Genomic DNA, 522189 nt, shown 5'->3' with positions numbered 1-522189 from the left:
ATATACTGTCTAGGTTGGTCATAACTTTTCTTCCAAGGAATAAGCGTCTTTTAATTTCATGGCTGCAATCATCATCTGCAGCAATCTTGGAGCCCAGAAAAATAAAGTCAGCCACTGTTTCCACTGTTTCCCCATCTATTTGCCATGAAGTGATGGGACCGGATGCCATGATCTTAGTTTTCTGAATTTTGAGCTTTAAGCCAACTTTTTCGCTCTCCTCTATCATCAAGAGGCTCTTTAGTTCTTCTTCACTTTCTGCCATAAGGGTGGTGTCATCTGCATATCTGAGGCTGCTGTGCAAAAGATGAGCTCACTGCACTCTGTTACAGGAGGAACCAGCCAATTACTACAAAACTCTTGAGAATGACGCTGATGTGGTTTGAAAAAATAGATGTGGATTGGAAATAACTTGATTAATAGGGGAAATATAGCTGGGAAAGTAAAGTATCCAGCATTTAGAGTTCTAAAACTTTGGTTAGGGCTTCAGTTTAAAGAGGCAGATTGAAGAGGCATTGCATAATTCAACTAGGTGAGTCACCTGTAACACCTGGGAAGAAAGACTAAAGATGAGGGTGGGGTAGAGACTCAAAGGTGTCGTTATTTAAGGATGGACGAAGAAATCATATTGCAAGGAACTAAAGAGGCACTGCTGCTGCTGCTGCTAAGTAGCTTCAGTCGTGTCCGACTCTGTGCAACCCCACAGACAGCAGCCCACCATGCTCCCCCATCCCTGGGATTCTCCAGGCAAGAACACTGAAGTGGGTTGCCATTTCCTTCTCCAAAGCATAAAAGTGAAAAGTAAAAGTGAAGTCGCTCAGTTGTGTCCGACTCTTCACGACCCCATGGACTGCAGCCTACCAGGCTCCTCTGTCCATGAGATTTTCCAGGCAAGAGTACTGGAGCGGGTTGCCATTGCCTTCTCCAAAAGAGAGGCACTAGTTGTGGATAAAAGGAAGTGGCAAATATAGACCACTCATTCTAGAAGTATGTCAATGAAAGGATAGCAGCAGGAGAATGGAGAGTTAGAGAAAGCAGCATTGTCAAGCCTTTAAAAATATATATATATATATATATATAAAACCTATATATAAGTAATAAAATGCATAAATAAAATGGACATCCATGTGTCTAGCATCCAGTTTAAGAAACATCATGTCTTTTATAATGAGCATTTCTCAAGGTCCTAACTAAAGTGCCAAGGGCATAGTTGGCAATACATTTTTTTTTTCCTTTGTTGGCTGAGAGTCCAAATCTTAGTGCAGGATCTTAGTTCCTTGACCAGGGATTGAATCCTTGCTCCCTGCAGTGGAAACATGGGAGTCTTAACCACTGGACTACAAGGGAAGTCCCTAGCAATACACTTATTATCAAGATTTTTCAGAAGAAGAAATGACCTCGAAGATACAGGTGGAAAGGTTATTACAGGAAGACAGAAAATATTTGTAATTCATATATCTGATAAAGGCCAGTATCCAGAATATATGAAGAACTGAACTACAAGAAGACAACTCAATTTACAAATGAGTTAAGGAGTTGAACAGGTATTTCTCTGAAAGAAGATATGCTAATAGCTGTTAATAAGCATATAAAATGATGCTCAACATAATCTCTGCTGCTGCTGCTAAATCACTTCAGTCATGTCCAACTGTGCGACCCCAGAGATGGCAGCCCACCAGGCTCCTCCATCCCTGGGATTCTCCAGGCAAGAATTCTGGAGTGGGTTGCCATTTCCTTCTCCAGTGCATGAAAGTGAAAAGTGAAAGTGGAGTCGCTCAGTCGTGTCCGACTCCTAGCGACCCCATGGACTGCAGCCTACCAGGCCCCTCCGTCCATGGGATTTTCCAGACAAGAGTACTGGAGTGGGGTGCCATTGCCTTCTCCGAACATATCTCTAGAGATATGCAAATCAAAACCTCAAAGATAGCATTCACACCCACTGTGCTGTGCTGTGCTGTGCTGAGTCACTCAGTCATGTCCAACTCTGTGACTCCATGGATTTTAGCCTGCCAGGCTCCTCTGTACATTGGGATTCTCCAGGCAAGAATACTGGAGTGGGTTGCCATGCTTCTTCCAGGGGATCTTCCTGACCCAAGGATCAAACCCAAGTCTCTTATGTCTCCTGCATTGGCAGACAGGTTCTATACCACTAAGCAATTCTTTACCACTAAGCAATTCTACTCCTAGGTATATACCCCAAAGAATTGAAAACAGATGTTCAAACAAAAACTTGTAGGTGAATGTTTAGAGCTGCACTATTCATGAAAACCAAAAGATTGAAGCAACCCAAATGTCCATGAGTAGAGGAGTTGGTAAACAGAATGTGACATATACACACAGCCATAAAAAGGAATTAAGTATTGATAATACTACAAGTAGATGAATATCAAAAAAATATTAAGCTAAGTGAAAGAAGCCTGACACAAAAGATTACATGTTGTGTAATTCCATTTATATGAACTGTCCAGAACAGGTAAATTCATAAAGAAACCAGATTGGTGATTGTCAATGGCTGGGGCAGGGGAAAAATAGGGCAGGAATGTCACAGATAAAGGGTTTTCTTTTGGGGGTGATGAACATGTTGTGGAACCAGATAAGGTGGTGGTTGCACGACATTGTGAATGTACTAAATGCTACTGAATTGCACATTTGAAAATGGCTTTATTTTATGTGAATTTCACCTCAATAAAAAAGTTAATGTAGGAGATATCTATACATAAGTATAGTTGTACAGTAAAATGGTAAAGATGAGGATAGGTAAAAGAATTTCATTTCAATCTTTTCTTTTTTCATCTTTTTTCCTCTCCTCCTAGAGAATTTATCTCTGCAATTTTCTTCCTGCTGTCAAACCTCCATAACTTATTTTTTTCTCGCAACCACTCTACTTCTCCCTCTATGAATATCATACTATTTTTAAAATCAAGTTTCTCCAAGTTGTTAATTTAGCTCATTTCCTTCCTTCCCCATGGTCAATAGAAGAATGTTTTTATGAACCATAATAGCCCATACAACCCTTCTGTTTTCTCAGTGCAGACTTCAAAATTGACACACGTTTATATTTTGTAACTTTGTCTACAATAACAGTACTGCATAATTAATAATGTTAGTGATTCTTGTTAGTGATTAGTGGTTATACTTCCCACTTTCAACAATAAAATTTTCTGTCTTATCAGATAAGTAATACCATAGCCTATGTTACAAAGAAAAACAAAGTCTACTTTCAAGGTGCAGCATATCCTTTTTGTGGTCATTAAGTGTTTGACATAGAACTTTTGACACCACTTACTACATTACTACCACTCTAGGCATAAATAATATATCCTGGAACATTCCTATAAATCTGGTGAAATCATTATGATGAGAAAGGATATTATCAATCTCTGCCATAAAATATTACCCTAGTTAAAATATGAAGCTCCAATACTTTGGTCACCTGATGCGAACAGCCAACTCATTGGAAAAGACCCTGATTATGGGAAAGATGGAAGGCAGAAGGAGAAGAGGGCGACAGAGGAAGAGATGGCTGGATGGTATCACTGATGCAGTTGATGTGAACTTGGGCAAACTCCAAGAGATGATGAGGGCCAGGGAGGCCTGGCGTGCTGTAGTCCATGGGGTTGCAAAGAACTGGACATGACTGGGTGACTAAACATCATGAAAACAAAATATGAAAAACTACTGATATACTTGGATTCTTATATTTCTAGGAAAATGTGACTTTCACAGAAATTTTCAAAGTATAGAATTAGTTATATTCTATGTGTGACCCAGTCTTCATTATTGAAGGGTGAAGTATGGTACCATTTTTATTATTATTTTGCTACAATTGTACTCAAGGAGAGTACAAAGGCCCTCAAAAAAGACCTCAAAACTCCTTGTATCTTTCTTTATCATCAATTTTTTCTTGTTATACTGAATTTCTAAACAGCATTCAAACAGGTTTATCTTCTATCATGTTAAATCACCACCATCACCACACCTATCAATTAAGTGATGTTTCTTACTTAGCTGCACATTGCTGCTGCTGCTGCTAAGTCACTTCAGTCATGTCCAACTCTGTGCGACCCCATAGATGGCAGCCCACCAGGCTCCCCCATCCCTGGGATTCTCCAGGTAAGAACATTGGAGTGGGTTGCCATTTCCTTCTCCAATGCATGAAAGCAAAAAGTGAACGTGAAGTCGCTCAGTCGTGTCCTACTCTTAGCGACCCCATGGACTGCAGCCCACCAGGCTTTAGCAGCAACATTTAGGGAATTTTTTTTTTCTTAAACCCTGATAACTGGACCACACCCAAGAAGAATTAAGTCAATATCTCTGAAGGTGGAGCCCTTACACTGGTTTCAAAAGCCACTTGAGTGAATCTACCTCCAAGGCTGAGGAATATTGCCTTAGTAGCTACAACCTTATCACTCTGCTTCCCTAAGCTAGAGCTCCTTTAAAAGGCTATTCACACATTGTGCACCTCTAGAGGTGATACCCTGAGAAGGATACAATGTGTCCGAGGATGTACAACCTCAGTCTAATCACACAATACCATCAGATGAACTCAAAATGAGGAAAATTCTCTTTTAAAAAGTGTAATGGTGATGGGGGTGGGGGCGGGGGAGGGGGTACTCTAGTCTTCAAAAATTAAAAAAAAAAAAGACAAAATCATAAAAGGCAAAGAAAAGCTATGAACATGTTTGAGATTAAAGAATATTAAAACAATATGACAGTTACATGTAATACCTGCCCCCAAATTGGACTTTGTATTAGGTAGAGGAAAAGAAAATATTATATGAAGGACTGTATTAAATCAGTCAACACAACTGTCTTAAGCGTAGTGGATTAAATAAAGGTGTCAATATAAAAATTTTGACATTTATAATTAACAATTGTTATATTCTATAAGAAAAAAGTTTCTATTCTTAGGAAACATACTCTGGAGTATTTAGGATAAAAGGCCATGATATATGTAATTTACCCTCAAATGACTTAAAAAAATACACATGCACACAGAACAAGGGATAAAGCAAATAGGATAAAATGTTAAAGAAGCAAAGCAAAGAGGGATACACAAGGTCCTATTGCATAGCACAGGTACCTATGTTCAAGGCCCTGCAATAAACTAAACCAGAAAAGAATATGTGTCTGTGTGTGTATGAATCACTTTGCTATATAGTAGAAATTAACAAGATATTGTAAACCATACTTCAAAAAAAATTTTTTTTAATGTTACACTAGGCAAATCTGGGAATATGAGTATTTCTTGTATTATTTTTTATGTTTGTAACTTTTTGTAAGTTTATTTCCAAAGAATAACATTTTAAAGATGTCTCTAGTCTCTATTTTCTCACTCCTCTCTGCCCCCCAATTTACTCCATTCTAGCTTGTGTCCACTCTCATTGATGACTTCCCTGTCCCTAATTTAAGAGAGAAATTCCAGTCTCCATCTTGCTTCATCTCTCAACAGCATTCATTCTGTTGATCACCCCTCCATTTTGAAACACTCATTCATCTGACTTTCAAACTTGAAACACTTTTGCTCCTCTGTTTTTGTTACTCCATTGTTGCCATACTCTCTCCGTTTCCCCCCTACCTCTATGGCTACTACTTCTTAATTTCCTCAAGGCAAGAAAAACTTCTTCCCTCTTAACTGAAATTTCCTGAAGGAATAGTTCTGAACCCTCTTTTCTTCTTATTCAACCCTCTTTAACCCAGGTAGTCTCAGTATTTAGATGATCATCTATCAACTGAAGACTCTAGAATTCGTATCAGCAGCTCCAACATTATCATCTGAATGCCTTCTTGATATTTATATATAGATATTTTTAGTCATGTATGGATATGTGAGTTGGACCATAACGGTGGCTGAACACTGAAGAATTGATGCTTTTGAATTGTTTTGATAGAGAAGACTCTTGAGAGTCCCATGGACTGCAAGGAGATCAAACCATCCATCCTAAAGGAAATCAACCCTGAATATTCACTGGAAGGACTGATGCTGAAGCTCCAATACTTTGGCCACCTGATGTAAAGAGATGACACATTGGAAAAGACTGTGATACTGGGAAAGATTGAGGGCAGGAGAAGACAGCAGAGGAAGAGATGGTTAGATAGCATCACCAACTCAATGGACATGAATTTGAGCAAACTTTGAGAGATAGTGAAGGACAGAGAAGACTGGCATGCTGCAGTCCACAGGGTCGCAAAGAGTCCGACACGACTTAGTGACTGAACAACAATAACAGACGTAATAAATATGATTAAATGAGCCTCTCCTAGTTTTCTTCCAGCATTCTCCATCTTAATACATACCACCACCATCCACTCAGTTTCTCCAGATCCTATATGCCAACTGTATACCCAGTATCTTTGCTTGGTGGTCTTAAAGTCACCTCCATCCCAGTACCTCCAAGTCTAAACTCATAAATGCCTTCTCCAAATCTGCTCCTATTATAATATTCCATATCTCACCAAATGACAATATTTTAGTTGCTCACACCTAAAACCCAAGAGTCATTTTCTTTCTATATCACCCTCTTTCTTATCCAATTAGCCAAGTGTAGTGGGTTGAATTTATCTCTGGAAAAGATATGTCCAAGTCCTAACTCCAAGGACTTATGAATGTGACTTTATTAGAAAAGAGTCTTTGCAGATATAATTAAGATAAGCTTCCCCAAAATGAGATAATCCTGGATTAGACACACTCCTTTCCTCACAGAGCTAATAAGTAGCTGTGATGGGTGTCCTTATGAAAGAAAAAAGAGAAGGGCTTGCTTTTGCAGCACATATACTAAAAATGGAATGATACAGAGATTAGCATGGTCCCTGTGCAAGGATGACCCACAAATTCACGAAGTATTCCTATCTGGAGGGGGATAAATTAACAGTTCAGGATTAACATATACACACTACTATATATAATACAGATAATCACAGGACCTACTGTATAGCACAGGAAACTCGACTCAATAGGTGTAATAACCTATATGGGAAAATAATCTGAAAAAGAAAGAATATATTTATGTATAAACACACCCATATATATGTATGTATGTATATCTAAATCACTTAACTATATACCTGAGAATACAATATTGTTAATCACCTATATGCCAATATAAAAAAAAGTTAAATTAAAAAATCCAAATAGTAACGAGTGGCAAAAAAAAGAGGAGAAGGCACATGGAGACTCTGGGAAGAAGATCATGTGAAGATGCAGGCAGAGATTTGAATGATGCAGCTATAGGCCAAAAGGAACACAAAGGATTGCCGGCAACACCATCAATTAGGAGAGAGGCATGAAGTGCATTCTCTCCCAGAGCCTTCAGAAGAAACCAACTCTGCCAACATAATTTTTTTAATTTTATTTCTTTATTATTATTTTACTGTTCTGGGTCTTTGCTGCTGCCTGTGGGCTTTCTCTAGTTGCGGCTAGCAGGGGCTAGTCTCTATTTGCAGTGCATAGGCGTCTCATTGCAGTGGCTCCTCCTGTTGCAGAACACAGGCTTTAGGGCATGCAGGCTATAGTAGCTGTAGAGCGTGGGCTCAGCAGTTGTAGTTCCCGGTTCTAAAGCATCAGCTCAATAGTTGTGGCACGTGGGCTTAGCTGCTCCGCAGCATCTGGGATCTTCCCTGGACCTGGGATCGAAACCCATGTTTCCTGCATTGGCAGGCAGGTGGATTCTTCACCCCAGCCACCAGAGTAGTCCCCTTGCCAGCATCTTGATTTCAGACTTCTGGTCTCCAGAATTGTGAGAGAATAAATTCCTGTTGTTCTGAAGCACTAAATCTGTGGTAATTAGTTATCACAGCCTTAGGAGGCTAATATACCTAGTCTGGGCTCCCCAGGTAGCTAGGTGGTAAAAGAATCCGCCTGCCAATGCAGGAGCCAAGGGTTCGGTCCCTGGGTTGGGAAGGTCCCCTGAAGGAGGGAGTGGCAAACCACTCCAGTGTTCTTGCCTGGAAAATACCATGGACACAGGACCCTGGCAGGCTACAGTCCATGGGGTCACAAAACAGTTTGACAACACTGAGCAACTACAACAACAATACCAAGTAGTCACTAAGGTCTGTTTGTTTTACCCTCCTGAATATGTTTTTTTTTAATTATATAATACAATGTTATTAACTGTAGTTCACCATGTTTTACATTAGATCCTCTGAAACTAGATAGCTGAGATCCATACAGACTTTCAGCTATAAGATGGATAAGGTCTAAGGATCCAATGTAAATATCCTCTAAATGTACTCACTTCACAATATCTACCCACCCAGACTAAGTCACCACCATCTCTTCCCTGGGTGACAGAAGTAACCTCCAACCAGTTTCTCCACATTCACTTGGGGCCATATTCAAACATTTCCCCGTGCTGCAACCAAAGCACTTTCTAATAAACCTGTATCTGATCACTGCCTTGCTCTTTTAGTCACCTTCATATTAACCTTTCAGCTGTTTAAAAGAAACACTTTTTCCTTAGGTTTCATTTTTCTATTGTCTCCATTTTCTTCCTCCTACATTCTGGCTGTTTCTTCAAAGTACTCTTCTAAGTTCCTCTTCCTTGAATCACCCTCAGTTTCCAAAAATGATTTAAATTCCGTGCATGCCTGGTAAAGCCTTAGCTAGGAAGAGAAGGTGACTAGGATTAAGGTTACAGATTATAGTTAGAATACAAGCATTGAGAAGATGTGTATTGCAGATTAACCACAAGAGTGAGACACTCTTGTGGGAAATGAATGATAGTAAGATCACAAAGCAACTGCTGTTTGGTAAACCACAGCAGGACAGCCACAAACCGAGAGAGATAAGATGCTCTAGAAATGCATACTGATCCTTTGGGGAAGCAAACTGATGCCACATATCAAGAGGCACCGCAATCCTACACCTGGGAATGTGTCATAAGGAAATAATTCAAAATAATAAAATAAAAGCTACACAAAAAGGCCTGTAACAAAATGTTTAATAGTTAAAAGTGAGAAATCACTTAAATTTAAACTGTATTAATATAGAAAGTGTACAAAAAACTAGGTTTATCTATGAAATATTACACAGTTGATTAAAATGATAAAATATAGAAATATGGGGACATTTTGCAAAACAATATTAGATAAAAGGTAGAGAAACATAACTGTATATCATAATTATGATGATGTATAAAATCAGCATCTCCAGTTTGATAAAGACCAAAAAGGATAGATATGAAAAGAGAATGATGGAGAGTTTTTTTTGGATTTGTATACTTTTCCTTTTCATGACATTTTATTTTTAAAATATTTCTATTTATTTGTGCACTTATTTATTGCCTGTGCTGCGTCTTCAGTGTCGTGGGGCTTTTCTCTGGTTGTGGTGAGCAGGGGCTGCTCTCTAGTAGCAGTGTCCTGGCTTCTCATTGTGGTGCCTTCTCTTGTTGTGGCACAGAGACTCTAGGGCACACGGACTTCACTAGTTGCAGCGTATGGGCTCAGTAGTTGTGGTGCACGGGATTAGTTGCTCCTCGGCATGTGGGACCTTCCTAGACCAGGGATCATGTCTCCTGCACTGGCAGGCAGACTCTTTACCACTGAACCACCAGGGAAGCCCCTTTATGATATTTTAAAATGGATTAAATAGCAATTCTTTAAAAGAATAGTCTGAAATGCATTTCCAAACGCATATCATAACTATGAACTGTGAAGAAGCAAATAAGAGAGTCCCTTAGACTGCAAGGAGATCCAACCAGTCCATCCTAAAGGAAATCAGTCCTGAATATTCATTGGAAGGACTGATGCTGAAGCTGAAACTCCAATATTTTGGCCACATGATGCAAAGAACTGACTCATTGGAAAAGACCTTGATGCTGGGAAAGATTGAAGGCTGGAGGAGAACGGGACAACAGAGGATGAGATGGTTGGATGGCATCTCTGACGCGATGGACATGAGTTTGAGTAGGCTCCGGGGGTTGGTGATGGACAGGGAGGCCTGGTGTGCTGCAGTCCATGGGGCTGCCAAGAGTCAGACACAACTGAGCGACTCAACTGAACTAAGAAACAGACCTTATTTAAATCGTTCAGCTTGTCCTGCTAATGTGACCGATCTGGTGCAGGACAGTTTCTGTCTTTCTTTGTCTTTCATGACCTCTGGGTTATCTGTCCAGTTGCACAGGGTCCTGCCCTGCACATCTGATTTAATGCTCTGTCATCGTTGTCTTGAAATTCTTCATCATTTTTAAGGAAATTTTGAAATTTTCACATTTTAATTTGATCAGGGCTCTGTAAATTAAGTAGTTGATTCTGAATGACCTTGACAGTTTTGAAAAAGATTGGCTGGCTGTTTTATAAGATTCCTCAGTTTCGGTTTGGCTTAATTGTTTCTTCATAATTCAATCCAGGTTATGAATTTTTGGTAAGAATACCACTGAAGTGATGTTGTGTCCTCATGCCTAGTAGCAGGAGGTGCAGAATGCTAGTTTATTCCCAAAGTTTTCTGCACTGTCAACCCACTGTTTTGTCCTTTGATACACATTTTCAAATTGCTTTGTGAAAAGGTTGTATAATTTTACATTTCCTACCAGCAGTGTGTGAAAGTGCCCATCATCCTAAACCCACACCAAGCTAGATCCTATCTCTTAAAAAAAGAAAACTTTCCAACTTTACAAGAGGACTTCCTTTAATTATTTCAAACCATTATACTTTTCTTTGAAAAGTACTGCTAATGAAGGTGGACCTGCCTCCTTCTCCATCCCAGCCCACCCCACAACCATATTACTTAAGTTATTTACATTTCTTCTTTTGAGATTAAGTGAAAAATTTATTTGGTCCAACCTGCTTCTAGTCCACCTCAGTGATGAGATAATCCTAAGAAATATTTGTGAGTTGAAAGGGCACCATGAAAAAGTATACAAATTATAGGCCATCTCATGTGGTTTTAAATGTTTAACAAAATGGACAACAGAAACCTCCTTTAAGAGATGGCAATTATCTTTAGTATACAACTGTGCATTGTAAATTCCTGCAGGGGCTGTGATAAACTGGCTCTGGATTTAGGCCACTGGGGAGACAAGAGAACCCCTGTGGCTTGCTCACAATGAATGCGTGAAGGATAAACAGAATACAGGAGGAAAAAAAATTGAATAGAAGATTCTAGGGTGCTCTGTTGGAGGGCAGTGGGGATGAGGTAACCACATAACAGAAAAACTGTGATAGATAAGTTATTCTGGTGATGCAGCTGGCATGACTTAGTCAAATCCAGTACATGCATAACCTGTGACCCAGCAATTCCTCTCCTGATTATATCCTTCAAAGGAAATTTCTCACAGGTCCTTAAGAGGAATACTAGAGGATGCTCATTAAAGTGTGCATTAAGGCGTGTTGTTGTTGTTCTTGTGTGAGGTGGAAAAGAATTTGAGACAATCCTGAATTGACATAAATATGTAATAAACAAGATGAAGAACTACGGAACAATTAGCAGCAACAGATCAGATATACACAGTGAGGTTAGGATACACAGATATATACAGAATAACCATATTAAAACCACTGCCAAGTGAAAAAAGAAATGAGAATAATAAAACAAAATCATTTACATAGATGAATAATACATACATACAAAACAAATATGCCTTTTCTCAAGAACATCAATAAATTTTAAAAATCTATATAAACAACAGCTGAATACAGAAGAGAGAGAAAGGAATTGCTAAAAGGGGTAAAACTGAGTATACTGATAAATAAGAATGTAACAGAGTCTCTGCATGGATGAATAATGCTAATGTGTCAAGAACTGAGGAAGCTGTTAACTCTGCATTCAAGGAAGAAGAAAGAAACAAGGGGAGGAAGTAAGGAAAGGGTGGAAGTTAAGAAAGAAAAAGCAAGAGAGCAGCAAAGTGATGGGCAATCAGCTTCTGTTCCCTTTGATCACAGGGCTTTGCACGTTGTTCCACTTGCTAAAAATTCTGAGACAATGATGACCATCACCACCGCCCCTGCCACCAAACACACATACACAGTTAACTCCTCTTTCCTTTAGATCTCAGCTCAGTCATCAGTTCTTTAAAGCCTCGTATGACCTCTCTGATGAGGCCATTGTCCCCTATCATAATAGGTCTTAACACCATATTCTCTCTTTTTCGCCACTAATTACACCAAACGTTTTAGAATTAGAAAACTTTACATCTATCTGGGTGGTGTGTTTGAATAGTATCTGCTTCCAATCAGTAGACCAAAGCCCTACAAGCGCAGGGATGGTATCATTCTCGTTCTCATGCCCGGACACTGGCTGATAGTTAAGTGGCTAGTTAATATTTGTTACATGGGTGAATTAATACAAGGATAAATTAATGAACTGACAATAAAGATTGGAAAAGAGAACCAAAGTGGAAGAGCTATGAAAAGAGCCTCACAGAAGGTCTTGAAATTATTTGCCAGAAAGGAGGAGGGACTCTTTCTTAAGTTTACCACACCTTTTGCAGCCAGGTGCTGTATACCATCTCACTCACTAGTAGGCACTGTCATCCGCAAGCTTTTTTCCATATACCATTCGGGATGTGACAATTGAGAGAAACTGGAAGAGGGGAATATTCACCAAGAATGCTGAATAGAAGGGAAAGGAAAAAAGAACTGGAGAGAAAACAAGGGTTTAGCAGAATGCAAGTGGATACTGACTAAGCTAAAAAGGAGATAGCTACCAACCCACTCCAGTATTCTTGCCTGGGAAATCCCATGGATAGGGGAGTCTGGTGGGCTACAGTTCAGGGGGTCACAAAGAGTTGGACACAACTTAGCAACAACCACCAAAATAGTACTTTTTTTTTTTTAACAGTACTTTTGACCTAAAGTGATTGATCTATTGAAAACAGTTCACATTTGGGATGGTGAGTAAGAATAGGCTGAACTAATATTATGCCATGCAATCCTGAGATTTAAAAACAAGAGGCATGTCTCATACTCAAGCGTCTTTAGGGACCAATAAGGCTGATGGATAACAGACAACAGGAAGTACTGGGGCTGGTGGGGGAACTAGAGACTAAATACTGAGTGAGTGTATGGTACACTCAGAGGTATTTAAAAAATCAATGACAAGTATTACACACACACAATTTTCACCAAACAAAACTATTCCTCTGGCAGAATCTGGCCATGAGCCTCAAGTCTGTGCCCCTATGACTGTTCTAAATCCCAAAGAGCTGACCATGTCAAATAAATAAGTAACAAAACACCCAGAATAATCAAAGTCTACAACAAGCAAGGGGGGGGGTACATAAACTTATACCTAGGATTCACCTCAATTCATCAGTTAAATATAATCTAAAAAACAGTAAATATTTATTGTTTATAAATACAGAGTAATGACCCAGGTGTCTCAGGTTAAAAGGTGGAATTAGTTGAGACTCCTGTACTTGGGTATTAGTTCTCAGTTCAGGACCTACAAAGTTTAATGAATGGGCAGTCACACAGGTTACAAAATAATCTTTCTTATCTTCTCAGTAGAAAATCAGTCTCTCATGCTGTCCATGATTTAAATCTCACCTACACATCCATTCAACTTTAAACCTATCATAGTCATGTAACGTCCTGTATTCTAAAATCATTTCGTCTATCTATATAAAATTCTGATTTCTTTAGCCTTGGATAATAGGAAAATAATCTGTGTTTGAAATCCAGTGCCTACTCATGTCCCAGTAAAGATGCTCAATAAATGTTCACTGAATCCAAAATTGATGTTTTTAAAATATGTCCACAGATTTTCTGATATTTTCTCTTCAAAAAAGTATACTCTAATTCCCCTATCATTGGGAGTGGTCTGAAATAAAGTGACTCATTTTTAACAAACTGAATAGTGGGAGTGATGACTTCCATGACTAAGATCTTTAAGAGGCATTAGAGTTTTCCCCTTGCTCTCTCTTGGATAACTTCCTCTGGGGAAAGCCAGCTGCTGTATCATGAAGACACTCAAGCAGCCCTATGGAGAAGTTCATGTAGTGAGAAACTGAAGCTTCCTGCCAAAAGCCAGTGAGTAAGGAATGATACGTCCTGCCAAGAGCCATATGAGTGAGCCATCTTAAAAGTTAATCCTTCCGGGGGAGATTTAAGAGGGAGAGGACACATGTAAACTTATGGCTGATTCGCACTGTTGTATGGCAGAAGCCAGCATAATATTGTAAAGCCATTATCCTCTGATTAAAAAGAAATTTTAAAAAAGAAAAAAAAAAGTTAATCCTTGAGCCTCAGTAAAGTCTTCGGATGACTGTAGCCTTGACCAACAGTAAGACTGCAACTTTTAGAAGCAGAACCATCTTGCTAAACCACTCCTAATCTCCAGATGCACAGAGACTATGTGAAATAATAAATGTTTATTGTTGCTTTAAGTTGACAGCTTTTAAGAGCAATCTGTTAAGCAGAAATGGATAACTCATATGCTTACTGAAATTATCATGATGTTATGGTATATGTGCATCTGATGTTTAAAACCTAGCTGTTCTGGCATCTCTTTGACTTACCTTCTATTCTTCCTCCACTTCCCATCTTTGCCACCTCCAGAAGCCACTCATTCCCATAATTTCTGGATATTAAAAAGTCCCTTTGCTCCTAATGAGCCGAAGAGAGGGATTCCTTAGGGACAGACTTCATCTTCTTTCAGGTGTGACAGATGTTGGAGGAGACATTTTGGATCATCAAGATCTCTCATCAATTTATTCACAAATATCTTATTTCACTTATGCATCCATTTATTCACCTGAGAGGATTTTAATTATTAGCAACACAGACTTCCCTGGTGGTTCAGCAGCCAAGACTCCATGCTTTCAATGTAGGGGGCCTGAGTTTGATCCCCGGTCAGGGAACTAGATCCCAATATGTCACAACTAAGAGTTTGATTGTCACAACCAATCAACCAAAGATTCCACCTGCTGCAATGAAGATAGAAGCTGCCACCTGCTGCAACTAAGACTGGGTATGTAGAATGTGTGTGTGCGCTCAGCCGTGTCCGACTCTTCACGACACCATGGACTGTAGCCCACCAGGATCTTCTGTCCACGGAATTTTCTAGGCAAGAATACTAGAGTGGGTTGCCATTTCCTTCTCGAGGGGATCTTCCTGACCCAGGAATAGAATGCAGGTATCTTGAGTCTCAGGCACTGGCAGGCAGATTCTTTACTAGTAGTACCACCTGGGAAGCCCACAAGACTGGGTACAGCCAAATAAATAAATAAACAATTAAAAAAATAATAATCAGCAGTATCAGCTTATAAAATGAAGGGAAGCAATCAGAAGCATAAATGCCACCTAAGCAGCTTTTAGGACTAGATGAGGATAAGCTCATAAATGGAAGTATTTCCAAACTTGTAACCAGAGGAAGGACTTGGCCTTTGGTGAAAGATGAAGTAGAGAATATTAGAATAAGCCGGAGCACATTGTGATATACAAGGTACCTAAGATGTTTCATTTTATGGTCTCTTCCCTGTGCAGGGTACTTACCAGCAGCTTTAGAATAGAGGCAGAGACAATGTGTCCTTGTTTTATAGAACACTCTTTCACAGACAGCTCCTAGCAGAGTCTGGTACAGAGAGAGAGTGAGCAACTATCGCTGCCAAAGGGATTATCAGAAACTGGACTTGACTTTGTGTGTGGAATCTACTCCCCCTTCCCCGAAGATTCTGGAAAGCAATGAATAAACAAGAGTGGCTCTGAACAGACAACGCAAGTAAAGAAAGGGGAAATGTCAGGTCTTAGAAATTAAATTTATCAACAAAACCTCAAATAGAAAAGATTATCACAACCCTAGGAAAATCCCTCTTTGTTTCCTGATCTGTAATACTGCAGATGAGGGGAAAAAAAAAAAGAAAAAGCTTAAGGTATTTGATCTCTTTTGCTGAAAACCATTCCCACTGGTAGAACTGGCATCTTATTACATTTCCCGTGTGGTAAAACAAAGACCTGACTACACTATAATATCTAATCCTCAGATTTATTAACTTCGAAATGGACACAATATCATAAGATTACTGAGGAAAAATAATTATATTTAGGGAAATAAAAATGCTTATGCTTAGGAAATAAAAATGCTTATTAAGTGGTAATTGTCTTAGGTTAGGGGTCCCCAGATTTGACACTGAGTCAAGGTGTTGTGAGTTGAAGTATGCGCCTTACAAAAGATGTTATAATTCTTATCCCCAGTATGTAGAAATGTCTTTATTTGGGCATAGGGTCTTTACAGATGTTACCAAGTTGTGATAATGTCATGAAACTGGGTCCTTGACCCAATATAACTAGTGTTCTTATATGAGGGGAAGATGGCCACGTGAAGACACAGGGACGGGGGAGAATGCTATGTAAAGATGGAGGCAGAGAAAGGAGAGACGCATTTACAATCCAGAGAATGCCATGAGTTGCCAGCCACCACCAGAAACTAGGAGAGAAGCATGAAACAGACTTCTCCTCAGAGCCCTGAAGAGGAACCAACTGAACCAACACCTTTATTTTATTTCTAACTTATGGCCTCCAGAATTGTGAGAGAATAAATTTTTTTGTTTTAAGCCACACAGTTTATGGTACTTTGTTATAGCAACTCCAGGAAACTAATATAGGATTTGAGAGTATGTGATTTATATTGAAGGAGAGACCTGGAACCTCTGATGGAAGAATAAGCAAGCAAGACTGAGAAGAGAAAGTCAGTAACAGAACAGGCTGATGGGTGGGTAACCCTGCAGGTAGGGCTCAACGCTTCTGCAGACTCCTGGAGACAACAGAAGATGCCTCAGAGTTGTTCTGCTTCTGAGAAGTGGGGACCTCGGTGTACGTATGGGTATAAATATCAGTCTATTAGTCTTCTGCGGTCACTGTGACAATCACCATATATTTGGGAGCTGAAAACAATGAAAACCTATTCTCTCACAGGTTTAGAGGCCAGAAGTCCGAAATCAGTATCCTTGGAATCATGCAGTCAGCAGGGCCATCCTGTCTCCGGAGGCTCCACGGGAGCGTCTGCTCCTTGCCTCTTCCTGCTTCTGGTGGCTGCTGGCTCTCCTTGACTTGTGGTTACAACGCTGCACTCTCCACTTCTGTGCCCACAAAGTCTCCTCCTCTTCCATCTGCATGAAACCTCCCTCTGCCTAGCTCCCCTAAGAACACATGTGATTGCATTTAGGGCCTAGCTGGACAGTCCAGAATCATCTCCCTATCTCAAGATCCTTAATCATACCTTTGGCTCCAAAACATAAAATTCACCAGTTTCAGAACCTGATATCTTCAGAGGATATTCTTCAGCCTACCACACGTGGCATATGTATTTATCCTTCAGCTTTCAACTGTCATTGAAGACTGCTCTCAGGGTCCTTGGTGCTTCTTGACTGCCCTGTAGGGGTTGAGAAAAACTCCTCAGCTTAAAAGTTGCATGTATTGAATGGAAAGTGCTGAGAGCATGTCAATGGGATGACAGTATCTGCTACACTATTATTTTTTGTTATTTAGATTTTTGAGTTAACAATTTTAAATTAAATAATTAATCATTAGTTATAATTATTATTATTAGCTATTTTAGCCTAATTTCCTGATGACCCACAATATAAATTATTTGCTCTGTGTGACCTTGCTTAGGAAAAAAAATTTTTAAGAAGAGTAAACAATGTTTTTAACGATAAAAATAATCTTCAGTACAGTTAAGTTTTATATACCACATATGTACACAGGCACATTCAGCCCATATAGAATCTATTAAGTGGAGTCATAAAGAAACATCTCTCGAGAGGCAGACATTTTACTTTACCTGCTGTACACAGGGAGTCCAATTCATTATCTTTTCATATAGGTGTCACCGACATAAGGTTTAGGAATCTCTTTGCATTAGGTAGATGGATGAGATCACACCAGAAAAGCAAGCAGAACAAAAAGAGAAGTAGAAAGGTGGGTCAGGAGTGGGACCCTGAGAGTAACCTACATTGAAGAGGCAGGAGGACGAAGGAATGAAGGCAGGAGGAGAAGCTGGTAAAGAGGCTGTTAAGGGAGCCAAGAGAGTCAAAATTCTAACGTGAGAAAGGAAAATTGCAGCAGAGAGATCTAGTGAGGTTAAAAAAAAGAAATACTGTAATTCAGTGCACACTTAAAAAAATTCACATTACTTGAAGGTTCTTGGTGATCTTATTGAGAGCAGTTACAGTAGAATATTATAAGCAGGATCTCAAAAGGGTTCACAGGAACCTCTGGATACCATCCCTGTGAAGTTAGTATGGGGTAGCCCAGTGACCCCTCTTAGTCCAGGTATTCAGGAAAGCTATGGAAAATCCAAGAGGATCTAGCCCAAACTGATCCCAATCTTAGTGTGGATTGAGTGAATGGGAAATGACACGAAGCTGGCGACGATGTAACTGAGAAACCAGATTATATTAGTAGGAATCATGAAAACTTCCATTTGTTAAGTTTGTGTTTAAATGAAAGATTGCTCAAAATCAAGATGGGAAAGATTAGCTTGGCAACAAGTGCTTAAAAATGATCCAAAGAGTTTTAGTTGATTATAAGCTTAAAATGGGCCAAGAGTATGACCTAATTCTTAAAAAAGCTAGCACAGGCTTGGGCTGTGATAATAGAGAAAATGAAGTGGAGATACCAAGAGAAATAAAGTTTTTTCCTTTTTCTTTCGAAGTAAAGACAACCAGAGAATGAGGAAAATAAAACCGCAATTAAAAGGAGAACTCATGAGGGAAAAAAATGAAGGATGGACAATATTTGCATATATTAATCAGCCAAGGGGAAAAATGTGCTAGGGAGGGAACTAGAGAGCAGGGATAGTTAGTGATACATGGAATGTGATGAACCTGGGAGAAGTTCGTTTCAAACGGCAGTGAAGATGCCTCATCCTTGGAGAGACTGGACAAGAAAGAGGCTGAAAGAATGGGAGTGACCACAGATAAATTATTATGTTTGAGGAATTCAGACTCTTGGGAAGAGGACAGGCTAATGTTTTCAATTTGTTTGATGAAGTAATACTCCAGTGGGACAGGTTCTGCCGTCTCTGAGAATGTGTGTAAAGGAGAGCAGTGGGGAAATTGAGGAAGTTGGAAGAGAGGGAAAGAAGAGTTCTGGATAGAATGGGATTCTTGGTCTCTAAAGTGGGATCCAGAAACTGAAAGGTTTCTTCTCAGTCTCTAAAAGACCAGCACCTACAAGGGAGCTCAGATTCTTTGGAGGTTCTATTGGCCTTTCCTCTCTAGCTCAGGACTGCTAGGCCAGACTGTCAGGATGTTCTCAGAATTGTAGACTTTAAAAACAAAAACAAGGAAAAAAAACTAAAGCAGAATTCTTCAATTTATTCATGAAAAAAAAAATCTTTAAAGACAATCATTTTGAAAAACGTAGTTATTCTTGCAATGCATAAATCTTCCTGTTAAAACTAATGACTTTGGAGGAATTACTAAGGAGACAGTAGAATTTACAGAAAAGCTATAGTTATAAAAAACTGAAATGCAGATGAATCTCACTGATATAACTGTTTATCAAGCAGTGGTTAAATTAAGGCAAAAAGGGTTTCAAAATAAAACATTAAGAATCATAGACTTTTGAGTGTTGGAACTCATGAGAAATCATTAGCCATTCCACAAACTCGCCCAGAGAAGCTGTCAAGGGGCAGGTATTTCACAAATGAAATAAGCTCTTCTCTGTCCCACAAAAATCAGTATTTATAAAAAAAAAAAAAAAGAGTACACGAGCTATATCTTATAACAAGCTAAACATGAGGAGGGGCACAAAATACAGGATGGTTGAAAAAGTCAGATCCTCTCGTTCTGAGAAGAAAAGCCCGATTTCCTGAAGAACTGCAAGGAAATTGGGCAGGAGTCAAAGATTCAGAGACCCTGGAGAGAGACCGCTGATTACCCACCTTTGGTGATTCATAGTGCCGTGCGCTGCCATGCGCATACAAGCCGGGGCGCCGTCGGCCTAGGGCCGCGAGAGGGCGCACGACAGCCCCCGTCTACGGAAATCCCGCCCCTATTTCCGGCGGCGGAAGATGGGGAGGGACTCGCGGCAGTTTCCGGCTGGTTCAGTGTTGCTGATTTCGCACGTGTGTTTGCGGGTTCGGGATTCCTGGATTACCGCTGTCACTGGTGAATTTGTCTAGCCGGGGTACCCTGCACACTTAAGGATGAAGGCCGTAAGTGTCCTCAGAAGCCTGGTCCCCGCGGCTTAGAACCCTTTTGGGTCACAGAGTCGCTGCCGTTGTATGGGGTGCGGCGGCAGTGGCCTAGATCAGGGGCTCCCTGGGCTCTCTCCTTGGAGAAGGCGATGGCGCCCCACTCCAGTCCTCGTGCCTGGAGAATCCCAAGGACGGGGGAGCCTGGTGGGCTGCAGTCCATGGGGTCGCTGAGAGTCGGGCACGACTGAGCGACCTCACTTTCCGTTTTCACTTTCATGCATTGGAGAAGGAAATGGCAACCCACTCCAGTGTTCTTGCCTGGAGAATCCCAGGGACGGGGGAGCCTGGTGGGCTGCAGTCCAAGGGGTCGCACAGAGTCGGACACGACTGAAGCGACTCAGCAGCAGCAGCAGCAGCAGCAGCAGCAGCAGCAGCAGCAGCAGCAGGGCTCCCTCCTGGCTCTCCGCGCTGTCAGCTTCCTCTCCCTTAGACCTGGCTCCTTTTTTTTCACCCACTGAGCACGCTTGGCTTCAGCGGGCCGCAATGGCATTAGCACGAAGTCTTGAGTTCATAAGGTGTCAGACTTGAAGAGTTCTTCAAGACCATCTTTTGAACCCGTTATTTTACAGACGAGAAACGGTCCTGCTTTCAATAAGTTTATGAGTCTTGGGACCTAAGTCTTTTTGTTTGTTTGTTTGTTTTCTTCCTAAAGGTAAGGATATAGAAAAGCAAATTGTAATCCACATGCGAGTTCAGTTTTGTTTTCCTTACTTTTAAGGGTCTTTGTCTTGATCTCTTTAAGCTGTAGCTTCATCAGTAATATAACAGCAGTCACTACATCTAGGCTGTTGGCGGTGATATGTTAGAGCACTTTGTAAACAGTTAAGCAATATGTAAATGTCACTTGTTATTGCTAAAGACAGCCAACATTTTAATCTTAGTATGCCAAACTACAAGTGTTAAGCTAGCCTTGAATAACCATTTACCAGTAATTCAGTGGTTTTTCACATGTTTTTGAGTCTTAGACCCTTTTGAACCGCTGTGATTTCTGCTCACTGTGAGAACCTCCCGTTGAACAACTGATCTGGCGCTGTTCTGTAGGATTAATGCCATAGTATGGTTTTAACTCTTATCCGCAAGACCCGTGACTGTGAGACATTAAAATTGTGGAATTGGCCTAATGAAATAATCAATTCTTTCTAACCTGATTTTAAAAATAAAGTCATTTATTTTTCTGGGTATTCAGTGCCCCTTCTGTTGTTTTCTAGAGAAGAAATAAAAAACAGGTTCCAAGCTTTCGGAAGTTGTTGAAAACTAGTAAAGTCAAACTTGAAAACAAGCTAAAAAACAAACAGTTTAAACAACAAAGCACTCTCAAGAAGTACCGTAAAGAGCAGAGGAAACTAAGGCAAGCTGTAAAAGATGCTGTGTCTAAGAAACCCGTTCTGTTGGAGGACCCAAAGGAGAAACGACCAGGTAACTGAAAACATTCCTGTGTTCCAGTTTCTATTGATTTGTTCTAAAATATTGTTCATGCAATAACTTTGCCTTTTAGTCGTCACTCCTAGGGAAGGATCGTAGTCCTGTATGTTTCAGTCACTATGAGAAAACATTTTAATGCAGTATTCATGGTGAAAGAGACCCAGCTTCTGCTTTTAGTTTGTTTAGAAAGCAGATCTGAAGATTTTCAGTGCATATTTGGGAAACAGACTAAGAAAAAAACCGTAAATAACTTTTGGGCATTCCAATGCTACCACTTTCCCGTGTCACTGGCAGTTAGCTAAGGAAAGAGTATTGCTTTTCTCTAATGCATTCTTCACAGTGTTGCCAAGTATCACTTAGTTTTCTAAACTTCTGGCTTTCTTTTCACTTGGAATGAAATTGAGCTGTAATTGTCGAGGTTATTCTTTTGTCACCCTGTTCAAAAACTCCCAAGTACTCAAAACAGTTAAGGAATATGATCATTCTGAGTCAGACCCATTTGGCTACAGCAGAACTTGTACTTTCAGGGTATTAATATTTGACTATATCTGACTTTTCTTTCTTCCTGTGCACATCTCATTCTCTTACCCTGACCTGTTTAATTTGATCCGTTGGCAGCCATGCTATTGTGATGTATAAAAGGGCATGGGACTAGAAGTCAGGATACCTGAGCTTTTCTCATGATTTTGTTTCTTACTAGTGGTGTGGCCTTCGTCTGTCACTTAATCTCCAGGTACTTCACTTGTTTAAAAAAAAAAACAAAAAAACAGGCCTTGCTTGAGTTAGATACGTTTAAAGATCTATCTAAATTTCAGAAGAATTTAAAAAGCATGATATGTTAGGTATTATATTTTAAAAATAAAAGCAAAAAATGTCTTTCTTCTTACACATTGAACATCTAAATTAAGTCTCTTAGGGAGTTGGGTATAGGTATAATGTTCAAGTGAAAGACCTGGGTTAGAGAGAACAGTTTTGCAAATTATTACTATATAGATGCTAATCAAAGCCTTTGACATGAGTAAAATCACCATGGAGACTGTGTAACATGAAAATAAGAGAACCCAGAAAATAATTTTAAGGAACGCCAGCATTTAAGATGTGAGTAGAAAAACCTGTAATGTGGTTTGAGGTGGAGCCAGAGAATTAGGAAGAAGACTTAAATTGTGTATATCTTAGAAACTGAAAGAAACATGTTTCAAGAAAGAAGGAAACTTTTTATGTTCTAACATGAAATAGTCTATAAAATGAATTTTAATTTGAAAAAGCAAGATGAAAAGTCATGTATATTGGAGCTTCCACCCTCTTGAAATGATAGGTTATCACCACTTGTAAGATGGGCTTACACCAGCTGAGTAAAAAGGAGAAAAATATGTATGTACACATAAACTCATATGTGAGCTATCACAGTAAGAATTAAAAGAAATAGACTTTCCTTTGACCCAGAGATCTCACTGCTAGGAATGTATCCTATGATTATTTGAAAATGTTTTCTAAGAGTATATATGCCCAAGCATGTTCATTGCAACACTGTTAATGTATGGCAATTATTATGGCATATACGACATATTTGGCAGTATGGCAATTATGGTTAATTATGGCAAAAATATGGAAACTATAAGGGGCTTCCTTTATAGCTCAGTTGGTAAAGAATCCGCCTGCAATACAGGAGACCCTGGTTCAATTCCTGGGTTGGAAAGATGTGCTGGAGAAGGGATAGGCTACCCACTCCAGTGTTCTTGGGCTTCCCTTGTGGCTCAGCTCATAAAGAATCCACCTGCAGTGTGGGAGACCTGGATTCGATCCCTGGGTTGGGAAGATTCCCTGGAGAAGGGAAAGGCTACCCACTCCAGTGATCTGGCCTAAATAATTCCATGGACTGTAGAGTCCATGGGGTCCCAAAGAGTTGGACACGACTGAGCAACTTTCACTAATTATGGCCAAAAAAAAATTATTTTGAAAATAATCAAAATGTTCATCAGCAGGGAATTGTTAAATGGTATAAAGGTATACAATATCATACAGTTGTTGAGACTGAGGTAGAGCCATATTCTAGCTATATGATCTACAAGAACTATGCAGCAGGTGACACAATTATCATTGCTTCCTCCTTCAAAATTTTTTTAAGCTGCTGTGTATTTTTCACTTACATGTAAATTTAACCAATTTAGGATGTATTTTAAATTCTTAGGCTTGGCGTAAGTGACCTGGTGTTTAGAATGCTCTTGGCATTTAGATTTAAGGGGTCAGAGATGCTAGCATTTTGCCTCATCCATGACAACCAAGTACAGCAAAGAATTGTCCTGCCCAACATGTCAGTAGTGCTCACTGGGCTAAGGTGGTTGAAAAACATAAGCTTTTCCTATCGTAGACACAAAAACACAGGATTCTATGTCTCTAATACTAATTCCTGATTTTTTGTTGTTGTTGTTTTTTGGAATAGGTAAAAGGGTTGAGAGGGAAGAAGAAGAAGAGGAGGAAGCCCTTCCTTTAGATATGATGGATGAAGATGACTTACAGTTAATGAAAGATTTAGGACAAAGAGCATCTTTTCTAACGAGAGACATTTCTTCCAGGTAATACTTCATTTAGATTACAGTCATTCGCATCCTTTCCAGGTTAAAAACTTGGTTCTGAATTTTACTCAGGTGGTTAGTGCAAGATGCTGCTCACCTGTGAACACTGGAGTCTGTAAACTGTAAACCCTATTCTGTAAACCTTATTCTGTTTATTTCATAAATAAAATTAGCTCATAAAAAAAAGCTAGTCTTACTTAGTATATATCTTTGTTTCTTTTGAGTCTGAATAGTGAAGTATGCTATTCTCTGAGGCAAAACAGCCCCGCGATCCTCATGGCCATGTTAGCCATCTCAGTCACTGTTCCCTGTCATGCTTAGTTGCTCAGTTGTGTCCAACTCTCTGTGACCCTATAGACCACAGCCTGCCAAGCTCCTCTGTCCATAGAATTTTCCAGGCAAGATTACTGCAATAGGTTGCCATTTCCTATTCCATGTTATCATATCAGGTAGGTATTATTCTGTTTCACAGAAAGGAAACTTTTCCCATAGTCACAAATAATGGATCTGAAATTTAAACTTAGGTGAAGTCCAAAGTCTATGCTATGTTCTGAAGGTTTTGGGGAAAGTAAAACATTTGGCACGATGTCCACATTGGCTCTGTGGAATATTCTTCACCAAAAAAAGTCTGTACCTTCACCTTTATTTTGCCGCTAAAGGGAAAACTAAATGTAAGCCATAGTTTTATGGCTTTATATGATTCATTTTATTATACAAATACCTCTTATGTTCCTGATCTAATTGCTAATATCTTTATGCCTATTAAAGATTTGGTTAGTGATTTATTTTTATGTACTTTTAAAATGATAAGTCTCTTAAGTTCTTTTTTAAAAATATTGAATTTTTTTCCTGCAGTGAGCCTGTTCACGTCAAGAAACGGAAGCATGAGAGTGTTATAGATAAATATGAAAAAATACCAAGAACTCTGCAAATTGCGCCTGAGAAGGAACTGATTCACTTACTTCCTATCAAAGATAAAAGTGGTATAATCCCACAGACCAGAGAGAAACCAGGTGAATCTGATCAGCCTGGGTATTAGGTTAAAATTTTGGTCCCTTACTAATATCACGTTCAAAATTTTCTCATTCAAAATTTATTTTATTTTGACTTTTACTCATATCTACGAAACAGGATAGCTACAGTTAGTCATAGAGCAAAGTTGACAATTCTGGCCGGAAATACAAATGATTATCTCATAGTACAATTATGCCCATTGTACTGTGAGTACAGCTGAAGCTGCAAGGTTAAGATGATTGTTTTTGGAGTATTTAATTTTTTTGTTTCTAAAATTAGAAACATACTAGTCATCCTTTTTTAGCCTTTTTTTTTTCCATGTATTTTTGTGAAATAAAACACAAAAGTCGGGGAATCAAAGATGTGAAGTTATGTGGTTTATCAAAAAAATCTGCCTGTAAAGCTACCATCTGGGCAAGAAATACTGCCAGCACTCAGAAACATCCCTTCTGCTCTCCTTAATCACTAATTGTTCCCTCCTAACAAAAGTAACTATTTTCCTGAGTTTTATGGTAATCACTTTCCTGGTTTTCCTTGTGGTTTTACAACTTATGTATGTTACCACATTTTTAATATGCATATTTTCCATATAGTTATTGACAGTAACCAAGATGAAGAGGATCAAGAAGAGATGGAACCTGAGGAAGGTAATGATATGCATCTTTCTAGTTACTAAATTGTTAATTGAGAATTACATTCTTTTTTTTTTTTTTTTTACTTAATAGTGAATTAGTTTTAGATACAAGCTGGAATGTGCATTTTGGAATACTGGTTGTTTCAAGGTCATTTTGAACATTTTCCCACACTTTGAAAATCTCACCTTGTGTAATTTGATTGTTTGTTGCCCTTCCTATGGAAAATTTTATTTATTGTTTGAAACTATATTGGTTTGGAATTTGTGATAAAACAAGCTTCTTAAATTTTACTTTGTCTTAGCAAACCTTATTAGTGTAAATGAGATTACAGGGCAACTATTTTAACTGTTTTGGATCATCCTTCATAGGCTTATAACAGATTATGCTTGTGTGTTTGTTAAATCTAGTTCCATGTAAATTTCTTAAGGTAGATGTATTTTGCATAGAGTTGAAAACAGGAGCATGTTTTGTACTTTTTAAAAACTAAATCAGATTGTTCTTTCTCTTAATTTGTATGAATTATTGTGGGATTATTAGCACAGTGGGCTTCCCTTATAGCTCAGTGGCAAGGAATCCCTACCAATGCAGGAAACGTAAGTTTGATCCCTGGGTCAGAAAAATCCTCTGGAGAAAGGAATGGCTACCTGTTCCATATTCTTGCCTGAGAAAGCCCACAGACAGAGGAACCTGGTGGACTACAGGCCATGGGGTTACAAAGAGTTGGATGGACATGACTTAGTGACTAAACAACAGCAACAGTTAGCATAGTACTTAAGAATAAGAATTCTTAATCAGACTACCTGGATTTAAATCCCATTTCTGCCAGATATTTGAAGTTAGGCAAGTTACTTTCTCTTTGCCTCAGTTTATCTACAAAATGAGGCTAATGATAGTGTTTGCCTCATGTGATTGATGAGAGATTTATATGTATTAATAGTAATCTTGGCCCATGGCAAGTACTTGGTAAAAGTTAGCTATCATTATGGTTGTTTTTTACTACAAGAAAAGTATTTTAATCATTAAGACTCTTGGATACTTGTAAATAAAGAAATGTTTAAGAGGTGAAACCTAATCTATTTCAGAGACAATTGAGAAGCCCATTAAGGAGCTGACATTAGAAGAACATTTAATTGAGAGGAAGAAGAAGCTACAGGAGAGGAAAATGCATATTGCAGCTTTGGCATCTGCCATATTATCAGACCCAGAAAGTAATGTGAGTATAACTAATTTCCTTAGGCTGTTCGCATTATGTGGTGTAATAGTCTGATCTTTTAAGATTCTCTTCTTAGCTGTAAGCACACACAGAAAGGAAGGACATTAACTAAATGGTAGTAACTGAATTAAAATAAGAGAGTACATAGAACCTTAGCCTAATCCAAATCTGAACTTTGTTTCTTCTGTGATCTTAGAAAAGTTGCTTGAACATTCTGAGTCTTATTTTTTCATCTCTAAATGAAGGTATTGGACTATACTTGACTGATGTATGTGACAGTATATTTCAGAAAGTATTTTTAGGGAAGTAGGACACGCATGTCTTAAGAAAACTCAGTGCCATTTGTGGCAACATGGATGGATCTAGAGATTAGCAGACTGAGTAAATGAAGTCAGAGAAAGACGAATATCATACGATACCACTTATGAGTGGAATCTCGATAAATGATACAGTTATAGAAAACAGATTTACAGTTACCAAAGGGGAAAGGGGTGGGGGAGGGATAAATTAAGAATTTGGGATTCAGATATAGATGATTATAATCTCTATATAATATAGATCAGTAACAAAGACCTACTGTACAGCAAAGGGAACTATATTCATTATTTTGTAATAACCTATAATGGAAAAGAATCTGAAAAAGAATACATATATATTTGTATGTGTATAACTGAATCACTTTCTGTACACCTGAAACATTGTAAATCAACTATATTTCAATTTTAAAAAAGGTAGCATCATTAAAAAAAGAAAATCAATGAAGAATTTCTAAAAATAGATTAATAAATGTAAACTTCTTAAAGTCTATTTTTTCTAACTGCTTTTTTAACAAAAATTTGATGAACTTACAACTTTAGTGATTTATGTGTTGTTAATGTGAGCAGTGTCTGGAGTTGTGCGTGGCTGGACTAGACTGTGAGCCATTGTGGAATTCCACTTATTGTGCCAGATGTGTGGTGGGTTTCTTTTGTTCATAATTATCTTGCCATTTCTCTAGCCTTATATGTTGTTTCTTTAACAGATTAAAAAATTGAAAGAATTACGTTCTATGCTGATGGAGCAGGATCCTGATGTGGCTGTTACTGTTCGAAAGCTGGTGATAGTTTCTTTGATGGAGTTATTTAAAGACATTACTCCTTCATATAAAATACGACCCCTAACAGAGGCAGAAAAATCCACCAAGGTAATGCTGAATATAACTACTACACAAGATAAGCTAAAAACTTTGCTTCGCTAGAGACAGGAAAAGGGCTTCCTTGATAGCTCAGTAGTAAAGAATCTGCCCACAATGCGGGAGATGTGGGTTCAATCCCTGGGTCGAGAAGATCCCCTGGAGGAGAAAATGGCAACTCCCTCCAGTATTCTTGCTGGAAAACCCCATGGACAGAGAAGCCTGGCAGGCTACAGTCTATAGGATCACAAAGAGTCAGACACGACTTTAACAACTGAGCATGCAGAGGTGGTAGAAATAGTGGGGGGTACTCATATTTTGTGCTAATTTAAAAATGGATTTTAATATTTTGATATAAGAAAATGATCTTTTTGGTCTCTTTAGATCCGCAAAGAAACCCAGAAATTAAGAGAATTTGAAGAAGGCCTGGTTAGCCAATACAAATTTTATTTGGAAAATCTGGAGCAAATGATTAAAGGTATATTAAAAGTATCCTAAGAGTGTGTAGCACACTGAGCTCTCATCAGGAAGGTGAATTCTGTATTCTGTCCTGTGTGTTGAGTCAGTATAGTGAATGATGAGGAACAGAGTCTATAGTCCGACTTCCTGAGTTCAAGTTCTGGTTCACCTCTTAATACCTGTGATAGGCAAAGGACTGAACCTCTCTGTGCTGTAGTTTTTCTGTCTATAAAATGGGAATAGGAATAGTTAAAGTACTATTCTTTAATAGTATGTTGATGCTTTTCTTTAATAGGAACAATCCAATCTCATCGAATTGTTGTGAGAAGTGAATTAATTTATAGGTATAAAGTAGGATTATAGTGCCTGTACTAGACACTGTGCATTATCAGCTATCAGTACTAGTATTGTCATTGCTGCAGTCCTGTACCTAGTAAATAGTTGTATGTTTCTTGAATTTATGAATGGTTGGAATTTATTCTACTGTTTTTTTATGTGGAAGGAATAGTCAGGGGAGAAAGATAATGTGATTGGATGTAATGAGTGCCTTGAAGATGGACTTAATATTTGCTTTCTCTTCGTTCAGAGGAGAAAGGGCATAGGAATCATTCTGACATGAATGGGGAAGAGATTTCTTGCCAAGGCAAGGAGCTTTCATCTGACTCAGCTGGGCTCCTTTACTCAGTGCTGAGTATAAGCATCACCCAGCTGCCATCTCAGCTGCAACAGAGCTGAATCTGTTGGCCCAGTAAGGACATGGAATGGGGGGGTAGCGTGGATATTGCTTCTGTGCTCTGTCGTCCCAGCTGGAACCTACATACTAGCATTTATTTATCTGTCATAATGTCTTCAAGATTATTCCCCGTTGCAGCGTGTGTCAATATTTTCCTCCCTGTTAAGGCTGAATAATATCACACACTACATTTTGTTTATCCATTCATCCATCCATTATGAAGTCTTGTCAGTTTTAAGTAAATAGAAAATATTGTTCTTAATTATGGTGAATGCAGTCTGTTTGAGGAAAAATCACATTTATGAGAAGCAAGTTCAAAACAAAGGCACTTGGGGAATTCCCTGGTGATCCAGTGGTTAAGAATCTATGCTTCCTCTGCTGCGGGCACGGGTTCGATTCCTGGTAGGGGAACTAAGTTGCTGTATGCTTTGCGGCACAACCGAAAAACTAATTAATTAAAATTTAAAAATTCACTGTCAAAAAAAAAAAGTCACTGTCTTTCTCATCTGGCTGTGTATGATGAAGAGGGAGGTGTGGAACCTACTTTAGAAAAAAAAATTGACATATTTTCGTATATTCAATTATCTTATATTCAAGATACTCTGTTACAGTACATTACAGAGTATGTTGGAGAAGGCAATGGCACCCCACTCCAGTCCTTTTGCCTGGAAAATCCCATGGATGGAGGAGCCTGGTGGGCTTCAGTCCACAGGGTCGCTAAAGTCGGACTCGACTGAGCGACTTCACTTTCACTTTTCCCTTTCATGCATTGGAGAAGGAAGTGGCAGCCCACTCCAGTGTTCTTGCCTGGAGAATCCCAGGGACAGGGGAGCCTGTTGGGCTGCCATCTTATGGGGTCACACAGAGTCAGACACGACTGAAGCGACTTAGCAGCAGCAGCACAGAGTATGTGTGTAGATATTTCTAGAAAAATGGTGCTGTGAATCATCAGTTATTCTGAAGAAGTTAAACCTCTTCTGGACCTCTTGGGTAAAGTTACCACAATGAACATTAGCACTAAGCCCAGGGAAATGATGTAAGATCCAAGATTCTTATAATTGTGGGGAGAGTCAGAAGATGAATGATGGTAGGTAAATATTAGTGATAACATTTGTACTTGTGTCTTAAGTGTAGACAACTCTTATTTAAGAATTCAGATGGTATGTTGATTTTTCATATGATTGCCTGTTAGTGTAAAAGAAACTAATTAATTGAAATTTTAACCAGTGAGTAAAGTAACTCCAGTTATCTTTTGTTAGACTGGAAGCAAAGGAAGCTGAAGAAAAGTAATGTGGTTTCCTTAAAGGCCTACAAAGGACTGGCAGAGGTGGCTGTGAAGAGCCTGTGTGAGCTGTTGGTGGCCCTGCCTCATTTCAACTTTCACAACAACATCATTGTATTGATTGTCCCTCTCATGAACGACATGTCAAAATTGGTGGGTTGCTTTTGCTTTTCCTTAACAGAAAATCCAAGACCATGTGATTATTTTTTTCCTCTCTCTCAAAATTCTTTTGGAGCTCTTATTTATTGCTAAAATGGAGTCCACTAAATACTGTCTCTTCAAGAAAATTGTTTGAAAATAAGTTTGTTGCAGCGATTCTGAGTAGCAGCTGGTTTTACCCTCCGGGGAACATCAGGCTTGTGTCTGTACGCATTTGGTTGTCACGACTGTGGTGGTGGGAGGAGGGCGTTGTTGCCGCTGGATCTGGTGGATAAAGGCCAGAGAGGCTTCTAAACAACATATAGGACGGGCCCCCACAACACAGAATCACCTGGCCCAAAATGTCAGTACTGCTGCAGTTGAGAAACACTGGTTTAGTGTAACATTTTATTTTTCAGATATCTGAAATGTGTTGTGAAGCAGTAAAGAAACTATTTAAGCAAGATAAATTAGGCCAAGCTTCCCTGGGTGTAATTAAAGTGATATCTGGTTATGTGAAGGGCAGAAATTATGAAGTTAGGCCAGAGGTAAGCCTTTCTTTTCTCACCTCGAATTGTGTTTGTTTTTAAAGTAGAAAGTTAATTTTCAGTTGTTATGAAGCGTTTATTTTTTGTAGAAGTGTATAAACTATGAAGTGACAGTACTCCCCCAAAGTAACCACTCGTAACAATTTGGCGTGTATCCTTCTATCATAGACATTTATGTATACAGATAGAGACATGCTGTTTATATTTTAAAATAGAAAATGGGTTTATACAATGGAAACTATTCTGGAGTTTTTATGGATTGTGGATTTATGTAAAGGGCTATCCCATTCTTTTGAACATCTGCCTTAGTATTCGATTACGTGAATATGTAATTCCCCACTTGAGGGACGGCTGAGTTGTTTCTAGATTTTTGCTATTACAGTCAGCATAGAAAAAAAACATCTTGGCCATGTTATTTTTTCACACTTGTGTGAATATTCTGTGAGTTAAATTTCTTAAGTGTCGATACTGTGTCCAACAGTATATACATTTAAATATTTGAGAGAGAAAATCAAATTGTCCTCCAAAAACATTGGAACGCTTGTGTTCCCACCAGTAATGAGTGTCATTTCCCTACAACCTACCCAATGTTGAGTATTTTTACTCTTTAATCTTTGTTAGTCTGGTGGGTAAAAAATTGTACATTAATAGCTTGTTTATTTTGTTTACACATTTTTCTTAGTAAGGTTTTGCTTCCTTTCATACATTTATTAGTCATTTGAATGTTTTACCTGCTTGTATTGTTTGCCAGATTTTTTCCTCAGGTATTTTTCTTAATGATATGTTACTAATTTTTAAAATACTCATTTATTTCAATCAAAGCTATGCACTAGGCACTATTCTAGGTCCTAGGGATAAAGCAGTGAACAAAAGAAACGAAAGGTCTGTGTTTGTTGAGCTTACATTACATAGTAAGCATATTAAATCTTTGTTGTATAAATTGCAAATATGTGTTGCTGTCTTTTAATCTTGTATTGTGGTCTTTTTGCCTCATAGAAGTTTTGCATTTTAATTATTTTATGGAATTGATTTTTTTTTTGTATTCAAGAATATGAGGTATCTTCCTTTATGTTCTTAAGTGAAGTTTTATGGTTTTCTTCCTTTGGGCCTTAGATATCTTTGTTAATTTAATTTTTTACTGTTTTTTAACTTTGAAGTCTTCCTTTGTCATCAAACCCTTTTCATCCCCCAAAGCTGATACTTTTTGCTGAACTGCTAAAATTACAAATATTGGGCTTAAATATTACTCAGAATATTAGAGTAAGTAGATAATAGGGCTTGAACATAAAACTGGATGTGAGGAAACACTTTTATTTTATCGATGCTAGAATATAAACTGCTTTCTTTACTTTCTTGGTATTTGTTTGTTTTGTATATTAATAGTTTTTACAGTGATTGTTTTTTAAGGTGTATGACATGATGATTTAATGTATGTATACATTGTGAAATGATTACCACAGTCAGGTTAACACATCCATTACCTCTCATAATTACCTGTTTTTCTGTGGTGAGACTATTTAAGGTCTATCCTCTTAGCAAATTTCAAGTGTATGATGGAATATTATTAATGGTAGTCACCATGCTGTACATTTGATACCCAGAACTTATTCACCTCATAACTGGCCAGTTTCCTTATTTCCTCCACCCCCTGGCAACCACCATTCTATTCTCTGGTTCTGTGTGTACCACTCCTTGAGATCATACAGTTGGTCTTTCTGTGTCTGGCTGATTTCTCTTGACATAATGTCCGCCAGGCTCATCCACTTTATCACAGTTTGCTTTAGTCATTCATCTGTCCAGCAGACATGCAGATTGTCTCCGTATCTTGCCTTTTGTGAACAGTGCTGCAGTGAACATGGGTGTGCAGGTATCTCTTTGAGATACTGACTTCATTTCTTTCGGATATATACCCGGAAGAGGGATTGCTGGATCATGTGATAACGGTAGTTTTCAGTCTCTTGAGGAGACTCCATACTGTCCCATCATGGCTGTATCAGTTTACGTTCCCACCGACAGTGCACAAGGGTTTCCTCTGCTTCCTAACTGCACTGAGTGCATGCTTGAGTGCTTAGTTGCTCAGTCGTGTCTGACTTCTTTGCAACCCTATGGACTGTATCTTACCAGGGTCCCCTGTCCATGGGATTCTCCAGGCAAGAATACTGGAGTGGGTTGCCACTCCTTTCTCCAGGGGAATCTTCCCGACCCGGGAATCAAACCTGGATCTCCTGCATTGCAGGTGGACTCTGTACCGGCTGAGCCACCATAGCCTTTCTGACAGATGTGAGGTGGTATCTCACTGCCGTGTTTATTTTCATTTCTATGATGATTATGCTGTTGAGCATCTTTTCATTTGTCTGTTGGTCATTTGACATTCACCTTCTTTGTATGAAGACATACATAAATCATATGTGTTTAGGTTCTTTGTTCTTTTTTAAGTCAGGTTATTTTTTTTTTTCCTATGAGTTGTTTGAGTTCCTTAGTATTTTGAATACTTACCGTATACATGGTTTGCAAATATTTTCCCCCATTCTGCAGGTTGCCATTGCATCTTGTCAGTGGTCTCCTTTGCATGTGAAAGGTTTTCAGTTTCAAATAGTCTCAGTTGTTTGCTTTGCTTTGTTGCCTATGCGTTTGGTGTTATATCTAAAAAATTAATGCTCAGACCAGTGTCAAGGAGCCTTGCCCCTGCGTTTTCTTTTATAGGGGTTTTATGGTCTGGGGTCTTACATTTCAGTCTTTAATCCATTTTGAATTAATGTTTATAACTGGTAGGATAAGGGACCAGTCTCAGTTCTGTGTATGGATATCCAGTTTTCCCAACACCAATTTTTGTAGACTGTCCTTTTCCTGTTGTGCATTCTTGGTTCCTTTACCAAAGATTAGTAAGGGACCATGTGCTGCTTTCTTTGATTTGGAGTTATTTATTTGGGGAGGGGGCTTCCCTGGTGGCTCAGCAGGTAAAGAATCCACTTGCAGTGCAGGAGACACTGGTTCGATCCCTGGGTTGGGAAGATACCCTGGAGATATTTTATGAGCACACAGAATATCTACAAAATACTAAAATCTTCTGATACCTAGAATGACTTCAGGTGCAGTACTTATGCTTTTCATTCTTCCTGGCTTCCATTCCACACTTTAAATGAAATTCTCAGCTTTCTTCAAAACATACGTATAAGAACTTCAAAATAATACAGACCTGTAGTTCTCCAACCACCACCCCCCGCCCCCGCCCCGCCCCCAGCACACACACGCAGACTGCTGCTGTAACTGCAGGTCAGTAGAGTGGTTTCTTCCCCAGAAAGTGTAGGATTTTAAGCCCCTTTGTCTTTGTATTTGGATGGCCGCTGTAGCACACAATACATCAATTTCTGGATTAGTTTCTGATTTATTTTTTTTAATGGCTTAAGGCAGTAGTACTCATGGTCCCTGGACCAGCATCAGCTGGGCCCCTATGACAGACCTGCTGAATCAGAGACTTCGGAGATGGGGTCTAACTGTTTGTGTTTTAACAAGCCCTCTGCGTGAGTGTGATATTTGGAAAACCACTGGCTTAAAAAAATTGTTTTGAAATGAATAACACTAGTCTTCATATTATTTTTTTATTGGGGGAAAAAGATTATAACTGTTAACTGCAGAATTGAATCTGATTTGGGAAATGAGAGCTGGTTTAGAGATATCTAAAACATCCTCTGCCCCCATGCTGGTCCAGCCTTTCCTGGCCTGTCTGCTCTTGCAGTCCTATGTACCAGGACCACATTGTGCGTATTTAGACAATGCTAGTGTCCAGTCATAGACAAAAATTACTGAATATGTTTAACAAAAAGATAATAGAACTTTGTGTAAAATGTGATAAAAGATGTTGCAAAGTTCTTTTGTTTTTTGGATCTTTTTTTTTTAGCTTGAAGGAAGGAAATAACATTGTTTAATGCTTATTCTGCTTAAAGTATTGAGAGCAATATAAATATTAAGCTGTGTATTTGTGTTTTTTCAATAACAGATGTTAAAAACATTCTTGTGCCTAAGAATCAAAGAAATAGAAGTGAAAAAAGATACAGAGGATATCAATAAACCAAAAAAGTTCATGACTTTCAAGGAAAAGAGAAAAACTCTATCAAGAATGCAGAGAAAGGTTTGATTGATTTCCTTTTTGGTTTTAATTGATTTTAGAGTAAAATCAGTTAGGCACAGGTAAAAATCATAGTTAAATCATAAATATAAATATATTTAGAGGATTTTATTTTCCCCAGTTATTGCAAAGAAATGTTTTATGAAATCAACTGTAATTGACAATTTATTAGCAAAGAGAGCAACAGGTGAAAAGGTTTTCTTGCCATGTTGTCTGTTATCCTTTGGCTTTTTCTTGCCATGCTGGCTTTTAAGATCGTCTTAGATTTGTTGTGATAACACAGATCCCTTCCTTAAAAGAAAGGGTGTATTCATGTGAAGTTGGCAACAAAATAGGTTTTAATTGAATCTTGTTTCTCTGTTGCTTTTTATTTGAAACCCAGATTGAAATTCCAGACTTTTATTTATTTGCTATGGGACTTTGTAAACTTTCTTTTTTTTTTTTTTTTTAGTGTTTTGAGAAATAGAGCTAATAATAGCTCTGCCTTGCAGGGGTCACTGTTCAGTTTAAATAGAATAATATAGGAAAACCACTTAACGGCGTGTACAGCACTGGGTGTACTATATAAACGTTGGTTACCACCACCACCAGCATCATTATGATCTCTTCTCAAAACATTTCTAAACAGTTTATTAGGTTATCCACATGGGTTATTAAGAACAAAATAAAAAGTCATTTCCAGGAATATCCGTCTTTGAATGGGTCTAATAACTTTTGGAGAGTGAAAAAGTTGGCTTAAAGCTCAACATTCAGAAAACAAAGATCTGGCATCTGGTCCCATCACTTCATGGGAAATAGATGGGGAAACAGTGGAAACAGTGTCAGACTTTATTTTTTGGGCTCCAAAATCACTGCAGATGGTGACTGCAGCCATGACATTAAAAGACGCTTACTCCTGGGAAGAAAAGTTATGACCAACCTAGGCAGCATATTCAAAAGCAGAGACATTACTTTGCCAACTAAGGTCTGTCTAGTCAAGGCTATAGTTTTTCCTGTGGTCATGCATGGATGTGAGAGTTGGACTGTGAAGAAAGCTGAGCACCGAAGAATTGATGCTTTTGAACTGTGGTGTTGGAGAGTCCCTTGAGAGTCCCTTGGACTGCAAGGAGATCTAACCAGTCCATTCTGAAGGAGATCAGTCCTGGGTGTTCTTTGGAAGGAATGATGCTGAAGCTGAAGCTCCAGTACTTTGGCCACCTCATGCGAAGAATTGACTCATTGGAAAAGACTCTGACGCTGGGAGGGATTGGGGGCAGGAGGAGAAGGGGACGACAAAGGATGAGATGGCTGGATGGCATCATGGACTTGATGGACGTGAGTCTGAGTGAACTCTGGGAGATGGTGATGGACAGGGAGGCCTGGCGTGCTGCGATTCATGGGGTCACAAAGAGTCGGACACGACTGAGCGACTGAACTGAACTGAATAACTTTTGAAAACAAGACAGAAATATCAGAGGGAAGGGACACATGTATACCTGTGGCTGATTCTTGTTGACGTTTGACAGAAAACAACAAATTTCTTTAAAGCAATTATACCTTAGTTAAAAAATAAATTTTGCAAAAAGATAGAAATATCAAAATAGACAGTGATTGTTAACAAATGAAGGTTAATATTTAAATTATTTATACTACACTCTCCTAATGTAGGTGGGACATGCCTGTTAGGAATAGCATGTATGTGGCTACCTTGGGGAATCAGAGATTCTTAGCAGATCTTTAACAGCTTCACTTGAGGGGAGGAAACTCTATTCCTCAGTCAGTCCCCTTTGTCTCAGGCAATGTAGCAACCACTGTTTGCTGCTCTTACAGCAGGAGGGAGTGGGAAAAGATTGTTTTTTTGTTGAATTTCTATATATTTAGTATCTAGTTTTATGCATTGTATGTAAATAAGTTTGGGAAGTATTATTGATGACTGGTTTCCACGTTTACGTGATTTCACAATAAGAATTCTTTCTGGGCTGAGCATGTCTTTTTTTCTTTTTGAAGAGAGTAACAATAGAATTTAAGTTACAGAGAGTAGTATAACATATCCCATGTATTTACAATTCTGAAGAGCAAGTATTAATACACTTCAGGGTTTTTTTTTTCCTTGAAAAGAAAGAAAACACTGGTGATGGAGTTGGAGTCTCTTTGTTCCTCTCTCCAATCCCATTCCTCTGCCTTCCTCCTCAGAGGCAGCCACTGTCATAAATTTGGTTTGTATATGTTTCTTATCCATGTTTTTCTATTTTTGCTTGTATTTGTATCTGTAGACAATCTATGGTATTGTATGTGTTTCATAATACTGATATATAATGCATCTCTGAAGCTAGCTTCTTCACTCAGTGGTACATCTTTTTTAAAAAAATCTACTTTCAGTGGAAGAAAGCAGAAGAAAAACTAGAGAGAGAACTTCGGGAGGCAGAAGCTTCAGAGAGTACTGAGAAAAAACTTAAACTGGTAGGTGATTTCACACATTCTCTTATGCTTTTAAAAAGGTTTTGTTAAATGATCTTAACTAGAGACGTTGTTTCAACTTACAGTTATATGACTTTGGTTTACTTCATGGGGCTTACGTGTATGATATGCAGGAAATGTTAATCTGATTGATGATGGTAGTTTTAGGAAATAACAGGATGTGTATCTTCATTCTGTTTGGTTGAAACTCTTAAGGTTGAATAGCGAGGAGGGATGGGAAAAGACTGGGCATTCAAAAGTGATAGTTTCGGTAACTTGGGAGAAAGTGTACTAGGTTACGCTGAAGTCGATTTGTCTGTTCTCAGCACACGGAGACTCTGAACATCGTGTTTGTGACCTACTTCAGAATACTGAAGAAGGCCCAGAGGTCACCTCTCTTGCCAGCAGTTTTGGAAGGTCTTGCCAAGTAAGGGCTGTGTAGGTTGAAATCTTTTAAATTCTTTCTAAATAAATAAGACCAAAATACTCATGAATTTTAAACAGGGCTCACTAATGATAACCTCGTGTTCTTCTCGGTTCTCGTCCCATTTTTCTTTGTTACTAGCCTTTCCTTGAAACTGTTCGTAACACTACACATTTTTTGGTTTTCTTATCTCAAACCTTTAATTTTTTTAATCTCCTTCACTAACTCTTTCCTCCTGCTTACTCAGTTCTCACTGTCGCTAAGATTTATCCCTTAATTCTGGTTTCCTTCTGCTCTGTAGTCAGTTTTTAGTCTTGTATCATCTGTTCCTCTTAAGATAGGTCTTTTTGTATTTTTCTGTGAACCCTGATGAACCTGTTGGGGGATGTGAGCCAGAGTTATGGTTGTCATAATGCTGCTTCTGCTGCTAAGTCGCTTCAGTCGTGTCTGACTCTGTGCAATTCCATAGACGGCAGCCCACCAGTCTCCCCCGTCCCTGGGATTCTCCAAGCAAGAGTACTGGGGTGGGGTGCCATTGCCTTCTCCACATCGTAATAGTTTTCTACAATTATTTGAGATATTGTCCCATAGAACAGTGCTATCTAATAGAAATATAGTGTGAACTACATATGTAATTTAATTTTAACCACATTGAAAAGGAAAAAGAAACAGTGAAATCATTTAAGTATATTTTACTGAATTTATTTTATCTAAATATTATTTTGACATGTAGTCAGTGTTAAACATTAATGAGATATTTGGCATTCCTTTTTTCATAATGTATCTTCAAAAAGTGGTATATATTTTACATTATAGCATATCATCTCAGTTTGGACTAGCCACATTTCAAATGCCTGATGGCCAGTGGCTACCATTGTTTGGCAGCCCAGCTTTAGAGATAGGACTAATGTCTGAAAGATAGAGAAAAGGCAGATTCTGTTCAATATAGAAGAAATTATTTCCTGATGACTAGAGCTGTTTGGTGATGAAATGCTTTGCCTCATAAGATAGTGTGGTTCTTGTCATTGAAAGAGAGGTTAGTGAGAGATTCAAAGAGAAGGTATTATTACATTAGGGAGGACCTATTTGTTTTTTCAGTGACCAATTTCTTTTTTTAAACAAATTCTTAATAATACTCTATTAATACAAATTCAAATAATACAGTTAAAAATTAAAAGATCATAAGTTCCCTTCTTTCCTTTACCAGTATGTAAATCTGCCTACCTACCTTCTTTCGTATAGATTGAATCTTTTACACAAATGTATACTGTCTGTAACTTTTCTTTTTTTGATAAACAGTTATTCTGGGTATCCTTCCTTGTTAGTATATTCAGACCCACTTTTAGGTTCATGATACTCCATTTTATGGATATATAATACTTTATTTGATCAGTCCCCAGTGCTACACTGGAAATAGCTTCAATGTACTTGTGTACATTGAAGGTCAAAGAATATGCTCATTTTAAATTTTGATAATTCTTGCTGTATTACTTCTCCAAAAGGTTGTACCAATGCACAGGGAATCTGTGCCCTCTAAGGTCTTTCCTTCTAAGATTTACTTAGTGTCAAAGGCTCTTGCACTAATACTGAAGAGATATCCTGACTTGAACTACTTCAGTGCCTAACACTTTATAGTGTTCAGAGTGCGCTGACAGTAGCTCACATGATTCTTTAACTCTGTTGAGTGATCTCAGTTATTTCTAGAAATAAAAGGCCAGAATTTAGGATTATGTAGGTAATTAATTGAAGAGCCTGAGCTGGACACTAGGTCCAACATTTATTTTAAGCTTTCCTAGGGTTCGTTTTCTTATTAATAGCAAAATGTTTCCTTTCTTCCTTCTTCCTGCCCCATTTTCCTAGAAGCTGTAACTGATGACTCCTTTGTTACTTAGAACATCGCTTGGGCACCTAGTCAGCTTGTCTCAGAGAAGTCGTTTGCTGTTAGCAACTTCTTTCTCTGAGCAGGAGTATTTCTGAAATATATTTAATTTGTTAAGTGCCTCATATACTCCTGCTGAGTATAGTGTCTAGTTGTGGATGAATTGTCCAAGAGGCCAGTATGAATTGATGAAAAATATAATCACTGTCATCTCTAGCATAGGTAACATTTTGAAACAAGTAATATTAAAAACACGGTTTTCAAGTCAAGTTTAATTTTTAAGCTCTTTATATCTATGTTTACATTACCTTTTAACCAAATTTTGTTTGATTCTAGGTTTGCTCACCTTATCAATGTGGAATTTTTTGATGATTTATTAGTAGTTCTACATTCTCTCATTGAGTCTGGTGTAAGTAACTCTACTAATGAATTACTTTTTAAGATATAAATTGTAGTTATTCTTACTATCCTTTTTTTGTCATTGTCTTTTGAAGGACTTAAGCTATCAAGAAAGTCTTCACTGTGTCCAGACTGCTTTTCATATTCTTTCTGGGCAAGGTAAGATAGTTTCTTGACCAAGTTTTGTTTGTCTTGGCCTGTGGAAGCTGTAACATACCTAATTGATGTTTGTTGTTATTTCAAAGGTGATGTTCTGAATATTGATCCAATGAAATTCTATACTCATCTTTACAAAACACTGTTCAAGTTACATGCAGGTATGTATGTTTAAGATAATGTGTCTTTAATAAATCTTTATCTTTTAAGAATATGTTATGATTGCAGTTCTAGTCAATGAGAATTGAGAAATAGGAGCTGGTACATAAAATGCTGGCCTGCCAGTGCCACACATCTGTATTTCAGAAAACTTTTGGAATTGACTAGAGATGAATTCCAACTCAGAGCAATCCATGGGCAGGGTAGCACTGCTTCATCAAGTAGGGAAATGATGTGGGACAGGTTCATCTGAGATTTTTCAAGTTCAGTGAAGTTGCAGAATGAAAAAGGGTTGAGACCAGCCCTGAAGGGTCTTATCTGCTGTTTCAGGTGCTACAAATGAAGGTGTTGAGACCGTCCTCCAGTGTCTTGATGTCATGCTGACTAAACGCAGAAAGCAAGTTTCTCAACAGCGGGCCCTTGCCTTCATCAAGCGCCTTTGTACCCTTGCTCTTCACGTGCTTCCAAATTCGAGCATTGGCATTTTAGCAACCAACAGAATATTAATGCATGTAAGTAGGGTGCAAACAAATAAGAGTATAGTTCTTGCTATGTAACAACGGTATTTTGTTTGATGTATGTCTTTTCCCCCATTTACATTATTAATTATAAAAGTAATTCATATTTGTGAAAAGATTAGGTAATAAAAGAAGTACGTAAAATTATGAAAGGAATATATTCCACCCCTACTGACACTCTCCAGAAATAACCATTTTTACTAGGTGGTGCGTATCCATCCAGAAGACTTTAAAAAATTCATATATAAATGTGTACGCTAAATGCACACAAGTGGTAATCACTCAGTCATGTCCAACTCTTTGCGACCCCACAGACTGTAGCCCACCAGGCTCCTCTCCATGGGATTCTCCAGGCAAGAATACTGGAGTGGATTGCCATTCCCTTCTCCAGAGGATCTTCCCAACACAGGGACTGAACCCTGCCTGCATTGCAGGCAGATTCTTTACCATTTGAGCTACAGGGAAGTCCTAAACACACACAAACAGAATTTTTTTTCTTTTAATGGGGAGGGGATTATAATATACATTTCTGTTCTACAGCTTTTCTTTTTAACACTTACTGGTGGCAGACACATTTTTGTGTCAGTAAAAATACAGCTACTTTGTCTTGTTAATGACTGCTGGTTTAACATGGTTCTTACTGTGTGAAAGCACTGATACAATGCTTTGCAAAAATTAATTCACTTAATCTTCATAGCAACTCTGAAGTAGCTACTATTTCTCTCATTTATAGATAGGAAAAACTGAGGTCCAGAGAAATTAAGAAACTTGCCTAAAGTGACACTACTAGTAAGTTGCAGAGTTGAAATTTGAAATTTAAGTAATCTGGCTTTTATACTTTGCGTTTTTCTTTTGATGGATGTAAGTTGTTTGCTTCTTTGCTATTATAAATGATGCTATAGTGAATATTCTTATATGTGTATCTAATGTAATTATTTGTATAAAACGGATTCCTAAAAGTGGGGTTGCTGAGTGAAAGAATATCTGTTTTCTTTTGCAAGATGAAATGAATTATTTTCAAAGCAAGCTAAGAAAATATTCTTTTGTAATTTTTGTTCTGTCATGGAGCAAACTTAAATTGCAGAAATTAAAACTAGGTATAAAGTACATGTACTTTTATCTCTTATGTAACTATAGAACCAAATTATGTTTAAATGGAAATAAAAGTACAGAATCTAATAGCATCCTTAAAATTAATAATATTGTTTTAATTAGTCCTTCTTTTTATGACATTTTTGCAGACTTTCCCTAAAACAGACCTGTTGCTTGACAATGAATCTCAGGGAAGTGGGGTTTTCCTTCCCGAGCTGGATGAACCCGAGTACTGCAATGCTCAGAACACCGCTCTTTGGGAATTGCATGCACTGCGGGTAAGAGGGCCCCCCCACCCCAGCCCTTTCCTATTTTTCAGTTTTTTCCCAAGTAGCTATAATTGCCAGAGAACTTAATGTATTTTGTTTTGGGACTACCTTTCGTACAATTCCTGTCTTGATATTCCACATCTCACTTTGCTCTTGCTATTAAGGTGCTGAGATGCATTTTCTAAGGAAGCAGAAAGTGGTGACAGTATTGTAGCGTGAGATTTCCTGAAATGTTTCCCTGACAGTATTCAAAATAGAAGATTCATTATCAGGCGTATTTGTATTGGGTCCTATCCAGGGAGACTTTGGAAGCCTGCCAGTTTCAAGAGGGTTTCACCTATGTTGTGACCCTATCGTGTGAACAGTAGCATTCAAGTGGAAATACATTTCAGGAAACCTGTTGTAAACTAACTGTTTTTACTCTGAAAGAGAAATTGCCTTTTGATTTTCCTTTTCATACTGTAAAAGCAAGACTAAGCTACATCACTTGGTAGCTTGGTCATCAGACTTGTATTGGAATCTTGTGAGCAAAGATACTGTTCTTTCTGTGGGTAGGTGGTTCTAATGAATTAGATATGCATTTGTGGTTTTTAGAAAAACTGGTGTTTATTCAACTGTGGCTTGTGTCTTATACTGACCCGTGCAAAATGTGGTTGTCCTCTTTCCCTTTCAGCGACATTACCATCCCATAGTGCAGAAATTTGCCGTTCACCTCATCGCCGGAGCCCCTTCAGAAGGCTCGGAAGCACTCAAACCAGAATTGAGCCGAAGGTAGTATTTAGCGTCGCCTTAGGAACTACAGATTTCAGCTGATAGCTGTTTTGACTATGAGAAATCTGTTTTTTACAAAGTAATAGATTTCAAAATGGAAAGTGGTCAGTTGGTCATCTGGATTTGGTCCACTTCATATTCTTGAGTTATTCCAAGGAGAAAACATTGCTAACTGAGATTTGGTTTGTTTTGAATAATTACTTTTTTTTTCAGTTATAAAAAGTTTCACACATGCAGGTAAGTAGAAAGAATAGTGAATCCCAGGTGCTTATTATTTAGGTTCAACGTGTACTAAGATGATGCCATGTTTGCTTTATGCGAAGATCCCTGAGTCTAACCAGACTCCCTTCCCCTGCCCCTCTGAATGATTCTGCTAGGACCAGAAAGGGAGAAGCGAGGAAGCAGAGAGAAGTGCTTTGAACCCGGCCACCTAGAAGGCAGCAGTTTCTCTTGTTAGCCCTGACAGCTATCCTTTTGTGTCCCCTGACCAGTCAGAATCTGGACTGGCACTTACAGTGTTCATCTTTCTCTTCCAGATGGGGAAAGGGGGTCCTCCTGAAAGAAGTTTCTTTACCCACAGCTTTTTATTCTGAAAAATTTCAAAAACTACAAAGAAGTTGAAACAGTAGTAATTATTTTTTCTCCCCCCTACCCCCACACAAGATCAATTAGGAAATACTTCATTCTATAGAAAAGAAGTCACCTTTGTGATAGTCCCACCCTCAGAATTAGTACGGTGCTGTAGATTTTCCCCTTCCTTTACAGCCCCACTAGTTTCTTTAATCAGAGACCGCAGACAGGTGGCCTGAAAACAAGATTTTCTGGCCTCTTCAGTGTTTGGTCAAAAGTCTGATTAGTTGCTATATTATAAAATTTGGGGGGATTCACCTAAAAATCACATTTCCAGCCTGTCTTGAAATACTGGGAGAGATGATAAAACAGATCTATATCTTTACATCATAATAGTCAGCTACCCACCTCTCTTAATGAGGTATAAACTGTAATTTCCTATAAACCCTTTTCCTTCTGGGTAGGATAGAGTTAACCTTTGCCCTTCTTCAGTCTTAGATCATTAAGGATTCATTTACATCCAAGGGTATAGACATTTATTCTGTCCTGATTGGCCTCTCCTGGCTTCCAATCCAAGCAAACTGAAGAATTACGCTGTTGGAAATCCATGGAAGATAACTCCATGCCTTGTGTTCTCATGACTAACTTAACACTTAGTTGCATATCTTTCACATAACTGATTGAGTTGGGATTTGATCACATTAAACTTGAGATCTTTTGCTCAGCCTTCTTTTTGTTCAGGCTTACATTTATCAGTGTATACCAGAACTATCTGAGGTGGATTTAGTTGGATAATGAAGTTATAATATGGGGATTTAGGACTTATTTTATATGTGTGTTTTGCTGGTTTTCAAAGAAGACAAAAACACTAATTAGAAAAGATATATGCATCCTTAAGTTCATCACAGCATTATTTACAATAGCCAAGAAATGGAAGCAACCTAAATGCCCATCAATAAATGAATAAAGCTGAAACTCCAATACTTTGGCCACCTCATGTGAAGAGTTGACTCATTGGAAAAGACTCTGATGCTGGGAGGGATTGGGGGCAGGAGGAGAAGGGGACAACAGAGGATGAGATGGCTGGATGTCATCACTGACTCGATGGACATGAGTTTGGGTGAACTCCGGGAGTTGGTTATGGACAGGGAGGCCTGGCGTGCTACAGTTCATGGGTTCCCAAAGAGTCGGACATGACTGAGTGACTGAACTGAACTGAAATGAATAAAGAAAGTGAGGTATATATGACTAGAATATTACTCAGCCATGAAAAAAGGTATTAAAGCTTGCCCTTTGCAACAACATGGATGGGCATAGAAGGTATTATGCTAGGCGAAATAAGTCAGAGAAGGACAAATACTGTATGATTTCACTCTCAAATGAACCAACAAAACAGAAACAGTCATGGATACAGAGAACAATGAGGTGGTGCCAGAAAGGAGGGGGTTAGGAGGAGAGAAGTAGGTGAGGGAGATTAAGAAGGATACATTGAGTACAAACTCTTTTCTCTGGGTAAGATCTAATTCTTTGGGTACAATCTAACTTTTCAAGTTATACAGATAGATTGGTGCCTTTACATTTCTTATGTTTGTTATTATAGATCTGCTGCAGAACTTTTTGAGGCTTATAGCATGGCAGCAATGACTTTTAATCCTCCTGTTGAATCTTCAAACTCCAAAAGGAAGGTATGTGATAGTTTTCATAATTTTTTCAAAAGATGAAATAAAAACTAAATGTCTCTTAGTAACTGATTTCAACTTGCTAAATTGTTTTCTAGGTGGATTTTTTTTTTCATGTTTAGGAGTTGATGGTAGGGTTAATTTCTGGGATTAGATCACTGTGGAGATAGGAGACTGTTCATTCGGTATAGACTAGCTGACATGTCCAAGACATGACGCAGCCCCTGTCATTGTTACGTTTCATGTGCTGCTTTGATGTCAGCTGTTGCCATTTTTAGCTTAGCTCATGGCTTGTCTTTTGCTTACAGCATAAGCAGACTTTTAACTCATACTTCTAATATTTTTTCAGGATAAAGTTTTACAAGGGGATTCATTTTTGAATGAAGAGTTAAATCAACTGATCAAAAGACACTGCAGTCAAGTTGCTACTCAGTTGCCTCTGGATTTCACCAAATGTTTGGAAAAATCACTACGGTAGTAGAAGAATGAAGAGTCAGTGAATTTCACGCATATTTGTGTGTTTGTGCAGGTGTACATAAAGATATATTGTTAATCTTGAGGAGAAGGAATTGTCTTCTGCCTGGCATGGGGTTCTGCCCCAATCCTGAAAATACACACAGGAAAATCAAGACTATGAGATTGCTTTTTACCAGTCAGTTACTCTTTATAACCAAATAAATCTATTTTTATTGCACCACCATGACGGAAGTGAGAAACATTCTAAATTTGAGTGTATATATATTTATGAAAATTTTTGAGAAAAGGAAAAACAGCTTGCAATTGGATACCAGGTTCTTTGGCTCTTACTGGACAATAAACCTAAGAAGTCACCTAATTTGATATATGGGAAGAAGAATGGGTGCTCATCATGGTTGCTTTCATGGAGAGTCTGAGTGTGATTCCAGTCTCTCTCAAGTCCTTCATATTTTCTGACATGTTCTGGAGGCTGAAAGGGGAAAAATCCCTTCCAGGTGGAAAAAAACAAGGCTGAGACGTTACCATTCTGTCTTAAGGATAAAAGGTATCCAGCGAGGGTCTTCTGGGCTTCCCAGGTGGCACGAGTGGTACAGAACCCACCTGCCCGTGCAAGAGACGTAAGAGATGCGGTTTTGATCCCTGGGTTGGAAGATCCCCTGGAGGAGGCCTTGGCAACCCGCTCCAGTATTCTTGCCTGAAGAATCCCGTGGACCGAGGAGGTAGGAGGGCTACATGGGATTGCAATCCCATGGGATTGCGAAGAGCTGGACACTCCTTAAGTGGCTTAGCGTGCATGCAGCACGAGGGGCTTTTATTTTATTCTCCCCGCCCCTTTTTTTTAAATGGATGAAGTGCCTATTCCTAGGAATATAAATAAAAAGTATTTTATGTGACTGTGGCCATATTCTAGGAATGGCCTATGAAATAAGTGTTTTAATTACCAGTTTATAAATATTCTTTACTATGAATAGTTGAATAAAAAAGCTTCCTTTTTCTCTTCTTTTGAGAATTTTCAAAAAAATGCATAGCAGTCCAACTAGTTTCTAAAATCAGTTTTAGGCTTATTTAATGGTGAAAAACGTATGATTCAACATATAAACATTTGCCCCTAACCTACTTTTTAGATACTAAAAGCCAGAAATGTTATGAATATTTGTTTAGATGACCAAGGGGTCTTTCCCCATTGGAACACAAGTGATCAGTACATGTCACAAATCATTTATTTTTCCAAACATACATAAATATATTTATATTTCACTTTGGCAGCAGAAACTATACTTTACATGAAAAATCAATTTTAAAATAGAGGTTCATTAACTCTTCCACAGTTGCACTGTGCTTTTAACCTTGTTACATATACAGAGAATCACAGAGGGACCATAAAATTATACATCCTATATTTGAATATCCTGTATGAATTGCTGCTGCTGCTAAGTCGCTTCAGTCGTGTCCGACTCTGTGTGACCCCATAGACAGCAGCCCACCAGGCTCCCCCGTCCCTGGGATTCTCCAGGCAAGAACACTGGAGTGGGTTGCCATTTCCTTCTCCAATGCGTGAAAGTAAAAAGTGAAAGTGAAGTCACTCAGTCCTGTCCAACTCTTAGCGACCCCATGGACTGCAGCCTACCAGGCTCCTCCATCCATGGGATTTTCCAGGCAAGAGTACTGGAGTGGGGTGCCATTGAATTGAGGATGAAACATACTTGTGCACTTAACTTCTATAGTCTTGTACTGATGGGTTTCATTTTCAGAGCTAAATATTATAGTCATTAATGATAACACACACACATACAGCCTGAGGCTATTATAAACTAGTCTTAATATCTGTTTAGATAAATATTGAACACCTACTATGTGCTTAGCACTGTGCTAGGCACTTCAAAGTGAACTGGGGTAACAACAGATATATATAGCCTTAGTCTTCCATGCCCTTGTATGCCCAGTCAAATCATTTTTGTTTGAATGAGGCATGACCCAGTTGAGTTGTCAGAGTGAGCTGTTTAGAAGTTCAGAGACCTGTATCATCTGAAATAGGGAAGGTTGCAGAGGCCTGCTTGATGGCACACTTCAGCATAGCACGTTTTGGATCTAAGAGATGTATATAAACAGCTTGGTAATCTTGGAGATTCAGTATCTCAAAAACATTCAAGAATTCCTGTCAAAAATCCTTAACCATCAGGCAAGGACTGTACTTAGGAAGTTGATAGGTAGCAATGGCAGAGAACATTTAAGTTGTTAACAATGTACTGTTTCATGGAAATGTTGACTGAGGGGTGGGCTTGATGTAAGAGGCAGTCTCCTTTTCCAGTAACTTTTTGGAGGGCCCAGGGATTCCCCTGTTGCTGCTGATGTGAGAGAAATAGCTGGAGGGGTTCAAGGCTGCCATCTAGAGATTTCTTTCGCCATCTAGGCTGCCTTTCATTGTGCCAAGTTTAAGATCAGACACCACCAGGAAAATCCTCCTTAGTGGCATGGGAGCAGAGTTGTGGAGTTTTCTGTTTTAGTTAATTCCGTTTTACCAGACCAGTACACAAGGTCTGATTACTTTTCAGAATTAAGCAAGGCCTCTGGGTGTCTGGCAGAGGAGAGGTCTACAGAGAGATTGGAAAGGGAGAGAACAGAGGAAAGGAAAGATGTAGTTTTTAAGAAAAGTACATACGGAGCCACTGGGGAGGCCAACTGTCATTAATGAGCCTCCATTGTCTCCAGAGCCATCAAGATGGGAGACCTTTGTTGGAGTAAATCTGACTTTTGACTCGCTTCTGTTGAGTCTGGACTCCATATTTCCCCCCAGCTGGAGAATTTTACTTGCTAAGGACGACATGAAAGGAGGTGTTCCTTCAAGAGGGCACTTTCTGCCCAAATAATGTTACTTCTACAAGTTTATCCTCAGACTTATTCTCAACTCCTTTGCACCCTTAGGTGATCTTACATTAGTTGTCAAAACAGTAGATTCGAGATGAGGTGATAGAGAGGAAGTTACTGTTTCTTCTGGCATCCCACATCACGTTGGATTCCCAGTCTAAATTGTTTCCTGCCAGCTCCCATGATCTTACAAGTTGGAATCACCCAACAGAGGGACAGAATTCATGCTTCTTTCTTTCTGTTTTCAGTGAAGCATCTTAAAATATTTTTCCTCAAAATCTTATAATAAACCCAGCTTACATATTTAGATTCTTTCCCATATCAATTTACTGAGGAAAGTTTGCTACCCAGGTTTTTAGTGGTCTGAGAAGTATGAAGTGGTAATGGGTATAAGCCTGGGTGGCTATTTTAGATGCATTCTAAACAGTAGGACAGTTTCTTTCATTTGGTTTACTAATACAGCTGTATAATTCAGAGAAACTGTAAATCAAAATTTCTTACTTTTGGCAAACACCAGGTTGTGCTGGTTAGTTGTAATAACAGAGTAAACCCTCTACATTTTTGAGCAGTGTGTCCCTCCTAAAATCCCTAGGACTCAAATACCATAGAGTATGTCCTTTTACCTCACAACAGGATGAACAATCAAGATGGGTTGCAACATAGGCAGAAGGCTGGGTTCACTCATTTCCTAAAACCAGTTTCAAGGTAAGTTCCAGATTTTATGCTAAGGACCATGGGGTGGGGTGGAGGCTTAGAGTCAAGGCCAGTTGATAAAACCTAATGAGACCAGCCTTGCTTTCCATCTCACTCCTCTGCACGGTTTCATCTTGACTCTAGCCAGTTAGACTAGTAACTCGATTTTAATGACACAGAAAACCCAACCAGAGGCTTCTCTGGTGGCTCTCTTCTCTTGACTGACGGAGCCAGTCAAGAATCCGCCTGCAATGCGGGAGACCTGGGTTTGATTCCTGGGTTGGGAAGCTCTCCTGGAGCAGGATATAGCAACCCACTCCAGTATTCTTGCCTGGAGAATCCCCATGGACAGAGGAGACTGGTGGGCTGCAGTCCATGGAGTTGTAAAGAGTCGGACATGACTGAGCAACTAAGCACAGCAAAGCCCAAACAGATGGCAAAAATGCCCATTAGTTGAGACAAGTTTGATTATGGTTTCTAGAAGTTTTTTTAAAGTGAAGGGAGCATTGTGCATTTGTTGTAGACTGATTATTTGATTTCAAAAGAAACCTGTAGTACTGTACAAACAGCATCAACTTGAAATAGCCTGAATGCTGCTGACAACCAAACAGTGATTCTTTTAGCAATAAGGCTTTTACTTAAAACTTCCAATAACATGAAAGCTGTGTTGTGTGTTTTTGATACTTCTTAAAGTACACAAAGAAGGGGGAATTATTTTATTCATTTTTTTTATGGTGAAAATGTCTCAAAGCAAAGATTAGAGGTTTTAATATGTTTTATAATTTGAAGAAAAACATCAAATTTGAAGGTCATTAGAAAGATAAAATTTGGATTTTACTTTAGAGGAACACATTTCATGTGAAAAGTCACAATTTGCTTCGTGCCAAGAACAAGACGAATCCTTTACACTTACATGATAGTCTTAAACAGCAAGGTTTTAAAAATAATTTACATTAAATGGCAAGTTACATGAAATTCTGGCCTATTTCAGGTATTCAGGGTATACATTTTCTTTTAAGGAGATTTGTTTTCAAATAGTGAAATAGAACCACTAATGCTTCTAATCTGCAAGCAATATCAAGAAAGCTATGTATAATAAATACATAGGTACAGTGTCAGTACAAACCTCGTAAAATAAATAAACACCAACTCAGTCTACTTTTGCGTTAGAAACATGGTTAAGTTTCTTACTAAGATGCCACAACTCAGTAGATACGTTATTCTAAATTCATTTTGTAGAAACCAAAAGTCTGTGAATATAAGCAATAAACATAAAAAACCCAACATCATTCTATATGTAAAAAGAAACACTATAGAGGAGTTCACAATGGTACACAATATAGAGAGTAAGTTGCATTACTTTTTAATGAGTCCTAGAGGACATATTTACACCTGCAATGCCCCAAAGCTTCCAATTCTTATCCATAATAGGTATGACTAAACTAGCCTGCTTGATTTCTTACCTCTGTGCATCTTGTTCCCAGTTTTCTAAGTCAGGTCAGCGAACTGTGGCCCTTGAGCCAAATCCCAGCCTGCCACCTGCTTTTGTGTGGCTGTTGAACTAAGAATAGTTTACATTTTAAAATGATTTTTCAAAAAATCCGAAGAGGAATATTTATGCCATGGGAAAATGACATACCATTCCAATTCCACTGTCTTTAAATAGTTTTCTTGGATCACAGCCACGTTCAGTCATGTATGTATCGTCTATGGCTGCTTCTGCATTAAGCTGAGCCATTGCTACAGAGACCGTTTGGCCCATAAGAACGAAGATATTTACTGACTAGCCCTTTACAAAAGTTTGCTGACTCCTGTTCTAAGTCAATTATTGCAAGCTTAGCGGTGGTTTTTCCAACTGTTGACGTGTAAAATGGCAGTCTGCTGGGCTTCTTTGCTTCATTCAGCAGGAAGCCAGTTGATAGCAAGCCCTGTACCATTTTGCTTGATCTCAGCGTAGACCTTGTATCAAGAGTTCAGAAATCATAAGTTTCCAGTTTCGTTTATGAAAATAAGGGAATTATATTTGTCTCCATTATGTTCCTTCTTGATTTTAACTTCTTGCCAAAAGATCTTCACCTGTAAAGTTGTATACATAGGCTTATTAGTATTAATATCTTCAAAGTGAAGCAGCAGGAACAATTCACAGTGTAGCAAGGTTTAGGGGTGTTAACCAACAGAAACCCACAGCTCTGGTGGCTGGGTTTGAGGCAGAGAATATTTCCTATAAACTCTTAGTGTTAGAACGTGATGTTCCTGGGAGGTGGAACATTAGGCTATTTCTGCCCTGGAACACCACATTCTTTAGAAAGTTTTTTAACCACAATTAAGCTGTTCAGCTTTTCTTTCTTTTTTTTTTTTCTTTTTTTAAAAGGTGGACTTCTTTCAACTGGTTAAATATATTACTTAAGGTAAATAATTACTTGTTTAGAAATTCTTAGATTATTATTAGGGGGTAACTCTTGAAAGTTTAGAGGTGAATATTTCAGAACAAATAACATGAAATATGTTGCTCATAAAGCAATAACAATACTAAACTTGTTTTCTTATGAGCATATACAGAAAGGCCCTTCTTTTTTCACAAGTGCTCTTTCTTGGAGACACTATTTGTAAAGTTAATAATATGGGACGTATATTACCATATATACGTCTATGCACCAATGGCTATTATTCTTTCAATAACTGTTAAAGAGAACCTTCCCCAAATTTAGGGAAAGAGGTCAACTGACTGATTATGAATTTCTGCTTATGATAGGAAAATTGAATCCAAAGGCAATCATCTAAATCACCGCCACCTTCCCTATTCTCATAAAATATAAGCAACTAGTAATGCTCATTAGAGCAAGCACATTATTTTGAAGTCAGATTTCTAATGGAGTTGTATTACGTACTGATTAATCTTCTGGCACAGGCAGGGCTCTTTCTCTGCCAAGTGTAATTTCACTCTATCATTAACGGAGGTTATAACAAAGAGGTGGGAGGTGTGCATAACATTTTCACATGTATAATTTATTTGATGCTAAGTTCTTGATATGGAGAACAATATTTGAAATTCTGATCATTCTCTTTACTGTGTGCTCATAGACCCACTACCATGATGAGTAATTTTCCAAAAGCTGGAGAGGCTCAACATGGTGCTTAGTCCTAAAGCTCACTTAGTTCTTAGAGAAGAAGGCACTGTCTCAGTGACACTGTCACTGAGAAGGAAAGTAAGTTGAGTCTGGAACTTTAAGATACCAGGAAATTCTCTGGTGGCCCAGTGGTTAGGACTTTGCACTTTCACTGCCGAGGACCCGGGTTCAATTCCTGGTCAGGGAACTAAGAGGAAGGAAGGTGGTAATAAAGATAACTACAAAAAAAAGGGTAGGGTGTGGAATGCCAGAAGTACCAAAAACAGAAAATGGGTGCTGAGCCTTCTCAGAGTCTGGAACAGCCCAGGGTTTCACTCTTCTGTGCAGATTCAGTATTATCTGATGCTGTATGATGTGGACTGCTGCCACGGTGCTGAGGTTTCTTTCTGGTGAGTCTTTGCATACAGAACCTAAATAGCCCTGATGGGATAGTGGGGTGTGCAGAAGCTCTGGAGGAGGTGGTTCCCTGGGTTTCGCTATGTTTGTTTTGAAAGAGCTTTCTTTGTAAGTGTATCTGGGGCACCAGTTGTTTTAGGAGGTTGCTTCTTAAACATCGGCTCAATATGGGCTCTTGTAAGTCAGATTTGGCCCCATCAAGAGGTATCAGTAAATTCTTTTAATTGTGAGCTATAATTTTATATAAGAAATACCTGATTGTGATGCAGACAGATGATGCCGCTGTGTAATATAAGCAACAATGCCTTCACCATGCTGTTGGTCTCTCAAGGATTTTAAATCTTAGAACTCTATGATGGAACAGGTGAAAAGAGGGCTTTAATAATCCCTTGAGTTCTTTATTCAGGATTTGAAATATATCAACTGGAATTCTATCACCTCCACTAGCTTTGTTCGTAGTGATGCTTCCTAAGGCCCACTTGACTTCACATTCCAGGATGTCTGGCTCTAGGTGACTGATCACACCATCGTGATTATCTGGGTCATGAAGATCTTTTTTGTACAATTCTTCTGTGTATTCTTGCCACCTGTTAATATCTTCTGCTTCTGTTAGGTCCCTACCATTTCTGTCTTTTATTGAGCCCATCTTTGCATGAAATGTTCCCTTGGTATAATTTTCTTGAAGAGATCTCGTCTTTCCCATTCTATTGTTTTCCTCTATTTCTTTGCATTGATCGCTGAGGACGGCTTTCTTATCTCTTCTTGCTATTCTTTGGAACTCTGCATTCAAATAGGTATATCTTTCCTTTTCTCCTTTGCTTTTCACTTCCCTTCTTTTCACAGCTATTTGTAAGGCCTCCTCAGACAGCCATTTTGCTTTTATGCATTTCTTTTTCTTGGGGATGGTCTTGATTCCTGTCTCCTGTACAATGTCACATACCTCCATCCATAGTTCATCAGGCACTCTATCAGATCTAGTCCGTTAAATCTATTTCTCACTTCCTCCGTATACTCATAAGGGATTTGATTTAGGTCATACCTGAATGGTCTAGTGGTTTTCTCCACTTTCTTTAATTTCAGCCTGAATTTGGCAGTAAGGAGTTCATGATCCAAACCACAGTCAGCTCCTGGTCTTGGTTTTGCTGACTGTATAGAACTTCTTCATCTTTGGCTACAAAGAATATAATCAATCTGATTGTGATGTCAACCGTCCGGTGATGTCCATGTGTAAGTCTTCTCTTGTGTTGTTGGAAGAGGGTGTTTGCTGTGACCAGCGCGTTCTCTTGGCAGAGCTCTGTTAGTCTTTGCCCTGCTTCATTCTGTACTCCAAGGCCAAATGTGCCTGTTACTCCAAGTGTTTCTTGATTTCCTACTTTTGCATTCCAGTCCCCTATAATGAAACGGACATCTTTTTTGGGTGTTAGTTCTAGAAGGTCTTGAAGGTCTTCATAGAACTGTTCAACTTCAGCTTCTTCAGCGTTACTGGTCAGAGCATAGACTTGGATTACCATGATATTGAATATGCCAGCAAATTTGGAAAACTCAGCAGTTTCATTCCAGTCCCAAAGAAAGGCAATGCCAAAGAATCCTCAAACTACCACACAGTTGCATTCATCTCACACAGTAATAAAGTAATGCTTAAAATTCTCCAAGCCAGGCTTCAGCAACATGTAAACCGTGAACTTCCAGATGTTCAAGCTGGTTTTAGAAAAGGCAGAGGAACCAGAGATCAAATTGCCAACATCCGCTGGATCATGGAAAAAGCAAGAGAATTCCAGCAAAACATCTATTTCTGCTTTATTGACTATGCCAAAGCCTTTGACTGTGTGGATCACAATAAACTGGAAAATTCTGAAAGAGCCAGCTGACCACCTGACCTGCCTCTTGAGAAACCTGTATGCAGGTCAGGAAGCAACAGTTAGAACTGGACATGGAACAACAGACTGGTTCCAAATAGGAAAAGGTGTACATCAAGGCTGTATATTGTCACCCTGCTTATTTAACTTCTGTGCAGAGTACGTCATGAGAAATGCTGGGCTGGAATAAGCACAAGCTGGAATCAAGATTGCCGGGAGATATATCAATAACCTCAGATATGCAGATGACACCACCCTTATGGCAGAAAGTGAAGAGGAACTCAAAAGCCTCTTGATGAAAGTGAAAGAGGAGAGTGAAAAAGTTGGCTTAAAGCTCAACATTCAGAAAATGAAGATCATGGCATCCGGTCCCATCACTTCATGGGAAATAGATGGGGAAACAGTGGAAACAGTGGCTGACTTTATTTTTGGGGGGCTCCAAAATTGCTGTAGATGGTGACTGCAGCCATGAAATTAAAAGATGCTTACTCCTTGGAAGGAAAGTTATGACCAGCCTAGACAGCATATTCAAAAGCAGAGACATTACTTTGCCAACAAAGGTCCATCTAGTCAAGGCTATGGTTTATCCAGTGGTCGTGTATGGATGTGAGAGTTGAGAGAGAAAGCTGAGTACTGAAGAATTGATGCTTTTGAACTGTGTTGTTGGAGAAGACTCTTGAGTGTCCCTTGGACTGCAAGGAGATCCAACCAGTCCATCCTAAAGGAGATCAGTCCTGGGTGTTCATTGGAAGGACTGATGTTGAAGCTGAAACTCCAGTACTTTGGCCACCTCATGCGAAGAGCTGACTCATTTGAAAAGACTGTGATGCTGGGGAAGTTTGAGGGCAGGAGAAGGGGACGACAGAGGATGAGATGTCTGGATGGCATCACTGACTCAGTGGACATGAGTTTGGGTGAACTCCGGGAATTGGTGATGGACAGGGAGGCCTGGTATGCTGTGGTTCATGGGGTCGCAAAGAGTCAGACATGACTGAGTGTCTGAACTGAACTGAACTAAGTTCATTAAGAAGCTAAGTGAAAGAAGAGATCTATGTTTGGTTTCCTCACATGGCTTTTTAAAAAAATTCAGGTTCCATTTAAATAGTTTAAAACAATGAAATTTACTCTGTATGTGAATACCAAGCAGTGAGCTGGCAACCAAAGGCATGATTACTTCAGGCTGTTATGTCATTTTGCTTTCTTTTTAATCATCACAACTTGCATGCCAGATTTTAATGTTTTCATTGAGTCAGAAGAAATGGAGGTTGTTCAGGCTAAATCAGAGCTAAATTAGAAGAACAACAAACTAAAAATCCAAAGAATGAAAACAGAACGACCCACAGCAGTCCTTTGAGAATGTTCATGTGAATTACCAGTAATTAAGACAGTTCTATGTCTGATGAAATAAAGCTACTGCAGTTTGGGCAAGTTTGTTGTCCTCTTGTCGCCTTTGGTTATCTACAAAATAAGGAGATCTGAAATCATCAGTGCTGAAGTCGTGTGTATCTTCAAAGCCCCCTTTCTCTAGGGTACCATCCCTACCTGCCTCAGGAACATCCTCCTCCAGGAAAAGACAAAAGAAAGTGTACAAACTTATGTCTTAGTATAGGTGACGCTGCAGTGACTCAGGATACCTGGGTAAACCGTGCCGTCTTGCTCACTGTCGGTAGTCTATGGTGTCACTGGAAGGCAAGCCACCCACAGGTTTCTCTTCCTTGTTTTGGACGTTTTCTGAGGCTAAAACCTGAGAAGGTGATGTGGGCCCTCGGGGCTGTTTAGTCTTGGTGAGTTTCTTGAGTTCGCTTGCAAAAGAGATGCCTTTTTTTTTATCTTCTCGAGATGCCTGTGGAAAATGAGAACCTTCCCTTAGTACTAGGTTAAAGAGACTGTATCAGAGAGAGCCCTTCGTTGTTCTCTATCTAGTAGGTAGAGCTTTTTCAAAAGGGGAACCCCCCACCCCCCAGCCACCTCAGGACTGCTTACACCCAGAGGGAAGACATTTCTTTCCACAAAGTAAAAACAGCCAAACAACATTCTTTCCACTAGTGTCCTTGACTCGGGAACTTCCTTCTGGCTTTCACTAGCTCCTGAATTTGATTATACTGTAGTTATGAAAATCAAATAGAGCAAAATAACCTTGAACTTTACCTGCACCTGTTCCTTTAGCTTAAGGATGAATTTTCCTGCACCTTTCCACTTGCTTTGAGCTTGAAACACACACTCCTGATCCAAAAGAACGCGCTGGGAGGCCTTTGGGGTGGAAGATTTCCTGTTGGCGGTGTCTTTCACCACCTCTTCCAAAAGCACATAGTCACTCGGGTTGGGGTTGCTCAGGATGCTATAGGAATATTTGGCTTTGCATAAGGTCTGAAAGGTAAGTTATGATCAACAGAATAAAAACACAGGATCTCCAACACTTGCTTCCCTGTAAATGAGACTTTAAGGTGGAAAAATGTCACAGACTTTTAGACAGGGCTGGGGGGTTCTTTTCAGATCATGTCATCCCACTCCTCATTTTACATTTTCACAGTTGTAGCTTATACAAACTTGTCGACATTACCTCATTTAGCTTCACAACACCCATCCATGATTTAGATGTTACAACCCCCATTTTTCAGACAAGGAAGCGTAAGCTTAAGAGGTCAGGCATATTACAGAGGATGGACAGCTTAGTAACAGAAAAAGGACTTGAGCCAGATTTTCTGCATCCACCAAAGTTCATAGACCTGAAAGTGACCCAGACAGTGAGGGACAGAATCTTGACCCTCCAGAGCCTCTCTGGCGCACGACACTGCCTCGTCATATCCGAGTGTTGGATGTTGAAAGCATTTTAAGACTTACCTGGTCTCACTTCTCTTTTTTCTTGAGACTTATCTTTCATTTATGCATTTATTCACTCATCAAACATTTACTATGTCCCAGGTACTGTATATAGTTTGGGGAGTTCAAAGTCTATTAAAGAGACTAATATTAACAAAATTATTGTGCAATCAGTATAGCAAATAGCACTTAAGTAGTGCTTACCATGTTAGGTGTTATACTAGGCAAATGTCCATTATATGTACTTACTTAATGTTCACAACAGCTATTAAGAAAGTGCTGTTACGCTAGCTTCATGCTTCCCTGTGTGGTAGCTTGGCACACAGCATTGCGCTGGAGCCCACTGGAATCTGATGTGTGAGGAATGTGCAAGATAGAAACTGGCAAATGCTACAAATTGGGGTCTTTTTTTTTTTTTTAAGAGAGCCAATTTACCAGCACACCCATGTAACTTACGCACAGATGGTTAAATGTCTTGCCCAAGCTCTCCGAGCTAGTAAGATGTAGGGCCAGGATTTACATCTGGAGCAACCTGATCTAGATCATAAGTGAGCCATTATGCTAACTTCTCAAGCAAGTGTTTAATAAACCACTCCAGGGCTTGGAATGAAGGCAGCAGAGTTCTCTGGAGCCATATACACAGAAGGGGGGAGAGAAGACCAGAGAACGGGAGAGGGTCAGAGAGTCCTACATGTTGTCGAAGGATCCCAGAGAGACGGTCACTAGGTGATGGACGATGACGCTCCCGCTCTGCAGAACCACCTCCTGGCTCTGCCGTCAGGGCTTCCCAGAGAGCCTGACTCACAGCATATACTGGGCAAGTATCGTTGAAGGACCGGATATTTGCCAGCCTTACCAGGCACATGCTGCCTGGTCATGTCCCCTTTGTTCCAGAACCTTATTCCCAGACGGAGCTGGCTGGGGGAGGGCAGGGAGGCCTTCACCTGCTGAATGACGTCCTGCGCAGTGCTGACACGCGGTGCTTTGATGACCGTGCGTGGTTGCTCTGGGGAAACGTCGTGCACCTGGACAAAGAAGCTGTCCTCCTCTGAGCTCAGGAGCATCTCCTTGTCATCTTGTGCAATGCTCTTCTCTTCCAGGTTCTATGTTAAGAAAAGACAAGTCAAGTAAATGATAACGTAGAAAAAGGAAAAATCTAGTAAAAATTTGAGCTGGATCTTGGTAACGTGGAAACAACTTCTTAGCTTGATATCCCATACACTAATTACTATTTCACAAACTATCCTAGAAGGATATACATGTCATCTTAGAAGAGAAAAGTACTGTAAGTTTCTGCTAGTGTTGACACACTGATAAGGTCTGGTCCCAAACAAGCCAGTAGATCTGCTCATGTTTGCTGTGGATTTTGAGTTCACAAATCAGCTAGAGATAAATTTGTAAAAAAAGACAATATGCCATTTTTCCAATTACTAAAATTCAAATGGGCTTCCTTGGTGGTGCTCATGGTAAAGAAGCCGCCTGCCAATGCAGGAGACACAAGAGATACTGGTTCATCCCTGGGTCGAGAAGATCCCCTGAAGGAGGGCATGGCAACCCACTCCAGTATTCTTGCCTGGAGGATCCCTTGGACAGAGGATCGTGTAAAGTTATCTTCCACAAGGGAGCAGCATGGAGACGATGGGGAGGTGAGGCAAGTAAACAGTAGGTAATCCCATCTCAGGCTGGGAGGATTTGGCAGGAAAGTCCTCCAGTCCCCAGCATGCTTCTAGCTTAATCTCATATCATCGCACAGAAACGATGCTAACTAACCAGAAGAATACAAGAATCAGTGTCATTGTCCTGGAAATTCCAACCAGCCCCAGGAACCAGAATTGTCCCTATTGATAGTAAGGTCAAAATGGGTAACTACCACCAGGTGGCGCCAAACTGTAGCCAGGACCAAAATGGACTGGCTCCGGGGGCTTCTCACCAATCAGCTGCACAGCCTCGCCCCCATCATTTCATTGTTCTTACAGTTGTGATCCCTAAGATTTACATACAGCTGACGTGTTTGGATTCCACTCATCAAACTATGTGTGAGGGGGAGAGAACTATTTTCTATTTTTATTACATAAAATGAGACCGTAGTACATACACTGTTTCATAACTCATTTTTTCTCTACTTAAAAGGCTGTGATCAGGGACTTCTTCCCTGGTGGTCCAATGGTTGAGACTTCACCTTCCAACACAGCAAGTACCGGTTTGATCCCTGGTCAGGGAGCTAAGATCCTACATACCTCAGGGCCAAAAGCCCAAAACATAAAACAGAAGCACTATTGTAACAAATTCAATAAAGGCTTTTAAAATGGTCCACATCAGAAATATCTTTTAAAAAAAGATTGTGATTATCATTTCATGTCAGCTTCTAAAGATTTTCCATAGTATGTCATTGCACTGATTACAATATATTTAACCAATTGGAGAGTGGGGTTGGGTGGTAACTCACATGACATAATTTATAATCCTGAAAGCCAGGATGTAGGTAAGCAAGACAGAAAAGTTCTAAGTTGCCATATAAAATATCACAATGACCATGCACTACAAATGTTTCTAAGCACTCCTTAGAGCCTTGCTAAGTCGCTTCAGTCGTGTCCGACTCTGTGTGACCCCACAGACAGCAGCCCACCAGGCTCCCCTGTCCCTGGGATTCTCCAGGCAAGAACACTGGAGTGGGTTGCCATTTCCTTCTCCAATGCATGAAAGGGAAAAGTGAAAGTGAAGTCGCTCAGTCATGTCCGACTCTTAGCGACCCCATGGACTGCAGCCCACCAGGCTCCTCTGTCCATGGGATTTTCCAGACAAGTGTACTGGAGAGGGGTGCCATTGCCTTCTCCACCTTAGAGCCTTACTCAGAGCTTATTGATTTTTAAGCTGTTTTCAATCACATTAGAAGCCACAGATTATGACCATAACAATAACCCTCATTTGCATATTCCTTTATAGTTTACTAAGCATTTTTCTACATTTTGTCTACATGTTTGACTTGAGTCTCATAATTTTTTGAGCCAAGCAGGGTAGTTTCTATCGTGTGTGCATGCTAAGTTGCTTCAGTCATGTCCGACTCTTTGTGACCGTATGTACTGTAGCCCACCAGGCTCCTCTGTTCATGGGATTCCCCAGGCAAAAATACTGGAGTGAGTTGCCATGCCCTCCTCCAGGGGATCTTCTCGACTTAGGGACCTAATCTGGGTCTCCACCGACTTCTGCACTATAGACTTCTGCATTGATCCTTTACTGCTGAGCCACTGGGGAAGCCCAGTTTCTATCATAGATTTTGCAAATATGGACATAGAGGTTTACAGAATTCAGATGATACTTTGAAGGTCATTTATCTAATTTGTCAGAGCCAGGTTTGTCTCATTTCAAATCCAGAGGCGTCAGAGGAGAGCATATTGACCATAGGAAGATACCTAACAGCTTGAGAGCCCAGGAAACAACAAAATTATACAAAGCAGACAGGCAGGATCAGAGGTCAAAGACAGCAGCTTGGGGACTTTTAACATACAGACAAACTGCTTACATAGCTTCCTAGTTTCACAGAGTAGACTAAGTGGAAATACTTATAGCCCAAATCTATCAATTATACCAGCCTCTGCTTCCATTCAGTAAGTGCTGAATTCATTTAGTCAATCAGTAAATTCGTATTGTGTGTCACTGTGCAGCTGGTAAGCCTAGATACATGAAATATGATTTGTTATCTTTTGAGACATATTTCAGTCATTTCAAAACTTTCCTCTCAACAAGGCATATAAAAGGAGACCTCCTTGCTACATTATACTCATCAGAAAATGCTTGTTAGCCTTCCGCTCTACTATAGCCTTCTCTTTCCAAAATGCTTCTGTTCCACCAGCCTTTATTAAGCATTTATTCCTGACATCTCTACTGCCTATTGTCGTATACGTTTTAATTGCATACGGGGCAGCCCTGGCCTCCCAGTCCTTCCAACCCTGTGATGAAGACCCATCGTGACACTCGGCAGTCCGCCCATTGCTGCTCACTGCCTCCCATGGTGCTGGGCATGGAGGACCCATGAGCACTGACTCACCTCCAGCCTGGGCAGCATGGGGTGGTGGAAAGAATACTGGCTGGGAAGCCATAAGACTTCAGTTCTTTCCACTTCTCACCCTGTCATAATCTAACCTCTCTGAACCTGCTTCCTTTGTGTAGAATGGTTTGCATTATATCATAAGATGATTCAAAATATTGGGTGCTTGAGAGCGTTAAACACTGTAATCATGATGCAATAAATATTAACTTTAATATGTTTAAAAATTCACTGAAATTGTCACTTCTAGGATACTTTTTGGGTTTTTTTGGCTAGGCCATGCGGCAGGCAGGATCTTATTAATAGTTCCTGGACCAGGGATCAAATCAGTGCCCTCTGCATTTGGAGCATGGGGTTTTAACCACTGGACTTCCAGGGAAGTCCCTACAATACTCTTTTACATGTGACAATTAGAAATAGGAAAAAAAAATTAGAGAGAAATAAAAGATGGCTTCAAAAGCCAAGGTAAGCCCTCTGATATTTTCTTCTACAGCTTTTATGATTAGAATTGCTTCTCCGCCATCTTAGTACTTTGTACCTGTCTGATGAGAAGACGCTAGGGAGATAATTACATTTCTTGGCTTACAAGAAGTGTCCTTTTATGATCTAAGACAAGGTTAGGAGGGAACACAGAGGCTCTGGTTCCTAGAGAAGCTGGAGGGCAGTGAGGCTGCAGGCCATGTTCATAGTTACGTAGAGAGTGAAAAAATAGCACACGATGCTGAAATGGGCTCTTTATCATCTCTGTGTTCTAGTAAGCATGGACCAGCAATGGGCATTTTATGAGTCCATCTCCTTTTCATGCCCCCAAGAGGCAGATCATGTGCCTAGAACAGGGCCTGGCACAATTAGGTGCTCAATAAATACTTGTTTAATCAGATTGCTGAACTGCTTCAACTGCTTTATTGTTGATTTATCATAAGGCATTATTATCTATGTAATGACCTTATATGTCATTTTTAAAAATGGCAGTCAATTAGTGGGCTGATATAAGTCTATTAACTGAGCGACTTCACTTTCACTTTTCACTTTCACGCATTGGAGAAGGAAACGGCAACCCACTCCAGTGTTCTTGCCTGGAGAATCCCAGGGACGGGGGAGCCTGGTGGGCTGCCGTCTATGGGGTCGCACAGAATCGGACATGACTGAAGCAACTTAGCAGCAGCAGCATAAGTCTATTAAAAGAAAAGTGCTCCATCAGCAAACCCCATTAGGAGTCCCCCAGTCTGGAGTCAACAGACAGTACTGTTTCCATTATCAGAATGATCATGGGAATATTAGGGACCATAATATAATCTGCAACAAATTCAGACCAAAGCTGAGAGGTTATTCTTACCTTGTGTAATCTTATGGAATATTTTCAAAGAAATGCTGTTGTTTCATGAATTAACAAAAAAACTTTTTATTAGCTAAAACTTGAACAGGCACTAATGGGAGGGCAACCAACCCCCAAATGCAAAATGCCTACAGACCTTCCATTACACAGTAGTGACCCTTACAGCAAGGTCTTCACACACCCAGGTAAAACACTGGACGCTACACTGATGACATGCTGAAGGAATCCTTTGAGTTCTTTCTCCCTTTGTTTCCTAAGGGATGATTTTTAAACCAAATTTCTATAACTTAACCTTCTGAATATGTGCAGAAGAATAAAATCGATTCTCCACATTTACTTAAGACTATAAAGCAAGTTGCAGTGACAAGAAGTTCTGAATTTGAGGGAGGCGGCCAGTGGTGAGGTAGTGAGTTACATACGAGCTGTTACTGTGTAGGCTGCCCCAGGACACACTTACTTCCTGCTGGGTTTTTAAGACAATCCTGCCAACATATCCCTCTTCTGGAAACCAGCTGCTTAAAATCTGCATGATCTCTTCTTCTGGACCAATGGCTCTCTGGAATGGTTGTTTCCTACATTCATTCTTCTCTTTAGATATGAAATATTTTTCCTCCATTAAAAAATAGTCTGTGGCAATAGGTTTGGTATCTTGATCCATAACGAGAATCTAAAGAAAGAGCAAAGGCCAGTTTAGGCACACTTCTGAAGAGCAGCAAAAACTTTAAACCCAAACAAGTCTACTCTCTTGGGGTTCAGATAAGTTTGATTTGCAATTTATAAATGAAACCTACCCTGCAGTGTTGCATAACTCTTTCTGGAAGATCTTAGAATTCTCTTACGTCCAAAAAGAATTGTTTATGTTCATTCTGGGCAATGAAACAATTTATTCATAATTGCCAGCCAGCAAAACTGTTTTTCCCACTGATGGAATAAGAGCTCTTAATGAATTAAAAACTTTAGGTTTTTCAATCTATGAACTTAGCTCTTTGTAATCTTGCAACACAAGACCAAAGGCAAAGAACCCAGTCCAGCTTTTACCAAGATAATCTCCCATTCTCACGTTAGAAATAATCATCTTCTAATCTCATCTGATCTAAGTTCCTGGGAATTCCCCTTTCAATAAAGTCTTGACAGTGTGCCTAGAGGCCTGTTTTCTCTATTGGCTACTGACTCTGACAGTTGAAATGGTTGAGACCAGGCTGGGGAGCCAAACAGACTTGGGTCTGAGGCCTGTGTTCAGTACTTACTGGCTATGAGATGCTGGCCAAGATATCTGACCCCATGGACACTCAGTGTCCTCATCTATACAGCGGAAACAGTAAGAGTAGCAATTTTGTTTCTTAATTTTGTTTCCTTTTATGACTGAGGCACTGACTGTAAAATGTAACCCAGGTGCATCGGATAACTTAGAGCCTGCCAGGCTCCTCTCTCTGTGCGTTCCCCAGGCAAGAATACTGGAGTGGGTTTATTCTCCAGGGGATCTTCCTGACCCAGGGATCAAATCCAGGTCTCCTGCATTACAGGCGGATTCTTTACTGCCTGAGCCACCAGGGAAGCCCTGGTAAATACTAGACATTATGATAGCTACTCTTACTGACGTATTCTTTCACATGGTTTTCTATTATCCAGGTTACTGGCAAAAGCGGAACTTGGAGTGGCCAGAGAAGGCTGCCAACTTCCGGCATGGAGCAAGCAAACATCCTTCTCAGGCATCCACTCGACCGTGCGAGCATGCAGTGACCAGAATCAGCACTTGGTGATTGATTGGTCTCACTCAGAGAAGCGGAAGGACCTAGGGATGGGTTGGCAGTGGGATAGAAGATTCTCAGGAAGACTCTGCTCCCTTCACCCCAGACCTTGGTCTCAGGTTGATGCTGGACTGTGGATTTTGTGGGGCAAGGCAGCTACCACTTCAGCAACAATTAAGGGCATGAAGCTTCCAGGAGTAGGTCAGTTGACACTGTCACCTCCATGAGATGGCCAGCATCACTCCCTCTCCAGTCCTGCTCCACAGCCCTGGGATTACTCATGTGGACAGTAATGTGCTGCTTTTTATGGGTGGTCCATGGAAATGTTTCCTTACTTTTCATCATCATATTTTACACTGTCTCCAAAACCCCAAGAGTGCTTTGTGAGAGTAGACACCAAAGTTCAAAAACAAAACAGCCCAAACCTCTTGGTAGTATCTGTTTTATAATCTATGAAATTTGAGACTTTGAGCTGCTTTCTCTGATACTGAGTCAGCTGTAAAATGTTGGACAAGATGTTAACCTAGAGATGCCTCTCAAAGAACCATTTCTTAACTATAGACTCTGAACTTACTTGTTGGAGAAGCTGCTTTGCCTTAGTGCCTCCGTTTATAGAGAAGACAGTAAAAGGCTCTGGGCCTGGGACGCCATGCACTGTGACTCTGTGACTCTGCAAGCATTTTCTTTCTTCTGTATTAAACATCTGTCAAGGAAGATCATAAAGTTTCTCATTCATTTTCATTCTCATGTTTCTAGGCTACATTAATACAGAAGTGCTAGTTCTTAGAAGTACACGCAGGGACACATGCAAAATAAGGCCAACCTTTTACAACCAGATGCACCTTTTTGTGGTTTTAGGCAATGGTGCATGTTCCTTAACAGTCTAGTAGGAATATTTCACAGCATACCACCAAAAGAGCAATTTATTTTAAATAACAGTGTTTCTTTCCATCATATTTAGGGGACTGATATTGTCTGAAATGTATGTCAGTCCTTACTTGTGAAGTGACATTCAACAGTGTCCTCGGGGCACTGGGCTAGAATTTCGATGGTAAAATGATAAATAAAATATTCTGGCCTCTGGGAGCTTGCTGTCCAGGCACACAAATAATTGTAATATAAAAAGTATTTTTGTTAGGAAGAGTTGGGGAGCTGTGTAACTCTCAGGTCTTTGAGCAGTTTGTATACTGAGATAGATTCATTCATAAAATACAAAATAATTTATGGAAGGCTGACAATGAAACAGACATTATGCCTGGCTCTGGGGTTTTGTAGAGAAATAAGACATCCCTGGCTTCAAGGTGGGGGGCTTCTAGAATAGAATAGCTAGAAGAATAAGTGGACAACCCAGAATGGGACACTACCGTCTAATTCTTGCTCTCAGGTACCAGGCAGACCATCCCTGCTTCCCAGGCAGGGAGGGTAACAGGCAGGCACCAGGCAGAGGCAACACCCCTCTCTCCTGGCCAACATGCTATACTCAACCTCCATCACTTTTTGAAGGGAGAATGAGGAACACCTAAGAAAACAAGGTGAGGGACAGAGAGAGAGAAGAAACCGTTGCGGTGAGGGAGAGAGAAGCAGAGGAGAGAGCAGGGCTGCTCAGAGGTGATGGCGGCAGCAGTGACGTCGGCGCCACCGTAAGCACAGAAGGCAGCTTTTCAAAGGTTGTTAGGACTATACTGAAGTATAAGATGGGTGCAACCAGACTTCTCTGCTGGTCTAGAAGTTAAGAATCCACCTGCCAATGCAGGGGACACAGTATCGGTCCCTGGTCCGGGAACTAAGACCACGCATACGGCAGAGCAACTAAGCCCAAGCACCCAACTACTGAAGCCCGTACGCTAGAGCCTTTGCTCCCCAACAGGAGAAGCCGCTGCAGTGAGAGGCCCAGGCACTGCAACGAAGAGTAGCCCAGCTTGCTGCAACTTGAGAAAGCCCGTGTGCAGCAACAGAGACCCACTGCAGCCGCACCCCCACCAAAATAAACTTCCAAAGATCGGCGTGGCTGTGAGCAGACTACTAAACATGCAAAGGGACAATGGACGGACACCCTTCAATTTTTCAAGAGCGAGCACAGTGGAATCAACCAGTTAATCAAAGCAGAATTCCTTGTCGCGGTAAACAACCCTGCATTACTAGGGTAAGCATTGGTCCGACGGTTCTCAAACTTTTAACCGATGGACCTTACCATCAGTTCTCAAATTTTACCAATGGACCTTAACCAATGGGGAACTTGTTAAAACCTAGCTTCTGCAATGGTGGGCCTTTTTGCAGTGCTCCTCTCCCATTCCCAAGGGTGCAGGTGCTGAGTCTCCTCAGGTGCCAGGGTACTGCTGCGCATGCAGAATTACCTGTCGCCAGCAGTGCCTGGCTGTTCACCCAGTCCTGCTCGCCTGTGACATCTGCTTCTGCACTACTGACGAAGCAAAGGATTTTCCTGGTCTAACCTGAACCTTCTAGAAGTATCAAGATGCTTCCTAGCAGGCTTTGTGTAATTAGCCTTTTCCCTGTGTTGTTATTTTTGGCTCACTTCCCTGGCAAGCAGTATGGCGCTAGATGACGAACTTGGGTTTATAGCTGTGTGACCTCAGGTGTACTCAGCACTCCCCTTCCTTTGTAACATGGAGATGATACTAATAGCTATGTCAGGAAGTTAGTGAGGATCAAGTGAGTCAGTATATGTGTAAAGTGCTTAGAATGTGTCAGGTATCAGCCATTGTTTTAATTATATCCATAGCCACCTAATCTATGATCCGAATGGACCACATTCCTGGACCACAAGAAAGCCTGCCTCTGGTGTAGCAATTCCCACAAATATGCTGAGTGAAATATAACTTAATTACCAGAGAGGCTGGCACAGTATTACCAGAGGAATTTTCTTCCATCCTCCTGCTGTTTATGAATAAACTAGAGATTTCCAAGACTTCATTGTGGAGATTTCGCAGCTGAAGATGTCGATATCCTGGAACAATGCAGAATTGGGAAAAGCTTGTTAGCCATGCATTGCAGAGCTCTGCAGAGAAGATCTCCCAGGGAGGTCAGTAAATGACAGGGAGAAATAAGACCTTTAGATGGGCAGGGGTGACAACACGCAGGTGACCAACAGATGCCTTTTCTCCCAGAGCGCTGCCCCTGGGGACCGTTTGGGGCCACTTAGTGGTTGTAGTTACCTTGCCAAGTGCTGTTTTTAAACTTAGATTCAAAATGAAAATTTTAAACTTAAACACCATATAGTAGGAAAATCTGATCATTCTTGTATCAAGTCCTCTAGAGTCACTGTTCTGCAAATATTTCCTCTTAGAACAGCTTTAGTGGTAATAAAGTGTTCCAACAATAGAGAGTTGGTTAAAGAAGTTACAGTGTGAGTGTTTGTACAAGTATAAAATACAATAATATGCAACTCTATAAAGTAACAAAGATGTATATCTATTTACCTGATAAGTTGTTCACTACATATATTAGTGAAAATCAGTAAGTTGCAAAACATTAAGGTTAGTAGGAAGACTCTTGTTAATATTTATACACATGGGCAGAGAAATAAAGCCTGTAAAATATCTACACCAAAAGTAACTATCTTGAAGAAATAGAAAGATGGATAATTTTTTTAAAAATTGTTCTTCTGTACTTCATCATATTTCTATAATAACTGTTAGGAACTGAATGGTGTCCTCCTAAAATGTGTGTGTTGAAGCTCTAAGTCCCAGTACCTCAGAAGGTGACTGTGTCTGGAGATAGGGTTTAAAGAGGTGATGTTGGGTCATGATGGTGGGGCCTAATCCAACATGACCAACGGTCCTTATAAGAAGAGGGAATCGGAAGGCAGACACGGAGAGACACCAGATGCTGTGCACGGCGACCAAGGGACAGCCCTGTGATGATACAGTGAGACAGTGACCCTCTGCAAGCCAAGGAGAGAGGCCTCAGTAGAAAGCAAACTTGTGGAAACCTTGATCGTGGGCTTCTAGCCTCCAAAGCTGACAAAATAAACCTCTGTTATCGGAGAAGGCAATGGCAACCCACTCCAGTACTCTTGTCTGGAAAATCCCATGGATGGAGGAGCCTGGTAGGCTGCAGTCCATGGGGTCACTAGGAGTCAGACACGACTGAGCGACTTCACTTTTCACTTTCTTCACTTTTCACTTTCATGCATTGGGGAAGGAAATGGCAACCCACTCCAGTGTTCTTGCCTGGAGAATCCCAGGGACAGGGGAACCTGGTGGGCTGCCGTCTATGGGGTCGCACAGAGTCGGACACGACTGAAGTGACTTAGCAGTAGCAGTATGTAAGACACCCAGTCTGCGGTATTTTGTTACACAGCCCGAACTGACTAACACAGTCAGTGTTATGACATAACACAGTGAGTATGACCATGTGCTACTCACACAATGGAGAAAAGAAATAGGAAAAAAACAACTAAAGAGCAGGGGACTGTGACATGCTGGAGGAGCTCAGAGGCTGGCAAAATGTGCAGGAGGAAGCATGTACTGGGAACTTGATACTCAGATGAGATCAGCAGGGGCATCCACAGAGCTTGTTAGAGAGGCATAATCTCAAGCCCCAGACCCACTGTATCAGGATCTGCATTTTATCACCAATAGCCCAGGTGACTTGATTGCACATCAGTTTTGAGAAGCAGTGCACGGACATTCTGGACAGGTGTGACAAGCTGACGTTTCCCCAAGGGCCGTGGCAAAGCCAACAGACAGCAAGACAACAGCTCTAATTTTTGCTCAGGATTCTCCACCTTCCCTGCTCTGCACCCAAACCCACCCTTGGCTTCCCACAATGGCCTCCCACCAGGCCTCGACTCCAACCTCAGCCTACTGAAGCCACCAGCACAATCCAACCCTCCCTGCTCTTGGTTTCCTCTCCTTACAACAGTTCCAGCTTTAAACATACCAGGGGTGCAGCGGGAGCTATTGGGGAGGGATATATGGGAATAAGAACACAAGGACCACTGCTCCTGAAACAAACAGGCAGAGGTGGCAGAGGCCACATTTTATAAGAGATGTTGTTAATAACCTTGGACTTTAGAATAACGTAAAAGAAAAATGTCTTTTGAGGTATGCTCAGTGTTCAAATTTGCATTATCTTCTTCTGCCTCTTATTTTACCTTTTTAATATGAAAATTTCAAACATACACAAAAGTAGAGAGAGGCGTGTCATGGACTCCAGGCACCCATCACTCAGCTACAATGATCACGAACTTTTGACAGTGATTCTACCTCGCTTTAGAGCCTTGAGGGAGATGATTCTCTGAGCAGTGACCACCGAGCTGTTGTTCTCCACGACAGCAAAACGAAGAAATACGAGATCTTCGAAGTGAACCCGGAAAAGGAACTGTTCGTTCCACATGGGGTTCAGAGTATTGCGGTGGATGGGTTTCGTGCGGAAGTGGCAGCTGTCCAGGGCCATGCCCAGCACGTCGACCTCGATACACGGGCTCCCCGTGCTGTTACTCGGGCACACGTTCTGCCCCGAGACAACCTGAGGGGAAGAAAGCATCAAAGTCACTGGGGTTGCAAAAGAAACAGATGTCACCACTGAGCCTCACTGCTTCCCTCTGCAGAGAAAGACAAAGAACCTTCTGGAATGGACCAAGTAAATGATTAACAAGGCTGTTAAAAAAAAGAGCGAGAGACTGGAATCATGGGAAATTGCATGACTGGAATCATGGGAAAGTCTATTTTGTCAACAGCATTCACCTAACTATAACTTTTCAACTGTCAATATACTGAAACATCTTCAAAAAGCCACACAATTAAGATGAAATTGTTTGTCAAGAAGTTGAGAAAAAAAAGACCTTAAATGTGAAGCCACAAATGTGTTACTAAAATTCTCTTCAAAGTGTTTTAGGTGTATCTTTTATAACTCTGAAATGTTTTTGTTAAATAGTTAAGTTCTGGGTCAAGTCACAAGGAAGGCTGTTAGAAATTCGTAGCCTTCTATCAGCATGAAGCTATACTCAAGTCTAGCAGAAATGGTCACACAGAAAAGCAGCTACTGCTCTCCTGCCTTAGGGAAAGAGGAAATGCAGGTTGGTGGTAGGATAATCTGTGAGGTGGGATTTCCCGGGGGGTGTGAGGTGTGGTGAGCAGACACTGCTTGGCATTCCTCCTTGGGAGGGAAACAGACGAGATCTAAAGATGGACCAAAGGATAACTTCATCACTCCCTGTCTTTTCTAGCACCCATTCAGTTTTTTGGTTGTGTCCTCAGCTAAGAGGGAGTGGGAGAAACTGGAAATAAAATTGAGTAATGAGCTACCAGGACTCTGATGTTACGGGCAGTCTGTGTAGTTCTGACAATTAGTTAATTAGACAATAAAAGGAATAAGGAAAGGCCAGGAATGACTGTAAGGAGGGAAGATGTTTAATTGATTTGTATGTTGATGCCTGTTTTACTTTTTATAAGAGCCTATTAGAGTTTAAGATGACTTGCGTTAACAAGGACCTCAGCTTTTATGGGGTGCACTGAGAGTTATGATTCTGAGGACCCTGGAAGACAGAATTACCATCCCAGCGTGGAGGTGGAAGTGGGGGAGAGGGGTCATCACTCTGCCTTCTGGGCTCTGGCAAGTATAATACCTGCTGACTGTGCATCTAAACCCCAGCTGCTGCCTTCTGAGAAGTCAAGAAATTCTTCTGGGAACTAAATCTGCACCAACAAAATTGTGATATGAGAGTTTTGCCATGCTTTGAAATCAAAAGCAGTTCATATTCAGTAGGGCTTAAACACCTTCTTATATTCTCCTGGGAGCACAGGGGCCAGACTTACAGTTAAGGAATAGATGGCAGGCTCCATGTTGTCCAGGTCTCTTTCCAAGGGGGAGAACTTCTGATACATGGAACAGTTCTTGTCCCACAGAACTGGGGGTTTCAGAACATAACCGCAGCCACCATTGGCCTCAAACATGGAGGCATTTAAATGTAAAGAGAGATCTGTAAAATAGCATCACTCGTTATTTGGTCGCTTAAGTGTCATCCTACAAACAGACTTTACCGATTTTCTCTAAACTTAAACAGGAAGAAGAGAGAACTATCCACGCACTCCATAGATTGAGTGCCTACTATGTGTCAGCTCATGTTGGGCACCAGAGATACAATGGGGACCAAGACACAAGATACCCACAGTCTTCGTGGAGCTCACTGTCTATGAGATATGCTTCATTTCCTGCTTCAACCCAGGAGCCGTTCAAAAAAACTCCTGCCACTTAAAACTCCTTTTGCAAGTTAAAATTTGCAACATCCTTTCAAAAACTAATCTTTGAAATACTTCATTTTATACTGAATTTTAGAAAGGCATCATGGCATTTTCTTATCTCCAAACACCAAAGCATGCAGACAATCGTACGACTAATTCTTGCCTTTTCAAACGTTAAGATAAAATCTTAAGAATCCAAGAAAGACCAGAAAAGAGCCAAAGAAACATATCTTTTCCTTGAAATCTCAATTTCAACTCATAAATTACAGTATTTCTACCTCTATTTTTAAATTGTAGTTAAGTATGAAAAAACAATTATTATCACATGTGATTCACATTATGTCTACAATCCCCTCAATAATACACTCTGGGAACCCTCACAACAGCTTCCAGTCTTCTGTTGCCAGATTTCCTTTGGCAGAGTTGTCTGATGAATGGCTGGATCCCTGCAAGGTTTGGGGCTTGTACACACCCAAACGCTCATCTGATGGCACAAGTTTGCAGAAAAGCTGCATTCCAAGTGAGCAAGAAGTTTATGAGATACACCTGACAAGTGTCCCGTCTGGCAGATTCCTTCCATGTGCAGAATGAACTCTGCTACCTGGACCAACATCAAGGAAAAGTGTGGCAAGTAAGCCCTGCAGAGTGATGAGAAGTTGGCCTCTCTCTCCTTGTTGTGTGAGTAAAAAAATTTCCCCATAAGTGGGGTTGGCCAGGATTATTTGCAGGCATTTCTGGGGTCAGATGTCTTACACACACATCAAAGCTCCTTGAGCCTCTGTTTCCCTTATCAATAAAATTAGTGCAGTGGATGCTACCAGCCCCAATGTGCCTGATTCACTGGGGACCACGGTCTTGCCTGCAATGGGAGGAAACTCTCTTCCCAGGCTATCCTGTGACAGAGGAGCACAGATGTGGGTGGGGATAGGTCAAATGATCAAGCCCCGTTCTAAGAACTTGTGTGTACTAGTGCCTCCCGATAACCCAAGAGGTAGATTCTTTTCATTTTTCTCATTCTTATAGATGAAGAAGCTGAGGTATGATAAGTGAAAAAGTCCAAGGCATCTAGCTAGCAAGAAGTGAATGATAAGGTTTGAACCCAGGCAGCCTGACTCACAGTTCCCTAATCTTAAGAACTGGGCCATATAATGTGCATCTCGCAAGGGTGTCATAAAGATAAGCGGGATCATGTGCAAAAATCCCTACCCCAGCCTCTGGCACATAGAAGGTGCTCAATAAACAGTAGGTACTGAATCGTGATTACGCTGTCCACACTCATTTAGATTTGAAGTCTGATTTCATCGGCACTGTGTCTATCTTTGTAGCTCTGCAAAACTTCAAAGCACTTTTTCCTAACTGAAATCTCACTTGGTGATTTGGTATGTAAAACAGATCCACATGGAGCTGCTCAGTTAGAATAAAAATGGGGCTTAAATCTAGCCCTCCTACTGCCCCCTAGGGTGATCCCCAAACTTCAACTAGGGCTATCGTTTTAAAACCTCTGTTTTAACCAAGAATGAACGTGCACAGATGTATGTAACTCCATCAACCCTCTTAGTCAATGCATGGGATAGCACATTAAGCATTTCCTTTACCTTTGTGTCCTTCTAGTCATTAAAAACCCTGTGTGAAGTTGACACATTCTCATAATCATTACGCTATATTTGGGGTCTGAAAAAGTCATCAGAAAGTGTGTGACGATCATTCAGGAAAGCACAATAAATATTAATAGAAGTTTTTCTTTTGACTTGGGGCTGCATTTCTACATACTTGTAGGTCCTGGGACATGAGGGAAGAATCATTCTGACCCAAATGGAAAGAACTTTGAGGGGCTGTTGCCTATAATAACCAGGGTCTGCATATCAGGATCAGGTCAGTTTCCAAACTTAACAGCTGGTTTTGTTGAGTGTAGACCTGGGATACTCCTGGTTTCAGATCACTGCAGACCTTCTTGGAGTTGATGGAGCCATTAGAAACCTTGGGAAGAAGTGACCCTAAGTCCATGGACATGCCTTTGGGGCACCAGGGTCCCCTGAAATTCAGGAAGCTTAAGGCAAATGACCCGTGGAACATATTTGGATTATTACAAGGGGTATGGGGAAGGGGTTATTTGTTATTTGGTTGGGATATTTCATGGAAAATCAAGCATTCCCTAACCCAGGAATTTTTTTTTTTTTTTCCCAAAAATTGAAAAATAGTGATTCCAATGTTGACTCTTATCTGTCTGTTTGGACTTGAAATTCACCTGGCAATACCTAGAAGGGATCTGGACCAAAAATCAAGAATGATAGGTTCTGCTGAGGCTCATAAAGACAGTGTTAGCTCAGCACAACATGCATTTATTGAGCACCTATTGTGTGCAAGGGATTGAACTAGGCTCTACCCCCAGTGCGCGAGACGACCATTTTTACAGATGAACTGAAACTGCATGTAGTGTGAGGTTCGTCCAGCGTGGAAGAGGCTCCATCATTACTGGCTGCACTGGATCAAGAGAGGATCTGTGGCAGCACTCCCTCCTGGGTTGGAGGATGACACAGAGAAACTTGGGGATCAATTACATGACATAGCCACCTGCATCCCCTGAGTGAGACAGCTGGAACACGCACCCCAGCTTGATTTGGGAAAAAGGCTGAGCCTCCAGGGATGAGTGGAGGCCAAGCTGCAGCCTCCGTGCGTGCTTCCAGACCACGAGGAGGCCTGAGGAGGGCCCCATTCCCGTGTCCCCTTCAGCTGTGGCTCCCTCTGCCATCAGTGGAGACAGTGTGTCTGCACCAGCCTCAGCACTTCAGGAGGAAGGACACGTCCCAAACCAAGTGCATTTCCATTTCCTTGAGAAAACCGTTTAGCTAGTTATTTCAGTTCACTTAAAATATTTCTGTATCATCTCAACCAAGGGCGCCAGTGGACACAAGGCTACAGACAGGGCCAGAGATATAAACCCACAAGCCACTTGGGACAGACTGAAAAGAAATTTTTACAGCTTTGAAAATATTTCACTATTATTTCCACTTGCGAGTCCAAATCATACTGTTTTCATAACTTATCAAAAATACTTAATGAGAGCTAATGTTTGTGGAATGCTGTCTGCACTCCAGGCACTATGCTAAATATGGTATTTCACCTGCATTATCTTATTCAATTTCAACTGAAAGGAGCAAATGTAAAAAGGGCAAGAAAATATGACTGATGTCTCTAACCAGGGTTGGCCACAATTGGGCTCTGGTGGCGCCAGTGCCAGGTGGCTGGCTGATCCCAGAGCTATAGCTGTGGTCTGACCTTGGCTGCAGACAGGGTTACACCGTGGTGGATGGGTCAGCACGGTTGGTTAGGATCTGATTCAGTGCACGTGAGAGGAAGCTGCAGGCTGCTTGACTGTTCAAAGGGAAGAATCTGATTTTTGCAAGAGCTATGAGGAAATGTTCCTCATCTGCTCTTTCTTCATCTGCTGTTGCTCCCCTCCTCCCCTCACATCTAAGTGGAACCACAGCGCTTTATCCTCTAAGCTCTGAGAGTCCTTGAATTTCTAAGTCATTCTGTGACCCTGAGTAACTTAATTGCTGTTTGTCTTGGTTTGCTTATCTGAGAAATAGGGATTATAAAGGTTCCTACTTCTTAGGGTTGTTTCAGAGATTAAATGAGATAACAAGGGTCAAGAAGGAGCATAGGCTGCGGCTGTTTAGTCTCCCCCTTTGCGACCTCATGGACTATAGTCCACCAGGTTCCTTGGTCTAGGCAAGAACACTGGAGTGGGTTGCCATTCCCTTCTCCAGGGTATCTTCCCGACCCAGGGATCAAACCTGGGTCTCCCACATTGAATGCAGATTCTTTACCACCTGAGCTACCAAGGAAGCCCAGAGCACAGGGAGCAGCACGCAGTTAAAGGTGGCTTGTACTCTGGAGTTTCCAGCCTCATCCGTTATCCCCAGCGAGCATCTCATGGACAGAGAAGTACAAACACTGCTATCTCTGTTCATATAATTCACAGACTTGTGTCCTTTGCATTAGCTGCTCGCTGAGCGCTGACCATTCATCTCCATTTCAATCTCAAAGAGATGAGAAGAAGCTAAAATCGTATTAACTTGCAAAGTGTTTGGAAAGACCCTACTACAAGAAGAAATGAGAAGAACTGCAAGAAGAAGAAATGAGCAAGACAGTTACTGCTGCTGCTGCTAAGTCGCTTCAGTCGTGTCCGACTGTGCGACCCCAGAGACGGCAGCCCACCAGGCTCCCCCATCCCTGGGATTCTCCAAGCATGAACACTGGAGTGGGTTGCCATTTCCTTCTCCAATGCATGAAAGGGAAAAGTGAAAGTGAAGTCGCTCAGTCGTGTCTGACTCTTTGCGACCCCATGGACTGCCGCCTACCAGGCTCCTCTGTCCATGGGATTTTCCAGGCAAGAGTACTGGAGTGGGGTGCCATTGCCTTCTCCAAGACAGTTACTAAAGAGTGTTAAGAAATCTCTACCCCAACAGGTCTTTAAAAACAAATTGGACACAGCTCTATTGATAGCAGTCCTATTTTTAAAAAGTGCTCTAACAACCTGGATGTCCATCTGCGGATGGGTGGATAAGGAAGTTGTAATACATATACACAATGGAATACTATTTAATGTTAATTAAAAAGAAATGTATTTGAGTCAGTTCTAATGAGGTAGATGATTCTGGAGCCTATTATACAGAGTGAAGTAAGTCAGAAAGAGAAAGACAAATACTGCATATTAATGCATATGTATGGAATTTAGAAAGATGGTACCAACTATCCTACCTGCAGGGCATCAAAGGAGACACAGACGTAAAGAACAGACTTTTGGACTCAGTGGGAGAAGGAGAGGGTGGGATGCTTTGAGAGAATAGCATTGGAACATGTCCTTTACCAGATATAAAATAGATGACCAGTGCAAGCTTGATGCATGAAGCAGGGCACCCTGGAGGGATGGGGTGGGGAGGGAGGTGGGTGGGGGGTTCAGGATGGGGGGGGAAACATGTATACCTGTGGCCGATTTATGTTGATTCATGGCAAAAACCATCACAGTATTGTAATTATTCTCCAATTAAGGCAGAGGCTTTTGCATGAAGCTTTCCTAGCGACTCAGACTCTAAAAGCGTCTGCTTACAATTGAGAGACCCAGGTTTGATCCCTGGCTCGGGAAGATCCCCTGGAGAAGGAAATGGCAACCCACTCCTGTGTTCTTGCCTGGAAAATCCCATGGACGGAGGAGCTGGTAGGCTATAGTCCACGAGGTCACAAAGAGTCGGACATGACTGAGCGACTTCACGTTCTTTCTTTCCATTTAAAATAAATAAATTAACAAATAATAATAATAATAAATTAAAAGTGCTTTAAAAATGGAGCAGGAACAAGAGACTATTCAGGGCTCCTTGAGGGTTTTTTCCCCTATCGCCTTAACTCTGAAAAGTCAAGAGTACAATTCTGTGTCTGATTCTCTTCTCTTTCCTGTCTTCTGTACCTTCACCCTCACATAGGCCCTAGCTGGCACTCTTGCCCCCTTGAAAACATGTGTTTTGTTGAGATGTAAGATGCAAAGGAGCAAGGGGAGAGGCGCTCTGGGAGAAGCAGGCCCATTACCATCTGTCTGGTAGTTGAGTGCCACGAGCTGTATCCCATGGAGCCAGAACAGGAGGGGGTTGGGGTTGGAGGAGTCGATGCGGGTGGCAGCCGGGTACGTCCTCAGCAGCTGGCAGGCGGTGTGCTGGATCAGTTTCTGAGAATACCTGCGACACAGACGTTTGGCGGCATTTTCATTCAGTGAGGAGATATGGTAGCATTTGGGAGTTCTAATGATAGCGCTGAGGGACGTGGTTGGGTTGACGGAGAAAGCAGAGTCCTCCCAGGCCTGTCGCATTCCTTCACAGGAACCTAAACCCCCCCAAAGATTAGCCTCAGATTAGTGCAGAACACTTGAGATATTTTAGAAAGAGAAACCTGAACAACATCGCAGGCTACAATCACAGCACATGACCCACCGGCGTGCACCTTGAGTGTTACCTGTGAGTTAGTCCACCACCTTGAGACTAAACGACAGCTGTTAAGGGTGTGCCTTCCCACCTGCGAGGTGGAATGCTACCCATTCACGAGTCAATAGATAATAAAGCCAGCTAGATCTTCCCCCCAAAAGGGATAGCTATAGAGTTTGAAAATAAGTGTAACACCAATTTAAATTAAAATCCCTAAAGTTCTTTGCCTCAGTACCTCATCTGTCCTGTGGATATATTTGCACAGATATAAAACAATATATATACAAGGTATTCACTCTAGCAGTATTTTCTTTACAGTACACACACACACACACACACAAAGCAACAAAAATCCAGGAAGCAACCCAGAAGTTCTACCAGTGAGAAATGGTTAAATAAATGACAATATATCCACACAACAGAATACCATAGGGACATTAAGGAGGATAAGGTAGATTATATGTACAGAAAGCTATGCAGAAAGCTATAGTGCATATAAAAGTTATACATGTCCAGTTATATCCCATTTGGATTATCTTAAAAAGAATCTTATTTTTCTTGAACTAAACATAATAAACTTAATAGCAGTTACCTCTGGGGAGTAGAACTGGGATGTTGTGAGTGGAAAGAAACTTTAATAGTACTCTGTAGTTTGAGTTTTTTAACTATGAGAATTTATGATTTTGACAATAAAAAGTAATTAAACATAAACTGGATATATCTTCTGGAATTATAATGGGGAAGATTGCAGTTCCAAGAACCATGAGAAGGTTCCAAGGTGGCTCCAATTTTTACTTTTGAGGCAAACACTCTTAGAACATCTTCAGTGAAAGACTATTTTTTAGGAAGTTAAGAGAATAATTTTATAATTAAAAAAATATTTACACCACAATTATATAATAAGAATAATCATGAATATAAAAAAAAAGGTTAAAAATTTCCAGGGAAGTGCTTAGTGAAATCTCAGAATCCTCCAGCATGCAAAATCAGGCAAAGATATTGTCAGAAGGTGACTTTACTTTTTCCAGATGTTTTGTTAAATGGTGCTGTCTCCCCGGGGCTCATTCTGCCCGGATTGTTGCCAAAAATGGACTTCCTGCTTTTCCTTTCTTTTCCTCTGCTAGAGCCAGATGCATTTAGAGTTGACAGGCCTGTTCCCATAAAATGAAAATAAATAAGCCAAAAACTACAAGCAAGGGAACTCAACATTTTCCATCCCTGCTAATGTTTATTTTGAAGTCCTACTACTCCCTGCTAACTCAGTACAGAAGATCTACTAGCATTTTTAGCACGATTAATAATAGCATTGCAAGTAATGACAGTGAAGTTTTTCTCTCTGTAGGCAAATGGGACAAGACCTACAGGATTATTACAAGACGACCACAAAATCACACCCATACTTATTTGGTTATGCAACAGAAAGATTTTGAAAAACTGCAAGAAAAAATTCTTTTAGAGCCTAAAAGATCAGACTCCAGAACCTAATTAGCACAGTTTGGAGAGATGAAAGAATGGCCAAAGGCCTGTCATATAATTGTGTGCTAAGTCACTTCAGTCCTGTTCAACTCTCTGCAACCCCATGGACTCTGGCCCGCCAGGAACCTCTGTCCATGGGATTCTTCAGGCAAAAATACTGGAGTGGGTTGTCATATCCTCTTCCAGGGGATCTTCCTGACCCAGGGATCAAACCCACAGTCCCTAAAGTCTCTTGCCCATTCACAGGCAGGTTCTTTACCACTAGTACCACCTGGGAAGCTCATATCATAGCTGTCCAGGATCAATTCCTGCCCATAAGAACCTTGATTTAACATCTACCTTCTTGGTTCCTCAGCTGCCTTATCTGCAAAATGGGTACAATGATAGGAACTCTTTCATGGGGTTAATCTGAGGATTAAATGGGAAACATTATGCTGATAACTATGTTTCAGGGCTCCTCTTCCTCACTGCTGGTCTAGCCACTCTTTGGATCCTTCCTGTCTGGTCAGTGTGAGGGCACATTGGGAACTTCACAGGTATTTGCTGAATGAGGAAACAAATTCACACCAAGCAAACCTGGCTCCTGGGCAGGATGTAAAGGCAACAGTGAAACCAGAGTCGCCTTCAGCCTGGTCCTGCTCTCTACAATTGTACCATTAGCAAGTAATTCCTTTACCTGAAGCAGCATTCAGGAAGGCCGCTTTAAGATGAAAATAAACCTTCGAAGAATATCATGTGAGAAGACAGGATTAAGCAGTGCTTAATAAGAGTGTGGGCATCCCAGGTGGCTCAGTGGTAAAGATTCTGTCTGCCAATGCAGGAGACCCAGAAGCGGGTTCGATACCTGGATTGGGAAGATCCCCTGGAGGAAGAAATGGCAAACCACTCCAATATTCCTGCCTGGAAAATTCCATGGACAGAGAAGTTTGGTGGGCTACAGTCCATAGGGCTGCAAAAAGTCGGACACAACTGAGCTCAATGAGAGTGTAGACTCTGAAATTTAAGCCCTGTTCCCTGTGGAGCGACCTCACACAAATTACTTAACCTCTCTCACCACTTATTCGTCATCTCTAAGAGAGTCCTGGTTAGGATTACATGAGATAATGTATATCTGCATACTTAGCAGAGTGTCCTGTTCAGAGAAAATGTCCAGTGCATAGTAGCTGTGGGGCTTCTACATGTTTTTTTGTTCCTCTGAAGTATCTGAAACTGCAAAGATGCACAGTCTTGAACTAGTGAATTCTTATGCTTTATCTTAAAACTTTTTTGTCAATTTTGCCCTCTACACAATGATGTAACAATGGATTTTCTCCCAAGTAAAACTGATAAAGGGTTGGAGTGAGGGGCTGCATTCATTCTGGGGTTTTTGCACACACCCTGGCACATGTTGACATCCCCCAGGGGTACATGGCCCCCCTCTGAGGAGCCTGGGTGTTCTCTGGGGTGGGGTGAGCAAGCAAGGAAGCAAAAGCTGAATGATCAAGAAAAGGGAAGGAATCTGGAGAGGCCCAGAGAAGTTATCGAAAGAGCAATGGGACCCTTAGCGAACCCAGTAAGTCTGTTCACCAATGACAAGACAACAACCATTTGCAGAGAACCAATTATTTTCTGGAGAGTGTGCTATTCACACTGTGTGCCTTATTGCTAATTTATACAACAACCTTGCAAGTTAGAACTGTTTATATAACAACCTTGCAAGTTATGCCTCTTTCACCAGTAGGGAACCCAAAGTGCAGAGAAGTTATAGCACTGCCCCGGCCAAGGTCACTGAGGAGTGGAGCCCTGTCAGTGAAACAGGTCCGTGATCTGGGGAAGGACGCACCCACGGTCTTCATGGTACCTCCCTACTCTGAAGAATTTTTTGCATGGTGGCTCCTTGGGAAGGGACTTGGGATGGTGAAAGATGAGATGTATTGAAATTGATGATGTAGCAAATTAAATCAACAGTAGAGCAAAATTAACACTTTAAAAAATTATTATATTCATATAATTTTTTAAGTTGTGTCTCAAAGAAATGGACACTGTAGGGTATTTTCCTCCTGAATTATCCAAACAAATCATAATGACAATAAATATTCAGAAGCTATTATGACAACGATTCTGGCAATGCAATTTAGTCATTATGAGAAAGGAAATAAATTTGGGGAAAAAAATGTGAGAAACTTCAACTACTAAAAAAATGGTTAAAAAAGGGGGGGTTAGAATATAGTATACTTATAAAGGATGTGTACTATTTAAACACTTTAAAAAACAGCACATTTGGAATTTTTGTTTGTTTCAAAAAACATACTTCATATTTCCTCTTTTATTACATAAATAGCAGTTTAACCTTTTACTGCACTTGAAATTTTAAAAACAAGTCAAACAACCCCATGCTTTGCCTGTGCCTCAAGTCAGAAACTGTACCAAATGACCTTTGACCCTTTCATGATCCTCTATCAGCAGAGAAATGTAATCTCTCATGGTGACTTCAAATATCTCTGGGAACTTGTGCTCTTTGTTTACTCAGTGCTTGAGAGGAAAAGACAAAGCCAGAGGAACGTTCTGGGTGCAGTGGCAGCTGAATTTACAAAGAACAAGAGATGCAGTGAGTATGATTCTTGGATGGAGTGGTCTTCACATTTGTTCCTATGATGAGGGACATGCAGGCCATGAGGCTCACTGACAGTGAAAGAATTTTATCCCATGATAAGAACAATTTCACTAACTGCAGATATGGTCATAGGGTACTCAGGAGATAGAAAGTCAGGACCTGTGAAACTGAACCTACGTGGCCGGGTTCTTTCGTTTCTTTGAAATCTGTTGTTGTTTAGTCTCTAAGTCGTGTCCGACTCTTTTGCAACCCCATGAATATGTAGCCCGCCAGGCTCCTCTGTCCATGGGATTTCCCAGGCAAGATTACTGGAGTGGGTTGCCATTGTTGGCTACTTATTCACTCTTATCCTCCTCAACAGAATTTGCTAGCAGATAAGCAGTAGCGGCTGCCAAAAGTTTAAAAACAGTTTACAAGAGAAAATCTAAAATTGAGAAAATTCTATGATTTTTTTCCTCCTCTGATATGTGAAGAGACCACTGGTTATCTAATTTTTTAATAGCCTAAGACCTCTGTCCCATTCGCAGGGCACAGTATGAGAACTGGGGTTTAAGATAAAGCCTCTGGAAGCAGGATCTGCATCCAGACCACCTTTTAAAAAAATGAGGGTTGGGGTTTTAACTTCCCTCTCTAGGTCAAGTTCATCCAAGCTGCTTACTAACATTTAGATGGGTGCCCCAATGCCAGCTGCTTTCCTGTCCTCAGAAGTCTTGTACAAGGGAATCTTTCTTCTTAATATGAGGAGATGAATTTTTCTGACTTCCAGATGTTTATGAATTTCCTGTTTGCCCTCTGCCTTCTGCTGCTCCATTTGGATAAGCTCACTGACAGCACGCCCTAACAAGACACGAGGGCAGCTCTGGGGTTAAGAGCAGGACTTTGGAGGCAGGCGAGCTTCAGAATCAGAATTCTATCCTTTATTAACTGAAATGCACATTTTTGGGGCAATGGTTTATCAGCTTAAGTTCACTTGTACTTCTAAAAATGGCCAATGGGGGAAACCTCACCTGAAACTTTGTCCTTGATCTTTGCAGTTTGGGTGGAGACCCACCACCTAGCTTAGGGATGGGCCCATGACATAAGCCCTAGACCAGGGATCCCCAATCCCTGGGACATGGACTAGCAGTGGTTAGTAACTTGTTAGGAACAGGGCCCCATAGCAGGAGGTGAGTGGCAGGTGAGTGAGTGAGCAAAGCTTCATCCGTATTTACAGCCCTTTCCCATTCCAACTCCTATCAGGTCAGCAGCAGTATAATAAATGTAATGTTCTTGAATCATCATGAAGCCTTCCTCTCTGCCCTCCTCTCCCATCCCTTCCCTCCATGCTGTCTATGGAAAAACTGCCTTCCAGGAAACCAGCTCCTATTGCCAAAAAAGATTGGGAACCACTGCCCTAGACTGTCAGAGCATTGCATGTCCTTGATCACAGTGACTGGCTCAGGGATGGGCGAAGATTCAATGAAAAATAAAACTGCTGCTGAAAGTTCTGAAAGAGACTCATACTGAATCTAGAAGCATGTGGCTGGCCTGCTGTAGCTGCCTTGCCACCGTGAAGGAGAAAGGGCCAACACAGTGGTGACCCAGTGAGAGTCAACGGGGTGATCCTATGGGGAAAGAGGAAAGCCCTGGATCAAGGTGTATCTGAAACTTGTTTATCTCTTCATTTTTCAACACACAAGTCAATACATTTCTTCTTTGCTTATGCCAATTTCTGCCACTTTCAAAGAAAAGAGTCTTAACTGATACACTCTGAAACCTTGGGCCAATTATTTCATCTCTCTCAGATTGTTATATGTAAAAATAGGGATAAATCTGCCTACTCATAGAATTATTATGAAGTCATTTAAGATGATGTATGTAAAATATTTAATACAAATCCTGGTACTTAAAATTAAGTGCTTAATAAATTTTAGCTATTAGTTGTTATGAATATTATGATTATTAATAACTTATGAAGAGAAATGATATGGTCTGAAAAATGATAATATTATGGAATTATCCATATCAGCATCAAAGCAAATAATAATAATAATAAATATTTAGAAGGTACTGTAACAGTGATTTCTGTAACACAGTTTAGTTATTTTGAGACCATTTGCAATACCTGATTAAACAGCATATTTGTTGTATCTTTTGATATCTTTAAATGCTATAAATGATACTGTCTACTCTTACCTGGGAATTTTACTGCTTGGCAATAGATGACAAGGTCAGAAAGCTCTGGTGCAATCTGTCTGCTTTCCTTTTTATTCTGAGGAAGATAAAATTCTTCTCCCAGTTCCATGTCATAAACCTATCAAGGGAACAATGATACTGGTTTATAGGGAAGGTACTGATCAGATCACTTACCTCTGAATCCCCAAAGCTCTTTGTTCCTCTCCTTTGTCATCAGTGTGTTTCACTTACTCTGTCTTATCCGTATACACATGTGTTTCACTTACTCTGTCTTATCCATATACACATTCTAACACCTTCCCTAGAGAAAAGCTTTCTGAGAGCAATGGCTGAGTCTAACATTCTTCATCTTCCCGAAGGGCACATAGTTCAGGGTCTTAAATGTAGAACATTTAATGCATATTTGTTGAACAAATAGATGATGGAGTATGTATCTTCTGTGGCTCAAATTTTTGGCATATTTTGTCATTTTGTTCTCCAACAATGTCAGTGCAACTATCGATTTGCTCGGAGTCTAACACTGCGAGGCACTTGAGGACTGGGTCCAGGTATCTCATTTATTTTTCCATTCTTCGTGTCCTCCTTCTGCTAACACTTCCCAGTCAGCCCTGTTCATCTTCTTGGTCATCCCAAACAACTTTAAAACTTCTGGCAATTCACTAAAGATACCAGGTTGTCCTCCTGCTCTGAATGCCCTGTTTTCATCTGCTTCTCAACTTCATCTTCCAGATGATCTGATAACAATGTGTAATCACTGCTCTTTGTAATTATTTCCAAGCACTGTTGACATGTTTACTTCCATTGCTAAATCACCTCCTGTGCTACCTTAGTGCCTACCACACGCCACACCTCCAGTAGGTACTGGCTGGATGAATAAATGACTTTCTATAAATGACAGAAGGGGGAATTTCTGTCATATCATATCATCACTGTATGGGCTTTGGCATTCAAGGGAAAGTGAGGGGCAAGGTGAAGGGAAGGGATAGGGAGGGAGTGAAAACCTGTCTGAAACTGGCAAGAATACCATGTCCAAGTGCAATCGAACAGAAACCACGCACTTACCTTTCCTTTGTTGCAAGCAGAGTTATCTGCTTTCTTGATCCTCTTGGGAATTTCTTCATTATACTCAAACTGAAGTTTGTCATTACATGCCTTATTTTCAGGTCTGTCTTCTAGAATGTTGTCTGAAAATGAGTTGGCAGGCTTTAGTGAATAAGCACTGAAGCTTCACTTAAGGTTGTGTCTATACATCACTCCAAGAATATCCAGGTACTTGTGCTTATCTGTAAGACTGAGGTGCTGACTACATGTTACCAAAATAATGGCTTAAATTTTAAAATTTTGTTAAATGATATATTCATCTTTGATTGAATGGACTAACTTACCAGGAGTTTTGGTACCATATAGACATAATCTAAATGAGAAAATTCATTTTCATACAGACAATTAGAACTGTGCACAGATTATGGAAGATACCCTGTCAAGAAGCTCTCAGCACACAAGTTTGGGAAAGGCTGAGTGGTTGAATCACTTCTTGATGGTATAGACATGATTTAATCACTCTTACTTAAAAATAAAGCTATTATTTTCTTTTACCTCTAGAAATGTCAAAACCAGAGGGGGAAAAAGGCATTGTTGTTTGCCATGCAGTTTTCACAAATATACTTAATTGGGAAGTAAAGTTTTCATAATTGTCTATCAATTGATGAAGGGAAAATCTTAAGGTGAGGAATCAAGATAGATTTAAACATTTCCAAAGTATGATGGATAATCTTATACTTTGCTCTTGCTTTGGTATTTCTATTCAAAATGACTTCAAAGGTTTTAGGAAAATGAACATGATTATGTTCTTTTAAAATGACAAGCAAGAAAGCTCATTTCTCACCCACAATTTACTATCTCATCAGACCACAAACGCTTAGACCAAAATATCCTTCTACCAAATCAGGGCCATGCAGGCTGCCAAGAAATAAATGAGATCAATCAGTTAATGACATTTTTACTCTTATAAGTGTCACATGCGAATCGGACCTAAACAATAAGAAACAGAATGCCGACATTCATGCAGTTAAAATGCCAGGTTCAAATGGCTTTACCTTCCTGACTGTTAGGAGCGGGAGAAGCAGTAAGGACGTCTGCTACAGAAAAACAGAATCAGAAAGGGGATAACAGTAAGGAAATTAAGGCCAAAAGCCAGATAAAATTAAATTAAGGTATGAAGTAAAGCATAAATAACAACAGCTTAAATTACAAGATAAATGAAATAAGAACTCTTCCACTGATTTAATAGTTTGACTATTAAGGGATGCAAAGACTAGCAAGAGAAGAAGTGCAAACATTGTTGACATTAATCATGCTGCCACATTCACACTACATATTTTCAGTTACTGATGGTCCTAACAGTCTGCAAAACACTTCATGTTGAATGGTTAGAAATCGATTAATGTTAGAATCACACAATCATTAGATTTCATATATATGAAGTCACAGAATGTCTATATAAAGTTGTAAATTCAAATCTATAGTGCATGTTCAACGCTAGTTAAGATGTACAGCAAGGTTGGGGAAAAATTAATTGATGTCGCTTTAATAAAATTTAATTGAATAAATATTCATTAAGAACTTACTGGCCAAAAGCCAGAGTAGTACTTCCTGAAATAAATGAGCCTCATTTGCAACTTCCTTTAGATTTTCTGGGAGTAATTTTCAGATAGTTCCCAGGAACTGTCACAGTTTTATAGCCAAAAAAAGGTTTTAGAGAAATTTGCTCATTTTATATATGGGAAAACTGAGGACTAGAGCTGTCACCAGAGATAAACTGGGCTACCTAGGTGAATTTTCAGCCTGACTTCCTTTCAATGGATTCAGAAAAGTGAAAGTGAAGGTGTTAGCCACCCAGTTGAGTCTGACTCTTTGTGACGCTATAGACTATAGCCCGGCAGGCTCCTAAGTCCATGGAATTCTCCAGGCAAGAATACTGGAGTGGGTTACCATTCTCTTCTTCAGAGGATCTTCCCACAGCTTTTGAGGAATAGGATATAAGAAATGATCTTGACTCCTTCCTGTTATCACCCTTTTTCAGTCTCCCAATTAGAGAATATGCCCCTTGTGTTAACTGACAGGATTTCAGGTCAGTTTTTAGTTGATGGTATGAAGCAGTCAGGGCTTCCCAGGTAGCTCCACTGGTAAAGAATCTGCCTGCAATGCAGGAGACCCCGGTTCAACTCCTGGGTCAGGAAGTTCCCCTGGAGAAGGGAAAGGCTACCCACTCCAATATTCTCGGGCTTCACTGGTGGTTCAGATGGTAAAGAATCCACCCAAAGACCTGGGTTCGATCTCTGGGCTAGGAAGATCCCCTGGAGGAGGGCATGGTAACCCACTCTAGTATTCTTGCCTGGAGAATCACCATGGACAGAGGAGCCTGGCTGGCTACAGTTCTTGGGATCACAAAGAGCCAAACACGACTGAGTGGCTGAGCACATGAAGCAATCAACTACTACTAAGAACAATTATTCAATGGACAGAGACTAGGATTATATTTGGGGGTGGAAACAGATTAGACTGCAGCTGCTGACCATGATGGAGGCTCACGGAAACATGACTAGACAATCATGCTGCATGAGAAGCGGATATCTGGAGGAGGCTTGGCTGTCGTTTTTTCAGATTTTTTTTGATGTAGGCCATTTTCAAAGTCTTTAGTAAATTTGATACAGCACTGCCTCCGTTCCATGTCTTGGCTTTTTGGCCATGAGGCATGTGGGATCCCAGCTGACCAGGGATGGAACCTGCATGCCCTGCAATGAAGACCAAGTTCCAGCTCCTGGACTTCCATGAACATCCCTTGGCTGCAGTCTTAACGCAAGTGGTAAATGGTTGCTGGTCTGGGTATATCTACACTTTAACAAAACAATGAGAAGTAGTATAGTCTACATTTAAATGTTTAAGTAAACAGGAACTTCGGCATTTTTTTTCCATGACTACATATTTGTCTTTCAGATGTTGCCAAAATTAAAACAATCTATCAGCAGCAGTGGTACCTGAGGAAGCATTTTGTAATCTCTAGCAGAGATACGAATTTAGTCCAGATGAAATACACCTGAAACCTAATTCTCTTGTAAGAAGAGCCCTTCACCTGTAAAACAGGGATAGGTAATATCATTCCTGTGACTTTTTTGTAGTGTACCATTAGTCTTCACTCGTGTTGTTTTATCTTTTTGGTGGGGCCAGAAGGAAATGTCTGGTTGGCTTAATAATGTGAGAACCAGGGTAGAAGGGCAGGTGCAGAAGGGGAATGATGCTTCATTTTTTTTCCATACTCTTGCAAAATTAAGAGTGAAAGCAGTGAAGAGAAGCATGGGAACTCGATGCTGCCCCCTGCAGGTGATTCAGGAGTTGGAAAAGATTTAACCACCATCTTCAAAAATCCCATGGACAGAGGAGCCTGATAGACTACAGTCCCTGGGGTTGCAAAGAGTCGGACACGACTGGCCGACTTCACTTTCTTTCTAAGAATGTGGTCTCTCTGCTGTAATTCTACCTCCTTCTCTGGAAACCAATTTAGGAACAACTCCTGTGCTGCTTTCCACATCCTCTTCTTTCCTTTAGTAATGGCTCTGGTGGCTGACAGCTTCCCTGCTGGCTCAGAGGTTAAAGTGTCTGCCTCTAATGCGGAAGACCTGGGTTCGATCCCTGGGTTGGGAAGATCCCTTGGAGAAGGAAATGGCAACCCCACTCCAGGATTCTTGCCTGGAGAATCCCATGGACAGAGGAGCCTGGTGAGCTACAGCCCATGGGGTTGCAAAGAGTCGGACACGACTGAGCAACTTCACTTCACTTCATTTCACTGGTGGCTGACAGAATCCTTTTCCTTGCTTGATCCTCCTTGCTAGGTGACAGGATTCCAGAAACTCTTAGATAATATTACAACAATCTGTATTGCTTGTCTATGGAGTGCCAGATTTATTTTGGAAAAAAAAAAAAGACATCAAAAAACCTGGTAGAAAAACCATCTAAGTGTGCTTCCCTGCGTACAGCATCGTGTTGGCTCTCTTACCATCAGAGAGGGATTCATAATCATAATCGTATTCATCCTCTTCATCTTCCTCTTCCTCATTATTAGCAGGTGGGGAGTTGGCATTGCTACCATTATAAGCCTGAGCTTGCATGGATGCTAGCTGATGAGCCTGTAAGATATCAATAATTAAAGACTGCAGATACCCAGATACTAAAACTTTCATTAATGGGTTTCAAAAGGACTACCCAATGCTTACCATAGTCCTAAAAAGTGGCTTAACCTATTTTGATTATCTGGGGGGAAAAAAACCCCAAACTCTACATTCACTTAAAATACAACATCAATACTTAGGCAAATGTTAACATCTTTGCAGGAGGAATCCAGGAACTTTTAGAAAACTATCACAAGGAATTGGAATCCAAGTCCCCAAGGACTACTTCCCTCCTTCCCAGGAGAAACCTGGGTGCTTCAGAGAACCATCAATCCTGAATGATGGGGAAGTAAGTCAGCCCACCCATTTTGAAAAAGAAAATCTCTGCTAAAAAACTGCTCCCCGTTTCTTAAAATACTATCTAAAGCATTTTGACATTGAGAGAAATGTTAGAATTCCTATGGATGGGAAAAAAGAATAGTTGATTTAAATAAAATTCCTTGAACAATATAAAGTTTTTTCAACAAATAAAGTTTTATCAACTTTTAAAAAAAGTTTTTAATCTGAACCATCAGTCAGATTCACAAAATAGGCTTAGAAGTTTCTGGAAAGTTGATGTGTGCTATCAGGAAGGTCATGTGCCTCTACATTTGAGTAGAATTACTGTGAGGAAATAACACAGGACACAAGAATAAATAAAAATCTGGGGGCCAAGCATAAGGAAATAGTCCAAAATACAGGCAAAGTTATTTGCATGAATTAAAAACAGGAAACAATCTAAAAGTCCAACAATAGAGGAACTAAGTCATGCAAGTATAGACATATATATACTTGTAAGTATAAGCATATACATCTATGTGAGTATATACATATATATGCAAATATATGTAATTCTATATCCTTTGTTTAATAACTATGCATTAATACCTTTATGTCTGTATATAATAATTATAATTATATAAAATGTCATGCATAAAAGGCTAAATTTTAACTGTTAATACATCAGGCACAGATCCCTTGGGCAGTCTGGTAGATAAGATCCCTTCTCAGAATATTTTAAATGCATAGAATAAAATATATAAGATTACAAAGGAAAAAAGGAATGTTGACTATAGTTATCAAATGTTAAAAAGACAAATCAGTGCTATAGGAAAATATGCTTCTTTATTAACACAGTGAAAAATATATAATGGTAGGTCATGTAATGCTTGTGAAACAGTGATGAGCATAAATAATTCTTGGAGATAATGGCAGCAACTCATATAATATGAAAAACCTGTGATTTCTATTGCTGACAAAGACGTACTTTGTCAACTTTATTCTGGTGTGTTTCTTATATTTATAATCAGAGGAAAGGCTAAATTTTAGCTACAAGTTAGTGAAAATTAAGATGTAATTTTTGTTTTGTTCAGGAATTCTCTGGAGGCCTAAGTGATTAGGTCTCTGTGCTTCCACTGCAAGGAGCATGGGTTCGATCCCTGGTTGGGGAACTATTAATAAGATCCTGCAAGCTGCGTGGTGTGGCCAAAAAAAGAAAAAAATGAATTTTTCATCTAACTTCATGGGCCTCCTGAATTCTATCCATAGATACTGTTAAGGTTAAGAATCCCTGTGATATAGGTTGTGTTTGGCTTCAGAATTAAGTGTATTTTACAATAATTCTTCCTTAAGCTTCCTGAAATGTGATTATATTTATAATAAAATATATACATAAGGCAGACAGGATTTAGGCTATGTCAATATCCAGATAAATCTTTTACAATGCAGTCCACCCCAGATAACTGAACATGGCCTAAGCTCAAAATTTTTATGGAACACTAGCTCCATGGGTGTTAACAGCTGTTATATAAAAAAATGACAATTACAGTAACCACACAACACAATAGAAGTTTAAAAACAACATCTTACAGAAACTAAAACACATTCCTACTACAGAGTTTCTCAGAGCCTTCATTAAATATGCTAAAGGGCATCACGGTTCTTCAAAGATCTCCAGTGCAGCATTTCCCACGCTTATTTAACTGGGAAATTTTTTTTTTTTTCCAGAGTGTCTCATAGGATTAGTGTTCTTTCAAACTTTGGGAAATATGCTCCAGGCACAAGTGACCCACAGAAGCAAGTCTATCTGTCCTGGATAAGCAAATAGCCTCCAAACAGTAAACTCACAGGGTGGAGCCAAGTATCATGAATGGCAATGCCAAGAGCTGGGAAGCACCACTCCCCCCTCCGACCCCCCCCCCCCCCCCCCGCCCCAGGGCAGAAAGTTGGGAGAACCAGGAAGGGAGAGCTGCCATTCAAAGTTTCATCACCAGGTATCAGAAAGCGGAGTGTCAAAGTCCCATCAACTTGCAGGTACTTCCCCCAGTGCAGGAAGTATGGGATGGGTGGCCCAATGACAGTCAAGAGCTGACTTCCTTATTCTTTGCAATATCTTACTTATTTTAGGACAGAAGAACAGGATCTCAGCCCCTGATAAAAGCAATTCAGATATAGGTCAGAGGGTCAGAGGTAGGGATCAGGTGAAGAGACTGGCTCAGACTGGTTCAGATGGGCCCGGTCAGGAGCCATGTCTCCCTGGCTTTGTTCCTCCAGCCCCTGGCACAGCACCTGGCACCGAGAGTGAATTGTCTGAGTCTAGCAGGTTGGAGTTCAGAAGACCAAGGGTTCAGAAATCCGGCTGTGAGTCAGCCTGTCCTTGCTGAGGGTGAGTTCTTTGAACAGAAAGGACTCAGACGCTCTACGTTAGGGATGGTTCTGAGTACACTGGAGCTCTAGGCATGCATTACTCGGCCCCATATGAACCCAGATCACCAGGTCTGGACCCACAACCTGTCAGGCAACTGAAAGGCCTTGACAATATGACTGTCAACATGTTAGTCACTCAGTCATGTCCAACTTTTTGCAACCCCGTGGACTGTAGCTTGCCAAGCTCCTCTATCCATGGAATTCTCCAGGCAAGAATACTGGAATGGGTAGCCATTCCCTTCTCCAGGGCATCTTCCCAACCCAGGGATTGAATCTGGGTCTCCTGCATTGCAGGCAGGTTCTTTTCCATCTGAGCCACCAGGGAACTCCCTGGAAAATGACGGGGGCCTGGAACTGTGCTTAAAACACTGATAATGGGATTACATTGTCCCATTTTTTCCAAAAGGAGGAAGAAGTAAGTTGTGGAAGTCAAATGGTAGGAAATGTCAAGGTGATACCTGACAAAGTCTCAGAATGGATTAATTGGTTGTGAGAACACAGAAAATAAAGAGGCGACTAGAAAGAAGTAGAACGAGTTTACTAAGAACAACTCTCCCACACAGGAACCTGCTTAGACCTTCTGGGTAAGGTAACTCACTTTGTGGGAAATAACAGATTAGCAGCATTTTCCAACTTTCAGGTTGGTAAAAATTATTTTTAAGTAAACAGATCACCAGGACTTCCTTATGGCAATTCTGATTTAGTTAGGCAGATCTGGGACCCAAGATGCTGTGTCTTTGAAAGTGCCCTAGTGATTCTTTCTTTCTTTGACTGCACTAGGTCTTAGCTGCAGCACACAGCATCTTTAGCTGTGGCATATGGGATCTAGTTCCCTTACCAGAGATTGAACTACTCCGTCCTTCTGAATTGGGAGTGCAGAGTCTTAGCAACTAGACCACCAGGGCGGTCCCTGCCCCAGTGGTTCTTATCAATGTATCCTGACTTCTGGACTGCCTTTGACAAGGTCTTTCCTAGACTTGAATCAGAATCCTGCCTCTGCCACTGTGAGCTGGGAGGCTTGGAGAAAGTCTCATAGATGGCTAGACCTTAATTTCTATTCTATAAAGAAAGAGGTTGAACCAGATTCTGCAGAAATGTGGGTTTCAGAGAACAGAGAACCAGACAGGAGGGACAATCACCTAAACTCCAGGGATGTCCTGCAAGAAGGGCCACAGGGCTCTCCACTGGGCCGTCTGGCTCAAGGGCAATCTGGGCGAAGGCACAGTTTGGAAAACTGCTAATAAATACATTGGATGACTAATGTAAAAACCTACGGGGAACCTTATATGCTGTAATAACATACTCAAACCAAGAAGAGCAAATTCAATAGTGATAAATGTGAGGCTCCTGCTATGCGGAAGGTTAACATTAATTGTAAACCTGGAAATATGGGGAGACTAGACATAAGTTTAGTCCTGTGAAAACAACTGAACTGTTTGTTTTCCACAAAATCAACATGGGCCTGGTAGGTGTTAAAGAATTTAAATAGCGAGAACAGTCTGAGGTTGTATTAACTGAGGTTTAAAGTTCAGATTAAGAGAGGTGATGCTTACACTGTTCATGAGTTGACAGACCCTGAGCATGGACTTAGTTCCGGAAATCATTTTTAAGATGGACAAATTCAAGCATATCCACAAATGTAAGAATATCAAAATAGTCTTAATGGAAGAGTCATATCCTGTGAGGCACTGTTGACACAACAGAAACGTTTAGCTTGGAGAAGAGAAAAGCTGGTGAGACGACACACGCTGGCTTTCAAGATGTGCAATTAGTCTGCGCAGCTGCAGAGGAAAGTTGTGCCAAAGAGTAGGAGGAACAGGAAGGAAGATTCGGGCTCCACATACAGAAGACTTTTGCAACAACATAATCTATTCATTAGTGGAATGGACACTGTGTACGTCACTGCAAAGAACAGGAAAGGCAGCAGCTACAAGAACATCCAACTATGTCTTGAAGACCATAGAGCAGAGGGCAGTGGCATCTGCTTGGCACTGAGATGTGGGCCGTAGTTTCTGGATAAAGAAAGCAGAGTGGAGGAACAGTACTGCCAAAGAAAAAGTGCCTTTTATGTTGGGGAGTCCTTTTCTGCTGCAGAATTTGAGGAGGGCCAGGCATAAGCATACACATGCTAACATTTTAGTCAAATGGCTTCAAAATAAAGCCCATCTGCATAGGTCTCATGGCTTCTGGAACTCAAGTAAATGCAGCAGCTTTGGGGAGTGCAGATCTGGACAAAGGCAGACCTAGTGGAGGTCTCAAACTGGTGCCACTTAGCGCTGACTTCACCTCCAGACCAGACTTGTTTGGCTGATGCAGCGTTTTAAGGATTTTTAATTAGGGTTGCTCATTCATGAAGCCATGTGCACTCCCTTGCCCTCCTCGCCACTTCTCTACTGTTATATATCCAGCTGGCTCTTGTGTTTATGTTTCCTGGTCGGCCCCTGAAGGTGGCTGCTTTTGCAACTCTTGGCCCAGAGCTGTGCATGCTGGTCAAACTGGGCAATGTGCACCTCCAGGGTGCATGAAGACTTCTAGGAACACACAGGTTTGAATCTTTAAAAGAACCCAATCTCCAGACTCAAGACTTTTCAACATGTTTGGGCACTCTTTTAAAAACAGGCTTGCCTGAGAACAAGCTTGTGGTTGGCTAATTTTCCCTTCCCACCTTCTCTTCATGATTGTTCTTCTCACTTCACAAAAAATGAGCAGAACTCTCACTGATCAAGCAACAATCTCACAGTGAGACAGGAGATGAGGTGAAAAACCATTCCAGGCAGTAAAAAGAACATTTGAGGATGCAGAGCTCCTGAGAGAGTCTTAAGAAATGAAAGAAGGGGGCATCTTATTTCATCCAGGCAGGAAACACATTCAAGGTTGTATGTCTTGTCTATCATCTATCTGTATCTATCTCTCTATCTATCATCTCTCTGTCTACCCTTATTCCCTTCCTTTCCTCTGTCTGTCTATCCATCTACCTTGGAATTAAAATTCAGAAGTGAGATGTGCATCAGAGGGATGCTAATATAATGTTTATGTGAATAAAAAAATAAAGCCAGGCCTTCTTTGATCAAATGTAAGTCTGACTGGGCTGATTTATTTGACAAGTATGGTTTTTGTATGTTACATTTGTATATAATTTATGTTATCTATTATATATTTATACAAAATAAATACTATTCTCCTCCTGTTGGGGGCTGAGGTTTATGCAGCAACTCTTGGCTGTGGTAAGTTTCAAAAGTGGTGTTTCAGGGCCAACAGTGCCCTCCTAAATAGGGCAAATAGTTTTGGCAGCTGTCATTCTGTGCAATGAGTAAGTGCAACCTGGCATATGGACTCACTGATCCTGGACCTGAACTTTTTCACACATCCTTGGGCAGAGGGCCCTGCTATACAGGCAAGCTGGGCTCTGAGTATAGATGTCATGAATGAGGCAGATACAGAAGTGCCTTGGGGTCCGCATACCACAGTGATACACTGTGCCAGCTTCCACAGGGCTAGGACCACAGAGCTGCTGCTACTTGGGGTCTACTACTGACCTCAGGGGTTACAACCCCATGTTCAAGTGCCCCACAGAGGCAGGGACTCTTTCTAAAGGGGACTCCAGTGACCACTGAGGGGTTGAGAATTGTGAAGCCCAGGTCCAGAGATAAAGGTCACACATTATTCTGCCCAAAATAAATTAAATAATGAGGTGCATTCTATATCAATTTTTCAAAATAAAGTTTTAGGTGAGTGGGAAGAGTATTTATCAGTCTATTAAAACAAAAGCCAAAACTCAAATATATCATTCAAGAAAAAGGAATCTCCAAAAACTGGTTACCTGGCTGAAAGTTAGAATGACATCAATTTCTTTGTTCTGGGCACGCAGCATCCCTATAACCTCTTTAACAAGAGCATACCTTTTGCTTTAAGATATCCACCGGTGTCTGATGGGCTTTTAATTTCTTATTTTTGAGAAGCACTTTCCTTCTGAGTTGGTCAGGCGAGGGGAGCATTGGATCATCTGAGAAATCACTCTCAAATAAGAATTTAGCCACCAGTTTTTCTCCAAACACAGTCTGAAACAATAAAGGAAAACACATCATTAGTGACTTTTGTCTATACTTGAATCACTTGGCTAGATATTTCAGCCCAATGGCATTCTTCTAAAAATCCCAGGAAGAGGAGCTAGGAAAGAAGTTGTATCCGTGTGTCCCCACCCTCTGCATAGCTTCTTAGTGGAAAGAAGGGAGGTAGTTAGAAACCACGAAGAGGGTTTGAGGCCACTCTCCAGAGGGCAGCTCTCACTGTTTAGGAAAATACTCTGGGGTATGATGTACAAAAGAAGAAAAAGAGATTCAGTCAGAGGATGTGGTTTGTAGAATATGGACTGTTCCAGAAGTGGGCACAGGATACAAACCTTGAAGAAGGTGGGAAGTTGGGACAAAATGAAAACTAACAGGGAGAATTTGTCACCATTTGGTATAAAGAACCACAGACGCCATTCTCACAAAGGTTTCCTGAGTGCTGGTCTCCAAAGGGACATTTGTGTCCCCCAGGGAGGTGGGTGTAGGGGAAGGTGCAGGATGACCCCCTGGGGTGAGGGTAGAAAATATGGCAGTTTCTATTTCTAGTTGTCTTTTTTTTTTAAATGAAAACAAAACAAAAATGGAAGATTATTAGTGCTTAATGTACAGACTGAAAATGGGACCTTCAGTCTATGTCAGGGCTGTTCATAAAGGTGCCTGCAGGACTGGGAGGGTTCTCCACTGACGCAGAGGGACCAAAGGCGTGTCCCTCCCATCTTTGTTTGGTACCAGCTTATTGAGATGATCCCAGTTTGGGTGCCATGGTGACCACTGTGGTTAATTTCGCAAAAAGATTTTTCCTTAAAATATTTTGTAACTAGATGAAAAGTGATTATGAAAATCCTTTACAACATACAGAAGCTCACACTTTATATAAAGAAAATGCACTTAGTCAAAGAAAGTGAAGTCGCTCAGTCGTGTCTGACTCTTTGCAATCCCATAGCCGGCCAGGCTCCGTCCATGGAATTTTCCAGGTAAGAATACTAGAGTGGGTTGTCATTTCCTTCTCCAGGGGGTATTCCTGACCCGGGGATCGAACCTGGGTCTGCAGGCAGACTCTACTGTGTGAGCCACCAGTGAAGCCCACTTAGTCAAAGGAGTATGCTAAGTTATGCAATTTTCTTAAAAAAAAAAAAGTATCCTAAAATTTCTGACTTTTTCTGTGCTGTACTTTGCTACCAAATGATGACAATTATAAAATCACTATTAGTCTGTTCCTATACGATAAGTGTAACGTTTTAACACTGATGGAGAAAGCAGTTGCTTTTGAGATAAAATTTGTGTTCTGGAAAGAGTAAAGACAGCTGTCTAAAGATATTTCTTTGTGATGTGATTTTGTTGTAGGAAACAATGTATTTTAACATAAACCCTCATGTATGCACAGTCAAAACACTTGGAAACAGATTTTCTAATGGTTACAAAATCCTCTAAATGAAGGATTTTAGTGGAGTTTGAACTCATCTGTTAAAAATATAAAAGTGAAAGTGTAAGTTGCTCAGTTATGTCTGTCTGACTTTTCGCAACCTGATGGACTGTAGCCTGCCAGACTCCTCTGTCCATGGACTTCTCCAGGGAAGAATACTGGAGTGGGTCACAATTCCCTTCTCCAGGGGATCTTCCTGACCCAGGGATTGAACTCTCATCTCCTGCATTGCAGGTAGAGTCTTTACTATCTGAGCCACCAGGGAAGCCCCCAAATATAAAAATATATAAAGGCAAGACCTTTACATACAAATTCTCTAGCCAAATTCCAACAAGAACCTTTGCCTCATTAATGGAATTGAGAAATGAGTACCGTGATTTAACAAGTGCAGTTAATGACAACCCTTTTCCATCTGTGTACAGGTATCTTTGTAAGGCATCTTTATCAGCTAGTGTAACACAAGCTGGAATCAAGATTGCCAGGAGAAATATCAATAACCTCAGATATGCAGATGACACCACCCTTATGGCAGAAAGTGAAGAGGAACTAAAAAGCCTCTTGATGAAAGTGAAAGAGGAGAGTGAAAGGGTTGGCTTAAAGCTCAACATTCAGAAAACAAAGATCATGGCATCCGGTCCCATCACTTCATGGCAAATAGATGGGGAAACAGGGGAAACAGTGTCAGACTTTATTTTGGGGGGCTCCAAAATCACTGCAGATGGTGACTGCAGCCATGAAATTAAAAGATGCCTACTCCTTAGAAGAAAAGTTATGACCAACCTAGATAGCATATTGAAAAGCAGAGACACTACTTTGTCAACAAAGGTCCATCTAGTCAAGGCTATGGTTTTTCCCGTGGTCATGTATGGATGTGAGAGTTGGACTATGAAGAAGGCTGAGCGCCAAAGAATTGATGCTTTTGAACTGTGTTGTTGGATAAGACTCTTGAGAGTCCCTTGGACTGCAAGCAGATCCAACCAGTCCATTCTAAAGGAGATCAGTCCTGGGGGTCCTTTGGAAGGAATGATGCTAAAGCTGAAACTCCAGTACTTTGGCCACCTCATGCGAAGAGTTGACTCATTGGAAAAGACTCTGACGCTGGGAGGGATTGGGGGCAGGAGCAGAAGGGGACGACAGAGGATGAGATGGCTGGATGGTATCACGGACTCGATGGATATGAGTCTGAGTGAACTCCAGGAGTTGGTGATGGACAGGGAGGCCTGGCGTGCTGTGATTCATGGGTTCGCAAAGAGTCGGACACAACTGAGTGACTGAACTGAACTAAACTGAATAGCTATTAAAGATAAATACTGAAATAATAAACTAAACTTAAAACCAGACATGCAAGTCAGCAATCATAAAAGTTTCAAAAATAATGAGGTGTATTCAATCACACTGTTCCCACTAAAAATTTAGATAATAAATAGTCCTAATTTTTTATGATAGCAAAAGGTTTTTGTATCATTAATAAATAATAGTATTAAAATTCTATTCTTTACTTTTATCCTTTCTGCTACCCTCTTTTATATTTTATTTTTTCATGTTTTAATTAATATATGAAATATGTTAATAAGTAGGATATGTATATAATTTATGAATAAGTCAATATACACAATAGGAATACATGGCATATTTTACTGATAGAGGTATGCAATCAAAAAAGTTTAGAGGGTGTCTCTGATGACTCAGTGGTAAAGAATCCACCTGCAATGTAGATGTGAGTTTGCTTCCTGGGTTGGGAAGACCCCCACATGCCTCAGAGAAACAAAGCCCATGTGCCACAATTATTGAGTCACACTCTAGAGCCTGGGAGCCAAAATTATTGAGCCCACAGGCCTAACCTACTGATGCCCTTGTGGCCTAGAACCTGTGCTCAGCAAAAAGCAAAGACACCACAGTGAGAAGCCCACACACTGCAACTGGAGAGTAGACCCCACTTGCTGACTGGAGGAAACCTGGCACACAAAATAAATAGCATTATTTTTTAAAAAGTTTCAGTTCATTCAGTTCAGTTCAGTTGCTCAGTCGTGTCTGACTCTTTGCGACCCCATGAATCATAGCACGCCAGGCCTCCCTGTCCATCACCAACTCCCGGAGTTCACTCAGACTCACATCCATTGAGTCCATGATGCCATCCAGCCATCTCATCCTCTGTCATCCCCTTCTGCTCCTGCCCCCAATCCCTCCCAGCATCAGAGTCTTTTCCAATGAGTCAACTCTTCGCATGAGGTGGCCAAAGTACTGGAGTTTCAGCTTTAGCTTCATTCCTTCCAAAGAACACCCAGGACTGATCTCCTTTAGAATGGACTGGTTGGATCTGCTTGTAGTCCAAGGGACTCTCAAGAGTCTTCTCCAACAACACAGTTCAAAAGCATCAATTCTTTGGCACTCAGCTTTCTTCACAGTCCAACTCTCACATCCATACATGATTACTGGAAAAACCATAGCCTTGACTAGATGGACCTTTGTTGGCAAAGTAATGTCTCTGCTTTTCAATATGCTATCTAGGTTGGTCATAACTTTCCTTCTAAGGAGTAAGTGTCTTTTCATTTCATGGCTGCAAATCACCATCTGCAGTGATTTTGGAGCCCAGAAAAATAAAGTCTGATGCTGTTTCCACTGTTTCCCCATCTATTTGCCATGAAGTGATGGGACCAGATGCCATGATCTTCATTTTCTGAATGTTGAGCTTTAAGCCAACCCTTTCACTCTCCTCTTTCACTTTCATCACGAGGCTTTTTAGTTCCTCTTCACTTTCTGCCATTAGAGACCATCATTCTAAATGATGGCAAAGAAAAGGCAATACGAAAGGCTAATTCGTTTTGTTGGCATTAGTTTTGTATTTGGGAACATTTTCTTCTCTCCATGCCCCTCCCTGCCACTGACAGCCATATTCCCATAAATGCCTCTACCAGTGGAGGAAGGGGGGGAGAGTTTACTTTAAATCTGTTTCCATTGTAGTTTTTTTGCATAAGGAAGAGCTGGGTGCTAACAGCAATTGTGGCCAGTCTAACCTCTTTGCCAACATGGATTTCTGTATCTGAAGTTAGGCCACAAGAAGATTTGACTTCTTTGCCCTTAAATATTTTCAGCTTTTTTATATATAACTGACAGGGGACATCCTGTGATTCCAAAAGTGTTGGAGAGTTGGTCTTCTTTTACCTCTGAAGGCTTTCTAGAAATTGCCAGAAGAGCACAGAAGAATGCTTCAGTCACTAGCTGAAAAGATGAACCACTCAAGAGAGAGCCCCAAGCTCACAGGGGCATCCCCATTTCTCAGGTCTGAGGGATCTAACTATACATGTTTTACAGCTGAGGTCCAGCTGTGGTGTGGTGGCTCAACAATAGTCAAACAAGACAAAGACCAAGCCACCATCCTGTCAGTTAGCTGATACCTTACCTTGAAAATTTCTGCCATTTTTCGTTGCTGAGGCAATGAGCAGTGGTTCTCAATCGATATGATGATGGGCAGGTCAGAGTTGATGAAGGCACTGCGATCGATGGCTTCAACCACTTCCTGTGAGGGCCAAAAAATCTCATCAGAGCTCAGATATCTGCCCAGGGTGTCAGGAAGCAAGGTACTAATAGCCACAGAAAGCATCTAACTTGGTGTATGCAGAAGACTCTGGCCAAAGTGGTTTCTATCTTTTTAAATATATTTTCAAGTTAAGCAATACAATAGGTTATTTTCTATAAAGACATTAAACTATTCATATTAACTATTGTTCACATACTATGAGGAACAGTTATCAGTATTGTCAATTTAACAAATCTATATATATATATATATTGAGTATATTATAGGTAAGATACATTGTTTTAGTTACAGTATCAAAAATAATGATCCATAAGATACTTTCCTGCTTTCAAGGAGTTTACAGTCAAATCTACTTGGGGCAATAAGACATATATCACCTATATTTATGTATGTACATAAACACAGTTATCAATCCCTCCTTTCCTCAGCATGAGGCACAAAAAGTTTAAAGATGGCTGAATAGGAAAATGAGTTGAAGAGAAAATATATTTTTAGCCATTATCTTCACATATAAGACAAAAATAGTAATATTCCTTCTCAGTCCAGTTACAGTTCAGGAAAAAAAAATGATGCCACAGCCAAAGACCCTCTGATTGAGGTTTATAATTGCACAATGAACAAATAAACTAGACATCATAATACAATGAGACCAGTCTTCCTGGGTGACCAGTCCCCCGAGGTGGAATCAGTTCTCATTCCTTTATAATGTTATTTCATCCTCTCCAGACACACGATGTTGGCCTTTGTCAGCAGAACACCAGGAAAAATGATCTTTAATTCTTACAGCAAGAGAACAACTCCTGCCTTTTCTGTATCATTTTATGATACAAAAATTGCAATAACATTATTGCATGATAACTAATTTACGGTAATGGCTACTAAACTTTGGTTGAATGGAAATCTAAGGAGAGTTTTAGATCAACTCCCAGAAAAACAAACATGTGCACATCTACCCACAATTTGGAGAAGTCTTAAGCCCCAGGATAAGAACCCCCAGCCTAAGGTATAACTTGGAAGAGTCACTTATTTAAATGATGAATGAAGATAATGACTCTCTGTGATCTGATCTAGAGAAAGTTATGAAGCATTACCTTGAAGGGGATCTTGGTTGTCAGGGTGTGTCCATGATAAATGATGGGCATTCCATCATCTCCGTCCCAGCAGTCCAACTCTACACTCCTACAGCCTTGCAGGAGGACCTGTGGGATCAATGAGTAAATCCACCCCAGATGAGCAAATGGAGATAAAGCCTCAAATTAAACCCAGCACAGGCTTCCACATATCAGTGTTCACGCTCCAGGCTGAAACAGAAGGGCCTAAGATTGAAAAGAAACATCATATGTTGGCCAAAGGCCACGATTTATCACAGGTGGGGAAGGGATAGAACAAATTAAGGTGGAAAGAGTGCTGGCCAGAGCTGAATACTAGTGGAAGGTAAAATTTGATAGCAATAGCATGATTGTTTTCCCATCAACTTTGGTCCTTCAAGGGACCTACATATGGTATATCCTGAAATGAAAAAGCCAGGCTAGAGCTCTGTCTGGGCAGATGTCAGAGGAGGTGACACGGGTGCTGATGAGGAAATGAGGACCCTGATTCTTTAATGAACTGAAATACTTATATGAATCTAATCAGGATAAAAGTTCCTCTGGGTGTGGTGCTAAGTTGCTTCAGTTGTGTCCGACCCTTTGGGACCCTATGGACCGTTGCCTTCCAGGTTCCTCTGTCTATAGGGATTCTCCAGGCAAGAATGCTGGAGTGGGTTGCCAAGCACTCCTCCAGGGGGTGATCTTCCTGACCCAGGGACTGTACCTGAGTCTCATGTCTCCTGTATTGGCAGACAGGTTCCTTATCACTAGTGCCACCTGGGAAGCCCAAAGCTCCTCTGTTTAGGCCCAAAACTAATACCTTTGCTGTGAACATGTAGCATGTGAGAAGGGTAGAAGCAAGGAGTTATCAGGTATTTGTTTGCTGTCTAATCCTAGAACAGCATCCACAGCAGAGGCAGTAAATAAATCCATAAACTCCCCTTTTCCATACCCATAGCAGTCATCAGTAATCAGTCATAACACACTTGCCCCCAAAGCTCAGATGCATCATCTCATGACCTCCTCAGCAAAGAACTCCAGGAAAGACTACCAATGAATTAGATGAGATGATACCTATTTGCTTTCCTGGACCTAAAGCTGGAAGCAGAGGCCCTGACCCATGTGTTTGGGTGGCATTTCTGTAATGTTAGCTTGGATCAACTTCATCTTCCATAGACTCTATGTGGGGACCATCTTAAAGATGATGATATTCAAAAGGGTCAACCAAGCTAAGAGGTGTATGTATCTGTGAACAAGCCAACTCTCTGATTTAAGAATCCACATACCTATTTCCATGTAACAGCAATCCAGTAACTGGGGGCTAGTGGCCACTACAGTTGCTATAATACAACTTAGACAGTTGAATCCCCCTTAATGCTTTTATAGGAGATACTTGCTAGATTCTTCCCACTGCACACCATAGAGAACCCAGTTTTTCTAGATGACCTCTCATCCCACAGGGAACTGATTCTGTGGTAAAGAATCCCAAGGTCCTCAGCATTTTTCAGCATTAGAGTATCTAGCGGTGTGTTGCTTTGGGCTGAAACTGTTATGTAACATGACAGCTGGGACATGAGGCTCTCTGTAGTGAGCCACACTGGGAAGAACGTTCACTGACTGGGAGCAGAGCAGATGGGTTTTCAGCATGAAAAGATTAAAGGTCTGTATTAAAGTCCACATAACATTAAAGTTTCCACATACCACTAGAATAGGAGAACCAGGGCTGAAAATTCCAGATGAGAGCAGGGCTTTCTCTCACTTCTCAAAGACCCCATAAGTAACGAATGTTAGGAGGTAATTGGAGGAGTTGAGGGACAGCAGACTGGTAAAAAATGAAATAAAAGGGAGCCTCACATGTAAGGTTTAATCATATCTGTGAATCTATTTTAGGAGTTTCTGTGCTTTATTCAAAGGCTTGGGGTATAATGTCAAGGAGTTTAAAAAGAAAATGCCCCTGAAAAAAAATTAAAAAAGAAAACTTCCCTGATGTCAAATAGGTAAGTGTAGTAGGTATTAAAGCTAGGACACCAATCCCTGCTTATTTTCCTGGAATAAACACACACACACACACACACACACACACACACACACACACTTCATTTCTTTCCTGTCGAACAATAGGTTTGAAACTTCTTTTAACCTTGGAATTCTCAGTGCAAACAGAGGGCCAGTATAGAAAGCACATAAACGAGCAAATCTTCAGCTGCAGTGGGCGCAGGGCATGGGACCCTCTAATGTCAGCTCTTCTGTGTCAGCAGCGGAGGTCCCTTGACAGACACTTATTTTGAAAATCGTGACTCTAAGAACATGCCTTCATTTCATAATAAAATCACCTTAAATTTTAGAGTTTAAAAGACATACTCCATACCCGATAAGCTTTGGGACAGAAGTTTAACTCATGCTTTGAGAAATATCTAGAGTAATCTGAAGAATAAAGGAAGCTCAAGTATGCTGGGTTTATGTATACAATACAGTTATAATTTTTACACTTGGACCCCTTCCCCCAACACACAGACATGGACACACACACACACACACACACACACACACACACACACACACACACACATAGGACCTAGCTAGATCCTCCCGCAATTAACTCATCTTGTGGGAGTTCAGAAAACAGGCAGCATAGACAAAAGTGTTGCAGAAAATACAACAGAAGCAACAGTCATACAGATAATTGAGAGCTGGATGTTTAGGTGAAAAGGATGTGCTTTTTCTAGTCCAGAGACCCTTCTGAGTTTTTGAAAACATTCCCATCAATTTAAGTGTGTAAGGATGGGGCCTACACTTTGTAGGTTTTTTTTTTTTTTTTTTTTGGTAATAAGTCGGTTGTCATAATGATGGATTAATTTTCTAACAAATTGCAAAACAAAACAAACAATATTCTGGGAATAACTTCATAGACAGTTGCATTTTCTACCATGCTTTCCCACTACAATATATTGATTTATTTAGCATCTAGGCAAGCAATTAGATAGTTTTCTCATGGGAAAATCTAATTTTAGTAGGGGGTAGGTCAGACTAACCAAGATCTAAAAGCTATGAGTCTCAAACTACTACTTATTTATTTATTTATTTTTGCCTAGAATAAAGGTTAAGTATAGATGGGCGGGGGGGGGGGGGAGAACGGAAAGAAAAAAAGGACAGAAAACAGCTGTATATATCGGCAGTTTCCCACACATCATGTGTCCTCACATTTCGCAATTAACAGCATATAAGCTCATCAAAGGAGGCTGGGGTCAACTTTCTGTGACAGGGGGTTACATAAATAAGATGAATGAAAACCACATTCCCAGTGAAATTCTCGGTACCTGGCTGTAGAGTTCTACTGAGGATTCTCCTTTGAGCTGATGGCCCGTGAGGTAGGTATTGTGTGAAGATTCAATGTAATAGTAGGAGAGGGGCAGCTGCATTTCTTTAACGTTCTCCTGTGACTCATCATTTTTCGAGGCAAAATTATCTTTATCCATCAGAAACCTAGGGGAAATAATTTTCTCAGACTTGCATAGGAAAACTATATACTCTCTTTTCTGAAGTATAGTTGACTTAAAATATATTAGTTTCAGGTGTGCATGCTAAATTGCTTCAGTCGTGTCCATCTCTGTGCGACCCCATGGGCGGTAGCCTGCCAGGCTTGTCTGTCCACGGGATTCTCCAGGCAAGAACACTAGAGTGGGTTGCTACGCCCTCCTCCAGGGGATATTCCCGATCCAGGGATTGAACCTGCATCTCTTACATCTCCTGCATTGGTAGGCGGATTCTCTACCACTAGCATCACCTGGGAAGCCCAGTTTCAGGCATACAACATAGTGATTCAGTATTTTTATAGCTTATACTCCATAAAGCTATTATAAAACATTGGCTATATTTCCTGTGCTGTACATTAATCCTTGTATTTATCATATATATCTTTTAGTCCCCTTTTCCTATCTTTAAAAAAAAATTATTTTATTTTTGACTGCACCACATGGCAAAACTAAGGTTCCCCCACCAGGGGTTGAACCTGTGCCCCCTGCATTGGAAATGTGGTCTCAATCCCTGGACCACTGGGGAAGTCCCCCTTCCCTGATCTTGTCCCTCTCCCAAGCCCCCTCTCCACTAGTAACAGCTAGTTTGTTCTCTGTATCTGAGTCTATTTGAAAAATGTACATGCTTAAATGATGGCAAAAATATTTTAAAAGTTACCTTGCAAATCCTTCAAATGACATTAGGCCTTGATGACACATACTAACGCTAGGCTCGAACTTCTGCAAGGGATACAAAAGGAGTGTTATTTAGGTAAGGGAAACGAAAGGGGAAAAAACCACCACATCATTTTTTAAAACTGTTCTGTTTTCATCAGGAAATATCTAAACCAAATATTTGGACTAATTTAGTTATGGAGTGGTAAAATGTAGTTTTTCAGTCCAAAAGAAAACATTTATTATGTGTGAGTTTATTATAGGAAGCATATTTATTTAAGAGGAAAAAAAGAGAGAGGGAGAAAAGAATAAAGCTGATTTATATGGAAACAAACAGTATCAGTTTATCCAGGTGAAGATGGGGATCAGAACAGCAGCTACTACAGAGCTGGTGGGAGGTGAAATGTGAAGATCCATTCAGGACAGTGTTCACTCTCCACCATATCTTAGTGCATACTCAGTCATGTGATCATAATCTTATATTTTTAGCATCGCCAGTGATCAAGTCCAGTTGCAGGCCAGCTAATCCACTGATTCCTAATCAATTGACAAGGGAGGCTAAAAGCCTAGATTAATTCTGTTGCATGTCGTGCAGCCACAGTGAACCATCTGGCCCCCTCTCTTCCCTCATCCCCTAGAGGAAGCCATGACCACTTCCTCTGGGTTACAGTGACAGCTTCCTTCCCAGTTTCTCTGGCCTTCACTCCTTCCCTAGCACAGTTTATACTCCAGTGGGGCCAGAGTGACCTCTTAGAAACTTAAATCATCTTCTTCCCCCTGCTCAAAAATTTCCAGTAGCATCCCATCTCACATGGACTCCTTACCATGGCCTAAGATGCCTGGGTGGTTTGGCCCCTGCCCACCTGTCTGAAATCAAGTCTGCTACAATCCCTCTGGCTTTTGTTATTCCTCACAGACTCCAAGCTGGCTTCTGCTTGCTACTCTCTGTCTGGAAAGCTCTCTCCTTAGACCCTCAAAAGGCTTAATCATTCAGGGCTCAGCCCAAGTGTTACCTCCCTCGAGTGGCCTTGGCTTACTCCTCTGAGCCCTCCATTCCCTTACTGTGCTCAGTGTGTTTTCAGAGCCCATGATTACCTGAAATTACATGATATCTTTATTCATTTACAGTTTGCCTCACCCACTAGAATGTAAACTGCCATAAGGGTCAGAACTTGATCCTCTCAACTACTATATTTCCAGGCCCAGAGTAGAAGCTGATAAACATTTGTTAGACAATCAACATAGCTGATGACCTAACTACCAATGCCATTGCATGTGCTGGAACAACAAACAACAATCACGTACTGATTCCTTACGGTAGCCACAGGGTAAAAGAAGACTTGTTGTTTAGTCACTAAGCTGTAGCTGACTATTGCAATGCCATGGAGTGTAGCCCACCAGGCTCTTCTATCTGTGGGATTTCCCAGGCAAGAAAACTGGAATGGGTTACCATTTCCTTCTCCAGAGCATCTTCCTGAATCAGGGATCAAATCTGAGTCTCCTGCACTGGCAGGCGGATTCTTTACCGCTGAGCCACCAGGGAAGCGCCAATGGACAGAGGCGCCTGGTGGGCTATATAGTCCATGGGATGGAAAAAGAGTCAGACATGACTTAGCAACTAAACAACGACAGCAAAAGAAAAAGGTTTAGGACCTATGTTAACTGTATGTTAAATAAGAACACTTACATATTTGGTTTTTTTTTTTAATAACCTTCTATTTCTCTCCCAGACTTTAAAGTCATTGGAAGGAAGTATAAAAAGAGTAAACGTTCAGCAGAAAATAATAAGAATAGTTGGAAGCTTTACACATGTGCTTGCACACAAGAGATACAAACCTGGATAATGCTGAGGATTTCATCATAAGTATAGTGTTCTCCTTGGCAATTCACTAGGAAGTCATTGAGCTGGAGGATGCCAACTCCAAATACACCCAGAGATGCGCTCTCCACCCCGGTACCATTTGTCACAATACTTGCAGCAGCAATGGCGTCAGATATCTGCCTCTGGTTGTCGGACAGCTGCTGCTTACTCTTGATGAATAATCCCAAATCTGAGACATTTCTGGTCAGCAAATCTGAAACAGAACCACCAACAGAACATGGACAGGCTAGCCAGAATCTTTCATAAAGCCCATTTTGGAGATAATGGTGTTGTGGAAATATTAAGCTGTAGTAACTCTTCACTAATCTGTCTAAACAAGCCATCAAGCTCAGTGCTTCTTCCTGGCTTCACATAGTTGAAAGAATAAAAAAAAAAGAATTAGTGAATAAATAAAAGAAATGAAGAGAGCTAGGTCAATGATCCTAAAAGCCCATAAACTTCAGTTTCAGATGCAAACTAATGTAAATTCGGTTGGGGACTTTAGGCTGAATTCAGACTTTGGTTTTTGAGAATATCCACTTCTATGACTAAGCATGCATGGAAGACGTACCCTTAAGATTACAGTTTTTCTGCACTTTAAAAGTGTAACTGTAAAAAAAAATGTAGCTGTAAACGTTTGTGTGCAGGTGCCTATGTGAACATATGTTTTCAATTCATTTGGGTAAATACCAAGGAGTACAGTTGCTGGATTATATGGTAAGAGTACATTCTATTTTGTAAGAAACAGCCAAATTCTCTTCTGAGTTGGCTGTACTGTTTTACACTCCCATTAGGCGATGGCACCCCACTCCAATACTCCTGCCTGGAAAATCCCATGGGCGGAGGAGCCTGGGAGGCTGCAGTCCATGGGGTCGCAAAGAGTCGGACACGACTGAAGCGACTTAGCAGCAGCAGCAACAATGCCCTAGTTGCTCCACATTTGCACCCACTTTGGTATGGGTGGTCATTTTCATTCTAACCACCATGGAGAACAGAGTGTCAGTTTCTTGCAAAGCTAAATATAGGCTCACCATAGGATCCAGCAACTCCAGTCCTACCTGTTTGGTGAGTTGAAAACATGTCCACAAAAAAACCTGCATACCAAATATTTATAGCAGCTTTCTACATAATTGCTAAAACTTAGAAGCAACCAAGATGTCTTTTAATAGGTGAATGGGCAAGCATACACATAACAAAATATTACTCAGCAATATAAAGAAATGAGCTGTCAAACCATGAGAAGACATCAAGAAACCTTAAACACATATTGCCCAGTGGAAGGAGCTAGTCTGAAAAGGCTACATACATACTGTATGATCCCAACTATATGACATCCTGGGAAAAGCAAAGCAAAGATCAGTATTTGCCAGGGGTTCAGAGGAGAGTTGGAGAATGACAAGACGGAGCACAGCGGGTCTTTAGGACAGTGGAACTATTCTGTATACTATTGTAATGGCAAAAACATGTCATTATACTTCTGTGAAAACCCATAGATAATACAGACAGTGAACATTAATGTAAATTATGGACTTCAAATATATCAGTATTGGCTCAACTGTAACAAATATACCACACTAATGCAAAAAATTACTAAGGGGGGAACTGTATATATGGGGGCAGAGCATACAGAAACTCTCTGTACTCTCTGCTCATTTTTCTGTTAACTGTCCTAAAAAATAGTCTGTTATTTTTTTGAAAACTACAACTATTTGACAAATCTAGTTATGTACATTTATAACTAAGGTTGAAAAAGGTTGGTATTCTTAGCTTAAGGACAATATGTGTTTAAATAATTAAAAAAGAAAATGCAGGAAAGAGGACTATGTTCATTTTGTTTTTTGCTTTTTAGAAAGGTTTATGGTTTCCAACAAAAACAGAAGAGAAAAACAATAGGCCTAAAATACATGGGTGGTGATGGTAATGGTGGTGGCAGTGAATGGGATCAAGGAATAGACATTCTGGTTTGCGCATTAGGAAAAATGTCCTCAATGTTTAGGCAGGAGTACTTTGCTGAGGTCAGGGAAGACTCTCCTGTCAAAGGGCAGACAGCTCCCAGTGCTGGGTGGAGCACCCACCCACCTGGATGCAGGGAAGAAACTGGCAGTTCCCAACTGGGACGTGCCACAAACTTCGTGGACATTTGGAAATAAGCGGGAAAGGATTTTTAGTTGTCAGAATGACTGGAAGGCTCTACTGGTTAAATATATTCTAGATTCTATGGACAGACCCATACAATGATGAATTTCCTAGTCCAAAATGCTAATAATACCATCCCCATGACACTCCCATTAGAGAAATGATTCTCTAAGCATTTCACCATGCTCCTGGGGGTAGTGTGCCACGTGGGACAGGCTGAAGGTTTGCATGACTGGGTCTCTAACTATTTTTAGGTAGAAAGGTCTCAAAAGGAAATATTAAATTGCCACACAAACCTAGGTCAGGCTGAAGACCGCTGATATTTTCGTCAATGGTCAGGTTGGTATAGAGCGGGGCTGCCTCAGAGCCAGCTCGGTCACAGGGTACGGCGTAGATGTCAAAGAGGTCCTTCAGGTCCTTGCGGCTCCTCACACTGGGCACAGGATGGAGAACACCTTGTCTTTAGCTTCGTTTTAACAAGGGAAGGGTAAGAGGAGGAAAGGCTGAGAAGAAAGCCGGCCGTACCTGAATGATTTGAACAGCTCAACAAATTCCACAAAACTCATGCTGCTGTCTGAAACCATGAAGCTCTGAAAGCCCTGCATCCCTCCTTTGATCTTCCCTGGCCAGCAGCTGCTGCTGTTCCAAGCACTGCAACAAAGACACGGCCTTGATGGGCAGAACTGGGACTGGTTCTGTCACTCTGCCCTAAGAGACGTTCTCAGATTAGCAACATGAACAGAAAGATGGACAGCAGTCACTGAAGTTTAGGCTCTTTTCTTTCTAAGCATTGCTTCGATTATTACACCTTTTCATTTCTCTCCAAATTCATCTATATTGCATCAGAGGAAATAAAACATTATATACTGAAACCACTTCATGTTTACAGCCTATTTAATAAGGGCACAAAGCTGAGTTAATATTCCTCTACAAATCAAAACAGGTCTTTGAAATCACAGGTCAATGAGAGGAAAAAAAAAACCATAAATTCAGTGGTTTTGAAGAAAAGTCATTTTAAAAAAGAGTCTCACGTTGTGCATTTATAACTTATGGAAAATTATTCATGTGCTTTCATATATTTTAAATCATAGAAACACATTTAAGAAGAAAATCTTGAATGTATCAATGTTTTCCCTTTCTCCTTTCTTAACCAGTTTTTAGATGAAAACAAGGGTTTTAAATGCTAATGGAAAATGTGAGTCACAAAAATATTAAGGGTGGAAAGAAGCCAACTCTTGCCTAGAATTATATTTGCACCTGCCAAGGCTGTATCTATTTAATATAAAAATATCAGTCATCTGGGTCAAAAATTCAGTCTAGCTCTTTCACAATATTTTTTTATTTCCTATGCTGGTTCCTTGAAAGGAGAGTATGAGAAATGTTTTGGCTGGTTTTTGGTCAAACCAATTAGTAGGATCTTTCTTTTTTTTTTCATTTTTGTTGTTGTCCTTAATTTTTCATTTTTAAAATATTTCAAATATATAAGAAAATAGAGAGAATATAGTAATGAATAGCTAGCTTGTCCTTGATCCTTTCAACAGTGTTTATTTATGGAAAATTATTTTGTGCTGACATCTGAAGGTCACCTCCATTAATGGAAGAGTATTACAAATGGATAGATTTATGGTATTATACTTTGTAGGCCTGGGTTGTTGATTCCCCAGTATGGTGTGGGAAACAGAAGGTAGAGCTTGAAGAAGAGGACAAAGGTCTGATAACAAATTGGTTTTTCATTTGAATTTAAACATGTATGTTTCATGTCTGCCTTCCTCTGGTCCCCCGACCAGCCACTGTCTGTAGGTACCCGACTCCCTCTAACTTTAGGAACCTCTATTCTGTTCGGTTCCTTCCTGGGGCTCAGTCTTGCTCTCTTCTTGAAGAGTATTCAGGCTGACTTCTCTTGTCTCGCCTTGTCTTCTCTTATTGGCCCCCTTGTCCTCCTATGGCGGAGTCCTCTGATTTTGCATCTGGCACGGTAGTCTCTCTAATTTTACCTCTTTGAAAACATTTTCCTCGTTTACTTTGTCTTCCCTTTTCCTGCTTATGAGTGATTGAAATAAAGGGAAAGGCCACTTAACCGTAGTTATGTGGCTGTTTTATTTTCCCAGGATACTGTTTAGGCTGAAATATAAGGCAAAGAATTCTGATCCTTTGTAGCTGGAATTTTGTTACAAACCTACAAACCTTGCAAAAGTGGTAAAAAGAATTTTCAGGTACCTGTGACCCAGTTAAGCCAAATGCAGAAATGACATTCATTATTCACACCGTGAAAGGATGCTTCCCTTTAAAAGAGGATTTACTGTAGGGTTTTTATCTATAGCAAGCTTCCAAGAGAGAGAGAAAGAGAGAGGTACAGAGAGACACCCAGAGAGACAGACGGAGACAGAGAGACAAGGAAAGAGAAAAAGAGACATGGGGAGGAGAGAAATGTGGGGAGGAAGAGAAGGAGAAGGAAGGGGGGTGATGCATGTGTGTTAAGTGTGTGTGTATAAAAGTGTTTCTAAACCAGTACCTGTCCAGACCCATTTCCTCCTCCTACTTCTCTGACGAAGTATAGAATGTTTGTTTGTTTGTTTTTTTAAATCATGGTTGTGTCTGGAATCTCAACGTTTCTTAAACTTTAGTGTGGGGTTGAGGGAGATGGTATGGCATTCTGATTCCTCTGAAAGACTTTCATTTTAATATGTTTTTTTAAGAGGGTGGCTGTTTCAAATCTTTAATTGGCATGGACCTTAAAAAATTATTTACAATAATATCAACTTTAGGATTATATCTAAACCTCTTCAACTGGCTGTAAGACATTCATTTCTCCAGACATGTACATCTTATACATGAGAAGAGTGTTAAATATATTTCACTCATTAGCAAAGGATCAAGTTGCTTACATTAAAACATTTATTCTTCATTTAGAGCAGTGCTATCCAATAGTACTTCCTGCAATGATAGAAATGTTCTTTATCTGCACTGTTTAGTACATACAGTAGCACCAGCCAGTGGTAGCTATGTAACACTTTTAATGTGCCTGGTGTGACTGAGGAACTGAATTTGAAATTTTATTTTAATTAAATTTGAATTACAATTAAATGTTCTTGTGGCTGCTGTGCTGTGCTAAGTCATGTCTGACTCTTTGTGATCCTATGGACTGCAGCCTGCCAGGCTCCTCTGTCCATGGGATTCTCCAGGCAAGAATACTGGAGTGGGTTGCTGTACCCTCCTCCAAGGGATCTTTTTGACCCAGGGATCCTGTGGCTCCCACAGTGTAGGCAGATTCTTTATTGCTGCGTCACTGGGGAAGTCCTTTCCTGTGGCTAGTGGCTGCTAGGTCAGACAGTACAGATTTAGAGACTGACAGCTCATGTTTTGTTACTATTACTGGCCTTTGAAGGACTGGTTTGTCAAAAAAATTAGAAGCCATTATAGTAATGTGAGGGGCTTCCCTGGTGGCTCAGATGGTAAAGAATCTGCCAGCAAAGCAGAAGACCTGGGTTCAATCCCTGGGTTGGGAGACCCCCTGAAGAAGGAAATGGCTACCCACTCCAGTATTCTTGCCTGGAGAATTCCATGGACAAAGGAGCCTGACGGGCTACAGTCTATGGGGTCACAAAGTAGTGTGTATAGTAGCAATGTGAGAAAGTAGGAAAATGCAGTCAAGAAAATGAATAGCTTTTAAAATTTGGAGGTTTTCAGTTTTAAAGTGATTGTTAGAGACCATCTTTCGACAGAGCGCGGGAAGAGGATGCCCTCCTACACAACCTGCATGGTGTAAAGGGTCCTTCTTTTTATCATGTTAAGGCCCCACCTGGTTGGGCTCTTGTTGGAAGCAGGCAGCACAGGGGACGACACTGGCCTGATGGGAGATGACGCCCCGGCAGCCAAGGTAGGGGGCCCAGTCGTGGTCAAGGAGTGGGCTCTTCTGGAAGGGAGAGGGTTGGGAGGGCTCATGATGGCATTTGCCTCTGTGAGAGTGGAAGACAGAAGAGAGACAATGACTCTGATTATACTTTCCCCCAGAAATCAGATAGAAAAGATGTTTCTGAATGTCTGAGGAAGTCAATCTATACAGGCAATTACTGTATAAGGAGCATTAAAATATTTTGGTGAGTCTCAATCCTGGCTACACATCAGAATCATCTGGGGAACTTAGTGCATGGATATCCTGGACTCACACAGAGTCTGAATCGTTTGGGCTGGGGTGTGGCTAGAGCATGCAGAGAGTCTTTAAAAAGCTCTAATATCCAGCCAGGAGGTAAGAATCACTGGTCTAATCCAGTGATTTGATTGTATCTTTCAAATCTAATATTCCTTGTCAATAAAGGCAAGTTAACTAGTTAGTATTTTCTTCTAAGTACAACTAACGTTTGCAAACTTGTGTTTGCAGAAATACCTCTTGGGTTCCATCATCCAGTTAAAAACAAAGGTAAGCATATTTAATAAGATAAGAGTTTAGTTAAGAAGGTCTGTGATACTTAAATCTCAATTTAAGACCAAATGCATGTTTTCCCTTTTAAAAAACCCTCAGATGTGAAGATACTGCTTTACCTGATTCTTCTTGTTCATTGACATCCTGAGGATCAGAACCACTCCGGCTCCGACTCTCTTTGTGTGTTTTGGCCTTTCGGGTGGCCATCTCGTCATCTGTCACCTCTCCACTCTCACCCTGGAAACAGAAAACTCACCATGCTTATCTTTCCCATCACTGCTTAGCTCAGGTAGGTCCCTATGTTTTCACTGATCCACCATCAGTACCACCTCCCCCTGGTGAAACCAGTAAAGACCTATGTGAAGGCTGACCAAGTGTTCCCTTGTTCTGTTTATCCCATGTGTTCTTCATGATAATGCAGTACTCCTTGGGGTTGAAAGGGTGACAAGAGAAGGCATAAGGTCCCTGGAGTCTGTGCAGAGACAGAATTATGAAGCAGATAAAGTTCAACCTAGGCATCAACAGCCTCCCAAGTGCAAAGAGTGGAACTTCTCCCAGTTAACCATGAAGAAAATGTATTACACTATAGTGATAATATAAACAATGTAATATATAATATAGAGCAATATATATATTATATATATATATCAAGCTAAAAAACAAAACACAAAATTTACCATCTTAACCATTTTTAATGCTTCCCTTGTGGCTCAGATGGTAAAGAAGCTGCCTGCAATGTGGGAGACCTGGGTTCCATCCCTCGGTCAGGAAGATCCCCTGGAGAAGGAACTGGCAACCCACTCCAGTATTCTTGCCTGGAGAATCCCATGGACAGAAGAGTCTGGCAGGCTACAGTCCATGGGGTTGCAAAGAGTCAGATACAACTGAGCAACTAACACACACATGACAATTTTTAAGTCTACCATAGAGAAAGTGGTGCTAACTATTTGTATCTTGTTGTGCAAGACATTTCTAGGACTTTTTCACTTTTGCAAAACTGATACTCTATACTCATTAAACAACTCCCTCTTTCCCCTTCACCTTAGTCCCTGGCAACCACCATTCTATTTTCTGTTTCTAAGAGTTGGACCACTCTAGTATCTCATACCTGTAACTGGATCATGCAGTATTTGTCCTTTTGTGACTGACTTATTTCACTTAGGATAATGTCCTCAAGGTCATCCATGTTGCAGCACATGACAGGATTTCCCTCTTTTTATCCCCATTGTATGTACATGTTACTTCCCTGGTGGCTCAGATGGTTAAGCGTCTGTCTACAATATGGGAGACCCGGGTTCGATCCCTGGGTCGGGAAGATCCCCTGGAGAAGGAAGTGGCAATCCACTCCAGTACTATTGCCTGGAAAATCCCATGGACAGAGGAGCCTGGTAGGCTACAGCCCATGGGGTTGCAAAGAGTTGGACATGACTGAGTGACTTTACCTTTACCTTTTCTTTATCCTTCATTGGTGGATGGACACTTGCTTCTCTTGTTAATATATTTTAAATTGAGTTCTAGCCTTCTGACCCTCCAAGACCTTCCTAATATGATCCTTGTTCCTTACTATCCTTTCTTTGCCCACCACAGAGCCCATGCTCCAACCTGAAGCCTGAAACCAGGGCCCCCTGTGCCAGAGAGACGTTCCCCTGCACTGTCTGCCTGGTGAATCCTATATGTCCTTTAAGACCCACCTCTCGCCTTCTCTGTGGAGCCATCCCTGCCTGACTCCCAGTCTTCTATTTCCCTTCTCTCTACTCCCACAGCACTTTGCAGACAGTGTGACAGTGACTCTTACTTAGATCTCACTGTGTTAGCATCTCTGTGTCCCTCTATGGACCCTGACTTTTTGCTGGTGGTGACTCAGTTCCTTGTACTGGGTTTGGCATCCAGTGGGCACTTGGTGAGCTCTTGTATTTTATTTGTTTTACATCTCACCCTGTCCCCAATGCAAATGACCTAAAATAGTTTATGGTTATGTAGATTATACAGTGGTCCCAGATGACTGGGTTGGATGCTTAATAAACAAGTAACACTCTACCCTCATAAGGATTTTCTTCTTTTTCTTAGTGCTGCTTATGCTCAAGGTGTTGGGCTTCTCAATGCTCTTTGCTGATGTCCCAGGGCTGGGGTTTCGAGTACTCCATCGTCTGCCACCAAACAGCTCTACAGCTTGAGCCAAAGTTGGGCCTTCATATCGTCCATCCTCCTGTAAAAGAGACACATTCTGAACCCATAAGGGAAGAATGAGTAAAGGGGAGTAAATGTATCAAAGGCTTTCAGGAAATTCCCAGAGGCAGAGGAGCACAGGCTGTCACCAAAGAATAATGATATGGCCACCCAAGTGGCTCTGTTTTCTAACTGTCCAGGCTCTCTGTTGGGGATTTCATCAAGTCCTCTGTGGTCCTGGTCACATCCAGCTGAGTTCCAGCGTTGTGCTTTATCATATTCTGCTGAGTTCCAGCGTTGTGCTTTAATACAGCCACGTTCAATTGGGATTAACAAAAAAATTTCCCTTTCCACTTTCAGAAGTTATATTTCAGCGTTATCACTGCAGGCAAATTCATTAAGATGTACTTTGTAAATCTGGGCTTTGAAGGACTTGGAGGGTGTATATATATGTGTGTATGACTCTATTGAAGTAAAATCAAGTTCTATTTGTTATTTCATCACTCTAGACATATTTTCACCTAGCTTGATGCTTGGGACAGTTTTAAAGTCAGAGTAGGTGGAGTACATGAAATTCATTTTGAAGGGCTTTGGGGGCTGCCATTTTCCTCAGTGACTGGTATCCAAGGACAGAGAGCCCAGGGGACTCAGAACACCATGTATATTATGATGCCTTGAGCAGGGAAAACATCCTCAGTGGGCACATAATGGTTTACAATAGCTGCTTCTTGTAAGGCAGCTCTATGTAACATGCACTGACTATCAGAAGGGATTGAGTAATTAAACAGTGCTCAACAATTCTCCTTATAATTCAGGAAAGGTAATAAAACTACGAAAAGTCACATATGAATTAAAGACAATATTGATATTTCACAAGTTGTAGAAAAAGCACCTTTTAAATCTATTTCTATTTACTATCTTTACTTTCTACAAGCTTTTAAGGTTATTCCTCCTTTGCATATGCAAAGAAGTGCTTATAAATAGATTTTGGCTTTATTGTAGACAATATGCAAATAATAAAGCAACTTTGTGTGCGAGCGTGTGTGCATGTGTGTATGTGTTTGCTCCTTCATGTCTGCGCTTGTCTCTAATGTTCAATGACTATCTGATTTGATGACTTGAGTTGTGACCTCCTACTTCCTGAATCCCGTTTACGGATCCCAGGATGCTTAGTGAATTGGATACTTGGTGATCTTTTGAATGATATATGATGAAACATTTTGGTGACCTTCTGTCCTGAATAGCTGTGATTTATGCCTGTCTGTGGATCATTTTTCTTTTCTTTAACCATACCAAATTTTACTTTATCTCTTGTCCCTGGATATAGTCTTGGGTCTATCAGTCAATGAGGAACATCCTCCCTTGACCAATGGTTGGTATAGGACCCAAATAAGCCAATCAAACTCACCAACCCTGACATGTACACACTACTATATTTAAAATGAATAATAATCAACAAGGTCCTATAATACAGCTCAATGTTATGAGGCAGCCTGAATGGGAAGGGAGTTTGGGAGAGGATGGATACATGCATATGTATGGCTGAGTCCCTTCGCTATCCATCTGAAACTGTCACAACACTGCTTGCTAATTGGCTCTATCCCAATACAAAATAAAAAGTTAAAAAATCCTCCACCCCTGGAAAATGAATCTTGAATGGAGTGATGCAAAGAATGAAAATGGCTGGAGATGACTCTACCTGGTGCAGGCCTGCTGGAGAGAGTTCCTGCTAACAAGTCACCAAACTGACCGCAAAGTGACACAATTTCACAAACTGATTCTTAACTACCTTATTGCATAATATACTCTGATTACGAAAAAAATCCTGTAAAATTTTATCTGTGGGTTTTAACTAATACATCTTTAAACATTAAACCTAATGCTTAAACAGAGTAGACCACTTCATTAAAATTTAAAAGCTCTTCTCTGCAAAAGACATGGTCAAGAAAGTTAGAAGACAAGCCACAGGCTGGGAGAAAATATTTGAGAAGAAACGTCTGACAAAGGTCTGTTATCCAAAATGTACAAAAGAATTTTAAAACTCAACAATAAGAAAACAAATGACTCAATCAAAAAATAAATCAAAGAATTTGACAGACACCTCACCAAAGTATATATACAGGTGGCAAATAAGCATATGAAAAGACGTTCCGCATCATATGTCATCAGAGAAACGTGAAGTAAGACAACGAGATACAACTGCACACCTATTAGAATGGCGGAAATTGAGAACACTGACAACACCAAATGCTGGTGAGGATGCAGAGCAATAGGAACTCTCATTTGTTGCTGGTGGGAATGAAAAATGGTACAGCCACTTTAGAAGGCAGTTTCTTACAAAACTAAACACACTTTTCCTGTATGATTCAGCAATCACACTCCTTGATATTTACCCAATTGAGTTGGAAACTTGTGTCTATACCAAAACCTGAACATGGATATTTATACTTGCTTCATTCATAATTGCCAAAACTTGGAAGCAACCCAGAAATCCTTTAGTAGGTGAATGAATGAATCAACTGTGGTTCACTAAGACAATGACATTTCATTCAGTAATAAAAAGAAATGAACTATTGAGCTGCAAGCAGACATGGGGAAAAACTTAAATGCATATTACTAAGTGAAAGAAACCAATCTGACAAAGGCTACGTATTCTATGATTTCAACTATATAACAGCTGGAAAAGGCAAAACTATGGAGACAATAAAAAGATCAGTGGTTGCAGGGGACTAAAAGAGGGTGGTATGGAGTGGGAGCAAGATGAACAGGCAGAGCACACAGGATATTTGGGGCAGTGAAAATGCTCCATATGGCATTGCAGTGATGGCTATATGTCAATATACTATATCTGTACAAGCCCATAGAGTGTACAGCACCAAGAGTGAACTCTAAAGCAAACTATGGACTTTGGGAAATTGCGACATGTTAACATAGGTTTATCCTTTGTGAAACGATGTCTGGTCAAGGCTATAGTTTTTCCAGTGGTCATGTATGGATGTGTGAGTTGGACTGTAAAGAAAGCTGAGTGCCAAAGAATTGATGCTTTTGAACTGTGGTGTTGGAGAAGACTCTTGAGAGTCCCTTGGACTGCAAGGAGATCCAATCAGTCCATCCTAAAGGAAATCAGTCCTGAATATTCATTGGAAGGACTGATGCTGAAGCTGAAACTCCAATACTTTGGCCACCTGATGTGAAGAACTGACTCCTTGGAAAAGACCCTGATGCTGGGAAAGATTGAAGGTGAGAGCAGAAAGGGACGACAGAAGATGAGATGGTTGGATGGCATCACTGACTCAATGGACGTGAGTTTGAGTAAACTCCGGGAGTTGGTGATGGTGCAGTCCATGGGGTCGCAAAGAGTCGGACATGACCGAGTGACTGAACTGAACTGAACTGATCCTTTGTAAAAAACGTACCATTCTTGTTAATCATGTTGATAATGGGGGAGCTATGTATGTGTGGGGACAAGAGGTTTATGGGAAATCTCTGTACTTTCCTTTCAATTTTATAATAAACCTAAAAATGCCCTTAAAAAATAAAATCTTTAATAAAATTTAATAGACCCATTACCATGTACATATAAAAGAATCAGCCTCTACTGCTTGGGTTTTTCTAAATTCAGAACAGCTTAACATGGGCCAAGCTTTATTATTAATGGAAATATTTTAGGCCTGTAAAAGGCAGGATGCCTTTGTTTAATCTTTAAAGGAGACCTTCTGGGAACTAAAATGTACTTTGAATCTTCCTTTTGTTTTATACAAAACAATAAACTTGCTTGGGATGGATGAAAGATGTACCTTCTATTTTAAATTTGGGCTATAGCAAGTGAAGGTACATTCTCAGTTTTAGAAAACGTTTCATGTGAACCGTTCATGAGAATTAGGAAATTGATTCCTTAAAAAATATGCATGTACTTTTGGGACTTCCTTGGTGGTCAAGTGGTTAAGACTCCACACTCCCTTTGTGGAGGGTGTGGGTTCAGGCCCTGGTCAGGGAACTAGATACCACGTGCTGTAACTAAGAGTTTGCATGCCGCAGTGAAAAGATCCTGCATCCCAAGACTAAGGATCCAGCACGCAGCAACAAAGATCTAAGATCCTGAGTGCCACAATTAAGACCCATGGAGCTAAATAAATACAGATATATATTTTTAAATTCATGTACTTTTAACTTGGCATATCTTTGCATATCATACCTTAAAGACTCTTAAAACAATCTAACTCTTCAAATAGACGCCCCACTTTTTCCTTGGAGATAGCTAGAATCTGTTTCTGTTGTATACAAAAAGTTTACTGATAATCCTGTGTATAACCTCCTTGGCTTCCCAGAGATCTTTCCAAATATATGAGTTCTCAAGCTCTGCCCATAACTTTGAGCCAAAGCTCATGATACCGACCTTTCTTCCACATCCTGTATCAATTAAAAATTGATTAAATTAAATTAAAAATTTCTTGTATTCCTAGGCTTTGTTACAAATATCACTATTGGGAATTCCCTGGTGGTCTAGGGGTTAAGAATCTGTCTTTCAAGGCAGAGGACTCAGGTTCAAGCCCTGGTCAGGGAACTAAGATCCCACATGCCTTGGGGGACCTAAGTCCATGCCACAACTACTGAGCTCACAGGCTCTAGATCTCGTGCTTGGAAACAAAAGAAGCCCATGTACTGCAACAAAGACTCAGAGCAGAGTCCCCCCAAAACCAAACAAACAAAAGCAAAAGTCACTATTTTTTCTTGTCTTTTGCTTTATCTCTTGCTACTATTTCCATTAACTTAGTTTATATTCACAGCACTAAAATACTTGTATTTGAAAGTAACAGTACAAACATTCATCACACAAGAGGACTTGGATGTTAGGAATATTATTTTCTATATAAGCTCTTCCTAAATTGGGGATAAAGAAATATTCTTACATGGCTATTAGTGGAAGTTTGGAAGAAGTCAAGACCTTCCATACGTTACATTAGTTTATAGATATGTTTAAAATTTTCTTTTGTACTTTGGGACTTCTCAGAGCTTTAAATGTGTTAAGCTGTATTATAAACCACCAAGGGGGCATTTAGAATGATGCCGATTTGACTTTTTGTTCTCCAAGTGCCAAATTAGCATCTTTTTAATATTCCCTGATACAGTTTGGGAACTGGTCTATATGATGGAAAAATGAGTAGTCCGTTGATTTTCTTATTTCACTTAAAATAAGAAAATAAGTAGTCTGTTGACTTTCTTATTTCACTTAAAATAAGAAAGAAATCTTGAGTGTCTAAGACTGTTGTCTGTCTTAGGCAGCTTGTGCAGTACATTGTTTTGAGGATGAATGCCATCTGTTTTCAGAATTGATTGAGGTATATGGAGCCTTTTTGCCCTTACAGTGTGACAGCTTGGTTCCTCACGCGGGTGGAAGGATGGGGGTGGAGAGAAAAGAAGGGATAGAGCTGTGGTTACAACTGCGTAGGACCAAGTCAACTCCAAGTCACTTCCTCTGTCTCGGCTCCAGCAGCACCTCTTCTCATCCACTGTGGTCTCATCTGGTGACTCCTTCAGCATAAACTGAAGGTTGCCAGGGTAAATGAGAAACTCTGTGCTGTGTGTTAGTTGCTCAGTTGTATCCGACTCTGCGACCCCATGGACTGTAGTCCCCCAGGCTCCTCTACTGGAGTGGGTAGCCGTGCCCTTCTCCAGTGGATCTTCCTGACCCAGGGATCAAACTCGGGTCTCCTGCGTTGCAGGCCGATTCTTTACCATCTGAGCCACAGTACAGTACTGTGAACTTAGTAATGAGAAACTAAGTTGACTATACATGTTAATTCAGTTATTTTGTAAGATTGGGAAGGAAACTAATGGAGCAAAGAAACCACACAGGTTTGTGACAGTGACTGTAATTGAGCCCAAAGACTGGTTCATGACCAGACTGAATGCATTTTCATGACTATAGAAGGAATGACTGTAATTGAAAACCAATATTCATAATAGCTCCAGAGACCTTCCTTCCAAACAGCCGGAACCACTGAGAGCTCCCTGTGGAGTGGACAGGAAGCAAGCATTTTGGTTTCCATTTTATTTCAAAAAATATTTATTTATTTGGCTGTGCCGGGTCTTAGTTGCATCATGTGGGATCTTTAGTTGTGGAATGTGGGATCTAGCTCCCTGACCAGGGATAGAACCTGGGCCCCCTGTATTGGGAGCAAGGCATCTTAGCCCCTGGACCACCAGAGAGGTCCCTTGGTTTCCATTTTAGATGAGTTAACTAAAATTGGCTTTGTGCAGTGCAGCATAGTCATGTTTATAGGCCTATGTGCTTATTAATTAATCGAGTTCTTCAGGGTATGATCTCTACTCATTAAGAACTGTATGGATGTGGGGAAAGGGGAAAGAAGGGCCTTTACATATGTGACTCTACTAACATTCCAGAGCAGAAAATGTTTTAATTTGTCAGAACCATGTTAGAACTATGAAAAGTACATGAAAATCAATCCTTTGAGTAATTTAAGTCACAGTGGTATTTGTTCTGTGACACTAGAAAAGATAATTTCTCCCCCATAAGATAGAAAAGGGCTTCCCTTGTGGCTCAGCTGGTAAAGAATCTGCCTGCAATGTGGGAGACCTAGGTTCGATCCCTGGGCTGGGAAGATCCCCTGGAGAAGGGAAAGGCTACCCACTCCAGTATTCTAGCCTAGAGAATTCCATGAACTGTATAGTCCATGGGTCTCAAAGAGTCAGACACAACTGAGCTACTTTCACTCACACATGACACAAAAACATAGCAAAGAAAAACTGAATACTCTGTACAACTCATTTGACAATCCCACCAACAGTGTCACCTGGTAGCGGGGTTTATGACTCAATTTCCAAGCAATCTCTGCCTTCCTTCCTCCATAAGCAGGTGGCTCTAGTTACACCTGTGTCTGTCCTCACCACCTCATCTAACCCAGTCCTGGTGGACCTTTGGCTGGAGTGTCAAAGTACCTGATGCGTGTGTGTGTTCAGTTGCTCAGTTATATCTGACTTTTTGTGACCCCATGGATTGTACAGCATGCCAGGTTTTTCTGTCCATGACAGGCAAATATTGGAGTGGGTTGCCATTTCCTTCTCTGGGGATCTTCCCAACCCAAGGATCCTGATAGTTTAGGGTTAACAAAAAACTTACTCAGTTTAAGCTGCCTCCTAAGGGCTGTTGCCACTACAAATGAGGTTTGGAAGAACTCTAGTTATGACTATCTCATTTGGGAACGTTTCTTTTAAACTTACAAGTTCAACAGTTCGGCAGCAATACACAGTAAATTAAATAACTCCCTGAGAGTCACACAGCACATTAGAAGATGAAATAGGATTTCAGTTTCCAAAGTGAAGATTTCTAACACATCAGCTAGTCCCTAATAAGTGTAAAAGCATTCAGATTACAATGCTTCCATTTTCACTTTAAGTGAAAATGCTTATATTAACTTGTTTCTTTCCAGATGTGAGAAGTCACCATTTTCATACAGAATAATAATAGGACCTACTTTGAGCCAGACACTATGCTTTATATGTATGAATTTACATTATGGCTTTATACATATTAACTCAGTTAAGCCTCACAGTCATCCTTTGTACAATATGAATAATATCATAATTTTTCTCACTTTATAGATAAGAAACTAAGGCACAGAGAGGTTAAGTAAAAGCTGTTCAACATCACTCAGGCAGAAAGTTGACAGAGCTGGGAAAATGAGCCTTGGTGGTCTAGTTGTCCAGTGTGCTTTCACAAGATAAATCTGGAGAATCATACTACGGAGGAGACAGGGAAGGCTGCAGCCCTTTCCCCTTACCTGGTAGAGGCTGACGTACTGTTTCCGTAGCCACTGCTGTCTTTGGTCAGGGAACTTCCTCATCTTCCTCACCGCTCTAGTGAGCTCCAACAATCCACTGAAGAGCATCTTAGCTGTGTGCTTTGGTGCCACAAAGTGCAATAATCTATTGTCCGTGGTCTGCAGCCCGTAGAGCAGTGTCACGCCAGTCTCTGAGAGAGACATGTTACTCAGTTTGTTCTGAACACACACAGTGTGTATATCAATGTTAGGGTGTCCCATGTACACAGCCTTTGCTGAAAACAGATCCAAGATCCCCTCCACCAGGCCACTTAATCCAGCATTGCCCAGTAACGGGAATTTGCCAGGCTCAGACGTGTTACTGAGCACACCAAGTTTTGCTTTAGCACTGGCTGGGGAAGCAGTGGTGGGTTTTATCCAGGTCAAGGTGCTATTGTCAGGCTGAAGCTGGAGGAAGCAGCGGGCAGAAAGGTGCGTGTCCTGATCATAGTGGATGACTGTGGCCCCCTGCAACAGGAACTGGTGCACATCAGCTTGGATGGACAGCACGTACCATGGGATGAGCTCTATCCCATGGTCAAAGGCTTTCTGTGGCTCTTCTGATCCATGAGAGTCCCATTCTTTGGGCTGCTCAAAGATGTCATTTTCGGAATCCAACAAATCTCCAATTATAAACCTGATAGAAAGAGTTACAAATTTGATCTGTCTTATAACCAGAAGTAAGGACAACAGAAATCTTTCACTGATGCTGGACATCATTTTTAATTTCATTATAAATTCAAATTAGCATAGAAAATATAACATGTTAAAAGTCATAGACTGATTTTATATAGTGGTATTCTAAAATCTTATATTTAACAACCTGTCTAACCATAGGCTTTGAGGCCCCATGGACTATAGCCCGCCAGGCTCCTCTGTCCATGGAATTTTCCAAGCAAGTGTACTGGAGCAGGCTGAATAAAGGAACTACTATTTTATTATATTTTTAATATAAATAACAACAGTCTTCATTATTAGTCTTTCCTCTTGTGTTAAATACATACATTTTTGCAATTAATATGACCTACTTGCAAAGTAAGTTTTATTATTCTTTAAAATTTTTTTTAATTGGAGGATAATTGTTTTATACTATTGTGTTGACTCTTGTGATATATCAACCTGAATCAGCCCTAAGTATACATATTTTTTTAATCTATGGAGGAACTGAGGTTCAGAAGGAGTGAGTAACTGGCTCTAGGTTACCCAGCTCAGAAGAGACCTACCCAAGGCAGGAATTTGGTCCGCCTGACTCTCTTTCTTCTATTTGGCTACTTTGGTAGGAATGTGCCTAAGGTAGACTCATTCTCTTCAAAGCATGAGGAACTGTTACTAAGAGCAAGGCTTTTCACCGCTTGATCCACAGACATCACTAGCAAAGGGGTGAGTAAAATTGAGGAATTGGTCCATACATCCCTGGGAAGGGATGTTCCCATCACCTTGGGACACTTGGGCAGCTGACAGCCTCTTAGCGAGGTCTGAGAAGCGGCCTTGGGCTTCTCGGACTCTCAGTCTAGATCCTGGTCCCCGAGCAAGATCCCACTCCTGCTTTCAAACAGCAAAATGTTCTTCTTCCTTGCCTCACATAAACAGGTATTCTTAAGAAAGAAAAAAAATCCACAAGAGATCTTACAAATCTGATGATCAGAAGATCCTTTTCAAATAATCCTCACTGGAAATCACCCAAATGTCCAGCAACAATCAAATATACAAACAAAATTTGATGTATTCATATAACACCTGCCTGCACAGCGACGAAAGTAAGCATGCAATGGTTAACCACCTGCAGCAACACGGACAAATCTTAAGCAAGACATACAGGCACACATACTGTGTGATTACCTTAATGTAAATTTCAAAAAAGGAAAAATTACACTACATTGTTTAGAGAGGCATAAAGTGGTAAACTTATAAAGAAAAACAGAATGTATTATCACAAAATTCACAGCAGTGAATTTTTCTCTAGGGGGAAAGGTGGTGACATAATTGAGACAGGAAAACAGGGGTTTATAGGTACTGATAATGGGTGGTAGCTACGCATGTACTCACTTGAAACTATTAAAAAAATTAGTTAAAATTTTTTTCAGAATAGTTTTATATTAGGAGAGAAATTGCAAAGATAGCATACCCCATATCCAGTTTTTCCTATTATATTAACATCTTATATTAGGGTGGTGTATTTGACACAATTCATGAACCAATACCACAAAACACGACTATTTATTAAAGCCCATACTTTGTTTAGTATTAGTCTTTGTTAGTATTAGTCTTACACTTTGTTTAGTATTTATATTAGCCTTTGTGGCACGATCGGTGGAGTTATCGCCTTTGTCTGTTAACCGGAAGATTGGTGGTTCAAGCCCATCCAAGGATGCCCTTCTCTGTGTACCTTTGGGCTTCCCTGGTGGCTCAGACAGTAAAGAATCCACCTGTAATGCAGGAGATCTGAGTCAGAACCCTGGGTTGGGAATATCCCTTGGAGGAGGGCATGGCAACCCACTCCAGTATTCTTGCCTGGAGAATCCCCAAGGACAGAGGAGCCTGGTGGGCTGCAGTCCATGGGGTTGTGAAGAGTCAGACATGACTGAGTGACTTAGCACAGCACAGGACACACTTTGTTTAGATTTCTTTAGTTTTTTACCCATTTCCCTTTTCTGTTGCAGGATTCCATCCAGGGGCCCATATTACATTTAACCTTCATATTTCTTTATGTCATCGTTTCTCAGACTTTTCTTGATTTTATGATCTTGACAGTTGAACAGTGGTCAGGCATTTTGTAGAATGACCAACAATTCAAATTTGCCTGATAATTTTCTTCTAATTATTCTGGTGCTCTGGGTTCTGGGGAGGAAGACCACAGAGGCAAAGAGCCATTCTTGTCGCATCATATCCAGGGAACATACTAGCAACAGGACTTATGCTGTTGATGCTGACCTGGCTGAGGTAGTGCTAGTCCGTGTCCACATAAAGTTACTTAAAAACAACAACAACCTCCTTATACATTGTCCCCTTTGGAAGGAAGTCATTGTGTGCAGCCCACACATAAGGAAAGGTGAGTCTGTTCTACCTCCTAGAGGTCAGAGCATCCACACAAGTTATCTGGAATTCTGCATGAGAAATTTGTCTCTTCTCCCCGATGTGTTTGCTTAGTTATCACTTACATACGTGGACTTGTGAATATTTATGTAATATTTTGGGTTATAATCAAAGCTTCCCTGGTAGTTCAGACAGTAAAGAATCTACCCTCAATGCAGGAGACATGGGTTTGAGCCCTGAGTTGGAAAGATTCCCTGGAGAAAGGAATGGCTACCCACGCCAGTATTCTTGCCTGGAGAATTCCATGGACAGAGGAGACTGGCAGGCGACACAGTCCATGGGGTTGCAGAGTCGGATACAACTGAGCGATTTTCACTTACTTACTTGGGTTATAATCTAATACTATTTTATTTTGCTACTCAAATTGCTCCAGCTTTGGCCAACAGAATATAACTTTCTGTTGGCTCTTGTGCATCTTTGATATAACTTCATTATTTAGTTGTGTTTGTTTTTTTTTTTTTTCCTCAGCACTTATTTACTTTTTCTGGCACAAGATACTCCAGGCTCATCTTGTATGCTTCCTGCCCCAGTCTTGGAAGCAGTCATCTCTTCAAGGAGCTTTGCTTTCTTTCACTGAAGACTCATTAGAAATCAAGATCTGAGTTCTAGGTGCAAAGCCATTCTTTTTAATGCACTTTTCTTAATGCGCAATTGCAACCCACTCCAGTACTCTTGCCTGGAAAATCCCATGGACAGAGGAGCCTGGTAGGCTGCAGTCCATGGGGTCGCTAAGAGTCGGGCACAACTGAGCGACTTCACTTCACTTTCACTTCTTAATGTTATATCTCACCATAAAAAGTGAAGAAAGAATGAGAAAGGAAGAAAATCTTTTGTGTTTAAATTACCACAATCCCTCTGAAATTTCTCTCAGTAACAATGGGAAGCCAATACTCAGGTTCTCCTACATAATATTTCTGTCCTTTCTATACATATATTTAGCAAGATGGTTAGGGGCACAGCCTCTCGTCACTTTGGGTTTAATGTTAGACTTTACTTCCTCTTCACTGTGTGATCTAGTCAAATCGCTCAACCTCTCTGAGCCTCACTTTACTCATCTGCTAATGGCAAAAAGACAATACCCACTTTCAGAGAGTAATGGTGAAGCTCAAATGAGAATACCGGTAAGTGACTCAGCACAGACTCTGGCTCAGTAAAGTGCATGACTATATTTAAACATAAAAAAGATCAAGGTCTTATCCTGCCGCTTCTCCTTCCCACTTCCTTTTCTCCAGGCTAAATCAATCCAGCTGTTCCTCTAGAGGGGGCTTTCCTCAGGGCTGCATCCAAGTTCTTTAATCTTTTTATTTCCTTTCTCTGGGACCATTTCCACATTCTCCCTGTCATACTGCTAGCTGATTTTTTTTTTTTTCCACTAAGAGCAAGAAGGATTCAATTGGAGAGTATCAATACCCATGAAATGTAACATATGTTAATTTGGACATAGAACTTCTGATTTTAATTTAGCAAGAGAAATCGTGTTTTCCATATTCCATTTAATTTGAGTTCTGAGCTAAAGCAAGTATTTTCCAGTGAAAAACTATGGGCATTATGAAAAGTCGTGTCTGGAAAAGAAAAATTATGAGGCTTTTCTGGAGCCTGTTTCAACTGCTCAGCTATGATGTAAGCTGGGAGAGAATGGACACTATCTTTCTTAGCACCAGTTCTATTTTAGACACAAAAGAACTAACGCTAGGTGTTAATAATTCCTCTAAAAGGCAGTCTTCTAGGAACTAATGCCCAAGATAAAATTGGCAGTTGTAATAAAATAAAATCCCTTTAAAAAGGAAACTAGTAGCTTTGTCTCTTACATCATATAGTGAATTTTATGCACTTCTGTGCCTGATTCTGTCAGGAGACAAGTTTCTGTGGGTTTACAAGAAGGAATTAGGTGGGACTTAAAGAGTTACTCAGGAACCAAGTGGCATCAAAGATGTGGTACTGGCAAAAAAAAATTACCTAGTCAAATTTAGGTCATATGCCTTAAGGAGAGGACCAAGAAGTGAAAAGAGAAGGAAAGTTTATATTCAACCCCTGCCAAGAGGTTCTGAAGCATCCTTCAGTGAGAAACTATAAATTGACAGGTAGACCCCTTTCTAATGGTCCATGATGAAAATCTGTTTAAAAATATAGCTCATTTAAAAAATATTTACTTTTAAAATATTTATTTACTTGGCTGCACTGGGTCTTAGTTGGGGACATGGGACCTTTGACCTTCATCGCGGCATGAGGGCTCTTTCAGGTGCGGCATTTGAACTTCTAGATGCAGCATGTGGACCAGGGATCGAACCTGGGCCCCCTGAACTGGGAGGGTGTAGTCTTAGCCACTGGACCACCAGGGAAATCCCTAAAGATCTTACATTAGGGGAAATGTGGGCTACTTATCAGGCTTCCCAGGTGGCACTAGTGGTAAAGAACTCATCTGCCAATGGAGGAGACATCAGAGACTCAGGAAGATCCCCTGGAGGAGGGCATGGCAACCCACTCCAGTATTCTTGTCTGGGGAAGCCCATGGACAGAGGAATCTGGTGGGCTATAATCCACAGGGTTGCAAAGAGTCTGACATGACTGAAGCAATTTGGCACTAATTTTCTTCATAACATTTTGTTACTCCTGCAAAGTTAAAAGGATTACATAAACATGACTCATCAAGTGATAAGCCTAAATTTAATTTTGTAAGACAGGAAAAGGTGCACCTTTTCCAAAGGACTTGCTATAGCTGTACCCTGTAATAAAATTGAGAATTTAAACTTTGCTTCTGGCAAATTCTTGCTTTTAATTAACTTAGCACTTTCCTCAGCCATAGACAGCTTCTAAATTAAAGCTGCATAATGCAAGGACTTTAAAGCCAGCCTGCCTGAGGTTAAATTCTGGCCCTGCTAAATGTGAGACCTTGAATGAAATAGAATTGCTGGGAGGATTAACTAATTTAAATGTAAAGTATTTAAAACAGTGTTCGTTTAAAAGTAGGCTCTTGATAAATAATAGCATGTCAAATATTAGTAATATTATCATGGCCCAGTTTGTGTGTGCAAAGTCAATATCCTAAAACACAGCCACCCAAACAAACACTGCTTCTTTGTAAAAATGGTGTCCAAGTTTCATGCTGGGACTCAAGTGATAAACAAGCTTAAACTGAATGTCGTGCATGCATGCTCAGTTGCTCCATTCTGTCTCTTTCTGAATCCACGGACTATAGCCCGCCAGGCTCCTCTGTCTATGAAATTAATCAGGCGAGAATACTAGAGTGAGTTGCCATTTCTTCCTCCAGGGGATCTTCCAACCCAGGGATCAAACCCAGGTCTCCTGTATTGGCAGGTGGATTCTTTACCACTGAGCCACCTGGAAAGCCCTTGAATGTTGTGCAGATAGTGGGAAAATGGCTTTCTTTGTTACGGTAATAGAAGCAGGACTGGGTCTTTTGTACTGGCCAAGCAGATAGGAAAAGAGAGAAAGAGAAAGGGTCCTGGGTATCCCTAGTCCCAGAAACCCCTAACCGAGCCAGCCTTGGGGTGGGAGGAGATCGAGTTAAGGTCTTGGTTGGGCGGAGGCAGTCAGCTGTCCCTAAAGGATGTCGTGAGGTTGGTGTTTATAACGCTGTACCATTCTTCACGGAGAATAAGTGACTGGTTTCCTATCATTTTATTATTTCATTTGTGCACATAAGTGTGCATGTGTATGTGTGGCAAGTCCTGGTATCTATGATCTTTTCTCAGATACTCTACTTCCTTATGCTTAGCTTTTTAAAAAACTTTTTATTTTGTATCGGAGTATAGCTAATTAACAATGTTGTGATAGTTTCAGGTGAACAGCAAAGGAACTCACGCTTAGCTTTCTTATTTCTATCCTTGTGGGATCATCTTTCAGGGAAGTGTCTGAGGTTGTTGGGATGGGAGAGCAGTGAATACTCTATATTCTCCCATAAAGAAGGGCAGGGTGACTGAAAGCTGCTTCTCAAATGGTTACTGTTGCCACAGGTGCCCATACCTTAGTTCAGTTCAGTTCAGTTCAGTTCACTTCAGTCACTCAGTCGTGTCCGACTCTTTGCAACCCCATGAATTGCAACACGCCAGGCCTGCCTGTCCATCACCAACTCCCAGAGTTCACGCAGTCTCAGGTCCATCGAGTCGGTGGTGCCATCCAGTCATCTCATCCTCTGTCATCCCTTTCTTCTCCTGCCTCCAATCCCTCCCAGCATCAGAGTCTTTTCCAATGAGTCAACTCTTCACACGAGGTGGCCAAAGTACTGGAGTTTCAGCTTTAGCATCATTCCTTCCAAAGAAATCCCAGGGCTGATCTCCTTCAGAATGGACTGGTTGGATCTCCTTGCAGTCCAAGGGACTCTCAAGAGTCTTCTCCAACAACACAGTTCAAAAGCATCAATTCTTCAGTGCTCAGTCTTCTTCACAGTCCAACTCTCACATCCATACATGAGCACTGGAAAAACCATAGCCTTGACTAGATGGACCTTAGTCAGCAAAGTAATGTCTCTGCTTTTGAATATGCTGTCTAGGTTGGTCATAACTTTTCTTCTAAGGAGTAGGCATCTTTTAATTTCATGGCTGCAGTCACCATCTGCAGTGATTTTGGAGCCCCCCAAAATAAAGTCTGACACTGTTTCCACTGTTTCTCCATCTATTTGCCATGAAGTGATGGGACCAGATGCCATGATCTTCGTTTTCTGAATGTGGAGCTAAGGTCTCTGCTATTTGTGATGGTAGGCATTAATTACAATATCCACCATTTATATGCCTTTATAATGCAAAATCCCTTATTTTACATGTATCCTCTCACATAATCTTTACAACAATCTTATAAATAAAGCATTATAATCATTCCCATTTTACAGATTACAAAATTGAGGCTTGGTAGGCTTCCCAGGTCACTCAGAAGGTAAAGAATCTGCCTGCAATGCAGAAGTCCTGGGTTTGATCATTGGGTTGGGAAGATCCCCTGGAGGAGGGCATGGCAACCCACTCCAGTATCCTTGCCTGGAGAATCCCATGGACAGAGGACCCTAGTGGGCTACAGTCCATGGGGTCGCAAAGAATCAGACACGACTGACAGACTAAGCACAGTCCAACAGCAAGATTAAGTCACCTACCCCGGTGACACAAATAGTACATGATGGGGGCAACATTCAGTCCCAGAGAGTGTGACTGCAAGCTTTGAGTTCCAAATCATCCCAAACAGCCTCCCTTCTAAGGTTCTGCCTGAACTCGTTATCTGCTTATATCCAACTTCTCCAAATGGAATAATCCTTTTTAAGCAGTATTTTAGAGAGGGTGGACAATATTGATAATAAGAACTTGTGGCTCCTATATCACCCAACACTCTTCTCTATACACCTAAATAGTCTTAATTTCCATTTTCCTACAATAGTGCCATATGCTACTCTTATGCCTTCATGACTTACACTCACACAAGCAAAACTTATTTATTCTTCATACTAGTGAATTTGAAAAGTCATTATTAATGAGCTTTATAGGTCATATGAAATGTAACTGGACCACTTTTAGAATTTCAGTTCAGTTCAGTCGCTCAGTTGTGTCTGACTCTTTGTGACCCCATGAATTGAACCACGCCAGGCCTCCCTGTCCATAACCAACTCCTGGAGTTCACCCGAAGTCACGTCCATCGAGTCTGTGATGCCATCCAGCCATCTCACCCTCTGTCGTCCCCTTCTCCTCCTGTCCCCAATCCCTCCCAGCATCAGAGTCTTTTCCAATGAGTCAACTCTTTGCATGAGGTGGCCAAAGTACTGGAGTTTCAGTTTCAGCATCATTCCTTCCAAAGAAATCCCAGGGGTGATCTCCTTTAGAATGGACTGGTTGGATCTCCTTGCAGTCCAAGGGACTCTCAAGAGTCTTCTCCAACAACACAGTTCAAAAACATCAATTTTCAGCACTCAGCTTTCTTCACAGTCCAACGCTCACATCCATACATGACCACAGGAAAAACCATAGCCTTGACTAGATGGACCTTTGTTAACAAAGTAATGTCTCTGCTTTTGAATATGCTCTCTAGGTTGGTCATAACTTTCCTTCCAAGGAGTAAGCGTCTTTTAATTTCATGGCTGCAATCACCATCTGCAGTGATTTTGGAGCCCCCCAAAATAAAGTCTGACACTGTTTCCACTGTTTCCCCATCTATTTCCCATGAAGTGATGGGACCAGATGCTATGTTTAGATGCTCCTAATCTATAGGAACTAGAAATAAAAAGAAGTCGAGGGTTCCACAGTGACAAGAAATGCCTTCAGCACTGCAGGAGGAAAGATCCTGCCCTGCAGTTGATCACGTGGTCAGGCTCACAACCCAGCTCTGCTAGGCACCACTTAGGGAAGCGACTTCACCTCTCCAGGCACCACTTTCTCAACTGTACACGGAGATGATAAGTTGATGCCCTTAAGATCTCACTGACATTTTGAGATTATTTCAACCCTGTTCCTTTCCTGCTGAGGTCTTGAATTTCTTATGAATTATTTCTGGGGTTTCTGTCTATGTTTTGAGTAGGTATTCTGGCAGGAGTAGCTGAGATGTTTGAGAAGAATTATTAGAGCACCCTACAGGTTGGGTGAACCAAATGACCATGAGATCATCCCTTCTTTCTCTGATGTAATTTTCACAGGGTTGGTGGCTGCCATAGGAAAGGGACTGGAGGTTACTGTTTACAGAATCTTTATTTCAGCCAAATCAACAACAAAGCACAGTTCCCTTGGGTTTTGAGATCTGGAAATCCCTTTTTCACACACAGCCCTGTACTGGATATTTTAATGCAGGACTCTGGACCAGAAATGGATTCCCAAGTCCTGGCAGATGGTCCCAGGAACAGTGCTTGCTGATCCGGTTTCAGTGAATTCTATTAAACACCCCCACCCTCATCTCTTAAACACCCCAACCTCATCAGTAGTTCTTTTCAAAATAGCCATCATGTAGGGTAAGGAAATTTACCAGTACCGAGGTACATAAATTTCAATGTCAGGATTTCAACCTGACTTCTTGGGTTTTGTAAAAGAAGTATTTGCAGTTTTGTGCTTCTTTTCCCCTTCCAAGAGTGCTTACAAGCGGCGTCTAGAAAATGGGAAGTAGAAAAGCAGTGATCTTAGAATGTAGATGATAAAATGATTAGGGAGGGGACAAAGGAACAAGCAGAGAATTGAAAATAATGATTTCAAAAGAGGTGATGGTATGAGGTATGAAATTTGAAGGAAATCCAGTCAAAAGGAAAAAGACGGTAAAGAAAAACTCAGATGCCTGGTCTCTGAGTCTCAACCAAAAGTGAAGTGAAGTGAAATGAAAGTCATGTCCACGACTCTTTGCGACCCCATGGACTATACAGTCCATGGAATTCTCCAGGTCAGAATACTGGAGTGGGTAGCTGTTTCCTTCTCCAAGGGATCTTTCCAACCCAGGGACTGAACCCAGGTTTCCTGCACTGCAGGTGGATTCTTTACCAGCTGAGTCACAAGCATTCCTGAAAGTATTTTTAGAACACCTATAAGTAACATATACATCTACACACACACACACAGCCCCAAGTGAAGGTTGTTATAAAAAAATAATCATATGAAATTTTATCTATTCAGAGATGATATATCCTTTATTGGAGGATTTAAGGAAGGAATTTCAGCCAGATCTCAGTATGAGGAACAGGTATGCTTGTCCCAAACATCTGTTTGATTTTTCTTACAAAGACTGTGACTCCTGATTCCCTCTTTTTCATGGTCACTATCTTAGAACAAAATTTAGTCACTGTAAAGACTGCATAGTATACGTTTCTGTATGCTTTATTTTTTCCTATCCTGCTTCCCTTTTCCCTTCATACCTTCGATTATTTACATTTATTCTTATAAGCATCTACAAAATATTTTGTGGGAGGATGTAGATATATACACAGATACCTGTGTATAGAGACAGGTAGACAGAGGTAGATGGAGATTAAGGAGTTAAGGGCTATGAGAGGCCTCTGTGCTTATTTGTAGATGGTCCTCTCTCTGTTTATATATGGTGGCACCAACATCACAAAAATTAGTGAGAAACTTTCAAATAATCTTTGACTTGAGACCAACTTAAAAAGAACAATCGGTAGAAACTACTTGTGAAATTTGAGCTTTAGGCATGTGACACCGTGGTAAGGGCAATATTGGTTCATTTTGAGCACCTGGATCCCCTATGGGGGAATGAGCTAGGAGATGAGGTTTGGAAAAAAGCTCAAAGACTTTGGAAAAACCGGGAATATAGGTTCATCTCTTTAATAACAATGCTTGGGATTCAGGCACAAGGTGTTCATTTCTGTGTTCACAACTGATTCTGAGGATCCAGCACTACAATTCCAAAGGAATTATTTTCCAGAAACACTGTCTCTTCCCCATGTAGGCTCATACACACACAGTCATCCAGGAAAGACTTTGCAAAACAAACAGCGATGTCTTACAAGGACTGGGAGACAACTGCCAGGTATGACTCGTGAGTATGCCACACAAATAGAACCTTTTGTGGCCAAGATGTCAAAGCCAGCAGATGTTCTGCTTTGGGCTCATGCTCAAGGATTCTTCCAGGTGGACCAGACTCTGCTTTGAGTTGGGCTTGACCATGAGTAAATGGCCTTGAAGAGATGCAATGCCTACCCTAAGACCATTGATTTCTGAACTTCTCATTTGGTCTGGGTTAAGCAAGCATGTCATGGGTAGACTGCAGTGCTTGGCAATAAACAGCAATCGAAACAGCCAAGCAATCACAACGCTGCAGATGCCCCCTGAAAGCGAGATCCTGGAAGCACTGCAGTGCTTCTCAGTCATTGATGAGCTGCCTTAGAATCATCAGAAGCTGGGGGAGCTCTGAGACAGTGCTGATTTCTGGGTATGACTGACTCCAGGCCTGCTGCTGCTGCTGCTGCTGCTAAGGCGGTTCAGTCGCGTCCGACTCTGTGCGACCCCATAGACGGCAGCCCCCCAGGCTCCCCTGCCCCTGGGATTCTCCAGGCAAGAACACTGGAGTGGGTTGCCATTTCCTTCTCCAATGCATGAAAGTGAATAGTGAACGTGAAGTCACTCAGTCGTGTCCGACTCTTCTTGACCCCATAGACTGCAGTCAACCAGGCTCCTCCGTCCATGGGATTTTCCAGGCAAGAGTACTGGAGTGGGTTGTCATTGCCTTCTCCACCACTAAATCAGTATATTTGATTTAAAAAATGTTAATATTCGCCCCATGCCTTACCCAGTAACTAATAAACCCTTTTTTAAAAATTAGTTTTTTAATTGAAGTATTGGGGCTTCCCAGGTGACACAGTGGTAAAATTAGCCTGCCAGGGCAAGAAATACAGGAGATGCTAGTTCAGTCCCTGGGTCGGGAAGATCCCCTGCAGGAGGAAATGCAGCCCACTACAGCATTCCTGGCTGGAAATTCCATAGACAGAGGAGCCTGGCGGGCTATAGTCCATTGGGTTGCAAAGAGTCAGACACAAGTGAGCAACTAACATACATACACAAACACATCAAAGTATAGTTGATTTATAATGTGTACTCTGGACACTATTGGAGAAGGGAATGGCAACCCACTCCAGTATTCTTGCCTGGGAAATTCCATGGACGGAGGAGTCTGGTGGGCCACAGTCTGAAAGTGAAAGTGAAGTCAGTTAGTCGTGTCCGATTCTCTGAGACCCCATGGACTGTAGCCTACCAGGCTCCTCTGTCCATGGCATTTTCCAGGCAAAAGTACTGGAGTGGGTTGCCATTTCCTTCTCCAGGGGATCTGCCTGACCCAGGGATTGAATCCAGGTCTGCCATGTTGCAGGCAGACGCTTTAGCATCTGAGCCACGAGGGAAGCCGGGCTATAGTCTATGGGGCTGCAAAGAGTTGCACATGACTGAGCAACTAACGCATACATGGATGCTATTTACAACCTGAAACCAAACTGGAGTAGGGAAAAGAAGAAATGAGAATCCCAATTTTTAAATCCCATGTAAAACATCCCATGTAAAACTTACTGCCATCGGGCTTTATCCTTCAGGGAATTTTTCCCTGAGCTGCTCCCTTCACTGGAGCTGTCCTCCTCCTCTGTCTCCAGACTTCGACTGCAGCTCCTGATGATCTGAAAGATGCTGTTGACAGTGGACTCCTTCTCTGAATTCTTTAAGCCATTCTGTCCCACTCGTTGTAAGAAATTATCTTGTCCACTATAATCGGCTACAAACTACAGAGAAATATATTGAGGATTCGTTATCGCAGCTTCACATACTACATCTAAATAACCTACTTGGCTAGAGAAATGAAATCATAACAGTCATAAATAATGGCATTTGTGCCTATTTTATTGGGGGGAAAACCAACCTCCAGGAAAAACATTTTTTCCTTTCACCACATGAAATACCAGACTTACTCTTGTTTCTATTAAGACAACTTCAGTCCCTCTAGGAATCAACACTCCACTTCGAGTTTATAACACAAAAAGCAATATTATTTCAAGGTTCCCTAGGGATAAGATTAGCCACTTTACAGAGGAAGGACAGAGTTATTTTATTCCTGTAGTGAGAATTGAGAAAAACCATGACAGAAATCTATTATTCTATGGAACCAGATAAAATTACTGGGGCCCAAGGAAATGATCAAGGAAGGGGGACATTTTACTTTATTTCCCATATATCTTAACAGTAACACAGAGGCTTCTTGATGATTTATAAGCTCTTATTGTCTGTATTTGTAACCAGGGAAGTATCTCCCATCAGAGGTCAGAGGGATGGCTAGGCCATGAGATATGGAGTTCCCTACTTCTGAGATGTGAGGCAGCCAGTGCGGGGACAGCTTGGGGGGCTTGCTTTAAGCTTTCTGCTTAATTTCTTGCACTTTTTTTTTTTGTTATTTAGTCACTAAGTCATGTTTGACTCTTTCTGACTCGTGGGCTGTAGCCTGCTAGGCTCCTCTGTTCACGGGATTTTTTCAGGCAATAACACTGGAGTGAGTAGCTACTTCCTCCTCTAGGGGATCTTCCCAACCCAGGGATTGAACTTGTGTCTCCTGCACTGCGGGCAGAATCTTTAATGCTGAACCACTGGGGAAGTCTCTTCTTGCACTTTATGCCCTCTCTTGCAAGCCAGGGAGACAGAAGCCAGTAATGCTGCCAGCACCTGTCAGGGGCTCTAAGTCTCCCTGATACCAGGTAATTCTTTTGCTCCCAGGGGACCTGGAAGAGACTGCAGTTTTAGGAGAGTCTTCCCACTGTCACTAAGAAGGGGTATGAATGAGGGTGAGAAAGAGACAGAGAGAAGGAGAGAGGGGGAGAGTGTGTGTATGTAAGGTCAACAGTGGGTGCTGGCATCATGGTGAGAATGACTTTAGATTCCGGGCATGGGACTCCTCAAATTTCTCCATAAAGTCTCCCACCTTTCAATTCCTTCTTTCATTTCTAAACACCGTATAGAAAGGTGTCTGTATATTCTGTTTCTCAGTGCCTCTTCTCTGCACTGCCCAACACTCTGAGTCTAAGCTCATGTGGTCCTTCCCATGCTGGGGGTTGGGAATGAGCAGCAATGGGCTGGGGACAGCATGATCAGGAGCCCAGAGCGCATCCTTAGAGGACACACCAGATTCCCAGAGTGGAGGAAAAAAAGGCAGCACTGACTTCCCCTCAGTCTCTCTTCCACTGACCCCAAAATGTTACTGCTCTCATCTAACTTCTTATATCCCCTTCACCCATTTTCACCTAACAAGAGAGGAAAATCCCATGAACTTTAAGAAAAAACACCCAGGAAAACAACACCATTTGTACATTGCCCCATTAAAGCTAACTTAATATAAAGCCCCAACAGTGCTAGTTGGCCTCTTTTCTTTGGAATGTTCAAGACCTAGTAAAAGTGAAACTGTCAGCTGCTCAGTCATGTCCGACTCTTTGTGACCTCATGGGCTGTAGCCTGCCAGGCTCCTCTGTCCATGGAGTTCTCCAGACAACAATACTGGAGTGGGTTGCCATTCCCTTCTCTAGGGGATCTTTCTGATCTAGGAATCGAACCCAGGTCTCCTGCATTGCAGGCAGATTCTTTACCGTCTGAGCCACCAGGGAAGCCCCCAAGGATCTGTTACTCAACACAACTGTGACAAGGGATAACCCTGGGCTCAGAGATGTCTCTCTTCTGGCTTCAGTGTGTGACAAGCCAGGAGGCAACAGTGACTCTTCAGATCATGAGAGTTTTGAAAGGTCTCACCTCCAGAGTTTCTTCCTGTGAATTGTACCTCGGGCAAAGCTTCATGAGGCCAGAGGCTCCGTCCAGCACCTCACAGAGCTCCTTCAGAAACACCCCGCAGAAGGGAACCACCTTGCAGCCGGGGATGTGCAGCGCTCGGGTCACCACCTTCCTGTACTCGCAGGAAGACTCGTGCTGGGCCATGGCGTCCTTCAGGCTCCTCATGGTCTCCAGGTCAGACTGGTCCATAAACTGCCACATTTTTAAAACTTTTCTTGACCTATGGCAAGTCAGAGACATTGTTTTTAGGCCAAAGTGGAAATAATACCATTTACAGTAAACAGCTTAAATTCTGTATGAAATTCATTTCTGTTTATGTTTCCTTTCTGTTTTAATATTTACTTAGGATTCACATTGCCACCTACTTCCGCAAGTGATGTGAATATTACTTTAATAAATTGAAACATGAAATTAAACAGAGATATATACAAAAACACACGTGGGGGGAGCTAAATTCGGAAGGTGGGCACTGAACTTAAGTTTGAGTTTTTCTGGTTTCCCAAAAGGGAAACCTGATGGGTAATATGGTTTTTACAAATATTTATGGAGGATCACTCACAGAAAATGTGTTCCATCCACTCCTCTTGATCTTTTAAACATAACTGGATGAGGCCAGTCCTGCAGTGATGCCCACAAAGCCTGTTTTGGCCTCTTCTATTGAACTGCTTCAACTGACATTAAGTCACTGGCCTGTCTTGAGGGACCTTATCTTAAAGTATTATTTGCAGAACGGGATGTTAAATGAGAGTCTTCCTATGTTTAAATTGCTGCTAAGAACAACAGCTGACATTGAACCCCACCTTCTGAAGTGAGACAGCGTGTTGTCACCAGGAGACTCAAAGTGTTCTCCCTGCAGAGGTTTCCCACCCTGCATCAGCAGAGAGCTGGGTCTGAGCAGCTAAGCGGAGACTTCTTTGCAGAGGGTTGTCAGGACATGGTAAGTGAGAAGGAGGACACCTCCCCAAGTTCAGGGGCTTCAGGGAACTTCATGGAGAGGCTTGCCCATGTTCTGGCAGCTTGTTGATCATGTGGACTGCCTGGTGTGTGACTTCCTGGGAAAGTTTAAACACGAGAGGCTGCCTGGGGCCGCGGGATGGCTATGTGAGGGGGAAGGATCTGGTGGGAGTGCTTTGCGTCTGCAGAGCCTGGGTGGGCAAAGTCCTGGGGCTTTCTGTGAGTCTGGAATGGACCCTGAGAGGCAGCAGGGCTTGAGTTATCTTGAAAGGCTTCCCTCCAAATAAGGGGGCCCTAGTGGAAAGAGTCTGTAAGGGTAGGACTTCCAGAACTAAATGCTGTGGGGGAGGACTGAGTAGTTGGCTGGGGGTGTACCACCCCTCTCCAGGTGATGGTACGGGGGGTTGCTTCCGGACAGAAACTGGGGGGAGTTAGGTCAGGTAAGTAGGAAGTGACCCTGAAAAGACCCCACATGGCTCTCTGTGGGGTTGCCAAGGCCGGATCACAGCGGCCCCAGACAAGTTAGACTGGCTCCCTTTACCCCTCCTCCCTTCTTCTCTCCTATCCTGCCCATATTTTCTGCAGGAACCCTGAGCTGGAGACAGAGGGAGAGAAAAGATAAATTATATCTTCCCACCCTACTGCAGCTTTTTTTTTCTTTTTTACTGCAGCTTTCTGAGACTGGTAGGGCTGTGAAATTGGGGAAAGGGTGAAGCTTTTCTTCCTTTTTTTTTTCTTCCCAGGTGGCGCTAGTGGTAAAGAACCAACCTGCCTGCCAGTGCAGGAGACATCAGAGACACAGGTTTGATCCCTGGGTTGGCAAGATCCCCTGGAGGAGGGCATGACAATCCACTCCAGTATTCTTGCCTGGAGAATCTCATGGACAGAGGAGCCTGGCGGGATACAGTCCATGGGGTCACAAAGAGTCAGACACGACTGAAGCGACTTAGCAGCAGCAGGAGTGTGGCATACAGGATCTCAGTTTCCTGACCAGGGATTGAACCCATATCCCATGCAGTGGAAGTGTGGAGTGTTAACCACTGGACCATCAGGGAAGTCCCTTTACTTCTTTTTTTGAATTTTTAAATGAAAACTTGAAGCTCTGATTTATATAAGACTGGATTAAAAAATCATTGCTGCTGCTGCTGCTGCTGCTAAGTCGCTTCAGTCGTGTCCGACTCTGTGTGACCCCATAGAAGGCAGCCCACCAGGCTTCCTCGTCCCTGGGATTCTCCAGGCAAGAACACTGGAGTGGGTTGCTATTTCCTTCTCCAATGCATGAAGGTGAAAAGTGAAAGTGAAGTCGCTTAGTCATGTCTGACTCTAGTGACCCCATGGACCGCAGCCCACCAGGCTCCTCCGTCCATGGGATTTTCCAGGCAAGAGTACTGGAGTGGGGTGCCAGTGCCTTCTCCGAAAAAATCATTAGGTAATATCTAAGACAGCCAAAAGACATCAAGAAGTACAACACAACAAACACTCATGCATCGACCTCTCAGTTTAAAAAAATAAAGCATTCATAATATGACTGAGGCCCCAGAGGACTCCTCCATGAACACACCCGCCTCCCTTCCTCACCACAAGGGACCATGACTGCAACTTTATTGCGCTCCTTCCCTGACAATTCCTCATACTTTCTCAACTTGGGCAGATATTGCTAAGCAGTTTGTACAATTGTTGTGCATTTTAAACTTTATACAAATGATGTCACACTGTAGGCAACCTGCCTACGATTCTGGGGTTCACTAGCGCTCAAGGGCATAGGTGAAGGAGATGACTTATTAACTACACAAGTGATGGGGAAAGACACAGGGGGCCCAAGGTACATTCCAGAGTTCAGGGGAAGAAGAGCCAATCAGCAGGTTTGAAAGATAGTGAGGTCAGAAAAATAAAACTGTCTCCTGATTTCACCCCACTGGGTTCAACTTGTCCTACAACCAGTTCCTTATAAGGTGGTGAGAATCCATTTGGGGTCAAGGAATGGAGGTTTAAATAAATGAAGTGAACACATGAATGAGACTTGGTTCTCATTATCTGATCATCATTTTTTTCCTGAGTCATGATATGTGGGTGGGGTAGGAGACAAACCTTAGTAAAGAGCAATGGGTTTTTGTTAGACTGAGAACTGACACTTTTAAAAAAGAAACTTTATTTCTTTTCATGAGTAAAAAGGTATGCCCATTGTAGGCAATCTCAACAATACCAAAAATATAGAAAATCCACTCACAGCTCTTCCAACCACAGACAACAGTAGGTATATTTCCTTCCAGTACTTATCCTATTTGTGTCTGTCTGGTCTAAATATTTTATACCTTTTGTTGCATAAATATTGCTGAGGTTATTAAGTATGGACAGCTTTGTTCCCAGGTAGTTTTATATATTCTATGTTACTTGATGTCCTATGATATTAAAATTATTATAAACATTGTTTTTGGTGATTAAATAATACTCCAGTGTGTAGATGCATCATGTTATTTCCTTCATTTTTCTATTATTGTTCATTGGGTTATTTTATTTTATTATTTTAAAACCAAGGTGTCATTGACATTTGGGTTATTTTATATTGCCATTAACATTGAGTAAATATTGCTGCATGGAAATCTTTGTACTTCTGCTCATTTCCTGTAAACAGCTGAGAATTTAGTTTGAGAAAGCAAAATGTACAGAGGTGACAGAAAAGCAGTCACTTCACAATAAGGTTGTGCCCCCTTCTCCTCTAATTGTTTTAAAAATAAAAAAATTCAGTTATCTTGATGCAGTTCAATTACTTGTAATCTAAATACTTTCAGACTTGAAAGTGCACATGTGAGCTCTTCTTCCACAATCATTCCATCATAAGGACATCTAGTAACTTACCTCCTGTATCTACTGTTCTGGCTGACGAACTATTAAACCTGGTAGTTTTACCCATCTATTTGTAAAGACTAATTCAGCCTTAAGCCAAATATAGGAGTGTAAAACTAGGTAGCAGTGGGTTTGGGGTAGCCAGGAATCAGTGGTAAGGTTTAGCTGCTTTGACATTATTTCTCATCTAAGAAAGAATTACCTGGCTCTATAGACTTCCCTCTCGGCCACGCTATGCACGTCAAAGTAAAAAGCTGGCTTAAAGCTCAACATTCAGAAAACGAAGATCATGGCATCTGGTTCCATCACTTCATGGCAAATAGATGGGGAAACAGTAGAAACAGTGTCAGACTTTATTTTGGGGGGCTCCAAAATCACTGCAGATGGTAACTGCAGCCATGAAATTAAAAGACACTTACTCCTTGGAAGAAAAGTTATGACCAACCTAGACAGCATATTCAAAAGCAGAGATATTACTTGGCCAACAAAGGTCTGTCTAGTCAAGGCTATGGTTTTTCCAGTGGTCATGTATGGATGTGAGACTTGGATGGTGAAGAAAGCTGAGTGCCGAAGAATTAATGTTTTTGAACTGTGTTGTTGGAGAAGACTCTTGAGAGTCCCTTGGACTGCAAGGAGATCCAACCAGTCCATTCTAAAGGAGATCAGGCCTGGGATTTCTTTGGAAGGAATGATGCTGAAGCTGAAACTCCAGTACTTTGGCCACCTCATGCAAAGAGTTGACTCATTGGAAAAGACTCTGATGCTGGGAGGGATTGGGGGCAGGAGAAGAAGGGGACGACAGAGGATGAGATGGCTGGATGGCATCACTGACTCGATGGATGTGAGTCTGAGTGAACTCCGGGAGTTGGTGATGGACAGGGAGGCCTGGTGTGCTGCGATGCATGGGGTCACAAAGAGTCGGACATGACTGAGAGACTGAACTGAACTGAACTGATAGACTTCCCTGGTGGCTCAGCTGGTAAAGAATCCACCTGCAATGCAGGATACCTGGGTTCAATCCCTGCATTGGGAAGATCTCCTGGAGAAGGGAAAGGCTACCCACTCCAGTATCTTGGCCTGGAGAATTCCATGGACTACAGCTCATGGGGTTGCAAAGAGTCAGACATGACTGAACAACTTTCACTTTCACATGGACTTCTTGGATTTTGAATTCAAACTAAGTTGGGTCTAAAAGTCACGTTTCCCCAAGGCCTCCATTGGGCATTATGAGGCTATTCTTTGTATCAAGAGACTCTCTAATACATGGTACATGGCAGACAACCTCCAAGATGGCCTCCAAAGATCCACACTTCCTGCTGCGGTGTGGTCCCCACCCACAGTGAGCCAGTGCTGGTCCTACATGATCAGTATAATATGGCAGAAGTGGACAGTGTGTGACTCCTGAGGCCAGGACGTAAAAAGCCGCTGCAGCTTCTGCCTTGCTCTTTCCATTCATTGATTGACTCTTGGCAGCACTGGTTGCTGTGTGCAGGCTTTCTCTAGCTGTGACGAGTGGGGGCTACTCCCTAGCTGTGTTGTGCAGGCTTCTCGTTGCAGTGGTTTGCCTTGTTGCAGAGCACAGGCTCTAGGCAATGGGTTTTAGTAACTGGGCTCCGGGGTTCAGTAGTTGCGGTGCATGGGCTCCAGAGTGCAAGGGTTCAACAGGTGTGGTGCACAGGCTCAGCTGCCCACTGGCATGTAGGATCTTAGTTCCCAGACCAAGGATCAAACCCCTGTCCCCTGCCTTGGCAGTCAGGCTCTTAACCCCTGGACCACCAGGGAAGTCCCTGCCTTGTTCTTTTGGACTGTTCACTGTGGAGGGAGCCAGCTGCCATGCTGTGAGGATGGTAACATCCGGAAGAGAGGAAGCGAGGTCCCCAGACAATAGTCAGCACCAGTTTGCCAGTCAACCACAACCATTGTATGTGTGTGCTTAGTTGCTCAGTCGTGTCTGACTCTTTGCAACCCTAGCCCACAAGGGGGTCTGTAGCCCACCAAGTTCTTCCATTAATGGGATTTTCCCAGCAAGAATAGTGGAGTGGGTTGTCACCTCCTCTTTTGAGGGATCTTCCATACCCAGGGATCTTTTGCATCTCCTGCACTGCAGGTGGGTTCTTTACCACTGAGCCACCAGGGAAGCCCAAGCATCATTAAAACAGAACTATTTTATCATAGTATGATCTCTATTTTTTTTTTTAAAGAAAAATAATGCAGGGACTTCCCTGGTGGTCCAGCAGTTAAGAATCTGCCTTCCAATGCAGAGGATGTGGGTTTGATCCCTGCTTGGGCAACTAAGATCCCACATGCTGTGGGGCAACTAAGCCTGCATGTTGCAACTAGAGAGAAGCCGGCACGCCACAATGAAAGATCCTGCATGCTACAGCTAAGATCTTGTGCAGCCAAATAAATAAATAAATATTAAAAAAGAAAAGTAGCACAGATTCTTTGTAGAAAATTTATCACAAACAGAACCGAATCATCTGCATATAGCCTTTTCTTCACCAAGTACTTTTCTATTTTTCCTTCTTTTGAGCCATGCTTAGTGCATTTGTATGACCATTTTAAATGCCAATGACATGATCATGTGAGTTTATTCTTAGTTGAGAAAGTTCAAAAGGACAAAAAAATTTCCAACTAAAAATTTTCCTCTCCACCCCCAATCCTGAACCCCTATGTCAGGCCTGGAGAATCAAAGAAAAACCTTGAAATGTTATGAAGCAAGATCTATTTATAGATCTTCATTGGGAAGATGAATTTTAGACAACAACAGCAGCAATGACAAGTTCTCTTTTTGAGCCTTACTATATGCCAGACACACATACTCAACACTTTACATTGTCTCATTAAATCCTACGCAAAGAGATAGGTGCTTTTTATTATTGCCCCCATTTGCAGATGAAGAAACTGAAGTTTAATGAGGTCGAGTAACTAGATCACACAGCTGTTCCACAGGGGAGCCAGGATTTAATTCCCTGTTATTCTAATTCCACCATTCATCCTCCTCTTCCTCATACCACCCTACCACCCACAAGAGTGAGGGGCAGCTATTTCATGCAAGATAACTGATGCTTAAAGGGAATACAGCTGGAGGCTTTAATGATAGACTGCTGATCTTATTATTAGCTAGATGGAGAAGGTGTAAGAGGAAGGTATCATAGAAGTTAAGGGCACAGGCTCTGAAATCAAGGTGGCCTGCATTCACATCCTGGCCACACCAGGTGACCTTGGGTGAGTGACTTAATTTTTTCTCATCTTAGTTAGATGTTTCTTCTTTCATCTGGTGTGGAAATAATAATAGTATCTACCTCAAAAAATTGTTCTGACAATCAAAAGTTTTAATGCACAGAACATGCTTAGTCCAGTGCTTGACATGTAGTCAATGTTCAATAAAAATGACAGCTAACATTATTCAGTGCTTATTATCAACATAAGCCACTGTTATTGGTGACGGCAGTCAGTGGTTGGCAGCTTACACTGCTGGGTAATTTGTAAGGTAGATCTGGGAAGAGATAGGTAACAGTGGGGCAAACGTGGCAGGAAGGGGAAAGGGGGGTCAGTGATGGTGTTGACGGAGTTAAGCAATCAGACACTCAGCCTGCCCAAGAGCCTGGGATCAGGGCAGACACAGCTGAGTAGGATCATGCCTGCTTAATTCTGCAGTGCCTCTGAGGAACAGGAATTGTGGCACTAACAGAAGTTAATATATTTCCCCCAAATAGTCAGTACCAATTACCTAGTTTGGGTAAATATGGTTACCCGGACAATTAATTCAGTGCCATTTAGCTGTTAAGAAGAAACCCCAGATAACCATATTCCACTGCCCATACCTGAGGCCGGCCAAGAACTCCATGACGGCATTGTAGTTGCCCATGTTCCAGCAGCATTTGGCCACATGAACCAAGTACGAGAAGACTTCCCGCTTCTCCTCCATGGAGCCCGCCGCGAGGATCAGCCACGTCACCCAGGAGCTCACCTGTAGAATGCAGAGAGGGGTGTCCACTGAAACCAGGCCAGGGAAGCTTGACACATACTTTCTCATGAGAAAAATGTTGTTGCTGTTGTTTTTAAGTCACTTTAATGTTAGGAAGTGGAGGACCCTGCCAAGAGACTGAACTGAAGCTCTAGCTCCATCAATGCTTTGCAATGGGGTTAACCTCTCTGTTAATCTTCACCTTTAAAATGAAGCTGAAAGGTAATTCATATAATCCCTTTTCATCTATAAAATTCCATGAGACCATAGGAAAACAAGGCCTAAAGGTAATGATGATTTAAATGTATTTGACTGATGGAGCAAGAATAAATGCAATCAGTGCACTTCACACGTGAACAAAAGTCCACTTGTCAAAGAGAACAATGCATAATATTAAATGAAAAAACACAAAACCTTTTTGAACTATCTTACACAAATGCATTATCTATTATGCTCCTCCAATGACTAAATACTAGAACCAACATAGCACTTACGTTACTATTCATACACTTCATATATGTTAACTCATGTATCTCTCACAACAATCCTCAGAGTCAGGAACCATAATTATGCTCATTTTATAGATGAGGAAACTGAAGGACAGAGGGCCTAAGAGACTTGCTCCAAGTTCCCAACCAATAGGTGGCAAAGCCTGAAACTGAACTGAGGTGTGTGCCCGTGGTGGCTCAGAGGTGAAGAATCCGTCTTAGCCAAGCAGGAGATGCAGGTTACAGGAAGATCCTCTGAGGAAATGGCAACCCACTCCAGTATTCTTGCCTGAAAAATCACACCGAGAGAGGAGCCTGGCAGGCTACAGTCTATGGGGTAGCAAAGGGTTGAACACAATTGAGCACACACACACGAACAATGAGATATGTGTCCCCAAGGTGTCACTATTAACTACTCACTAAACACCTAATGTACATACTGTTCTCCTCTAGGCTTAAATTTAGTCCAATGTGATTTGCTTTTCTACTACACAGACTGGAGTATTAGTTCAGTTCAGTTCAGTAGCTCTGTCCAAGTCTTTGCGACCCTGTGGACTGCAGCACGCCAGGCTTCCCTGTCCATCACCAACTCCCAGAGCTTAAACACACTCATGTCCATCCAATTGGTGATGCCATCCAACAATTTCATCCTTTGTCGTCCCTTTCTCCTCCCACCTTCAATCTTTCCCAGCATCAGAATCTTTTCCAATGAGTCAGTTCTTCATATCAGGTGGCCAAAGTATTGGAGTTTCAGCTTCAGCATAAGTCCTTCCAATGAATATTCAGGAATGATTTCATTTAGGATTAACTGGTTTGATCTCCTTGAAGTCCAAGAGACTCTCAAGAGTCTTCTTCAACAACACAGTTCAAAAGCATCAATTCTTCTGTGCTCAGTTTTCTTTATAGTCCAACTCTCATATCCATACATGACCACTGGAAAAACCATAGCTTTGACTAGACGGACCTTTGTTGGCAAAGTAGTCTCTGCCTTTTAATATGCTGTCTAGGTTGGTCATAGCTTTCCTTCCAAGGAGCAAGTGTCTTTTAATTTCATGGCTGTAGTCACCATCTGCAGTGATTTTGGAGCCCAAGAAAATAAAGTCTGTCACTGTTTCCATTGTTTCCCCATCTATTTGCCATGAAGTGATAGGACCAGATGCCATGATCTTAGTTTTCTAAATGTTGAGCTTTAAACCAACTTTTTCACGAGAGCCTCTTTCACTTTCATCAAGAGGCTCTTTAGTTCTTCTTCACTTTCTGCCATAAGGGTGGTGTCATCTGAATAGCTTATTAATATATCTCCCAGCAATCTTGATTCCAGCTTGTGCTTCATCCAGCCCAGCATTTCATATGATGTACTCTGCATAGAAGTTAAATAAGCAGGGTGACAATATACAGCCTTAATGTACTCCTTTCCTGATTTGGAACCAGTCTGTTGTTCCATGTCCAGTTCTAACTGTTGCTTCTTGACCTGCATGCAGATTTCTCAGGAGGCAGGTAAGGTGGTCTGGTATTCCCATCTCTTTAAGAATTTTCCAGTTTGTTGTGATCCAAACAGTCAAATACTTTGGTGTAATCAATAAAGCAGAAGTAGATGTTTTTCTGGAACTCTCCTGCTTTTTCAATGATCCAGCGGATATTGGCAATTTGATCTCTGGTTCCTCTGCCTTTTCTAAATCCAGCTTGAACATCTAGAATTTCATGGTTCACAGACTGTTGAAGCCTGGCTTGGAGAATTTGGGGTATTATTTTGCTAGTGTGTGAGATGAGTGCAATTGTGCAGTAGTTCAAACACTCTGTGGCATTGCCTTTCTTTGGGATTGGAATGAAAACTTACCTTTTCTAGTCCTGTGGCCACTGTTGAGTTTTCCAAATTTGCTGGCATATTGAGTGCAGCACTTTCCCAGCATCACCTTTTAGGATTTGAAATAGCTCAACTGGAATTCCATCACCTCCACTAGCTTTGTTTGTAGTGATGCTTCCTAAGGCCCACTTGACTTTGCACTCCAAGAGGTCTGGCTCTAGGTGAGCGATCACACTGTTGTGGTTATCTGGGTCATGAAGATCTTTTATGTATAGTTCTTCTGTGTATTTGTGCCACCTCTTCTTAATATCTTCTGCTTCTGTTAGGTCCATACCATTTCTGTCCTTTATCAAGCCCATCTTTGCATGAAATGTTCCCTTAGGTATCTCTAATTTTCTTGAAGAGATCTCTAGTCTTTCCCATTCTATTGTTTTCCTCTATTTCTTTGCATTGATCACAGAGGTAGGCTTTCTTATCTCTCCTTGCTGTTCTCAGGAACTCTGCATTCAAATGGGTATATCTTTCCTTTTCTCCTTTGCCTCTAGCTTCTCTTCTTTTCTCAGCTATTTGTAAGGCCTCCCCATACAACCACCTTGCCTTTTTGCATTTCTTTTTCTTGGGGATGATCTTGATCACTGCATCCTGTACAGTGTCACAAACTTCTGTCCATAGTTTTTCAGGCACTCTGTCTATCAGATATAATCTCTTGAATATATTTGTCACTTCTCCTGTATAATCATAAGGGATTTGATTTAGGTCATACCTGAATGGTCTTGTGGTTTTCCCTACTTTCTTCAATTTCAGTCTGAATTTGGCAATAAGGAGTTCACGATCTGAGCCACAGTCAACTCCTGGTCTTGTTTTTGCTGACTGTATAGAGCTTCTCCATCTTTGGCTTCAAAGAATATAATCAATCTGATTTCGGTGTTGACCATCTGGTGATGTCCATGTGCAGAGTCTTCTCTTGCGTTGTTGGAAGAAGGTATTTGCTATGACCAGTGCAACTGGAGTAGAATACTTAATAATAATCTACTGTTAAAGTCCCCCGTCTACGGTATGCAGCTTCAAAATCCTTTGCTTAATCTCTAAGATTATTTTGCTGCTACCTATACTTGGGTGCTCTGACACTAATGTTCACTTAAGTTATTTTCTCCATGCTGGTTAAGGCCTCAGCTGATAAGTTCTGTTGTTAGTAGATCAAAGCCTTGGTCTTAACCTTGATCCCCCACCCCCACCCCCTCCATGGCCCACTAGTTTTACTTGGTTCAGCAACAATGCCAAAACCTGGGGAGCAACTCGTTTCTCTGGCTTGAGTGAGAGTGAAGCCTGAACAGAGAAGGTTACAGGGGGAGAAGTTCAAGGTCTAAGGAACACTTCTCTGCCTCCTTTCCTCCAAATAAAATGAGAGGAATGACTGGCATTTAGTGCTGGCAGCAGCCACAGAGGGCAGCCCAACCTCCTTCTTCCAGGCGAAGAATCCAAGGCTCGTGGGAGAAATTGACTTGTTAACGTCACAATTCTTATGGATGTCAAAACTAGGACTCCAAGGCTGGTGCTCTTTCCTCTAATGAAGGGAAGCTAGTTTTAGTAAATTTGGCGCTGGTAGGTCCTTCTAAGCACTCAATAAGAGATGCACACTTGAAGACAGAGATGGAATCAAAGGAGAAGGTACCAAGAAGAGTATCAAAACATAATTTAAAAAATGAAAACAGCAAAACAGAAGAGATCAGTACTAACCACACCTTTCCTTTCCCTATACAGAAACAAATAGGAAACAGCAACAGAGATTTTCCATGCTAGCACAGGGTTACAATCTGGTACCAGTCAGGAGCACTGCAGTAATAATCTGTATCTTCTTTTCTAAAATTGGCTGAAGCAAAAAGTGATGGGCCACCTGCTAGCCCTGAGCCTAGCCCCAGCCCAATAGGCTCTCAGCAGGCACCACCACTCTCCACCTGTTCAGATTTAGCTGAGCTCTCGTGAGACATCAGGGAACAGATCTGGAATCAGACCCCTAGGATGAGCCAGAGTCCAGACCATCCTGCAAAGAATTAAGAGCCTCTTGGGAAAGAGATAACCTTTCGTTTGGTCTCCTGGGACTCCTCTGGGAGCACAGGAGACCTCTGGGATTTTCAGAGCCAACCCCTCCCCTGCAGCTGTGAGCAATCCCTGGCTCGCTGCTTCTCAGCCTTGTCCCTTTATCTACTTACCCAGTTACCAGTCACTTTTGTGGAACTCTGGCTCTCTAGACCAAGACATTATATCGCCAGTAGAGACTGTTATTAAAGTTTTCAATCAATTCTTCTGTTGGTATGATCAGCTTTTGATAAGCCCTGTCCACCTGATGTGAAGAGCTGACTCAAAGACCCTGGTGCTGGGAAAGACTGCAGCCAGGAGGAGAAGGGGGTGACAGAGGATGAGATGGTTGGATGACATCATCAACTCAAGGGATATGAATCTGCGTAAACTCCAGGAGATAGTGAAGGTCAGGGAACCCTGGCGTGATGCAGACCATGAGGTCAAAAAGAGCTAGACAGGACACAACTGAGTGACTGAACAGCAACGACAGCAATCCTGCCAAAAGAAGTCATCAGAAAACACTCAGAATCACAACGTCATTGACTCTCTGAGCTAGACATTCAAATCCATCTCCTTAAAATAAAGATGAAATGCTTAAAAATTTAAAGTTGTTCTTCAAAGACACCCAATGCATTACTTCTTGAGGCCTCTGGCCGTATTTTCCTATGGCTTTAGCTCCTTTCCTGTTGAACTGGATGGAAAATCAGTGTTTCTGCAAAGTCACTGTTCTTTCAGGCTATTTTGGTACCACACAGTGACTTCTCAGTGCTGTGACCTGAAAGGGTTAACACATCTTCCCCTGGAGAGACCTGCTTCACAGACACGCACCATCAGTGTGGTTTGTGCCTCAGTCCTGACCACACATCCAGATTTATTTCCTATCAGTCAAATTATTTTCCATATACTTTCCCACAATGCTAGGAAAAAAATAGTGATACCATATTTCACATGGAAACCTAATTTAAACCAACTGTTCCATCTCCAAGTGTGAGTCCCTAGGGCTTGGTTATTGAGATTACGTAAGCACTGCTATCATAAACACATGCACACACACATACACACACAAATACATAATATCTGCCTACAGGCTTCGGGAACAATTCTTACTGTGGCCTAATGTATTAATAATTTCACAAGCATTAAGTAACAAGAGTGCCGCCACTAATTCTAAAATACGCAAATTCGAAAATGATGCAAAAAGAAAACAAGGATTCAGTGATGGCTGTAAAATGTAGACCACAGCATAAACATGGCAATATTTACTAAGTGGATGAAGGAATGTGTTGCCAATCCATAAAGACTTTCAGGAAACCGCACAGAAAAACACACAAAAAATCGCATGTGTACAGGACTACGACTCAAACACAGGGAACAGTCCTAGAGCAGAAAGGTGTTACATGTGGCAGAGTATTTTGCCTCACTGCAATGGTCAGCACGGCACAGAGAGAGAATCTGGGCCCTAGCCCCGTTCCTTCAGTGTCCCTCCCAGAGGCTCTGTGCTTACCCTGACAATCCTGACCCCTTTCTACATGGCTACAGCTCCTCCATAACTGTTTTCTTTTCCTTCCTTCTCAGGCCTTTCTCAGTACTCTGAGGCCCTCAGACTGAACAACTTGCTCTCTCTCCCCACATCAAACACCTTACTGGCATCATATAAGCTCAGTTTGAGAGGAATGTTCTTGCTCCATTCAACGTGACCTTTCCCTGGTCCACCACACCTTGCCTATGTCCTTTGTAAAGCTGAGTCCTTACCCTGGCCCTGGAGGCCCCAGTCTGTTCTTCAGTCTCACCTTGGCTCTCCCCACACCCCTGCTCTTGGGGAGGCGAACCAGGCTTTTCCCATCTTAGGGAGCTTGTACTGGTTGTTCCTTCTATGGGAAGGTACCCCGTTCCCATCCCTCCACCTCTGCTTTAGCTAACATTGACTCATCCTTTAGGCAGAACCATGCTTAGGCCTGTAGCCAGGCACCCTGCCCTTGCTCCAGGCTATAGAGGCCCAGGTTGGCCCTCATTCAGCTGTGTCCCCCTTCCCTCCAAGAGAATAAGAAGCCTGTGGGCAAGAGGGAACATGTCAGCCCACCACCAGATCACTCACCCCTGTAGACCAGTATTCCCAATCCCCTGTTCAAGCACCCCACTTCTAGAATGGCAAGGGCCTGATATCTGGATCAGACCTCCTGAGGGTCAGTCATAACAACAGGCCTGAAGACTGGCCAAGGGCGGGTAGTATATGGACAGAGTTTACCCTTGGGCCTGAGGTGTCCACATGATACAGGCTTACAAGCCGGGATGGAAGGCGTAGGTGGGCAGGCCACAGGCTGGGGTCTGGCGCCTTTCTTTGTACTTCATCCTGACTCCCCTAAAGTCAGGGGAAGGGCTGTGTTCAGGAATCTGATGAAAGCCTCACTACCTTGGGGAGGCTTGCCCTGACTTCCCACGTGGGCAGGGTCCACACACTCTGTGCTAGGTGGTGCCCCAGACCCCTTGCGCTGTCAGCACTGTGTTCCCTGAAAGGCTGACTTGGGGGCTGCTGTGCTCACCAGCAGCACAGCCCACTCCAGAGGCTCGAGGGGAGTCACGTGTGAATACGTGTGACCGTCCTGGGAAGGCCGTTCTGACGGCTCACCTAGCACCTCACGCACAGCCTCCTCTGGCTTCTCTTTCACTGGATGTTGGACCTTGAGTCCAATGTCACGTCTGCACTTGGATTCTCACAGCGGCACACGTTTGCCTCTGGCTTATTTTTGTTATATTTGTGTGCCTGACTCTTTCACATGGATCTCTTCTGTCTCCCCTCGCACCCCCACCCAGACCTCCAGGGCAGAGACCATCTTTCCCACATCCCCAGTGTGGGGATGTTCGGTGCCCCTGACCAGCAGGCAGGCCACTCGGAGTCCCAGGAGGCCGTGGGCAGAGAGGATTCTCAGCCTTCACATGGTCAGAGATTATATTTGGGAAAAGGCCTGAACACTTCCTACTGCTGTTCCCAGGTCCAGAAAAGGGGGACCGATGACTTCCTGCCAAAAAGTTTTTTTGAATATCCTGAGCAGAAGTTTTTGTAGAAAGATGATCCTTTGTAATGGGTATCTGGTCACCTTCACTGCAAAGTCCAGGCTTAAATGGTAAAGTCTAAAGAAGGCCATGAAGTCTGTTTAGAAAAGCTCCTCTGAAGTGGATTGTGTGCAGTGCATATCTTTATCCACCCTCTACAGAGCTTTCTTGGAACAACCCTTGAACTAGGGCAGTTGGCATACACATGCAGGTAACACACACACACACATACACACACACACACATACACACACACACACACACACACACATCTCTACCTAGGCAGCACTCCTCACAACAGGGCACGTCTGCATCAGAATCTTTAGGGTGTTTATTCAAATACAGATTACAAGGCCCCCTCAGACCTAGAAACGGGACTCTCTAGATCTGCAGACCAGGAATCTGCGTTCTCAAATGCACTTATGTGGAGAGCTTTCCCTGGGATTCAGTGTCCCTTTCTGGGCCCCTGAGCCTCGAGTCAGGAAGCATCGCTGTGACTGCACTTGAGGCTGGAGCTCTGACCCATTTGGAATTCAGAACTTGGAGCCGGCAGGAGATGGCATGGCACAGTGGTGAGGAGCATGGGCCTCGGAGTGGACCTGTCTTCAACTCCCAGTCCCACGGTTACTCTGTGCAGGTCCTCGAGGCAAGCGATCTACCCTCTTGGAGATTCCATTTCTTTTCCAGGAAAAGGGGAATAATAATATTTATCCCATAAAATTGTCATCAGGATGAACCTGGAGACTATATCTAAGACCTCAACGTGGTGCTCAGTGTGTAGTTAAGGGCTCAACAGAAGTGGAATACTGCGGCCACCTGCCGCTTCTATAACCACTATTGGTACCGCTATCTGAGTTCCAGGAAGCAGAGCACAGAAATCCAGGGAGAGGAGTCTCTAGGTCTCAGTTCCTAACTCCATGGAAGGAAGGAACCCAAGGCTGGATCAGGAAGAACCTGTAGTAGCCTTAAGAAGGGTTTGTCCCCCAAGTGCAAGCCTGTCCTAAAAGGATAGTTCACCTATTTCCTATTCTCTGAAGGCTTCTCTGACTCGTTAGGAATAAAATATCATTTTTCCTATTTAAATTGCTCAATTCATATACACGTGTAGATTTATCTATGTGATTAATAGGTGTATTGATAGCATCCTCCCTGAGTATGTGAAGTGAGTGCAGAAGAAACTCCTGTCCTGCCTGGCCTGGTTTCTCCATAACTTTGCAGGGAGAGACTCGGAAAAATGGAGACGCTTGAAGGTGGCTTCTGGAGAAGCCCTAAACATGTTCTGGATTATACCTACCCGTCTTCCCCTCAAACTGCAGCACAACTGTCTGCAGAACAAACTCTCCACCTCTTTTTTTCAGCCCTCAGTCCTGGTACCATCTGATCTAAATGTACATCTCCAGCATTAACTCTGACTGTTTCCTGCTACTCATCCGTCTGACATCCCAATCCTACTCCATTTCATACCATTTCCTATTCTCGGCCTATTCCTCCTATCTCTACGGTGTGGCTCAGTCTGCTCCTTGCGCTGTGAACACGTGCTTGTTTCCCTTTGTCTGTCCAACATTTCTTAGCTGAACTGCCTTTTCTCCACCTCAATCTATGCAGATTACATGAAGCTGCACCCATACCCCCCACCTTTAGGCCTGGCCTCAGTGATTTGTTCAAAGATGGGTATAGAACCTAGGTCAGGCCAACCAGAAATCTCCTTGAGTCTTCTGCTGAAACTGCTAGGAAAAAAGACACGATCTTTTCATCAGAATCATAAACTTCAAAGATATGAGCCTGGAGCTATCAACAGCCACCTTTGCCACAATATCAGGAAAGCCTGCCTGAGAATGAAGCCAGCACAAATGAAAGATGAAAATAGATTCCTGAGACTATTGGTCAGATTCCTAGATCCAGCCATACTTGAAGCCCTGAGACTATTTCATTTAATAAATGAACAAATTCCCTTACTTTGTTTGAGCAGGTTGCTGTTGCTATTAACTTGTAACTGGAAAGAAAAATTCTTAACTTTCTTTATCAGATGACCCTCATTCTTCCAACAAACACTTACTGAGTATTTACCACACAGTGCACCACGTAGGATAAATACGGTATCTCCCGTGGAGAGCTTGGAGCCTCGTGGGGGGAAATAATATAAACAAGGAATTAAATAATAGTGTGGTTGATATCATGACTAGGTAAGTACAAGGCCAACTTTACCCATTTATATGCAACCATCTTTGCGAGTCCAAAAGGAAGTCCAGTCTTTTTACCACTTCTTGGTCCCAGTCAAACCCCCAAAGCACTTTGTTTATACCTCTATACAGTGCTTATTTTTCCCAAGCAGTTACTGCATGCCTGTGAACTTGCCAGGAACATGCTAGGCATGGGGGCAGGAGAGGTTGGATCAAGTATGAGAAAAGTAAGTTAGCATGTTCTGCACTGCAATGAAGTCAACTGTATATATGTCCACCTTCTCTAAATAGTCAGCTCCTTAAAAATAGGGACCATATCACTCAGCCGTCTTTCTATTGTTTGCAGAATGTCTTCCCTGTAGTTTGCAAAAGATAACTGTTTATTCTCAAATTCTTCAACTAAAAATTCCCTATATACTCAAAAATTAGATTCTAAATCACTAGAATTATTTACCGTTTTTAAACCACACTTTTCATTAATCTTCCATTTAACCAAAAGCTTGTATCATAAGCTTGTATTACATGTGACTATTCCCAGGATGTTAACTCTAGAAACTTTGACAAGTCCACAATTTCCCACGACATACTTAAACTGCCTTTTGGTATAAAGCATTCAGTTATTATAAGTTTTTTAAATGCTTTGCTGTTCCATTCCTTGTGTATTACATTACTTTTAAATATTGAAGTATAATGGGCATATATTAGTTTCAGGTGTACAACATAATGATTCAATATTTGTATCTATTATGAAACAATCACCAGAATAAGTCCAGTTAGCATCTATTACCATACCTACACAATTTTTTTCTTGTAATGATGACTTTAAGATCTCTTAGAAACTTTTAAAAATGCAATATGGTGTTATTAATGATAGCATGTTGACTACCATTATATACATATACATATACATATACATATACATATACATATACACATACACATATACATATACATATACATATATATATATATATGGATGGATGGATGTGAAGTCGCTCAGTCATGTCCGACTCTTTGCGACCCCATGGACTGTAGCCCGCCAGGCTCTCCCATCCATGGGATTCTCCAGGCAAGAGTACTCGAGCGGATTGCCATTTCCTTCTCCAGGGGATCTTCCCTACCCAGGGATCAAACCTGGGTCTTCTGCATCATAGGCAGATGCTTTACCCTCTGAGCCACCAGGGAAGCCTTGGTAAGGGTAAGCGTGGGCAGCTGTGACTGGCACATTTAGCACGGCCGAGAGGAGCTACCCCACGTCTGAGGTCAGGGGCAGGGGCCGAGAGTGCCAGGCTGTGAAGGCGCAGGAACGGCTGAGAGGAGCGACCCCAGTCAGAGGTCAGGGGTGGCGGCAGGGAGGAGCTACCCCATGCCCGAGGCCAGGGGAGGCAGCCAGGAGGAGCAACCCCACATCCAAGGAGTGGTGGCTGCGTGGGTGCAGGAGGGCCTAGAGGAGCTATTCCACGTTCAAGGTCAGGAGGGGCGGCAGTGAGGAGATACCCCTCATCCAAGGTAAGGAGCAGCGGCTGTGCTTTGCTAGAGCAGCCGTGAAGAGATAACCCAGGCCCAAGGTAAGAGAAACCCAAGTTAAGACGGTAGGTGTTGCAAAAGGGCATCAGAGGGCAGACACACTGAAACCATACTCACAGAAAACTAGTCAATCTAATCACACTAGGACCACAGCCTTGTCTAACTCAATGAAACTAAGCCATGCCCGTGAGGCCACCCAAGACGGGCGGGTCATGGAGGAGAGGTCTGACAGAATGTGGTCCACTGGAGAAGGGAATGGCAAACCACTTCAGTATTCTTGCCTTGAGAACTCCATGAACAGTATGAAAAGACAAAATGATAGGATACTAAAAGAGGAACTCCCCAGGTCAGTAGGTGCCCAATATGCTACTACAGATCCATGGAGAAATAACTCCAGAAAGAATGAGGGGATGGAGCCAAAGCAAAAACAATACCCAGCTGTGGATGTGACTGGTGATAGAAGCAAGGTCTGATGTTGTAAAGAGCAATATTGCATAGGAACCTAGAATGTCAGGTCCGTGAATCAAGGCAAATTGGAAGTGGTCAAACAAGAGATGGCAAGAGTGAACGTTGACATTCTAGGAATCAGCGAACTAAAATGGACTGGAATGGGTGAATCTAACTCAGATGACCATTATATCTACTACTGCAGGCAGGAATCCCTCAGAAGAAATGGAGTAGCCATCAAAAGGGTCCGAAATGCAGTACTTGGATGCAAGCTCAAAAACTACAGAATGATCTCTGTTCGTTTGCAAGGCAAACCATTCAATATCACAGTAATCCAAGTCTATGCCCCAACTAGTAATGCTGAAGAAGCTGAAGTTGAATGGTTCTATGGAGACCTACAAGACCTTTTAGAACTAACACCCAAAAAAGATGTCCTTTACATTATAGGGGACTGGAATGCAAAAGTAGGAAGTCAAGAAACACCTGGAGTAACAGGCAAATTTGGCCTTGGAATACAGAATGAAGCAGGGCAAAGACAGAGTTTTGCCAAAAAAATGCACTGGTCATAGCAAACACCCTCTTCCAACAACACAAGAGAAGACTCTACACATGGACATCACCAGATGGTCAACACCAAAATCAGATTGATTATATGCTTTGCAGCCAAAGATGGAGAAGCTCTATACAGTCAACAAAAACAAGACCAGGAGCTGACTGTGGCTCAGATCATGAAATCCTTATTGCCAAATTCAGACTGAAATTGAAGAAAGTAGGGAAAACCACTAGACCATTCAGCTATGACCTAAATCAAATCCCTTATGATTATACAGTGGAAGTGAGAAATAGATTTAAGGGCCTAGATCTGATAGATAGAGTGCCTGATGAACTATGGACGGAGGTTCATGACATTGTACAGGACACAGGGATCAAGACCACCCCCATGGAAAAGAAATGCAAACAAGCAAAATGGCTGTCTGGGGAGGCCTTACAAACAGCTGTGAAAAGAAGAGAAGCAAAAAGCAAAGGAGAAAAGGAAAGATATAAGCATCTGAATGCAGAGTTCCAAAGAATAGCAAGAAGAGATAAGAAAGCCTTCCTCAGTGATCAATGCAAAGAAATAGAGGAAAACAATAGAATGGGAAAGACTAGCTATCTCTTCAAGAAAATTAGAGATACCAAGGGAACATTTCATGCAAAGATGGGCTCGATGAAGGACAGAAATGGTATGGACCTAACAGAAGCAGAAGATCTTAAGAAGAGGTGGCAAGAATACACAGAAGAACTGTACAAAAAAGATCTTCACAACCCAGATAATCACAACGGTGTGATCACGCACCTAGAGCCAGACATCCTGCAATATGAAGTCAAGTGGGCCTTAGAAAGCATCACTACAAACAAAGCTAGTGGAGGTGATGGAATTCCAGTGGAGCTATTTCAAATCCTAAAAGGTGATGCTGTGATAGTGCTGCACTCAATATGCCAGGAAATTTTGAAAACTCAGCAATGGCCACAGGACTGGAAAAGGTCAGTTTTCATTCCAATCCCAAAGAAAGGCAATGCCAAAGAATGCTCAAACTACCACACAATTGCCCTCATCTCACATGCTAGTAAAGTAATGCTCAAAATTCTCCAAGCCAGGCTTCAGCAATACGTGAACCATGAACTTCCTGATGTTCAGGCTGGTTTTAGAAAAGGCAGAGGAACCAGAGATCAAATTGCCAACATCTGCTGGATCATACTAAAAGCAAGAGAGTTCCAGAAAAACATCTATTTCTGCTTTATTGACTATGCCAAAGCCTTTGATTGTGTGGATCACAATAAACTGTGGAAAATTCTGATAGAGATGGGAATACCAGAGCACCTGACCTGCCTCTTGAGAAACCTGTATGCAGGTCAGGAAGCAACAGTTAGAACTGGACATGGAACAACAGACTGGTTCCAAATAGGAAAAGGAGTACATCAAGGCTGTATATTGTCACCCTGCTTATTTAACTTCTATGCAGAGCACATCATGAGAAACGCTGGGCTGGAAGAAGCACAAGCTGGAATCAAGATTGCCAGGAGAAATATCAATAACCTCAGATATACAGATGACACCACCCTTATGGCAGAAAGTGAAGAGAAACTAAAAAGCCTCTTGATGAAAGTGAAAGAGGAGAGTGAAAAAGTTGGCTTAAAGCTCAACATTCAGAAAACGAAGATCATGGCATCCGGTCCCATCACTTCATGGCAAATAGATGGGGAAACAGTGGAAACAATGTCATCCCTCATTTCTTTGGGCTCCAAAATCACTGCAGATGGTGACTGCAGCCATGAAATTAAGACACTTACTTCTTGGAAGGAAAGTTATGACCAACCTAGATAGCATATTCAAAAGCAGAGACATTACTTTGCCAACAAAGGTCTGTCTAGTCAAGGCTATGGTTTTTCCTGTGGTCATGTATGGAGGTGAGAGTTGGACTGTGAAGAAAGCTTAGCGCCAAAGAATTGATGCTTTAGAACTCTGGTGTTGGAGAATACTCTTGAGAGTCCCTTGGACTGCAAGGAGATCCAACCAGTCCATTCTAAAGGAGATCAGCCCTGGGATTTCTTTGGAAGGAATGATGCTAAAGCTGAAACTCCAGTACTTTGGCCACCTCATGCGAAGAGCTGACTCATTGGAAAAGACTCTGATGCTGGGAGGGATTGAGGGCAGGAGGAGAAGGGGACGACAGAGGATGAGATGGCTGGATGGCATTACTGACTCGATGGACATGAGTCTGAGTGAACTCTGGGAGTTGGTGATGGACAGGGAGGCCTGGCGTGCTGCAATTCATGGGGTCACAAAGAGTTGGACACGACTGAGTGACTAAACTGAACTGAACTGAAATATATATATATACATATATATATATATATATATATATAATGTCTTTGTGACTTCATTATTTTATAACTGTAAATTTGTACATTTTGACCCTTCACTCATTCCCCTCCCACCCTTCACTGGCCTCTGGCAACCAGCAAACTGCTCTCTGCATCTATGAGCTTTGTGTTTTGTTTTTTTTTTTTTGTATGTGTGTGATTTAAATACCACATATAAGTGAAACCACAAGGTAGTCTCTTCCTCTGATTTATTTCACTTAGCAAACACCCTTGAGGTCCATTCACATTCTCCACAAATGACAAGATTTCATTCCTTTGTATGGATATTTGCTATTTTAAAATCAATCGTTGGACATACTTTGACTTAAAGATGAAAATGCCATTTCTATTTAAATGGTCTACAGAGAATTATAATGGCTGTGCAGGCTGTGTTACCCTCTTCTCTCTTACCACAGCTAAATGGATCATTCATTCTGAAATCAGTTTTTAAAAACTATTCAAGAATAAGCCTCATTTTATGCATATTCTCTCCTTTTGTAAAAGTATTATCCTTGTCCTGGAACAGGGTCTTTTTAATTTCATCCCATTTTAATAATGGGATTAACACTCACCACTAGGGACTTCCCTGGTGGTCCATTGGTTAAGAATCCACCTTCCATATCAAGCTACCAGGCACATTTTTCACAGAACTAGAACAAATAATTTCAAGATTTGTATGGAAATACAAAAAACCTCGAATAGCCAAAGCAATCTTGAGAAAGAAGAATGGAACTGGAGGAATCAACTTGCCTGACTTCAGGCTCTACTACAAAGCCACAGTCATCAAGACAGTATGGTACTGGCACAAAGACAGACATATAGATCAATGGAACAAAATAGAAAGCCCAGAGATAAATCCACACACATATGGACACCTTATCTTTGACAAAGGAGGCAAGAATATACAATGGAGTAAAGACAATCTCTTTAACAAGTGGTGCTGGGAAAACTGGTCAACCACTTGTAAAAGAATGAAACTAGATCACTTTCTAACACCGCACACGAAAATAAACTCAAAATGGATTAAAGATCTAAATGTAAGATCAGAAACGAGAAAACTCCTAGAGGAGAACATAGGCAAAACACTCTCAGACATAAATCACAGCAGGATCCTCTATGATCCACCTCCCAGAATTCTGGAAATAAAAGCAAAAATAAACAAATGGGATCTAATTAAAATTAAAAGCTTCTGCACAACAAAGGAAAATATAAGCAAGGTGAAAAGACAGCCTTCTGAATGGGAGAAAATAATAGCAAATGAAGCAACTGACAAACAACTAATCTCAAAAATATACAAGCAACTTATGCAGCTCAACTCCAGAAAAATAAACGACCCAATCAAAAAATGGGCCAAAGAACTAAATAGACATTTCTCCAAAGAAGACATACGGATGGCTAACAAACACATGAAAAGATGCTCAACATCACTCATTATTAGAGAAATGCAAATCAAAACCACAATGAGGTACCACTTCACACCAGTCAGAATGGCTGCGATCCAAAAATCTGCAAGCAATAAATGCTGGCGAGGGTGTGGAGAAAAGGGAACCCTCCTACACTGTTGGTGGGAATGCAAACTAGTACAGCCACTATGGAGAACAGTGTGGAGATTCCTTAAAAAATTGCAAATAGAACTACCTTATGACCCAGCAATCCCACTTCTGGGCATACACACCGAGGAAACCAGAATTGAAAGAGACACATGTACCCCAATGTTCATCGCAGCACTGTTTATAATAGCCAGGACATGGAAACAACCTAGATGTCCATCAGCAGATGAATGGATAAGAAAGCTTTGGTACATATACACAATGGAGTATTACTCAGCCGTTAAAAAGAATTCATTTGAATCAGTTCTGATGAGATGGATGAAACTGGAGCCGATTATACAGAGTGAAGTAAGCCAGAAAGAAAAACACCAATACAGTATACTAACACATATATATGGAAATTAGGAAGATGGCAATGACGACCCTGTATGCAAGACAGGGAAAGAGACACAGATGTGTATAACGGACTTTTGGACTCAGAGGGAGAGGGAGAGGGTGGGATGATTTGGGAGAATGACATTCTAACATGTATACTATCATGTGAATTGAATCGCCAGTCTATGTCTGACGCAGGATGCAGCATGCTTGGGGCTGGTGCATGGGGATGACCCAGAACGATGTTATGGGGAGGGAGGTGGGAGGGGGGTTCATGTTTGGGAATGCATGTAAGAATTAAAGATTTTAAAATTTAAAAAATAAAAAACTAAAAAAAAAAAAAAAAAAGAATCCACCTTCCAATGCAGAGGATGAGGGTTTGATACCTAGTCAGGGAACTAATATCCCACACATCGTGGAGCAGCTAAGCCTGTGTCTGCAACTACTGAAGCCCACTCGCTCTGCAGCCTACAGGCCACAACTAGAGAGTCTGTGTGCCACAATGAAAGATCCCACGTAACAGGGATACGTGCATCCCTGCATGAGCAACTAAGGCCCAGTGCAGCCAAATAAATCAATTAAAAAAAAACCATGGCTAGCAGTTTGCATAAAACATCTTGACATGAGTTGTCAGCTCCACGTTATTCTGATCCTATTGCAGGATCACTTATGAATCAATTTCTTTTCCTCTTTGCATGATTTTAATAATACTTACAGTAACAATAGCTTCAAAGTATTGGTTGTGTGCTATGAGAGGGACACTGCTTATTCCATTTAATCCCCTCAGCCCTACACAGCTGGTACTAACAGTGCTCCCATTTTACAGATAGGGAAACTGAGGTTCAAAGTGGCTGAGCTAGCCTGTCCAAGGTGACACAACCTGTAAACTAGGAAGAAGACAAATCAAAAGCCTGTGCTTTTAAACTATGTGCTTTATTCTTTCCCATTTTCTCTTGAGCATTAGACTAAAAAGGGCCAACTTTTACTCCTGACGAGGGCCCTGATCTACTGAGCAAAGAAATGCCTTTACACAGGCTATGTGAAGCTCCGCTCCAGATCTGAGCAGCTGAGTCTCACATCCTGTAGATATAGGATGTTGGCGTCCTGATAGGTCACAGAGAATGTGGTGCAGTGGCTTGCCAGCTGTCCCCCAGTGTTCCTGCTCTGTCACCTGTGTAAAGTTGAATTTGAGTCTGGAAGTGGAGGGAGAGTGTGAGAGAAGCCCTGCGAGAGGTTCCATCCCTGAGCTCAGTCCTGGGGGCAGCGGGGTGTCCCGGGCGGAGGTCTGAGAAAGTGTCAGGAGATGCCCTAATAAACTGCTCCCTGAGCTGCTGCCAACAGGAGTGGCCCCATTCTGCAGTGCTGAGTGGTGGACAGGAAACGGCCTCCCTGGTTACCTAGGTCCCCCAGTGGGAAACTCACTGGCCACAGGCCGCAGTGCTTGGAGAAGGGAGAGAGAAGGTTGCCTTCTAGGGCTACTGAGCAGGGCCAGAGGTTCTGAGACCTGCTGTGAATCACTCTGGACCCCAGGGCAGGTGGATTCCTGTCACAGGAAAGGAAGAATGAGCCCCACAAGTCACTGTTTCACCCCTAGGACCCAACAGCAAATGTTTGCTGACTGCAGGGTGGATGAGAAGCAGGTAACAGGAGATCAACAGTTAAACTGATACCAGTGATCAAGCAGGAAGGAGAAATTGTAAGGGAATAAAATCATTTGCATGTGTTTGCCTATGTCCCTCTAAAGACAAATCTGTGTGAAGAAACAAAGGATATTAGCACCCACCAAGATCCATTACATCCTCCCTGCTGGGCCCTGGCAGGTATAATAGATCATTAAGAGGAAGGTAATGGAATCTGCTGTCTGTGCTGTACATGTGTGTAGGGGTGAGCTTCTGTGAATGAAACTTGCTAAGGAATAAATCTGATGAAAACCAGAATTCTGTCATGTTAGCTTCCCTGTTTTAATGGGAGGTGGCAGAGAGAAGGGAGAACACAGGATTTGGAGCCGAAGAAATGTAGGTTCACATCTTGGCACTACTTTTCACTATTTCTGTGACCTTGAACAAGTTTCTGACCTTCCCTGAGATTCAATTTTTCACCCATAAAATGTCCTGCCATAAGAGGGGTGTGTGGTAACTAATAGATGATAAATATATGTAAAGGGCTGTAGTGGTTGGAGTCGAGTACATACTCAATAAGTGTCAAGCAATGCCGATAATGAAAAAAATAAAAGCAGCTCCTTCTTCAAAGATGTTTCTTTGAGGAAACCGCGTTGGCCTTTTAATCACAGAGCCAGCCTCTCTGTTCTGTTTAGCAGAGAGAGACTTCCCACGGATCAAACCCTCAGAAGGAATGATCCTTTGCTTCTTTTAAAGAGGCCAAAAAGGAGAGATACAGGGAAGGCAGAAAAGGAGTAAGAAAAAAATTGAGACCGAAAAAAAAAGAACAGATCAACAAAAGTCTAAGGACAGTCAGCAGGGATGGATGGGACACAGGAGATGAGGAGGAAGGATGTGGCGGGGGCTGTCTGAGGAAGTCCGGACATGTGGATATGCTTTGGTGGGAGGGGAAGTGCTTAGAAAACACCAGTGAGTCACAGCTAGGTTCTACAAGAGCAGCCGCCTTGAGGGCCCTGGCTCCTTTGTCCAGGAAACACTAGGTGCCCTGGTCAGTAGTGACACCTGATCCAGAGAGGGGCTAAACAGCAGCATGGGACGCTGGCCAGTTCGATACCTTTCTCACTTTGTAAGAAGGAGGTCATCTTTTCTAGGGAAAGAATACATCCCAATTCCAAATAAAACCCAACAGAGCTGTACACGTAAGGCAGAAATTCTAGGATGCCAGCACAAAATAAAAGTACTCGGTGTGTTTCTCCAACCACTTAATCTATGAAAACAATGACTGTCCTGTGAAGAGGTCATGTCAGTGGGTGAATGGTAACAACCCAGGTGGCACAAAGCTCAGAACTTGAGCCTGACAGCTGAGTGCATGGAAATTCACTTCAGGAAGCAAACCACTGCCCCGGGGCCTGGCTGCAGTGCTTCCACATTGTACCTGAACTTTGCCCTGTGTGCCAACTTCATGTCTGCCTACCCCTATGCAGCTTTAGAGTTTGAAATCTTGGCAGGCAGACTCTGTGCCAATGTTGAGCTGTTCTGCATACAGTAGGTGCTTAGTAAATATTTCAATAACTGTAGTTTTCATTCTGCTTGGAAGACCCAGGGAGAGATAGGTCAGCTGGGTTCTGTGGTAAGGGGTCCCAGCCCGTGTTCTGGGGACATGTTCTATCAGATATTAGCTATTTTGTGAAGAAAGTGTCTGGGGCCATTCAGGTTTGGGAGATGCTGGGAATAATTAAGATTTCTTCACTGACAGGATTTCTTAAATATGCTAACATGCATGGTAAATCTCTAAGGGGCTAATATTCAGAGTTTCCCAAATTCTTTATGGGTATTAAGTCACTTCAGTCATGTCTGACTCTTTGCAACTCCATGGACTGGAACTTACCAGGCTCCTCTGTCCATCGGATTCTCCAGGCAAGAATACTGGAGTGGATTGCTATGCCCTCCTCCAGAGGATCTTCCTGACTCAGGAATCGAGCCTGCGTCTCCTGTATTGGCAGGCAGGTTCTTTACCACTAACAGCACCTGGGAAGCCTGAACTTCTTTATACCATGTCATTTTTCCTTAAAGGAATCCTGGAATATTGGCATTGGATCTCTTTGAGCTCCTACAGCCTGGAGCCCTTGTAGCCTCATCTGCACTGGCCATTCTGAAGACTTTGGCCTGACATCTGCTAAACCTTAGAATATGCCCTTCCACCTCTAGAAGCTGCAAGGTGTGAGTGGACTTCAGGGGGTAGAAATAGGCAGAAATGGCAGCCTGTGGTTTTGTGACAGGTGTCAAAAATTCAGAATCAATATATTGCTGTAGGAATTCTAAAACCAATACACAAATAAGATTTTTTTCTTATAATCTATAATGAGGAGATTAAGGCATTCAGGCAATTACAATTTCATAGCCAAGGCGGTCAGAGGAAAGAGCTGAGCAGACCAGCTTTTAGCTGTGGTTCCACTGTACAATATGACAACTACATCAAAGGACCTTAGAGGTCATTTAGATCACTTTCTGTATTTCATAGATGAAGAAACCCAAGAGAACCAGAGAAGTCAGGTGACTTAGCCAAGGTTATCCAGCTGGTCAGTGATAGTGCTGGGGCTAGACCTCAGGTCTCTGACCTCAGGACATCCTACAGTCACAATCTGCTGGGTTTCCGCTATCTCTGAGAAGAGGATCTGATGCACTGCCCCCTCCCTCTCGCACTCCCTCCACCCATGGGTCTGCAGAGGCAGGCTTCCCCAGGTGAAGGAGCAGCACGTGCCAGCAAGGAGCTAACCTGGTCTGATGGAGAGAGGAGGAGGGCAACTGGAGGACTTGCTGAAGATACTAGCTCAGGGAACCTAAGAGACGGCGGCAGCTGGTCCTAGCTGGGCAAAACCCAAGGAACAAAAGCAAGAAGAGTCAGGACAATGAGAAGCTCTCAGTGGGCAGCCACCTGCCCACAGAGATTTGGGGCAGGATTCTAGAAGGGAGGCTGGAAGGAAGATAAGGAGAAATTACATTTTGTAGAGTTGCTACTTGTCTTCAGTGACGGCAGGAGAGATCGGAGGAAGAGTCAAGTCTCCTCTGAAAAAACAAACAAGCAAACAACAGAAAGACCTAGGAAAGGGACTTCCCTGGGGTGCAGTGGTTAAGACTCCATGGTTCCAATGCAGGGGCACAAGTTCAATCCCTGGACAGGGAAGTAGGATCCCACATGCCTGGTGGTGTGGCCAAAAAAAAAAAAAAGAAGCTTTTTCTGGTTCTGGGAGGAGGGAGGCAGGTGGGAAGAAGCCTTCCGGGAAGATCATGCCAGGATGCGTGTTTTGGGAAGGGAGACAATGGCTGCTTACCAGTGTTGGTGTGGAGGATTATGGGTTGGGGACCCCAACGAATAGTGCATGGGCATAAACCCAAGGATAGGAGCTGCAGAAATTCAAAACTTGGAGAGACTGGAGGGAGCTTCAGGCCAGCAGAAGAGGGGATTTACTTTGGAGACTGGGGCCGTGCCACATGGCTGCAGGACTTCAGAGTGATTTTGTGTGGACTAAAGTTCTGCTTGCTTTCTTCAGGAGAGTCAGTTAAAGAAGTTTGGGCAGATGTTGACAGTTTCTGAGGGCGTGCTGACAGTTTCTATAAAAGTAACTGACCTGTTTGGGGTCTGATAATCTAAGGGTTCCCTGAAGCCAGGGCAGGAGGCAGTGGGGGACTAAACACCAGCTTCGCTTCTTCTGTGGGGGAGGTGAGCTTTCACTTCAGAGGGGTTAAAGACATGCTTCATATCTGGCTCAAGAAATCTCTTTAGAGAAATATTGACTTCGAAAGTGCCTTGGGTACAGATGACAGAGACTGGAAAATAAAACACGCCGCTTAAGTATTAGAAAGTGGCACATCTTATGCCAAAACTAGACGAAACGAGACAAAAGCCCAAACCAAACCCAAACAAACCAAGACCATGCTTCTGGGGTGCTGACTGGACAAATATTCTTTCCTCAATGCAGTGGAGCCGGGGTAGGAAGTGCCCAAAGTCAGAAGGGCTAGGTTCACGTCTCAGCTCTAACATTTACTAACTGTGATGCTGGGCCAACTACTTACTCTCTTCTATTCCTTCAATTTAAAGCAGGCATGTCAGCAACACCTACCTTACAGAATGGTAGGGTTAAATGAAATAAGGTGAGAGTGCTTATAAGTACAGTAGAAAGGTTAGCCTGTTTTACTAATATTAATGGGCACATATCAATGATTTCCTGGTATGGCATTTGGTTTTGTGAGGCACCCTCATTTAATGTGGCATTTCACTTAACTTAGAAATTAAAATATTTAAGTAATGTCTTTAAAAAGTTTATTTACTTATATATTTGCTGGCTGAGCTGGGTCTTCGTTGCCGCGTGGGCTTTGCACTAGTTGAATGGCGGCTGCTCTCCAGCTGTGGTGTGGGGGCTTCTCCTATTGCAGAGCAGAGGCTCAGTGGCTGTGGTGCACTGGCTTAGTTGCTCTGCAGCTTGTGGGATCTTCCTGGATCAGGGGTTGAACACACATCTCCTCCATTGGCAGGTGGATTCTTTACCACTGAACCAGCAAGGAAGACCTAATTAATGTCTTATTATGTATCTCTCAGACCTGGGCTTGATCCCTGGGTTGGGAGGATTCTGTGGAGAAGGAAATGGCAACCCACTCCAGTACTCTTACCTGGAAAACCCCATGGGCAGAGGAGCCTGGTAGGCTGCAGTCAATGGGGTCGCTAAGAGTCGGACACGACTGAGCGACTTCACACTTTCACTTTATGTATCTCTCACCGCTCCCTCACTGGCCTCTGCCCCATGAGCTATTTATGTCCACAGGTAAACTGACAGATGTTAATAAGAGAGCAAAAGCAAATTTTGCTATGAGTGGATGAGGGTTCAGTGTATAATATAAAACTAAGAATATCTGAAATCATTTTCATATAAGATTGACTAAATGATTTCTATTTTCTCTTAGTTTTCTAAGACACAGTCAAAACCTCAGATGGTTTAGTCAAATATTTTTTCTGAAACAAAGTTGGTATGCATAATTTTTTTTCCTTTTAACTGTAAATGAATAGACTACAGCTTTCTATCAAATCTGTTCAACACCTGCAGCATATAAACCCAGGCCCAGATTTCCCAAAAATGTTGGACATGTTTTAGTATTTTAATGATAAAACCCAGATGTCTTGTTTTACATGCCCTGGAAGAAAAGAAACATACAACCTTACAAAGAACACTTACCATTTTAAATCTGATTAAACTCTATGCCAAACAAGGACTGGAAAGAGTATGATGTTTGTACAAACAATCTTTTAAAAAGTATTTTTCAAATCCACTTAAATGTCCTGGAAAACTCCTGAAATGTGAGCCAGCAGTATTTATTTACATTCCATCCCTGCGTTGGAATATTAGTTTGGGGTCTTGTCTTTGTGCTTAGAGTAGGAATCAAGGTGATGATTAGTTTGATTCTCCGATCTATTTCCAGGTTTGTGTGGAATGAACTCCACTTTGGTCACATATAGAAGACAATACCATTTAGAGCCCGGACGCTTAGTATCAGAACCACCTGTGAGAACTGGCCATTTAGTGTCTAATTCTATAGATCTGGGGACGGGGTCGGGAGGAATCTGTCCGATTAAATTAAATAACTGTTAATCACTTCAGTCATGTCGGACTCTTTGCGACCCCGTGGACTGTAGCCCACCAGGCTCCTCTGTCCATGGAATTCTCCAGGCAAGAACACTTGAGTGGGTTGCCATTCCCTCCTCCAGGGGATCTTCCCAGCCCAGGGGTCAAACCCAGGTCTCCTGCATTGTAGGTGGACTGTTTACCATCTGAGCCAGCAGAGGAGTCCTATTAAAAAGTCTTTCTAGATGATACTGATTAAGCCTAGGAACTGCTGAGCTAAGGCTCTGGCTGTCTCAAACTGCAGTATGCACGGGAGTTTTGGGGGATTTTGCTAAAATGTAGGTTCTGATTCAGTAGGTCCAGGTTGAGGTTGGGGTTGGGTGGGGAGATTCTGCATTTTGTTCTCAGGTCTCATCAGTCTTTTTCCATCAGGAATGATTTCTCCATATCTCTCTGTCTTTCATGTCCTGTACAGTTTCAAAGACTGCAGGCTTTCATTCTGTAGGACAGTCCTTTGCCTAGGTCTGTGGGATTCTTCCTCATGACTGGACTCCAGTTTCACTGGTTCAGCAGGAATGCCCCAGAATGAAACTGGGTTCGTCTCAGTGCATCACAACAGAGGGTACAGGACGACACCACTTGGTCATATAGATCTGGACCATGTGGCCAGATCCCTGCACCATAACGTCACCATTCGTCCTCGATAACTGATCAGTGTTTATGTGGAGGTCATTCAGTGAACACACTGAAATCTTGCTCCTCATCAACCCTCTGTCCACCTGCCTTCAACAGATGACTACCACCTGGATCAACCACCCACCCCTATGAGAGTTGCCAAATGAAGATTTATATTTCCACTATTCCTTCTATTTTTATTAGTTGCATTCCTTGGTAAGGATGAGCCTTCCTTTCTTTGTACATGAGTGTATTCAGTCACTCAGTTGTGTCCAGCTCTTTGAGACCCTGTGGACTGTAGCCTGCCAGGCTCCTTGGTCCATGGCATTTTCCAGGCAAGAATACTGGAGTGGATTGCCATTTCCTCCTTCAGGGATCTTCCTGACACAGGGATCGAACCTGCATCTCCTGCATTGGCAGGCAGATTCTTTACCACTGTGCCACCTGGGGAGCCCCCCATTTATTTATTTATTCATTAACTTAAATCAGCAAAGACTAATAGATTGCTAAACTTCCTACTACACTGGAATCCATGACTATCATAATGAAGCTCAAATTGTTGCAAAAGCTCAAATTCTGGGTCTTGTTGACATACACCATTATCATTTGCTCATTCCCTTCCATTCTAGCATAACAAGATGTTTCAGACTTCTCTTTAATTTTTCCTGCTCCACCCACAGAATCAGCCATTTCTCCAAGAAACCCTTGGTTTCCTTTAAGTGGAGGGTGATATTTAGAATCTGGTATTTGCGTGCTCCGTGAGCTCATGCTACTGGAATGTCATTTCTTCTAGGTCCCTTAGTTACACAGCGCTAGAAAATACACACACAGACACACCCTTTAACTACTCCCATATTTATCTCTATACCTATATATATTTACAAACATAAGTTCATAATGAAATCTACATTTCCATTTTAATACCTTAAGTTTCTTTCTTCTTTCCAAGTTTGCATCTTTTTCAACAGTGACGAACGTGGCTTTCATATATTTTTCCTTAATATATTTAGTACTTATCTATTCAATTGATTGGGTTATTTGCTTAAAGTAACCGGTATGCCAACCATCCAGGCCTTCTCTTCCAACCACCTCCTAAGTGCCCCATCACTACCCTACATTCTCTGACATGCAACTGATGTACCTGTGTGGCTCCCACACCCCTCACTTCAATGAGGCAGATGTGCTCCTGACTGTTCATGCTGGGAAAGAAAGAGAAGGCTATTCATTCTTTGTAAATGAATCAATAGTGTCTTGTGTTTGAGCTACAATGGTGAGTAAATTCATAACTGTGAAAGTAAATTTGACTTTTTTTGTTAAAACACTCTCTAATAAAAAGTAAATACTAAGATAATTTAAGGGAACTTCCCAGATAGTGCTAGTGGTTAAGAACCCACCTGTCAAGTGAAGGAGAAATAAGAGACATGGTTTCAATCCCTGGGTGGGGAAGATCCTCTGGCAAAGGAAATGGCAACCCACTCCAGCAGTCTCACCTGGAAAATCCCACTGACAGAGGAGCCTGGCAGGCTATCGTCTGTAGGGTTGCAAAGAGTTGGACACGACTTAAGTGACTTAGCACGCAAGATAATTTAAACACTGTGTGTGTGTGGGTGGGGGGCAACTGAACTTTAAAGCTGTAAAGAACTTCAAAAGTCACTTAGTCAAATGGTTTTAACTGGAGTCCCCAGGATTTTATGCTGATCCCTAGGACACAACATTGAAAGCAAAGCTGCTCTGATGAAGACAGGCCAGATGAGAGTAGTCTCTCTTCAAGGAATATTCCCTAGAGCTCCTCAGAACATCATTTCAACACCACCAGTCTCATCCAACCTCTCCAATTCCAAACAAGAAGAAGGAAAGCTTAATTGACCAATTTGCTATTTGCTAACAACCCAGCCACATAGATTGGACCATTGTCCAATGTTGATACATGTCCAGGAACTACCTATGGGGCCAAGCCATGTATCTCAACATTCCTTTCAGGATTTCAGGATTCTTACATTCTTCTTGATCTTACATTCCTTCTGGATACTTGCTGAAGGAATATCAGAAGATTGTACTGCATAGGATTTGTCCATTGATGGCACAAATTCCAGCTGATCATAAAAGAAAGAACGGCCTAGATCCCTAACTCTTAACTTATCCCCAAATTATTTCAATATGGCATTGAGGTGAATAGGATATACCTGCTTCCATTCCCCACAACTGTAAATATAAACAGGCATCCACATGATGACCAAAATAAGAGAGAAACACCTATCGTCCAGTGGCAGAAGGGCAAAGAGTACTCAATGGAACAACAGAGAGCAATGACAATGAATCAACCATAGCCACACATCTCAACGTGGATGAATTTCAAATACAAAATTGAGTCAAAGAACAAGTCAGACATTCTAACATGTATACTATCATGTAAGAATTGAATCGCCAGTCTATGTCTGACGCAGGATGCAGCATGCTTGGGGCTGGTGCATGGGGATGACCCAGAGAGATGTTATGGGGTGGGAGGTGGGAGGGGGGTTCATGTTTGGGAACGCATGTAAGAATTAAAGATTTTAAAATTTAAAAAATAAAAAACTAAAAAAAATAAAATAAAAACAGAATCAAAACAAACAAAAAAAAGAACAAGTCAGGAAAGAATACACACAATTTGGTCAAAACTTTCTATCAGTTTCCCATATCCTTCTGGATAACATTAAAATGTTTTACAAAACTCTATACCATCAAGCCATTTGACCTCACCTCTTACTGCCCTATCCCATCCTTCACAGCCACACTGGCCTCCTTACTGTGCTTTGAGTGTGTCAGGAATGTGAACCCACCCCACCCCCCATCTCTACAGGGTCTTTGCACTTACTGTTCCCTCTCCCCTGAACAGCTTCCTTCAGAAGTCCAGAGCAATCACTTTCTCCCCCACTTCCTGTCTTTACTCAAATATTAGCCTCTCAGTGAGGTCTTCCCTCACCTCCCTACTTGAGGTTGCTATAGTCACTCTTGGGACTTCCCTGGTGGTCCAGTGGCTAAGTTTCTGTGCTTGCAACACAGGGGCCCTGGGTTTGATCCCTGGTCAGGGAACTAGATCTCACATGCCACAATTAAAGACCTTGCATGCTGCAATGAAGATCAAAGATCCTGCACGCCCCAACTAAGACCCTGAGCAGCCAAATAAATAAAGTTAGATAAATATTTAAAAAGCCACTTCTCCCCAACACTCCTCAGCCCTCTCCCCTGCCTTATTTTCTCTCTAGCACTTATCACGCTATATGCTCTGCTTATCATCTGTCTCCACCTAACTAGAATGGAATTTCCATCAGTAGATATTTTTGTCATTTTTTCTTTTTCCACTGCAGGATCTCCAGAGCCTAGAACAGTGCCTGGCATGTCATAGGCACTCAACCAATATTTCTGCATGAATGAATGATGAACAAATGAATGCTCTTCCAAGCGTGGCCTCAAGAAGCAAACAAAAATGCTAGCTGTCTGACAACAGGAGGAAGAGCTCATTTCCAACTCTGCCGGATGCAAAGAGTTGCTTTTGGCAGCCTGCCTCTGACATATAATTCTGGTTGACAAATGAATCCATTTAGTGATCCATTTAGGCATCTGAGGGTGAGGAGAGTGCATTTTGGAGCTGTCCACCCCAGAAAGGGCGTTAGGATGCTGCCTCACTCACAACAAAGTGTTTTTAAAGAGCTGAAGTACACTTGTTTCCTGGTCAAGGTGGCCAGCGGAAGACGCTGCCCTCAGGCTCTTGCTGGCCGGTCTTCTCCTCTGTGTTCCATGTATTTAGTCATTCAATAAGTACTTGTCCTGTCTAAGTGACAGGACAGACAGCACTAGGGCTTCAGGTGCATAACCTTCTTCTTTTAGTTAAGCAGACTTTATCAAATTTATTTGCATGCAACTGCACTTTTTTTCATTCTCTCTTTCTCCATCCTCTCAACCTCCACCCCGCCCTCCCACCACTCACAAGGTCCTTAGTTTCAACTTCATTATTTTAGGCAATACATGTTTGTTGTAAAAGGAAAATCCAACAACATAGCTTTCCATGCAGTAGAAAATGAAATCCCCTCCCTCATTATGGGTCATTCTAATAATAACATTTATCAGCCCTTTCTTCAGGTAGACAGGTGAGATTCCTGGGGGAATAGAAAGGTGATGAAAGGGGAGAGAACTTCCACAAACTTGACTTTTATATACAAAGGAACTTGCCAGGAATCTCAGCTTTCAACTGTCTGTTCCATATCATGCTTGTCAAAAGCTTGGCTGAGGTGACTGGTATTTGCAAAAGACATCCTAAGGGTCATACCAGGCACTCATTCCTGAGATTTTCTGAGCTTTATCCCTGTGCCAAGTGACTCTCAGTGAGCAATACACCTGGACTAGATTATCTCAGCTCTCTACATGCAGATCTTTAGAGAGCTATGCTTTTAAATCATGTCCTTTTACTGAGGGTCAATATAAAATATGACCGGACAGAGATGGTTTCTGCAAATGTTTTTGTCCCCCAAACAGTTCTTAGAGACTATCCACCTTCCGTAGGACACAGAAAAAATTCCTCTCTTAACTTAGCTTGGATTTTCAGACAATCTGGTATGCTGCTGCTTCTTTGCCTTCCTCCTCTCATTCATCTTCTCTCTCCTCTCTCTAAACTTTCTTTTTCAGATAACAAGACTAATACTGTGTTATCATCTCTCTCTTTTTGCTTAGGCTACCAGGAAGCTTGGACTAACTTTTGAATCAATGGTATTAGTTTCCCTTGGCCTAAGTGTTCTTTCTTGCTCTGTTTTATCATTTCTTGGCATGAATCCAGTCTTTTTACTTCACCATTTCTAAAAACCTTCTTGAATTTTCTCTCTCTCTCTTTTCTTTTTTTGCAAGAAGAAGGAGATGTAAAAAATTTAATAGAGTCCAATGCTGACCTTTTATAATTTACAAGGAAGGAAAATAGGGCTCAGAGAGGTTGCTTTTGCTGAGTCACAAAAAGCTAGTTAGCAGAAGCTTTCAGATTAAAACCAGAGGGTCCCCACTCTCTCACTGCCCTATATATTATTTCAAATTAAAGACTGTATTTCTTCTGTCTTCAGATATTGTGAATATTCACTCTGACATAATAATGGGGATACGGAAAAAATATATTTAGGAAACAAGGTATTTCTGAGTATGACATTTTTGTTGTGGACGGTGGGGTCACGAAAAAGAGGGAAACTATGAGCTTAATGCAAGCTGAAGAACTCCATATTTTGAAGTTTGAAATATGGTAGTTTATGTGCCCAAAGCAAGTATGTGACAGTAAAAGTCACTCAGTTGTGTCTGACTCTTTGTGACCCCAAGTACTATACAGTCCATGGAATTCTCCAGGCCAGAATACTGGAGTGAGTAGCCTTTCCCTTCTCCAGGGGATCTTCCCAATCTAGGGATCAAACCCAGGTCTCCCACATTGCAGGCGGATTCTTTAACCAGCTGAGCCACAAGGGAAGCCCAAGAATAATGGAATGGGTAGCCTATTCCTTCTCCAGGAGATCTTCCCAACCCAGGAATTGAACTGGGGTCTCCTGCATTGCAGGCAGATTCTTTACCAACTGAGCTATGAGGGAAGCCCCAAATCGATTGTACTTAAAATAACTTCCCCCTAAAACATCAATATGAAGTAAACACTCTTATTTTTACTTTAAGGTTTCCTTGTGTGGGCTTCCCAGGTAGCTCACTAGTAAAGAATACATCTGCAATGCAGGAGATGCCAGTTCAATCCCTGGGTTGGGGAGATCCCCTGGAGGAGGGCATGGCAACCCACTTCAGTATTCTTGCCTAGAGAATTCCATGGACGGAGGAGCCTGGTGGGCTACAGTCCATGGGATCACAAAGAGCTGGACACAACGGAAGCAACTGAGCCTGCACATGTGGGAAAACAGGATAAGTATAAAGATGGACCTAGGAGTGCCGAGTTGTCAGGGCAGGCTGACAGGTGTCCCCAAGTGCCATAGAGGAGGGGGTTACAGCTAGGGGAAGCAGAGAGCATGGCAGAGCCCAGATCTGACTGCAGTGCCACAACGGGGAGGGGTTTTAGGGGCACACACACTGTTTTGGAATCCCAGTTCTCTCAGGTACCAGCTGCATGAACTCTGAAATGTGTTCTAAGTTTTTTGTACTTTGGTGTGCTCATCTGTAAAACAGGACTGTGCAGGGGACTTAATAAGTCCCCCTGGATGAACCCCACAGTGTAGACTTAAGTGCTCCACTAATCATAGCTATCACCACTTCTAAGTCAGGTTAGAGAAACCACAGTATCCAGTCAGTAACTAAGTTACTTAAACAACTAGGCAAAAATCATAAAGAAAAACCTTCAGTACACAGAAGGTGCTGAAGAGGTGCTGGGTATGCTTAACTGAGATCATACTTTCCTCTCATAACTGCAAAGAAGATTTTTCAGACTAAAACTGTGATGAGCCAGACTTACATTAGGATAAATTGAATCAATAAATAAACTTCGTATCTAGGTAACTGCCTAACTCTGTTGGACTTATATATCTTGCAGCCAAAGGGCCAAGGCTTCCTCACATTGTGGTCAAGTCATAAATGACCAGCTGAGCACAGAATGGGCCTAAGTGCCCCCTGAAGAGTGATGATAGGCCAAGACTACAGTCCTGAGGTCGGAGCCCACGGAGAAAAGGCCCTCAAAAACTGAGTGACTGGCAGCCCTGAGTCCCGGGAGGTAAGACTGGGAGTGTCAGTTCCTGTGGGGCCTGGTCATGAAGTTCTTGGCTCAGTTTCATCACAGACAGTGAATTGGATCTGAACGTGAGACATCTTGCCAGAAACTTTCTGTAACAGGAAGCTCACTAGAAAGCAATGGAAGGTTAAACTGCTACATGTCCTTTAAAGGCATCACCGTTATCTCAGGGAAGGGGGTCAGGGTACTGTGGCCAGGAATAAATTACTCTGATAAAAGGAATATGGAAATTTCCTCTTGCCATAAGAGATCTTGATTGATTGACCTAGACGGTCCAGGTGTTTGGATATGGACACATACCGGCCATGCCACGGTCACATTATAAACTCTGGGCTCTATACTATCTGTAAATCGATCTTGCTCTTGTTTGTTAACTTGAAAAGCAAAACAAAATAATATTTTACAGGGATTTCCTTGGTGGTCCAGTGGTTAAGACTTTGTGCTTCTACTGCAGAGAGTCTGGGTACAATTCCTGCATGCCATATGGTGTGGCAAAAAAAAAAACCACAAAAATTATATATAAAAAATTTTTTTAAGTTTTGGAGGACAAACAGAAACAAAGCTAGACAAGCTGAATTTTGTTTTTAACTTGGCAGAAAAAGTAGCCTATGATTTTGTATGTGATAGTATAAATAAGTATCTTCTGGGTTTTATTTACTTATTTATTTTTTTACCAAATATTTCTCCATATTTAAATTTTAGAACAAAACTGCCCTCCACCCCAAATATCTACAGTCATCCTTTTCTTTGGGTTTCTAAGTGAACAACAACAAAAAATTAAAAATTTTTCATTTGAAGCTTATATAATTCATGTCACATAACCTTAAAAATTATCTTGTTTAAGATTTCATCAAGATTAAAACTGAAATCCATCAGAGAATATTTTTCAGTGGGGCAAAATGTCCTATATAGACTTACATATACAAATGAAATGTTAGCTCTATTCTTATTTTGTGAGAAGTTTTTTAAAAGTAAATTTAATTTTATAATATTTTTAGACTTATAGAAAAACAGCAAGAGTAATACAGAGAATTCTCACAAACCCAATTTCCCCTTTTTTTTAACATCTTACATTAGTATGGTACATTTGTCACAATAAAACAATATTGATATATTATTATTAACTAAATTCTATAATTTATTCATTTTCCCTCAGTTTTTATTTAATGTCCTTATTCTAAAAAGTTACTCATTTTTTCCTCCCTTTCCATATGGTCCTCTTTGGAAGTAAGTCACTAGGTGAAGCTCACTCTGAAGCAGTAGGGAGTCACGCTCTACCTCTTAGAGGGCAGTTTCTAGAATGAGTTCTTTTGAATTCTTTTGCATAGGATATATGCCTATGTTTCTCATTTATTGACTCAATCATTTACTTATATCAGTACAGATCCATGAAGACTTACACTTTAGGCTAGGTGGAGAGCTCAGCTACTCTGAGATATTGTTGCCTTGATAGCCATTCTGTATGGCCAAGTGTTAAAATGACATTAGCCCCTTCCTCCTGGCTGCAGAGTCACAAGTAAATACAGGTTTCGGATAAGGACTCCCTCAAAGACTCTTTGGATGGACACTTTTCCCCAGTGCTCTGCTTGAGGCCTTGTGCATCTTAGATAAGACCTCCGTGGAGCTTATTAAAACCCTGCTCTTTTTGTTTTGAATTGACCGATTTGGCTTTATCCCAGAAATCCCAAAGCATTCCACTCGTGGATCCTAATAAAGGCACATATGCCAGGTGCTGCCTTTCTCACTACCTGCACACGCCTTGACTTCTCCATGTGGCCCCTCTAAGTGTGCTTGCCAGGTACAAGGACACCAGACAGTCTTTGTAGAACAGTGGCTCACCATCTGACACCAGAGATTCCACTTAACAAATGCTCATTAGAAAAAGCCGTGACAGGCTACATACTCTAAAATGGTGTTTCCCTGCTATCTGAAAGTAGAGTGTTCCTATGAAACATTTTGTAAACCAAATTGGTGCAGTAGAGAGAAGAAGTGATTACCTTAGGACACATCTTGCTACCACAAGATAAACTGATAGAAAGCACAGATGTTCACAGACACAACTCAGACCTATGGCACTGAGGCGTTTAGTGTAGCTCTCAGGGAAGGAGAGTGGGGTTACCACTCTTACATGCTGCCTCTGTAACTGCTCACTGTAAAACATGTGCTTAATGCTATTTTTTTTCTTGCCTTTTTTTTTTTTTCTTGTAAAAATGGAAATCCTTTTTGGATTTCTTTTGGTTAGCAAAAACAGGTACTAGTGCAGATCTTTTGTAAAACTGAAATGCAGTAAAGTGAACTTTTGAAAGAGCCAGAGGTACCTGTAATACTTTATTTTGTTGCTCTAATTGCTCCAGCTTTGGCCACTGGGAGCTCTTTCAGTTGGCTCCTGTGCCTCTTTAACATACCATCACTGTGGATTTTGGGCCTCTTACTTATATCCTAGCCCTACCAGATGCTCCAGATTCAGCTTGTATAATTCCTGCCCTAGAGAAGGCAATGGCATCCCACTCCAGTACTCTTGCCTGGAAAATCCCATGGATGGAGGAGCCTGGTAGGCTGCAGTCCGTGGGATCGCTGAGGGTTGGACACGACTGAGTGACTTCCCTTTCACTTTTCACTTTCATGCTTTGGAGAAGGAAATGGCAACCCACTCCAATGTTCTTGCCTGGAGAATCCCAGGGACGGGGGAGCCTGGTGGGCTGCCGTCTGTGGGGTCGCACAGAGTCGGACACGACTGAAGCGACTTAGCAGCAGCAGCAGCAGCAGTCCTAGAATCAGACATTTATCCAAGGAGCCCTGGTTCCTTTTACTGAAGAATGGAATTAGAAACCAAGAGCTGGAAAGAAGGTATGCCCATTGCTACTGGGGTGTCAGCTGCTTCTAGGCCCTCAGAAGTCAGAGCAAGGAAATACATGTGTGTATATTGACCTGTGAATTCATACATACCTACCAATATTTTTACATGTAGCCACTTGTACATCATGCTAATCATTAGTTCATACCAATGTCAATGAGAAAATATTTGCCAGTTCGTTTCTCACACACTTCTGTTTTTAACTCAAAAGTAAACCTCAAAGTTGAAAAGAGTAAGTTAATGCTATATTTAAAATGGATAACCAACAACGACCTACTGTGTAGCACACGGAACTCTGCTCAGTGTTATGTACGAATGTATGATACATGCAACCAATGTATGGCAATCTGGATGGGAGGGGGTTTGGGGGAGAATGGATACATGTAAATATGTTTGAAGGAGTCCCTTGCTGTTCACCTGAAACTATCATAACATTGTTTATCAGCTATACCCCAATACAAAATAAAAAGCTTTTTTTTTAAAAAAAAAAAAGAACAAAAACAACAACCAAAGGGTAAGCTAAAATTATTACTTTTATGTTCAGTTTTCTTCCCCACCCCTTCCACCCCACCCTGATGGGGCATATGAGGCAGCCAGTCCTCTTATCTGCCACAGTCGTATGAATGCCTTACCCTGGGGACACTGCCTGGTTAGGCCTGCCGTTATTTCTCCCACAGCACGTCATACTGCCTGTTCTGCGGATTCCACTCCTGCTGACTTCCATCATAGAGGGTCATGTTTCTTTACAAAACTGACTCACAGTTGATGATTTACATCTTGACCATTTATCTGCTTCTGTGAAAAGTTCAAAATCTGAAGCCAAAACAAACTTCAGAATGCATCTAAGGCAAAACCTCTTGTTGCTTTAGACTTGCTGTAACTCATTGTCTGCCAAGATGTAGGGGAAAAAAACAAAACATTTAGTTCATGTGGGAAACAAGTTTTGCATATAAGTGGGTATGGATATGTTCATTATCATCAGACATGGGAGCACGTCTTACTTGGGTGTGGCACTTAACAGGTTATAAAAAACTTCTGCTTAAGCTGTTTCATTTTTACTTCTATATAACAATCCTGAGAGGGGAAAACAGACTGGTATTCCATTTACAGATTTAAAAAACTGAGGTCTGTGACAGTAAGTGCTGGTGAGGACACGGAGCAACTGAATGGTCACACTGGGAATGGCAAATGATACAGACACAGACAATGGCAAATGATGCAGACACCTGGCACAATGCTTTGCAAAATAGGTTTACCCAAGGGAAATGAAAACCTATCTTCACCTATTTGAGAATGTTTAGCGGTTTAATTCATAATTGCAAAAAAAGTGAGAATGATCCAAATGTCCTTCAGTTGATGAATGAATTAAAAAAACCATAATAGACATATATACAGTGAATACTATTCACAACAAAGTACTGACACACACAATAACAATAATGAATTTCCAATGCACTATGCTTAATGAAAAAAAGCCAACCTCGAAAGACTGTAAGATTCTATTTACATGACATTCTGGATAAGGCAAAAGGATAAAGAGAGAAATCAGATAATTAATTCCCACAGGTCTGAAGATAGGGAGGAGACTGACCACAAAGGGAACTTTGGAAATGAGGGAAATATTTGTTTGTGGTGGTCATTACAGAACTCTACACATTTGTCAAAAATACAAATTGTACACCAAAAAAGGTGAACTCTACGGTGTGTAAATTATACTTCAATTCAAAAAAGAGAAGCGGAGCATTATGGGGAGGGAGGTGGGAGGGGGGTTCAGGATTGGGAACATGTGTACATCTGTGGCGAATTCATGTTGATGTATGGCAAAACCAATACAATATTGTAAAGGAATAAATAATTTAAAAAAAGAAAAGTGATAGTGGAGGGACTTCCCTGGTGGTCCAAGTGGCTAAGACTCCACACTCCCAATGCAGGGAGCCTGGGTTCAATCCCTGGTCAGGGAACTAGACCCCACAGGTGCAACTAAGAGTTCACAGGGCATAACAAACACTTCACATGCTGCAACTAAAGACCCCACATGACCCCAATGTTCATCGCAGCACTGTTTATAACAGCCAGGACATGGAAACAACCTAGATGTCCATCAGCAGATGAATGGATAAGAAAGCTGTGGTACATATACACAATGGAGTATTACTCAGCCATTAAAAAGAATTCATTTGAATCAGTTCTGATGAGATGGATGAAACTGGAGCCAATTATACAGAGTGAAGTAAGCCAGAAAGAAAAACACCAATACAGTATACTAACACATATATATGGAATTTAGAAAGATGGCAATGACGACCCTGTATGCAAGACAGCAAAAAAGACACAGATGTGTATAACGGACTTTTGGACTCAGAGGGAGAGGGAGAGGGTGGGATGATTTGGGAGAATGGCATTCTAACATGTATACTATCATGTAAGAATTGAATCGCCAGTCTATGTCTGACGCAGGATACAGCATGCTTGGGGCTGGTGCATGGGGATGACCCACAGAGATGTTATGGGGAGGGAGGTGGGAGGGGGGTTCATGTTTGGGAACGCATGTAAGAATTAAAGATTTTAAAATTTAAAAAATAAAAAACTAAAAAAAAAAAAAGACCCCACATGCCCAACTGAAGATTCTGAGTGTGGCAACTAAGACCCGGTGCAGTCAAATAACTAAATAATTTTTTTTAAGTAAGAGGGTTTTTTTTTTTTTTTTTGCTTCTTTTTATTTATTTATTTATTTATTTTTAGTTTTTTATTTTTTAAATTTTAAAATCTTAAGTAAGAGGTTTATTTCTTCCTTAAAAGGGGAGGGGGCTGATGGTGGAAAGGAAAGTTTAAATAAGCTAAGTTACACACTGAGCAACTTGTTTATAGTTACCAAGCAGAACCAGGAATTGAACCCAGAGTTTTTCTATTGAGAATGGACGCTTGTCTAGAAAACAACCGATTTTCTGTCTTTCCTGCTTATAGACATAATCCCCAGTTAGAGTGAGAGTCATAAGTGCTGATCCCTTTCTTCTTGTCCACACCTGGAAGCAGAGCTCACTTTCCCTGCCAAGGATACATATTCCTACTTAAGGATTTAGACTGACAATCTAAGATACTAAGAGACTGTATCTTAGTGAAGCATTTTATTAAGATTTACACATGAATGTGCATAGCAGCATTCTCAGACGCGTTGTAAGGATTTGAATGAAAATTTGAAAAATTCTCCAAAGAAGATATAAAAACATAAGCACATGAAAAGATATTCAACATCATTAGCCATTTAGGGAAATGAAATCAAAACCATAATGAGCTACCATATCACTTCTGCTAGGATGGCTATAGTAGAAAAGCCATATAATATATATATGATATATAATAGAATAGAATAGAAAAGATTTTGACAAGGATGTAGAGAAGTTAGAATCCTCTTATTTTGCTGGTGGGAACGTAGAATGGAACAGGCATTTGGGAACACAGTTTGACAGTTTCTCAAAATGTTAAAAATTGAGTTAATATATAACCCAGTGATTTCGCCTCTAGGTATATAAATACTCAAGAGAATTCAAAACATATATCCACATACAAATGCATACATGAATGTTCACAGCAGCCTTATTTGTAATAACCAAGAAGTGGAACAACCCAAACGTCCATCAACTGATGAACAGATAAACAACATGAGCTATATCTACACAATGGGATATTATTCAACAATAAAAAAGTGAAGCACTGATATGTGCTATAATTCAACGTGAATGAACCTTGAAAATGTTGTTTAGTCGCTAAATCGTGTCTGACTCTTTCTTGATCCCATGGACTGTAGCCCACCAAATTCCTCTGTCCATAGGATTTCCCAGGCAAGAATATTGGAGTGGGTTGCCATTTCCTTCTTCAGGGGATCTTCCTGACCCAGGGATTAAACCTGGGTCCTGCACTGCAGACAGATTCTTTCCCACTGAGCTACCAGGGAAGCCCCCATTGAAACCATTATGCTAAGTGAAGGAAGTCACACACAAAAGACCGCACACTGTATGATTCCATTTGTGTGAAATGCCCCGAATATGCAAATTCATAGAGACAAAGAGGAGATAGATGAGTGGTTTCCAGAAACTAGGGTTAGAGAGGAATAGGAAGTGATTGCCAGTGGGTAGGGGGTTTCTTCTGTGGGCAAGGAGCATGTTCTAAAATTGATCGTGGTGGAACTTCTGTGGTGGTCCTATGGCTAAAACTCAGCACTCCCCAATGCAGAGGGCCCAGGTTCAATCCCTAGTAGGAGAACTAGATCCCACATGCCGCAACTAAGAGTTTGTATGACACAATTAAAGATCCCAAATGCTGCAACTAAGACCTGGCACAGCCAAATAAATAAATAAAATATCAAAATAAAATAAAATAAGATCGATTGTGGTGTTATCTGTACAACTCTTCTGAATATACTAAAAAGTCACTGAAGTATATAATTTAAATCTTTGTTTTATGGCATATAAACTGTATCTCAATAAAGCTGTTACAAAATGACAAATACTAAATATAATAAAAAAGAAAAGAAGTGCTGCCAGCAGTAGAGAAAACATGCCAGAAGGAGGATCAGGCATCGAGCTGGGCAGGCCCCCCTTATTATGTTTGAGTGGGGCCCTTTCTCCCTCAGTTTCTCCCATGGAAGACAGTCTATTGATCCTCCTCTCTCATCCAAAGAAGATTCAGCTGAGGGTGTAGCTGTTTCTCCTGTGGGCTCTGCCCAGCTGTAATAACCAGGCTGAGGGTGGATCGGATAAGAAGTCATTACCTCAAAGAAATGAAGAGCATGCCATGCTAAGATGTACAGTATGCAGCAGGCACAGAGCCCTTGCTGTCACCACACCCCGTAGAAACCAAGCCACTGAGCCGAGGGCCATGGCTGTTGACTGGCAGACTCAGTTCCTGCCCCTTCTTTCCCTGAAAATAGGGGTGTAGCGAGTGTGTAGCACATACTGGGTATTGTGGATTCGGTATTACATTCAATCCATCTTATGTATTAAGCATCAGAGGACTATAACAATAGATGGCATTTATTGAGCCTAAAGGAAACCAGTCCTGAATAATCACTGGAAGGACCGATGCTGAAGCTGAAGCTCCAGTACTTTAGCCACCTGATGCAAAGAGCTGACATTGGAAAAGATCCTGATCCTGGGAAAGATGGAAGGCAGGAGAAGCGGGTGACAGAGGATGAGATGGTTGGATGGCATCATCGACTCAAAGGACATGAGTTTGAGCAAACTCCAGGAGATAGTGAAGGATAGGGAAGCCTGCCGTGTTGCAGTCCATGGAGTTGCAAAGCGTTGTACACAACTCAGTGATTGAACAAAAAAAAACTGATCATAACAGAATGATGGGGGCATCAAAAGGTCCCATCTAGAGGGTATTTGTTGGAGAAGGCAATGGCACCCCACTCCAATACTCTTGCCTGGAAAATCCCATGGATGGAGGAGCCTGGTGGGCTACAGTCTATGGGGTCGCTAAGAGTTGGACATGACTGAGCGACTTCACTTTCACTTTCACTTACAGAGGGTATTTGACAGAGGGGAAAAGAGAAGCTTAGTAATGGAGGTCACATAAACAGTGCAGCTAGGATTCAAACTTGGGGAGATCAGACTCCAGAGCTCAAATTCTAAGGGGTGCTAGAGAGCGCCTGTTCTCAACCTTTGTCTTACAGGGCAGAAACTAATGTCCAGGGGTTAAAGGAGTTGCTCAGCATCATGTGACTGGCTAGTGGCAAAAGGAAGAATCTAGACTCATCATCTTGTTAAAAGTGCCCTTGGCCTTTTTTTCAGATTCATGGTACAGAGATGGCAGAAATTCCCTGAAGTCAGGATCTCACAGTCATAGTCCAGAGTCATGTAACTTAAGTCCAAACAGATGAGTGTGTATTGTTTTCTTTAGGATTTCTAAGAAAGAAGTTTTTAAAAGCTTCAAGGAGTTACACAGCTGACAGAATGCCTTTCTGTGCATGTGATTTTTTCTCACTAGTCTCATCTTCCCAGGAGAAAGGGAATCACTGGTGTGGCGCTACTCTCCTCAAAGATGTACAGTTATGTCACCTCCTCTTCCAAAAAACAGAAAAGAAAGAAAGCTTCCGATTCTTAGGAATACTTCTTTGTCATCTCATTGTGTCCTTTTACACAGGGACTTCTTTCCTGTTAAGAGGAGGACTTGGATCTCTAGGGTTTCAACATTGAGTCCCCAAATCATAAACTCCCAGGGCTGGCATTATGGAGAACAATGTGGAGATTCCTTAAAAAACTGGAAATTGAACTGCCTTATGACCCAGAAATCCCACTGCTGGGGATACACACCGAGGAAACCAGAATTGAAAGAGACACGTGTACCCCAATGTTCACTGTAGCACTGTTTATAATAGCCAGGACATGGAACCAACCTAGATGCCCATCAGCAGATGGATGGATAAGAAAGCCGTGATACATATACACAATGGAGTATTACTCAGCCATTGAAAAGAATACATTTGAATCAGTTCTAATGAGGTGGATGAAACTGGAGCCTATTATACAGAGTGAAGTAAGCCAGAAAGAAAAGCACCAATACAGTATACTAACACATATATATGGAATTTAGAAAGATGGTAACGATAACCCTGTATGCGAGACAGCAGAAGAGTCACAGATGTATAGAATAGTCTTTTGGACTCTGTGGGAGAGGGGGAGGGTGGGATGATTAGGGAGAATGGCATTGAAACACGTATAATATCATATCAGAAATGAATCGCCAGTCCAGGTTCAATGCAGGATACAAGATGCCTGGGGCTGGTGCACTGGGATGACCCAAAGGGATGGTATGGGGAGGGAGGTGGGAGGGGGGTTCAGGATGGGGAACAAGCATACACCCATGGCAGATTCATGTTGATATATGGAAAAACCAATACAATATTGTGAAGTAATTAGCCTCCAATTAAAATAAATAAATATAAATTAAAAATAAATAAATAAACAAACTCCCAGGGCTGGAAGAGGTCATGTAGAATCTGGACCATCCTACCACCTGTCAAGGGTAAAGGCAGTCTTGTTGCCCAGTTGTGGCAGGGCAGGTAGGGGAGAGGAGAACACATGATATTTTTAAATGTATATTTTACACTTTATTAAATGCTTTTACTCATGCTATCAATTATATTTTAAAATTTCAAATCACATTAAATGTAGATATGAATGTTTTTTAATTCTGAATAAAGAGCATGAGTTAAAAATGTTATAACACTATGCCTTAAATGCAGTTTCTCTATTCTATGAATCCAGACAGCAGAACCACTCCTAATATCAGTATGTCTATCTGTCACTTTTGCAGTCATTCAAAGAGCCTGCATAGGTGTGTTGAATAGTTCAAAATGGGGACCTCCATTTTCCCAAACCTCCTGATAGCTTGTAAATAGAAATCTTATATATTATAGTATTGGAGACATTTTTCTTATCCATTCTAAAAGTAGTGGTTGAAAGTTACTAGTTTTCCTAGAATCATTATCTTCAACATTGTATGTGGGTGTGCTAAGTCACTTCAGCTGTGTCCAATTCTTTGCGATCCCATGGACTGTAGCCCACGAGGCTCTCCTCTGTCCAAGGGATTCTCCAGGCAAGAATACTGGAATGGGTTGCCATGCCCTCCTTCAGGAGATCTTCCTTGGTTAATATTTATTGAGTTCTTGAATTGAGGTAGATCACCGTGGCGAATACATTCCCCCCAGACAGTCTCATAATTCTTGCAACAAGCCTACATGTTACATGGGTGTTATTAGTACCAATTCATGGATGACGAGACTGGGGTATAGAGTGGTTAGGAAACTTGCCTGGGGTCCCACAGCCACTCATTGTTGGAACTGGGATTTAAATTCAAGCCCCAGGGCCAGCATTCTCCTCCAGAGCTGCTGTTTGGGGCACTAGGTGAATGCTGCCCTCTGGAACTTTGTAGGGTCCCTGCCTCTCCCAACAGAGCACAACAGTGAATCCTTGAGGCTGATTCTTATGAAAGGTGCATGAGGGATTACTCAGGGAAAAAACTGGACAGGTCCGTTGGACAGATGCTTGAATGCAGCTAAAAGGCCTGAATGCTATTTGGTCAGTGATAAGAAGCTATGAGAGAAGGACGAGCAGAGAGCTAGCTCCTGTTATTGCCACAGGGACAGGGAATAAACGCAACAACCAAATGAGTTAATGTTGAGTCTTGTTAAATACTCTGTCACTTAATTCTCCTGGGAAAGGATGGCAAAACTATTAGCCAAAGTAGGATGTTTGGTTCTGTGTGGATTTTTATCAGCAGAATATCTGATTCCTTCACTGGCAGAGATAATAGGTACTTTTCAGTACTGAAGGGCCTTCCAGGTGACACAGTGGTAAAGAATCCACCTGCCAATGCAGGAGACACAAGAGACGTGGGTTCGATCCCCAGATAAGGAAGATTTCACTGGAGTAGGTAATGTCAACTCACTCCAGTATTCTTGCCTGGGAAATCCCATGGACAGAGGAGCCTAGTGGGCTACAGTCCATGAGGTCGCAGAGTTGGACATGACTGAACACACACTCATACAGTATTGGATTACATAATAGGTATCCTGCCCTGATTGAAATAACAGCAGTAACTAAGCTTGGCTTGAAATTCTAGAATATCATAATACTTCAAAACAATGTGAAGTAAACTTTTTTTTTTGCGATAGTTATGAGATGTTAAAAAGGAAATCACACTGTAAAAATCAGTAAAAACTTTGCTTTTTAATAAAGACAGTTTTGTACCACACTTTCGGTGGACATAGCATGCTTATCTCACCCTCTGGTTGGGGATCAAGCTTTTGAGAGTCCAGCAGGGAAGCCTGTCTTGTGTTTATGTGGCTGTAGAGAAAATTAGTTTCAACTCACTTGCAGAAGTGGATTTCAGAGGAAGGGATTTGACAGAGTTGTTAAACCCAGTGGAGGCAGAAGAGGAAAGCTGGGCTGATTATGCATCTGAGCGCTGTCATCTTGAAATTCATTTTGGCCCCCAGAGTATAAATACACTTCAGTATTTTTGTTAGGATTGCCAGAAAATCAGCAAGTGTTCACTTTCTTTGGCCAACAAAAGCATGACTCTCTGTGCAAAAATTTTCTGCACATTTATAAACAAGAACATTTAGAAAATCCCCTCTTGCTGAGAGATATTACAACAGATATATTTAACTGTGCCGTAAAATAAAGCAGATATTAAGAACACTGTTAAGTTCATCAAGCACAGGAAAAGGTTTTATGTCTCTCTTCTGACACAAATTTATACATGTCTCCCTATCGCCAGAAAAATACCTTCCCTGTACTGTGTTGGTCTTATGAGCGTCATCCAGGCTCTCACCTTTGTGTTCTGACTTCCTTCTTAAACAAGTATTCCTGCCCCATCACCTACATTTTCTCACCATGGCACCCTGGTTTTCCATCCCTGCAGGTTGCTGTACCAGTGGTCTCCAAGTGACCCAGGACCTCCTACCCAAATCTAAGGCAAAAACTTTTCTCCCTCACAGAATCTCCCAGTTGGAACAAAAAAGGCAATTGGATGATTTCAAACTTTTTGGCAAACTTTTTCTCTGAAAGACCAGATTATAAATATTTTAGACTTTGTGAGCCATTCAATCTTTGTTGCAACTGGCTTTGCAGCAAGAAAGCAACCGTGGACAATATGCAAACCAATAAGCCTGGCTGTGTTCTGGTGCAATTTCTTGTATGGACACTGATATTTGAACTTCATATCATTTTCAGCGATCACAAAATATTACTCTTCTTTTTTAAAAAATCATTTAAGAATGCAAAAATTATTCATATTTCACAGGTGATACAAAAACAAGCGGTGGCATAGATTTGGCCCACAGGCCATAGCTTGATCTTGGACAACCTCCCAATCCAAACCATGAGTTTCTTCCCAGTTTTGCAGAGAGCCAGCCAGGCCCTTTGTGAAATTTCTCCAGTTGTAGAAAGCTCACTACCTCCAAAGGCAGTCTGTTCCAAGGCCAAGATAAAATGATGGGCTCTAGTTTTGCCTGACCCTAACCCTACAGTCACAAAGAATAACTCAGTTTCATTTTCATGGTTACCTTTCAAATACTGAAATGTACCTATCTTGCCCACATCAGAAGTCTCCCATTTTGTCGAAACAGTCCAAGTTTCTTCAGCTGTTGCTCACTGCCATTCATTTAACCTATCTTGGGACTGTTCAGCCTTAACTGACCTGCAGCCCTCATCCTGGTGGGAGGAGAGGAGGAAGCCTAGAACATACATCAACTATCATGCAATTTAAATATTTCACATGGGTACTTTTTGTTCCTTACTATTTTTTGTCCTTGGTTGTTTCAAGAGCAGTGTGTTCGGTGAAACTAGAGAAAGACCAAGTATATAAAGTTGGAGGTGAGATACGTTTGGGAAATGCTGATGAACTAACTATAAGTGCCTTTATTGATGGACTTCTCGGGTCTTCAATACACTAATGTGCATTGGGAATATCAATACACAAGGGAGAAGCTGCAAAGATGTTTCTGGAAGGTACTGAACCATAAATCTTTTATCTTATTTTCTCCTTCAGAGCAGGCTGAAAAACCAGGATTCTGCAGCACAATTTTTAGGAAAATCTACTCTCGGAATGTCTATCAAAATGCTAGGCTTGCAGTGGGATTGAAAGGCAGCAATGATGAGGGGAAGAGCTCTGAGCATGGACACAGAAGAACAGACTGGATACCCAGAACCAAAATCAGAGTGGTCCTGTAAGGGTGAAACGAGATAACTCATGTGATGAGCTCTGTGTCAGTATAAAACAGAGTATAAATGTGTCACTCTATGATTTGGGGTTTTAAGGATACCTCAGAATTTTCCCCCCAAGATTGGCTGTTGGTTTTTCCAGTTAAAGATTAACAACAACAAAAAATCATCTTATAAAACAATATGGAACTTTTAAGACAGTATTAGATAGAACTATAAATGTGTGTGTTGGTCAGTTGTGTCTGACTCTTTGTGACCCCATGGACTGTAGCCCACCAGGCTCCTCTGTCCATGGAATTCTCCAGGCAAGAACACTGGAGTGGGTTGCCATTCTCTTCTCCAGATCTTCCCAAACCAGGGACTGAATCCGGGTCTCCAGATTCTTTACCATCTATGCCACTAGGAAAGCCCAGAACTATAAAAAATTTAAGTTTTTTAAATCTTTTATAAGAAGACTAAAAAAATAAACAATTACAATTTTATTTATTTATTTGGTGGCACTGGGTCTGAGTTGCAGCATGTGGGATCCAGTTCCCTGACCAGGGATCAAATCTGGGCTACATACGTTGGAAGCATGGAGTCTTAACCACTGGACTACCAGAGAAGTTCCATAAACATACAGGTTTTTATTTCCTCCACTTCCAGGGAGTAGATTTTACATTTATATATTCAACTGATCCAAATAAACCACAAACATATGGTGATTTTACTTTTCATTGAAGAGAATAGCATTTTACAAATTACAGAATGACTCATAACAAAAAGATAAGGCAACTTTAATATGAATTAAACTAAACATTGAAAAAACTAAGATTATGGCATCCAGTCCCATCACATCATGGCAAATAGATAGGGAAACAATGGAAACAGTGAGAGACTTATTTTGGGGGGCTCCAAAATCATTACAGATGGTGACTGCAGCCATGAAATTAAAAGATGCTTGCTCTTGAAAGAAGAGCTATGACAAACCTAGTCAGCATATTAAAAAGCAGAGACATAAGTTTGCTGACAAAAAGTCTGTATAATCAAAGCTATGGTTTTTCCAGTGGTCATGTGTGGATGTGAGAGTCGGACCATAAAGAAAGCTGAATGCCAAAGAATGGATGCTTCTGAACTGTGGTGCTGGAGAAAACTCTTGAGAGTCCTTGGACTCCAAGATCAACCCAGTCAATCTTAAAGGAAATCAACCCTGAATATTCATTGGAAGAACTGATGCTGAAGCTAAAGCTCCAATACTTTGGACACCTGATGTGAAGAACTGACTAATTAGAAAAGACCCTGATGCTGGGAAAGATTGAAGATGGCAGGAGAAGGGGATGACAGAGGATGAGATGGTTGGATGGCATCACTGACTCGATGGACATGAGTTTGAGCAAGCTCTGGGAGTTGGTGATGGACAGGGAAGCCTGGCATGCTACAGCCCATGGGGTCTCAAAGAATTGAACACTGCTGAGTGACTTAGCTGAATTGAACTGAAGTTCATATTAAATCCTTGCATCATGGTAGCTCTAGGGGAGGGGCAGGAGGGAGAGAGAATAGAAGAGATGGATGTGGTGGTTGGAAAGGCCAGCAACCTTCTTGGCTGCATTTTTTGTCCAGAGCTTGTCCTTCATGTTTTCTACCCTAATGATTTCTATATTAGTGTCTATACAGCTTTTAAAGTAGGAGGTGTAACGATAAAGGAATGAAACTTGCATTTGTGTGAGGCTTATGAAATCTGAATCACAAGATTAGGGTCTCACCGTGTAAATTCATGTGGCTCAGACCCACGTGCCAGAGCAGGAGGGACCAAGACCTTACCTTCCACAGAATCTGCCCTGCTTTGACCTGGATTTGAAGCCTCACTTCCTTCCCTGCTCTGTCTCCAGCTCTCAAAGAATCTGTAGCCATGCAGCTTAGAGAGGCTAAGGCATTAAGCCAAAACCCATCTTCTCCTTTATATGACAGACCCACCTACTTTTCCTCTGTGGCAGTTTCTTAAAACATGTTTTGTGATAGGTACCAGGCCTACAGCTATGCCAAACTCAAGTAAGTTTAAGAAATATTGCCTTCCAAGAGGGTTCCAATGTACATGAGCACAATAAATGACCTGAGAAGTCCTGCAATGCGTGGTATATGCGTACGCCACATGAATGCATACTGACTTCCTACACAACTCACTTTAGGAGATGCTGCTCTAGCCTGACTTGGTTACCCCTCAAATCCCTCAAACAAACCAGCATTTTCTGGCCTCATTTCTTAAAAAAAAAAAAATTATTTGTGTACTTTTGGCTGTCTGGGTCTCTGTTGCTCTGTGGGCTTTTTTCTGTTGTGGTAAGCAGGGGCTACTCTTTGTTAGAGTGTGTGGGCTTCTCATTGTGGTGCCTTTTCTTGTTGGGGAGCACAGGCTCTAGGGTGTGCCAGCTTAGTAACTGTGGCAGCTCCGTTGTTGCGGCACACGAGCTCAGCAGCTGCAGCACATGGGCTCAGCAGTTGTAGCTCCCAGACTCCAGGGCACAGGCTCAATAGTTGCAGTATGTGGGCTTAGCTGCTCTGTAGCATGTGGGGTCTTCCCAGACCGGGGACTGAACCTGTGTCTCCTGCACTGGCAGGCAGATTCTTTACCACTGAGCCACCAGGGAAGCCCTGCCCTCATATCTTTATTCATGGTATTTCCTGGGGCAAGTATTTATTGTGTAATTAGATGCATAGCGCTACATGTCTAGCAATAAACAAAGAGTTTGGGCTCTGGGGTCATGAAAGCCTGAATTTCATCTTAGTTTAGTCACTTTCTAGCTGTGTGATACTGGAAAAATTATGTAGCCTTTCTGAATCTCAGTTTTCTTATTTGCAATAGAAAGCAGCGATTCCCATCTTTCAGAGTTGTGTGAACTAAAAGTGATTAGGTATGTAAAGTGTTTGGCGTGGTGCCCAGTGCAAGGCACAGAATTAACAGTGGTTACATTATTAATTTCTCTGTAATCATCATTATTTAAATAAATGGAATAACAATTAGATATCCTCCAACAGCTATTTGTCAAACTAACCAAATTTTTTCTTTCCTTTTTAGAGGATAATTTGACTTGCATATCAAGCATGTTTACTGGTTTTAAGAAATCATTTCACAGAGTATCTCAAGCTACACCCAGAGACAAAATGAGGAACATCTGTCAGATGACTGCATTATGGAAATTTACATCTAGCTTAAGAACACCACATAAAGAGGGGATATGTGGTTTAAGGCAACCTGATGAGTAGTCTAATGATGTGCCAAAAGGCTTCCTATTGATTCTTATTTGGTTTGACATGTTTACCAACAATTTGCATTTAAAAACACGAGACATGTGTATCAAGCCTGAATATAGAAAATATATATATATCATAGCTAATATATAACTTAATATTCAAAAAAATTTTGACAGGTTTTAATAACCCAAAAGAGAACACTTAGTAGATTTAAATATCAAATACTACCTCCACATAAGAAAACAACAAACAGGGACTTCCTGGAGATCCCATGGCTAAGACTCCATGCTCCCAATCCAGGGGGCCTGGTCATGGACCTAGATCCTGCAAGCCAGACCCCACATGCTACAGCTAAGACCCAGCACAGCTAAATAAATAAATATTTTCAAAAAAGGAAACAACGAACAAAACAACCTATGCGCAGAGAAAATTTGAGCATGGTCTCTTTGTATGCTACAAGTCTAGGGGTTTTAGCTGATCATCAGTGGGCTAATAATTAGATGGAAAAAGTAAAGAGCAGGAGAATGACCCAGCTGCAAGAAAGAAGAGTCTCACTATTCAAAACAGATTAGGGAGCCTCATCTCTTCAGAGGGATGTTGAAAAATAATACAAGTTTGGGCAGTGTGAGGAATGCCCAATCTCGAGAGAACCAAACCAAAGGAAGGGAATTTCTATTAGCCCCCTGGGAAGAACAGGTAGAATTTATGAGGATGCAGATTTCAGTTTAAGGAAAAGTTTTAAAACAAATTGAGTTCCATCAGCATAACAGGTTCATTAAAATGGAATGAACTCTGTCTTTGAAAGTTTTTAGCAAAAGCTGGGTAAGACTATGCAAGGGAGAGAGTCCTACAGTTGGTGGAGATAGGAGAACATACCATAATCTCTGAAACTTTATCAGTGATAAATTTTATACTTGTTTCTGGTAAAAGCCTCCCCAACCTCTGAGGCTCTGAAGCCCTTGGCCATGCTCGAGAGAGATGTGCCTGTCACTCTCTTCCACTCTCATAGTCCTGTGTCTCTCACATGGCAGGAATCCCCCTAGTTACTATTTATTGAGTACCTATCCCGTACTGGGAGATCTTATGCATATTAGCTTGCTTAAATGTCCCAATAATCATGTGAATTTGATAAAATTAACCCATTTCACAGGTGGGAAATATGAAGCTGATTATCAAGTAATGTGATCACTTACTTGTCTAGAGTCCCACAGTGAGTAAGGGCAGAACCTGGACTCAAAACCAGACTTTGAAACAGAATCATACTCTTTCCACTATCTATGGCACCTCTCCAACCACTCTCTCCTGTGACAGGTGATGGTTTGCACTGCCTTTTCCTAAATATGTGTATTTACTTACTATGTCATATCTTATGTGTCTAGAACTTGACTGTAAATTCCTTGAACAAAGGGACATGTCTTGCTTATTATGTCCAACAACATCTATGTCAAGAAACAAGTGCTAATACCAATTAGCATTATTCATTTATTAACTATACATGAAAGCTATAAAGAAAGCTGAGCACAGAAGAATTGATGCTTTTGAACTGTGGTGTTGGAGAAAACTCCTGAGACTCCCTTGGACTGCAAGGAGATCCAACCAGTCAATCCTAAAGGAAATCAGTCCTGAATATTCATTGGAAAGACTGATGCTGAAGCTGAAACTCCAGTACTTTGGCCACCTGATGCAAAGAACTGACTCACTGGAAAAGACCCTGATGCTGGGAAAGATTGAAGGCGGGAGGAGAAGGGGACAACAGAGGATGAGATGGTTGGATGGCATCACCAACTCAATGGACATGAGCTTGAGCAAGCTCTGGGAGTTGGTGATGGACAGAGAAGCCTGGTGTGCTACAGCCCATGGGGTCGCAAAGAGTCAGACATGACTGAGCGACTAAACTGAACTGATTTATTAAATATTTATTAAGCATCTAGTACTTAAACTCAACATTCAGAAAACTAAGATCATGGCATCTGGTCCTATCACTTCATGGCAAATAGATGGAAACAATGGAAACAGTGACAGACTCCATTTTCGGGGGCTCCAAAATCACTGCAGATGGTGACTGCAGCTATGAAATTAAGACGCTTGCTCCTTTCCTTGGAAGAAAAGCTATGATCAACCTGCTTCTGCTGCTGCTAAGTCACTTCAGTCATGTCCAACTCTGTGTGACCCCATAGATTGCACCCCACCAGGCTCCCCCATCCCTGGGATTCTCCAGGCAAGAACACCGGAGTGGGTTGCCATTTCCTTCTCCAATGCATGAAAATGAAAAGTGAAAGTGAAGTCACTCAATTGTGTCCGACTAGACAGCATATTAAAAAGCAGACACATTACTTTACCAACAAAGGTCTGTATAGTCAAAGCTATGGTTTTTCTGGTAGTCATGTGTGGATGTGAGAGTTGGACTATAAAGAAAGTTGAGCTCCGAAGAATTGATGCTTTTGAGCTGTGGTGTTAGGGAAGATTCTTGAGAGTCCCTTGAACTGCAAGGAGATGCAACCAGTCCATTCTAAACGAAATCAGTCCTGAATATTCATTGGAAGGACTGATGCTGAAGCTAAAACTCCAAAATTTTGGCCACCTGATGCAAAGAACTGACTCATTGGAAAAGACCCTGATGCTGGGAAAGATGGAAGGTAGGAGGAGAAGGGGACAATAGAGGATGAGATGGTTGGATGGCATCACTGACGTGATGGACATGAGTTTGAGTAGGCTCTGGGAGTTGGTGATGGACACGGGGTCGCAAAGAGTGGGACAGGACTGAGCAACTGAATTGAACTGAACTGAAATGGCACTTGGCCAAGAACCAGACCTAGAGCAATGAACAGGATAAGCAGGTTTCTGACGAAAAAGTAAACAAGTCAATGGCTTCCCTGACTTTCGAACTGAGACATGATCAAGAAAAAGCAGACACCAGCAGTGGGGGAGACAGTCTTCAGCAGAGGGAATAACAAGTACAAAGCCTGCGTGGGAAAAACAAGTTCAGTGTCTTCAGGAACAGAATGAAGTCCAGTGTGGTTGGAACAGAGCCAGGTACAAAGATGGCTGGAGAAGCTGACGGGGCAAAATCATGCAGGGTCTTGCCATTTTGGATTTCATTCCAAATGCAAAGGGAAGACCTAGTGGAATTTTTAGGAAGTGGCTCAATAGTAAAGAATCTGCCTGCAATGCAGGAGAGACAGTTTCAATCACTGGGTCGGGAAGATCCCCTGAAGAAGGAAATAGCAACCCACTCCAGCATTCTTGCCCAGGAAATCCCATGGACAGAGGAGCCTGGTGGGCTATAGTCCATGAAGCTGCAAAGATTTGGACATGACTTAGCAATTAAACAACAGCAGTGATCTAATGCATTTTATAAAAGATCACGCTGGCCACTGGGTGGTGAAAAGGATTATAGGTTGTGCAAGCGTCAGAGTAGTACTGGAGGTGAGTTCAATGGTGACTGGCTCCAAGGTGGTGGCAGGGGGATGCTAAAGTGAAGAGGGAAAGTGTTAGTCGCTCAGTTGTGTCCAACTTTTTGTGACTCCGTGGACTGTGACCCACCAGCCTCATCTGTCCATGGACTCTCCAGATAAGAATATTGGCGTGGGTAGCCATTCCCTTTTCCAGGTGATCTTCCCAACCAAGGGATCGAACCCACGTCTCCCACACTGCAGGAAGATTCTTGACTATTTGAGCCACCAGGGAAGCTCCTAGGGGAAATGCTAAGGAATGGTCCAATTCCAGGTGTATTTGTAAGTAGAGCAAATGTGACTTGCTGATGGTTTGGATGTTGGCAGTCTGGGTAGAGAGAGTAAATCAAGAGTGACTCCTAGCTTGTTAGATTGAGCACCCAGGTAGCTGCTGAAATGAGAGGAAGGAGATAAATGGGGAAAATACTATGTGGTATGTGAAGAGGGTAGAGAGAAGGCAGTCATTCTATTTTGGTCATATTTGAGATGCCTTTTGGACATTAGAATGTAAGCTCTGTGCATGGCGGGGCTCTGTCTTGGTTCTTGGCTATATCCTCAGCACACAAAACAGTGCCTAGAATATAAGATGTACCTTGCTAAAAATTTGTTGAATGATAAAAGCCAAGGCGGGGCATCAAGAAGGCAACTGGATTTATGAATGTTTAAATCTCTTTGGCGAATGTAGATTCCTGGCAAAGCATAAATTTTCCGCCTTGGCTCCTACATGTGCAGTAAAGAGAGAGTGGTTTTTCAGAGAGTTGAATTAAACATCCTAACAGGGTCAGTTAAGGCAGTCCTGGAGAGAGACTCAAAATCCCAGTCTCTTTCCCACAGTGCTCAGTGTCATTCAGTGACACGCCTGATGGCAAAGAATACGGGGTCTTGAGAAGCTGCTGGAGTGTTTCTCTGAGCCATGTTAACTGTTTCCAGTTAAAAATAAATACGTCTCATGTATGCCAAAATCATATTTGTCTGTTTGCTAATTTCCACTGGACGCATTCTTGTTTTTACCAGTCCAGGGACTGAAGTAGTAACTTGATGCTTACTTTCAACAGAATAAAACAGGCCTCCAATGAATCTATGGCTTTGGCAGTTCTCTTTCTAGAATGGCTAAATACTAAAGGCATGATGTGAGCCTTAAGCAGGGTAAATGAGAATAAAAATATCCTGTCATAGTAATAAAATAGTTTGAATATTGAAGATTTCAAAACCAAGTCCTCCAGGACCAAACAATTAAAAAAAATACAGAAAGAAAGAAGGAAAGAGCAAATAGGCAAACAAGCAAGCCATCACCCTTAATATTTATTGTTCATTTATCTATTTAGGCAATTTTCAACTATTACACTATCTCCAAAGACCGGAATCATTTCCCCCCTATCTGTTTTGGGATACAGCTTTATTCTTCTCTTTGAAAAACCTGTGCTCCTGAAGGTCTAGAGTTGTGATTCTCAACCATTGGTGGCATCAGTAATATATAGTGGAGCTTTTTAAAACTACAGATCCCCGGGCCCACCATGGATTCATACAGCCAGAATCTCCTGTGGACTAGCTCCAGTCATGTGTGTATTTAAAAAATATTCAGATGTCCATTGCTTTCATTCTGCTGATCAGCAAAAGCCACTGTTAAAGGAAATCATGTTTGATGTTTAAAGCATGAACTCAGGCGTGGAGGGGCTGATTCACAAGATCCTGAGCAGGTCCTCTCCAAAGCCTTCTCCTGCTACCCCAAATCAGAGCACAACTAGAGAACAGCCCCCTCACCCCCCAAAAATCCACAAAATAACTGTACTCCCAGCCTTTCAAGCAGTACAGGCGCAACCAAAGATTTTGAATTTCAAAAGCCATCCCTGTTGGGAGTATAAGTTTCATGCAAAATTGAAATACAGAAAAAGAGGAGGAAAAAGATTTGCAGGTATGGTGTGGTCAAGGAAGGAGGATAAAGAAACAAAGGGAAAAAAAAATTTTTTTTTGGCTGCACCGCGCAGCATGTGGAATCAAACCCGCACCCCCTGCATTGGGAGCCTGGAATCTTAACCACTGGATGAGGCAAGCCCCTAAAGCAAAATTTTCATTTTATTCTCTTTTTGGCAGCCTACATTCTCAAGTACCCAGTACCTAAGGAGATTTCAAAGCCAAAAAGGAAACTTTAAAAGCCAAAGACCTTAAATCCCATTTCTGCCTGGTACTGGGAAATGACAGTTTATTCTATTACTCTTCTAGGACAGTGTTCTCAGACATTTTGCGATACCACTGTCCTACCCATTTCCAGCTCCACAGTCTGCCAGTTCAAAGGAGATGCCACATTTTCAATATCATGGAGCCAACAAGGAGGTCAACAGTATTACACATGTTGAAATAATAAAGAATATTTGAATACTGTTGGCGAAGCAAATGGTTTAATTCAGAATAAAAGAGCAAGGTGAGGAAAAAGGGCTCTTATGGCTTCTGATTCAATGGCACCAGGTTAATGAATCAAGAATATTGGCTTCAGAAGTCAGACCACCTGAGTTTAAACACTAACTCTGACCATGGGTCATTTACTTAGCCTCTCTGTGCTTCCATTTTATCACCTGTTACATGAGGGGATAATAATAATAAGTGGGATCTATTATCGTTAGTTATTGTGAAAATACAGCTATTTTAGTTTTGTTTGTAACTGACATTGAACCCAGGACTGCGTCTTGGGTCCGCACTAAGTGCTTTACCCACATCATCTCTCTGACTTATATCAACCATGTCAAGTAGGTACTATTAATATCCCCATCGAAAGATGAGGGATTAGGTACTTGGCTTGAGGTTCCACAGTGGGAAACGATGGATTAGAACCCAGGCACTGTAGATAGGGAAACCTAGGATACTTTGGAAGACCACCATAAGCCAATGATTCCTCAAGAAAGCTATCAAAACTCCCCAAAGCAGGCTTGCTTCTATAAAGGCATAAATAAATGCACGAGATATACTCCAGGCCATTAGGTGAAAGTAAAATGTTACCACCCGTGTCTACTGGTTTGAGTAAGTGCTATGATAATCCTAGTTTGACCTCATAGGGTCAGACTCTCTCCTGCCTGATATAGGGAGGAGCCAGAAATCTAAGCCTGATATCTACTTAACGAAGGTGTCTTTCCCCCCTCCCTGACTTTCCTTTGGTTATAAAATGGCAGCCTATTTAATCCTTGGGGTAGAGCCCCCATGCCTTCCTGCTTGCATCTCTCACAAGTGTCCTATACTCATAAATCAGTTGGACATGATCGAAGCAACTTAACATGCACATATTTCTTTAGTCCAGAAACTTCTGAAATAAAATTTCTGTTCCCTGGGGAATGTGGCATGAAATTTCCAGGGAAATGAATACCATTTCTGCTCTCAGAGGTATGCCTCTAGGGAGAAGTGCTTTCCCAAGGAAAACTCTAGTTTTCCAAAGAGAGCTGAAATTTCCGTTACCCTGAGAGAGCTTTATTACTTACCTCATGAGTTTTCCAATATGAGGGAAAATAGTTTGTACAGCAGTCCTGAGCAGAGGATTTGTTTGGCTTTCTGAATGAAAGAGTATGAGTTGTGGGGGACAGGAAGCTTTGATAGGAAACTTTCCTAACAAGGCTGAATGTACAAATTCAAAACAAATATTTTTTTTCTAAAATAATTCAAGTGAAGGAACAATTTGGTCATTGTTTTCGGTTTAGTCACTAAGACATGTTCAACTCTTTGCAACCCCATGGACTGTACCTCTCCAGACCCTCTGTCCATGGAATTATTCAAGCAAGAATACGGGAGTTGTTGCCATTTCCTCCTCCAGTGGACCTTCCTGACCCGAGCCAGGGATCGAGTCCTGGTCTCATGCATTGCAGGTGGTCTCGTGCATTGCAGGCAAATTCTTTACCAGCTGAACCACAGGGAAGTTTCCGTTGGTCATGATGATATGTTATGCTTTTTTCTTACTATGCTAAAATGGTCTTTCCTGGGCTATGAACAGAGAGACTGGGATGTTGGAATTTGTCAAAGTGATCATGATCTCTTAAAGATTATATTCTTTGCAGCTGAAGATGGAAAAGCTCTATACAGTCAGCAAAAACAAGACCAGGAGCTGACTGTGGCTCAGATCATAAACTCCTTATTGTCAAACTCAGACTTAAATTCAAGAAAGTAGGGAAAACCACTAGGCCATTCAGGTACGACCTAAATCAAATCCCTTACAATTATACAGTAGAAGTGACAAATAGATTCAAGGGATTAGATCTGGTAGACAGAGTTCCTGAAGAACTATGGATGGACGTTCCTAACATTATACAAGATGGGGTGATCAAAACCATCCCCAAGAAAAAAAATGCAAAAAGGCAAAATGGTTGTCTGAGGAGGCCTTACAAATAGCTGAGAAATGGGGAGAAATGAAAGACAAAGGATGAAAGGAAAGCTATACCTGCCTCGAGCCAGCGTGAGGAATCCCACCTGTGACAAGGTCATGTGGCAGAGATCTGATGCGCAAGGCGAGTTAGATCTCAGGGTGTCCCCCTGGTATTTACTGAGCATGTACCCCCAAAACCAAAAATCTGCCAGCCTTTGTACTCTGCTTTTCCACTCTTCTGACACACTCTGGAAAAAGTCAACTCAGGGCTTTAGTCTTCTGCATTTGAAAGGGATGTTTCAGTTAAACCCCCTCTGATAACTCTCTAGCTTGCCTAACAGGTTCCCCCGGACCTCTTACAGCTTGTGAATTGCTTGCAGCCCCCCAACCTCGAGAGGCACAAAGCTTAAAGCATCTTAAAGATACAGAGCCTTTTCTAAAGAGCTAAAAATCAAATTGGTGATGGGTTTTCACTATTGACTCAATGATTGCTGCCAGGCCTCCATATTCTTTATCTTTTAGGCACCTGGGAGGATGTTAATCAATGGAAATGGGATATGGAAGAAGATATATAGTAGTTTTGATGTTAGCAACACTAGACTTTTGAGTTAATTACTTTTCTTTTGTTATAAATCACTGTACTCCTTTTACTTGTTATAAATTGCTGTATCTTTGCAATGTAAGAATGTAACTTTATTTAGTGCTTTCTGAGAGTGGCACCAGACTTTGAGAAGAACAACACATATAAGTCTTCTAGTTGACAAACCCTTATCAAAAAAAAGGCTGTAAAATGTTAATTGGCCCTTTTGGACGGAAGATGATGTAAATCACCTAAGACTTGTGTATACAACTAGGTATGCAGAGAGAAGAGCCTGGTTTTGATAAGAGCCTGGGCTGCTAATGCTGCATAATTTTGTATTACCCATTGATCTCTATGTACAATCAAAAAGGTATAAAAGGCCTTTCTAGACAATAGAGGCCGGGCCAGTCATTGGAAGGACTGGTTTCCCCTGTGTCTTCTCTTTACTCTAATTTCTGGCTGAATTCCCATCTGGGGCATGGAGGCTCACCATGTCTACTTACTTGTCCCGACTTCTAAGATCCGTAAGAGAGAGAGCCCAAGGCGGGGCACTCTCTGATATTCAAACGGACGCCAGTGGCCTAACGTAGATGGTGCAGGCTCCTTGTCTGGAACTTTATTGGCTTTCCACATAAACCAAGTTATTCAGCCTCTTTTCTCCACTTAATTTTCCTACTACACTATTTCTTCCTAATCTAATCTTATATTAATAAATAAATAAGTTTTTTCCCTCACCAACGCCGTCCCCGCTTCAAATTCCCTGGATCCACCAGGGCTGGACCCCGGCATATACCCATTTGAATGCAGAGTTCCAAAGGATAGCAAGGAGAGATAAGAAAGGCTTCCTCAGTGATCAATGCAAAGAAATAGAGGAAAACAATGGAATGGGAAAGACTAGAGATCCCTTTAAGAAAATTAGATACCAAGGGAATATTTCATGCAAAAATGGGCTCAATAAAGGACAGAAATGGTATGGACCTAACAGAAGCACAAGATATTGAGAAGAGGTGGCAAGAATACATAGAAGAACTATACAAAAAAGATCTTCATGACCCAGATAACCACAATGGTGTGATCACTCACCTAGAGCCAGACCTCCTGGAGTGCAAAGTCAAGTGGGCCTTAGGAAGCATCACTACAAACAAAGCAAGTGGAGGTAATGGAATTCCAGCTGAGCTATTTTAAATCCTTAAAGATGATGCTGTGAAAGTGCTGCACTCAATACGCCAACTAATTTGGCAAACTCAGCAGTGGTCGCAGAACTGGAAGAGTCAGTTTTCTTTCCAGTCCCAAAGAAAGGCAATGCCAAAGAATATTCAAACTACCGCACAACTGCACTCATCTCACATACTAGCAAAGTAATGCTCAAAATACTCCAAATGAGGCTCCAACAGTATATGAAGCAAGAATTCCAGATGTTCAAGCTGGATTAAATGCCAACATCTGTTGGATCATTGAAAAAGCAAGAGAATTTCAGAAAAACATCTACTTCTACTTCATTGGCTACACTAAATCCTTTGACTGTGTGAATCACAACAAACTGTAGAAAGTTCTTAGAGACAGGAATAACAGACCACCTTACCTGCCTCCTGAGAAACCTGTATGCAGGTCAAGAAGCAACAATTAGAACCAGACATGGAACAACAGACTGGTTCAAAATTGGGAAAGGAGTACATCAAGGCTGAATATTGTCACCCTGCTTATTTAACTTCTATGCAGAGTACATCATATGAAATGCTGGGCTGGATGAAGCACAAGCTGGAAGCAAGATTGCTGGGAGAAATTTCAATAACCTCAGATATGCAAATAATGCAACCCTTATGGCAGAAAGGAAAGAGGAACTAAAGAGCCTCTTGAAGGTGAAAGAGGAGAGTGTAAAAGCTGGCTTAAAACTCAACATTCAGAAAACGAAGATTATGGCATCTGGCCCCATCAGTTCATGGCAAATAGATGGGGGAACAGTGGAAACAGTGACAGACTTTATTTTCTTGGGCTCCAAAACCACTGCAGATGGTGACTGCAGCCATGAAATTAAAAGACACTTGTTCCTTGGAAGAAAAGCTATGACCGACACAGAGAACATATTAAAAAGCAGACTCATTACTTTCCTGACAAAAGTCCATATAGTCAAAGCTACAGTTTTTCTTGTAGTCATGTATGGATATGAGAGTTGGACCACAAAGAAGGATGAACATTGAAAAATTAATGCCTTTAAACTGTAGTGTTGGAAAAGACTCTTGAGAGTCCCTTGAACTACAAGGAGATCAAACCAGTCAATTCTAAAGGAAACCAACCCTGACTATTCATTGGAAGGTTTGATGCTAAAGCTGAAACTCCAATCTTTTGGCCACATGATGGAAAAAGCCAAGTCATTGGAAAAGATCCTGATGCTGGGAGAGATTGAAGGCAGGAGGTGAAGGAGATGACAGAGGACAAGATGGGTGTATGGCATTACTGACTCACTGGACATGAGTTTGAGCAAACTCCAGGAGGTGGTGAATGACAGGGAAGCATGGCATGCTGCAGTCCATGGGGTTGCAAAGAGTCAGACATGACCGAGCAACGGAACAGCAAGGAGATTTTGGCTGAAAGAACTCAGGCCCAAACAGTCTCTGGTCAGATGGCTTATTTATTCTTATGATCTTTCATAGCGAGTTAAGCTGCACCTTGGCACTCTTTATAGAGGGGGTGCCCTTTACACTGTTGAACTGACATCTGGTGAAACTAGATGGAAGGGTGACAGGCAGCACCTGAGTGTCACTCTGGGCTGCCTACATTTGTGTGTCTAGAGAAGCAAGTTGATGATGGCTTAGGCTGACCAAACATGGGAGGGTGAGGGAAGGTCACCTAGAGTAAAGAGCCAGGGAGAATCTCTCCTGAGCCTCCTGGGGTCTCAGTTTAACTGAGAGCTCAGTCTTGGGCTCGCCACCTGCTGCCTGCCCTTGGATCAGAGAGGAGCTCTGAGGATGGTCTTGCTAAGACCTACTTGAAAAGAAAAACTGCTGTCTTAGGGCATGGGATGATGAATTCTGACCCCAAAGGCCATCAGTGGGTGGACAACCAGACAAAAGCAGGCCATACTGAGGAGACATAAGGTTTGAGAACTAGTGACTCATATACTGCTTCCCCAAACCATGTTCCATCACAGCCCTTCGAAAGAAAAGGGCATGAACTCAAAGCAAGTAAGGATGCTCATCCATCTGTATTTGCCTTTCATCTCTTCTTAAAGGCACGTGATAAAGTATGTCATCCCTTTGGGAAAATTATCTACCAAAAAATGCCTCTCTGTCTCCTTCTCGAAGAGATAAACGGCTCTGGAGTTAATTCAAAGAGAAACTAAAAACAGTCAGATCAAAAAGAATGAGGACTAGAAGTAAGGCGGGAGAAAGGAAGAAAGAGTGGAGAAAAGAAAAATATGATTTGAGACTGTCAGAGCAAGGGACATTGAGGGTGGCCAGGAAGTGAGCCTGCTGAGCCTGAGATGAAGGAGAGGGAACACTGGCTTCTCGGAGCTTCAGAACAAGAATATGACTACAGAGAGGCGTCTGGGTCAAAAGGGTTCAGCAAGCCCTGCCTTCCAAACCAAGGGGAGCAGGACTGAGCCCACCCCTAGGACCCCCTGGTGGTTCAGATGATAAAGAATCGGCCTGCAATGCAGGGTTTGATCCCTGGGTCGAGAAGATCCTCTAGAGAAGGAAGTGGCAACCCACTCCAGTATTCTTGCCTGGAAAATCCCATGGACGGAGGAGGCTGGTGGGCTACAGTACATGGGGTCACAAAAAGTTGGACATGACTAAAATTAGAGATACCAAGGGAACATTTCATGCAAAGATGGGCTCGATAAAGGACAGAAATGATACGGACCTAACCGAAGCAGAAGATATTAAGAACAGGTGGCAAGAATACATGGAAGAACTGCACAAAAAAGATCTTCACGACCCAGATAATCACGATGGTGTGATCACTCACCTAGAGCCAGACCTCCTGGACTGTGAAGTCAAGTGGGCCTTAGAAAGCATCACTACAAACAAAGTTAGTGGAGGTGATGGAATTCCAGTTGAGCTATTTCAAATCCTAAAATATGATGCTGTGAAAGTGTTGCACTCAATATGCCAGCAAATTTGGAAAACTCAGCAAACTCCACAGGACTGGAAAAGGTCAGTTTTCATTCCAATCCCAAAGAAAGGCAATGCCAAAGAATGCTCAAACTACCGCACAATTGCACTCATCTCACACGCTAGTAAAGTAATGCTCAAAATTCTCCAAGCCAGGCTTCAGCAATATGTGAACCGTGAACTTGCAGATGTTCAAGCTGGTTTTAGAAAAGGCAGAGGAACCAGAGATCAAATTGCCAACATCCGCTGGATCATGGAAAAAGCAAGAGAGTTCCAGAAAAACATCTATTTCTGCTTTATTGACTATGCCAAAGCCTTTGACTGTGTGGATCACAATAAACTCAGATATGCAGATGACACCACCCTTATGGCAGAAAGTGAAGAGGAACTCAAAAGCCTCTTGATAAAAGTGAAAGTGGAGAGTGACAAAGTTGGCTAAAGCTCAACATTCAGAAAACGAAGATCATGGCATCTGGTCCCATCACTTCATGGGAAATAGATGGGGAAACAGTGGAAACAGTGTCAGACTTTATTTTGGGGGGCTCCAAAATCGCTGCAGATGGTGACTGCAGCCATGAAATTAAAAGACTTATTCTTGGGAAGAAAAGTTATGACCAACCTAGATGGCATATTGAAAAGCAGAGACATTACTTTGCCAACAAAGGTCTGTCTAGTCAAGGCTGTGGTTTTTCCAGTGGTCATGTATGGATGTGAGAGTTGGACTGTGAAGAAAGCTAAGCCCGAAGAATTGATGCTTTTGAACTGTGTTGTTGGAGAAGACTCTTGAGAGTCCCTTGGACTGCAAGGAGATCCAACCAGTCCATTCTAAAGGAGTTCAGTCCTGGGTGTTCTTTGGAAGGACTGATGCTGAAGCTGAAACTCCAATACTTTGGCCACCTCATGCGAAGAGTTGACTCAATGGAAAAGACTTTAATGCTGGGAGTCCCCTCCTGCTGGGGACAGGAGGAGAAGGAGACGACAGAGGATGAGATGGCTGAACGGCATCACTGATTCGATGGATGTGAGTCTGAGTGAACTCCGGGAGTTGGTGATGGACAGGGAGGCCTGGCATTCTGCGATTCATGGGGTCGCAAAGAGTCAGACACGACTGAGCGACTGAATTCAACTGAACTGAGGGACTAACACTTTTTACTTTTCACTAGGACCCCCTTGACTACCATTGGCTTGGGGGCTGGCCTCTTGTGCCTGCTTCTGCTTACTTACAAGGATAAAGAAAAGTCACTGGCAAGTACTAGTTTTGACATCGGGCTGGAGAAGGGGAAATGGGGAGAAATTTTGCTTCCAAGCCACAGTCTAAATTGATTTTAAATGATTTATCTCCTGGCCTTCCTTAACGTAAGCCAAACCCGTTTCAGTTATTTCATGACTGTACTTGGAGTTGCAGTTTCACCATATTTTCCTAAGAATTAGTTATGCAACACTGCCTGAAAGGCATCAGGGATAGTCTTCCCTTTTCCCAACATTACAGTTAAGTCCTTATGTAAAGAGTTGTTAGGATTTGGGAAACTTCTAGCTCATGATCACATTCTCCTGACAATTAGGAGCAAGCTGCCTCAGACCATGAGGCTTTCCTGCTCATGACAAGAACTGGTCGTATTGTATTCTTGCCCAGAATGGCCTCCTCCCCTTTCCTGAGATGGTCCCCCTCTATCCCAACCACCCCTCAAGGCCTGGCCGCAAACACCAGCGTGAAGCAGCGTCTGATCGCCCACCTGGATACTTCAGCTCCCACCATCTCTGTCACTCACACTGCACATAATTTCTGCCTTTTTTGGTATAGATTTGTGCCCCTGCCTGACTACAGTCTAAGACTGATAGCTTCTGGCAGCCACAGACTGTTACTCACTTTCCTCGGTGCTTTTCCACTATGGTCTCCTGCTTCTGAGAAGTGCAGAAAACACGTCAACTGAAAGACTGAATGCGGGAACAGATGCATTTGCCTTTCTCCTAAGTGACTAGCAATGAAGCGAGTATTCTCTCTCTTGTCTTTGAGATTCTCCCATGTTCAAGAAAAATATATCTTACTTCCATTGAGGAAATTGCACTTATTTTGTATATTCAATTCTGAAAGAACCAAAGCATGGGATAATAATGTTGTAAATTTTCATCATACATTGTTGTTCGGTCGCTAAGTTGCATCTGACTCTCTGAGATCCCACGGACTGCAGCCCACTAGGCTTCCTTGTCCTTTACTAACTCCTGGAGTTTGCTCAAATTTATGTCCATTGAGTCGCTGATGCTAATTTCTTATTTAAAAGAGATGTTTGACACACCAGTTTAAAAAAGAGAAGGTTACAGGATAGTAGGTGCTCAATAAATAAATCTTGAGTGAGTGAATGAATGAATGAATGGTAACAGGAAATTGGATAAAAATAGAAATGGTAGGAGAAGTAGAAAAATTGTAGACACACAAGAAGTTAAAGGAGACCTTGGGCTAATTAAACTCTAAGTCAGAAATGCTTATTTACTACAAACTTCAACTTGGTAATTCAACAAGTAGAGAAGCAAGGCAATTGGTTGAAAAGAAACATACTTTAAAGACAGACATCTGGATCCTGATATCACTCAGCCACTGTGTGACCTTGGACAAGTGACTCAACCTCTCTGAGCTTCACTATTTAAAAAAAAAAAACTTTTAATTTTGAAGTAATTTTAGATTTACAGGAAAGTTACAAAAATACAGAGAGTTCCTGTAGTTCACCCAACTTCTTCCAGTGTTAGCATCTTTCATAACCATAGTCCCATTATCACAACAAGGAAGTTAACATTGATACATTCATACAAATTAAACTACACACATTATTGGAATTTCACCAGTTTCCCATCAATATCCTTCTTCTAGTCCAGGATGTAATAGGACCCCAAACTATAGTTGAGCACAAAATTTCTGGTCTCCTCTAGTTTTTGACAGTTACCATTCATGACCCTGACACATTTAAAGAGTAGAATGTCCTTCAATTTGGGATTGTCTGACTTTTTTTCTCATGTTTTGGTTCAAAGCCCAGGCTCTGAGACCTGACTCTGTGGGTTTCAATGTCGCTGTTGCTACCTACCACCTATGTGAACTTTTGAAAAGAATTCCATCTCCTCGTGTCTGTTTCCCCTTTGGTAAAATGGGGTTAATGACAAGAATCTGTCTCCCAAGGTTGGTTGTGAGGAACAAGTAAGTGGCACATGTTAAATAATTAGCATGACAGTGCTAGGTGACTACTAGCAATTCCTATGAATCACGGATCTCCCTTTGAGGAATGATGCTCAGGGCATCTCTGGAACACAGAACTGTTTGGGCTCAGCCTCTAACACTCTGTTCATCCACTGGGCCTCACTGTCATGATACAACCATCACCAGGGTCATGATTGACAGGCTATGGAGGCTGCAAGGTGAGCTGCTATGGTTGGAAAGTCTTTAAGTAACAAAGGTTGATTGATCCTTTGCCAATCAGAGATACATGAGACCTAGGATATTCTCTTAGCATTTAGGTAGTTTACTAAATGACGAGGAAACTACTGTATTTGTGGAATTCAACCAACCAACAACTACCAAACACACAGACTGAAATTCTGTGTTTTAATATTCAAGACAAGGAAATGAAGTCTAAAAGAAATAAAATATAGAACAGAAAGCTCTGGGTATGGGGTTAGGCTATGGAGTGAAAGTATTCTTTAAGTCCAAGAGTGCAGAATCCCCTGACCCTAGCACTTCATAGAGACCTGCCTCTCTATCCTGTCCTTCATCCTTGGTCCAAGGTCACAGGGTGTCCAGCCATTGGCTCTTTTGCTCCCAGCAAGCTCCTAGACCTCTTATAATACCTCCCTTCTAGGTGTTCCCAGACTCTGGTCACACCTGTCCTTTTTAGAGGTTGCTTCTGGCAAGGCCTTGGAGGCCTTGGAGGGACTCTCTGGGTCTGAGAAATTGATGGTATACAGAGGCCAGGAATGAGACAATTCATTGTCCTTCAAGACCATGTTCCTGCCAGATCTCCTCTCCTGACCCAGGTGTATTAGTGTTTAATTTCTGCGGGGAGAGAACTGACAATAGAAGATGGAGTGGGCTAGAAGGACCCCATGGGCAAGGAATCATGTCATCAAACTCCAAATTAAGACATCTAGGCTTACAAGCACCAGGAGGAGACTATTTGAAAATGAGCCCAGGAAGAACGTTTTGGAAAAGGCATACAGAAAATGAGGGGTTCTGGTTGTCCAAAGGGTGAAAGCTTGTAGAACATGGTTACACTATGGGATCAATTAGGTTTAAGGGTGGAGTGGAGTGAAAGGGAGGATGACAGTGTGTCTATCTCATTATCTGGAAAGAAAACAGTCATCATGGAAGCGTCAAGACAGACAGGTAGATGAGATAGCAGTAACAAACAAACCTAAAAGGAGAAGTGCCTAATGGTCACTTACTAGCAGTTAGACAAAGACAACTATTATATGACATTGTTTATGTGTGGAATATAAAAAAATGGTACAAGTGAACTTATTCACAAAACAGAAGTAGTCACAGCTGCAGAAAACAAACTTACGGTTACCAGGGGGAGAGTGGGGGAGGGACAAACTGGGTGACTGGGATGGACATACACACACTACTATATATAAAATAGATAATTAATAAGGACCTATTGCATAGCACAGGGGACTGACTCTACTTAATATTCTGTAATGTCCTATAAGGGAAAAGAATCTAAAAAGACATATGTATGTGAATAGCTTATTCACTTTGCTGTACAGCAAAATCTGATACATTATAATCAATTATATTTCAATTAAAAATTAACTAAAAATGAAAACAATCACTTACTAGTGAGTCAGTCACAACACATCTGAGAGTGGCTTCTTACCTCATTAAATCTCATCACAAGATCTTCGAGGGCGTTGTGCTCTCCGTTCTGGGAGGTAAGAATGGATGCTGAGATGGATGCTTTGAGGCAGGGCAGGGACCTCTGGCGTTCTGTTGTGCTCAAGCCCCGGGTCAAGAAGAAAAGATAGTCAACTGGCAAGACCCTTCGGTAAATATTTTGCTCCTGCTCCATCAGGATGCTGGCGACTTCCTCTGGGAACTGGATGAGAGGCTTCAGATCAATCAGTTCCTTGCTGATCCCAGCTGAACTTGAAGGAAGGGCACTGGAATTGGCCATCGAGGTGCCTGGTTGGCGTTCTGAAATAAAGCAACAGAAGCCACAGTTACGCTGTGATTGGTAACCCCTACCACAGACATTTGGGCTTCCCAGGTGGCACTAGAGAATGCTAAAGAGCCAGGAGATGTAAGAGACTCGGGTTTGATCCCTGGTATGGGAAGGTGCGCTGGAGGAGGGCATGGCAACCCACTCTAGTATCCTTGCCTAGAGAATCCCATGGACAGAGGAGCCTGGCTGGCGACAGTCCTTAGGGTCGCAGAGAGTCAGACACGACTGAAATGACCTGGCATGCATGCATGCGCAGCCATTCAGAATCTTACAGCCTTCTCCCCAGATGTACATCGACAGATGAAGGAATAAAGAAGTTGTGGTACATATACACAAAGGAATAATACTCATCAAAGGAACAAATTTGAGTCAGTTGAACTGAGGTGGATGAATCTAGAGCTTGTTATACAGAGTGAAGTAGATCAGATAGAGAAAAACAAATAATGTATATTAACACATATATATGAAATCTAGGAAAACGGTACTGATGAATCTATTTGCAGGGCAAAAATAGAGACACAGATGTAGAGAACAGGCTTGTGGACACAGTGGCAGAGGGTGAGGAGAGGGTGAGACAAACATTACCATATGTAAGACAGATAGCTAATGGGAAGTTGCTATGTAACACGGAAGCTCAACCCAGTGCTCTGTGACAACCTAGCGGGGTGGGTTGGGGTGGGGGGTGGGGAGGGAGGTTCAAGAAGGAAGGGATGTTTGTATACTTATGGCTGATTCAAGTCATTGTATGGCAGAAATCAACAGAGCATTGTAAAGCAATTATCTTCTAATTAAAAATAAATTTTAAAAAATCTTATAGGTTTATCAACTCAAGTTTCTGCTTGGTGAATAGTTCTATACTATCTCTCCTGTTACGGAGACCTTCCTGATATCTGTCTTGCCCCCCTCCCACTCTTTGGTTTCCCATGTTCAGAAGCAGAAGTGATCTAGCACACCATTCCCTAACCAGTTCACTGTGACACTCTGCAGAGTATTAGTGAAGGAGAATGTACTATTTGCTTCCTCACCCTCCAGGGCTAACTGCCAGTCTGAAAGGGAATGAGGGTGGGCACAGGCAAAGCAACTGAAATGGAAGAGGAAAGAAGGCTGTAGGGGGAGGAGGCCTTATACATACAGGGATGTGCACCCTGTGTGCGAACACACCAGAGAACTAGGGACCCTCCGCACACCAGATTTCAGAACTTCACGGTCTACCCTGCCAATATCCCACCCTCAAAGATGCCAGTTCCACTGAGATTTATCTGGGGGTGTGCAGGAACAGAGAGCTTCCCTGATGCCTCAGACAGTAAAGAATCTTCCAGCCATGCAAGAAACCTGGGTTTGATCCCTGGGTTGTAAAGATTTCCTGGAGAAGGAAAGGGTAACCGACTCTAGTATTCTTGCCTGGAGAATCCCATAGACAGAGGAGCCTGGAGGGTTATAGTCCATAGGGTTGCAAAGAGTCGGATACAACTGAGCAACAAACACTTTACTTTCCTTACAGGGACAGAACCACCTATACAAGTAAGGAAGAAATAGGTAATAAGGAGATGTATCTAAATAAATAAAAATAAATTTTATTCTCCGCTTCACAACTGATAATAAGAAGGTGGTAGCAGGAAGAAAGGTAGCAAGTGCATTAGATAGAAGTCCCAAAGGCATTCATTCATAGACTCAAAATTATTCCCTAGCGCACGTTCACTTTGCCACAGTGGATATCTCCACCTTCCATCTCTTCCTTTCCACTGACTCTTCTTTGCCTAGAGAGATTTTAGTTACCTTTATCCTTAAACACAAACTAGTAAAATACCCCTTCTCCCTTAAACTCCAACTAGCCTTATCTACCTTCTCTAAAAGGTAGTCTACTTTCCCTGATTCCTTCCTCTATGAGTATGGCGACTATATCGTCTGGTCCAAAAATCAAGCCATGTATGATTCTGCTCAAATTAATAAATCAATAAGGATGTGGATGGAACAGAAAAGCAGAAACCAGGTCTGTCTTAGATGACAGTGTTGACGTGGAATACCAAATTATATCTGGTTCTCTCTAAGCTCATATCTGAAAACAATTCAAATAAGGCAGGTACTCAGTCAAGCCTACAAGACCTCATTCTCCAACTTGCTGAGAAAGTGTCCAGATTTCCCCCAGACTGAGCCAGAATATGCCCTGAATGATGACGGAGGCAGATTTCAGTATCTGATGCTGATAATTTATGTACAGTAGAACTAGCTATATATAGTAAATCTTCCCAGAAGTAACCAGGTTTAAGACATTTCAAAGTATAGCATTCTGTGAAGGAAATAAAAGTAATGCCCTAATCTTATGAAACAGCTGCTTATTTAACTTACATGCAGAGTACATCTTGTGAAAAAAAAAAATACAAGCTGGAATCAAGATTGCCAGGAGAATATCAATAATCTCAGATATCCAGATGATATGACCCTAAAGGGAGAAAGCAAAGAGGAACTAAGAGCCTCTTGATGAAGGTGAACGAGGAGAGTGAAAAAGCTGGCTTAAAACTCAGTATTCAAAAAATGAAGATCATGGCATCCAGTCCTGTCACTTCATGGCAAATAGAAGGGGAAAAAGTGGAAACAGCGACAGACTTTATATTCTTGGTCTCCAAAATCACTGCGGATGGTGACTGCAGCCGTGAAATTAAAAGATGCTTGCTTTTCCGAAGGAAAGCTATGACAAATCTAGACAGCATGTTAAACATCAGAGACATTACTTTGCCGACAAAGGTCCGTCTAGTCAAAGCTATGGTTTTTCCAGTAGTCATGTAAGGGTGTGAGAGGTGGACCATAAGGAAGGCTGAGCACTGAAGAATAGATGCTTTTGAATTGTGGTGCTGGAGAAGACTCTTGAGAGTCCCTTAGACAACAAGGAGATCTAACCAGTCAGTCCTAAAGGAAATCAACCCTGAATATTCACTGGAAAGACTGATGCTGATGCTGAAGCTGAAGCTCCAATAGTTTGGCCACCTGATGCAAAGAGCTGACCCACTGAAGAAGACCCTCATGCTGGGGAAAACTGAGGGCAAGAGGAGAAGTGACAGAGGATGAGATGGTTGGATTAATTCAGGAGGTAGGTAGTATTATTATGTGATACTCATATAAGGTAACATAAGTGGTCAGCTGGGAAGCTGGGATTTGAATTAGGGTCTTTTTGACCTCAGAGTTCATGTTCTTCATCACTCAGCATATGATCTTATGTAGCAACAGAATAGCACTTTGGAATTATGGATTTTAGATGCATCGCAAGTGATTTCTGTTAGTATAAGTCAACTTTCTGTGCTTGCTTACTTGCAGTGGTCTGATGAGATGAGCTCTTCAAACTCCAAAGGTAAGGATTTGACTCTAAAGAGCTGACAGTTCCGTTCTTTGGTCAGCCTGGAACCATCGTGTCAATCACAACATTACAATTACATTAGAATGTAGCAAACAGTAATGAAAAAATGCCCTTTCCTTTCCTTACAAATTTGTATGAAAGTCCCCATGCTCGAAACCAAAATTTTTGAAAGTGTATTACACTGAATTTATGCAAAACATGGTTTCTTTGTTAATAATTTAGAGACATACTGGGTTAAACAAAGTTAAACAAGCTTTCTTTTTTCTATTTTAACTGCAGGACTTCTCAGAGCCTTTAATCATTCCCATTAGGGGAAAAACTATCATAGCACACAGTAGCTATCCTCAATTTTGCTACCTATCTCTATATCATTTACATGGGAAATATAGTTTCCTCAAAACTTTTGTCACCTGGGGGAAATAGGGCCTTGGGTACTCGTGAGGTTAGTGGTTCCAAAGAAGCATGGTCTGCCATATTGCCAAAGACAATATATAAAGGTCTATGTAAAGATCCAAGGGTAAAGGAGAACATTGCTTATTTAGGAAACTGCAAGTCATTGCCCAAGACTGTAGCATATATTAACAGAGATGGAGCATCTGTACAGAAAAGGAAGGAAGCTTTATTTTCTGGAAGGCACTACAGAACAGGTGTGGCTCATGAAGGCACAATGGGGGTGGTAGGAGGATCCAAACATATACGTGAAGAAATGTACACCTTAAACTTTTGGGTCTCTGGGTGGACCTATGCAATCACCTGACCTTGAAGGAGGAGAATCTGGGCCAAGTCTTCCCTTGAGGGATGCTGTGGTAAGAGACATCCACTTAACCCTTGGTTCCTTCCTTCCTATGACCAGAAAGCCCTGATCTTGCCAATAAACTTGTACTCCCAGGGACTGTCTACTATTTCATTGAACTTTTTTCTAATGTAATTTTACAGTATTAAAAAGATATATCAAAATGGTATCTGAAAAATTCAGCCAGAGAACAAAATTCTAATCTTCTCATGGGCATGGTATTTGAGCAGTTTTTTCCAAATATTGCAGTATTGTTTTTGAAAAATTAGTTCAAATTGCAATTAGGGAAGAGTGAAGAAAAAACTTTTATTATATCTACTCTATCCATTTTTCTTTGATCTGAATTCATTCTGTAGGCAGTCCTTTATTTTTTTAACTGAAGCCCTGGATTCATCAACCTCACACTTAGTAGTCTTTGAGTGATGTGATTCCAATCATATAAAATAAGACAGGAGAGGAAGGATGTTGATTTCTTTCTTCTATTTAAGATTCAAAGTTGACTTGCAGACACTAAATCTCAGGCAGAGTTGAAAATTGTTTTTCAACAGGGAAGTAATAGACTTAGATCGAGAAAGCTCAGCTAGTTGGTGATACTTCCTCATTATCTGTTATTGGTTTTTGGAGTAACAATCAATCTTGCAACAACTGTGTCCAGTCCTCAATACTGCATGATTTTGTGAGTTCACAAATCAACGAAGCATATTATTTTTAAGCTGTACTTTTTTTTAAAAGGGGGAAAAAACCAATATGCATAGATTGAGAATTAAACCATAGTCAGATAAAATATAAGCGATGGAAGAGCCTCATTGAAGAAGAAAATATGACAGAATTCCTATTAGTAAAAAATAACTTCTGTGCTCACTCTGACTTCCAAAGAGATATAAGCCCACCATGAAAGTATAAAAAATTAGAGAAGTATAAAGAAGAAAATTAAAACAATCAATAATCCTATACTCACAGAAAATCTCTGCTAATACTTTTGTTGTAGCATTTCATATTTTTTCTAAAAATGTACAAAGCATTTACAAAATTAGGATTGGAACACATGCTTTTTTTTTTTTTTTGAAGCAAACAAACAAACAAAAAACCCAACTTATTCTACAGGGCACATTTCCCCAACTTTAAAACTAGTTTTCTAATATTTGACCTTAGTGGCTCTTTAGTAGTCAATGTTATGTTTACCATTTATGTCATTATAAATAACACTGTGATAGAGTTTTTAAATATATCATTATATGTGCTTATTATATTTTCCAATAACATTGAAACAGAGAAAAATTTCCCACCCACACTGGGAAATTTCCAGGGAGCAGTAATTTCTTTTCACAGCACACATTAGTCAAATGTTTAGCCATATTTCTCATTGACCACCTATTGTTTCTGATTTTCTGGGTAAACAAAATTAATTGAGCCAAAATTCATATGGTAAACTATAATAAGATGCCATGCTTACACAGGAAAGTGGCATTACTGGCTCAAAGTTAACAAGAGGGAAACTCTAGAGTGCCAATGACAATCTAATGCCCTTGTTCCCAGCAGGCCATTCCTGATGGCCAACTCAGTAGATGTGAATATTTCTAGAGCAGAGCCCAAGCAGGTCACCTGAACACCAGAGTCTGATCTGGCTGAGCAACTTAAACCTATACTATTTACCCTTAAGGGATTCTGTGCTTCTATTTTATAATGATAATCATCAACAATAATACTAAATAAATTATAATATCATTAAATAATGTATAATAATCACTACTTACAGTATGCTAAGAATTGCTGTAAGTGCCCTAAAGAGGTCTCACTCAGTCCTCACAAGCACTTTATGCCATAGCACCCTATGCTATTACTTTTTTAAAGCTTATTTCTTAAAATTATTTATTTATTTGGGAGTACCAGCTTTTATCTGAGGCATGTGGGATCTAGTTTCCTGACCAGAGATTAAACCCAGGTTCCCTGCATTGGGAGCACAGAGTCTTAGTCACTAGAAAACCAGGAAAGTTTTATTATTATTATACTCATTTTATATTATTATATACTCATTTTACTATTATACTCATTTTATTTATACCCTTTCCTATTATATACTCATTTTAGCATATGGGGACAGAAGTTACAGAACTTACTCAGTATCATCCTGAGATTAGTGATGGAAGCCATGCCACATCAGTCTGACACCCAAGTCCAGGCTCCCCAAATCACCACCCTCTCCGGCTTGAAGGATTTATTCCTCTTAGTGTCTCTAGACAACTGGTTTCCTAGTGGTAGGTAAATGAGGTGGGACTCAGACCAAATGATCGAGCTGGAAGGACCTCATTCAGGGACAGCTAGGACAAATTTTCCACACCTTACACATCAGGAAACAGTGCCTCTAAGAGACCAAGCTTCTTGTATAAGGTCATGGAGCTGAATATCGGCAAAGTTGGTACTCCACTGTCTCCCCTACTTAGTTTGGGTAGAATCTCAGGTGTTGTACACTCTTGGGGGGAATCTCCCCCAGAGGAAGAAAACAAGGTAATGGAGAGTATAATCCAGTGGTTATGAGTGGCATTCTAGCAGTCACACAGGAGTGGGGCTGCAGCCCAGCTCAGGCACTGACTTGCTGACTGACCTTGGGTAAGTTCTCTACAACCATGTCACAATGATGATGGGGAAATTAAAATGAGAAAATGCCTGCAAAAAAGTTTAGCACATATTCAGCTCTCAGCAGTTAGCTGTTTTTTTTTTTTTTAATTGTCGTGAATTTATCTTTTGAAAGAGGAAGGAATCTTGGGGCCTTTCATCTTGGAAGTCAGATGGAGAGACTTAGTCATATATCAAACCATTTCAGGGTATGGAAACTTTTGCTTTGTTTTTATAACCTGCAACTTGTACCCTCTGGTATGGCGCCCACCATAATCAAGCATTTTTTAAAAAAAGATCCTCATTTATTCATAGGAAAATATCCATCACATTTTGCCATACATTTTAATAATAGATTCCCCACTTTAAAAAAAGTTATCCCCCCCCCCACCCTAAATTTGCTGTTCTTAACTTGGCAGCTGTCCCCTCTATGAACAGTCATATCCCTTCTAGTTCGGCATCATCAGCAAACCTCATTGAAAAGTCAGAATAGTCTCAGAGTTAAATCCTTTTATGCTAAAATACTGCTGAGTTATTTATGTCCAGTCCTTTTTTTTTTTTAACTGAGATATAATTCACATACCATAAAACTCATTTTTGAAAGTATACAATTCAGCGGTTTTTCAGTATGTTCATGGAGTTGAACTGTTGTCATAGTTACTTTTGGAACATTTTTTATCACTGCTACTTCCTCTAAGGCTCAGCAAGTAAAAAATCCACCTGCAGTGCAGAAGACACAGGAGACGCGGGTTCGATCCCACATCAGGAAGATCCCCTGGAGGAGGAAATTGCAATCCACCCTAGTACTCTCACCTGGACAATCAATCCCATGGACAGAGGATCCTGGCAGGCTGTCTAGTCCATGGAGTCACAAAGAGTCAGACACGACTGAGCAATAATATTAGAATATATGCACTCACATTATCAGTCATTCCCCTTGGCCAACTCTTATCAGCCCCTGACAACCACTACCCTTTCTGTTTCTATGGATTTGTACATTTTCTAAAACTGAATCATACAGTATGTGGCCTTTTGTGTATGGCTTCTTTCAGTTATAATCTTTTCAAGGTAAATCAATGTTATAGCATGGATCGGTACTTCATTTCTTATTTTGGCTAAATAAGATTCCACTTATGTATACACCAAATTTTGTCTATCCATTCATCAGGTAATGAACATTTGTGTTGTTTCCACCTTCTGATGATCATGAATAATGCTCTTACAAATATTTGTGTAAAATCTTTTGTGTGAGTAAATACCTAGGAATGGGATTGATGGATCATATTGAAGGAGGAAACAGACAGAACAGGCTCCATCTTGAAAGCAGGACTCCATCTTGGGCTGGACTGTGGACTTTGAGCTATGTGCCCACTATTTATGGAAACAACATACCAACTGGAAAACCAGACCCACCCCATCCCCCACCCCCCAGATGGAAGAGCCCCAGAGCTCGTATCTAGACTCTCCATCACCTAAAAGAATACACTAATTATCTGTGTAACCAAATAGAATCATAAATTCTATTATGCTTATTGGGGTATGACCACAGGCCTATTGATAATTGTCTACTGTTAACTACCTAGGCTTAAGGCATACGAATCACGGGTTTAAGGCATGTGAATCACGGGTTAACTTTGGTTGTATCTTTCTCTTCCTTTGTTCAGACTACTTTCAGAGAATTTGGGGAGGTAGGTTTGAACATGTATATGTAGGGTATATAAGGTTTTCACAAAAACTAGTTGGGGTCCTTGGGTAAGAGGAGAGTCTGCCTTGGGCCCGCCGGTGTAATAAACTGCACTTCACTATCTGCATCATCCTTCTGAGTGAGTTTGTTTCCTGAAACGCATGACTGCAACAATATGATGACTGTCTTTAGTAGTTTTTGAGGAATGCTCACACTGTTTTCCTCAGGGACTGCACCGATGTACAGTCCCTCAGCAATGCACAGGGCTCCAATTTCTCCACATTCAGGTCAACATTTGTTTTCCTTAAATCTTTTTGTAAATTATAGGCATCCTAGTGAGTGTCAGTGGTATCTTATGGTTTTGATTTGCATAATCCTAGTCACTAATGATGTTGAGCATGTTTTCATGTGCTTACTGGCCATTTGTATACTTCTTTTGAGAAATATTGACTTAAGTCCTTTGCCCAACTTTGAATTGGGTTGTTTTGTTGTTGTTGTTGAGTTTTATATATATTCTGGATGTTAATCTCTTATCATATATGTTATTTGCAAATATTTCATCCCATTCTATGTGCTACCTTTTAGCTTTACTGACAGTGTTCTTTGACAAACAATTTTTTTTTTACAAAATGGAAATATAGTTGATTTACAACATTTTGTTAGTTTCAGATGTACAGCAAAGTGATTCAGTTACATATATATATATTTTTCAGATTATCTTCAATAATAAGTTATTATAAGACACTGGATATCACAAAATTTTTAATTTTGATAAAGTCTTATTTTCCATGTTTCTTCTGTTACTGTGATTTTGGTGTCATATCCAAAATTCATTGCCATATACAATGTCATGAAGCTTCCCGCTATGTTTCATAGCTTTCAGTTCAGTTCAGTAGCTCAGTCATGTCTGACTCTTTGCAACCCCATGAATCACAGCACGCCAGGCCTCCCTGTCCATCACCAACTCCCAGAGTTCACTCAGACTCATGTCCTTCAAGTCAGTGATGCCATCCAGCCATCTCATCCTCTGTCGTCCCCTTTTCCTCTTGCCCCCAATCCCTCCCAGCATCAGAGTCTTTTCCAGTGAGTCAACTCTTCGCATGAGGTGGCCAAAGTACTGGAGTTTCAGCTTCAGCATCATTCCCTCCAAAGAAATCCCAAGGCTGATCTCCTTCAGGATGCACTGGTTGGACCTCCTTGCAGTCCAAGGGACTCTCAAGAGTCTTCTCCAACACCACAGTTCAAAAGCATCAATTCTTCAGCACTCAGCCTTCTTCACAGTCCAACTCTCACATCCATACATGACCACAGGAAAAACTATAGCCTTGACTAGACAGACCTTAGTCAGCAAAGTAATGTCTCTGCTTTTGAATATGCTATCTAGGTTGGTCATAACTTTTCTTCCAAGGAGTAAGGTCTTATATTTAATTCTTTGATTTGTTTTAGGTTAATTGGACATGGAACAACAGACTGGTTCCAAATAGGAAAAGGAGTACCTCAAGGCTGTATACTGTCACCCTGCTTATTTAACTTATATGCAGAGCACATCATGAGAAACGCTGGGCTGGAAGAAGCACAAGCTGGAATCAAGATTGCCAGGAGAAATATCTATAACCTCAGATATGCTGATAACACCACCCTTATGGCAGAAAGTGAAGAGAAACTAAAAAGCCTCTTGATGAAAGTGAAAGAGGAGAGTGAAAAAGTTGGCTTAAAGCTCAACATTCAGAAAATGAAGATCATGGCATCTGGTCCCATCACTTCATGGAAAATAGATGGAGAAACAGTGGAAACAGTGTCAGACTTTATTTTTCTGGGCTCCAAAATCACTACAGATGGTGATTGCAGCCATGAAATTAAAAGACACTTACTCCTTGCAAGAAAAGTTATGACCAATCTAGACAGCATATTGAAAAGCAGAGACATTACTTTGTCAACAAAGGTCTGTCTAGTCAAGGCTATGGTTTTTCCTGTCATCATGTATGGATGTGAGAGTTGGACTGTGAAGAAAGCTGAGCACCAAAGAATTGATGCTTTTGAACTGTGTTGTTGGAGAAGACTCTTGAGAGTCTCTTGGACTGCATGGAGATCTAACCAGTCCATTCTAAAGGAAATCAGTCCTGGGTGTTCTTTGGAAGGAATGATGCTAAAGCTGAAACTCCAGTACTTTGGCCACCTCATGCGAAGAGTTGACTCATTGGAAAAGACTCTGATGCTGGGAGGGATTGGGGGCAGGAGGAAAGGGGGACGACAGAGGATGAGATGGCTGGATGGCATCACTGACTTGATGGACGTGAGTTTGAGTGAACTCCGGGAGATGGTGATGGACAGAGAGGCCTGGCGTGCTGCAATTCATGGGGTCGCAAAGAGTTGGACACAACTGAGCGACTGAACTGAACTGAATTTTTTTATATAGTGTAAGGCAAGGGTCCAAATTCATTTTTGTACATGTGTATCCAATTTTCCTAGCATCATTTGTGGAAAACCTTTCCCCACTGAATGATCTTTGTTAAAAATTATTTGATCATACATGCAAGGATCTACTTCTGGGATCTCCATTCCATACTTTTGGTCTATCTGTCTGTCTTTATGCCAGTATGATGATTACTGTAGCTTTGTAGTAAATTTAGAAATTGGACCTCTGAGTCTTCCAACTTTTCCACTTTTAATTTTTATTTTATAAAGTTAATTTGGCTATTTTGGGACCCTGAAAGTCCATGTGAATTTTAGAATCAGCTTGTTAATTCCCCCAAAACAGCAGGTGGAATTTGGACTGCACTCAATCAGTAGATTACTTTGGGGAGTATGACCAGCTTAACAATATTAGTTTTAAATTCATGACCACAGGAGGTCTTTCCACTTATTGAAGTCTTTTCAAATTCCTTCATAATGCTTTGTAGTTTTGAGTGCACAAGTCTTGGATTTCTTCTGTTAAGTTTATTCCTAAGTATTTTATTATTTTTGATGCTGCTATAAATGAAACAGTTTTTGTAACTTCACAATCAAATTGTTCATGGCCAGTGTAAGAAATATGACTGAGCTTCTGTCTTGCAAGCCTGCTGGATTCACTTATTAGTTTTAATAGGAGTTTAGTGGATTCCTTAGGATTTTCTATATATGAGGTCAGGTTATCTGATAACAGAGACCGTTTTACTTCTTTATTTCCAGTTGGAACACCTTTTGTTTCTTTTTCTTACCTAATTTCCCTAGCAAGACCCTCCAATAAATGCGGAACAGAAGCAGTGAGAAGAGATATCTTTGTCTGGTTCCTGATCTTGGGTGAAAAATTCTCAGTCTTCCACTATAACAGATTATATTAGCTGTGGGTTTTTCATAGATGCACTTTATCAGGTTAGAGAAGCTCCCTTCTATTCCTATTTTGTTAAATGTTTGTATTGTAAAAGGGTATTGGATTTTGTCAAATGATTTTTCTGCATCTTTTGAGATGATCATGTAGTTGTTATCCATTATTCTATTAATATGGCGCATTACTTTAATTTTCATATGTTTAACTGCATATTTATTTAATATTAATGTATTGCAAATCTAAGTACAGCCTGACCGAGAAAAGCCTTGTATGAGACCAGCAGACATTTATTATTTATTTGCAGTTCTGACCTTAAGTTGGACCTGTACATTGGACAAGAACAGACGGCAAACTGGGACGTGACTGTAACCATGACTTCAAACCACAAACACTCTGATATTTTTAAAAATTATGTTTGTTTTAAAGAAAGGAAATATATATTTGAAAAATGCATGTTGAAAATTGTTGTTTGTTATTACAATCACATATTCAACCCATGATGATATGAGTATCAATTAAAATAGCTCTATGACTTAAAAGAAAACTGGTGCGTGTTATTTCTGATTTAAAACATATTATTTCAGAACTGACCTGTACCAGACTTTGCGTAGCTCAAAGTCACTTAATAAGAAAAACATATGTCAACCTGGAATTTATTTATTTATTTTTGCCCATAAAAGGCAGTATTAATTGTACTGACAGCATTAGTTACTAACATTTTATTTAAGTATCTCCTTTAGTCCTACCAATGACTCTGGTCCAAGTATGATTAAGTGTTAGTCAATCAGTCGTGTCCAACTCTTTGCGACCCCCATGGACAGTAGCCCACCAGGCTCCTCTGTCCATGGAATTCTCCAGGCAAGAATACTGGAGTGAGTTGCCATTCCCTTCTCCAGGCGATCTTCCTGACCCAGGATCAAACCTGGTCGCCTGCATTGCAGGCAGATACTTTGCTGTCTGAGCCACCACGGAAGCCCCCAAATATGATTAAATATTTCATTTTACAGCTGGGAAAACGCCAAAGGTTAAGTAACTTGCCTAAATACTCACAGGTAGTAAGCAGTGATGCCAGGAATTTGACTCAGACTCATTTGACTTCAAAGTTCACTCTCTTCCCCATTCTCTTGTACTCTGGGTACCACAGTTAAAGTTATGCACAAACTCAAAACTGTTCATTTCCCCCTTTCAACTAAAATGGGACCAAAACCTGAAGGCATAAGGATTCACAGTGTGTCACTTGTTGACCAAATGCTATTTCAACTCAAATCCTCAGTAAGTACTTACCACATGAATTCAGCCTATGGGATATACCTTATCTAGTAGAGGACACAACTGTATAGAAACTATTTTGTATTTAATTATGCAATATTATTTGAGTAGAAGATCTTTACTGATAAAGCCAAAGCCACCTTTAAGAGGGGGAAAAATAGCCATGCCAAAGTGGCTAGTGATAGATTGGAGGCAATTATGATTTGGTGCATTAAAATTACCACGCAAATGTCATGGAGCGGGAGCCTGGTAATCTACACGTCTAAGCCTAACACTGTGGACCTTCCCTGAGTCCGGCCTCAGGACACTACATGATCTTGGCTTTCCTCTTTCCTCTCCAGAAATGACACTGGTTTCTGAGTCTTCTTGCAGCTCCTGAGCCTGAACTCTACAGTCTCAGTTCTCTTACCTCTGTCTTTCCTAGAAATGTTAATCTCAAGCTGCAACCATCACAGCTAAGCAGATGACTTTGTAAATGTGTAATTCCAGTTCTGACCTCCCACTGAGCTCCAATCCTGATGCTTCTATTTGGAGGGTCTACTTGAACAACCAGCATCTTAGAGTCAAGTTATACAAGTTGAACTTCTATTTAAGGTGTCACCTTCACTTCCTCAGGTACAAATTCTTGGGGACATATGTCACTCCTCCACCTCCTGGGCTGAGTTTGCATCTACTAGTTATTCCCAGAATTAGTCGCTTCCATCCCATTTTCATTGCTTTCTCTCAATCCACCTGCATGGATGTCTGCATCAACCTCTTGACTGTCTTCCACTATGAGACGTTGAGAAGAATCTTCATAAGACTTTTCTTAGGCCAAAGTCTACGGGGTTAGCAAGGCCATTTGATTCTGTGACATGATGTCCATGATGGCAGTGGGAGGTGGGAGAAGGGAGCCAGTTCAATAAAATGTGTAAAGAAAACACATACAGGTTTCAAGATGTCTAAGAGGGACCTCACGCTTTCTTCCTGAGGCCAGCTCCTCTTTGATCTGGTATAGAACAGTCATAAGACCTGGAATAACAGCTGTCATCCTCTCTCGGAGCAGCAGAGACAAAAGAAGTGCTGGTGCCCATTCCTGGACATGAATACATGCCCAGCCTCTGGTATCCGTGATCCTGAGCCAGACTGCTGCCAGCTATGACTGAGCAATCCAGGGCTTCATGCTTGGGTACTTTGGGTAGCTTCATTCTCACGTCTCCCACCAGAAGCCTGTGATAAGGAGGTGGTAAAGAAGGAGCCCTGGGCTGCACATGCAATTCGAGAGAGTGATCAGGTGCCTGGGCTCTGAAATGGGATGGAACCAAGTTCAAATCCTGTTCAGCCACCCTTTAGTTGCTTAACCCTGTAATTAATCTCTTTGAGTGGAACAGGCCATCTGCTCAGCTTCCAGTGAACTCCCAGCTGGAAGGCGTACAAACCACCACTAAAGAGACAAAAAGATGGGGAAAATCCATTTCCTTCAACTTCTTAGAAGTGAAATATCACCTGTGGTTGGGACAAACACTGGCACACCTCTGAAGTTGGATGAGGGTGGGATCATCATGAGGCTCTCGAGGGCCCTTTAAAACAGAGGCACCCACTTAGCCTAATGACAGAGGTTTGAGGTTGTGGACTGGGGCAGGCAAGTTGGGGGCCAGAAGGGAATAGCTCAGGACAATCGAGGGTGAAGCCACCAGCTATCCTTCCCTTTCTCAAGCTCTTCTTAAGTAGGAGCACCAATTTATGGTCCTTCAGTCTCAGTTTTCTTATCTTTGAAATGGGAATCATGAGCCTACCTTACAAGGTTGCTTTGGAAATCACATGAGATGTACATAAAACACTCAGCATAGTGGTTGGGCCATTCACAGAAGATCTGAATATTTCCACATACACTCTGGGGAGCTAGTCATATGCCCTAGGAATGTGTTATTATTTACTTGTTTATAAGCACATGAGAGTTGGCAAAGGGAGGGAACAGATCATTAATACACATAAGACATGTGACTTTTCATTCTGTTGAAAGACCAGTTACTCACTGGTCTGTTATTTCTCTCAGGGTGACTTCCTTTTTATCTATAGTTACAGATATAAATATAAATAATACAAGCAGATTCTATTTAGTAACAGCTGGGGGGATCATATCTAATTACTCTATAAGCTCTTCAACTGAAGGGACCCAACTGGCTGACTCTCGCTCTCTGTAAAGGAAGAATCCTCTCTGGCCGCTCTGAGTCTTACAGTTGTTGACCGCCAATCCTGGGCACCAAAAAGAATGCTCAAACAATCTTTGTCAATGAAAAAGACCTGGGATCTTTCCAAGGAGACCTTGAAATTGAATGATACGAAGGGAATGAAGATAGAGGGCAAAGGAGAAAAGATTTTTGTACAATTATTGAGTAGTATAGCTAGGACTGAACTCTGGATTTTTAGCTAGGAATTGTATTGATAAAATAATGCAGATTCTCATTCATTAGGTCCCAGGTGGGGTCTGAGATTTCTGCTGTTTCTGGGACCATACTTAGAGTTGCAAGAGGGCTAATGTTGCTGAAGCACTTAGAATAGTTTATGGTATGTAGTTTCTGATTCAATAAATGATAGTTATTATTGTTTCTATTACTCGCACTGGCTGAGTTGCATGTAGCTCTTAGACACCGGGCAAGTGCATTTGGGTTTAGAAGTCCATTTTCCATGGATTTGATTGGCTCAGACCAGTGCCTCAGGAATCAAAGATGAATTCAAATGGGCTGGTGAACTGACCATAACAAACTCTGAAGATGCCTTCAGAACCAAGGATTAGAGCTCAAGGAAAAGTGGAAGAAACATACAGGAGAATTTTTTTTTTTTTTAAAGCTGCCTCCTATGTGTGGCAGCAACCAAAGGGTGCTGTAGCAGGACAGGGTTCTTGTTCTGTGTGCAGCAGGCGGGCTTCCTGCTCTAAGACCAGGCACAGACTAGAGTGGAAACTCTTGGACATCAGGGGAGTGCGGCCTCCTTAGGCAAAAATGGGTGACACAGAAGCCATGAGATACAGACAGGTCCCTTGAAGAGGCTTCCAGAGGTAATCTTGCTACTCAACATGAGGGTCTTGGCCATCAGCAAGTACATCATTTAGGAATCCCTGAAAAATTCAAACTCTCAGTCCTTCCCCAGACTTAGTAAATCCAAATTTACTAGGTCTACAAATCCTAACAAATTCAAATTTGTTGAAATTTGCATTTCAACAAAGTCCCCAGGAGACTCATATGCATATTACTAATTGACAAGCACTGCTTTGATGGAGTTTCTTTACAAGCGCAGTGGCCACAGGAAAAGAAGCATCCAGATATAGCAGAGAATAAGCCCACTGGTTTCACAAACCCACAGGCAGGACCTCAACTATAGTCATTACTTATCATCACAATTATTTACAGCACTAATAGCAGCAGTTTACATGTATATAATGGCTTAGAGTAAAAAAATTGAATGCCTCTACATTCCTTTGATTTATAGACTAAGCCTATTATTTCCACTTTGTGGATACAGAAAACCAAGGCTCAGAGAGACTGAATAATCAAATACGCTGCTAAGTCGCTTCAGTCGTGTCTGACTCTGTGCGACTCCGTGGACTGCAGCCTACCAGGCTCCTCCGTCCATGGGATTTTCCAAGCAAGAGTACTGGAGTGGGTTGCCATTGCCTTCTCCTAATCAAATATGAGGTCCCCCTAAAATGACTCTTTGTAACTATACCTCAAAAATTGATCTTCAACACAGAAGCCTAAATTAAAGCTAAATTAAAGCTTTACTCTACTACAGGTCCCTTTATAAGTACGTGGTTTCTCATTAGCTTGTACTAAACTGATCAGTAGAAAAGATCAATATTTTGATCTTCAAATATTAAGATCTTAATACATTATTAAAAACAATATTTTTTAAAGCAATGCAGGCTTTTTGCTTTTAAGTCCAAAGTAATAAAGGTACAGAAATGATTTTTTTTTTTTTCTTAAGAAAAATCACAAGAATTCAGGTCCAAGTTAAGCACTAAGCAGTCACCTTTGGGCACTGTAAATTGATACAAAGGTGCTCTGGGTAGCCCTGGTCCTTTTTCAGCTCTGTTTTCAGGGTCTGTAGTACTGTTGTTTGGACCTCCTATAGCTTATGTTGCTATCTCCAACTCCTGGCCGAGTGCCTGCAGAGAGAAGAGGTTAGTGTCACTGAATGAACAGATGGAGAGACTGATAAACACAAGGGAATGTGACACGGTCCAGGGCCAAAGGAATCTAAGACCTGGATCAGAAGGTTCTGGAAGGGATGCGGCATCACGTCAGCAAGCAAACTCTTCCTCAAATAGCTAGTGTAATTTCTCTAAGTCCAGACATTCAGACAGCAGCAGGGAAGAGAAGAAGAACAGGAAGTCCTTCCAATGGAATCCATTGGCAAGACTGATTTGTGTGACCTGTTTTGGATAAATGGGGTAGTAAGTCTGTGCTTTGCTGAACACGTCTGTTATCATGCACCTGTATGTCCATCCATCTCTAGACATTTCCCTCCCTTTCCCTTCTTCTATCTCTTTTACCTCCCTCATTTCCTTCTACCCTTTTTCTGTTTTTCTTCTAAGAGAAAGAGTTTGCACAAAAAATTTCCAATTTTCTCATGTCTGAGGCAGAAAAAGAGAAAAAGAAATTTATATGTGCATATCCACCTGAATTATTAATAGCCAGGAAGAGGAGAGAGAATTTCCAGGCAGGTGAGTTGCTGTTGGTGGCTGATGTGGCCTGGATTTGTGAGAAGGGTGGGTGTGAACGGGAGAAATGAGCTCTGAGGTCAAGAGCTGTGAAAAGCTGTTTCCTGAGGTTTGCACTGACCCCCAGAGTCCACCTGCGGCTCCAGGCAGCCTCCAGACGAGGGCACACCCTCCATGCTCTCTCACTTCTGCCGAACCTGACCCTTTGCTAGACCCAAACCTGAACCCCTTCTAAGAGCCATTCTGATCTAAGCCTCTGTTCTTACTATTTCTGGAATGTCTTCTTTGCTCTGCATACATCTTTTTCAGTTGTTTGTTTTGGACAGTATGCTTTATAATCACTAAGTTCATTGATTTTACCCCACTATAATTCTGTGAGGCAAGTATCTACATTGTTCCCATTACTTTTAATCACTAATCTTTGTTTCTAATGTGTCATGGTATGGTGTAACCACATATTCAAAGTCAGTGTTTCTATCAACTAAATCACTGACTCCTGGAGATGAACAGCATGCTTTCTTTCACCGTTTTCCCTGTCTAGGACAAAGCCATGGCTAGCACTTAGCAAATGTTTTCTCAGTGTGATACATTTCGTTTCCTAGAGGTGGACTAGAGACAGGGTAAGAGCTCAGGTCTAGGGTGTGCTGTGCTGCACTGCACTTAGTTGCTCAGTCATGTCCGACTCTTTGCAGCCCCATGCACTGTAGCCCCTCAGGCTCCTCTGTCCAAGGGGATTCTCTAGGCAAGAATACTGGAGTGAGTCACCATGCCCTTCTCCAGGGGATCTTCCCAACCCAAGGACTGAACCCAGATCTCCCACGTTGCAGGCAGATTCTTTACCTTCTGTGCCACCAGGGAAGCCCCAAGTTTAGGCTGAGGTTAGTTCAAATCAGGCTTCTGCGACCTTTGGATTCATGACCGTCTAGGGCTTGGTCCTCAGCTGCTCTGAGTCTTGATTTCCTACCTCTATATCCATCTCCATCTTTTACTAGACTGTGAACATCAGGGAGACAGGAGCAGTGTTAATTCTTCAATCTACCCCCTTTCACTGTCTCCAAAAAGCATCTAACTGAGTGTCTAGCCATTAGGCATCGAGTTGACTATTCAGTGAATGAATGAATGTTCATAATTCTCTATGCATCTGCCTCCCCATTAAAAAAAAAAAAAAAGGAATTAAAAGGAAAACATGCCCCTTAGCTGTTATGGGGAGAGAGACACAATTACACTATGTTATGCATACAGAAAACTAAACAATGAGACTGGAAAGAGTGACAAAGGATATTGAAAATAGAAATCAAGGTTGGGAACTTACCAAGACCCTGTCTATGGAAAATGTGAATGCTCTCTGGAACTTTCCCAACCCAGTCCCTGAATATGTAACACACTTCCAGAAGATCTTACTCGGACTTTAACATCCCATTAGCAGAAAAAAACGGGAGTACTGTATAGGTTTTAGGTTCAGAACACAGTCTATTTCTGGGTTTGCAACTGAGGTGCTGAGACACTTCAAACAAGGGCAAAGACTGAAGAGCACGCAGTTAAATCAGACTGGAGTGAGGCAGTGAAATAGGACATTAACCCACTTGAAGACCCTTGAGGCCTCCAGCCTTTCCCCTTGGATAACTTTGAAAGGCATCCAGTGAGTTCCAATTTGGGCAGGGGTTTGTTTATTCTGCTTGGTTCAAGTCAGGGCTACAGATCCCTAATGGTTTTCATGTCCCTAAAGGTTTTCCACATTTGGGCAAGATCTATGCTTTATGGAAGCCCAACGAGGCCCTGCTCCCAGCTCCTCGGGCTGAGCAGTCTGCGTCAAGACCAGTCAAAAGCCCAAACTCCGAGAGAAGTTTAGCAGCATATATCCCTTGGCACACGTGTGGGGATTTTCACAATGCTGCTGTGTCATAGTAAAAATGCCTCCATTCTTAATCAACTGTAATTTTTATTACCTTTTCATTTTTCTCCCTGTGATGCTAAATTTTCAAGACCAATCTTTTTTCCTATAAGCACTGCCCTGGGCCAACATAAACTACATGTGTTCACACTGGCTTCTGGCCCTTTATTTTGAGCACACTATTCCTGATCCGGGAACATCCATGCAGGTTTGTGATTACGACTCTCCCTCCTTCCGAGGGTGTCCTACCTCCAGACTCTTGACCTTTGTTGGCATTTCCTTCCTAAAATTCAACCTGCTTTAAGAGCCTGCGATGGCTCTCTAATGCTTTAGGTCCAAATTTTTCCCTTGTTTTCTCCAAATTGTGACCACATTACCAACTTAGCCTTATGCCTCCTTGTATTCCCCTCCATGAGATCTCGACTGAGAATCACTTCCTCATTCTCACCCTTTACTTTATCTCACATATTTTTCTTGCCTGAGACCCCTTGCTTGAATGAGACCCCTCTCCCCCACTTCCAAGCAGAAACAGGTTCACAGAAGACATCCCTGCTTCCAGCCCAGCCCCCTAAACCCAAGAACTGAAATTCTCCCCGGCATACCACCCAGGGCACCCAAAAGAAGGTGTCTGCAGGGCCGGGCAGGTGAGAAAATGAGACCCGGGCTGGGAGGGAGACAACCCAGCAGTGGGGTTGGGGTGGATAGGGAGGGTGGGCTGAGCTGGTGCATCTTGCTTGGAGGCAGGTGCATGGATCAGGGCCAGGGGAGAATGGGGGCCCAGGGGAGAATGGGGGCTCAGGGGTGCCAAAAGAGATAGAACTCTACAGTCTAACTCAAAATTTCTCTAATTTAAAAAAATACTGAAGCTGTCAAGGAAAAAGCCACATGGCCTGGATTTGGCCCGCCAGGGAGTTTTTGCTTCCTTGGTTAAAGCAAGACACTGCTATGACTCAGTACTGAGTGAGTCTGGCCTGGAGTGGAGGAGTGTTAACAGTCCCCCTGGGCCTGCGGGGCGGGTAGTGGGGGTGGGGGGGTATCATCAATCTTCCTTTCTAGTCCACACCACAAACCTTTCTTCTAAACTTCTTGGAATACACTTCCCAGGAAGTAGAGAGAGCTGGGTTACTAGGTTATTTGTCCTTTGCCTGCCTCCTCAGAACAACCACAGAGTACTAAGGCTCATCTGAGCTGTAGCTTTCTTTCAGAGTACCTTTTATTCTCTGATTCAATATCCTCGGTGGTTTTAAATGCTAACATTTTTATCTGGGTATAAAGAGGGCTAGAGTCATCTCAAGCTGATTTTTGTCTGAATCATCCTTTTGAAAGAGAAATCCTCTTGTGTCCCTTCTTCTGTTTGAAACTTGGTTTTCCATGGCTCCCAAGGATACAGACAGGGGCCCTTAACTAGAGTCTGTCCTTTCTGGCAGCTTGCTTTACTTTTCCATGGCTTAGCTTCTTCTCATGTAAAAATATGAGTTTTAAATTAGATTTTAAAAAAAAACAACAAAAAACTTGTCAGAGTGTCCGGCTCACCGTGAGCACCCAATACCTGCTAGCCTTTGTCATTCTGAGTCCTCCAGACTTTCTTGAGAGAGAACCCTCCAGATCTCAACTGTCCACTCAAACTTCAAACCTGCCATACTCCTGGCTATCATGGGGCCTTGGCACACAATGGCTTCTGTCTGGAACATTCTTCTTGCTCCCCTTCCCTTAGATAACTAAGGAGAGCCTTTAGCCTTACATGGAAGCCTTCTCTGCTTGGGTCAGATCTCCTTTTTAGAGGGTCACATGCACACGGCCCTTCCCCTGGTAGCATGCACCATGGCCACAACTTGTCGTTTATTTTTGTAATTACTTGATTCCCTTCTGGTCTTTAAGTTCCATGTGGGTGGGTACAATGTCTGTTCTATTCCTGGTAGCTGGCAGTAAAGGTATTTAATAATATTTGCAAGATAAATGAATTTCCACCACCAGCGGCCTGTCCTTGGCATGTGTGGGGGTATGATGACCGCTGAGAAGACGGCATTCCCCCAAATACAGAGAGGGAATATAGACCCCTCTCTCAGTGTGAGGGCTGTGGAATGGAGGTGCCTTCATCTCTTTGCTCAGGAAAGAGACTCCAGACCCTTCAAAGCAGGGCTAATGCAGAGATTGGGGTCACTCCTTTTCCCCTTTTCCCTTTTCTCAACAACAGCATAGGTCCACTTTGCAGAGATAAGACCCTCAAGTGCCCTTGTCAATTGGCTCAGGGGTATGAGGACACATAGAGCAGAGACAGAAACAGACCAGAGAGAAGTCATTCCATGGCTGTCTGCCTCAACATGGGCCAGGGCAGGACTCTCTCACTCAGAGGCCAAGGAAGATCAAAGGCTTAAATATTCCTTGTATGGCTCTCAGACGGTCTGACTTCTGCCCTGTACCTCCAGTCACAGATTGAGCAGGATGGGGACCAGCCCAAGTGAGTTTTGTAAATGATGCTTGAAAAATAGTCATTGCTGGTAAGTTAACTCTGGATGGTGATGGTCACGGGTTCGAACCAGATGGCTTCAAATTTCTTTCCTGGTTTTAGTATGGGGAATTGTATGTTATCTTGAGTTGCATGTATGTATTCATTTACTTATTTTTTCACTCAACAAAATATTTTCTGAGACATCCTCTCCCATTTGGTTGATTCTGTGCTATGACTCTTCAGCCGTAGATAGGAAGATCCTTCCACCCACCCCTACAGGTTCCCAAAACCTGGGAGGAGTACAGGGCAAGGAGGCAGCAGGTACACAGAGAAGAGATCAATTTTGTAGTCTGGATGGACTTGCAATCAAATTGGGGGTTCTATGTTATATTTATGTATGTACACATTCACACGCGTGTATGTACACACGCACACAAGGTCAGTACAGGGTGAAATGTGAGTCGGAGTTAAAACTGTAGGATTTCCTGCTGGTTAAGAACTTGGGCTGGGGATCAGAGAGACTTGGAGACCAAATGCAGGCTTTGCCCCTTTAAGCCCAGCTAAAGGTTTTAGTTCTAGACTTGGTAGTCCATAAGCTCAGATCCTGTGCATTGCAAGAGTCTCTGAAACTGTTATACTCTCAGTTTCCCTCCATGTTTCCAGATCATCCACAAAAATTTCTGCTTGAAATGGATTTTAGACCAGTATGCTTACTAATGCACAAGTTGAGTGATTCTGGGTGTGAATCGGGGTAAAATACCCATGACTGTTAGCAACGGTGTTTCTGGTGAATGTAAAATTCACAAGGAGAGCCTCAGAGGGGCTGAAGCAACCATTTGTTCAGGCCATCATAGAATCATTTGTTATTACAATGAAATAGAGAGTAAAAAAGACTTAAAATGCCAAATATGTACATATTTCCAGCTGGCAAAACATTTTATACTTTCCAGAAGATGGCAAAATCTTCTGTTAGAGTTTAGTCCATTGAAAACCAAACATTCTTAAAATGTCCACTTACAACTTTAACTGTACTAGTAATTTCTTGGTTTTAAGACTCAATTCCGACAGAAGTTTAAATAATGACTCAGACTGTCCTGAGATCTTCTCTTTTTTCCTCTTAAATATTTGCTACTAACCCACATGTTATTATAAACAAATTTTAAGTATATTCCACTATGTTCTATAAATGTTCCCATGGACAAGAATTTTCCTAGCTCATTTAAGTGAGGTTTTTGTCCTTTAAAAAGGTAAACAATTTAAAAACACTCAAAAGGATTAGTTACATATATTGAAACATTTAATTTTATTGTAAAGAGTAATGCATCTTCATAAAAATGTACAAACTCTAACTTGAACACTAAATTTTATACCAATCTTAGTAGACATGGTGCCCAATCCCAGAAATAAATGCTTAGTGTCTTTTCTACTCTGGAGGGAACAGAGATGATACCAGCAAAAAAAAGGAACTAAAACAACAGAAGCATCATAATAGAGGTGAGAGCTTGTTGTCCTTAGTTACATAAGGTGTTCACATTTCTCCAGGCTCTTAAGTGATTTTAAAAACCTCAGACTTCACTCAAGTTGGTACAGGGACCCTCTGAGCCCATATATTCTGTTTTTATCTCAACTATAACATTTATTACCATCTGAAAATTGCAGGGATGTTTGTCCATCTCCTGCACTATCAGGTAACTTTCTTGAAAACTAAGACTGTCTTATTCACTGTTTTATCCTCAGGGCCTAGCACAGTGCTTGTCGCATAGAAGATGCTCAACAACTGTTTGTTAAATGAATTCATGAATGATCTGATGCATGAATCTTAAGGAAAACCTTACAAAGGGGCAGACTCCAGCCTCTAGATACCTCCTTTCAAGTGTCCTGTAAGGATGTGAGGGCAATCTGGTTGTGACATCTGTCACCCCACTGATCGCCAGGGTTGATTCGGCTGATCTGGCTGGCCAGGTGGGTGTCCCCTTCCTCCCTCACCGCTCCATGTGTGTCCCTCCCGAAGCTGCACACTCGGTCAAAGAGGATGACCATCCCCGATAGAGGAGGACCGGTCTTCGGTCAAGGGTATATGAGTAGCTGCGCTCCCCTGCTAGAACTTCCAAACAAGCTGTCAAGTGTCCTGCAAGATACTACTTTTCTGAGTCCAGAGCCAGGGAAACCTGGAGGTTTGTGTGCATCTAAGACTGAGCTAAGAGCAGAGCACCTGAATTAAGAACAGTGGAAGGCTGGCATTTCAAGCAGCTGGTAAGGGTGGCAGCAATCATCGTCTCTACCCTCGTCATCCTCAGCATCACATCATCAACCTAACATTTACTGAACAGAGATGCCAGATACCTTGCTCAGTTCTTTATACACATTATCTCATTTAGTCCTCAGAACACCTCTGTGAAGTTGTCACTTTTATTCCTGATTTACAGTGGCAAGCACTAAAGCCTAGAAAGTAAAGTCACCTATTCAAGATAGCATAGTGTTGAAATCGAGACTCAAACCCAAGATAGAATGACATTCCCAGTCAATTTCTTTTAACCATAAAGCAATTAATAGGACAAAGAGAACCCCAGTAATACTTTTCTTGTTCATTCTAAGCCCTTCTCCTCACTTACTTTAACAAAGCCTCTGTCCCCCTTCTCATCTGAATGTGAGCCCCAAATGGCTGCAGAAAACAGTATCATCGGAAACAAGGGGCTTGAATCCATCAGTTTGCACACAGGCTCCAAATGCCTCTTTTTAACCACTAGTTATGTAGTATGGACAAGAACATCAACATTCAAACAGTATAAATGCGTAGGGGGTGACAAATAAAAGGCCTCTCTTGGAGGCAACCATTTTTGCATGATTCTGTGCCTATTCTTTGACAGTTATCTTTTAACTGTAAAAAAGATTTTGGAGATTTCCCTGATGGTCCAGTGCTTAAGAATCTACCTGCCAATGCAGGGGATATGGGTTCCACACCTGGTCTGAGAACTAAGGTTCCACATGCCTCAGGGCAACTAAGACTCATGCAGTCTAACTACTGAAGCCCAAATGCCCCAAAGTCCGTGCTCCACAACAAAAGAAATCACTGCAATGAGAAGCCCGAGCATGTGCTGCAACTATAATAGCTCCAAGTAGAGAAACCCGCATGCAGCAACAAAGACCCAACCCAGCCAAAAATAAATAAATAATAAAGTACAATTTAAGGGTGGAAAGAAAAGATTTGCCTCTTATTAAAAAAAATATATATATATTCCCTTCCCTTTCAAGAATAGTGTATTTAATCACCTCAATGGAAGATGAGAAATTTGGCCCATTCTCCCCATCACTGCAAATTACATCTTTTTAGTTTTATTTTTCTGTTGATAACTGTATTGTTTCAGCTTTAAATACTATTCTTCTTGTGCTTTCTTTTTTTTAAAATTTATTTTAAATTGATTTAAATACTATTCTTAATCATCTCTCTTTATATTTCAATTTAAATGTATTTCTTAACTCCCCCCAACGTTATCCAGCTGCTCTTTCTCCTTCTCTAAACCTTCCTTTTCCAAGATCAATGCAATGATTTCTTATTCCAGGTTGTTTGGGGGGAACATTTACTCACTGACATTGAAAAGTCATATTTTAAGACTTCTTGATTTAAAATAGTTATATGAGTTCAGTGTTATATGCAATAAGCAAGCTTTGGAGGAAAGGATTGGAATTTGTTGTTTTTTTGGGTACAGAGTTTCAAATAACTATCTTACAAATGGTTTTCTGAAACATGGCCCACTCTGAGTTTCTGCAACTAGGACTTGGTATTTTTATGATCAGTTCAAATATGGGATGAGATGGTTGGATGGCATTACTGACTCAAAGGACATGAGTTTAAGCAAGTTCCGGGAGTTGGTGATGGACAGGGAAGCCTGGCATGCTGCAGTCCATGGCATCGCAGAATCGGAACACGACTGAGCGGCTGAACTGAACTGAACAAATACGGGAAGTCCAAGTGACTGACTGGGGTTGCTGTCCTCACCAGTCATCTTTCTGAATTTAGTGTTAGGATTTAACCAACCCTTAACTTCTTGATTTCTTGATGCAATGGGAAGGATAGATGAGCATATGATCCAACAATTCAATTAACTTTTACCAACATTGGAAGGATGTACTACTAGTGGTAACAACAAGCGACAATTCTGTGCACTGTACAAAGGTCTGTACCCAAGTGGAAGAGAGATTTGAGTCTACATGCTGTGCACTAAATGATGTATGTGGCGATGAGGCTTCATCACTCTGGAGAGAGTAAAGAGGGGGCCTTTTTGTAATTTTTACAGATTACAATGGCCAGCAGTAACCGACACTGCCTTAGCAATGCTGTTGTTCATTTGCTCAGTTATGTCCGACTCTTTTCGACCCCATGGACTGCAGCACGCCAGGCCTCTCTGTCCCTCCCCATCTCCCCGAGTTTACCCAAGTTCATGTCCATTGCATCAGTGATGCTGTCCAGCCATCTCATCCTCAGACGCCTTCTCCTTCTGCCCTCAATCCTTCCCAGTATCAGGGACTTTTCCAATGAGTCAGCTGTTTGCATCAGATGACCAAAATACTTGAGTTTCAGCTTCAGCATCAGCCCTTCCAATGAGTACTCAGGGTTGATTTCCCTTAAGATTGAGCGGCTTCGTCTCCTTGCTGTCCAAGGGACTCTCAGGAGCCTTAGCAATGCCTCATCCTAAATGCCTCCAGTTCTCACTGCTCTTTCCTTGCATCCACCTTCTACACCAGGCATTCTCACCTGAAGTATCAGAGATTCAAGCTCTTCCCCTCCCCCTTTGGCCATGCTTTTTTTCCCCCATTGGTCATGCCTCGTAGCTTACAGTATCTTAGTTCCTCAACCAGAGATTAAGCCTGGGCCCTGGGCAGTGAAATCATGGAGTCCTAACCACTGAACTGCCAGGGAATTCCTGATCAGAGACTCTTGATTTGGTAGGTTTGGGATGAAGCCAAGGAAAGCTATTTTGTGGACACTCAGGCTGGGCGATTCTGATGCAGGTGGGCTAAAGATGATTCTTCGAGCAGCCCCACTCCACACTGCAGCCAGATGGATCTTTCTAAAGGATCTGATCACATCACATCCTTCCTTAGAACTCTTCTGTGTCTCTCCTACTTACAAGGTAGAATCCAAGCTCTTTATCATGAATTACAGCTCCCTGGAGACCCATTTTCTTGCCCCATACCTTCTTATTTACTTCCTGTGCACCTCAAACTTTGGCCATAACAGCATGGTAGACCAGCACTCCCTGAACACATCATGCCTTTTCCTGTCTCAAGTCTTTACATCTGGGTGCTCTGTTTCCTCTACCAGTTACCATTGGCTCCTCTATCTGTCCCTGATGCTCACAAGGGAGTTTTCTTCATCAGTCAACACCCCAGGTCTCTATTCCAACCCACCAGATCCCTCTCTTCACAAAGCCCAGCTAGGATCCACTACAGAAAGAAAAGGAGATCGTGTTTTTACGGGGTAGCAAGTGAGGAGTAAATGGGCTGATACAGTTAAGGGGGCTCTGGACCCCCAGAGGCAAGAGGTGTCTGAGGAAGAGGGAGAAGAGTTCAGACAGGGAGCGAGGAAGGCCCTGGTGATAGCTCTGTAACCATTCCAGGACTTTGTGCTGATAGTACCTTCTGAGACACTGAAAATAACTTTTGTACCAGCTTGGAAACTTACTCAATGTATCTGCACTTTCATTTGGTATGAGCCTGATATGTTTGTGCAGCCCACAGTGAAAATTAGTGCTTTCTTTGGTTCTAAGATTATCTCATTCAATTAAATGCGATAAAGAGCAACGATCACATGTTGCTTGATTCTGTGAACACATCTGCCCCCGGAATCCATGAAAGTTTATGGACTGTCGGTTCTGTGCCTGGTCCTGTGTCAGGCAAGATGCTCATGGGAGAGGAGGATGAATATTAGAGACTGAAACCAGAAAAATCCATAATCAGTTAACACAAAGCAGAAATGGACAGTGCCATCGGAGAGCTGCAAACATGTCTGCATCATAGCTGTGACCACAGGCCCTGGAGAAGCTTGATCTGAGTTGGCTACACACACTGACTAGTTGTATGACCTTAGGCAAGTCATTTAACCTCTGTGAGCTTTAGTCTCCTAGCACTAACAATTTCTTCCTTACAGGATCTCCAAAAAAGGACTGTCGAAGTTTCCTAGCGCTGCCCTAACAAAATACCACCACTGGATGGTTTAAAACAACAGAACTTTGTTTTCAGTTCTAGAGGCTAGAGGTCCAAAAGCAAGGTGTTGGCAGGGCCACACTCCCTCTTATACTCTGGTAAGAATTTTCTCCTGTCTCTTTCCAGTGGCTGCTGCTGGCTGGCAGTCCTTGGCATTCCTTGGTTTGCATGCATCACTCTGATCTCTGCCTCTCGTCTCACATGGTGTTCATCCCAACATGGTCTGTCTGCCTGTTTCTTCTTTTGATAAGGAAAACCATTCACTGGGTTTAGGGCCCATTCTAACAGAAAACAACCTCATCTTAATGCGATTACATCTGCAAAGATATCGCTGCCAAATAAAGTCCCATCATAGGATCTGGGGTTTGAACTTCAATGTATCTCTTTCAAGGGACACAAGTCAACCCAAAAGGACTACATGAAATAATGCAGATGAAGGACTTGGTGCATTGGCTGAAACATAATAAGGACTCAACAGGCTGCCTGAGTTCAAGCACAGACTTTATCACAGACTACCCGTGCACTCTTCAGCAAGTCTCTTCATATCTCTGGGCCTCAGTTTCCTCATTAGTAAATAGTACCTCTCTCATTGGATCATTGAATGGTTTTCAATGAAGTCAAACATATGAAGCATTCAGAGTAATACCTGGCACCCAGCAAGAACTAAAAAAATATTCACAACTATTACTATGATTCTAATTCCAACCCTTCCCTATGCCCAACTTTCTCTTTCCAGATGGGAGAGTTTACAACTTCACATATAACAGTAATAAGGATGTCAGCTTGGAAAAGTTTTCTTAAAAGTTAGTTCCTCTGCTTGACCCTCCTCCTCCCCCAAAATACACTTGATTGTTTTGACTTAAGAAGCATCATATCTCTGGTGGTATTTGAGGCTGATGACTTCGTGCTGCCCTGGAGCCTTGGAGATGTTCCCCCTTGTTATAAGCAGGGGTGTGGAGTCACACTAGTCAGAAGTACTGCGCAGGTTTAGGTCACATCTAGACGTCAAGTCACACTCCTGGATCATGCCTGGCCTCATGTATCCCAAGGCAGAGGGCTTTCATCCTGCACCCACCAAGCTTCCTGGCCCCCTGAGCTACAGACCCCACCTTCAACTGACTAGCCTTGAACTTTGTGAATCTTTTAGGGTGGCGGTAAGGGCTACTTCAGTAAACTGGAATCCTATTATTACATTTTCAATGAAGTGAGAAATATTATCTTATAAGTTGAAGGCTTCCAGATGTGATCTTTCCATTCTTCACTGAGGTGACACCGCCCTAGACAATAGTGGGCACTGAATAAATACTTCTCAGTTGATTAACTGGTATCAAAACATACCCCAAGTTGCATTAAAGCATACTTTAACATCAAGAAAATAATTTCAAGGTCACAAAACTAGTAAGTCAAATTTAAATACACTTAAATCTTGGAATTAGAACCATGGAGACATCTTCTCTTGCCTGATAGGCATGTAAAGCGTAACTGTTTTGATTATGAGGAAGTCAACCAAGACAGCCTTCATAAACTTAATTATTTATGAGGTACAATCAGTTCAAATGTGTGTGTGTATATTCCTATTAGGTCTTCCTATTTTTATACGCAAAGGTATTCACTTTAGAAAAAGACACAAATAGAATATACTTATTGCAGCAGAAGAAAATAAGTTGAAAATTATTAGACCTTTCTATCAGAAACAAAATATTCCCCATTTTCAAATAAGAATATTACATCTGCAGGGCACTTTTTCTTTTCATGTGAAAGTGAAAGTGTAAGTCGTTCAGTCACGTCCAACTCTGTGACCCCATGGACTGTAGCCCGTCAGGCTCCTCTGTCCATGGAATTCTCCAAGCAAGAATACTGGAGTGGGTTACCATGCCCTCCTCCAGGGGACCTTCCCGACCCAGGGATGGAACCCGGGTCTTCTGCATGCAGACTTATTACTATCTGAGCCACCAGGGAAACTCTTTATTTTCATATTAATATTCTATTTATAGTCTAATCTATGATGAATAACTTTATTTATTAATAACTATTCTATACATACACACACCCAAACTGGTTAAAAAATGAGCATTTCCTACTACATAATTTAAATATGGGTGACTATGCTTTGTCCAAGTTACATGTAAATATTTAATCTTTCGATTTACAAACTTAGGAACAAGCTGATACAAAATGTACACTTGTACACAGCCACATTATATTGAAAAATCCTCTTCCTCATCACTATTTTTTTTTTTTTTACTTTTGCTATTTCAGTGCTTTGAAGTGAAGTGAAATGAAGTCGCTCAGTTGTGTCCAACTCTTTGCGACCCCATGGACTGTAGCCCACCAGGCTCCGCAGTCCCTGGAATTTTCCAGGCAAGAGAACTGGAGTGGGTTGCCATTTCCTTCTCCCATTACTATCAATTACCTCATTGCTTTCTCTCCCTTTTGACCTAATCTTGCTTTTGTAATTTTTAGTGGGGAGTACACTGGAAAAAAGAAAAGCAGGCAATGGATTTAGAAAGCGTCTTTCTGATTATTGAAGTCAAGAACCCTTTCGGCTGCCACTGCTCTGCAGAGTTGGTCCTGGGATTCTAGCAAGGTTAACGGGGAGGAGGAAAAGGGGGATTAGATGGGGAGCAGAAAGATCTTGGCTGTATTCAACTAGTGGAAGTCCCTGACCTCCATTTTCCATTTTTTGAGACAGTATGCTGCTGCTGCTGCTGCTAAGTCGCTTCAGTCGTGTCCGACTCTGTGCGACCCCATAGACGGCAGCCCACCAGGCTCCTCCGTCCCTGGGATTCTCCAGGCAAGAACACTGGAGCGGGTTCCCATTTCCTTCTCCAATGCATGAAAGTGAAAGTGAAAGTGAAGTTGCTCAGTCATGTCCGAGTCTTAGTGACCCCACGGACCGCAGCCCACCAGGCTCCTTGGTCCATGGGATTTTCCAGGCAAGAGTACTGGAGTGGGGTGCCATTGCCTTCTCCTTGAGACAGTATATCCTTGCTGATTGATGCATCATATCAGAAAATGTTTCTCATTATTTCGCAAACTTTCCATTGAGGAGACGGACCATCCTCACTGGTCCTGAAGGCAGAAAACCAGGAATGAACTGACTGTCGGCTGATTTTTTAGAGCTACTCATACCACTGGAGGGGTGCAAACTGATGAAGATGTTGGAGAGTTAGAAGAATCTTGTAGACTGTGGTAATGCTGCAGAGCTGGCCAATCAACCCTGACATTATCAAGTCCTGACTTGGGAATGCCCTGTGAGCAATGAAGAAATTGGTTGGACATTTTCTCTTCCTAGTCTTACCTACTACAGGCAGCTCCAACCCTCATTTTGTAATCATAACCACTTCCAGGAGACAAGTTGACTTGGGGCATCTGTAGGTCACCTGGAAAGCTGTCTTCACATTTCTTTTTCACAAACTTGGTTCTTTCTAACATCTTAATGGGCCTGGCACTAGAGACCTGCATCATGTGTTCCTCCTGTTTAAATCCTTTTATTTGTGAGTGTGTGTGAATTTGTGTAAAAACATATATAACGAAATTTAGCATCTTAACCATTTTTAATGCAGCTGAGTTATATTGAGTAAATTCATATTGTTACACAATTATCACCACGATCCATCCTCAGAATTCTTCATCTTGCAAAATGAAACTCTGTACCCATTGACAGTAACTCCGCATCCAAACCCTCCCTCCACCAGCCCCTGCAACCGCAGTTCTACTCTCCGTCTCGATGCTTTGGACTATTCTAAGCACCCCCACACGAAAGGAATCATATAGCATTTGTTTTTCGTCCTCCTCCTTTTTTTCCCCCCTACCTTTTCTAACTTGATTTAATCCACTTTCAATGTGATCTCTCTCATGGAAAAGGTCATTCTTTTTGACCCTCTTCCTTACCTTTTCCCTCTGGGAAAAAATTACAAACTCTGTCCTGTCTCCCTCTTCCCTTCTTCATTCCATTTATAAGCCTCTCATTAAAAGAAAAGAAAGTTACTGGAATAATAATTTTCTGAATCTTTCACATTAGGTATGAGTTTCAAAATATAATTAACCATAATAACAGAACTATAGATGCCAACATCTAAAATCTCTGAAATGGCCCAAAGTTCTTTACAAAATCTCCATGCAAGTTTTACTTTACCTCTACTCATCTTAATTAAAATGGTTTCCCCTCAACAACAAATGCCTTTTAACTCATTTGTATTGCTTTTTTCCTGGAAGCTGATGCTCAGTATTCTAATAATTGTGTTTTTGTTTCTATTCCATGGGAAGTGTGTAGATTTCAACTGTGTTGTGGGTTAAGGAGGTTTTTGAGGACTAAAGTCTGGAACCAAATCACAATGTTTAATACTGCTTCTCCAGGAAAGTGTTCTGAGTTCCACACAGCTCCTAAGAAATGAACTCTGGAAAATGAGTCGTTTATAACCTGGAGACTGAGTGTGTCACACACTTCCCATAGATTTTCATTAGTGACACAGAGCTGAAAGTTGTTGGCCTGCTTGATGCCACAGAACACACAGTGAACAATAAAGCAAGCAGGCAAACATGGCATAGCAGCCAAGCATGTCATCCAGACCCCTGCTGGAGTAGGAGGCCAATAGAGCTCAAGACCCAGCTACTCAATATGCTGAACCTATAGGCTCTCTAAACACTCCATGATTTTTGAACGGCCATGTATGGTTTTTTAAGATGTATTACATTCCACTGCATATTGAAGAACCATATATTTCACTACAGCACATACAGATTTTGAAAACCCCATGGGAGAAAGCACTGAAGTTGAAAAAGATGTCCAAGAGAGCAAGGTAGAGATACAGAAATTAGCTTGGAGCTGAAGCCAACCTGCTAACTATATTATTCAGCAGAAACTACTTACAGACGGATATCAGACACCATTAAAGAGCTGCAAAACAGAAAGTTAAAAGAAACTCCCAACTCTTGCATAAAACCCAATTCAACGATAACTCATTAGCTGATGATCCAACAAGTCCCAGAGATGGGAATGCTGATCTCTGAGTTCTGATCTGAACACGAACGTGCAAAGAGTAATGGAGATCAACTTACTTACTATCAGGGCAACAGACACCTTAACTAATGGCCTCCTTTTTTCTCCCCAAAGGTCTGTGTAAGACTGGAGGCAGCCTGCCTGGGAACCAAAACACAACATTTGGGGAGCCTGGAGATATGTCCTTTTTCAATTAACAGAAGAAACAAAGTGGCTTTTATTGACTTTGTTCCTTTGCAGCCAAACCATTTGTCACATGGACCATTAACTCTACTTCCAAACGCTTTGAACTCTTACAGTCACTTCCACATTATTTGGCTTTTAACTCTGTGCAGTCTGTTCTTTGAATACTTGGTGCATGCAAATCTGGCTGCCTCACTAGGATGATAAAAACTTAAAGGCAAGAAAACTGACTTGTATGTTATTAGGATCTCCCATAAGCCCTACACACTGCTTGGCACAGGGCGGGTATCTGATATAAAAGCCTGATTAACACACAGGATAAGCTCCTTACATAGAGTCGCAAGCATTGAAGCTCTGCCAACTCTATATGTCAATTTCAACTCGAATTCCCAGGAAGATCACTGATGCAGAATGCAAGCTTGGCAGTTACCAGGAGCCACATCAGAGTAGAGAAATCTTGAATCCTGTAGGTAGAAGAAACCCTTACTACCTAGCGACTACAAGTTCCATGGGTGGAAAAGTGAAAGTGAAAGTCACTCAGTTGTATCTGACTTTTTGCGACCCCATGGACTATACACGCCACGGAATTCTCCAGGCCAGAACACTGGAATGGGTAGCCTTTCTTTCCTCCAGGGGGTCTTTTCCATGGGGGTAAGGGCTATGTTTTGTCCCCAACCCAGAACGCAGGGGCTCAAAAAACATATGCTGAATGAATGAAACATATATGGATCTAAGTTTCCCCTCTTTAGTCTCTGGGATTAGTGGTCCCCATCTTGTGTTTTCCTTCTTTCATCATTTATAACCGATCCACAACAGTTAAGGTGACACCAGAAAACAAATTAGCATGGCATCCACATGGTACACAGACAGGTGTGGACCTCCTCTAGGGTCTTCCCAAGGGGTGCTGGGGTGGGGCGGCGTAGGGGAGGTTGAAGGTCAAGGAGGAAGACCACTGGTGTGATAATCGCAGGTCTGGGGCTTGCTGTGGAGGGACGAGAGGGGCTCTCCTTGCGAGAAGTGGCAGGATGTCAGAGAGGGTTCTTGGCAGCCCCTGAGCAGTGGAACGCTGCTCTGCATGGTCCCTGTCTGGCTGGCAGCTTCGTGCCAGGGAAGGATGCCAAGTGGGTGGTGACAGCTGTGCAGTGCACAAATCTCCATTGGTGCGCAGCCATTTCTGACCTGCCTGTCTGCCACTTGTTGGTAGCAGCTGGGAAGTTCTGATGCAGAGACCCCATACTCCACTAGTTTTCATTTCTTAGCAGGATTGCTGACTATCTTAGTCTTTTAAGATGGGAGTCATTGGAAGATGGCCTTTAGCTTCTCCGGTCAACGTGAACCTATTAATTCTGTGTAGGCAAGAGGACTCTATTCCACTCGGTTTTGAGTGAAACAGTTGGTTTTCACTGTGACCACATGACTACACTTTTTCACGAGCTTTTTCATTTTTATTTTTTTACAGTAATTGACATCTGTCATATACCACCACTAGGAGAAATCATCTATTAGAATAACTTAAAAAAATTAAACACAGCCTTTTAGTCATTTACTTCTTTTTAAAAAGAAACTTCAAAATCTTAACGTTCATTATTTGGAATGCTTACACCTTAAGGGATTTTGGTAAAGGACTATCATTTTATATTCTTTTAAAGCAGCTACCCTTTCTGAAAGTTGTTGATAAGAGGACTCAATTTTCCATGAGGAGATGCATAAATGTTAACTCAGACTCTTTTCTGCATTGAACGATGAAGAGTTAAAAGTGAAATGTCAGACAGTACCTTTCAGCATCATTCGTCCTGTGGATCCTCCAAAAGAATTGAGGAGGCTGCTTCTTGCTCCTAAAGATGTGGTGGCTTCCAGGAGAGAGCCGGTGATGTACTGAGATATGGAAGTCCTTTGCAGGGTGGCACGATACTCACACACTGTGTCTCGGACACATTGCTTTAAGTACGGACTGACACTGATCCTTTCATGGGCTGTCTCGGAGGCTGGGAGCTTGGCGAAAAAATGGAGAAGAGATCTAATTGTCTCTTCCGTGGCTTCTCCCCTTCTCACTGCACTGTAGATCTGTGAATAGCACAAAGTACAGGAAGTATTAATCTAGTTTCTTAGAAAAGCAAATTAACTTGTTGACAAAATGCCAAGATGACTTATTAAGAAAGAAGTCTCAGTCGCTCTAAGCGCAAACACTCGTGAACACTGGGCTCATACATTAACCTGAACATTCTACAGACACCATTTATTTGGGAAAGCTATGTGCAGTTATGAAATAGGTCGTTCAAACAACCCTGCTATCAAACAGAGCACTTACGACTTGTACCAACCAAAAATATATTCAGCTCAAATTTCTCCTCCTCTTTAACAGAGCAAAGCTCATCTACAGTGGGACAAGGGCATACCTTTCCTATTTGTCGTTCTGGACTCTCTTGAGTGACTCCCCCAGATCTGTCTATCTCCAAGGAACCCTGCAGACTCACATTCATGAGGAATCCTCCTTTCATGCTCAGAATGAAGGAAGGGTGAGTGGGTTAAGGGGCAGGAGAACTTCTATGTTCCCTTTTTGGTTATAAGCTTTCAATCCATCAGCTTGGATGAAAGTCTTTGAATCCCTTTTCCCCTCTTCCTCCCTGACCTCCACATCCAGTGAAATGACAGATCCTGTGCACGTCTCCTTCCTTCCTTTCTTCCTTCTGCCTCTGCCACTATCCTGATTTCCTCTTTCCTTCATCATCTGAACTCACCAAGAATTATTTCAAAGATATTGGATTATTACAACATTTTCCCAGCCATAATTCCAATCCACTTCAGTGCAATTGTCCAACATGCATTCATGTAGCTCTGCTCTGTGCAAGGCACTGCATTGAAAGATGTAAAGTGTTTACGAAGAGTAACAGACACCCCTTGCGCTGTAGGACTTCACAATCTAATTTAGAAAGTGAGAGCTGAAAGTTATGAGGTTTGACATGATATCTGGGAGGTATGGGGTTTTGTCAAGGTCTCTGGGAAGCCGGAGCCTTCTTGGCAGTGTATAAATGCCAGAGAAGAAAGATAACACAGGGTGAATTAATCTAGCTTTCTGATGGTGGAATAAATGTTTACTATATTGTGTTGTCTCCATCATGCTACCTTGAGCACCATGTCTTGGTTGACAATTGATGCATTAAATTAAAAAATTGTTCTTCTATGTTTATATACCAGTTATGTGTTAGGCCTTGGTAAATACAACAGCTTCTCCTCTCTGAGAGTTCACAGTCTAATAAGGAGGGTGAACAGATAAAAAGTTCAGGGTAGGGTGACAGTGGAGGTCATTTCCTCTGGTGACAGCGATGAGCGGCGAGGGAAGGGAAGAACCTTGCATGCCCTCCAGACTCCGCACACACCCTTGTGATGCTGCACACTCCAAAGCTCACCTTAACTAGCACGCCGGGGTACTCAAAAGGACCCCTATGGAGCTAGTCTGTGGTAACACCCCGACTAGATTCCTACTCTGCCTTCCTCTGCTTTCTGGTATAGACTTTCCATTTGAAGACAGGGTGTGGAATCTTTAATTCTGTTGTTAAATTCCTAGTGGCCACAGAGATGGTGTGCTGGGACAGAAGGAGCCCAGGCTTTGGGGTCAGGTTTGTGGGGTTGCACACCCAGCTCTGCCTTGACCAGTCAGAGAGGATACTAATGCCCATTCTTAGAGATATTCTGGGATTCCCCCCGACAATACATACAAAGTGCCAGTCTGGTGTCTAGAAACGGTGCCCATTAGCACCGAGCAAGAAGAGAATGGACCCTGCTCTAAACAATCATCAGGTGATTGTATAACAACAGAGCACAGGCTATGAAATTCACAGTGATGGAGTTATACCCTTGCTCTTACGTGCTGGATAATGTCATCCTAACCTTATTTGGGTGTATTGTGAGGACAAATGGGGGTAGAGAATTGCAGAGCTCAGGACCTGCTTTTCTTCTCCCAGCTCCAAATCACACAGGCAATCTCTAACACACTAAGTCTCAAAAGAGTCCATCAGAAGTAAACACTCTGGATGTTCAGAGAAGAGAACCCACTGTGAGATTTAAGAGGTAAAGATAAAGAAAGAAGCCTGGCTCTAACTGGGGCAGCTGAGGGAGGCAAGTCACATGGCAAGTAAAGGTGAAGAGGCTGGAAAACATTGTGTCCTGGGGACAGTGAGGAGAGCAGGTATTAAGAGCAGAGAGTGTAGGGAAATCATTGGGGAATTGAAAAGTTCAGTTGGCTTGACAAAGGAGAGCCTTGAAAGTCAAGAAAAGAGGTTTAATCTATCAGAGATGGGTAGCCCTTCATTGTTTTTGGTCTATTTGTTTGTTTTCAGCGGAGGAAAGCTGCTAAAAAGGCCCAGTGGCTCAGTGCTAAAGAACCTGCCTGCAGCGCAGATGCAGGTTCAATCCCTGGGTTGAGAAGATCCCCTGGAGTGGAGCATGGCAACCCACTCCAGTATTCTTGTCAGGGACATCTCATGGACAGAGGGGCCTGGCAGGCTACAGTCCATGGGGTCGCAAAGAGTCGAATATGACCAAGAAACTTCACTTTATTTCACTTTGCCACCGGCAGGCACATAGTGAATCCCTCCTAGATTATCCAATGGCTAGTCCACTTGCCATCACAGACACGCGAGAGAGCCCAGCACAGATCAGCTCATCCAAACTAGGAGAACCGTCCAGACAATTCACAGGAATACAAGCTATATAAATGACTGCTGTATAAACCATGAAGCATTGGGAATGCCTTGGCACAGGGCAAAAGTCAACTTACACAATGATGATGTGGTAGGTGCAATGATTAGTATTTCCTTGCATGATATCTGAATCCACACACTAGCCCTATGAGGTTGACTCATTTTGCAGATGGGGACAGTGAGCCTAGAGAGGCAGAGTGAGACAATTAACTTCACACAGCTGGTAAGCGACTGAGCCAAGACTGAAGCTGGGTTTGTCCAGTTCTGTGGTTCCGCTTTATCCATGGCACTAAACACGGTCACACCCAAAACCCAAACAACAGCATTCAAGAAAATGTTGTTTTTTGGCAAGACTGTTAAGTGAAGTTAACATTGCAGTTGTTTTAGTTTTTATTCATGATAATTCCTTTCATGGTCACCCTAAAGTACTTTGGAAAACAGTCAAGTTACGACTAATGAATGAGCAAATATGTTTCCTTTTTATGGAGATTTGTAGTTTAAATTACAAGGTGAAAAAATATATAAACTTTATCTCACTTGATTAATGTGGTAATAGAAGGTGCTGAAAATTAGACAGACTAATGCCCTATATGGGTCAATATCTTTTTTGATATAAAAGCAGCATCTTACAACAGGGCATCCAATCTTGGTAAAAAGATATGTGTCCATCCATTTATCCAACGATTGATTTTTATTTATTGAAAACATACATTGCGCCAAGCCCAGTGGCTTTGGGGATCCAGCAGAAAGCAAAAAGAACTTTATTTTACTGGAGGAAGGCAGACAGTAAACAAGTAAATCAAATAAGTTAGCTAAAAATTGCAGGCTATTATAAATAATCAAGATACATTTCAGATATGGACTCTACAGGACTTGCTAAAGTCACTGGGAATGAAGGAAGGAGTCAAAATTTTCATAGTTGGCCATTGTGGAGTTCTTAGAACTTTTAAGATATACAGCATTTGTCTTTATATGTATATTTGCATAACATAAATATAAATTAATATAAATATTATAAATCGACTATACTTCAATAAAAAAGATTTATATAAAGAACTATAGATCAATGTTGCCAAAAGTGCCCTTCATAGCACCTATGTTTACCCACCACTGTGAAGTGTGAGTGGGTCCCCTCCATGGAATTACACTACTTCCACTATGGTGGGGCTGCGTTTGAGAAGCATGACCTCAATATTATGAAGTTACTTGCATAAAAGCAAGCAGTCCTTAGATAATACTTAAGGAGACATTTGAAGTTCCTTGTGACTCAAGAAACCAACACTGGGACATGGAGTTCAGATCCAAACCCAAATAAAACAAACATTCAAGGCTGGGTAATTCAGACAGAGATGAAATCAGACTTAAGAGCACTGAAAGACATAAAGCAGCCAGGCACATTGGGTCCATAGCACTCACCCAGGAGGAAAGCTCCTTCTTCTGTACAGCCAGAAAGGGCTTTGTCTTATCTTGACTTCTACCTGGGTCAAAGAGAGTGCTTGACAAGGGGAGTCAATTTTGTACTTGCTCTGTTCCAAAAGCTTTCTTTCTAGGGTCAGAGCTCTGGAAAATCACAGTGTTCTAAGATCTGATAGCATATCTCATGAAATCTTTCAACAAGAAGAAGGCTTGTTACTTAGGTGTCCATTGACCCTTAACAGTAATATTTGTGGGCTTCCCTGTGGTTCAGACAGCAAAGAATCTGCCTGCCAATGCAGGAGACCTGGGTTCAGTACCTGGGTCAGGAAGATCCCCTGGAGAAGGGAATGATTACCCACTGCAGTATTCTTACACTGGAAATCCCATGGACAGAGGAGCCTGGCAGGCTACAGTCCATGGGATCTCAAAGAGTTGGATACGACTAAGTGATGAGCACACACACACACACACACACACACACACACACACACAATAATGCTTGTAATCACCACAACATCTAATGAATGTTTAAAATGAAGTAGGCACTGAGCACTGAGACACGATTTCATCGAAACTCCAGAACAGCTCTAGAAAGAGGTCCTACTATTACCATCACATAAAAATAAGGCACTAATGCGCATACACCTGACTCAGCATCAGGACTCTGCATCTGTAAGCCAGTACTGCTAGCCACCAAACCAAACAGTTAGAGAATCCTATACTGCTGTTGTCAAAGAAACCTTTTTTCAGAGAGGAGTAGATAGCTAGTGGGAAGCTCCTGTATGGCACAGGGACCTCAGCTTGGTGCTCTGTGATAACCTAGAGGGGTGGGATGGGGTGGGTGGGAGGGAGAATCAAGAGAGAGGGCATATATGTATACATATAGCTAACTCATGTTGTTGTACAGCAGAAACTAACACAAATGGTAATATTCTAGTTTAAAAAAAAAGCTAGAAAGAAAGGTAGAGTGGATGCAAAGTACTGATAAATTTACCAACAGCTGAATTCGCAACAACGCTACTGACCATTAGACAGTGGAGTCATACTTTCAAAATCTGAAAAGAGAACCTAGATTACTATGGGTATTGCAGTAGCGATCCTGCCACCTCTCTTTATGGTCTGTTTCCTCCCTCTAGAATGCAACTTCAAGAGGATTTTATTTCCGTTTTCACTCCTCTATCACCAGCGTCTGGAAGTTTTGGCATTACAGCTTCTCAATAAATAGCTCTTGATTGAATTAATGAAGGTCTTTTATATCTTCACCAAGAAATTGGCTAGAATCCTTTAGTTTTTTGGTCATGACCTTACTGGATTTATCTAAACCACAGGTGGCATTTTATTGTCACCTGTATGTTCTGAACATCAGCTACAGAAGTCACATGAAATAGCACCAAATCTTTACAAAGCATTCAGAAAAGCTGCAACCAGATGAGGCTCTAATTGTGATCTGAGGGGCTCCCCAGGTGGCTCAGTGGTAAAGAATCTGCCTGCCAATGAAGGAGACACAGAAGACATGGGTTCAATCCCTGGGTTGGGAAGATCCTTTGGAGGAGGAAATGGCAACTCACTCCAGTGTTCTTGCCTGGAAAATCCCATGGATTAGATGGAATTCCATGGATTAAATTCCATTAAATTCCATTCCATGGATTAAATTCCTGGTGGGCTACAGTCCATGGAGTTACAAAGAGTCAGACACAACTGTGTGACTGAGCACGTACAAGCACGCACACAAATGTGACCTTTTCTGAGAAATTCACCAATAGTTTAACATTATCCCATTATCATTTGCTGATTTTCCTAAGAGTTGAGAATGCTTAATCAGATCAAGTCTCCATGCTGAGTTTTCATGAAAATGATGATTTGAAAGAATCATGGGTGTTTTTCTTTCTGGCTTACTTCTCTCTGTATAATCGGCTCCAGTTTCATCCACCTCATTAGAACTGATTCAAATGTATTCTTTTTTGATGGCTGAGTAATACTCCATTGTGTATATGTACCACAGCTTTCTTATCCATTCATCTGCTGATGGACATCTAGGTTGCTTCCATGTCCTGGCTATTATAAACAGTGCTGCGATGAACATTGGGGTACACGTGTCTCTTTCAATTCTAGTTTCCTCAGTGTGTATGCCCACCAGTGCAGTATACTAACGCATATATATGGAATTTAGAAAGATGGTAACGATAACCCTGTATGCGAGACAGCAAAAGAGACACAGATGTACAGAACAGACTTTTTGACTCTGTGGGAGAGGGAGAGGGCAGGATGATTTGGGAGAATGGCATTGAAACATGTATAATATCATATAAGAAACGAATTGCCAGTCTAGGTTCGATGCAGGATATAGGATGCTTGGGGCTGGTGCACTGGGATAACCCAGAGGGATGGTATGGGGAGGGAAGTGGGAGGGGGGTTCAGGAGTGGGAACTTATGTACACCCATGGCGGATTCATGTTGATGTATGGCAAAACCAATACAGAATTGTAAAGTAAAAAAAAAATTTTAAAAAAATAAAAATAAAAAAATAAAAGGATCATGGGGCTTAGAGAAAACAGATACGGATTCAATATGGACTTTCTGGATTCAGCAAATGCTGAGTTGCAATTACAGAGACTATGGTACATGCATGAGGACAACGACAAAAAAAAAAGGACAAACTCTGTCATGTGATCAAAACCCACCCCCTACCACGGTTTTCTATACCTAACATGAAGTGGTCAACTAACATTATCCCTACATCCCTCTTAGTGTTACTGTTTGATAACCAATACGTCTCAGCTTCTTAAATGGAGGACAGAGGATATTGATTAACCTTAATTTTAATGATAATTCTGATCATGATACTTTTTAATTTTTTTGAGTAGAATTGATTTACAATGTTACCTTACTTTCTGCCGTACAGCAAAGTGAATCATATATCCGTATACACACATACACCTTTTGTAGATGCTGTTCCCACATAGGTCATTACAAAGTATTACATAGGGTTCCCTGCACTCTACAGTAGGTTCTTATTATCTATTTTCTATATAGTAGTATGTATATGTCAATCCCCATCTCCCAGTTGATCTCTCCCCACCTTCCCCTTGGTAACCATGTTCGTTACCTGCATCTGTGAGTCTGTTTTGGAAATAGGTTCATTTGCACCATTTTTCCTAGATTCCACATACAAGTGATATCCTATGATACGGGGTCTCTCTCTGACTTACTTCACTCAGTATGCCAGTCTCTAGGCTCATCCACGTCACTGCAGATGGCATCATTTCATTCTCTTTTTAGAGCATCATTATTCTTGAATACAGCCTATAGTCAGTATCTCACTTATCAGCATTCTCCTTCAACATCATCTGTCATTTCTCACTAGTGACTATATATCCACTTCTAACAGCACCCTTAAACTCCCCCAAATGTGATACTTAAAGTAGCCTGAGCTGGAAAAACAAATAGCCACGGTTATCTGAACTGTGTAATCTGAGAGTTAATAGGCTGGGGAACAATGCAGGAGCCTTCCTCAAGGAATCAAGTGTGAGAGTTGTGGTTTGGAAAGCCCTTTTACTGGTCTCATGGGCCCCTTTCCTAAATTCTGGAATCCAGAAGCAGTGTTCTAGAAGGCTGAGATGCTGGAAGCTTGATTTCTGATGGATGTGTGTGTCTATACAAAATGCAGTGACATAAAAACCGCCAAGTTTCCTGAAGAGTCAACAGAAACAGTGAGGCTGTTATGGGCTGGAGGGTGGTAGCTGAGGCAGCCTGGAGGCCAGAGTGGTAAGGATGGGGAGAAGGAATTTGGTAGCAAGCCCGTCGCTTCCTTTGCTCTTCATTCTACATTCCATTCAAGTGCCTGTGCAGAGAATTCCATTCTACTGAGAATATTCAGACCATGCACGAGACACTGACCAAACAGAGCTCCACAGAGCCAAAAATAAAGACTTTGCTAAGGCCAGGCCAATTAACCAGAGCTATGCCACCCGCTTCTGTAGGAAGTCAAAACTTTATGACTGCAGGAAACGTCTAAGGAGTGTGAGGGGATGTCCCCAGGACACTTGATAATCTGGGAAGGTAAAGGCTGGGAATGAAGGCCCTTCCACATATCTTCCTCCAATCCACATTTTACACTTGCGTTCAGATTTTGCCTCCTCTGTGCAGCTTTCCCCCAGCTTCAGCAAGAACTAAGCATCATTTTTTTGAGTTCCAGCTGCCCCCATAGAAAACTCTACAGTGGCACTTTCTGTAGACTGGGGAAGTCGCTGTTTACTCCCCCTCCAGGCTCTGAGCTCCCCAGGTGGGGACAGCAGTCATGTTTTGTTCCACATTTTGTCCCCAGCAGGAAGCACACTGCCTAGCTCCTTGCAGGCAGTGAAGAGAGGGGGTAGGGGTGAAAGCACTGAAATCCTTAGAGCAGGTGCTCAAAGTGTGGTGCCCAGAACAACAGCCACAGCACCCGGGAACTTGTTAGAAATACATATTCTTGGGCCCCACCTCAAACCTACTAAACCCAAAACTCTGGGGTTGGGGCCCAGAAATCTGCTTTGTAACAAGCCTTCTGGGTGATCTTGATTCCTGCTAAAGTTTGAGAACCTGATATTTTATGAGATCACATTACCTTTCATTTCTGACTGCACTTCTCATGTTATCCGTCCCATAAACATGCACATCCATGCCATCTGCCTTCTAGAATGGGAACTCCTGAGGGCAGGGGGGAGGTACTCATGTCTCTCTATTTCCCCAAAGCCCCTACCTCAGAGTCCAGCACAGGGCCAACTCGATAAATGCTATTTCATGAAGAAGCATCTCTTGCAGAAATTCCATGCAGCTATTCATGTACCAGGCCTTTCTGAAACGATGCTTCTAGCTTAATATTTCCCAAGATGAATCATGTCTGAGATACTAATTCTACTGGGAATTACCGTACAGATGAATCATATTTGTAATGAGAAAACCTGGCTGCCAAGGAAGCCTCTTGAAAAAAAAATCGAATCAGTACAAATGGATTATGTTGGGAGGCTTGTGATGTCAGGCTGTGAATTAGGTCGACGGAAGGGATTTAAAGGCCTGAACTACCAGGCTCCCTGCAGCTCCAAGGAGCAGCGGGTCAGTTAATGAATCACATGGGGACAAAGCCCCTGCAAGACAAAAACAAACTTACACAAATCCTCTAGATTGTGTTGCCCTGGCTGAGAGGCTTGCGGCAGCGCTCTTGCTCAGATATGCACCTTGGGAGCTATGAGGGAAAGTTCCTGAAGTCCTGTGGCTCCAGGCTGCTGTGTCCACAACAGGTAGATGAGACCAAGATCAATCTGTAGGGCTAGGTTGTTTGCTTCCTGAGCCCCAACTGGATCCCTACTCACCAAGCTTCTAACTTCCCTTCCCCTGCCCAGTTCAAAATGATCAGTTCAGTTCAGTTCAGTCTCAGTCGTGTCTGACTCTTTATGACCCCATGGACTGCAGCACGCCAGGCCTCCCTGTCCATCACCAACTCCCAACATCAAACTCATGTCCATTGAGTCGGTGATGCCATCCAACCATCTCATCCTCTGTTGTCCCCTTCTCCTCCTACTTTCAATCTTTCCCAGCATCAGGGTCTTTTCCAATGAGTTGGTTCTTCACATCAGGTGGCCAAAGTATTGGAGTTTCAGCATCAGTCCTTCCAATGAATATTCAGGACTGATTTCCTTTAGGATGGACTGGTTGGATCTCCTTGCAGTCCAAGGGACTCTCAAGGGTCTTTTCCAACACCACAGTTCAAAAGCATCAGTTCTTCAGTGCTCAGCTTTCTTTATAGTCCAACTCTCACATCCATACATGACTACTGAAAAAACCATAGCTTTGACTAGACAGACCTTTGTTAGCAAAGTGAGGTCTCTGCTTTTTAATATGCTGTCTAGCTTGGTCATAACTTTTCTTCCAAGAGCAAGTGTCTTTTAATTTCATGGCTTCAGTCATCATCTGCAGTGATTTTAGAATCCCCCAAAATAAAGTCAGCCACTGTTTCCACTGTTTCCCCATCTATTTGCCATGAAGTGATGGGACTGGATGCCATGATCTTAGTTTTCTGAATGTTGAGTTTTAAGCCAACTTTTTCACTCTCCTCTTTCACTTTCATGAAGAGGCTCTTTAGTTCTTCTTCACTTTCTGCCATAAGGGTGGTGTCATCTGCATATCTGAGGTTATTGATATTTCTTCCGGCAATCTTGATTCTAGTGTGTGCCTCATCCAGCCCAGCATTTCTCATGATGCACTCTGCATAGAAGTTAAATAAGCGGGGTGACACAGCCTTGACATACTCCTTTCCCAATTTGGAACCAGTCTGTTGTTCCATGTCCAGTTCTAACTGTTGCTTCTTGACCCGCATACAGATTTCTCAGGAGGCAGGTCAGGTGGTCTGGTATTACCATCTCTTTAAGAATTTCCCACAGTTTGTTGTGATGAAAAGCATCAGTGGAACCATCTATCCTGATGGCCCCAAGAGGCCCCTTTCTGCCTGGGTCATTGCTTCTGGACCAACCAACACTACCTTTCCTCCTTCTGTTCTTTGCGTGAAGACTGCCTGAGGCTGACCTCCTGGAACACACTGCTCTGACCACCAAGGGTGGGACGGAGAGCAGATGCCTTAGGGTGGAGAGAAAGAGCCTGGTCTTTGCATCCTGTGATCCTGCTGGACTTCTAGTGCTACCACCTACTAGCAGCGGGAAGTAACTTGTGTTTCTTTAATGGAGGTTATCACAGGGTTGTTATAAACCAGGATTAAATGAGATAAGATATCTATGGGTTCTCCAACTGCATAGCCCTGGAGGATCCAAGTGTTCACTATAGCATCCATACCTGAATCTCTAGAGCTCTAAGGCCATGCCTGCTTGCTTGCAAGACCAGAAACAACTTCGCACCCCGCATACCTATCACCCCTCCCCCTCCTAGTTATTCGCTCGTGCTCCCAAGGTGGTGGAACCTCTTCTAAGCTCAGGAGTGTTTGCCCAGCCTCCTCAATGTGAACTCATGTGGAGATGTCTGAGTGTTTTCTGGTCCACAGCTCCATGAACAATCAGACTCTGAGCTCAGTTATGGGCAAGTGCACCTGCAACGCTATAAATGCAAAGTCTTATTGCAGTGCCTGGTTACATAGGTGGCATTCAATAAGTAGGAACTTCTTAATAATCCTCCTGGTTAACATGGGAGTTACAGCATGAGTCCTCTCTCCCCCCAGGCTCCTTCCTTCCTCTCACTCCTCTGCTCTCTTCTTTCTCTCTAGGTTTTTCCTGGAAGTGTCTTCTCCAGCTTCCTCTGGGTCCCCACAGTTCTTCACTCCACAGGTTTTTATTCCATCCCAAGTTCATGTCCCCTGTTGTGCTTTTTTATGCTTTATTTCTTATTGTTTTTCCTATTAACTCGTATCCCATTTTTCCTTGCTCTGTCTTCCCATCCTCCTCACTTGCTCGCCTTTTCTCATCTCTCTCCCTCACTCTCATTTCTTTTCACTCCCCTTTGATCCGGATCCTATGAGCTTCAATTCCATGGGCAAAGGAAGAGGTGGGAATAAGGGAGCAGTACTTACTGGTATGATCTGCCAACCGAGACCCTCCTCTAGTTGTGAGCGGCCACTTGTTTGTCATTATTGAATGCATGTGTTTCTACTACCAGAAAACTGCAGTGCTTTAATTCCTGAAAGTCTCTTCTGTGATGGGAGCCAAGTGAATGGTCAGTGGAGAGAAGCTAGGGACATTCCTCCCCCGCATTGCCAAGGAACAGAACTCAGTGATTGAGCCAACACAGGACCCACCCTCAGCAACAGGACCCAATGTAAGCTGGCTTTGACTATCTGAGCTGGTTGCAGGCATGATGACACTGACTTCAGAGCCTCATGCTACCAAGTAGACTTGAGAGCTGTTTATAACAAGCTGTAAAGACTCTCAGGTTTCATCTGAAGGTAGAATCAGGCTTAACAGCCAGTTAGGGAGCATACTTCAGGTAGAGCAAGTGGACTAGGTAGCAGTGGGTGGATAAAGACCACCAAGTCTCTAGGAGCTGGAGCCACCAAGAGCCCAGTCAGATCAGAAGGCAGCCTGGGGAGGGGCTCTGCAACAATCAGGCCTCAGGCAGGGGCACTCACCCAGGGGCACTCACCCAGGGGAATCCTCTGAGAAGCTTGGACTGGCAGGCAGGGCAGACACAAAGTCTCTGGCTGCACTTAAATTTCTGAAGGAAAAGGTATTTATGCCTATGAATAACTTCCTTATTTGGACACCAATCATTCATTTGCTCAACAAATATTTACTGGCTGCCTACTTTGTGCCAAAGAGCATTCCAGAAACTAGAGACAAAATGATGAATAAAACTGTTTTTATTCTCAAGAAAACTTTCCAAGCATCAGGGGAAGTAGGCCAGAATGTAGGCAATTCTCTGATGGCAGGCAATTCTGCAATAGTGTGAATACAACGTGCTCCAGGTACACAGAGGAAGGTCTTAAAAGACCATAGAAGGCTTCTCCTAGAAAGTGACATCTACACATAACCTAAAGACAGAGAGCTAGCCAGGCAAAGAGGAGGCAAAGAAGAGGGATGAAAATGTTTTAGACAGAAGGAGTACCATGTGCAAAGTGGCTCCCTATTGGAGCTAAGAGAATGGGCAACGAACCTGGGGAGATGAGCAGGGTCCTTCTGAGTCTTTACAAGCGGATGCCATTTGAGCCCAGAACTGTTTCCTCTCACAAATATTTTCCAAGCTAACTACCATGGAACTGTCTTCAATAAGAAAAACAAAAAACAAAAAAACAAACTGTTTACACCTAGAGGGTTATATCTCCTGTGCCTGAGGACACCTATCACCTCTTCAAGGTGTCATGCTAAACACTAGGGATACAACATCAAACAAGACCCAATCTCATCTTAACTCACCAAGGGGATGGAGACGATCACTTCTAAGATTTCTTAAATGTGCTAGTTTCCTTGTTATTAACAGAAACCAAAGGGAAGGGATGAAGTGCCCAACATACCTGCTAACCTGGACTAAGAGAGACCATGGACTCCATTCATCCCCACAGTGTAACACTGACAGAGGCACCCCACGGGACAGGCTGCAGGTTAAGACTTTTCCTGTCTAGTAGGAGGTGTGGAGCCAGATAGAAATGGGAAGGCGCTGAAGGAAACGTGACCTTCCTCTGTACCTTTGGAAGACAGCAGAGGAAAGAAAAGCCTCTGAGAAGGTTCCAAAATATTAAGAATTACAGAAAAAGAAACCGGTGAATGTATTAGAATTGTACCCAGTTCACGGAGAAGAGTAAGAATACTCTGTCTCATCCCCAGATAGAGAATTTCTGCCCTGTTAGAGTGGCTGTCAGCTACATGCGTGTCTGAGCACATATGTTCAGGGATAGGATTATGCAGAGAAACTGAAGGTCAGAGACATTTCAGAGGGCTCAAGGGTGTGGGAAAGTCAGCATCTCCCACCTCCCTTATGACTATCCTGTAGTGGTTATCCTGAGCAGCATTCCAAAGAACTCCATGGATATCATTAAAAACAAAACAAAACAAACCTAAAGTTGATCAAAACCGAGGGTGACAGTCATATTAAAGAAAAAAAAGTTTCTAATTTACATTCCAAAAATAAGGCATTTTAGCCCTTACATTGCGTCATTTAAAAAGCCTGTTCTGTTGTCTACTGAGCTTAAGGTTTTCCTTGGCTATCAAAACAAAGAGGTCTTTTGTTGACAGAAACAGGTGACAGTGTTTTCGTAAAAAGATGATATACAGAATAATGTTATGAAGCTCTATTGTGCAAAAAGTAGACTTAAGAGCTTTCTCTGTCTCCAGAGTCTCTGAGCTTCTTGCAACAATCTAAAATACTCTTGTCCTTCACTGTGAGAGAGCCCTAAACAACTGGATGGAGTGTGATTCTCTAAGACTTTGTAAAGGACACCATGCAGATGTGACCATACCTAACCAAAGACAATCTCAGCAACAGTGTAAATACTAGCCATAGCTGTAACCAACCCCCCTGGGATCAACTGTGGGGTGTCCCAAGAGTCTCTCCCCTTTGTACCCTCCATGATTACAATGATTTAGGGTACGTTGTATTGCATACAGTTGAAATTCATGTACTATTCCTCGAGTTGATTTCAACTGGCTCTTGTATTGACTGGACAGTACCCGTATGTCAAGGCAGGGGCAAATAAAGATGATGCAGCCAGCGTTAGCATGAGTCCATGGCCAGGTACGCTGAAGGAGGGTGAGGACACTGAGGCTTACTTCCAGGAGAGCAGGTAGGAGCTGCTGGAATGTGAATTGAAATACGTGAATGTAGTGCTGAGTGGAGGAAGGGGCCTTTGTGGGATCGCACTCCATGTAAATCCTAGACATTTCCGAAGCTTCTTCAGATTATCAGTGGGTGGGTGCTTTTCAGAAGCAAATGAGGCTTCAGCTGGAGGGTTCTATGATCCACGGCCACCTTTTGTTCCTTGAGAGGCTCATTCCCTGTGTTCCTCTCTCAAAATCTTGTGCCCTCACTACAAGAACCCCAGCCATGTTCAGCCATCCACTTTATGTGTGTGAAAGACAGAGGGAGTTCTATCTGTTGTGTTCATGATGGAAGGAGAAGGACCACATATGGGGACCTGGCACCAGGCCACAGTGAGGAGCAGACCACAGAGGATCCTCTCAACACCTACTTGTGCAGGTTCCAGCAGTGACTAGGATGTGCCAGGCACTGGGGACAAAGAGGGAACAGGCTCTAGAGAGTCAGGGTATGCGGATGATATCAGAAACTCTTTCTTTTCTTTCAATGCCCTCCGTCCAAATCATTCCTTCTTCATGTCAGCTCTTCCCCTTGCAGCCATCGAGAAACTAAGGTGATCTCTTTTATGAGGTGGAGTATGTTCAGCACGGCTGCCCCTGGCCAGGTTAACTCTGGTTTCCATCCATCCCCTCCAGCAGGTTCTGGCATCTGCTCTCTCACATTTTGCCCTGCACATGTTCCTAAGAATTCTTAAAGAAGACTTGGCAACCTTTTCTTACCAAAGCCATGGATCCTTTCCCCACATCCAAAATCAATCAAAGACCAAGTTAAATCAAAGGGGAAGTTAAAAAGAAATCACAGTATTTTCAGACACAAGACAGAGAAATAAGAAAAGTCAAGAGTGGTGTGTAGAACATAGATAGCAAGTAATCCACACAGTGAACAGTTAGGAAATCCAAAAAAGAGGGGGATATGTGCATATCTATGGCTGAGTCACTCTACTATACAGCAGAAACTAGCACAATATTATAAAGCAACTATACTCTAAGAAAAATTAAAAAATAAATTGGGGTATCTGTAGGTAGAGCAGGAATTTGGTAAGGAGAGAATCATGAAGAAAATTTTGAAGCTGGAGATGCAGAGAGGAAGGCGGGGGCAGGAAGAAAAGAAGCAAGGATGGTGTGTCTGAGATGAGCATGTTCCAAGGTTCGCCCTGGTTTTGGATCTCAGAACAATTATCACTCTTTGTCACTCCTCTGTGAAGTGCTTACTGAGTAATCAATGACTCACCTTTGTTTCATCGAGTGTCTCTTACATGATCAGGGATAGCTGCGAAAGCAGGGCAGGTAATAGAGAAAGTTAATTAATAGGATGAGACAGGAGATAATAAGTGAGAAGAGAGAGGCTCAAGAACTTGGGAACAGGCTGATTTCACTGGGATGTGGGTGGCCACCACGTGCCTAGAATCATGTGAGGGCAAAAAATTAGAGCACACCAGAATTACAGAATTAACCTACTGTAAGGTCTGAGGATAAAGAAATAAGGGAAGAGCTGCACTGCGATCACCTTGATTATCTGAGGTGATGTGGAGATTACCATACTAGTGGCTTGGTATAAAACCCAAGCATGACTGGAGTCAGACCAGGGAGAGATCACAAAAACACATTCACCAAGGAACTAAGTCCCAAGATGGACAGAGCTGAGCTAGGACAGCAGAAAGGAATGTGTTCTTGGGCACAAAAAGCTGCTGGCTCTGAAGCGTGGATCTGGGTTGAGGAACAGACTGTCAGCCTGAGAGGCTGAATGTCCATCCCTCCTCTCCTGCTGTGGGCCACGTCACCACCGGTCCCCGTGCATCCCAGAGGGAAGGGAGACAAAGGCTGGGAAACCCAACTTGCTACCATCTTGTGGAGAGTGAGGGGGTCAGTTGAAAACAGACTCTTCTTTCCCTTTGGAGAGTTTGCCTCTTAGTCCAGGAGACTCGATGCTAAACATCCTGAACATTCTGGGCCTGAGGAGTTGCCCTGGGCTGAGACTTTGCTATCACAGCAAAGAATCTATGCTCTAAAGTCAGGTGCTATGGAAGCTTTCAGTTCCCCCAGATCACTATGACTTCCATTTTGGTGGCTGCTCCCCAGTGGCCATCGGGGGCCAGGTGGGCTGCTGGGTCCTGTGGTGTGCCCATCACACACCTGGAGTCATGCAAGGAACAAGGTGGTGTGCCAGACAACACGCTCATAGCTGCTTGTAAGTAGATGCAGAGAAACACCCATTCAGATACACACACACCTGTGCACCAAGAAGACTCCGCAGGGCCTTGCTTTGATCTGATGGTCTTCCATGGTGATGCCTTAGCATGGTCACGAGAGCTCCTCAATAACCTCTCTCCATCCATCCTTCTAGCATCATTTTCCATTATCACCCTACCCGAACCCACTGCTCCTGCCAAAATGAGCTGCTTATTCTCCATCCCCCTTAGCACACCACAGCCTTTGGCTCTACTGTCACACGATACCTCTAGCTTCACATTCCTATTAGAAACCTACCCATTCCTTAAGGCAGTATTAACGCTGCTTCTTAGAAATAATTGTATGACCTTGGGACAGTTACCTTCCCTACACCCAAGTTTCACTGAAGTAAACTGGGGATACTGGGTGGTGATTAATCATCTATATAAAGCACAAAGAACACTGTCTGGGACTCAGTGCGTTCTGGTCTTTTTTCACCCACTGGATGTCCCAGGACATCCGCATGGCTTCTGGCCCATCTTCCCCTGTACACTCAGATGCTACCTGGAATATAGGTGAGCGCTAAATGCCTCCAAGCAGGCTCTGCATCATTTTGCTCCCTTATTGCCCCCATTTGAAGCTCTTTCAAATATGAAAGGAATGGGTGGACAGCAAAGTTTCTTCTCTGCTGTTCCTAATTCACTTAGTGTGAAGTCCTCTTAGTGAAGCATAGTTGTGGCTTTTTAATTTTTTCAACAGCAGTTTTATTGAGATTCACCCATTTGAAATATACCACAAATGAATTTTGGTATAGTCACAGAGTTGTACAAACATCATGGTAAGTTGCTTCAATCGTGTCCGAGTCTTTGTGACTCGGATCCCACCAGGCTCCACTATCAATGGGATTCTCCAGGCAAGAATACTGGAGTGGGCTGCCATTTCCTTCTCCAGGGGATCTTCCCGACTCAGGCATCGAACCCTGGTTTCTTTCGTCTCCTGCATTGGCAGGTGGGTTCTTTACCACTAGTGCCATCTGGGAAGCTCAGTACTAATTTCTAATTTTAGAACATTTTCATTACTGCAAAGAGAAACCCCACTTCCATGAGCAGTCACTTCCCACTTCTTCTCTAGCCTCTCCAGGCCTAGGTAACCACTAACATACCTTCTATCTCTACAGATTTGCCTATTCTGGACATTTTATATCATCACCTGGTTTTTGTTTTTAACCTTCACTCTTTATTGATTTTTTTGCCTTTGTGGCATGTGGGATCTTAGTTCCCTGGACCAGTGATCGAACCCATGCCCCTGCAGTGGAAGTGCAGAGTTTTAACCACTGGACTGTGAGCGAAGTCCCCTTCCTGCTTTTTAAAGGGCCCAAACTCTTCTTTCACTCATCATTAATCTATTTCCTCAAAATACCCAGCCATAGGACCAGGCCCACGCTAGGCATCCAATAAATGCTCTGTTGAACGAAAACCAAAAGCTGAATGAAAATCAAAACAGGTTTGATGTAAACATATTTCTCCCTGCCCCCCCCCCACCCCCCGCCAGTTTCTTTTTGGACCTTGCTGGTCCAAAGCAAGCTGGGGAAATAAATTAGGAGCAGTGGTGGTGTGTTTTTGTTTTTCTAAGGCATAGAAAAGCTTTGCTGAGTCTCCTTAACGTGAAATTCTAGTGCTGCTGCTGTTGCTGCTAAGTCGCTTCAGTCGTGTCTGACTCTGTGCAGCCCCATAGATGGCAGCCCACCAGGCTCCCCCGTCCCTGGGATTCTCCAGGCAAGAAGACTGGAGTGGGTTGCCATTTCCTTCTCCAGTGCATGAAAGTGAAAAGTGAAAGTGAAGTCACTCAGTCGTGTCCGACTCTTGGTGACCCCATGGACTGCAGCCCACCAGGCTTCTCAGTCCATGGGATTTTCCAGGCAAGAGTACTGGAGTGGGGTGCTATCGCCTTCTCCGAAATTCTAGTGCAGCGGTTCTCAAACCAGGCTGTGGCTTTGTGTCGCCTGAGAAACAAGAAGGCAGGAGCCCTGCCCATCTCCACCCCACCCCACAGGTTCTTACTTATCAGGCTACTGTGGGTCACATCAGCATCTTTTAAATGTTCCCCGATTTTAAATATGATTCTATGAACAGCCAAGGTTGAGAACTCTCATTCCAACGGAAACAATCACTCTAAGCAAGAATAATTGGTTGAATTCCAGCCATGCCCAGAATGATACACAATCCAAGTTTTCAACCCTGTCTTCAGGGAAATAAATCTAAATTTTAAAGAAAGCAATAAAAACCAGAATATTCATTTCACTAAAATTTTCTTTATAGCCAACGTTACTATTAGACTGAACTATATGAAATTGATGATTCTTGATTGTTTTAGCTACAAAATGAAAATTTCATACTATTCAAACTAATCAAATGCATTTATTTCATGACATAGAAGATACATACAGTACTCAATCCTAACCGTTGACTTTCAAATCCATCTGTGCTTCATAAACTTTTAAAAAAGAGCATTTCAGGCTTTATTAAATATATATTTCTAGTAGTAGAGGGTGGAAAATAAATCCAAATAAAGCCATTATGGAAAAGAAAAGCACAATAACTCACAAACAGATAAACACCAACTTTATAGAAAACCTTCACTTTTTGTCATGCATTATTTCTGGAAAGCATGTTATAAAGCAGATTGTCATAAGCAAGTTATTTTCCCATAGGAAATGTCTTATGATTAGGGATTGTGTTCCAGACAGGACATCATGTAAATCAGAGATATGATCCATAACAAGCCACAAAAACAAAGTTGCAACAACTATAAACATTTATAGACTTCTAAAATAATAAATCTTTTATTTAAGCACCATAAAATACCACAATTGTATTTGGCCTATTCATTATTATACTGTTATTGTGAAAGGTAATTTAGCATTACCCATCAAAATACAAAAAGTGCATATTCTTTGATCTGCTTCTAGTGATCCTTCCTATAGAAAACCTGGCCTTCTCTTTTCTCCACTTACAGCACCAAGTAAAAAGGTCCCAGTCTAACACAGATGGCCAAAAGGCACATGAGAAGATGTTCAATATCACTAATTATTCAGTTCAGTCGCTCAGTCGTGTCCGACTCTTTGCGACCCCATGAATTGCAGCACTCCCTGTCCATCACCATCTCCCGGAGTTCACTCAAACTCATGTCCATCGAGTCAGTGATGCCATCCAGCCATCTCATCCTCTGTCGTCCCCTTCTCCTCCTGCCCCCAATCCCTCCCAGCATCAGAGTCTTTTCCAGTGAGTCAACTCCACATGAGGTGGCCAAAGTACTGGAGTTTCAGCTTTAGCATCATTCCTTCCAAAGAACACCCAGGACCGATATCCTTTAGAATGGACTGGTTGGATCTCCTTGCAGTCCAAGGGACTCTTAAGAGTCTTCTGCAATACCACAGTTCAAAAGCATCAATGAAAGAGAGCTCAGCTTTCTTCACAGAGAAATGCAAATCAAAACTACAATCAGATATCACCTCACACCAGTCAGAAAGGCCATCGTTGAAAAATCTACCAACAATAAATGCTGGAGAGAGTATAAGGAAAAGGAAACCCTCCTACACTGTTCGTGGGAATGTAAACTGGTACAGCCACTGTGGAGAACAGTATGGAGGGAGGTTCCTTAAAAAACTAAAAATAGAGCTACTATATCATCTAGCAATTCCACTCCTGGGTATACATCTGGAGAAAAACATGGTTCAAAAGGATACATGTTCATTGCAGCAACAGTTACAGTAGCCAAGACAGGGAAGCAACCTCCATTTCCATTAACAGATGAATGGAGAAAGAAGATGTGGTCCCTATATACAATGGAACATTACTCAGCCATCAAAAAGAATGAAATAATACCATCTGGAGCAACATGGATGGGTCTAGCGATTACTATACCAAGTGAAGCAAATCAGACAAAGAAAGACAAGTATCACATGGTATCACTTACATGGGGAATCTAAAAGAAAGGATTCAAATGAACTTATTTACAAAACAAAAACAGCCGCACAGACTTAGAGAAGGAACTTATGGTTACCAGGGGGAAGATGTGGGATGGAGAGATCAGGAGTTTAGGAGCGACATGTACACACTAGGATGTTTACAATAGGTAACCAACAAGGACCTACTGTATAACACAGGGAACTCTGCTTAATATTCTGTAACAAACTAAACAAAAAAAGAATTTGAAAAAGAATAGATATATGTATATGTATCATTGAATTACTCTGCTATACACTTAAAACTAACAACATTGTTTTGCTTTCGTTTGGGGGGGGGTTTCTAGAATTTTTTAAAAGTTTATTTATTCTAATCAGAGGATAATTACTTTATAATACTGGGATGGTTTTTGCCATACATCAACATGAATTGGCCACCTGTGTCCCTCCTCCCCATCTTGAACCCCCCTCCCACCTCCTTCCCTACCCCGTCCCTCCAAGCCGTCACAGAGCACTGGCTTCGCGTGCCCTGCTTCATACATCAAACTCGCACTGGTCATCTATTTCACACATGGTAATGTACACATTTTCATGCTATTCTCTCAAATCATCCCACTCTCTCCTCCCACTAAGTCCAAAAGTCTGTTCTTTATGTCTGTAATACAACATTGTTAATCAACTATGCTCTAATATAATTTTTTTAAATATGAAAAGAAAGGGGGAAAAAAATAGGCTCTCAGTCTAGAACCAACCCTGCACAATCTCATTTCTGACTCACCACTGCCCTCAGTGTTCTCGCCCGGTCCTCCTCCTTATCTGAGGCTGTGCTCCTTCTAATGTATTTGAGAGCACTGTGCTGCCCTAGTTATGAGAACAATCTTGCTCCAAGTCAAGGGAAATTTAAGGAGCTTTAGCTCTTCGGTGCAATGGCACCCCACTCCAGTACTCTTGCCTGGAAAATCCCATGGGCAGAAGAGCCTGGTAGGCTGCAGTCCATGGGGTCGCTAAGAGTCGGACACGACTGAGCAACTTCACTTTCACTTTTCACTTTCATGCATTGGAGAAGGAAATGGCAACCCACTCCAGTGTTCTTGCCTGGAGAATCCCAGGGACGGGGGAGCCTGGTGGGCTGCCATCTATGGGGTCGCACAGTCGGACACAACTGAAGCGACTTAGCAGCAGCAGCAGCAGCAGCAGCAGCAGCAGCAGCTCTTTGGTGCAGCCTCCAGAGTCTCCAGTCCAGTGCATCTGTTTTCACTCCTAGCTGGGAAGTCAATCTTCTACCTCCTTCCTGTGACCTGAGCTGCAGGAATCTTAGTCCTTCCAAGTCTGCTCAGACTCTATCCTCATTCCATTTCTTCCTGCAAGGGGCTGAGGTCGTCTCCTAGAATCCTACCCTGCAACTGGAAGAAATCTTGCTACTTATTGCCACAAAGGAGTATTTCATGAATGAAAGAATCCCTAGGTTTTCCATCATTGTGCACAACTGAATGGACACTGCTTCGTCTTGGTAGGTCTCCCTGATGCAGATGGCCCTTGGACTGCCGGACACTATGTCCTCCTTGTTGAAAACTGTATGCTGTGGGGCCAGCTCAGCCTGTGTAGCATTGCCCAGCAGCTGCCTCCCTTTCCAAGGGTCTCCAGGAGCCCCTTCTCTCTCTGCCCCCTCTTCCTGACCATACTGACCTAATGCTTTACAAGTTTCCGACATAACTGTCTTACCCAAACCCTCCAGATCAATCTCCAGACATTCTCTTTCTTGCCCCTCATCCCTCTGGTCTCTCTTTTCCAGCATAGGAGGTGGGAATTTGGGGAGTATCAGTACACAGTTATAGAACAGCAGTTCTCAGTTATTTTGCCCCTAGGGGACATTTGGGAAAATGTGGAGACATTTTTTGGTTGTCACAACTGAGGCATGCTATTGGCATCTAATGGGGAGAGGCCACTGATGTTGCTACATGGGAGACACAGGGCAGCTCCTGCCACAAAGAATTTTCCAACCCCAAACTGGCTGAAGTTGAAAAATACTGGTCTAGAAAAATCAAAGATGCCTTCGCAGCACTACAAACACAAGATTACCAACAAAGAAGGATAATGCTCCTGTTTTCAGTTTTAAAAAACTTCCCCCAATTATAAAAATTCATGCTGAATATAGAAAAATTAGCGTAAAGTAAAAGATTGCATGTGATACCACATCACTATATATTTTTGCCTAATTGTGACTGTATTAAATACAATCTATTTTTCTTCTTTGTCTTCATAACAATCAAACTGCTCTCTGTAATACTAAAAGACATCACTTTCATTGTATGATTCTTCCCAAGAACAAACCTCAGTGTAGTGCAATCTTCTCTTATTGGTGTAAATTTCAGTTGTTTCCTGTTTTCCACTACTATAAAAGTGCTTGTGATACACATATTTACGCATAAAACTTTCTCTACATGGGTGGTTACTTCCTGGATGAATTTTAGAAAGGGTCTATACTCCTTCCATAATTTTTGCAATGCAAACAGGATTTGTCCAAGGAGTCTATCCAAAACATCGAAAGTCATGTGAAAAGTTCTCCTAGATCCTGGCTCTACGCTGGTTTGAAAATACTCCAAACCTGCAACCGAAAGTGTCTCCATTTGAGGAACTTCAAACGGGTAGCAAAAAAAAAAAAAAAAAAAGGCTCCATCCCATTACTCTGAATAGAGCACTGCAGTGGATCATAAGGACAAGAACGGAAGGTCTTGTGATTTTTGGCACAAAGAGACATAATGTGCTCTTAAGATGGCAGATCTACTGGTTACAGAGGCAAAATGATTTTACTTAGAAAGTCTGTCTTATAAGCATAAGACTATTTTCTATTTATTAAAGCACTTTACGTATTTTATTTTTATTTATTTTTTGACTGTACTTTCTCTTTGTCTCAGGTATTCAGGCCTTTGGGAATGCAAAATTTTGACAAACATCTTTACAGCTGTTGTTGGGATAAATCCGGAACATTCTGGAACAAGAATAGATCAAAGATAAAATGTTTCTTTTTCCATAAAGACCCAGTTTTCCTCAGTTTTAACAGCTGATTAGAATATGGCTAGAGCTTCCCTGGTGGCTCAGTTGGTAAAGAATTTGCCTGCAATGCAGGAGCCCTGGGTTCAATCCCTGGGTCGGGAAGCTCCCCTGGAGAAGGAAATGGCAACCCACTCCAGTATTCTTGCCTGGGAAATCCTAGGGACAGCGGAGTCTGGTGGGCTACAGTCCATGGGGTTGCAAGAGTCGGAAATGACTTCGTGACAAAACCACCACCACTACTACTACAGAGAAGCAGAACTAAACTCTCACTCTCTTCCTGCTCCCAGACGCAAAGGAAAATTTACAGGTATATCTTAATAGAAAGCAAAGCAGTATGTCTTGATGCGTAAACTCAACGATGGCAAGGAATGGTATGACATTGGCAACCGGGGGACCTGTGTTTCTACTTCTGTATGCCACTAGCCAGCCCCTGGCTCTGTCACTGACATTTGAAGGGTTCAGTTTCAAAAAAAGGAAACCTATCAAATATGAAACCGTTTATGTGAAGTGTTTTGGAGATACAGTGTACTTCTCTAAATGCAATAACAGCACCAAGAGAGTTGTTATTGTGTTTTCCTGTGTATTGTCCTTTAGGATGTCAACTCAAATACAGACAAGGAGAGAAGAGTCAGTATTGATCAGGTGAGCTGTGGGACTGGAAAGAAGCAGGACGGTGTCCAGGGGGAGAATCAGTGGTTCAGAATCAGGCCTCATGGCAGGAATCAAAGTCTCCTCCAAGTCACAGGTCTATCACAGGATATTAGCAATGATGATGGGAGGCATAAAAATAACATACATCAGCAGCAGCTCTGACCACTGACACCCCCATTTCAGGGTTTACCTCACTGTAGGCACTCTGCTAAGTGCTTTACTTGCCATATTTCAATCAATCCTCATAACCACCCAACAGGAATACATGAGAAACATACATGAAACAGGCTTAGAGAGAGGTTCAGAATAAAATAAAACCTTACAGCTGCAAAATGGCCAAGCAGAGATTTCAACCCTTGTCTTCTGACTCAGAGCTCAAGGGAAAGACTGGGCAAGAGTAGGACTTAAACCAGGAACTGGGGAACAGCACAGGGGAGGCATGAACCTATGAGTCAGGCTGAGGCCAAGGCCTCCCTGACTCCTCCTCCTGGGCAAACAGCAGGTTTGCAGTTTGTAGTTCTGGAGGCGCTACAATAGCAGCTGAGCTCACACCCTGCCTGGGGCGGAGTCCGGTGGGGACTGGGAGGGCTTACGAATAGACTGGGTTTGTTCCTCCAGTAACAGGGAACAGTTCCTACTGCTGCGTGGGCCCTCTCTTTCTTCCCCTCCCATGATCGAGATCAGGAATGGACTACAAGGCGAGCAGGCCCTGGCCTCTTCTATGGAGAGAAGCAACGGTAGAGCCTCGATCCACAGGTAAGATCTGCTATGATGGGTTAGCCCCACAGCTCATCTCCAGTGAAATCAAATGCAATGACTTACGACTTCTTTTTGGTAACAAAAACTATTTTCAAGTGAAATCTCATGGAGAAGCAGAGAATTTATAAAAGTTGAGAAGTAGAGCAATTCTGGTTTAAAGTGAGATGAAAAAAGTCCAGAATGCCCTCCTTCTACCCACCACTAACCTAAACACTTTCATGAACACTAGAGCCAAAAGCATGTTTGGACTCCTTAACATCGAGGAATGGTATGGACCCCCAAAACTCTAATTTTCTTTAGAAAGCCAGTAGCAATCCATTACTATGTCGTTTCCTAAAAACCTTTAAAAAACAAATCTATTTTTCCATTGGCACCACACTTGTGGCTACAGAGTCCACCACTTACTTGCCACTTTGAGAAGTACCTTTGTCTTGTCCTAGACTTGTTCTGCTCTAACTCCAAGGGCTATCTTTGCTTCTTCCTAGTAGTTATGCTAGGAAGTCTATTATGACTTTAGTAACTGTTCACATCCTCCTCTTTCTCTTTCCAGACAGAACATTCCTAAGCTGTTTAGTCTATTCTCACTGGAGGATTAAATTCAATAATATATTGAAAGCACCAAGCAAGGGGGGGTGGCACAAAGGAAGGGTCCAGCAAGCATCATGCCTTTATCCCTCCTTTTCCATCCCCTTCATCAGTGAAAAGAGTTTTCTCCAGTCTTGCCTTCCACTGTAACCCTCTGTTTCTTTCTTAAACATAAACATGGACGTGTTCTAAATAAGGTTGGGTAGACATCTTTACCTACACAGCCAAACACTGATACTGCAAGGTTGGGAAGATCAACTCCAACCAGCACCACATGACTCATCCTCGCAGTCAGGAACACAGAGTTCACTCTTCTCTATGTAATCTCCAAGTTCCCTGGTAGGAAAATTGTAACCAATAAATCAAGGCCTGAATGAGGATCTCTATTTTGTTGTTACATAACCAAGCAGGGTAGAGGGGTTGGGGGGAGATAGAAAGAGAGACAGAGAGAGACAGAGTTCACACAGGTAAGAAGAGAAGGGTCAGGGGGGTTTGATTATAGCCAAACAGTGTAGGAAGACAAAATAACTTTTCTACAGAAAGAGAGGCATAAAGATCAGAGAACAGGAGTTCTCAGGATGGGAACTGTTAGGGAGGGAGCTAGTACTCACTTCCTGAACTTGTACATGGAAGTAAGGAAAATCACAAAAACTTCAAGACACCATTAGCAGGAGGATAAATTGGCACAAAATTTCCAGAGGGCCACTTGTCAATACCCATCATAGTTTTAAGTGTATATACCCTAAGATCCAGCAACCACGTTTTTAGGAATCTAAACTGATACAGATATTAACATCGTACAGATGAAAGCACAGTGATGTTCATTGCAGCTCTGTTCCCTTTTTTAAGGAAGTGTTCATGTTCATCATCAATGACTGATAAAATTAATTATGGTATATCTATACAATGGAGTAGTAGGTAACAGTGAAAAAGAGTAAGGTAGCAATATGTGTAGTAAGAAGAAAAAAAAATCTCAAAAATAAAATAAATGAAAAAGACAAGTTGCGATACGTATAGTATCAACCATTTTAGTTTTAAAATAATATAACTATTCATTTAAACATAAGATAGCCATCTACAAGGATACATGTGGATTATCTTAATTTTTTGGAGAAAAGGACAATTGTCACTTTCTACTTTGGATATTTCTAGATTGTTGGAATTTGTAATTAAAAGTAAACTAAACAGGGGACTTCCCTGGTGGTTCACAGATTAGAACTTCGCCTTCCAGTGCAAGGGGGTGTAGGTTTGATCCCTGGTCAGGGAGCTAGGATCCCACAGGCCTTGTGGTCAAAAAGCCAAAACAGAAGAGAGACAGCGTAATATTGCAACAAATTCAGTAAAAGACTGTAAAAATGGCCCACATTAAAAAATTCTTTTAAAAAATAGAATAAACAGGAGAGCTAACTATAGCACAGTGCTTATGTGCACGGGCTCTGGAGCCATGCTACCCACATTCGAATCCCAGCTGTGCCTCATCCTAGAAGCAACAGGCAATTTAACCTGCGACTCATTCTCCTCATCTGTACAATGTCATTAATAATAGTATACTCACATTATAGAGTTTTTGTGCCAATTAAATGAGTTAATAGATATAGAGAAGTTAGAAAAGGCCTGACACTTATGAACACTCCATAAATCGTTAGCCTAAAAGAATATCTTCTATGTTGCCATTTTAAATTACCAGAGGATAGAAGGGGGAAGGTGGGAAAAGATGAATGCCAGGTGATAAAAGGCCTCAAACACTAGGCTAAGAAGTAAGAATTCATTTATTCAGTAGGAAATGAGGTCATTTATTCATTAAACAAATATTTACTATGTGCCTTTTACATGCCAGATTTTGTTCCAGATGGTCGGGGCGCATCAGTGAATGAAGCGGACAACAGTATTTTAGAAAAGGTCTGATGGAATCAAGACTGGCCTTTGGGGTATGATAGTTACATGTCTTAAAAATGTTTTATGTGTTTTGAGAGGAGGTGATCAGGAACACCAGGGCTGTCAGTGAGGAGGCCAATGCAGTGCTCAGGCAATGAGGGCCTGATACACAAAAGGGACGACCCCAGGTCTGAAACCTGGAAGAGGTGTCTAAGGGCTGAGAGGACAGACAGCCAATCCCTTGTGTTGGCAAGGGGGTGTGGCTGGCACTGCCAGGCAGGGAGCGGTGGCCAGAAAACCCCTGGAGACCAGCTTTTTAGAGTTTATCTCAGCTTTGGCCAATTCTGTTGGCCTGCAGTCAGGTGAGCTGGTTCCAGCCTCATGTTTACCACCATTGACTGGAGGGGCCCCAGAGAACGAAACTTCTGTGGGTCTCTGAATCCGAATATAAATGAGGGTCACCCCGATGATCTCCAGGTCCCCTGTCGACTCTAACATGCTACAGTTTTCATGTCATTCCAAAGGGGCAAGTGAATGGGACTTCCTTTCCTATTACCAGTGTATTATATACCAGTCACAAGAGAAACCATTAAAACACAGGATTCAGATGTGCAGGATAATGTATGAGAAGACTGTTTACATGTTTATTCTTTTTGAGAAATTGCATATTGAATTTAAAGCCAAATGTATGTATCAAGGTCTGAAAATGGGTTACTCAAGTAATTCCTTTCCATGCATGCAGCTGTTCTAAAGTATAAACCACACTCGTCCAGTAAAACCATCATCTGTTCTATAAAGAATATAAGCATTCATCTGGCCCTTATTTTTAGAGTAAGAGGTCAAATGCACAAAGGGTGAGATGTAGTTGAGTCCACCATGCCAGATGCAGACAGGGGCTGAAGGCCAACTATAAACCATAATATCTGAATTTGGGGGTATTTCAATTAGATGGCTTAGAAGATCAAAAGAAATGAGTTATTAAATATTGGAGTAGCCACACAGAAGCTGTGAAAAGCTCACACTTCCCTCATTCATTCATTCAACAGATTGCTCTCACAAAATAAATCACCAAAATAAACAGACTCTGACTCATTTCCCAATGCTTGTTGGAGTTTAGTTCTTTTTCCCTCCAGGGTCACGGAATGCGTGAACTTCGGGCTTACTCTCTGTGTGAGAAAAGTACTGCATGAGGATAATTGACTTAATGTTAGAAGAAAATGTAATTTTCAACTATCCACGAGTAACCGGTACTGAAGCCAGGCTGCCTAAGCTTTGAGCCCAGCTCCACCAATTTCCCACCTAAGTGATTTCAGGTAAACCAGGGGTCCCCAGCCTCTGGGATCTAATGTCTGATGATTGAGGTGGAGCTGACATAATAATGATAGCAATAAAGTGCACAATAAATGTAATGCACTTGAATCACTCCCAAACCATCCTCCCCTCCCCAGCCCATGGAAAAATTGTCTTCCGTGAAACAGGTCCCTGGTGGGGAACAGCTGAACAACTACTGGGCTCTGTCCTGCCTCAGTTTCCCCCTCACAGGGTTGTGATGAGGATGTTACTATTGCTACATTGTTTGGAACAGCACCTGTTGTACAGTAAGCACTATGTACGTGTTTATAAAATAAATCTTCATTGCTGGAGACAACACTAGGCAGCTGAGAGCAGCCGCACACTGATTCTCTTAAAGGCTACTTCCTCTCTGCTTACACTACTCACTCATAAAAGTACCACGGAAAGCCATACATTAGATAAGACAAGGCTCAGCTGTTCATTTTATTTAGGAAGGGCTGGGAGGAATTCACATTGGAAAACCTCCTGCCTAGACTGCTGAAATCAAAATGACACATCCCTTTAAAAAAGAGATATGAGTTTGTTGCAGAGATGAAATTAGAATGCCTTGGCATAGTGCCCGTCAGCTTCAGAGTCTGTCATTTCAGCCAAATGTTTGCTTTAGCTATTTGAACCTATTTATTCTTAGCTGTTCTGGTGTGTAAGTGACTGTGTGAGTGCATGTGTACGTGTGTGTACACACACACACACAATAGGGGGAAGGGTAAGATCTCAGGTGAGACAAGATGCTTCAAGGCTTGAGTCTGGGTCATTTCAGCTCCAACACTTCCAGCTGTTACCTACAATGAAATGTCTTGAGCCTCCATTACTGAAACTGAATAAAGGTCTTGAAAACCTGGTCTTTGGGATGCTGTTTTCTAGACCATTATTCAAAGTGGTTGGGATAATTTGTCTTCATAAGGACTGTCCCCATGCATGCCAGCCGGAGGACTGCTGCCACTCACTGGCTAAGACACGACCTCAGGGCATCTGGTAGCATAAGTAATTAAGAGCAAACCTTGGATTCAGGCCCCAGTACATGCCCCAACTTTGCCACTTCTTATCTTGTGACCTTGAAAAAAAATATCTGAACCTCTCAAAGCCTGTTTACCTATCTATAAAATGGCGATAACAATAATAGCAGTATCTATCTTATCACCTGCTCATGAGGCATAAGTGAGAATCCTCAGGAAGCACTCAGCATGGTGCCTAGCAGCCAGTGCTCTTTAAACAGCAGATTTCACAGAATAGCTGTTCTTGTCCCAAATGCGCCAGGGAGATCTCAGGTGGGTTCATCTTTGGGTTGTGATGGGCAGTTTATTAGCTGGTTTTTATATTTGCTTTTAAAATCTCCAGTGAGAATTCTTTAAATATGTGCTATCTACCTCCTCCACTGTTTTTCTTCTTTGCACCTTTTTTTCTTTTTTGTACCTTTTTTTTCCAAAACAAACTAGTTATTTTAATGTCTGAGAGGTGGTCTATTGCTCATCAGAAGAGATTCCAGGGCTTTTTGTAGAAAGGACTTCATGTCAGGATGCTTTTTTCAAGGAGCTGCTTCCTGTTCTCTCTCCCCCTGTGACAGCCCCTGAAAAGAGTGAGGTTTCAAGTACCCTCCCCCACTGAGGTGGCAGGATGGGGGCCCTGGGAGCTCAGCCCAAGGCAATGGGGCAGAGAGCAGTCAAGAGAGCCTGTGGGTAAGTTCTGGCTTTGGTCCTTCCAGTAACTAGCTGTGTGACCTTGGACAGGTCACTTAAACTCTCCAGGTTATATTGTCTTCATTTGTGATATGAGAGAGCTGCTGCTGCTGCTGCTGCTAAGTCACTTCAGTCGTGTCCAACTCTGTGCGACCCCAGAGAGGGCAGCCCACCAGGCTCCGCCGTCCCTGGGACTCTCCAGGCAAGAACACTGGAGTGGGTTGAGCTAGCAATGGACCAAAAAAAAAGAAGGAATACAATTCTCCCAGGAGGATAAATAGTATAAACATTGTACTCTTCAATGATTATCAAAGAAACGAAAATTATAGGAATACAAAGACATCATTTTTTAAAATTATTAAAATAAAATCTAAAGACAACCTTGCTTATTAGTATTTCTTTCCTGGGAACATGGCACATTGGTACAACTGATTGGGACTGGAAAAAATTCATATTGTGTCTCATAGAAGAGAAGGAGGAAAATGTATGTGAATCCTCATGTCTGCAAATCACTAGTTTTGAGGTTCAACCTCCTTGAGGTTCCATTGCCTCACTGGAGGAAAAAAGGATAAAATGGGGATGATAAAGATAATGCCTATTTGCTGGGTTGTTGTGAGACTTAAACTAATGTTGATAACGAACTTAGCTTAATGTTTGGCCCATTACAGCTGCTGCTGTTGTTCTGAAGATGAAGTTGAAGAAATGATGATGAGGACGCCTGACTCCGCCTGGCTCATATTGTGACGCTGGTGTAGAAGAAACCTATTCTTCTCTTCTTCCCTGGACTCCTTGTCAGAATGTGACTTCTCAGCAGGCAGGGCAGATAAATGCTCAGCTGCTCGGCCCACTTGTCCGGTTTCCTCAGGGATTCTGACCTGTGCCCTCAGAGGTCCCCAGGCAACTCCAAGTACACACCCCCACAAACACATCCTACCACACACACACACCACTACACGTCAGATGCTGGTCCTGCCCAGCTCAGCTGGCATTCAGTTCCACAAAGCCTCTGGTCTCGAAGGCCCTACCCATTTAGCATCTAATGCCCGCTCTGTGCCCCACAACTTCCAGGCAGACATGGGCAGCCCCTCCTGGGAGCTCAAGCTCTCTGATGCAGGTCTGTGGCCCCTGTCACATCTCTGTGCCAGCCCATGGCCACCGTATTTACCAAGAAACTCACCCCACCTGGTGGACGGGGCGAGGAGGGGCTCAGTCCCTTTTCTCAAATGCCCACTTGTTTCTGAGGAGCATTTTTCTCTCCTTCCTCAGATTTCTACTGTGATTCATCTCTTGCTTTTTGGTAATTCAAGTTCAGGATTGACTTGAAATTGCTACAGTGCCTTTATCTACTCAATATCAAAGATGCTTCTTCTCAAATGGTTCCTTGAATTCTTTCTCAATAGCAGGTTATGTTTCTGTTCCCATTCTGCAACCTAATAAGGACTGAAATCTGTTTTCAGTAGTTGCTTGATTTTTTTTTTTCTCAGCTTTAAAAATAATTTCAGAGAGCCTCAGAACTGAGGCACTGACAGGAACTCAGGGGTCCTCACTTCATTCATGAAAGCACTGAGGGCCCTGAGACCCCCCTCTATGGGGGTCACACTGTCACTCAGGAGAGAGGAAGCAGACCACAGCCTCCGAAGAAGAGCTCCTTCTACCTCCTAGCCTGTCACAGGCCACCTCTCCTTGGTAAATGAGGCCTGGGCCTGCACTTCTCTCTGGAAAGACAGGAGGAGCCTGGCCACTTAGCGGAAACAGCTCCTTCCAGGCATCCCAAGTCTATCACCTACTCTTTCCTCTCTCTTACTTCCAGGTTTTTGTAAATGCTATTTCCTCTTCCTGGTAACTCTGGCCAAGTCATGTTCATTCTCGAGGTGCTTCCTTCAGGAAGCCCACCTGAACCTCCAGATGAGGAACCCTCCCACATGCAGTGTCCCCACCAGTGCCCTGGACACCCCCCTCTAAGCTAACTGCTGCGCACCAGTCTTGAAACTGATCATTACCTTGCCTGGAGGTGTGCCTCCAGCATGAGGGCAGAGCAGACGTTGTTAACTCACACCAACATGTTAGAGACCTTTACAACACCCCACCTGCAGAGACCAAGGCGCGAGCACTGGAAGTGGGAAAGAGTCCCCAGGGCAGTCTAAAGCCCAAGGAAAAGTGACTTGACAATTTTAGACCAAATGACCCTACTCTCAATTCTTCCAGATACCGAGAATAAACTTCTTACTCAAGCAAGTAAGGAAACAAAGTAACCAGGCCCAGATGAATTTGGCTCAGAAAGGTGAACTGACTTGTTCACGGTCACACAAGAGATTTGTCGCTGTTCTGGCTAGAAACCTCAGCATCACCTTTCCCTCTTTCCCTCTCTTCCTCTCTAAACCAGGCAGCCAGTGATACTTTGGAACATGACTCAAACAGGCACCCTTCTTATCCACTCTAACTGCTTTACCCCTGGCTTTAGACACCTCACACTTGGATTGTTGCAGCAACCTCCTGGCAGGCCTCCTTTCTCTGACCCTTCTCCCTTCTGTGCAAACAGTTGAATTTTCTAAAATTCTAGGCTGCCAAGTTTGATGCTCACAGAAACGGCATTTTGAAACTCACCTGTTACACACTTGTCTACTATGTTAGCGGACATAGCCCTCTCAGGAGTTCTTATGGCTGAGCTCCATCTTATTGCCTCAAACAGCTCCCGGTATGCCTTCTCCAGCTGTTTCAGAATAAGTCTGGTTATAGGAAGCCTGGAAGCTCCATCAGGCAGGGGCTTGTTGGTCCACCACTTAGCCCAGTGCTTGGCACACAGTTGTGAGTGCTCAGTAAATACTGGTTGAATGAATGGACTCATTAATGAACAAATACAGTGAGAAACATCATTGATGTCACTTTCCCCTCCATATATGCAGTACTCGCCTCAGCAGAGGTCCTCATCTTGTCAATACAGTATCCCCCAGGATTTCCCTGGTGGTCCAGTGGTTACGACCTTATGCTTTCACCCAGGGAACATGGGTTTGATCCCTGGTCTAGGTACTAAGATCCCACATGCCACATGGCATGACAAAAAATTTTAAAAAAAAAGGCATAAATTCATTTATATATATTTAAATACTATATGTATTCCCCAAGTCCATGATAACTAACCCTTCAAGAATCTTTGTTGGGAGACTTTATTTGCATATCTAAATAAAAAGTATTCTAGGGTTTCCCTTTTCCCACAAACACAGTGTAAACAGGCTTTGAGAAGTCGAATAGTCTGAGCTTTGCCTCTGCCTACATGTAACTTTATCTGGTCACCAGTGCTTCTGATCTTCATCATCTCTCCAAGGGGCAGGTATCTGGGTAATCAGTGGGATGCTGTCAGGTGTAATCTTCTCAGTACTTTCTTATATAGAAGCCACAATGCTTTGTGCCTGACACGCCGTGTTAGCTGACTGTTCAGAGTCCTCTTTACTATATATTGCAGCTGTCTGCCTGACAGGGAAACCAGACTTGCTGATATGAAGTTCTTCTCTGAACTCACCTCCTGATGCGAGTTTCTTTCATTCCCGTGTCCGATACTCACACATTAAGTTCCTATTATTAATATGAGTCAACTCAATCATAATTTGTCCTTCCTGGGGCTGACACAGTACCTTTTGATGGTAGTAGATTAGGCAACTTTTCAGCCTGCCTTTACAGACATTATGTTATTTCAAACCCAGGGCAACCAGTAGAGACAACCAGCTGGGGTTTATGACTGGAACAGCATTTTGCAAATGAGTCAGCTGGATAAGCAGGACAATGAAGGCCAAACAGCAAGTGAAAGACAGAGGTACTTAGAATATAGGTCTCCTTAATTCTGGTCCTGGCCTCTGGAGCATCATTCCATGCTGCCCACAGGAGCAATAGCCAAGACACCCGGGAGAGTGAAGAAAGCTAGCATCTCTGGCTGAAGCAATGAAGTGATGGTGTGCATAAGGATGAATCGGAATCACAGGAAGCCCCTGAGGACAGTTCAAGATGACAGCCTCACTTTTAGACCTGGAGATCCCTCAAGTTCCAGATCTGCCTTGCAGCCCAAGAAGATCCTGATCAGCCTGTCTTAATGGCACGCGGGCTGGACCCCAGCACAGCCCACGGCCTGGGTGGTTTTCCCAAGATATGGAAATAGAAGGAACGTGGGCTTGGAATCTAACAGGTGGGTTGAAATCCTACCTGTTCCTCGTAGTAGCTGTGTGAAATCAGGCCCGTGACTCATCTGCAAAATGTAGATGACATCACCCACTAAGTAGGGTTCTCTGAGAGGATCAGAAGGAATATCCTCTATGAAAGCAGTTAGTACGGTGCCATACCTGATTGCTTCCCTTTCCCCCTCTTCGAGTGCCTATTGCTCCTCTCTGAGAGGGCCCTGAGGCTGCGGCACACAACAAGTGCTCAATGTTACTTGCTGTTATCAAGGAATGGAAAGGCCCACAAGGCATGGAGACAATTAAGGAGCCCATGGTAGAGGCAGGCTGTAGAGCGAATGGACCCAAAGGAAAGACACAAGAGTACATCTTCCTCGAAGATGCGTGAGCCCTTGGGGAGACCCAGCAGGTGACTCACAGCCCTTTCATGGCAGAAATCAAAACCAATCTCTCTAGGAAAGAATCAGTTACAGATAGGGTAGAAGGAAGAGGGGGGCATTTAAAAGGTTTAAAAATATTCTTTGTTAAAACAGCTGATGAAACAATCTATAGTTATTAACAACTGGAAACAATTTCTAAGTTAGCCATTGGATAAGTTTTCAGCTAACAAGTTTTGAATCTTGCTCTAATTGGATTAGATTTAGCTAATCAAAAACAGACATTAGAAGGACTTCCCTGGTGGTCCAAGGGCTAAGACTCTGGGTTCCCAATGTAGGGGGCCTGGGTTCGACCCCTGGTCAGGGATCCCACATGCCGCAAATATAACCTGGCACAGCCAAATAAATTTTTAAAAAACACATTAGAGCTGAAATTAGAATTCTACAGACAATTCAGCAGGAAGGGGACTGGATACCCACTTCTTCCCTTGCACTTGTGACCATTAAGCTAAGTATCTTTAAACTAACAGCACTCCTTACCTGGGGGCGGCTGCATGCACGTAAGCACAGCATCTAAAAGGCATTAACCTGCTGATGAAGCTGGTGTGTGAAATGCTACCTCTTGGGCAATGATAAATGCACTAAAAGGAGTGTCTACTACCCATGAGTAACCACCTAACTGGCCTAGGACTTCCTCTCTCTGTTATTCACTGGAAGGACTGATGCTGAGGCTGAAGCTCCAGTGCTTTTGTCTCCTGATGTGAAGAGCCAACTCACTGGAAAAGACCCTGATGCTGGGAAAAATTGAGGGTAGGAGGAGAAGGGGGCGACAGAGGATGAGATGGTTGAATGGCATCACTGACTCAATGGACATGAGATTGAGCAAGCTCCGGGAGATGGTGAAGGACAGGGGAGCCTAGTGTGCTACAGTCCATGGGGTCACAAAGAGTCGGTTGCGAAGAGTTGGACATGACTTACGACCAAACAACAGCCACTGCCACCCATGAGTAACTACTCAGCTGGCTTAGGACTTCTTCCCTCTGGATGCCAGACCTGGCTTTTCCCTCAGCCTGCAGCTCTTCCCTTCCTGACCCTACTTCTCCAAACCTTCACCTGAGGGCTACTCACCCTGCCAAGTCTCCTCCTGATATGACTTCCTCCAGGAAACCTCCCTCCCCGCCAGGTCTGGGCAAAGGGGACTGAGCAGGAGCTCCTGAGATCACTATTCTTCCTTATCCTACATTACTGCAGAGATCCTCAGCAGGGATGGTTCCACCTCCCAGAGGACATGTGGCAGTATCTGCAAACCATTCTGGTTAAGACTGTGTGTGTGACTGGATGCTTCTGCCATCTAATGCTGCTAAGCATCCTGCAATGCACAGGACTGTCCTCCCAACAAAGAACTGTCCAGCCCCAAATGTCACCCGTGCCAAGGTTGAGAGACCCTGCTCTGCTTTAGTGTGACTGTTTACTTGATAATCTTTCTCACAGTGGTTGTCTCATTCAAATCCTCAGTACAATGCCTGACACATCGTACTCAAAAACGACCCGTTAAATGACTGTACGACTTTCCACCTCAGCTTCCATCTCTTGTTTACTGCTGCTTGCTTTGACCCTGATCAACTCCCTGTACGGGCCTCACCTAGTACAACTTCTAACCTAGTACAACTTCTGACTATGTTTTGACTCTGGCCAGGCCCCTCCCCGCACCAGGCCCATTTTACTTCTGCTCTATACACTAGAGAGGGTTCCCAGGCGGTGCTAGTGGTAAAGAACTTGCCTACCAAAGCAGGAGATGCAAGAGACGTAGGTTTGATCCCTGGGTCAGGAAAATCCCCTGGAGTAGGAAATGGCAACCCATTTCAGTATTCTTGCCTGGAGAATCCCATGGACAGAGGAGCCTAGCAGGCTACAGTCCACAGGGTTGCAGAGTCGGACACGACAGAAGCAGGGCATCCGGACTTCTCAGCGAGCACAGCTAGACAAAGTCAAGACTGCGAGAAGGGGGAGAAGGCCTGAGCCAGCTGGGCGCAAGGCCAGACCACCAGGCAAATCGGGCAGCTGGACTGTGCAGTTAGGGGCTCAAAAGCTGATTAGTTTCCAAATCCTGCGAATGCCTTCTATTTAATTAATGGACAGTGAGCGTCCATTTCCGAGGCTGCAGGAATCTTCTCCCCCTTAAATGAAGCAGAGCTGTATGATGAATACTTTCTTGAAACCCTGAGTCACTGCCCATTTGTTTCTTTCTGCTTTAGCTACTGAGTTCACATGAATAATTATAAGCTTATTTTACATGATCGTAAGGGGCTGGGTAATTCTGGCAATTTCAAGAATGAAACATTCACAAATCTTTCAGGACTGTGACATCAGGGTTTGGGAATTCAAAAATCGCTGCTGTCTTTATTTTCTTATTTATCATATTTCATATTTTACTTATATCTATGATAATTGATTTTCAAATGAACTAGTAAAACCAGGCATCTTTTCCAGACAACAAAGGCTTAGGGAATTGCTGGGTTTTTGAAGCTAAAGATTAGTTGCTTTAACCATCAGCCCCATAATTTCACCTTTGAATTCCTTTAGAACTCTTGGATGAATGCCGAGTTGTCTCGGTTATTTATCCACATCCAGTTTGTCAACTGGTCTAGAACATTCTGTGCATCCACCACTACTTGATCTAGTACCTCTGCTTCTAAAGATGATTTAAGAGTGTTATTCAGTTTGATATATTTTTTCTGAAAAGATCAAGGCAAATAGTTTATTATGCCTGCTGGCTCTCTTTCACACATCCGAAGGAGTTTTCCGGTAATCTACAAAGGTTCTACCGGTTCTCTGGCTGGCTCTTTCACTCCAGTTACTTTAAAAGGCCTTCTTATTTTTGCTTTAATGTCTGTTTCTTACGGATGCCCCTTAAATTATACATGGATCTTCTTCATGGGCTTCCCAGGTGGATTTCTCTGTTCTTTCAACTAACTTCCTATTTTTCCTGAAGATATCTATTTCTTAGGGATATGTCCTGCCTTGAGCAATCCTCTTTGAGCTGCATCTGTAAATAGAGATTATATGGGATTGCAAAGAGTCAGACACGACTGAACAACTAACACTAGGGCTATTGGGGGGCGGGGGCAGTTTCCCAGATGGTGCTGCTGGTAAAGAACTCACCTGCCAATGCAGGAGACATAAGAGACACAGGTTCGATTCCTGGGTCAGAAAGATTCCCTGGAGAAGGAAGTGGCAACCTACTCCAGTATTCTTGCCTAGAGAATCCCATGGATAGATAGAGCAGCCTGGAGGGCTGCAGTCCATAGTGTCACAGAGAGACACGACCGAAGCAACCTAGCATACACAAGGAGGGCTATGAGTCAAATGCAGGAAGGTACGCGGAGAGTTTTGCCTGATGCCTGGCACACAATAAGTGTTTAGCAAATGTTTATTCTTATTCTTAGTCAAAGGTAAGAAAAGGAAGCTAGTTCTTCTCAACCCAACCTACTAAATGGTTTTATGAATCTTGTCATACTTTATGCTTCCCCATAGGTGTTAGCAATGCTTTTTAAAAATTAGTTGGCAAGATTCTTGAGGTTTATGATATTTTTTCATAATCACTATTCACATTTTTCTCATTTCTCCTTTTACATTTACATTATCTTGGTTTTCTATCCTTGCACCAGACCCTTAATCTTAAACTTATTAGGATCATTGAATCACAGTGTTCACACACAGATGCTTCCTGCACCTTCTATGGTGCTTGTCTTCCTTTTCTTCTGTAAAATCATTAGTAAAGGAAATGATCATTTGTCCTAATTCACCCCAGAGAGGTATTTTGCCAATCTACAAGCAAGTAAACACCCTCATTATTACTAATTGGCCCAATTTTTTTTAGCTCGGCCAGTCCTACTCCAGTCTCCAGCTCAATCTCATTATCCTTGTCAGGTGGCCCATAACTCCTTTCTACTGCCATATTTTCATTAACTGTTGGCTATTTCTACCCACTAGGCATTTCCTGATGGCATTTTTATGCTAAGGCTCCTTGGATTTCTCCACTGCTCTGAAAATCTGTTTCATGACCCCAGTTTCCTACCCTTCTTTGCCAGATGTCTCATGAGAGCCTTTGGTTTCTAAGAAATTCAACAGCCCTGCATTCTGCTCTTATTAGGACCCTCAAAATCCACCTGTTCCATGGATGGTCTGTACTACAGCTATCTGTCTATCTGTCTATTTATCTATCTATCTATGATTATGGCTCAGCAGTGATTGCAAAAGTTTCTGATCTTCAGCTTCCTTCTCAGCTTCCCAAATTAGACTTTAGAACCTGGCTGTGGTATGCTTTCAAGTTATGGTGCTGGCACCAAAAAGGAGAGTTTGGCATGTAACTCACAGGGCATGCACAGGACAGCTTCCAGCAAACTGATTTCCTATCTCTGTTTCATCATTTTCACCAGATGGTCTTCATTCGATTTGTGCCAGGGGACCATGACTCCGTTTGCCAACCATTGCTAAATAGTTCTGGAATGCCCCAAGGCTTCCCTGTGTCCTGCACCTGCCTAAGCCTGCAGTGGTTGCCACAGTTCTTTCTTCATGGGTGTGATCTGCAGACCCCACTGGATCCCTAAGCTAGACTGACCCGAGTGGAGAAATCATTGAACAGACATAGTTTCTGGTAAAACCCCTACCCTCTCCAGCACACACACACACACACACACACACACACACACACACACACCTGACGCTTCTCTGTACATCTTCACGTTGCAGGTGAGCATATGGAAGTTATTCGTATTCGATGTCTCAGCACTTTGAATTCAGCTGGCACCCAGTGGCCAAGCAAGTCAGGGTGTGAAATGAACATGAAATAAAACACAGTAGGTGTTTTACCTTTTTGTTCTTCTTGTAGCAATAGCTCCTTTGAGAAATGGCAGAAGTGGGCGCAAAAAACAACTGCTTATATTTTATTATCTAACCATATAACACTGTCTATGGGGGGTGGGTCCCCATGTATGGGAAAGCTCTTTATCAATGTACCATGCTGGACTGTTAGAGTTGTATCACCTTGAAACACAAACTCCTTGAGGGCAAGAACTATATTTCCCCCAGGGTATCTCCTGGTCCTCCTAAACTATGACCTGCACCAAGAAACCATCTAAGCCAACTGAACATGAACTGGAAGGGCTCCATCTGTACACCCAATTATCACTAAGCACCTACATGTCATAGTCTTCCCTTTCTCCCCTTCTCCATCCCCATCCTGGGTTACTCACCTCCTTCCCCAAGAATCTCTACATTATCTAAAGCCTCAAAAAGGCAGGGACTGTCTGTCCAGCCCACTGCTGTATCTCAGAGCCTAGAAGTGTGTGCCACAGAAGGTCCCCAGTAAAATGGCTTGAGCCAATACATCAATGAGAACAAACCTGTTTATAACCCGGGCTGGTGTCATGGGCAACACTCTGCCCAACACCAAAGTGTGACCTGGATTCTTTTGTGTCAAGCAGGGCCACCTGCAGCACATGCCAGAGGACAGGCAGATGTGGCAATACTTGTAGGGAAGCAGAGATGAGTGGGGGCAGAGATGGGTCATTTTTCGAGAAGATGTGTGTGTGTGTGTGTGTAATTACAGTAAATGTTTTCAAAATCACAACCAATAAAAAGAGATTTTTGGTGGAGGCTGCTGTGCTCACTTTAACTGATGATTGTTGTATGCTGTAATCGAGCCTGGAACTCACAGCAGCCCACCCATAAAGCAATGCCCTTCACACAATACAGCCATTCACACAGACTATCTGCCACTATCACTCCCCTTCTCTCTACCCCAATGCTGATTACAGGTATGTGATTTTATCTGCCACCATGGTTCTCTCCCAAAGGGATAGTGTGGCTATTCATTGCAACTGCAACCATTCTGAAAACTAGAAAAGAGAAAGTGAAAAATGGACACAGAAGAAGAAGACCTTCACTTGTAGCCAGCACACATCAAAGTGTTGTCTTGGCAGGTGGCAATATCCCCTGGGAAACTGCTAGAAATGCACATTTAGGGGCCCAACTCCAGTCTCCTAGATCCAGCGTCTCTGGGGTGGAGCCCAGAAAGCTGTGTTTTATCCGGCAGCAACACTGCAGATGTTTTGAGAAACAAAGCTTGAAAGCACTGTTGGCTGATTTAAAGAATTCTCGACATTGCCTAGAGGAGGAATGGGAGTCTGGGGTCCACGGAGGAGACTTTTTATTATTTTTTTGGTATTGCTTACATTTTTTCATGAGAATGTCTTACTATTTCAATAAAAATTAAAAAAAAAAAACCACACAAATAGATGGAACCTTTATCAACAGCACACCAGGATGGAAAGGACAATTCATGGCAACCTCCTAGGAGGTTCCTAGTAATTATTCCCCAACTGTTTACCTGTACAATTTTCCCTCTATTCTACATGACAGATAAGAAGGAAGAAGGTAGAATGATGATAAAGTAATACATTGACAAAATTATATTTTGTTTCTTGACAAAAATATAACAAAATATATTTTGTTTAATATTTCTAAAACTATTAGAGGACTAAAGTTATCCCTTAAGAAGATAGCAATATGACCATAAGTCAAGTCAGGACAATATCAGGGTTAACCATTTCCAACTATACAGCATGATTTTTTATTAACTCAATTATGAAAAGTATTTGTAACAATAGCATGCCTAGATTCTCTAATAACCAGAAGAGAATGAACACAAAGCAATTAAAGAGTTTGCATGTTTAATCCTTGGCATGATTCTTTTTTTCCTAAAGATTACAGCTGCTCTCACACCTTCTCAAATTGAGCCATCAACCTGCTTTATTATTAGCCATCCCACTAAGAGAAACACAGTCGATGCAGTGTTTGGTTAAAGCGATACAAAATGCTACTCTCCTGCCAGTCTGTCTCCCAAAAGAAGAAACAGGGACTGCGTGAACTAAAAGGGCTCCTCAAGCAAAAATGGCAGGAACAGTTGTGTATAGAGACCTCCCTGCTACAGGGTCAGAGTCCTCCACATTGAACACAAACATTTTATTTTCAATAAATCATAGAGCCCAAGAGTTCCTATCGGCAATATTTTGTAACAACGCACATGGAAAAATAGTTTGAAAAAGAGTGTATATAAGTGAATCACTTTACTGTACACCTGAAACGAACACAACATTATAAATCAACTATACCGCAATAAAAAATAAATAAATAATTTAAAAAAACAGTTCCTGTGTCTATCTTTCTGCCACAACAAGCACCAGGCATTCACTCCTACGAAGACGCCCACACTCTCATGGTATAAAGAGGAGTGTCAAATGCCCCCTATTCTCACTTTGACAACTCTACACTACTTTGGACGCAAGAAAAGTGAGCTTGTGTCAGGAAATTGACATGAGTTCTCATGTTATTTTCATCCATCCACAAAGGGTGTAGAAAGCATAAAATCTTAATTGAAAACTTGAGTCCCAATAATACTCATAAAACATCATATGCTCTTGAAAGGGGTTGTAGAAATTCAGAAATAGAGTTATGTGAGCCATTTCAAGAGTAGTCTTCATAGCTTGAATTCCTTAAACACAGTACTTTGCAATGAAGTTAGCCAAATACAGAGAAACAAAACAGTTTTCAAGTTTTATTCTGGGTTATTTTTAACCCCAGATTTTTTTTTTTTTTTTAAAGAAAAGGAACAGAATTTGGAATTGAATTGGTGCTGAGCAGGAAACTACTCTTTCGGTTATTTCTTGAACTAATCTTATCAAAGGTCCAACATGTTCTCAATGTTGGTGAATAAATAGCTTAACCACACAGATAAACTATGGACACTGACACGGAAAAACATTTTCAATAAGGTATATTTAAAGCATTAAAAAACATGTAGCTCATTTCAATCAGGGATGCTATCAAACATGACTGAACTGAACTCTTAAGTATACTTTAAAATTAGTTATACTAAGCCTATTCCTTACCACAATCATATTCACAAAAGCCAAAAGACTAAAAAGAAAATCAAATCTGCAAAAGGAAGATCAACTTATTCAAAAGCTAGCACTCTGAAGACTATCCTGAATCAGAAGTTTTCATTAAACTAGATGTTGATACAGACATTAACACACCACAGGTCATTATAAAAGGAAGCAAAACAAATATCTAATACACCCCCAGGATTCCTTTCCAAATCTTGTAGATTAAAATGCACAGCGATCATCTTAAAGCTATGTCTTCAAAGGAAGAGAAATTTGCATCTCTAACTGTTCAGTATTTTGGGCTAAAACATTTTAGAAACGTCTTTAACTAGGGAAGAAACTTCCCTGATCCTCTTTGTGAAATGTCTCAGAGGAATTGTGTTTTGGCTAACACTGCACATCGGTGTGAGAAAAGGAACAGTCCCCAGATTTCATGCATTAAGAACGTCAGGGGACTTCCTGGACAACAGGAGCCCTTACCTGGTCTTCTTTAAGGCTTCAGCATCCACATCCATCCTTTAATAAGGTAAAACTGGGCACTGCAGAGAGAGGGAAGAACCAAGCAACCCTCAAGGCAGACTGAGAGCGTGCAAAGCCCCAGCTGACAGCTTGCTTCCCTCTCCTGAGGCTCTCTGCCTAAGAGGCTGCACAGAAACCAAGCCCGGTGCCAAATCTTAATCCTTTTGCAGAATCTCACATGGAGCTGCCTCACCTCTTCCATTCCCGCAAAGCTTCTTCCTGCTGCACTTCCTTCTGAAACCATGAATCATTGCAACGATCCACCGAGTGAAGCCCAATCTCAAACTGTACAAAAAATCCTGTTACATGCGGGGTGATGAATGTTTACATTAGCCGAAATGAAATGATGTAATATCTAGAATCAAGGGAGGGCCCCCATCCAGAGTCAGGGCATTGTAAGAACTGCTATGAAATACGATTTTTCTAAATGGGGGAAAAAAAAATTACTCTGGGGTTTTATGAATCTAGTCTCTGTAAATTTAGGATTATTTGGGTTGTTCTGGTCTTACTGAGAATGAGCATGCTTTCCAAACAGAAATTCAGAACTTTTCAGTTACTTAAAGCTTTAGTTGAAAAAAAAAAAAAAAAAGGAGCAGACAGAATCCAGTGCATTCGTGTGCAAAGAACCTGGTATCAAGGTGGCAACAGTGGAAGGCATCAACCCAGGGATGTGGAAGCCTGCCATGTTGCAGGAGACCAGAGCCTCTCCCAAGTGCAAATGCCTTCAAAGGAAAGGCATCGTCCAAGAAAAGCACTGTTTATTTAAGCCAGAAGTCCACTGTTTTTCTATAAATTTGTTTAAAATTATTTTTTTGGCCACAGTGTGCACCATGTGGGCTCTTAGTTCCTCGGCCAGGAATTGAACCTGAGCCTCTTGCGTTGGAAGCTAACCACTGGACCTCCAGGGAAGTCTCATGACTTTTGATGAATAAGAAAGCCCAGGGCTTCCCAACACTATTCCTGATAGACAACTGCTATTGGTTACTTGGGCATCTGATGGTCTTCCCTGATCAGGCTGGGATGGGAAGGTTTGAGAGGCACAATGCTGGATGAAAAGGGGAAAGGGGAGGGGAAGTGGCTTGTCAATAGAGCCCACTTGTGAGAGAGCCCAGGTAAGGTTTCAAGACCGATCAGAGATTGGCTTGTGACTGGTGGGGATGCCAGAGGTAGACTGTTTCATTTCGGATGTGTTTAACCGATCATAATGTGAAAATTTAAAAGTAATTATCATGTGCCACACACTGTGCTAAGCACATTACATGAAAACCTCATTGAACCCTCACAACAACACTATGTGGCAGATACTATTACCATTCCTATTCTGCAGATGAAGAAGCTGAAGCTCAAACCTGGTACCTAAGTGATGGCACCAGGTCAGGTGCTCCTTGACCACCAGCCTGCTGCTCCTGCCGGTTTCACCAGCTACACAACCACACCATCACAAGCATGCTCTGTGCTCTGTGAAGTGACAAAGTGTTACTACACAAAAGCATGGCAAGCATGTGTTTGCAGTTCCCCAAAGGCATAAGCCAAATCCTTGGCTGCTGCCGCCCAAGAATGCCAGGTCCCAGAGCTCCTAGCCTGCTTGCCAGACCCTTGGAAGGAAGGTGGAAAACCTCCAAATGTAGCGGTAAGAATCAAGTGTCACATAAAAGCATCTCTGGCCTAATCCAGTTCTGCCATGAACCAGTGTGACCTCAGTCAACCCACTTCCCTTTCTGAGCTCTGAAAAATGAGGAGCTTGGACTTAGTTGGGTTCTAGCAACTACATTTCAGCATGAAGTCTCTATGACATATGATTTTAAAGGATGGGAGTGCTAGGTGAGGTTTTATTTTTTTAAAAATCAGAATTCATGCATCCAAATGAGAATTCACTCCAACACAACAATGATACAGCAACAATAATAATAGTAAAAGACCCACTCTCATTGATTGAATTAGTGTGCTACACAAGAGGCATTATGCTTACAGCGTTACATGAACATTCTTACTTGTCCTGATATAAGCCCCTAGAAGGCAGTATCATACAGCTGCAGAAATAGAGGGTCAGAGGGAATGAATTTGTGTAGGGCCAGCCACACTGCTGGTAAAGGGGACAAGTAGGGATTGGAATCAGGCCTGATAGATCCCAGAGCCTATGTATTCCATGTACACTACACTGCCCTTTGATCCAACAACACTCTTTATCACTTGCAGCAATTCTGGAACACTTTTTTGGAAACTTCCGTCAGAACTTGTATGATGCATTTTAATAAATAAACATTTTTGAACATCAAAACTCATGCTGGACACTGAAGAGGTTATAGACATATGGTCCTGTCCTCCAAAGGCTCCCAGCCTGATGGGGGAAATAGAGGCAGAAGAAGGTTTTTCCACCGCGAGGGTGACTGGGCTAAGTATTACAACTGAGGCACAGGACCACAGGAGTTTGGGGCAAGTGAGATGTTATTTCAAAATCCCCCAAATTACTGCTAATATGTTCAGTGGTGGTAAATATCCACCCTTAGAGGGTGGATGCAATTTTGGCTCACAGGCAAGTCAATCAGAGCCAAGTCTGGGGAATAAGTGGGTCATCAAGCTGGGTAATACCATTTTTGGTCACAAGCTAGGTGTGGCTATAAAATAGTGAGATGGATTTTCCTGTGTGGCCTCAACTAGCTCGGAAGGCAGTTCCTAAAGGGGAGTTCCAAAAATGTTTTGAACAATGATACCATCTCCAGATTAAAGGCAGAGCTGCCCAAAGCGGTTCCAGAAGACAAGGCTTCCGGAGCAGAGAACGTGACCACAGCAGAGGCGTGGCCTGCAGAATCGCTTGATCCCCACCAGCAGCCCAGAAGAGCTTGCCTGTGCAGTGTCCCGGTATCTGACAGAGCACTTGGTACGGGGGGAGGTGCAACCAAGTTTGTTGACTGACTCAACGAGAGATACATTTGAATGTACAAAGTCTGGATTATTTATTTCTAAAAACTGTCTTATTATTTGGTCACACTTAGACATCCACATACTGACTGTGGACACATTCCCAAACTGAGCTCAATGGCCAAACTAAGACTGTTCTCACCTAGTCTGTCTACCATGCCAGGTCCTGGATGGTGAGCCTGGCTCTGACTGTGGTGATTTAGTCACTCAACTCTTGCAACCGCATGGACTGTATTCCTCCAGGCTCCTTTGTCCATGGGATTCTCCAGGCAAGAATACGGGAGTGGGGTTGCCATTTCCTACTCCAGGGGATCTTCCCAACCCAGGGATCAAACCCCAGTCACTGGATTTGCAGGCAGATTCTTTACCAGCTGAGTCACCAAGGAAGCCCCAGTTTCCCATCCTGCCCCTACCCATAGCCTTCCCTGCATTCAGTGTGAAGAGGAGTGAGAAGCAGGTACTAAAGAGGCCACGCTGCGGGACCTGCTCAGGGCCTGTGGCCACACGGCCTGACTGAGTGCTCACTCTGGAAGTCTGGCAACGCCGGGGAAGGCATCCACCACCCCGTTAGGGGAGGCAGTGAACCTCTGTGTCCAACAGCCATGCTGGCCTCCTACCAGATCTAAGTCTGGGGGAAGCTGGAACGTCCAAGGAACCGTTCCCCAACCACAGCCCAACTCCATACACACTCCAAAAAGTGGGTTGACATCTCTGAGACTCCATGGAGTTCATCAAATAAACAAGAAAAATTGGAGTTTGGAATAGACCTCAGGGAAGTTGGAAATGAAAGAGGTTTCCCCAGTCTTCAATTCTCCCATTCTGTTGTCTGTAATTGGCTTACTAATTATCCACATAAACAAGCCAAGGCCTCTAGGCCACTGGAACTCTCAGGGCCAGAGGGATTCTTTGGGTCTAATGTGACCCCTTGGCCTGACTCTCCATCACTAGTGAAGGAAAGGGATGGCAAGACCTCGCCTGGATATCTAATCTTTCAGTGGCTCACTTTTTTCATCTTTTTTCTTTCCTATTACACATCAGTTGCTGTCGTTGTTTCCGACTTGCTGGGAGTGGGGAAGGAAGCAGCTGATGGACGCAGCTGGAGCTGGGGAAAGTCACCATGTACTTCTAAAGCATCTATTTCCTGTGTCACCCTACACTAATGTTTTATGCCCTGTTTGATGCCACAAAAGGATTTGGTGTGTTTTTTAAAGTAAATAAAATTAAACAACTCAGTTCTAAGACGGATTCAGAGGCCTGAGTTGTCTGAGGGAAGCCGCTGTTGCTAACCACTGCCTTTAGCTCTGAGCATCTCGGCAAACCAAACAATAAGGGAAACACACTGAGGGGGTATCGCGGATGTCATCCAATCAGAAAAAAATGTAAGAGTTTGAGCCGAGAGACAACCTTTTTTCTGGCTCCAAATTTCCAGAGGAATTTACAAGCGGGGATATAGGGCACTGGGTAACAAAAGAACAGTGCCTTCCCCGGAACTGAGTGAACGACACAAAGACATCTTTCCAAGGGCCCCAACTTATAAGGGCCCACCATAAAAGCTGAGGGCTCCCACTAAATTGTAGTTCCAAAGAGGCGTTTGTGGTTTCACAGAATGTCAACACTGGAAGGGCCTGCAGTACAGCCCCGTGCTTTTATCATAGAAAGAGCAGCTGAGGCGCTCCAGGGACAGCTGGCTGAGAACACAGATTCAAGCTCCCAGTCCATGGCTTCTTCCTGACCTTGAACTCTCACCCTCCCCTTTATTTCTTCCACCAACGAAAAGAAGTCTCCCTGGGTCCCTTTCCCTGTGGGAAATGGCAAAGCTGCAGCAGCCTCCTTCACACTGTGGGAATCCCTTTTCTTTAAGTTTAGTTAAAAATAAATTTGAAAATGTTTAAATTTTCAAAGTCCGGGCTGGCCAGTTTCCAGGTGGCCTTAGGAGTCTGCAGTCCAGAGCTGTTCTCGGCTCTAACGGCAGGCTGGATCTGCTGGTTGCTAAGATGCACTCGTCACACCGAAGCCCTCTTAAAAGGCTGTGTGTTTTCGCAGCTACCATTCTTAAAAGCTTTCTAAGTGCCCCCATAGTGTGCTAAGTGCCCTAAGTGACAACCTTACTTTCAGCAACACCATGTGGAAGGTTCTACTGTTGAAACAGAACATGAACTGATCATGTTGACTAGAGCCCAAGGTCTTATCTATAAACTCTGTTACTTTTATAGGAGGAGAATCTTTGTGAGGCAGGAACAAAGTTTGGCAATCATGTTTATGTCCAGGCCTCCGTTTGAGCAATGAAATTTCTTTTTTCTTTTATTTTTAATTTTTTATTGGAGTATAATTACTTTACAATGTGCAATGAAATTTCTGAGCCCCAAACTTGGCAAATGTCATATAAACTGTAGTTGGTATCCTAAAATTCCAAGAGACTCTCCGGAAAGATGGTCTTAAAATCAGGACAATTCTTTAATTGTAGCATCCTGAGGACAACAGCAAAACAAGATCCCCAGGGTGCATCCACAGGCTATACCTGAAATGGACATTCACTTCCAGCCAACCATAGGAAACTGGTGTTTGCTATCATTGAGCGAGAAATAAGGGGGGCAATATGGCAGGGTGGCTAGGGGCACAGGTTATGGTGTGGTTACCAGGACTGTCACATGCTTTTGTGCGACCCAGGCAAGTGGCCTAACCTCTCTAGATCTTCGTTTCCCCTCCTATAACAGGAGACATTACAGTGGAGTCTCCTTTATAGAGTCATGGGCATTACATGAGATAATGTCAAGAAAGTTGTTTACAAAAGTGCCAGGTACACATTATGGGCTCAGTGATAATTACTAATGACAGAAGACATGTGTTTTAAGACACACATATATATATATATACATACATATATATATACACATATACACACAGATTACTAATTGAAATTAGTAATATAAATGTCCTCAATATAAATTAGATGCTAAACATTTAAGGCAGTTTCCCACTTTCTTTGTACATCCTGATTTCATTTTACCTAATACAAACTTTTCCAATTTACAAAACAATGATGGTACCATATATGTATTATGAGTTCATCTATGTTCTTAGTGGGCTTCCCTGATGGCTTGGTGGTAAAGAATCTGCCTGCCAATTCAGGAGACATGGGTTCGATCCCTGGGTTGGGAAGATCCCCTGGAGGAGGGAATGCGACTCCAGTATTCTTGCCTAGGAAATCCCATGGACAGAGGAGGCTGGCAGGCTACAGTCCATGGGGTCACAAAAAGTCAGACATGACTCAGCAATTAAATGATATCAAAGTTCTTACCAGCATCTTTTATTGAAAATATATCACATTTACTTTCAGATCTTGAACAAGAAGTAAACTCCAGTTCTCTGCTATTCCTTCTTACTAGGAGCTTGGATGCAGAAAGTAATAATGAAAAATCACCAAAAGTATGTTCGGCTCACCTATTCCTCTTAAAATTTTAAATTATAGTCTCTGATCAAATCAAATCATCAGAAAGCTACATACCTAAAATATAAATATTTTTACTTCTCATAAAATTGCTTTTTATAAATTTTCTCCAACATTTTGCCCTTGGCTTTTCAATGATTTTCTGCAGTTTTCAGTGTCTAAGTCTTGCACCTCTTTCGTTAAATTTATTCCTAAGTATTTTATTCTTTTGGATGATACTGTAAGTGGAATTGTTCTTAATTTCTCTTTAAGAACATCAAGTTCTTCTTAACTTCATTTTGGAACTGTTCATTGCTAGTGTAAAGAAATACAACTGATTTTTGAATTGAGCTATTTGCTTTTATTGATATTACAAATAATATTCCAGTTTTCATTCCAATCCCAAAGAAAGGCAATGCCAAAGAATGCTCAAACTACCACACGATTGCACTCATCTCACACACTAGCAAAGTAATGCTGAAAAATTCTCCAAGCCAGGCTTCAACAGTACATGAACCATGAACTTCCAGATGTTCAAGCTGGATTTAGAAAAGGCAGAGGAGTCAGAGATCAAATTGCCAACATCCGCTGTCAAAAAAGCAAGAGAGTTTCAGAAAAACATCTATTTTTGCTTTATTGACTATGCCAAAGCCTTTGACTGTATGGATCACAACAAACTGTGGAAAATTCTTAAAGTGATGGGAATATCAGACCACCCAAACTGCCTCCTAAGAAATATGTATGCAGGTTAAGAAGCAATATTTAGAAGTGGACATGGAACAACAGACTGGTTCCAAATTGAGAAAGGAGTATGTATATTGTCACCCTGCTTATTTAACTTATATGCAGAGTACATCATGCAAAATGCTGGACTGGATGAAGCACAAGCTGGAATCAAGACTGCTAGGAGAAAAATCAATAACCTCAGATATGTAGATGACACCACCCTTATGGCAGAAAGCAAAGAAGAACTAAAGAGCCTCTTGATGAAAGTGAAAGAGGAGAATGAAAAAGTTGGCTTAAAACTCAACATTCAGAAAACTAAGATCACGGCATCTGGTCCCATCACTTCATGGCAAATAGATGGGGAAACAATGGAAACACTGAGAGAGTTTATTTTCTTGGGCTCCAAAATCACTGCCGATGGTGACTGCATCCATGAAATTAAAAGACGCTTGCTCCTTGGAAGAATAGCTATGACCAACCTAGACAGCCTATTAAAAAGCAGAGACAATATTTTGCCCACAAAGGTCTGTCTAGTCAAAGCTATGGTTTTTCCAGTAGTTATGTATGAATGTTAGAGTTGGACCATAAGGAAGGCTGAGTGCCAAAGAATTGATGCTTTTAAACTGTGGTGTTGGAGAAGACTCTTGGAGTCCCTTGGACTGCAAGGAGATCCAACCAGTCCATTCTGAAGGAAATCAGTCCTGAATATTCACTGGAAGGACTGATGCTGAAGCTGAAACTCTAATACTTTGGCCACCTGATGCGAAGACTCATTGGAAAAGACCCTGATGCTGGGAAAGATTGAAGGCTGGAGGAGAAGGGGATGACAGAGGATGAGATGGTTGGATGGCATCACTGATTCAATGGACATGAGTTTGAGTAACTCTGGGAGTTGTTGATGGACAGGGAGGCCTCGCATGCTGCAGTCCATGGGGTCACAAAGAGTTAGACACGACTGAGCGACTGAACTGAACTGAACAAATAATATTCGCTCAATGAAAAAATATTTTATGAGCACCTACTATATAACAGGCAGGGTCTGGACTCTGTTATGTAATGTAGAGTAAAATATAGTCCCTGAGCCCTAATGGCTCAGGGTCAAGTATGGGAACCAGGTCCAAGTGAGGCGCACTTTCTCATTACCAAGAAGATGCTGGTAAGCACTGCTCACAACACCACACAGGGCCCCTATATGAAGGTCATGACAGAGGCTCCTCTCTCTCTGAATTAGGAAAAACTGTGTATCCCTTTAGCAATGATTCTATTTTGATCCCATGCCCCCTGTGAATTGTGTCGCTGGATAGGTTTTCTTTATTTTAGTTGCTAGGAAGCTTTGGGCTGTGTTGTGGCCACACTCCAGCAAATAACACTAAGGCTAGAATTCATTTTTATTTTTCTGTATCTATCTTCTCTTGGCTCTGATTTCCTTATCTTTTAATTTTACCTTGTTTTGGGTAGATCTTTCTAAGTTGCCTCAGATCTTTCATGGATGGAAGCTAGGAAGGAAGGGAGGAAGGAAACTTGAGTTACTTGACAATATTCCTGAAAATGTTAACTTACCATGTAGATCTACTTCTCATTTCTGAAGTTCCACCAAGATGTGATTTTATTACCTGAGTGAATGTTTATACCATCTGGAATAAGAACTGTTTCATACATATATGGTTCTGTAATATGCTTTTGGCAGGTCTAAACTAAACAAAGTCTATTGGTTTTGTTCAGACACACAAGAAGTGCTTTTCTGGCATCACTTCAATAAAATGTTCTTTCCTCATTGGACATAGAGGTTCAGGGCAAGAGCAGGGAAGGTAAAAGGGACTATCTTTTTCCTAAGTCATTTGTGAGCAAAAGGTAGTACAAGTAGTTCAACTTTGTAGTTGCTCAAACCTAGGTCTCAACTCTGACTCTATTATTTACTTACTAGCTGTGTGATTCTGGAAAGGTTACTTGTCCGCTCCAATTCCTTCATCTACACAGATGAGATAACACCTACATTAATGACTACTTGTATAGTCAAATTAAATGAGATTTAGCATAGGGCTAATGACACATCCCTTTAATAACGGACTAGAAGTACTAGGCAGTGTAATGAGACAAGAAAAGTAAATAAGAAGAATAAAAATGGCAAAGGAAGAAATGGGCCATTATAAGAGACACTATTTTAGGAAAGATTCCCCAGTGTTCTCCTTACTTGCTACCAGTAATAAATCTTCCCTTCTCCCCCCTCCCAGAAGAAGTATACCCAACTGCATGTGAAGGCTTGTTAAAAATAAATAAATTACATTTCTATCTAATTACAACAACAGTAAAATCCAGATGGATGAAAGCTCCAATTGTGAGAAGCAAAGCATTAAAAACATTTTGAGGAGAATGCCTTTACAATCACAGACTAGAAAATGGCTTCTTAATTTTAAAAAAGTAGAAAACATACAGGAAATGTTAGTTGAATCATATTAAAATCTAAAATTTCTATAAAATGCATGATAATGTAAACAAAGATAAAAGACAAGTTATGGGCTAGAAGAAGGTAAGTGTAACATATATAATAATTGGCAAAGGAATAATCTAACTACCCAAGAAAACTTACAAACCGACAGGAAAAAGATAAAACAACCAAACAGATAAATGGAAGAAACTACAAACTGTTCTTAGATACAGCTAGTAAATATGAAAAATGTTCAACCTTACCCATAATCAGGGAAATATTAATGAACACAAGAGTAAGATAATATTTACCATTCATAAGGCTAGCCAAAATGTCAAGTTGTCCCCGCTCCGGCACTCTTTCCTGGAAAATCCCATGGACAGAGGAGCCTGGTGGGCTGCAGTCCATGAGGTCACTAAGAGTTGGACACGACTGAGCAACTTCACTTTTCAGTTTCACGCATTGGAGAAAGAAATGGCAACCCACTCCAGTATTCTTGCCTGGAGAATCGCAGGGACGGGGGAGCCTGGTGGGCTGCCATCTGTGGGGTTGCACAGAGTCAGACACGACTGAAGTGACTTAGCAGCAGCAGCAGCGGTAAATACGAAAAATGTTCAACCTTACTCATAATCAGGGAAATATTAATGAACACAAGAGTAAGATCATATTTACCATTCATAAGGCTAGCCAAAATGTCAAGTTGTCTATTAGTTCACTCACAGATTTTCAGATGACTGGACTGACAACTGTGCACACGGTGTTGCCTCTGAGGAAGGAGGAGAGGGCGGGGAATAGGGTCTATAATGGTCTCTGTAACATTTTGTTTCTTTTAAAAAACATGGAGGCAAACACTACAAATGCTGACATTTGCAACACTGGGCAATGGGTACATGGCCTTTTGCCATCAGCCTCTCTGTGCTTTTCTGTGTGCTTGAAATGTAAATAAACACAAGCAAATAAACCATATCTAAGACAACCTTATTGATATTGAGAAGGAACAACAGCAAATAAAAGCATCTATTTGAGTCAGCTTTTGAGAGGGCTGGCTGGGCCCAGAGTGGGAACCAGGATGCCCTGCAGAGGCCCAGGGTGAAGGCCTGTAGATCAGCACAGTGAAAAGGCAGAAGAGTGATGCGAAAAAAGATGTACATTTAGGAAAAACACTGGTCCAGAAATAAAGTTTAAAAGCAGAGGAGCTATTTCTCTTGAAATCCAGAATAAGTACGGCCCTCGTTTGCCCACTCCCTGCACAAATACTTACCGCACTGAAATATGTGGTCTCTGGCCCAAGACCACGTCCAGTGGTAGAGACAGATTTCTGAAATAAACCAATGGCTGATATGCGCAGGGGAACGGGTGTGTTTGGGGGAAGGCTTCCCTGAGGATATGAACTGAAATCAACCACCGGGTACCAAGATGTAGTAGGTAGAAGAGCATGCCCCAGGCAGAGGAACCAGCATGTGCAAAGGCCCTGAGGCAGAAAGGAGCCCAGGCCTGTGAGGTATTAGTATATAATCTACAGAAGCCTCCATGAAAGGTTCTGTGCTTGTGAGGAAGGGCACTGCCGTCATGGCCAAGAGGAATGTACCTATGTCTTCCTCAAAGTCCAAGGAACCACAAAAAATTCACCCAGGGTGAAAGACCATGAGTAAAAAGCTAAAGACATTTAAAAGCAACGATAAAAACTGTGCAGGTCAGATTATTCCCTTTCATTGTAGTAAAATCAATGATAAACTTGAAACTTTAATAAAACAGGAGATTGAGCTAAAGAGGACACAGTGGGGGAAAAAAAAAAAACATTAAGAAATGGGAATCTGCTGAGGAGTGGGAAGGCTCCTTGCATTCTAAGTTTTGGAGGAACTCTCAGAGCCAGGAGGTAGCAAAGTGGATTATGTCAATGGCAGCTAAAAAACTAACCTAGGAGCATCCTTCTTGGACACCACTTCAGCCTAGGCTGGTCACACACAAAAAATTTAGGCATCAGAAATTCCAGTTGGCTTGGGGCACAAATTTCTCCAAAGGGTTCTTGGCCTGGCTCTGCTGTAGCAAACAGAAGATAATATTTTTTACACCTGCAATTTTCATAATGGAAACTGACATCTTTTTGGGATTACACCAAGAGAAATAAATATAACTGAAAGCTTTCCCCTAATATTATATCAAATACAGGCTCCAGGGAGGACATTAACATTTTCTCATTTCAAACAACGCTCAGCGCTAGAGTTCATTGGTGGGAGAGCGTGTGACCTCAGATTTGTTCCAATGACTTTCTCTTAACATTGTGATGAAAATATTCACTTGACTTGAGCAATATTTGCCTATTTGCCCTCAAATCCAAGTGCAGCCCCTTGAGAGAAAGAGCAACTTGTGACTAACTTTTTCTCAAAAAAATTTTAATGACCACTGATGTAAAACTATTAAAACTCTGTCCTCATGAGGGAAAGTGAACTGGAATAACAATGGTGAAGGATATAGCACATTGCCCTGCAAGCTTGGGTTCTGCTTCTCCCCAGATAAGTTACTTTACCCAAGATCTCAACTCTTGAAACCTGTTCCCTTAAGTGCGTGTTAGGTCGCTCAGTCATGTCCGACTCTTTGCAACCCCACAGGCTGTAGCCCACCAGGCTACTCTGTTCATGGGATTCTCCTGTAAGTATAAAGGAAGCTAAAAAGCCCACCTCTTTGTGGTATTATTGTAAAAGTCCGACTTGGTAATGTTGATTAGTCATGAAGCACAGTAAGCATTCAATTGTTGCTAATATTTTTTATGGGTTTCATAACTATCAAGGCAACAAGTACTTCTCAGGGTCTTGCTTGATGTTTTCTGATAAGTTAATTTGCATGGAAAACCATGAGACACTGGCAAGAATTATAAACTGAACACATACAGCTTTTCTTTATAGAACCAAAATCACTTTTGGGGGGGCCAGTTTAGATGCAGAATACAAAATCATCAGTTACTGCTGTCTGCTTGTGGCAACACAAGAATATTATAGGAACTAACTGTGGTGCATCACTGCAGCATCAAAGAGGTAAGAGAGCATTGAGATTCAATTTTTTTCAGATTAAAAAAACCAATGACATCTTATAATAACCTATAATGGAAGACAATGTAAAAAAAGTATATATATACACACACATATATACACATATGTATATACTTGATGGGCTTCCCTGGTGGCAATAGTGTTAAAGAACCCACCTGCCAATGCAGGAGACATCAGAGATGCGGGTTTGAGTCCTGGGTTGGAAAGATACCCTGGAGGAGGGCATGGCAACACACTCCAGTGTTTGCTATATACTTGAAACTAATACAACATTATAAATCAACTATATTTCAGTAAAAAAAATTTAAATTTAAATAAAAATTTTAAAAAATGAAAGAGGTACTTATGCCATATATTATGTAACATCCTCAGCAGAGACTAAGGCAGCATTCCATAATTACAAATTGTCTAAACACAGTATATGGAATAAAGATTGTAACTAGCCCGCATGCCAGTTCATATTAGGTTTTGCCATTAAATAAACTTGCTGTGTAATTAAAACAAAATACTTTCAGTCTGTAGGTCTTTTACTTTTAAAATAAAGTCCCTATATTCAGACATTTTACTTCTTTGTCCTTATCTGATAGAAATAAAATCTCACAGTGCATAAATATGTCAAACAATGACTGTTGCAACATTGCTTTTAATAGCAAAGGGTTAGACACAGCTTTAAATGATTTCTAGTAGGTATGGGAGCAACCTAAGTGTCCTTCAACAGGTGAATGGATAGAGGTGTGTTATATATACAATGGAATACCACGCAGCCATAAAGAGGAAAGAAATCTTGCTTCATTCGCAGCAATGTGGATGGCACCTGGAGGATATTATGCTTAGTGAAATAAGTCAGAGAAAGATGAAAACTGTATGTTACCACTTTTATGTGGAATCTAAAAAAATAAAACTAACTATTGAATGTGACAAAAAAGAAACGGACTCACAGAGAACAAACTAGTGGCTGCCAGTGGAAAGAGGGAAGTGGGGAGGGGCAAGGTAGGGGCAGGGGAATATGAGGTACAAACTACTATGTGTAAAATAGATAAGCTACAAAGATTTATTAGACAACACAGGGAATACAGCCAATATTTTATAACTGTAAATGGAGTATAACTTAAAAATTGTGAACCACTATGTTGTCCCCTTGAAACTTATACAATGTTGTTGTATATCAACTCTACCTCAAAAAAAAAAAAAAAAAAAGACTGCTAGTAGGAAGATGGATTAATACAGGACAGAACTCGAGACTGTGAATACTATGTACCCATTACAAAGAATGAGGTTCTCTGGAAAAGGGTTTCTCAACCTCAGCACTACTGACTTTGGGACCAGATTATTCTCTGTAGTGGGGGCTTGTCCTGTGCACTGGAGATGTCTAGCAGCTTCCCTGTCCTCTACCCATTAGATGCCAGTAGCACCACTATCCACCCCAGTTCTGACAACCAAAGATGCTTCCAGTCATTGCCAGGTGTCTGCTGGGGGGCAAAATTGGCCCCAGGGGAGAACCATTCTAGAGACAGTCACATATACTGCTGCTGCTGCTAAGTCGCTTCAGTCGTGTCCGACTCTGTGCGACCCCATAGACGGCAGCCCGCCAGGCTCCCCCGTCCCTGAGATTCTCCAGGCAAGAACACTGGAGTGGGTTGCCATTTCCTTCTCCAATGCGGGCAACCCCAAAACATCAATACGTGGCAAGAGCAAGATGCAGTGTAACACATGTTATATGATCCCCCTTTTATTTAAATGGAGATACATGTATCTGTTGGTGAATGCAGGTGAAGGTGGGGAGGGCAAGGGAGACTTTCCTCACCTACTTTATCCACTATGGACTGCTTTAATTTGGGTAAATTTTGATTTCAGAAATATAGTTCCAGAAAAAAATACCATCATACACAATTTCACAGTAAGTATAAAGGTTTTAAAACTGGAGATAAAAGTCTTAGAAAAGGACACGTAGTCGGGAAAGGAAAAAAAAAAAAAAACACCCACTCAAAGTGGGTGTCCAGCAAGGTTCACAGGAGAGCCAGGGTTGCCAGCGCCTCCTTCGAGCACCTTGGCCTTGTAAGAGGATAAAACCATTATCTGACCATCAGACTGGAAATATTCCAGTCCGACTGCAGAAGAGCAATCTTCTAACTGCATGCTTCACACTTCTCCTGAGGGCCTTTTTGGGTTGTTGTTCTTTTGAGGCAGAAATGAAAGGAATCCTGCTAGGACTCAGCTGAAAGATTCAGTTCTATTTCCACCTACTGGTAGGAAAAAAGACAACAATGCACAATTCAGAAAAGGCAGCGCCACTCTCAAACCATTCACACTGCCCCCTTCCAGCCCTAATAAAGACCTTTATCCTCCGAACTCCTATGGCAATGCAAGTCTTGCAGCTCTTAGAAATCACCTAACAGTCATATAAGCTTAACTGGATGCAAAAGATCAAGTTATTGATTAAATAAACCACTGTGCAGCTTTATAGCATCTGTCTTCACTCTGGACTGAGAGCTCTCTCAAGAAAATACTTAACGTTATTTTCATTACCTTTTTACTGAACACCCACTCTAATAAGAATATCTCTGACCCCTTCTATCTATTTGGCCTTTTTATCAGGCTCTCCAGAGCTCCCATAAAGTCAGCTTAGCACAGAGGCTTCCCAAGTGGTTCAGTGATAAAGAACATGCTTGCCAGTGCAGGAGATGTGAGTTTAATCCCTGGGTTAGGAAGATCCCCTGGAGAAGGAAATGGCAACCCACTCTAGTAGTTTTGCCTGGAGAATTCCATGGACAGAGGAGTTTGGTGGGCTACAGTCCATGGGGTTCAAAGAACTGGACATGACTGAGGACGCGTGCACGCAGGGCAGAGGTAAAAGGACAAGCTCTGTGGTTGTGGTGGTTTAATCGCTAAATCATGTCCGACACTCGCAACCCCATGGACTATAGCTGGCCAGGCTCCCCTGTCCATGGGATTCTCCAGGCAAGAATAATGGAGTAAGTTGCCATTTCCTTCTCCATCTATGGTCATAGAGATTTGGATTTGAGTCACAGATTCTTTCATTTACTTGCGGTCAACCGGTCACTTAACCTGTTTAAGCTGCTGTTTCCTTTCCTGTGAAGCAGGATTCCTAATGTTATCATCTCATAGGGCCCTCATCTTAGATTAAAGGAGCTCATGTATTCAACACACTACCTGACTCACAGGAAATAAGTGTTAGTTATTTTTTATGACACAAGAATTCCACTGACTTCCACCCATTTCCCATCTGCAAAACTGAGGCAAAGAATGATAAGAAGAAGGGGACGCTGGATAGCGGGACACATTCTGGATACTACTCCCTCGCCCGGGTCATGGTGCAGGCCTCCCTTGAAGCCCTGCCTTTCCCGTTTCACTTGGGAAGAGGATACCATCTGTTGTCCTAACACAAATGCCCGCGTATTCATCTCATGACGTGTATGTTCCAGCCACAGGATCCAAACACATCCCCTTCACGCAAAGGAAGATAGACTCTGCCTGAAACAGTCAGACAGACTCAGGCAATGCTTTCACCCCATGGAACTTTTAATGTGAAAAATAGAATGTTACCCCTTTAGTTAGTAAAAACAACAACAACAACTCAGTCCTCCAAGATAAATGACTCCTGAAATCCACATTCACGGATTTGTCACCTAATTTTACACCAATTTTGCTTTCTCAGGTAAATCAGCATTAATGTTAATACGTTCAAATGAAATTTCTACTAGACTTTTTTTTTTAGCTTTCTGGCCATGCTGCTTGGTATGAGCGATCTTAGTTCCCTGACCAGGGAATGAACCTGAGCCCCCTGCAGTGAAAGCCTGGAGTCTTAACCACTGGACCACCAGGGAAGTCCCTAGCCTGCTACTTTTAAGTGATGAGTTGCTGCAAACAAGACTGGAGGACGCATCCGGGCCTTACACTGTGCTGAGTGATGGGGAGAGGAAGGTGAGGCACAAGGCTTCCCTCAAAGAGCTCCAGGTCCAGCTGGAGCCACGGACATGTCCCCAGCTCTTCCGCTAATGGTGCCAAAACAAAGCACCCCAGAGCAGGAAGAGGGAGACTGACTGACGGGGGACGCAGAGGTTCAGGAAAGATCTCACAGGAAAGATGGTTCTTGAGCCGCTTCATGAAAGATAAGAATTTAGCATCAGGAGAAGGGGAAGGAAGGGAATGCAGGGAGGCCCGGGCCCTTGGAATCCTACTGTCCTTCTGGAAAACAATAGGTGTAGATCCTGTATTGTCTAGGTGTGCATGCATGCAAAGTCCCTTCAGTCGTGTCCAACTCTTTGCAACCCCCATGGACTGTAGCCCTGCAGGCTCCTCTGTCCATGGGATTCTCCAGGCAAGAATACTGGAGTGGGTTGCTATGCCCTTCTCCAGGGGATCTTCCTGACCTAGGGATGGAAGCCACACCTGTTATGTCTTTTGCATCAGCAGACCGGTTCTTTACCACCAGCATCAAATGGGAAGCCCTTGTTTATTTGATAAGAGAGGAGTAGAATTTATTCATGGTCTTCCCTCAGCTGGTAAAGAATCCACCTGCAATGTGGGAGACCCCAATTTGATTCCTGGGTTGGGAAGATCCACTGGAGAAGGGATAGGCTACCCACTCCCCGCCCCCCACCACACCAAGTATTCTTGGGCTTCCCTTGTGGCTCAGATGGTAAAGAACCCACCTGCACTGCAGGAGACCTGAGTTCAATCTCTGGGTTGGGAAGATCCCCTGAAGGAGGGCAGGGCAACCCACTCCAGTATTCTTGCCTGGAGAATCCCCACGGACAAAGTAGACTAACAGGCTACAGTTCATGGGGTCACAAAGAGTCAGACACAACTGAGTGACTAAGCAGCGGCAGCAGTGCAAGCAGAACTTATTCATACAGATGTCCCACCTGGTGTTAGAAACGTTATTCTTAAACAATCAGTACCGTGCTCTGGAAAATGGATCAATGCAAAACTGAAATCTACACATCCCTTATGGTGTAACTCCAGGTGCACCTCCCGTGAAGCTATTCCTGATGATTTTCAGGCCTCATAAGTTCCACAGGACTTTAGACATATCAGTTACAAATTTTTAAGTGAGTTATTAGAAATTCAGAACATGTTCACCCATAGAAAATGTTGTTGATGAGCACCCTAAGCCACTCTATAAAAATAAGTTATGACAAGGGAAAATGTGTTTATCAGAATGTTCATTTAAGAGCAAACTAGGGTGTGGAGGCCGTCTAACCGCAACATCTGTCTTCCATTGATCACCAGGGTTAATTCGGCTGATCTGGCTGGATAAGTGGGTGTCCCCTTCCTCCCTCACTGCTCCATGTATGTCACTCCTGAAGTCATGTGCTTTGTTGAAGCACATGAGAAGGAGGACCATTCTTCAGTCAAGGGTATACAAGTAGCAGCATTCCCCCGCTAGAATCTCCAAATAAGCTCTCAGTGTCTATTTCTAGGACAACATAGCGTAGCCAAGGTCCCAAGACTCCAGATGCAGGCAAATGAGGCACTGCCTGTGGCAGTCTGTCTTTCTCTAAATAAATAACTGTGATGAGCTGCTTGAGATGAGTAGTAGGGGGAGAAAGGGGAGAGTTTACACACCAAGAAAATGCCCAAAGTTTGGAGTGGGAAGTTGGCTGTGGAAGGATGAAGATAGCAGCCAGAGAGCTGGGTACCCCTGGGTGGGGAGGGAAACAAAAAGAATTCCTGGTCCTGCCTGGCAAAGGAACCTTTGCAGTCAGAGGTGCTTGGGGAGGGGTCTGAGTCTTTGCTGAGGTGAAGGTGATGTAGTAAGCCTGCTTCTGCATGGAGAGGTCAGAGAAAGGGCCACCAGATGGCATCTGGGGACATCCACTTAACCCACATTGTGACATACAAAAATGAGAACAGAAAACTCTTACTGTAGTTCTAGGAATTAAACATAATAATAATAACTCTACAAACATCACCAGTGATGCTTGAGAGAGTGATTTATTTGTAGGGGAATAAAAAAATAAAGGAAAACATTTTGAGTAGTTTCCAAGCTTTGGTCTGTGCTCATCACCAGCTCAAATACCTACCGGAGGCAAGCAAACAAATAACATGGGTAACACAGGCCGAATTGTAGAAACAGGGCAGGTAAAAGGTAGGGACAATGGGCCTCACCGAAGAACATTCAAATTAAAATTTAAATCCAAATAATAATGATAATAACAGCCAAATAATAAAGAAATACAAGCTTCCCAGATGGCTCAGTGATAAAGAATGCGCCTGCCAATGCAGGAGATGCGGGTTTGATCCTTGGGTGGGAAGATCCCCTGGAGAAGGAAATGGCAACCCACTCCAGTATTCTTGCCGGGGAAATCCCATGGACAGAGAGGAGTCTGGTGGGCTACAGTCCATGGGGCAGTAAAGAGTTGGACACAATTCAGTGACTGAGAATACAAACACACACTGCATTTCAGCCTCAGTAACTTCTCTCATGCCCATTTAACAGATGAAAAAGCTGAAGAAGAGACAGTCAGCCATGCGTCCAAGGTAAGAAGGTGGTAGAGCCGAATCCAGGCAGAACGATTCCTACCACCCTAAATAGTACCCTGGAGCACAGCTCTCTTAATCAGCCACCATCCAGGTATTCCTTAGCTCCTCAATGGAATGAAGTGGATGAAAGAGAAAGAGAGGTAAAAGAGGGACCAGAAATAGGAGGATAAGAGTTAATATCAAGGAGAGAGGAAACACAAAAATAGGAGTGATAACCAACAGAAAGGACGGGGAGTAATGAGGGAGCAAAGAAAGAAGTAGAATTTCTGCGAAAAATAGACAAAGGGTTTTCAAGACAGAGAAGGAGGCTTAGAAGAAGTCCCAGGGCCCAGCCCTGTCTTTGGGGTCCTGTAGCTCTAGAACTCTCAGTTGCACACCCCACTTCCCATCAGCTGAGCTTTAGAGGCAGGGCTTCCTTTTCTATTGATTTCTTGAAATAAAAAGGACTTAATCATCATTTGGGTGACAGACTCCTAAACCAAAGAGGCAGCTCTGTGAGCCCTGTTGTCTCTGTATGCACCACGGGAAGGGCAGGTGAGGCTGCAGTGGAAGCGGTGGACAAGGAAGGAATAGTATAATAGGTGCCTTTGCCCAGAGGAGGAAGAAAGAAGTCAGGCACCAGGATCAAAAAGAAAGCCTCCCAGCTCTTGGACTCTGTGTGGGACACGCCCAAACAGAATGGCCTTGCCCTTAAGAAAAAGGTGTTATTTTCACAGAATTCACAGCAAGTCCAAGAATGGGTCTTGAATCCCAGCTCCAGCACTTAATAGCTACCTTATCCTGAGCTGCATTAGTTCAGTTCAGTTCAGTCAATCAGCCATGTCTGAGAGTTTGCAATCCCATGGACTGTAGCATGCCAGGCGTCCCTGTCCATCACCAACTTCCGGAGCTTACTCAAACTTATGTCCATTGAGTCGGTGATGCCATCCAACAACGATCTCATCCTCTGTCGTCCCCTTCTCCTCCAGCTTTCAATCTTTCCCAGCATCAGGGTCTTTTCCAATGAGTCAGCTCTTCGCATCAGGTGGCCAAAGTATTGGAGTTTCAGCTTCAGTACCAGTCCTTCCAGTGAATATTCAGGACTGATTTCTTTTAGGATGGACTGCTTCGATCTCCTTGCAGTCCAAGGGACTCTCAAGAGTCTTCTACAACACCACAGTTCAAAAGCATCAATTCTTCAGCACTCAGCCTTCTTTATGGTCCAACTCTAACATTCATACATAACTACTGGAAAAAACATAGCTTTGACTAGACAGACCTTTGTGGGCAAAATAATGTCTCTGCTTTTTAATATGCTGTCTAGGTTGGTCATAGCTATTCTTCCAAGGAGCAAGCGTCTTTTAATTTCATGGATGCAGTCACCATCGGCAGTGACTTTGGAGCCCAAGAAAATAAACTCTCTCACTGTTTCCATTGTTCCCCCAACTATTTGCCATAAAGTGATGGGATTGGATGCCATGATCTTAGTTTTCTGAATGTTGAGTTTTAAGCCAACTTTTTCATTCTCCTCTTTCACTTTCATCAAGAGGCTCTTTAGTTCTTCTTTGCTTTCTGCCATAAGGGTAGTGTCATCTGCATATCTGAGGTTATTGATATTTCTCCCGGCAATCTTGATTCCAGCTTGTGCTTCAATCCAGTCCAGCGTTTCTCATGATGTACTCTGCATATAAGTTAAATAAGCAGGGTGACAATATACAGCCTTGATGTACTCCTTTTGCAATACAGACCAGTCTGTTGTTCTATGTCCAGTTCTAACTGTTGCTTCTTGACCTGCATATATAATTCTCAGGAGGGAGGTAAGGTGGTCTGGTATTCTCATCTGTTTAAGAATTTCCACAGCTTGTTGTGATCCACACAGTCAAAGGTTTATGCATAGTCAATAAAGCAGAAGTAGATGTTTTCCTGGAACTCTCTTGCTTTTTTGATGATCCAACAGATGTTGGCAATTTGATCTCTGGTTCCTCTGCCTTTTCTAAATCCAGCTTAAACAGCTGGAAGTTCATGGTTCATGTACTGTTGAAGCCTGACTTGGAGAATCTTGAGCATTACTTTGCTAGCATGTGAGATGAGTGCAATTGTGCAGTAGTTTGAGCATTCTTTGGCATTGCTTTCTCTGGGATTGAAGGAAAACTGACCTTTTCCAGTCCTGTGGCCACTGCTGAGTTTTCCAAATTTGCTAGCATACTGAGTGCAGCACTTTCACAGCATCATCTTATTAGGATTTGAAATAGCTCATCTGGAATTGTACCACATCCACTAGCTTTGTTCATAGTGATGTTTCCTAAGGCCCACTTGACTTTGCATTCCAGGATGTCTGGCTCTAGGCGAGTGATCATACCATCGTGGTTGTCTGAGTCATGAAGATCTTTTTTGTATAGTTCTTCTGTGTATTCTTGCCACCTCTTCTTTATATCTTCTCCTTCTGTTAGATCCATACTGTTTCTGTCCTTTGTTGTGCCCATCTTTGCATGAAATGTTCCCCTGGTATCTCTAATTTTCTTGAAGAGATCTCTAGTCTTTCCCATTCTATCATTTTACTCTATTTCTTTGCTTTGATCACTGAGGAAGGCTTTCTTATCTCTCCTTGATATTCTCTGGAATTCTACATTCAAATGGGTTTATCTTTCCTTTTCTCTTGAGCTGCATAGCCTTTCTAAACTTTACTCTGTTCATCTCTGAAATGGGGAAGTAATATCTCCCGTCAGATTTGCTGGCAAGATTAAGTGTGCAGTTCAGTTCAATCACTCAGCCATGTCCGACTACTCAGCCATGTCCGACTCTTTGTGACCCCATGGGCTGCAGCACACTAGGCCTCCCTGTCCATCACCAACTCCCAGAGCTTACTCAAACTCATGTCCATTGAGTCGGTGTTGCCATCCAACCATCTCATCCTCTGTCATCCCCTTCTCCTCCTGCCTTCAATCTTTCCCAGCATCAGGGTCTTTTCCAATAAGTCAGTTCTTTGCATCAGGTGGCCAAAGTATTGGAGTTTCAGCTTCAACATCAGTCCTTCCAATGAATATTCAGGACTGATTTCCTTTAGGTTGGACTGGTTGGATCTCCTTGCAGTACAGGGGACTCTCAAGAGTCTTTTCCAACACCACAGTTCAAAAGCATCAATTCTTCGGTGCTCAACTTTCTTTATAGTCCAACTCTCACATCCATACATGACTACTGGAAAAACCATAGCCTTGACTAGATGGACATTTGTTGGCAAAGTAATGTCTCTGCTTTTTTAAGTGTGGATGGGAGTGAAATACTTAGCACCCTGTGTGAAATGTACAAGGTCATATCAGAGGAAAGGATTAAGAAAGGTCAGTACAATCAAGGAAGGCTTTATGGAGAAAGAAGGACCTACATGTGGCCATTTGAATGCAGAATTCCAAAGAATAGCAAGGAGAGATAAGAAAGCCTTCCTAAGTGAACAATGCAAAGAAATAGAGGAAAATAATAGAATGGGAAAGACTGAGATCTCACCAAGAAAATTAGATACCAGGGGAACATTTCATGCAAAGATGGATGCAATAAAGGACAGAAACAAACAGTATAGGCCCTCCAGAAGCAGAAGACATTTGGAAGGGATGGCAAGAATACACAGAAGAACTATACAAAAAATGATCTTAATGACCCGGATAACCACAGTGTGATCACTCACCTAGAGCCAGACATCCTGGAGTGTGAAGTCAAGCGGGCCTTATGAAGCATCACTACAAACAAAGCTAGTGGAGGTGATGGAATTCCAGCTGAGCTATTCAAATCCTAAAAGATGATGCTGTTAAAGTGCTGCACTCAGTATGCCAGCAAATTTGGAAAACTCAGCAGTGGCCACAGGACTGGAAAACATCACTGTTCTTACAATTCCAAAGAAGGGCGATGTCAAAGAATGTTCAAACTACTGCACAATTGCACTTATTTCACATGCTAACAAGGTAATGGTCAAAATTCTCCAAGCTAGCCTTCAATAGTACATGAACCAAGAACTTTCAAATGTACAAGATGGACTTAGAAAAGGCACAGGAACCAGAGATCAAATTGCCAACATCTGCTAGATCACAGAAAAAGCGAGAGAATTCCAGAAAAACATCATCTTCTGCTTCATTGACTATACTAAAGACTTTATTTGGATCACAGTAAACTGTGGGAAATTCTTAAAGAGATGGGAATATCAGACCTCCTTACTTGCCTCCTGAGAAATCTGTATGCAGGTGAAGAAGCAACAGTTCGAACCGGATATGGAACAACAGACTAGTTCCAAACTGGGAAAGGAGTACATCAAGGCTGTATGTTGTCACCCTGCTTATTTAACTTATATGCAGAGTACATCATGCAAAATGCTCGCTTGAATGAAGCACAAGCTGGAATCAAGTTTGCCAGGAGAGATATCAATAACCTCAGATATGCAGATGACACCATCCTTATAGCAGAAAATGAAGTGGAACTAAAGAGCCTCTTGATGAAGGTGTAAGAGGAGAGTGAAAAAGTTGGCTTGAAGCTCAACATTCAGAAATGAAGATCACGGCATCCCATCCCATCACTTCATGGCAAATAGATGGGGAAACAATGGAAACAGGGACAGACTTTATTTTCTTGGGTTAAAAATCACTGCGGAGAATGACTACATCCAAGAAATTAAAAGATGCTTGCTCCTTGGAAGAATAGCTATGACCAACCTAGACAGCATGTTAAAAAGCAGAGACATGACTTTGCTGAATAAGATCTATATAGTCAAAGCTATGGTTTTACCAGTAGTCATTTACGAATGTGAGAGTTGGACCATAAAGAAGGCTGAGTGCTGAAGAATTGATGCTTTTAAACTGTGGTGTTGGAGAAGACTCTTGAGAGTCCCTTGGACTGCAAGGAGATCAAACTAGTCAATCCTAAAGGAAATCAGGCCTGAATATTCATTGGAAGGACTGATGTTGAAGCTGAAACTCCAGTACTTTGGCCACCTTATGTGAAGAGCTGACTCATTGGAAAAGACCCTGATGGTGGGAAAGATTGAAGGCTGGAGAGGAAGAGGATGACAGAAGATAAGATGGTTGGATGGCATCACCGTCTCGATGGACATGAATTTGAGTAAACTCTGGGAGTTGGTGATGGACAGGGTACCCTGGCATGTTGTAGTCCATGGGATCGCAAAGAGTTGGACATGACTGAGCAACTGAACAACAACAAGATAGCGGGTACGATTTAAAGAGAAAAGAGAATTGAGAGTGGGGTGGGACGGAGGATGATGGGAATTGAGGAGGCAGTGCTGAAGGCATAGATGCAGCAATGAGCCCACATGTTCTATCTATGAGGACTAGGGTGGAAATTTTCCCAGTAAAGAGGGTAGCAGGAATAGTAAGGAAAAATGTTTAATGTGGAGGGGCATTGGATTGTGGAAAAGCCTGGAAGTTTTGCTCAAAATAAGCGTATCTCCACGCCAAGGAACAATCTTGGAATGTTAAAATAACTGATCCAGGAATTGGGCAACTGGAACTGAGCTGGATAAAGAGGAGGGAGATTAGGGGCAGACTGAGAAGAGAATGAAACAGCTGGCACTGGGAGATCAATGCTTCTGCTGAAGTGTGGGATGCTCTCTTCTTTTAGGATGAAGCATTAACAGAGCATGTGGGTTCAGAGAGGAGTATCAGACATTTAGGCATCCCTTACACTGATGCTCTTAACATATCTGCTCAACATGTATTCATTGCAACAAGAGCAAAAACTGATTCTCTTTTCATAAGTAAATGTATACCTAATTCTCTGTTTTAAAAAGAGAATGTTATTACACTGATTCATGGCATGCATTTTTTTCCTAAGCTACACATATTAACTGTTCAAAATTTAGGTAAGTCGCTATCATGCTGTGCATTACTCAATACAGGTCTGGGTGATGGTACCTGCAGATGACAGCTGACTAGTTGGATTGAGACTGATGCTTGTGGCTGCAGGTACAGCCTGCACACTCGTTCACTGCTTGAAGAGTGGCCAGCACTGATGGGGATGCTTCAAAACAGGTTTTACTTGATGGAAGGTGATCTCCTGCTTCCCAGGTCATTTTAGGAGTTGACTGTTGAAAGCTAAATTAACTGACACATTATTCTCAATATTTTCTGCCAATATTTTAGTACCCCTTATAGAACTGGAGCCTCTAGAGAGCTACCCTGTGCACACAGCTTGGGTCAAATCCCACCCAACTCCTTGGAAGATATATTCCTTAAATCACAGCCACTCTTTGTCTGTTTACTTAAGTCATGGCTTCAAGAAAAGACAGGACTGGTCAGATGCCTGTCCTGTTTCTAGACTTATAGGTCTTAAATTTCAGCTCTTTGGATACTATGTTGAATTCTGACCTACAACTTTATCCTTGTTCCATTTCCCCATCTCTACCCCCTAGTTCTAGTTCATTATTGCTGAATAGAGTTTCTGCTTTAGGTCTTAATCTTAAATGACATTCAATCTCCAATGAGTTATCTGAGTTACGCCTGGTAGCTTGCCAAGTTTCTGTTTGGAAACAGTTGTATAGCGTTAAAGTTTTGAACTTCTCTTGAAAGCAGCCTGATATAAGACAGGGGTATGGGTTCTGTAGTCAGGCAGATCTGAGTTGAAATTATAGCATAGGCTATTACAGTGTAGTAGTCTCAACTGTGAAGAGGGGATATTTGCAAAAGATTGCTTTCCTCCCTTCCTCATTCATTTTTTTCATTCATCAAATATCTCCATTTTGCCAAGCTCTGTGCTATGCAATGGGGCAAGGCAAGGGGTTTGTGAGGAAGTGATCAGTAAAACACCATCTTACCCTTGGTGACCTTGTGGTTTGATAGAGAAAGACAGACATATAAATACATTAATGCAGTCAAGTGGTAATACATAGAGTCATGAGGCTCTATGACAAAGCCGTTAAGCAGTTAGAGACAGACTGCCTAGCTTCAAATCCTGCTCAACCAATTATTAGCTGGATTCTGCGTGCTTAATCACTCAATTGTGTCTGATTTTTTGCAACCCCATGGACTGTAGCCCACCAGGCTCCTCTATCCATGGGATTCTCCAGACAAGAATATTGAAGTGGGATGCCATGCCCTCCTCCAGCGGATCTTCCCAACCCAGGGATCAAACCCAGGTCTCCCACGTTGCAGGTGGATTCTTTGCCACCTGAATGACCAGGGAAGCCCATTGTCTAGTGCAATTTTACTTAACCACTCTATGCCTCAGTTTATTCACCTGTAAAATGGGGATAATATATTCGTCATGAGGATTTAATTAGTAAAAACACGCAAACTTCTTAGTGTCTGGCACAGGGTAAGCACTCCATCCATGTTACCTGTTTTTACAATGATGGGAGCACAAAAGAAGGAGTAGCCAATTCTACTTGGTGAGGAAGCTAAAGAAAGGCTTCACAGAAACAGCATTACTCGAGTTTAGTTTCGCAGAGAGTGTGGCAAGTGTTCAGTGGACAGAACAGAGTGAGCATTTCAGGCAAAGGAGGTTACATGAGCAAAGGAAAAACCTGGGGCTTCCCGGAGCCCATGCCATCTACAGACTCTGTAGGGAGGGTAGAAGCAGGAGGCAGGAGCCTCATGGGGAGAGGACATTACGTGTCACAGCCACCCTGAGGCTTCAGCCCTTATCCTATAGGTAGGTGACTATGGCTTGCATGTCCCCACCTCTCCATTACCTCCCCAAATCCCACTATCCTCCCTTCTCCACCATGCTCCCTACCTTGAAGGCTGCCCAATATAAACTGCACCCCCAGCTCCATCCAATGGAGAGCACGAGCACGGATTCAGAGGGAAGGAAGGAGAAAGGGTTTATTTTCATTTGTTCTGTCGCTGTCCCAGGTTAGATGCATCTTTCCACTAATTACAGCTCAGATCAGGCAGTCCTCTGTTCTAGGCAAGGAACCGCTCCTTCGCCTTACCCTTTTAGAGCTCCTGTTGCTGGCCCTGGGGCACCGCAGTGGCCCTCATGTCTGTCTCGCCTCCGGAACACCTTTGTGAACATCACTTATGTTAAATTCTCTTTAAATTACCCATTTTGAATGTGCTTTGTGCATCCTGCTTTGACCCCAACTTATTAGAAAACTCTCAAGGGGCTTTTAACAGGGAATGATGTGATCAGATTTGCATTTCTGAGAGGTATTTCTAGCTTTTGGGTGAAAAATGCTTTGGGGGCAGCAATAAGAAAGGCAGAGTTTTTAAAAGTATTTTTCAAACCAGGAATACTTAAATAAAGGTTCCTGGACACTATCTCCTGATTCAGGAGACCTGGGGTAGGGTCTCCAAATCTATTTCTTTAAATAATGACTCTATGTGAATCTGACAGAACCTCACAGTTGTCCAGCAACACTGACTAGTATGTTGGGCAGGATCCAGTAGAGATCCAGAGGAGAGGGGAGGACAGCTGATGGAACAAGGTCTGGACCCGGAGGACCTGGGGAGATGGGGAGAGGAACTCAGAAGCAAAGGCAGGGGATTTGTTTTGAGAAGGCCAAAGAATACCTTTCCATCTGAGGGCAAACAAAGTGAGCATGAAAAGGAAATTAACAGAATTCTCACCCTGTACCTCCAATTTCTCATGGAAGTTAGAGGAAGAGTCATCCTGAGACTGGAAGGACAGGCAAAAGTATGAGGAGCTAGGGTGACGCAGGTTTAGAATAGCCACTGTGGATCACGGAGGAGAGAGTGATGACTAGCAACGCTTTAGGACTGCTTGGTGGAGCTGAGACAGAGGAGCATGTATTTGTGTATCATCCAAGGGATGAGTTTTGTCATTTTTCTCCAACAGTCCTAGGCCATATCTAGAAATGGAGAAGGCAGTATTTGGATTGATCCTAGCTGGGAGGGTTGCAGAGCAGGTGTAGTGGAAAGATAAGGGGCCCAGGATGTTGAAGTCACACACAAGCAGGGGCGTCTCAGCACTAAAACATGAGGGGAGTGTCCAACAGATGCTGTCCTTGGTCCTGAAGTCATATTGCACATGAGGCCATTGTCTTTACTCGGTGAAGCTGGGGGTGGGTTGGTACATGTTCCCCTGCTTCTCCACAACACCTTGCCATACTAGACTCATGGTGTCAATGGATTTGGTTCCAAGCCCCATAATGCTGTGAACAGTGTGAATACAGGGCCTATTGTCTGAGTAGTAACATGTGTTGATGATTCAGTTCCAATATTTAAAGAAATTAATTCAACCAACATTTATTGAAAATGTTATATGTGCCAGACATTGTGTTGGATATAGGGATACAACAGTAAAAAAAATGCAGAGAGAGTTTATTCCCAAGTCAAATCTTTTATTTGTTTTTCATAAAGATCACCTGAGGGGCCCATTTCTTGCTTCTGTTTTCTCTTTAATTCCTTTTCACCTTTCAGCAGATACAGAGTGCTTTCTGTAAAATGACCCCCCCGCCCAAGTTCACTCTCTCCCCAGATAGATCTTTGATTTCTGTTCTTCTCCCTCTTTTCCCTGGTGTCCATTAGCTTGCTGATGAACTTAGCTTCTCTTTCAGCCAGACAGTACACTATCTCTTTAGGAAGAGAGAGCGAATAGAATACTGAAAAAAACTAGCACAGAGTTATCCTTTGCAGGCTAGAGGAGCAGAGTGCTGCAAACATCAATACACTACTTTTTGTGCTATACCAGTTTCAAGAAAATCCTCCCCAAGCAGAGAGGGAGGCCACATCACTATCAACTGATCATGGAAATTTCCCCCAAATAATTTGAAGCTGATCATCTCTGGAACTGTCCCAAGTCCCCTCTGTCCTCTAATAGACAAGGGCTCTATTCCCTCCCAATGGTACAGGTTGACCCTAACTTCCCTGGCAGGGTGACAATTTCTAATTAATTTTGAAAATCTTTAACTAAAGGTCTTCTTTGATTTTCCAGGGCTTGAACTAAATACTGGGAACACAGAAGTAATTAAGGACAACTGCTGTCCTTGCAGACTTCATAATTTCATGGTGAATGTGATGTAATAAGTTCTAGGCCTGGAACCTGACCAAAGCACAGAGAGAATGAGGCATACAGAGGTGAATTCTGTTTTCACTGTGTTGACTCAGAGCTGGTGGTGGGAATCCAAAGGTTGTGTCTCTTATCTAAGAAGAAATAAAGGTAGCAACAGCCTGAGGTTTTACATGTAGGGAGTAATGCCAAGAAGCTGGACATGAGTCTGGGTTAGGACTGGAAAACAAACAGGGTGTAAGTTTCCCCAGATAGCAGGTGTCAGAGGCTAGTCTTGGCTCCTGAGCCAGTAGGTCAAGGGCAGGTAAAGGAATATATAACATCACCCATCTGGGACAGTCTAAGAGTCTGGGACCAGATTACTGGATAGTCAAAACAAAAACAACCAGATCTCAATGTCCAGGGCAGACAAGAGTCCAGAGCAGGGAGAGGCAGAGTTTCAGTGAGCAGCTGGGGTGGGAAATATAAACACGGAGAGGGACAGAGACGAGCTAGCAGAAGACCTAAGAACAGACAGCTCCCCTAAGGACTGCTGAGTCAGAACCAGAAGTCAGGACTAAACACGGATGTTAGATGCTCTTGGAAGCAGAACAAAGAAAGAAAAAAGTCTCTGGCTCATACTCCAAGAAAGCTGTTGCAGAACAAAACACCAAAAAATCGAACTCTGATCCCAGTTATTGGTCAGGGCTCCCCCAAGAAAAGTCAAGAAGCAGCAGCAAAAAGGCTGGGTTCCTCTGCTTCCTACAGCACACAGCCTCTAAACTTCTCAACTCTCAACAAGCACAGCCATGTAATGAGCAATTAATATGACCCAAAATCTGTGCTCAGCACTTTCACTCCATTGGCTTATTTAATTTTTATCACATCTCACATGGTAAATATTAGCATCCTCTTTTTTTCAGATGAGAGAATGGAAGCTCAGAGAGGTTTAGTCAAGTTTCCCAAAATCACCCAGCTAGGTGATGAAACTAGTATTTGAACCATAGCTTGGCCTGATTGCAAGGCTCATTCTCTTCATCATCCAATTAGCCTCCCTTACCAATGATCTGCTCCAGGTCTCATCACTGTGATCTCACTGGGTTGGAAACAAAGCAAAAAGAGTTTTTATAGGGATAAAAACAAACAATGTGTAGAAGCATGCCAGGCAAGAAAGCACTGGTACAGAGTTGACAGCTATGATGTTAAGGAATATCAAGGGTTATCAAAATGAATACTGAAGTCCCAGATCTTACCTTTGCACGCCTCTCACAATCTTCAGCTCCCTCCCACCCTGGCTCCTGCACTTCTGGTCTTCTTTTGGACTCTTCAAAGTATGTTGTGCCTCTTCCCTTCACGCCTCTGCACACTTGACTCCATCTGCCTGGAACACTCTCCTACTGCTCCCAGACACCTTGACCTAACCGGTCACCATTCCTCCTCCTAGCACAGCTGCTGCTAAGTTGCTTCAGTCGTGTCCGACTCTGTGCGACCCCAGAGATGGCAGCCCACCAGGCACCCCCGTCCCTGGGATTCTCCAGGCAAGAACACTGGAGTGGGTTGCCATTTCCTTCTCCAATGCATGGAACCTTAATTCCTTACAAAAGCCCTCACTGACCACCTCATTCCCCACTTAGTTAGCCCCCACAGAACCCCGCGTTTTTCCTTCACACACATCTCACAACTCTAATTAATTTATTTAAGCAATATATATTTCTCTTACTAAATGAGATGTCTCCAGAAGAGAAGACCAGTGGCGAACCACCCTTGGCATCTTGATAAATATCTGTTGAGTGAATGGATGGCATCACCGACTCGATAGACATGAGTTTGGGTGAACTCTGGGAGTTGGTGATGGACAGGGAGGGCTGGCGTGCTGCAATTCATGGGGTTGCAAAGAGTCGGACATGACTGAGCAACTGAACTGAGTGACGGAACTGAATTGATTGAGTGAATGAATAAACAATGATTAAAAGTGGGGCCCAGGTAGGCAAAAAATGTGAAGGTTGATAATTTTGATAATACTCCTGAGAAAGATTTATTCATTGATTCTGTTCACTCAACAGATATTAGAAGGCCTACTATGTGCCAGGGTCTATTCTAGATGTTCAGTCAGGGATTACAGAAAGGGAATGTGGCAATACTATAGCAAGGACCTCCAACAGGTGACAAGAACATCCTGTGAGAGTCAGGCAGAAGGTGGCAGTTCATTGTCTACTCCCAGGACAGGGCAATGGGAAAGCCAAATCCACTCCTTCCCCACAAATAAGGCGAGGCTTTCATTCGTGAAGAGAGCAGGGTACGTCTTCATTAAGAATGAAACTGCTGGGCTTCCTTGGTGGTCCAGTAGTTAAGAATCTGCTTTGCCGTGCAGGGGCCACTGGTTTGATGCCTGGTCCGGGAAGATCGCACACGCAGCAGGGCAAATAAGTCCATGCGCCACAACTACTGAAGCCTATGCACCTGAGAGCTCGTGCCCCACAACAAGGGAGGCCACGCAGTGAGAAGCCCGTGTATCACAACTAGAGAGCAGCCCCTGCTCTGCACAACTAGGGAAAGGCAGGGCACTGCAACGAAGACCCAGCACAGTCAAAGGAAAAAGAAAACCGCTATAAAGGAAAGGACAGGAGGGAGTGTGCAAAATACATTCTGGGGACCGGTATAAATGCAGCAGGAGGGGAGGGGGCATAAGTGGTGGGTGTGAAACCAGGGATGAGAAAGCCACGGAAGGGGCTGCCAGTGGGTGACATAAGTAGATGAAAGGAAGTGAGCACATCAGGGAAGAAGGATACTTAGGAAATCAGCTCATAGAATCACATGTTTTTATGAGGTTCAGAAGGGCAGAGTCAAGAGTCCCATGATGATTCATGTACTTTCCTAGAACCTGATGTATTGCCAAGATTGGCTATAGAACACTGTGGGCTTGGAAAATCAGAAAGACAACAATTGACCATGCTGTTCAGGGGCCAACATAAAATCTGGGAAGGATATTCCAGCAATGGAAGGTGGAGATAAGCCCTCAGAGCTATCATCCTCAGAGTTTCCAGTTTTCTGCTTGAGGGCTCATAATGTTGTCTCTGAAATCTGAACACAGGAAAAATCAAGAAAGCAATAACCAACATGTATTGAGAGTTTATGCCGAGAACTGTATTAATCATAAAGTGCTTTGTAAATTTAATTGTCACATCAGTCATACAGACGGTAAAGCGTCTGCCTGCAACGTGGGAGACCCGTGTTCGATCCCTGGGTCAGGAAGATCCCCTGGAGAAGAAAATGGCAACCCACTCCAGTACTCTTGCCGGGAAAATTCCATGGACTGAGGAGCCTGGTAGGCTACAGTCCATGGAGTTGCAAAGAGTCAGACATGACTGAGCGACTTCACTTTCACTTTTCAGTCATAGAAAATAGATACAATCATTTAGCAAAAATAAAGATTCTGAGAAGTTAGTAACTTGCCTAAGGTCAGCTCCCAAGCAGGAACACAAAATTCAAGCCATGTGAGTTCAGAGCCCACACTCTTAACCACCAAACTATCAAGACAGTAAGGGCTAACCCATATCTGGTGCTCATTCTATATGCCATGTCCTGTCCTTAGCATTATACACTTATCAGTTCTTTTCCTTGTTACAACTCCAAGGTAGCCACTACTATTCTGACATTGTAAATGTGAGGAAGCTGAGGGACAAACAGGCCAAGGAACTTTCCTGAAGGCACACAGCTGTGAAGAGGTGGAGCCTGGATTGAACCTCAGGCAGTCAGGCCCAAGAGTCTGCTCTCCACCACTATGCTGCCTCCTCACATGAGTGGTCCCTCCAAATGGCATCATTGGAGGCCTGAGAGAGCAAAAACTAGCCTTTGCACTTGAGCTTCATTGTGCTACAATTTAGAAACCGTCAGTTAAACTTCCACCCTCTTGTCTGAAAAACAGAAAATCAGGGGCATCGTTTCTTGATAATAAAAGTAAAAAGGAAATTTCTCTTTGCCTAATGGCAAAGAAATCCAGCTACTGTTTTGTGTGATTTTCATTCGTCCTGGATATCTTCATTAAGGGCCTGGTCTTTAGTATGCGTCAATCTTGGTCCACAGACATGTGCTGTTGGTTTGGTCTTTTCCACCTACATGGACTTGAAGAGAATTACCATTTAGAGATCACCTGCTTAAGCTAATCTTCTGATCTCCAATGAAGAGCTTCATTTCTACTACAACCACAACCTGTTATAAGCTTCCTACACAACTGGTTTCTCCAGCTTGACTCAGTTAGAAACACATTTTGTGGAAAGTTTGCTCAGATCAGAAAAAAGCAAAACAGATTTTGCCTGAAGCTCGTCACGCTGAGCATCCAGTGCCCTATCCCACAGCTTGCTCTTCACTGAATATGGGAGGCACCTTCTCTGCCATTTTCTTAGTCTCACAACTGAGAAACCTAGAAAGGTTTCATAAAAGTTGAAAGGGGGCAGAAAAAATATCTAAGCCGAATAAGTGCCTCGATTCATGCTAACATTAATGCATCACAGCTGCAAAAAATATTTCCTACTTTGCAATCAGAGAGTCCAGGAGTTCAATATAAATGCACTAATCCTTGTAATTTTCTTGTAAGGCCAGCCACAGAGTACTCATTTCTTCAAGGCACAGGGAAGTAAAGTCTTGCCAAGCTCACAAAACTAAGAAACAGACATTTAAAGCAAGCTAATCTTATTCCCCATTTTCTCCTTGATGTTTATATGCCTTTATTCTTTTCTGTATGTATAATTAAATTTCCTGACCAGTGCTATCTGCAGACCTCACATATTTCCATTGCTAATAAAAATAATAGTAATAATAATGAGAATAATAATTATAATGGTAGGCCCTATTTATTGGGTACTTTTAATAGGTGCCAGGCACCATCCTAAGCCTTTATACGTATCAATTCACTGGAATCTCACAACCACAACAGGAAATAAGTAGTATGAATATCTCCACTTTACAGTTCAGAAAGTTGAAGCTTAGAGAGGAAAAGGAACTTGTCCAAAACTCAGCATAAAGTAAGCCTTCATTTCAAAGCCACACTGCCTCTCACACCACCAGAGCCCTGACCTACATACCACATGGCATTAAAATCATGAATCTTAAAGAAGTGCCTATATGGATATTGTTTCTAACTGCCTTTTTTTTAAAAAAAAAAAAAAAGGCAAACAAAAAATGCAAATAGCCCTTCCACTGTAACCTGATGTAATTTAACAGTGTGCCAAGTTTAATCAAACCCAGGCAATTCTTCAAAAGCCACAATGAAAATAAACAAACAAAAAAATCTATCAGGAAAAGAAAGGGAATGCTGAATGCTTGAATTGAAACAGGGACCACTCATTACATTCATGAAAACATAGAAATAAAATAAAGCTCGAAAAGCAGTTTATATGTCAAATGTGTTAAAGCAATGAATTAAATTCACCTTCAAACTAGGTAGAAGGTGTGTAAAATGGAGTACAAGGTACCTTCCCAGTGCAATAGTACATAAGTAAATAAGATTAGCAAGGAACACAAATATTGCTGATACTCAAAGCAACAGAGTTCCTTTCTCTCAGTTCCACGTCCCAGTGTGCTTGCCTGCCCTGTTCCCCAGCCAGCTGCACTGGACTACCAGCTACATCTCGAAATCTCAACTATCTAGCGAAGAACATCATCTTACCTCTGCATCACTACTTCGGCACACATTCCCTATCATCACCAATGGCACCACTTCCTTTTCTGAGATCTCTGCCCTGGAGTGACTGCCAGGTCCTCCTCCTCCCTCATCAGTCAGGCCTCAATGAGTCACCACATTCCAACAACCCTTCCTCTACGTTGCTTTACACATCAACCTGGCACAGCCCCACCTTCGCCCACCAAGTTGCCTCCAAAGCCTTAGTCTTGGTCTTTGCAGACATTGTCCCTTCTGATCTGTCTTAGCATCATAGCCCAAGCAATTTGGCTAAACCATATCTTTCAGAGTGTTATTTCTGTACTAGGGAACTACTGAGGGCTGCCTATTAGCCCCACAGCATTTAAGGCCCTCAGTGCCTTCCTTTACACACATCTAATCTTCCTGCTTTCCACCATGACTGTGTCTGTCCAGCCAGATTTCTTTTCTTCCTTTCCCTTTCAAATTGTCACCACTCTGTGGGTCTGATATAAGGAAGTGTGCACCTGAATTTGCCACTTAGCCATTAGATCAGCACAAGCTCTATTATGAATGCATACAGGTTCATGCTATGTTGTTGTTGTTCAGTGGCTAAGTAGTGTCTGACTCTTTGCGACTCCATGGACTGCAGCATGCCAGGCTTCCCTGTCCTTCACTATCTCCTGGAGTTTGCTCAAACTCCATGTCCATTGAGTTGGTGATACCATCCAACCATCTCATTCTCTGTTGTCCCCTTCTCCTCTTGCCCTCAATTTTTCCCAGCATCAGGGTCTTTTCCAATGAGTCAGTTCTTTGCATCAGGTGGCCAAAGTATTGGAGTTTCAGCTTCAACATCAGTCCTTCCAATGAACACCCAGGACTGATCTCTTTAGGATGGACTGGTTGGATCTCCTTGCTGTCCAAGGGACTCTCAAGAGTCTTCTTCAGCATCATAATTCACAGTTCACACTATGGGACTATTCAAAAATTCATGAGGAAAGATTCCCATGATCCAATTGTTTCTCAGAGGTCCAGCAGATGACTTTAATTTTTTGTGTGTGTTTTGTTCTGGTGTGGTTTGTTATTATTTTATTTTTGGCAAAGCTGTGTTTATGAAACACTCTTCTTTATACTTTCATAATAAAGTAAATGATAGAATCCCGTAACATTGGAACTGAGGATTTAAAGTGTAATTCATCTCCCATCCTCATTTTACCAAGAAGAATTAACACCCAGACAGGTTACGTGATTTGTTCTAGATCCCCAAAACTTACCCTTTCAGGCTCCTGGTCATCACCCAAGTTTTAGATGGCCTACTCAGCTCTGCTTAGCCTGACTAATGGAGACAGGAGACACAGGAAGCAGCCCTGCTATAGCGTACTCATTCCTTAGCCAAGGAAAACATGATCTAGCAATTCTAGATTAAACAAATTCTTTACTGATTTTCCGGGAGAGCACAAAGGGAGGAGTAAAAATACAGAAAGTAAGGTTTCCCAAACTTGGTTATCACAAAATGCTTGGCTCAAAAGAATACTTTGCAAGACTGGAGTTCTGTGAACACACATTTGAAAAAGGCTGTTTCTGATTCCAAAGACAGCCCCAGTCCTGAAAAGGAAGAGCACTGAGAGACTGCTCTGAGCTTCCTCCAAATTTACATACCAATAACAATAATATCAGCTAATATGTATGTAGACCTGACAATTTAAAAAAGCATTTTAACAAACAAAAGAAGCATTAACTCTCCATTTTAAAAAGTCTCTGTTAATTGGAGGGGTCTCCCTGTTACACCAATTTAACTACAGCTAGGTTTTTGTTCCTGAAAGATGGCCAAGTAACTAACAAATTATAAAATATTCTAATTAGAGGGGTCTTAAAGTTAATCTCATCCACTGACCTCAAATTTCATATCTGCAGAACATGGGTATGCAACTACTAAAAGTGAGTAACTTCCTAATTCAAAGAAAAAGAAAGAAATATAATGAATAAAAAATGTGAGAAAGAAGTGAATTTTACCTACATCCAGTGAGCTTTGGAGAAGACCTTGAGTCCCGGACGAGGCACGGGGCCCTGGTGGACAACTTGATGTTGAAATGTGAAAATGTGAGCTGAGAATACAATCCAACCACACAAGACTTCTGTTCTATAGAAACTGAGATGATAAGTTCATGGTGTTTAAAAGCACCACATTTGTGATAATTTGCTGTGTAGCCAGAGAAAACTAACAGTGTTTTGCTGGGTCCTCATTAGAGAAATGGGCAAAGGACATGACAAGTGCCATGCACACTATTTGGTGGAAGTCTAGACTGTTAATCCTTCTTAGAGGAACACGTTACACTAAGTGTTAAGGGTCTTAAATATGTCTATTCCCATTGACTCAGTCACTCCACCTCTAGGAATTTACTCTAGAAGAAACAGAGATGCATACAATGTCACTGTATAATTACTTATAATAATAACAACAACAACAAAAGAGCCAGTATTAGGAAAATGGTTGACTTAGTTATTGCGCAAACCGCATGACGGAGTGTAGATCAGCTACTAAAAATAACTTTTTCAAAGAAAATGTAGTCACTTATGCAAATGACTGTGATATAATGCTAGATGAAAAAGCACCCTGGGAGCTTGACCAAGACGGCAGAGTAGGAAGACCCTGAGCTCACCTCCTCTCAAGGGCACACCAAAATTACAGCTGCTCACAGAACAGCTATTGATGAGGGAGGCCAGAATCTATCAGAAAATCTCCTCCACAATTAAAGTATAAAGAAGGGACCACAATGAGACAGGTAGGAAGCGCAGAGTGGCAGTATAGTCAAGACTCATACCCCTAATTGGGTGACCCACAAATGAGAGGATAAGTACAACTGGAGAGGATCTCTGCAAGGGGTAAATGATCTGAACCCCACATAGGTTCTGCAGCCCTAGGGTCCTGCACAAGGAATATGACCTCAAGGACATTTGGCTTTGAAGGCCAGTGAGGCTTACTTTTGGGAGACCCAGAAAGCAGTGGGAAATAGAGATTCCATTCTTAAAGGGCTCACACAAAGTCTCACATGCTCTGAGTACAAAACCAAGACTCACAAAAATGCTCCTACAAGCAATTCATTTCAGATCTAAAGATATACACAGACAGAAAGTGCAGAACTGGAAGAAATAATTCTAAAATTTGTATAGAAACACAAAAGATCCTGAATAGTCAAAGCAATCTTGAGGAGAACAGAGCTGGAGGTATCATACTCTATGACTTCAGACTATGCTACAAAGATATAGTCATAAAAACAGTATAGTACTGGCACAAAAAAACAGACACAGAGATCAATGGAAAAGAACAGAGAGCCCAGGGGACGTCCTGGTGGCTCACTGGTTTAGATTTCACCTTCCAGTGCAAGGGGTGTGCATTTAATCCCTGGTCAGGGAGCTAAGATCCTATATGTCTTGCTGCCAAAATAAAACCCAAAACATAAAACAGAAGCAATACTGTAAACAAATTCAATTTAAAAAAAAGGAAAAAGAATAGACATCCCAGAAGTAAAAGCCATGTACTTATGGTCAATTAACCTACAAGAAAGAAGGCAAGAATATACAATGGAGAAATTGTATATTGTATATACAATTGTATATTTAGTATGTATTACTAAATCTTTAGTAATTGGTGCCGGGAAAACTGAACAACTATATGTAAAAGAATGAAATTAGAACACTTTCTCATACCATATACAAAATAAATAAATAAATAAACACAGAATGAATTAGAGACCTAAATGTAAGAACATAACCATGAAACTCCTAGAAGAAAACATAGGCAGAACACTCTGACATAAATCATAGCAAGATATTTTTGGACTTGTCTCCTAAGGCAAAGGAAACAAAAGCAAAAATAAACAAATGAGACCAAATTAATCTTAAAAGCTTTTGCAAAACAAAGGAAATCACTGACAAAATGAAAAGACAACCCACTGAATGGGGTAAAAATATTTTCAAATGATATGACTGATAAGGGCTTTCTATCCAAAATATACAAATAGCTCATACAACTCAGTATCAACCAAACAACCTGATTTTAAAAATGAGCAGAAAACCTAAATAAACATTTCTCCAAAGAAGACATACAGATGGCCAACAGCCACATCATTAGATGCTCAACATGGCTAATCATGAGAGAAATGCAAATCAAAACCATAATGAGATATTGCCTAATACCTGTCAGAATGGCTATCATCAAAAGGCTACAAACAACAAATTTTGACAAGGATATGGAGAAAAGGGAAACTTTGTAGACCATTGGTAGGAATGTAAATTGGTACAGCCACTGTGGAAAACAGTATTGGAGGGTCCTCAAAACACTAAAAATACACTTGTCATATGATCCAGCAATTCACTTCCGAGTATATATCCAGAGCAAATGAAAACACTAATTCAAAAAGACATGTGTACCCCAATATTCATATCAGGAGAGGGAAGCAAGGAAGCATAAGATGGGGGTAGAGGATTGAGAGGTACAAACTACTATGTATAAAATAAAAAAGCTTTAAGGATACATTGTACATCACAGGGAATATAGCCAATATATTATAACAGCTTTAAGTGAGTGTAATCTATAAAAATTTTGAATCACTATGTTGTATACCTGAAAGTAATATTTTAAATCAACTACATCTTAATAAAAAAATATTAAAAATAAAGAGGATGTGAACTAGAATACTACCTTTGAAGCAGAAAAGAGTAAAAGATATTAGAGAGTAAGAATCTAAATGGTTTAGTAAGTAAAATTTGACGTGAGAAATGCATTTATCATTTCCCTCTTCCTCTCTTTCAAAAAGAAAAAAGCAACTTGTAAAACAGTATAAAATGGTGCTGTCATTCTGGAAAACAGTTTGAAGATATCTCAAAATTTTAAACGTAGAATTATCATATGACCCAAGGGAATGTGGCTCAGATGATAGAGAAACTGCCTGCAATGCAGGAGACCCAGGTTCGATCCCTGGGTTGGGAAGATCCCCTGGAGAAGGCAACAGCTACCCACTCCAGTCTCTTGCCTGGAGAATTCCATGGACAGAGGAGTCTGGAGGGGCCCTCCATGGGATTGCAAACAGCTGGACATGACTAAGCGGTTAACATTTTCAAGGAAACTGAAAATATATTCACAAATAAAACCAGTATACATATTCACACCAGCATTATTCATAGCAGCCAAAAAGTAGAAACAATCTAAATGTCTATTAACCACTGAATGAATAAGTGAAAAGTGGTATATCCATACAAAGGAATTTTATTCAGCCAAAAAAGAAATGAACTATGAATATGTGCTACTCATGGACAAACCTTGAACACATAATGCTCAGTGAAAAAGTCAGTTACAAAAGTCCACATATTTTGATTGCATTTATATAAGATGTTCAGGATAAGCAGAGACACAAAGCAGTTCAGTAGTTTCCAAGGTCTGGAGGAGTAACTGCTAACAGGTACAAGAGTTTCTCTTTGGAGTGATGAACATATTTTAAAATTGATTGTAGTCATAGCTGAACAACTTTGTGAATATACTAAAAACCACTGAATTATACATTTTAAAAGGAATTTTTATGTTTTTAATTTTATGGTTAGGTAAATTATACCTTTAAAAAAGACTAAGAAATAAAACACTGTATATGATCCAAAATTTGTGAAAAAACATATATGCATAGAATAAAGATTGAAAGGAAATTTAGCGGCCATTCTTTGGTGGTTCAATTACAAAATCTGTTATTTTTCTCTTTTTTGTATTCTCAACTTTTTAGAACAAATATTCGAGTCTGATAAATCAGTTACTTTAAACAATTTTAATACTATTTACCACAGTCTATACCAGAATCTAAAATAAGAAGGTATTTAATTTAGTATATAATTGCTATTCCTACTTATTTAATATTTCATAAAATATAATTTATGGCTTTTGAAAAGCAAATCATAAATTCTGGGTGATCTTCCAACCACATTTAAAAACCACTAATCTAGTCTGCCTTCTAATCTCTTTTTTTTCAACCCTCTCTTTTTAATGTTGATAAAATCCAAGAGTGAGTAGTATAAATTTAAGCATATGGTACTGCTTTTCAAAATGAAAGGAATAAAAAAAATAAAAGGAACAGGAAATATCTTTAGCTTTCAGAAAATTCATATCTACTGAGGTAGCAAAGAGTTTGCTTATATATATATAGAGATGTATAATCTTTCTGTACAGATATCCAAAGACTAGCTAAGCTACAGAAATCTGCTGGTGCAGAGTACTGAGATGGGCAATGTCTCGGGATGGGTTGAAAGGTCCTCTGATAATCAAACTGGTCTGTGGCCACAACAGTGATACAACCAGTCAAATTCACATGAAATCATACAATGCCTTGAATGGTTATTTAATTCTGTGTGCACATCCTGCCTTCTCAAATGATAGCAGAATCTCTGAGCAGGAATCACAGAGAATCCCCATGGAGTCTAACAGGGCTAGCTCAAGGTAAGAGATGCTATAAAACAGCTTGAAGAGAAAGACCATGAATTTGTCACGCACCGCATGAGGCACTGAGGAGCGATCCATGAACTGCCTCATTACTCCTCACAATAACTCTACGAGGTATGCATTGTTGGCAGCCTCAGAAGGGGACACTGAAACTCAGCGAGGTTATACAAATTGCCCAGGTTACAACAAGAAAGAGGCAGAGCTGAGATTTGAACCCAGGAAGTACAACTCAAAAGGAAGACAAAAAACCAAAACCCAATATATATTTACTATGATTTAGGCAACGTTCTGTGTTTTATTAATTTATGCATGTGATTATTAGCTTATTTGTAATGCATCATTAACTTAATCCTCAGAACAATCCTATAATAGAGGATCAGCTATTATCCTCATTATTATACTGCCTTCTTTCATAATAAAATGAATCATATTCCTGTTTCGGATCACAGCTCTCAAATTTCAGCTCTTCAAAAATGACTCCATAATCTACACAGGCTTGCCCGCCCCTTTTCTGACGGACCAGGGCATTTTAGTTTCACATATAATTTGAGTGGTCGTTTAATTTTTGTCTGTTTGCCCCAGTAGACTAAAAGCACTAGAAGGGAATGCTATTAATGGCTCGGGTAATTCTGAATACTTTAAGAGAGAAACCCTGAACTCTCAGGAGCTTCACAGAGTAGTTTATTTCCTGCTCACACAGTCAGCTGCAGACACTCAGCAGGAAGATTTCCAAGCGGTGATTTAGGAACCAGGTTCCTTGCATCCCACCCTCCACCTCTCCCGGCACCTCCTAGACCTCATGGTTTACCTCACTTCTGTCCACATTCCACTGGCCAAAAACACAGGCACACGGACATATCAGACTGGAAAGGGGTCTGGGAATATGGTGTAGCTGTGAGCTGAAGAGGAAGGGAAATAGTTTTAGTAACAGCTAACCAACCTCCTTCACAGAACAGACCACCACATTTGCACCTTTTCATCTTTTGATACTCTGAGAGATTGTGCAGAAATGGGGAATGACTCTCCCCTTCCACATGATCTCTTGTTTCACCTAGCAGGGTGTCTTTAATTTCTACAACAGAGAAAAAGCCCCACCAGACTGTAAACTCAAGGATAGAAACTCGGTCTGTTTTGTTTTGTTCATCATCGTAAGCCTACAGCTAACAAACGTGTTAAGGATCTGTAAAAAAAAAAAAAGATTAAGCCTTGAAGAAATAATTTATTGACTAACATATGAAAGAGATGCCTACAATATAAAGATTAATAAGTGAAATTTCCTCAAACGTCAGCATCCTGTCGATTAGTTAACTGTGAGTTCACTCTACATGATCATGTAGAAATTTAAAACAGCTAACTACACAGGGACCAAGCAATTCATTATTTTAAAAACTTAAAATCATAAAAATCTCTTTAAAAACATAAAGCAAAAGCTATACCAAAAAAATGGTTTATATGGTATAGGGAAGGGCTTCAAAAATACAAGTGCATCATAAATTGAGTGGAAATCATCATCAAACAGCCCTCCTGTACATCACGGGGCACACATGAGGTATGTAGTCATCATTATTAAACACTGTTATGCTATGTCTTAGAATGACAACGGGGACATTTTGGAGTCCTTAACTGAAATCTCATATAAACAGAGGTCTGAGAGGAAGAAGAAAATTGAGAGTTTAGTGAAGATGAGCTGGAGTACAGATGATCATGGAAGTCGCTCAGTCATGTCCAGTTCTTTTCAACCGCACGGAATCTAGGCTACTCTGTCCATGGGGATTCTCCAGGCAAGAATACTGGAGTGGGAGTAAAGATAACAAAAAGGAACAACTGCGGAGTTGGATTAAACACTGGCCTCGCTCTTTCTCCAAACTTCCTGGAGTCCACCTGCTCAGCAGGCAGGATCTGTCACCTCTTCATTTACAAACTGTGCAGAGAATTTGTATTTTTTCTGCTTGCTCAGGATTGATTTTATCCTAGGCTGAAAAGATCAGCAAGGCCAACTTCATTCACACGGTAAGACTTTCTTAACTACCTCCTGACACACGCAGAGTTGCATTTTTTCCCTTGATTTGATCATTTGTACTGACACTTTCACTGCCAGTTTCTTCAACCCAGATTCTGACAATTTACAAATCTGAATCTCACGTTCTGACCATTCACTTTTTGTAACTTAAAATACTTACTAGGGAGAAAAAGAAAGAAACTAATGTGGCCACGCTGTAAAACAAACTAACTTCTGTTTTCCAAATCTGCTCAACTCTTCACCTTCATTCAGAGGTTGGATGGCTGGCTCCTACCATGGTGACTAGGACCTTGGCAGCCCCAGTTCCTATTTGGAATGCCAAATCCCTATCCCCCGCCTCCATTCAACAACCAAGGAGATATTTCTAACAGCCCTCACTTTGGAGAAAGCTGGAACCCAGCTAGGTGACTAGGACCTTGGTGACTAGGACCTTGGCAGCCCCAGTTCCTATTTGGAATGCCAAATCCCTATCCCCGGCCTCCATTCAGCAACCAAGGGGATATTTCTAACACACAGCCCTCACTCTGGAGAAAGCTGGAACCCAGCCCTCTGCCTATAACTTCCCAGTGCAATCCAACAAGCGCTTCTTGAGGCGCTGCTGTGGCAGATGCAAAGGCTACTATTTAAGAGCAAGTCAGGGGGTGTACAATCTAGTGGGGGGGCACGGCCTCTACACAACTACTATTTAGCAGGGTAAAACCATCATGCACACTAAATAAGGTACTATAATAAGACACTGAAGTGTACAATATTTGCTCAGATGTGGAGAGCGCAGTCCTCTGACAGAACTTCCCATTTCATTATTCATAGCAGTCATAGAGATCATAATCACAACAGCAGCAGTTCCAATTTATTGGATCGACTGCCATGTGCTATGTTTAGTGCTTTTTCAGATATCCAGTCTTCGTGACTCTCTGCATTAGGTGTTATTTTCATTATTCTCATTTTACAGGTGAGAAAAGTGGAGACTTAAGAAACATCAAGAAAATTGCTAACGGCTCCACTCTGAGTTAACGGTGGAGCCGGGACTTCTTCCAGAGTCCAACTCTTAACTGCTCGCTCTGCTGCCTGTATAACACATTCCACTATTATGAAAACTCAAAGAAATGAAGATCTTTCCAGAACTTTTCCCTTCGGAAAGCACTCCTCGGGACAGTACACTTTAGGTTCACCAGGAGGATTCAAAAGCATGCCCATGGCAATTAATCAGCAACGGCAAACGGCTTATTGCAGTCCAGACTTTTTCAATTTGCTAGCACCAAATAAACGTTTAGTCATGCAGCTGAAGAATAATAAAATAAAAATGAAACCTTGGGGAAATAATATGAATCACACCTTCAAACTATATTTTTCTAGCCTTCCAGAGTCAGGGCTCTTTATATTTAAAGGCGACTCCTGATTAAGTCAGATCAAGACTTGATGCTCACTACCTCTACGCCCAAAGCAATCATTAATTTTTCATTCCAAGTAGGAAAAGACATTTTGGACTTTCTTTGTTCTTTTTTTTTTTTAAATTAAAAGAAGGAGGGAGGAAAAAATGAGTTTTCTGCCCTTGTGCTGAAGGAAATAAAATACAATATGTTTAAGTTGCAATGCGGAATCTAGATGTGCTTTTACCAAGATAATTTCAATCTTCTCCAAACACATCTGTAAAAGATATTACCCACAAAAATACTCCACAGCAAATTTAGAGTCTGGTAATACAAAGTAAGAGATTTATCTACTGCTAGGGCCCCTCTCAATCCCCCAAACCTCTCCTTTCTATGTGTCCTTCACTCTCTAAGGAGGAGGAGACAGCAGAGAGACATCTATCTTTTCTCAAGTTTTTGTTCATCATCTCTTCATGATTTGGTAATATGGAACAAGGAAGAAGTAGAAAAATACCTGTTCGAGTGCTCCTTTAAAGGTTATTACTAATATTTCTTGTCAGATACAGCTGAATTGAACTTTGAAGACTTCGCTTTTGGTTTATCATAAATGTTTTCCATTTGGGACTTCTCTCCCCAATCTATGTTCAATCAATCATTCATCAAGGGATTTCCCTGGTGATCCAGTGGATAAGACTCCAAGCTCCCAATGCAGGGAGCTTGGGTTTGATCCCTTGGTCAGGGAATGAGATCCCACATGCCACAACTAAGATCGAGTATGCCGCAACTAAGATCAAGTATGCCCCAACTAAGACCTGATGCAGCCAAATAAACAAAGATTTAAAAAAAAAATCATTCGTCAAATAAACAGATACAGAGAACTTGTTTTAGGCAAAGCATTTTTCTAGGTATAAAGGGTTACAAAGTTTAATAAGAAAGCCATGGCCTCCAGAAGCTTGAAACCTATTAGAATTCATAAGAAAAGATCTGGTACCAGAATCAGGATACTGTTAACTTGGGGTTGAGATAAGGCTGGGGGGAGATTAGGCAAGGAAGAATCAATCACTTGTAAATTTTTATACACCATTTTTTCTTTCAAGGAATGTGCCTTGCTTTTGTATTATTATTATTATTTTTTAATTTAAAGACTAGTAAAGGAGATAATGGCTTCCTAGATGGCTCAGTGGTAAAGAATCTGCCTGCCAACCAGGAGACTCAAGTTTGTTCCTGGGGTCGGGAAGATCCCCTGGAGAAGGAAATGGCAATCCACTCCAGGATTCTTGCCTGGAAAATCCCTTGGACAGAGGAGCCTGGCAGGCCACACACAGTCCATGGGGTTGCAAAGAGTCAGACACGACCTAGCAACTAAACCTTTACCACCAAGGGAGATAATATATAAAAATACAAAGACATCCAATAAGTGAGTCAAATAACCAGAAACCTACCCATAGGTCTATAGATGGGTTTGCTTGTCACCATTCACTTTTAATCATGCTGACAAGAATAAAATGGAGCAAGATCTATAGAGTCTTCACAGGACAGATCCACCCTACCCGTGTTCTCTGCCTGCCTTTGTCTATAGCAAACTTCAGTCAAAGAATAAATTTGATCAGGGAAGTGAGAAAATGCAAAAGCAAAGGAAAGCAAACAAAACTAAATAATAATAGTCTAGCCACTAAACAAAGTCAAGGACCTTTATAAATTCTTCCTCAAAAGCTATGGATAATATTCAAAGCCATATCCTTTGAGCTGCCTTGTAGATACTGAAACCCCCACCAGGTGGAAGAAGTTAACTATAATATGATGACAAGACTAGCCACAACCTAAGCTGCCACATGGAGAAGGCAATGGCAACCCACTCCAGGACTCTTGCCTGGAAAATCCCGTGGACGGAGGAGCCTGGTAGGCTGCAGTCCGTGGGGTCGCAAAGAGTCGGACACGACTGAGCGACTTCACTTTCATTTTTCACTTTCATGCATTGGAGAAGGAAATGGCAACCCACTCCAGTGTTCTTGCCTGGAGAATCCCAGGGATGGGGGAGCCTGGTGGGCTGCCATCTGTGGAGCTGCACAGAGTCGGCCATGACTAAAGCGACTTAGCAGCAGTAGCAGCAAGAAAGGTTCACACTGAGATGGAATGTACTTAACAAGGCTTTATAAAATGGCCAGAATCTTAAGTAGTGAAGGAGGACGTGACATGAAGAGGGAAACAGTTCAGGCAAAGGCTAGAGGCAGATAGGGAACAGAACAGTACTATTCGTAATAGCTTCAAACTAAGAATGGGTAGAATGGGTGAAAAGTGGTATATTCTTGATATGGAAAAGAATATGTACTAACTTGAAGTGAAAATGCACAAACTACAACTATATGGAACAGCATGAATAAATCTTACAGTTAAAATGTTAGGTAAAAGAAGACCTACAAAATAGTACCTATTATGAGTTCATTTACATAAACTTAAAAAGCAGGTCAAATGAATCTATGGTGTCAGAAGATAGGATTAATGACCTTGGAAGGAGGCAGAAAGAGATTAGAAGAGGATACAAGGAAGGTTTCTGGGGTTGCTAATGGTCTATTTGTTGATTTCAGTGCTGGTTACATCACTGCATTCACTTTGTGAAATATAATGAGTTGTACACTTTGTATTCAGTTCAGTTCAGTTGCACAGTCATGTCTGACTCTTTGCCACCCTATGGACTGCAGCACACCAGGCCTCCCTGCCCATCACCAACTCTCAGAGCTTGCTCAAACTCATGTCCATTGAGTCGGTGATGCCATCCAATCATCTTATCCTCTGTTGTCCCCTTCTCCTCCTGCCTTCAATCTTTCCCAGCATCAGGGTATTTTTCAATTCTTCTCATCAAGTGACCAAAGTATTTGAGTTTCAGCTTCAGCATCAGTCCTTCCAATGAATATTCAGGACTGATTTCCTTTAGGATGGACTGCTTGGATCTCCTTGCAGTCCAAGGGACTCTCAAGAGTCTTCTCCAACACCACAGTTCAAAAGCATCAGTTCTTCAGAGCTAAGCTTTCTTTATGGTCCAACTCTCACATCCATACACGACTATTGGAAAAACCATAGCTTTGACTAGACGGACCTTTATCAGCAAAGTAATGTCTCTGCTTTTTAATATGCTGTCTAGGTTTTTCAAGCTTTTCTTCCAAGGAGCAAGTGTCCTAATTTCATGGATGCAGCCACCATCTGCAGTGATTTTGGAGCCCAAGAAAATAAACTCTCTGTTTCCATTGTGTCCCCATCTATTTGCCATGTAGTGATGAGACCAGATGCCATGATCTTAGTTTTTGAATGTTGAGTTTTAAGCCAGCTCTTTCACTCTCCTCTTTCACTTTCATCAAGAGGCTCTTCAGTTTTTCTTTGTTTTCTGCCATAAGGGTGGTGTCATCTGCATATCTGAGGTTATTGATATCTCTCCTGGCAATCTTGATTCCAGTTTGTGCTTCATCCAGCCAGGCATTTCACATGATGCAGTCTGCATATAAGTTAAATAAGCAGGGTGACAATATACAGCCTTGATGTACTACTTTCCCAATTTGGAACCAGTCCATTGTTCCATGTCCTGTTCTAACTGTTGCTTCTTGACCTGCATACAGATTTCTCAGGAGGCAGGTCAGGTGGTCTGGTATTCCCAGCTCTAAGAATTTTCCACAGTTTGTTGTGATCCACACAGTCAAAGGCTTTGGTGCACTCAATAAAGCAGAAGTTCTTCTGGAACTCTCTTGCTTTTTCCATGATCCAGCGGATGTTGGCAATTTAATTTCTGGTTCCTCTGTCTCTTCTAAATCCATCTTGAACATCTGGAAGTTCAGGGTTCGCATACTGTTGAAGCCTGGCTTGGAGAATTGTGAGCATTCCTTTGCTAGCGTGTGAGATGAGTGCAATTGTGCAGTAGTTTGAGCATTCTTTGGCATTGCTTTTCTTTGGGATTGGAATGAAAACTGACCTTTTCCAGTCCTGTGGCCACTGCTGAGTTTTCCAAATTTGCTGGCATATTGACTGCAGCACTTTCACAGCATCATCTTTCAGGATTTGAAATAGCTCCACTGGAATTCCATCACCTCCACTAGTTTTGTTCGTAGTGATGCTTTCTAAGGCCCACTTGACTTCACATTCCAGGATGTCTGGCTCTAGGTAAGTAATCACACCATCGTGATTATCTGGGTCAGGAAGATCTTCTTTGTACAGTTCTTCTTTATATTCTTGCCACTTCTTAATATCTCTGCTTCTGTTAGGTTCATACCATCTCTGTCCTTTATTGTGCCCATCTTTGCAAAAAATGTTCCCTTAGGTATCACTAATTTTCTTGAAGAGACCTCTAGTCTTTCCCATTTTGTTTTGCACTATTTCTTTGATCACTTAGGAGGACTCTTTTATCTCTCCTTGCTATTCTTTGGAACTCTGGACTCAAATGTGTATACCTTTCCCTTTTCTTCTTTGCCTTTCACTTCTCTTCTTTTCTCAGCTATTTGTAAGGCCTCCTCAGACAATCATTTTGCCTTTTTGCATATCTTTTTCTTGGGGATGGTTTTGGTCACCACCTCCTGTACAATGTCACAAACCTCCACATAGTTCTTCAGGCACTCTGTCTATCAGATCTAATCTCTTGAATCTCTTTGTCACTTCCATTTTATAATCATAAAGGATTTGATTTAACTCATACCTAAATGGTCTAGTGGTTTTCCCTACTTTCTTCAATTTAAGTCTGAGTTTAGCAATATGGAGTTCATGATCTAAGCCACAGTCAGCTCCCTCTCCTGTTTTTGCTGACTATATAAAGCTTCTCCATCTTTGCCTACAAGGGATATAATCAATTTGATTTCGGTATTGACCATTTAGTGATGTCCATGTGTGGAGTCTTCTCTTGTGTTGTTGGAAGAGGATGTTTGTTACGACCAGTGCATTCTCTTGACAAGACTCAGTTAGCCTTTGCCCTGCTTCATTTTGTACTCTAAGGACAAATTTGCCAGTTACTCCAGATATCTCTTGACTTCCTAGTTTTACATTCCAGTCCCCTATGATGAAAAGGATACCTATTTTTGGTGTTAGTTCTAGAAGGTCTTGTAGGTCATCATAGAACCGTCCAACTTCAGCTTCTTTGGCATTATGGGTTGGGGCATAGGCTTGGATTACTATGGTATTGAATGGTTTGCCTTGGAAACAAACAGATATCATTCTGCCGTTTTTGAGACTGCATCCAAGTACTGCATTTTGGACTCTTTTGTTGACTATGAGGGCTACTCCATTTCTTCTAAGGGATTCTTGCCCACAGTAGTAGATATAATGGTCATCTGAATTAAATTTGCCCACTCCAGTCCATTTTAGTCCACTGATTCCTAAAATGTCGATGTTCACTCTTGTCATCTCCTGTTTGACTACTTCCAATTTGCCTTGATTCATGGACCTAACATTCCAGGTTCCTATGCAATGCTGTTCTTGTAGCATCGGACTTTACTTCCATCACCAGCCACAGCCACAACTGGATGTTGTTTTCACTTTGGCTCTGTCTCTTCATACTTTCTGGAGTTATTGCTTCACTCTTCTCTAGTAGCATATTGGGCACTTACTGACCTGGGGAGTTCATCTTTCAATGTCTTTTTTTTTTTTTTTTTTTGCCTTTTCATACTGTTCATGGATTCTCAAGGCAAGAATACTGAAGTGGTTTCTGATTCCCTTCTCCAGTGGACCATGTTTTATCAAAACTCTCCACCATGACCCGTCTGTCTTGGGTAACACTGCACAACATAGCTCATAGTTTCCTTGAGTCAGACAAAACTGTGATCCATGGGATCAGTTTGGTTAGTTTTCTGTGACTGTGGTTTTCATTCTGTCTGCCCTCTGATGGATAAGGATAAGAGGCTTGTGGAAGCTTCCTGATGGGAGGGACTGGCTGTGGGGAAATCTGGGTTTTGTTCACTTGTTTTGTATGGTTTGTATATTTCTCTGTAGGTATGTTATACTTTAATAATAATAATAATAATAATAATAATAAAGAGCAAAGAACTAAGAATAGTAAGGACATTTCTGAAAAGAAGTTGTCATGATTTCCTAATATTACTGGCACAGTGATGTATGAATTATATTGAGGGCTCAAAGAAGAGCAAGGAATATGCGGGATTTTGATATATGACAGGGGTGGCATGTCAGATTAGAGCTGGAAAATGGATATCTACATGGATATAGATTAAAATGGGATCCCTGTCTCACACCATATACAAAATCAAAGATTTAAAAGAATTAGGGAATTAAATGTCAACAATAAAACTTCATAACTCCTAGTAGAAAATACAAGTGTATCTTTTAGACTGTGAGTAGTAAAAATTTTTCTTTAAAAAAGTACTGACTACAAAATAAAACTTCATTAAATTTTACTATGAAAATTAAAAAATAATTTTATTTTCCAAAGGAAATGTTACAAAAAAGAGAAGACAATTTAAAATAGAGGGAAAGTATTAATAACACACACAAACAAAAAGGGATAATATCAGGAATGTATATAAAATAAAACCCTCCTATAAATCAATCAGGAGCACAAGCAACTCAATAGAAAATGGGCAAAAGATCTGAGGTATTTCATAGAAAAAAGAAACACGATGACAATATGAAGATACAGTTAGTATCACTAGTGATCAGAAAAATGCAAAATTAGCCATAAAGAAATACTTATAAACTTGCTTGATTGGCAAAAAAACCAAGTTGAAAAACATCAAGTATTAGAAAGGATATAGATCCAGAGAATTTTTTACACTTCATTAGGGTGGGCATGAAGTCAAACTGGTATAGCCACTTCCAAAAACAGCCACTATTTCCCAAATTGAATATTCACATACTCTTTGCTCCAGCAATTCTGCTCCTACGTATACAGCTGACCACTGAACAACAAGGCGGTTAGGGGCACCACACAGTACCCCACCAGCCCTGTGCTGAAAAATCTGTGTGTAACTTCAAAAGTTTCTCCACATCCCAGGGGATCACCCTGCCTCCTCACATCAACAGATGTTATCAACAACTTTTTGCAAAGTATAGATGGTAATTTTCACAATTGATGCCTTGACAATAAAACAGGAAAATTCTTTTTCTAACGACAGAAATTATAGCACTTTAAGTTTTATGCGAAATAATTTCTTTGGTGGAAAAAATGGGTAAGGCAAAATGGCAAATGGCCTCTAAAATCAACATTTTATTTGGAATAAGTCACACGGACTCCTGCAAGTGAGAAAGGTGGTCAGTCTTCTTATGATGGATATTTTGCTTTCTCACTGCAGGAAGATGAGCAATCCCAAACCTGACAGGACTGAGTAGATACCCCACCTCCTCCAGGAAGCCTTCTTAGGCTACACAAATTTTCTTCCCACTCTTATGGCAGACACTATATCCCACAACTTAGACTTATTCTGTCAAGGAACCTAGGAAAACATATTTATAGGGAGATAACATAGAATTTTGGTGAAAAATTGAGGTTTGAGAAACAATGATAGTGCCAGGTACTATTTTGATGCTTTAAAAGTAAGAATATTTTTGTTAACATATGTTAACATTTAACAGCTAACCACCTATTAATCTTTACAATCCAAAGAAATAGGTCAAATTATTACCCCACTTTAGAGATGAGGAAACAGAGGCACAAAGAGCTTAAGTAACTTTCACTAGGTAACAAAGCTAGTAAATGTAGAGTCAGAATTTTAACCCAGGTATTCTAGCTCCTGAGCTCACTTAACCACTCCGGAGCCTTAAGCCTTCAATAACTTAACTATCATAATTCGATCAGTTCAGTCCTATGCCTATGGGTCAGGAATAGTATCTGGCAACTGGCACGGGGGGAAGAGCTGGCTTGAGAGACCTGAAATCAATGTCTGACCAGACCTGGGCAAAGCCCCTGTCTTCCTTTAAGCCTCGGTTTCCTTCTCTGTAAAATGACGGGTTGGACTTGATGGTCTCCATGGCCCTTCCAGTGCTAATGTTTTATGAGCCTGGGATTCCTGGCTTGATTCCTTGCAGCTCAGGCCATACAGGCTCTTCCTGGGCCAGGTCTGGCCCCTCCTGCTGGGCTCAGTGTCTCACATTTGGCTCTACTTCCTATAAATAAGAGAAAAAGAACAAGGGAAAATATCCTCCTGAGAGACTGGGAGGGATCCCACGGCTGCTCTGGATGCTTTGAAGAACTTACAGTCATTAACCAGAGACAGCTACCTGCCAAGTGAAGGATGGAAAGAAACATGGACTAAGGGGAGAAATGAACTCACAAAACTTGGCTACATACAAACTTAAAGGGCATCTCTGAGTATTTAAAGAACTGACAATGTTACAGCAACAAGATGAGCCAGCTTCTTAAAGAACTGAAGATAGGATAAGCCTGCAGATTGGAATGGATCAGGGAACACAGGAGAAATGTGATAAACTATGCACCAACTAAGGTTGTTTACAATCTGGGAAAACGATAGAATAAATAAAAGCTAGAATGGGCTTGTCAGTCTGAACTATCCCACCATGAACTAGCCTAGGGCAGGTGGTACACCAGGAATCCATACACCCCAAGAACCTTCAAGATATTAGGTTCAGAATCAGCCAACTAACAGAGCACCTACTGTGTGACAGGCTGTTTCACATATTTTTATCCCGTTTTAGAGATGAAGAGACAGAGATCCTGTTTCTAGTTCTGTGTCTTCCATCATTAGCTATGTGAACCTGGTCAAATAACTTCACAAGCCCAGGGCCTTGATTAATTCACCCATAAAACAAGAAGCTGAATAAAGTTATAGAAGATGAGCCTTCCAGCTCAAGAATTCAGTAGTTCATAAAGTTACCAAATACTTATTTTATATTCGCCTAGAAAATCATTCACACTGGACCAATTTGTTTATATTTCCAACCACTGGGATTTAATAGACTCTACTGTGCTGAGCACATAATATATGGATCTAAGAGGAAAAACAATTGTAGCTTTGGATTTCAGTAGCTCTTCTGATTCCCTTCCACATGGTATTACCCAGGATCATCACTTACAGTTAACAGTGTCGTGTCCTGTACAAGAGCACCTGGCCAAGATGGGTGAAGGAAATGGGGCCAAATTTCAACCTGCCCTCTGGCATGAGGTTGGTGTTCCTGAGGCTGGACCCAAACCAAAGGTGCATTACGGGATCGTGGGTCCCTCTGAACTATTATCGATGCTGAAGGGGAAGCCAGATAGTAAAGCTATGGCCAAGTTTGCATTCAAGTTGCTTCATACGTAGGGCTTGTCATTTTACCTTTGCTCAAAACATTTCCAGACACCTCCTTTCCCATCCAATCTGCTTATAAGACCCTAAACAAAACCAATCTTAGGTCAGGGAAGACAAGATGGTGAAAAAGTAGGTGGATGTAGAGTACATCTCTCTCCACGGATGCATCAGGAAAACATCTTCAGATGCAGAAGATGTCACAGAACACCAGCTCACAGCTGGCAGGAGTCGTTGACCACCAGAAAGGAATATACAGATCCATGCAAAACTTGGTAGGATGAAGGAAGGAAGAGAAAAAGAGGAGAATGCGCTGGACTGGACCTGTACCTGGGGGTGGGAAAACTGAAGCAGGGGCAAGATGCCCACATCAGGGAAAGTGTTTGGGACAGAGGGGAAGCATTTGACACTGTCAGAGAGTGAAGCAGCTGATCTGTGACACTCTGAATGGAGTGAGAACCACACAATCCGTGCCGCAGCCCTACATACCCAAGACAGGGACTCAAGTCCCCTGAAACATTCAGTGGCTGGGAGCATAGGGATTGGAAAGCAGGGTGAGGACTGCTGTTGACATGCCCAAGGGGACATAAGGGAGGAGATCCTGGCAGGGAATGCCTTTGGAGGAAAGCCAGGAAGCCACGGAGGCAGGGCCATACTGCTGAGTCACACGCAGAGGGTGGAGCCACACTGAAGCCTCTCTTTCCCCACACACCAGCACTGGCAGCTGACCAACAGAGAAAGAACACAGAGAGGCTGGCCATTTGAATGACTGATGTGCCGAGCATTAGAGCAGGATGCCAGCCAGGGGGACCCTTTGAGCGCCTGCTGTCATAGGCTAGAAAAAGATTCTAATAGTGCCATAGCTCCTGCACCCGCGGTCGCCAGCATCCCTGAGCATCTGAAACTGCCAGGATCACTGCAATCCAAGCAGGTCTGCCACCTCCAGGCCTGGTCCTCACTAGGGCAGACCCAAGTCCTCCGGGGCAGCCTCAGGAGCAAACTCCTGTAGATAACCCACAAGCAGAAGTGGGGATAAAACCACAATTGAACTCCACAGGCGATGTGGCTAAGAGAATCGAAAACTTTTCCACCAGCTGTACAAACTGCAGATTAAATCCACATGATCAACTAGGTAGACTCTGTTCTATGGAATAGATAAAAGGACAACGAGTGTTCCCACAAAAGAAAGTGCCCCAGCACTGGCAGCAAGGAGGCAAGGACACTGGAGGACAGGACACGCAGGAGTAGGGCCCAACTAGAGTGTGAGCTGTCCCGAAAGCAGGGCCAGAAACTCGCTCGCCCAGTATTGGAAGGTCTCCTGGAGAGGCAGAGGTGGGCTATGAATCACAGAGGGGAAACGGACGCTGACAGCTGGGACCCAAGAAAAACATTTACTGTTCTTCTTACATTTTGATTCATTCTATAGTTGGTTCTGGATTTCTTTTCTTCTCTTTTTTTTCATTGTTGCTGTAGTTGCTATTATTATTAACTCTAAGCTTCTACCTCTACATTGGCTTTTTTTGTGGTTCTGTGGGGGTTTTTATCCCTTAAAAAAATTTTTTTTTTGTCTTTTTGGTTGTTTTTCCTATGGTTCTTCTGCTGCCATTATTCTTTAATATAAGTAAATCTCTTTTATATACTTCTATTTAATATGCTTTTCTATTTTTTTCCTTTTCTTCCTTTTGTTTCTTTATTTCATCATGTTTATTAGTTTGCTTTGTTTTCTTTGGTTTATTCCAAAATTGGCACTCTGCTTTGGTCTTATTTTCTGATTTGTGTTTTAGCTAGCTTTGTTTTTAATTGGTCAATATAATTTTTGGTTTCCTTGGTTCACTCTGTCACTCCCTTGTACTTTGTTTTCTTTGGACTGCTTTTGGTTTTGTGTGTGTGTATGTATGGTCCTTTGTTTTAGTATTTGTCTGATTTTACATTTACTATTTGGGGTTCATTTTTTGTTCCTTGTTTCACATTTTGTTTTTGTGTGTTTGTTTTAATCCCTTTTAATGCCATAACAAATGGCTTGTGGGGTCTCGGTTCTCTGGAGAGAGACTGGGCCTGAGCCACTGAGGTGGGAGTGCTGAGTCCAGGACACTGCCAAAGAACTCCTGACCTCAGGACATATTAGTTAGTGAGGACTCCCATGAAGGCCTCCACCTATATACAAGACCCAGCATCACCCAACTGCTGGCAGCACCCAGTGAAGGATGCCTCACCCAAAGAACAAGCAAGACAAAAACATAAACCCAAACATCAGCAGACAGGCTTCCCATAGACACCCCGAACACACCACCTCACATAGACCTGCCCATCAGAGAGGAACAAACTCACCTCCTCCCACTAGAGTGCAAACACCAGTTCCTCCCAACACAAAGCCTACACAAACTACTGGAACAACCTCACACATGAGGGCAGAGACCAGAAAGGAGAACCATGACCCTACAGCCTGGAGAAAAGAGATCTCAAGTACAGTAAGTTAGAAAAATTGAAAAGACAGAGAAATATTGTGCAAATGAAGGAACAAGGCAAAAACTCACAAGCCCAAACAAATGAAGAAGAAATAGGCAAACTATATGAAAAAGAATTCAGAGAAATGATCGTAAAGATGGTCCAAAACAACAGTAAAGAACTCGAAAACAGACTGGAGAAGATGCAAGAATTAACACATTTAACAAGGATCAATGGCTCAGATGGTAAAAAATCTGCCTGCAATGTAGGAGACCCAGGTTCAATCCCAGGTAGGGAAGATCTTCCCCGCTTGGGAAGACCCCTGGAGGAAGGAATGGCAACCCACTCCAGTATTCTTGCCTAGAGAATTCCATCAACAGACCAGCTTGGCAGGCTACAGTTCATGGGGTCACAAAGAGTCAGACACAACTGAGTGACTAACATTTGCACTTCACTTTCAGAAGAAATAAAGAATAAACAAACAGAGATGAGAGATAAACAAAACAAATACTGAAATTAAAAATACTCTAGAAGGAATCAATAGCTAAATAACTGAGGCCAAAGAATGGGCCTAAGTGAGCTGGAAGAGAGTTTAGTCGAAATAACTGCTAAAGAGCAGAATAAAGAAAAAAAGTAAAATAAAGAAAAAAAGTATGAAAAGAATTGAAGATAGTCTCAGTGACCGCTGGGACAGCATTAAATGCATCAACATTCAAATTATAAGGGGCCCATAAGAAGATGAGGAAAAGAAAGGGTCTGAGAAAATTTCTAAAGAGATTATAGTCAAAAACTTCCTTAACATGGGAAAGGAAATAGTCAATCAAGTCTAAGAAGACACCTATACAGGATAAACCCAAAGAGAAACATACTGAGACATGTACTAATCATGCTAACAAAGACTGAACACAAAGAAAAAATAGTAAAAGCAGCAAGGGAAAAGCAATAACTAACATACAAGGGAAACACCATACAATTTAACATCTGATCTTTCAGCAGAAACTCTGCAGGACAGAAGGGAATGGCAGGATATGTTCACAGTACTGAAAGGGAAAATCCTACAAACCAGATTACGCTACCCAGCAAGGATCTCATTCAAAATTGATGGGGAAATAAAAATCTTTACAGCCAAGCAAAAGTTAAGAGAATTTAGCAACACCAAATCAGTTCTACAAAAAATGTTAAGAGGACTTCTCTAGGCAGGAAACAGAAGAGAACGAAAAGGCTTACAAAAACAAGCCTAATACAATTAAGAAAATGCCAACAGGAACATATATATCAATAATTACTTTAAATATAAACGAATTAAATGTTCCAACCAAAAGATACAGACTAGCTGAATGGATACAAAAACAAGACCTATATATATCCTGTCTACAGGGGACCTACTTTAGACCTAGAGACACATACAGACTGAAAGTGAGAGGATGGAAAAAGATATTCCATGCAAATGGAAATCAAAAGAAAGCCAGAGTAGCAATTTTCATATCAGACAAAATAGACCTCAAAATAAAGAATATTACAATATATAAGGAAGGACACTACATAATGATCAAGTGATAAATCCAAGAAGACATAACAATTGTAAATATTTGTGCACCCAACATAGGAGCACCTCAATCAGAAGGCAAACACTAACGGACATAAAAGGAGAAACTGACAGTAACACAGTAACAGTAGAGGACTTTAACACTCCACTTACAGCAACGGACAGATCATCAAAACAGAAAATTAACAAGGAAACACAAGACTTACGTGACACATTAGACCAGATGGACCTAACTCATATCTTCAGGACATTCCATCCAAATGAAGAAGAATACACTTTCTTCTCAAGTGCACATGAAACATTCTCCAGGACAGACCATATCTTGGGTCACAAATCAAGCTTCAGTAAATTTAAGAAAATCGAAATTGTATCAAGTCTCTTTTCTGACTGCAACACTATGAAACTAGATATCAATTACAGAAAAAAAAAAGCTGCAAAAAACACAAACATATGGAGATTAAACAATAAACAATACATCTCTAAGTAACCAACAGGTTACTGAAGAAATAAAAGGGGAAATCAAAAAACTCCTAGAAATAAATGATAATGAAAACATGATGACTCAAAACGTATGGGATTCAGAGAAGCAGTTCAAAGAGCGAAGTTTATAACAATACAATCCTACTTCAAAAAACAAGAAAAACATCAAATAGACTACTTAACTTTATATCTAAAACAACTGCAAAAAGAAGGAAAAAAAATGCCCAAAGTTAGTAGAAGGAAACAAATCATTAAGATCAGAGCAGAAATATATGAAAAAAGAAATGAAGCAAATGATAATAAAGGTTAGTAAAACTAAAAGCTAGTTCTTCAGACTTTTGGACTCTGTGGGAGAGGGAGAGGGTGGGATGATTTGGGAGAATGGCATTGAAACATGTATACAATCATGTAAGAAATGAATCGCTTGTCTAGGTTCGATACAGAATACAGGATGCTTGGGGCTGGTGCACTGGGATGACCCAGAGTGATGATATGGGGAGGGTGGTGGGAGGGGGGTTCAGGGTAGGGAACTCATGTACACCTGTGGTGGATTCATGTCAATGTATGGCAAAACCAATACAGTATTGTAAAGTAAAAACAAAAAAAGCTAGTTCTTTGAGAAGATAAACAAAACTGATAAACCATTAGCCATATATTCATCATGAAAAAAAGGGAGAAGGCTCAAATCAACAAAATCAGAAATGAAAAAGGATAGGTTAGAACAGACAATGCAGAAATACAAAAGATCATAAGAGACTATTATGAACAACTATATGCTAATAAGGTGGACAACCTGGAAGACACAGACAAATTCTTAGAAAAGTTCAACCTTCCAAGACTGAAAGAGGAAGAACTAGAATATATGAACAAGCTAATCACAGGCACTGAAATCAAAACTGACTAAAATCTCCCCCCCCTCCAAAAAAAGCAATGACCAGATGGCCTCACAGGTAAATTCTATCAAACATTTAGAGAAAAGCTAATGCCTATCCTTCTCAAACTCTTCCAAAAAATTGCAGAAGGAACACTTTCAAGCTTTTTCTATGAAGCCACCATCACCCTGGTACCAAAACCAGGTAAAAACATCACACAAAAAAAGAAAATTGCAAGCCAACACCACTGATGAACGCAGATGCAAAAATCCTCAACAAAATTTTAGCAAACAGAATCCAACAACACATTAAAGGGGATCACACACCATTATCAAATTGCTTTATCCCAGGGATGCAAGGATTCTTCAATATATGCAAATCAATCAATGTGTTACACCATATTAACAAACTAAAAGACAAAAATCATTTGAAAATCTCAATAGATGCAGAAAACCTTTTGACAAAATTCAGCACCAATTTATGATAAAAACTTCAGAAAGTGGGCATGAAAGGAACCTACCTCAACCTAATAAGGGCCATATATGATAAACCCACAGTAAACATTATTCTCAATGGTGAAAAACTGAAAGCATTTCCTCTAAGATCAGGAACAAGGCAAGGGTGCCCATTTTTGCCACAATCATTCAACATAGTTTTGGAAGTTCTAGCCATGGCAATCAAAGAAGAAAAAGAATAAAAGGAATCCAGATTGGAAAAGAAGAAGTAAAACTCACGCTGTTTGCAGATGACATGACAGTATATATAGAAAAACCTAAAGATACTATCAGAAAATTACTAGAGCTAACCACTGAATTTAGTAAAGTTATAGGACACAAAATCAATACACAGAAATCACTTGAATTCTTAGACACTAACAATGAAAAGCCAGAAAGAAAAATTAAGGAATCAATCCCATTTACCATTGCAACAAGAAGAATAAAATATCTAGGAATAAACCTACATAAGGAGACAAAAGAGTTGTATACAGAAAACTGTAAGACACTGATGAAAGAAAGCAAGGGTGACATAAACAGATGAAAAGATATACAATGTTCCTGGATTGGAAGAATTGATATTATGAAAATCACTGTACTACCAAAAGCAATCTACAGATTCAATGCAATCCCTATCAAATTATGGAACTAGAACAAAAAATTTTTTATAGAAACACAAAGACCCTGAATAGTCAAAGCAATCTTGAGAAAGAAGAATTGATCTAGAAGAATCAACCTGCCTACTTCAGACTATACTACAAAGCTACAGTCATCAAGACAGTTTGGTACTGGCACAAAAACAGAAATATAGACCAATGGAACAAGACAGAAAGCCCAGAGATAATCCCATGCACCTATGGGCACCTTATCTTTGACACTGGAGACAAGAATATACAATGGAAAAAAGATAGTCTCTTCAATAAGTAGTGCTGGGAAAACTGGACAGCTACATGTAAAAGAGAGAAATTAGAACACTTCCTAACACCATAAACAAAGATAAACTCAAAATGGATTAAAGACATAAATGTAAGACCAGAAAATATAAAACCCCTGGAGGAAAAGATAGGCAGAACACTCTTTGACATAAATCACAGTAACATCCTTTGTACATGCATGCATGCTAAGTTGCTTCAGTTGTGTTCAACTCTGTAACCCTATGGACTATAGCCCATCAGGTTCCTCTGTCCATGGGATTCTCCAGGCAAGAATACTGGAGTGGGCTGCCATTCCCTCCTCCAAGGGATCTTCCCAACCCAGGGATTGAACACACATCACTTACGTCTCCTGCATTGGCAGGCAGGTTCTTTACCACTAGCACTACCTGGGAAGCCTAAGATCCTCTATGACCCACCTTCTAGAGTAATGAAAATAAAAACAAAAATAAATAAGTGGGACCTAATTAAACTTAAAAGCTTTTGCACAGCAAAGGAAACTATAAACAAAGTGAAAAAAATAATAGCAAATGAAACAACTGACAAAGAATTAATCTTCAAAATATACAAGCAGCTCATGCAACTCAATACCAAAAAAACAAACAAGCCAATCAAAAAGTGGGCAGAAGAACTAAACAGACATTTCTCCAAAGAAGACATATAGATGGCTAAAAACACATGAAAAAATGCTCAACATCGCTCATTATTCAGTTCAGTTCAGTTCAGTTGCTCAGTCGTGTCCAACTCTTTGCGACCCCATGAATCGCAGCACGCCAGGCCTCCCTGTCCATCACCAACTCCCGGAGTTCACTCAGACTCCTGTCCATCGAGTCCGTGATGCCATCCAGCCATCTCATCCTCGGTCGTCCCCTTCTCCCACCCTCAATCCCTTCCAGCATCAGAGTCTTTTCCAGTGAGTCAACTCTTCGCATGAGGTGGCCAAAGTACTGGAGTTTCAGCTTCAGCATCATTCCTTCCAAAGAAATCCCAGGGCTGATTGGTTGTATCTCCTTGCAGTCCAAGGGACTCTCAAGAGTCTTCTCCAACAACACAGTTCAAAAGCATCAATTCTTCGGCACTCAGCCTTCTTCACAGTCCAACTCTCACATCCATACATGACCACCGGAAAAACCATAGCCTTGACTAGATGGACCTTTGTTGGCAAAGTAATGTCTCTGCTTTTGAATATGCTATCTAGGTTGGTCATAACTCATTATTATAGAAATGCAAATCAAAACTACAGTGAGTATCACCTTGCACTGGTCAGAATGGCCATCATCAAAGAAATTCTACAAACAATTAATTCTGGAGAGGGTATGGAGAAAAGGGAACCCTCTTGCACTGTTGGTGGGAATGTAAATTGATACAGCCACTGTAGAGAACAGTATGGAGATTCCTTAAAAAAAAAAACACTAGACATAAAACTACCATATGACCAAACAATCCCACAACTAAGCATTCATCCTGAGGAAACCATAATTGAAAAAGACACACATACCCCAATGTTCATTGCAGCACTAGTTACAACAGCTAGGATGTGGGAGCAACCAAGAAGTTCATCAAAAGATGAATGGGTAAAGAAACTGTGGTACATATATACAATGGAATATTACTCAGCCATAAGAAAGAATGCATTTGAGTCAGTTCTAATTAGGTGGGTGAACCTAGAGCCTATTATACAGAGTGAAGTAAGTCAGAAAGAGAAAAACTAATATCATATATAAATGGAATCTAGAAAAGATGATACTGATGAACCTATTTGCAGGTCTGTGGAGACACAGACATAGAGAATAGACTAGACGGTGCAGTGGAGGAAAGAGAGGGTGGGGTGAATTGAGAGAGTAGCACGGAAGCATACATTTACCTTACGTACTAATAAAACAGATAGCCAGTGGGAGTTTGCTATATGATGAAGCAAGCTCAAACTGGTGCTCTGTGACAACCTAGATGGGTAGGACAGGGTGGGAGGTAGGAAGTAGGTTCAAGAGAAAGGGGACAGAGGTATGCCTATGGCTGATCCATGTTCATCTACAGCAGAAACCAAGACAATATTGTAAAGTAAGTACCCTTCAATCAAAAATGAATAAATGAATATAAAAAAACCTAGCCTTCATAGTTATACATCAATATGACCTAAACCATTAACATTAGCCAGGATGTTAATATGGACTGTTTTGAAAATCTCAATCCAAGCTCAAAGGGTTAAGAAATCTTGCATAACGGCAGCATGAATGGAAAGCAGAGAGAGCTTTCAAGGTGACTCCTCAGAAAGGGACAATCCTTATTTAGCTGAGCATGTCCTGGGGTTTACAATAAACCTATTTAATTACCTTCACAATTTCAAAGCATGATAACTACCAAATACTTGCCAAAATATAGAAAAATAAAAACTTTAAGAAAAATACTTGCTGGATCCCATTCTAGGCTTTTAATGGTTTTCTTTACATGCAGACAATTCTTTACCATCATTACCTAGTCGTTCATTTTGAAGCTCCTGATTTTTCTAGCAGCATATTAGATTTGCACGAGGTCACTCATAATGTTTTTCTTTTAAACTGTGATCCATAACTACCAAGGCCAATAATTCTGGATTTCCTGGGTCAGTCTCAATTTCAAATAGTCTGTCCCTTTCTCCTCTCAATAAAAAGTTCTCAGTTTTTTATTTGGAAAATATGGTTGCCACGATAGTGGCATTACCTTCAAAAAATATCAGTCATGCCAGTCACACCATCATCATGGTGCCCATGTTTGGTTTGTGGCCATCAAAACAGCTGGCTGGTCCATTCAAGGCCTGAGACCATTTTCTTGCCCTCATTAAAGAGAAAAATAATGCATTTGCTACCAAACATGTTTTGGATTCACGGATTTAGAACTCAAATTAACTTTCCCCCTTGTTGTAGAAGAAAGATTTTTAAGGATAAGAAATTACTCTTTGATGGAAGGGTACACGATCTGGAAAAACTGAAGCCATGGGGCTTTCCCACTGCCAAACTCCCACATGCTGGCTCTCGGACACATCCACACTCACTATTAAAGTGTCACCATTTATAATTTGGTGCTAAATCTCTCTAAAGCTAGGCTACTCAGCATGGTCTACTGAAAACACTGACTCCTTATTCTATCAAAACATAGGGGTAAGACCAACTAGGTGCTGGCGATAAAAGTTAACTAGTCTCAAGCTGAAGACAAGGTTATTAAAACTAGGCGGGCACACTAAAGAAAAACTAAAGGGTCAGATTTCAGTAAGCAGGTACCCCTCAATGTTCGATGTTTCTGAAAGGATACAGCCGACTCTAGTTTCGTTATGCTGCCTCTGAAGTAGTAGCTTTTGAGTTCCTCTTCCCCCCAAGTACCTCACTCTGCATCCTCAGAGCACCAACTAAGAAAAGTTATAATTTCATGGAGATTTTATAACATTGGCCAAATACTTGAATACCAGCTCATTTTTTTTTTCCCCTACAGCCTCAAAACCTTGTGAAATAGGCGAAAACTTCACTTTATAAAGGTGTGACTGCAGAAAGAAATGTTACTGAGTAATGTTTTTCAGACTCAGGTCACTTGGTCAGAATCTTTAAGGGATGAGAGGAAACTTGAAATTAATATGGAAAAATACTGAATTATGTCCCCCCTAGTTTGGGTTATTTCAGCGTGCTCATGAATAAGCTATAGATTGTGAGTCAGATGTGTGCAGTTTGCTTTGGACTTTGTTCTTGCTTACTTACTTATAAAACTTTTAAAATGTCCTTCTAAATTACAGCAATTGAGTAAAAAATTCAAACCTTCGGGCTTGGTTTCTTCCCCCTTGCAGGCTGAGTCATAAAAAATAAATCTTAGCCATTTCAATAGCCAACACGCCCCTCACATTAAGAACTGGTATTGTTCCCCCACGTCTCCCATTTCATCCAAAGGTCACACCCAGCTCACATTTGAAGAAAGAAACAGCTCAAGGCTGCATCCAGCTCAACATTTGCACATTTAATAAGAGAGCAGAACTTCTGCCAAGTTACCGGGGTGAGTTACATCAGAATCTTCCAGGGAAACTTCTGAGAAGCCATTGTAAGTGTGGGCTTTGGAGGTAGTCAGACCCAGGGTTCAAATCCTGACACTGTGTGAACTTGGTCTCACTACTTCTCATGAGCGTGAAATGAGAATGTTCATACTATCAGCCTCTTACACAGTTACTGTGAGGAGGAAAGGGAGTGAAAAGAGCAAAGACTTCTGGGAAGCCCAGGGCCCAGTACTCTGTGAGAACCTAGGAAGGGCTCGCTGATGTGCTGATCCATGCAGCTCAGTGATGAAGGAGCATCTCTCCCAAGTTTCTCTCCAAATCAGACCTCCAGGAGGCACTGCTGGAGGAGGGAGAATATTCACTCACCCCAAAATCCAGGGTTGGGACTTAAATCAGGAAGTCACAGACTGCTGGGGCTTTTAGAGTTAAGAGGAAACAGTCATTAAGTTAATACATGCAAATTACATACACAGTGGCTGACACAGAGCACATCATGAGTACACATCGGCCCTCACTTTCCTTTATATCCAAAGGAACTAAAATCCCAGGTCCTAAAGAGACTTGCTTATAGTCACACAACCAGTTAACAGTAGAGCTGGAATTGGTACTTAGGTCTTTTCTTGGGGGTGGGGAGGTGCCTCCTCAGGTCTGTTATTGACATTGGCATGCTGTCCTCTTTACCACCAACCTCATCCCTGACCACAACTGAGAAACAGAAGCCAGATCCCCTCTGGTCCACGACAGAAATCTGCCTGTATGGACTGGGGGTTCTGAAGGGCAGACACAGAGATCCTGGGTTATGAGAGGAGGGGACTCTCTTTCCTCCCTGGATCCCTGTGGATCACAGTACACCAGGTGCTCCCTTATAAACTCAAAATGTTTGAAAACTTTCCCAAGGTGTTTTGGTTTTGTTTTTGTTTTTTTGCAGCCAGGAGAAATGGAGGACCAGGGACAAGGAAGTCCAAACACGTCCCTTCTTTGTCTGTTACGGCCAAGTCTCTGGAGGTGACAAGCATGTATCTCTGGGTACACAGGACTAAAAAAGATCCTTTTGAATATCAGTGGAAAATTCTGATTCTGTCCTAGGTATTGCACAAAGGAACTGGTTCCAAGCTCTGAGGGTCAGGGGAAGGACAGCTAACAAGTTGCGCTGGGTTTGGGAAAGGAGAGAAGACATCAAAAGTGGGTGGAAACTGCCTTTATTCATTTCTAATTCAGGGAATCATTCAAGAAATATGTATTGAGTACTGACTGTCAGAAAAATGCTAGACTGGGATCTGTGGTAGGGGGAGGAGACTGGTAGTAAAGACCATGGAGAGAATGTGAAATCCAGGAAGGAAGGATGGGTAGGAATTAGCCAGGTAGCAAGGGGTGTTCTAAGCCAGCGGAGGACAAATTTGCTGTAGAGGACCAGATAATAAATATTTCAGTCTCTGCAGGCAATACAGTCTGGATTGCAGCTATTCAACTCTGCTGATCCAGGCACAAATTAGTTATAAACAATGCATAAAGCAATGGGTGTGGCTGTGTTCCAACAACTTTCATTAGTGAAGAGTGAAATTTGAATTTCTTATAACTTCCACATGTTATAAAATATTATCCTTCTTGTGATTTTTTTTTGAACCCTTCAAAGATAAGGAGCCATTCTTAGCTTATATTTTAAAGAATGTCTGTATTAAGGTATATGGGGATTTACTCAAGGCCATTCTGGACCTAGGAAGATAAGATGCATTTCCAAGGCATACATGGAGTTTCTGAGGTGACGCAGTGGTAAAGAATCTGCCTGCCAATGCAGGAGACTCAAAGAGACAGGTTTGATCCCTGGATTGGGAGGATCCCCTGGAATAGGAAATGGCAACCCACTCCAGTATTCTTGCTTGGAGAATCCCACGAACAGAGAAGCCTAGCAGACCCCAGTAGATGGGGTTGCAAAGAGTCAGACACAACTGAGCATGCACACATTCCCATGCAACCATAGATACCCCTAGACTCTCATACCCAGGGCTGGAACTAGGGTGAGATATGTAAGCTACACAGGGCTCAAATTTTAAGACAAAATTTAAGAATTAGACATAATTCACTAATAAGTACAGGGCTGGCACTTGCAAGACCCTGTCTCTTTAATTTTATATCCTAGGCATCTGCTTTTCTCAGCCCAGGCCTGGCCCTGCTGCACCTGTGCATGAAGGAGCACATTACTATGAACTGGTGACCTCCTCCTCAATCATCACTGCCTCAAATGCCTTCCTTGTGATGCACCAGTCTGCAGGTGACAATCAGGATCCCAGGCACAGTTCCAGGGAACAGAACTTGGATAATTTGAAAATTTTACATCCATGATAAAAAGCTTAGGCAGGGGCAGAAAAGCGGGGAGAAACCATGAAGATTGGGGTCTGGAAAGAACTGTGGGGAGAAGAAAGACAGAAAGTTTTACTTGCAAGTCATTGCCAGTGCGGTAGAGTGAGACAAAGAATGAGATCAATATCCAAAAGAAAGGTTTAACAAGCTTCACTGTGCATGAAAATTGCAAGCCTTCTTGGCTACTCTCCTGACTCTCATTCATTATATTGCAAATCATACATCTGATAATAGACTTACTGTTTAGTCGCTCAATCGTGTCTGACTCTGTGACACCAGGGACTGCAGCATGCCAGGCTTCCCTGTTCCTTCACTGTCTCCCAGAGCTTGCTCAAACTCATGTCCATCGAGTTCCAACCATCTTGTCCTCTAATGTACCCTTCTTCTCCTGCCTTCAATCTTTCCCAGCATCAGGGTCTTTTCTAAAGAGTCAGTTCTTTGCATCAGGTGGCCAAAGTATTAGAGCTTCAGCTTCAGCATCAGTCCTTCCAATGAATATTCAGGACTGATTTCCTGGATTTACTGGTTTGATCTCCTTGCAGTCCAACGGACTCTCAAGAGTTTTCTCAGTTTAAAAGCATCAATTTTTGGCACTCAGCCTTCTTTACAGTCCAACTCTCACATCCATACATGACTACTAGAAAAATCATACCTTTGACTAGACAGACCTTTGTTGGCAAACTAATGTCTCTGCTTTTTAGTATGCTGTCTAGATTGGTCATAACTTTTCTTCCAAGGACCAGGCATCTTTTAATTTTGTGGCTGCAGTCACCATCTGCAGTGATTTTGGAGCCCAAGAAAATAAAGCCTCTCACTGCTTCCATTGTTTCCCCATCATTTGCCATGAAGTGATGGGAATGGATGCCACAATCTTTGTGTTTTGAATGCTGAGTTTTAAGCCAGCTTTTTCACTCTCCTCTTTCACTTTCATCAAGAGGCTCTTCAGTTCCTCTTCTCTCTCTGCCATAAGGGTGGTGTTATCTGCATATCTGAGGTTATGGATATTTCTTTGGGCAATCTTGATTCCAGCTTGTGCTTCATCCAGTCCATTATTTAGCATGATACACTCTGTATATAAGTTAAATAAGCAGGGTGACAACATACAGCCTTGCTATACTCCTTTCCCAATTTGGAAACAGTCTGTTGTTTCATGTACAGTTCTGTTACTTCTTGACCTGCATACAGATTTCTCAGGAGGCAAGTAAGGTGGTCTGGTATTTCCATCTCTTTAAGAATTTTCCACAGTTTGTTGTGATCCACACAGTCAAAGACTTTAGCATAGTCAATGAAGCAGATGTTTTTCTGGAATTTTCTTGCTTTTTCTATGATCCATCGGATGCTGGCAATTTAATCTCTGGTTCCTCTGCTTTTTCTAAATCCCACTTGAACATTTGGAAGTTCTCAGTTTACCAACTGTTGAAGTCTATCTCGGAGAATTTTTAGCATTAACTTTGCTAGGGTGTGAAATGAGTGCAATTGTGCGGTAGTTTGAGCATTCTTTGGCATTGCCTTTTTTTGGGATTGGAATGAAAACTGACCTTTTCCAGTCCGGTGGCCACTGCTGAGTTTTCCAAATTTGCTGGCATATTGAGTGCAGCACTTTCACAGCATCATCTTTTAGGATTTGAAATAGCTCAACTGGAATTCCATCACCTCCACTAGCTTTGTTCGTAGTGATGCTTCCTAAGGCCCACTTAACTTCCCATTCCAGGATGTCTGGCTCTAGGTGAGTGATCACACAATTGTAGTTATCTGTGTCATGAAAATCTTTTATGTATAGTTCTTCTGTGTATTCTTGCCACCTCTTCTTAATATCTTCTGCTTCTGTTAGGTCCATACTGTTTCTGTCCTTTATTGTACCCCTCTTTGCATGAAATGTTTCCTTAGGTATCTCTAATTTTCTTGAAGAGATCTCTAGTCTTTCCCATTCTATTGTTTTCCTCTATTTCTTTGCATTGTTCACTTCAGAAGGCTTTCTCATCTCTCCACGTTACTCCTTGGAACTCTGCATTCAGATGGGTATATCTTTCCATTTCTCCTTTGCCATTTGCTTCTCTTCTTTTCTCAGCTATTTGTAAAGCTTCCTCAGGCAACCATTTTGCCTTCTTACATTTATTTTTCTTGGGGGTGGTTTTGGTCACTGCCTCCTGTATAATGTTATGAACCTCTGTCCACAGTTCTTCAGGTACTCTGTCTATCAGATCTAATCCCTTGAATCTATTTGTCATATCCACTGTACAACTGTAAAGGATTTGATTTAAGTCATACCCAAATGGCCTAGTGGTTTTCCCTACTTTTTAGATATAGACATATCTAGAATATATAAAGAACTCAATAATTTAAAAAACAAGTTGTAAATGGGCACAGGATTTGAACGGGCATGTCTTCAAAGATGTACACATGGTTGATAAGCACATGAAAAGATGTTCAGCAACATTAGTCATCAAGAGAACACACAGCAAAACTACAATGAGATATCACTTCATACCCACCAGGATGGCCATGAGCAAAAAGATGAACACTAAGAAATGTTGGTCAGAATATGGAGGAATTAGAACTCTCACACATTGCTGGTGGGAATATAAAAAGCTACAGCTTCTTCAGAAAACAGTCTGGCAGATCCTCAAAACAGTTAAACACAATTATCACTTCAATTCAGTTCAGTCACTCAGTTGTGTCTGACTCTTTGCGACCCCATGAATTGCTGCATACCAGGCCTCCCTGTCCATCACCATCTCCTGGAGTTCACTCAGACTCACGTCCATCGAATCGGTGATGCCATCCAGCCATCTCATCCTCTGTGGTCCCCTTTTCCTCCTGCCCCCAATCCCTCCCAGCATCAGAGTCTTTTCCAGTGAGTCAACTCTTCACATGAGGTGGCCAAAGTACTGGAGTTTCAGCTTCAGCATCATTCCTTCCAAAGAACACGCAGGACTGATCTCCTTTAAAATGGACTGGTTGGATCTCCTTGCAGTCCAAGGGACTCTCAAGAGTCTTCTCCAACACCACAGTTCAAAAGCATCAATTTTTCAGTGCTCAGCTTTCTTCACAGTCCAACTCTCACATCCATATATGACTACTGGAAAAACCATAGCCTTGACTAGATGGACCTTTGTTGGCAAAGTAATGTCTCTGCTTTTGAATATACTATCTAGGTTGGTCATAACTTTCCTTCCAAGGAGTAAGCATCTTTTAATTTCATGGCTGCAATCACCATCTGCAATATAGGAGCCAGCAATCCCACTCCTAGTATACACTTAAGAAAACATTGTCCACACAAAAACCTATACACAAAAGTCTGCAGTAGCATTATTCATAATAGCCAAAGAATAAAATAAAACCAGTGTCCAACTGATGATAAAGAAAATGTGATATATTTATACTATGGAGTATTATTCAGCAGCAAAAGGTGACATATTAATACTACCAGTATACGATAAAATATAAATGAAACTTGAATCCTGAAAATATTACACAGAGTAAACAAAGCCAGCCACAAAAAACACATACTATGTGAGTCCATTCATATGAAAGTCCAGAATAGGGAAATCTATAGACATGGATCCCCTTCATGGATCACTGCCTTGTCATGGAGAAGGGGCTTGAGTAACTCAATGAAGCTATGAGCCATGCCATGCAGGGCCACCCAAGACGGACAAGTCATAGCAGAGAGTTCTGACAAAACGTGATCCACTGGAGGAGGGAATGGCAAACCACCAATATTCTTGCCGTAAGAACCTCATGAACTGTATAAAAGGCCAAAAAGATATGACACTGAAAGATGAGTCCACCAGGTCTGAAGGTGTCCAATATGCTACTGGGGGAGAGTGGAGGAGAATTACCAATAGCCCTGAAACAAATGAAGCAGCTGGGCCAAAGCAGATACGATGCTCAGTTGTTGATATGCCTGATGATGAAAATAAAACCCAATGCTGCAAAGAACAGTATTGTATAGGAACCTGGAATGTTAGGTCCATTAATCAAGGTAAATTGGATGAAGTCAAGCAGGAGATGGCAAGAATAAACATCAACATCCTAGGAATTAGCAAACTAAAATGGATGGGAGTGGGAAAATTTAATTCAGTGATGATTATATCTACTACTATGGGCAAGAATCCCATAGAAGAAACAGAGTAGCCCTTGTAATCAACAAAAGAGTGAAACACAGCACTTGAGGGAAACCTCAAAAATGACAGAATGATCCAGTTCGTTTCCAAGGCAAGCCATTCAACATCACAGTAATCCAAGTCTATGCCCCTACCATGGATGCCGAGGAAGCTGAAGCTGATCAGTTCTATGAAGACCTAGAAGACCTCCTTGCACTAACACCTAAAAAAGATGTTCTATACACTGTGGAAAATTCTGAAAGAGATGGGAATACCAGACCACCTGACCTGCCTCTTGAGAAACCTATATGCAGGTCAGGAAGCAACAGTTAGAACTGGACATGGAACAACAGACTGGTTCCAAATAGGAAAAGGAGTACATCAAGGCTGTATATTGTCACCCTGCTTATTTAACTTCTATGCAGAGTACATCATGAGAAACACTGGACTGGAAGAAACACAAGCTGGAATCAAGACTGCTGGGAGAAATATCAATAACCTCAGATATGCAGATGACACCACCCTTATGGCAGAAAGTGAAGAGGAACTCAAAAGCCTCCTGATGAAAGTGAAAGAGGAGAGCGAAAAACTTGGCTTAAAGCTCAACATTCAGAAAACGAAGATCATGGCATCTGGTCCCATCACTTCATGGGAAATAGATGGGGAAAGAGTGGAAACAGTGTCAGACTTTACTTTGGGGGGCTCCAAAATCACTGCAGATGGTGATTGCAGCCATGAAATTAAAAGACGCTTACTCCTTGGAAGAAAATTTATGACCAACCTAGATAGTATATTCAAAAGCAGAGACATTACTTTGCCAACAAAGGTCAGTCTAGTCAAGGCTATGGTTTTTCCTGTGGTCATGTATGGATGTGAGAGTTGGACTGTGAAGAAGGCTGAGCGCTGAAGAATTGATGCTTTTGAACTGTAGTGTTTGAGAAGACTCTTGAGAGTCCCTTGGACTGCAAGGAGATCCAACCAGTCCATTCTGAAGGAGATCAACCCTGGGATTTCTTTGGAAGGAATGATGCTAAAGCTGAAACTCCAGTACTTTGGCCACCTCATGCAAAGAGTTGACTCATTGGAAAAGACTCTGATGCTGGGAGGGATTGGGGGCAGGAGGAGAAGGGGACGACAGAGGATGAGATGGCTGGATGGCATCACGGACTCAATGGACGTGAGTCTGAGTGAACTCCAGGAGATGGTGATGAACAGGGAGGCCTGGTGTGCTGCAATTCATGGGGTCGCAAAGAGTTGGACACGACTGAGCGACTGAACTGAACTGATTCACCATCAGAGATTGGAATGCAACAGTAGGAAGTCAAGATATACCTGGAGTTGCAGGCAAGTTTGGTCTTGGAGAACAAAATGAAGAAGCGCAAAGGCTAACTCAACTCTGCCAAGAGAATGCACTAGTCATAGTAAACACTGTCTTTCAACAACACAAGAGATGAATTTACACATGGACATCACCAAATGGTCAATACTGAAATCAAATTGATTACATTCTTTGTAGCTGAAGATAGAGAAGGTGTACAGTCAGCAAAAACAAGACCCAGAGCTGACTGTGGCTCAGATTATCAGCTTCTCATAACAAAATTCAGGCTTAAATTAAAGAAAACAGGGAAAAACATTAGGACAGCCAGGTATGACTTAAATCAAATCCCATATGAATTCACAGTAGAGGTAACACATTGATTCAAGGGACCAGGTCTAGATAACAGTGTGCCTGAGAAACTATGGACAGAGGTTCATAATATTGTTCAGGAGGCAGTGAACAAAGCCATCCCAAAGAAAAAGAAAAGCAAGAAGGCAAAGTGGTTATCTGAGGAAGCTTTACAAATAGTGGAAGAGTGAAGAAAAGTGGAAAGCAAGGTAGAGAGGGAAAGGTACATCCGATTAAACGCAGAGTTTCAAAGAACAGCAAGAAGAGACAAGAAGGCCTTCTTCAATGAACAGTGTTTAATAATAGAAGAAAACAATAAAAGGGGAAAGACTAGAGATCTCTTTGGGAAAATTGGAAACATCAAGGGAGCATTGTCCCAAAATGGGCACAATAAAGGATTAAAATGGTAGATATCTAGTAGATGCCAAAGAGATCAAGAAGAGATGGAAAGAATACGTGAAGAACTGTATAAAAAAGGTCTTAATGAACTGAATGGAGAAGGCAATGGCAACCCACTCCAGTACTCTTGCCTGGACAATCCCAAGGATGGAGGAGCCTGGTGGGCTTCCGTCTATGGGGTCGCACAGAGTCGGACACGACTGAAGCAACTTAGCAGCAGCAACAGCAAAGAACTCAATTACCACTATGGTGTGATTAGTCACCCAGAGCCAGAGACTGTGGAATAAACTCAAGTGGGCCTTAAGAAGCACTGCTGTTAATAAAGTTAGGGGATGCGATCAAATTCCAGTAGAACTATTTAAATCCCTAAAGGAGGATGCCATCAAGGTTTTATGTTCATTACGTCAGCAAATCTGGAAGGTCCAGCAGTGGTCACAGGACTGGAAAAGGTCAATCCTCATCCCAATTCCCAAGAAGGGTAGTACCAAAGAATGTACTAACCGCTGGACAATTGCATTCATCGCCCATGCTAGTAAGGTCATGCTTAAAATCTTGCATGCTAGGCTTCAGCATTATGCAAACCAAGAACTTCCAGGTGTCCAAGCTAGATTTAGAAAAGGAAGAGGAACCAGATATCAAATTGCCAACATTCACTGGATTATAGAGGGAGCAAGGGAATTTCAGGAAAATATCTATCTCTGTTTCATCAATTACACTAAAGCCTTTGTGTAGATCACGACAAACTGTGGAAAGCTCTTAGAGAGATGGGAATACCAGACCATCTTATCTGTCTCCTGAGAAACCTGTATGCAGGCCAAGAAGCAAGTTAGAACCCTGTATAGAACTGACTGGTTCAAGATTGAGAAAGGAGTATGACAGGGCTGTCTGCTGTCACCCTACTTGTTTAACCTTTACACTAAGCACATCATGAGAAATGCCAGGCTGGACAAGCCGGAATAAAGATAGGTGGGAGAAACATCAACAACCTCAGATGTGCGGATGATACCACTCTAAAGGGAGAAAGAGAAGAGGAACTAAAGAGCCTCTTGATGAGTGTGAAGGAGGAAAGTGCAAGAGCCGGCTTAGGACTAAATATTAAAAAAAAACTAAGATCATGGCATCTAATTCCATTACTGCATAGCAAATAGAAGGGGAAAAGGTGAAAGTAGTGACAGATTATCTCTTCTTGGGCTCCAAAATCACTGCAGACAGTGACTGCAGCCATGAAATCAGAAGACGATTGCTTCTTGGCAGGAAAGCAATGACAAACCTAGACAGGATGTTGAAAAGCAGAGACATTACTCTGCCAACAAAGGTCAAGGCTGTGGTCTTCCCAGTGGTCACATATGGTTATGAGAGTTGAACTATAAGGAAGGCAGAAGGCCAAAGAATTGATGCCTTGGAACTGTGGTGCTGGAGAAGACTCTTGAGAGTCCCTTGGACAGCAAGGAGATCAAACCAGTCAATCTTAAAGGAGATCAACCCTGAATATTCACTGGAAGGACTGATGCTGAAGCTGAAACTCCAGTATTTTGGTCATGTAATGTGAACAGATGACTCACTGGAAAAGTCCCTGATGCTGGGAAAGATCAAGGGCAGAAGGAGAAGAGGGTGTCAGAGGATGAGATGGCTGGACAACATCACTGATGCAATGAACATGAACTTGGGCAAACTCCAGGAGATGGTGAGGGACAGGGAAGCCTGGTGTGCTACAGTTCATGGGGTCACAAAGAGCTACACACAACTGGGTGACTGAACAACAGCAACAACATGGACATGGAAAGTAGCTTAGCGGATGCTTAGAGCTAAGGGAGGGTCGAGGGATGGAGAGAATGGAGGAGGACAGCTAATGGGTACAGGGTCTCTTTATGAGGTGGTAAAAAAGTTCTAAAATTGCGGAGATGTTTGCACACATTTGTAAATATACCCCAAACTGGATTATACACTGTAATCAGGTAAATGGTACCATATGAGACTTGCATCTCAATAAAACTATTTTGAAAAGAAAAGAAAAAAGTCAAGGCATTTCTTCTTCTCTCTAAGGAGAGCTGCCATTGGGTTTCAAAGTATGGGCTCTCCTTAAAAATCATTGTGTCTTCATGTTGCTGAAGGCAGAGGTCGTTTTCTGCTGAGTTCTTTCTGAGGGTTTGAGGGGTGATGACCTAAATGAGAGGGAAGGGATTGGGATGTGGATAACTAAGCTCTATAACCCCATGTTTAAGCTGAGGCTTTGAATGTATCCAGGCCAGCTACAAGGACAAAAAACTACTGGATGGGGCTCTTTAGGGTCAGAAAATGACTCCAGTACCATTGTCTGAGAACAGCTTTTCAGGCAGGGCTTTGCCTGAGCCCTGAGCTAGTTTAGTCATGGAGGGTCAGGGAATGGTCACAGTCCCCACCCCTCTGCCCCATTGCTAATGATGCTTCAATCCTTGCATGTTGAATCTGTATCGTTCCAGGAGGCCTGTAGCCCTGAGAGGCCTGTTGTATTTGAGTCAGCATCCAGGGAAGGGATGGGGGGAGAGGGCCACTTCATCACTCATGACAATAGGGAAGTCATTCTATAGGAAGCCTGAGTTTCTCCTGTGTAAAAATGCACGGCGTGGGTTAGATCCGGCCTCCCTCTAATGCTCTATCTTTCCCATGGATTCTGATTCTTTTTAGGCCTCATCTTAACCAGAGCCCATTTCCAGGGATGGTCCAGGCCTCTACAGCTGTTAATTCTTATTAAGCAGGACATCTGGGGAAAATGAAAAAAAAAAAAGAAAATCCTAATCTGATCATATTCCAAAGCTCGCATAAGAATAACAACGGCCATGAATACATTCATCTTAAACTAGGGTCCAGGGTCAGTGTTTGTCTTTTCCTTTTCTTTTTTGGGGGGCGGGGGGAGGGGTCAAATCCTAGCCAAAGAGCTGGTTGAACTATAGTGATGTGAAAGTAACTTCATCTAAACTGTCCCAAAGCAGCTACTAAGAGAGAGTTGTCCTACCATCACAGCGCTGGCCTCTGACAGCCCGTCACATTTTCCACTGATGCACTAGACGTGACTAAACTGCACAGGGCCTGGCTGGGAGCTGGATTCCCTTTCACTCTGCTCAGCACGACGGGGCCAGTATTGTCCTATACCCATGTCATGACCTCAACATAACCTTTAGTAATAGAAGAGGAGGTCTGGCATGTCCCCAAGCACAGCCTTTCAGTTTAGCCTGTGCACCCTGTGAAATTCTAATTATTTCAAGATCCAAACTGTATCCAAGTTGCAGAGAGACCAAATCTCCAGACAGGAAAACAAGACATGTTGCTATTTCAACTGCCATCTATTACAACACTGGACAGCAGGGCTCAATGGATATTTGATCATCCATAACAGCTACAACTTAGAAGATGAATGTATTACCATTTGGTCCCTTTACACATAATAGAGAAAATAAAGAATCCAAGACATGTATACTGACAAAGATATTTATGTTAAACACTCAAATATTCTTCACTGCCTCTTAAGTTTAATTCTCTCTGGAGAGTAAAATATGAAGAAGAAAGACACATTTTAGAAGGAAAAAAAGCAGGATAGGAACTAGCAATGTAGAAACTGGTTTTTAATTTAGTTTTAGAGTCTGATTTCTAAATAATAAAACTTCATTTTTTTCTATTTTGCTGTACATATTCTTGCACAGTAAGTCCTCTTGTGGATCAAGGCAGGGGAATAAATTAAGCAATAAAACAGGACCTGACGGGTTGTCTGACCTGCCACCCTAGCCCTCTCTATAGTCTATCATTCAGTGCATGCAGAGAGTTACATGAGTGATTCCAGCAGAGGCAGGAAGTTCTTGCACTTCATATTCAGGATAACTTTAGGTACTTAAACTCCCCAAAATTTGGGCACAGAGATTTTTTTTTTTTTAAGGAAAAGCACCCTTAATCAACTTTTAACCTGAAGACTTTAGTGACTTGCTAAAATATGTCATCTGCTCTCAATAAGTTGAGAGCAGGCGAGGGGAGGTGTAACTGGATAAGGGGTAGGTTTTAATTTTTTAACAGGCAGAAGGAGGAGGAGGATACCATCATGGCTAGTCAGTCAGCAAGCATTAATCCTCACTAACATCTCCCATTCAAACCCATTCTTCTCTCCACAGCTGTGCAAACATAAACTAATTGGGTCATTTTGATGAAGGCATACAAGAAAAAAATTTTAATGTAGGCAAAGGTAGTAATTAGATAAATAACACATTCTCTAAATGCTTAGGAAAGACTATGGAAAGCTACCACATCATAGATCAAGGAACATACATTCAAATGCACCACTGTAAACACCCCCGTGTGAGAAGGCACCAAGCAGTAGAAGGAGGTGGGGACAGTTCAGCACAAGCAAGTGATAAATGGTCCCAGGTGAGGAGAGTGCCCTGCTGGCACTGTGCTGAGGACTTCATGGTAGCATTTCATTTACCCCCCCAAGAATCATTAATTCCAGCTTACCTATAAGATATCTAGGGACAAGGAGATTAAACAACTTCTCCAAGGTCACAGGGCCAGCAGGTGATGAAGTCAAGGTCACAATTTTGATTCAGGCCAACTGACTCCAGAGACCATGTTTCTAAGCATGGTGTCCTATTTTCTTAATACTTGGAATCATGCTTATATTATGTAGAGTATAACAAAAAGACAGGGCCACTTCTTTCCCTTAGTAAACTTAGAATCTGATTGGAGAGCCAGTATGTAAAACAATCAAAGAACAGGAAAAAGAACACAACCGTGGGAGTCTGTAGCTTTTTTAGGTTGGAGAAAGCAATTTACAGAAAGGGGCTGTGATTTATTTATCCATGTGTCCTTAAACATTCCAAGGATAAGGATTTATTTAGTTTAGACCCTAAACTAAAAAAGGAAATGCAGAGACAATATCGTATTTTAGAAAATATTCATCCCAGCCATGTTTGAATGTTCAGAAAAGGCTCTGCCTTTCAGAAATCACCCTTATGAAATGACAGGAGGACAAGCAACAAGGTCCTACTGTATAGCACAGGGAACTATATTCAATATCTTAAAATGAACTATAATGGAAAAGAACATGAAAATAATATACAGTGACCACTTCGCTGTGCACCAGAAATTAATACAACATTGTAAATTAACTCTAAAAAAAGAAAGACCAGGAGGACAACCAGTCTATCCCCCAGCTTCAGCTTAAGAGTCAATAAAAATGCCCACAGCCTCCTGGAAGCCTGGAGAGAGAGAAGGAGAGAGAAGTTCCTGAGGTTTACTCTGCAGGAGGTATGGCAGCCTCTCCCAGCCTCCAGAGACTAAGAAATAGGGAAGAAATGATTTGCATCATCTTTTTGGTTCTTTTCATTGGAAATTACCCATCCCAAGGCCTCCGGGATGGACAGAAAGGGATAGGTTTGAGCTAGGGACCAGTGAACATTCTCAGAAGAAGTGGCAGGGCTCCAGAAACAGGAGGAATGAGCACAGGAATGCTAAAGAGTATTCTGAAACGGATCCCCAATTCACGACTCTCATGCTTATACACGTGTCTAGGGGACTCTGATAATGGTTTCAAGTAATCTACTTCCACTTACCTTGCTGTATTTAAATTTCTGTTGTGTTCTTAATGTTCAATTTCAAGTGTACATGGATTTTAAAAGCAGTGCATTTTTTAGTGAGACATGCTGCCATCAGCAGCAGTTCCATGGCAAGCACTGGACAAGTCACCACAGTGCTGGCAAGACACACATGCCTGGGACAAGCTATTTTCTTCTGTGGGGACAAAATTCCCCAGAGTCACTGGGGAGCATGTGTGTAGTTGACACCACTTCCTGATTCTGGTTTCTTAAGGAACCAGGTGAAGATTCAAAACCAAATTCCCTGACACTTGCTGGGTTGAACTGCCCATCAAATGTATAGGCAGAAGGGCCTCCAGGCTGGCATTGTTCATGCAGGGCCCCAGGACAGCCCCGACACTCCTGAGAGCTGGAGCCAGGTCAAGGAGCTTGTTGTTGTTGTCCAGTCGCTAAGTCGTGTCCGACTCTGTTGCTACCCCACGCCCGCCAAGCTCCTCCGTCCATGGGATTTCCTGGGCAAGAATACTGAAGTGGATTGCCATTTCCTTCTCTAGGGGATTTTCCTGACCCAAGGATTGAACCTGTATCTCCTGCATTGGCAGGTGAGTTCTTTACCACTGAGCCACCAGGGGATTTACGGAAGAGCAAATATTCCCGAGATGTCCTGACCAAAACACAAAAATCTCAGTTTAAGCTCCTAGTTAGTGGTTCTCAACTCCATAGAATCATAGAACCACCTGGAGAAAACTTGGGAAAAATACTGATGCTGAGGAGAATGAAAAGAGTTGGCTTAAAACTCAACTTTCAGAAAACTAAGATCATGGCATCTGATCCCATCAATTGATGGCAAATAGATGGGGAAACAATGGAAACAGTGACAGATTTTATTTGAGGGGCTCCAAAATCACTGCAGATGGTGATTGCAGCCATGAAATTAAAAGACGCTTGCTCTTGGAAGAAAAGTTATGACCAACCTAGACAGCATAGTAAAAAGCAGAGACGTTACTTTGCCAACAAAGGTCTGTCTAGTCAAGGCTATGGTTTTTCCAGTAGTCATGTATGGATGTGAGAGATGGAATATAAAGAAAGCTGAGCACCGAAGAATTTATGCTTTTCAGCTGTGGTGTTGGAGAAGACTCTTGACAGTCCCTTGGACTATAAGGAGATCCAGCCAGTCCCTTCTAAAGGAAATCAGTCCTGAATATTCATTGGAAGGACTGAAGTTGAAGGTGAAACTCCAATACTTTGGCCACCTGATACAAAGAACTAACTCATTTCTCTCCTGTGGGAGAAGGGGATGACAGAGGATGAGAGTTTTGGATGGCATGACCAACTCAATGGACATGAGTTTGAGTAAGCTTCGGGAGTTGGTGATGGACAGGGAAGCCTGGTGTGCTGAAGTCTGTGGGGTCGCAAAGAGTCAGAGACAACTGAGCGACCAAGGTGAACTGAATACCACCCACAGCAAACTAGGTTCAACGCAGTCCCTATCAGAATCCTTCTCTGCAAAAACTGACAAGGTTATCCTAACCTTCATGCGGAAGCATGCCAAGACAGTCTTAAAAGAGAAGAATAGTCTTAGAGGACTCACATTTCCAAATTTCAAAACTTGCTACAAAGCCACAGTAATCAAGACTAGGTGGTACTGGCATGTGGATGCTATAGGAATCAGTGGAATATAACTGGGAGTCCACAAATAAGCCCTTACATTAATAGTTAATTGATTATCAACCAGAGTGCTGAAAACATCTGATGGGGAAATACTAGTCTTTTCAACAAATGCTGCTGGAGCAAGAAGGTATCCACAAGCAAACCAATGAATTTTGACCCCCGACTCACATACCACGTACAAACATAGACTGAAAATGGATCAAAGATCTGAAAGTAAGACATTAAGACTATTGGCAAGATTTCCTTAGAAGAAATGGAATAGCCCTCATAGTCAACAAGAGTCTGAAATGCAGTACTTGGGTGCAATCTCAAACATGACAGAATGATCTCAGTTCATTTCCAAGGAAAACCATTCAAGATCACAGTAACCCAAGTCTATGCCTCAGCCACTAATGACAAAGAAAATGAAGTTGAACAGTTCTATGAAGACCTATAAGACCTTCTAGAACTAACAAAAAAAAAAAAAATGTCCTGTTCATCATAGGGGACTGTAATGCAAAATTAGGCAGTCAAGAGATACCTGGAGTAACAGGCCAGTTAGACCTTGGAGTATACAAAATGAAGCAGGGAAAAGGCTAACAGAGTTTTGCCAGGAGACCACACTGGTCATAGCAAACATCCTCTGCCAACAACACAAGACACAACTCTACACATGGAGGTCACCAGACGGTCCACAAAAATCAGACTGATTATATTCTTTGTGGCTGAAGATGGAGAAGCTCTATACAGTCAGCAAAAACAAGACCCAGAGCTGACTGTGGCTCAGACCATGAGCTCCTTATTGCCAAATTCAGACTTATATTGAGGAAAGCAGGGAAAGCCACTAGGCCATTCTGGTGTGGCCTAAATCAAAACCCTCATAATTATACCATGGAAGTGACAAAGAGATTCAAGAGATTAGATCTGACAGACACATTGCCTGAAGAACTATGGACAGAGGTTCATAACTCTGTACAGGTGGTGGTGACCACAAACATCCCGAAGAAAAAGAAATGTCAGGAGGCAAAATGGTTGTCTGAGGAGGCCTTACAAATGGCTGAGAAAAGAAGAGAAACGAAAGGCAAAGAAGAAAGGGAAAGATACACCCAGCTGAGTACAGAGTTCCAAAGAGTAGCAAGGAGAGAAAAGAAAGTCTTCTTAAGCAAACTATGCAAAGAAATAGAGGAAAACAATACAATGGGAAAGACTAGAGATCTTTTCAAGAAAATTAGAGAAACCAAGGGGACATTTCATGCAAAGAGGGGCACAATAAAGGACAGAAATGGCAAGGACCTAACACAAGCAGAAGATACTAAGAAGAGGTGGCAGGAACACATGGAAGATCTGTATAGAAAAGGCCTTAGTGACCATGATGGTGTTGCCACTCACCTAGAGCTAGACCCCTTGGAATGTGGAGTCAAGTGGGCCTTAGGAAGCATTACTACAAACAAACCTAGTGGAGGTGATGGAATTCCAGCTGAGCTAGTTCAAATTCTAAAAGATGATGCTGTGAAAGTGCTGCACTCAATATGCCAGCAAATTTGGAAAACTCAGCAATTGCCACAGGACTGGAAAACGTCCGTTTTCATTCCAATCCCAAAGAAGGGCAATGCCAAAGAATGTTCAAACTACCATACAACTGCGTTCACTTCACATGCTCACAAAGAAATTCTCAAAATCCTTCAAGGTAGGCTTCAACAGTACGTCAACTGAAAACTCCCAAATATACAAGCTGGATTTGAAAAAGGCAGAGGAACCAGAGATCAAATCGCCAACATCCATTGGATCATAGAAAAAGCAAGACAATTGCAGGAAATCATCTACTTCTGCTTCATTGACTATGCTAAAGCCTTTGACTGTGTGGTTCACAACAAACTGGAAAATTCTTAAAGAGATGTGTATACCAGACCACCTTGCCTGCCTCCTGAGAAAACTGTATGCAAGTCAAGAAGAAACAGAACTGGACATGGAACAACAGACTGGTTAAATTTTAGAAAGGAGTACGTCAAGGCTGTATACTGTCACCCTGCTTGTTTAACTTCTGTGCAGAGTACATCAGGTGAAATGCCAGGCTGGATGAATCACAAGCTGGAAATCAAGATTGCCTGGAGAAATAGCAAAAACCTCAGGTATGCAGATGATACCACTCTAATGGCAGAAAGTGAAGAGGAAATAAAGAGCCTCTTGATGCAGGTAAATGAGGAAAGTGAAAAAGCTGGCTTAAAACTCAACATTCAAAAAACTAAGATCACGGCATCTGGTCCCATCACTTCATGGCAAATAACTGGGGAAAGAATGGAAACAGTGGGAGATTTTATTTTCCTGGGCTTCAAAATCACTGCGGACAGTGACTACAGCCATAACATTAAAAAACACTTGCCTCCTTGGAAGAAAAGCTATGACAAACCTAGACATTGTATTAAAAAACAGAGATGTCACTTTGCCAACAAAGGTCATATAGTCAAAGCTATAGTTTTGCCAGTAGTCATGTACAGATGTGAGAGTTGGAACATAAAGAAGGCTGAGCACCAAAGAATTGATGCTTTTGAACTGTGGTGCTAGAGAAGACTCTTGAGAGTCCCTTGGACAGCAAGAAGATCAAACCAGTCAATGCTAAAGGAAATCATCCCTGAATATTCACTGAAAGGACTGATGCTGAGGATGAAGCTCCAATACTTTGCCCACCTGACGTGAAGAGCAGACTCATTGGAAAAGACCCTGATGCTGGAAAAGATTGAGGGTAGGAGAAAAACGAGATGACAGAGGATGACATGGTTGGATGGCATCACTGACTCAATGGACATGAGTCTGAGCAAACTCTGGGAGGTAGTGAAGGACAGGGAAGCCTGGCGAGCTGCAGTCCACGGGGTTGCCAAGAGTCAGACACAACGACTGAACAGCAACAGCAAAGACTGTTAAAATCTGGGAAGGAAACACAGGTGTAAGTCTTCACGAATTAGGAAGTCATTTCTTACATATGACACTAAAAGCACAAGCAACCAAAGGGAAAAAAGTAGATAAATTGTTGACTTCATCAGAATTAAGATGTTCTGAGCATCAGTGCACAGTATCAAAAAGGCGAGAGCCCACCAACAGAATATATTTGCAAATCATGTATCTGGTAAGAATATATGAAGAAGCCTTGCAACGCAACAATAAATAGGCAAAAAAATCCATTTTCTTTAATGGGGAAAGGATCTGAATTGATATTTCTCCAAAGATGATATATAAATGGCCAACAAGGAAATGGAAAACTTTCCAAAATTGTTAGTTATTAAGGAAATGCAAATTGAAACCACAATGAATTACCAGGTCACACCCACTAAGATAGCTTTCATAAATGAAATGAATAGTAACAAGTGTTGGTGAGGATGTGGAGACATTGGAATTCTCGTGCATTACTGGTGAGAATATAAAATGGAGCAGTGGTTTTAGACAACATTTTGTTCCTTCCCCAAGATGTTAAACATGCCATTACCATATGACCCAATAATCCCACTCCTAAGTATCTTACCAGGAGGAACGAAAACATACGTTCATTCTAAAACTTGTCCAGGAACATTCATAGCAGCATTATTCATAACAGCCCCAAAGTGGAAACAACCCATTGTCCTTTAGCTGATGAATGGATGAGTAAATCTGGTACATTCATATAGTAGAATATTATTCAGTCATAAAAAAGAATACAGTTCTGATATATGTCATGACATAGATGAACCTGGAAAACATGATGCTAAGTGAAAGAAGCCAGTCACAAGAAGTCTTGTAGGAAATGTCCAGAATCTGCAATCCACAGGGACCAAAAGCAGATTAGTGCTCGCCAGGGGAAGGGGAGGAAGAGAGAGTGGTCACTCATGGTTAAGGAGTTTCTTATTTATTTACTTATCTTTATTTGGGGCTGTGCTGGGTCTTCATTGCTGCTTGGGATTTTTTCTAATCGCACTGAGCAGGGGCTACTCTGTAGCTGTGGTATGCAGGCCTGTCTTTGCAGTGGCCTCTCTTGTTGTGCAGCACAGACTCTAGGGTGCGAGGGCCTCAGTTGTTGCGGTTCCTGGGCTCTAGGGCACAGGCTCAATAATTGCAGTGCACAGGCTTAGCTGCTCTTCAGTACGTGGGATCTTCCCAGATCAGGGATTGAACCCATGTCTCCTTCATTGGCAGACAGATTCTTTATGACTGAGCCATCAGGAGAGCAACAGGAGTTTCTTTTTGAGGTGTTAAAATTATTTTGGAATTAGATAGTTGTGATAGGTGCACCATCTTGGGAATGTATGAAAAAGCACGGATTTTTATACTTTAAAATGATGTGCGCATTATTCCTCAATAGAAGATGGTTGGAAACGTGCTTTATATTCTTTTCACTTGTTATCTTCTTGAACATCTTTCTTGATCAGTATATATTGAATCCCCCTGTTGTTCTGCACAGCTCTATTTTTCCATTTTGAATTCTCATGGGCATGAATGCTAGTGATAGATTATTTGGTTTTCACTGGGTCTGTCATGGTCTTTACACATAGTGTTCACTGCCCAGAGAAATATCAATAACCTCATGTATGCAAATGACACCACCCTTATGGTAGAAAGCAAAGAGGAACTAAAAAGCCTCTTGAAGAAAGTGAAAGAGGAGAGTGAAAAAGCTGGCTTAAAACTCAACTTTCAAAAAATGATGATCATGGCATCTGGTCCCATCACTTCACGGCAAATAGATGGGGAAACAGTGGAAACAGTGGCTGACTTTATTTTCTTGGGCTCCAAAATCACTGCACATTGTGACTGCAGCCATGAAATTAAAAGACGCTTACTCCTTGGAAGGAAAGTTATGACCAAACTAGACAGCATATTAAACATCAGAGGCATTACTTTGTCAACAAAGGTCCATCTAGTCAAAGCTATAGTTTCTCCAATAGTCATGTATGGATGTGAGAGTTGGACTATAAAGAAAGCTGAGCACCAAAGAATTGATGCCTTTGAACTGTGGTGTTGGAGAAGACTCTTGAGAGTCCCTTGGACTGCAAGGAGATCCAACCAGTCCATCCTAAAGGAAATCAGTCCTGAATATTCATTGGAATATTCATTGGATATTCAGCTAAAGCTGAAACTCCAACACTTTGGCCACCTGATGCAAAGAACTGACTCTTTAGAAAAGACCCTGATGCTGGGAAAGATTGAAGGCAGGAGGAGAAGGGGACAACAGAGGATGAGATGGCTGGATGGCATTACCGACTCAATGGACATGAGTTTGAACAAGCTCCGGGAGTTGGTGATGGACAGGGAAGCCTGGCATGCCGGAATCCATGGGGTCACACAGAGTCAGACACACCTGAGCAACTGCACTGAACTGAATTGAAGGTATAGAATTTCCTTGAGATTCTGTTTTATTAATGATACAATGGGGTGAATAATCAGACCAAATCAGAAGGTAGTTGAGATGATTTCATGAAATGAAGTGTGTAAGTTATTCAGTCCAATGCCTGGCATATGTAAATTCACAATAAATATTAGTTCCCACAATTGATGATGATGAAAATAAAAATATGCTAGTCATAGTTCAATAAAAGGATGTTCTTTTAGATTGGGTTTACTTTTAGGGCCAGGTTTTAAGGAATTGTATAAAACTGGAATGCAAAAGTTATAGAAACAGCTTCTCCACTAAGATCAGTAGAAGGAAGTTGGGCTACTTAGCCACAGAAGGAAAAAAAAAAAAAAAAACACAAGAGAATACATGGTGCTGGCTTCTGATGCAAAGATCAGGTCCAAGAGTGGGCAGCTACTTGTGTGCATTTCCAGAGCAGGAATCTTAAAGAGGGGAACTATGGATAGAACTCAGAGAGTCCAAACAAACTTCAGTAACACTAACAGTACCTGTGATTTTGTTGCCAATAGAAATCACAGATATTGCCATATATTATAGTCATGGAAGAGACTCTAAAATAGTATTTATAATTAAGGTAACTAATTAATTAGTTTGTCTTGGTTTGTCCAAGACTGAGTGGCTTCCCAGAATATGGGACTTGCACTGCTAAAACCGGGAAAGTCCCAGGTAAACCATTCCCTACTAACATTCTTCACTGCCTTAAAGTTATTGTAGTTATCATATCATTAGCTGCCATTATTCAGTGTGTTAAAAAAGAAGTACCCTGCTATGTTACACTTTCAAAAATATCTTGATATATGTCTATCCACATAATCTGTGTCCTTTATGATTCTTTGTATTTCATTTGATGCATTTAAAAGTGTTCTTCTCAACCCAAAGATTTCACCAAATAGCCAAAGAGGGCCATGGCACAAAAAGGGTTAAGAGGGAAGAAACAGGAAGCACTAGCTAGAGGAACTGAACAGAGAAAATGAGATTTAAGTTCTTTTAAGCCTTGCAACCTAAAAACAATGATGAACTCCATGGCAGAAGAGGACAGACGTATCTCTGAAGGATACCGCTGAATAATCAGTTGACAGAACCATTTTCCCACTCCCAGGAGTTTCTGTTTTATAAGCCCGCATACAGTAATCAGGGACTCTCCCTAACTTCTCTGAGCACATATTTATGTGTATTTTGTGACTTATGTTGCTGTGGAATTAACTCAGTCTTGACAGTTATCAATCCCAGTATCTGTTAGGTCTACTAATCTCCAGTAATTACAAATGCTTCCCCTAAGAATCATTGGCCAGAACTGAACATTTCCCATGAATTAAGACAATGGAGATTTGGAGTTTTAAAAAATCAACTTTGAAAAATGGATTAAAAGAAACTTTAACTCTTACCGGATACCACTGGGCTTCTGACAGACCTTGGGAACCATCTTGCCTAACCACCACTGTTGACAGCCGTTCCATGACTCTCCCAGGAGGCAATAAGAGACCATTTTTCTTCTGATCAATATAACTCAAAGCCTCCAGTCCAATGTGACCAGAAGGCAAAGTTCTCACAATTGCCCTTGTCCCAGTAAACACAGATTTCTTAACTTCCTTGTCATTTTTGCAAAATCTCCTCACTAACCACGCAGACCGCTCCTTTTTATTTTTGAACAAATCTTCTTCTACATCTTCACAATTATCAGGGAAGTCCTCAAAATGGCTCAGAATGGTCTTGGCAGGTGGACTGTCAGTAAAATCCTCCCTGCAAAAGCTGTCACTTGAACATACCACATCGGCCTTTGGGCAAGAGCCTTCAAAGCACAAGTATTTGTCATTCAAGGGGTCACAATGATCACACTGCAGCTGCCTATTCTTATTGTCACAGTTACTTGTCAATTTCATCAGTTTGCAAGTATATGCCATGTAACTTTTCTCTTGTCCCTCACCAACAGCAGGTAGTACACAGTTTCCACAATCATCCAAAATCAAGTTATCTGATAGGGGACAGAAACTGTCTGACATTCTTCTGCCAACTTCGTAACGCAAGTGAAATACTGCCATGTTGCTTGGGTGTGCCCTGCTTGTCTCTACAATGGCCGACTGAGTTCCTAATGGACTGATGCCCATGGGAGCTCTGTCTATTTCCAGTTGAATTCCAGAGAACACCTTTCCTTCGACTGAAGAAGGGATTCCAGTTTCCAAACACAGACCTTCCTCTGTGATAGAATTGCACGTTTCATAAAACTGGCTCTGAGAAGGGCCATGCTGATGGTTTTTCAATGTGCTGTTGCAGTTAATGTTAAGGTTTTTCACAGAATCTGGCATGCTTTTCTCCCAGCGCTTTTCATTACTGTTCTCATCACTGGTTATTTTCTCCCTTGCTACTGAGAAAATTGGGGGCACTTTGCTTCCAGAAGATTCTTCTGTAAGTTTGGTCAGTTGTGAGATGGTATGAGAGGTCTCCCCACCCTGCCTGACAGGATGAGACTCTGGAACACTGATGTCTGAGACCTTATCATTACGTTCATCTACAGTTGACTGAGCAGAGATCACTTTTCTCTGACTCACAGGTCTGAGAACAGAACCTGCCATTTCTTCAGAAGTCATCTTGACCAAGATGCAGGGTTTCAGCTAGCACTGTTTCTCCTCTCTTGTGATCATGTCAAGATGTTAATAGAACTACTGGTTTTTAACATAATCGCAGGTGTATAAGCCCTCTGAGAAACAAAGTGACCAGTTCCTATCATTTAGGTATCAGTCAGTATATTAAGACCCAAATAAACTTTCCCAGTTATCACTTCCTACCATGTGCAGTACGTTTTTCTAGATCAAGGTATTAAGGAAATAGATCAATTTTCTTTCTTCGGTTCTTTGAAGCAATTCTTTCGAAGACTTTAATTTGGCATTGCATTCTGTAACTTCTGATCCATCACTGGCTTACAGTGATTTAAAAATCCAGTTTGAATGTATCCTGTAAGAAAAAGAGATAATGTCAAACACTAAACAAAATTTTTTAAATGACCTCATAATTATAAGCTACTGCAAAATATCAATCCATTTTGAGGAGAAGTTTTGCAATCAGAAGTTGGTTTTAGGTATTAATTTTTTTGATTCAATATTTCAAACTTCTGTTTCCAGCCAGTACAGAGTAACAGAGATCAGGTTTATCCTTCTTCCTTAAACAATTGAAAAAAGTCAGAAAAAATAATGAAATAATTGTTTTGAGATATTGAATAACAGGCAACATAGAATAGTAATTCCAAAAGAAGAATAAATAAATAAGGTGAGTTCTATAAATGTCCTAGCTTATACCTTTTGAGTTTTTAGGCTACTGGGCAGGAGGAGGGACTCAAATGAAACCAAACAGTGTGACTAATTTAAAGAGAAGAAGTTGAGACTTCAATAAAGCCAAGGAAATCAGAGAAGGAAGACACATAAAGTAGAGTGGAGAAAAGACAGGGACAAGGCAAGCCAGAATAGTTTATTAAAAAATAAAAGAGTTTATTTAAAAAATAAACTTTTAAAATAAATGTGTGTGTATATGTATATATACATATATATATATCTGCTGCTGCTGTTGCTAAGTTACTTCGGTCATGTCCGACTCTGTGCAACCCCACAGACAGCAGTCCACCAGGCTCCTCTGTCCCTGGGATTCTCCAAGCAAGAATACTGGAGTGGGTACCCATTGCCTTCTACAATGCATGCTTGCATGCTAAGTCGCTTCAGTCATGTCTGACTCTGTGCGAGACCATAGACAGCACTCCACCAAGCTTCTCTGTCCATGGGATTCTCCCAAGCTAAAATACTGGAGTGGGTTGCCAGTTCCTTCTCATATATATATATATATATATATATATATATATATATATATATATATATACATATACACACACACACACACACACACACATATATATATATACACACACATATATATATATACACACATACATATATATACATACATACATATATATATACATACACACACACTGCCAAATTAAAATTCTATACCCAACAAAAATATTTTTTGAAAACAAAATGAAATAAAGACTTTTAGACACACAAAAGCTGAAAGAATTCATCAAGAGTAAACTTACATATAAGAAACATAAAGGGGACTTTCCTGAAGGTCCAGTGATTAGGACTCCATCCTTCCACTGCAGGGGGCATGGGTTCAATCCCTGGTTGGGGAACTAAGAGCCCACAAGCCATGTAGTCAAAAAAAAAAAAAAGGCTCACTAAACTAAGAGATGGTAAAGAAAGTCCTTTAGGTGGAAGAAATATGCTAGATAGAAATCTGGATCTACAAAAAGAAATAGAGTATGAAAAATGTTAAATATGCAGATAAATACAATTTGCCTTACATTTTAAATAACTAATTGAGAATGTGGTCCACTGGAGAAGGGAATGGCAAACCACTTCAGTTTTCTTGCCTTGAGAACCCCATGAACAGTATGAAAAGCCAAAATGATAGGATACTGAAAGGGGAACTCCCCAGGTCGGTAGGTGCCCAATATGCTACTGGAGATCAGTGGAGAAATAACTCCAGAAAGAATGAAGGGTTGGAGCCAAAGCAAAAACAATACCTAGCTGTGGATGTGACTGGTGATAGAAGCAAGGTCCAATGCTGTAAAGAGCGATGCTGGAATCAGCGAACTAAAATGGACTGGAATGGGTGAATTTAACTCAGATGACCATTATATTTACTACTGCGGGCAGGAATCCCTTAGAAGAAATGGAGTAGCCATCATGGTCAATAAAAGAGTCCGAAATGCAGTACTTGGATGCAATCTCAAAAATGACAGAATGATCTCTGTTCGTTTCTAAGGCAATCCATTCAATATCACAGTAATCTAAGTCTATGTCCCAACCAGTAATGCTGAAGAAGCTGAAGGTGAACGGTTTTATGAAGACCTACAAGACCTTTTAGAACTAACACCCAAAAAAAGATGACCTTTTCATTACAGGGGACTGGAACGCAAAAGTAGGAAGTCAAGACACAACTGGAGTAACAGGCAAATTTGGCCTTGGAATATGGAATGAAGCAGGGCAAAGGCTAATAGAGTTTTGCCAAGAGAACGCACTGGTCATAGCGAACACCCTCTTCCAACAACACAAGAGAAGACTCTACACATGGACATCACCAGATGTTCAACACTGAAATCAGACTGATTATATTCTTTGCAGCCAAAAATGGAGAAGCTCAATACAGTCAGCAAAAACAAGACCAGGAGATGACTGTGGCTCAGATCATGAACTTCTTATTGCCAAATTCAGACTTAAATTGAAGAAAGTGGGGAAAACCACTAGACCATTCAGGTATGACCTAAATCAAATCCCTTATGATTATACAGTGGAAGTGAGAAATAGATTTAAGGGACTAGATCTGATAGACAGAGAGCCTGATGAACTATGGAATGAGGTTTGTGACATTGTACAGGAGATAAGGATCAAGACCGTTCCCATGGAAAAGAAATGCAAAAAAGCAAAATGGCTGTCTGAGGAGGCCTTACAAATAGCTGTGAAAAGAAGAGAAGTGAAAAGCAAAGGAGAAAAGGAAAAATATAAGCATCTGAATGCAGAGTTCCAAAGAATAGCAAGGAGAGATAAGAAAGCCTTCCTCAGCGATCAATGCAAAGAAATAGAGGAAAACAACAGAATGGGAAAGACTAGAGATCTCTTCAAGAAAATTAGAGATACCAAGGGAACATTTCATGCAAAGATGGGCTCGATAAAGGACAGAAATGGTATGGACCTAACAGAAGCAGAAGATCTTAAGAAGAGGTGGCAAGAATACACAGAAGAACTGTACAAAAAAGAGCTTCATGACCCAGATAACCACGATGGTGTGATCACTCACCTAGAGCCAGACATCCTGGAATGTGAAGTCAAGTGGGCCTTAGAAAGCATCACTACGAACAAAGCTAGTGGAGGTGATGGAATCCCAGTTGAGCTATTTCAAATCCTGAAAGATGATGCTGTGAAAGTGCTGCACTCAATATGCCAGCAAATTCGGAAAACTCAGCAGTGGTCACAGGACTGGAAAAGGTCAGCTTTCATTCCAATCCCAAAGAAAGGCAATGCAAAAGAATGCTTAAACTACTGCACAATTGCACTCATCTCACATGCTAGTAAAGTAATGCTCAAAATTCCCCAAGCCAGGCTTCAGCAATACGTGAACCGTGAACTTCCAGATGGTCAAGCTGGTTTTAGAAAAGGCAGAGGAACCAGAGATCAAATTGCCAACATCCGCTGGATCATGGAAAAAGCAAGAGAGTTCCAGAAAAACATCTATTTCTGCATTATTGACTATGCCAAAGCCTTTGACTGTGTAGATCACAATAAACTGTGGAAAATTCTGAAAGATGAGAATACTAGACCACCAGACCTGCCTCTTGAGAAACCTATATGCAGGTCAGGAAGCAACAGTTAGAACTGGACATGGACCAACAGACTGGTTCCAAATAGGAAAAGGAGTGCATCAAGGCGGTATATTGTCACCCTACTTATTTAACGTATATGCAGAGTACATCACGAGAAATGCTGGGCTAGAAGAAGCACAAGCTGGAATCAAGATTTCCGGGAGAAATATCAATAACCTCAGATATGCAGATGACACCACTCTTATGACAGAAAGTGAAGAGGAACTAAAAAGCCTCTTGGTGAAAGTGAAAGAGAAGAGTGAAAAAGTTGCCTTAAAGCTCAACATTCAGAAAACTAAGATCATGGTATCTGGTCCCATCACTTCATGGCAGATAGATGGAGAAACAGTGGAAACAGTATCAGACTTTATTTTTTGGGACTCCAAAATCACTGCAGATGGTGATTGCAGCCATGAAATTAAAAGACACTTACTCCTTAGAAGGAAAGTTATGAGCAACCTAGATAGCATATTGAAAAGCAGAGACATTACTTTGCCAACAAAGGTCAGACTAGTCAAGGCTATGGTTTTTCCAGTGGTCATGTATGGATGTGACAGTTGGACTGTGAAGAAGCTGAGTGCTGAAGAACTGATGCTTTTGAACTGTGGTGTTGGAGAAGACTCTTGAGTGTCCCTTGGACTGCAAGGAGATCCAACCAGTCCATCCTAAAGGAAATCAGTCATGGGTGTTCATTGGAAGGACTGATGCTGAAGCTGAAACTCCAGTACTTTGGCCACCTCATGCGAAGAGTTGACTCATTGGAAAAGACTCTGATGTTGGGAGGGATTGGGGGCAGGAGGAGAAGTGGACGACAGAGGATGAGATGGCTGGATGGCATCACCAACTCGATGGACATGAGTTTGATTGAACTCCAGGAGTTGGTGATAGACAGGAAGGCCTGGCATTCTGTGATTCATGGGGTCGCAAAGAGTCGGACATGACTGCGGGACTGAACTGAACTGAACCGAATTGACCATTTAAAGCAAAAGTAATAACAATGACTATACAGTAACTAACAAATGTAGAAGTAAAATATGACAATAACAACACAAAGTTCAAAAGAGAAGAAATGGAAATATATTAATATAAGGCTATTTTCTACATGAATTGGGGTGAAGTGAAGTAAAAGTTGTGTCCAACTCTTTGTGATCCCATGGACTATACAGTCCATGGAATTCTCTAGGCCAGAATACAGGAGTGGGTAGCCTTTCCCTTCTCCAGGGGATATTCCCAACCCAGAGATGGAACCCAGGTCTCCCACATTGCAGGCAGATTCTTTACCAGCTGAGCCACAAGGTAAGCCCAAGAATACTAGACAGGGTAGCCTATCCCTTCTCCAGGGGATCCTCCTGACTCAGGTATTGAACCAGGGTCTCCTGCACTGCAGGAGGATTCTTTACCAACTGAGCTATCAGGGAAGCCCAGTAATATTACTTAAAGTCAGGTTGTCATAAGCTTAAGATGTAAATTATAAGCCCCAATGCAATCACTTTAACCAAAAATACAGAAAATAAGTAAAAACATTAGAATCTTAAAATTTTTTTTCAAGTAACTAGGGAAAAAAAGGCAGAAAAAAGGAAAAGGTGAACAAAGAACAGATGTGACAAATGGGAAACAAACGATAGATTTAAACATTTCAAAAAGCATCTTTGGGCAATTTCTCCAATTTTTCCCATAAAATATACACATTTTAACTCCCTCTTTCATTTGAGTAAATTACTCAGTTGAATGTTTAGGCAACATAAACATTTTCAATTGTGAATGACATTATTTTAAAAAATAAATTAAGCTATTTTATTCTTCAGATTATTAAACCCTGCTACATGTTGGAGCTAGATAGCCAGGACCTGCTTGCAAGTCTGTTAAGAGGGAGGGAGAATTGAACAGATTTCAGTTCAATGCAGCAAGTGCAATTATAGAAGATATTCAAGGCTCTCTGGGCTGACAGAATGCACGCCCATCGCAAGTATATCGTTCTTCTATGGGTAAAGTTGTTCTTCCCAAGGCAACTTATGAGCATTCAGGCTCTGCTGGCAACACCAGATTCATTCTGTCTTTGCTCTTCGCCACACAGATGTCCCTCTTCTCCTTGCTTCTCTGTGCTTTTCCCTTCTCCTAATATATGCCCCCTCAAGCTAAACACAGTCACAAACTCTCACCTGCTCCCAGCACATACAAGTCTTCACAACAAACTTGAAGGATCAGAGGAGAGCCTATCAATCAGATACATCACAGGGAATAAACTAGTCCACTTAGAGAAGCAAAATTCTGGCTCAACATGCTAAACCTTTCCATCTTTCATGTCTTCTTTCCAACTTTTTTTCTTCGGAAAATGTCCCCCTTATTTTTGTAGATTTATGCTCAGTGTAAAACAATTCAAACAATGCAAAAAAAACACAATTTTTTGTTTCAGTTCAGTTCAGTCGCTCAGTTGTGTCCGACTCTTTGTGACCCCATGAATTGCAGCATGCCAGGCCTCCCTGTCCATCACCAACTCCCGGAGTTCACTCAGACTTGCGTCCATCAAATCAGTGATACCATCCAGCCATCTCATCCTCTGTCGTCCCCTTCTCCTCCTGCCCCCAATCCTTCCCAGCATCAGAGTCTCTTCCAATGAGTCAACTCTTCACATGAGGTGGCCAAAGTACTAGAGTTTCAGCTTTAGCATCATTCCTTCCAAAGAAATCCCGGGGTTGATCTCCTTCAGAATGGACTGTTGGATCTCCTTGCAGTCCAAGGGACTCTCAAGAGTCTTCTCCAACAACACAGTTCAAAAGCATCAATTCTTCGGCGCTCAGCCTTCTTCACAGTCCAACTCTCACATCCATACATGACTACTGGAAAAACCATAGCCTTGACTAGATGGACCTTAGTTGGCAAAGTAATGTCTCTGCTTTTGAATATGCTATCTAGGTTGGTCATAACTTTTCTTCCAAGGAGTAAGAGTCTTTTAATTTCATGGCTGCAATCACCATCTGCAGTGATTTTGGAGTCCAAAAAAAATTAAGTCTGACACTGTTTCCACTGTTTCCCTATCTATTTCCCATGAAGTGATGGGACTGGATGCCATGATCTTCATTTTCTGAATGTTGAGCTTTAAGCCAACTTTTTCACTCTCCTCTTTTACTTTCATCAAGAGGCTTTTTAGTTCCTCTTCACTTAACACAAATTCTACCACCCAGAGATAACCATGATTAATACTATGAGGAACCTCATTCTAGAATGCATACATATCTCCCTATGCATCAACATAGAGAGATATAAGTATATAATTACATAAATACCAGATCACACTGTACATGCTGTTTTTTACTTGCTTTTTAAAATTCAAAACATGAACAACTTTTCATGCCAAGAACTATACTGAATACTTTAATTGCTTATGGCATCAGCTTAATTCTGATATCTTTGCTCCATTTTATAGAGTAATTTTTCAAGTCAAAGCCTTCAGACTGACAGTTCATTTGTCCTTTCTAATCCATGAGGAAGGTAATTCAAGGTAGATGCTGCTTAAGTCCCATTAAGCACTTTGCAATTCTTATCTCATGGAATTCTCACTCGTCTCTATATAAGATAGTGTGTGGTTTTAAAATATGTCCACAAATTCTATGATACTCCTTTCAAAAGGTGGAGCCTAATTCCCCTTTCCTCGAATGTGGGCCACACTTAGTGACTTCCTTCTAGCATAGAGAATGTGGTGGAAGTAACAGTGTATGTTCTGAAAATAGGTCATAAAAGTCACTAGAGTTTCTCCCTGGGGCTTCCTCTCTTGCTTTCTCTGGGGGAAATCAATTATTATCCTATACTGAGAGTTGCTGGTGGGAAGAACTACGACCTCCTGCCAAAAGCTACTTGAGTGAGCCATCTTGGAAGGTGATCCTCCAGCCTCAGTCAAGGTTCCACATGACAGGAACCTCAGTTGACATCTTGACTGTCAACTAATGAGCAATCCTGAGCCAGAAGCACTCACCTGAGCCCCTTCAAATTCCTGATCCACAGAAACTGTGAGATAATAAATGTTTATTGTTATGAGGCACTCCGTTTGGGGGTAATTTGTTGCACAGCCATAAATAATATTCAGAAGTTCCATTATTATCCACGTTTGACAAACCCAAGCATAGAAAAGCTAAGTCACTTGCCAAAGACCACACAGCTGGAAAATGGTGAAGTCAGGATTCAAATCTAAGAAGCCTGTCTAGCACCTGTGCTCTTCACCATAGTTATGCTGCTTTCTTTGCTTTCTAGTCTGAAACCCCATAGATTTGAATTTCTGATGTTCCCTGGCTGCAGAGATCAGTGGCTTCTGGAAGGATCCTCTTTTGTTTGCCTCTGGAAGGTTGAGGTTTCTGTTTTGCCTCCAGGTATAAGAGGAACTGAGAAACATCACAAGGAAATGACTCCCTGCAGCACTGACTTGGCTCCACCTCAGGGAATTCCTTTACTTGACAAATATTTATTTATTGAGGACAAAGTTAAATGAGGCAGGGATGTACCCTTGATTTCCTTACAAGCTAATACATCATCAGTTCAGGCTCAGTGCAGAGGGTGATGAGCTTGTTTAAGATGTAGAAAGAACATCTAAATCAGATGGTGGGCACAAGGTGGAGGTGACTGCAGAAAGTGTTTCCTGGAGAAGATGATGACTGAGCTGAGGTCTGAAAGACAATAAGGAGTTAGCTAGAAAAGAAGTATGATGAACTTTTCTGAGAAGAGCAATTGTGGACTCTCCTAGAAGCAGTAAGGCATTGGTGTCTGGCAATTCCAGCAAACATTTTAATCATTTTGTGGCTTGATTTCCTTTCCTGCAAAATTGGAATAAAATCACCTACTCCATAAAATTATGAAGTAAATGTTTTGAAAACCAAAAGTTCAGCACAAATGTTTGCTATTCTCTGCTTTACAAATGTCTTGATGAGAGAGGACAACCAAAGTATAGCAACTCTGCTGTATTTGTGAATGGTTTTGAATTACTTTTGCCAGATGCACACACTTAAGTCCCCCAGTCCAGTCAGATTTGAATTTCTATTCTGTAACTGGGATTAACTCATTGTATTTCAGCTGCATGACCACAGCTGGTTATATGACCAATCTCAAATTGTACTTACCACATCTATAACATTGAAATGAAACACACATATTGTAAATGTTAGCAGCGCCTGGTCCATCAGTAAATGTTAATTTTCTACCTGCCTCCTCTAAATTGTCTTTAAGGGAAGTTGGATTAGGTTATAGTTGGCATTAGACTGTTCAGTGACGAAAAGCTGAAGCACCACCAAAGGAAAATCAAAGTCTAACAGGTTTGAAGAAGAAAGGGATGGAAAAAGGATTCTTATTTTCTTAATGTGGACAGATTTGTGTGATGATTGGAGAAGAGTCAGCCTCGGGGAGGTCAAACAATGTGTGGTAGAACAAGAGAAGATTTGTCAAAGAGCATTTCCAAGCTAGAAATGAGGGATAACATATCTCAGGAAATGATTGGCCAGCAAGTAATGCTATGGAGATGCAAGGGGTACTGAAAATCTTAACCAAAGTAATAAGACAAGAAAAAGAAATGAAATGTATAAGAAAAATCCGGAGTGACACAAAGAAAGTTTTCAGCTTCAAAGAAGGAGAATATCAGTCACAAATAACCTTATTTATAAGTTTCTATGGACTGAAGCTGGAGAAAGCAATGGCAACCCACTCCAATACTCTTGCCTGGAAAATCCCATGGACCGAGGAGCCTGGTAGGCTGCAGTCCATGGGGTCGCAACGAGTCGGACATGACTGAGAGACTTCACTTTTACTTTTCACTTTCATGCACTGGAGAAGGAAATGGCAACCCACTCCAGTGTTCTTGCCTAGAGAATCCCAGGGATGGCGGAGCCTGGTGGGCTGCCGTCTCTGGGGTCGCACAGAGTTGGACATGACTGAAGCGACTTAGCAACAGCAGCAGCAGCATGGACTGAAGCAACTTAGCAGCAGTAGTAGCAGCATAGGCTAAATCACAGGGCTGGCAAACCACAGCATGAGGCCAAAGTCTGACCTGCTATCTGTTTTTGTAAATAATATTTTATAGAAACTGCCTTCCCCAGTGGTTCAGTGATAAAGAATCCACCTGCCAACACAGGAGACACAGGAATGTGGGTTTGATCCCTGGGTCAGGAAGATCCCCTGGAGGAGGAAATGGCAACCCACTCCAATATTCTTGCCTGGGAAATCCCATGGACAGGGGAGCCTAGTGAGCTACAGTTCATGGGGTTGCAAGGGGACACAACTGAGAAGCTAAACAACAACAACAAATTTTATAGGCACGTAGCCATTCACTTATAAAACGTCCGGGGCTGCTTTCCCATTACGATGGTAGAGTCGAGAAACTGTGACAGAGAACACGTGACCTGAAAAGCCAGTTACCATCTAGCCCTTTACAGAAGAAGTTTGCCAAACCACATACTAAATAAATGAGCTAACAAAAATGCCTGCTTAGGGTCAGGAAACTAAACGTGAGGCTTATTAGCCACCTTCATATGTTTGACGAACTAAGTGGAGGAAATAGGCTTGTTCTATAGTTTCAAAGGGTAAGACTGAATTATTCGGGAAGCATGCTTTGACTTACTTTGATAAATAAGTTATGGAACTTTTAGAGTTATTCCATAAAATATAAGCTATCTTGGACAGTAGTCTCCTCCAGATTGTTGATAGAAGGATTTAAACAGGAGAGGTATAGTATTCAGCACAGTAGGTATTCAACGTCTGTTGAACAAATAATACAGTGAATGAATGACTGTCCATAATGTTTAGCCATAAAAACAATGGCTAATACTTACATATTAGCTGAGAATGTATTATATGTCAGGCAGGCATGTTCTAAGCACATTGTACATATTCTCTCATTTCATCCATTTTTATCTCATAAAATTATCAGTAGGGTGGCAGAGACTGCTAATTGTCCCCCAGATCTGTTCCCATATCCCTCAGTGACATAAACTCTGAATTTCAGCCACGTACAAAGCCATCTCTTTATCAGCCTCCCTTATAGCTACATGTAGCAATATGACTTAGTCAGTGCTAATTAGATATAAGCAGAATGGTTTGCTACTTGTGGACAGTGTCCTTGAAGAGAGAGAGTATGCCCTTTTCTTTCTCCTCTTTCTCCTTTCTGCTGGCAAGGAAGGCGTGATGGCTGGAGCTGGAGCAGCCGTATCAGACTGCAAGGTGAACATGAAACTAGGTGCTGTGCATAGCAAAGAAAAAGATAGAAGCCACTGTGCCTGTTCCTGGATTCGGGAGAGAGGAAAATAATACGCCATCTTCCTGAAGTCACCACTATTTTAGGGTTTCTGTCACTGGCATCCAGATATGTTGCTAACAAAGGTGAGTACTATTGTCACCTTCATTTTATGAATAAGGCTCAAAGTACTTGAATGACTTATCTATGAGAACAGACTAATGTAACAAGGAAGCTATATGGAAAATTCCTGAACTGGAGGGAAAGTTATATTCCCTAATTTCTGTGATGTTTCCAATTTTATGCTCTTAAACCAGAAGGGGTGCTTTGTATCATAAAGAATAGTAAAATTAGAAAAATATGATATACAAGCATACTGTCTTTTCTAACTGTAGGTGTTAGAAGGAGGTGGGACTTAACAGCAACAACAAAAACTAATCTATCAGACAGCTTTCAATTATTTATTAAATACCAATTATATTCTATAGAGCTAAGAAAGCAAGATGGCCAAGGACCAGGGGATCAGTGAAGTTCTGCTGGGGGGTGGGCGGTGGCGCGGTCCTAGGGTGGAACTTTACAAAGAGGTAGCAACCACTTTACCCATATTCACATAGGATGAGCAGTGTAAAGAAAGATAAAGAAAATACAATGCATAACCATGAATTCATTTGAAGCTTGCAGGAGAACATTTCAACTAATCACAGAAAGTGAAAACTGCTCAGGAATTTCACCATCATGGAAAAGAAACACTGGGGTAACCATCAAAGTTGGTAACCAAATAATTCTATTTACTTCTTAACTTAAAGAAAGGATTTTATAGAGTCTTTTTGAGTATCATGTGTATGACAGACAAACAACTATGCCACATTGTTTACTTAGGCTTGCTCTTCTCCAAAGTCCACTCTGCAAAGAGATTAAAGAAAATATTATGTCTGCACAACCCTCTCCTCCCCTTCTTCCTACCACAGGCACATGGAGTGCACAGTTGCAGGTGTATGCACACAATCACACCCAAACTCTGCATGATATGAGTCAGTCTTCAGTGGAGTCTTTCTTCTCCACCGAATGTCTGCTGTTCCATCTCCCCATGACCTCCTTTCTCTGATCTATGATGATAGAAATTCCATAATTTACAAAGAAACAAAAATTCAAAAACACTCCCCAAAGGCACTGGTGTACCCATCTAGATCTTTCCCAAGACCCCAAAGACATAACCCTTTGTGACTTCTACTCTACTAGAAAAGTTTCAGAGTCTGATTCTAGACATATGGCTCAGAAACCCAAAGAGATCTTAATCTTTATACTCTATGTATATTAGACATCAGGAATCTACTGATAAGTAGATGAGAAAGTTACCCAAATAAGTAATTCCAAATGAATACACTGATAAGGCTGACAATACAGTAACATGCAAGATCATAAAAAAAGTTTGTCCATACAGGTTAATTTTCAATTATAAAACTCACAAGGAAAGGAAAACATCACTGAAAAACACATTCCCCAAACAGCTTGCAAATCACCCCTTCTCTCCTTGTTGCTGTCCCAGAAATATGGAGATATTAGACATAGTAGAATGTAACTTTAAGTCGAGTGGAGGCAGATAGGTTTATGGTATAGACACTCACAAGATGCATGCACAAAAAGATTCATGTTTTTGGTAAGATGATGAGAAGTGAGAAAAGCAGAGAGCAGAAGATGGCATTTAACCCTCTGTGATTTAGTCTCAGCTGATTTTTTTCTAACTTCATGTCTGACCAATACCCTCAAAGAAAAGATAGCTTGTCACACTGGCCTTTTTGCCATTTGTTGAATCAGCCTTGCACTTAATACCTCTTGGATTTCCCTTCCCACTGCCTTCTAACTTAAATAAGCCTCCGTCACTCAGCTTACATAGCATTTCCTCTCTGTAGCCCTCACTGATGCTCACCTGTCAGTATTAACTGCTCTCATCTGTGTTTCCTGTGGTTCTTCCCACACTTTACCATCACGGAATATCATGGCACACAATATATTGAAGTTATTAATAATTTAGGACCTCTGTGTAGATGGAGAACTTCTGAAAAACAAAGACCTTGTATCTTCAATCTTGAAGAATCTTATAGACACACCAGGTATATGCCACATTCCTGACACAGACCTAGGCAAACATTTGGTCTCAATAGGTATCTGACTCTTTCCCTTCCACGGCTCCTTGAGCCTAATCCTTGCCCATTAGGACCTGGATTACTTAAGAGCTTCCAGTCTCCCAAATTCTAATCTCTTCCAATCCATCCCATATAATTTTTAGAAGAATCTTCGCCAAACACTATTCTCATCCTTTCATCCACATCAATTGAGAAGGAATAGAGAGCTACCTTATTTAGTGTGGTAAACCCAAACCTTACCCCAATCTTCAAGAATATCATCAATCAGCAAGGACTTTATTTGGGATTGGTTTTAATCAATTTGGAGAAAAATAACATCCTAACCATACTGAGGCATCTAATCCATAAACATGGTGTAGCTAACTACTGCTAGTGCTTATCTCTGTCTCTTTCCACTTACATATGAATACATGTAGGTATATGTATATACACATCTCTGTGTAGACAGGATATATACATAGATATATGTAAAATCTTTTTTGCCACTTCATAACTATTTATTGAGATTTAAAACCTTTGCCTAAAACAATACCTGCTATCCTCAGAGAAAATATTTAAGTTGAAATACCTCTGCGCTGGGGCTTTCCCGGTGGCTCTAATCAGCTTGCAAATCACCCCTTCTCTCCTTGTTGCTGTCCCAGAAAATGGAGATATTAGACATAATGGGCCCTGGATCATGTGTTATTTGTCAAATGAGAGTTCTCCAGGCACAACCTCTGCCTACAGGGAAGTCATTTATTACTACAGAGCCATAAGGGGAAAACCTAGATATGACCTATTATCGTAGAACACTGAATAGTACAGTCTAGCCAATTAAAAAGTGGGAGAATCACTCAATAGTGTGTACTAATTGTGCAATAGATAAAAAATGAAGACAGAGATGACAGAAATCGGTATGAATTCCAGTCATGAGTGAAGCTTTCTTAGAGAATGTCACAGTCTTTAAAAGAGGATCTGTCCAGGGAAGTGAGGCCAGGGAGAAAGTGGAGGAGAGAGGGAGGAGTCTCATTTTGGAGAGAGATGGAAGGTCATGGGTTGGCTGGCACCTGGAGACTACTCCGCCTTCACTAAGGCTAACTGCAGCAAAAGCAGTAGAACCATCTTGGGCCATTCATCCTGGAGTTGGAAAGTTCTCATACTAGGTCAAAGCAGCACATTTCTGGAAGCTGTGCGATGAAAAGAGAACAGTGGGAAGGACCCGGAGCCTCTTCCTTGAAGGTCTTGTTTTACCCAATCAATGCATCAAAAATATAACGGGCCTCCCCAAGCAGCCTACGGCCACCCTTTAGGTGGGGTACCTAGGGCTCATGTTACAAGCTATTTTTAATTAATTGATAGTTAGACAACATCAGTACCCCCATTCACTAAGTGTTTTTTCAAACTGGTATTCTACATGTCATTCCTCAATTAATGTAATTGTCTTTCCAAAGAATTAAAAATACATGTGATGAAAATGAACTCACTCTTGAGTAAGATAACCATAATAGAACCCTTCTACTACTCTAACACATTCTCACATTACAGGCTTTCAGTAAACCGATCCTGATTTAATCAAAATAAGATATGATTCAAGTCCTGCAAACTCTATTCCTCATGGCTGTGTTTCCTTCTCTCCCTCCATCCTGGGTCCCCCACACCTGATACCTAGTCTACATTTCATCATCACATTGAGTAAAACATTTTCCAGACTCAGTAACTCTCGAGTTTCATAGAGGTTCCCATGCAAAGCCCTAGCAGATAGAAAGCATTTTAAATCCACACATTTAGTGCATAAGATGACCATTTTCATTTTTACATTTGTATTATATTTAACACTAGCACTAATGAAGGTCTTCAGAGGTCCTCTGGTCAAAAGCTTCAAAATTATTCCTGTTCCTCATGAATGCTCATCAGTGACATCAAATTCTGGGTGGAGGCCCAAGCCAACAACTGACTCAAACAGTTGATATCATTCTAATGGCACTTGTTTTCAGTAAAGTCAAAAATGCAAATAGAAGATCTTGTTAAAACTCGAAGTTCACTTAAGTAATGTCTCGATTTACCACTGAGATGTCATCGTCCAAAAGGGAAAAGCAATATTATTCATACTTTTCACCTGATTGAAAAAATGAAGTGAATAAGTTTTCAGGGTTCGGCTGTTTTTATTTTTTTTTAATTTGTTTAGTCTACAGGACAATACCCTGGCACACTTGTTATTTTTCAGGGCAGTCAATATAATCTAAATTACAGAGTTGTTTGCTGAGTCCACAATCAGAAGAAAGCAGGGCAGCTGTGACCTGCGCCACCAGCTTCCAGCCATTCCTGAGCCTCTGACAGGTATTGGGGGTGGGGGGGAAGCAAGTACCCAGGGAGGCTGAGGGATGCGCAGGTAGAGGCAAGGAGCCATGATATGGCCAATCTCAGCATCTGGATGGTGCGGGCTCCTCAGCAGATCAACTGTGTCATGTGACGCAGGTGGGAGTACATCTGCTAAGCTGCAGTTCGCTTTTGCTATCAGAATGTCATTATTTGAAATATCAGCTGTGATTTTTATGATGAATGCCAGGGATTAAAAAAACAAAGCAGGCTTCGGCAAGAATGTCATACCACATTCTATTCTAACTGTTTAACAAACCACACGTTATATTTTTCTGGTTATAAAAGTAACACACTAACTGTAGTAAATTTGGGAAAAGTCTGGTAAGTAGAAAGTAGAAAAGATAAGGTAAGATCATTGGGTAAGTCTCAATTTTGTTATAACTTCTTTCCAGTTTTTTCCCCATGAATACAGATTTCTTAATAGAACGGAAATTATACTGTTTGTACCATTCTTGTCCTGCTTCTCTTGTTTAATATTATATTCTGTAAAAGAAACTTTGGAACATAATAAAATCTATAACAACTTTAGCAATCTCTATCCTGACATTCTAAATCTTATTTTAAAAAGGAGACGATCTAGAGAAATCACAGGCTGTCCACCCCCCCTCCCCCGAAATCATGTGTCATCTCATCTGTTTGATATACTTGTAAACACTGCCCTATGCTTTGAGTACAACAAATTCCAGATTGCTCAATCTTGCTTCCAAGGGCTGGTCAGCCAAAGGGTATGTGCATGTGTGCTAAGTTACTTCAGTTGTGTCCAACTCTTTGTGACCCTATGGACTGCAGCCTGCCAGGCTCCTCTGCCCACAGATTCATCCAAAGGGTAGGATTCATTCATTCACTCATTTAACAAATTATTTTCTGAACACCTCCTGTGTGCCAAATCCTGTGGTAAGCCCTGAGTTAGATGGTCCATAAAACTGACAGGTCTAGTTGAAATTTATTAAAGGGATATTTGCTAGGTTTAAGTGACATTTTATGATATTAAACTAGGCCAAACAGAGCCACGTTTGAGGGGCAGCTGATCAAAACTACCCTCTCCAATTCATCAACCTGACATCCACCTGAGCCAGGGTGGTCTAACTCCTGTTCCTTGAACCTGCCTTTCACCTGCCTTTCTGGGTCTTGCTCATCACACCAAAGACCCCCTACCTTCCTTTCTGCAGAACCACATTCTATTCAGGAAGCTCTTTTGAACAGTGACTATGAGCCTTATTCTCAAACTGTTGCCACACCAACTGTGCAGAACGATCCACTCTTTAGACAACCTTAACTGCCCCTCTTCCTGAGTGAGGTGGTGGTAGGTATCCATGACAAGTGCCAGAGACTTGTTTCCTTTCTTTCCCACAGCTACACACTACACGCATCACTGCTAATCACCTAAACATTCCTCTCACGAACTTCACATGAATCCAGCTCTGAAAGGATTTTTCAGGAAAAATATTCTACCCTCTCAGTTGCTGTAGGAGATATAGATATAGGTATATGTATGCACACACATGCATACGTATACCTATATCTATACATGTATTTACATATATGTATTTTATATATTTTTTCTGTATATATATATATACACACATACACACACACACATTTTTTTTCCTGTCCTGACTGATGGCCTTGGTTGCTTTCCTGCAGTAAGAGAACAGCTAAAGGAAATGCTTCGGGGCTCCAAGGCCAGCTCCACTTTCGGACTCTCAGCACATCACCTGGCCTGTTCCTTCTCACCTTTCAGACTTCAGCTCGTATGTCATCTCCTCAAAAAGGCTTTACCTGCTCTAAGGCAGTCCCTTCACCCCTCCCACTCATCACTTTCTGTAATATTACCCGCCCTGATTGTCTTCTGAGCACATACTGTCACTGGAAATTCTATGTAGTACTTATTTGTACACTAGTCACTTGTTGGCATAGCCCGGCTAGAACCAGAACTTCCTGACAGCTGGGAACATGCTGGTTTCATTCATTGTCGTGTTCCCAGCAAGGGAATGGGAACTCAATAAATCTATACAGAATAAATAAATGAATCACCTTATCTGCTTCACTGCATATACCTGTTGCCTTCTACTTCCCAAGGTGATTTGTAGGGAAGATCAAATGAGACCAGGTATGCCAAGGTGCTTTGAAAGGAAAGACTCCACATAGGATGTGGTTATCATGCATGGAAAGACAGCTCATGAAGCCCTGAGCACCTCAAGGGGCCCCCTTCCTGACCCTGCACAGTATGTGCCCCTCCTCGTTTTTCCACTCCTCCTAGTCAGAGACTTGTCTGGAATCTAAAAATGCCACTCCACCTAGCAAACCATCCAAACAGAATGCAACCCAATAATTTATTATAAGGTGAGGCCTCTCAGTGAGCCTCAAATAAGATGATACTAGTGGGACTCAAATAACAAGATGCTACTTAGGAAGGAAGCAATCTGCCAGGAGGGCAAACGTAGAAGAAAAACTACAAGGATATTCCCTGCCCTAAACCAGTGGGGTTCAACAAGCATGAACTGAGTGCCTGCATATTCCAGGTCCTGGGCTCAGCCCTAGGGACAGAGAGGTAACGGAGACCATCACAGTGGGGTGGCAGACACAGATGCAAAATTGAAAACCCAAAGTCGATGAAGTAAATCTGGCATGAGGGCAGTCAGTGAAGGCTTTGTAGAGTGATTGACACCTAAACTGAACCTAAAGGACAGAGGAAAGAGCGCTGGGGACCAGTGGGCAGCCCAGGGTGAGGCACAGAATGGAAAGACCATGTGCTGTGTTCAGGGAGCTCCAGGTAGTGAACGCATCGCGTATTTACTGCTGGAGTATCTGGTGTGTCAGGGGACGAGCCAGAGCAGAGGGGCTGGGAGATGTACCCAGAGAGGTGGGTGGGTGGTCACTCTCTCACAGGTAGCAGATCAGAGCCGTTTCAAACACAGGCCTGTGGAGGCCTTGTGGAAATGAGTCCACTCACTGGGGAGATGAGCCCAGCTCCTGGACCTCAGAGGGCCGGACTTGCCTGGAAGCAGAAACAGGACAAATGCAAAAAGTCAACCAAACTTCACTGTGCTATAAGCAGGGAGGATGTGAGTCAGGAGGAGCTAGGCTTGGGGAACTAGACAGAGACCCTAAGGGAAAATTCTTCCCACACGTGCTGGAGGACATGGGCTGCCTATGTAGTTGATTTGGGGCTGCTGTGGAGCCCAGCTCTCAGCCATCTCACCCTCGGATGGTGCAGCTTCCTAACTGCCTGGCAGAGCTTCACAGTGGCTGAGTCAGTGCTGAACAGAGGGAAGGGGAGAAAGAAGAACCAGTGTGATTTCCTGAGACTGAGCCAAAGTAGAATCTCCTGAGCCCTAAATGAAGGCAACAGAAAGGAAGAGAAGGAAAAGGAGGGCCCTGGTATTTTGCACAAAATACGCAAGTCCCAAATTTGCTTACAATATAATATGATTCAGAGCATCAAAGGCAGGAAAACCAGAAAGAGAAGAGAGGTGGATGGAGAGAGAGAGAGAGAATGATTGGGGTGGGGCAAAGCAAGTACAGAAAAAGTTGTCCTTCCTTTCCCTTCTCAGCTGTCCTTACACTCAAGAAATTTCATATGTTCAAGAAAAAATGGGAGAGTCAGTTCTAGTGAGGTGGATGAATCTGGAGCCTGTTATACAGAGTGAAGTAAGTTAGAAAGAAAAAAACAAATATTGTATATTAATGTACATATATGGAATCTACAAAAATGGGACCGATGAAGCTATTTGCAGAGCAGGAACAGAGTCAGAGGGGGGAAGGAGACTGTGGATGAATTGAGACAGTAACATCAAAACATATACATTACCATTTGTAAAATAGATAGCTAGCGGGAAGTTGCTGTATAATACAAGGGAGCTCAACTTGGTGAGTGACAACCTAGAGGGGTGGGAGGCCCAGGAAGGAGGGGACATATGTATACTTATGGCTGATTCACATTGTTGTATGGCAGAAACACAACTTTGTAAAGCAATTATCCTCCAACTAAAAAAAAAAAAAAAGAATAAAGGGAACAATATACCAATGTCTCACTGGGACATATGATATATTTTTAGGAGCTCCCAGTGAGAATTGAAAATTTTATGTATTCATTTTGATGGTATCTGTAAGAAGAAAAATGTTTTCAAAACCAACCCACCCCTCCCCAAATCAATCACTCCAACTTTGGCTTGGACCTGGAGATCCAGAAGAAAGTCCCTATCTCATTAGCGTACATCCTCCTCTTCCCTTTCTCCCCACTACTTCCAGCTCCTCCAGCTTAAGGCAGAGAAAGGATCCTGGCAAGGTTAAATACAGCAGGTGGCTGAGCCTGACACAGAAATTCCCTGTCCTAAGGTTCGTAACATATTAGTAATTGATCCCTTGGTGAGGTAGGGAGAACTAGGCCACCAAGAAGTAGGGCAATAGATTACACCTCCATTGTCCATCCATGTCTCCATCTAAAACACAAAGAGTTCAGCCTCTCTCATCTCCTGCAATACCACAACAAACAAGGTCTCCTTCCCTGAAGCCACCACAGTGTGCGGGAACCTCAAGAAGTAGCATTTTCTATTACTTGATTTTACTTTATCTTATTAAATACCTTTAGTATACCCCTTAATGTGTCTATATATCTTTTGCCTTCTTTTTAAGTGATTTATTGAACTGATTTGTCTTTCTTTTTAATTGAAGTAGAGTTAATTTCCAATGTTATTTAGTTTCAGGTATACAAAATAGTGATTCCATATTTTTATAGATTATGCAGAATACAAAGTCATTACCAAAGGAAAAAAAGAAGCAGCAGCATTTTCTGCCTGTCCTCTTCTTTATGTACTTCTCATTACCCCAATAGTCTGCCAACTCCTGGCTTACTATTACTGATGTATCCCAGTTTCTCCTGGGCAGCCTCCTACACAGTGTGTGTGTGTACGCCAAGTCACTTCAGTCATGTTCGACTCTTTGTGACCCCGTGGACTATAGCCCACCAGGCTTCTATGTCCATGGGATTCTCCAGGCAGTGGGTTGCCATTTCCCCCTCCAGGGGATCTTCCCAACCCAAGGATCACACTGTGTCTTGCCGAATGAGCAGATGCAAAAGGTGGAGAGAAGGTATATTTCATCTACAAAGGAATGATTAAATAAAATATGGTACATTCATATCCAGGAGAACAGGTTTTTTGTTGTTTTTATAACTGAGCTCTAGATACATTTACCTAGAAGGGACCCCAGGGTATATTGTTTCATTTTCTTAAGATAAAAATAAATCAAAGAACAAAACATGTTAGGAGCGCCTTATATAAAACAAAACACACAAAGTATATCATTATGTGTATGTGTATGTATAACTGTATAAACGCATAGCAAAACGTTTGAACAGCACCCACCCAACTAGGAACAGTGATTACCTCTGAAAAAGAAAAAGCAGACTTAGAGAGGGCTTATAGGGGCTTCTACTTTATCTGCAATGTTCACATTCTTTATAACCAAGAACGTGTTTATGTATTGTATAATGAAAAAATAACTTTTTGAAAATCTGAAATTATTATATGAGATTTTTTTCATCCTGTGAAAGTTTGCTTTAATGCATTAAAGAACTCCTGGAAGGCAGTAGAACTAGTTCCCACTTGGGCATGGGTTTGTTTATCTTGCTTATCTTTAGTTAGAGCCAACAACGCTAATGATTCCGAACAGCACTGGCCATTCCTTGGCCATCCCAACCCCTCCCACCCACGGCTTCAACTATCACCTCTAAGTGGATGACTCCCAAATGCCTCTTTCTAGACACAGCCGCTCCCACGAGCTACAGTCCTGACTTTCCAACTTCCTGTTGGATACAGCCAACACCCCAAGTACAAAACCAGACTCCTGTCCTCCCTTCTCTCCTTAACTCAATTCTTCTGCCTAACTTCCTCCTTCCTATTAACTGGCACCTCCTTCTTCCCAGGAATTCGGAAAGGAAACTTCCCAGTTATCACTAGCTCTTTTCATCCACACACCCACCTAGTTACTTGTCATATTCTGATGATTTTTCTAAAATTTTTTTCCCAGCTGTTGGCCACTGACAGCACCCCCTGGTCAGACCCTTTCCATTCATCATCTGGACTAGCGCAATCTCCTTCTAAATGGTCCCCTTATAAATCAGGAGACTGAGACTGACACTTACACACTACTATATATAAAATAAATAACTAACAAGGACCTACTTATAGCACAGGGAACTCTACCCAATATTCTGTCACGGTCTATATGGGAAAAGAATCTAAAAGGAGTGGATATACATATAACTGATTCACTTTACTGTATACCTAAAACTAACATAATATTGTAAGTCAATTATACTCCAACAAAAATTTTAAAATAAATAAGCGGTCTCCTTGTCCCTGACTACTTTGATCCATCTGCTAAATGCCCAACTTCCCATTTGGTGAAGGCCTAACATTCCAGACTGTTGAGGTCATTTTTAGCCTCTGTTCCATCACCTATTGTATTAGCTATTTTGCCAACTTTGAGTCATCTGCAAATTTGGAAATAAGGTTTTTTGCCTTCATCCAACTCTGACAAAAATGTTAAACGAAGTTGAGCCAAAGAAAAGCCTCTGGACTACAGATATCTCTCCAAGGGAACCCAGAACTTATCACTAGAGGAAACACAGCAACTTAAAAAAAAATAGGCTCAGACACCTTTCATATACCATCTCATTTAAACCTTACAACAAATCCTGGTACTGAGTATTGTTATCTTAATTTTACAGGTTTAAAACTGAGGTTGAGAATGGCTAGGTACTTTTGTGAAAAGCTTACGACTGAAGCGACTTAGCAGCAGCAGCAGCATTAAGTGATAGAGTTTTGATTTTTACACAAATTTGGGTTGATTGCACAGATAATCGTTTTTCTGCCACACAGTTAGAACTTTCCATGGATCCTCCCCTTCTAATAGATACAGCATACACCTCTTAACCTACTTTAAGGGATTTTCATATTCTAGCTTCAAACCTACCCTTGTAACAGTAAAGACTATACCATGTGTCAAACACATGGTATAATGTGTTATATGCTTTATTTATGCATAATTTATTTATTATGCATATAATAGTTTATATGCTTTATTTCCTTTAATCCATGTCAAACCTATGAGGTAGGCACCACACTTAAGTCCATTTTACTGATTCAGAAGCTGATGCATAGTGAGATTAAAAATAGCTTAATCTGTAAATTAAAAACTAACTCAATTAAAAAAAAAAAAGATCTATTAAAGTTACCCAGCTTGTAAACAGCAAAGCTAGATTTGAAAGTAGGGTCTGCCTGACTAGAGAAATACTTAGGAGGTAGAATGGACAGGAAGTTCAATTCATACCATCAGTCTACATGTATTTATGGAGCACTTTTGTCACAGGCTGAATACTGTGCTGGAGCTAGAGATCACAGAAGTGAACCCTGCCCCTGGCTTCAGAAACGTTCAGTCCCTTCAATCCTGTCTGATTCTCTGTGGCCCCATGGACTGTAGCCCACCAGACTCCTCTGTCCATAGGATTCTCCAGGCAAGAATACTGGAGTGGGTTGTCCTCCTCCAGGGGATCTTCCCCACCCAGGGATCAAACACGCATCTCTTACGTCTCCTGCACTGGCATGAGGGTTCTTTACCACTAGTACCACCCGGAAAGACCCTGCCTTCATGGAGCACATGATTTATTGGGAAAGATAGATATGGAAATGGAAAGTAGCAGAGTGTGGTGAATACTGGGAGACAGAAGCTCAGGAGGTAGGGATGGGTGGGGGTTGTGCTTGGAGAGCTGAAGTTTCCAGCCTTGTTAACTGAATCTATAAAGATTCTATCCACTGTGATAGGGACTGTGGGAGAAATAGGTTTGGGAAAAGACTGAGTTCAATTTGAGACACGGGTTTTGGGGAGATGTCTCACAGGCAGCTGGATTTGCAGGTCTGGAGCTTAGAAGTGGGGCATGGATCACAGAAAGATCTGGAATCATTGATGAAACTCATGCAGGTGGGTATATTCGAAGGATCCACAACATGTATGTAAGGCAAACAAGGAAAAGGAAGGCCTCAGAGGAGACGTTGCTCACCTGGCCAACTAGCACACTCCTGCGAACCGGACTTCTAAGGATGGCTTTATCTCTTCCCAAGCAGAAACACCTTCCCATCCTTTTCACCAAGCCAAACCCAGCTTCCTTCAAGCCCTCTCTCTGTTCCAGAAAATTCCAGCCCAGAGCTCCCTCTCCTGGACTCAAGCCATTTAACAGCTGGCCAGGGACTCAGCCATTTCTTGGTAAGGATATAGAAAATTTCAGGTATTCGTGCCCTCTCTCCCTGACTGGACTGAAAGATCTTTGATGGCTAATCCTGGGTATAACATTAGGAATGCAGTCAATACACTCTTTGCAGAACCAATTTAAAAAGCATAATGAAGCAATAGCAGAGCATTTATGTGAACTAGTTTCTCCAGATGAACCTGAATGGCTTTCTCAATATAGCAGCAACCACATGCTGGGCACTCTCCCAAGCTTCCACCTGAGCCTCTGCACTGAACAGAGCTGGTCAAGGTGAGCACACCCTGCCTCTCCTTGGTCCTTCTAGTTTATACCTTAGAATGTCCTTCTTCAGTCCTAGCAGCCCTTGCTTCCAGAACTCTTCCAGTTGAAAAGAAATTTCTTCAGAAGGGAAGAAACAGGGATGAAGATGTTTTGCTTGGGAAAACATCAAGGAGCAGCAACAGAAGCCTCCTTCCCATAAGTCAAGTCACAGAGTTTAATCAAGCCCCTTAAAACAAAATATTGTCCAAAATTAAAAGATGCTTTTAAAAAGCTGTGACAAAAACCTAGACAGTGTACTAAAAAGCAGAGACATTACTCTACCAACAAAAACCCATCTAGCCATACATACGGTCTTTCCAGTAGTGATGTATGGATGTGAGAGTTGGACCATAAAGAAGGCAGAGCGCCAAAGAATTGATGCTTTGGAAATGTGATGCTGGAGAAGACTCTTGAGTCCCCTGGACTGCAAGGAGATCAAACCAGTCAACCCTAAAAGAAATCAATCATGGATATTCCTTGGAAGGACTGATGTTGAAGCCAAAGCTCCAATACTTTGGCCACCTGATGCGAAGAGCTGACTCACTGGAAAAGACCCCGATACTGGGCAAGATTAAAGGCAGGAGAAGGGGACAATAGAAGATGAGATGATTAGATGGAATCACTGACTCGATGGACGTGACTCTGAGCAAGCTCTGGGAGATGGTGAAGGACAGGGAAGCCTGGCATGCTGCAGTCCATGGGATCGCAAAGAGTCAGACACGACTGAGCAACTGAACAACAACAACAAACTGTCTACTTTTACAATATAGAAATGATTCCCCATTCATGATATTTCATAATATCCTTCTGTAAATAAGCTACTGCTGCTAAGTCGCTTCAGTCGTGTCCGACTCTGTGCGACCCCACAGACGGTAGCCCAACAGGCTCTGCCGTCCCTGAGGTTCTCCAGGCAAGAACACTGGAGTGGGTTGCCATTTCCTTCTCCAATGCGTGAAAGTGAAAAGCGAAAGTGAAGTCACTGAGTTGTGTCCAACTCTCAGCTACCCCATGGACTGCAGCCTACCAGGCTCCTCCATCCATGGAATTTTCCAGGCAAGAGTACTGGAGTGGGGTGCCATTGCCTTCTCTACTATAAATAAGCAAATGTCTGAAATCCTAAGGGGGAGAGTTAGTAACATCTTATTTCATAAATTAAGAGAGTATCAGATTCTCACCCTCATCATCACCTGGCTCAGATAAGCTCAGGTGGGCAGTAGCCATGGGGGTCTTGCTCACCAGCCTCCCCCATCAGCCAGCATAGTGCTTGACACATGGGAGTGACTCGGAAGGACTGCCGAATGGATGAGACAATGTTGAGTGGGTGAGACAACAAGATTGGGAAAAAACAAAACTGTAGAAAAACAAGGAGACAGAGAATGAGGGGCGATACAGAAGTAGGAAGAGTGTGAAGAGGACTGAGTTGAAGAAACAACCAACCACCTTCTTACATTTTAGGCTCAGATTCTCCTCAACTTCTCCACAAAGATATGCACGCAGTAGCTAAATCACTGGGTCAGTCAGCTAAATCACTCAGTCCTAAAGGTGTCAAATGCACATTTACAGTACTCACCATTTAATATTTTTGTTTTGTAACCACTTTCTCTCTTCTCTTCTCTGTGTCTTAGGAACATTTTATTTTTTAACTTTTCACCTAAATGAAGACTTGACATTGAGTTTGACTCCTACTAGACTCTAAGCCTGTCTTTCAGCTTTGCTGCTTTGCTACTTAAAATCCCATATCAGTTTAGAAAGGGAGACTGAGGTGCCCATTCGATGTCTGGAATCATTATGAACAGTGCCTAACCCTCTAGTGGTAGTTTCAATTCTGCCTATTCTGTGATGAGTGCAAAGAAACAAGAGTGTCCCAGCTTTAAAAAAAAAAAAAAAGACACTGCATTTTCACTTCACAGGAAAGCCCCAGTGAACCAAGCCACTGCCGACACTTCACTGCCCTCTCACTCTCTCCCCCAGCAACAGGGCCTCCAGCTCCCTCACCATGTTTGAAGCTGCCCCTGTCACTCTCTCAGGGCAGCACAGGAGGCTTCCAGGAATTCAGTCTATGCACACTCAGGGGCAGCATGCTAATTTTAAAGGCAGTCTTCGACAACCACAGCTAAAATAAATCTAACAAGAAAAACCCAACAAAGAAAAATCTAAATAGATCCTAGATGAATCTCTACTTTACAGATAGAATTCATTAACACAGTGACACTTAACTGCCACCGCAAGACCGAAAACATGGTTTAATGATGGAAACTTGTGAATATAACATACCAGTAGGTCAAATACGAAAAAAAAGCACACAATCATCTCAAAGATGACCTTTTGGCTTTTGATAAATTCAACTCCCTTTCATTAAAAAAAAAAAAAAACTATGAATATAAAACTCCTTCCTCAAACTATTTTTAACCAAAAGCAACATCATAATTACTAGTGAACATGAAAAGCATTTCTATTAAAATCAGGAATAAAATTAAAAGGTCTACCATCCTCCCTTTTAGTTATTTATGTTCAAATTTCTGATTCAAAAGAAACAATTATTATTTGTAGACAACACAATTCTCTACCTAGAAAGTTCAGGAAAATCAGCTAAAAAATTAAGCTGATTAAATAAAAATATAAAACTTTTTTAAAAATAAGAAATATATGATTCACTGGAGTAGGAAATGGCAACTCACCCCAAAATTCTTGACTAGAAAATTCAATGGGTAGAGGAGCCTGATGGGCTACAGTCCACTGGGTTGCAAGAGTTGGACAGGACTGAGCACGCACGCATACACATATGATTTACATGATGGTTACTACAAACTTCAGTAAGAGATATAAAAACATCTGAGTAAATTAAGAAACATACCAGTATGGAAAGACTAAATATATAAACCTATTAATTCTTCCTAAATTAATATATAAGTTTGCCTGAATGCTAAGTCGTGTCCGACTCTTTGTGACTCTATGGACCATAGCCCATCAGGCTCCTCTGTCTATGGGATTCTCCAGGCAAGAATACTGGAGTGGGTTGCCATGCCCTCCTCCAGGGGATCTTTCCGATCCAGGGATTGAACCCATATCTCTTATGCCTCCTGCATTGACAGGTGGGTTCTTTACTACCAGCACCACCTAGGAAGCCCAATATATAGGTTTATTATAATCCTAATCAGAATATGAACAGATATTTAACATTTTGACAAAGTGTTTCAAAACTTAATTTAAAAGAATAAGCAAGGAAAATAAGAAAAATTTTAATAATTATAATGAGAATTCAGTGTGTAATTGCTATAAGGCTAAAATATTAAATAACCAAAACAGTGTGGTACTCATTAAATAATTTAGAATATACAAGAAAAGATTAGGAATAATCTAGGATAATCCAATAGGTATATTATTTAAGGAAATTATATATGAAATATAAATATATATATGAGGAAATAAATATATTATGAAGGAAAATAAAGTATTTAGAAAACAGATAGGTCTTCAACTCATAATATGAACAAAAAAATAATAATTTCAAATGAAAAGCTAAACGTAAGTAAAAACCTAAAGACCTAAGGAAAAAAAAAAAAAAACAACAGTTAATCACAGAAGGGAGTAAAGAGTACAAATTGAAAAGCCATGGAAGTAATCTCCAAGGAGAACAGAGACCTATCTGGCCATATGGAAAATTTTCTGCACATTAAGACACATGATAAACATTTCAAAAATATGATACTTCATTAATATATATACAGAGTATCCCATAGTAGGATAAACATAATTTGCTTAATTATGATTTATAAAGTTAGGTGAAAAGTTATAAAATGTGAAAACATGATCTCAATTTGGGAAAAAAGAAAATAAACCCAGAAAGCCATGAACCAAATGTTAGTAAGAGCACTAAACGGTAGGAATGCAGGTGATTTTGGACTTCTTTGCTGTGCCTTTCTCTGTTTCCCAAATTAGCCAAAATTAACTTGCATTGTATTATAATCAGGAAAAAATGCTAGTTGAGAAAAACAGCATCAAATGACGATACATTACAGTCTTAATTCACTAAGACGTCTCAAATAAATGGACAAAGTATGTGATTAAATAATTAACCAAGAGAAAGAACAGTGATGAAATATCAACGTTTTTTATCTCTAGTAATCAAAGAAATGCACATTCAAACGATGAAGTACCAAGTCTGGTATCTCTCATTGACATCCCACAGGAAAGACTACTCTAGCACATCATTATTTGAAGCGCAAACTGTTGCAACCTTTTTAGAAAGCATTTTGCCAGTATGTATCTGGAGCCTTTAAAAAAGTTCTTTACTTTGACCTAGTAATTTCACTTCTAGGACTCTGTGCTAAAGAATTAGAGACCTAGGCAATGAAGAGTTACTTAAATAGAAAAAATTGGGGGATCAACAACTGAATGCCCAAAAAGAGGGGAATCAGTAAACCCTCCGTGGGACAACATGACAGATGACAGTAATCAAGATTTTAAAACATTTAATGGAGTGGAAACGTCTTAATGATAGAATGTTAGGCAAAGAGGCAGGATGGAAAATTGTGTATTAGGTATCTATGCTGCCTGCTAAGTTGCTTCAGTCATGTCCGTCTCTTTGCAACCCCAAGGACTGTTGCCTGCCAGGCTCCTCTATCCATGGGATTCTCCAGGCAAGAATACTGGAGTGGGTTGCCATTTCCTTCTCCAATTAGGTATCTCTACTATGGTCTTAATTTTGCTTGAAATAAAAGTTCCAGTTCTACTGCTCCCCACCCAGGTGACTTTGTCAAATCTTTGTCTCTGAGAAGACGTTTCTCCAACTCTTAAAAGTGAGAGGGGAACACTTGGATTTCTCAATTTTCCCTGTTGCAAAACACAGCATATAATAAAAAAGTAACAAATCATAAATAGATGCATAACATCTGTATTAATAATTAAAAGATAGAATTTTAGTTGTTAAAATGGCTTTGGATTAAAAATTCTTTTTAATTAATTTTTTATTTAAGTATAGTTGACTTACAATGTTAGTTTCAGATGTACAACATAATGACTCAATATTCTTAGAGATTACATATCATACAAATTTATGATCAAATAACTATATTCCCTGTGCCATACATTACATACCTGTGACTTTTTAGTACTTTTTTTAAAAAGTATGGACTGCTTCATGAATTTGCGTGTCATCCTTGTGCAGGAAACATGTTGATCTTCTCTGTATCATTCCAATTTTAGTATATGTGCTACCGAAGCTAGCACTGACTTATTTTATAACTGCTAGTTTGTACCTCTTAACTCCCTCCATCTATTTGCCCTAGCCTGTGCTCCCCTCCCCTGTGGTAGCCACAGTTTGTTCTCTGTATCTGTGAGTCTGTTTCTGTTTTCTTGTATTTGTTGGTTTGTTTTGATTTTTAGATGTCACATATAAGTGAAAACATACAGTGTTTGTCTAAAAATTCTTTATTTTTTTAAACTAATAATCTAAACAAGTGACATACTTGAGATCTTCCTGACTGCTTAGTGACAATTCATCAGAGATAGACCGCATGGCTAGAAGTAAGCATGCTCTCTGACCCTCTGTAACTAATTTGATCTGGGCTTGCCTGTCTGAGTCAGGAACACACTTCACCTGTTGTCAGCCATCCCATGACTTGGCATTGGAGAAGTTCTCAGTCAGCAAAGGGTACTTAGTCAAAATCCTAGATCGAAGAGGTACCCTGGGAGAGCCTGCAAGGCTGTCAACTGCTGTTACACTGATGCCGCAGGAAAGTCACTTTTTGGAGTTCTTTTTACAAATTTACATAGTTTCTATGCATAACTCAAGAAGCTCTTGCCATCCTCTCTGAGATTCAAATAATAACTGAGCAGATTTCTTCCACAACTGCAATCCGTCCCACTGTGAATTTTAGGACCCTGCCGGAGGCACGATGAAAGAATAACCTCTGGCACAGTAAACCAAGTTAAGTTAGGGACTAATTAGCCTGCTGAGCGGCAGAGAAGTGAATCTGAATTTACTCAGACCCCAGCAGTTAGCAAAACTGCAGACCCAGTTAGGCTCACGCTCAACTCTGTCATCCAAATTCATTCTGCCTTTGCAGAGAAAAAGGAATACAATCTCAAGCCAAAAGCATTTAACTTCTGTGAATTTTATCCACCTCCCTGAGATGGGCAAACCAGACTATTAGAGAGTGCTTCAGTTCCTCCAGGCAAGCGGATCATGGGCAAAAATATGTTCATCGATGAAATCTGAGTTCATGTTGTTAATAATAACAAATGAATTGAAGCTTTCTTTAGAAATGACAGCAACTTGAACTAACTCCAGTGATATCCAAATTAAACTGTGTTATATGATATTTTAATCCCAGATGTGTCTAGTATGCACTTGGTCACATGTGTTTTTCCCAATGATTTTTTTTTCCATTCTCTGGATTTTCCATAGTCAGTGATATTATATAGTTTAAACCTAAAATGAAGTCATCAAAATAGAGTCTCTCCTTGCTTCTGCCTCTTCCTTAATTCTGAATGGAGCACCCTTACTGTTTTGGTATCAAAATGTAGTGGTTCCTACAAAGCAATAAAATTCATAAATGCTAACTGCATTTTGTTATAGCTCTGAACTCGTGTGCAAATGTAACCAGCCCTCCCGAAGGAGACGTTCCAGTGTTTTCTGACACAGAGCATATTTCTGTGGGGTTGCCCCACAGCAGATCACTCCACGGAGCCAGCAGCAATACCACCACTATGTAGATAACAGTTTAACCAACAACCCTGTCAGGCCTAGCCGCCCTGTTTGTGATTATTTTATTTTATGCCTTAAGGGGAAAGGGGAAAGGATGCAAGAGTATGAAGTCTGCCTTATAGACCCAATGTCATGGAGAAAAAACAGGGAGAAGACTGGAGCTCCACCCTGTCCCTCTCATCTCAACCCCTACAGCTGGCAGGCAGGAGAGAAAAGAACAGACATCCCGCAGTTTCTCAGAGCTGAAGGGACCCTCTTCCTGGCAGAGGCAGGAAGACCTCAGAAACCTCAGGGAGGGGCAGCTGTGCCCCCATGAGAAGCAGCCTCGTGCACCTGAAGTCATCTGTGGTCAGGGACAGTGAACAGTGGCAACTAGGAAAGAGAGGAGTAATGGAAGTAAGATCCCCAGCCGCACCAGGGAGAGCACCATGGAGACTCCATCAGAGTGAAAATGGGCCTAAGAGCCAATATTTGTTGAATTCTTATTGTCTATCAGACACTGTTCTAAGCCCTTTACATGAACAGTCTCATTTACTAGGTGTTACTATTTTGTTCATGAACTGTGGCCCTCCAGGTTCCTCTGCCCATAGGATTTCCCAGGCAAGAATACTGGAATGAGTTGCCATTTCCTTCTCCAGGGGATCCTCCCAACCCAGGGATCGAACCTGGTGGCTCCTGCCTCCTGGGCCACCAGCGAGGCCCAGAGGCCACTATCTGTCATCCCTCCCATTTAGTGAATGAGGAAGTTTAAGCCCCAGTAGAACAAGTATTTTGCACAAGATCACACAGATTGCACATAAATAGTGGAGCCAGGTAAACAAGTCTAAGCAACCTAGCTCCAGATCCTCATCTTGTAAAAGACTATTAGACAAAACACAGCAGAGTTCTATTTCCTGCACATCCAAGTCTCTGGGCTAAGGTCACACCTAGAGTGCCTTAACGCGGGGTTTAGGTCTTCTCAAACTCCTGTCTCTCTAGCACAGAGGTGCGCTCACCTGCCAAATCTGAGGCAGGGCCTCGCTATATAAATAAAATGAGTAACAGTGGGGCTGTGGGCAACATGGGATGAAGGGTTGAGATCTTCCTCTTCCACCATCCCCTTCAACTGGCAGAGGCTCCAACCCTCCTGTGACACAATTGGAAAACCAGTATCACTCTGAATTATGAGCTTGAGAGGCAAAAGAAGCACAGCTAGAAAGTCAACAACAGGCAACTAACCCAAAGGAAAAGGAGAAATCACCACCACGCACCCCCCAGCAGTCCCAGAGGTACCTCACCATCCTGGCTCTGACACGAACCATCTCAAGTTTGAGCATTTGAGGGGCCAGGAAAAGGTGGAATTCAGGGCTGGAGCGGAGAGTCAGGAATAAGGCAAATCCAATAAACAGGCAGAGGTGGGAAGCCGAGCCAACCGGGCGCCGGGGCCAGCGGTCTGTGGTGAGCGAGCGGGGCTGCTGGAGGAACAGAGGTGGGAAGCCGAGAAGGAGGCCAGCACAGGGACTGCTCCCAGAGTCGGGGTCCGCTGGCTTCAAGCTGTCCACACGCATTACAAGACACAGAAAGGGCAAGAACTTACCAAGGGCTTCGATACCCATGTTTCTTTTCTTTTTTTTTCGGTGTGGTGGGGCTATAACACACCCCTTCTCCCCCACTCAAATATTGCTTTTTTCCTTCCTTACAGTAACATACCACTCAGTGGCTGGCACTGTCAGCCTTAGCAGATACAGAAATGCTGCTTTGGGGAATCCTAGATAGATGGAATGGGCGGGAGACAGGGAATGGGGGCAGTGGGAGATTGGTCGAAGAAGGAGGGGATATATGAATACATATATAGTTGATTCACTTCATTGTGCAGCAGAAAACTAACCCAACATTATAAAGCAATTATATCCCCAAGAAAGTAAAGAGAGTCCCAGACTGTGGATTTCATCCCAGCTCTACCCCGTACTAGCGCTTCCCTGATGGCTTACTTGGTAAAGAATCTGCCTGCACTGCAAGAGACCTGGGTTCCATGCCTGGGTCGGGAAGAACCCCTGGAGAAGGAAATGGCAACCCACTCCAGTAACCTTGCCTGGGAAATCCCATGAACAGACAAGCCTGGCGGGCTATAGTCCACGGGGTCACAAGAGTCGCACACGACTTAGTGACTAAACCACCACCCCATACTAGCCGTGTAAACTTGGGTAAGTGACCTATCTTCTCAGTGCCTGAGCATCCCCTTCCATGATCTATAGATAATAAAAGTACCTATCTCAGAAGGTTGTAGTGAGGATGACAGATTAATACATGCAGGGTAGTCAGAACAAGTCCCTAGCAAACTAAATGCTGGCTCTTATTGCTGTCTTACTTTGACAGCTTTCCTTTCCCTCTTGACTACTTTCTTTTTTCTCTTCTACACTCTTGTTAGTTTCCTATTACTACTGTGACAAATGGCCTCAAATGTGGTGTAAACAATACAGATTTGTTATCTTCAGCTCTGGAGGCCAGAAGTCTCAGATGGGTTGGCAGGGCTGTTTTCCTTCTGGAGGCCCAGCATCTCAAGGCAGCCCAAATCCCTTGGCTCCTGACCTCTTTCTTACATTAGCCTGACCTTCTATGAGGGACTCTGTGATCCTCTTGCCTCCCTCTTATAAGAACCCTCTTGACTAGGTTGAGCCCACTCAGGTAATCTAGCATAATTCCCTAATCTCAAAATCTTTAAAAATGTCGGCAAAGTTCCTTTTGTCGTGTTAAGAAACATATGTACAGGCTATGGGGATTAAGACTTGGACGATTTACGGGATCACTGGCATTATTCAACATACTAGACAAATATTTCCTAAGCCTAAAGTTGCAGACTGGCAAGACTTAGGAAGACCCAGAGGGAAAAGACAACAACATTAGTAGCTAACGTTTTTGAACACTGACTATGTGCCTGGCACTATGCAAAGCGCTTAAGGTACATTACCCTACTGAGGTCTCAAATGCGTGATGTGTGAGAGTTCAGTTGTATTCAACTCTGTGCGACCCTACTGTAGCCCTCCAGGCTCCTCTGTCCATGGGATTTTCCAGGCAAGAATACTAGAGTGGGTGGGCATGTCCTCCTCCAGAGGATCTTCCCAACCCAGGGATCACACCTGTGTCTCCTGCGTCCTCTGCACTGCAGGCAGATTCTTTCCTGCTGAGCCATCAGGGAAGCCCTAGGTCTCTGAGCAACTCCATAAAATTACTGTCTTACAGAAAGGTTAGCTTCTCATCTAAAGCTGTGCAGCTAGTAGATGACAAAGCTTATGTAAAACCAGGTGATTTTGATTCTAGAGCCCTTGTATTTGACCAAGAGTGCCTTGCACCCCCCGCCCCCACCTACACCTTAAGCTATTATAACTGGAGGCAACATGACCACTAGGACATTGAAATCTCTGCCATGAGAGGTATACATGCACCCAGGACACAGGGAGACAGGGGTCCTGCAGACCCTAGGCTATAAGGTCCACACAGATGGTAGAGCTTCAGAACATTTTCTTACACTCAAAGGAGAAAGCTTGGGGTTACTAAAGAGTTTCTTCAAATGCAGACTTGAACAAAAAAGCCACGAAGGGACCAGCTAAAGAGGGAAAGTGAAAAGTCTGTTCTTGACCCCAGGCCAACCCTGTGATTCTAGTTAACCTCCCCCAAAGAAGAGAGAACCTCACAGCCTCTCCGGGAGAGAATTCTAACCAAGTCAGCTTGACTCAGATCCTCCAAAGCCCTACCAGGAAGTTTCAGAACCCCGGCTGGACACCGAACGGTCACACCCACAGCACAACAGTCAGTATACACCAGGACCAAACCTTGCCCTACCTTCTGTTCCACAACTGCTAGGAGAACCATGCCCCACAGGTGTCAACAAGGGTCCAGCAGTTTTCCCAAGAGCCACAATGAGCAACTTCTTTTCCTATCAGTTCCTTTCCAGAGAAATGGCTCGAAACCAACTGTGATTAGCTAAAGTGAAAAAGGGTAAGCTAAACACTTGCTAAGCATGCCAATTACGGTGGTTTAACTAGCCATAGCATTCCAAAACCTCAGTTGCTAAACAATTTAGCCATAGCCCTATCTGTAATTTTCTAATGAGCCAAGTTCAAGTTATTTGGTTTCACCACACCAAAAAAGAGCCAGTTGTTTGTTTTTGGTGATGAACCTAAGGGTTGATACAGGAAAGCACAGTGGTCAACAGAACAGAGTCTGGAACCAGCCAGCTCTGACTGAATCCTGGCCCTGGCACTTTCTTGCTCTGACTTCATGTATGTTACCTAACCTTTTAGTTCCTCGGTTTTCCTGTCTTCAAAGGGGGCATAAAAATAGAAGTCTATATGTCCTTATACAAAATCAGAAGATTTTTGGCTTTGGTAATGGCAAAATAGTACACATGTCATATATTAAATAATGCTGTAGGTGAGATCTATAGCAAACATGTCCATCATTTCCTAAATAAAAAATGTATATATACTTCTTATCAGGTGAGAAAAATTAAGACCAAAAGAACCTCACGTCATTTCAGACCAAATTTTGTAGCCAAACATGAAAACCAGTTTTGAGAGCTTCTTTTTTTTTTAAATTTTGGAATTGCAGGTAACGGATAACAGGTCTCTGGCATTTAGGACCTAATGCTGTTGTTAGGATTAAATGAATTGACAAATATAAAGTACTTAGAATGCAGTGTTAGCAACAACAACTGCTACTATTATTTTTATCTAAATAGACTTAGTAGGAAATTGTTAATTTATGACTAAATTTGACTTGGAAATTAGTACTTTGGAGATTAATAGTCATTATGAATATCCCAGGGCAGATATCTAAGATGATGGATATATTATATATCTTCATTCTCCAGGATGGTAGCAACTAGCAACATGTGACAATTAAGTGCTTGAAATGTGACTCATCTCATTTAATTTTAACCTACTCAAAGTTAAATGTAAGTAGCCCTATGTGACTTGTAGCTACCCTGACTGGACAGCACAGCTGTAGAAGGCCGGGTTCCAATCTGCCTCATGAAAACCTATATAGACGAATTATAGCACTGCCTTAAAAAAAAAAAAAAAAAAAAAAAACAAGCCCGAGTCTTGCACCCTGGGAGAAGAGAAGAGCACATGATGCTGAAGAGGGTTTTCTCTTCCTTTCTAGACCCTGTAGCTGGCCATTCACAAAGTGCATCTTTGATGTCCTCTTCCTTCTCGACCCCCCACTTCCCCATCTCCAGCTCCATGGGAAACCCCACATAATTGGGCCACACGCATCCCTAAGCCTCCATCAGTACCCCTCAGCTTTCTCCAGGAGTACCAGGCTCACCAGTCACCTGCCCTTGTTCTCCCCAACCAAATTTCCACCTGCTAAGTGTCAACATCTTCACCAAGCATCTAGAGGAAAGCACCTGGATCATACCAGTTCACACTCTAAGCTGTTACTGCTTTTTCTCTCCTCTTCTCTGCTATGCTACTCCTTCAAACTCAAAGCTCTATATTGTTGTGCTCCCCCAGACCCCTTCTTCCCTCAAGCACAGTGAGACCAGGCAAAGAAAGCAGGAGCCCAGGCTGAAGCAACTGTTATCCTATACAGGCCGATTGCCACCCAGGTGTGGTATGGCAGGGACTGCCAACACACAGGTGCAGAGCAGCCTCACTCTGTGCAAATATCCCCTCTCGCCCAGGCATGGGAAACATTCCCTGCTTTCTGCTTGAAAAAACAGCAAACACAAATCTTTTCAACTTTCCATTATTCATTAAAAAATTTTCAGGTAACAAATTGTACATTAAATGAATTGTTTAAAGTATACAACAAAAGCCCAGAGAAGACTGTAACTTAGAATGGTTGCGAATAGCGAAAGAAAACCAACCACCTTCACTGGAATCTAGCTTCACCACAACCCACTGGAGCATGGAATTTTTAATGACACAGGTCAACATTGGCGCATATCCAAGGAGCTTATTTTACTAGAAGGACTGGAAGACAGTCCCCTCCAGCTCTTACTTGGTCCCCAAGCTTAGACCAAAGATGATTATTATGCATGACTCTTGGCTATAAGGAAAATTTCCCCTGTGGGATTGTAAGTGGAGGACAATTCGAATGGTAAACACTGTGCTCTTCTCTGAATCCTCTTCTCCAAAACAGAGACTTGTATTGAAGAACCAAAGCCATAGCACAATTTCCAGAGAGGCTTCTAGGTGCAAGCACTGTGCCAAGAAAGCCACAGTGAAGTCCTTCAGTAGGGAAATGAAACATCTACATAAAAACTTCTCAAAGAATGCTGAGAGGAGAAAAGCCAGGAAGGTAAAATGCTGCAGGCATCAGAGCCTGAGAAAGTTGACTATTTGGGACTGGGGTATGAGGGAAGGTCTTCCGGCAGCAACAAAACTGGTTAGGATTTAGAGAGATGAAATGGAGCAGAAAGGGCACCCAGGAAGAGCAAAGGGTGTTTTAGACGACAGCACCCCAGGTATTCTTCAGAAAGCATCTGTGAAGATATGGCTGGATACAGCATCCAGAGATAGTCAACCACCCCTTCTCCCCCAGGGCCAACTGGGCCCTGTAAGTGCATCTACCGGGTCACCTAAATCCACCTCCCAAAACAGGCTCTCAAAAATTCTTCCTGGCGGGTTACAGCACCCCAGGCCTTGGCTGTGCCCATTCTGACAGGGACCCCACCCTATCCCTACCAGGAGTTCTTACCAGAAACACAAGGAAATGCACTAATCTTGCAGGGATCTAAATGACCTAGTGGCAAATTTTGCATGATGCAACCCAAATTAAGAACCATGTGGAAATAAAACTTTTCCACAAGTGACTCCTCCTTAATATCTACTGAGGGTGCTCCCTCTTTAAAATGATGCTGCTAAATCTTTGAATGATGGATGATGGATCTCTCGTACATTGAATAATTAGTTGAGTCAGTTGTACCAAGTGTCTCATGACTTAAATATAAGGCAAGGGGGGCGGGGGGGGGGGCGGTGCCGGGACATAAATTTGCACTGTGCATTTAACATCAGCTACAATGGAGGACTTTTGCTTCTAGGTTATTCATTATCACAGCACTAGAGGACTTGAACAAAAAAGACGTAGCCATTCTCCTAGTGGCCAGTGAAAGTGAGATCCAGGTCCAAAATTGTATTTTCTAGGACTTGATGTAGCTAATCTCTCCAGGAACAATCTCTTGAGCACTTTTCCTTGAAATATTGTCGCTAGGGACCGCCTCAGAAAGAGTTTATATTTTTCACCTTTGTGCTGCACACACAAAATGCAGTGGAGACCCAAGGCAAACATCTGAAGGGGCGAAGGAAGCCCTACCGGGGTGTCCTCCAGCCCATGTGAGGCTGGCTCTCGTCCCCTCGGGAGTCGCCTGCCTCAGTTTTCCCCTGGAAATGGGGCGGGAGAGGGACACTCTCACGCCAGGTACAACTGGGTGAGGCTGGGTGCCCTCGGCGGCTTTACTGACTGGTTCAGGGATTACAAGCCCCTCTCTCCCCTTCTCCACGCCTCGGGAACCGAGCTCCAGGGTCTCCTCCTCACCTTTCCTCTGCTGGCCGGGCGCGCCGGGGTCCCCAAGTTGCAGCGTTCTTCTGGAACGTGCCTGTCGCTAACGGCGTCGGGTGTCCCCGCTACTGTGTGTCAGCGGCGGAGCGGATGCCAGGAGCGCGCAGAGCCGGGCAAGTGCCCGGGAGGCGCAGCCCGGGAGGCACAGCCGGGGCGCGCCGCCGCCGCTCGCGCTCGGGGGTCTGCCGCCCCCGCCGCCCGTCCGGCCCCGCGCCGCGCGGTGCGCCCCCGCCCGGCGCCGCTACCTCGCTCCGCGCCCGCCGAGCTCTGCGCGCTGCCCTGACGGCTGCGCGGGCGGCAGCGGGGCCCCCGCCCTGGGCCGGGCTTTCCCAGAACTCGCCCGCCCCGGGTGAGAGGCCGCGAGCGCCGCCGCGGGCCGCCTGGCGGCCGGGGGGAGAGGCCTGAGACGGGCCCGCCCCCGGGCCGCCGGCCGCGCGGAGAAGGCAGGCGCGAGGGGCGGACCCGGCCGCCACCCTGGCCCTGGATGTCGGCCCGGCGACCCCTGCCCGGCCTCCCAGGGCCGCCCGGCGTCGGGGCCACAGTGGGAGCTGGAGAGAGTGCGGCGAGGTCTCCCGGCTCTGGCCGGAGAGCCGAAACTCGGTCCAACTCAGGCCGCGAGCATTTACAGTCACACCTTCCGCCAGGCACCGTCCCTGCTCGACACACACGGAAACTGAGGCTCCAGAAGGTTAAATTACTTGACCAAGGTTACTCTGGTAAGGGCAGCACCGAGTCTCCAATGTGTTCCGTCATTCATCCAACAACGATTTATTATTGAGCCCCACAGTGTGCCCAGTGCTGTGCCAGGCCGCAGAGTTTAGTGACCATCCAAATAGTGACATCCAGGTCTATGGACTCCAAATCTTGCAGGAGGTGGTCAGCGCTGCCAGAAACTGCAGCCTCTGCACCCCTGGCCGTTGAGGTGGTTTTTATACCCAACTAACAGTCAAGAGAGCCAGAGACCTGGAGAAAAATCGAATTATCACACCCCCCCCCCCCCACCCGCCTCCGCCCAATCCCTCTCCCTCTTCACCTATTTTAATGGACCAACCCGTTCCATAGGTATGATTCCTCCTCCTACATTCAGTCAAGCCCAGTTCCCGGGGCCCCCACCCCTCCCGTCTGTCCGCTCCTCGTACTCCCTCACACCGCAGCCGTGTGGTCCTTCCTCTTCTGCAACTTACCCTGTGCAGAAATCTCCATCGGCTCCCGACTGCCTTCCAGACTAACTCCCCGTGACTGTAGGAACCCGACATGGTGTTTCTCCCACTCCGAACCTCTACTCCTCCCACACATTTTCCTCCTGCTCGTTTGACCCCTTCTTTCAGGTCACTGTTAAAAGTGGCCTCCCATCCTTTGAGCTTCCAGGCGCAGGAGGGGTTGGACCAAAGAACGCACAGGAGGGTGCACCGAAGAATTCTGCCTTTAAGAAAAGTATGTCAGCCTGGGTTCTTACACTGTTTTGCTGTTTTCTCACCACTAGGAATTTAATGAAAATCAACATTACCTCCTTCCTTGAGAGCTGGTTGTGGAAAGACCTCTGCAGAAGACAGAGGAAAGTTTTTGTTCATGAAAAGTTTCAGATTTTAGCACTAGAGGAATAGGAAGTAGTCACTGCCCCCAATCCCTGTGCCTGCACAGTCCTGAGGAGGTGAATGAGGCTCCAGGAAAAAGGAAGCATTATTGACAATACACAAGGTAGGCTTTTTATTCACTATACAGTTTTGGATTGCGGTTTTATAATGCATTTAATGAATTAGTAATATCAAACATCATTAACAACCCAGAGCCCTCAAAGGCTTGTCTGTTTAAAAAAAAAAAAAAAATAGGCGCACAGGAATTAGATTGTTGCAAACTGATAGATGCACAAGCAGTTAACATGAATCCTCCAAATGAGTCACTTCACTATTAGTAACCAAGGAAAGACTAGGTCTGTTAGTCAGGAAAGTTATCTGAGCGTGATAATCAATAACCCCCCATTCCTGGAAAGGCCTTCACCAATTTTTTGCAAAGAGATCAGGTCCAGATCAATGTCCTCTGCTCGCCCCCTCCATCCCTCTCTAAATGAGACTGGAGGGAGCCATGTCCCTGAGGCTGCCTCACCGCATTGGAATGTCTGAGCTAACAGTGCTTCCAGAGGGTTCATTGCTCCTCTGAACAGCACTGCCCAGACTTTCTGGAGATTTTAATTCACTCCCCAACCTCGCCAACAGTTGCACACAAGGTGCCTTTTTTACACCCTGCTCTCTGTTCAGTGAAACACACAGACCATCTCAGGGGAACAATGGCTCCATTCAAGACTTTTTCAAAAGTACAGCGTATAACCTCCACACTGTGGGTTGCTGCCAGCCATTATCTGGAGGAAGAAAGACAGTCAGATAAAGTGCTTGTGAATTGGGGGAGCACTGGACAGTTTCCATGGAAAATTCAGTTTCAATAAACTGAGTTATGCATCTTTGTATACAAGACCATTTTGCATAGTCAAAAACAACAACAAAAACAAAAGCCCCAAGAAATAATGCTGTGGAAGCTATTTAAATGTAGTGCATCTTTGTTTGAAATTCCAGAAGAAAGCACACATCTCTTTTGAACTTGTTACATAATGGTCTCCATTTGATGGAAATTGATTTAAGTTGTAAATGCTGGGCTAGGGAATTTAAGTTGTAAAATCATTTTAAGAAATGGAATCATATCCTCACTTTCTTCCTCTCACATCCTGTAATTTTTTATGTGGAGGGGGGTGTCTCTGACTTCATGGTTGTTGCTGCCAGTGGGAGGCCACAATCCCCCTACTGCAGATATTACAGAAGAAAAGATTGGCCCTTTGCCACACTCAACAAGCTGGCCATCAGTTAACCCATTTATAAACAAACCTTAAGGCTGGGAACTGAGAAGTCAGCACAGGCACAATTGACAAATGTATTGATCTTTGTTCAACAGTAGCTAATTGCTAAGCAGAGGAATTTGCCAACAGACTTTTGGGTCAGCTTTGGAAGCCAAGGAAGAATTGAAGGAACAAGGCAGCCCCGAGTTTAGGAATCCCCCTTTCCTCTCATTCTAAGTCGATGCATTAGACTGTACAGGTTTACCAGCTGTCTGCAAATAGGCTAGTGTGTTCAGAGAATGGACACAGAGCCCAAAACAAGTTTTCTGGAGTTTTCTCATATGTGAGGGGAGAGATACTAAAGCAGTTTGAGGTTGGTCGAAATAGCAGCATGTTAGAGCGGTAGGTAGCTCTACTTCTGTGGGGTGATAGCAGTGAGGGTAGAGGAGATCTGTCTCTCAACGTGGCCAATATTAGGGGCACAGACCCATGTGGGCCCACTTGAGTTGATAACTTTAACCCACTTCCCAGGTGTGAGTGAGCCCTTGAGCAAGTTATTACCTCTTCGTGCCTCATTTTCCTCTTCTGTAAACTAGACCTACCCTTCACAGTGGTTGTGAGGACTGAGTTAATCTATGAGAAGCACTTAAAGAAATAAAACTCAGAACTTAATTTTCATGTATATGTATGGTATTTAAAAACTGTGATCTCCTTTGAATATTGCAAATGTCTTGGTGTTTGAACAGAAAGTCCATCCATTTTTTTTTTCCCTTGAAATATTCTGGAATCTCATTGTAATATCTGGTTCAGTTGCTATCCATAAAAGGCAGGGGTAGCTCAAATCATCTCAAGGAGCCATAACTAAAAATTATGAAAGCACAATTTTAAAAAAAATGTTAACTGTCCTGGAATCCCAAAGCATAGACTTTGGGGCAAGAGACTTCCTGAGAGGTAGGTTTTAAGGTTTCATATCATTCTAAGTGGCCAAAATGTTGAAGCGACTCTGTTATGGTTGCGGAGTTCAAAGGAAAATAATAGTCTTTTGAAAAAACCATCTTTTCTACAAACTTAGTTGAAGTAAGTCACTAGGAAAATGGCCATGGCTCCTGGGTGATCCCAAGTGCTGTGAATTGTTCATAGATCATCAGACTGGTCACCTGTGGAGAGTAGATGACATGGAGCAGGTTTTCACTGGCTATTAATTTGTTCGCTGATTCTCCAACTGGTATCTTGATGCTGATTAACTGTGCAAGCCCCCCCCCCCCCCCCGCAAGCTCATTCTTTGGTTTCTCTGCCACTCCTCCAGCATTAATGCTTAGCATGTTACTATCTGCCAGCTCTCCCAGATCCTTTTATTAGCAATCATCATTCTCAATCACGCCTTCTGCCAGAAATTATAATAATGATAACAGCGGCTCTAATTGTTTACCATTGTGCTGTTCTTTGATTCTTTTATGCAAAAATATCAATATGTTTTGATATGCAATATGCATCTGCAATATGCAAATGTATGGAGCACCTACTATTTGTCAAGCATTGTATACCAGAGATACAAACAGTGAACACAATAGTCAGCAAAATCCCGGCCTTCATGGTGCTTATATTCTGGCATCCATAGACAATGAGCTATGTGAAAAGTAAAGCATGTGGTATAGTAGAAGGTGATGAGTGCTTGAGAAAAGGAAAGCAAGGGAAAAAGACAGTGCTGCAGGGCTTGGAGAGGATTGCAATTTTAAATAGAATGTCTCAGGTAAGACTTCTTTGAGAGGTAACCCTGGAGTAAAGACTATAGGAAGTGAGGGAGGGCGGTAGATACTGCTTAGTTCCCTCTTGTATCCACCCTCCACTTGTTTCTTTTAGGCTGGCACTTCTTTTTCTTCATTCTCATGTTCTTGGGGCAGCTTCCCACCCTGTGCTAGCTGTCTAACCCTAACAGAGACGTTGCGAGCAGTGTATGAAAGAACATCTCCATCAACCATAGCTGTGTGTGTAAGATGTGCTCCACACTTGCCCTCCTGAGCAACTGTACTTTTTCTAAAGTCCGAGTTGCCCTTCTGACTCTTTCTCCTCTGCCTAGCTTTGCTTCTGCTCTCCCAGCCCTTCCAGTATCCTTTCGATCTCTTCTCTTTTCTCTCAAACACTGTCTCTCCCACTAACATGGCTTGTTCGTGTGACTTGTTTTACAACAGTTCCCTAGGCCTAATTTTATTCATTACTTAAGTATAGATTTTACTAATATAATGAAGAAAGTTGGGAAAACAAAGTCTAAATTACTTTTAACAACATTTACAACCTGTACATAGAGAATAGATATCTTCTCTTCCGAGTTCCATGGACATTTATAAGAATGGACCAAGAAAATCTCAAAAAATTCCAAGAAATATATGCGCTATGCTGCTGCTGCTAAGTCACTTCAGTCGTGTCCGACTCTGTGTGACCCCATAGACGGCAGCCCACCAGGCTCCCCCGTCCCTGGAATTCTCCAGGCAAGAACACTGGAGTGGGTTGCCATTTCCTTCTCCAAGGCATGAAAGTGAAAAGTGAAAGGGAAGTCGTTCAGTCGTGTCCAACTCTTCGCAACCCATGGACCGCAGCCTACGAGGCTCCTCTGTCCATGGGATTTTCCAGGCAAGAGTACTGGAGTGGGGTGCCATCGCCTTCTCTGATATGAGTTATGTTCTCTGACTAAAATGCAAGAAAACTAGAAATTAATATTAAATATTTTAAACCAAAAACATCAACTGCTCAACAGTTAAACCATGTTCTTCTAAATAATGATTGGGTCACATAAGAAATACAAATGATAATTGTAGATTTCTTGGAATATGACAAAAATGAGAATATTACATAATCTAAATTTATGAGAAGTGGCTAAATCAGTAATTAAAGACAAATGTGCGTCTTTAAATGTTTTTATTATTAAACAAGAAAGTATACAAATATATGAACTGAGAATTCAAATGTTAAAAAAAAATGCCAAAAACAATTCCAAGAAAAATAAAACTAAAAAAAAAAAAAAGTAAAAATGAAAGCCTAACCAACTAGAAGTTAAATCTAAGAGCTGGGTTTTTGGAGAATGTAAAATGCCTTTGAGGGGAGCATTAAAACAAAGTAACACTTCTGTAAAACATAATCAAGAATAAAAACACTAACAAAATTATAAAAGGGAAACAGAACACTATAATAGATATGTGACACTTTCAATTATAAAAGAATACCATGATAAAGCTTGTTGCTGCTGCTGGGGTGTGCCCATTTGTGTCTGCCTCTGCAACCCATGGACTGTAGCCCACCAGGCTCCTCTGTCCATGGAATTCTCCAGGCAAGGTTACTGGAGTGGTTTGCCATTTCCTACTCCAGGGATCGAACCCCCATCTCTTGCATTTCCTGCGCTGGCAGATGCATTCTTTACCAGTAGTGCCACCTGGGAAGACCATGATAAAGTTTAAGCTAATCATTTTTTGAAAATCTGCCTTAAATTGATAATATTCTGAGAAATTATGTTACCACAATTGATCCAAGGAGTAGAAAAGTCTTTGTTTCCTTTGGAACACCATTAGCTGGATTTGGAAATTTCTTCCTTACAGTTCTTGTTTTCCCAAGTTGTTAGCTATAGACCATGTTTGCTCCAGCCTCCACTGCAACTGAGGCAGTGACCAGTTACCCAGCATCATCAGTCAGACATATCTGTGAGAGAATCAGATTCCAAAGTGAACAATTTGAAGACAGAAATTCTATGCAGAATACATTTTGCTGGCAACAATTAAGAGCAAACAAACTAAACTTTGGGGGCATCTGTAAAGCTGGAAAATTGGTGCCAAGGTGGCTTCAGTGCTGGTAGCAGATGGAATTCCCAAAAAGTTGAGTTCCTGGCAATGGTGCTAACTTATAGCTTCCAGTGCCTGGGAAATTATTTGGGGCATTATTCTTGGAAGCCTAGTTTTGAGGCTGACTCTCCAGCTCTCAACAATTCTGCAAGTTAATCAAATTCCTTTTGGTAGATTGCTTTCTTGCCTAAGTTAGTTTCTGTTACTTGTAACTGAGAATACTAACACAATAATCAATGAAAATAGGTAATTAATTGATTAAATGTTTACTGAGTGACTTTTAGTGTAGGAATTGTATAAGGTACTAGGAAAACAACAGTGACTGGGAAGGATTGACATAATCTCTACTGTCATAAAGTTTGTAATTTAATGGAGTGCTTATCAATGAATCCTTACACAAAAAAATTTTAGTATGGTATTTTCAAAGTATTTTCACCTGCTAATATTTAATCAGTGTAAAGAGTCTCTGTGGGCAAATATATTTTAAAATGCTGGAGGTTTACAATTCACAGTGGCATACTAAAAATTATGAGAAATCCCAAATAAATAATCATTTAACTCTGTTTAATCCAGAGATGAGGGCTTCCCTTGTGGCTCAGTGGAAAAGAATCTGCCTGCCAATGCAGGAGGTTCGAGTTGCATCCCTGGGTACAGAAGAGCCCCTGGAGAAGGAAAAAGCAACCCACTCCGGTATTCTTGCCTGGGAAATCCCACGGGCAGAGGAGCCTGGCAGGTTACAGTTCATGGGGTCCAAAAAGAGTCAAACACGACTTAGTGACAGAGCATGCATGCCAGCTTCATGTACCTTCATGCATGAGGCCAATCCTAATTCACTTCTTCTTTTAGACGATGTATATCATCTAAAGGTAGATTCCTGGGTATCTAAAGGGCTATGCAAGAGCCAGAGGTTAAAGCATCTGCCTCCAGTGCGGGAGACCCGGGTTCAATCCCTGGGTCAGGAAGATCCCCTGGAGAAGGAAATGGTAACCCACTCCAGTGTTCTTGCCTGGAGAATCCCATGGACGGAGAAGCCTGGTAGACTACAGTCCACAGGGTCGCAAAGAGTCGGACACGACTGAGCGACTTCACTCATTTACTTCCTTACTTATGCAAGAGCCAAGATGTCTCTGAAACAGTAAAGGAAAGGGATGTACTCTACCAAATATAGAAACTTTTAGACAAAATTATAGGATAAGTTCTCTGTGGTCTCAGAGTAGAAAAGGAGTTCTTTGGTGAGGTTCTTTTAAAAGCTAAGGAGTAAGAGAAAATCGGTAAATTTGGCTTTAATCACTGGAGAAGGAAATGGCAACCCACTCCAGTGCTCTTGCTTAGAGGATCCTAGGGACGGGGGAGCCCGGTAGGCTGTCATCTCTGGGGTTGCACAGAGTCGGACACGACTGAAGCTACTTAGCAAGAGAAAATCAGTAAATTTGGCTTTAATCATATAACCTGTGTGCTGCTGCTGCTGCTAAGTCGCTTCAGTCATGTCCGACTCTGTGCAACCCCATAGACGGCAGCCCACCAGGCTCCCCCGTCCCTGGGATAACCTGTGTAACCATGTGCTAAGTCACTTCAGTCGTGTTCGATTCTGTGATCGTATGAATTGTAGCCCTCCAGGCTTCTCTGTCCATGGGATTCTCCAGGCAAGAATACTGGAGTGGGTTGTGATTTCCTTCTCCAGGGGATCTTCCCAACCCAGGGATCGAACGTCAAGTCTCCTGTGTCTCCTGCATTACAGGAGGATTCTTTACCACTAAGCCACAAGGAATGCCCATACATACAACCACAGGCCTCTTTAACAAAGTTAAAACAAAATCTTAAGATTAAAAGAAAAAAGTTGCAACATAATAACCAATAAATCATTAGTGTCTTTTAAAGACTGTCTTGAAATCAGCAGGAAAAATAGAAAATGGGCAAATGATATGAGCAGGTAATTTATAGAAAATATAAACCTTATTTATAATCTGGAAAAAAAATATTTTTAAATGAGATACTTTTTACATAAAAAAAGAGCTATCTCAGCTACTCGACCGAAAAAGTTTTAAAGTCTGGCAAGAATAAATGTTAGAATTATACTGTTGCTGAGACTATAAATGAGTACAACCTCTTTTAAGAGCCATTAGACAACATCTACTCCAGTTCCACATCTGTGTCTATACAGAGAAATTTCTTCATATATACATAAAGAGACATACTATAATTTCTTTGCAGCTTGTTGTTAATTACCAAAATAAATTGAAACAAGCCTGAATATATGAATGTTTGTTGGTGAATGCATTAACACGTTTGTTTTTGTTTACTCGTGACCAAATGCTGTACGATAGCTTATGTGAATAAATTAGATTTATGAATTTGAACATGGATATATCTCAAAAATATAATTTTGAGTGAAAAAGAAAAATTGCAGAATGACCTTTACAATATGATAGCATTGCTGTAGATTTGAAAAACAAACAAAATAAGATAATATCTGGTTTATGGGCATATGTGAAATGCAAGTATTGAAAACATGGATAAGATGTGTGCACATGAACTTCATGATAGGGATTTGCCTCTAGACAGGTAAGGAACTGAAAGAGAAGGGTATAAAAATCATTTCAAGTATATTTGTAATGTTTTTGATTTCTAAAAATATCTAAACTGGACTTTATTAAAATTAAAAACTTCTCTGCAAAACACACTGTCAAGATGATGAGAAGACAGCCACAGATTGGGAGCAAAAGACATATCTGCTAAAGGACTATTATCCAAAATATACAAAAAGGTTTTAAAACTCACTAAGGGACTTCCCTGGTGGTCCCTTAAAGGAAATCAGTCCTGAATATTCATTGGAAGGACTGAAGCTGAAGTTGAAGCTCCAATACTTTGGCCACCTGATACAAAGAGCTGTCTCATTGTAAAAGACCCCGATGCTGGGAAAGACTGAAGGCAGGAGGAGAAGAGGATGACAGAGGATGAGATGGTTGGATGGCATCACCAACTCAATGGACATGAGTTTAAGCAAGCTGCGGGAGTTGGTAATGAACAGGGAGGCCTGGCATGCTGCAGTCCATGGGGTGGCAAAGAGTCAGACACAACTGAGCGACTGAACTGAACTGAACTGGTGGTCCAGTGGCTAAGACTCCATGCTCCCAACACAGGGGGTCCGGGTTCGATCCCTGGTCAGGGAACTAGATCCCACATGCCACAACTAAGAGTTCAGTGCTGCAACCAACAATCCAGCAGACTGCAACAAAGACCTGGCCCAGCCAGATAAACAGATAAAGATATCTTATAAACATAAAATGCAGCGATAAGAAATGAACAACCCAATTGAAAAGTGGCCAAAAGGCCTGAACAGATGCCTTGCCAAAGAAGAAATACAGTTGGCAAGTAACTGTAAGAGAAGATGTTCAACATCATATATCACTAGGGAATTATGAATTAAAACAACAAGACACCACTACACACCTATTAGAGTGTTCAAAACCCCAAACATTGAAATACCAAATGTTGGTGAGTATGTGGAGCAACAGAAACTCTCAAACACTGCTACTAGAATTGCAAAATAGGATAACCACTTTGGAAGATAGTTTGGCAGTTCTTATAAAACTAACCATACTCTTATCATATAATCCAGCAACTGGATTTCCTGTTGTTGCTTAGTTGCTCAGTCATGTCCGACTCTTTTGCAACCCCATGGACTATATATAGCCCACCAGGTTCCTCTGTCCATAGAATTTCCCAAGCAATACTGGAGTGGATTGCCATTTCCTTCTCCAGGGGGTCATCCCAACCCTGGGATCGAACCTGAGTCTCCTGCATTGGCAGGTGGATTTTTTACCACTGGGCCACCAGGGAAACTCACTGGACTCCTTGGTGTATACCAAAATAAAATGAGAACTTATGTCCACATAAAAACCTGCACGTCAATGTTTATAGAATCTTTATTCATAGTTAAGAAAACTTGATAATAGCCAAGATATTTTCAATACGTGAATGGATAAATAACCTGTGGTATAGTCAGACAAAGAGATGTGTTTTAGTGCTAAAAAGAAATGAACTATCAAGCCATGAAAAGATTTGAAGGAACCTATAATGCATGTTACTAAGTGAAAGAAGCCAGTCTGAGAAGACTACATGCTGTGTGATTCCAGCTATTAATACATGACATTCTGCAAAAGGCAAGTTGTGAAAGCAGTAACAAGATCAGTGTTTGCCAGAGGTTAGGTGGGAGGAAGGGATGAATAGTTGGGGCACAGAGGACTTTTAGGGCAGTTGAACTATTCCACATGATACTACAACGGTGAATACATGTCCTTGTATGTTTATCAAGACACATAGAATGCACAGTACCAAGGGTGAACCCTAATGTAAACTGTGGACTTGGAGCAATAATGATGTATCAATATGAGTCATCACTTAACAAATGCACTCCTCTGGGGCAGCATGTTGATGATGCCGAGGCGGTGTGCGTGTGTGGGGACAGGGTGTTTAGGGGAACCCTCTGTATTTCCTGTTCAGTTTTGCTGTGAACCTAAAATGGCTCTAAAAAATAAGATTTATTAGTTTAAAAGATATGTGAAACAAATATAATGATATTTGTTGATTCTGAAAGGTGGTTACATAGTGTTTATTACTTTCTGTACTTTCTGAGCTTGAAAATTTTCTCAATACCACTAAAAGAAAAAATGAATAGTATGAGCACAAGTATAAACTGAACAAAATGATAGAAAAGATGGATTTGAAAATAACCCCAAAAGACATACATGCATATATATAATATACATAGGTATAATAAATGTTAAGATAAGTGCAATAAGCCAGTATGAAAGGGATGGTTTATTAAACAATGCCTTAGGAAAATTGACTGGCTATTTGGAAAACTATCAAGTAAGAACCTCACATACATATCAAGTACATTTCAGGAGAATTAATAACTGAATGTTAAAGCGAAATCATTAACATAGGGAAGTAAAATAAAATGGAGGTGAATATTTTGCTTGTCCAATTGTGGGAAAGTGCTTTCTAAGTCTAAAAGCATTGAATCAGTTCTAGTGAGGTGGATGAACCTAGAACCTGTTGTAAAGCATGAAGTAAGTCAAGAAGAGAAAAACAAATATTGTATGTTAACACATAAATAGAATCCAGAAAAATGGTACTGATGAACCTGTTAGCAGGGCAGAAATAGAGGCATAGACATAGAAAACAGGCTTGTTTCATTAACCTTCAAGAGTATATGTATATGAATATGTGTGTTAGTGAGTGAGTGTGTGTGTTTGTGCTGGAACAAAACATAAACCATTTTTCTCACTGTGTGTCATATTTAGAAAAATTGAATGCCACTGTTTTACTTAGTATGAGGCCAAATATTCATACTCAGGCTGTGGCTCTCTAAAGCCTATGGCCTTGCAATTCATTTACTATTCAACCTGGCATTCAAGGCCCACCATCACCATCACCTTCCTGTCTTGTCAGCCTTATTCTCTACTTCTCTCATCCAGCCATGCGCTTATCATCTTTCTACACTATTTTCTCAGGATGCTCTGTGTTTAAGCCTTGGATCAGATGGTTTCTGCCACAGATCTGCTGTCCCATCTACTGGGTAAAAATCCTCCAGAGTCACCATGTCATCTTTTACATGAACCACACAACTACATATTTTCCTATTTTGATTTCAGAGAAGGAGGGCCCATTTTTAAAACTAAGATTTACAAAGTGCATGCTTTTATGTTGTATTGGTGGAATTTTAAATTTTAAATTTCCACACTGGTGGAAAGTTAAGCAATCTTCAGTACTTTAAGGTTACTATGATGCCATTGAGTTAATCTGTGACAAAGGAACAAGAGTGACACCAATAGTAGCTAACATTTATTTGCTGTATACCAGGCCCCGAGCTAACTCTTTACAGGCATTGCCTCATTGAATCATTATCCCCATTTTATAGATTAAAAAGTTGAGACATAGGGGTGTAATTTGTCCAAGTTTTGCATAGCTAGTAAGAGAAAGATCTACTTTTCAAAGCCAGGCAGTGTTTTTCTGGAACATACTTGGTTAACTCCAATTACTACACTGCTCAAAACCAATTTCCCTGAAAGACACTCTGAATACTTAGTTTCAAGCTCATGAAATGCACTGGGGAAAGTCTGAGGGCTGGGGGATTGTTCACATGGGTAGTGCCGGGGGAAAAGCTGCCTTGGAGGGTTGAAGTATGCTTGGAATGGGGGTTATGTGATCTGGTATGAGGAAGCAAAAATACAGCTGGGTTGGGGAATAAGAATTGATGCTGAAAGATCCAGGGTCAGCTGGTGGGGAAACGGTCCTGAAGGTTAACAGTGAAGACAGGAATCAAAATGGAAAAGTAAGCAGTCAGGGGAAGATTCAGAACTAAGGCAGCAGCCACCAAGCTCACATGTGGGAAGCTCTTTGCTTGTCCTTGGGGACAAGGGACTTGAAGGTCATCAGCAGTCATGGGGCAGTGCCTCTCGTGGGCCTCGCTGGGATAGCACTAGATGCCTTTTCTGCCAAGCAGCTTGCACATGCCAGGCACTCACCCTGAGCCAGGCAGGTAATGGTGTGTAGCTACATTCCTTTGAAGAGCAAACACTGCCATTTGTCATTGCAGTGGACCTCGATGTGGGATTCAGATGGTCTTTCTATCATCTGCCCTCTAAATGTAAATATTTTAGACAGACCATTGCCCTAGTAAGTGAAACCACTTGCTGTGTATTTTTAACTTTACTTACCCAGTGAGCTCAGAACCATGAAATACTGGGCACTAACAAATAATGAATAATAATAGTACATTTTTATCCTGTATCTGCTGCATGAGGGTCTTTTAACACATTCTCTCCTCTTTTGCCCTAGAAAGAACAAACAAGTTAATCTTCTGAATTACAGCGGCGGGGGTGGGGGGGGGGGAGGCGGTTGGGGGGGTGGGACTCCAGGTCCTCTGTTTTGAGCTATGCCAGTGCTTCCCATTTGGAAAGGTATTTCTCAAGACTACTTCCACTGAATGGAAGGTGATCATTCTATCAGGCAATCAATAATGAGTTTTGTTGTTGTTGTTTTAGAGTTTCCTTTATTTTTGGCTGTGCTGGGTCTTCATTGCTGTGTGGGCTTTTTCCTAGTTGTGGCAAACGGGTTACTCTTGGTTGCAGTGCCCAGGTACTGATTGCAGTGGCCTCTCTTGTGATGCATGGCCTCTAGGGTGCCTGGGCTTCAGTAGTTGTGGTTCGCAGGCTCTAGAGCACAGGCTTGACAACTGCGGTGCTCAGGCTTAGTTGCTTTACCGCATGTGGGATCTTCTTAGAACAGGGATCGAACCTGTATCTCCTGCATTGGCAGGAGGATTCTTTATCACTGAGCCACTAGGGAAGCCCAGTGAGTAACGAGTTTTTACCACATCATCCTATTTTATTGATAGTTTCTTTATCATTGCTCTCTTTGCAGTCTTTCATACAATTTTTTTTTCTCCCTTCAACCGTTATAATATGATATCTTGGTTCACGGCTTCTGTCACTGATCTTTGCTTCTTTGTCACATATATTCCTCTGATCTTCCTGTCTCCCTTTTACAAGGGTCCACAGGGAGAGCTTGGGCTTGCGTGGATAATCCAAGATAATCTACCCATCTCAGGATCCTTAACATAATTGTATCTGCACAGTCCCTCGTTGCCATGTAAGGTAGCATGTTCCTAAGTTCTGGGGGGTTGGGAGGTAGATATTGTTGGAGGTCCACTGTTCAGGCAGATCTTAACAGGGAGAATTAGTTCTGGGACTTCACCTTGTAAAATATAGGTTCTTTTTCAGTCTGATCCCTTGGTAGCTGTTCCGATTTACCTTATCTTCGTTCTACTATTAACTGTGATATTATCATGTAAAAACACAATATGCCAGGTACTATTTTATGTACCTCATATATTTTAACTCATTGAGTGTAGATTCAGGAAGATTAAGTAATTTAAGTGGCAGAATCAGGATTTGAACCCAGGCAGTTGTTCCCTAGAGTTAATGATTATGTTGTCCTGATCTCTGATGACCCAGCATCCTCCTGAGTGCCCCAGTGCTGAGAATGGCATCTCAGTTAAACCATTTGACATCTCCCGACATCTTTCTCAGACTCTGGATCCCACGTGGAGACACCAGCATGACCTCTGCTTTGGGCCACGTATACCTTCAGGCAGGCCAGAAGCTGCCTTCAGCCTTTGAGCAGCTTTGGATCAATAACCAAATTAGATCTCTGACCCCTCAAAGCCAAGAACCAGCCCTCGACCAAGGTAACTCCACAGAGAATCAGTGCTTGACATCCAGCTGGATGCATTTCTGCAGACTTTACCACAGTATTCAAAAGTATTACTTTGAGAATTGGGAATGTGACTCATGCTTCTACTTTTTATTGAGTACATAGAAGCAACAGTTAATGCAATTTTGTCTGAACCCTGAGCATAATTCTACTGTCGGAAGAGCAGTAATGCTCAGATTTATCAGAGGCTGCAGGCTCTGCCATAGTTCATTAAAGTTTTTCATTATTCATCTATATTAAGCTAAACACATTACATGATGTCAGACAACACAGAGTTGCTGTTCTGATTAAAGACACTTTCCTTAACCCAGAAGACTCTGGATACTTAGTAAACTCTTAGGCTTCAAGTAGTCTGTGGATGTGCCCATAGGTCAGTGATGAGTTTCTGAGAGGCAAGAGCCCCCAGGAAACAAGCAGTGAGGCTACTATGTGCCCCAAAGATGGTGTTTATTTCTCACCACCTGCTTTGGCCAGAGCTGCCATCACTTTTTACCTGTACCCTTGCCAACAGCCTCCTGTCTGCTTCTGCTCTTGCCTTCTACCATCTACTTTCCATACCACAGCCAGAATAATTCTTTTTATCTTTGTTGTTATTTATTCTTTAATTGGAGGCAAATTGCTTTACAGTGTTGTGTTGGTTTCTGCCATGCAACAGTGCGATTCAGCCATAATTACGAGTATGTCGCCTCCCTCCCCTCCCTGTACCCACCCTTCTGGGTCATCACAGAGCACCAGGCTCGGCTCCCTGTGCTATACAGCAGCTTCTCACCAGCTATCTATTTTGCACATGGTAGTGTATATATATATTGATGCTGCTTTCTCCATAGGAGAAGGGAGTGGCACCCACTCCAGTACTCTTGCCTGGAGAATCCCATGGACAGAGGAGCCTCGTAGGCTACAGTCCATGGGGTCGCAAAGAGTCGGACACGACTGAGTGACTTCACTTCACTCACTTCATACTTTATCACTGGAGAAGGAAATGGCAACCCACTTCAGTATTCTTGTCTGGAGAATCCCATGGACAGAGGAGCCTGGCAGGCCATGGTCCGTCGGGTTGCAGAGAGTCGGACACAACTGAGGTGACTGAGCATGCACTTCCTCCATTCGTCCCACTTTCTTCTTCCCTGACTGTGTCCACAAGTCCATTCTTGACATCTGCCTCCCCATTCCTTCCCTACAAATAGGTTCATCAATACCGTTTTTCCAGATTCCGTATATAAGCGTTAACATATGATACTTGTTTTTCTCTTTCTGATTTACTTCACTCTATAGGTCTAGGTTCATCTACCTCACTACAACTGACTCAAATTCATTCTTTTATGGCTAAATAATATTCCATTGTATATATGTACCTTAACTTCTTTATCTGTTCATCCATTGGTAGACATCTAGGTTGCTTCCATGTGCTAGCTGTTGTAAATAGTGCTGTAAATAGTGCTGATTAATTTCTGCCTCCTCATTGAAGTCTCCATGAGGTCAGGGGTTTTGCTTGTTAGCTGGTATCCTAGGATAGTACCAAGAATAGTACCAGGTGCATAGAAGATGCTCAATAGCAGATATAGAACCATGGTGAAGGCACAGCCTGGACTTAGATAACCTTGACCTCAATTCTGACTCTGTTCTTTATTGCTGTGGGAACTTAGGCAACTTCATTTACCTGTGGCTCAGTTTCATTCTCTGTAAAATGCTGATAATAATATAATAATGATAATATTGATATATATAATGATATTTGTATAATATAATATGATAACAATGCCTAGTGGGGAGTAGTGTTCATATAAGAAGAGGAAGAAAGACCAGAGCTTGCTCCCTCTCTATCATGTAAAGATATAGCAAGAAGGTAGTTGTCTGTGAGCCACGAGGAGGGCCCTTATCCGGAGCTGAATCAGCTGGTACCTTGATCTTGGACTTCAGAGTCCACAGAACTGTGAGAAACAAATGTCTATTGTTTGAGCCACCCAGTCTATGGTATTTTTGTTACAGCAGTCTAAGCAGTCTACAACAAGCCTTGAACTAGAAACAACCTAAATACCTATCAACAGATGAATGGATGAACAAGTTGTAATATAGCTATACAATTAAATAGTACTCATCAGTTTAAAAAAGACTGCTGATACATACAACAATATGGAAGAATTCAAAATAATTATGCCTTGTGAAAGAAGTCTAAAATTTTAGAAGGATATAAAAGAAAGATATATTGTATTATCCTATTTGTATGTAATTCTATAAAATGCAAGCTAATCTGTAATGACTGAAAGCAGATCAATGGTTGTCTGGGGACAGGGTGGCAGAGAGTGTCAGGAGGGAAGGATTATGAGACAGGGGTTGGGAATTCCTTGGTAGTCCAGTGATTAGGACACTCTGTGCTTCTACTGGTGGGTAAACTAACATCCTGCAAGCCTCCTGGTGTGACAAAAGAAAATGAGAGAGAGGTGATGGACTTGTTCATTATCTTGATTGTATTGATGGTTCATAGATATATACACAGGTCAAAATGTAGGAAATTATACACTTTAGGTATGTGAAATTTATTATATAGTATTAATGCCTCAATAAAGCTATCTAGGAAGAAAGCAGTGTACAAAAGAACATTTAAATATTGCTACCTATTGTATTAAAAGAAAGGAGAAATAAAACTTATGGGTTTTTTCACCTGTTTTTGAAATCGTGCATGCATGTGCATACACACACACACACACACTCACACTCACACACACACACACACACTCACACACTCACACACACACACAGACAATTAAAACAGTTTCCTATAGGAGAAGGAGAGAATAGAATGAAAGAGAAGAGATGTTTGGCAGATTATAGATACCATAGATTTTTTGACATCTTTCTATCAAGAGGTAGATTCTGTGTTCCTGATTGAATGTAGGCAGGTTCGGATGCTGTTTTGACCAATAGAATTCAGTGGAAGAAGTAACTATGCCAGTGTACAGACTTGGATCTTAAGAAAGAGCTTCTTCCTGTCTCTGGGAACACTGGCTCTTAGGAGCCCTGAGATGCCATGAGAGAAACAGTTACTATGAGGTCGCCATATCGCTCAGAACCCTGTGCTAGCCGTGCGGATAAGCCATATATATATGGGGGAAGTGCCAGACAGCTCCCAGTTGTTCCAGCCTCCCACATTCAAGTCATCCTTACTGAGGTCTCAGACATTGTAGAGCAGTATCAAGTCTTCCCTGCTGTTCCTTTTCTGAATTTTGACCTACTAAATCATGAGAAATAATAACAAATTCTTGTTTGACACTTTTAAGTTTTGGGGTAGTTTTTTATGCAACATTACCATTAAGACTTCTCTGAATGTGTGTTTTATTTTATAAAATGTAATGCCCCAAATTTAGTGGCTTAAAATAATGACAGTTTATAACTTCTCATGATTTGAAGGTGGTTCTTTTGCTCCACGAACTGTCAGTTGGAACCATTCCTGTGCCTGCCTTAAGCTTTGGCCTCATTCTTCACATGGTATCTTACTCTCCTAGGTCTTTCTATGTGGTCTCCATCTCCAACAGGATAACCTGGACTTTGTTACAGCTTGATGGCTTGGTTTTACAGAAGAGTGTTCCCAGGAGACAAGTTCTAATGCAAAAGCTAGTCAAGCTTCTACTTGGTCTTGCTTGCTAGGGTCCCCATGACCAAAGCAAGTCATGTGCCCAAGTCTAGTGTCAAAGTGAGAGAAGACTACACAGGCATGAAAACCAGTTTATATTGCTATTTTAAAGGGGAGGAATATAGCTCATTTATACAGAAGTATGTCAGCTAAATCTGTAAAAAGGAATAATAACTGAATTAACAATGCTACTTATAGCCACCAGTGTAGTAATTAGGAAGCATTGTCAAGGGATCCCAATCCTCTGGGTGAAATGTTGTTGGGAAATGAGATAGTCACACAGTCTCCGAGTGTTACCTCTGTAGATTAATTATTAACTACAAAGGGAAAAGGTACTTTCACAACAGACAGTACTTTAACCCAGGGGTGAAGCTTAGCATGACCAGTAACTGGACAACCTGACATCATGTACTTCCTCTTGGGATGCTGTGACAAGCACATATACATCATCACATACATAGTGCTCTTGACCAAAATGTTTGACCTGAATTTAATCATGAGAATACAATGTGGCAAATCTAGAATGTGAGATATACAGTGAAACAATTTGTCAGGACTCTTCAAATAAAAGTCAGTCTCTGAAAGAGTTAAAACTATGACAGGGCACTTTTCTAGACCAAAAGAAACCTAAGAGATGTGAGAAAGATATATTGCATGAATCCCAAATTTTAAAGAGCAACTTTAGAAGATATTCTGGAAGTAAATGCTTATGTACTGTATATTAGGTACTCTTTTATATCAGTGTTAAATTTTTTGTGTATGGCAGTGGTATTTTGGTTATGTAGAAGACACATGATTGAGTACTGGGGTCCAGCCCCAGTTGGATCCAGGGTTATCTGAAGTGTGAACAGTGTCAGCAACTGAAAGAGCTAGAGATAAGGAAAGAATTATGCAGTTAATAAAACAGAGGAGAGAAAGAGGCTGATATTCCTTGGTTTACACAGAAAGCCAATAAAGCCCCTGCATGGGACTTGCTCTGTTCACGGAGGCCACAGGTGCCCTCTCAATGGGGCGAAGCCACAGAGCACCTTCTCAAGAGGGTCTTAGAACCCTGGGCAGGAAAGTGAACTCAGAGGGCCCCTGTGCTCCAGGGAGTCAACCTGAAAAGGAAAGAAAGAAAGAATGACATGGGGAGACCAAGCTTCAGTGAGCAAGGCCCATTACTTTATTTTCAGAGGGAGCTTTTATACCCTGAGTTGTACATTGAGCAAAGTGAAAAATGCAGAGTCAGCTCAACGTTCCATCAGTATTAACTTTTATCGATACCAGGTTTCTTCCTGCATACCATTTCATAAACAAGGGTCTTATTTTTTGTACATTATCTTCTGGCCCGGAGGCCTGTTGACATTTTATGACCCCTTTTTGATAAAGGTTGGTCAGCTAAAACACTTACTTTCCCTTGAAATGTTTTTTCTTAAATTCCTTAGCCTGAGTCACCCTTAAAGCACAGAGTTACATTTTTATGGAGCAAAGATTCAGTGGGTTAGAGCAAAGAAAGAACTTATTAACTCAAAGTCTAATGTTGCTAATGTTAAGACTACTACTTGTTTTTTCTACATCGTAACTATATGCACTCCCGGGAACACAATGGATAAGGGATATGGGAATTTGGCAGCAAGCATTGGCTCAACAATGTTGGAAGGGTCTGGATAAACCTGCCAAGTAAGCTAGAATGCTAACAGGGGGTTTGAATTGAAATACTCCTTTCATGCCCAGGAGATTTATCAACTAGAGCCCTAAGTTAATTTTTTCCAGAAAAAGGTGGTCGGGGATAGCTCCCTGTTAAAGTCAGAAGAGTTGGTGAAAGGCATAAAACAGTAAGACAGACAGATTCTGGTTTTGGGGTAGATGCTCGAGCAGGTCCAGGGGGTCCCTCGAGTCCTGATCTGCCTTGCTCCTCAGGTCTCTCCACATGACTGTCATGGGTGGGATCAGCCCAGGGAGTCCCTCGAATCCTGCAGCCTTGCTTGTCAGGTCTCCTTTGCCTGACCTTGTCATGGGTAGGATCTCCTGTGCTGGCTCCCAGCAATTGAGTATTCAGGCATCAGGTATTATGATATCTAGAACTTTCAGATGGTTCAGCAAAAGGAAATCATGTGTGTGTGTGTTGTGTGGAGGAGTGTGAATGAGAGACAGAGAGAGAAAAAGCAAATGTGGCAAAATAGTCACAACTGGTGGATCTATGTATAGGGGATATAAAGATATTATTGTTGCATCTTCTCTGTAAATTAAAAGAATTTTAAGTAAATAGTTGGAAAAATAGAAATAGATTCCAACTTTAGGGGAAAAGAGCATGAATGTATATGAACCAAGAGTAACAGGTAATAAGCAAACTACTATAGTGGCAGAATTATAGATGAGCTTTTCTTTAATTTAAGACAATTGCAGTTTATGCAGTAGAGAAAAAATAACCTCAATGATGTTAAATTTATTTCTTATAAACTTTCATGGATTGGTAAATAAAGACACCATATTTTAATGAATCCTGGTTGTGTGGGTATTCTAAAGATCAAATAACAAATTAGTTAACCTTCAAAAATATGGATGCCAAGGTTATGGACTGGAAGGAAAGAAAAAAACTCAAAACTGTGTGCCAGTGTGGTGAGATCCTGAATGTTTTTATTTCTCTTAATATTGTTATTTTATCAGTACATTAAAAAATAATTTAAACAAGAACCAAATAATGAAACCCATAGTCCCCATTCATTTAACACTTATTTTACATATTTGATGTCTTTTAAGCTATAGATTCATTCTTTAAAAAAAAAAAAAGTATTTTAATTATGTTATCATTCACATACTCGGTTGTTCAGCCATTGCCACTAACTCCAGAACATTTCCATCACCCAAATCAGAATCCCCAGACATTAGCAGGAAACACCCCATCCTATTCTTCCCTCCTCCTGGCAAGCATTAATCTACTTCCTGCCTCTAGAGATCTGTCTATTCTAGACACTTCCCATCAGAGAAGGCAATGGCAACCCATTCCAGAACTCTTGCCCAGAGAATCCCAGGGACGGAGGAGCCTAGTAGGCTACAGTCCATGGGATCACAAAGAGTCAGACACGACTGAGTGGACTTCACTTCACAGACACTTTCTATAAATGGAATAGAACTCGCTCTTTAAAGTAGGAGTTTTAAAGTGGGTTGGCTATGGGGGTTGCTTTTCTCCTATCTCTCAACTGGCTGCCCTCTGTGTCTTCATTAGGAGAGTCCTGTCATTTTGGTTCTAGCATCCTTTCTCCCTCCACCAGTAACAGTGCCTCCAATCTTGCTCTAGGGGCACTACCACTTCCCAATTCTTAGCCATGTGCTTTGTGTGTGTATATATGTAGCTAACTTTATGTGCTGCTTCTTAAGTAATAAAAACTAGCTCATAAGATGGCTAATAAACCAATGAAGAGATGCTCAACATCACTCATTATTAGAGAAATGCAAATCAAAACTACAATGAGATATCACTTCACCCCAGTCTGTCTGAACCATGGAACCCTAGCACCATGTCCAAACTTCTGCAAAGACTGGGTGTTCCCCAAATGCTTCATCTTAAAATCTCTCCAACTCTGCTCCCATCATTGCCTCTCTTCTGTGATGCTCTTGTCTCCCTCTTTCCCTTTTAAAGACCTACATGGCTTAATTGTGGTACCTCTCTTTGTTAAAATCACATCAGCAAAGTCTCTTTTACCATGTAGGTTCCAGAGATTAGAACATGAACATATTTGGGAGGCTGTTATTCTGTTTGGCACATGCCACATTCCATAGAGGAATGTTTTGGAAGGACACTATATTATCTCAGGAAAGCGGAGGAGAAGTTGAACCATGGAGATTTAAGGAGGCCAGCACGTTCAGGTGGGCTGGGAAGGAGTCTGTGTTCTCCCTACTCCAGCACATATGTGCCCTGGATCTTCTGATACAGATCTGGCTGAATGGCAGGAAATCAGGCAGGAGAGTGAGGTCTTTGTTCTCAGCTTGGGGGAAATTTTATTCTTTATTCATTTTTGTTCCCTAGCACCATGTTCAAACTTCTGCAAAGACTGGGTGTTCCCCAAATGCTTCAGACAGACTGGCAGAGCAGCAACACAGGCAGCCAAAACTGTGAACAGGCTCCCCAATTGTTCCGGGGACTTACTGTTGCTCAGCTCTTTACCCCGAGGGGCTCTGGAGAAGGGGATGTGCAGGCCTGGTGGTATCCGATTCGACAGAAATAGACTCCCAGGCATGGAAGGCAAGGCGCACAAAGGGAGAAACATACCCGGCTATATGGGTGTGGCCCCCTAAATGCATTTTTACCCCTAAAGTAGAGATTAGATATTTCAAACTCCTTTCTGCAAAACTGAGCTTGGGCTAAACTGCATGTAAACACATTCGTTTCTTCAAATCACTGTCTTTCATCATTTCACAATTAGATTGCAATTTATTGGTTTCTAGAATTAGATTAAAGCAGTCTGTAGGCAATGACTCTTATTAAAATAATATCTGCCAAAAAGAAAGGCTCCAAGTTGGTTTGAACTCCAAATGATTCAACATGTAATATCCACATCTTCTCTCTGACCTCCCCTTTCTAATCCTGTTGAGCTCGGTCTAAATTTTGTATAAGGTTTATTTGCCCTCATCAGAAGCTTAATAGGCTAAAATGCAATTACTGTACTTAAGATATATGACTGTGAAAGGAACTAAAACTTGTTTTTTCCTTAGATGTACATGAAAGGCAATTTCAGCTCAATTGACTTAACTTCGACAGTCGTTTTTTTTTTTTTTCTTTCATGGGGGTGTCAAGTGGGTTTCAGTTGCCAAGAAGTAAACAAAAACAATCTCTTTCATTAGGAAGGCATAATGTTAACAAAAGTAAAGCAAGCAATGTCAAAATCAATTGACCTTTCAGAACAAACCAACACTATTTCTAAATGACTGCAATAATTTACAAGTGATTGTTTTAACCCACTCTTCCATTTTACAGTGGCAAATAAATATAATGACTTGGGCATAAATATGTTCACAAAAGGGAGGTAGAGTAGTTTAACAGGTTCTTATCCTGGCTCCAACCCCTTAAGAAAACCACCAGAATATCCAGGCCTCCTTTTCTTTGCCTTTAAATGAGCATGAAAGCACCTCTGCTGAGAGTAGCTTGGTGGTTGCTAAGGGCAAGGAAGAGGAAGGTATAGGGATGATTTCTAATAGGATTGGAGTTGCTTTTCTGGGATAATGAAATGTTCTGGGATTAGTTAGTGGTGATGGTTATACATCTTGCAAATATACTAATAACCACTGCATTGTACACCTTAAAATGGTGAATTTTATGGTGTGTGAATTATGTCTCAATTTTTAAAGAAATTACATGTCCTACTTAACCAGTTAGGAGGTATAGAGAAAACCTTTGTAAAACAAAAAGTGTCATTTTTAGTGAGGATCAGTTATATTAGTTGAGAGGGTTTCATTGTGATGGTTCTTTGTGTTTTGGTTGCAAGAAATAGAAACCTAACTTGAGACTTCCCTGATTCACATAGCCAAACCACAAGAATGCTGTAGACCTTGGAGTTCAGGATTCCAAGTGGGCCACATTCTCTCTACCTGTCATCTTGTCTTTCCTGAACATCACCTTCACTCCCTCTCCTGTGGTAGGGAACAGGTATCTTGTCAACCAGACAGGCAACTTCTGTTTTGTCACTAGAAGGATCAGAGTCTTCAGTTCTCTGGCCTACAGTGGAAAACTACTATGGAATGACTCCAGTTGGCCCAATTTGGGTAAGTTATGCAACCTTAGACCAGCTACAGAGGTATGGGGGATGCCTTCTGTAAGAAGACTGGCAAGCCCATTTAGAATTACACAGGTAGCAGGCAACCTCCCAGAAGAGGTGGACAGAATGCTGCTTTTAGCAGAGAAAGCAACAAATGTCCTACAGTAGACCGGTGACCCAGGCCTCCCCATGTCGGAGTCAGAAGGGACTTTATTATTCTATATTTTCATTTTTATTGAAGTATAGTTGATTTACATTATTAGTTTCAGGTGTACAACATAATGATTCAAAATTTTTATACAGTATATTCCATTTAAAGTTATCTTAAAATATTGACTGTAATCGCTGTGCTGTACAGTATATCCTTGAAGCTTATTTATTTTATATATAGTAGTTTGAACTTCTTAATCCCATTCTCCTATCTTGCCCTCCTCGCCTCAGAATTACCTGGTGAGATTTTGAAAAATATCACTGTCTTGAGATCCAGGCAAATTAAATTAGAACCTGTAGGGGTTGAACCCAGGTGTTTGGGGCCTCCCAGGTGGCACTGGTAGTATAGAACCCGCCTGCCAATGTAGGAGACATAGGAGGCACGAGTTCGATCCCTGGGTCAGGGAGATCTCATGGAGGAGAGCATGGCAACTCACTCCAGTATTCTTGCCTGGAGAATCCCATAGACAGGGGAGCCTGGCAGGCTGCAGTCAATAGTGTCACAAAGAGTCAGACACGACTGAAGCAACCTAGCGCACACACACGCACCAGGAACTTGGAGTATTACTAAAGTTTCCGCAGAGATTCTGATGTGCATCATTAGCAATTCTCAATCTTAGTTGCACAAGAGAGACCTCACAGCTCAGATCAACACGTGAGCATCTCCAGGAGGGGGAGAGATGCAGGTATTAGTATTTTGCTCTCTTTTCTAAGGGTGGATCCCAAGCATCAGAATCACCTGTAACACTAAAGTTGAATTCAGACTCATCCTATTTCAGAAATAGTAAAATGTAAGGGGAAAGGTATATATTAGAGTCATAGAAACATGATACCTATGACCCGTATTTTCTGATGAAATTTAAATTTTAAGAAATGTTAATACAAAGTGACATGGTTGATTATATGGCCCCGCCAGAAATACAATATATGGCTCCCCTGATGCTAGAGTTCTTGAGGAGCTCCTAGACAAAGAAACTTTAATTTACAAACTTTCCTTAACAAGAGAACAGTGATTTGTCAGAACACAATGTTACCAACTCTGACTTCTGCCAGCAATTGGATTTAGGAGTCCCCCCGGGACTTGCAAATGCATGAACATGTTGTGGGCTTTCAAGATCTAACCAACTCCTACTAGAGTAGAGTTTGTATCTTTCAGTGCAATGCGGGAACTGATTTTAAAGTATTTTAAAGCAGGTGTAAAATCTGAAAATTCAGAGTCCAGTAAGATATAAATGCTTTTGTTTTTTAAAACAATAACTTGAATAGTTGAGACAGTTAAAAAGGGAAAACAAGTTGAGATTACAGAATGAGGATGAAAAGGATTGGTTGGATCAGTTTTATGCTTGAACAGCCCATTGTCAAATTGTCAGCATGACCAGATTTACCTGACATTGTTTGGTTCTTTTTCTATTAAAATTACTGTTTAGTTCTAGGAAAAGTTAATGCTGATTTTAGAAAAGGAAGCAGCAAAGAAGAACTCAAAAATTAAAAAAAGTAAACATTTAATCTCCCTCCCCATCAGTTTGGAGTGTATTTTTCTAGAATATCCATATCTAAACCAAATTTTCTTTACTAACATGGGATTGCATATATGTTGTTTTTAATATTTAACAATATGTAGTGGCCATCTTACATTATATTAACTAGAGGGTAAATCAAACAACCTTCTGTAAGCATATTGAATTTCTTTTGTAGCCCCAAATGTTTGTTTGGCTTTAGCAGAAATGTTCTTAATTGCAGCCCTGCTCTACCAGCTGCAGTAAAACCCTGTAAGTCAAATCCAAAGTCACTGAACAAGATGGCACGTTGTTCTTGTCTGCTGGTATGGAGAAGACTCAGTCTGTGGCTTCCAACGTTTGTGAGGTATTAAACAGCAACCTCCCTCCCTGATTTCCTGGAGGGTCAGCACTATGCTGGTTAAACTAGGCTTGGATGGTGGTGAGTAGGGAGCCCTGGTCTGTAGTTTGTCAATTTCTAAGTGTAAATACTACCACTGTGGTCAGTTTCAAGTATCAACAGTTTAACAATTAGCACACAATTCTCAGTTATTTAACGATCAGCTCTGAGCTGCTAAAGCACTTGAGAGTTAAGTCAATCAATGATCAGTTAAGGCACCTATAAGACATTTCGATCTGATTTCCTACATATAGTCACTGCAACTAAAAAAAAAGGCAGGTATAATAGAACAAATGACCAAAGTCCAAAACTGGGAGGAAAAACCTGAATCAGAAAAACATCCCTCTCATATTTCTTTATTAACTTGGAGTTTCTAGAATATAACCTTTGAGTATAATGAGATCCCTTTATAGATGTATAGGATAAGTATTATTATGTAGCATTTTTTCTTTTCCCAGATAAAAATAAAATAATTCATAAGTCTGGTTTTATGTACCATTAAACGTTCTTTGCAATTTTCCCATTCACAGATGTTAAATAGCTTATACCTCTAGTATTTTTTTCCTGCATAATGATTTTGATGGATACAAATATAGTAAGCATTTTAAAGTCTTACCAGTAGTGACAAGAAAAGAGTGGGACTTTAAAATCCAATTATCAGTTTGGAGAGATAAGAAAACCGTGAATTTATCTCCTGGAAAACCACACACTCATTCTGTCAAGGATGCCATTGCTCAAAGTGTTTTGGAAATCCTCTTTTTAAATTGTCTTTGGCACAATATTATGAGGTATGCATGAAAATTAGCTAGGTTGCCCTATTGTACTACTTCATATGTTTCAAATAAAAAATAGAACCTCTGATGTTGAATAAAAAGCAATGGATTTGAAATCTGATCTGAATTCAAGTCCAACCTCTGTTTTGTGACTTTGCATATTCCTTAAATTTCTTAAACTCGCTTTCTTCTTCTGCAATTGGAGAATAAAAGTATCTACAGGAAGAGTTGTCCTGAAGATTAAATGAAACAGGGCATTATTACACCACCTTGTGAAATGAAACCCACTGTCCAAGTGTAAGCTATTATTGGCCCAGCTTTATTAGAACTGAATGGACTTCGCTGTTTCCAAAACTTAGATGTAACCACTGAAAGCACAAATGTTCCATCATTGAAAAAGTATTCAAATGAATGTGGAAGCAGCTCTGATTCCTCATTTGAACCCAAAGGAGAACTCAGCTGGGATCCAGAGAAATGATATCCTGTGCTGAAGTCTCCTTCACTCTCCAAGTCCTTAGTTTTCTCATTTCTTCCTGATTCTCTGCTTCCCTGCACCCACTCGGTTGGGTGAAAGTAGGGAGTGCTGGCAAAATGCAGGGTATTTATGAAAATGAAATTTGCAAGGATCCAGACTGGGCAAGGCAGAACATCAGCATCCCTTGTATACCCAGGAGCCTGAGCCAGCCAGCCCTCCTCCTCTAAGATGGCTGGCTCTAGTACTACTGCTGCTCTTGCCAGCAGTTAAGATAGCTTCAACCTGAGGGGCCAGGCCACAGATTCACACTGGAGCCCACAGCATGAGCAGGCCATTCTGTGCAGTCTGAGGCTATGAGTGAGAAACTAACTGTACTCCCAGCCAAGCCGCAGTCACCCACACTGCTAAGCAAATTCCCTACCCTCCCACCCCCAGCCCGCTCAGTCACATGAATGAAATATTTAGCCAGGTTACCCCAAGTTTCTTGCTGTAAAACTAATCCTTTGTGGTCTGCTGGAGCAATTACTGAAGTCTATCATCTGCAGTACTTCTTTCAGATCTAAAAGTATTCTCTCTTTTCATTTTTCATGTTAATCAGAAAAAAAATAAACAGCCATCGCTTAGGTATTCCAATAATGCTTGCACTACGTATAGTCTACAAGATAGAACAAAGGATAAAAAAGTATCAGTTTACTGCATTTCAGATTGTTTTTTCTTTTTAGGTTTAAAAATATGCTTTGGTTATAAGAGAATAAGTAGGGAAGACTGTTTACCATCTGAGGAAAAAAGAAAGCCTCTCACATATGGCTATAAAATTTTCATTTATGATGACAAATTGTTTTGTATGAGAATAACCTTATCCAAAGTTTTACTACGGACACCCTCTCTATTTTCCATAGTCAACAGTGCAGGGTTTTGTAGTTAATGCAAGTAGAGTATGACCTGCTTTTTTTAAAAAGGCAAACACAAATATAATATTTGAAACACTTTGCAAGATAACAACTGTTCCGGTGGCAGATTAAACCCAGTAAATACTCTGGCTCAAGATTTGGTTGGGGCTTCCCTCATAGCTCAGTTGGTAAAGAATCCTCCTGCAATGCAGGAGACCCCAGTTCAAGTCCTCGTTCGAGAAGATCCGATGGAGAAGGGAAAGGCTAGCCACTCCAATATCTTGGCCTGGAGAATTCCATGGACTTTATGGTCCATGGGGTCACAAAGAGTTGGACACGACTGAGCAACTTTCACTTCAAGATTTGGTTATTCTTTGGTTGGAGCCACTACAGATGATTTGAAAAACAAGCAAACAAACAAACAAAACACCCAGCTTTTTCTTTTAGGAATTCTTTGAAGTAGAGGAATCTCAATATGATAACTCTATTAGTATTCTGTAAACTATCGGCTGGATGTTTGAAGCTAAATTAGATACCAAAGCAGTAGACCAAATGTTCAAATGTTACCTAGCAGGAATCTGTACCACAGACCAATTTTGTAAAGCACCGAGTTATATAGTTCCTTACTTACTGTTGCTGCCTATTGTTGTTCAGTGGCTAAGTCATGTCCGACTCTTTGCCACCCCTGCAGCATGCCAGGCTCCCGTCTTTCACTCTCTCCCAGAGTTTAATAAATTTATGTCCATTGACTTGATGAGACTATCTAACCATCTCATCCTTTACCGCCCCCTTCTCCTTTTGCCTTCAGTCTTCCCAGCATCAGAGTCTTTTCCAACGAGTCGACTCTTCACATCAGGTGGCCAAAGTATTAGAGTTTCAGCCTCAGCATCAATCTTTCCAATGAATATTCAGGACTGATTTCCTTTAGGATTGACTGGGTTGATTTCCTTGCAGTCCAAGGGAGTCTCAAGAGTCTTGTTTAGCACCACAATTCAAAAGTGTCAATTCTTCAGTGCTCAGCCTTCTTTATGGCCCAACTGTCACATCCGTACACAAGTAATGGAAAAACTCTAGCTTTGACTATATGACTTCTGTTGGCAAAGTGATGTCTCTTCTGTTTAATATGCTGTCTAGGTTTGTCATAGCTTTCCTTCCAAGGAGAAAGTGTCTTTGAATTTCATGGCTACAGTCACCATCTGCTGTAATTTTGGAGCCCAAGAAAAATAAAATTTGTCACTGTTTCCACTTTTCCCCCCATCTACTTGCCATGAAGTGATGGGACCAGATTCTATCATCTTAGTTTTTTTAATGTTGAGGTTTAAGCCAGCTTTTTCACTCTCCTCTTTCACCCTCATCAAGAGGCTCTTTAGTTTCTCTTCATTTTCTGTCATTTGAGTGGTATCATCTGCATATCTGAGGTTGTTGATATTTCTTCTAGCGGTGTTGATTCCAGCTTGTGATTTATCCAGCCTGGCATTTCTCGTTATGTACTCTCCATATAAATTAAATAAGCAGGGTGACAATATACAGCCTTGACCTACTCCTTTCCCAATTCTGAACCAGTCAGTTGTTCCAGGTCCAGTTCTATCTGTTGTTTCTTGACTTGCATACAGGTTTTTCAGGAGACAGGTAAGGAGGTCTGGTATTTCCATCACTTTAAGAATTTCCCACAGTTTGTTGTGATCCACACAGTCAAAGGTGTTAGTGTAGTCGATGAAGTAGTAGAAGTAGATGTTTTTCTGTAATCCCCTTGCTTTCTCTATAATCCAGCAAATGTTGGCGATTTGATCTCTGGTTCCTCTGCCTTTTCCAAACCCAGCTTGTACTTCTGGAAGTTCTTGATTCACATACTGCTGAAGCCTAGCTTGAAGGATTTTGAGCATAAACTTACTAGCCTGTGATATAAGTGTGTTTGTTCAATAGCTTGAACATTCTTTGGCATTGACTTTCTTTGGGATTGAAATGAAAACTGACCTTTTCTAGTCTTGTTGCCACTGCTGAGTTTTCCACATTTGCTGACATATTAAGTGCAACACCTTAACAGCATCATCTTTTATGATTTTAAATCATTCAGCTGGAATTCCATCACTTCCACTGGCTTTGTTTGTAGTAATGCTTCCTAAAGCCCACTTGACTTAACACTTCAGGATATCTAGCTCTAAGTGAGTGACCACAGTATCATGGTTTTCCAGGTCATTAAGATGTTTTTTGTACAGTTCTTCTGTGTATTCTTGCCATCTCTTATTAATCTCTTCTGCTTCTGTTATGTCCTTGCCATTTCTGTTCTTTATTGTGCCCATCCTTGCATGAAATATTCCCTTGATATCTCCAATTTTCTTGAAGAGATCTCTAAGTCTTTCCCTTCTATTGTTTTCTTCTATTTCTTTGCAATTGTTCATTTAAGAAGTTTGCCATTTCCTCCTCCAGTGGACCATGTTTTGTTAGAATTCTTCACCATGACCTGTCTGTCTTGGGTGGTGCAGCTTGGCTCACAGCTTCATTGAGTTACTCAAGCCCCTTTGCCATAACAGGGCTGTGATCCATGAAGAGGATTGCTGCCTATATAGCAAAATGTATATACCCCACCATAGCTCCTAGTTACTTAGTCCCATCAATTATTAACTTCTCAGAATCAAATAGAATCTTTGAGGTCTCAGTATTAATGTTAAAGTAAGCTACTTAATTGGAAAATGTTTAAGCAGTGATAAAATTAGGCATTCCTTTTTTTCTCCTAATGGAGACTTAGTAGTCTTGCACAATGAATATCTTAAATATATATATTTTAAATTTAAATATATATTTTTTTAATTTAAAAGTAACTCATGTTCAGAAACTACAAAAATGGAAATTTTTCTTTAATGAAGACATAAGTCACCTGTAGTCCAACCACCCAAAGGAAAACAACACTTTGTTGTTTACCCTTTAAAAACTTTTGTATGTCAATTGAAAATATATAGTGAGAATTTAATATATGCCCAGAACTATTTTAGGTGCTGAGAGAAAGAGATAAACATGGCAAGGACTTGTCCCCAAGAATTCACAAAGAGGGCAGTTAAGTTATTGACCAGAAGCTTGTTTTCAAAGGGCTAGTTGACATTTGATAGTTTTCCATGTTTTGAATATCATGGTTTTAAGCCTAATTGAAAACAGTTCTATCTAAAGTATGTCAGAGTCTACTGCAACCTCTTTGATCAACAACTTCATTCTCACACACACACACAGCATTACTTCCCAGACTTGTTTACATATGAAGTCCTTTTTTCAATGAAATATTGCTTCACCCAAAGGAATGAAAGTACATACCTACAAAAAAAAACTGGTATTAAAAATGTGCATAGCATCTTTGCAGTATGAATGAACTACTGGTGCCCACCTGGCTCGCTTTCTCGCATCTGGGACCCTGGATTCCAGCCTTTAGACCCCCTAGCTCCTGCCTGCTATGGACCAGATGCCCATGTCCACCTATGGTATTTTCTCATTTTATTCCTGCCCAGCCTGTGCCACTAGTGATCTGACTGTTTACTGGGCACCCTGCCATGTGACCAGCATCCAGTGAGAAAGGCTTTGGTCTCTGGGGCTGTTCAGGATTATCCCGAACTTTCTTGAGTCATCTTACTTCCCACTGTGTTTCCAGACCTGTTTCTGATCTCGGCTCCTGGTCTCTTGCCTCATTCTTGACCACAGTCTCAAACTGACCTCTTAGATTTAGCATCTGATTCTGCTCCTTTGGCTCCAGTCTTGCCCTAAATGGAACTGCACCCCATGCATCATCCTACCAGCCTCCTCTACCCTCTCTGGAACCAGCACCTTCCAGTCCAAACCAGGACCCCTCTCTCATGCCAGCTGGATTAGCCTCAGCATCAGAAAGGGGATGAGGCAGTTTCTCCTGTCTCAGCTAATGTCCCTCATCTCACCTAAATATGTAGTTTGGGCCTGACCACTCTGGCTTGGCTGGTCTGACCTTCTGATCCAGCATGACCATCTTTATTTTGCTGGACATTGCAAAGAGCTGGAGTTAAATAAGAGAAAAATGCCTGGACATGCATTAGGCTAAAGCCATTGTATCAGGTTTCTGTGAGCTTCAGAGGGGCTGGTGTCTGCCCTGCATTCCATTCTACTGACCATGTGGTACATTCTCAATGCAGGCAGCCGGATGAAGTGCGTATCAGAAAATACAGCTGCTCAGCCCTGAGAACTCCAAGTGCCCTCTCCTGTCATCTGCCTTCCCTGGCTCCAGGGTGCCCCTTCCTAGCCTGGGCTGTAGCTTTGATCCAGGGTTTATCCTCATGTCTATTTGTGGTTTGGATCTGTCTCTAGCCTCAAACCCATATCACAGATCCCTCCAAGGGGACAGAGAGGCCAAATTCCTGACTTCAGGTTCATGGGCATCTGTTGTTTTTACCTGGTCAGCCTCCACTCCATTCTTCTGGTAAGAGCACCCAACTTTTTTTTTTTTTTTTACTTTATTTTGCTTTACAATACTGTATTGGTTTTGCCATACATTGACATGAATCAGCCACGGGTGTACATGAGTTCCCAATCCTGAACCCCCCTCCCAGCACCCACCCCCCACCCCATATCATCTCTCTGGATCATCCCCGTGCACTAGCCCCAGGCATCCTGTATCCTGTATCGAACATAGACTGGCAATTCGTTTCTTACCTGATAGTATACATGTTTCAATGGCATTCTCCCAAATCATCCCACCCTCTCCCTCTCCCACAGAGTCCAAAAGTCTGTTCTATATATCTGTGTCTCTTTTGCTGTCTCGCATACAGGGTTATCATTACCATCTTTCTAAATTCCATATATATGAAGAGCACCCAACTTTGACTTAGGGGAATCTGCGCTCATCTCCCATCAGAAATAACATAGATCCATCGTGTGCATGAAATGTCTTTCCCCCTTGGCTAAGGTATGAGCGGGATCACGAACTAAATCCTTCAGATGCTCTCTGAATGGAGCAGAATGACAAAAGCTTTACAGAGGCCCCAAACACTCAAACCTACTTATCTGTAAGGTAATGCTTTTATGTTTTTGCCATCTTGAGCTGCTCCTCTCTAGTTCCTGCCACTATCTAAGCTTCATTTTAAAGCTTTCCCTTCGATTCCCAAGTTCCTTAATTATTATGATTATTTTTTACAATAGTGAGAAGTGGTTCTTACTGCAGTCCATGGGATTACAAAGAGTCGGACATGACTTGGTGACTGAACAACAATGAAAAAATTGGTTCTGTTGTTTGTGGCCAATAGATACAGCTAGTTTACAGCCAACTTTTTTCTTTCTTTTTCTATGATTTGATAGAATTATTTTGAAAGGGTGATTTGTATACCAGGATCGCATTAAAGGGCTGTAGATCAGATTCCATTAGATCAGATTAGATTACAGATATTCCCATATAGTCCTCACACCATGCAGATGAGACTTTAGAAACAGGGAACAGGAAGTGCCCCGATCATCTACTTGCTGAATTTGTATCAGGGAAGTTATCTATTAATCACTTCTATGGATGGGTATTGTTATTGTTCAGTCACCCAGTCGTGTCTGACTTTGCAACTCCATTGAGTGCAGCACACCAGGCTTCCCTGTCCTTCACCATCTCCAAGAGCTGGCTCAAACTCATATCTATTGAGTTGGTGATGCCATCCAACCATCTCATCCTCTGTCGTCCCCTCCTCTTCCTGCATTCAATCTTTCCCAGCATCAGGGTCTTTTCAAATGAGTCAGTTCTTCACATCAGGTGGCCAAAGTATTGGAGCTTCAGCTTCAGCATCAGTCCTTCCAGTGGATATGCAGGACTGATTTCCTTTATGCTTGACTGATTTGATCTCCTTGCAGTCCAAGGGTCTTCTCCAGCACCACAGTTCAAAAGCATCAATTCCTAGGTGCTCAGCCTTCTTAATAGTCCAACTGTGACATCTATACATGACTACTGGAAAAACCATAGCTTTAACTTTATGGGTATGTTGGTGATGGTGATTTAGTCGCTAAGTCATGTCTGACTCTTGTGACCCCATGGACTGTAGCCTGCCAGGCTCCTCTGTCCATGGGATTTTCCAGGCAAGAATACTGGAGTGGGTTGCCATTTCCTTCTCCAGGAGATCTTCCTGAACCAGGGATCAAACCTGGGTCTCCTGCATTGCAGGCAGATTCTTTACTGACTGAGCTACAAGGGTAGCCCATACGGGTATAGGGAGACATTTATTTAACATTTAGAGATGTCCCAATGAAATGTGAATAATTTATTTACCTAAATTTTCTTGAAAACAGCATCTCAGAGGTTCCAAATTCACTACAGTCCTTTTCTTTTAAAGTGATGCCTGGTCACTGAATGCTTTTTGATTTAAATATTCTTCTACCTCATGATTTTTAATAATTGTCCAGTATTCCATTCTATAGCTATTGCTAGAGTTTTGTAATACTTTATAATTACTATTACTAGACATTTAATTGATCTCTTTTTTGGGTTATTATTGACATAATAATGTATGTCCGTGTATATGGATCTCTGTGTGAATATGTAACTATCAGGATAAACTTCTAAAAGTGGAACTTCTCAAAAAAAAAATAGATGCTTTATGATTTCTATTTAATGGAAAATAGTGGAATTTGGTCAAACTTTTCAAGTAGCCACAGAAGTTTTCTGATTACAGAAAGAAAAAATGTCCTCTTTTTTGGTTCAGAAAGAAATTGTTATAATTACTGTCATCTATTATCTCCAATGTATATTGTACACTTCATATGCAAAAATAACATTCAGGATCCGTCATGAATGTAAAATACGCAACTAAAGTGGTTTTTACAGGGTGAAAAGAGTGTCGCATCTTTGGGAGCCCACAGACTCTGTATCTGTGTACCATCTGTGTATCACTGTATCATCCTGCTGCTGCTGCTGCTGCTAAGTCACTTCAGTCATATCCGACTCTGTGCGACCCCATAGACGGGACTATGCAGCCCACCAGGCTCCCCCGTCCCTGGGATTCTCCAGGCAAGAACACTGGAGTGGGTTGCCATTTCCTTCTCCAATACATGAAAGTGAAAAGTGAAAGGGAAGTCGCTCAGTCGTGTCCGACTCTTAACGACCCTGTGGACTGCAGTGCACCAGGCTCCTCCGTCCACAAGATTTTCCAGGCAAGAGTACTGGAGTGGGGTGCCATTGCCTTCTCCTAGTCAGGGTAATTATTTTACATCTCAGGGCCTCAGGTTCCTTATTTATAAAGCAGAGTGTGCCAGGAATATCTGTTTCATGGAGACCCAGGACAGGTTGCATGAGAACAGCTTTCAGGTCTGGCACATCATAGGCAAACAAGCATTTGTTGAATGAAGTATTTGTGTATTTCTTTGCAGGTCCACTTTGCTTTCCCAAAATGCTTTCTTAACATTATACAGTAGACAGATGATATAAAACTGTCCCTGGGACCTAATCATAGAAAATATTCCTGACAAAGTACATTTTGAGGTATTTGGTCTAGGAACATAGCCAATGATTCTGTAAGCATATCTTGCTTGCAAAAATAAGGCATATGTACAATAGAACCTCTTATTCCTTTCTCGACTACTTTGGATTGCTCTGCTTCTGTGTATGCGCAAATGTAACCTGGAAAAGGCCAGAGTGTAAACTCAAAACCTATTATCTTACTAAGGGGAAAACAGACACAAGGGAGACAGAATGTGTGGCTTGCGCATGAACACAGTGTTAATAGGGGTCAAAAACCAGAGTAACTATCTCACTCTCTCTGTCCCCAATATTTGAGAAACTGTGCTAACTCAAGGAATAAACTAGATAAATGTTATAGAGAAACTTATTCATGTCAGACAAACCTCGAGTCTGTGAACACTTGTAAAGCAAGAGAAGAGGTAGGAAGTGCTGATGGGGAGGCTTGGAATGCAGACTGTAGTCCAATACACAAAAGCTACTGCCCAGTCAATCCGGCCCACTCATCTTCTTTCTATTTCTGATAATGGATGCATTTTGTATCTGTGTAAAATTGGAAGACACTAGAATAAGAAATAACAAGAAATGTATACTGATATTGATTATTTTTTTAGTCTTTTAGTTCCTGCCTGTGTTGTAGGAACAAAATAATTAAGAGATAGTCTTCATTTTTTTTAAAGCAGAGACATTACTTTGCCGGCAAAGGTCCGTCTAGTCAAAGCTGTGGTTTTTCTGGTAGTCATGTATGGATGTGAGAGTTGGACTTTAAAGAAAGCTGAGCGCAGAAGAATGGATGCTTTTGAGCTGTAAAAAGACTCTTGAGAGTCCCTTGGACTGCAAGGAGATCAAACCAGTTAATCCTAACGGAAATCAGTCCTGAATATTCATTGGAAGGACTGATGCTGAAGCTGAAACTCCAATACTTTGGCCACCTGATGCAAAGAACTGACTCATTGGAAAAGACCCTGATGCTGGGAAAGATGGAAGGCGAGAGGAGAAGGGGATGACAGATGATGAGATGACTGGATGGCATCACCGACTCAATGAACATGAGTTTGAGTAAACTCCGGGAGTTGGTGATGGACAGGGAAGCCGGGCATGCTGCAGTCATTGGGGTTGCAGAGTCAGACACGACTGAACAACTGAACTGAACTTTCATTCTTTAAAGCCTAACTCCAGCTGTATTTTTGGAAACAAATAAGTGAGAAAGAAAACAAAAGAAATTTAAATCAGCAAAGGTGTAATTATTATCCAAATAGATTGTAAATGTTGATATGTCAAATAAGGCATCTGAATAGTGTTTGGCTCATAAAGACACTTAATAAAGAAATGAATGAATGAAAGATAAATATCTGTATGAGCAAACCATTTGCTAATTTTTATGTTATATTATGGCATATGGGGCTAGAAGGAACCAGGAACACTGGTTCAATCCTGACAGTTTACAAGGGAGGAACTGACCTCAAAAAAGGTCACTTGACTAAGGCACAGACTAGTGGCAACTCTGGAAATTTTCTTATTTCCCTGGAAGCTGCCCTGGCAAACCTCTTCCCACAAACTGACTTTTAATGTGTACATAATCAGCGTACTGATATAATAGGTTTCCCCATCAGTTTCCCCCAATAATTTAGCATTCTTTCATTCACACAACATATATTTATTGTATTTTACTATGGCTCTGTTATAAGCAGTGAACAAAACAGACCAAAATCCTCCTTTAGGGAGCTAATATTCTAGTGGGAGAAAGGCAGATAATAAAAAAGTGAGGAAGGAAACATATGTTGTGTCAGATGGTAATAAGTTCTCAAAACAGATAAAAATCATGGGGATTCATTCCTAGGTGTACACTCAAAAGAAATAACATATGTCCATATAAAAACTCATACAAAATGTTCTCTGTAGTATTACTCAAAATAGCCAAGAAGTGGAAATAACACAAATATCCATCAACTGATGAATGGGGCAATTAGATGTGGTATATCCATACCACTGGCTTCCCTGAAGGCTCAGTTGGTAAAGAATCCACCTGCAACGCAGGAGACCCCAGTTCGATTCCTGGGTCTGGAAGATCCGCTGGAAAAGGGATAGGCTACCCACTCCAATATTCTTGGGCTTCCCTTGTGGCTCAGCTGGTAAAGAATCCTCCTGCAAGGCAGGAGACCTGAGTTCAGTCCCTGGGTTGGGAAGATCCCATGGAGAAGGGAAAGGCTACCCACTCCAGTATTCTGGCCTGGAGAATTCCATGGACTGTATAGTCCATGGGGTTGCTAAGAGTTGGACAGGACTGAGTGACTTTCACATATCCATACAATGGAATATTATCTGGCAATTAAAAAGAAATGAAGTACTGATACGTAGTGCAGGGTGGATGAACTTCAAAAACATTCTGCTACGAACACAATATTATACATCAGCAACACTTCAGTAAAAACAAAACGAAAAAAATATGCTGAGACCAGTCACAAAGGACTACATACTATGTAATTCAAGTTATGTGAAAAGTCCAGAATAAGCAAATAATTCAAGAGAGAAAGTAGTTTAGTGGTTGCTTAGGTCTGGAGCTTCCCTAATAGCTCAATTGGTAAAGAATCTGCCTGCAATGCAAGAGACCTAGGTTTAATCCCTGGATTGGGAAGATTCCCTGGAGAAGGGAAAGTCTACCCACGCCAGCAGTCTGGCCTGGAGAATTCCATGGGGTCACAAAGAGTCAGACAGGACTGAGTGACTTTCACTTTGACTTTAGGTCTGGAGATTTGGGGTGATTGAGAAGTGATGGATAAAATATGCAGAATTTTTGGGGGGAAGCAAGGAAAATATTCTTGAGTTGATAGTGATGGTGGTTGCATAAGTCTGTGAATATACTAAAAGTGATTGAATTGTGTGTTTAAATGGGTGAGTTGTGTAGGAGGTGAGTCATATCTCAATAAAGCCTTTAAAAAAATATGGAACGTACTAGAGTGAGAGTGGGCTCACACCCTAAAACAGTGCTGCTGATTTAGGGATGTGGGTCAAGGAAGGTCTCGTTGATGATGTGACATTTGGGTGGAGACCTCAAGGAACTGAGGAAGAGTCTGTGGCTATCGGGAGGAGGAATGTCTCAAGCAGAGGGGACAGCAAATGCAAAGGCCCTGTGGTGAGTAGAAGATTGAGACATCCGGGGAACATCATGCAGCTGTTGGAGAGAGCAAAGGGGAGATGGTGGAAGAGAAGGGTAGATGGTTAACAGGGTGGAGTAGCGATGTGTTGGTGGGACTTCACCTCTGAAGAACTGTGGCCTTTCTCTGAGGGAGATGGGCAGATACTGGAGGCTTTTGAGTAGTGGCATGACATGATTTCTAGACAAATCATGCTGGAGAAGGGAATGGCAACCCGCTCCAGTATTCTTGCCTGGACAATTGCACACAGAGGAGCCTGGCAGGCTATAGTCCATGGGGCCACAGAGTCAGACATGGAGCGACTGACCACACACACACACACATACTCACATGCCCTTATCATAGATCAGAAAATTAACTCATTTCACAACAGTAATCAAAGGAACTTCTGGCTTTACTTCTGGGCTTAGAGTTCCAAATGTAAGTGGAACCATGGGTGGGGGTCTCTCACCCAAGCCTGCTGAGAACCTAACTTAGTTTGCACTGTCAGAGCTGGAAGTTAGGGAGAAGTTTGGAATTCTGAGGCTAGAGCTGAGGTAACTCCATCTGGTTTTATAAAATTAAAAAAAAAAAAAACTTTTCCTTATGAAAAGAGATAGCCATCAGATTAACCAGTAACTGTGTTTGATAGTAAGAATGCCAGGCCATAAAAGGATGATCTAATACAAGTGGAAGGCTCTATCTGATGTAACTCAAGGCCAGTGGTAGAGATGAGCAGCAGAAGCTGACTTCTGAGTCCTTGACTAAGTCAAAGGGTAGATGGGGGAAGATAAGTGACTGAGTTTCACAGATTTTACAATCCATTTGTCTGTCCCTGACCTCTGTTCTCTCTGCCAGTGCTTTTTACCAAGAGACGCTGAAGAATCGGTGAGAAGAGCTGGTGGGAGGAAGGAAGTGATGAAATTTATTTTCTTTAATGATGAAATAACTCTTTATTGTTTTCCAGGATGAGTTATTTATTTACTTTCTTCCTCAACATTTCAAATCAAACTAGTTTTTTTTTAATGTACATTCTAATGTATCCTATTTCTGTTGAAGTTTAAGGAACAGATTTTTTCCCCCTCTTTTTCACTCTGCTTAAGTAACTTCACTGTTGACAACTTGCAACTTTCATTGACTCAAATGAAAGAAGTTATGTGGCTGCACACAAGACGTTTTGAGAGAATAGTGAGTTGTCTGGATACTAGACAATGATGTTATAGGAAGTGAGAAACACCCTAGAGTCAGTTGTTCTTAGCATCACAGATGATATTCAACAGGATATCAGGAAATGCTGGTTGAAAGGATGAAATATAAAGTGCTAGCTATGTATTTTTTTTTTCTTGGCTCCTAAAACTGAGCTATTTGAAATGCAACCAATAAAATCATGTCCTCTAGAAAATGATCTGGATCATTAAGGCAAATAATCTATTGTCAGGTTTCTACCCTGAGTGTGCTCATTGGTCTTGAGGGGATTGAGATAAGATCGGGAAAAGAGGATGCTGTAACTGGTTTTAACAAGGGGTCTCGGTGGTTGGATATATTGCTTCAGGGACCAAACTGAATAGACTAGCTATGCCAGAGGCTCCTGGAGCCAGGGTTAGGAGCTGTGGCATTGGTACAGTTAGCATGTAAGGTGAGTTTGTGAAGTAAGGTTGTTGGGAGCCTTACTGAATAAGGAATCAGCCTTTGGTTCCTGCCCTCCACCTCTGAGTACACTTCTCTCTCTCACAACCTCTCTAGTCCTCTTTCCCTTTCCTTTTGCCCATTTTCTACCCTCTCATTTTGCTGTCTCTCTCCACGTGTATTATTATACTAAACTGAAACCTTTTTTTTATTGATTGATGTGCAGTAAGTAGAGAAGTTTTATGTTCTTGAGTTTGTTTCCTCATTCATTCTTTTGTAGATTGCGTGAGAAACAAAATAGATCAGTGACCGTAACCTCTATGCTGACTTTTTAAAGTGACTAACTTAAGAAAAGGTTCAAGTAGATTTCTTTTTAGTGGGTCAGTAGATTTTGATAGAAAAAAGAAAACCTTCCCGCTGACTCCAAATCTATACGAAAGTGCTCAAAAAACTTCCTCTGATCAAGAAGAAAAGTGGTTAACCAGAAAGGGGAAAAGGCCATCCTATTTATGTATCTGATATAATAGTCAAATTGCTTTTTGATAAGGAAGCAAGCAGCTGCAAATACTGACATGCAGCTTTTATGAGAAATGGTTGCTCTATTTTAGGGTTCTTGTCAAAGCTGGAACAGGTGCTGATATTTTTTTTTCTTTTTTAATCACTCCTAGCTCACAGGGGTTTAACTGGCTAAAGACCCACATTCAGTAGACTTAGGCCCACGTGGGCTGTTGTTCAGACAGCACAATGCTCCAACCAGCTTGATGTTCTAATACAGTTCCCAAAGCCCTTCTGGGATAGCAGGCTAGGCGGACTCCCACCCATATTAAAATTAGAATTGCACCTGCCATGTCCAGCATGTGTTAAGGTTCTGAAAATACTAGAGAAGGAAGATGGCAGAAATATTCATACCAATGTCCTTAAAGAGATCGGAGTGCTAGGACATTGCTGGTGGGGAGGAAAGGGGAGGGGGTGGGAATAGCAATGGCTTTTACTAAAGCCTTCTCATTGGTGCAGGACTGTGGAGATTCCTTGGGGCAAATGGTGGCAAAACATTTGTTTACACCTCTTTATTTTATAGTTTTCAAGCCTAACCTTAGTTTTGCCAGACTTCTGAGTGACTTGTTTCTAAAATACTTAAAATTTTGCTTAAAATTTTTCTGAGGACAGAATACAATACAGAAAGATTCAAAGAGGAAGGTGAAGGCGCCACGAGGGTTTTCAGAGGTAACTTCAGGGAATTCGCAGCCCACCTGTACTTGTCCTGTGCTGGGCTAAGGCACTTAAGTCATGTCCTACTCTTTGCAACCTTGTGGATTATAGCCTGCCAAGCTCCTCTGTCCATGGGATTCTCCAGGCAAGAATACTGGAGTGGGTTGCCATGCCCTCCTCCAGGGGATCTTCCTGACCCAGGGATTGAACCTGTGTCTCTTTTGTTTCCTGCACTGGCAGGCAGTTCTTTACCACGGGCGCCACCTGGGAAGTCTACCTGTACTTGTCACAGGTGGTGGCTCAGACAGTAGGGAATCTGCCTGCAATGCAGGAGACCTGGGTTTGATCCATGGTTCAGGAAGATCCCCTGGAGAAGGCAATGGCTATCCACTCCAGTATTCTTGCCTGGAGAATCCCTTGGACAGGGGAGCCTGGCAGTTTGCAGTCCATGGGGTCACAAAGAGTCAGACACAACTGAGCAACTAACACACAAATGCTGTAGAGCCCACCTTCATGTAAATGATAGACTTGGCCCGGGTATGAGACAGCTGAGAGTGGAGAGGGCTGAAGTGAACTGCAGAGGACGTGCTCTCTGTGAGGCTACCCAGCTCCACCCAGTGTCACCATGTGAGAACGTGGGCTCAGTGTTGTCAAATTGCCCGCGCTTTCGGGACAAACCAGAAATCTGGATGCTAGCTAAGATTTCTCAATTTTTCAAACCCTGGGAAAGTCGAAGAAAGCACGTCTGCCAGCTTTATGTAGCCGTGGGCTGCTGTTTGTAACTATCGCCCTCTCTCCCATCTGTGGCTTACTGGGCATCCCTTCTGTGCTAGCGGCTCCAGCATGGCCTGGCTTGCCCTATCCTGCAGCAACCCCATGTCTTCCCAGGCCAGGAGTGCGTCCCTGTCCTCCTTAAATACCCTCCCTGCCACCATCCCTCCTTGTTAAGTCCTACTCAGTCGTCACTCTCCCTTCCACCTTCTCTGATGGCCTTTCTGGGCTTTCTCAGCCGGGGTTTCATTGAACTCATCTTTATTGCTGCTTATTATGTGCCTGGCACTCTTCCAGGCAGGGGAACATATCAGTGAATTGGACAGGCCAGACACCCTACCTTTGTTGAACTCCCATTGTAATCTCCCTTAATGGCTCTTTGCCCTTGAATCCACAGAACTTGCAGGGAACTTGACGTGCTGTCACACATCTGGCACCTACAGGCTAGGACAGATCCCCAGAGAAAGTCTCCAACACAACACTCTATCCCTGACTAAAAGGGGAGCTTCTGGACAGCAGAGACCATGTTTTCTACTTCTTGGAGTTTCACAAGCGTGTGTCTGTGTGCTCAGTCACTTCAGTGTCCGACTCTTTGCAACCCCATGGTCTCCAGCCTGCCAGGCTCCTCTGTCCATGGGATTCTCCAGGCAAGAATACTGGAGTGGGTTGCCTTGCCCTCCTCCAGGGGATCTTCCCGACCCAGGGGCCGAACCCGTGTCTCTTTCATCTCTTGCATTGGCAGGTGGGTTCTTTACCACTAGCACCACCTTATCTCCCCCAAATTATCTTAAACCCAATGCCTAAAAACACCCACTGTTGGGTTGATTAAACAGATTTCATCATAACTAATGGAATGGAGCATGTTAGAATAAGACATCACTTCTTATCACTGTTCTTCGAGCAAAATTCATGAATCTTTCTTTACTTTGAGTTTCATATTATGACATTTTATTTTAAATATTTATTTATGTATTTTGGCCTCACTGGGTCTTTGTAGTTGTGGCATGCAGGATCTTTAGCTGTGGCATGTGAACTGTTAGCTGAGGCTTGGGAACTCTTAGTTACAGCATATAGGATCTAGTTGCCTGACCAACAATCAAACCCAGGCCCCCTGCATTGGGATTGTGGCATCGTAGCCACTGGCCCACCAGGGAAGTCCCCATATTATGACATTTCATTTTGAAGCATGGGTTAATTAACCTTAGGGGGTAAACAGCTTGGGATTTGGAGATCCACTGTGAGGACTTTGTGGTATCTGCCAGCTTTGCGCCATGAGAAGAGAAGCTGATCAACGGAGTCAACGGCAGAAGGGAGAACCTGGGTGCATGTCTCATCTCAGGGATAATGTTCCAAGACTCTGCATGTCTTTTTGTGCTTTGGAGGATTTAGGGCTGCTCATTTCACAAAGCATGTAGGTCAGACTTGAGAACACAAGCTTCATATTTGCTCATCAGCATTTTTCATCCTCTCTGACCACTTAAGTCACTTCTGTGAGATTTAAAATGTCTTTATTTTGCTGGACTAGAGAATTATGTGGGTCCAACCTAAGGAGAATCATCTCAAGGGAGAAAATAAAGTCAGCCTAGAGGAAAATAGGGGAGAGAGAGAGACAGAGAGAGATAGAAAATCCTGATCACATGGATTGAACCTCTGGATGCAGCTACGTGAAACAAGTATACCATCTGACTTTACGGTTAAATTCTCTGACTTCCTTTGTCATGTAGGCAATTTGAATGGGATTTTATCACTTGCAATTCAGTGATTCCTGGCTGGACTTTGTCCTTTAATTTAAGCATTTACTAAACATTTATAGGGCTTCCCTGGTGGCTCAGACGGTAAAGAATCTGCCTGCAATGCAGGAGACCCAGGTTCAATCCCTGGGTCAGGAAGATCCTCTGGGGAGGGGAATGGCTATCCACTCCAGTATTCTTTCCTGGGGAATTCCATGAACAGAGGAGCCTGGTGTGCTACAGTTTATGGGGTCACCAAGAGTCTGACAGGACTGAGTGACTAACACTTTCACAGATGAATATGGTGGACGAGACAAAACTCTGTAGCCCAATTCATTAAACTTTATAGGCTTCCCTGGTGGCTCAGGGGGTAAAGCATCTGCTTACAATGCGGGAGACCTGGGTTCGATCCCTGGGTCGGGAAGATCCTCTGGAGAAGGAAATGGCAACCTACTCCAATACTCTTGCATGGAAAATCCCATGGATGGAGGAGCCTGGTAGGCTACAGTCTATGGGGTCACAAAGAGTCGGACACAACTGAGTGGCTTCACTTTCACTTTCACTTTAAACATTTATTGGGCATCTACTATGTTGCAGATATTATTTTGCTAAGAAGTGCTGGGGATACAGAGTTGGAATGAGAAAATTTCTTCTCTTTATAAATTAAAAATTTGAAAACTTCACCTTTTATTTGCTACTTCTCTCTCTTACACACACACACATAAACATGTACACTCTTCTTTTTTTCAAATTGAACACTTGAGAGTAAATTTAAGAGATCAGGGCCCTTTACTACTAAAATGTATGTCTCCTTACAACAATTTGACAATTATCAAATTTAGGAAATGCAGTATTGCTCCAATATTTTATCTAGTATACAGTCTATATTAAATGGGACTGACTTTCCCAGTATTGAATATAACCACACTTGTCCTCGCTTGTGCAGGATTTAATCCAGGACCACACACACTGCATTTAGTTTCCATTTCTCTTTCATCTCCTTTAATCTGCAACGATCTGTCAGCTTTTCACTGTGGTTTTTGTTTTTTTTTTTATGGTGACATTAACATTTTTAAAGTGTGTTTGCCTGTTTTACAGAATGTTCCTCATTTTAGGTGTGTCTGAGTGCTTATTATGACTTGGTTATGATTATGCATTCTTGGCAGGAATATGACAGCAATGTTATATTTCTTTCAGCACATCACAGCAAGAATCATCTGATGTGGTTCATTCCATCTTGGGTGATGTTAATATTGACCACTTGGCTAAAGTATTATCTGACATATTTCTGTAAAGATACCATTTCTTCTTTTGTAATTAATAAGTAATCTGCAAGGAAATGCTTTGAGCTTGTATATGTATTCTGCTTCCCAACAAATTTTTTCCCCAGTGAGTTTAGCGACTATTGATGATGCTTGCCTGAGTCAGTTAATAAGATGGTGGTTGAAAAGAGATGATTTTAAAAATTCTTTTTCTCAATAGAACCACTACACACCTAATAGTGTGGCCAAAATCCAGAACACTGACAATACACAATACCAAATATTGACAAGGATGTGGAGCAACAGGAAATCTCATTAAAAAAAATAAATAAATAAAAATTAAAATAAAATAAAATAAAAATAAAAATTCTTTTTCTCATATATTTTTCAGCTAGCATTCTCCTGTAAATAAGAACTTTCTCTCTGTATTCCTTTATTTCTGTCTATTTATTTTTATTGTAAGTATAGACTTATGGAATCTTTTCATTTTTGAAATAAGTCAAACTTAAGAAAATGGTATTAATTTAACTTTTTAATATGTGAAAACACTAACATTCTTCTAAAAGTCAAAATGATACAAAAAGATTTACTCAGAAAAACATCAGTAGTTCCCCTCCCCATTCCCTCTTTTGCCTTCTCCCTCTTTAGGATACATTATCATTAATTTCTAGTTTATCCTTCTTGTGATTCTTTCTGAAAAAATAAACTGGTGCATGCAGTTTCACCTTGTTTCTCACAGTGTATTTTTTAAATATAAATTTATTTAAATTAGAGGTTGATTACTTTACAGTATTGTATTGGTTTTGCCATACATCAACATGAATCTGCCACAGGTATACACGTGTTCCCCATCCTGAACCTCCCTCCCTCCTCCCTCCCCATATTGAATAGCCCTTTGCTTTTTAAACTTTTCATACTAGAATTATACCTTTCAATATTAAAAAGCTTTTCCTTATTTTTTTTAGTAACAGTTTTATAGAGATATAATTTACATACCATACAGTTCACCCACTCAAAGGATACAACTCAATGGTTTCTACTATATTCACAAAGTTGTGTAACCATTGCTATATTCCATTTCAGAACATTCCATCACCCCAAAAAGTAACCCTGTACTCTTTAGCAGTCACTTACCATTCCCCCCAATTACACCAACTCTAATAAATGCTGGGCTGGAGGAGGCACAGGCTGGAACCAAGATTGCCAGCAGAAATATCAGTAACCTCAGATATGCAGATGACACCACCCTTATGGCAGAAAGCGAACTAGAACTAAAGAGCCTCTTGATGAAAGTGAAAGAGGAGAGTGAAAAAGTTGGCTTAAAGCTCAACATTTAGAAAACGAAGATCATGGCATCTGGTCCCATCACTTCATGGGAAATAGATGGGGAAACAGTGGAAACAGTGGCTGACTTTATTTTGGGGGGGCTCCAAAATCACTGCAGATGGTGATTGCAGCCATGAAATTAAAAGACACTTACTCCTTGGAAAGAAAATTATGACCAACCTAGACAGCATATTAAAAAGCAGAGACATTACTTTGCCAACAAAGGTCTATCTAGTCAAGGCTATGGTTTTTCCAGTGATCATGTATGGATGTGAGAGTTGGACTATAAAGAAAGCTGATCGCCGAAGAATTGATGCTTTTGAACTGTGGTATTGGAGAAGACTCTTGAGAGTCCCTTGGACTGCAAGGAGATCCAACCAGTCCATCCTAAGGGAGATCAGTCCTGGGTGTTCTTTGGAAGAACTGTTGTTGAAGCTGAAACTCCAATACTTTGGCCACCTGATGCGAAGTGTTGACTCATTGGAAAAGACCCTGATGCTGAAAAAGATTGAGGGCAGGAGGAGAAGGGGACGACAAAGGATGAGATGGTTGGCTGGCATCACCGACTCAATGGACATGGTTTTGGGTGAACTCCAAGAGTTGGTGATGGACAGGGAGGCCTGGCGTGCTGCGGTTCCTGGAGTCACAAAGAGTCGGATACGACTGAGCGACTGAACTGAACTGAACTGAACTAATAAACCACCAATCTATTTTCTGTCTCTGTGGTTTTACTTATTCTTTCCTGTACGTGTAACCATATCATCTGTAGCCCTTTGAGACTGGCCTCTTTTGCGGATCTCAATGTTTTCAAGGTTCATCTGTGTTGTACCATGTATCAGCACTTTGTGTCTTTTTGTTGCCAAATAATATTTAATTGTATCAAAATACCACATTTTTGTTGCTCCTTTCTTCAGCTGATGGACACTTGAGTTGTTTTCTTTTTCTGGCCTTTATGAATATTGATGTACAAGGTTTGTGTGGACTAATGCTTTCAGTTCTCTTGGCCATGTACCTAAGAGTGCAATTGCTGAATTATATGATAACTCTATGTTTTATTTTTAAGGAACTGTGGTTGCACCATTTTACAATCCCACAAGTAATGTATGAGGGTCCCAATTCCTCCAAGTTCTTGTCAACACTTGCTATTATCTCACTTTTTGACTACAGCTCTCCCAGTGGATATAAAGTGGATGTAAAGTGGTATCACACTGTAGCTTTCATCTTCACATCCCTGATTCCTGATGACTCCTTATTCTCTTTGCCTGCAACACAGTACTGCCCTGTGTGATGTACCATAACAGGCAGAGCAAATTCTTGCAGTCTTTTGCCCTCTGATGAGCTCATTGACTCGTATGAGAGATAGACAGTCAAACTAAAATAATTCGAATATATCACTCATACAATGATTTATAAGAACAGGCCACTCCAGAAGTAGAAAAGAAGGAGAAATTCATTCTAACTGGGAAGTGAAAGACTTAAAAGAAAGCTGAGTCTGAAAGGGTAACTTAGGGATAGGGATAACAGCCTTTGAGAAAGCAGAGAAGCTTCCAAGAGCTTGTGTGTCTAAGGAGATACTCTTTTCCTGCTCTGGTTTCACTGTTCTTATAATATCACATGTAAGCTACTTATGAAAGTGAATCCTTTCCTGTACAGCTAATTGTTATTTTTCCTAACAATACAGGAGGTCAATGAAGGACAGGTAGAATTTTCTGTGGTCAAGTTGGCATGTCAATAAATAAAGCCATAGTAAAACAAAACACTGAATGTCATGCTGTGTCTAAGTTAGAATTAAATAATTTGTGATCCATGCCAAGTTCCCTTTGTGCATATAAAAACATAATGATATGTTTTGTTGGCATGTGACCATAATGAAATAAATTTGGATTGCTTTCATTCCTTAATCAGTTTCCAAATTCCTGCTAGGTTAGCCACAAGTTGGCTGGCATATCTGAGGAGAAGAGCTGAGTCCTGTCTTATTCCCAGTTTGCAGGTGACTGGCTTGGCCAGGGGAATCCTTCATCTCACCAGATAGACTCGCTCCTATCTTTCTTCTCAAGGGGTCTGTCTGGGAGCCAGGTCTGGACCATTCAGGGTCAGGTTCACTCTGTCACCATCTCAATGCATCATTTTGATAGGAAGAAATCTGGTTCCTAGTTTGGTTTCCAAGCCTTGCTTCTTGGATCATTTGCGGTCATTGGTCCAGTTTATGGTGGTCCTCTGCTTGGCCCTTCCCTGGGATTCCAGGCTGGCTGAGGTAAGGGGTAAACAGGAAAACCAACCCCAATCCTTCTGGGCCTGCTAGCCCTTTTGACCATGGTCTGCTTATTTATTCCAGAATTTCACTTTCAAATTCTGAGGATGCTATTTGCTAATTCTTCGTGCTGACACTGGGCCTTAACCAGTAAGTCAGGGACTCTTCTTGCTCCCTTTGTTTCATAGTCTGACCCCAGACTTTGCAAACACTTGAATTAGATTGTTCCATTCACTCCCCAAAGGCAGAAACCAGCAGTTTAAATGGACTAGCACTGGGAGTGTTTGGGTATAGGAAACTTAATGTTTTATTTCTCTCTACTGTGAATTTTTTTTCTTTATAAAGTATATGTATTACTTTCATGAAAATGAAGACAAAGTAAATTTACTGTGAATTCCAGCCTGGAAACAAATCTTTTCCTTCAGATCAGGTGAACATTCAAGCCCCTCTGGGGCGGCTTTGCTCAGTGGACAACAGCAGGAGTCTTTCCTCTGTTAATGTTTGCCTTCAAAAAAAAAAAAAAGACCTTCTTTCACTTTTCCATACAGATTTCAGAAAAGAAGAAAATTATATCTGATGGAAGGCATCCCCCTGCTGGAAACAGGCACTGGCTATGAGCTCATGCAATGGGGTGACTAAAGCGCAGTAATACAGGGATTGGGTGGGTGGCACAAGGAGGTCCTGACAAGCTACCTGTGGCTCAGGAAGACATCTGAGAAGAGCATCCTTCATCATGATCCCAAGCAGCTTTTGCTTCCCATTTGTTTAAAACATAACAATCATTTTTAAAATTTATTTTTGATCACACTGGGTCTTTGTTGTCGCATGTGGGCTTTCTCTAGTTTCCAGTTACAGCACGTGGACTCTAGTTTTGGCTCAGGGGCTCCAGAGAGGGGGCTCAGTAGCTGTGGCACACAGGCTTTGTTGCTCCATGGCACGAGGGATCTTCTTGGACTAGGGCTCAAACCCACATCCCGTGCATTGGCAAGCGGATTCTTAACCACTAGACCACCAGGAAAGTTCCTAAAACATAATTCTTAATACTTATTCAGCATTAGGCATTGTCCTAAACTCTTTACCTCTGCAAGTTTATAATTCTTACCTGTGGGGAACCAACAAACCCACTTCATAGATGAGGAAACTGAGGTTCGGAAAGGTGATGTTACTTACTCAAGGTCATCTGCCTAATGATGAAGCTAGGATTCAAACTTGTGTTGATCTGACTCCTGAGCTACAACTATTAACCACCATGCGATACCAAGGAATTTTTAAAATATTCACGCTCAGTAACTGTGTCCATCAAGCATTGCACTTAAAGTCTCAAAACCATCCCATTTCATTTGTAGAAGTTTAATAAAAGCATATTACATGTAAAATCCCACCCCAGAAATTTTATTTACATTGTTGTTGCTGCTGCTGCTGCTAAGTCGCTTCAGTCGTGTCCGACTCTGTGCGACCCCATAGACGACAGCCCACCAGGTTCCGCCTTCCCTGGGATTCTCCAGGCAAGAATACTGGCGTGGGTTGCCATTTCCTTCTCCAGTGCATTGATAGGCTGGTATAATTGTGTTTAGTTATGTCTCTGCCTTGCCAAACTGAGCTTGGTTAATTCAATTTGAAGCTATTTTTAATAGGATTTATTAAATAATTAAACATTTATACCTATGACTGTTTATCTGTCATGTAGCTTCTAGTTCATGGCTTACTTATTTCACTCCACCAAAATATAATAACAATTACAAAATTAAAGCTAAAGATAGGTGTCCAATACTTCTAAAAACTCTATTATAAGTATAGAGTGTTATACAGGCAGAATGCGAATGTTGCAGTTTATAGTTATGATGTGATGAGCACAGATCCAAAACAGGTGGACCGGAACCTTGCTGGGCATTTAATGGAGATCTGGGCTGTGAGAGCATACTCACAATTGCATGTGAGTGATCCTGAACAGTTCCTGAATTTTTTTTTTAATTGTTGATTTTATATTATAAACTAATGTTTATAATAAGTTTGAATAATTGCTCCAAGATGGAAGAAGTCTCATTCCACATGGTTCACAAAAACAATTTAGCCTAGTGGTTCAACTTAACATATTAACAGTATTGGGCATAAGTGTTGTGCTTAGTCGTTGTCGTATCTGACTCTTTGCAACCCTTTGGACCGGCAGGCTCCTCCGTCCATGGGATTTTTCAGGCAAGAATACTGGAGTGGGTTGCCATTTCCTTCTCCAAGGTATCTCCCCCATCTAGAGATTAAACCTACATCTCCTGTGTGTCCTTCATTACAGGTGATTCTTCACCTGTGAGTGAGATACACTCTTTATGCTCTGACATGGAAAATGTCCATGATACACTGTCTAGACAAAAGGTGGAGGACAGTATCTTTAATATGATGTCATCTTTGTAGAAATCAAACAAATTTACATGTATCCATATAAAAAAAGAATCCACTATGTTACTTAGCATCTAGAGGCATAAATTGGGAAGTTGAGACTTCCATTTATTTTACACATTTACTTGTTGTTGAATTTTTAAAGTATCACTTTTGAGAGAGAAAAAATTATTATATATCTTTTTTTAATATATTGGGTTAGATACACAAAGATAAACTCAAAATGTATTAAAGACCTAAATGTAAGACCGGAAACTATAAAACTCTTAAGAGGAAAACATAGGCAGAACATTCGATGACATAAATCAAAGCAAGATCCTCCATGACCCACCTCCTAGACTAATGGAAATAAAAACAAAAGTAAACAAGTGGGACCTGATTAAACTTAAAAGCTTTTGAACAGCAAAGGAAACTATAAGCAAGGTGAAAAGACAACCCTCAGAATGAGAGAAAACCATGACAAATCAAACAACTGACAAAGGGTTAATTTCAAAATATATGAGCAGCTCATACAACTGAATGCCAGAGAAACAAACAACCCAATGAAGAAGTGGGAAAAAGACCTAAACAGACATTTCTCCAAAGAAGACATACAGATGGCTAACAAACACCTGAAAAGATGCTCAGCACCTTTCATTATTAGAGAAATGCAAATCAAAACCGCAATGAGCTATCACCTCAGAATGGCCATCATCAAAATGTCTACAAACAATAAATGCTGGAGAGGGTGTGGAGGAAAGGGAATGCTCTTACTCTGTTGATGGGAATGTAAATTGATGCAGCCACTATGGAAGACAGTATGCAGATTCCTTTAAAAAAAAAACTAGGAATAAAACTACCATGTGACCCAGCAATCCCACTCCTAAGCCTATACCCTGAGGAAACCAAAATTGAAAAAGACACATGTATCCCATTGTTCGTTGCAGTAATATTTACAATGGCTAAAACATGGAAGTAACCTAAATGTCCATTAACCGATGAATGGATAAAGAAGTTGTGGTACATATACACAATGGAATATTCAGTTCAGTTCAGTCGCTCAGTTATGTCCAACTCTTTGCGACCCCATGAATCACAGCACGCCAGGCCTCCCTGTCCATCACCATCTCCCGGAGTTCACTCAGACTCACATCCATCGAGTCCGTGATGCCATCCAGCCATCTTATTCTCTGTCGTCCCCTTCTCCTCCTGCCCCCAATCCCTCCCAGCATCAGAGTCTTTTCCAATGAGTCAACTCTTCGCAGGAGGTGGCCAAAGTACTGGAGTTTCAGCTTCAGCATCATTCCTTCCAAAGAAATCCCGGGGTTGATCTCCTTCAGAATGGACTGGTTGGATCTCCTTGCAGTCCAAGGGACTCTCAAGAGTCTTCTCCAACACCACAGTTCAAAAGCATCAATTCTTCCGCCCTCAGCCTTCTTCACAGTCCAACTCTCACATCCATACCTGACCGCAGGAAAAACCATAGCCTTGACTAGACGGACCTTAGTTGGCAAAGTAATGTCTCTGCTTTTGAATATGCTATCTAGGTTGGTCATAACTTTTCTTCTAAGGAGTAAGCGTCTTTTAATTTCATGGCTGCAATCACCATCTGCAGTGATTTTGGAGCCCAAAAAATAAACTCTGACGCTGTTTCCACTGTTTCCCCATCTATTTCCCATGAAGTGATGGGACCAGATACCATGATCTTCATTTTCTGAATGTTGAGCTTTAAGCCAACCTTTTCACTCTCCTCTTTCACTTTCATTAAGAGGCTTTTGAGTTCCTCTTCACTTTCTGCCATAAGGGTGGTGTCATCTGCATATCTGAGGTTATTGATATTTCTCCTGGAAATCTTGATTCCAGCTTGTGTTTCTTCCAGTCCAGCGTTTCTCATGATGTACTCTGCATGGAAGTTAAATAAGCAGGGTGACAATATACAGCCTTGACATACTCCTTTTCCTATTTGGAACCAGTCTGTTGTTCCATGTCCAGTTCTAACTGTTGCTTCCTGACCTGCATATAGGTTTCTCAAGAGGCAGGTCAGGTGGTCTGGTATTCCCATCTCTTTCAAAATTTTACACAGTTTATTGTGATCCACACAGTCAAAGTCTTTGGCATAGTCAATAAAGCAGAAATAGATGTTTTTCTGGAGCTTTCTTGCTTTTTTGATGATCCGGTGGATGTTGGCAATTTGATATCTGGTTCCTCTGCCTTTTTTAAAACCAGCTTGAACATCAGGAAGTTCACGGTTCATGTATTGCTGAAGCATGGCTTGGAGAACTTTGAGCATTACTTTACTAGCATGTGAGATGAGTGCAATTGTGCGGTAGTTTGAGCATTCTTTGGCATTGCCTTTCTTTGGAATTAGAATGAAAACTGACCTTTTCCAGTCTGGTGGGCACTGCTGAGTTTTCCGAATTTGCTGGCATATTGAGTGCAGCACTTTCACAGCATCATCTTTCAGGATTTGAAATAGCTCAACTGGAATGCCATCACCTCCACTTGCTTTGTTTGTAGTGATGCTTTCTAAGGCCCACTTGACTTCACATTCCAGGATGTCTGGCTCTAGGTGAGTGATCACACCATCATGATTATCTTGGTCTTGAAGATCTTTTTTGTACAGTTCTTCTGTGTATTCTTGCCACCTCTTCTTAATATCTTCTGCTTCTTTTAGGTCCATACCATTTCTGTCCTTTATTGAGCCCATCTTTGCATGAAATGTTCCCTTGGAATCTCTAATTTTCTTGAAGAGATCTCTAGTCTTTCCCATTCTGTTGTTTTCCTCTATTTCTTTGCATTGATCTCTGAGGAAGGCTTTCTTTTCCCTTCTTGCTATTCTTTGGAACTCTGCATTCAGATGCTTATATCTTTCCTTTTCTCCTTTGCTTTTCGCTTCTCTTCTTTTCACAGCTATTTGTAAGGTCTCCCCAGACAGCAATTTTGCTTTTTTGCATTTCTTTTCCATGGGGGTTGTCTTGATTCCTGTCTCCTGTACAATGTCATGAACCTCCGTCCATAGTTCATCAGGAACTCTATCTATCAGATCTAGTCCCTTAAATCTATTTCTCACTTCCACTGTGTAATCATAAGGGATTTGATTTAGGTCATAGCTGAATGGTCTAGTGGTTTTCCCTACTTTCTTCAATTTAAGTCTGTATTTGGCAATAAGGAGTTCATGATCTGAGCCACAGTCAGCCCAGCCATAAAAAGGAATGCCTTGAGTCAGTTCTATGAGGTTAATCAACTTAGAACCTATTATACAGAGTGAAGTAAGTCAGAAAGAGAAAGATAAATGTCATATTCTAATGCATATATACAGAATCTAGAAAGATGGTACTGAAGAATTTATTTACAGGGCAGCAGTGGAGAAACAGACATAGAGAGTAGACTTATGGACATGGGGAGAGGGGAGGAGAGGGTGAGATGTATGGAGAGAGTAACATGGAAACTTACATTACCATGTGTAAAATAGATGGCCGACAGGAATTTGCTGTATGGCTCAGGAAACTCAAACAGGGGTTCTGTGTTAACCTGGAGGGGTAGGATGGGGAGGGATACAGGAGAGGAGTTCAGGAGGGAGGGGCTATAGGTATAATTATGGCTGATACATGTTGAGGTTTGACAGAAAACCACAAAATTCTGTAAAGCAAATATCCTTCAGTAAAATAATTAATTAAAAAATATATTGGTTTGGCCAAAAAGCTTGTTAAGTTTCTGTAACATGTTATGGTAAACCCAAACAAACTTTTGGGCCAATACAATATTTTAAAACATACCCAATGTTTGAAAGTCTCATGAAGCCGTGACCATTTAAGCCACAAGGGGGTGCTGATGGACTTCGGATGAGTTACCTCATAGCACCTCAGTTTCCTCTCTTCAGTGAAGATAAGACTCATCTCATAGATCAGTGGTGAAGAATTATTTGGTGTGCCCTGGGAGTTCACCTTTAATTTTCCTAAATCTTAATAGGGGTTGAGGAAAGATGAGACCAAACAATCCTTCTTCTAATTGACTGTATTTATAAAACCAGAACAAATAAATAACCAAAGAATGCTTCTTCTAATTGACTATATTTGTAAAGCCAGCTTAATTTCCTCCTTTGACTTATGTCTCATGGAAAATCAAAGTGCTGGAGGGGAAGGAAGATTGGAAGGAGGTTTTCTTGGGTCACTCTCTCCTTAAAGAATCTGATGAAAATTATGCATTGTAATCCCAGAAAACTGCATGGATTTTCGGTGCAATTCCTGGAGATATCCAGGCCAAAGTTAAGGACCCTTCATTGGTTTAATTTTACCCGGGAGGAGACATGGTCCAGAGAAATCAAGGTCACCAAAACCTTGTTGAAACAGGCTCCACCCTGTATGCTCACTGCTGTTTTCCATACATTTGCCACCAGTCGGGGAGCCAGGTGACCAAAGCATGTGGAAACAATAGATGGTGCCTGTCTGAGAAGTGGACATTCTGTAATTGAGATTCTTCATTGCAACTGCATTCCCACTCCAAGAGTTAGATTTATCTATATATTTAAACATAGGTGTGTTTTTTAAATACCAGTAGCTGGTTAACATTAAGAAAAAGAAAAGCTACTATTCCTTGATGGGTCTTGTGCGTCCATAGCATGTGACCTCATTTAATCCACACGATGGCCCTAGGTAACTTAGAGAACACAACGGACCCAACCCAGATCCCCTGAGATCTGCATGTGCACCAGAGCCTGGCAGCTGTGAACTTGGCTGTGAGCAGCTCAGCGATTCCGCCCTTGCCCCGCCACCCAGAACTGCTCGTGGAATTCCAACCACCTTGAGTTCTGTTGTGCAGTCTGTGCTCCAGAGCACCTCTGGATCAGGCCAAGACTAGACTTCACCTGAAACCCTATCCTGGCTTGCCTCCCGCCTCTGACCCCATCTGTTTCTCTCAGGCCCTCACAGGATTTTCCTGAAGAGAGTGTCTCCAGTAAATCACCCATCCTCATCCCTTTCTCAGGCTCTGCTTCTAAGGAATCTGACCTAATACAAGTGGTATCTCTGACCCCATTACTCTAGTTTCCAGAGAGTCACGACTTCTGTGAAGACAACACACAACACTCCTGGGGCCTCAGGGATCATCTGTCTAGTATTTTACAGAAAGAACATGTATGTATATATACTTTATGTATTTTTATGTATATTTACCTTTATATATGTGCTCTCTTGCTTTTCCATTTAGCATTATATCACAATTATTTTTATTTCTTTATAAACATAATTATGAAAAGATGCATAAGATTCTGATCTATGAATATAGCTTAAAAAAAAAAAACATAATATTAGGATTCCCTGCCAGTTCAGTGGTTAGTATTTGGTGCTTTCACTGACATGGTTTTAACCCCTGGTTGGGGAACTAAGATCCCACAAGCCACAGAGTGACTCAGAGGGAGAGGGAGAGGGTGGGATGATTTGGGAGAATGGCATTGTAACATGTATACTATCATGTAAGAATCGAATCACCAGTCTATGTCCCACGCAGGATACAGCATGCTTGGGGCTGGTGCACGGTGATGACCCAGAGAGATGTTATGGGGAGGGAGGTGGGAGAGGGGTTCATGTTTGGGAACACATGTACACCTGTGGTGGATTCATGTCAATGTATGGCAAAACCAATACAGTATTGTAAAGTAAAATAAAGTAAAAATAAAAATTAAAAAAAACCCTAATATACTCAAACAGGTAAATAGTTATTTATGGTTTTATTGTTATAAACAGTGGCTGACTTTATTTTTGAGGGCTCCAAAATCACTGCAGATGGTGACTGCAGCCATGAAATTAAAAGACATTTACCCCTTGGAAGGAAAGTTATGACCAACCTAGACAGCATATTAAAAAGCAGAGACATTACTTTGCCAACAAAGGTCCATCTGGTCAAGGCTATGGTTTTTCCAGTGGTCAGGTATGGATGTGAGAGTTGGACTATAAAGAAAGCTGAGCACCGAAGAATTGATGCTTTTGAACTGTGGTGTTGGAGAAGACTCCTGAGAGTCCCTTGGACTGCAAGGAAATCCAACCAGTCCATCCTAAGGGAGATCAGTCCTGGGTGTTCTTTGGAAGGATTGATGCTAAAGCTGAAACTCCAGTACTTTGGCCAACTGATGCGAAGAGCTGACTCATTTGAAAAGACCGTGATACTGGGAAAGATTGAGGGCAGGAGGAAGAGGGGACAACAGAGGAGGAGGGGATGACAGAGGAGGAGATGGTTGGATGGCATCACCGACTCAATGGTCATGAGTTTGAGTAAACTCCTGCAGTTGGTGATGGACAGGGAGGCCTGGAGTGCTGTGCTTCATGGGGTCGCAAAGAGTTGGACACAACTGAGTGACTGAACTGAACTGAACTGAACTATTACAAATTGTAAATGAAGTATCTTCATGTAAGATTTTTTTTCCCTGTAGTCAGATTGTTTTCTTAGGAAAGAGTCCTAGAAATAGAGTTACCAGGCCATAGGGTTTAATACATGTTGCAGATTTTTTATTTTTTATTTTTAAAAGTGTTTTGACCACACCTCCAGGCATGCAGGATCTAATCCCCTAACCAGAGATCAAATCTGCACCTTGTGCAGTGAAACCAGGGAGTCTTAATTACTGGACCACCAGGGAAGTCCCTGGATTTATTTTCGAAAAGATTTTACCAGTTTATGCTCCCAACCATAGTGCCATCTGGCAATTTGAACCCTTACACTCTCTTGCCAGTCTTGAGTACTGTCATTAAAAAAATAAAAAGCAAAAAACAAGCTTTAACTTAAAAGAACTCATTGCTTTGTTAAGGTATTTTTCTTTATTTGTAATAAGATTGAAATTTTTTTCTTATATTTATGAACCATTTGTTTTTCCTATTTTGGGAGTTTTTTCCTCTGTTTATGGCTTCAATAATGAAAGTATATATGGTTTTTGAAAGTCAGTCTGGAAAAATACACTGTTTTGGGACTTGGTTATTTAAGCCCTTGATTTAGAGGTATTTATCCTGTAATTTTTCCAGAGCAACATTTTCTACCTGCTCTGAGGCAAAGTGGGTGGGGGAAGATGTGAATCTGAAGAAATTCCATTTAATGATTAACATTCAACAAGATTTACCTCTCTCGCCAAAAGCAAGGTGGAATGTCTCAAAGAGAGGGTTTCAAAATATAAAACGCAATGAAATAATTTAACAAAATACTTAAGTGAAACAGAGCAGAACTGAAAACAACCCGGTGGGGCTAGGAAATGTCTACACATCTATGCAGAAACACAAAGCAAGTAGATGACACTGTTCCAAACGCAAGGGTTAGGGCAGTAAGCCCATGTGCCTTGAAAATACGAACACAAATGTCCCTTCATGTGAGGTTTGTTAAAACTTTGGCTTGTGGCTTTGAAAACGCTTACTTTTTTTATTTCATAAGTGAGATAACAATAAGAAATAGTAAGTTGGATAGATAATCAACACTGAAAGTCAAGTAAACATTTTGGCCTCCTTCTCCTTAACATAGTATGATCAATTATATATTTTCATGCTGAAAACTTTTAAGTGCTGACCAATTTTCAAGAGACAAGACTAAATTCTGTACTGAAATTCTTTAAGCTTCAGCTGTAGCCAGAGGTGAACCTTTTATTTTGGAAAATCTGAGAATATAGGCTGTTAATTCTGTTGAGCAGAAGAAAGGGTCTTGAAATGCTCCTTGCTTCTCCCAGACATGTTGTTGAACTTCACACTTTGCTCACAAGCAGCTGCTCCAAATCTTCTCCGCTTTTCCCCAGACCCTCCTGAGCTATGCAGAGAGAACAAAGGCTGGGTGACCATCCTCATTCAACGTACCCCTCATCTCCACACACCCCATCTTTACTCCTGCTCAATGTCAGCTTCTTTTACAGCACTTTTCTCCTGGCACACAGAGGAGTGCCTGTCTGTGGGCATGGCTCAATAATTGAGATGTTTTTAAATGAATGATTCAGGTAAAGTCAAGTTTTTTAAAAATTGAGATATAATTGACATAACATTGTATTTGTTTAGATCAGTTGGTAAAGAATCTGCCTGCCATGCCAGAGACCCCAGTTTGATCCCTGGGTCGGGAAGATTCCCTGGAGGAGGGCATGGCAACCCACTATAGTATTCTTGCCTTGAGAATCCCCATGGACAGAGGAGCCTGGTGGGCTATAGTCCATGGGGTTACAAACAGTTGAACATGACTGAGTGACTAAGCAGAGCACATGCAACATAATGATTTCATATTTGTATATACTGTGAAATGATCACAATGCTGCTGCTGCTGCTAAGTCGCTTCAGTCGTGTCCGACTCTGTGCGACCCCATAGACAGCAGCCCACCGGGCTCCCCCGTCCCTGGGATTCTCCAGGCAAGAACACTGGAGTGGGTTGCCATTTCCTTCTCCAATGCATGAAAGTGAAAAGTGAAAGTGAAGTTGCTCAGTCGTGTCTGACTCTTGGTGACCCCATGGGCTGCAGCCCACCAGGCTCCTCCGTCCATGGGGTTTTCCAGGCAAGAGTACTGGAGTGGGCTGCCATGAAATGATCACAATAGATCTAGTTAAAATCCATCACTACATATAGCTACAGTGTTTCTTCTTGTGATGAAAACTTTTAAGATCTACTGTCTTGGCAACTTCCAAAAATAAAATACAGGATTATCGACTGTAGTCACCTTTCTATACATCGTATCTCCATGACTCACTTACTTTACAACTGAAGTTTGTACCTTTTGATCGCATTCACACATTTGACCCACCCTTCACCTTCCACATCTGGCAACTAACAATCTGTTCTCTGTATCTATGAGTTCAAAGGTTTTTTTTTCTTTTTATTATTTGTTAGAGTCCACATACATGTAAGATCATACAGTATTGTCTGACTCATTTCCCTTAGCATAATGCCTTCAAGGTCCATCCTTGTTGTTACAGATAGCAAGATTTCCTTCTTTTTTTACAGTATGTATATACTTTGTTTTTGTTTCCTTTGGATGAACACCAAGGAGTAAAACTGTTGGATCACATGGTGCCTGTGTGCATGCTAAGCCACTTCAGTCATGTCTGTAGTTCTATTTTTAACTTTTTGAGGAAACTCCATACTGTTTTCCATAGTGGTTTCACCAATTTACATTCCCACCAACAGTGAACAAGGATTCCCTTTTGTCCATATCCTTATCAACACTTGTTATTTCTTGTCTTTGTGATAATAGTCGTTCTAACAGAAGTGAGGCAATATCTCATAGTAGTTTTGATTTGCATTTCTCTGATAATTAAGGATGTTAAGTATCTTTTCATGTACCTATTGGTCATCTGTACATCTAGGGGAAAATTCAGATCCTCTGCCTATTTTTTCATTGGATTGTTTGCTTTTTATGCTATTGAGTTGTATAAGTTTTTTATATATTTTGGATATTAGCCTCTTGACAGATATATGATGAGCAAATGTTTTCGTCTATTCCGTAGGTTGCCTTTTCATTTTGTTGGTGGTTTCCTTTACTGAGCAGAAGCGTTTAAGTTTGCTGTAGCCTCGCTTGCTTATTTTTACTTGTATTGCCTTTGCTTCTGTTGTCAAATCAAAAAAAAAAAAAAAAGATGTCAAGATGCTTACCACCAGTTTTCTTCTGAGAGTTTTATAGCTTCAAGTCTTACATTGGTGTCTTTATCCATTTTGAACTGCTTTTTGTGCGTGGTGTGTAAGGTAGCAGTCCAGTTTTACCCTTTTGCATATAGATATCCAGCTTTCCAATACCATTTATTGATAAGCCTGTCCTTTCTCTAGTGTATATTCTTGGCTTCTTTATGGTAAATTTATTAACTATATATGCATGCGTTTATTTCTAGGCAAGGAGTAAAGCCAACTTGAACAGTGAAACCCCAGATTTTATCTGGTCAGAAACTTATAGATGCTGCTGCCTTGGAATAATGAACTAAGAAAGAACATAACAGAGTGCTTCACACAGGGCTAGGTTTAAATCTTGTTTTACCATTCTTTAACTAGGTGATCTTAGATAGGTTGTTTAACCATTCAATTCCCCACCCCTTATTTTTCCGATATTTCATCTCTAAAAGTGGGGACAATTTAAAATGCCTGCCTCACAGAACTTTGGGGAGGATTAAATCAGATAAGGGACTTGGTACAGAGTGTGCCCCTTAGCAAGTACTCAAAATGAATATAATAAGTACTGTATATATATTCAGTATAAAACCTCTGAATTATATGACAGTTTTGTAAACTGTCTTTGTGATGTCTTTATGTCATGTGCAGGCCAACCTCAGCTGAGAAAGGGAAAATGGGTGTTGAACGAGCTAGTGAAAATTATTTCTTAGACCCTCCTTCCAGATTTGAAAATTTGTGTCTGTCTCAGGTGCCAGGAAAACCTGCCCCTACCCCTTTCACAGACGGAGGACGGAACAAATGGCCACTGCTTCACTTTCCTAGGGAGCCCTAGGTACCATGTCTCCTCTCCCACTATTTTCAGTAGAGCCTTGCTCATTGCTGACAGGGGTGGATATATTTAACGTCTGCAAAGGTGAGTTGAATCTCATGCCCCATCTCATGAATAGACTCTAGACAAGTTGGTTTCTTCTAAACTTGTCTGCTCATATCTTAGAAATCATTTTTTATTTTGCAAATTCTAAAGCTTTTCCTCTTGACAGTCCTGTCCACATACTAGGTCACAAAGATTTCAAGGCATAATATGTCTGACTGTAGCGACATCTACTGGTAAAATCGAGCTCTAAACCAAGGGGATCCAGTGTGTGTAGACTCAAAGGTATTTTAACCATTCTTTTACCCCTAAAGTGTAGTCCAGGCAAACATCCAAATCAACATTCTTTGATAATAAGAACTACTAAGCCACTTTACGAAATGATTTTCTATGAATGATTTTGGAATCTTAAAAGCTTTCCTGTTTGAAATACCTCTGCTATCTTTGCTGAAAAATCATTACCATATGTGAAATAGATCACCAGTCCAGGTTCAACGCATGAGACAGGGCGCTCAGGGCCGGTGCACTGGGATGACCCTGAGGTATGGTGGGGAAGGAGGTGCGAGATGGGTTCAGGATGGGGGACATGTACACCCATGGCTGATTCATGTCAATGTATGGCAAAAACCAGTACAATATTATAAAGTAATTAGCCTCCAATTAAAATAAATAAATTTTTTTAAAAAGTCATAGGCCAAGTTGCTGAGCAGCCTTTTGAAAGGACCCATAGAGGTGGTGCTAGTGGTAAAGAACATGCCTGCCAATGCAGGAGACTTAAGTCATGCAGGTTCAATCCCTAGGTCAGGAAGAGCCCCTCCTTCTTAGGAGGAGGGCATAGCAACCCTCTCCAGTATTCTTGCCTGGAGAATCCCATGGACAGAGGAGCCTGGTGAGCTACAGGCCATGGGGCCGCAGAGTAGTGCACAGCTGAGGGACGGAGCACACGTGGGCTAGCCTGCCAGGCCCCTCTGTCCATGGGACTTCCCAGGCAAGAATACCAGAGTGAGTTGCCGTTTCTTCTTCTAGGGATCTTCCCAACCCAGGGATGGAACCCATGTCTCCCGTGTCTCCTACATTGGCAGGGAGAGTCTTTATCACTGCACCGCTTGGGAAGCCCTAGTAAGTACCTAGGACGTTAAAAAATTGTAAAATAAAGTTTTTAAATAATGTTTTTTTTATTACTTTGAGTTCTGTGGGGATTAATGACTAGCTGTCTAATAATGTTGGTATATTAGATATTAGCATTGTATCAATGTTAAATTCCTGATTTTGTAAATTTTACAGTGGTTATTGAGAGAATATGCTTTTTGAAGGAACTGGGCAGTGCAGAACTTTAGGGGTATGACAGCTAATTTTATGTGTCAATGTGGCTTGGCTATGATGTCCAATTGCTTGGTCAGACAACTATCTATTTGTTGGTGTAAAGATATTCTTAAGATATGATTAACATTTAAATCGTCAGATTTTGAGTAAACTAGATTATACTCCATAATGTGGGAGGGCATCATCCTATCATTTGAAAGCCTTAAAGAGCAACAACTTAGGTTTCCCAAGGAAGAAATTCTTCTTAAGACATAGACAGTCTGCCTGATTTCTGTCTTGTTGCGCTGTGGAATTCAGACTCAAGAATACAACATCAACTCCTACCTGAATTTCAAGCCTGCTAGACTGCCCTACATATATGGTATGTCAGCCCTCACAGCTGCATGAATCAGTTCCTTAATCTATGCTCCACCCCGTGCCACCAAGGCTGCTGCCCATACTTCTTTCTCTCAAGATACGTATGTATCTCCTGTTGGTTTGTTTCTCTGGAGAATCCTAAACAATGCAAGGGGTAAATGGCATCGTGTCCACAACTTACTCTCAAAAATGTTCATTCTTGGGGAATCTAAGCGAAAAGGTAGTTGGAATTCTTGTAGTGTTCCTGTAACTCTGCAATTATTATGTCAAAGTAAAAAGATAAAAACAAAATGTATTTGAAACCTGGTTTGGAACATGGCCTTTCTCTTGTACAAAAGCTTATGAACTTGGCTAAGTTCCCAAGGTAAACTGACAAAGGACTGTTCAACATAATACTGGGACCTTTGAAGGTGGTTAAGTAGGAAGAAGGCAATACTGTTTTAATAGTGACTCAACCATAAGGGAAAGTATTAAAACTGATTTTAGTTCATCTTTATTTTGGTGGAGAAATATCACACAGTTTTTATTGCATAGTTTTAAAATATTAAGTTGCCAGTGTGAAAAAGTGGAGGGATAAACAGTTGTGGGAGGGAGTTGAGGAAAGAATCGTAGTTAAAGAAGAAACACCATGGTGCTCAGGTATATCCAGAGAGGAAGGGAAGATAGTTTAAGGAAGGTTTCATTTAATTTGGTTTACTTGGAAGAAATTCAAGCATATTTTTGCTCTGAGGGGATGGAACTAGGATAGAAGGAGTAGTTGAAATTATACCAGAGAAAAACAAAATCTGGTATATATGAGAAAGGATGGAATCTTAAGCAGTACTTTTTTTAATTTTATATACCACAAAAATGTTTTAAATGATTAAACTGGAGGACCAACATAAAATTGTCAACTTCTACATTTGCCCGGTGAAGACATTAAAACAAAGCCATCCAAACATTGGGAATCCACCCTTACCATCATTTCATAAATAAAAGACATTTAAACTCTAAATATAGAAAAGGCAAAGGTAAGGATCTAATAAATTTTAGTATGATGTTCTCTTTTCACTGAAGACTATTTGTATGGATTCCTGCTTTTGGCATTAGTCCTAGCTGAACACATATAAGCAGCTGTGTTGGTAGCTGGTGCAGAGCCTGTCAGAATGGGGTGTTTTAGCAGCACACCTTGGATGGTTGCCCATCCTTGTCTCTGTTGTGACCCTGACTCTTCCTTTGACTTGCTTTCCAAGGTCTGTCCTGATAACCCTTCACGTGGCTCCAGGCTTTGGTTCCTCCTCTTCCCAAGATCAACTTTACAGGTGAGACCTGTGGCATCCACTTCCACTTGCTTGAATGGCATGTTTATCTACCAAGGTTGTGATCATTATTATATCAACTTTTGCCCTTGGTTAATGTTCAAACTCACTTATCACTTTCCGGTTAGCATAGCTATCCTTTTTCTTTTCACTTTGTTCATTCCCTCACCTTTGCTTCTCAAAGAATTTTTTTTTTTTTTTTTGCTGAGGAAGTTTATCAGCACCTTGTTTCTGCTTCTATTCTGATAGTAGGTTCCTCTTTGCCTCCAGAGGGAATGGCCTGTTTAGTTACACAACTTACTGGTTATGTTAGTGCCCTTCCTTTGAGCTTTGTTTAGGATCTGAGCTGCTTCACAACCTGAAGGGTGAAGTCCAGAGCAATTCATCTTCTCGTATCTGTAAATAGGAAGCATAAGATGAATTAGGAAGTGTTTTGGGTCAAATCTCTGTCCTTGGCTAGTTATGTGACCTCACAAAAGTCTCTTAAACACTCTTAAGTGTGTAAAATAGGGAAGAGAACATGAATCTTGTAAGGTTATTCCAAGGATCAATGGGAGAAATGTATAAGGAGCTTTGATAGGTACTGTCACATGGCAGCTACAGTAACAATGGTAGTTGTTACTGTAACCCTGCTTTCCTCCCAGCACTGTCTAGAATTGTGCTATTAAAGGTGGTAACCACTAGCTACATGTAGCTACTGAGAACCTGAAATGTGGTTAGTCTCAGCTGAGATGTGCTATACACATAAAATATACACCAGACTTTGAAGGCTATGGATGACAAATAAAACGTATTAATACTGGGGGGCAGTCCTAAGATGGTGGAGGAATAGGCTGGGGAGACCACTTTCTCCCCCACAAATTCATCAAAAGAACATTTGGACGCTGAGAAAATTCCACAAAACAACTTCTGAATGCTGGCAGAGGACATCAGGCACCCAGAAAAGCAGCCCATTGTCTTCAAAAGGAGGTAGGAAAAAATATAAAAGATAAAAAGAGAGACAAAAGAGGTAGGGATGGAGCTCCATCCCAGAAAGAGAGTCTTTAAAAAGAGAGAAGTTTCCAAACACCAAGAAACACTCTCACTGCTGAGTTTGTGGCAAGCCTTGGAACCACAGAGGGCAACATAACCAAGAGGAAAAATAAATAAATAATTAAAACCCACAGATTACGTGCCCAACGGTAACTCTACAGATGCCTGCATTTGCCACTAGCAAGCAGGGGCTGGGCAGGGAGGTGCAGGCTGCATTGTTCAGAGTAAGGACGGGGCCTGAATGCCCCAAGGGCAATCTGAGGGAACTAACTTGGGATAGCAAACCAGACTGTGGGATGGCTACCACGTGAAAAGCCCTAACCCAAGACACCCTCAGGCCCGCTCACAGAACAAAGGACAGAGCAGAGCTAGCCGGCTGCAGGCCGGCCCATCCCCCTCCGGAGACAGGCAGGCCAGGGCAGCCAGACCCGGAAGGGGGCAATTGTGGCCCCAGAGAGGCATTAACTACCAAACTGCAAACAGGCTTCATTGCTAACCTTGAAAATCCAACCTCTACTCTAGATTTTTAATCTTTGCTTTTTGGTATTTAGTATCATTTTTGTACCTTTAAGAACCCAAACTTCAGTACCCATTTTTCCTTGGGAGCGAGATTACTGGCTTGACTGCTCTCTCCTCCTTTGGACTCTCCTTTTTCTCCACCAGGTCGCCTCTATCTCCTCCCTCCCCCTTCTCTTCTCTATCCAACTCTGTGAATCTCTTTGTGTGTTCTGGACGGTGGAGAACACTTAGGAAACTGATTACTGGCTGGATCTGTCTCTCTCCTTTTGATTCCCCCTTTATCCTCCTGGCCACCTCTGTCTCCTTCCTCCCTCTTCTCTTCTCTGTATAACTCCGTGAACATCTCTGAGCAGTCCAGACTGTGGAGCGCACATAAGGAAGTGATTACTGGCTAGCTTGCTCTCTCCTCTTTTGATTCCACCTCATCTCATCCTGGTCACCTCTATCTCCCTCCTCCCTCTTCTCTTCTCTATGTAACTCTGTGAACCTCTCTGGGTGTCCCTCACTGTGGAGAAACTTTTCATCTTTAACCTAGGTGTTTTATCATCAGTACTGTATAGATAGAGAAGTCTTGAGGCTACTGTAAAAATAAGACTGAAAACCAGAAGCAGGAGGCTTAAGTCCAAATCCTGAGAACACCAGAAAACTCCTGACTCCAGCAAACATTAATCGACAGGAGCTCATCAAACACCTCCATACCTACACTGAAACCAAGCACCACCCAAGGGCCAACAAGTTCCAGAGCAAGGCATACCATGAAAATTCTTCAGCAACAGAGGAACATAGCCCTGAGCTTCAATATACAGGCTGCCCAAAGTCACTCCAAACCCACTGACATCTCATAACTCATTACTGGACACTTCATTACACTCCAGGGAGAATAAGTCTAGCCCCACCCACCAGAACACCAACACAAGGTTCCCTAACCAGGAAACCTTGACAGGCCACCTGTACAACCTCACCCACAATGGGGAAACTCCACAATAAAGAGAACTCCACAAACTACCAGAATACAGAAAGGCCACCCCAAACACAGCAATATAAAGAAGATGAAGAGACAGAGGTATACCCAGCAGGTAAAGGAACAGGATAAATGCCCACCAAACCAAACAAAAGAGGAAGAGATAGGGAATCTACCTGATAAAGAAATCTGAATAATGATAGTGAAAATGATCCAAAATCTTGAAAACAAAATGGAATCACAGATAAATAGCCTGGAGACAAGGATTGAGAAGATGCAAGAAAGTTTAACAAGGACCTAGAAGAAATAAGAAAGAGTCAATATATAATGAGTAATGCAATAAATGATATCAAAAACACTCTGGAGGAAACAAATAGTAGAATAATAGAGGCAGAAAATAGGATTAGTGAGGTAGAAGATAGAATGGTAGAAATAAGTGAATCAGAGAGGCAAAAAGAAAAACGAATTAAAAGAAATGAGGGCAATTTCAGAGACCTCTGGGACATTGTTAAATGCCCCGACATTTGAATCATAGGAGTCCCAGAAGAAGAAGACAAAAAGAAAGACCAATACTTGAGGAGAAATACTTGAGGAGATAATAGTTGAAAACTTCCCTAAAATGGGGAAGGAAATTATCACCCAAATCCAAGAAACCCAGAGAGTCCCAAACAGGATAAATCCAAGGTGAAACACCCCAAGACACATATTAACCAAATTAACAAAGATCGAACACAAATAACAAATATTAAAAGCAGCAAGAGAAAAACAACAAATAACACACAAGCGGATTCCCATAAGGATAACAGTTGATCTTTCAATAGAAACTCTTCAGGCCAGGAGGGAATGGCAAGACATACTTAAAGTGATGAAAGAAAATAACCCACAGCCCAGATTACTGTACCCAGCAAGGATCCACACACCTATGTACACCTTATCTTTGACAAAGGAGACAAGAATATACAATGGAGAAAAGACAATCTCTTTAACAAGTGGTGCTGGGAAAACTGGTCAACCACTTGTAAAAGAATGAAACTAGAACACTTTCTAACACCATACACAAAAATAAACTCAAAATAGATTAAAGATCTAAACGTAAGACCAGAAACTATAAAACTCCTAGAGGAGAACATAGGCAAAACACTCTCTGACATAAATCACAGCAGGATCCTATATGACCCACCTCCCTGGAAATAAAAGCAAAAATAAACAAATGGGACCTAATTAAAATTAAAAGCTTGTGTACAACAAAGGAGACTCTAAGCAAGGTGAAAAGACAGCCTTCAGAATGGAAGAAAATAATAGCAAATGAAGCAACTGACAAAGAATTAATCTCAAAAATATACAAGCAACTTATGCAGCTCAATTCCAGAAAAAGAAACAATCAAAAAAATGGACCAAAGAACTAAACAGACATTTCTCCAAAGAAGATATACAGATGGCTAACAAACACATGAAAAGATGCTCAACATCACTCATTATCAGAGAAATGCAAATCAAAACCACAATGAGGTACCATTTCACACCATTCACAATGGCTGCTATCCAAAAGTCTACAAGCAATAAATGCTGGAAAGGGTGCGGAGAAAAGGGAACCCTCTTACACTGTTGGTGGGAATGCAAACTAGTTCAGCCACTATGGAGAACAGTGTGGAAATTCCTTTAAAAACTGGAAATAGAACTGCCATACAAACCAGCAATCCCACTTCTGAGCATACACACCAAGGAAACCAGAATTGAAAGAGACACGTGTACCCCAATGTTCATCACAGCACTGTTTATGATAGCCAGGACATGGAAGCAACCTAAATGTCCATCAGCAGACAAATGGATAAGAAAGCTGTGGTACATATACACAATGAAGTATTCAGTTCAGTTCAGTTCAGTTCAGTCGCTCAGTCGTGTCCGACTCTTTGCTACCCCATGAATTGCAGCACGCCAGGCCTCCCTGTCCATCACCATCTCCCGGAGTTCACTCAGACTGATGTCCATCGAGTCCGTGATGCCATCCAGCCATCTCATCCTCGGTCGTCCCCTTCTCCTCCTGCCCCCAATCCCTCCCAGCATCAGAGTCTTTTCCAATGAGTCAACTCTTCGCATGAGGTGGCCAAAGTACTGGAGTTTCAGCTTTAACATCATTCCCTCCAAAGAAATCCCAGGGCTAATCTCCTTCAGAATGGACTTGTTGGATCTCCTTGCAGTCCAAGGGACTCTCAAGAGTCTTCTCCAACATCACAGTTCAAAAGCATCAATTCTTTGGCGCTCAGCCTTCTTCATAGTCCAACTCTCACATCCATACATGACCACAGGAAAAACCATAGCCTTGACTAGACGGACCTTAGTCGGCAAAGTAATGTCTCTGCTTTTGAATATACTATCTAGGTTGGTCATAACTTTTCTTCCAAGGAGTAAGCGTCTTTTAATTTCATGGCTGCAGTCACCATCTGCAGCAATTTTGGAGCCCCCCAAAATAAACTCTGACACTGTTTCCACTGTTTCCCCATCTATTTCCCATGAAGTGATGGGACCGATGCCATGATCTTCGTTTTCTAAATGTTGAGCTTTAAGCCAACTTTTTCACTCTCCTCTTTCACTTTTATCAAGAGGCTTTTGAGTTCCTCTTCACTTTCTGCCATAAGGGTGGTGTCATCTGCATATCTGAGGTTATTGACATTTCTCCCGGCAATCTTGATTCCAGCTTGTGTTTCTTCCAGTCCAGAGTTTCTCATGATGTACTCTGCATAGAAGTTAAATAAGCAGGGTGACAATATATAGCCTTGACATACTCCTTTTCCTATTTGGAACCAGTCTGTTGTTCCATGTCCAGTTCTAATTGTTGCTTCCTGACCTGCATACAGATTTCTCAAGAGGCAGGTTGAGTGGTCTGGTATTCCCATCTCTTTCAGAATTTTCCACAGTTTATTGTGATCCACACAGTCAAAGGCTTTGGCATAGTCAATAAAGCAGAAATAGATGTTTTTCTGGAACTCTCTTGCTTTTTCCATGATCCGGTGGATGTTGGTAATTTGATCTCTGGTTCCTCTGCCCTTTCTAAAACCAGCTTGAACATCACGGAGTTCACTGTTCACGTATTGCTGAAGCCTGGCTTGGAGAATTTTGAGCATTACTTTACTAGCATGTGAGATGAGTGCAATTGTGCAGTAGTTTGAGCATTCTTTGGCATTGCCTTTCTTTGGAATTGGAATGAAAACTGACCTTTTCCATGTATTACTCAGCCATTAAAAAGAATACATTTGAATCAGTTTTAATAAGGTAGATGAAACTGGAGCCGATTATACAGAGTGAAGTAAGCCAGAAAGTAAAACACCAGTACAGTATACTAACACATATATATGGAATTTAGAAAGATGGTAACGATAACCCTGTATGCGAGACAGCAAAAGAGACACAGATGTATAGAACAGTATTTTGGACTCTGTGGGAGAGGGCGAGGGTGGGATGATTTGGGAGAATGGCATTGAAACATGTATAATATCATATGTGAAACGAATCACCAGTCCAGGTTCAATGCATGATACAGGATGCTCAGGGCTGGTGCACTCGGATGACCCAGAGGGATGGGATGGGGAGGGAGGTGGGAGGAGGGTTCAGGATGGGGAACACGTGTACACCTGTGGTGGGTTCATGTTGATGTATGGCAAAACTAATACAATATTGTAAAGTAATTAGCCTCCAATTAAAATAAATAAATTTATATTAAAAATAAATAAACACACACAATAGAAACCCCATTGTATTAATACACTACCTCATGAATAATTTTTTATAATGATCACATGTTGAAATGATAATATTTTTGATTCATCAGGCTTAAATAAAATGTACTATTAAAACTAATTTTTCCTATTTTTTACATTGTTTAATAAGGCCACCAGAAAATTTAAAATTACATATTATCTTCATCAGCTCAGACTGCTATAACAAAATACCATAGATGGAGGTGGCTTCTCACAGTTCTGGAGGCTGGGAAATCCAAGATAAGATAAGTGTTGGTATATTTGGTTCTTAATGGAGGACCTTCTTCCTGGCCTGCAGGTAGCTTCCTTCTTGCTGTATCCCTACATGGTAGAGAGAGAGGGCTCTGGTCTCTTCCTCTTCTTAGAAGGACAGCAATACCATAATAGAGGCCCCATTTTCATAACTAGAGATTTGGGCAATAAAAAGTTAAATGACCAAATTGGTAGTTTAAAATAATATCCTTATACCAAAACACTCAGGTATATTATTAATTAGTTCAGTTCAGTTCAGTCGCTCAGTCGTGTCTCACTCTTTGCGACCCCATGAATCGCAGCACGCCAGGCCTCCCTGTTCATCACCAACTCCTGCAGTTCACTCAGACTCACGTCCATCGAGTCCATGATGCCATCCAGCCATCTCATCCTCGGTCGTCCCCTTCTCCTGCTCCCAATCCCTCCCAGCATCAGAGTCTTTTCCAATGAGTCAACTCTTTGCATGAGGTGTCCAAAGTACTGGAGTTTCAGCTTTAGCATCATTCCTTCCAAAGAAATCCCAGGGTTGATCTCCTTCAGAATGGACTGGTTGGATCTCCTTGCAGTCCAAGGGACTCTCAAGAGTCTTCTCCAACACCACAGTTAATGCCAAAAATTGCATAATTTTTTTTTAAAAAAGTGTGAAGCCTCAAAGAACTTTTGAGCTTGAGATGGGCAGCTTCAGTATTAGGATGAGCAGTAGAGTAGCAGAGTCAAGAACAGAGGGTTGGGGTTTGAGAGAGGAGGGTTTTAAGTCCCAGGCTCTGCCACTTATTAGCTACATGCCCTTGGGCAAGTCATTTAACTTTTCCTAGCTTCTGTTTCCTCAACAATTAAGTGATGACAATAAATAGCCTTCCTCAGAGTTGCAAGACTCAATAAGCCAGTTAGGGGACTTCGCTGGTGGTCCAGTGGCTAAAATTCTGTGCTCCCAGTGCAGGGGGCCCAGCTTTGATCCCTGGTCAGGGAACTAGATCCCATATGGTGCAACTCAGCATCCCACGCAACAACTAAAGACCCCACATGCTGCGGCTAAGCCCCAATATAGCCAAATAAATAAATAAAAAAGCATGACAGAAGCTCAAATATGAAAGACAACATAAAGGGTACTGGTTATTGTTGCTGTGGTTATAGCTATGTCTCCAGACTCTTGTCAGCTATTAGGGGTACTTTAGGGAGAAAAACTGGGATGCACCATCTCAGTGTGTCCCATCTCTACTCTGTGAACATGCCTGCCACAGCCACCTTCCTTTCCTGCTTCTGAGGCTGGCCAGCCCTTCTGATTGGTATGTTACACCCTAAAAAATGTTCTGAGTATCTCTAGGGCAGTTATGGCTAAATGTGGCTGGCCCAAGGTTCAGCTCTGTATACAGCTCTGTTCTTCCCTGCTTTGAGACCTCAGGAGACTGCCGCATTTTCAGGTCCTCGGGCAGTATCTTGCTGTAGCCCAGGTGCACTGATTACACAGTATGTATATATGTCATGTTTGCAAGTCATCTTGACCATTTTGACGGCTTAGCGATATTTGATGTTTCCTTGTTTTGTGATTGTATATGGCTACTGCTCAATCACTACTGATTAATGGATTGAAAGAAAGAAAACTGAAATATATGCAGTGTTGTCACCGCCTTCTATACGCTCACATCCGGCTCTTGCTGTGTGAGAGAAGAGGAGGTAGGAGAAAGGTATATATACCTCCAAATCCCAAAGTCAAGAAGTAGTCCTTTCACTGTGGTGGCAAGCACTACAGTGTTTCTGTCCTGATTCCTTCCCAGCTAGTTAGGTAATGTGGGGGTTGGAAAGGTCAAGGTCTTTGGGATCAGGCTGACCTAGGGCAGTGACTCAGTTCACTCATTTACTAGTGAGAGCACTGAAGTTTACTAGTAGGTGATCCCCTTCAACCTCTTTGAACTTTAATTTCCCAACCAACCCATCTCCCAGAATTGGCAAGGATTGAATGAGGCAAAAATCAAGAGGTTCTTGGCCTGGATGGGACATGTTTAATAAATACTAGTTTCCTTTCCATGTAAAAATAATTTTGGTGCTGTGGAAAGGCAGATATTTGGCTCTGGGCTGGGCAATGTATTTTTGAATCTAAGGGAAATTCAGATTTTCCTTTTGTATTTTCTTCAGTTGTGGAACATGTGGAAAATAAAGTGTGGCTTGCAAGCTAGATAAGGAAAAGAGGAGAAAGAAAAAGGAAGTCAGTAATCATAGCCAGGTGATAAATCAGATTAAAACAGTAAACGTTTCTCTACATATATATGCATGCATGCATACATGCATATCTCTATTCTATTTCTATCATTCCCTCCTTTCTGTTCTCCTTTCCTTTATGTCATGTCATCTTTTTGGTTTTGTTCTAGCAGCTTTATTTTCTATTTTATCTGTGGACTACATTATATACTCACATAGCTCAAAATTCAAAAGGTATAAAAGGGGATGCAATGAAAAGTCTCATTTCCACCCTGTTCTTCAGCCACCAATTTCTTCTCCCTAAAGGCAACCAATGTTACCAAATTTGTGTATCTCTTCCTAAAATATTGTTTACCCTCTTTTTATACAATTGATCTCATACTCTACTACTATCTGAATCTTGCTTTTTCACTTAATCTTGAAGATTATCCCACATCTCACATCTATGCATGTAAAGCTCCCTTGCTCTCCCTTAATTTACTTTCAATGGCATTTTATTTTGTGTATGTACCATTGCTTATTTAATTAGTACCCTATTGAGGAACATTCAGGCTGTCTGTTTTTTGCTTTTAAGTAAACTCATTGGAAAAGACTCTGATGCTGGGAGGGATTGGGGGCAGGAGGAGAAGGGGACGACAGAGGATGAAATGGCTGGATGGCATCACCGACTCGACGGACGTGAGTCTGAGTGAACTCCAGGAGTTGGTGATGGACAGGGACGCCTGGCGTGCTGCAATTCATGGGGTCACAAAGAGTCAGACACGACTCAGCGACTGAGCTGAACTGAATGTTGTAATAAATAATCTTGTGTATGTCATTTTACAGAAAGTATACCTGCAATTCCTGTAATTATAAATGTACATAATTCAAATTCCCAAAATGGAATTTCTGGGTGAAAAAATAACATGCATCTGTAAATTAACTGATGCTGTCAAACTGCCCTTTGTAGAAGTTGTGTGGATGCAAGTACTATGCTGCAGAGTGTCAAAATCTCTAAAGTGCACATACAAAGAACCAAAGAACATATACAGAAAGTAACAGAGACAACTTGCTGCTGGGCTTTCCCGGTGGCTCAGTCAGTAAAGAATCTACCTGCAGTACTGGGTTAGATCCCTGGGCCAGGAAAATCCCCTGGAGAAGAAAATGACAACTCACTCCAGTATTCTTGCTTGGTAAATCCCTTGGACAGAGAAGCCTGGTGGGCTACAGTCCGTGGGGTCCAAAGAACTGACCAGGACTCAGCAACTAAGCCACTGAAAGGTTGTTGTTGAATCATGCAAAGACTCCAGGATTCTTGGCCCCCAGAGAAGAATTCAATCCGGGGCCAGAGACGAGGCTTGATCACTCAAAGCTTTTGTGTAATAAAGTTTTATTAAAGTTTAAAGGAGATAGAGAAAGCTTCTGACATAGGCATCAGAAGGGGGCAGAAAGAGTACCCCACTGCTAGTCTTCAGCTGGATGTTATATAGTCATCAGCAATCTGTTAATGAAAGAAAGGAATGTCTTAAAACTCAGAATGGCACCAGGCCCCTCACCCATAAGATGCATTTTGGGATAATCTTGGCACCAAATTGTTCATCCTGGGCCATAAAATGATTAACTTGAATCTTGAAGATCACCATACAAACAGTTTCATTTACGTAGATTAGAGGAACAATATCTGAGTATAACATACCGGTTTCTCAAGTAGCTTCTGAGCCAAGAGGCAGAACTGACTTGAAGACAGAGTATGGGGTAAATGCACAGTATATTAGCATAGCTTAAGACAAACATTTCCATAAGAAAAATGCATTGGTTAACTTCAGGTGAACCAGGTGTCATTATGGCAACACAATATTTTAAGAGAAACCTCCTTTTAAATTTGTATAGAGAAGGAAAAAATATCGCTAGTTTGTTTCCTCTTGCCGCTTAAGAGAGATAAAAATGTCTGACACTTGCAGGCTATTTCCTCCATTTGGAGACCCCTGGCCTTCCTGCCCGTTACCCTCTCACCACCACCACCACTACCAATGACCATGGGCCAAAAAACTTTTGGTGCTGCACCCCTTTACTCTCTTAAACATTTCTGAGGACTCCAAAGAGCTTCTGGTTTATGTGGGAGATATATATATATATAAAAGCAAAGCTAAAAAGTTTGAATTTATTTATTTAAAATAATTCCATTATATGTTAATATAAATAACATTCTGGCTTCCCTGATGGCTCAGTGGTAAAGAGTCCATCTGCCAATGTAGGAGATATAGGTTAAGTCCTTGGGTTGGGAAGATCCCCTGGAGAAAGAAATGGCAACCCACTCCAGTATTTGTGCCTGGAAAATTCCATGGACAGCAGAGCATGGCAGGCTACAGTCCTTGGGGTTGCAAAAGAGTTGGACATGACTTAGTGATTAAACAACAACAACACTCTTATGAAAAGTAACTATATTTTTAATGATAAAAATAGCATGTTTCATATTTTTGCAAATCTGGCTCAGTAGATGACAGGTAGCATAGTACCTAGTGGAACCCATTGGAACCTTTTCTTGTGGACTGGACTTCTATGGTATAACATTTTCTGCCTTACCTTGACACCAAATATGTCTGCTCCTTACCCTCCTGCTATAAATCCTCCAATTTCCAGGAAATGATGGACAGTGCCAAGGTCCATGGGCTCTTTGTGAACTCATTTTCCAAGCCTGGTGATCAAATAGGCTAAAACTTGAATGGGTCTTTATGCATCACAGAGGGTCCCTGATGGGGCATCTTGCAGAACTCTAAGTGAATACAGTAGCTGTATTAGATTTGATATAAGGGACCAAAGGATCATATAACAGTGTGCTTAGAGTAGTGCTCAGGCTGCCCAGCCTACCCTGTAATTACCAAATCCCATGTCCAGGACTGACCATGGTGCCATACACCTACACTGGAGGCCAGCATGTTATCAAAGAGGTCTGGCTCTCTTCCCACTAAATTACCCTCAGTAGACTAATTATGCCTACTGGGTGAAAAGATAAGAGGCTAGAAGAGCCATGCTGTTTGACAAATACTGCATGTGAAACACACAGAAAATCAGGCTCAACAACACCCTTCCCAGCCCCAGTCAAAGCCAAGCGCAATATTCACAGAGCTAAAGTCAGAACTGGAAAGGTGGCAATACCTATGGGTAAGATTAAAAGGCTGGTGACCCTTGGCAGCCCTTCCTGGGCATGTCACCAGGAAATTAGAGCTCTCCAACAGTAGAATTCTGCACCAGCAGGAGAGGACCAAATAAAGGTTTGTGATCAAGAAGACTGTTCATACCATTCCTGGTGAGGCTGCTCAGCCTACCCTGTAATTACCAAATCCCATGTCCAGGACTGACCATGGTGCCATACACCTACACTGGAGGCCAGCATGTTATCAAAGAGATCTGGGCTGCGCATCATTTTGAATAGGAAGTGAATACTCAATTCTGCTACAGTAACCACAGTTCAGTACTTTAGTGTTTTTGGTCTTCCTTTGTGGCCTACAAGTCTTCTATGACTCTTATTTGTAACATGGGTCGGAGCAGGTAATATTTTTGTACTTAATAATTGAAGCAAATGAGGAAAACAGGCTCAAGGACACTAAATAGAAGGGCCTAGATGGAAAGGGATGACACCACCCCCAGATCTTCAGACAGCTAATCCAGTGCTTCATCCACTCTTCCAAGATGGACGAGTATGAGTGGGAGAAGCTGGAGATGGTGGAAGAAACAATGGCTCAGGTGAGCCACTGGATGCTAAGAAGCTTTAGAAGGTAGGGAAAGCAAGCAAAACACAGAGAAAGTAATCTCTTGGCAAATGTGGGAGTTGGTGGGGAGACTGACACGAGTATGGAATTTGTCTTGGGACATGGGAAATCAAGCTGGAGAAGTAGGAATAGGATCAGATGAATAATTTGAATGTGATGTGATATATAAGAAAGCATTGTTATGCCTTCATGCAAACCAGAGTAACAATGAAAGCAGGGCCTTAGGCATATTAATCTGGCAGTGGAACAAGGATCTGAGTGGAATAAAGAGTCTAGAAGCAGAGACCCAAGATACTGTTGTGGTAATTCAGGTGTGAGGTGATAAGTCTTTGACTAAGACAGCAGCAGTGCAAAGGATGAAGAATTCATGAGACAGTAAGAAGACAAGACACTCTAAGACTCAGTAACAGATTAGCTGTTGGAACAGAAACTTCTTCAAGATCTGAGGAGCTAGAACAATGAAGGCCTCACTGGAACATAAGATTATTTTTGAGACATTAGATTTGATGTGACAGTATCAGAGAGATAAATAGTTTGAAACTTGAGTCTAAATCACAACTGGCTAGAGGTCAGTCTCTTTAATAAATACATTTTGATGCACATGGATTAAAAAAAGAAACAAGTTATATTAACTAAGCATATGCTACAATCATTAAAACCAAAATATAGTTTTCTTTCATATTAATTTTATTAGTAATTATAAAATAGAAGCAGTTTATGAAAATAGTTTCCTTTTCAAGGTATAGGAATTGAAGCCTTTGCAAAATATACACACCCACAATTGTTACAATACATATCCTTGTATATAACTTGGACATTATAAAAGTGTTTAAGAATCACACCCTGTGAAAGTCAGGAGAAGAAACATTTTCTCCAACTTTGGTCATATATTGTGACATTCAAGCACTTAAACCACTTTGTTGAAATGTACAGGCCCAGAGGGATGTAACTTTCAAGGTCCCATAGGTTCTTTTATTGTGCAAGGTAGAGAACCAGGAGAGGCATCCCTGAGAGTTTATTAACCTTAGATATCTCAAGCAATGGTTTACTTTCCATACTTTACCTTGGAACTAAAGGAGGGATAAATAAGACCATGGAAACCCATCTTGGGCAGGTCCCCTCCCTAACCATGGAGTATGTCTCCTACAAGAAGATCTCTAACCTTTGAGCCCTAAAAAGCTCCAAGTCTATAATTATCTAACATGCTTGCAAAATGATGGTTCTGCAACTCTAAACTTGAATACTGCCGAATAGGCTAAAGTTATAATAATAGTGTGACTCTCCTATATAGACTTCATTTAGGATTTGTCTGGTGGGAAGCACTTGGGAAGATCACCAAGCCAAAAATTTCCTCTGGGAACTACTGGAAAAGATCGTTTCTCACCATGGCATAAACCTCGGAAGCCAAGTTCTTTCTTACTTTGGCAGATTTATGATGAAACAATGGGAAAGAGCCTGTAAGCATTCAAATCTGTAGGCTTAAGATAACAGATGCTAGGTCTGATACAGTAAGAGCTAAAGCCCCACCAATAAAGGGTTCACTGGGGACAAAGAGCCACTAGTATGTACTCTATTTCCTGATTAACCTCTCAAGTTCTCCTAAATATTACATTCTCTCTTTAACTAGAATACTGGCCTGATGAAATTCCAGACATAAAATGTGTTGTTTGAACTCACGAGGTTAGTATCATGGGTCAGCACTGACACTTAAGATCATACTGATATACTAGAATTTAATGGTGATTTTTTTTTCAAGAAATTACAAAAATCAATTAATGTGGATTCACAGGTCTTTACATTTAATATATAACATGAAGCATTATTATATAAAATTCCATAAGGGAAAAAGACTATAAAAATAAGTTTACTAGGATTACTATATTTTTAAAAGTAATTTAAAAAATATACTCCAAAGTCCCTTAAGTATTTGGTTTAGAAGGTAAGAGAGGTATCTTAATAGGGTGAACCATAAGGAACTATGGTTTTTGTAAGTTGAAAAGGTAAAATCTCATCAGTTTCTTATGGTTAAAGTGAATAAAACCCTGAGAAAATTTTATTTGGCATCACACCATAAATTCAAAGAAAATTTCTAGAAAATCACATTTCTATTATAGGGAAAACACTTCATAATGGAAATGTGCATACTGGCCATGCCAAGATTTCTTTCTTATGATTTTTAAACACCCAAAATCTTTTAAGGTTAAGAAAAATTTAGGGGTGTTTCAAAAAAAAAAAAAAAAAAAACAGAAGACAATTAGAATTATAGAATGTAGCTACAGTTGCTAATGCCACTAAAACAGAAAACTATTAGCCAGATTTGGTGATGGGAAGATTTTTTTTTAAGTTTATACATAAAAGTTTTAGCATTAAAGTGAAAAGGCACAAATACGGGTTAAAAGAATGACAATTGTTTATAAAAGCCTTGAAAATAAGGCTAATTCATTTGTTTTATTAATACCATTAAGTAGGCACCTACTCCAAGTTTCAGCTTTGGCCTCCTAAATGGGATTACATTTCAAATGAATTCTCAGTATAACACTAACTATATAGCAGCATTATTATCAGTAAGTTTTTCAGCCTCTACACTGCTGAAAGAGAATCTAAAGTTTCCTCCCATCTATATCCCATCAATACCAAAAATACACTTCTAAAAATTACATAATTTATACGAGTCAAAAATTGTGCAGTTTTTCTCCAACGAATGATCTATCCTCTTACCAACACCTACCAATGCCACCCCAACAGCAACAAAAAGCCAAAACCAAAAAATAATTGACAAAAAAAATCACTGCTGCACCCAACTGACTGACTTATTCTCAACTAATTAAAGATGATACTTTATGAAATATATTAAATATAATCAATGAAGTAAATGCAGATTTTCCAGGTGTGTGTGTGTCCACTGTGAGTCTGAACTGGGTGACCGTGTACTTTAAAAAAAAATACACAGTTACGCAGTGATGCTTTATTTGGTACTCTGGCACCATTTACGAATGGCTGCTCCAGTGCTACTGGCTATTACGCATAGGGAGCCACCCACTGTCCACCACGATGGCATGTCATTAAAGAAAATAATCTGAAAGATAAAAGCAAAGACCACATCCATGGTCTTCATTAATGCTACTGGCCCTGCCTTTTCTATCTGAAGGGCTTTTGCCAGAAACATCTGACCTCCCAAACCAAACATCCCAATTAGTATGAGAAATAGCCTGTCCAACCCACAGTGTGGAAGACGCCATTCTCCTAAAATTGAAAGGACAATGACACACTCGATGAGGCCAACGATTACATAATACCAAATGCTCAACATGTAGTCCACAGATGTCCCTATTTTTCTGAGGATAACCAGAGTCATGGCAGCGAACACAGCGTGCGCAAGGGCCACCAAAGCGCCCTTCACGTGGACTGAATAGTCTTTATCCGTCTCCGCGACTTCGGAACCGAACAAAAATGGTGGCCTCACGATCAGTATCACTCCAGTGATGGTGAAGGCAGTGAAGAGGGCGTCCCAGGGGCTGTATTTTTCCTTGAGAAATACGCAAGCAATTATAGAGGTGAACACCGGGCAGCTAAAGGAGATAACTGTGGCATCTGCGAGAGACGTCAGCTGGTAGGCATAGTACAAAAGGATCATGGCGTTAGAACCAAGGACTCCTCTGAGGAGCAGGTAGATTCGTTGACCTTTGGGGCCTATAAACCCAGTTCTGTAAATTCAAAGGAACGAATGAATATTAAACGGATTTGGCATTTGTTTTCAAATTACATTCTTAAACATTATCTTAAAAGTCTTAACTTTCAAAAACAAGGAAATGGTATATTAATTATGTCTACAACTATTATAATATACCTTTTACAAAGTGTTTCCTAAGTATAACTAATGACATTAAAGTGTTCACAGTACAAGCAAAAATAAGACATAGTTTAATTATAATTCAGCAAATATAGTATTTTCCCTATGTATTGATATATGCTTGTAAAAAAAGGCAAAAAGGAAAATATACTGAAATGTTCATGTGATAATACCTTAAACAGGTAGACTCATAGGTAATTTTTCTTCTTTATATTTATTTTCTCCAAACTTTCTACAATGAAAAAGTGTTATTTTTATAATAGGTACAATTTCATTATTTAGCTGCCCTATATAAGAAAACTTGGGAATGCAAGTGTGCATTTGCGGTCTTAATGAGTTTTTTCTGTTAAAGCTGAAGCAATGCTAAAGTTTATTTTAGCTACTGAGTATGAGACAACTTTTCACTGTTCTCCTTAGGAAAAGAGTTGAAGTACACTGGAAAAGAAACTGTAGCATCTGGATAAGTATAGTAACTGCTGCTCAAATGCTTTTTAATTAAATATTTACAAAGCAGGGCACTGTGTAAGTTCCTGCCTAGGTGCGGCTCACTGGTCTGTTACAGAGCTGGCCTATTTAGAACAGCATCTAGGCTTGATATAGGGACCCCTGGGTCTCTGGAGTTAGAAATGGAAGTGTGGTCACCTTTGGCCCATACTTTGAGAAGCTGAGTTTTTTTCCATGACAGTGAAACGTAAAAGGGGTCAAAACAGATTAGTGCCAACAATGTAAGAAAATTTTTCTAAGTGCCTTCCTCCCAGGACTTTTATTCCAAAATGGAGAGAATGATTGTGTTCACATCAATGGTCTGTTGCCACCCTTCAACATTTCTTAAGTCGTACCCACCATCATTTCCTAAAATACGGTGACTTGTCCACATCGACACAGGAATTTCTGACAATATTTTTGCTCTTACTGGATTTTCACCTTTTTCACCAAAAACTTGGGATAAGGAGTGAAACAATTCTAAATAAATCTGTGCTGAGTTATAGAAACAAGGAGACTTTGGTAGCAAGTGACTGAAGCTTTTAATTTGGAGTTAAAGCATCTTTACCCAAAGAGACAAAGAACCACAATGCCACCAGAACCCAACAGTCCTTCCTCCCAGGTGTCTAAGTACACAGGGGTGTGTAGAGGTTATACAGTGTGGGTGAGGCATAATTTTAACCTGGGGAGGGTGTGTGGATGGGGTCCACGTGGAAGGGGAAGAGAGGCTGGCCGGGGAGAAGACAGTAAGGATGCGGAATACGGTTTTCGTATAGGGTAGAGGACAAAGGGTATCACTCCCTCCAGTTTGCAGATGAAGACACTGAACAACAAAGGAGTTAAAAAGGCCTTTCTCAAAGAGTCAGCTGATGTGGCAAACTTCACTGCTGTCTTACTTTAAGAAATTGCCACAGTCACCTTAACCTTTAGCAACTACCACCCCGCACAGTCAGCAGTCATCAACATGAAGGAAGACCCTTCACCAGTGAAAAGATTAGGACTTGCTGAAGGCTCAGATGATGGTCAGCATTTTTTGGCAATAAAGTAATTATTTAAATTTTTTTAAGAAAAGCCTTTCTTAAGCTCTCCTTACATCTTTCCCACGGCACCCTAGTGGGAAGATCGAAATATTATTACTGTTAACTTTCTGCCTGCCCTGGTTGGAGAACAGCCTGTTATACTTAAAGAAACCTCTGACACCAGGAGACACTACTATTTCCTCTCGTTTACTTTTCTCTTCCAAATACTAGTTATGCCAAAGGAAAGAGGGAGGGTGGTACAAGATGGGGGGAATTCTACAAGGAAAGCCTTGTTCTCAAAATAGGGCCTGGTGAATAACTGAATCTCTTTCCCCTCCTTTGTTGGGCATGTGGTTTGTGCTTAGGAGAGCAACTTCTATGGGTAGATCCTTGTGACTTTTCCTTAATCTGAGCCAAAGGGTGTAAGGACTAGTAAATCTATGAGAGAGATAAAGCAGATGCTGGAGAGTAGATGATTTAAGCAGGTCAAAAGATTTACAAACATTTATTAATACCTTCTACTTGGCAGGTAAGAAATACTTACTTTCTGTATATTAAGCAAGGGATAATGATTAGCATTTGGAACACACATCGGAATGCACTAATTTCTACAGCGTGGATGTCTTGCACCTTTTTAACAAATAAGGAGCCCACTGAGAAAAGGAACGCAGACAGTAATGTGTAAAACAAGCCAAGTCCAGGACAGGGTGCTTTCTTCTCAGCTTCTGAAAAAGATTAAATTCTGGTTAGTCCTTGCTTCCATGTTTTATCACTTTTACTTAGATACTGAGAAAAATGGAATGACATTGATGACTAACAGGGCACAAATACTACCTCCTAAATAATATCCATTCTCTGGGCCTGAACCATTTTCCCCACCAAGAATAGAGAACCACAGGCAGAGGGCAACAATTTAAGCCTACATTTTTAACTGCAGTTCACGCTATAAAATGGATTTCTCTGGCTCACTGAAGACTCTTCCCTCACTCGTAAGTCAAAAAAAAGTATAAGCTTACCAAGATGGTGACAGAAATCTTTAAGAAATGTTTATCAAGAAGGCGAGAGAAAAATGCTTCCAAGTGATATTTTATATCATCTCCTTGAACTCAGCTTTAGACAGAATGTGTTCTTTTCTGGAAAATAGGTCCGAACTGTGTGATGTGGCTACTTGTTGATTATGTGGCTTCCCCCACAAGCCTGTGAGCTCCTCTAGGGCTGAGAGCTCAGCTGCGCTGTTCAGGCCTGGCCCCAGGAAGATGCTGAATAAATATTTGCTGGAGGAAATAATGTGAGAAAACCTGGTGGGTTTTTTAAATAATATAAGATGCACAGTCTAACACCACAGGCAAAAGCATAATCTGAGAAGGCTCTCTGTTTAGTTATTTTGAACAGCTGGCGCTAATGGTAAAGAATCCGCCTGCCAATGCAGGAGACATAAGAAACAAGGGCTCGATCCCTGGGTCAGGAAGATCTCTTGGAGGAGGGCATGGCAAGCCATTCCAGTACTGTTGCCTGGAGAATCCCATGGACAGAGGAGCCTGGTGGGCTCCAGTCCACAGGGTCGTGAAGAGTCAGTCATGACTGAAGCGACTTAGCACACAGGCAAGCAGATATTTAAGTTCTCATGGTTTACAACTTATCTTCTATTTAGAACACAACTTTTTGACGGCAGGAGCTAGGTTATCTATCCCTCTGACCCCAAAGTGCTTAAAGTTTTAAAAAAAAAAAGAAGAAGAAAAAGAACTGCCATCTAATTCTTGGCTTGATCTTAACCAGGAAAACTTCTGTTCTCGCCGGGGCATCAAGTATTCAATCCATTAATGAAGGTCCGTAGGAGCAGCCACTGCCTCTGTCTTACACAGCTGTCTAAGAGAGGAGTAGAGTGTGCTTCCAATCTCATCCTGGTCATTCAGAGCAGAGCAAACTGCAACAGGGTAAGCAGAGAACTCCTTAAAAGATAGGCCACACACTGAAGAATCGTTTTTTAAAAAAAACTAACACAAAAAAAAAACCAAGGAGAGAACAGGATGGAAATACAGTACAGCCCTTGTTAGTTATGAGCAAAGCAGAAGTGAAGGATGTGTAGGCACATGCAATTTGTAGTAAAGCAAAATTATCATTCCAGTCTAGGAATTTACAGTGGGTTACTCAGCCATAAACCAGTATTGCACAATGTTTGTTTGTCTTAATGCCTTTTTCTGATAAACACAAACATCAGCTAATACATTTCAACATCCACATGTTAACTAGATACTTTTGCCCATAGTGATAAACAATTTGCAAAGTGGCACCAAACTATGATGCTGCACAATCCTCCTGGGCGTACATTACAGCCTGACCTTTGTAGTAAAAGATGCCATTCTGCTCAGAGGCCTCCACCCTTTCCTGTTCAAGGTGTACAGCTGAAGGGAATGACCTGGGGCTAGCAGTCACCATGTAATAGGTTATCTGTTATAAGTACCAGAATCCTCCATTCTATTCCATATCTGTGTGCTCAGATACTGCAGCAACCAAACTGTACCTACCCACTCAGTCCATGAGAAGGAAGCTTTAGAAGGTTAAGCACCACAAAGTACATGTCTTGCTTGTGGTCAGCCTTAGAGGTCAGCTTCTGAAATTTCAGAATTCAGGTCCAAACAAAATAGTTTTTCTTAGAAGAGACCTAATCCTTATGTAGAACCTCTACCCTCAGACAGAACAGAACAGAGTAGGAAGATCAAGGACAGAAAACATCTTGGTCTGTATTTCAAGGATCTTCTCCAACCTAAACTTTTCAATTTTTCTCAAGAAATATTTTAACTTATGATATTTTAACTCTTTTAAAACTAAGTTTCAAGGTCTGGCTGAACTTGATTATTTGTTGTGAGGCTGAGGACTGGCAAATTTCAGTCTCTTACAGAACAATAATTTCAGTTCTGTCAAAGGAAATGAACAAGAAAGTAGCATAATCCAAAGAGGCATTTGCTTATGTATATGCTTCCACAATCATATTCCACGCAAGCATATCTAATAATCTGGTAACTCTAAATAATTCAACTTAAGTGGCAAGAATGTAATTTCCTGAGTCAGAAGAAAACTGAAAAGTTGCTCAGTTTCTTTATCCTCTGCTTTAAACTGGTGATTCACTACCCAGTTGGGAATTAGAGTCAACTTAGGAACTTTTAAAACCTCCATCCCAGCCCTACCCTAGACCCACTGAAACACGATCTTGGGCACTGTGAAAAGCTCTGCTGGTCTCAGAGCCACTGCTACCCTAAGGAACTCACTCCTTCCAGGAGAATGAGAGGCACAGACTTAAGACAACTTCTCCTTGCTTCAGTCTGAGACTCACACTGTCCCTCATGAAAATAAACAGATGTCTTAGGATAGCTATATGCTGTCTGTGAAGGTTATCCAAGAATGTAAGAAAAATGGGTAACAGTTTCAGCCTCAACTTGAAAATGAACTTTCTTGAGATAAGCAGTTGGGTTAAGAGGCAAAATGATACTGTCACAAAGTTCAGTGACCACATACGGAGGTTTAAAGTGTTTCTATGGCACTCCCTTTTTTGGAATATTGCCTGGTTACCTTATAATAGGTATTTCTAAGTCTTATTATTAGCAACTTTCTTTGAAATTAAAAGACTCCCTCAAGATTCTTAGGTGCAATTGCTTACATAGGTTTTGCCATGTGCTGCCTGAAATATTCCTCTTTGATTCACAAACAGGGGAATCACTTAAAAGTTTGCAAGGACTAACTCAGCAGTCCATCAGAACAACATTCAGGCCTAACATTTTAAGGCAAGAATCTGACCTCTTCAAAGCTGCACCTCTGGTCCACTCAGCTGAAGGTAACCCCTACATAAATAATCAGATGCCTGATCATTTCTCTTAGCATTTAGGATGAAAATGGAGTAAGAACCATCTCCCTGGGGTTTGTCTCTCTTTGTGAATTTTGTGACTCTTGAGAAAGTGCACATGGATAGGAGGGAACAGTGAGGTTGGCTAAACAGCATGGAAATCCCAGGTCACACTAGGGGGAGATGACCTAGAGGATGAGGTGGTGCAGACTGTGTAACTTTGTCTTGAAAGGAGATTTGCCTGTTTCTCTTTTCTTGGAGGAAGCTGCTTCAGTTGGGTGGTGAAGTTCAAGGAGGAATGTGCCTGGGGCTGGGAGAAAGAGCCCTTGGCTGGGTCTCTAGCAAACTGGTATCCTATGCCTGGTGCTGCCCAGACCTGTGGAGTCTTTTCCAAACATGACAGATCTTCGGAGAAAAAAACAAACCAAACAAAATCTTGCCAAAGCCCTCACTTTCCAGGGCCTCAATTTCATCATTTGTGGAAGGAAGACATTGAACAAAGTGTCCCTGGCCTTGGAGGTGGGTCGTGAACCTCTTACCCATGTGAGATTGTGCTTCTGTCTCATTTTGCCTCAGTTGCTAAAAATTCCTTGTAACTCAAAAAAGGTTAAGAACCAGTGGTCCCACTCAACTTTGCCTTCCCAAGAGTCTTAAGACTGAGACAAACATTTTTTCTAGACTCGATGCTTTTCAGCTTCCTCTTCGAGGAACACCGTTTACCATCGAGATCAGTTTTCTTGGTTAGCTTCCTCTCAACCTCAGCCCGCTTCGTGATGGCCTTTCTCACTGACCTCCAACCTCCGGCAGGGCGCACGGAACGGCAATCGGACTCCCCGATCCTGCCCGCAACACTTTAATTATAGGAACAGTTTCAGAACCCCAAATGGGTTCCAAACCAATCAGAAACTTTCTCCGGTCTTTCCGCTGACTGGGACGCAGGGGGCTGCTTCTTTCCAGCCCGCACCCCCCGCCCGCAGGTGACAGCGCGACGGTGTTTCGGAGCTTCCAGCAGGGTGGCAAGGAGAGGCGCGGTCCACCATGCGCAGCCCCCCGCCCGCGGCTGCGGGGATTCCCACCCACTGGCGCCCCTCTTGGCTCCCCCATGGGCGAGACCCGAGCCAGGGTCCAAGCCCCGCACTCACCCTGCTGGGCACGCGAGCCGCACGGCGAGGAAGGGCACTGCCAGCACCCTCCGGGGCCGGGCGTCTCCACTACCTCTGCAGCCGCCGGCTCCTGCCTGGAGCCCGGGGACGGGATGTCCATCAGCGGCAGCCCGGACTCCTGCCGCTTAGCGGCCCCAGTATCATCCAGGGGCCGCATCGCCGGCCCGCGCTCTCCCCGCGGCCACAGCGGCGTCTGGAGCCTGCCGCCGCGGCTCTGCTGTTCTGCTCTTCCGGCCCGCGGCAGTCCGGCTACTGCGCATGCGCGCGCGGGCCCCCACCCCTCTCCCGGAGCCGCGCTCGTCCTCCGCTGCCCTCTCACCTTCAGCTTCCCTTGCGCGAGGCCGGCCGCCTCCAGGTTAGGCTGCGGTGCCCGGGACAGAGCCGGAGGCGTCCACTCCTCTGCCGCGGTCCCGCTAGACTGGCCAGCGACTTGGAGTCATCCTTCCCACGGACGCTGGACCCCTTTCTGTCACTGCGAAGGGAGGCTAGGACCCCCGCGGGCCCTGTAACCTTCCCTTGGGGCGGCTGGTGGGGAGGTTAGAGCAGAGTGCATTTATTTTTCCGTGTGGCGCAGCATTCAGCATCTGCAGCACACCCTGAAGACCTTGCCAGGCACTGTGCCTGTCTTTGAAAGATCATGGGTTTTTCCTCTTTTGTGTATGGCTTTGCCACTTACCCAAGGAAAGTCGAATTTTACTGGATTGGGGTTTAAAAAAAAATTAGCACGTAACTCTGGGGGAAATGTATCTGTAAGACTGGGGCAGAACCCATTTGTTTGTTGTTGGTTTTTGTGACTGTAGGCATTCATTGTTGATCTTCATTGTCTTTGTCTTTCCGTCTGTCCATTTCTCTTCCTTCTTCATTTCCTCCCTCCTCTCTCCTTTCTTTCCTTCCTATTGTTATTTGATTAGGGGAAAAAAAATTCCAACAACCTGATGTAACTGTACCTGGTAAAATCAGAGATTTATGTCATTTGGCCCCAGGATTCACTAATAGCCTCTATATGTTTCCATAATTCTTTTCTCATCTCTTTGCTTGCTTCAGATGTGAAAAAGAGAGTCTCTGGGCAAGGATGGACCTGTCTAAACTGTTCTAGGTCCAAATGCAAGCAGGTCACTAAACAAGAGAATGAGGTTTGTCTTTACTTAGATGTTTGCACAAAGTGGTCCACAGCTGAACAATATTGGACTTGAAATCAGCAGGAGTCCTGATTCTGTCACTGAGTGTGTGACCTCGGACAGTCACTACTGTGCTACCTGAAGTCAGCCTCGGTTACTTCATTTAATAGAGATAAAATATTTCCCTTCCTACTTTGCAGAGTTGTGCAACTGAAGTGCAGTGATGTGGACAAAAGCACCATGTCACCCGAAAAGCATTTTACTGGGAAAGCAAGGTGTATTTTTCAGTAAGGCAAACATATAATTTATCCTCCAAACTGGGACTTTTTTTTTAGAGTAAAAACAGGAGCTCATTTGAAAATTTATGCAGGGCAGTAGGCGTAAACTGGTACTGCCCTAGGCAAACTGGGACAAATGACCATCTTAATTCTAAGTGAACATATACTTTTGCCCTGTTCTAAAGAATAACTCAAGACTGCTTACAACTGATTTATTGGTGGTGGTGGAAGATGCTTTGGTGGGGAAATTATAGGGAAGGGTGAGGAGAGTGGTAGCTCATGATTATGAAGGAAGAACCAAGAAGCTTCTCCAAACGTGCAGAAATCAAGCGCAGTGTCGTAGCTGCATTCTGAGATTTAAATGTGCAGAACACTTGACGAGCCCTTGAGATGTTGTGACTTAACGAGGAATATGTATTTGGCCACATTCAGATGACCAAAATGTATTTCTCACATATATATGATCTTCAACCTGAGTTCCTGGCTCATAGTTCTCAGAATCCTTGGAATTTCCTGAGCAGTAAGAGCCATAACAGCATCTTTTTTATAGTTTTTGTTCGCTTGTCCTCACTTCTTAAAATGGCTTCTGTGCCTTAGAGGTGAAACAGATGCCTTGTTATTCAGAACAGGCTTCTTTCCACCACTACTGGGTTTGTGTTAATTTTTTTTAAAAAGCACCTAAGGATGGGGGCTTGTTACCAAGGGAACCAACCCTGAAATTAAAGGATTGACACTTTTGGTCCTACCTCACCCTTCACTCTCCACCTCCAGGGAGGTGGGTAGGAACTAGGGGCTGGAAATTGAGTTCAGTCATCGATGGCCAGTGATTTTCATCAATTAAGCCTATAATGAAGCTTTCATAAAAGCCCAAGAGGAGGGATTCAGAGAGCTTCTGGGTGGGTGAATAGGTGGAGATGCTGGGAGAGTGATGTGGCCAGAGAGGGCATGGAAACTCAGCATCCTTTCCCTGTGCCTTGCCCTGAGCATCTGTTCTACCTGGTTATTCCTAGTTATATCTTTTTATAATAAACCGGTGATCCAGTAAGTAAAAAGTTTCTCTTGGTTTTATGAACTGCTCTAGCAAATTAATCAAACCTGAGAAGGGGGTCGTGGAAATCTCTGATTTATAGCCAGTTGGTCAGAGGAACAGGTAACAGTATGGACTTACAACTAGCATCTGAAGTCCAAGAAAGGGGGACTTTGGAACCTCTAGTTTACAGCAGGTTGGCCAGAAGCACAGGTGATCATGTGGGCTTGTGGTTGGCATCTGAAGGCATGGGGACAGTCTTTTAGGACAATCTTTTACCTGTGAAATTACCCTGTGCTGCCTTCAGGTTTACAGTGTTGTGGTGTTGTTTTGTTGGTTCAGTTGTGTCTGACTCTACGACCCCGCTGACTGCAGCCTGTCAGGCTCCTCTGTCCATAGGATTCTCCAGGCCAAAATACTGGAGTGGGTTGCCAATTCCTCCTCCAGGGGATCTTCCCAACCCAGGAATTAAACCCCTGTCTCTTGAGTCTCCTGCATTGGCAGGTGGATTCTTTACCACGGAGCCAACTTAGAATTGAGTTAAATTCTAGGACACCCAGCTGATGTCTAGAGAACTGTGAACCACTGTGGCGTTGGATCCAGGAGCCCATTTAGTCTTCCTCTGAAAATGGTGCAGATGGTGGTTAAGAAGTGGAAGGAAGAAAGAACTGGATGAGTTGAACAAGAAGTACCTTAACTACTTCACTTTGATCACCATCCTCACAAAGGGAGAAGAGAAAGGGCTTCCCTGGTGGTACAGTGGTTAAGAGTTCACCTGCCAATGCAGTGGATTCGATCCCTGGTCCAGGAAGATCTCAATGCCATGGGGCAACTAAACCCATGTACCACAACTACTGACCCCATGCTCTAGAGCGCAGCAGCCACAGCTACTGAAGCCCACAAGCCCTACAGCCTGGGCTCTGAAACAAGAGAAGCCACTGCAATGAGAAGCCAGTGCATTAGGAAAAAAAAAAAAAAAGAGTGAGAAGAAGAGAAAAAAAAGGAAATACATGCCACACCAGTGTTGACTAAGGTAACGAAAGGGTACTGGAATGATTTTGATCTTGACGTTTATTCATTTAACTTGCTTTCCTTCTGTTGCTGACCTTGATACATGTATGATATCAGTACAGTCATTCTTATTTGTTGAATAAACAAGAGCCATGCAAACTTAAAAAGCTACTGGTAAGAAAAGTATAGACCAGACTAGAAGTAAGAAGACATGGCTCTGTTGCAGTCCCACCCAGCAGTGGCTTGGAGTGGTCAAGTTCTCTTTTGAACGTTGTTATTTCAAGGCTCTGTGACACTAATATTAAGCTGGGGAAAGATGGATTTCCTCTATAATGAGAAGGGTGGGGCAGAAATCCTGACTGTAGCGGAAACTAACTCAGCCCATAGCAGTGGTCTCGGTGAAATTTTTGACCTCAAAGCAGAGGAGGCAAGGAGGACGAATTGATTTTGAGTTAGCTAAAAGATGGAATGGACAGAATTAGTTGAACAGATGTGAAAGAGCATTGCTTCCGTTTGCAGAGTCATGTAGTGTTCCAACTGAAACTCCTCTGCTTCTGAAGAAATTCAATCTTCTAGTGAAAACAGGAACTCTTGACATGATACCAGCTAGCTAAAGTGACCGTGGCTCACATATAGTTCTGGTGTCAAGAAAAAGAAGGAAGATGAAAGCAGAAGAGAGCTGAGTTCTAGCTGTCCCATCATGAATAACAAGGTAGAATCCACAATCCTCATGATCCCAGTGGTGGCAAACAGAGACCTCCAGGGACTGCAGAAGATCAACTCCTGAATCCCACTATGTTTTACATGTCAGGGATGTTCTTAAGTGAGACATGTGTGAGTCAGGAGCTCTTTCCCGTATGTCTAGCTGATGTACACCAGACTGGTATCTTGGTACTGATTTGTATACACTCAGAAAAATTGAAAGCAAGCTATCGAACAGATGTTTGTACACCAGTGTTCATAACAGTATTATTCATAAAAACCAAAGAGGGAAACAACCCATAGATCATCAGTGGATGAATGGATAAAGAAAAGGTGGTCTATACATAAAATGGAATATTATTCAGGCTGAAAAAAGGAAGGGAATTCTTTCCATGATACATGGATGAACCTTGAAAACATTATGCTAATTGAAATAAGTCAAACCTAAAAGGAAAACTACTGTATGATTCCACTTATATTCGGGACCTAAAACAGTCAAATTTATTGAGACATAAAATAGAATGGTAGTTGCCAGGAACTGAGGGGAGGAGGGAATGGGGAGTTGTGATATAACGGGTACAGAGTATCAGTCTGAGATGATGAAAGAGTCCTGTGATGGATCACGATCATTGTACAGCAATGTGAGTTCACTTAATGCCACTGAGCTGTATACTTAAAAATGGTTAAAATGATAAATTTTATATTATGTATATTTACCACTATTTTAGAAAGTTAAAAATATGACAGGAAAAGCCCTTCTGAGGGTGTGCAGTAGACAGCTAAAAAAAACAGCGATGTAAATCCAAAGTTAAAGCGAATCTAGGTCTCCCTACAAACTGAGGCAGGCAAGATATTTCCCCCAACATGGCCATCCGTCTCTTAAGTTCTGGCTCGTACGGATACAGAGGTAATAATGCATTTCAAAAAGGAAATCATAGGACTTCCCTGGTGGTCCAGTGGTTATCCACCTGCCAGTGCAGGGGACATCGGTCCCACCCCTGGTCTGGGCAGGTCCCCACGCGCTCGCTGCAGGGCAACTAAGCCCATGCACCACAGCTGCTGAGGCGCCCGTGCTCTGCAGCGAGAAGCTGCCACAGTGAGAAGTCCGTGCACGGCAACCAGAGAGTAGCCACAACTAGAGAAAGCTGGCACGTGGCAACGGAGACCCAGCATGGCCAAAAATAAGACGTAAATAAATATTTGTTAAAGAAAGAAAGAACAGGAGGAAGAGCAGCAGCACGCTATTGCATGTTCCAGGCTTCTGAAACTTTTCCATCTAAGTGTCCCTCACAGCTAAGAAGTGTGAGCTTTGAACTCTAATTTCTGGAGACAGAATTTAAAGCCTTCATCAGAAATGGGAAGCTTAGTTTCTTTGAAGTTCGGCGTCCCAACTTCAAACTTTGTCAGTTTTCCATTCTATTCCCTAACATATTTACGTTGATCTTAGTATCATTCTGCCATGTAACTCATTCAGCTGATGCTGTTTGAGTGCATATGCCTGACCATTCACAATTCCTAGCAGGGGTAGAGTGGGGAACAAGAGAGATAAGGCTGCATTCCTCATAGAAATGTGGTAGGGGATGATGGAGGAAAAAAAAAGGAGGCTAACATGACCTAGCATCATGCAAAACCGTTCCCAACCATGTGAGTTTCATTTAGCTTCCTGCGCCTTCCCAGTTTGACACACTCGCCTGGGGGTTAGAACAGTGTTCTGTGTGGTTGTGCGTGTCTGAATGCATCCATTGGGTTCTCTTCATCTCCATTTCCTCAGCTCAGAAGTCACAGGACTGGGTCCCCAAGCACTCATTGTTAGGCAGAGCAGAGCCCTGCGGGCCTTAGCCTGGCTGGAACTTTCTCCAGCAGCTCCTTGCTTTATTTATTTTTTTAAAGAAAGAGCAATCTCCAGGCATTTTTTGTTGTTTGACTAAGAAAACAAAACCAGGCAGAGAAGTCCCCGAGGAAAGTCATGCTTCATGACTGCTGTGTAGCCCTTCATCTTCTAAGTACTTACTGTATTTCATTTTAAAGATTTTAGACATTTATTTTGATCACAAATGCAATCCAAGTGTGAATAAATAAATGTATTATCTTTTAAGAACCGCTCCCCCCCGCCCCCCGGCCATGTTCCTTTAAACAGAAAAAGATTCTGAACGTTTCTTCATAGCCTATTTGGCCATAGTTATCCCACCTACAGTTTTGAAAACAGACTGAACTTGATCTTCTGAAATCCTTCCTAGAACTACAGCTCATTCAGTTGAAGAATTCCTGAGAGAGAAGTTCCACTAGTATTGTCAATAGTCTCCAAAAGGTGAGGATGGTAACTGGGCTGATGGCAACTAGAAGAGGTTTTCGGCAAAAGGAGAATCCTTGGGAAACTGGGCAGAGGCAAATCTTGTCACCAAGATGCCAGTTCCTTGGATGAGAGCCCGGAGAACGCCACCATTGAGGCTTACCCAGCATGGCCTCTGGTCCCTTTCTTGCTCCCAGGCCGGCTCCTGTTAAGGCTTCACTCGTGATGGAGTTCCGGGTATCTTCTTTTGCTCTGACTTGAACCGTACTGCAGTCAGTCTCAGAAAACAGACCTCTTCAGGCTGCAAAGTTACCTCCCAGCTGCGGAACCCTGGTTTTAATAGCTATCAAATTCCCTCGTTGTCTGTGGTTTACTCCTACCAGAGAATTGTGAAAACCTTTGATTACTTGAGACATCCCACTATTTATGGTTCCCATCCTAAAGGCCCCCACCGCAGCCATCCATAATGCACCAGGGGCAGGGCTGGCGTGCCTCCTGCCCCACCTGGACTCCGCTGCTTCTCGGTCAAGCCCTTGCTTTAGTACTCTCCTCTGTTCCCACTGAGCAACAGACAGCTCCTGTAAAAATGATTTCTGGTGCCCCCAGGAACCTGTTTGCTCCTGTGGGAGCTTGCTTTCTCTTTGCAGATGATCTGAGAATGAGGATGTGTGAACTTTAGACTTGGCTTCATATGATAAAAGTACAGTGTAATCTACCTTACCCCCAAGTTTGTTATAATTTGGGATTTGGATTCTATCCAGCTCTCATTATAATAATTGCTCTTTATTAAATGCTCAAAATATGCCAAGTGCTATTAAATGCATCGTTTCATTTAATCCTCAGGTGAACTTTATCAGACAGTTTAGCATAATAGCTGAAAGCAGGGCTCTGAAGGCAGACTGCCTGGATACTCTCTTGTCTGCCTTACTTAACAGCTGTGTGACTTCAGACAAGTTACTTAGCCTCCCTCTGAGCCTCGGTTTACACGTCTATAGAAAGGGATAATAATAGTACCCAACTGCTGTGAGAATGACTTGAGTTAATAATATGTAGAACACCAGAGAGCAAGTTCTTTTTTAAAAAGATGTGTGTATTATTACCCTCATTTTCCAGATGAGAAAATTGAGACTTAGAGATGTTAAACAACTTGCCAGAGTCACGCTGGTGGGGAGGACAGAGGTATGGTTAGAACCCAGTGCCATCAGAAGCTGAAGTCCATGGTCCAGATGACTACTCATCCAGAAGACTTAATTACTAGGATTGCTAGCTTCCAAAAAAACCTCATTAAAGAGGTTTCTTTCACTTTATATCCTGGCTTGCACCTTAAGGCTCTTACTATGGCCGCATTCCATGACTACATTCTATACTACGATGATGCTGTGTGTCTTGTCTCTCTAGCTTATGGTGTCTCTGTAGCATCTTAACTTTCCCAATAATGAGATTTAATGGGCCAAGAGAAATAGATCAGATGAGCAAGAGAATGGAGGGAAAATAGTAGAGTGCCCAGACAAGCAGAAGATTCAGGAAGGGACTAAAATCAGATCTGTGTTCTTTGTGGGGATCTTTATATATTGCCTATGAACTCCTTTCCTGAGGGTCCTAGCCAAGACCCCAGCTTTGGACAACAGAAGTAAGTTAGAAATCAGAGGTGTGGATACTGGAGTGTGATAATGAGGTTATCATTATAGAAGAGAAAATAGGCTGGCTTTAGTTAATATTATAAAAATTGCTTTTCTTTGCTTCTTAGCATTTTAATTTTTAATAGTATAAGTCCTAAAGGGAGGCAGAATTAGGCAAGGGTTTAATCATAAAACATTATTTACTTTACAAACAGATGTATGGACACACACACAGTTCTTGGCAACTACAATGTAACAGAGGCCAGCACTGGTTTTCTGGAGCAGCAGTAGTTTCCCCTTCAGTGGTGCAAAGATAGGACATCAAGAAGCTCAATTTTTACACAAATCCTGGTATATTTGTTTAACCTTTCTCCTTGCTCCATATGTACATTCTAAATTATAAAACTAGGTTTTGAAGTTTTATACAGTATTTAATATAGGTTAAATTTTTAACAGTATAAAAAGATACTTTATGAAGAACAAAAACTTTTCTCTCTTCCCTCAATTGCACTTCTCAAAGGCAATCACTGTAAACACTCTCTGTTTCTAATTCATCTAGTGATCACCGTTATACTCTTATACATTCTTAGTTCCCTGTTACTGATTTATTAACTTTAGATGATTTCCTTTATTCTGCTTTGGAAGAGGAAAAATTTCAGTGTATTTTACCACCTCCTACTTTCCAGTGTTCCATCATATCTTTTCGATCAACTGCTCTCTGACCAAGTTGGCATCTGGCCCGGTGGGGATACGTTTGACTTTAGGATAATAATGGTTGCCCTTTGTCAAGTCTTTGTTCTTGCCAGGCAGGCAATATGCTAACAATTTATATATGGTAATTTAGTTAATCTTCGGACCCACGCTACTCAAGAGGCAGTACCCACCTTTTACAGATAAGTAAATTTAGGTTTTGTCTAGTTACATTTCTTGCTCAGAGTTCTATACTTATGATTGGTGGAATTAGACTTTGCCTTGACTCTCTAACACCCAAGTCCACTTAACCATTCAGTTCAGTTCAGTCGCTCAGTCATGTCTGACTCTTTGCGACCCCATGAATTGCAGCACGCCAGGCCTCCCTGTCCATCACCCACTCCCAGAATTCACCCAGATTCACGTCCATTGAGTCAGTGATGCCATCCAGCCATCTCATCCTCGGTCGTCCCCTTCTCCTCCTGCCCGCAGTTCCTCCCAGCATCAAAGTCTTTTCCAATGAGTCAACTCTTCGCATGAGGTGGCCAAAGTACTGGAGTTTCAGCTTTAACATCATTCCTTCCAAAGAAATCCCAGGGCTGATCTCCTTCAGAATGGACTTGTTGGATCTCCTTGCAGTCCAAGGGACTCTCAAGAGTCTTCTCCAACACCGCAGTTCAAAAGCATCAATTCTTCGGCACTCAGCCTTCTTCACAGTCCAACTCTCACATCCATACATGACTACTGGAAAAACCATAGCCTTGACTAGACGGACCTTAGTCGGCAAAGTAATGTGTCTGCTTTTGAATATACTATGTAGATTGGTCATAACTTTTCTTCCAAGCAGTAAGCATCTTTTAATTTCATGGCTGCAATCACCATCTGCAGTGATTTTGGAGCCCCAAAAAATAAAGTCTGACCCTGTTTCCAGTGTTTCCCCATCTATTTCCCATGAAGTGATGGGACCAGATACCATGATCTTCGTTTTCTGAAGGTTGAGCTTTAAGCCAACTTTTTCACTCTCCTCTTTCACTTTCATCAAGAGGCTTTTGAGTTCGTCTTCACTTTCTGCCATAAGGGTGGTGTCATCTGCATCTCTGAGGTTATTGATATTTCTCTCAGAAATCTTGATTCCAGCTTGTGTTTCTTCCAGTCTAGCGTTTCTCATGATGTACTCTGCATAGAAGTTAAATAAGCAGGGTGACAATATACAGCCTTGACATACTCCTTTTCCTATTTGGAACCAGTCTGTTGTTCCATGTCCAGTTCTAACTGTTGCTTCCTGACCTGCATACAGATTTCTCAAGAGGCAGGTCAGGTGGTCTAGTATTCCCATCTCTTTCAAAATTTTCCACAGTTTATTGTGATCCACACAGTCAAAGGCTTTGGCATAGTCAATAAAGCAGAAGTAGATGTTTTTCTGGAACTCTCTTGCTTTTTCCACGATCCAGCGGATGTTGGCAATTTGATCTCTGGTTCCTCTGCCTTCTCTAAAACCAGCTTGAACATCAGGAAGTTCACAGTTCACGTATTGCTGAAGCCTGGCTTGTAGAATTTTGAGCATTACTTTACCAGCGTTACTGACCTAGAAAAACAAATGCTTTAAGGCTAGTCTAGTTCTGCGAAGGTGTATTCACCTTGTTCCTTTGTTCTGCAAGTTATATGTGCATAAGTGTATGTGTGTGGGTGCACGTGTTCATGAGTATCCACACTTATAATGTAGAAATAAAATCTATGACATATATTTAAAAGGGTGGGGGAGGGAAAAATAGATGGTCATAAGTTTCTTCATATAGGGATACATTTATTATTATTTTGTGGGTGACAGTCAATTATCTTTTAAAGATAATAAAAGAAGGAAAAGATCTTTTATATATACTCAAATATTTACCATTTCTGGCACCCTTCTTGCCTTTGTGAAGATCTAAGTTTCTTTATGGTATCATTTTCCTTTAGCCTGAGGAACTTTTAAAAAACATTTCTTGTGGAGAAGATTCTGAGAATAAGATAATAGAGTAGAAAGATCCAGAACTCACCTCCTATTGTGGGTGCACCAAAATTACAACCACTTACGAGCAACTGTTGATGAGAAAGACTGGAATCTAACAGAAAAAGATTTTCTACAACTAAAGATATAGAGAAAGATATACCTGCATGAATGCAGAGTTCCAGAGAATAGCAAGGAGAGATAAGAAATCCTTCTTAAGTGAACAGTGAAAAGAAATAGAGGAAAGCAATAGAATGGGAAAGCCTAAAGATCTCTTCAAGAAAATTAAAGATACCAAGGGAAATTTTTCATCAAAGATGGGCATGAAAAAGAACAGAAACCACAGAGACCCAACAGATGCAGAAGAGATTAAGAAGAGGGGGCAAGAATACACAGAACTGCACAAAAAAGGTCTTAATGACCTGGATAACCCAAATGATGTGGTCTCTCACCTAGAGCCAGACATCCTGGAGTGTGAAGTCAAGTGGGACTTAGGTAGTATTACTACAGACAAAGCCAGTGGAGGAGATGGAATTCCAGCTGAGCTATTGCAAATCCTAAAAGATGATGCTGTTGAAGTGCTGCACTCAATATGTCAGCAAATTTGGGAAACTCTGAAGTGGCCACAGGACTGGAAAAGGCCAGTCAGTTTTCATTCCAATCTCAAAGAAAGGCAATGCTAAAGAATCTTCAAATTACCATACAATTGCACTCATTTCACATGCTAGCAAGATTATGCTCAAAATCCTTCAAGTTAGGCTTCAGCAGTACGTGAACAGAGAACTTTCAGATGTACAAAACTGGGTTTGGAAAAGGCAGAGGAACCAGAGATCAAATTGTCAACATCTGTTGGATCATGAAAAAGGAAGGGAGTTCCAAAAAATATATACTTCTGCTTCATTGACTTGACTAAAGCCTTTGACTGCGTGGATCACAACAAACTGTGGAAAATTCTTAAAGAGATAGGAATAGCAGACCACCTTACCTGTCTCCTCAGAAACCTGTATGCAGGACAAGAAGCAACAGAACTACACATGAAACAACTGACTTGTTCAAAACTGGAAAAAGTACATCAAGGTTGTATATTGTTGAGAGAGTCATTTCCTAGGCAGGTTGATAAGAAGTCTAGGGGTCCCCAAGGAAAGAGGGGTCTGGAATTCTCAAGGAGGAAGAAAGGACAAACTTTTTTTCTCTACATTCCTTAGAATTATATAACAACAATGTATTCTGCCTGAGGATAGTCTCTGGATTAAACCTTCTGGCTAATTCCATTATCTTGAAATGTAAGTTATGGGAGTAGGTCTGATGAGGTCTTTACAACCTCCAGACATTCTTTGGATTTACTGGAGAGTATATGACTCCATTGCTAACACTAGCAAGGGGGTACTTTTTCTGCCCCCTTCTGATGCCTATGTCAGAAACCTTCTCTATCTCCTTTATACTTTAATAAAACTTTATTATACAAAAGCTCTGAGCGATCAAGCCTCGTCTCTGGCCCCAGATTGAATTCTTCTTCTCCAGGGGCCAAGAATCCTGGTGCCATGATTCAACAACAACCTTTCATCTTGGGGGCTCGTCCGGGATCCTTCAGGACAAGGTGAGGATGCTTGGAACTCTAGTTCTTTGTTCTCTTAGCGAACATGTTTTCTGCTGTGCTTTACTAATTCTAACGGTGTGCTTGTGTGAATGAATGACATGCCCTGCATGAAGTAAGTAAGGAGCCCTGCTCTGCGATTCCACGGTGATCTCATACAGCTTATGGCAGAAACCTGTCGGGAGTTTATACCATTGTCGTGATTCAACAACAACCTTTCATTGTCACCCTGCTTATTTAACTTATATGCAGAGTACACCTTGTGAAATGCTGGGCTGAATGACTCACAGGTTGGAATCAAGATTGCTGGGAGAAATATCAACAACTTCAGATAGGGAGATGATACCACTTTAATGGCAGAAAACAAAGAGGAACTAAAGAGCCTCTTGATGAAGGTGAAAGGGGAGAGTGAAAAAGCTGGCTTAAAACTCAACATTCAAAAAAAGAAGATCATGGCATCTGATCACAGCACTTCATGGCAAATAGATGGGGAAAAAGTAGAAATAGAGACAGATTTTCTTTTCTTGGGCTCCAAAATCACTGCAGATGGTGACTGCAGCCATGAAATTAAAAGATGCTTGCTCCTTGGGAAAAAAGCTATGACAAACCTAGACAGCATACTAAAAAGCAGAGACATCATTTTGTCCACAGAGGTCCATCTAGTCAAAGCTATGGTTTTTCCAGTAGTCACGTATGGATGTGAGTGTTGGCCCATAAAAGAAGGAAGAATGCTGAAGAATTGATGCTTTTGAACTGTGGTGTTGGAGAAGACTCTTGAGAGTCACTTGGACAACAAGGAGATCAAACCAGTCAATCCTAAAGAAAATCAACCCTGAATATTCATTGGAAGAACTGATACTGAAGCTGAAGCTCCAATACTTTGACCACCTGATGTGAAGAGCTGACTCACTGGAAAAGATCCTGATGCTGGGAAAGATTGAGGGCAAGTGGCGAAGGGGGCGAAAAAGGATGAAATGTTTGGATAGCACCACCGACTCAATGGACATGAGTTTGAACAAACTCTGGGAGATAGTGAAGAACAGGGAAGCCTCGCATGCTGCAGTCCATGGGGTTGCAAAGAATTGGACACGACTTAGGGACTGAACAACTGGACGACAACAAAAGATATAAAGAAGGAACCACAGCAAACTGATAGGAGGGGCAAAGTCGTCACATAGTCAAGACCCACACCCCAGGTGGTCACCCACACAGGGGAGGGTAGTTACAGTTGCTTAGGGTCTCCTCAAGGATCAAGGGGTCTGAACCCCATACTAGGTTCCTCAGCCCAGGGGTCTTATACTGGGAGGAAAAGCCCCTAGAAGGTTTGGCTTTGAAGACCAGCTAGGCTCACTCTTGGGAGACTCGGAGCGCTGTGGGAAGTAGACTCCACTCTTAAAGGGGGCACACAAAATCTCACATGCTCCAATATCTTGGACAGAAGTAGTAATTTGAAAGGAGCTGGGTGAGACCCACCTGTTGATCTCGGAGAGTCTCCCAGAGAGGCAGGAGGCAGCTGGAGCTCCCCCTGGGGACACGGACACTGGAGTCAGCAATTCTTGAGAACCCATTCTACCGCTTGGACACTGGTGCTGATGGTAGCAAGAATAAAACTGCAAAAACCACAAATATGTGGAGGCTAAACAGTATACTACTAAACAACCAATGGATCACTGAAGAAATTACAGATGAAGTTTTAAAATACTTGGAGAAAATGAAAATGAAAACACAACAATCCAAAATCTGGGGGATGTTCTAAGGGGGAAGTTTATAGTAATACAAGCCTACTTCAGGAAAAAAGAAAAATCTTAAACAACCTGACTTTACACCTAAAGGAACTAGAAAAAGAAAACAAACAAAACTCAGTTAGTAGAAGGAAATAATTCATAAAGATCAGAGCAGAAATAAATGAAAGAGATTTAAAACTAAAAACCTAAACATGATACCAAACCAGACAAATATATAACAAAAAAAGAAAACTACAAGTCAGTGTCACTGATGAACACAGATGCAAAAATCCTCAACAAAATATTAGCAAATGGAATTCAAAAATGCATTAGAAGGATTATTCATCATAATCAAGTGGAATTTATCCCAAGGATTCCTGAATAGGTCAGTATGCCAGGATAGGTCAATATCCACATGTTAATATCCACCCTGTCAACAAATTGAATAATAAAAATCATATGATCATGTTAATAAATACAGAAAAAAATCTTTTGACAAAATTCGACATCTGTATATGATGTTGAATCAACGAAGTGGGTATAAAGGAAACATACTTCAGCATAATAGAGATCATATATGATAAGCCCACCCTCTTTGACATAAATCATAGCACTATATTTTTGGATCTGTCTCCTAAGGCAATATAAATGAAAGCAAAAATATGGAGCCTAATTAAACTTAAATCTTTTGCACAGCAAAGGAAACCATCAACAAAACATTACCCTGCTGAATGGGAGAAAATATTGCAAATGATGTGACCAGCAAGAGGTTAATATCCAAAGTACAAAACCAACTCATACAACTCAAAAACAAACAAACAAACAAAAAATGCAACCCAATTAAAAAATGGAGTGAACATCTGAATAGGCATTTCTCCGAAGAAGATGTGGAGATGGCCAA

General features: G+C 41.6%; 3 protein-coding genes, 1 long non-coding RNA gene, 3 other non-coding genes and 2 pseudogenes across 10 annotated transcripts; 3 read left to right on the top strand and 6 right to left on the bottom strand.

Annotated features, from left to right (window-relative positions):
• The first annotated feature begins 6752 nt into the window (after positions 1 to 6752).
• On the top strand, positions 6753 to 6852 carry LOC138428010 (U6 spliceosomal RNA; annotated as a pseudogene).
• A 9271-nt stretch (positions 6853 to 16123) lies between these two features.
• LOC138427952 (uncharacterized) lies at positions 16124 to 19903 on the bottom strand. Its single transcript, XR_011252231.1, has 2 exons — positions 19823 to 19903; positions 16124 to 17305 (listed from the first exon to the last, which is right to left on the bottom strand). It is a non-coding gene; the product is annotated as an uncharacterized lncRNA (long non-coding RNA).
• Positions 19904 to 19930: 27 nt separating this feature from the next.
• Positions 19931 to 46503, top strand: NOC3L (NOC3 like DNA replication regulator). Its single transcript, XM_069568064.1, has 21 exons — positions 19931 to 20095; positions 21346 to 21553; positions 24000 to 24132; positions 24988 to 25145; positions 25740 to 25793; positions 26864 to 26994; positions 28016 to 28177; positions 28550 to 28643; positions 30617 to 30792; positions 31197 to 31325; positions 35323 to 35454; positions 37810 to 37890; positions 38214 to 38314; positions 40527 to 40599; positions 40685 to 40748; positions 40835 to 40906; positions 41235 to 41416; positions 42664 to 42792; positions 43457 to 43554; positions 45725 to 45809; positions 46153 to 46503. The coding sequence occupies exons 1-21, from the start codon at positions 20087 to 20089 to the stop codon at positions 46279 to 46281; spliced, it is 2400 nt and encodes a 799-aa protein (XP_069424165.1). The 5' UTR covers positions 19931 to 20086; the 3' UTR covers positions 46282 to 46503.
• A 4147-nt stretch (positions 46504 to 50650) lies between these two features.
• On the bottom strand, positions 50651 to 419702 carry PLCE1 (phospholipase C epsilon 1). 3 transcript variants are annotated; one of them, XM_069568060.1, is made up of 34 exons: positions 419301 to 419702; positions 379772 to 381335; positions 249081 to 249369; positions 213518 to 213834; positions 148180 to 148325; positions 140516 to 140774; positions 138305 to 138510; positions 125190 to 125865; positions 117260 to 117427; positions 115341 to 115458; positions 114601 to 114757; positions 111327 to 111452; positions 111098 to 111234; positions 108641 to 108879; positions 106809 to 106870; positions 105935 to 106100; positions 102621 to 102728; positions 101392 to 101508; positions 96401 to 96559; positions 89645 to 89774; positions 86688 to 86729; positions 85654 to 85775; positions 84592 to 84709; positions 79367 to 79498; positions 77959 to 78249; positions 71947 to 72110; positions 70396 to 70657; positions 68014 to 68132; positions 65742 to 65870; positions 63877 to 64086; positions 58983 to 59141; positions 57367 to 57585; positions 56853 to 57061; positions 50651 to 51914 (listed from the first exon to the last, which is right to left on the bottom strand). In XM_069568060.1, the coding sequence occupies exons 2-33, from the start codon at positions 380969 to 380971 to the stop codon at positions 56876 to 56878; spliced, it is 6933 nt and encodes a 2310-aa protein (XP_069424161.1). In that variant the 5' UTR covers positions 380972 to 381335; positions 419301 to 419702; the 3' UTR covers positions 50651 to 51914; positions 56853 to 56875. The 3 variants fall into 3 exon arrangements, with proteins under 3 accessions (XP_069424161.1, XP_069424162.1, XP_069424163.1); XM_069568061.1 differs by lacking the exon at positions 86688 to 86729; XM_069568062.1 differs by lacking the exons at positions 379772 to 381335; positions 419301 to 419702 and adding an exon at positions 292989 to 293224.
• TRNAE-UUC (transfer RNA glutamic acid (anticodon UUC)) lies at positions 53081 to 53153 on the top strand. Its single transcript has one exon. It is a non-coding gene; the product is annotated as a tRNA-Glu (tRNA).
• On the bottom strand, positions 159038 to 159109 carry TRNAH-AUG (transfer RNA histidin (anticodon AUG)). Its single transcript has one exon. It is a non-coding gene; the product is annotated as a tRNA-His (tRNA).
• LOC138428002 (U6 spliceosomal RNA) lies at positions 410193 to 410299 on the bottom strand. The gene has a single exon (XR_011252246.1). It is a non-coding gene; the product is annotated as a U6 spliceosomal RNA (small nuclear RNA).
• A 79509-nt stretch (positions 419703 to 499211) lies between the features above and the next one.
• On the bottom strand, positions 499212 to 507498 carry SLC35G1 (solute carrier family 35 member G1). Of its 2 annotated transcripts, none has more exons than XM_069566714.1 (3): positions 507228 to 507498; positions 502792 to 502972; positions 499212 to 500599 (listed from the first exon to the last, which is right to left on the bottom strand). In XM_069566714.1, the coding sequence occupies exons 1-3, from the start codon at positions 507403 to 507405 to the stop codon at positions 499861 to 499863; spliced, it is 1098 nt and encodes a 365-aa protein (XP_069422815.1). In that variant the 5' UTR covers positions 507406 to 507498; the 3' UTR covers positions 499212 to 499860. The 2 variants fall into 2 exon arrangements, with proteins under 2 accessions (XP_069422815.1, XP_069422816.1); XM_069566715.1 differs by having other exon boundaries at positions 502792 to 502969; positions 507228 to 507489.
• A 6168-nt stretch (positions 507499 to 513666) lies between these two features.
• Positions 513667 to 521132, bottom strand: LOC138427922 (mitochondrial import inner membrane translocase subunit Tim17-A pseudogene; annotated as a pseudogene).
• Positions 521133 to 522189: the final 1057 nt, after the last annotated feature.

Source organism: Ovis canadensis, chromosome 22, assembly GCF_042477335.2.
Source record: "Ovis canadensis isolate MfBH-ARS-UI-01 breed Bighorn chromosome 22, ARS-UI_OviCan_v2, whole genome shotgun sequence".
In the NCBI taxonomy this organism is placed as follows: Eukaryota; Metazoa; Chordata; class Mammalia; order Artiodactyla; family Bovidae; genus Ovis; species Ovis canadensis.
Note: the sequence above shows the minus strand (reverse complement) of the source record. Positions and strands in the feature narration are given on the sequence as shown.

What these genes read in the sequence shown, in the direction of transcription:
- PLCE1 (XM_069568060.1), bottom strand. Translation starts at nt 380,971, where the DNA reads ATGACTTCTGAAGAAATGGCAGGTTCTGTTCTCAGACCTGTGAGTCAG. An exon ending in AGTACGTCAGCCTCTACCAG is followed by an intron (nt 117,428 to 125,189) that starts GTAAGGGGAAAG and finishes TCTCTTTTACAG; the next exon opens with GAGGATGGACGATATGAAGG. An exon ending in AAATCCTCAGCATTATCCAG is followed by an intron (nt 106,871 to 108,640) that starts GTTTGTATCTCT and finishes TATCCCTTGCAG; the next exon opens with AAGTTCGAGCCTAGCGTTAG.
- SLC35G1 (XM_069566714.1), bottom strand. Translation starts at nt 507,405, where the DNA reads ATGCGGCCCCTGGATGATACTGGGGCCGCTAAGCGGCAGGAGTCCGGG. An exon ending in CGGCTCGCGTGCCCAGCAGG is followed by an intron (nt 502,973 to 507,227) that starts GTGAGTGCGGGG and finishes AATCTTTTTCAG; the next exon opens with AAGCTGAGAAGAAAGCACCC. An exon ending in CCTTGCTTAATATACAGAAA is followed by an intron (nt 500,600 to 502,791) that starts GTAAGTATTTCT and finishes TTGAATTTACAG; the next exon opens with AACTGGGTTTATAGGCCCCA.
- NOC3L (XM_069568064.1), top strand. An exon ending in AGGCAGAAAAATCCACCAAG is followed by an intron (nt 28,178 to 28,549) that starts GTAATGCTGAAT and finishes TGGTCTCTTTAG; the next exon opens with ATCCGCAAAGAAACCCAGAA. An exon ending in AAACCAGAATTGAGCCGAAG is followed by an intron (nt 43,555 to 45,724) that starts GTAGTATTTAGC and finishes TTGTTATTATAG; the next exon opens with ATCTGCTGCAGAACTTTTTG.